This window comes from Apis florea, unplaced genomic scaffold, assembly GCF_048593485.1.
Source record: "Apis florea isolate Af1SG1 unplaced genomic scaffold, ASM4859348v1 contig_3078_pilon, whole genome shotgun sequence".
NCBI classification, from domain to species: domain Eukaryota; kingdom Metazoa; phylum Arthropoda; class Insecta; order Hymenoptera; family Apidae; genus Apis; species Apis florea.
The window spans coordinates 20,187-497,824 of record NW_028256702.1 but is presented as its reverse complement, the minus strand read 5'-3'; the positions used below and the strand labels follow the sequence as shown (position 1 = coordinate 497,824).

Below are 477,638 nucleotides of genomic sequence, written 5' to 3'. Positions count from 1 at the left end.
AACCATACGACACCGTACACTTGCATTTGTTACACGGGGAGGGGGGGCGTAGGCGTAACACGAAAGAGAAAAGGAAGTTTCGCCGTTTAATTTGATGAGCAAACGATTCCAATTCCTGTGTCTTCCTTTTTTCAAATAGAGTGAATCGATATTTGAACAATTGGTTGGTTAACCATTTCAATGCTGCGCAATATTAAATAATTAATTTTAATTGCGAGTCTAAGTAATAATCATTTACTAGTTATTTGTTTAAAATATTTTTGGGAGAATAAAACTCTCGAATGTTGTCCCTCGACAGTTATTTTTTCGATAATGGACATTGTGTTGGGAGTGAAAGTTACCCTCGGGCAGTCCACTTATGAAAAATACCCTTTCCCAGAACAACACTCGCGAGTTTTATCCTCAAATTTATTTGTACACCGAATATAATTAGTTTTTTTATTGAACTAACGAATACATTTTTTTTTATTTTTTTTTTGTTTCAAGAGAAACAATGTTTTCATTAATGATTGAAAAAGAGCTTTTTTTTTTTTGAGAAGAATTCTTCTATTCTTAAAAAAATTGTATTCTGGAAGAGTTAGGTAATGGAATGTCTTGGAAAGTTCGTTCGAATTTGCGAATTGAGATTACAAGAGATTCGTAGATAAACGTGAATGTTAAAATGTTTAATTTCGATCGTTTAAATTCTGATGTTATCCTTTGAGGCGATATATTTAGATGCGTGTAACTTGAAATAAAGTTTCATTGGAGAATTGCGTAACAATCAAGAGATCACTGGAATTGTATAAAAATAGGATAAAAATCTGAATTTAAAAAACTATTAAATTATAGATAAATTAAAATTATATTATCCTCTCGTTATTCTGCTATTCTGTCTTATTATATTGCCAGTTTCTATATATAAATTTAAGAATCTAAAGATTTAAGTAGATAGGAAGAATTATTTTATTAATTAAAACAAAATTTAAACTCTATAGAAGTTATTCAATATTAATTAATGAAACTTTAACATTTTGATAACATTAATATTAATATATAATATTTTAATAATTGATTGTATGTTAGGTGCTTAATACATTCTTTATATTATAAATATAATTACATTATATAATCATTAATATGATTATAATATAACTATGTGTAATTAAATATAATAATGTTTCTACGTAATGTAAATACAAGTATATTCAACATTTTAATTATTTAATATAAATAATTAAATGAAAACAAATTGAATAAAATAAAATATTTTAAATATACTACGGATCAAAAATCTTTATTCAACTATTATCATCTTGATTTATAGTTAACCATGAATTAGGAAAATTTATGAATGGATAAATGAGATGAAGAAAAATGATGCTCTGAATTGAATTGATGACAGGCTAGAAGAAAAATGAGATACAACATTGTATTCGATTTTACAGCAGTTAAACAGGTTAACACATTTTCTGCCAAATTAGTTCCAACAGACTATCATTTCGAGATTAAGTATGTAAGTTGAAAACGATACAAGTTATAGGATATAATAATAAATGTGGAAAAATTATTTACTCTATCATTTTTTATAAGGTGAAAATTTATTTATAGAATAAAAATTTAAAGCATAAGATGTATAACAAAATAAATAAGTTTTTAAAATTAATTAGCATTCTAATAATTTCTATCAGTTTTTATATATTTATGATTTTTAAATATACGTGCAAATCAATTGATTAAAACTCTGATAATTTTTCGTTTAATATTTCCCAAAATTATTCCAAAATCGTACAATAAACAAAAGTAAAGATAAAAATGTTTGTTAAGAAAATTCTAAATTTTATTTGCTAATTATAAAATGTGAATAAATGTACGTTAAATAAATACTACTAGAAGATTATTATATCATTTAATATTTAAATCACTGACAAATGCTATTTATATTCAGATTCAACATAAATAATACTCATTTTCTAAGTAGACTAATCAGAATATAATAAACATAAAAACTAATGACTATATTCAAACCTATGTTTTTTTCTTGACATTGAAAATAAATTGAATGTTTTATATATCATGTTAAAATAATTACTCCAAAATATCATATTAATAATTAAATTAAAAACTATTTGAAAATAGTTTGGAAGTATTTGAAATATTATTTCTTGAGAAGATACAAAGATACATGTTTCTAAAGTAGATTATACACAAGATCATACCTGAAAATATTCACATTCTAATTCATCTTGAAAAATCCTTTATCCAATAAATTTCTGTACTTAAAAATTACTTAATCTAATTTTAATAATTAAATTTACCCAATTATTTCGAATAATTCCATTGTATTCATTCATTTCCTCTCCTAGTCATAAATGAAAAAAATTCAACGTAGGTACACTAAAAAATACACTAAAAAATGGTACGCGTTAATATTGCAGGGAGTGCATAAGAATGGTAAAACAAATGGTGCATACTTCCTGCAGAAAAGGAATTTTGGCAGCGATCCCCTTGCCACGGGTGAAGATAGATTAACTTTATATATTCGGTTCGCGTACCGCGACCAAGGCTCCAGAGATTCGTTACACGGCTGAATTTATAACACACGCGAAATACGAAAATTCGCACAAAGGGATCACCGGGTCAATGGAAGCATTGAAAATGAATCCCATATTTGGAAGTTCTTCTTCGAATTCGACTTATGTCCTTAAAATGCATTTCAAAGTATGACATCCGGTCCCCTGTCCTTCCCTATCTCCTCTTCAATCTTCGCGACGAATTACGAAATTACGTGCATCCTTTTGCGCGAAATGTTACAAAAGATGATCGAAATGAAGATGAAATATTCTTCTCAAAAAATGATAATTTCTAGTAATTTGGTTGATTATTATTTAATGTTTATTAATTAAAGTTTAGGAATTAGAACTGATTTAACGAGATAATTTTATAAATATGAGAACGTGACAGAGGCTTCAATTAGATTCAAAGAAACTTGTTAATTCAATTTTATTAGTTTTCACACAGTTTGGTTGCAAGAGATAAAAATGTATTTTATTTTTAAAAAACTTCTAAATAATTAATTTTAGAAAAATTTTCCAGAGGCTTTCACATACTTTTCACTCTCTGACAGTGAAACGAGAGATATTACGAAAGTATTATAAAAGTTAAAGGAAAAACGTAAGTTTTGAAACAATTTCTTAACAACTGAAATGTTACAACCGTATTATCTAATCGAATACGACAAGCAGATATTAATAACTTATTTTAACATCTGGGTATAATAATATGCCAAGATAATATTTACAAAGGAACATTGATGATTGACAGACACTGATTCCAACGAAAATTCAATGAATTTTTTCATTCTTATATACATTTATAAGTTCTTCTGAAACAGTAAACGATTATATCTTGTCTTACAATTTATAATAGAGGAAAATTTCAATTCTAGCTAAAAGAAATAGCATAAAACAAAAATGGTGAAATATCAATCATCGATACTCTCTTTTTATAATCGTCATCGCCCCCTTCTTGCATTACATTCTTCCAAATTTCAATAAAAAAAAAAAAAATCATTTCTTTTTTCTTTCTCTTAAAGTAATCGTCTGAATTATACTCACGGTCGCACGATGATGATTGGTAAATCTCTCCAAAAGTTTTCAAATCGACGAAAATGCGAATATTTTCCCCAAAAAGCATAGAGGCACGATGTTATACGTCGATCAGACGTCGAACGTCTGAAGAGTACAGGTGATCAACACCGTGCGTGGCCCCCCTATTAGACCTCCCTGTCCAAAAATTTCGTAACGTTCGCCGGTGTCTAAGCCCCGGCCAGAAATCTATCAATGGGAGAGAGGTCCTCGCACCTCGCAAGGTTTCGGCACCGCTATATAAACGCGTCCATTAGACTAGCTCTTTACAACCAGAAAACAGCTCAACATGAACACTTTGGTGAGTTCCGTATGGTGTTGGTCGTGTTAACTTGTATTGACAGAGATTTGTCGCGTACTTTTTCAATAATTGCAATCACGTAAAGTAAATTAAATTCATAAATTTAGCAATTAAAAATAGAAGAATGATAGCTTGAACAAAGAATTTTTTCGTACAATTAAAATTATATCGGTGCGATTTTTAATTGTTTCGTATATGGGAATAGTAATAATTTTTTTTATCAGAGATGTTAAACTTTATTGTCTTTTCTAATAGTTGAAAATTATTTTTATATTATAAAGTTAAACAGTGTATTAAAACAGTTATTATTTAAATTGTACATTGCATATCATTTTTAGTATTTTTAATATACATTTATCTACAATTTTCTGATTTATTAAATAAATTTCAATCTGAATGGATTATGCAAACCTATAATTATTCTATTCTATTAAATTTTTATTATTTCAGTTAAATGTGAATATTCGAAATTTAATCTCTATCATATTGCAAACGAAATATTATTATTTATAGGTATCCTTTTTTTCATTCAGCAACTCAAACAAAACAATCTTATAAATATATCATCTATTATTACATCCCTCCAACTAATTATCCCAAACAAGAACATAGAATTTAATATCTATTTCAAATTTATTATTTCTCAGAATCACAATTTTCAAAAGCAATAACTAAACAAAACATGTAGCAAATCTATTTTACAACATCTCAGCTTTCAACATCCAATATACTCTATCCACAAAGATCGATCGAATTTTTCTCCACCACGAACAGCTTCTTCGATTCGAAAACGGAACGAGATTTCAATAGAAAACTTTCCAGGCTTGCGCTGTCTTCGCCATGATCGCGGTTTCCGCATCCGCCGCGCCTGTGGACAACACGCCAGTGCCTATAGTGGCGTACAGCGCCGATGGGCCGAACGCAGATGGCTCGTACGTGTTCACCTACGAAACTGGGAACGGCATTAAGGTGGAGGAGCACGGCCAGCTGAAGCAAGTGAACGACACGAATTCGGTGGTGGTCGTTCAAGGATCGTTCACTTATCCAAACGCCGAGGGATCCCCCGTCGCGTTGACCTACGTCGCCGACGAAAATGGCTTCCAGCCGCAGGGTGAACACCTTCCAACCCCTCATCCGATCCCTGCCGCGATTCTCAAAGCTTTGGAGTACATTGCGGCCCATCCAGAGCAAGACAGTGCGCGCTGATCTACGCGATATAATGATAAGAGTAGAAATAAGGCGTTGATTGACCCGACGATGGATCGAGTGCGAAAGTTTTCGAGGCTCATCGTTACGCAGTGTATTTTTTTTTTTTTTTATATATATAGACTTTACTTAATTTTAATTTTATTTTTTTTTTTTTTTTTTCGTCATCGAACCGTCAGGTGTCACGTCAGCGAAGCAATTGTAACGCGACGTTGGTTGACACTTTTTTTTTTTTTTTAGAAGTCTTGTGATTCGATAACAACGATGCCTATACGGTAATGGTTGTGTATTAATATGTGTAATATTGCGTGTATAAATATTTGTCGATTCCAATTGTACACAATAAATTTTTAAGCGTTTAAATTTAACTCGTGTGTCCTTCCTTTTCTGGTCGTTAGATTTCGTTTCTTCTTAAGTCTGATCCTTTCTTATGCGCGAATATGTTGTGGTTGGAGGATTGTAAACGCGTCAATTGTGAACGAAGAACAGTTTCTCTTTTGAGGAGAATTAATTTTGAATTTATCTGGATAGAAATTTGGAAAATTGTTGCGAATGTGAAAATATGTATTTAAGATCTGTATTATTGTGTCTGGTTTTCTGGCATTCTTGATCCTTAACTTCTGTTGAATAATCAGAAGTGATTCAACAGTTGTTAATTTTTTCTTTAATATTTATAATTTAATCATGGAATATATATATATATATATTGATGTTTATCATTTTCTTTTCAGTCATACATTGTTATTCGTGATATTTCAATTGATTTTTTTTACGAAAGTGTTTCACAACGATTAAGAGAAAACAAGTTAATAATCGATCAACTTTTATTAAGATGAAAAAGACAATTTTCATCATGTTATGTCAAAATGTATTATGGAACAATATTGCATAATTGCATAATAAAATGATAAATTACGCTTGTGTTTAGACGTACAGATTCGATTATTCATGCAGATTAGCCAGATCTTTCTTCGGAGGGACTGATTAACACTTCTTACGTCACGAGCATCAATCGTAAATGAAGTGTATAATGATTATTTAGAAACTGATCATTGAAGAAAAACATACATCTTATCATACGTATTTTTACGTATCTAATAATCTTTAATCAGAATGCTCTGCATTACTTCACAACATTAGCCAAAGAAGATTATTAACTTGACTAATTAATTCCAACGTTCGATATAATAAAATTTAATCTCCTCCACGAGATGGACGTGTCAATAAACAATTTTTAACATAACATGCGTATGAATAATATTGTCAATGATTATGCAATGTTTATGCAAAATTTAAATCTGAAGAATATGATGCGCAAAAAAGCAAGAAAATATTCAAAGTATAGTGTAGCATTGTGTGTTGCTCCAAGAATAAGACAAATCTCCATTTCTTTATTAATACAAATTTTATTTTAACACCCAGTTTATTAATCGATATATATCGATTTTATATATAAAAAAGAAAAAAGAAAATTTATTTATACGTGTCGTTATGAGCGAGAAAAACAGAAATTTTAAATATGTATAAAGTAACAACATCCATTTCGTATCTTAAAATGTGTATGCATTGTCAAGGATGCTGATAAGTAATTTAAAAGGAAGAGGAATTTTAAATATCGACGAAATTATATAGTGAAACTAACACATTGAATATATTGAATATATCAGGAAGAAAGAGGGAGAAAAATATTACAATTTTTCGCATTATGCATTAAAATTTAAAGCTAATTACAAGATTGAAATTACATTTTGAAATGTAACAACTGGATGCAAATCTGATTCAAGTGTTATAACAAATACAACGATGAACGATTAAATAATATTATATTCATTCCTCGAAACGTCTAATTAAACGGAAAGATGATTGTTGGTGGAGGAAAATCAACATCTATACAAACGTTTTGTCCATGAGTTCCGATAAATGGAGTTCTAGTGTATTGATTATTGAAACTAATTAAATTTGGTTAGAATGGGTGGTGATCGAGCGAATGCAAATTGACATGCTGATGTGTTTGCGGGGATACAATGATCGAAAAGCGTAAACGGAATGATTAGAAACTGTGTACGTAGAGTAAATGCAGTTGATTGTGAGTATATCTATGTACTGACAATTCGTACGTGAAAATGGTCTGATTCTTGACTTTCCTTTCGTTTCGAATATTTTTATGAAATTCTCGTCTTAAGAAAAATTTTAAATAATCTCAACCTCCATTCCTCTTCCGGATGAAAGCAGAAGAGAATTGTAAATGTTCAAAAGTTCATAAATTCATCGAAAGAAAAGCTGAAAGAATCTGAATGAATTTGAAAAGATATCTCAAATCAAGTCAAATGACTAATAAAATGATTTCAAGTTAATTTGGAAAGAAGCCAAATTATAATTAGCTAATTCATAGATAAAGAAAGCTCGAATAATCCACATTGACGAAATAACTTTGAGTTATGTGCACATTGTACGCTCCTGTTTTTTTTTTTTTTCCACTTTTTCGAAACTGTTTCTTTTCGTGCTCATCTCTCAATTAATTTGGTCCATATTTCCCAATATTCCGAGCAAACGACAAAGGAGAAACAAAAAAAAAAAAAAAAAAAAAAAACGGAGGAAACCATCGAGGATCCGTGCAGAAGATACACGGCTACATTCCACGAGCGTTGTTCGGTGTATGAGACTGATGATGTCATTAACCATTGACCGACATCAGTTCAGAGTTGTCACACATTACACGTAAAACGACAGTGATGCATGGCTCGACAGGGGAAAAGGCAAGTTCCACAAAAGTCGCGCGTGTTTCACGTGACACGCGTTATTCAGAAGAATTATAATTAATATGGGCCCGGTTTGGTTGGCCGATTTCTAGTACTCGATGAGAAAAAAAAAAAAAGGAAGAAACACCGAGATTGACAATTGTTCTATGATTGATTTTTGTCATATTAGGAAATTGTAGTTTCTATTGATAGATTTAATGTATTGTTTACTTGTTGTAACAATGACTTATGCGAGTGAGAATTTATTAGAATGTTAATGCAAAAATAAAAATGTAATTGTTGATTACAGCATTTCTATAGTAATATAGAATTTCTGTAGTAATATTACTTTGGTATTATGTATCGTTATTTTCTGGTTTTATAAGAAATTTTTATATCAATTTTTTTTAAATTAATTTTATTAATTATAATAGAATAATTTTTAGCTACTTTCCATTTACAAATTTGAAAATTATTAATAAAAACTTTATTACTGTTTTTATAGACTTTGTTTGAATATTACGGTCTAATTAACATAATCAAATTTAAATTTTTAATCAGATTTTAATTTTGTAAATGTGAAATAACACAATTGTGGGATAATTAAAATATAATATTACGTATATTGTGATTGTTGTCTATTTAAATATAAAACTTACCATATATAATAAATTTTTTTTAAAATTTTATTTTTAAGATATCTTTCTATAAATTTTTATATTTGCCTAGAATGCAACCAATAAAAATTAGTTTAGCTATATATGATCAAAATGCATCGTTGTAAGTTATTCTTGGTTTTAAATTTTTCATTTGCAATTCTTCATTTGTTTTATGTCCTATAATTCCACATTCGTTCAATTCAAACAGATTAAATTCCTTTTCATCAGCAAATATTACATTGTTCTATCACGTACAATCTTTACGACTTTGCATATAAATTTTTTAATAAATATTTTTTCAAGAGATTTGGCTTCATTCATAGTTACAATATAAATATATATAGTATATTGGTAACGATTATAAAACTATAGTACAATCAAATATGATTAAACTAAATAGATTAATCTATGATATGATATATATGTATATACAATTGAAATCCTCAATAATCATGAAATAAAAAATGATAATCTAAATCAATTTTAGGTTGTTTTTAATATTTAATTATAAATAAAAATAATGAGATTATAATTAAGAAATTATATGATATTATAAAAAAATATCCATATATAAAAAAAATTATTATATTTAAAACACAATTCAAATGATAAGTCAATTTCTCTTATTGAAAAATTAAAAAATATAATCTTCTTTTGAAAAAATCTAGATTAAGGCTACAATACATTCAAAGAAAATAATATTTTATTATTTATTTTACAATAAAACTTTATTGATAGAAAGAAAGGAATATGTTATATTTCATAAAATTTATAGATAAATATAAAAACTATTCATAATTCTAATAATAAAACAATTAATTAATATAAATTTTTCCATTTTGAAAAATAAATACCTAATAATGAGAATCAATTAAAAAATTCTATTAGCAAGAAATACAAATAACGATAGTTTTTTCTACTTCAACTTAAAAACTATTACTATTATAGAAATATAAAATATATAAAAACGATATATTATTTAAAAAAAAACGGAAAATGTGTTGAACATAAATTTTTCTTAAGGTATAAACTTATAATTTTAATAATAATTATATCCAATATATAATAATTATTTATAATAATTATAAGAAACTACTAATAATTACATATATATTGATCCTTTATTGTATATTTCATATAAATATAACATAAAAACAAATAATTGAATAAACGATGTTTAAATACGATAATCTTCGTAAATAGTTGGACGATATCCTTGGAATTAATTCATTAGGTATTTTCCATGTTTAATATATCGTCAATTAAAACGATTAAATCACCGATTTAACTACGATTAGCTACTGCATTGTATTCGTGGAACTCATAGTTAAGAATTGTACGAAATTATCTTTGGTAGATAATTCTTTGATTTGCAATAAATATTTATATAATGCTCGTGAACATTTTACATGCTATTAAAAATTTCATTGATTTCTAGAAAAATTTAAATTTAAGTTGGAAATTAAAATATTTAAAAAAGAATATTTTTTATGTAAAACGTATATTTGAAGTATAGAAAGTGTTTTTCATTAATAATAACATCTAATTCAAATTGACGATAATTTTTGTATAAAAATTATTTGATTGGAGAACAGAAATCTAAGAATTGAGGATCTTCATTGTATTATTATTAGTAATGCAGTTTTGTAAGTAATGAAAGTGGTAATAAGTTGTAAATAGGACATCGGTGATATAACTTGAAAAATTATGCAAAATAAATGCTATAACTAAATACGTACGTAGTGTGAAAAACGACGTTTTTGCGTCTAAAACATTAATTAGTTAGATACTGTATTATATATATATATATATATATATATATATATATATATATATATATATATATATTTATATTATACATATGTACGAAAAAATTGCATGGCAAATTATTTGTATGGCGGAGAAATGAAAAAGAAAAGAATTAAATTGGAAGAGTAGATAAAATAAAATTTTTCTAATACTCTATTACACTTTATGGAATAAAAATAAAAATAAAAATATCGTTTCTATTCTATATATCTATTCTATTTTATTTCTATTAATTAGAAAAAAATAATGTAAATTAAAAATATTTCGAAATACGACATCATATTAAACATTTTATCACAAAAAATGATAATTCCAATCTTTTAAATATAACGTGTAATTAAAATTTTAATTAATTTCAATATAAATAATACAGTACGAAATATCCTATTCGCATGAAAAGATTTTATCCATTCACAAAACTTTCACATATTTCTTACAAATTTAAATTCCATTAAAATCAAATTAAAAATTTTTTTTTATAAATGCATATAAAGTACAATTCTCTTATAATTACTCTAAAACGCTATTACGAACTCGCTCTTTCTCTTGGGTTGCAGACAAATGAGCAAGCCAACGCTAATAAAACGTTCTAAAGAACCATTGTAAAAATACATAGCAATAGCATAGCTCTATAATCAATGGATACACAATTCACCCTTCGGTTGTACATTCCATCTATCAAATACTAACTTTGCTTCCTCAAATACGAAACAAGTAGAAACTTCGCATTCGAGACTCGTCGAACCATAGATTACCGATATCTTTCCACGAATCTTCAATTGGTGGGGGCAAGTTACACGCGAGATGGCCGTAATATCTAATCGGCGCTGTGATCATGCAGCGTCTTCTTCGTGGCTAGGGGTCGCATCATTGCAATACAACGGACAGAATAGTCCTAAAGGTCGTGCAACAAGTTGGATGGCTAGATTGCGTAACTAGATCAGCAGATCTAATTGCTCGTATCTATTCGATCGTTCCAATACGACGGCCAAACGGAGAAAGTCTCTTATTTCTTCGCGATTCCTCGCATATAGTTCTTCGCTTCCTCGTCACGACACAACGCCCTCTGGATTCCATATTGACAAGAAGAGGGCGCTGTGATCGCGTGGACTTGGAATTGGTAGGGAACTTGTTTAATTTTAAGATTCAATTATAATGATTCATGAAATCGTTCGTGTATGTGTTGTGTTACGTTCAATCAATCATCTGATAATTTTGATTTTAATGAAACTTTTTAAAATTGATTGAATAATGAAATTTGTTGAATCGAATACAATTGAAAAATATAATGTATAATTAAAGAATTGATTCTAGATAGAGATAAAAACGAATAAAAAATTCTTGGTGTACAAGAATGTCGAAGTTTATTTATTAAGTTATAAACAATTGAAGTTTGTGTTCGAAGAAATGAGACACAGATAGCTTTATCTTCATTATACAGCTGTCTCGTTCAATCTTCGTTTCACTTCATTCTAATATAAACTTCAAATGTTTATAATTTATTAAGTCTTTAATATTTTTGTATATTAATATATAAAAAATTTTTTTTGTCGACAAGAAATATCTTTAAGAATGAAAATTAATCAATTTCAGCATTCTTTTGTATTTTGAATTTGTCATTTTGTCTGAAATTTTTTGTTTGCAAAAGAATGATAAAACATTAAACATTTTTTTATATTCTTTTTTCTATAAAAGAGTATTATAGTGAAAATTAATTAGTTTAAATAAACTTTTATTTTATAGAACAAGAGTCAAGATTTACGAAACACGATTTATAAAAAATTGTAAAAATAAAGAGAAACAAATAATAAAAATAGATATCGAAAAGTGAAAAAAAAAAAAAAAAAAAAAAAAATTCTAATTTGCAAATGTAACATTTAACATAGATTTATGTATTGATGTTCATTATAATATGAGATAATAAGAAAAAAGATTTAATATCAATAATAGCTTAACATTAACATTGTAATTTATATTCATGAATGAAGACCATGAAATACTAATATTATTCATACCCTGACTTTTCAATTACATATTATTACATTCTCTATGAATTCTAAATAATGTAGCATATTTCAAATTTATACAATGTATTTATTATAGTTAAAAATTATAAAATATTATTATTTTTGTTTAAATATTCAAATATAAATCAGTTTACATTTATTCTATATCACGTAAAGTATACAAATTGAACTATTTTATTAATGAATCAATTAATATTTTGTTTATTATAAAAATATCTTTTTTAGCAAGTAAAAGACATTTGATTTTACATTTCTTTATATTAATTATATTTCTTAAAAAATTCAAGATGACCTTGTTAAAAACTTATAAGAAAATTATCTTTTATAAAAAAAATATCACCTTTGCAGATTCTTTGAAATTATATTTTTTGTAAGTAAAACAATCTTATTGATCAATTAACGATAATTGAAAATAATTGAGATGATTCATCGTCATTTATCATTACAGAATATTCATTTACTCATCAACTATTAAATATTGGTTTGAAATAAAAGTTTTGAAATGTATCATATAGCAAAATTTTATAATATAATTTTATTAAATTAAGACATAGATAATGTGATAAATATTAAAATATCGCAAAACCTCATTATCAGTATCATTTTGAATGAAATGTCACCAACGATTTAAAAAATGAGACATTATGCAATATATGAATCATTGATATCTGTAAACATTCTAATTGTTCCTGGAACAAAAAAGAATTGATGATTAATGCTTCAGGAAATAATCCATAATGCTGATTACATCCATTGACATATTAATCAATGATCAATGATTATTATTTATGCAATGATTATTCAAATGAATCTCTAATTAATAAATTTGAATTTTAAAAATTTTCTAAAATATGAATTTTTCATTAAAGAAATCTCGAAATATGAATTTTAATCAATAAAAACATATGTAAACATTATATATAAAATATTTAACATTTCACTTATACTTATGTTTCACATTTACTTATGAAGAAATGTAGAAATATCAAAAATAAAAAAAATAATATTATTTTTAAAAAATATGAAAAGTAGGGAAAAATTCCATTGATATTGATATTTGAGATATAACAAAAAATATATAAATAAATGATAATGAATATATAAATAACAGCGGCACACAGATGCACGAATTTATGAACTGACTTAATGATCAGATAAACGTTCCTCGACTAGGTAATGAGTCGAGGATCTTGTTCGATTCCACAAATTACACAAAAAGAAGTATCATTCATGCCATTAACAATGCTCATAATTGCAACATACGATAAAGACTTACTCAGCGACTCGTTTTTTAAATGTCACCTGTTGAAGACAAGATGAAACGAAATTTCTGCAACAATCTTGGATCTAGTAAATCTACAAGTTTTCGTCAAATATACGAAGGGTTTTCAAATTTTTCTACGAGAAAGTAATGTGAAAATAGATAATAATAGATAAAAATCTTTTTAATTTCTTTTCAAAGAAATGATTCAAAATGAACCAATGAAAAAAGAAATTATATGATTGAAAGCAATAATCTTTTCAATTGCTTTTTAATGAAATGATTGAGCATCGATGAAAAAAGAAGAAAAGATATAAAAGAGAAAAAAAAGGATGAAAAGAGTGATCATTTTAATTTTTTCTTAAAATATTCTCTCAATAAAGAAAATTATATGGAAAAAGCAGAATAAAAAAAGAAATAAAGAAGAATTTAAAATAAAGAAAAGTACTTTTAGTTTTTTTTTCAATGAAGTGATTAATCTTCAAAGAATAAGATAATTTTAAAAAAGCAGAAAAGAATAAAACGAAAAAGAAAGTAAAAATAAAAATCTGTTTAATTTCTTCTTAAACGAAAAAACTAATCATCAATAAGAATATAAAACATATGAAATGAATAGAACAGGAAAGAAATAGGAAATCTTTTTAATTTCTTCTCGGCAAAATGATCAACAGAAACAACAAGGAAACAAATTAAATAATAATTTTTCTATTTTGGTGTAATATTTACATCGATTTAAAAATCTTTAAAAGTTATTTTTCCTAAAATCCTAATTTTTCAATTGTTATTGCAACAAGTGTGCGATACAAATCTCAATGAAAAAGAAAACAATACGGGAAGAAGAGGAATACGGAAGAAGGAAGTAAAAACAATTTTTTTTTTTTTATTTCTTAATTTTTTACACGAACACAAGTAGTGCAAACATCAAATACATCGTGAAATATCGTGACACAACAAGATTCGTGTCTCGTTCGTTTTTATTACATAATCGAAGGTGTGTGGAAAATCATTGTCACGTTATGCAACAACAAAGTAAATAATGCTAAGTTTTAAAGATACGCCATCTCGAGTGAAGCTGGCTTGTCACGAAGCCTCGAAGCCTGGATAATTCTTGTCCAAAGAATAGCCGAAATTTCGGAATAATTTTATGCGAAAACTGAATCTTCGGATTTATGCGCTTAAATGCAGAACACGTAGTAAAACTGATAGCGCATACGTGTTCCTTTCGGATAAGAACGTATTAAGTAAAATACATTTTGCCGTATATATTAGCAGATGGCGCCACGGGACATTTTAAAATGGAAGAAATAACAAGTTTAAAAGCAAATTGTTGCCCGCGCTTCATTCTACGTGCTCCTTTGTTCGAGCATTAATTAGAAATCAAATGTATTATTCAAGTTTGTAAATATGTGACGTTGAATATGTTGAATTATATAGGAGAATAAACTTTGACTTCAACCATTGACATTTTAAGGAACAATAGATATTTCATAAATAATATAGTTACTATTTCCTTTTGTCTATATTTAAAATATGTTTTGTCTAAAAATAGCAGATGTCTTATTAATCTTTTTGAAAAAAAGAGTATCATATTTTAATGCTGTTTAGTATAAATTATAATTGGAAAAGTGATTGGAGCATTAACATTGGATTCAAAATCTATTTCGAAAAAAGTAATAGTTTCAAGTAGATTGAAATCTAAACACGTTTCATAAATTTGAATGCAAACGATTCTAATGCGGTAATTCGATTATTGTAATTAATCATAAAATCGTGTAATTCATAAATATAATTCTAAAGAAATTATGACGACACGAAATGACGAGACGAAAATCAAAGGTAATAAAATTAAGTTGAAGACATAATTTTCAAAAATAAGCAAATTTAAATATTTATTTGAAAGTAAGAATATTACACGAGAAACTATGCACAATAAATCATGTGTGTGACATTTTAATCTTAGGATATTCTTAGAATATCCAGTTAGAACAGATTCGCTTAAAAACGATCGGGGTATCTCGATCTCGATTTGAATTGCAAAACATTTATATTCATATATCTGTAATTTATTTAAATCTATGATTCGTGTGTATTATTTGTGATATATAAATTCTATCTACAATACAATCAAACGATAAATTCAATATTATCTTAATACTTTTTCTTATTATTATATTATTAACTACCGATTATTTAAACGATTATTTAAACATGCAACAATTATAATTATCTCAATTCTTTCAACAATTTATTTACGATCGATTGTAATTCTTTTTCTTACAAACAAATAAAAAAAAATTACAAAATATTAAATAAAAGATCTTAAAATAAAATTACGAATCAAATTCAAATTTTAACGTCTTCAATATTACTAAAAGTAAAAAAAGTAAGTTTTATTATAGTCATCAGCAGTGACGAATAGCAAAAAAAAAAAAAAAAAAATTATCAATTTAATTATTACACTATCATATCCAAGAATCATTAAATTTAACCATGTATCCTTTCATAGACATTTCCCCTATAATGCGCAATTAATAGGATCCGCGTTATTTCCACGACAACGTCGTGGTGGACGGCTCGTCATTCAACTTCGATCACGAAAAAGACGTTTTAAATTGATCGATTGGAACAAAACGTTGCATTAAGAATTTTCCGAGGGAGATGATCGATAGCGGCTATAATCTAACGGATTTACGCGAGTCCTATGGTGCCTCGGGGAATCGAAGACGTACGTAATGAGCGCGCACAGCAAATAAATCGTAAAACTGGCGGAGAAGTTATGGTAGAGGGCGACCTTGACATATAAGCGTGTATATACCGCGAGCATTCTAAGAGAGCGCCTACCCGGAGGCTAGAAGACGTAACGCACGCCAAATTCAATTTCACTTTCATCCAGGTGGTGCAGGTGGCGCGCGCATCTTTGTGTGTATTCTTTGTGTTCGCCTCGAAGGTAGGAATCGAAAAAAAGAAACGTATCCCGTTTGGAAAGCCAACGATCGACTCGTGTTTGCTCTCGTGGGCCTGGCGAGAAAGTGATTCGATCGCTGTATGGTAATCCAAAGCGTTAAAAACGATGCATTATGTACTCTAGACGAGGAAGTGAACGAGGTTTTTTTCTCGAATGAACTGACGAGATCTGAAGTTACACGAAGACACACGAATATATGGAAACGGATATTACGGAAATAAGACATATTCGTTTCATCTTTTTCTATTTGTATTCTTTAAGATCGTATCGATTGGCACATTGACCGGATTATAATAGAGTATAAATTATTTTAACAGAGATTAATTTACTTTTTTTTAATAAATTTCTCTTATTAAGTATTTTTTTTATTCATAATAAACAATCATATTTGAGAACTTTTTCCACAATTAGTTCAGATATTCTACTGTATTAGTCATATTAAAGGAAATTATATTATATTATAGTGTTGTCTTTTGCATATTGTTTTTTGATTTTTTCTTTTTCTTTTTCTTTTTCTTTTTTCTTTCAAGATGTTAAGTATTTTGAGAAAGAAATTTGTAATTTTAAATGACACAGTTTATGATGAAAAGTGAAAATTAGATGTCGTAACTTTTATAGTATACAGATTCAATATTACACCTACGAAATAGTTTAGAATACATGTGAACTTTAGTGAAGCAATCAACGATGAATCAGACGTCAAATTGAAAGTGTTAACGTTCCTTTCTAAGTCTTTAAAATATTAGTTTCCCATTTATTTTTCCGAGATTATAATTCAAAGAAGTAATTCCTTGAAACGTTCGTAGCTCAATAAATCAGTTATTAATTTTTTCAAAATTATAGTTCTAAGAATTACAAGTATAAAGGATTTAGGTTCTACTTAAATAAAAATAAAGAAATATATATATATATATATATTATAGAAGAAAGCTGACTTGTGTAATATTCTTCCAATATTCTTCCAATCATTTAACAGTAAAAAAAAACATCATCATTATTTTTCTTATAGCTTGATTAGTAATTTTTTAATTTCTTAATAAATATTAATAAAATACTTTTTTCATTAAGTAATCAATCTTTAATCAATTTTTGCGATGTTTGAAATAAATTATTCTTCTAACAAAAAATATATATAATAATCACAGGCAAAAAACAATTAATCCATTTTTATTCATTTTTCTATTATAATAGCTAAAAAAGATGCTTTAATATTTCAAAATTAAAAAAGCATATTTCAAGTTAAAGTGAATAGAGCTAAAAATCCAAATATACAATTATTTTATACAATCGTAAAATATATCATTTTCATATAAAAATTTAAAATATACCTATATACAAAGAAAATACAAATCCACAATAATTCATTTTTCAATTGTGAATAAATCAATTGCGAAATCTGCAATAAATTCTCGAAGATGAAAATTATTACAGCAAAAAAAAAAAAAACCAAAAATAAAAACCAAAAGAGTCAAGAAAAAAAATCGTATCCAAGGGTTCGATGGCACCGCGTTGCCTTCGCTTCTTTCGAAAGACTTTCCGAAGGGAAGAGCAGCGAGGAAATTTGAAATATCAGATGGCAGAAGGTAATGCATTTCCAACGGCCTTATAAGTACGATACGCGGCACGGTTGTTGCAATAGAGGTTTTATATTTACAGAAAGGTTACACGCGCGGATGCACTTACGAGCCCTGCGCATCCTGAAGAATGCGTACTTGAATGAAAGCCCCACGCGAATGTAGACAGACGAAGTGGGAAAGGCGACCAGACAAAGGTAGAAACAGCCTCAAGTTACAGCGCCATGGAAGAAGATGGAAAATGAGACGAGAGGGAGAGAGAGATGGAGAAAGAGGGAGGGGGTGAATTAAAATGAATATTGTGAGTGTTTGAAGTGGAATTTATAAGGGAGTTGAGATAAAAGAGAGAGAAGTAAAAAGATAAGAATAACTTGAGATTCTGTGAATCAGAATGCGAAAGAATGTGCAGAGGAGAGAGAGAGAGAGACAGAAAGTATCGAAACGTATCAGCCGGATCGAACAAGAGAGTCGATGACAACTATCGAGAAGTCGAAGAGAATCGACTTTATTGCCGGTCTGTCACATGATTGTCTTTTTTTTTTCTTTCTTTCTTTTTTTTTTTTTTTTAATGCTGAACAAGGAACGACAAGAAGTTTCTATGAGAGAGAAGTACACTCGACTCCTCGAACACACTTGGAAGCCCTCCTATTCACCGTTGACATTTTAACGACGATGATCAATACCTTCGTCTATTTCTTTTCGAGGAATTTCTTTTCGAAGCCGGGAGGAAGAGGTTCGATAATCGGTTTTCTAATATTAGGAAATTACTCGCTAAGATGAAAGAAATCATAGGTTCGTCGGTTTGTTAATTTATCCTTCCCGAATAGCTTCCCGAAATCAAATATATTGATTCTATATATATTTTCGTTTTATTAGAAATTTTGTATCGTGGGTTAAAAAAATATTTAGAAATCAAGATTATTCCATATAATGATAAATCTCAATATTGCGATGAAATGGAGCACGAAATTGGAAAGATTCGGAAAAAATTGAATTATTTTCTCTTTTTGAGAGAACTTGCAACTTTGTGTCATTACAGAGGCTCATTATAGATCAATTTATTCGTCGATCAATCTCACTTAAAGAACGAGCATAAAATAATAGAAAAGTAGCTAATACTATACCTTGCAACAACATTTGTAGTTTGTGAGAATGACAAATAACACTCGTTATTGTTTTTTAAACTGCAGTTTTGTCATACTCGTTTAATCGATCGCCCCCAGCCAGTATGATGCTTCTTAAGTTATTAATCGGGTTTATATCAAAGTGCAAGGAGGAAGACTCGGCGAGTTAAAAGATCGCCGTGTCGCAAGTACGTTTGATCACTCTATACGTGTTGGTTATTCCCTCGGAAGACAAGATAATGCTCGAACTATTGCATCAGTAAAGTATTATATGTTTAAGTGCATGTACGTATAACCTTTCGATGTACAGTTGACTCTTAAATTTAAATCCTGCATTTAGAAAATATTTGCGTAATTTTGCTGGACGAGGCGCATAACGTAAAAAAAAAAAAAAAAAAAAAAGGAAAGAAAGAAAAAAGAAACAGAATGTTAATGAATAGAGATGGAAAGATATATGAAGATAAATATGGCGAAAAGCAAAAATGGTATGAGCGAACATATCGAGGAATTATTTTGCAACTTTGTTTACAAGATTCTCGTTACAGATATATGTGTAACGTTTACTCATCTAAGTGTGAATTCTAATTTTAGCAACTGAATCAATGGATTTTTAATAAAAAAAAAAAAAAAAAAAAAAAAGAATTTATTTCTCGTTTAATCGTTGATCTAAAAATTTTGAAAAAAAGGAAAAATATATTCCTCGTTTTGTAAGTTAATTTAAAAATAATTAACTCTTTGATTGTATTGAAAAATAATACAAGTTTGAAATAATCTCTAAAATCTCTAAGAAATATTGTAATTATAGTAATTAATTATAATAATAATAGTAATAAATCAACCACTCCAATGAAATTCTTTCCTCTTAAATAACAAAACAAAATAATCTCGATGTGGATTGCTGAAAATGGAAAATTAGATAACGAATAGAATTTATATTAAATTATTCTAATTCTTATTAAAAATTATTGCCAATATATAACTTCAATTACAAACACAAAAATAATTAAAATATATTTTCAAATTCCAAAAATCATAGTTATCCAAGCAATAAAATAAAATATCACAAGTTATGATCAAGTCATTGCTAAATTATTTCAATTATTATCCTATATTGTATATTATTAAAAATTCTACTTCTAATTTCGTTCCTTGACTCGATTAAAAAAAAAAAAAAAAAAGAAAGAAAGAAATTCCACAACACGTACAAATAAGTTTCCACGATCGTAGAAATTTATAATTTAAATTTAACATTGCACAAGCCAATAATTATTCCGAACCCGACCGATTCGTATTTTATCGAGTTGATAAATAAAAATACCAAAGATCTGCCAACAGATCCTTATTAAACGTTTCCAAGGTTCGCCTCTCGGCAATTCCCGATGATTCTCGGTTATTTCGAATTTTGACCGGGGGGGGGGGGAGGTGAGGTGGAGCGGATGGGGAGGGGGAGGAGAAGGAGGGAGAGGTAGGAGAAAAAGAAGCAAGTTGAAAAGAGGAAACGCGAAAGCCTTCGCCGCAGCGGAATAACGAGAGACCGCCGAGCATGTTTAATCACCAATTAAAAAAAAAAAAAAAAAAAAAAAAAATCCCACCGCTTCGTTAGGGAGACGAAAATTCACGAGGATTCCTCCGCATCGGTGGGCTTCGTGTCGTTCGGTTCTGTTGCTTGCGTGGGCTGACATTCAAAGCGGTATAATTTACAAACCGTGAATTCAGCTATACCCCGAAGTCCGGGTATTAATCTCGAAGAAGTTATTCCGCGAACGAGTCACGGACGGTGTGCGCTGAATGCGAAATAGCTTGCTATGCTTCTTGAACTTTTTCACTTGGAAATTATAGCGATATAATTTTTCGATACTGTTTTTGTTGTTGTGATATAACACGTATTTTCGCGTTTTTAGATAATTCTTTCTTCTTCTTCTTCTTCTTCTTCTTTTTTGCTTACGTATTTGGAAATGAATTTAAAATTGATCTATTCGTGTGGATAATATATTATTCGATAAAAATTATTTGATGTGCTTGTCAAGATTGAGATTCGGTTTTCAATAATTGGGATATTTTGGAGGTGTATGGGAGTAAGGAGTGTGGAAAAATTGAAATAAAGAAAATGTGGAACGTCGAGTTATTCGAAGTAATTCGAGAGATTAAGTACGGATGAGAATTGTTTTGGAGTTTGTAAACATGTATATATCGTAGAGCAAGATGAATAGAAAGAATTATAAATAATTAAAATTCGAATATTTTCGATGATTTGAATTGAAGTTTATAAAACATGTTTAGAATTTAGAAAAGAAAAAGGATATAAGGATCAAAGTAAGGAAGAAAGAAAATATTACTTGGCAGAGAAATAAAGAGACGTATAGAAAAGTGAAAGAAAAATAGACAATCGTCAGAAAGGAAAATCTTAATCAAGCAATAAAAAATATTTTTTTCATAATCATGATTTTATGGAACGTGACACAATTACGTAAAAAAAAAAAAAAAAAGAAACTTATAAATAAAATATGAACGGTCTTTAATAGGTAAAACAAAAATTTTCAAATTTATGTCGAACGTTTTGAATTTCAAGCAGAGAAAAACATGTTTATCTTTTATTATAAAATTAAAAAAATAATTTACAATTGTTATAATGTAAACAATTAAATTTTCGTGTAAAATCTAATCTGATATTACTTAACGACAAAAATATAATATAATTAAACAATTCGATATAAAAAAGGATTTTTATTACATGTTCGTGTGGACGATTGATTTAAAGAGTTATATGTAGCATTAGTGATCTATAGTACATACTTTCTCATCATATGGTCAACAACGTCTGTATTGTAACGTGTCAGAAAAACATGAGACATTCGAACGTAAAAACGAATGTTCCAGGCAACAAATTCTCTAAAGTTTTACACCCTCATAAATCCTCTCGCATTCTTATAAGTCGTACAATATTATGCTCGCTTATTTTTCTGTAAAAGAAATATCCATTCTGCAAAAGGCTTGTAAATGGAGCAAAGTCTGCTCAATAATAATTAATAGTACATCGAAGAATACAAACTCAATCAGAAATGTCATATAGTTTAAACGAGTTTAATTAACAAACTGTATTATGAATAATAAATTTCTTTTTAATGCGATTTTGTGAATATATTGTAAAATATAATGGATTATATTTTATGATAAAATACGATATTTACGAAAATCAAGCAATAAACGAAATTGCATTGAAGATTTCGTTTTTAAGAAAATCATATTTGGATCAAATACATATGAACTTTACTAATTACCAGTTAGATGATTAGATAATTTGGAAAGGGTTATCGAATTGGAACACGTGACCAATTAATCAGTGGACACGTTGAAATTAATCAAATATATCGTATTATGAATTAAATAGTCGAATTAAATTTATTTAACGAATTTCCAAATTCAATTTTTCAAAAAAAAAAAAAAAAAAAAAAGTTGTCACTTATTATTCATGAATTTGTAGCCAACTAACAATAAGAATAAATGATAAACTGATTTTTAAATTTATTTATAAAAAAAATTAATATAATTTTGTTACTCTAGATTTTCTTATTTTGAGTCGTATTTTTTTCGTATTACGAATTTTGAAATATTACTTTCGAGAAGTGAAATTAATTTTTAAAGTTTCAACGTTTCTTTAAATATAATTTTAACTAAAAGATAAACAAAATATTAAATATGCAACATATTCTAGTTTGTATTATAAAATTAAAAATCCCATAGAAATTACATAATTTGAAAATAATCAAATTACACAAGTACAAAAAACATGTGCACCTTGCAAATGATTTTCAATTCCATCCTTCTATTTTTTAACTGATTCTTTAACACTAATTTCTAAAAGTTACATTCAATTTTTTATTCGAAATATATTTTTATATTTTTAATAATTTGAAAGATATTCGAGTGGATCGATTAAAATTAGACACTCTGTATACTTTTCTATAATTCTATACTATTCTCCCAAATTTCCGTCAAAATTTAAAAGATATTGATTAAAACGTCACATCACAATTTTGTGAATAAATAATGCTAATCATTCCTTCCTAATTGTAAATGCAACAATTTGATTCAACCCTCCAAACATCACGCTCCGCTCACGTTCAATGGAGCACGACACTCTCAAAAGATGTTACCTAGTTTGCTACTTTCACAACTGATATTTATTTGCGCATCTTTTGTGTGCATTGCTCGTATTACGTAATCCAACTAATTAAAACTTCAAACATAACGCGACAAACTTTCCCCTATATTTGACTGTTATCTGAGATCTGGTGACTATTTGTTCTGCACGTGTCAATTAGTGAATCGTGCGTAAGATGATTTACAACTTTCGTTGTTCGTATTTTTTAGTATCAATGAATCGATTTCATCGTGATAATTATATTAAGATAGAATGTAATAAGATAGAGCTTTTCACAATTTTCTTATACAATTTTGAATTTGAGGTATCACAATTTTTCATCATTGATTTTGATGAATTTTTTGTAACGTTTTCATTAATTTATATTACATAATAATATATCATATATTGTTTTTCAATTTTATTTGAAATGTTTGTTTAATTTCATAATGAATAAACAATAAAATAATTTTGGAACGATAATTTAATTTTTATTAGTTATTTATTATTTTATTTAAAATTCTCAAATTCCTAAATTCATCTAAATTTATATTTGGTGAGAAAAAAATTTATATATTCGATCATTATTTATTAAATTATAAGCAAGTGAAGTTAGACGAATCGAGACTCTATCTTCGTCTCACTGTCATTTCATTCTATCTCCACCTCGCTTCATCTAACACAAACTTTAATTATTTATAATTTAATATAACATCACAATTTTTATTTTGATCCTAGAATTCTCTATTCTAACATCCTGTATAATTTTGGATGAGAGATTTTGAAAAGATTGAAATTAAAAATTATCATTCCAGAATTATTGAATTTTATATTGATATCATTTTGTGTAGATTAAAATATATAACACTAAACAAGAAAATATTGGAATAAAAGATGAAACAAAATGTTACGTGTTTCAAGTAAAATTGAAAATACAAAATTATTGGAATGACGAATGAAAATTTCTTTCAGGTTTAATAAATATCACGAATAATTTTTATGAAAACAAGTTAACCTTTAATTCCATTTTAAGAAAAGATCAACTCGCAATATCAAGAGTCAATAAAATTACACATACATTCTTTCTCGAAAAGAAAGTTGTTTCGTTATGCGATATGTGTAATACAAAAATTAGCATGAACGATCTTATCTTTTACAAATTTTCTACTATCACATGGCACTATAATAATATCAATTTTTCTTCAATAGAAGATAACTTGATAGATTTTTACATACAAATAAATATATAAAAAAATATACGTATAAATTCTAGAAAAGTGCAAAATGTAGAATATAAAATTATTATTTTATTTTAAAATGTCATAATCTGTGTTATAAGAATAAATAAATGTCATAAGAATTTCTTTATCCTTCATTCCTTAAATCTTAATAAATAAATGTATGGTATAATAAATTTAAACGATCATTTGTGTATTTAAAGTGAAATTAAAGTGATATTACCCAAGAATTTTATTCGTTCCAAAACTTTGAAACTTTCATTTCGCATAAAATTTCTGAAAGTGAAAAAGATTTTTAAAGATTTATCATTTTTTACTTTATCGATTATTCAGAACAAAATTTCTCAAGATTTGACGCTTCATACATATTACATAATAATACATTTATTGCACTATAAAATTATATCTCTTAAGATCCCTAAATATTATGCATACAATTTTTAAAAATTAAAAAAAAATATAATAATATAAACCAAAGCGTTTAAATTGATTTCAAATGTTTATAAATATCTAATAAAAATATACGAAATATAAATTAGACATTTTAATGATTAATGATTTTTAATAAGGAAAAATTTTTACGTTACCCCTACATTTAAAAAAAGTCCAGGATGCAAAATAATAAAATTATTAATTATAAGAAATTATATATACAACTCTCATAAAAAAGAACGAACATAAATAAATTTTCATTCAACTGTAAATTCATTTTTCGACTTGATTAACACAATAACAATTTCATTTTCTTTTAACAATGAAATTTTCTTAAATTTGAACGGATCGTGTACGATTTCTAAAATCTCTTTATCTTCTAACACTAAAGATATAAGAGCATAAAATAATATCGTGTAAAATAATTTCGAAACACTTTTAAAGAAGTTATTTTCTCTCTCTCTCTCTCTCTCTCTCTCTCAATTTCCATTTCTTACATTTAAAAGTATATCCATATAGCATCGGTTTGAGAAGATTGTTCATAGATATCGATGACGTGCCTTAGTGAATCACGCACAATCGCAACTGTCGTTTTCTAACAGGGTACTTGACATTCCTAAGGAAACGAGAATTTATTACAGCTAGGTACATATATTCCTTGTGTTTTCCATAAAAGAGGAGGAACAACGTCTTTCGGTATATAATTCATCGTTCCTTTGAGCGATTTAACCGAATGATTTATCGGTTGGTTTCGATTATAGTCAAGTCCAGCGATTGTATAAGGAAGACGAAAGCTTCTCTCCTACAAGTGGAAATATGATTAATGCGATCGAATGCGCTGTTATGTACTAGTTTTTAAGCTGTGCTCACGCTTTTGTGTATTATATTCTTCCCGCCGGGAAGAGGACATCCTCTCATTTTTCTTTGAGACATTAGAACAGGAATGGAGGAGAGTATTAATCACGGAGATATAAATATTTAATCGATCCATCTTTACAATCTTTAACATTTTATAAATATACATATATATATATTGTTAATTGCAATCGTAGGAAATGTAAATGTCAATAATAATGAATATGCGATAACGAGGATTGGATTGGAGAGAAATTTTTCTCTAATGGAGAGGCGAATAAAAAAAAAATATCATAATTAATACGTTAATAATGAATTAATATTTATCGCTAGTCAACATTTAACATTCTAATCGATTAACATTGATTGCTAATTAAACATATGCGCGGCCACAATATTCAATCCCAAGGTGATGGTGACGCCAGTCTATGGTATGTTTAAAATAGAATAGAAAGATATACACAGAAAGTGTTACAAAATACCTTCACTTTATGCAGAATCGAGAAAGTGCGTGGAATAAACGAAGATACGAATGCAAATACGAATAATGATAAAAATGATGGGATGTAAATTGCGCGTTAAACGTTATTTAAACAAAATAGGAAAATGAATCGTGATGTGGTAATTATTACCATTTATGTAAAATTCTACTGTTTTAAAAAAGATTGCTTGAAATTGAAATAAATCTGGAAAATTATCATCGAATGATTATTGATAAGAAAATACTCCTGGATAGATTATTTTCGTTTAGATATTTTCTTTTTATCTGAGATGAAAAGAATTTTGAAAAAAAAAAAAAAAGAAAAAGAAAAACATGATTATATTGTAAAAGTTTTCAGATTCAGATAACATTTAATAATATTTTAATTGAAACGAAATTCATCAGATAATCTCATCAATTTGGGCTAATAAATTCAAATATTTTAGCAAAATAACTTATTTGTATTTCATATTGTAAAATCAAAATAACAAGATATACGAAATAAATCATCGTTTCTAACTGTTATTTTATTTCGAATAAAATACGTACCAATTGTTGTTGTTGAAACGAACGGCTAAATATGATTTGTTCGTATAATTAACGAGAGAACAATACAGGATAAATAAGATTATTCGTGATATTCAAAAGATACAGAATCTTTTTTCGATGATATCAGTATCTAAAGTATAATTAAATCCAGATTATCTCGTCGATAATTCCGAAGAAACGTAGGATCGCAATCAGTATTGATCAGCATGATTAAGTAATTACATATGCAACAAACTTGGTTTAAATTTTAACGATATAAAATGAAAACGTGAAAAATATTTGTTTGTTCGTGATTTCTTGAATTTTCCTTAATAAATATTTATTATTATTAAAATAAATATAATAATTTATAAATTACAATCTTTTTTTACATAAAATACATTACAAGCTAGAATGCTTATTTCCCCTTTTCTTCCTAAAAAGATATATAAAGATAAAATATATTATTGATACATACATTACAAAGTTGACTCGACAATTGAATTTCCTCCCTCAATTTTCCAAATCAGATTTTTACTTAGATAAATAAAGCTTAATAACATATTTCTACAAATTATCGTTTAACTGTATATAATTTTTATTAATTTCCAAAGAATTTCGAGCTTTCAATTCTCCCAAAATAAAAACTACGTCCAAACACACACACACACACACACACACACACACAGTTACTCGTTATTTCAATCATCGCCTGGAAAACTTTACCGATCAAATCTCAAGCTGCCCGGCCACGTCAAATTATCCCATAATGATATAAGACAGGGCGCGATATAAATCACTGTCAACCGTCGTCTTCCTCGACCTCTCACCTTCCATTACAGTACGTTTACCAATCTCTCCCCGGATCGATACATCAACCCCCTCGAAATCCAGAAAATCGGCGATAAACCGGCCAGCGCCACAATAGCGTCCGTGATACTCGCCGTTAAAGAAATTATGACAATTGAGTAAGCATCCTTTAACGGGGACCCGATGACATTTAGCGCAATGTGACATGCTGATCCCCGGGAAGGTAATCTCTCTCCAGGTGATGTACAGTGTGTTGTTGTCCCTGCACACGTACACACGTACACCGCACGCGCGTTAAATGAGGATCCGTGTAACCCCTCTTAAGGCGCCTCTGCCTGTGCCTCTGTGTGTCGCTGCGTTCTCTCCCTCTCTGTCACCCACGTAACCGGCTCTCTGTCCCCTCTGTGCACGTCCCATGTGCACGTCCTCTTAGGTGCAACGGTGGCTATCGTTACTTGGCCAAACGGTCGTATTGGTGATGCCTCCAGGGGTATATATACGACGAGCGCTGCGGGGCTTGATAAACACTTGCCCATCAGCGATTACTGCTGCAGCATGTACACGTCACTGGTAAGCGTAATTAAGAGACACGGGGAGATAGATAGAGAGATAGAGAGAGAATGAGAGAGAGAGAGAGAGAGAGAGAGAGAGAAAAAGATCTAGGGTGAATCTCGCTGGTGGTATCGGAGCTAGTGAGCCTTATGATACGGGAAGATTCGTCGAGTGCCGTCGAGATCCGCGTTTTCTTTTTTTTTTCTTTCTGTGCGTGATTGTGACACACAACCGTTCGTATGTGCCGTTGTTTTTACCCGACCGATTCGTGGACGTGTTTCTTTTCTGGGATGTTCAGAGGAACGGAAAAAGGGTGTCGAGAGTAGAGAGGCTAGACGAGTGTATCAAGGATATCAAGGATATCGTCGTGAATCACGTGTGCGTAGGTATCCGATACGTTGAATCTGGATTTGGATCGGGAGTCTTTTAGGTAATCTTGTTAAAGTTGTATGCATCGGTGTAAATTGATATGTTTCCGCAAAAGAGATCTCTTACGTTGAATAATTGTTCGCACGATATATTTAACGAATGGAAATTATCAAGATTTCGATCGGAAGATCAATGAAGAATCTTTAGAGAAGATTAGATGAGATAAATGTGTTAACTTCGCTTTGGATATTTTCCATTTCTGTTTCTTTTTATCGTTGTGTATTCTTTTTTTTTTTTTTTTTTTTTACAAGATGATAATATATTTCACCTAGAGATCAAAATAAGCACAAAAGTAAACGTACAGAAATAAAACTCAATCGAGGCTATTTATTATTATTTCTCTAGTGTGTATTGCAATCTCAAATTGCTCATAACATTTTTATACCCTATCGACTTTCCAAAAATTTCTTACGAATATATCAGTATCCTATGCAATAATTAACGCGATCGACAAATAATCGTTTTATCGTAACGTTTTCATTAAAAAGAAAAGAAAATTTCGTTTCGGAGAGACGTGCGAAACGCTCGAATCGAGCAGCGCTAGGAGCAATCTATGTCTGACTTAATATAACTGTCGCACTACCGCCCGAGTTATGGCTGACTCGAAATGATATCGCTACGCCGCGCCAAGTTGTTTTCGACAATGCTCGTGACGAAATTGAGCGATAGACAATCTTGCAATCGATTTCTCGAAACCTACACGTGACGCATCGTTTAAATCCAGTCTCGTAAACGCGCAATTACGCGGGAATCGCGAGAGATAATTTATAGATGTTTAAACACAATAATGTGTAAACACCGGTATACACGGCGCATGCGCATACGCGAGAACATTCAGTATCCGCCATACCGTGACGTCTTTACAAGCGTAATTCGAAGCAGTGTTTGTTTTACTGCTCAACTATAATGACCAACATCGCGTTAAGCATTTGAGCAAACTTCGAATTCGCTTAAATTGAATGCGTCGCCGCCATGCGTTTCGCGCGGGAAATTTCGGATCGTTTCGTCGTGTTATATATACATTTGACCAGAATTATGAAGATAATTAAAAAATACATCGAGTCGAATTATTTTAATTCTATCAATGGTAAAAAAATTTGAAACTATTTGATTTCACTTAAATTTAATTTAATATCTTTAATCCTGTTACAATAGCACGCACAATATCGAATTCGAAATTTTTAGTACAATTTGCAATTCAGGATTCCATTCACCGTGGATCTCGATTTCGTAATAACATTCAGATCTCTCTTCTCGAACTAAAAGTCGCAGCAACGAACGACACGAAGATCCATTTTGAATAAACGAGCGAGCCAATAAAGCGAGCCGAACGAGTCACGACTCTGATCTTTCCCCAGATAGCCGTGATCGCGCTTGCAGGCTGCGTGGCAGCCGCCCCCGCAGAGGACGTGATACCGATCGTGAGCCAAAGCCAGGAGGGCCCGAACCCGGACGGCTCGTACAAGTGGAGCTACGAGTCCGGAAACGGGATCAAGGCGCAAGAGGAGGGCCACTTGGAGAACGCTGGCCAAGAGAACGAGGCGATGAACGCGCAGGGAAGCTTCAGTTATCCCAGTGACGATGGCCAACAAATCTCGTTGACGTACATAGCGAACGAGGAAGGTTTCCAACCGCAGGGCGCTCACTTACCGACCACGCCGGAAATACCGCCCCTCATCCAGAAGGCGCTCGATTGGATAGCTGCGCATCCGAGCAAGGAGGACCAGAATCAGGTATAAAGGATAGTGCGTGCGTCGTCAGTGATCTCAGCGAGTCTGCATCTGCAATTCGATCTAATCCCTTTTGTACTACTACGGATTTTTTTTTTTTTTTTTTTTTTTTTTTTTTTTTTAACGATGAGTCGCCCTCTATCGTCGTTGCCTCTTGCCGCCCGCCCTTCAAGCTATAACGAAACGCGTTTATATATCACTCTCTAATGATTCAATGTGTTTGTAAATAATTTATTATATACTTTTTATGGATGTATACAAATATTCTCATGTATTGTATACATATATGCATTGTATATTGATATATATATATATATATATCTCATGTCGTTATTTTATATATATATATATATATATGTATGTATATGTATATGTATCGTGTATATTGCGTGTATTGTAACGCGACCACGTAGAACAACGGGTAACGAGCATATAGATAATCGTTCCCGGATATTACGGAATAAATGTTGCAATTCAAGAGAAGTGATAATTTTGTTTTTATACCTGACCTATTTATGAGATTTTGTAAATTTCTTTTTCTTTATTTTTTTTTTTTTTTTTTCGTTAACAGGGAAGGGGGGAGAAGAATTAGAAATATCAATTTTATTGAAACTTACGATGAACACTCTTTTTGATTATACATTATTATGTGATAATAATTGAAGATAAGGGGATATCTCCTCTCAGGAGAATAAGAATTGAACAAAAAATCTTCCTTGTAAATGCTTTGTGAATTTATTATATTAATTGAATTAAAATGCGCAAAAATGCATAATTCCAAGGCAGTTTTAAGCTTCAACAACTCGATATCGTTCTTTTGTAATAATTAAATTTCGTTCATTACTTATCAAACCTCTTCGTGTTTTTCTTCAATTCAAATGAATGCAAACTCACTGCATCAGTAGTATATATATCATAATAACATGATATGTACTTTAATTAATTACAAGAAAACGTTTTTTCATTTCTTTCATTTTTGATTCGTGTGATTAACCCTCGTTCAAGTAATCTAGATCACTTTATTTATTTATGTTTCTGGCAATATAAATGACACATTTCCTAAAATCCAGATATTAAAAACCACTTTTTGATTAAATTGATTCAAAGATTAGACAACGTTGTATCAAAACAGAAATTGTAAATAAATTTCACTTAAAAAATTCGAGGTACAGATGCAACAATTTTATCCTGCTTGAAGAAACACAGTTGTCGAACAGTCAATGTTAACTTTAATCGTAACTTTATATCAAAGCAGTATTTATTCCTTGCCCGGAGAATTTATCTAGTTTGGGTTTGAAACTGTTTGACCGGATCAAACATAAACGCAGATCGGATTAAGGCTAGTTTACAGTCGCTTTGGGTCACGACAGGTCAATCCAACAACTGCAGAGTACGCTGCAACTGCACGAAAACTTCGACTTACCTTCTCTTCACCATTTACCATTTCCTTCTTATTTACGATTCCACTTCTATCATTCAATCGAATTGTTACGTCAATAATTTCGTCTTCCAATTAACCCTGCAATGATGTACTGATTTATATTATACGATACTCCTTACTATGTCATAAAATTAAATTGCAATTTAAAATTCGTAAATTTCTTTTGAACAATGGATCTTAATCTTTTATTCGTCACAAACTTTTTTAAATGTTTTAAATTATGGTTATCGTCGATTGAACGACGAATTTTATGAAACATTTTAAATATATAGAATTACATCAAGAGATTGAATGATTTTCTGTCATAATAGATGCCCAATATAAATTAAAATTTAATTAAATCTGTGTGTACGTTTAAAATATTGTTCATCAATATTTTTCGAAACTTAATCATCTATCTCATTATCTGTTAATAAGGCACAATTCCATGGGCTAAAAAAATAGGATCAATACGAAACAGAAATTTAGATTGCTTCTTCGAATTTTCGAGGAATTTGATCCATTCGATCCATGCATTCCGCGGTACGTACTGATTTACGATAGAAAGTTTCAGCACGATGCGACATAGTACAACGTTTTAAGCACGTGCTCGTTGTAGACTCGGTTTGCCATCGTTAATCAATCGTGATACCACGGACATAAAGGACGTCCTCGAGTAATTTATTCAAAGACGATGGGTGTCCGGATAACGTGGACTCGTTTACCTTTCCTTGTGAATAAAATGACAAATATATCGTATGAGAATTATCGGGAACCTCGTAGCAAGAGGAGGATATATAAATTCATTTGTATCGGCTTGGAAGGAAATTGAGAAAGAAGAAAGAAATTGCTCGTAAAATAATTTACATTTTAACCTTGCGTTAATTGTAAAAAGAACTGATTAAAGGAAATAATATTTTGTACGATAATTATTCAATTGATAAATCTTTATTTCAATTTTTAATGGAATTGTTTCACTAAATGATTGAATGTAATTGTTATAATATTAACTTTTTGGAAAAATATCTAGCAAAATGTATTGGAGACATTATTTAGACATTTGAAAGAATTATAACTGTATTCTGCATCAATTTTTTAAACCATAAGTATAATATTTTTATTAAAATAATTATAAGTATTCGTATTCAAGTAAATTTGGAATAATGGATCTAGTCAATCATTGGAAAAAAGTATATAAAAATTTCTTAAATATACAATGTCTCGAAAATTACTACATTTGGCTTTAAAATTTTACCTGAGAAAAATATAAAAGAGTAAGAATATAAGATGTAAAAAGTCATTAGCTTATCTTAATTGTTATTATCGAAGATTTAATATATACATATATTAAATAATTAGTCAGATTTTCTCAATGGAGTCGTTTTACATTAATTTCATACGTCAATATCTTCCCCTTTGATGATGATTACACCTAAAACTTTCGTTGAACTTTCGCAAACAACAATATTATAGGTTTCTATTTTAATACCTGTAATATGTTTCACATTTACAATAGTATTATGTAATGCTTGATCGTTCCATCTTCTGTTGTCTGGTACAAAATCATCTGGTGAAACTTTTATCTCATAACGATTGCCTTTTAGAGGAATCATTACAGTATTTGTCAAGAGGCATAAATCATGTTTTAAACAACGATGAATCGAATATACTTTTCTAACACTAATTTTCTTCTTATACAATATCTTAAAATATTTCCTACTATATTTATACAATTAAAATACTGTGTAATAACATGTGATTAATTATATTAAATTATTAAATTACAAAATATATTCATAGAATTTTCATACTAAAATTAACTAAAAATAAAAAATAAACACTTATAATTAAAATTAACTTTTGTATTTGTTTCGCATACTAGAATTTCTTTTCAAAAGTAGCTTAACAAATATATTAACACTCTGTGTAAATAAATATAACTTGAATACTTAAAAAAAAAAAAATGGTATTTTTAATTTTCCATTTTCTTTTCAAATATCAAAGTTTTAAAATCCAAAATTTTTTAAAAAGTGTATTAATACATGAAAGCATATAATATATCTTTCCTTATTATTTACGTTAATTCCTTATTATTACGTTAATCGATGTAATAAAAATTTTTGTTATTATATGTTATGGTATTATTTCATTCACGTTTGTTCAATGTAAATAACATTTATATATTATAGTATTCATTTCAATTATGTTTGTCCAATTTACGTTTACGCCAATGTAATAAATAAACATTGGTTTAAGTACATTCTCTCTTTAAACATCTTCAAATTTTATGGACAGGAAGAGAAGATACGCTTTTGTAAATGTAAGACTCTGAAAATAATCATTTGAATATAAGGAAGATATCGTCGAGGAAAGAACAATTTCCCTGTTCATTTCTTTATCAAGTGTTATTGCATTCCGTTTCTTCATTGTGTCACAGCCCACGTTTAAGCATAAACGTGTCATCTCGGATCCACATCATAAACTACACTTTCTCCTTATCTCTCTTCTTTATTTTTTATTCCTCTTAAACCGCATTTCTTTTTCATTCCTATTCTGTATACTTGATTCTTATCGATATATATCGATATAAAAAATATTTTATAAAAAGTATATATATTTGATTTTTTAATTTATATTTCTTTACTCATCCCTTGTACATCAACAAGTTAATAATTAATTATTTCGATGAAAATTTTAATAATAAAGCGGCAAATTATATTAAATAATTTAATATGATTTAAATATTAGATCTATTTATAATGTTAGTTCAATCTTTTTCCCATATTATTACTTCATTGTGTTTCAATAATTCAAATTTCATAGAATTCTCTGTTAAATACGTTGAATAATGTGCTTGTAAATATTTATTACTAAATATATTAAATATTATAATTCTGCTGCAACGCTATCTAAACGAGAATACATAATCACAGATTAAACGTATTAAATTTTGTCGAATAGCGCTATTCGTATTCCATTACAAATGAAATATCGATAATAAATTTGCAAGATTGAATTATGTATTATGCGAGTTGTGATATTTGATAAGTATTATATATTATATAACTATTTATTAAAAAAATATATAATTATGTAATAAATGTTTCTATACGAGTATAAATATTTTATAACACGATAAAAAAGATTTTATCTCTAACGTTGAAGAAAAGTGAATTGCGTAATATTAGAAATCGATAAGGAAAAATGAATCAATGTTTTATTTCGAGCCTGTTGTACATGTTTTCATTATCAATGAATTTTTAAAAGCAATGTGAAAATATTTTATTTCAACATTAAGAATGTTTCTTCTATCGTGTACACATAAATATATTATAAGACAATTAAAAATTTAAATTTTCCATAATTTCTTCGTCATTATATGAATAAAACATATTCCTATAGTTAATCTGTTATTTCATATAGATACTTCTACTAATATGAAGTTGAAACTCATAAAACAATTGATATTGGAAATTCATGAAATATGTAAATATTTAAAAACTAATTTCTATATTTAACACTATATTTAATACTTCTACATGCAAAGAAAATTTAATGAAATAGATAAGTATATAGGAAATTTTTTTCAAATTTTTAAAACGAAATAATTGGTAATTCAATTATTTTTATAAACAATATAATAATATCAGACATATTACACGTATATAATAATATAATTTTCTTCAATTACGTATTTGATATTTAGATTTTCAAAACTGAAAATTTCAATTAATACAACAGTATATGTCTAATATAATAATTAAAAATTTTCTATTACACATATATTATATTTATAAAACTTTTCCATATATATTTTTATAGAAAATTTATTATACTTTCTTCACTGATTGTACGCACTATGATACTCAATTTTAATTACACATAATGCTAAAACGCATACATAAACTTACATTCATAAATTTTTTCCATGAAAAGTGTTCAAATATGTATTCATCAAACTCTCCAAATTAACTTGTATGTACTGCAATCGTTACAGCCACATTGTGTGCTCTTCCTCAATGGGTAATTCAAGCAACCGCAGAATGATGGAAAAAATGGCCGCAACTTTATGACACTCAACTATTTTCGCGCGCCTTAAGTCTATTTTCATTGCCGGTGCACAGGCAATTTGGCGAAACAATTCGTAAATAGGCGTAAAGACGGGGGCGTGCCGTTTCCTTGTTTACACGAACAGATGGTTTTCCGCGTCTACCAAGGCGGTGTGTAATCCAAACGAACGAGGACAAGCTATGCAGCTGGTGCAGCGACCAACTTTCGTACTGTGACGCTTACGCAATATTTCTCTGTCTCCTTCGCCGCAACGACAACCTTCGACCCCGCGACGACTTTCGTGGTATCGTGTTCCATCTGTCGCGAGCTATTTTGCCTGTAAATAGATCGCGGCCGAAATCCGCGCGTTGTTTCGCCGAGATTCCAACGCCTGTGACAACCCGCAGAGCTGACATCCCCCTTTTTCTTTCGTGTTTCTCGTTTGTCACCAACCGAAAACGAGTACGTTGGCGTTAAGGTTAGATCGATTAATTATGACACGTGAATCTTTGATTTTTTTTTTTTTTTTTTTGCACTGTGAGAAAAATTTTTTTAATTATGATACGTGGATATATATTTAATTTTCGGGATTCTTGTTTTCTTTCTGTGAATGGTAATAATTTAGGTTAGGTTAGGTTAGGTTAGGTACTTAATATTGGATAAAAATGTATCGCTAGGAGTAGTATAAGTTTAAGGAAATTTTTACTTTGTTTCTTATTGTTAGTGGTACAATTGAATCTCTATTATTCAAAATGCATGATTCATTATTCGAATATTTTAATATTTTATTCATCGAAGTTTTCGAATATTGTTTTCAACAATACATGTGCTGAACATATATATATATAATTGTATTAAAAATTAAAAAAGATTTCTAGAAAAATTTCTCTTTCATTTTTTTTCAGTGATCTTTTAACATGTTAAAAGATGAAATATAAAATCCAAGTATATCACATTATGAAGACAAAATTTTAAATTAATAAGCAACGAACGTAATGCTATTAGGAAAATGGATTTTCAATTAATCTAAATCTTTACTCTGGAGTTGAGATGTGTGTTTAGAAAGTATATTTATAAATTTAAAAAGCGCCAAGAAATCTTCTTTATAAATGCCATTTTGTAGGATCGTTTGAAGGAAACGAAAGGAAAATATTTCGTTGAGATAGAATTTAAAATATTATGGTACAGATATTTATTCAGGTGGCAGATACTTTTGGGCTTTCTGATCATATTACATGATAATTTACAACCACGTAATCAATACACTCGCATTAATAATATTTCGATCACTTTCAATAATCAATGATTTTATATGAGCAAATAAATTAATTATTTATTGTTTCTATAACTTATCGTTAGATAAATATTAAGATATAATTTTTCTCTTAAAGTAATAATTTATAATCCGAATGTAAAATATTTATTATTAGATTGTATTAACAATTTAAATAAATAGATTATATAAATAATTTAAAAGCATTTATTTTTCTCCAAATATTTTTCTTTCTTAATATTAATTTTATATCAAATTGTTAATTTTGTGATTAGATGATTGTAACACCCATAAAAAATACTTTTTTTATAATTGAGTACTTTTAATGTACATATTATTAAACATATAAGTTTATTTCGATAATTAATATTTCATGTTGTTTTTTTTCAATCAAACTTTCATATTTTCTGTTGCAAATTTTTAACTTTTGCAATATTCATCTTAATGCAATAACTTTTTCTAAAATTGTCAATGCATCAAATAAATTTATCATTATTCACAAATCCATCCATAAGATCCATAACATTTAATGATAAAACTTAAAAGATGTCATTAATTATTTTTTTTGTTTTTTTTTTTTTTCGAAATTTGATTGATGAATATTTTCAGTAACACTAATATTTATATTAGAGATTTGATAATGATCATTGAATCATAGATGTGACGATCAGTTTAACCGGACTCATGAGTGATATATTTCACTTATTACAATGCATGACAGTGTGTTTAACAAAATTCTAAATGTGATTAATGATGATTGCATATTATGATTAATGCGAAGTTCATAAGCTTTATGAACTTGCTTAGTAATTATCATTTACAATAATCAGTATTTATGATTAATAACCGAAATAATCGAAATTAATATAATCACAGGACATAATTTAGTAATCGTTAATTTAGTAATCGTTATAATTGTACGATTAAATGTTTTGATTATGATTATGTTATATTAATTATAAATAATTAATAATACTTAATAATCAGTATAACACTGAATCATTTTTGGAATATATTATGTTATTATTTTTTACAAATACATTAATATCTGTTATAAGTTTATAAATAGATATTTTATTATATTTTTTAAGTTATAATTGTAATATGTGATTCTTTACACATTAACGCCAATCATTTATATTTTTATTAATTAATAGAATTATTATGAATATTTCTATATAAAAATTATTATATAAAAAAAGATGATTTTTATCTAATTTTAACAAAAGTTTGATAACATTAATATATCCGGTATGAATATTATTTTAATATGTAATTTCAGTTTTATCATTTTATTATATAATCAAATCATGTAATAATTTATTTGCTATTTAATTATCTTTATGTATGAAAACTATATTATTCACGCTATAATATTTTGTATCAAAATGTATTAATTATGTGTATTTAAATCAAATTAATCAATGATAAAGTGAGATCTATAAAAAAAATTTTAAACATCCATTCTATTTCCTACGTAATTGAATAAGAAACCCTTGAACAATCTTTCAAAATTATTACACAAGATAAATCACATGCAATATATCATCATCATCATCGTTTACATCACTTCTGTATATACATATAATTTTCCAATTCAAATTAGTTAACAAGGGAGTTCAACATATGGAATTAGTAATATCAATCCATTAATGTTTAATACATTTAATACAAATTTATTATATCTTGATTTTTACAAAATTCACAATACTTGCACCTCTCGTGTAATAATTCAATTTGCTCGCGACACGATAACCATATTTCGATAAAATCTCTTCACTTCGTAGAACCAACTTCTTCTCTCTTCTTGAGTAAATAAACTTTCCCAAACGGACTCTCGACTGATTTTTTCACGCGATAAAGATAAAACGTAGGAAGCTACAATCTATTCTTCTGTGGATTAGCAGCTATCCAGTCGAGAGCGCGTTGAATGAGGACTGGAACCGGTTGCGTGGGTGGAGGAGTTGGCAGATGCGGCCCTTGAAAAGTGGCGCCATTTTCGTTGGCCAACCAGTCAACGTTGATCCTCGTTCCATCTGGAGCCGTCCACGAGGCTGATCCACGAATTTCCTCGGCTTCCGCATCCTTCTGCCCCCGATTCTTCAGGACACCCTCCTCCTCGAAAGTGATGCCATTAGCGCTTTCCCATTTCGAGTGAAAACTGCCATCCGGGCTGATGCCTTGGTTCTGTCTGACGATGGCGATCGGTTGGTTCGCGGCTAACGCCATGGCCATTAAGCTTAATATGCAAATTGTGCGAAAATACATGGCGCAATTCTGTTCTGGAAAGATGTTTAAAGGTTTTAGTATTTTTATATGGTAGCATAAAATTATTATTGTCATTGTTCAAATCAAGTTATTTATCATCGTCAAGATATAATATTATTTTATTGTTTTGTTATAGAATATTAGAGGGTATAAAGTTGTAAATAAAAATTGAGAAACTGTTTCAATTTGTTTTATATTCTTATTCAAAGTTCAAATAAAGGAGAGTTTACATTTGTTTTGAAATTAGAAACATAAAGAAATTTTATTTTCTTCAAAAATAATACGTACACATTCAATATAATTGAAATGAATAAGTTTTATTACGAATAGAAGGAATCCTATGATTTTTGAATGGAAATGTACATACAGGTTGTTCAGTAAATATTGTGCAAACAATAGAGCAAGAATAATTGATTTTGAAACAAGCAGTCTATGATTTTTATATTTGGGTAGTTATTTTTGGAGAATAGATTCTAATGGCTTCTATGATCAACTTTTTGTATATTTATACTTTGTGTATAAATATCTTTATAATAGAAATATATAAATAATTTATTATTTATTATGCAATTACATTTTTATAGTTAGAAAAATTATTATGTATTTAATAAAAAAGATTTAAATAGATTTTCAATACAATAATTTACCAATTAGTGGCATTAATTTATTGACAAATGTAGTATTTTTTCTTATGACTTAAAATTTACAATATTAATTTGTAAAAGATTATTTATTTTGTTACCACAAAAGAATTTCTTATAATATTTGCCATTTTTAAAATACATTAATTATATAATGCATCATATGAGAACAGCATTAATTGAATTAATGCAAAAATTATATTCAGTTAGAATCAAGTTCATATAAACTTTATATATAAACAACCAAACTTTTTTTTAACTATAACACGATTCAATAATAATATTCATTTTTATTCAAGTATCAGAGAAATTCATACAGAAATTCTTCATTCGATCGAATTCACATATAATAATAATCATAAATAATTTCCACTTGAAGGATTCTTTCATTCGATTAACAGCCAAGCATCTCGTTTCAAGCAAATGAATAACACAAGTGACCAATCATAAAATCTGACCAATATCTAATATCATCTATCCATTAAGGCCGATTAATTCATCAAGATGGCACGAGTGGTAGATGCGCGTGTTAATCAATGATCGATCGTCCGTTTACAGATCGAAAAGCCTATCGATTATAACTCCAACTTATTATTAACTCTAACCTCGACTTGCGAATTTCCAGATAGCGGGTGCAAAATCCTACTAGCGAGGACACCTCTATCGCCTCCACCTTTTATAGTACCAAGTACTCTCTGCTATCACCGACATTTCCCATTCAAATGTCACTCGGTGATACCGGTTCAACCTTCGTATGACCGGTATCACGCGTTGAAGGTATCTTCCCGCGATTCGATCAGAGGGACGAGCAACAACCTGTAATCAATCCGCGCCTACATCGTCAATTAACTGTTACCTGTTGGTTATAAATACGTAACTTATGTATCGTACTATAAATACACGGACTGGCCGACACTGGCAATTTCGGAGAGCATTAAGCGTTGAATGAACGAGTTATTTATTCGTGGTTAAAGAGGTTGGATATCGAGGCGTAATCATTGTGTTAACGTTAACATGTTCATGCGAGAAGGGAAGATTTCTCTCTTTTTTTTTTTTTTTCGCGTATACGAAATAATTTTTGTTTATTGATACGACAACGTGATTACGTAACTTTTCGCAATTATTGGCGCATTGTAGTATATAAGTAATGTATATTATGTAATGTATTATAATAATGGAGTATGATATGAGAACGTATGTGATGTGTAAAAAAAAAAAAAAAATAAGGAATATAAAATACGTATGTAATTATAATAATATTGTACGTATGTTGTAATTTTTTATTTCGATTATTATTATTATATATATATATAATAGGCAATCTCTTTTATTTTTGATCTTTGAAAAAAATCTTTGACAAAAATTCTGACAAATGAAATGTTTAAAATTTTTTGTTGAAGAAAAATTAAATGCTTATTCAATTAATTTTTTTTTGAAAACGAAACTTTTTATTTTGATTTTCATCTTATTTCGAGCCATCATTTTCGATTATTATATTAAATACATCATTACAAAAGTAAATAACATGTATTTGCAATATAATATCTATGTAAAATAAACAATTAATAAAAAGATTTTAATAATTAACATTTTCATGCAAATTGTTTTAATAATATAACCATATAATTTATCTATACATCGTTAACATCGTTATTGAGGTAATAATATACATTACGATGATATGACAAAACATTATAAGGCAAATAATATTCTTAAACAGGTTTATATATTTTATGCTTTTTGCTGTAAATAGAAATATAACAAATAAAAGTAATATAAAATAATTTAATTATTAAATCTTATTACAAGATTACCACTTAATAATTTGTATTGAATTGTCAAGTTATGAATTATAACTTAATTTATAATAAATTGTAAATTACAACCGTGAATTATACGCATTCCATTTTTACAATTTTATACGTCAAATAAGATAATTAGACGACAATTTGTAAAATTTATTTTTAAATGTTCACGTGTTTATTGAACTTATAATTGTTAAGCAAGAAATTTCATTTTCATTAATAATTTCTTTTATAATATTTATAAAACGCATATTTTAATTTCATTCCTTGAATCGTTTTGTATTTAAATAATTTCACTCCATAATTCGATATGAATAAGTAAATATTTTATTATTTAATTTCTGTAATTGTTCGAAGATACAAAAAATTAATTCTCTAATTTATTTTAAAATCATATTATTCAATGGATAATTTTAATAAAACTGTCTGTTAAATTTTATGAACAATTTATTAATATTATGAAAATTAAAATTAAAAAAAATTTTATTTTTTTATGATATAAATTTAATCATGAATAATCATAATATATAATATGAAGAGATTTATACGGATGAAATAACACGAATGAATTATTATTATTATAATTTAGCAATAATACTTGAAGTATACAAATAGTCGAAATAAATCATATCGTACGGAATACTTTATTTTTTTTTTATTACTTTTATGAACAATTATGGCCATATTTTCTGACATGGTATGATATACAAATAAAACAAGTTTTTGCTTTTATATTCTCCTCCATTCTACCATGATAGATGAACAAATATATCAAACATTTGATTTTACAATGTGAGTGATCTAAAATCAAAAATTTATGTATTATCGTAACTGGGAAAAAAATATTCTTTCTAATTGTGAAAAATCAAACATATATTCCATTCACTGTAATATATGTACATGTAAAATTAAGTACGTTTTTAAATTTCAAAATATGATAATATAAAAGATTAAGCTTATAATAATATTTGAATAGAATAATAATAATAATAATAGTATAAATAACAACGAAAAATATGCCACTAACGTATAAATTGAATGATAAATCATAAAACGCTTAAGGGGTTAATAAAAAAAGGTTTAATCAACCTTTTAATATACAACAACTTTCAAAGACCTTCAATCACACGAATATAATTAACACCCCATATATATTCGTTATTTATTCATAATACCTTATAATCTTATAATTCTATCTAAAGTACATTTAAATATTTTTGTCAAATTCCTTACGTTTCTTTTGTTAAATTATATATTCTCCAGACATTTCTTTGACATTTTATAAAGTATAAAAAATATAAAAAATTCTTTATATAAACGCTTTACAAACTTTATAAATTCTTTTTTGAAATTATGCACATCCTGTTTGTTTGAAGAGCACGTGTTCTTCTCAAAGAAGAACTTGGCAATAATACTTAGGAAAATGATTAATCTAGCGATGTTACAGTGACTTTTTTTATCATTGTTTTATTCGTGAAAAAAAAAAAAATGATCCGTCGTGAAGAGTTCTAATGAACAATGTATATTGTTCCGGAATGCTAGTCAGGATTTTTCATTGCGACAAGTACCATCAATCATCTCTTTATTTGAATGTTCGACACAGTTTGGATGGGAAAAAGAAAAAGATTTAAGAAGCACACGTTTTCTTCAAAAGTTCGTGTGGCAACGATGAGTCAATGCCGAGTGAATCACGGTCTAAGGTGGTTATTAGAAATTTTGTAATTGTTTCACGATCTTTATGATTTTAACTATCGGTTTGCGTGCCTGGAACGGTTTTAACCGGTCTTTCGAAACTTCTGACAAACTTAAATTATATGTAGGATCCTTATGGGAAGAGGTGTTAATTCTCGATGAGCTAGAAGAAAAATTTTCAAGAGATATGATGAAAGTTAGGACGGGTTGTCAAATATAATGAGGGGATATTTAGAAAATACGATCATCATAACTAAACGATTCATTAAAATTTATAACTTTGGCAAGAGAAAGAACGAAATTTCAAAATCTAATATCTTTTTATTTCGTCGTTTGAATTAATTTTTATTTATTGTTGTTTAAAAAATCATTCTTCTTTTGTTTTAAAATTTTTTCTATTTTCTTCTTCGTGCAATTTGTTTAAAAAAATTATGAAATGCATAATAATGATAATATTATGAAACTCAAAAAAGTTTCACTTTTCTGTGATTAAGTTCAATCAAAAATTATGAATCTATTAAAGTTCAAAAAACGAATATTAAATAAAGACATTAAAACGATATTTATCCCCATTTATTAATTTAAAAATTTTTGTAAAGCACATGTTTTACTATGTCACCACATCTATAAATATCTAAGAATATATATTGAAATTTCATAAAAAATGACATTGAGAAAAGAAATTTTACTATCACATGTGCCCTTTCAAGCAGTTAAGTAAGTTTATCCCGAGGATATTTTTCATAAAACATCAGGAACGTTTACATGTTTCTATTTAAATGACGAATCTTACGTAATAATATAATATAATAATAATAATAATTATAATTATAACAATTATACACAGAATATTAATACATATATTTATATTCAAAGTACATTTTATCGATTCTAAAAACTAGAACAAATATTTTGATGTACAAAAATTTCGCTCGAAGCTTATTTGTTAAATTATGAGCAGTTTGAGTTAGTTAAATAAAGCGAGATGGGAATAAAATTCTCACTTTCTTTCCATCTCGCTTCATCTAACGTAAATAATTGATTCTCTAAATATTCCAGGAACGTTGAATTTAATATCTTCTATAAAAGCATTTAAATTCAATATTGATCCATCATTCTAAGAAATTTTATGCATTTTGTTAAATGCAATAAAAAAAAACGTAATATTAATCACAATGTGACTAATCGTATATTACGTAATCGCCATTTACTTTGTGGAGATATCGAATATATATATATATATATTGTGTGAATTTTTCTATAGACATTCGAATAATAAAAATTTTACCGTATAATTATGTGTAATAATTAAGTAATATAAGCATCGACACACATTTAAAAATGTCTACTTTATAATAATAGCTTGGAACCGTTATTGGCGTTGAAAATGTCTTTCACCTTAGACCTTTTACAAACTTGCTGTTTCGGATTTTCATTGAAGCTTCACTTCGCCAAGTTGAACGTATTTGCCGTGGAGTTTCGACACGTCTTCTGTCATGTAATCGATACCCTTCAAGCGATAACATTTTCTCCCCCGTGATAATTCTCGTGTTCTGCTGGTAAGCATGAAATTATGTCTGACTTTCGTAACTTCCGGCCCAAGAACGATGTAGAACAACCGTGCCATTGTAAAATTTAGATAGATAATTGAAACTATTAAATTTTAACAATCGTACAATGTTTTTTTTTTTTTTGCATGCGAGAAAATTGGAAATAATTTTTATAGTTAATTATACAAGTTGCGAAATATAATTTTGTGAAATAGAGTAAAAATTTGTGCAATATACATTTTGCACATATTTTAACTTATTGTTATTTAAAAAATAATTGCATGTATTGCAATTCTTTAAAATTATATAATTATATATAGTAAAATGATAATTATTGTTTTTTGATTAGTAGTTTGATTTTGTTTTATCGTTAGTTATGATCAATATCGTTAAAGAAAGAAAAAATTATTGTAAATTATGTATTTAAACGCAATTTATAATAAAAATATTAAAATCTTGATAAAATAGATATAAAATAACTAATAATAAGTAGAAAATACTTAAAAAATATGTATTTTTGTATTTTCTTAAGTAATTTTCTTGCTATTAGATTATTTTAAAATGATCTTATTTACTTTGTCAAACTATGTTAAGTATCAAAATCATCATTGGAATCGAATTTATCTTTCTTCTTGTTTTTAATTATGGTATTGAGAAGATTTTATGAATTTTAATGAAAAAAATAAAGAAAAATGGTAAAGAAATTCCTTTTTCCATTAAATGTACATATAGACTCAAGATGGCGATTGTTGCATCTGTACTTAACCTCTTTATTCTCTTGATGTAGCGTCGTTCTTTTTAAATCCTTAATAAAATTGAAAAGTAAACAATTCCAATTCAAAGACAACTCCAATTCAATTAGAAGGATTTTTGAATCATATATAATTACATATAAAAAGAAGATAAAAAGTCTCATATTATTTTATATTTTTACTAATTTTATTATTTTCCTGCCACACTTTATACACATATTCATTACGTATGGGAGAAAGGAGACAATGGATAGGTGAAGAAAAAGAAAAAAAAAGAATAATACTTTTCGGCAAAACGCTTTTTATTTATATACAAAAATCACAAGTTAAAAGTATAATATATACTATCGACGCTCGATACGTGTCCTCGCAGCTACGATGGCGTCGTCATTTTTTCGCGTTTTACGTTTGTGAAAGCAGCGTGCGCGCATCGGCACGATCCTGTCGTAAACTGTTGAACAGTGCGCATTACTTTCATCTATACAGGTAAGATAAAGAATCTCGAAGTATACAGTTATTATATACCGGCTGGCTCTCGCCTTAATTTTTTTTTTTTTCTGTTACATATAATCCTAGATTAATATACCACACTATATTTATTTTTATGGTCGCATCGGAGGCTCAGGGTCGGTTCTGTCCATGGCAAGCTAGCTCGAAATCAGGTCACGTTTGAGGTATTGGTTGGGCTGATTAACCTGTGGAACGGGAATACTGTTAATTGTAAGAAAATAGTTTCGTGTTCGTTAACGTAATTTCTGGTAGAATTCCTGTGTTTCCATTTGTAGAACGAGCAAAGAATTATTATTTAATATTTAATATCACTTCCTTTTTTTTTTTTTTTTACAGACAAACATTTACTGGAAAACGAATTTATATCTGCTTCTTATTACAATTTATTCTATTCAACCGCCTAATTATTATCTTTATATGCAATCATTAAGAATTTGATTTTAATTAGGAAATAATTTTAATTAATCTATTCAAGAGACTAGGAGAGCAAAATTAATCCATCAATCTCGAAGTCGATTTTTTAATTAACACGTCTGATAATCAATAATTTTTATTCTTATAATAATTTATAGAAATCTGTCAGACATTGTTCGTGAGAAAATGCAATTTAACCACGAACCTAAACATTTAAATTCCCAATTTCCAAAAACTGAAATTATTTTATTTATTTTCTGCTTCTTCGCGTCGTCCATATTTCTCAAATAGAAATAAAACCACGAGTGAAGATCGATTTTAATCCATAGATCGCGTATCACGTACCTCGGCCAGGCGGTCGTGGTTGGCCACCGTCGTCCTCTTCTGGATGGGCCGCGTTCCACTCGAGCGCCCTTTGAATCTCTGGAGGTATCGGCGGTGCCGTGGGGATGTGAGAACCTTGCACTTGGAAGCCGTTCTCGTCGGCCACGTACGTGATACTGACTTGCTGGCCATCCGGCGCCGTGTAAGAGTCAGAGCCTTGCGAGACAACCGGTGTCTCGTTGTCTACCTGCTTGGGCTGCCCTGATTCTTGGTGGCTGATCCCATTGCTCGTCTCGAAGCTGAATAACAATTACGGAAGCGTAACGTTTTTGAATTGTGAAATATTTGATTGTAATTTCTTCAATGTATCAAGATAGAAACTATGTATATATTTAATAATAAGTTAATGTTTTTTTAATATCCTTATTTAACCAGTTTTTAATGTACTTTTTCAAATTGTTCGTATCTGTTTCCGTATGTTATATTAATAACAAAGGAGAAAGTAAAGGTAATTTTATTATTCCAATTCAACGTTACTATTGGTAAAAAGTATTGTTTATGCAATAATAATTTTAATAGAAGATAAATATTCGAATATTTGGTATTTATTTATAGCGTTAATATTTTAAGAAATTGTAGAAGGAAATTTGTGAAAATATCAAAATATTTAAAATAATCACTGTTAACAGTTGATATTCAGGTGACAGATATTAATTTTTGAAGAATTATAGCTTAACTAATGCTGTCTAGTGAAAGCTTCCGTTTCGAAATTCGTGTTCTAATGTTTCATCAGCACTGCATTTAGATTCATTAACGCGATACTGATACTATACCGGTGCTGTATTATCAGATATTCAACGATGCTAAATACACCCGATATTGATAACGTAATTTTCAAAATAATGAAAGAATACGCTCGATTTTAATATTAATTTAAATTTCTAAATAATTTTTCTAAATAAAATTCTATAATGGATTTTCAATAAAAAGATCAATAATATCACACTCACGGAAATTGAATCACTGCTTGAAAATAATCATTGTTACTAATTAAATTCTAATAGATAAAGGATAAGTATTAATTTCTATAAAATTATATTCGAAATAAAAATAATAGAAAATAACTAACAGTGTATATTAAAATCAAAGTAAAAGCATATCCAGTAGTCACTTTTATCTGTACACTATGTTCTTATGCAGAACAGAGATTTCAATGGGGGACAATTGCGGATCATGTGAATAAGCCAGCACCATTGGACTCAGATACCTGTTATCCTGTGTCCATTGTGCTCAACGTCTGTGATTACTTTGCTCGTTGGACAGCCGTGTAGCAGCGAGTAAAGGTCTCGTTCCGATTTGTTACACAGCGAACCGGTGGACATTTCAACTTTGAACTCGATTTTCTCTACGTTTTCCGCAAGGCTAATTGTAATCCAACCGATTTCGCATGAAACTATACTCAAACTCAGATATAGAAATGGAAAATGAAATTCTCTCGTTGAAATGAATTAACTTAACATAAAATGGGATATTTAGAATTAATTTAAGACACTTGAAGACGTTCTTGGATTTTGCATTTTTCAGCATAGAGAATGGAAAAATGCTGCCAGTTTCGTCATCAATCGTAAATATTTGCAACAATTTATTTCACTCAAATCTGTCATGCTCGTGCACTTACTTATTGACGTAATTGCCGTCGAAGTTGACTTCGAGCTGTTGAGATGTGATCACCGCATCTTTGTCAGCACCGCCGCTAGGTCTTTGAGGGGCTGCCAACGTCGCTGTCGTACAAAGTACGACCGCCACTAACGCCTGAAACAATTTTCACTTCTCGTCAGAATGATAAAACAAAAATATTCATGTATAAATAACAATCATATTACAATAATTTCAAATTCATAAAACATCCTAACGCTTGATCTATTCACGAAGAAATCATTTAGATCACTGTTTATGAATCGTCTCTAATTATTTAAAATATCGTCTGAAGAAAATAGTTACAAAACAACACAATTGGCTGCGATGAATTATGAATTAAATCCATAATCGTGGCGCGTGCAAGCGAATCGTTCTCGAATAGAATCCGCGCCAATTAGGCTTAATTGGAATTTGGAGTTTTTCTTAAACCTTCAAGGATCGTTCCTCGTGGCTGAGGGTGGGAAATCCGTGGACCACGAGAAATGCCGATCCCTAACACCGTTTACAAAACCTTTCGTTCAAATATTCATAGAATTCGTGAAAGTAACGCTTCGCGGCGATGGCGTGGCGCGGCTGCAAAGGGCAAGCGAGGATGATAATGCCTGGAGACTGCACGACACGCGGTTACATCAGTTGCAAATGACATTATGAAATACAGCGTAATGGTAGGACGAAAGTGGTACCCGTGTAATGTGCCCGTTCTTCTCCTCACGACCGTGGAACGTGTAATTTCATTCAAGAACCCCATCAGCCGTGAATCTGCCCGAAGAAAAATTCGCGCCCTAAATGCCAATCTGATCAGATCGTTTTTCGTCGATGACTTTTATAGGTATGCGGACGAAGAATCACGATTCGAGCTTTATGCATTTTTAAGGCGATTTAAATTGACAGCGCGAGAGAAGTTGCAGTCAAACAATTCCGATTGTGAAATTTTTACTCGTTTAAATTCGTTATCGCATGGAGTTTAAAGATTTTTCAAACTATGAATTTCGAAAAATAATTACAAATTTCAATTGTATTTATGAAACGAAATTTCCTTTCCAACTAAATTATTGCTAAGATATTTTTTAAAATTGCAAATTCATTAAGTAAATTAATTGAGTATCGTCCAGCCACGATTCGGCGAATTTTAAAAAAAAAATAATGTTTCAAAGATAAAAATTGTTAACCTCCTCTATTTGTATGAGAATGACAAAATAACCGGTATGGGCAAAGATCGGATTGCGCGGCCATGCTTAATCCAGTCCATAACGTGTTTCTAATTACCAATTACGAGCAACAGCGCCACATCAATGGAACGTTATACGGGACGAGATTTCATTCTCGTAACAATGTAATCGATATTTCGATTCTCCTTGACCGTATGACCGAGCTGGAACAAGTGATCGCTTCCTACGTGTCGTGTTCGCCGCATAGACAATGGAACGCGCGGAAGGCCAAGAGAATCCAGTCGCCAACCAGTAGCGAAGAATACAAGACAAGGAAGGAAATCGGAGAGGCCTGCCGGAGGATACAAGCGGACGTAGCTTATCGCGATTTCTCTTGATCCAAGTCGATTGTTTTTTCGTAATTTTCGGATATAAAACTCTCGAGAGTTCTATCTTTTCGCGGATTTATTCTTATTTTCTCAGCATATTTTTGAGAGAGAGAAAAAAAAAACTGTTGAAAATATTCTCGAAAGACAGTTTCATTTTTAAATATAAGATAAATTAAATGGATACTTACTTGATATTTTAATATCATATATTTCAATATCATGGGCCCCGATTATACAAGTACAACTCGACACGAAAATGACAAAACACATGGCACGAAAGTTTCACAAAGCGTCCCAAAGGTGGAGTTAAATACCGGTGGCTGTAACGACGCACTGTCCATCGACTATTCTCAACGTGCAATCAGACGGCGGATTATGAAAGAAGTGGAGAGATGCGGAGGCGCATCTTCTTTTTATTTTTATTAAGGTCAAACGATCATCGTGGGGAGACACTGTCTGAGAGATATGCCGACAAGTTTCGATACGTTCGAACGTTGATTGTCAATTTCGTTCTTCCGTCGTGGCAGTAGAGGTAACGATATTGGTACATATTGGGTTTGAAATCGAAAATCTAACTCGAAACTATTTTCTGCCTTCGACGACTTGGTAACTTTTTCCTCGTTTTTCCTATATTTTTCCTTTTTACGTTTAATCTGCGTTTTTAGGATGAATATACAGGGTGTTAATATATTCGTGGAATATCTTTGGAGGTTCGATTTTAGAGGTTAAAAGAAGCACAAAAATCGATAGAATAGAAAATATTGATTAAGGCTTATTTATTAAGTTATAAAATTTAGAAGTAAGCTAAAATTTGTTAAATAAATCTTGATATTTTTGTCAATTTTTGTATTTGATTTCTACAATTTTTAGATTTATAAAGAAGTTCTATATATATATTGACACTCTGTAAATATGTTGTATCTTTTTATCTTTTTATTACGATATTTTACTCGTTTTTAATTGAAGATAATGTTATATTGCAAATTTTATTTGAATCGATGAAAATGCATTGCTTTTTACAGACAATATAATATGCTAAAAATAATAAGTGAAGTTTTGATAATTAAATAAATATTGCAATATTATGAGATATATTTTAATATTATTTCCTTTTTTAATAAATTTTAAATATTTCCTAAATTAAAATATCGAAGATTTATTAATAATATTTCTGAAACATTTGTGAAACTTTTCTCTCTCCTTTTCTATTCGCATTAACACTTTATTTCAAGTATTGCTTTTTTAGTGATCATCTGTGTACGTGCAAACATTAAAGCTAATTAAATCTACTTCGAAACAAGTAAAGCTATTATCTTCTTGTCATAATATGCAATCATTTGCAATCTCGGATGCGGAAGGATAATTTCATGTTATCGAAACTGATGAGAAATTTTAACGTTTGTTATAAACAGTTATTGAAGATTATTTCTTCAAAGAAATAAATTCCTCGACAATTTAAATTTTGAATTTCAATTTAAAAAAATAGATTTGTCAATTTATTTGAGATTCAAATATTTATTCAATCAAGAATTCAATCCTCTTACTTTATTTATTCGAGTAAAATAAAAAATTATTTTCTATCACAGATCAAATTAAATTTTTCAAAAATTTAAAAATTGTAATCCTTACAAAAAAGATAAAATTTACTTAATATATCTAGTAATAATAATATAATATAATTATAAAATTATAAATATAAAACATTTAAAGTAACACAAATCAACTTATTGTTCAACGAAATAGAATGCCTTCTCTTTAAACAAAAAATTATTATATCTCTTCTCTTCTTTATTTCTTATTTAATATTCGTTTGTTTAACTCGTTACTGGTCAACTGAATGATGGAATAAAATGACACAATTGGAATCCACGCGTCATTGTACACAAAAATATTCGTTTATGTCACGTTTTATTCCATTGCGATTGTCCTACCTCGAAGAAAAAGGTGTCGACACGAGTGTAACATGACGCAATCGCGCTAGTCGTTCGTCGCTCGTAATTGTTATGATAATTCTATTCTTAATTTCACGCCTGTCCTCTGTTCCCTCGTTCGAATTCCGTTAATTTTGATTGTATGCAATCGCAACACCGATCTTCGAACGCCTCCTCTCTTAACACCGCATCGAGAAGGAATCGTCGATTTGAAAAACGAGATACGCTTGCAGCGTGAAAGAAACGAATAACCTAACCTAATCTCTCGTAAAAATTTTATTTATCTCGATTCTGTAATAACATTTTCGTAAGTTTCAAAAGGAGAAAAGAAATTTTGAAACGTTTCATTAGCAGAGTATTATATTTAATTCTATTAATAGAATATATTTGAAGAACTCAATTCGTCGTTCAACATGTTCGTCGTTCGTAACAAGAATATAGGTTATGTAAAATTCTTTTCGATTTTCTTCGCGCGACCGAAGGTCAATTATTCTTTTATGGAAAAAAAAATAAAAAAAAAGTAAAGAAAAAAATTTTTACGAGTGTAATATTTCTGTTATATACACAAGAGAATGTAAGTATGTTAAGATGTCTTTAGCTCATTGCTAATAAGGGAATAATGAAAACACTGATTCGCTACGGAGGAAAGGGAAAAGTTGTATCTGCAATGCGAATGACATAACGATAAGTCGTATAAGCAAGTAATAATCGATTTTAAAATTATTCTGATGCAATATCTAATTCAAAAGTTACACGGAGAATGGATATAAACAGTTTCTTCTTTTCGATGGGAACGAGACATTCGTGTATGAGATTTTTGAAACCACGAGAAACCAATTATTATTTGCCTTATTATTTTCGTGATATGTCGAAATGTTCACGTAACTAAAAATTTATTTCATTGCGAATATAAAAAGAATATTAAGAAGTTTGTTACGTTCCATTATTTCTCAAAATTGTAAAAATATACAAAAAATTTTCTTCATCGATCAATTTGCATCAAATTTCTGATATTGCACTTTCTACACAAATTTTTGTATAGAATAAAACGTGTAATTTCCAAAATAGCGAGAAAAGCTTTTTTACATCTACGTTGAATCAATTCACACGGAAAAAATTTTATTATCACATTTCGCGCAACCACGGAGTATCGAATTTCGGCGGGAACTTCAATTTTGAAGGATAATATCCCACGGTTTGCATTTCGTGTCTAATTTTTTTGAAAACACGCATTGATAAGAAAAAGCGTTGTCGCGTTTATCTCGCGCTCTCGTTTTCAGCTAAATTTCATAACGACGCAACATTGAGAATAAAGCGAAATATTATCACATTCGCGATACGGGAGGGGAAAAAAAAAAAAAAAAATAGGAAAGATGAAACAAAATTGCACGATACGAAACACGATATTACATCAGTGGAAACAAGCTTGAACCGCATCCGCTGTTTCTCTTTCTTCGCGCGAAATAACTATCTTTATCATTAACATTAAATTATCAAATGTTCGAATAACTGCAAATTCTTCCTAACAAAAATTCAAAGTAATCGTGCAAGAAACGAAAAGAAGAAGAAGAAGAAGAAGAAGAAAAAAATTAATAACATTCAATTTTATCAATCGAATCAACCATCACTTTCAAGCAATATCTCGACATATCTTTTTCCGTACCCGTAATCGTTAAAAATTAAAATGTCAAAGTAAAAGAGAAACGCACATCGCGATATCGCGAAAGTACGTCGATTTTTCTCCATGCTGTTATCAAAGCTGTCTCGTTGCCGATTAACACCGATTAATAATTCACGGCCGAGCCGGGGTGGGGGTTCAAGGGTTCGACAAGAGAGGATTCCGTGTGAAATTCTCGCGGGCCACTGTGTCGCACGCGTGTGCCTTACTACTGTACTGAGTGTACCTACCTTGATAGTGAACATAATCTCTCTCTGTCACACGGACACCGGCGATGAAGCGGTTAGGATGCAGATGGGTTGGTACTTGTGCTTCTTCGTCAGATGCTTCGCCTCTTTATATACACGACCGTAGCAACGTGGTGCAGTGAAAGGGGTCATCCCTGCCCTCTTCACAATGCACTTCTTCTGACCAGTGCATCTTCGGAAAAATGCGCTCGGATGAATCGAGATGAATAGAGATTTTCAATCATCGTGACACGCGATACGCATAAGGATTGGCCCGCGTACGTTTTGATTTTCATGGAAATTAATCTCGTTTTTCCTTTTTTCACTCGATGGCTTATGAATGCTCCACGTAGATTTGTACTTTTCACGGAAGAACAATCGTTCACAAAGCTCGAAAAAGAGACGAAAACCAGAAATCAATTTTTGCTGATTGATAAAAGTGAGTTTAATCAGAGTTGAATATATGGGGAAAATTTGTGGCCAGTAATTAAGGAGCTAAAGATCGACAAGTCTAAAGAGCGTAATGAAATTGAAATGAAATTTTTATTTATTCTTAATACATGGATATTGAAGGCTGTAGGAGGAATTGTAAATAAAGAGAAATTAAGATGAAATTTGAGATGGGAAATTCAGGGTTGTTTTTCGAAAATAAAATATATACACGTGAATAAAATTGAATATATGAGAATGAAATTTAACAAATTTCTTTTTTAAACAAAATAAAAAAATATTCGTAAAACAAAATTATATAATATAATATAAAATTTCTAATAAATGACTCTCTGAAAACAAAAGAAGAAAACTAAATATGTATATAACAAATAACAAATGGTTAGTAAAAAATTGAAAATATTTATACACGCAATTGCTCAATTTCAATTTTACCGTACAACGATTATAAATGGAAAATGCAATAGTGTAACAATAATAGAAACACATCAGGTATAAAAGAACTAGGAAGATAATTGCCATTTGTTACAAGGCTCTACCGGATATTTGTTGAGAATTTTTATAAAGTCGAACAAAACACGCTATGATTGAATGTATAAAGGGATGCAGTGTCTAGGTCGCGTACAATTGTGTTAGCTTCGATTATACCGCAGGAAATCTTCGTTTCCTTGAATCGTTTGCACATACTCATGACACGTTACATTATACGTGTGTGAGTATGTTTGAGTTATATCGTGTCATTTATTATTGTGTTTACTTGATGCAACATTAATTTCATTTCGATTACTTTCAAATGTAATCTTCTGTACCTCTAAACTCTTTTCGCGAAATTAAAAGACAATATATTAACGTTTTAAAAATAATAAGAATCGTTATTTTAATTTTTAATACACGAATTAATATATATATATGATATTTTGCATAGGATTTTTATTAATAATCCATTTGAAATGATAATGATTGAAAGATTACGTTTCATTTTTTTCCCCTTTATATTTAATGCTAAGTAAAACTCTTTGATAAAGTGAAAGTCTTTTATATTAGTAGAAACGATATACGTCTTTCCATTTAGAACTATTTATATCTACTATTTAATGCAATTCTTAGAATTGAAATTTCCATTCACGGATTTCGTAGATTTATAAAATTCTTTTCTCCTCGATCGAATTAGCAATCTTCGAAGAGGATAGGATTTATTCCCACCCGATTTGATGGAAAATCGTTTCAAGAAATTAATTATACTCGTAAATAACTCGTCAACAATAATGTGAATCGTTGTGTATTGTTCAACAATTTTTAGAAAGCTCCAGAAAAAATTAATTTATTTCAACATTTGTTATTCTTCTACAAATTAATCGTAAAATATTTTCTACGGTTGACATTTAACAGGCTACATCGCTCCCTGTTGAAACATTTCGAGCAGGTCTCGATATCGATATCGAAACCCTGCCCCAAAGCATAAAGCGTGCGGTCAATGTCGTCGAAATCGAATTTTGGGAGAAACTTAAGCAAATTTGCCAGGATTTTCCATGATATTGGCGTTCTAACGCATCGATGTTCTGCTTAACCCTGACATTTCCGATGTAAATTGCAATCGGCGATAATGCATCAACGACTATTTACACGTAATTTCCATAAATTCACCAATAATTTTCTTTCTTACCTCATCGGGTAAATGTAAAAATGATTAGAAATAATTATCATAATTTATGACAACTATTCTCACAAGTTACACATTTTTATTATTTAAATTGTTGTTGAGAATAAAAGTTATCCTCTAATTTCTAATACTCTTACCCGTTCAGCGAAAATTCTGAAAAGAACGAATTAGAAAGGAAGAGAATTAAAATTAAAAAAAAGGAAGAAAGTTCGACGAAGAGATAAAAAGTCATGTAGGAACAATCGAGTTATCTTCAAATCAAAATCGTTATCGAACAACAATTTCGCATAATCTCGTGCATCGATTTCATTCTTCTCTTATTCCATCCGTTTGAACAGCCTTGAACAAAGCGGGTAATCTGCAAGACGCTTCTTCGGTTTCTCGTTACGTGATGGATTTGATCTCGTAATGATCGACCGTAAGACGAATCCAACGCAAAAAGATGTAACTCTTTTTTCTTTTCTTTTTTTTTTTTTTTTTTATTACCCTGAATGGCCGAGAGAAAGGTATATTGTTCCTCGTGGACATGGAAATTAATGGTTCGGCCATCGATTCGCCACTTAATTATTATCGGAATTCGCACGAATCCGTGCATAATAGAATAGAATTGTTGTTCTGGCTCCGTGGAGTACGCGTGTCCGACACGAATCCGCGGAATGAACCGAATTCTTAACGAGAAATTCGCTTCGAAGGCGTATGCTTTTTCGTTTGTGCAATTGTTTACTTTATTTGCATAGAAATGAAACGTGGGATGGAACACGAGGAATGATGTAAATGTACGTGTTTAAAGTTGTTTATTAATATTACGCGTATAATTCTTACGTGGAGGACGCCTGTAGAAAACTGGGACGTGGTATTACTTTCGTATAATTATAATTTCGACTGTATATATATTGTCGTTCAACAAAAAATTTATGTCGATTTTTATATAATGTTTTACGAAAGGTAATGATTAAATTTTTTCGATTATTTTTTCGAAGGAAACGGGGAAAATTGTCATCAACATTCGTATTTTTCGACGATGAATTGTAATTAATAATTATATCGTTAAAATGTTGATTAATCGAGGGATATTTCATTCGATCGAACATTGTCAATAGCTTTTTATGTTATTTGGTATTTAAAACAAAAAAATTACAAATGTGATTACGGTATTGTAATAACTATTAATAGTTATATCTACTATGTCAAATTGTGTGTTTAAGACAAAAGAATCGAGAAGATCGGAACCGAGGAGAAAAGAACAATGAAATTAAAAGACGATAAAAATAATAGCGATGATGAAAGTAATAATAATAATAGAAATAATACAAATATTCATGTTTACTGCCAAGATTTTATGTTGCATCCAAATTAAACAAAAGATGAGGCACAATGCTTCAAGTGGATTCATGTAGATTATGCTAGTTAAGAATCTGAAGAATTGAATTTTATTGTTATACCAAGTACAGTCGAAACATATTTAAAATTAAACATATATAAAAATGTCTAATAAAAAGATTCTTCTTATCCTAATTTCCTCTTTTTTTTCTTTCTTTTTTTTTTTTTTTTTTTATTAATTCTCATACTATAATATGATGTAGGTTAAATTATAAAATACAAATACTATTTTCTTCTGTATATTTTGTATTTTTTTTTTTTTTTATGCGAAAACTTTTCACCTCTCACAAATCAATTCAAGATTTTGTTTAAATTAAGAGAAGGATCGATTTTTATTTATATTATCTTGTGTTATTCATTACTTAATCCAGAAATTCAGAGGGGATTAAAATTGTAAAATTTTATTTTTAGCATTTTGATTATATTGCCGATGAATTACAGTGGAAACGATGTATTCTGATACGAGATTAATTAACTTCTCCATTGTGTCGTTAATAATCATTGACAATTATTGTACACCATGAATCATTGTTATCGTTCATTGTCAATGATTAGAGGATCGATTCTCGCGACAAATGCACGGTTCACTTCTCCCTGATTCTCATATCTCTTCTCTCGATGTGTTAAAACGTTTTATCTCGTACAAACATCTCTGCAATCGAACGTACCCAGGCATCGTCAACAATTGCAATATATGAAAAATATTGTAATACGCGTTTTCAAAATTCTTCGAGTATTGAGTGAAGAAAGACTTTGGTAAGACTTTAGCAAATATGTATCTTCACCAATTACCTTTTGCCAACTCTTGCTACTCTTTGTACGTCAATTACCGTTTTATAATATTTATACAGCATACAACATCGTCATATTTTACTTTACTATTACCACCGTTACTTTATTATAAAGTATAATCGAGTTTTATTAATATATAAAGTTAAAAGACAAATTTGGAGAAAGCTATAAAATAATGATACTTATTAGATATGCTAATTTAAATAATATAATTATTCTTTTGATCCTTTCCAAGAAAAGATTCCAGGGAAATCGAGCGAAGATATCGAAACTTAAAAATATCAAATATCAGGATCCTTCCGATTTTTTTTAAAATTTGACAGACTTCATCTAAGAATTAATATTTCCACAATGACGAGGTAAATTTCTTTGTTCATTGTGATTTAATTACAATACTTTTTTATAAACTGATATAGATATATCGAACCTCTTTTCTTCAATTTTTAAATAATTTTCTTTTAAAAGTAAATCGACGATAAAAACACGAAACGAATAATATTTTTCATCGCCTTTTAAAGGAAACGTTAAAATTATTACATTACTTTACAATTAACTTTTTACAACAATCAATCACTTTCATTCATCGTCGAATATACCGATATTTCACACACCACTTGTCTTCGTTCCGTAGCTTTTAAATCCTGCGATCGATTATCATTGCAAAAGATCGAAACGAGAGCATCGATTGAGCCGATCAATTCGTCATCGGAATATTCGTATGAAATATTCGTAGGGAGATGTTTTCGGTGAAACTCGTTCGTGGCATTATTGCGAACATACCCTGCTATTAATCTTCGACTTCGAGTATTCCCAACCTTTCCCCCAAGTATTCCACGGTCATACCGACATTTACACCGTGTCATTCATGTGACGCGACATCTACACCATGGAGTAGATGCACGATCCCTCCGAAGACAATCCCACGAATCAAGGAAAATGCATGCGTTTGTAATAAATGTAACAAGTTCAAAGATGTTCGAAAACGATCTATTAGACTATTGGATCGGTGTATAAGTACGTTTTTTCGTATGCAAATTATGAGGAGAGGGGGGGGGGAGAGGAATTAGATTATAAATAATGCTAACTTTTTTGTATATGTTGGTATCATTGTATTATTCATATATTAAGTTTTATTTTATTATATTTATTAAATTATTTCTTAAGTCTGGAGCAATTTAATTGTAGCATTGGAAAAGTTTATAAACAGGCAAATCGTATCGTGCATTTGCAGTTACGTGTTTCAATGTCGTTCGATTAACAAAAATTTGAAATACAATATCAGAAACGTGAACGTATCCTTCGATAATTTATAGAAGATTATATTTTAAATTGTCATCAAATACAAATTTAAATTTCCTATAATTTAATAAATAATTCTATTTTTGATATTTTTGTTATATATATATCAATGTTTACATTTGTTTTGATATCTAAAATTGATTCTCTAAGAATCGTTTAATATACAAACATGTCCTATTAATGATACAATCGGTTTTTAGAAAAAGAATTTATTTGTTTCAAGCTTCGTTTTCGAAATTTAAAAATTTTTCAAATACAAGCGAAATTGGCTAATTCCCGATTGGATTCAAATAGAAGATTATTTTACATGATAACTGAAAAGTGTACAATCAAAATTTCATTTTATTTTGAGGCCCTATTTTTTAAAAAATCGAGATTGAACATATCTATATAGAGAAGGATGAATCGATGAATTTTTAAATTGAAAAAATCTATTCTATATTTTTTGCTTATTTTCACGTGCAAAATAATCTACTATCGATAATTCTTCTATATCCAATTAGAAATTAATCAATTTCACATATATTTAAAATATTTACTTGAAAATTTAATTTATTTGAAAACCAAGCCTTATGAATTTGTATTTTTATTTTTAATTGACTTTTATTTGACTTTTGCCCTAAGATTAAATATAATAATTTTATTCTTCTTGAAAACTTTTACAAAAAATTTTATAAACATCAAACAATCTTTTATCCCTTAAAAATCCTTAGATAAAATATATTTCAAACTTGTTTCAAAATACGAAAATAATTTAAATTCATCTTGAAACAACAGTTTGTTCGTTCAAACGATTTTTTCATAAAATATGATCAATCATTCAAAAATATATTAATTATTGACATATATCTGGTCATCCCTAAGTGAAATTTATCACACGGCGACCTGTATGATACCGTATTTTCTATTTTCCATTTCATTATCGTGTCGTGGAATTCCATTGTATTCAAGTATGACTCAGAGAAAAACCGCATTACCTATGGGGTGACCTAATAGAATCGTAGGACATTTTTCTTGGATGGTTGGAAGGAATGAATGGGAACGAAGGGTGAGCAGTGTATCTCTTTCTCTTTGAAGATTGAAATGTCAGTGTTTTCAGTCGTTTGCGGTGGTCGGCCGCTGCTTTGAAACTAGTCGAACCGCAATTCCGTTTCGCGTCAGCCGAGCTTCTTCTTTCTTTTTAATGACAACTGAAAGGTCAGAAAAATGTTCGTTATTGCGACAGAAGGTGTGTCAAGTAGATACTCGAATGCGCCTCCACTGCTCGAACTATCTATCAAAAACATCAGCGGCGAGAAATTATTCCTTTAATTTTTACATTTTACGTGAGAAGAGACGAGGGATATAATATGAAATTAATCGTGAGGATAATGAAATTAATGAGCAAATATTAGAAGGAAAGAAAAAATAGAGAAAGATAAAGAAGGGAGGGGGGGAAAGAAGATAGAGTAGCACCGATGACGAAACTCAGGTCAGAAAGAAAGAAGAAGAAGAAGAAGAAGAAGAAGCGTCATTAACACGGATAAACGTGAACACATAAACTGAGAAAAAGATTCCTCTATCTAACAAATCTGGAAAGATTAAGTTACCAAGTATGATGAAAAGCTGGCTGATGAGACATGTTGCATGGAAGAAGAGACAGTGACAAATTTATGTGTGACACTTAATATCTTGTGATTCTGGATGTATTTGACGATAAATAATTTTGAATATTTCTGCCTTTCAAATTAAATTCTTATCGCTTCAACAATAACGGCTAGATTATTGCAAATTGAATAAATTTGCAAATTAAAGTTGCCTGACTTCGATCATCATCAATCTACTTAGCCTCTTCCGTCAGAGTTGGGTTCTAACAATTAAAGTTTCCAGTGAATAACATCTAATTGAAAGTCATAACATCTTTCCTCGTGTTGCATCATTTAGAGAGAGAGAGAGAGAGAGAGAGGTAAATTAATTTAATTTCATATCATATAATAAGATTATGAAATGCATATAACAAACAAAAATATCCCATATACGTGTAAATATAAGTTTCTGAGTAAAAATTCAAATTTTTCTTTTTTTTTTTTTTTTTTCCAAACGTTTCAAATTAACTTTATGCTATTTCGTAAATATTTTCTGATATTACATTATATACATCATTAGGGTTATAAAATTAGAAAAGTCTACTATTCACACAGTGACTGCATTGCATCCATTGCTTCGAGATATTTTAATCAATCTCTTATATTCGAAAAGTGTAATTTACATTCCATTTCCATTTCAAAGTATCGATCAGACGCAATTGCTTGGCGAGACTGTACACGCGAGTATGGATCATGCAACTCGTCCGTGAAGTCAGCTGAGGCGATGAGACGAGCAGGTAAGTTATGTACATAGAGATAGATATATCATATAAATTATCTATTATTACAAGTATTGATATATTGAAAAGAGTTGGTAATGAAAAATAATTATGTACTTTTCTTAAGTAAAAATTAATAGTTAATAAAATTAGTTAAAAAAATTTAATATATGGAAAAATTTTAAATGAAAAATAATTAGATAATTATTTAAGTATTTCTGTGAAATACTCTTTGTTTTATAATAAATTTAATCATATTCTTACTTTATGCGTTATGCGTTATATTTGATCGAATCAAAAGATTAATTTATTTGAATTTATTATATATTCTTTATTATAAAAAAAAAATATATATATACGAAGTAATCGTTAAATCGGTTATCTATATTGTTTAATAATCAATTAAATTATAATTAATAATCAAATTAAATAAAATTCATTTATAATATCATATATATAATATTTATAATTTAATTTAGTTCATTATTATTATTTAAAGAAAGAAAAAAAGAAGAGAATTATTAGTAGTTTTAAATGCACAATAAAATATTAATTTAAAAATTAATACATATCATGTATGTATATAATAATACATTTTATTATTATATACAGATATTATTAATTAATATAATAATATAATGTAGATAATACATAAACTTTAATTTATAGTTTATACTTTGCAAGTTTGCAGAGTACTTGAAGTATCGGAACTAACTTTTTCCGTTTTTGATATTTTATGGAAATTCTTTAAGATTAATATACAAATTTCTATTTCTCTACGCATATTTTGAAGATGATATACAAAATTGTACTCCATAAATTTTCACGTTCTATAAAATTATATTTTTTTTTTTTTTTGCACATTATTCAGAACACAAACAATTATCAAATTTTTATTCTAATAATTTTTGTATACGCATAAATTTAAGATATTATAGCAAAATAGAGAAATAAATAAAATATATCATCCTAAATAGATATTATCTACAAATTTCCTTTATTAAAGAAACTATGACTATAACTTACTTATTAAAAGTAAAATACAATATAACTTAGAATCTATAATTTCAATTTGAAAACGGATACGAAAACAAAGGAGAATACAATTGCATTATTATTCTAGCGATAAGATTTCATTATCTGTAAAGAAAAAAGCAAAAAAAAAGAAAGAAAAAAGAGAAAGATCATCGTGTTCCGGGATCAAGTTCCGTTTGAGTACGCCCCTGTTCAACGTATTAGCCGTAATGCTAAACGCAGACACCTCGAGGCATGATGTTAGCGCCCTCTAGAAACGGCTACGCGCTATAGTGTCATAATGCGCGTCCTTTGAAGCCACTTTTCGAGTTGCGTAATCACATTTAATAACGACAGCCTGGCGATTACCGCTGCCTCTCGGCTCGCCGGCCACGATTTTACCTGATTTTACCATACGAAGCCTTAAGGGATGCCGATGAGGTGTATTTTCACGACTTCGAACGTCGAATTATTACAAATTCCTGCGAGAAAGCACATTGCAAAACGTGCTCAGATCAATGATAATAATTCAAGGACGGGATGACCACTGAACGTATTCGCAGTGGCGATTAAATGGAGATACAATTACGAGTTTTCCATCCTGTTCTTACGCCATGGAATGACCGATGAAATTTTGGTGAAACTTTCTTTTGAGGTAACGATTAAGTTTCTTTTTTTTTTTTCTTCTTCTTTTATATAATACAATCAGCTTTGTCCATTGATATGATAGTCTTCATGGTTTGTTATTTATTTCCATTATTATTATTTGTTTGTTAATTACGATATTTTGTTTTTGCGAAGATCATCTCTCTTGCACAATTGAATTGATGTTACTAGCACAATTTTACAAGTCACAGTGTTACGAGTTAACAGTGTTAATAAAGTCTCTTGCATAACGATAACAAGTTCGGTAATAAACCGAGTGAAGTTCTAGAAATGAAATTTACAAATTATAACTGATTATTCTGTTCACTTGAAAACTGTTTATGCAAGGAAAGTGCACAAGGTACAATTTGTTATACTTGTCAATTTGCTAATATTAAAATTGAATTCGAGATTTTCATTTTATCAATGTCGTGGAAAGAATTAATTGATTATTTATATATGTTAAATGGATTTTAAATAATATCTATATTGGTAAAATTTGGTATAAGCAAATACTGAATGACTGGTAATTTATATTTAAGTATAATTATTATCTTAATCCGAAGTTCAAACAGTATCAATGTCAGTTCAACAGTAAATGTTTTTAATAAAAATAGATAAGTTGAAAAGAGTAAGAAAAATCGATTCAATGTACAACTTGGATTTACATTAAATTATTATGGAAAATTAATATTTGAGAGTTAAAGTAAATAACTATATAATAAATATATCAAAGTCTTAAAATAACATTATTTTAATATAATAAATAATTATAAAAATAAATGAACGAACAAAATACATTAGATTTCATAGTCTCGCCATCGATAATTTATTTTATCTTAAATTTATCTTTTAATTTTTTCGAGACTAAATATAAATATAATTTTTAAAATGATTATATGATTATTACAATTTTTGATTGATTTATTAAGATATAAAATCCTATTAGAAATAAGATTAGAAATCCTATATATTTTTTATAATACTTATGCTTTCATTACTGAAAGAAAAATGTATTTCGAAAGTATTAAGGAAGTCTTTTGAAGATAAATCTTTCAATAACTTTACAACATAAACATGTGAAACTGTCTAACGTGAATAAATAAAATTAAAAAAAGGCAATAAAACTATGTAATGTTGCAATGATGCGTCTAGTTCTGCAAAAAACCACATTTATAGTCGTCACATGTATTAAATTTGTATCACAATTAACAGCATTCGACAGTCAATACATAATATTGTTATGTAATGTTCAATGTAGAAGCAAAGTGCAACATCCTTAATTACTCAATATGTTTGGTCACTTGCATCATTTTTACGATATCCAGTTACGTTTCATCGCATACATAGAAATAGAGGTTGACCTATACTAGTCATTTCACTTATTAGTTAATTCACCAATTTCACCACATTTGGTACATGATTTTGCGAATAAGGATAAAAATTGCAAGAATTTCTCGATTTTTCTCAATTATTAATTTTCAGAGATTACATTAATTTATATATCTATCTATTTGTGTGTAATTTATATATCTAATGTTTTATCCCAAGATGATCAAAAAATTCGTATTGAATTAATTTTCTTTTAACTGTGATGTATAATAAAAATCACGATATGAATAAAGAAAATTCAGATTCATGAGAGATAAGAAAGATATGTGAAGTCAATAAAAGTAGATAGATGAAGTAATAAGATGTATCGTACTTAATATAATTTAATAACAATTTAACTAATACAATTTATCTTTTTCTGCGATTATTATTTTTGTAATGATTAATATTCATAATATTTTACAATTATAGAAATATAAGAAGATGAAAAATTTGAATGCATTATAGTTTCTTGTTCTTTCTGTCCTTTTCTTTTTTTTAATAATATCTTACTATATAATCATATTCTATTTTCTATTACTAATTTTTTATTCTATTTTTCTTTTTTCTTTGAAAATCTTGATTATAAGTATTTTTAATATGGAACAAAATAAATAATTTGCACTGAATCTTACAAGAATATACGAAGATTGCAACAAATTTCTTTTTTTTGGAAGAGTGCTTTCTGCACATTCAAGATCTTTGTTTCCATTTATGATTCCGTAAAAGCATGAAATAACAATAGCATACATCATCATACCTTTATCCTGGAATTCTGTCTTTGAATATTCTTTAATAACTAGTTTTTAATATCCTGCTCGTCATAGCCTTTGATTATGTAGATTTTCAGATAACCCGTGTTATTTTCATGAAATCATCTTCGAGAATTCCGGGTAATTTGCATTTTCAACTGTAACCAATATATTTCCAATTCTTTTGAAAATAACTAAATTTTCAATATGATAAAATAAAATAACTTTGTCATTTGAATCTTATATATGTATGCTTTATTCTTTTCAGAAAATAAATCATATTCAATTAATTTATATTTATTGATTATAACTCAACAGCAATTCTAAATAGAATTATCTACGTTTAAATAATTTATTTGTATAATATTATTTACAGTATGTAATGGAAAACATAATGTTTTATATTACTATTTCAAATATAATCAATTAAATGTTTAATAAAAATATAACAAACAAATAAAATAAAAAATTAGATGTTTATAATGCATTAATAAAGCAATGAAATTGATTTTATATAGATGAATAAGTATAAAATAATTGCAAATAAATTAAAATTTTATTGATTATTGATTCTTATTGAGTATTAAAATTATTTAGATTGTAAACAAATAATTAAAATATGTATTTAAAATTATACATTTTAAAATTATAAGCAAAAATAAAAAGTGCAATTTTTATTTAACAAATTTAATGGTAAGAATACGAATTTTAAAAATAACATAATATCTTATTTATGATCTTTAATTTGATACAGCACTTTTAGATATCAGAATCTTATTTTATCAAAAACATATATTATATGTGATAACCAATTTCACAAAATTTTTAACATATCAATAATATAAATGATATATTAATAATTTTTCATTTAATTATTCATCAATATAATTAATGAAAGTAAATTCCATTTAATTATTGAACCAGTGATTAATTCTGAAAATCATATAAAGTGAATCATTAATATATATAAATAATATCATTTTATTATTTCATTTTATTATCTAACATAAGTTTAAAAAATTAATACATTAATTTTTATAAATTATTTGACATAAAATAACAACAATACAATAATTTGTCAAAAAAATATTAATATTTCTTTTAATTATTTTTCAATTAATTTAATATCTGCAAAAGTATATTGACTAAAGGTACGTTCTTTTAACGGTATCAAAGATTATTTTCAATGATATCAAATATCACTATCATTTTTTACGATATTAATCTTTCAAGAAAAGAAAGATTTTTTTTTAAATATAATTAAATAATTTTCATCATTATCAAGGATTTATCCTCTTTATACAAATTTCTCAAACGAAACAAGATCATCATAAGTCTCATAAGTCTCGTTTTATCTCCATTCGAGAGATTTTTAAATTAATTAATGAAATTGATAAGATGTTGCATCAATGAAACAATGCGAGATATGACAAAAAAATGCAGCGAAATCTTTGTTCAGTTGGAAGGCTACAGCGTAAAGATGGGTCAACCTTTCGCCTTACGATTATGTAAGACCTCGGACTGACTGACCTTTAGGTTCGTTCATGGCATGCGGCATTTACGTAATTTACCGATTACGATGTATTAGAATCTTCTGTGCCTAGAAAATAGTTCTCCTCCCCGCTCTAATATTTTTAAACCACGCTATATATTTGTCCTATCTTCCTTTTACTTATCTTTTCTCTCTGAATCATTTTTTTGTCATCTTTCAATTATTCATCCTAACTTCTCAATGAATCTATTAATACGAAAATTGTTTTAATCGTTTTTTCAAAAATTTTATTGATAGTAGAAATCTAATTTACAAATTCGATAAATAATTTTTAAAGTATGTTTCATAATAGTAAAATATAAATTAGAATGATGTAAAGTATTGATGGATATCTTGTGCATGTTATCATAACTAGTTTTAAATATTTTTAATCAATATTAATTTAGAATATTCAGCAAAATAATTGTGAAAATATATGTTGAATACCGCATTTTGTATTAATAAAATGATTTTAATTTTATATAATATATATTAAAAATTCAATTTTTTATACATACTTATTTATTCATTTAAATATATATTTCGTTAAAAATATTTTCAGTTAATTTTTATTAATTGAAATTTAAGTTTTCAATTGCAAGATATAAGTTATATAATTTTTTATACAGATAACCTATTTTGAAAAATATACTTTCCTTTTTTTCAAATACAAATGTGTTTCTCTGAAGAATTAAACTATTTAATGAAAAGATAAAACTAATAACTAAAATTATTCTATAATAATAATAAATAAAATGTTTTTAATTAAAAACAGAAAAATTTTCTCTTATTATATCTCACTTATTCATATCTCTTTAACAGAAGATCTCATCTCACTGGCGACATCTGGAAATGTTGGATTTAGTATGTAATAATAACGTAACATGTTACTTACATATTTTCTTCTCTCTTCATTTCTTTGTTAATAATAATATAATTCATTTTTTTTTCTTAAAAATATAAGAGAATTAAAAGATATAATATAAATTAAAAATTTATATATAAATTAAAGATTTAATACTAAATTTTTTTAAAGTTTTTATATTTTCAATCATTTTATTCATATATTTTAAAAAAAGAAAAATAATGTTAGAACAAACAATACAAGCTTTAACAACAAGTAGAGTTATATTAGCTAGTGCATCTCCTAGACGATATGAAATAATGAAACAATTGGTAATTTTTTTTATAATATTCAGAAATATAATTCTAGATAAACTTTTTATATTTATAAAAAATAACAAATAATAACCTATAAAAAAATAAATTGTTTAAAAGCTTTTATTTATATCTAAAATATAGCTAAAATGATATATAATTATAGCTAAACTAATATAGCTAATGCATATGATATATGATATATGATTATATATTGTAATATGATATTATATTTTATATAAATTTCATAATGTTAACTTGAAATTTAAATACTATTATATTTAAATAATATTATATATTCTAATTTTTCATATATAATAATAGATGTTGAATGAAAATTTATTTTATTTATTGTGTATGTAATAGGGTATAAATGTAGAAATAGTGCCATCAATGTACGATGAAAATTTAGATAGTTCAATATATAAAAATTATGGAGAATATGTACAAGATTTAGCAAAATATAAGGTACAAGATGTATATAATAGATTACAAGAAGATGTTATACCACCTTCTTTAATAATTGGCGCTGATACTATAGTTACAATGGGTAATATTATTTATGGAAAACCAAAGAACAAATATCATGCTTTTGAAATGTTATCAAGGTAAAATATTTATTTTAGATAGAAATAATTTTAATATTAGTTTGATTTAATTGGAAAAATTTTAGTTTAGCAAATAAAGAACACGTAGTTTATACTGGAGTATGTTTAAAAACACCAAAGAAAGAAGTAAATTTTTATGAATCTACAAAAGTAAAATTTGGTGATATATCAGAAGAACAAATATGGACATATACAAAATCAGGAGAACCTCTGTGGGTATAAAATATTTGTTTCTTTTTATGTGTAATAACTTTTCAAAATATAAAAATATTTAAAAATTTTTTTATTAAAGAGATAAAGCTGGAGGATACGGTGTACAAGGACTTGGTGGTTGTTTAATTGAAAAAATAGATGGTGATTTTTATACAGTAATGGGCATGCCATTATATTCATTGACAAAACAGTTGAATGAAATGTTCAATAATAATTAGCGAATAATTAATAAGCAAAATATTGTTAATAAATTAAAACTTAACTTATAATAAAACTTATAATAAAACATATTTATTATATTAAAATATAATATAATTTGAATATATTATCATCAATATATGTGTGTAATTAAACTTTTTTTCTTTATTATATTTATTTTATTTTATTTTATTTTAAATTCAAATATATATTTGATTATTTCTATTATTAATCAAATAATTATATTTTAAAATATAGAGATAATGAAATAACTTTGATTTATACTAGTTATATTTTCAAATTTTCTTTTAATAAAAAAAAAAAACAAACAAATTTATATATATATATTATCTGTAAGGTCGTTTAAATCATACATATAATGGCGCGATATTGTTCTTAGCAGTATATAGCGAATGGAAGTAGAAGCATTACATACCTATGTGCACTTACTTGTTTCTTTACCTTTGACAGCTCGATTGCCGGAACGAAGTTGGTAGTTTTGTAATGAGTTCTTTGCTTTCAAGGTAGAATTTAGGAAAGGATAAATTATTTTTTCGTAGTATTCTTGAGAATTTATATTAAAAGATGGAGGACGTTCTCGAAGAGGTTGTTTCTTCTGATGATTTAAAGGTATTTTTTTTTTTTTTTATAAAAAACGATTCTTATTCATTAAGTTATTAGCATTTTATTTATATATATTAAGCATGTGAATAATAAATATTTTATATACAATATTAAATATTGTTTGATATCAAACTTTGTATTTTGAAAAGAAAGATTTTATTACATTTTGTATTGAATAGGTTTAAAATATTTTAGAGGTTATGTAGTTTAATTTGTTTTTTATACCGGTTGTTAATTTTCTTTTGATATCATTCTTTTTTACTTATAATAGACTGTTTAAGAAAATTTTCGATTTAAAACATAATTGTAATGTAAATATTTTTTTGCGAAGTTTATAATAAGTTTATATTTTAAATTCTGATTGAAAATGATGACATCATTCAGAGGTTAATTACTATTGGATTTGTAGAAATATTGCATCATATGTTGTTATTAAAATATGGATTATTTATTTGTTTCAGAAATTTGAACGTATATATAATGAGCAATTACGTTCATCAGTAATAACACAAAAAGCTCAATTTGAATATGCATGGTGTCTTGTTAGAAGCAAATATCCTGCAGATATCAGAAAAGGAATAATGTTATTGGAAGATTTATATTGCAATCATAGTGATAGCGAAAAACGAGATTGTCTTTATTATTTAGCTATTGGAAATGCTAGAATAAAGGTATAGATTTTGGAAACTATTGAATTAAAAATAAATGTAGCATCACATCTTAATTTACAATTTAATTTAATATTATATTACATCTAATATTACGTTTAATATTTTTTTTATTTATAGGAATATACAAAAGCTTTAGCGTATGTCAGATCGTTTCTTCAGGTTGAACCTGGAAATCAACAAGTACAGCATCTGGAAACATTGATCAAGAAAAAAATGGAAAAAGGTTCTTTTTTTATAAATTATTTTTTATTGATTTAAGTTTTTTATTTTTTCAATTTTTTTCAAGGCTTTTTACAATTAACATTTAGTTATTTAATCTTATATTAAGTGATGTAATATATATATTATATATATATAATAAATATGTGCTATAAATTATTATTTTAATTAATGATATAAATATTGTAAATAATGATATGATAAATAATACAAATGATATAATATTATAAAATCTGCAAATAAATATGATAATTATAATTATAAAAATTTTATATTAAAAAATAATTTATATTTGCACATATATATATATATATTACATAAGAATTATATTTTATCTAATCCATTTTTTATTTAAATATTGTTTATAAAATTATTCTTTTGTTTTTTTATATTAATATAACTATATAAACTGTTAATATTTTTATGGAATATTTTTGAAAGTTTATTTTATAAACTAAAATAAAAGTTGCTATACAGTTGGTTGAAATTTATTTATTAAGTTATAAGTAAGTCTCTATCTCCGTTACATTATTATTTCTATCTTATCTCCGTTTCATTTTATTTCCATATATAACAAAAACTAAATTGCTTATAATTTAATAAATAAACCTCAACTTTTTTATATATTTTTGTGTTTATTTTGGTCTCGAAAATTGATTTATCGTGAGAAATATCTCACAAATATATAAATAATCTATATAATCAAATTATATTTTTTATTTTGTATATATTTTACTTATTTAATAAAAATATTATTATAAAAAAAATTTTTTAAATTTAATTTTTTTTTACAAAATCGCATTTTATAACATGAATTTATTGGCTTGAAAAAGATAAAAAAGTTCTTTTAATTAATTTGAAAGTTATATTTTTTTTTACAGAAGGACTTTATGGTATGGCCATTGCAGGAGGAGTTATTATTGGTCTTGCAAGTATCCTCGGCCTCAGCATTGCTATGGTCAAAAGAAACTAATTATTTTATGTGAAAAAATCTGTAACTACTGTGTGATGTGAAATAGTTGCTTTGTACAACGTGTTATATATAATTTATTGATTGAAATATCCAAAGATTTCATTAAAAAAAGAAAAAAAAAAAAAAAAAAGGAAAAGAAAAAAGAAATAGTCATTTTGTGAAAATTAAGTAAACCGCGATGCGATTCGTAATGTAGAATGTCAAATTTGTTTTTACGAGAAAGATAAACAAGTCATAAGTACTAAATATCATTTTTGTCGATATGTGTATTATTTTCCAGATTTTCGTAAAATCATTTGTACTTGTGTATTATAAAATCATATGTAATCATTTTTTAAAGTGTGAAAAATAATTTTTTAATAATAATATGTTACATTAATTTTTGAAAGACATTCCGAATGTTTCGTGTTTTGCTATTTAGTTGTTTGCATTATAATGCTTCGAATTTTTATATAAATCTGCGTATATTTTAAAACATATATTTATTCCAAAACCTCAGTGCACATAAACATAACTTTTGTATATAAAAGTAAAACTATTGTATTATTATTGTATTGTTACTTAAATCTTTCGTGAAATAAATATCAGTATTACGATTACTGATTTGTATCCCATAATATTATTTGAATGCGTTTGCCACTTGTTTGTACTTTATAAAATGTTACATTTTTTTTTTTTTACGATCAAAACAATAATTTACTTCAATACATCCCTCTTCTATTCATTCTATATTTATGGATATAAACAAAAAATATTATTATAAATTTATCATCAATCAATTTAATTTCTTAAATATATTTTATTAATCCAACATGTCAAGAAACATTATTCGAGGAAACAAGTAGAAGGAAAAATTTATTCGAGATAAAAAATACATTGCTCGTCTTTTTGTATATAGATTTATTGATGATTTCTTAATATCCGTTGATAAAGTTGTTTATGTACAAAATAACGCTGGAATATTCCTATATTATTATTATAATTAGTGACCTATGTTACGGTCCAGGGACTCGCTAAAACCACTGTCTCCCTGCTCGGTTTCACGAGTCTACGCGTTCGCTTAGCCTTTACGCCAAAATACGGAGCGCCGCTACTATTTTTCTCGAGCACTTCCGTGTTTCCCTCGGTTTCCTCGCTGTTTTGTCTCTTTCCATATATATATTTACATGCTCGATTCATCGGTAAATCGACATTGCGGTTTTCAATCTACCGCAAAAGTATTGAAGAGGAAACCGCTGGAACCGGATATTCGTTCACGTTTTTTTATTATACATTTTAATAGAGATTTAATAAATGGGAGAAAATTGTATCGTATAGGCTTTGAATAATTTTTCATACGTACTATTTTCGGAAGTGTATTTACATACGGAGTCGAGAGGACTCTGGTTGCCGCCCACGGTAGAACGTTAATTCTTTGAATACATATATATATATATTCAATTATAATCAGAACGTTAAATAAATTATATTACATTCTATATGGAAAACATTGTTTTGTTTTAATCATGTTATCAGTTTCCATTTAGAATTTTTACATTATTATTTAATTATTGATATAAGTCTGAAATTTATATATTCGAAACGTTCATTTTAACCCTTATCTTAACTGAAAAAAAAAAAAGAAAAAAAAATTTATAATTTACTTTTTTTTTTTTTTTACTAAAATATATATATTATTATATTTATATATTGTAACAACGATATGTAACGTTGTCTAATTTTGAATGTATTTGAGTCAAAATATATCAATTTACAAAGTTTTAACCCTGCTACGATCCTTAAATCATTATATCTCGTTCTTCAAAAAAGAGATTTTTTAATGTTTACAATTTAATATTTTTAAACTTTACTTTAATATAAAATTCAATCGAGAAATCCTCCGTATAACAACAATCTCTTCTTATCCTTCTTATACTTTAGATATTTTTTAAAAAATACATGTTTCTTGAAAGCACAATTTGATCAAAAATAACCCAAGGACGTAGTAGAGTTAAAAAAAAAAACAAATAATATTTTTTTTTTTAAATAAATGTCACATATATAGACAAAGGATTATTATAGGTGGCAGTGTAAACGATCAAGATGATCAATTGCGAACGAGTGAAACATGTGTGCGCCAAGTGAGAGAACACATAAAGATTAAACGTGCTATCCGTGGGTTACATTAGTGGTTTATATACTCGAAACGTAGCCTTCGATCAATTTCGACAAGGAAACCGTCGAAGGCAAGCGTTATATTTCGAGGACGCCTCGATGCTCACTTACTTAGCATAGGAATTAATTATTCGAGTAAAATTAGCAGCTTGAAAATACTTTTAAGCAGTTTTTTTTTAAGGATGCATATTGCTTTCTCAATAAGGCTCCGCTATGCTTTACACGAATGTACAGTGTGTCCGCGTGTATGTTGACTCTCGTTTGCCGGCTGATCCTCTGACTTAAAATACGTTTTCTCGCCTCTTCCTTCCCACGCTGACAGCTTCGTGAAGCCTCGTGAGTCCTTTTAGTCATTTTTTTCTTTTTTTTTTTCCATTTTTTTTTTTTCTTTTTAAATTGCAAACGATTTAGAGTGTACGAGGTCGAAGAATTGGGATGGACACCGAAGTCAGCCGCTACTGCATAGAAAGACTGGCGAGAGTTCTTCCTTGTTTATATAAAATTAACGAATACGTTCGAAAATTATTTACCAATGTTTGCTCAAAATATATATATCATCGAAATTTATTTATTTAAAAGATAAGGAAAGAATTTAGATTTCGTACTACTAATCTTCTGATAACGATTGATGAAGAATTAAAAATTCAATTCTATTATATTTAAATCATAACGAAAATGTGACTCGATACGAGAATCCAAGGATTAAAAAAGAACTCGAGCTTGTCTCTCATACGCGAAAGGAACGTGAATGAATCGTGTGCATAGATACAAGTTTTCGCGCCATGCGATCCGACGCGACAGTAATGGATACGATATAAACATAAGTCGATCTGGTAAAAATAAAACGATAGGCCTTACAATCTATCTGCATTAAATTTTGTACAATAATTTTAATATTTGTATAACACGATTAATTTACTCGATCTATCCGCACCACATCATCCCCCGTCGAATCGTCATTGTTTCTTCGTGTTTTTATTCTTCTTTCTTTTCTCGATCGATAACACGATTCAATTTAGGTTTAGGTAAATTTTTTTCTCCTTTTTTTCTCGCTCGATACGACCAGTTATATCGTAAAATATACAATTTTATTCCGCCCATCTCATGATAGAATAGTAATATACTATTTTTTTTTTTTTTTTCTTTTTTTTCCCCTCTTCATCTTTCCTCGAACTATCTATGAGACACTTGATCCGACATATACAATTATTATTTAATTACAATCGGACATTCTACATAGAGTTCCTTCACCTTCACATTCACAGATTCGTGGAAAACACAAGTGAACGCAGTGTCAGGGAAGAAATTAGACGCTGATTCCTTGCGTTTTCTTTTTTACACACACACACACTCTCTCTCTCTCTCTCTCTCTCTCTCATTCCTTTAAACGTCTGCAAAACTTTTACATCGCTTAAAAAATAATATCTGATATTATATAGCGTCTAGCTTATCGCTAATCCTTAATTTCTGAATTATTCAGAATCCCGAGCATCTCGTCGGATTACATAGGGACAGGATATAAGCAGTTCTTTCATACGGTACAAACGTTAGGGATATTTTTATCCTTTCTTCTTTTTATACGTGTTGAATAAGTATCTGGAATTTTGAACTGAAATAAAGTCGGTTTCTCAAATGTTTCGGATCACAAGACTCGATTTAGATTAGAAGATTAGATATGAGTCGGATGTGATCGGTTAAAGGCTATAATAACAGGATCTCGAGCTTTCGAAGATCCCTGGCAAAATACGAGACTATAATGGATCTCGTACAAGAAATTTCGTGAGTTTTCATTGGTGAATTTTTATAGTATATTTCCATTTGATCGAGATGATAAAATTATATTGACGATTCTTATGTTTGGATATACTTGGAAGGAAATGTTAGGGATTAATATCAGATAATAATGAACTGGATATGCAAAGAAGTATAAATATTAACTCTTTTAAAACGATAGAAACATGTTCAATATTAATTATAAAAAGGTACAAATATTACGTTTACTATTTATGATTCGGATTCGAGTCGTTATATTATTTTTTTATAATATTCAAATGCGTTTAAAGGCACAAATTAAAAATTACAAAACAAATTGTGAAAAATCTCTTTCGTGATATATTATGTAAAGTACACGTATCAAGTTTTACAATGAGAAATAGATTTTGTAACGAACACTGTCAGATAATCAAGAAAAATTCTTTTTTTTTAATGGTAAAAATATACAGCTATATGATAGAGTTTGGAATGGTTGTATCATACTTTTTTATAGGACAGCAACTAATCGTTGAAAATTAAAATTAGACAGTGGATTGTATTTAGAATTATGTGTGTATTGTAAAAAGTTTTTTGTTATTGAATTTTTTATTCTTCTGATTTTTATCTTTAGATTATTATATAAGTACACTTATCAAATTGAAACGATCATCTCTCTTCTTGTTGAAAACAAATTTTTATTTCTCGCGGTATTTATAATTTATTTTCCAATTAAGAAATCAGAATAGAAATAGAATCATTTTAACGAATACAAATATTTTTCTTATATCTTCCTTTTCTTGATTACCTCATATATTTTTTCGAAAATAATAGTAATGTCGATTTTAGTATCAAACTACGTTTTTCAATTTCAGCCTTTGAGCAGCAACTCAAAAATTTGTGCGAGTACTTTGAAAAGCGTTCGATATTTAACAATATTTAACAATATTAGATACACTGTACGCTTATGGTAAATCGTTTTCCATAACATTAACATGTTACATTTATTAACGTCTTCACGAAGCGATTCCTTTCTCGATTCGAATGCAAATTACTTTCGATTCCCTATTTTTTTATGTTCGATTTTTTTTTTGTTCTCTAAGCGACAATAACGAACGAGAAACATCTCGAATTTGTGATCTTGTAAAAAATCGCATACCTTTGTTGAACTACACGCAGACTGTGATTTGATTTCGCGAATTCTTAAAGTATTTTTAAAACGCTGCGAAACGATTGATATAAATATTCTTGTGAACACAGAAGGTGTCGATATATTTTAATCGTGTCAAAATGGAAACCACTTAGCAGGCTATATATGATTCTATGTTTCAATTTATAAGAAGACATTGTTAAGTGGTAGTCAAATAAGATCAAAGATAAATTAAATATTTGTTCCATTGCATAAGAAATAAATCATACAAATTTATAAATTTATTTAAAAATTGAATTTTGAATATTTCATTATCAATGATATAGAACAGAAAATATTAGAATATTAATTATTTTAAAATGAATAAGAGATTCTCTATAATAATTATTTTATTATCTATATTAATTGTAACATTAAAATAAAAAATAGATAAATGATTTAATTGAAACATTATACTTAGTATTGATTCAATATCCAAGAAGAGATATATTTATTTGCTTTTTGAGAATAACTTTCAAGAGTAAAAAAAAAAAAATAAAAATAAAATAAAATTTTGGAAATATCCAAAAATATTAACATTATTTTATACTCAACTTTTCAAAAAAGTTAATAAGTATTTTCTTAAAATTAAATCTATTGCGTTCTAGAAAAAATACTGTTTTTCATTAAAGTTTAATAAACTTTGCAGAATTCTCTAAATTTAATCATTATCATCTTTTTTTCGAAAATAAATTTTAATCTTTTTTTATTCTACCACTATAATAATGTCTACTTTTTAAAAAGACGATCTCGGTTCGTATGGAATTCATTATGCGTATTTATATATATTGAATGTTCAGAAATGTAACATTCCAAGTTAAACGTGAAACGCACATAAATACCAAAAAAAAAAAAGAAATTCTTTCAAAATATCGTTTGTATAATAGATAATCTGCCAATAATTTATTATATGTTAGATGCATTTTATTGTACAAAATATTTTACAGCTTGGATTATTTTATTTTTAATTAATTTAAATCATTTGTTGGTATATTGCTTCGAAAATTTCTTTTATAATAACAACAATCATTATATTTTTCGAGATGTAATATATCTGATAACTGTCAAATTGATAAGATATATTCCTTAAATATATAATAATTTGATTAAATACATTTTGAAAATTTAAATAAACGTTAATAGCTTATGTAATAATACTTTAAAGAAAAAGTTTAAAAATGCTAATCAATATAACAATGAAAATTCAGATTAAAAATAAATAAAAAGAGGATATATAAAAGAAAATATAGATAAAATGAAAGACTTTTAATGAAAGTCAGAATATATTCTCTCTTTCTTTTAGTTTGATTATTTATTGCAATGTAAAATGAAATGCATGTAAATTTTATAAACTATAAAATTTATTTTATATTATTTATCTTTGTATTATTTTTAAATAATAGAAAATATTCGTAATATATTTAGTTTAATTTATAATAAATAGTAAAATTTATATTGATATAAAAAATTCTTCAATTAATTTTGTTAAAAGCCAAAATGAATAAATACTGTTTATAATTAAACAAAATATATATTTAAATTAATAAATAAAACATATATATTTTTTTTCTCTTGAATGGAAACTGAATTTAACTTATTTATTTTAAAAAAATAATGTTTTCAAAAGGAAAAAAAATATGTCAAATGTGTTAATTTAACTATTATTAAAAATGTTATTAAAACTTTATTTTTAATAAATATTCCATTGACATATTTATGAAAAATATTGATTTTTCAAATATGATTGTCTTGAAAACTGAAGGATGGAAAAGTAGTGCTTGAATGGTGTGAAATTTTTTTTTCAAAAAATCATTTATTTAGCTTGCACTCTTTTTATAAAGAATTTGATATTTTTAAAATAAATGATGGGAGAAAAATAATTTTTTATGATCTATTAATGCTTAATAATTATTTTTGAGAATATTCATTTTTGGAAATCGAAGAAAAAAATCATAATTAATTTTTTTTCTTTAATTACTACCACTTAACTCTTATTTAATCAAAAATTCAATTTAAACAAAGCTAATAAATGTTCATTAAATTAACATAATTTAGAAATATTTTGCTTAAAGAATAATTTTAATTATAAAGTTTACAATTTTGACATAATTATAGTTATTTACAGTATATGCATCGCAATAAATATTATTAAAAAAAGAAAGAAAGAAAATAGATATCATTGATATCTTTGAATAATGATTAAAGATGTATCGAATTTCTGTCATGAATCTTAATTAATTTTTCTACTTGCACACATCTCAATAATCTAATAATTCTTTACAAATTTGCCTACACTATAATTAAAAAAAAAAAAAGAAAAAAATATTTATTTTACAGAGCACATTATTTCTTCTATTATAATATTAATGAAAATAAAGATGTCACTTAAAAATCACATATAATCGAATATCAAAGAAATCACAATGAATTATAGTAAATATCAAGGAAAAAATGGGAAAACCATGATTTTAGAATAAGATTTAGAATCGATTTAGAATTCTTCTCCCTTTCTATATTGAGAAATGAAAATTTTCCCATTTTTTTTTTTTTTTTTTTTTAATAATAATTCATGATTCTGAAACTTATTTGCAATCGAAACTCGTCCACAAGCCTGAGCTGGAATTCAAATTTTCCATGCTCAGGATCAATGTGCGGGAGAATCAAGATTCAAGATATAATCACCTTTCTCGACCGGGGTGACCATGGAATTCCATAGAGTGCATTCAGGTGGAAAAATAATCTCGTCAACAATCTTATTATCTATTCCATTTTGTATTACTTTAATACAATAATAATCAAAATTGAATATCCAAATATAATTTCCAAAATAATAACAAGAATTATTAATTTGAAACTTTTCGAAACAAATTATTTAAATATTTCAAATACTCAAACGTATCAAATAAATTGAGTTTGTTTAAATTTATTGAAAAAGAGATAGATATCTATTTTAAATTTAATTCCTTTTGCGTATGTAAAACAAATATATACATATAATATTTTATATATATATAAAAAAATTCGCATAAAATCCACGATCATCAATTTCATCATCGTTTCAAAGTTTGTAACCTTTCTTCTCTCGATATCCTGTATAACAATGGGATGAGAAAAAAATTTTTTTGGAAACTTGAGCTGCAAAAAAGAATATCGAGTATCGTGGAACCATTGTCCATACCGTTGGCCAGTCGATCGAAAGAGAGATATTGTTCGCGTTGGTTGAAACAGGATTTTTATGGGTATCGAGAAACGAATTTAAGGCGTCTCACTCACTGTTATTTTTTTATAACGAGCCACCAGAGCTATGGATCCGTTATTTCTCTTTTTTTCTCAAAAGTTGATTCTGACGATTGAAAGTATACGGATATATTGATACGTATAACTATTTTTATCGTATAATTGTCGTATAATTTCTAAATAATTAACGAGTATCGAAACGGCGATGAACTCGAGGCGAGGCAATACCCGTAAATTTGGTTACCCGAATGATTTTCCTTACTTGTTGAGGAGGAGATACATACGTATCTAGAGGCTGATCAGTGTGAACATTCTGTTCTCTTGAAAAAACGATTTGTGTAATTCAAAAAAATCTTTTTATCGTTCAAATTTTCGATTAACAAATCAATTCAACAGTTTAGAATCGATTTAATTGATCTGCCAAGCGAAGATTCAAAGAAATTGTTGAACATTGATTCACATTGATCGACTTCTGAATCTTTTCATCTAACTTTTTGAAAAATATATATACAATCAAGTTTTACAATCGAGGGAGTCGATATAAACGTTATTTACAATCTCGAGATACAAGTTCGAAAAGTTCTTTTCGTTTTTTTTTTTTTCTATATAGATCTTCTGCATTTTTCTAGAATCAAGATGGATCATATATTCATATACTTCAATGATTCATTTCATCATTTATAAAATTTTATACACAGACATTTATATACAGACTGTAGTCAAAGTTCCATCTTTCTGGATTCGTATTCTCTTTTTCCAAAATGATTTTTGATTTATTTATTGTACATAATGGAAAATACGGGGAATTCTTCGCCTCAACCGCCATAAAATAGAAAATCTCTACATGATACGTTGCGTCATGGGTCTCTGAGAAAAATTTTTCTTATTAAAAGCCATTAAATCGTTTGTTAAATATTATACAACAAAAGAATATTTTCTTGGAAAATCAGAGGGAATCTGACTCGCGATATCAATTGAAAAACAGAGGAAAACCATGTTCCTCGGCTCGTCAAAATATATGCAAATAACGAAAAGAACTTTTGATACGATCCAACGTGTCGCGGATATTTTCTTTCAAAAATAGCGAGCTCGACTCCGAGACGAGTGGACGAGAGCAGAATCTGAGAAGAAATTCGAAGAATTCTATTTACATCGAGTATCTTACAATCGTTTTTCGATGCCTTCGGCCTCGGTCTCATCGCTCTCGGCCCATCATTGTTCGTGGAGCCGATAATTTTGCATCGAGATGGATCGAAATCTGCATTCGAGTGGGGTGAAAACGACCACCGAAGCCTCTACACGACTCTGATGAGTAACAACAGAAATCTGCTCGAGGCTCGACCGGTATCGAATTCGTATTTGGTACGAAACGATCGCACGTAATATACGATTTCAATGTTGTTTGATAAGTTTTTGCTTCTGGTCGTTTTAACAGCGTGTCCTGTTTTTCCAATCGATGAAAAATTCGTTGGATGATATTTTTTTTACGATCCTCGCAACTTTGAGATATTTTCCTTGATGAAACGTCGCGGCAAACTTGAAGAGCGAATATTCGATACAGTGAAATTCGAAGGATAAGTAATCTTGAACTTTCTACGAACCTTGATCTTGGAAAAGATATCCTTCTGCGAGACGCTATATGAATTTATTTCTTAATTTACGATCGAGGATATTGTGCGAATTATTATGTGTTTGTATATTCATTAAATTCGATTGTTTAGAATATATAGATGTAATCTATGTGGATGAGAGCACGTTATGATAAATGAAAGCGTTCTTGTAGTTCGATTTTTTTTTTTAAATGCATCATCGTTTGATGGAAGAATCTTTCGGTGAACGCTCGATCACATTTACTTTACCTCTCAACTGGAAGATTGATCCTTCGTTAATTTATTCAATTGATTATAAATTGCAAATTTTATCGGTTTATTTACTTTTTTTTTTACTTTTATCATTTTGGCGATTCAATTTTTCACACTCTTCGGTCAACGTTACGTCAATGGAGAAACAACAAAATTGAAGTTAATGGAACACAAGAAAGATAAATTAATTTAATGATTAAATTGATACGTTATTTAAAACGTATTATTTATTCGAATAAAAAATTTAAAAAAAAAAGCGACTTTAATGAAATAATTTGCCACTTAGAAAAAATTAATATAAGTATTTGAAAATAATACTTAACAATTTAAATAATCATTTTATTTAAACAATATAATGTCCAAGCTTGAACGAATGAAAGGCGTATCCTAAATACTTAGGTAAAAATATTGTTTTAAGTACAATGAAGTGGCGATTCGAAAGAGGACGATATAATGTGTTGTCACCTTGAAGTTTAAGTTCACGATCAAATTCTAGTTTCACGAAAGTTCTTCCCCGGTCGAAGAAAGTTCGTTACACGTTTACGTTCCAGATTCCAGTGAAGGGCAGGAGAATATTCAGTTGAGCGATTATTCCCAAGGTTATTTTCGAGCTTATAAATACCTTCGATTTTATCACGTGGATTATCGTGTATAACTACACGCTATCGAACTTGAGATCGTCTTTTTTTCCTTTTTTTTTTTTTTTTTTTCAAGTAATTTATTCGATGGTTTAGATATAATTAAGTGGTCGACTTAATATAAGATTAACATTACAAACATCGTGGAGATTTCGTGTGAGCGTTCATTTATTATATGGATCGTACTCATAAAATAGGTGTCTCAATTACAAATTTGTAATTCCATTTTTTTTTTCTTTTTCTTTTTTCTTTCCCCTCCCCTTCCCCCCATTTTTATGCGATTAAATTTTAGAAAATATCTATACAATAATTTACAATAACGTTCACATCGTGTCGATCTTCCTTCGAGACTTGAAGAATTTATTCATTCCCCAAGGGAGTATAAATCATTCGATTAATTTCCCTTTAAATAATATAGAAGATACAAAGATATTGTACGGATACAAGTACAAAGTTCTGTAATACCACGCCAATAAATAATATACATTTACATAATAAACGCTGGGAATGAAAATGACGCAACGAATCATTGAAATCCCCTCAATAGAGTATTCCGAATACGATTTTCACGTGCTCAAGATTACTCGCATAAGGCGCTTGAAAATTCACCGTAATTGCAATAATAAATTCCCACAAACGTTTCTCATTGTGGGTCGTTCGTGAACGATAGTAATGGCGGTAGAAGCGTGATCCATTGCTCCATCATTCTAAAAAATGATCTTTACAAACGAGTCCATATATAGGATCGAGACAGTAAGCTTCGCCCGAAACTTTGATCTTTCTTCCTTTCCTTTAGCCTTCCTTCCCCTTCCGGGTTTCGTCTTTCAACGATCTTCAAAGTCGCCGATCATTCTATAGCTGTCGCACGTAAAAATCGTTAGCGGAGCAACGCACACACAGTTCTTACTTCCATCGGTCTTTTGACGCAGCTCTTCTCACGCGCGCCCCCTTCAATCCGATCCATGCTTTGCGAATCTCGTTCCTCTTCCACAGGGTACGCGCTATTGTGAAACGGATGTCCAACGAAACGTATCGATCCGAATTTTTATCCCTCTCGACGGATTTCCTTCAAAGCATCATTGATCCTTAACGTTTGATCCGTATGCACACGACTTACGTTCTTCTTATTATCGTTTTCCCGTCATATGAATCTTTGCTTTCATTAAAATAACTTCGATGTGTCTTTCTATATATATTTATATATTTATATATGTATATTTCTTCCTGTTGATCCTGTAATTTCCATCGGCACGATTTCGAAAGTGAACGCGGAGATTTCTCATTGCGAGCACCCAATGCACGACAATCAGAGAAATTCCTGTCGACCAAGAAACGTTCTAATTTGATTCGAATTTGCGTGGCCGCCGATTCCAACGAAGACTGGCAGACAGATGATTGGAATGTACCAGTTATCATCATTAACTTACTTCACCGTCCTACGTCCGTCGTAATCAGTCTTCAGTTTGATTTAGCTGCGAGTTCGCCAATTCCATTCGCGATTGCACCGGCGATTGTTCATCGAACCGCTTCCCGGTGCATCTTTCCAACCGTGTTTCACTTCGAGAGAGTCGGACGGAGACCATCTCGTCCACCGTCAGAGTCCCTCCCCCACCTTATTCGATTATTTCAGTCTTCGATTATTCAATTCACTCGGTGCGAAATACACCTTGTCACCCCGTGCATACATACACTCCCTTACGCCCGATACGTGCCTATCTCCATGTCCATCCCGTCGCGCATCTCCATCTCCATCTGAAGTTCTCGGTGCTTCTCGGACCGATGGGGGACGGATTGCACATCTCGATCGCGACTCCTCTCGCGTGCCGACGATCTGTCCTTCTCGCGCGGGAAGTGATGGTACTGGTGGCCGTTCATAGGCAGGGTGGGGTAGGAGGATTGGCCGCAGGACGACTGGTGTCTCGAGGGTAGCGGAGGTGGGGCGTGATGGTGTCCAGGTATGCCGTTCTGAAGCCTCGAGTCGTTCTGCGCCCTTTCCGAGGTGTTGTCCGGGTCGCGGGAGGGCAGATGGGGTGGCTGCGGCGTGCGGCGCAGAGAATGATTCGAGTAATGAAGCCTGCCACCGCCTGTGGAGGAGCAGTTGTCCCCTGGGACGGTCAACGGCGCGGAGCCGTCCTCGATGGCGGCTGGACGATGGCCGGACGTCCCGGAGTTGGGCAGCGTTCCCGGGCGGCGCATTTGGCGCGCCGTCTCCCCGTCGATGTAGGTGAAGCCTTCAGCGAGAGTGGTGCTGCCATGGGGCAAGAACCAAACACCGCCGGTTCCAGGGCTCGCCGCCCGAAGTTCTAGCTACAGTTCCGTCACTGGTATAGGCTTGATACCGGCCGCTATCTGAGAGTGTTGTTGCTGCTGCTGCTGTTGTTGCTGCTGTTGTTGCAGTTGTTGCTGTTGAAGATGGTGGTGGTGGTGGTGAGGCGGGATCTGCTGCGGTTGAGCTTGATGGTGGTGGTGGTGGTGGTGAGTGTGGGCGGATCTGACGATGTACTCGTCGTCGTTGGAAAAGGTCTTTTGATACTCGTGCTCCTTGCGCGAGATGCCGCGGTTTTTCCATTTGTAGTCTTTCAACGCGTCCCCAAAGCGTCTGCGACATCTGTAGTAACCGATCAGGCACACGGCGCAGAAGAAGGCAACGCCAGCCGTGCTCAGGGTGGCTAGCAATGCTTGTTTCCTGGGGTCGGAGAAGGCGCAACCTAGCTCGTCGGGTGTCATGCCCTTTATGGGTTTCCCTTTCGACTCGGCTGGCTCCAGGCACAACACCGGGCTGGAGTTTCTTGGGACAAGGACCTCGGATAACCAGAGCAGGCTGCAGTCGCAGACCAAGGGATTCTCGCTCAAGTCGAGCCGGCGAAGCTCGTTCCAGGCCACTAGAGATTCTGAGAATCCGGTGAATGCGTTGTCCCGCAGCATCAAGTGCCTCAAGTTGGGCAACCCGGCCAGGGAACCGTCCTCCATTGTAGTCAGCCGTTTGTTACTGTTCAACACGAGTGTCTCTAGGTTGGCGTTGTCCGAGAACGCCCCTCGTTCAACGGTGGTTAACAACTTGGCCGCGGATATGTCCAGTTTTTTCAACTTGGACAGGCCTTGGAAGGCACCCGATCTCAGGATCGTGAAGAAATTTTGACCCAGGGTGAGCTCCTCGAGCCGAGGTAGAACGGCCAATTGTCTAGTCGGCACTTCTCGCAATTTGTTCCCATCCAATTCCAACGTGCGCAGAGCGTTCAGACCGCGAAAAGCGCTGTCGCTTATGTTGTCCAACCCGGCCCCGGTAATGTCAAGCACGGTCAATTGTTCCAGTCCCCGGAACGCGTCGTCTGGAAGTGAGGAAAACGCGTTCCAACCTATATGCAGCTCGGCCAGAGCATTCAACGGAGCCAGAGCCGGAGATGGAATGGTCTTCAATTGATTGTCGTCGAGGTGTAATACTCTGAGCGTGCCCAACCTTTGAAAAGCACCCGGCTCCACTTTCGATATGCGATTTTTTCCCAAGTCCAGCTCCTCCAACTTCGATAACGAGGCAAACAGGCCATTCTTCAGATTCTCCAAGTAGTTATCACGCAGATTGAGCACCGTCAAAGATTTCAAACCTTGGAACGTCTTCTCGGTCAATGCCGAGATCTTGTTGTGTCTTAGATGAAGTTCCACCAGTTGCTTCTGAGCATCGAAGCTCCCATTGGGAATGGTAAACAGGTGATTGCTCGATAAATCGACGTTCTTCAAGTCCCCGTAGAATTGGAACGCGGCTGCATCGACTATTTTTATTCGATTTTCCTTCAACACTATTCGCTGGATACTTGGATTCAGGGCAATCGGTATGACATCCAAATTCGCTCCTATACAGGATACCACGAGGTTGTCGTCGTCGCAGATACACCCGTTTGGACAGATTGCGGCCGTGCCAAGGGTGAACAAACCAGCCAGTATTAACAGATGGAACAACGTCACACCGCGTCTTCGTGCCTGAAAATAATATAAACAGTGAAATTATTAGGCGAATTCTTCGATTATTATGAAAACTTAACGATAGATTATTTTACTCTAACAGCAACGAGGATATACAACTTTGTCCGGTATGCATAATACCGAGGACAATTCAGTTATGATGATAAAAATTTAATTTGATAATCTTCAATAATCTCAAGAAATATAAAATTATAATAAAAAAAAATTCTGTGAATCAATCATAAATTAATTTCATTATCTGAGAATTAAACTAAATTCTATACGATAACTTATTGTATTTATACTAATTTAAATGAAACTTAACACTTACACGATATAAGTATATTAATTAAAATTATAATATAAACTTTATTCTATTACTATTATATATATACATACTAACTAATTTTATTCATGATACTTAAATTCTATTTTTTATATGTTACGACTAAAATCTATATTTATAATATAAATCTTACCCTACTATAATTATATACATATTTAATCATTATTATGTACACGTTCACATTAAACAAATAATACAATAGCCGTTCAAAAATACTTATTTACGGCTTCGATTACCGATTACTATGCGATTTACTACTTCGAAATTTGTGAGAGTTTTTGTTTGCTTAGCTTAATAGTTATACCTTATAGTGTAGAAAATACTAACGAGAATCGCAGTGGCGCTTAAAGCCGCCTAGCGGTGGTTGTTGTTACTATAGAAGACTGATCATGATATAGTTATGATGGCAACTATTTAATGGCGAATAGATTGATTAAAAATTGATATTCGTAGTGTGTGACACGTTAAATGTAAAAACAAATAAGAAATAATTAAAAAAATTTAATTTGCTTTAAAATAAAATGAAAAAATATATTTTTTTTTCGATTTATATATTTTTTTTATCAAATTCATCGAAAACTTTAAAAATAATGGTTATTTCCTAATTATGTCCTATGCAAAAATTATTGAAGACTAATTGAAAAAGAATTTATAGTATTCTCAAGTGATTGTTGTTTTCTCTTTTTAAGCTGCATGACAGCAAAGCGATCGTTTCGAATATTCATATCGTTTTATAATTACTTTTCTCTACAGAAAATTTATTCAAATTTACTATTATTTCATTTTTATTTTTTAAAATATGATCTAAAATTTAAATTTAATAATCGCTTATAATTTTCAAAAATGTATGTTTCTTTGGAATAACGTTTTATTTTATATATATTTTTGATATTTAGCACTCATATATAATGTTAAGAAATATTTGATGCAATATTAAATATTAAAAAATAAATAAATATTTATTTTTATGAATTATCGATCGACAGTATATTTCAGCATTTTGATGATTCAATTTGTATAGAATATATTGTTGAAATTGTTGCAAATTGTATACAATTTGAACAATTTAAAATGCTAAAGGAATTTTTGAACAACAATGTGCAATATGTACGTTGAAATCGTTTTATCAATCTTCTATAAAATAAAATATATAAAAATATATATAATCTACATGAAAATCTTGCCATCGTTCTAAAAATTTAAAGAGATTTACATTTTATCGAAGAATAACGAATCTCCAATCGTATAAATCATAAATTATCTAATTTGGAGCAGTGTCACGTAATACTTGCGTAAAACGGAATTTCGTTTCAGAAAATGGCTCTCTTCAAGAGGATGACGCGTGATAGAAACGAGTCCCAGAAGATTCATTCGAAAGCTACCTCGATTCAGTTTGCAATGAATGTTCCGTGAAATTAGGCTGTTCTACAGGGTGTTCTATTTTAATTTAATATAATATAATTTTGAAACAAAAAAATATTTTAAACGGAAATTGTAGAATTCAGATTGGCAAATTTTATATTGATTTTCTCTTGATATTTTTATTCCAAGTTAAAACAGTTATTCTTTTATATTTCAACCAAAAGTTTCTTTGAAAACTTTCTATGAAACAATTTTCAAAATTGTTTTGAAGAACGAGTAAGACATTTTATAACTTTTCAAAGAAAATAAAAAAATAATTAAATAAAGAATATAATCCATATAATAAATCTAATACTAAATTTGACACTAGCTATAATAAAACTAATAATAAAATTAATTAAAACTTCATATTCAACCTCGCATAATAAATAAAATATTATAATAAATATGTGTAACATTTATATGTATGTTAATATATGCATACATATCTTAGAAACCAATCTTTCCTGTACAAAGAATTGTTAATAAAGTATTAATATATTCGTAAGAACCTTTGGAAATTAATTCTAGAAGCTAAATCAAACACAAAAGTTATACAAAGTTACACAAAAATGTTGGTTGAACCTTATTTATTAAATTATAAGCAATCTAAGTTTGCGTTTGGCGAAGTGAAACTCTAAATAAAGTAAGATAGCCCTGTCTCCGTCATTTCCTTCTGTCTCCACCTCGTTTCATCCAACGAAAACTTTAAATTGCTTATAACTCAATAACCAAGCCTCAACCAACATTTTCGCATACCAACTTTTGTGTTTGTTCTGGCCTCTAGAATCGATTTTTCAAAGAATGTTCCACGAATATATCGACACCCTGTACATCGCGAAACCCCTCCACTTCACTTTTGCTCGGTCAAACTGTATGTTAATCCGTAATCCACGAGAGAGAGAGAGAGAGAGAGAGAGAGAAAAAAAAGAAAGAAACGTGGAAAACGCGAAAATGGGCTGCTTGTTCGTAACCACACGAGGCACGATTGCAACGTGTCAGCCGTATTAAAGCAAAAAAACGGGCACATCATTAGAAAAGGATTATACATTCGCAGGGTCACCGCTACGTCGCTTGACTCCATTACTCATTTCCCATTTCCAACCGTATCACGAGATTCGGCCTTCGTTTAATGAATCAAGGCCCTCGAACGTGTTTCTGATAGCATTTATTCGAGCATTTCTGCATATTTACCGGCGGCACGCACGGCATTTCGTGTGCAAATCTTTGTATGGTGAATAAATTGGCGGCACGCTCTCAGATACCAAGCGTGATTAGGCGACGTTGTAATTTCGTGAAAATATCGCGAAGACTCTTTATGCTTGTTATCGCTTGGTAACATCAAAGGTAATATATGGTAATATTCGCTCGTTATTTGTTTTTGTTTAACCCGAGTACTTCTCTTTTTTTTTCTTTTTTTTTATTGTCGTTCAATTGATGGTTGATGTAATAGTTATTTTTGATCCTTATCTCTAGGAGCCACTACAATTTTAATCAATCTTTTGGTATCGTGAAATCTGTGTAAAACGTTGGAACAGCGAAGAGAATAAATTTCGAGAGCGATAATATTATAATGATATTATGTGATAAATATTCGAACAAACGAGTTAATATTCGAAAGAAGGAGAAGAAAAAGAACACGCAATAATTTTATTGAATTTATTGAAAATTTAATTTGTAATTAATTATATTGCCACTATATATTATATTACAAAATATTTTTATAATATGAATAAATAATATTGAACGTTTTTTAATATTAATCCAACAGTAATATGATGAAACTTGGGTTGCAAATTTAATATCATATTTAATATCATCGAATATAATGCAAGATATATATCAATTAATTTCAATACTCTATGCTTTAAAAACAATTATACAATGAAATCTGAAAAATTTGTACAATGGCCACGATATAAGAGGAATTTGAAATCTTTCTTCTCTTAAAAACATAAAAATTCTTTGAAATATTACCCGAGCTATTATTGCACGCCATCTACTCGCTATTAAATAGAGTGGCAAATGGATTGATTCTTGAAAAAAGCTCTTTCAACGATCGACTTTTCGTGTATTCTAACGCAATTGTGAGTTGTTAGAGATCGGACATAGGGATCGAAAATGGATACAAGTTTTGATTACTTTAAGCAGCTCTTTCTTTCTCCGCGTTAAATTCGATTTCTGCCTTGCTCGGATGGCAAGGAAGAGGCCACATCGGTAATGCAGTTCGAGGAGAGGTTCGATACAATTACATAAACTCGGAAACGAGCAAGAATGGAAAACGATATTACGCGGGTGTGCGCGAAAGAAACGAAAGCATTTCAAGCTTCATGAGAACTTCGTATATTGTCTCAACTCAGGGACTTCATTTCAATCGTGTCAGTTATTAAGAAAGTCGCATTGTCGAAGGATTGGTAATGCTAACGAGGATGAGAGGTTAGGTTTAACAATGTGTCAATCAATCATAGCTACGTAATCGTAATAATGGTGACGTTTAATACCGAGAATAAGGAGGAGGCTTTTATTGTTGCAACCAGAAATGGGCCAATAAAAATGTACAAGGGGGCGAAATAGGGCGAGACCCTTTGCTAAAAACGGGTTTGCAGTCTGACCTGATACGAATTATAATAGGATTAGCCAGAGATAACGGTACAGTTACTCGGTATTGCGTGAGTTCACAGGCATATAATTATGATTGCGTTGAGATGCTAATGGTGTATTGTTTCGGCCAACGGAAACAACGGGTTACGTTGTTATTCCAACCGTGTTTGGTTAAATTATCTTATGTTAATCCAATGAAATCATGTTTAGGGACGATTTCAATTCAGGAATTATGTCTGTCGACGATCTTCCGGCGTGGATGAGGGAAAATATCGTTTCTACAGATAGTTTAACGTTTGAAATATGGAATATCAAGTGTGAACGGGTTGTAAGTGACCCAGTAGATTCAAAATTATCAGCCTTTTGAATGGAGAAAAGAAGAAGAAGGGGAAGCATGTAATAATTATTTTATTATTTAATTTCTTGTGCAAATTTTTGAATAGATATAATGTATATAGTGATTGTTGAATAAATATAAATTTTTTTAAATTTTTTGGCACAAGAACAAAGGAAAAGTCTTATATGTTCTATTATTTAATTTAATGTAAATAAAAATTTTCAATCTTTTGAGGTTAAGTTGCTTTTTCAATAATGAAATAACTTTTTTTGTATATACATAGAATATATTAGCGAGATATTTTGTAGAGATGTAAGTTCACGTTAACGAACAGCTAAATTAAAGTTATTCCACTTTATTTCCATCTCTCTGCCTCATTTAATTTCTAGTTAATAATAAAAAAGATTAATAGACATTTTTGTATATCAACTTTTATATTTGTTTTAAACTTAAGAATCCTTTAGATCCTTCAAAAATGTTTCAAACGAATATGAATAATAAGATAAGTATATTTTAACAGAAATATCATTTTTGATAAAAATAACTTTTATTCTCTTAGAAAATTTATGAATAATAAAATACAACTCCTTTTATATGATTCACTTCACACAATAAGAGCTTTTATTAAGAATTCATATTCACCTTCATATTTAAGGATTCCACGAAATCTTTTATGTGTATGTATACGTATTCACATACATCTTAAACGTTCATGTACAGCGAATACAAGTGAAACAATGCTTGGCAATAATTTTAAATAACTAAACACTAGAAAAATTTCGATCAATACAAATGAAGTTAACAAAATTCTAATCTAATTTTATTTTTGTTTCTATTGAAAGTACTTTAACTAATTTATGATCTTTACGTGTATATGTTTGACTGCACATACGTTCGTATTAGTATAAAATGATATTATCGGATCGGTAATTAATCAGAATAAAAATAATAAAAGTGGAGGAGAGATTGTACGAACTTGGATTGCTTATGTCACAAACAACAAAAGCATTAATTCCATCGGGCGAAATTACCATAAATACAATATCGGAGTGTCATCGAGATTTTATCCTATTGTCATTGTTTTTTCGTATGTATAGATACCTTTAATCGAGCATTTTCATGCAATTTATTCTCGTCTCCCCGAGATTTATGGTGCACGCTTTTATTACAGTCAGAAGTTAATGAAAAGAGCGATAAAATTTCAAGGATAATTAAGAAGTTTCCAATGTGATTGAACTTTGGAAAGCAACGGCGTACTTCATAAAACTAACAATTTCCATTCAATGAAACGAAATTTACGAGAAGCATTAACGTACACAGTTTTTAACAATCTAATCTCGAAGAGAGAAAATGTATAATCGTTAATTTTTTAATTAAAATTTTATTAGATAATATAATTAGATTTATGTGTATTATTACATCATGGGCAGATAGATCAAATATTTAATAAAATTTTTAATGTAACAAACGAGTATTTCTATATGGATTTACTATTGCGATGTATCATCATCGATGCATTAATTTTACTTTAATTTATTTATTACAAGGTTAATGTAATAATATTACAATTTTATTAAATATCTTATATTTTTCTTTATTTATTTTTTTGTATTATATTTATTATATTGAATATTTTAGAATCTAATTTGCATATATCAATTAGATCAATGTACTTGTTTATGGGGGAAAAAAAAAAAGAATTCCAAGTATGTATATATATTTCTTACAAGAGGAACAAATTTTCCAATTCATCGTTTAAAATTCCAAACTTATTCAGAAAAGGAAAAAGACATTAACCAAAACCCACCTACAAACGCATCGCCTGATTTCAATCGGATCAAAATCCCTCGAACCGACCACCTACTAATTACACCCTAACTCCAATCATTTCCGCGCGTCGATCATCGATCACGTAATGATTAATCGAGCAAATTGGTCAATCCAACAGGGAATCAAAATCCAACGTAAACGTTTCGAGAGTAACACAAAGAAAAAAAAGAAAAATCTCAAAAACTCAACTTGGTCAAAGAACGACTCTCCTCCAAGGAAAAGAAGGAGCCTTTTCCTGGCCCTCGATTCGACATGTTCTCGTCTTAATCGCGGCCCGTTACGGGCGACTAATTGCGAGGTCAGATAACACCGCTGAGAACACGTCAGACGTCTCGACTTATCGCTCGCACTAATCATACCAGGGGAGGGGGTGAAAGGGTTGGACCGAAGGGTTGGCTGCGAGAGGGATAACGTCACGCCGGTTTCGGGGCGAACACGTCAGATTTAACTGGATGTAATTAGCGATTACAAATTACCCTTTTGTCCATTAGCGCCGCCGCGATACCAGATTTGCGCAGCCGCAAATGGACGTCTCTCTTTCTGTTTCGCAGCATTTTTGAACGATCGATCGTGTGACAATGAGGAGAAAAGTATCGTTCGAGCTCGTTTATAAGAAATTTGTATCAATCTCTCTCGACGAAAGGTGGTCGTCTTGGAAGAATTTAAAGAGAGTGAATGGTTTAACAGAATGGCCTTTCCAAGTGATATTCGATTTGGAAGTGAGCAAGAAGATCAGTTACCACGTGGATTTCGTAATGTTGAAGTTACTACTGTTGAGAAGACGCTTGTTTTCGCATGGAAGTCGGAATTTCATCGAATTTAAACTTCTAAACCGGCTTCGATATTTCAAAAGGTTGCACGTGTATAAAATATCATCCATCCCTGGCAACATTCAAGGCCCTGCATTCCGCCTTGCAACCGTGTTGCAACAAAGAGGAACTGAAACACACGTTCGCTGCTCTTCCAGCTTTTATACCAGCGCGTTCTGTCCTAGTTTTAAACTATTTCGCGAACGCGTTAAATGGTCACAGTTTACGGATGAGCTCGTTCGGTTTTCCCAATTTTCTGTTCATCCTTCCTGAAGGAAAAACGAAGAAAACGTATCCATCCGATTTTGGAACACCTGTGCCTCATATTCTAGCTTCTAGTAACAGCGTGATGTAAATGTGTAATATTTTGCGCGAAGTGAAAATTGTGGGAAATTGTTGCTCCAGAGAGTAAAAGGATAACTGCATTGATTACGGTGCAAATTTTAATTTTTCTTAAAGATGCAATGTTGCCCTCGAGTTATATATTTTTTATTCGCAATAAGACGATGTTTCATGATAATATAAATAAAAATCAATCATCGTTGCTGGACAATATTTAGCGAGATTAAAGATTCACGATAAAGAATTTTAAAAATTTTAATTCGATCGATCTGGAGCGGCCACTTAATCGAGTAAATTAGTTAATAGCAATCGTCAATTGAACGTAACGATTAACCGTTAAAATTCTCTTTGTCGTGAAATTAATATTGGTGGCTGCTTTTACATCTATATATATACATATATCATCGATCAGCTTCAGGTTTTTGATCGGTGCTCGTTTAATAAAATACCGAATCTCGAATATTGGATCTCGATTGAAAAACGCATTCGATTGATACTTTTGATCCGCGACCAAGATTAAAACGATCGATGTTTTTTACGCGATGATTGCTAATTGGCAATTAATGATAGAAAGATATCCCTCTGTGGAAAAAGATGGACGAGGAATGCGAGGAATCGATTCTCGAAAAAATAACTCGGGTTTTTTTGATATTTCGATTGGTCGAATGTAAAAAATACGTGTATCGGGTATCGTCGGTTTTTTTTTTTTTTTTAAAGATACTCCTTACAAACGAATTCCGCCAGTTTTGTTTGCATTTTATTTTTTTTTTTTGTTTGTTTTTTCCCCCTCTTTCAAATTTCCCGTCCGACCGTTTAAAGCATTCTATAACATCCGGGGGTATTTGCCGTGACAAGAGAAATGTCATCGAATCGACGATTTCCCTGGCATGAGATAAAAGTTTTTCAGAAAATCGGTTTATCGGAACGATTCGTTGCTATTTGTAGGTTTCCAACATCGAGTCGTGGCAGAAAACTTTCGGATATCACCAACATCAGAGTGTTTCATTGGCTTTAAGTGGGAATTGGCAATTTGTTTCGATCCATGATATTAAACAACGGTGTTAAATTATATTTATAGGTTTAATTAAAGGGAATAATTCACGGATGTCATCCTTAAAGAAGGATCCATTATTTTTCTTGACAAAAAAAAAAAAAAAAAAAAATTAGAATATTGAATAAACGATATTTAAATTTTCTGGTGTTAAAAAAATGGCTGACTTCTTCAAGTTGTAAAAGGTAAGGTTTTCTGTATGTAAACACGAAGTATATGTAAAAGCCTTTCTTCGAAATTACTGTATCGCCATTCTTGTTTTATAAAATTTCACAGTTCACGGAGGATAATATAAGTCATGAATTTTTGATGAAGATCCTCCCCGAAGACTGAAATTTCCATTTCTTTTTTTCTAATTCGGAACAGTGTATTAATCTTTTAAGCATGGAAGATTTTTTTCCCTAATTATTTTCTCATTAAGTTTATCATTTAATGAATCGTTTGCAAAAAGTTTTTGGCTTTTCTTGAAAAAAATAATATACTTCTTTTTTTTTCTTGGTTGTTTTATATTTGAAATGTATCGTTTCGTTACTAGGAATGCACTAATTTTTATCGAGAGCGGATATATCCTCTCTCTCTCTCTCCAGTTAAAGGATGAATTTAATCTAATAAAGAAGAAAAAAATAGAATGATAAAAGCATTACATCGATTGAATCAGCCGATATTCATTGGTGAATATCGGATAAGATTTTTATAACTGGATAAAAATTAATTTTTTGCACCAAGTTTTCGTGCGTGGAGTTCATTCTTCGTTTGTTAAATCTCTTCTCTTCGAAAACATTAATAAAACAAAAGCTTACATCAATCCTACCCTTGAAATTCGAATAATATACTCGAATCAAATTTCATTGTTCATATTTTCTCATCGACTTTTCACATCTGGAATCATCCACTATGTTCACATATTTTTAAACTTATATTTCTTCTTAAAAAAAAAAAAATAATAAAATGAATCTTTGATGAAACATAACATAAATGTATTACCATATATATATGTAATTGTCACATTGTGATCATTTTAAATAACATTTCTTTTCCAATATTAAGCATTAAACTACATTCTCATTATCCACGTCAACTCAATTCATCTGGCTATTTAAATTTCATCGTCGCGCCTGTTCATCTTTCGTTTCACCTGGTTTCATTCGTTTGGAAATTAGTATCATCCGAGTTAAATAAAAATCAACGAGGATCAGCGATATAGTCGTATTACGTTTCGCCAGGCCGATGTTCATTTACACGACCGGTTTTAATAATTCGCAATCGTCTTCCTTTCAGAGATTTGCAAACCCTGTACTCCACTGCAGTGGCCAGTATTTGCAATATGCAGATTTAACCCTTTAAGCCGGAAGATCGGATAGATCTGCTGGGGCAAGGTAATTGTATGATAAATCAGGCAAATGTATGCTACCGTGATTGAAGTGTATCGAGTTTAACAATTCAATTTGAGTATTTTTATTCTACGTATATTTTTTTTTTTTTTTTTTGTATTTTTAATCCTAGGATAATAATAGGATCTTTTGATATTTTCTTGAAAAATTTGTTACACGTGTTATAAAATATTACAATGAATTATGTAAAACAATTTATTAATGTTATTAATATTGAAAAAAAAATTGTAAGAGAGACTCTTATTTAATATTCTTTTACAATCTAGTTAAATATATATCACGATGAGAATAATATTGGACAATCATTTTTTAGGTGTTTGTATAGGTCTTGATATTTTGTAAAAATTATTTATTCTAATCATGGTGGAAAATATTGGAAATGCTGAATTACTTTGACAAAAAAAAATGTTAAATAAACACATACAATACTCTCTTTATATTCGATTTTAAAAATTGTTGAGAAATTGCTAACAAATTTAAAGAATGTGGAGATAAAGTTTTTATTTCTTTTCTACTTTTTATAAGAACTCGATAAATAATTTAGAGAACGTAAATCCAGTTTTTATATTTTGAATTAAAACTCCTTTTCCGGGAAAATTCGTTAAACAATTTGAGAGAACGTGTAATTTCAGCGTTTGATCGACCATTTTTTAAATAAAATATATTTCGTTTTATGTGAAATTGTTAAATAATTTATATTTCACGAATGAAAGAGTAATTTATATATAATTATAGACTGTATTTATGTATAAAAGAGAAAAGATAAATTGTTCATTATTATTCTTTTTTTTTTTAAAAATTAATTCAACAAGAGTTGAAATCGGCTTTAAAACTATGAAAAAAATATACTTTGTATCGTTTAATACTTTCGGATGTTCATCACTGCACCGTTTCCCTTTATTTCAATCATTCCATCAAAAATATCACCAGATCGCGTTTCTAGTTTTTGGATTTATTCTTCCTAGCGTCGCAGAAATAGCTGGAATTTCATTCCATTCATAACAACATCGTGCAACATTGTGCTTCTTTTTCGAATTTTGTACATGAAGTTTTCAATTTCCTTCCATGACAAGTTTCGAATTCGCGACTGTTACTCAACACGCCACTACATAAATTATCAAATTTTTAACAAGATTTTCTACACCTTTCATTATAAATATCCAAAAATTTAAAAAAATGATTTTTCAAGAAAATAATAACAATATTAATACATATTATCGCAGTAAGAAAGAAAATTACGATATTAAAATTTAAAGTCTACGTTTAAAATAACTAATACTGATTCATTATCATTCAAATAATCAGCTATTGAATGTGGACAAAATTAAATAATGAAACTTTGATTCTTCACGAGAAGAAACTAAAAATTTGGTCATCAAAACCCAATGAAGCCAGTTTTTGTTTTATCCCGATATCTCAATCCGTTGTCGAGATATAAGGATTCAAAGGTGCGTCTAACGTAGCGTAGAAATTATGAATGGATCAATGACCTATATTTTTTCCTAGAAATGCGTACTACGGTCTTTCAGGAATCGTGTCTGTCACTTGTCTGAAATTTGAGATAGCGAGACGAGGTGTGAGCGAGAGGTCCAAGCAACAGACAAGGACGGAAATAGTAAACGAACAAAAATTATACTTTTCTTTACACGACGATATCTCGGGAACCGGAAGTCGTATCGGGATAAATGAAGAAGCGTTTTAAAGCTCAAGGTTCCACGTTTCTAATGATCGTATATTGGTTAACCGGAAGTCATTATCTTCGGAGTTATAGCAGTTCAAAGTTTTCTTAATTTTAATAGGATTTAATCGTGTAGGTAAATGAGTAAAAAAATCACATTTTCTTTACACGATGATATTTCGGCAACCAGAAATCGTATCGAGATAAATGAAAAAGCGTTTTAAAGAGCAAGGTTCCACGCTTTTTATGGTCGTTCATTGGCTAACCGAAAGTTATTATCCTCGGAGTTATAGCAGTTCAAAGTTTTTTTAATTTTAATAGGATTTAATTGAATTTATAAAAAGAATTAAATAAAAATAGCTTTATATGATTATATTTTGAGAACTGGAAGTCGTATCGGGATGAATGAAAAAGCGTTTTAAAGGGCAAGATTCGTTACGATCGTTTAGTTTTTGATTTTGGAAATTATTACCTTTCGAATTATAACAGTTTAAAGTTTTTAATGGAGTTGCATGAAGTTTTAAGATAAATTTTGTGATAGATACGATATAATAGATACAATAGATAAAAGAAAGTTTCCAGATTTATGTTTATGTGATCTTTCTTCATTTTTAGAGTGAGCAGCATATGATATGAAAGTTTGGCTATCTTTGAAGCATCTTGCATGTATTTCGATTATTCGTAGTCTTGGAAAATGGACAATGTGAATTAATTCAATGAACAATATCTCTGTTTTATTTCCTAGAACAATTACTTTTCTTTCTCTCTTTTCTGTTTTAAGTTTTTAATTTAAGTTTTAATTTAAGTTTCACTAAAATTTCACTTTTCGAATGGAAATCATTATCTTCGAAATTACATATATTGATAAAACAATTATGTTGTTCGTATAGTAGAAATCGAGATCTAATTCTTCCAGTTACGATTTTTCGTTTAGAATTTCATATCCACACGAAAGGATTTTTTTTTAAATAAATGTGTAATAATAGTAAAATAACGCGTTAATAAATTTTGCAAGCATTATAATTATTTATCGCTTAAACAAAATTGACTCTGTATTTATTTAGTATCAAAGACACGAAAATATATTTTCATTCATATTATAAACACATTTGCACAACTGCAGCAACGGTTGGCGGTAATTCAGATAATTAAGCGCTACTAAAATTTCGTTTGTACAAATGCAGTTCACATAAACGGCTTTCCACTGCTCTCTTGAATTTTTGCACACACGTATAATCGAAATAACATAGTCTCTATGTTGCAAAGATATTTTTTTAAACACCTTTTTACACGGTTCGAATAAATTAAAAATTTTCAAAATTTTTCGAAACAGTTAGAAACATCTGACATCAAAACGCGTTTAACTTCGAAAATAAATCTTCAGATCAGTTTCAGAGAGAGACCTGTGACGTTTCCTCCTTTCTTTCGGATATTCTTGAAAAGTTGCTGGGAAAAACAGGAGCGTGAAAATGTCAATAAAGGGAGCGGTTCCTGAATTTTGTATACGCCCTGCATAAGCCTGCTGCACAGTCGTGGAATGTATACAATGCAGAAACGTTGCTCATACTCTTGACTTGGGAAACTGGCCAACAATCCCACAATTCTTGTACGAACTTCTTGCGCGATATATGTAAATTGTTGTATAAAATCAAGAGATTTCCTCGAAATTTTCAACTACTATTTTATATTTTTTTAATATTTCGATATAAACCAAGAACGTAATATAAAATTCTTGTTTAAAATTAAGTCAAAAATCTGTTATTCATACAATAATAATCATTTCATAAAAAAAAAAAAAAAAAATGATTGAAATCATTTGAAAGATTGTCTTCGAAAAAAATATAAATCTAATCAAATCACATTCTACTATGGACATTTTAACAGATACTGTAATTAACGGTGGCATGCAATGTATAATTGTTAATGAAGTGTTAACCTAACCGGGTCACGAATGATATTAATATTTAAATAGATCGTGATGTAGCAATGTACTGTTAAATGATCATAACTGCTGTATGACTGTTATAATACCATTAATGCATTTTCAGTAGTAGTTACGAACGCCTCCCCCCTTCCAATACTGTTATATTAATCACTGCGCATTAATCGGACAGAAAATTTACAATTCGTGCTCAATAGAACGAAAATAATTAGTCGGTATTAATTATTGTTTCCATTATTGGCCAAAGAAATAACTTCATTTAAACGTATGATAATATCTTCCAATTATTAAAATACGCGATTCATTAATTTCTATTAAATTGCTAAAACAAGAATTGTTTTGAATCGTCGTTGCGATAAAATTTCGATAAAATACGAACGAATTTTAACGTTTGATTAATAATTTTCGGATAATTAGTTGAAAATAATGTAAGGGTTGTGGTATCCCGTGATAAATAATTTAAATCGGACAATAATTCGTTTCATAAAAATTATTCAGTTGAAGCAGCGTTTCTCAAGCTAAAAGTCGGAGCCAATACCGCGTTAAATTTTTATAAGCCACGAGGGTTGCTCGAGTCTCTTAATTATTCCAAAGTGTTCGAAACAAATCCGAGTTTAATACAATTTTACTTATTTACACAATAAACGAATACATGTATATATATTTATTTCGATTGTTGATGTTGATGTAATTTTAACTGTTTTGCCAGTTATAATTAGTAGCAGTGTCTTGAACAAATCTACAGAACTGTATCGTAAAATGTTAAAGGTACGATTGTAACAATAATTTATAAAATTCTTCACAAATTCTTCAGTGAAACTTTCGAAAGGTTTCGAAAGGATCTGGGAGAAGAAATCCTGAATTATTTACAGAAATAAGTAAGGTATTTCAAAAAAACTATTAAGAAATTTATATTTGGATTGATTTTCAAATTTCGATGAAATTGGCCAAGCGAACGAGTCTAATCTAATAATCTCGTTCAAGGGACACGTTCACTTTCAGCATTTATGCATAAAAGAAGGCGAGAAGAAGGGTGATGGAAGGAATAAGCGCCCGCCACGAGGTTTCTTTAATTCAAACGGAAAACATCCGGATGAAAGCGTGTAATTCGGAAACACGGAGGGTGGCCACTGAATAAGCTACTGCAAATACATATAAGCTTGGATATCCGTTTTCACGCCGAAACGCGAGAGGGAAGATTAATGGCTCGCTAGTTTTTTTGCTTAATTTTAAAACGCGATTCACCGCCCTTATAAAACCGACAAAAATAATTAACTGGCGACAATTGTGACTCGTGGCTATCCACGATTTATTTAAAAATTTTTGTAAAGTTTATTTCATCCTTGTCCAGTTTTTTCCTCTTCTTCTTTTGAATTTTAAGATATCACGTGATATATTGGACGTAATTGTTATACAGAGATTATTATATATCATTCGTTAACGTTTTGATAATTTTTCTTGTTCGAATTTTTGTCGTTTGAACATTTGATCTAAAATTTATTTGTTAAATCAAATTTCGTATGCTAATGTTTCTACGAATCGATTTAAGATTTAGGAATTCAGTTTTCGGATTATCAGATGAGAATGCTATGAAATAAAGAATATATTACGCTATTTAAAAAAGGACACGTTGGTTTCTTTTTATAGAAAGAAAGCTTTTTCGGAGATTTTTAATTGATTCAAAACTGATTGATCAGTTAGAAACATTTTTTTTTTTTTTTTTTTTTCATATAATTGGAAGTGTTTCAAAAAACGCATCATTTCGTCGAAAACATTCTGTTCAAACATAAATATTATTACATATTTTTTATACACGTATGAATATTGAGATTATTTTCATTGTTATACTTTTTGTCAATTAATTAAGAATTTATTTTTTAAAATGAAAAAATATACTGCATAATAAAAAATGTATTTACTATGTAAAAACTGAATTTTTTTGAAAGGAAACATATTTTTTCATATCTGTAAGGAATATTTTGGAAAGAAAATTTTTTTAATAAAATTGCAACTAATCATCAATATAAAATATTAAGTATTTTAAAATAATTATATATGAAAATTATAATTTAATATTTTGAGCTCTTCGTTTCTACTTGAAATTTGATAATTTATCATAATTGTTTATTGAAAGAATTATTTGGTTTCGATATAATATAATATATTAAATACAGCAAACACCTAAAATAATACAATAATAACCAAACAAAAAAGATTTCAAAGTATGCAAACTACATCTTTTTTTAATTATACGAATGAATATTTCTTTTTAACGACTATGTAGAAAACGAATTAATTTGTATCTTTCATATAATTAGTCTCGTTACGAAATAATTGATCATGGAAAAGTTATGTTTTGTAATTATTTTTATATCGAAATAATAACAAGAAACGCAACAGATGCATTATCCAACCATCCTTCGAGAGCATTCAAATTAAGCGATAATGTTTGCTTCAATATATGTTTGTTCGCTATTCTGTTTACCATTTAAAATTTCTTTATCGAAACACGCAAAACCAGAAATGCAATGTTGCCAGCCAGGTTTACCAATTTGTTATTCGAGTCATTAAATCGACGTGTAACACATGCATCGATAACAAGTGTGATAAAATACTTTTTATAAAATATAAAATTTTAATAAAAAGATTCGATTATTAGCAACAAAATATATTCTATCTCCCATCAAATCAAGAAGAGTACACATTTTCTTTCTTACATCTCAGAAAGTAATAAATCTTACGATCTCTTAAACATTTTTTACAATACAATCGAAATTAATCCACAATGCCAATCCAAAACTGTATTCCAAGCGAGCAAGAATTGATTAAAAGTTAGCCAGTTCGAAAACACCAAAAGTCCCTAGAAAATCCCCAGAAATCGAATCGGTTGTTTCTTTTAACGATCGCGCACACCGAATCCGAGGGACAGGCTCGAAATGGCGAAACGGTGTACGTGCCTTCATTTTCGTACCGCGCAGAAGAGAATCATTACGTAATCAAAGAGCGGCCCGTGCTCGGTTAAGAGGCGGCTGTCCGTCCAACAATCGTCGCGTTCAATCATGCACAGACTGTTATTCGCCTCTCCTCTCTCGACAATGATACAGCCGAGTTGCTCCTCGGTCGCCTGCCGCCCGATTGGATAATGATATCCCCGTCTGCTTCGGAAATCAGTCGTTGGCTGATGGCATTTCGCTGTTCCCTTCGTCTCCTTTTCTCGTAATGAGGTTATGAGGAATCGAAAAATAACGTATATGAGTGTGCTCGTCTCTCCCGATTTCGAAGAGTTTTTTTTTTTTTTTTTTTTTTTTTTTTTAATGGTTTTCCCATATCCGTTGCTATTTCTATTTTTGTTTCGTTCGTTCTTTTGGTTGTTATTGCTCGGTGCATTTTTATCATGAAATGATAAAATGGATGGCGGGAACTTTAAATTAAAAATTGACTAGAAAAATTTGGAAAGTAAAATTCGAATAAAAGAAAATTAGTAATTGTTATGTTTATGAGATGATGTTATACATATTTCAATTTGCCATTTATACTTTCTATATTTTTGTAAAAATATATAATCGACTTGGATATCATATTTTTAGAAATTTAAAGAATTTTTATACTTTCATGTTTCTTTTAATTTAATACGAGAACTATTTGTTTTGTTTCAGAGAAATTGTGAATTCTCTTTTGAATATATGTATTCTCGTTTAATGCTTTAAACAGCTCGAGCACATTAAATTAATCCTATATTTTGTTGTGTTCAAGGAAAAATAATATTAAGCCCGCTGCTACTATCTAATAAAGAATAATAAATAATAATGTTCATTGCAATTTAATAAAATTATTCGTAACTTAATTACAATAAAGAAAAAAATAGAGCTTACTTTCTTGTTAAGTCAAGTAATATGTCTGACTGTATTTTTAATTTAATTTTTAACCCTTTGAACCCTCGTACTTGTATTCAAGAAGATTACCAATCAAGTTACCAACAAGAGAATGCAATTCTAAATAAATAAATAAAATGTAGGATGGCGACACACAAAGAATTAAAATCAATGACAAATTTATGTGTAATAAAAACTTATATATAATTTGTATTTAATTCTAAAATCATCGATTACATGGAAGAGATAGAAAACTGAATAAACAAAATTGTTCTTTAAGCATTTAGTAGACACAAACGCAATTCCAAATAAGACGATATATCTAAAGATATATTCAATTATCGAATATATTCATTTTTTAAATTTTTCCTTTGCAAAACTTCACTCACTGAAATTATTTTTCTGAAACCTGTACGTCAGTAGAAATCAAAACCTGAACAGGATTAATTCGCGATATATCGGCCAAATGTATAGAGATTATTTAATTTCAAACGATAATTCCATATCTCACCGAACGAATGCCACGTAGAATTCGTGTATGTATAATAGCACGATGGAACACGAGTTAAACACATTAGCTCGACTCTAATCCAAACTATCGTGATAGTACAGGATTCGACAATACCGATCGAGGATTAAAGGCGAGCGGAACTTGCTCGTTCGTGTCGAGCAACAATCACACACAACACCGTCATCTCGGACAATGTGTTAGGAGAATCCTTGAATTATTTCCGACTATCTCTCTTCGCTCGATTACTCATCGATATCCTCTCGCGATGGCCAAGAAAATCGATGGTTGTTTGCTCTTGCTTCTCCATTCGAGTTGAGATTCGAGTGGGTTCGAGGTGGACGAAAAATAATAAACAGGGTGAAACAGGAACAACAACCACTCGAATCGAGTATCGGTCGACGGAATTCCCTCGTTAATCGAGAATTATCGTTATTCGACGATTATGATAACACGCCTACTTGCGTGCCACGCTCCGTCTGTTTTCGATACTCTTTCGGTTCATTGGTTAACAATACCTCTCGATCCGGAAATCGCCTCCCCCCCCATTTAATGGTATTTTCTTGTCGTTGCCCGTTTACCTTTCTTTTTATCACGAACCGATTGGAAATCGGTTAGCGATATGTTTAATTACGTAGAGAAAGAGGGGGTTAATTTATATTTTCCTACAGTCTGTCATCCTTTGAGGGATAAATTGGAATGTTATTTGGTCGTTGTGATACGTCAATGGATGGTGATTGAATAAAAAGATTTTTTTTTCTTTTTTTTTTTTTGAAAGAAAAATATACGTTGAAGTGGTTGTTTTTATAAAGATTTTGGAAAGTGAGAATCTTTTAATTTGCATGTAACAATTCGAGAGTATATACTTTTCTGAAAATAAATATGATTTTTAAGGAAATGATGTTTGAAGATTATTGTTGTTGACTTGTCGATGAATTATATTATATCGTTTTTAATTGTTTTTGTACTTCAAGATATATTTATATTTTAAAATATTTTAATATCTGCCGCATTTTTGAATGTTATCATATCCAGTAATCAATTTAATTTGATATTAAGAAAGCTCATTCTACAAAACATATTGATCTTTTGGAAATTTATTTTATATTTATAATATACAGGGAAGAAAATATGCAGAAGTAAATGTGATGCTTCTGTTTGATATTTTTGAAATTCTTTTGCAGCATGCATTTTACGTGTTTATTTCAACCCGAAGCTGAATTTAAAAGATACACAAGTCGGAGTAAGGATCACAATGAGAAATGCATGTTTTTAAATATATAGTTTATTTGTGGACAATTGTGAAGGTAAATATTCAAAAGGGGAGGTTAAATACAGAAATATATATTTCATGTAAATGTACATGGAATATGTGTTCTTTTTTTAGTTGTCATAGCATAGGATAATGAAGTTTATTTTTCTCGTGTTTTTCTTCCCTTTAAAACATATCGAATATTTTGTATTCGATGCGATATTCAAGCGCTTTAGAAATGGATAATATAATATAATATAAATACGTAAAAAGTGTATATAAATAAATTGAAAATATAGAAATAATATAAATTGTGAAAGATAAAACGCTGATATGTAAATCTGTGCGATAGTGGTATTTAACCCAAAAATCTGACAAAAGTAATAAAAACGGTATTCCCATAAATTTGGAATTTCAAAGTAAATGAAAATCACTTTGGATAAAACGGGCCGTAAAATTGAAGCTCGTAATATTTCAAACTGAAGACGGAATGAAAAATAAAATTCAACGAATTACATTCCATTACCTAATATCTTAAGCATATTATCCTGTTATGGCTCAAGAGAAATATTTGCGTTATAATGTATTAATTGTATTAAAAAAATATATATTTCTTATTATCCACATTGTATAATTTTAGAAATCGATCTGTTTAAAAATTCTTTGTTCAAATTATCGTGGCATTTAATAATGTTTAAATTTATTTTTAATTTACAAAAAAAAAAAAAAGAATTAAATTAAAAATTGTATCTTGAATAATAAGTTTATCGGAAATATAATGTTTATTGCAAATAAAAATTAATCTATTGTTAAAAGTTTGATAATAAATGGTAAATAATTTTTATTGCTTGAATAAAAAAATTAAATATTCTAATTCAAAACTTTGTAATCCAACATAAGTATTTCGTGAGAAAATTTAAATTTAAAGTTTAAATTAGAATTATTGCAAGATTTTAAATGAAAAATAACAACTAATCAACGAAGAAGATTCATGAAAAATTGATTATAGATAAAATATTTCTTGATAGTTTCTCGTTATTGTTTGAAAAAAAAGTGAAAATAGCCAATTACTGAAAGATATTCAAGAAATATTTTCATAATTCAAATTGTCATTCGTGAACATATTTTCAAACTTTAATGATTTATAATTTTCTCGAGTAAAAGAAATCTTTCTTATCAATTCTTTGAAATTCAATATGATATAATTAAATCAAATTAGATATAATATGATAAATAGAAATGAATAGAAATAAATAGAATAATCAAATATAATTGATATAATACACGTACAAATTTTTCTTAAAATTTATCACTTATATATCACTAATAATTTTCTGTCCATTGATTGAAAAATTATTTTTAATTATTTAACAAATATTTCTTATCTGATGTGTAGCTATCTTCATAAAAATAATAATAAATACTCGTTAAAATATTCATCGAAGAGAGCAAAGAAGAGATTAAAGGCAACCTTACATGTCCCAATAAATATGCATAATAAATAATGTACGAGTATATTGTTTTTATTTCCATCTATGTATTCGCACGGATATTGAAAATCTGGATGAATCTACATGCTTTGATTCCCTTATGAACGTTTGGAAAAAGAGAAGAAAAGAATCGATAGATTAGACGAAATCTATGGCACTCGTCGAATACTTTTTGGTCGGATGACAGCTTCGTTTCCCGACGATTCTTGTTTTTCAATCTCGTCACAATTTATGTTCATCGACGATTATCGTCATTAGATATCGATTTTCACTGCATTCCCGAGGCGTATTTAAATTTTCTTGTCTCCGTTTCCTCGTGAGATTCAAAATTCTTCCAACACGTATATTATACCGATTATAAAAGATTCCAAAAGTAAAAATTAAAAATAAAGAAATAGCAAGACTTTGAGACTTTGCTTTTTAGATATTTATTAACAATTAAAATATTCCTCGATGGAAGGAAATCTTCTTATACGAACAAATATAGTGAAAAAAAAGTTTCCAAAATTCAAACACGTAGCAATTTATAATTAAACTTTATATAATTGATAGAAAAGAAGAGTATGAAGGGCAAAATTTAAAGCAGATACTGATTTAATATAATCGTTTCGTGAAATTCAATAAATTAAAATTTGCATATATTTTGTATCACATCTCATCATAAAATCACTTTGATTTTTCATGCAAAAAGCGTGAGAAAAAACTGAAAATTTTGTCATCAAAACGTATTCAAGAGATAGAGGAAATCACGTAAATGAAGCCAGTTTTTGTTTTATCCCGATATCTCAATCCGTTGTCGAGATATAAGGATTTAAAGGCGCGTCTAACGTAGCGTAGAAATTATGAATGGATCAATGACCTATATTTTTTCCTAGAAATGCGTACTACGGTCTTCCAGGAATCGCGTCTGTCACTTGTCTGAAATTTGAGATAGGTTAGTGAGACGAGGTGTGAGCGAGAGGTCCAAACAACAGAGAAGGACGGAAATAGTAAACGAACAAAAATTATACTTTTCTTTACACGACGATATCTCGGGAACCGGAAGTCGTATCGGGATAAATGAAGAAGCGTTTTAAAGTTCAAGATTCCACGTTTCTAATGATCGTATATTGGTTAACCGGAAGTCGTTATCTTCGGAGTTATAGCAGTTCAAAGTTTTCTTAATTTTAATAGGATTTAATCGTGTAGGTAAATGAGTAAAAAAATCACATTTTCTTTACACGACGATATCTCGGGAACCGGAAGTCGTATCGGGATAAATGAAGAAGCGTTTTAAAGCTCAAGATTCCACGTTTCTAATGATCGTATATTGGTTAACCGGAAGTCGTTATCTTCGGAGTTATAGCAGTTCAAAGTTTTCTTAATTTTAATAGGATTTAATTGAATTTAAGAATTAAATAAAATATAAATAGCTTTATATGATTATATTTTGAGAACTGGAAGTCGTATCGGGATGAATGAAAAAGCGTTTTAAAAGGCAAGATTCCATGCTTCTATACGATAATTTATTTTTTGATTGAAATCATTATCTAAGAGTTTAAAATTTTTAATGGAATTACGTAAAGTTTTAAGATAAATTTCGTGAGATGGATAAAAGAAAGTTTTCAGATTTATGTTTATGTGATCTTTGCTTGTTTTTAGGAACAATAGAATATGGTATCAAAGTTTGGCTATCTATTTTTGAAGCACCTTGTACATATATCGATTATTCGTAGCCTTGAACAATGGACATGTGAATTGCAATCATTTCAACGAACAATATCTCTGTTTCGTTTTCCATGACAATTGCTTTTCTTTCTCTTTTTTCTTTATTTAAATTTCAATAAAATCGTCACGTCATATCACTTCTCTTGATTGCATTATTTCTTCGACATTGAGGAATTTTTCGCATCATTTCATAGTGAATGATGTGAATCGAGGATTTGTAAGTTTTTTTAATAATGTTTATCCAATAACATGAATTATAACGAACGATGCTATAAAGAAGACAATTCTCTTTACAATAAAATTTAATAAATATATCTTTATATAATTATTGCTTCAAAACAATTCTGTTAGAAAGATTATATCAACATCGTAAAATAAATTTTTTATTGTCAAATATTTTATTATTAGTTAGATCCTAAAAGTGAAAAATTTTGTAAAAAACTGAATCCTTTAGATTTTCATTAATTAATTTTTGATTGTATTCTGAGGAGATACATTTATCCTGCAATTCTGAATTTTCAATATTTTTCTATTTACTTACAACAATTCGAAAATATAAATTTTATTTTTATAATTTCATTTGAATATGAAATGGATAAAACGACCCATTTCAACTAATCTTGTATAATTTTATTTTTTATTGCAATTGAATTATCGACTTTTAATGATTTTAATGCATCTTATACAATAAAATGGGAGATAAATTGTATATCACTTCAATGATTCGCTCGCTCATTGATACCGTGTAATTTAACGCTAATTACACTAATCTAATGGAGGCATAAGATGTTAACTGATTAGCTGGAGATTGTTCGAAGCCTGGTTACTGCTAATGAGGCTGGATGCACGTCGTTCGAGTTACTGATTTAGCACAAATTTAGTACGTGGTTAATGCACAATACGTTTAATACATATTACGAATAAGCGTGAAGCTCTTTATTTAAATTATTCTATATATATATATACAAAAATATTCTATTTATATTTAAACGTACGTATTTTTAAAAATAAAATTCAATAATAATAACAATCTTGTGTAATTATTTAAAAAAAATTTCATTTACATCTTTGAATTAGTTTTAATAATTTGCATCGTAATTAAATGATATAATAATTGATAACTGTTAAAAAAGTGAATTTTAAAATTGACCCGAAACAAATTATAATTTTTATCAATTTAATATATTTATAATAATGATAAATTGAATGTCATAATTAAAAGATGAAATTGAAATTTACGATAATCGATATAAATTGTTCTTTATATATGAACATTATAATTTAAAATTAACAAATTCTTTATGAGATAAATAAAAAAATAAAGATAATTAAATGATTTACAATTTACAATTATTCGTTCTTCTTCTTCTCACAATTCAAATTTTAACTTCAATTTAATGACATGAAGAGAAGATTTTTAATGGTACACCCTGTACATTTACATCACTCCACTATTCCCTAACAACGTGCAAAGTTTCTGACGTACATTCTTCTCCATGTATAGCTGACTGTGGAAGTTGTTCGTGTAAATAATTTTATCCGATTACTAATTGCCAAACCTACTACCCTCTAATTAGCTTTCGATCTTTTCCAAAGGACCGTGAACGTTTCTTGTATCACGGCGCATAATTTTCTCGAGAAGGGGGCACCACTCTCGCCCGTGTTCAACGTGAAAGTTAGGCAAAAACTTTCTTCCAGACTTGAGGCTCACCGTCAAACGCATCGATTCCAACAACTGTTAAAAAGTAATTTTTATTTTACCCAACGGAGACTGCCGACTTTATGATACGTCTGCCGGCTATAAACGCGAAAATTCGAAACTTTGAACGATAAATCTTGCCTTTTGTCGTCGCCAACTTACTCAAATTCCATCAAACATTCATATTGATAATAAACGAAAAATAGAGAAATAAAGAATTTATTTATGATTTAAAAATTATGAAAATTTATTTTAACAACAGAGAGACGATGTTTTATTCTATCACTTTAAAAAGTGATTGTGGCTTCTTATAATTCACAATTATGAATTTCAATTTTTTAATATCAAGATAAATGAAATTCATACTTTCTTTTTCTTAAAATTAATTAAGTATTAATTTACTAAAAAATTATGAGTTTTAGTTATTCATTTTACACGATATTACGAGTGGCCACATATTTAAAAAAACGAAAAAGATATTTCGTTACTAATAATATTATTAATATTACTTCATATTCTTTATCTTCTACGTCTACTCACAATCTTTAAAATAGAAGTTTTAATTCGTCCAATTTTCCTTACCTTACCAGAAAAACCTTCTGCAGCTAATTCTGTATTTTTTTTTTTTTTTCAATCGGGCGAACAAATCTCAATATCTCAAAACGTTAAAAAAAAAAAGCTTTGCATTTACAGTGGTAACAATCGACTGACGAATCGTAACAACTTTGACCTATTTTCCCCGACTATTTACCCTCCTAGTATACCGTCTGAAACATTAATGCATCTGTTGATTGAAAACCGCGCGTCGATAGCTCGGCTCGGATTTTCGGTTTTACCGGAAGCATTCGGGTGTAACAGTTCCGGGAGCACGTGTAATTTCGCGAGATCGCCGCGAATTTGCTGACGTCCTTCCATAAAGCGTGATCTGAACGAAGCGATGTAACTGCTTGCGAAGGGGAAAGGGGAATTTAACTTTTCGTAATAATTCGAACTGGGTTTATTTCATCGCCGATTCGATCAATCACTTTGACATTGAACATTGACATATATATATATATATATATATGTGTGTGTACGTTTAATTTTTCTTTTTGAAATTAAAATTATTCTAAATAAAATCTGTTAAAGAATTCTTCGCTATAAAATCTTTTAATAATAATATAATATTTTATTTTATTTGATTGATAATTGTATTGATATTTTATTGTGTAAAAGTAAATGAGTAATTGTGAGTAATAATAGGAATATTAATGAGATTGAGGAGGAAAAGAAAGTTAAGAGAAAAACTTTCAGGGAAGTTTTGAATTATGAAATTCTTACGATATCATGATTTTATTAGATAAATTAATTATTAGTGGATATTAATTGCCATGTATTGAGAATAATAATTGTTGAAAAACTTTTAAGAAAATATAAGTAATTGTTCTGTGATTGGATGGATGTCTAGAAAGAAAGACACATGTTACATTTCATAAAATGTATATAAGAGAGCAATAAAAACAATTCATTGTTAGCTGTAGCAATTAAAAGACACAGCTGGCGTAATATAATTGAAAAATATTTTTCAAAATAGAAGAAAGACGTATGTTACACCAACTGCTTCTCTAATTGCTACAGTAAGTAATGAATTGTTTTTACATTTTAAAAGTTAAATTTATATTTCATTTCTATTAATATTCTGTATAAAAATTAAACAATACTTTTGACATTCCTTCAAAAAAAAAAAAAAAGTATATTAAAGTATATTATTCAATCTATTGTTTCAGTAATGGAAGCTTATTTCGTTGATAGTTGTGGTAACAATAAATCTAGGAATATGGATCGAAGAAAGGGATTAAGAAGCTTGGAATTCATAGTTGTGGAATTGGTAAGAAAACTCGATGAGAAATGTGTGAAATAAGTTGTGCATACAGATTCCAGATACAAGGTCTACAAGCAAATTCTAGGTGATTTCAGTGTTATGAAGATAGTGAGATTATACACATATAAACGTGCATTATATAGATGGAGAGATAATGTCATGGAGAATAGGTTAAAACGAGCTGACTTAGATATTTTACTTTTCCTAAATTGAGACTAATTTGAATGGATGATAACTTAATTTTTTGTAAGATTTATCATTGTTATATTATTTCAGCTTATATGATTCTTTAAAAAAATTTTTTAAATTTGTAAAAAAAGAATCAGATAAACAAAATTGTAATAATAAAACAAAAAGATAAAAAATATTACAATGATGTAATATCATTAGTCTAGATTTTGTTATATATTTACCACATATAATTAATCATATGAGATTAAGTTAGCATGTAATATATATATTATTGCAACAAAAGATATGTTTGCAAGATAAACAATATACTTATATTTATTTTGTAAAATACTAAGAATAAAATATGTGTCATCTTCAAAATCTTTTAAAAATTTTTCACTTTTATATCTATGTAAATGTTTTTATAGAATCAATATTCAGACTACATTATTGACAATTAAAAATTTCTATTAAATCTTTACATATTATTTTATATATTAGCAAGAGAAAGATATTTCTTATACATTGTAAGAGATGTAATAATGTTTATATTTGTATCTAACAATATATACTTAAAAATATTTTAACTTTTCATTACATAAAGAAATACTTTTTATCATAAAATTATTGATTGAAGTAAACGACAAACATTTTTCTATACAATAAATGTTATAATTAAAACTGACAAATAAACGATTTTATTTTTATAATTATTGAAAATGTTGCAATATTAATGTATGCAAAATTATTCATAAATGACGTATAGTTTAAGAAACATTACAAACTGGTAGTAGTTTCACTTTCGAAACTATGATATAGTTTATAATTTATCATGATTCAAAACATTTTAGAAAAGTTACCAAACATTGAATGAGAAAAATTTACAATTAGTCTCCCAACAACTAATGATAAAACGACAAATCCCGAAAAACTACGTATCCTGGTGTCCTAAATAAAAGTTGTGTACAGATTCAAGGGGATAACTTTATTTTTCACAGAGCTTTCACAAAAAAAATCACTCCTTTTGACTAGAGTTTAATTAACCTAATTTGCAACTTATTTCCAGGTAGCGAGGAACGCAAAGTTGTTGAAACCTTCGCAATCTCGCGATAAACTTTTTGTACAAACTGTACATCTCGATTCTCAAAAAAGAGTGAAAGGAAAAAAAAAAAAAAATTCTACTGGAATCCCCTCTGTTTTTTAATTAATCAATCAAATCACGAACAATTATTTGCTACGTCGAATCAATCTGTCAAACGCACGGATCGAAAGGATCTTTTGAAACTTCGAGTTTCAGAGAATTATTCGCGATCAAACGTGGAATAAAGTTAAAAAAGGAAAGATACACAAACTACGGAGGAACGACATACTTTTTATTTTTTCTTTTGTACACGTATAGGGTGAACAAAATTATTTTGAAAAAATATACACGTATTCTGGTGTCATCGTAACAAAGACTTTCTACCCTTTTCAATAAGAATTAACAAACTGATAATCATATGAATTATAAAATTCCAAGAGATCCACGAAGCTATGCATTAGAGTGCATTAAAAATTCCATTAAAAAAAAAAAAAAGAAGGGAAAAAATTATCTTGGTCTACGAATATCCGCGAAAAAATAAACGACAAAATATATAGAGGAAACCGTTTAATCCTCTTCACCCAGAACCCTTTTTTTATTATGATTTAAACAGAAGTGGAACACGAGATATTCCAGATGATCGTGTTATTTCGTTCACCTTGTACCCCGATAAAAGAGAAAAATGGAAGGAGGAAAGCGAAGGAGGTATATGCGTATGTGTGCGCGTGTGTGTAGTATCGGTATTTTTATAGCAATACTACGGCCCGTTTGTATTCTGACTGTCAGGCAACAGTCTATCGACATTTGGCCGATAGTCGAGCCAAGCGGCCGGATATGGATTCGAGGGAAATGGCACGTTGCTTCTTTTCCGATCAGAATGAAAAACAACGTCGCGAATCCGTTTTGTGCCCGCTAAAAAGCGATACAGTCCAGCCCACTCGTTGGATCCTGGCCCGTTATTCGACCAATCTGGACTTCCGATTTTTTCCTTTCCTTCTCCTCTCCTTCTCTTCGCGTTTTATTGCAACACACGCGCGGGCCCAATATTCAGGCCTCATGACGAAATAAAACGTGTTTGGTATTCATTTATTATTAAAATTGTTGGTGTAATTCATTTGGAGGATTCTATTCGCTATTTCATTTTCGATAATTGAGAAAGATATTTTATATGAAATTTGTTTTGATCTTTCTTGGAGCTAGCTTTTGTAAGAGGGTAGGAAAAGTAAGGAGATTTAATTATATTCTGAATTATCGAAGTTTTCAGATTAGTACGTGAGAGTATATCAATATAAGGTTATCAAGATTCGACAAGCTAGATATTTATACGTTGATTATACGTTGATTATACGTTGATTTCAGTTAATAAACGTGTAATTTAAAACGGCTCCGATTTTATACAGCTTTTGATTAAAACAAGATCAAAGGCTAATCGATTGTATCGTAAAGCCTTCCGCCTGGGGCACTTAATGCCTTCGAAAAAGGTAATCCAAAGTATTTTTCCAATCAAAACAAGATCTAATATCTTCTATCTCTGTGGATATCGCAAAAAAAAAAAAAAAAAAGAGAGACAAAGTTCAACTAAAATTAAATCCATTTCTCTCTTTTCGGATGACCGATTTTTGTTGTCCAATTAAAATTTAACCTTTCTATATTTATTAAATAAAAAAGAAAATTTTTAATCTTCTTTAAATTTTAACTCCTGTTTTTTAAAAATTTGTTAAATGTTAAATATAGAATCTTGCAAATTAGAAACATTCATTAACAAGTTTCGATATTATTAATTATTTATAATGGAAGTTGAAATAAATGTTGAATTATAAGTTACGAAGATAAATGATCGATAAATAGAATGTTATGAAAAATTTAATATCGAAAGGAAAAATGAAAGGAAAGTATCTGACAATCAATAAAATATCTCATTTGTAATGTGATGTTAATTCCGTTTTTTCGATGGGCTAGATGAATTTTTTATAATTAAAATTATATTATAATTCAGAGACTAATTTGTACAAATTCCACAAAATTTTTTCACTTTCCAAGAGCCATCATCTTAAATATAACAATATCCAAGAAATTCCAACCAATCAACCGGAAGGAGTTATAGTAGAAGTACAACACTGTCACCAAGACTGGGAATTACTCTATCACCAAGAGACCTATTTCGAAAGGTATAACACATATTTTTCACAAAGAAAAATGTCCATGTTTCTACAGTCTCACTACTTTTCGCACAATAACAATTCGTCGCTAATCGTTCAAAAAATCAGAGATTTTTCCTAAAAAAATTAGGATCGACACCACAATTTTCCATCCTATCGTTGGCCATCGTCCAACAACGGGACGAGGGTGTCCAAGATCACAAAAATGCTCGAAGAGAAATTGCTCGAGGAGTTTAGTGAGCGTAAGGATTTTTGGAGCGAAGGAAGTATCGAAAATCGGTGGCTCACGTCGAACGAAATATGCGACGACACACGTCGCAACCCCGCTTGCTTCCGTCCTGAGGAAACGGAAGACAATAAACCGAGGAAATCCATTCCGGTTGCTTCGATCCGCGTACATAAATATCGGCGAACCGTGACTCGGGACGAAATTAAATTTCGCTTTCGTGGAAGTTGAATCACTTCGGTGGCTAGGTTCGGTACACATCAATTAATCCACACTGATACTCGATATAATTCAACCTGGAATCGAGTCGTCCCCAATATCTGTCCCTCCACCACCTCCACCGAATTCCATGAATTATCAGATCCAAACACCTGTTTAGAATATTATCGAGATTCTTTCGTCGATACGTGTCTGCATGCATTGTTTTAGCTGAATGATGCACAGAATGAAATACAAGTTGTTCGATATGAGGATATATATATATATCAGGGAAATATTGTATACAGTAGTTATTCAAGATTATTTTTTCAATGAGATGATATTTTTATAATTTTACGTGTAAAATTAACGTGTAAAATCCTTTCACTATATCCATTCGATTGATATCAAATCGAGAGTGGTATCTTAATTTTTAATAATTATCGATTTGTTAATAATTTATAATTATCTTCTTGCAATTTTTCGAACAAAAACATGATGAATATATTCTATGACTTTTGAAAAGCACGCACATTAATAACTAACGTATTAAAAATAAAGAAAAGAGAGAGAGGGGAAAACACGAAAAATTCATTGAACAAGCTAACGAGACGCCAACCAAAATGATCAAATCCGGCCAACACAAACAAAGTAATTAACAAACTGAAGGGGGAGAAAGGGGATGGATAATTTCTGCAACGAGCCACGAAGCTACCCCAAATATTTCTCCTCGTATTTTTTCCCCTCCTCGGATTTTTTCTCGTTATCCCCACATTCCCCCTTTCCTTGGGCTGGCAGAAAAGAAGGGCCCCCCTTCGCGAGAACCTGTCTCTTTGTATTATTATTATGACAAGTCGGTGCCACGCGCAAAACTTGTCGTGTTCCTCGTCTCCCACCAATTTTTCTCTTCCTCTTCCAACTTTCCCGCCTATTACCGGCTATTTTCACAAGTTTAAGCTTGATTCACAATTATAATAATCCAGAATTTGATAAAAAAGAAAATAATAATAATAATAATCAAATTCTGACATAGTTTTCTTTTAATATTATTCATTCGGTCAGAGAAGGAATGGTAAATAAAGGTAATTTATTTGGTAAAAAATTAGGATCACTTATTAATTTTCAATATTTTTCGAAATTTAAAAGCCTGGATACAATTTAATTGCAAATTTTACATATTAATAATTTATACACATAAAATCAGTTTAACAAATATCTCTATGATACGAACAATTGAACAATCGAAAACGTTTGAAGTTTGCTTAAAATATTTGCCTATGAATCACCAGTTACCAATTGATTGAAAAAGAAAAAGAAATTTTGAATATTTAAAAATGAAGAATATGATAAAAAGAGGAAAGGATATATGAAAGCAAAGGAAGGAAACGCAAATTAATCTGTGTATACGAATAATTAAAAAATAATAGAATTTAATCTGTAAAAAGCTTATATTTTTGCAGTGTACATAGATTGCCAACAAATTAATTGGCAGTGATTAGAGTACTCTGATTCACGGATAAGTTTGATGTGCCCTCTCCATTTCCGGTTTAGTCTTTTTCAATTTTCCGCATCGACGATTTCCACATCCCTTTGTAATCCTGGACAACGGTTAAGCGTGAAAGGGTTTTTGTGTTCATTTGGTTACAACGTTTCCTCGTTCCACTATTAATAAAGGGATGTAATTACGACGACAAACGCGATGACATAGTATCGACAGGCAGCATTGTTGGCCATTGTATTTATTATGCAATTAAGCCACCGAACTAGATTTATAAGTGGGACGTGGCACGATAGTGTGACGGAATTATTAGCCGTGCGATTGTAATTACGACTACTATTGAATAATTGTTACAATCGGTTTTTTGGTAATTGGTAATTATTTGAAAGAAATCAACCGCGAGAAAGAATTTTTGAGAAATTTTCAAGATGTTACAAACCATTTAAAAATTATTATTTTCAAAATGCAAAATAATATTGCATTTGAAGATAATTATAATAGATGAAAAAAATATGGATAGGAATATTCTCGAGATTTACTTTGAAATAATTTAAGATGTTAAACCGATATGATTGATTTATTTTATTTGAATAATATACTGTTTCTCAATGTGCAAGTGATTAATGATTTAAGTGGTATGTGTATCTTTTGTAATGAAATATATACGATATCTATTAATTAATGAATTGAGGAATCATGTAAAATGTGATGAATAATTGGATAAATAAGTTTATAATAAAATAAGTTTCAACTAGTTCAACTTTCAAAGGAAATATTGAAATATAAATTTCATCGTTTTTAAATAAGATGTGTTAATATTCTGAATATATATTTCTGGTCTCTGTAAATGTATGTAAAGATTATAAATAATTCATGAGTAACTTTTAAAAGTAAAGATGAATATGATATTCGACCAGCTGTATCGTATTTTAATCTTTCTCGAATCGAATTTTTTTGGTACATTTTAAAAAATGTGCGTTACGAACGATATGCAGATATTAATCACGACGAAAATTCGAATCGTTAAAAAAGCGTTAAATAGTTCAATCGAAATATTCGAACGAAACGAAAGTTGATTGAACGATCAAAGAAAATAAGCGTTCATAAATCACAGATATTGAATTTTCCCCCGATTTATCTATAGACACATAATTCAAAAGAATGGATATTTCGTTCATGCGTTAAATTATTAACAAACATTTTCATTCTCAATGTTTATATTTGTCAGATTAAATTTTCGATAGAAGATTGTTTCTTCGTTTAATATAACCTTTTTGGAAAAAACTTTAATAATAACGTACACAGCTTTTATACATATAAACCTATACTTATATAATATATTAAACCTCGTTTAAAAAATGGAATTTCAAAGTAAAAGTATGAATTAAAGATGAAATTGATAATGAATAAGAAAAGTAGCAGAGAATCGAATTTAACTTGAGAGTAACTCGGAACAATATTCTATAATTCATGCATAATCTTAAAGTTTGCTCTGGAAACTATACCATTCGCAATATCACTTTGTTAAATTGGTCCCAGGATCTTCTCCTACGATAATTTGATTATTAATAATATTAACGAATCGTTCTTAAACATATCTGAACTGTATCTTTAAACAGAATGACCGAATAACACAGAACTTACAATAAAATTTACTTGTTTGAAAAGTAAAATGAAAAGAATCGTACTCTATAATTTTAATTCTTATTGTTTTAATCCTATGATTTGCTTAGTGCTGCCCTCTAGCGTTCATTATAGCATTTAATTTTTCTCTCCTTTTTCTTTCGTTTCGTTCTCCTTCTCGTTCCTGAAGAAACACACATATTCTTCTTTTTCGTATTTGCGTACTAGCTTTCAACGTATATTTACACGATATTTATAATTATAATTAATATAAAATAAATACGATTACACATAATTTAGAATTCAGAATGAATATTCAAATTAGCCTATCTACGATTAATTTATAACAAATTTCTCTTAAATACACTCCTTTGTATAACAAATATCCACGTGTGAAAATTGTTTGTTTATTAATTAATTCGTTTAATTTAACTCTCCCCTCCTCTCCCCCCCCCCGCCTCTCCCCCGATTACTTCGAATAATTTTTTCTAATAATCGTCGAATTAAGAAACTTGTCCTATCGGTTATAATATCGAAAGTAGGGCGCAAGAGGTCAGAGATATAAAATGGCAGCCTGTTATTTCACGATTTGCAATTTTGTTTAATCTCTTGACCGCGATACTCGTATCTCATATTCCGGGCGTTCATTTCTCGGTCCACGTTGGTAACGTCACGCACAGAAATATATTTTCGCTCCGCTTCGGTGAAACGAGTTAACGAATCGGGAAAATGAAACTGGCCGAAATATAGTGTAAGCGTTAATCGCCTGGATATTTTCGCAAAACGCATCCCTCCCCTCCTCCCCTCTCCGTCTTCCCTTCTTTTTTAGCGGGCGCAATGCGCGGCAAATTAAGATATGCTCGTCCGCCAAAACATTTGTATGGCATTTGTAATTACGTGACAAAGTAATATATTCTTTTGTAATGTTATAAGCACGTTGAAAATACTCTTTTCACGTTTCGCCTAAATGTGCAGCGTTCCAAATTTTAGATTAAAGCAGAATTCGGTATAAGTAAGTTTTATGAGTTTTTTTTTTTTTTTGAAAGAAAGCATAGGGAAATTTAATTAATACTCGTATTTTCATTCTCATCGTTAGCAATAATAAACATATAATTCAAAAATTTTTGGATATATTTTGGATTTCATAACGTGTGATTTTTTTTTCTATAATCAAGTTATCATTATATTATTAAAATTTCATGTATATATTTTCCTTATTGTACAAATTCTCGAAAAAAATGTGATATAATAATAATTAATATTCCATTACTTTTGAATAGATGTGTAATTGATGCGATGATTAAGGATGATTAATAAGAAGAAAAAGGAAATAAGAAGGGATATTACTTCGTTTGTGATTTTATCGAATTATAAAGAAGTGCAGGAAGGAAACGATGAATAAACGCGGTGATAAATTTTCGGATGAAAAGGGCGGGAAGTTTGAAAGGGAGCGGAGAAACGAGAAGTGGGTAAAAAGAAAACTGGAAGATAGGTTATCGACAACTCGTCACACTCGAGGACCGAGGGGAGAACGATGATAAAACAAATGACGGGGCTCTGTAGCTTCGCGGAACGAAATATCGTCTCAACAGGCAACGAGAGGCTGTTCAATATTTCGCGAAGTTTCGTCGAAGAGAAGGAAGAATTTGGCAGATCGTCTTCACCGTGAAATAGTATACAGGATATCTCAAGAAGAAGTAACTTTTTTTTTTTTTTTCAAACAAATATATGTGTCTTTTCAAAAATTTTATTAAAATTGATTTAATTGTAAATTTCGAAGCCATATTTTAGAAACTATATTTAAATAATAATTTTTAACATATTTCTTTTACAAAGATTATTATTAAAAAATAAAAAAAAAAGTTATTGCATATTAAGATAAAAATCTGATTCAAAGTTAGTTTTGAAATAATATTTTTTACAAATTTCAAGTTAAGAAATTTAATGTATATTTTGTGTTGAAATTATTCAAAAAATATTACATGTGTGATTGGTTTTTTTTTTTTATGAATCACATATTTACTACTTTTTTTAAAATAATTATTATTATTTAGAAATTTTGTATTATAAGTTTTTTGTTTAAAAAACTGATTATAATTTGAAGAGAATACATTGCAAGGTACAATATCACATTGATAAAATTATTCAAACTGTAATGGTTCTTCGAATTTTTAAGTAATAATCATTTAAAATTAGCAAATAAAAAAAGAATTAAATAAATATTTACGAATAAGTACAAATTACACATTGATAATCACGAATACTTGTGCAATAAATCATATCTCTCACATTAATCGGATTCAAATAAATTCTCCGCAGGCCATATTTAATTATTTGCATAAAACAAATTATTTTTAACAATATTAGAAAATCATCGTTTCTTGTCGATGAAAAGACAATCATTTATAATGAATTGCAACGTGCTTTGAAACATCCTGTACATCACGGCTCACCTCTTACCAGCCGCTTGTCAAAGTGTGACAGAATATGTGACAGCAGGATTGCATTTCGCAGAGCGTCTCATGGAAAGCGGAAAAACAAGAAGGAAGGAACGCTCTGTCGGCGAATGGAGAATGTGCATACGTTGTTTCGTGACGTCAACCAAAGCGCATGAACGCCCTTTCCCCCTTTTCCCAGTTTGAGAACTGAGAGTTATTTTTTTCTTTCTTCTTTTCTTCTTCTTCTTCTTTTTTTTTGCTTTTACGCTTTTTGTAAATATTTCACATGTGTTTAACATCGAATCAACGCTACCTAACCTCATAATTTCACGTAGCGTTAATTCCATTTTTCAAATCTTGACCGAATTCTACTAGTTTATTAATGAAAAGTTGTCACGAGAAACAAGATTGTCCGGTCTGCATGATATTTATCAAAGATCATATTTATCCAATCCATGTGATATTTAGGATTTTTTGTGTCAAACTAATTATTCATTTATTTGAATATAAGCTATATATTTAATGTATTAATATATTCGAAAAGATCAATTCTTTTTTCTATGTATTGTCTTAATTATCTCTTAATTAATTGCATAATTCTATTGCAGTAAAAAAGAGGAAGAAAAGAAAATAGATTTTATTTACAATTTCTTTTCTTTTTACAATACTCTTCTATTCCATATTGATTGCGAAAATTATGTGAAAAGCATTTTTAAAAAAGTAAATTTTTCGAATTTCGATATACAATTTTTATATATAAAAAATACAAATTTTCTTTTAAAGGAATTTTCATGTACGAAATATGTCAAAAAATCATTAATATTAGCAACAAATTATCTCATCACAGTAATAAACATTATAATTATCGCATGTAAATAATTATCTATCATTTCATTATCTAATCAACATATCCGAAGAATTGTTATTCAAATTATAAATGAATTTTATCACAAGCGTCTTTTAATTCAATACAATACTTATAGTTCATTAAAAAAAAAAAAAGAAAAAGGCTATTTAACGCATCGACTAATTATCTATACCCCACACTACGAAATCAATGATCCTCGAATTTCTCTCGAGGAGATCTAATTAAATTCCTCAATCAATCCGAAAAACATATTACTGCTACCCTCCACCGAAAACAACTGGTTGTTTTTTCCTCTGGCAGGAAACGTTTCAATCAACCTAGAGAAGGATTACTTCCCCGATTCGAGAAGAGTCGTGAGAAAGAGAGACAAAGGGAGAATGGGGGGAGGGAGGAGGAGGGAGAGAGAGAAAAAGTGAAAGCTCGTATCTTTCCGCCCGTGACGAAAAAGTAGCCAGATACGGGGCCATAAACGGGGACACTATATCTTGATACAAGTCCTCGGAGTTGTATCAACGACCGAGAGGGATGGGGGATAAGTTATTCTCGCAACATTGGTAAAAGATACCTATCGTGGATAATAAAAATAGTAGAAGACACTTCCAAGAGATCCCGATAAAGAATGCTCGCAACTTGTCGAAATCTATCTTTCTCCTTTCTTTTCCTCCTTCTGCCTCCCTCCTTTATACTTCACGCGAAATCGCCATCACGACACATATTCCGTTGCGATTTGATAAGTCGTTGCAAGGATCGTCGAGTGAGTATACGAGCATAGTAAGCTATTTAGCTCGTCTAACAACAAACATCAGAAGTGGCCCAATTCCCCTCCAACGAATTTCTACAGGAGGAGAATACGTGACGTCACATTATCCCCACTGCTGGGTTAGACAGAAGTATGGTCACGTGACGTGGCTTAATCCAGTGGTGGGGGTAATATGACGTCACTTATTCCTCCTCTATAAAAATTCGTTGGAGGAAAATTGGATTACTTTCAGTGATAGTGTATCCATTCCCTTCCTTTAACTTTTTCTCTCCTCTGCAATTGTTGAACATCATGCATTAGAAAATCTTTTCTCGTTGCGTGTAACAATAATTCTATTACCAGAAATGACCCAATTCCAACGAATTTTTGCAGATGAGGGAAATCAATACATTATGGCGTTAAGATAGTTTCAATCGTAGAATTGTTAAATTGATACTATGAAATTCTAAAGATGCGATCGTAAGAAGAAGTTAAAGAAACATTTTTTTTCAAGATTATACGAAGATCATTTAATATTTTTTGATAAATTTCATTCGTGACAAAAATATGTGAAAAGAAAGAAAGAAAGAATTCAAGGTATTCAAGCGAATAATAGCTTGAAATAATTCACAAAAAGTTGTGGAGAAGAACGTTTCATTCGAGTGAACGAGGATGGACTTTTTGTTCTCCAGAAATTTTAATTTTATTTTCTTTGAAGTTTTCGGTAATAAAATTTGAAACAGATGAAATTGAAAAGTGGCACGAGAAAGCAAAGTTTCCATAATTAACTAAACAGAGAGTAATTGCACTATTTAACAGTTAATGTAATTAGCTGAAAGCTCAACGTGCATGCATGCTACACGAAATTATAATTGTGCGTAACTTGTACATTATTATAATCATTGTAACATTTAGTCGGTATCATCTGCTATCAAAATTATTTTCACGAAACATATATTCAATTGGATTATAACAATATTGGTAAATTAAATAAAACAAAAAAAAAAATTATTCAAAAATCATGCTTCGATCAATTGCCCCAAAATATTTTTTAACGAATATTTTATATATTTCCAAAAACAGCATACAAAACTAATACTTTTATAACTTCCCAAAAATGAGAAAGCAAATTTCAAGTATTATTATCATCATTCACCACTCGTTTATTATTTATTAAACGAAAAGAAATTAAATCTTCTTCATGCTAAAAAAAATAATTTCCAATGATGGAAGAACAGAATTTCAAATAATAGAAAATTAAATCTCTTCTTCCCTTTATTGCGTGTATCCATATTACGTTCATTCATTAAAAGAGCTCAATCCCCCGAAAAAAAAAGAAGTAAAGCACAGAGAGAGAGAGAGAGAGAGAGAGAGAGAGAGAGAGAGAAATTACATTTTTACCACCAACGATCACCACGAAACCACGATAAAGGAAAAAGTCGAACGAGGACAAGAGAATTTTTCAAATTTCCACCGATTCCCTCGCCCATCCCATTTCCGTTTGCGGAGGGGGAGGGGGAGGGGAGGCGAAATTCCGGCGAAGTGGAATCGTAGCGGCGCGCAAAGATCCACCCTTCGCGGCACCTTCGACAAAGCGTTTGACGAATTTCAACCGAGATTGAAACGCGCTTTATTCCTTCGATTCATCGATGCGCCATTTGGTTTATCGGCGTAGGAGTAGCGAAACGTATCAAAGGTATCGCCGCTTTGGGAGGGGCTTGACGTTTCACAGAGGAGGGAATTCGTGCCATCGAGAAGTCGGATGTGTTCTCTCCGTTTGATTCGCCCTCGTTTTATTCGCGATCGATTGAAAATTAACCCTCGCGTAAGTTTCGAGGGTGGATCACGACGGGCCAGGGTTTGAATATCGACTTTCAATCGGCTCTCAAAGGATATAGGGAATTCGCATTCGAACGAAGAATTATTTATTAGAGAGATTTATTCATCTGTTTGCTTCTTCGTTTATTTATATCTACGGGAGAGGTTGGCGCCACAAGCATATGCAAATGAAAGAAAAATAATACAAATGATGTGCAATATAGGTGTTAAATATATATATGTATAAAAGATATTTTATAAAATGAGTGTATAAATGGAGGAAAATGATTGAAAATGTAGATATGATTTATGATTAAAGTGTACATCGAAACAGAAAATATTCGTGTTCTATATGTAATATTTATACTGATTATAAGTGTTAATATAATTTTAATATATTTTTAAATAATTCTAGAAATTAAAATATAAAAGTTGGTCGATCGAGACTCAATTAAAATTATAAGAAATTGAAATTTGTATTTTTTTTTTTTTTAAATGAAAGAGACAATATAATAAAAATTCGTCCATTATGTATTATGTAATTTTTCATTTATTTTCACATGTATAATAATCTCTTATCGATAGTCTATTCGTATTCAATAGGGAATTATCCAATTCCACTTGTATTTTCAAATTTCATTTATATTTGAAAACGAAGTCAAGATTACAAGATAATTTTCCAGCAAAATGACATAAACATTTCAATTTTTATACGATAAAATAAATTGCTACAAAAAGCAATGTTATTCTAATTAGTAAATTTTATAAGAGATGGATTGCGGCGGCCTGAATTTGAATTTTAATTTCCAATTTTAATAAAATTAAAATTACTATATATAATATTCAGTCGCCAATAATAAAATATTTCTCTTTATTCCTATATTTAAATCTATAATTTGTAATTTTTAATTTTTACAAAAAGTAAAAAATATTCAAAGATTAGAGTGAGATTTATGATCAATGAAGAATGGTACACAAAGATTGATGATATTCAGCGAAATCTCGTGATAAATAAATTAAACTAGAGAATAATTACCTAGATCTCAAAGAGGATGAAAAATTATGGATCCTTCATTTCGAATATTGAAATTCAACGATAAATCGTGTACAAGTGATCGATAATATTTCTTTTAATAAATCAATAAATGAAATCTTGCGATAAATAATATTAATCTTATAATTTCATACGATTTTAAGGAGGGTGGGAACACCACAAAAAAACGATTTCCTTTTCTTTTTTTCCAAGAATCGAAAAAAATTAGATCGACAAGAATCGGTAACGTTGATCGAAATTTCGCGACAAATAAATCGACTTGGGGCTAATTTCGTAGATAGACGACCCTCGAAGAGGGTGGAAAATCCTGCGAATCGTCGCGACGACGAGAACTTTCAGTTGCAAGAAATCGCATCAAAGCTTTTTGCCGACCGGTTACATCGAGACTTCACTCGGAACAAATTCGTCGACTTCGGAATCTTGCGTATTCGAGCCGAAGTTCTCGGTTAAGAGCGTTAATTCCGACAGAGGGGGCGGTTCTGGATTGTTACGAGAAATAAAGACGGGGAAGGGAAGCGGAAGTTTTTCGTGAAAAGGCGAAAAAGTCGGGCGAGCGAGCGTCAACTCGATCGAGACGACCACGCTAAATTTAAGAGTCTCTCCCGCGAGACGGAAGATGCTTTGATAAAAACTCGACGACGACGGCGGCGGCGAAAGTTCGCTCCGTCGATAAAAGAGGGAGGACCCGTATTAAAATAGTGTATAATTAAAACGAAGTTTCCCGGCTCGATGCTTATCCGCGACTTAAACTGAATTTAAACAGGGCGCTTGTCAAATTAAAAATAAAAAAAAAAAAAAAAAAGGAAAACGTCTCAATGGAACATCTCAAGGATCCCGCCTCTTTTCAATCTAAAGATCTGTTGGTAAAAAAGGGCGAATGTGGAGGCGATTTATATAACTGAAAACTGAATTTTTTCTTTTTCTGGTACGAAGGATGCTTCATTTAGGTAGAATTTAAATCGATTTCTACAATAACTCGGTCTAAGGGAGAATTATATTTCTACTTTTAAATGCCCGGGTGTTATTCTCATAGTAATTGGATTGGAAGGAATGTATTCGCCTTTACCGTGCGCGTTTTTCGAATATTTGGGAGTAATAATAGGATAACTTTTAGTTTTCGTATTTTTAGAGAATAATTAATTATTTTTTTAATTCTTCATAATGAAATTTTGGGTAGGGAAATTATTTTTGAAAATATATATAATTACTGAATCGGCCAATTCAATATAAAGGTGTTATCTTTGATAGCTTTTTTTTTTATGCATATTATTTTCAATTGTAATTTTCTATTTTTACGAAGATAGTATGAAAGTTTATATTAAATCAAGGATCGTATAAAAGATTAAATGCATATATCAATTGTTGCAACTTCAAATGTGACACGATTCTAATTTAAGACAAAATATTGTAATTATTATATTAATATTTACACTTTCTCGATTATTTTTTGCCAGAATGTTGAATGCGATATCGATGAATAAATGTTTGTAATCTCAATAGAATTGATAATTCTTTCGATGAAATGAAAAAAAAAATAAAAAATAAAAAAAAAGAATAAATTTTATACAAAATAAAAATATGATGGCGAGTTTGAATTTCACGTATATATAATAATTCCTTTTTTAAAATCACAGTTGTGGAATTTCCACATTTCGAAAATACATTATATTCCAAAATTCAAACAGGTATAATCAGATATCAGATTGATGTAAATTTAAAATGTTATATCATTACACAAAAATTATGGTGGAAATAAATTGAATTCCCGTTTTATCATAATAATAAAATTCAGTGAAATATATTTAATGTAATTGCCGAAACGAAACACACTGAAATTCAGCAGAAGATTCGAAAGTGACGACAAATCCACTTGACACGGATACATTGATTAAATATTCACGCGCATAGAGAATTGTGTATAAAGCGTTTAATTGATTTTGATGTTTCATAGGGGAAATGAATATTCTATATATGTATCATACACGTCTGGCAATCGTTGTTACTGAAGAGAACATGAATGCGGTTAAAAAGTTATTAAAATCGTATGAAATTGGCAGTAAAAAAAAAAAAAAAATACATATATAAAATAGCTCGTAGACAATGAGAGAAAAATAAAGAGAAGAAGAGAGAGATAAATTCATTCACAATAATTGATCAAAAAATTAGGCCGAAAAATTTAATTTTTCTATTTTTAATAGCATATAAATCACACGTGCTAGATTAATGTACTAATAAATTTTATTTCCTCCTTTTAATTGCAATGTATGTATACTTTTCAGCGTGTACTTTTTATCATATTTTTGAACAATTTTATTCAGAAGAATGATGATTAATTATTATAAATATTATAAATATGTGATAATTTTATTAACAATAACGATCGCATGGTTTCCACAATTTTTATTACATAACATAAGACGACATGTGTTCGGAATATATATTTATACGTATAATGCAAAGGATATAGCATGCGAATTTTATTCGACACGAATTTTTCCCTCATTTTTATAGTTGTTGCTCGAAAGTTTTTTGATCTTCTTTATAAATGCCCCAAGTTTTAGAAAAATTGAAAATAAGTCTGTCAAATTCGACACTGTGCAGAATCACAAATTCAAGAGATCTGGGCTTCTGAGTTACAAGATTCGGACATTTACCAAGTTTCATAGTGGTGGAGGGAGTTTAGCAAGTTGAGGTAGCAAAGTTCAAAACGCATCTGGCTCTAAAAACTGATCTAAAACTGTGCCTAAGTTCGAAGTATTTCCCCCAAGATATTCTTGAAGGGTTGCCGCTAAAGATAGAAGCGCGAAGAATGTCGATCGTGGGGATTTGCTGGTTTATTTTGTATTTTGCATGCACCATGTGCAAGCGTTCGCGCAAAAAATATATCGTAAAATCCTTCGATTCCTGAATTATAACTCAAAATTATGATATTAAGATTTTTTATCTTATCTTATTTCTTTTTTTTTTTTTTTAGAAAAATAAAAAGATATAAACGAACTTATAATATTACAATTTTCTAGTTTTTGATTATTTTATAATTGTAATGTATTTTTTACTTTTGAACAATGAATAGCTTCGAGTTAAATTATGCTCGATAATGTTAAAATTAAACTTATTACTTTTTAAATTTAATTCTCATAATTTTAAAGATAAATAGATATTAAATTATCCCCTTTATCCGAATTCCGTTTTAATATGTTATAATCGTACAGAGAGAGAGAGAGAGAGAGAGAGAGAGAGAGAGAGAGAGAGAGAGAGAGAGAGAGAGAGAGAGAGAGAGAGAGAGAGAGAGAGAGAGAGACATAGTTATATCAAAGAGATAAAAGAACTTTTTTTCTTTTTCAAATGCATTGAAGGAGAAAAATTGAATTTTGTATGCAGATAGAGATAGATATGACAAAAATATAACATTGAAAAATACACTCGAACGATTAGATATATGAACTTATCATACAATTTTCAATAGCCAAATATAAATAAAACCGATTTTTCTTTTCTTTTTATTCCAACCATTAATACAAAAGTTTCCTTTCAAGGCAAAAACCCAATTCGAAATACATACATATATCATTTTTTATTTTTTCTATCTCGACTCACACTTGTCAAGCATTCTCAATACACGCGAGAACTGGAAATTTTTCATTCATTCGTCGTGCATCGTTAAATTCATTAATTCTCGAAAAAAAAACGAAATGAAATAAATTCACGTTCCCGTAATTTTGGAACGCAAGACGCAAGAATCTCGATACCTCGTTCGAAGAAGAGAATAATAGAGAAAAGAGACAAGTTCAATCGTTAAAACGTTTTCGACCGAGACTCCTGTTTCACTCCTTCTGCTCCCCCGAGTTTCGAAATATACAATAGCGTCACATCTAGCTAGCCTCGTGGAAGTCACGGTTTGACAGCTGTCACCGTGAATATTATACACGTATAATATTTTTCAGCGCATCGATTCGCCGCGGTTTCATCGATCCGTGCCGTTTCCATTACCAAAAGTAATACACGTTTATTTGCAGGCGCCGTTTACGCGCCCAACACCATTACCGTGTAAATTTACGACATACTTGGAGCCCTTCAATCGATATATTCCCTTTTGTTCTACCGCTATAATAACAAATGGTCGCATTGGTGGCACGTGGTTTTAACAGCGCCGCGAAATGAAGTATTGGTTTAATGGCGAGGGGTGCATATACGAGGTAAGGAATTCGCGAGGAATTGGCACTTTCCTTTTTTTTTATCCGAGAACACGCAGCGAGAGACGCTGTGAAAATCGTCGAATGAGATTGAAGAATGAGATTAAGACGAGCTTCGCTTTGTTTCTTTTCTTTTTTTCGCAATTGAAATTTCTTTTATTGCTTGAAAGTAGTAGGAAACAGTGTATGAATTATGCGTGCAAGTTAGGTGTATTAATTTATGATTGAGTTAAAAAGTTCGTGGATTTTGAAATGGGAGACTAAGTGATTCCTTAATCTAAGCAAAGTAACGTTTCAATTCGCAATTAAATGTTTTACGAATATTAGATTTTCGTGAAAATTATATCTCTAAATTTTTCTAAATTATTTTTCGATTCTTATTATGCAGATATTCTTAACTTAGAATTTAAGAGAAATTAAGCGTAATAACAAAAAGGAAAAAATAATATTTCATTATTGATACAAATATCAAATATTTTCAAATATTTTTCAATACTTTTTATTCTAACTTAAAATCAAAAAAAAAAAATATTGCATCTTTGAATTTGTTTTGAATTCGAATTTAAACAAAAATTTCTCTTTTCTCATTGCTCAAAAATTGATTGTTTTGTATCAGTTAAAATAATAATAATAATAATTTAAAAGTTTATTGTTCTATATATAAATTCAGAAAATATCAATCAATATGAATTATTTTGCATATTCGTCTGTTTGTCTTTGATAAACGAGCAACAATCGTGCCGCATATGTTTCAATATCGTAACGAAAATTTTCACAGTGCGCTCCTTATTCGTTAGTAACGCAAGATTAAATTACGATGTGATATGGATATTACTGGAAACCAACGTAACGCTAAAAACATTAAACCCGTACGATCCTCAGGAGTATATGACGCGAAAACAAGTTTGAACGTTGTCGTACACCCTTGGGAGTGACTACGTTGCAGAGCAATGAACTGAACACCACCAACCTCGACCCTTTGATGTTGTAATGGGAGAAAAGTAAATTTTCTAAGTCGTTGACGAACGATTACAATAAACATTTTTATACAAATTTCCAATAAATTTTAATAAAATATCCTATTCTCACGATTCTATGTTAATTTCAATTTTAAGCTTTATCTTTTCTGAATGATGGATACGTATTATGTTCGTCCATAATTAATGTTGACTATTGAAACAGAATACAATGCGCATACTTTAAAGTTGTTCAGAATGCTATAATAATGGCATAAATACATATAATACACGTTAAAAAAAATTTGGCAATTTAGCAACTATTTAAGCGCATTCGTTTCCTCAAAACGTGCAATAATTCATCTGAGAAAATTCTGTGTATTTCGTATCCAAAGAATCTCTTTATTAATTTTGAAGAATGAAGATTTCACCATGTATATTCTATATCGTGAAATTTTATTAAAATCGAAATCTCTTATTTGATTGATTGTTATCGATAATTGGATACACGGTTTTATGAAGAAATAATTCGAACGAATATTAAAAAAAATAAATAAATAAATGTACGAACAAAAAATATTATTATTCACGAATTAACAAGAAATTCAATAAACATTCCCACGCATATTTGAACAAATTATTTTTTATCATCCGCAGAAATTCGCATGTGAAATATCGTGTGCACGCTACAATTATTACAACACGAATTGTATAATTTATACATACCGTGTAATCGTTACAACTGTTGCAGTACAATTGTTATAAATGTTGCGTATTACTCAAGAGTTTATTGGCATTAACTCGGCCGGCCACTTGTTTACACGGCTTTATATTATTAAATATATTTATTTACCGCTTGGAAACGGTAGATTTTACTTGGACGTATAATCTGTCAAATTATATTATTTGCGAAGAGAATTTAATTACTCGTGACATCGCTTCGTGCAAATAACGACGCGTGTAACCGACGATGTATTTTCAGTGAAATATCACGTACAATAAAGCTGAGAATTATTTTTAGAATTTCCTCCAAGTGGAGGGAAGCGGGTGAAACGGTGGTAGGATCGGTATAAATTATTTAGACAAGTATCGTTAATTAACACATATTTTTTTTTTTTATAATTTGATTGGACGATTCAACTTTTTCAATATTGTTTTGTCAATAATTATTGACCGGCCGTATGATAAATAATAAACATTATTGAATGAATGAAAAATATTTGGTTTGAAAAAAAAAATAATTTTTTTTTTTTTAAATAAAAAATTCGTTACACGCTACAATCGCAATCTAATTAATATAAATACCTTCCGGATTAATTACGGTTTAATCGAATGATATTGCAAAGCTAATAATTGAAATTAATTAACAGTTTATTTCATTGTGAACTTTCATTGTGAATTTCAAACAAGTAATAATAAATAAACAATTTTTAGCTTTAGATGAGAGTTAATTATTCTTTTTAAATTATCATATGATATTTTACAAATTTGAAGATTTGATATCGCAAATTACTGAATATTGCAAATTCAATCAATAATATATAACAGATTGATTATTTTGTTCACGTGTTTTTATACGTTGTTTCGCAAATCCCTCGTTTATTGTAAAATGTATTAAATCTCGTAAATTCCAAAGTTTCAGAGTAGCAAGTTTGAAAATTGCAGAGTTCAGAAGTTGCGCGAGTTCCAGAATGTTAAGTTCAAATTGCAGCGTGGTTCGTGACAAGCAAATTCAAAAAATTCATTAATTCGGGAAGAATTGAGGCTATATTTTTCGACGCTCGGAAATTTAGGATAGAATTTACAAGTGATTCCATGGAGAATTTTGTCGATTCTCTCTCTCTCTCTCTCTCTCTTTGCGTTTCCATTTTCACGCTTTTGTGAAATGCAATTCCGCTCATATGAGGCGCTTTGACAAGCCGCAGATACTAGAAAAGTGTGAAATTTTTTAACAATACTCCCTGTCGTGGTTTACTACGTGTCAATGTTACCTTATAATGCAGGATGGAGCTACGAAAAGGTGTCAATGTTGGACACGTCATAGCGATGAAAAGGAAAATGTTTCTGTTCACTCGATAAATATTGCACAAGATGGATTGGACAAGCAAGATTGGAAAATTGAATTCGTAATTGACGTTTTTACGTTATTTGCGATGATTTAAATAATCTAAATATAAAAATTATATTTATTTATGTTAAATCTACTTAAAATGATTAATTTATAAATAAAATAGTGGATCGAGAAAAATATTAATTAAAATTCTCCATGTTCCTTCTTCCGTCAAGCGATCAGTTTATAAACGCGTTTTTTTTTTTCGAACGAATTTCATCACCATATATATATATATATCGAATTATTATTCTAAGATGAAGAGAATTATTTTATCGATTGGCCTGCAACCATGTTAAATGAAGTGGTACAGAATTGGACGACCACAATGGTACGTTTGCGAATATCGAAAAAAAAAAAAAAAAAAAAAAAGCATGTGCGAGATTTCACGTTATTACAAACTTTCATGATTATTCATGGAAAAATGTAAAATGTAACGAAACGTAAATGTAAAATGAGAAATGCTCGAAACAAAGGGAAATTTCAATTGAGAATTTTTGAAAATAATAACTGATTGCATCTGTGATAATGGAATGTGATAATACGACAAAAAAAAAAGATAAATAAATAAAATCATTGCTATTATAATTTACGATGTAATTTTAAAAATAATAATAACACGCTTGATAATACGTTTTATAATTTTTCTACATTCGATGAAGTTACGTGACTGAAAACACGTATTATACGATTATTATACAAAAATAAAAATGATATGTAAAAATATAATTTAATCTCTAATCAAATTTTCAAATAAATTCTTGTATAATAATATTTATACGTACGGATGTATCATCATTTTTTTAAACAAAATAATGATACACTTCATGGAAAAATTATCAGAAACAGAAGAGCGCACTATAACAAATTTATGCTTTCTTGTAAATTTTAAACAAGGTATTTCTCTTTCACATTAATACAATATGATGAAAGATGTATCATTCAAACAAATAAATATAATTGTTGTGATTATTCGTGTATTTATAAAATTGTTTCTTATGTAAAATAATAAATTCAGAGATAATACAGTTTCCAAAATTATTAATGAGAGTAACTCTATTCAATTTGGACAGAAGTTATATCGAGAATATTATTCAAACTTTTAAAACAATTTGTAATAACACGGATAAAAATATTTAATCTTTAAAAGTTAAAAATCCAACTAATCCCTTTATTTAAATAGTCTCGCCTCTCTTTATTAATCCAAATGGAAATTATGCGGTAATACTATATATTTGAATACATATAAGCTCTTCTAGTAAATGAAAAAGATTTTTCCTAATCGTATTATTCCCTTTCCATTTAATCATATTTTAGTATTACTAAAAAGTTATTTCTTCCTTTTTAAAATCATATGCAAAATTGTTAAACATATATATTTATTATAATAGATACGAAATTAAAATTGTGGAATGTAAAATCTTTTCGTAACGTAGAATTTATGAATATGTTTTACAGTTTAAAAGTAACGGAAAAAAAAATTAACTTTAAAACACTCTTTAACTAACAAACGTGATTTTAGAATTGTCTCGATCAAATAAATCGAATAATTTTTCGATAAGATAAATTACACTAAAACTTGCTCCATATAAATTTATATCGTCATATTAATCATTTATACGGATGAATATTTAATTAATGTTGATTAACCGAATTCGTAACTATCGTTACTTCATTTAGATATAAATCTCTTACTGCAACAATAATTTTAAATTTACTATTTTAGAGGAAACGACAAATTAATGTTTCGTGATGAGAAAGATAACAATTTATTCTACGATTTTGCAACAATAGAAAATATGAATATTCGATAAAAAAATATATATATATAAAAGCAGTGACTTCGTTATAAAAAAATCGAAGAGAAGAAAGAGAAGGAAAGATGTCGATTGAAAAGTTAAATGACAAAGACTTTCGAGGAATTTTTATAGCGATAAAAGTAATCATGCTTTTTTCCCCCAAAATATATTCGTATAATAAAAAATAAAAGAAGAAAAGAAAGTATATGTAAATGTAAAAAATAAATGCTCAATAGTAAGAAAATTTTACGTACACCGAGTATAAGTTCTAGCAGATTCTTTAATCCAAAATGAGCAAACAAACTAAGAACCGCAGCTGTTCTGAATTTATCCGGAGCTAAAAAACGCCCCTCGTTATTCTATGTCGGTCCTAACAAGCACGCAAAGGAACATTAAAATGTAAAAAAACCTACCAGAAACGTAACCGTAATTCGTGACAATCAAAGCACCTTATTTCGCAAATCTTTTATGAGAAAAACACGCTCGAATCACCTCTGTTTTCTTTGCCCAAGTTTCTAATATATAACGCGGCAACGAAGTAATCAGATTGAATACCTTTTGCATTTAACGAAATCAATTTATTAAACCGATTTATAATATAAAAGAAAAAAAAATATTGAAAAAATATTGGAATAGAATTGTTTTTAATAGTAAAAATAAATTATTTTTTAAAAAATATTGTATTTGGTTAACAATTATTACTATACATATTCTACACACAATAAGAAAAACATTATTTTCAGTTAATATAAAAAAAAAAAAAACAAATTATTATTATCCTTTTTTTTCTTTTGTGCACTTGATACAAATAAATTTCGTTTGAATAACGTTTTTCCTACTTACACACGGCCACAAATAATAAGAAAATCGTGCATATATAGAATGAACACCCCGTATAGCAAGAGATTCCACTATCTACAATTGTTCTTCCTCCATACCCAAATAAAAAGACCGATGAAAAACGTCTTCCATTTTACATATGCCGAAAACGAAATTACTTCCCCGCCAACCTAATATTTCAAAGGTTTTTCTGCTCATGACTTCGACGAGTTCCTCGAGAATATCCACATCTATCCAACCGATTTCGTATCTACCGTACCTATTGCCACCCTACTTTGATGAATTTCCAGAGGGAGAAGGATCGAGAGACAGAAATGAGAGAGAAATATATATTATCGCAGCTATATTTACTGTATATTCACTGCTGCTATATCGTATCCTGATAGCAAATTTTCGAATAATAATAATAATAATAGAGAAAATAGAAGAGGCAGTTAAAGAGAAAGAAAGAAAAATGAAGAGGCAACCAGGAAGAAAAAGAAAACAGGTTACCCATATGTATTTTTCATTATATTGAATAATAAGAAGAACGAGAGGAGATAAAAGGCAAACAAAGAGAGAAAGAGAGAGAGAGAGAGAGAAATCGAAACACGTTATATTTTTTAAGCGATGACAAGGCTCACCGCAGTCTTCGGGCGGGTGGAGGCAGCTTTTCGCGAGAGACAGCCTGTACACCATCCGGAAAATCGGATTACGTGCAAACGTTAGCGCCGTGCCGGGTTAAAATCTCGTAAGGGATGAACGGGGTGAATCGGCGCCGCTTCAAAGTAACGTCTATAACTAATTACGAGGTCTTATCTATAGGTCGCTTAAAAGGCGTTGATTAAACGTAGATTCGTTGCCCGCTTCACGGGAAAGATTCGATTAAATGTCTGGATGTCCTTTTTTATTCTTTTTCCTTCTCTTTTTTATCCGTTCGAAAGGATCCCGCAATCCGGGAGGAAAAATATCTTTCAAACGAGCCGATTCTTTGAGGAGTTGCTGTGTGTTGAAATTTGAAAAAAATACGCGAGATCACGTGTTTGTATGTGTGTTAACATCCGTGGTCGAGGTAGAAAACCCGTTGGAATTTGTAGAATTTACATATCGAGGAAAGGGATTTGGAGAAAATATATTTCGAAGGAAATAAATAGTTTCAAGAATGTTTAACAAATAAGTCGGATTAATTGCAAGAAACGTGTTGCCTGCACTTCTGGCAGGATTATAGTAATAATTTTTGTTCAGAAACACGATTACGCATATCTAATTACTTTCATAATAATATTTTCATACAATTCATCCGTGTAATTTAAATACATATTGCAAGTTAATTTTAGTGTTAAGTTTATTGCCACTTGCAATGGTATATTAGGAGTATTCAAAGTTTAACGATTTTTTGTGTATTAATGCCATGTATAAAATTTGGAAAAAATTTATTGATCTATTCAAATATTTATTTTCAAGTTATATAATTACGCGGTCAAAATTAAAAGATATTTTTATCCACGGTAAACGAGTATTTTATTGGAATAACAAAAAAACTCTGATGCAATATTGCAGGATTAATTTAAATGACGATAACAGTTTATTTCTATAACATGAATTCAATTTAAAATTTTAGTAGTATTTTCATTTTTATAAAATGATTTCTTTCTGATAAAAAAAAAAAATTTTATTTTTTAAATCTTAAATACAAACGATTTTCGAAAATCGATGGAAATGACAATACTTTTAGGAAGAGATTTTATCTTCCTCGCGTGGAGCAAAGGTTAATTTCCTATCGATGAATTGAAATTTAACTGTTGATATAGTAATTAGATTGCGGATATGCGAAACCAAGTAATGGGGTTATGAGCATATAGGGGGTACACGCTGCACGTGTTTTTAGTGGTAACCAAGAGAACTAGTGAAAGTTTGCACATGATATATTAAATCAGGAGGTAAATTCGATAAATTTTAATTGTTATTTGTTTAACGCTATTGCACATATGGATGTTGTATTAGATAGATGTAATTATCGTCTCATTGAAAGCTATTGTAATTAGATTACAATGCTAGTAACCTTTCTGCGATTAATTATTCTTCTAAAATTAAAATTAATTGTGATTAATTTTTGTGTGTAATTAATGTATCCGTCTTTGTATTTTAGAGGCGAAAACAAATACAAAAAGTGGCGTACACAAATGTCTGTTCAGGTTTATTTATTAAGTTTGCGATGAATGAAGCGAGATGGAGATAGAATGAGAAGAGACAAAGTTATTTCTTTTCTTCTAATGCAAACTTCAATTATTTATAATTTAATAATAAATAAACTTCGATTTTTGTGTTCGTTTTGAATCTATCTTTCAAAAGTTTCATGAATAGTATTAACATATTATTATAATTATAATAATTCAATGTAAGGTATATTATAATTATATTACGTGTAAATTGTATATGTATTAAAATCGAATAATTGTTGTTAATTCATATTTGATAAATATATTTTAAAAAATTTATGTTTTTTTATAATTGAAAATAATTGAAACACGTATATTAGTTTTCTTGCAAAAAAAAAAAAAAAGAAAATATTTTGGAAAAATTTTCTTTTTACGTTTATTTAACAGCAATTAAACTATGCACATCAAAATATAAATATTTTACCTGTAAATGAATGTTCCACGATCTGATTGGTCGCTTATCATCATCAGGCATCGTATTGTCTGATATCTGAAAAATAATGCAAAAGATATTTCATAAATAATAATATTCTGAATTTCATTGTACGTATTATTATTATAATATATTATTTTATTTATAATATCATTATGTGATATAATTATAAATATTTGTCTTAGTAATAATCATAGGAATAAATTGTATTTCATAAAGAAATAAATAACAATAATTATATCCAGATCAATGTATTATGTTTATTTTTAGAAGCATAATAAATTTAGGTTACATGTAATATATGATATGATATATTTTCTCGATGAATCTACAAGTTAAACAATAATAAATGTAACGATTGCTTGAAATTTCCTCTGCATGCATCTGTAAAATTTTAAATAAATTATTTTCACTTATTTTTATTTATTACACTTTCATTATGAATATTCTTTTATTTTCATCCTGTAAAAATATGGAAAAAAGTCTCATAAGTAATTAGAATATAATAAAAATTTACATTTTAAAAATGTTAAGATTAAGAATATATATATTTATATTATCGTTTTAATACTGTACCAAAATCTTTTCATAAAAGATGCTTAAGATATTATCCTTTAAAGTTTTACAACTCTAATAATTCTTACTCGGTGCGTAATTCTTTGAATTAATTTACATTTTAATTCAAAGATAATACGTATTTTTCTCGTATGTTCTACATTATACTTAAGATAGTGACGAACAAGATTTATTTGGAATTGAAATAAGAAGTAAGAATTTGAGATAATACGATTATCTACGATAATATTAAAGGGAAATAATAAAATATCGATTCGTTTAAATTAATTTTTTAACAATAAAAACGTACAGTTATTCTTCCATGACAAAGAACAAAAAGAATTTAATTTGTTTCAACATCACAACACTATTATCTTAATATTTGAATTGAAAATAAAATCTTTTAAAGTCGATAATTAAACGTATTAGAATAATTACAATATAATTTCTATTCAATTATTTTCTTTCATTTTTAAAATTATTTCTTACATTTACACTTTACATCGTTCTACTGTTTATCTTCTTTCAAATTCATCAAATGTCGATAGAAATAGATGAAATATAATTAACAGATAATTTCAAACTAATTACTATTGTTTATATAATTAAATACGCGTGATTAATAATAGTTAATACAATTTTGTAAAATGCATGAGAAATGAACGCCCTTCGTGATCATAATTGCAATTAATGGATCACGTAATAGGAGATCTAAAATCGCAAAATCATTAACAATTATTTACATAAAATATTCAAATAGAATAGATATATTATTCGAACAATAAAATTTCCATTAATTAAATAGAAATAGATGTTTGTACAAAAAGGATCCAAAATTTGTACAAACGATATAAAAATCATTACTTGAATCATTAATATAATATAAAAATGACAATTATTCAGAGCTTTTCCAATCCAAAATACAATTACCTTTCGATCTCAGTCTTATCTTCCTGCTTAAAAAATAGTATTTACAATTCAAATATGAGTAAAAAATGATCCGAACGCTCTTTGATTGACGATGATTAAAATATGAAAAAAGCCTGAATAGAAAAATAAAATTTTTATTGCAAAATAAGCGCGCCAACGCTTACATTATACGGATTCAAATGATTACACGTCGAACCGAGTAGCAAACACAATACATAGTTAACATTTTCAAAGGAACATCAAACACTTACTTGACACAGTTGATTGTCACGAATTTAATTGCGTTACGGTCGTTTGCCACGAAAAGTGACAATAAGTCAAGCGTCCTTAAATTGGTGGCTAGCGGGGTGTAGTGGTGTAAAATTACGTGCCGTAATTTCGTGCTCGCCCTAAAGTGTTTATTCGCAAACGGCTTGAAGGATTTCTATGTAGAAAATACGGCCACGCCGATGCATCGACGATTTACTCCGCAAAGCGACTGTAAACGAGAACGCAGCTTTCAAACTGAAACAGGCTTCCCTCCGTTGCTATGTGGGTTAATCGGTTTCCGTGCAACAACACTTGTACTATCTAAAAACGATTCCGCGATAAAGTAGCTACGACATGATTAAGAAAATATTTGGAAACGCTGTCGAGAGCACGAGAGATTAATGAATTTTGGAAATTGGCGTGTATCGAGATATGCGTGAAGAAATGATGAGAAAAGATTAATATCGAAACAATTAATCTTATTGTGATAATAATTAATAGGTTATATAGCATTATGGCTTGTGACGCGATACTAGCGCCACGTGACTATTAACTACATATCCAATATATGTATAAACGTTCTCTGTTTTGATTTTGAAACATTGTTGCTTATTAAATAACAAAGTATAAGTGTAAATGGTAATTATTGAAAGAATTTTAGATAGGAAAGATAGGTAAATAATCTTTGAGAAAGAAGAATAAGATTCTTTTAAGATATTTTGCGTTAATTTTCACAACTTTTTAAAGTTAAAAAGTATATAGGAATGACAGATTAGATGAAAATAGATAGCTAATTGTTTCGTTTTAAAACAGAATAATAATAAATCTTAGCATATTTGATACAAGAAAAGTAATTGGATTTTATGTATTAATGAAAAGAAAAATGAAGGACAACGTCAAACGTTGACAGAAGAGAAGGTAGCCTGCTCTTTTATGAAAAGTTTGCGATGATCACGATGCCATCGAGGGGAATTATAGTCGACAATTTCAAAGCCTAAAAACTCATTTCTTTTATCCCTTAGTCCACTGGCCTAAGAAACATTATAAAGGAAGTTATGAAGGAAAACCGTGGAAATAGCGAGCTTTGAGGAGGCTCAAAGCGATCTAGAGCGAAGCCAAGCGAAATCCCTCGCTGTTGCCGAAATTCCACACGTCGACTATGAAGTTATATTAGAAGAAGACTCGTGGAACGATTGATGACTGGTCAACTCGAAGAGAAGATCCACCAAAACCAACGTGATCGCAAAAACCAACAACCAAGATGCAAATTTCAATGTAGATCATCTCTAGCCAAGTTTCCAGGGTAAAATTGACTAATAGCCAATTTGGAGAGCTTTCTAATAGATTGATCAATTTACTTATTAATCAAAAGGATAGAACTTTAAAATCAACTTTTACAATGAAGTCATCATCAAAAATAGTTACCTATTTATTAGTTTTTCCACAAAATAAGAAATCATATTTCGACTTTGATCAGTAACTCGAATTAACACTGTTCCAAGATAATCCTTTGTGAGATGTGTTCTCTATTCGTGGAAAAAAACGGAATTTTCGTCGCGGGATTGCCACGTTCCGACAGAGAGGAGTCCGGAAATCGTTTGTTTCGATTGTTCCACGTTAACCGTGGACGGAAAATCGCAAAACAGAATAAGAAGAAAAAAGGGGCCAAGAGGAGCCCGTGTAGCCATTGCGAGGCAATTCGGCGCCTGGCGCGGAACGGAACAGGCATCCGTGTAATCTGGAGGAACGAGAAAAAAAAAAGGGGGAGAGGAGAGAGACAGAGAGGAAAAGAGGGGAAAAAAAAGGTTCAATTTGGCGAGCACACCTCGAGACTTGGCGAGGAATCACCAGGCCTGGCCTATCGAGGACGGTCTTAAAAATCTGAAACAGGATTCGCGTCAGAATCGAAGGTGCGTGGAAATTAAAAGTGTCAAGTTGAACGAGTTGGTAAATTGGATCGGCTCTCTCTCCTCCTTGAGGAGAGGTGTTGAGAGAGCCGGCTGTTTTCTTTTAACCAAATGGAGAGAAAAAGAGGAACGGAGAGGAAAAATTAGGAGAAAGGAGAGAGGAAACTATCTGCAGATATTGAAAGTATTAGCATGTTAAGGAGTTTTAAAAGAGGAGATCACGGAATCACGATCGTTCCACGCCCAAGGATAATGAAAATCTCTTCCTCTTCCCTGCTTTTTTCAATTTGTCCAAATTGATACTTTAAAGTCGTTCGTACGAATCGAAGTGGGAAATCGGATTAAGAGGAATGGAACGAAATTTGAACGTCGTTAAGTACGTAATTGCGGATGTGTGATATTGATGATATTTGATTTTTTTTAATGACGATTATTCGCGTCGTGAAGAATTGTATTATTGGAGTTAAGTGAGTTTTCAGAGATCTAAGCATTTTAAGTAAAAATGATGTAATAACGAGAAATTATGTAAACAAAATTATACAAATACCACGGTAACTGCACGTTTTATGGAATTAGAAAAGAGGACACGCTGTGTGTATGTTTTTCTGTCAGTATTGTCGGCAAATGGAAAAATGCAAATGAAGTTTGCGGAAAGTGTGGATAATGCATTAGATTTTTATACGTTAAAACGTTATGAACGATAAATTGTCATCATACGTAAAAATATTGAATATTAATTAGAATTATGATATGAAAAATTTAATATTTTAGAAATTAAAGAAAATTAAAAATGATGAAATGAATTTTCGTTGAGAAAAATTATTAAAACGAATTACGTTACGATAGGTAATTTGACCTAAATTCACTTAAGTATCCACCAATTTTTTTTTTAAACATCATTTTCGTGAAATGAAATGGCATATGTGATATGTCTGATATACAATTTTTTAAAAATTATAAAAGAATCGATAAAGATTGTAGAAAAAAGAAATGTTTTTTCATTTTTTTTAAATGGAATTATTATAATACATATTTTATAAAAAAAAATATACACACATATATAAAATCTTTATTGCAGAGAATAATTTAAAAGTCATGAATATTATAAAAACAAAAATATTGGCCTTGCATTTTGTTTCGTTCTAATGCGTATGTATATTTCAACCTTACCAATTATTATGTAAAGTAAAACTCGGTTGAAAAATATCGTTAAATCCCCTGCGAGGGGGCATTTCGCAAGGGTCTTCAACGCGTAACGCAAACCTATATTTCCTCCCTTTTTTAGAAACACTGGTTACGCAACGTTAACAGGGATAGCCGGAAGTGCTTCAAAAGCAAGCAGAAAAAGGGAGGAATGTAAGCGAAAAGATAGGGAGAAGATGAAACAGAAACAGACAAATGTGCAGATCTTCACACAAATTAAATATAGATTAAATTCCATTGCAGAGTTATGTATAAAAAAATGAATCTTTAATATAATTTATATAAGAAAATTTCTTTCTGCAAATGTCTTTTGCAATCTTTGATCATTCAATTAAAACTATGTAGATATTTGCAAAAATTTTATCGTTACATCTCGTTACAAAATCATGTCACAAATGAGCAATTATTCTTGAAAATTTTACATTTTATTGGAAATATATACAGAGGATGATTTACATAGTTAAAAAATTTCTTTGTCGTTTTGATTGATAGATCAATCAAGTTTACCTTACAATTTAAACATTGGATCAAAAAATATTATTATTTAATTTCGTTCAAAATTCCTTATGAAAACAAATCAATGAAAATATTCAGAATTTTAAAATATCGATTAAAATTTACGATATAAATAACTTTCAAAAATTTATGCAAATTTATCTCTATTACTAGAAGGAAAAATATAAAAATAATTACTTCGATAATTTATCTCAGTTTACCTGAAAATAAAAAAAAAAAATATAACTGCCTCCTCCAAAAAATCATCCCCTCGAGAAAGTCGTCAACCCCCGGCTATAGGAAAATCCATATTCTCTCTGTCGACGACGATATCGCAAGGAAAAAGGAAAACTCGTTGATAATACGAGGGGGGGAGGGGGGGGGGAGAATAAGATCGAACATTGCCCCACTGTCGATTAATGGCTTCCATTCGAGGCGCGGGATTCGATTATTCCGCGACGTCCGCTGTCAAGCAGAAAATCGGATTACAGGCTGGTGACGGACGGGGCCGGGTTTGGAAGAGCGAAGACAACTAATTACGGCTAATTACTCGCCTTATCCCGATAAAATGCGCCTGCTAAAAGGCTATCCAGTGTTGTGTCGAGGTGTTGATCGAGGGACCTCGTGTTCGATCGGCCGTGTTTCGTGGGGAATTTTCGGGGGAGGGGGGGGAGGGGAAGAGGAGGAGAAACGAGGTCAACGGAGGATGGAAACGCGTGTGGAAGGAGGAGTCTCTAGGCGTGACCGATAAGCAATCTCGAGAGAAACGACCGAGACATATTTCTTTCTTGGCGCACGAACGGCCATCGATTGAAGAGGATCGAGCGAAAAAATCAAATTTTCAAGCGATTGAAGCGGCAAGATTGATAAAACCGGAATTCGCACGATTGTCTTGAGATATGGGGGAGAGACTGGAGCGTACGGATTGTCTACATTTTCCTTGCGTGACGTCACACTGTCGTTTGAGAGAGGAAAGTAACTAGATCGAGGCGATTGCTGCGCCATCTGTCGGCGCGCGCGCGATAAATGTTACTAGATGTTCGCGACATTGTAAGCAAGAAATTTAATAACCTGTGATAATTCGACGACGATGAAAGTTTTAATATGATAACTTAATATATATCTTTTTTTTTTAATATTCCTGAATGAGATTACGACGAAATCTAGTGATTCGTTTGGATCAGAAGATAGAGATATTGATGATAATCATTTTCTTTTTATGCAGTTAAATGGTGCTTAGATATTCGAGTTGAATTAATATTCATTAAAATATCACTTTAGAGAAAAATTTGTCTAATTCCTAATGATGTTAATGAAAGTTTATATACATAGGATACCTCGTTTCTTTGATTAAACTATACAATCTTCGATATCTCTATTTTATAAGACAAGCAACAATTATTCAAAATGGACCTCCCCTCCAATTCTCGTTAATTTTCTTTAACTTTTTAAACAGCTTTTCAACGCATCCTCCCTAACAGGAAGAGAGACAGTTGAACGCCATTTCCACGCGACGAAATCTCGTCACAGTGTCGTTGATCCATCGGCAAAAGTCATGATATTCCACCATGTAAGCTCTTCCGCCCGCCATTGGGACGTGGGAGGAACGTATGCGTTTTTATTTTCTCGACAGAAACGTTTCAGCTCGACATTCGACCGGTAATGCATCCCAACACGTTCCGCCATTGTTACCAACCCTCCCCCCCCCCTCTTTTCCATCGTCGAAGCGTTCTAACCTTCCCCCTCCCTTTAGCCAACGAGTTAATCTTCCGGAATTTGACGAAAGGGAAGATCAACGCTTCGATTCTGACCTACTTGCCACCCATTGGTTTTTCATATTGATCATTGAACATCGAGCTTGATCGACCTGCTTTTCCTCTCTGCGTTCAGGAGAGAAGTGTTCCACCGGTATTATTATTATTATTATATCATCGAGACGTTATTTCAACTGCAGAAAGAAGGGCGGGGATTTTTAATTAACAGAGAAACGTTGAGGGCGACAAACAAAAACGTTTTTACAGTTTATTGCTTTCGACTTGGTTTATTAATGATATCGAAAGATTCGCCATCTGGGAAATTAATTCTGACAGAGGGTTGAAAATATACTTTCACGAGAATAATGTTTGACGATTCGAAACTGGCATAAGCGAGAAAGTTCTTTGTGAGTGCATGCGCGCGCGTGTGTGTGTTTTATACTCGAATGATACATCTCGATGAATATCGGAGATTTAAATTAAATATGTTTTTGACCTGGTTTCGCTCCCAAGTCGTGGAAATTTTCATCAAGATGATAATTTTTCGTTTCGACGGTTTACTTTGCTTCGCGCTGTTTTATTCGTTCGGATGCGTTGAATACGTGTTTGCCTTTTAATTGCCTGTTAATTCGATGGATTTGATTATGTAAAATTGTTCACTTTGTTAATTGATAATGTTTATTGAAATAAAAAATCAGAAATAATTTCACGATCTTTATAAAAATTTTATTATTATTATGTTTGACATTTATCTTATTACTTATAATTATTTTTCAGCAACTACTTGATCTTTAAATACGAATTAAAAGTGGCCAACAACTTGGCTATACAAAGGACGAAATTTGATTGAAAAATAGATTGAAATCACGGACGATAAAAGAATAATCTTTCAATTCTTTAATTCCTCGTCAAAGCTGAATCGATATAATGGCTGGAGGAAAATTAATCCCTCGTGCATGCCGGAAACCGAGTTAGTCAAGTAACGGGACCGCGCACAACATCACAAAACTTACTTCCACAATCACAATTTCCATATATCGAGATATCAACCCTCGGTTTCGGTGCTCGACAGCTGCTCGATTCGAATCATTATTTCCTGATTCGATACATTTCTCCTCTCGAATTGTCGGTGGACAATTCGAAACCGCGGAAACTTAATCACGATTTTATTATCGCGTTTCAACAACAACACGGGTACAGGAAAAGAGGAAAACTTTATTGCAGATTTAAGACAGATGTGCAAAGTGGATATCCGTTTCTTTTAACTTCACGTTAACTTTAACATCTTCTTTCTCGGCCATTGATTTCTGCTTCACGAAAACCTTGTGGCGAAACTGGCCATCGCGAGCAATAAAGGTAACAAACAAATATTTACCTTGAACGATTCGATTTTCGGTATTAGATTGGAAATAAATTTCGTCTCTAACAGTTTGAAGCTTCGTGTAGAACACATGGAAGAAAGTATTCGACTATCGAGTGGCTGTGGTTTTATTTCTGGCTGACTTCGAAAAATTGGGATCCCTCGATTTTCGATATTTTTCGTTTCCTTTCTTTTTTCTTTTTTTTAATGTGGAGATAATAATAATTATTTAAATTAAATGGTTTTAAAAAAGACACGTTTTAAATAGGATCAAATAAGAAGAAAAGTGTGTCAATGCTTGTGTCAAAAAATCATTTATTTTTCTCAAAGATAATTTGAAGTTATATCATACTTAAAAAAAGGTAAGAAGAGTAAAATATCGTTTCGTCTCATGAAGGAACATTATTTATTCTATTTTCATAAATTCGATAAAAATTTCGATATTTGAATAAAAAATTAAACCGACGGCGATTCATGTTGAGAAACAAAATCGAGAGATACAATTAAACGATTACTGCTAAGCTTCCTACCGAGTGCAACTCTCGGAATTCTAGCGTTAAAATCACTGGTCCAAAACGAAACATGGAGTGTAACGTTGAGATCAAATGATAATTGCACAAGAAACCATCGTTAAAAGGTTCTGTAAAGAAATTAATTGTGGCCTTTGATAATGTAACGTTTAAAACTGTATAGCTTTAAGTGAATATATTTTAAAAATTTTTATAATTCACGCAAATTTTCTAAATATTTATCTTGCTGCTAAATAATGAATAATCAATTTCGAATTATTTTAAATTTAAAAAAGTATTCATGATTTAACGTTTTGTTATTCTATAATGAAAAAAAAAAAAAATTGTATTTAAAAACTCCATTGAAACTAAAGTTTTTACATTAGATGAATTTTTCAATAAAATGGTATTCAAATATTTTCTCGAATCACACATTGCCAAATTTTTACAAAATTTCAATAAAAACACGCGATCTTGCACGATGGAAAAACAACTCTCTGCTAGAAACAATACCAAAGAAACCTTCTTCTCTATCTCTACATTCGATTTCATATTTCAGTTTGAAAAAAAAAACGGAGGGGATGGAAAAAGCTTTTTAAAATAATCTATTATCGAAGGGAATCTTTTTGCGAAACGCCTTACACGTGCTCTAATAAAAGTTTTATTCTGATCTCTCGCCGTGTATCTCGCGGTATTGAGAAAGTTTCGTTTTTATTCTTTTCCGATCGCCGAAAAATCGTATTCGCTTTAAACGTCTTCAGAAGTTGATGAAGGGATTCCGTGTTTAAATGGAAATTTGTCGCGAATTTTATAAAGTAGTTTTCCAATGAGGACGCTTTCTTCTCGAATAAAGGGTTATTGAATAAGAAATTGGGTTGAAGTTCACGGATTGAAGTTCGAAGAGATTTATCCCTTCTCCTTTTTATTCCTTTATATTCTTATTCGCAATTCCTCCATATACATCTTTGAATCTCTTAGGGAATAATTAATAATTTCATCGTGCATTGGAATTTAGCGTTACGTTTAAAGGGAAAAAAGGTACGATAGAGTTATAATATAAAATGTAGAAAAGAACAAAGGGCAATAAAAAAAAAAAAAAATAACACTTTACACGATTATTTTTACGCAATAAAGGGGCTCACAGAAATATTAAAAAGAAATGAAATTGATTTTTTCGAGAATGGTTCTTGTTGCAATTTTTGAAAAAAAAAAAAAAAATGTAAATATGTTTTGAAAGCAAGAATTGTAAAACCAATTTAATATTTAAAAATCACAAAGTGCTGAAAGGTGTCACGTGTATTTAATAATTATGCATAAACATTTAATTTCATCGAAAAGGACGAACGTTTTAATTTTACGTTTACAACAAATTACATCGGTATGAAAAGCATAAAAAGTACGAAGTTGATATAATAAAAATTTGCAATTAATTTCGTATGGCAAACGTCAGATTATTGATATACATTTAATTTCCTATGAAAAAGATGATATTAAGAAAAAGCAGAAACTAATTTAACTTTATGGAAGCTTTCAGTTGGGATTACTTGAAAACTAATTTACGAGGTTGCATAAGACTCGTACTTGGATATAAGGGATATGTATTCACCTAAAACGAAAATATATTTTAAATAAATATAATTCAAAAATATATACGATTAATTATTTGTGTAAATTTATATTACAATTTATTTCAATTTATTTTCTTCCTGAAAAAATTTGCAAATTTGAAATTTTGGCAAAGCTTTAATATAATCTTTATCGAACGTTATTCGCTAATAATTTTTAAACATTGCGCACATTAATCGGCAGATATTTATTAGAAACAATTAATATTAATATTCGTAAAATTGATTGAGAAGTTTTGTTAAAAACTTTAGCACCAGTGTTAAATAGTTTTTAAAAAAAATGTGCAATATTTTCAATAATAATCACGTTACGTTTTTAATTTATGGGCTACGTCGATATATTGAACTCTGATAAATCGGCAACTAACGAATGAATTTTAATTATTAAACTTTTAAAAAAATATTGAATAAATTTCTAATTATTGAATTTAAAATAAAAAAAAAAAATTAAAAAATTTTGCATACATTATTGTATGCAAAAAATATAAATTTTTTTGGAAAAAGGAAACATTTTAATATCGAAACCTCCATTTAAGTAGAAATAAATAACAACGAACGAAGAACTAACAAGAGACGTTTTAAATGTGCCGTGCTAAATATATTCATGGAATCCTTTTGAAGAGTCAATTCTAGAGGCCAACGAACAAACATGAAAGATATACGAAAATATCGATCGAGACTTGCTTATTAAGTTACAAGCAATTAAAGTTCGTTTAAACAAATTTAACTTGATAAATATAATAAACCTCGATCGAAATTTTTATGTATACCAACTTTTGTATTTATTCCTAATTTCTAAAAATGAAAGAATAAAACAAATCTTTACAATTTTCTTTCGAACAATTGTCACTGACACTTGAAAAAGGAATCTCGTCTGCGAGCAACGAGGAACGAAGAAGCGTGGATTTATAATCGTTGCTCTCCCGGAGGATGTAAAGCGTTACACTGTGATGTAATCCCGGAAACGGAGGAGGGAGAATAACGGAGCCTTCTATACCCTCGTATTTTCCCATTTACGGCTTTAAATTTGTCTCGACCTGCGACGGCTAAGTCGGATTACAAAACGTTGTGTGTACCTGATTCGAGCGGGGATTTCGTCACGAGCGCGATAAATAATAATTACACGTAATTATCCGTTTTTCCATGATTCGTTTTACCTGAAACTAACTTCAAAGTTTTGTTGCGTCGAGAGAGAACGAGAATTATATATATATGTATTTTATTAATTTATTTTTTAATATATTGCGAATAAAAAATGGAATTTGTTACTTAAAAAAAGGTATACAATTAAAGAGAAATAATTTTAATGATAAATTTGAGAAGAATTAGTATAATAATTGCGTATAAATTAATGCAATAATAAGGTACAAATTAATGAATATTTCATGTAAGAAATGAGAAACAAGATGTAAGTGAAAATACGAAGCTATAAGCAGACGTAAGTAGATATTTATTTGATTGTCAAGAAAAGTAGAAAAACTTATATTTCTATAATCATTTGTTTCGTGTTTTTTTTTTTTTTTTTTTTTAAGTAAGAGATAAAATTATATTTATAATAAAATGTGATATATCTTTTTTATAAATATTTTCCTATCTATTGTAGTAATATATTACAGACTAGATTTCTAGATAGAAATTATTTGATTTTATTCATTTATTACGAGTTATTGCTCAATTTCACTCAGAGAGTATTTTCAAGAACACTACAAAAGGTTATAAAGCAAGGAAATTTAAACCCTCGCAGAATCACGAAGACTATAAATCCGTAAAGATGGTTCAGTATTTCGTGATAAGTGAAATATGACCTTCTCCAAGGAGAAGGTGTCTGAATTTGTCAGATAGATACATCAAGAAATGAATTTTTCTCGCAGACGTTTGAAAATTATTTTTTCGCTTAAAAATGAAATGCGATCGTGAAAAATATTGCAGGTTATCGGCAACTCTATTAAACATGTTCGTGTAAAAATCTGCAGTAGACAGTATTCGACAGCTACTGGAGTAAATTTTAAAAAATAATATTAAAAATATATTTAATAATTTATAATTATAGACATATTAGAAATAAATTATAAAAAGATAATTTTTTTTTCATTTATTCTTATATATATTTCAGTTCATTAATTAAATAATTTAACAATAGTTAGAAAATTATGCAAAAGATTAAAGTTACAATTAATAATAATTTTTTCTAACGAATATATTACAAAAATGATAAATTAATATTATTATTATAATGAAAAATATCATACTTATAAAAGTGTCGAAGAAGGATATTTATTAATCCCATAATCTCTCTAAAAAGAAAACCCAGCTTGGAAAATAAGTATAGCTTGATTACATAATATGTAGATAAGAGAAATAAAGTTATTTGCATAATAGGGCACTCTTTTTAAATAGGGTTATATGTTATGATAAAACCACACTGATTATTATTGCAACAATTTACAATGCTTGTGAATCGCTGTAACGAGACCATTCATATGTTCGTTCATGAATATCGTAATTTTAAGAAAAATCGTATCAATAACATCTTCTTGTTACCCATATTTTGATGATCTTTAAAATACAATTCTGAGAGTTATATATAAAAAAAATTGTATCTTCGTATTTACAACATTCATCCTTCATCTCCGCATCATTATTATCGAATATTACATTACAACAATTAATTTACTATTAACTGCCACTCTTAACATTTTTTATCTCCATTAATTAAAATACGTCAAATAAATATTCAATCTGAATAATTTTCAAGTGAATCAACATTAGAACGATTGCATCAAAATACAATATCAAACAATTGCACAATTAATTTCTTATATTCTCCTCTCCTGTCCAAAAATCGCAAAAAACAAAAAAATTTTACTCCTCACGTTCCCTTTCGAGCTAATAATACGTACAAATGGATAACGATCCCTCCACAGACCAATTCCACCGCGAGAAAATCCAATTCGATCGAATATTTCCAATAAGTAATCTCTCGAGACTGTAAAAGCTTAGAACGATTCGAGGTACAATCACAAAGGATCGTCCCGCCGATTAATCATTTCGATTCGTGGCAGAAACGGCAAAGAATCGAGAAGGGGAGAGGGAAGCGTAGCCATTGCCGCGGGAAACATGAATATTCTAACGGGGAGCGGAACGGGGAGAAAGGGGAGGGGAGGGGCGCTTTCGTAAATTTCAAAGCGGCACCGAACGTTTCGCATCATTGAAAATAGGCGAAACTTACCGATCGATCGATCCATCCCCTCCGCTAGTCTAGATGGTAGTAGCTTTTCTCCAAAAAGAAAAGAAAAAAAAAAAAAAAAAAAAAGGTAAAAATCATTCGGACCAACCGGTGGCACCGACACGCCACCAAGGAAAAGAGTTTTCCAACGAGATGCGAGGTGAAACGGGGAAGCCCGGTTTATGGAAGCGTCGTAGCCATAAAGCGGCACCGATAAATATTTACGAGACTTTCGAGGAATCGAACAACGGCGCGCAGCTCGCCAATATCGGTTTAATTAATTAATCCTCAGACTGAGCGGCCGCCGCGTGGCGCGCCATTCGATCACCAGCCGCGCACCAACCAGTTCTTTGAATCGTGCCGATTTAATTTATTTCGTCCTCCTTCTCCCTTCGCCCCTTCCTTCCTTCCTTCCTTCCTTCCTTTGCTGCACCGCCCACCTCTTTATACCCATTATGCGAGTTTGTAGGCGAACTTCTCTATATCCGTTTGCTTTCTCCATTGAAACGGGACGGTGCCGCCATCTGGAGATGTTCGCGCCCCTGTTTCCCGCGCGATTGCCACCGGTCTAATTAATGTCGTAATAACGGCACAATGTTTGATCAACGCCGACGTATTCATAGCCCATTTATTGAGAAATGTCGATGAAATGTTAAGAAACACGCCACTTATTTCCAGTGTTGTGGATTAATCGTGAATAGACACGGACGTTTAACAATGGTTGTGTGAACTTCCTGGGTCGTGATATGATATTTATATAACTTTTGTAAATTATTGTAAGAAATAGTGCAAACGTGATAATGTTAATTTAAATAAAAAATCGTAAAGATAAATAATTATTATCTCGTGTACATAATTTAATAATTGTTTAGCGTGTTTAAAACGATACGAATCTTTTAAGATGTACGTACAGCGTTCAATCTGTTGGGTAAGATCGAGTTAAACGAAGAAGAGATATGAATAAGATCTTTATATAATATGAATTATGCAATTGGGGCGGATAATATCAATATCATTCCCTTTTTGGATACGAATAGAAGAAGAAGAAGAAGAAGAAGAACAGAGGGAAAAGTTGAATTTTCAAGGAATGGGTCGTTGAAGAACTTTTCATAGTGGTATACATATGTATAGACACAATTCTAATGAAAACACGAACTCCTTTGCATAAATCGATATTTCATACTGTGTCAAATAACTGTTCAGAAATTAGAACTTGTTTTTTTTTTTTTTTTAAGATCTTGAAAATTTCCACGTACAGAGGTAAACAGCATCAAATTGCTCTTAAAAGTTACTTTGCATAACAATAAGGATCTTTTGTAGGAAATGAAATTCCAATTCCTTCTTGTAAAATTCAAAGTTATTTTATTCGTTGATGGAAAAAGTTTGAAAAGGATTCTCTATGGAAATCTTCAGTCATTTACCATATTTAATTTATAGAATCATTGATTATTTTCAAGGAGCAAATTTTATTTTCTTAAATAACATTTTTAAGAAAAGAAAAAGTTTCGAAGGAATTGAAATAATGTGTCGAGTGTTTAACAATGTTACAAGAATTTTCGTGTAATGTATATGATTTCATCCCTTATTTTAACTTTGAAATATTAAGGTTTACATGTCATTCGATTTCAAATATCAAATTTTACAAGTGAAAAATAAAAGCATGAAGAGAAATGATAGAAATTTAATCTCTGGATGATTCAATTTGAATTGAATTTCGAATAAAAAGAGATAATCATTAGAATTTTTAATGAGATAATTTATCATGTAGTAATTACATATAAATGATCACATATAAGTAACACTAATATAATTTGTAATAAAGTTTATTGCAAAATTGAAAATAAATAAAAAAATATATAAAAACATATTAAAAGCATTTAAAATAATTTAAGAAATGTATATGTATGATAAATTTTAAAACATTCTACTGCACACAATTCTCATAACAATATTTCAATATCTTTTTTTTTTTTACTTCAATTAATTTATTTCCTACAATCTTTTCATAGCTTTATTTCTCAGTAAAATCATTTTCATCAAATCAATTTTTAACATTTTATTTCCAAATATAATTAAAAATTTTATGTGAAATATGTTTATTTGAATGAACAATGGGATAATAGCGTAACATGGATCCACGTTTCTTACAAACTTGGTCACGAAGAGATGCGAAACACGCATGGCACATCTCGCACAAGATACAGAGTCCTTTCGTGTAGGAATTAATGAAAATTGTGTTAACCCTTTCGCATCCACGTAAGATATCACGTAATATAGTTTGTACAACGCTACATTTCACGTGTGTGTTATATTTAATATTTATATTTAATCGAGCGCTGTTTCATGTGGAAGAAGAATAAAAAAGAAATTCTTTTTTTATATACAAATTGTTCATCATATTTCGTTCGAATTAATTCACTATTTTTCAGATATTTTTAATAACGTGATAAAATGTGATGAAACATTTTTTTTATATATAACTCGTTGGTTCCACATTAATGTTTCTTGAATTAAATTTAAATTTAATTTGAAAATCATAATATCAGTTAATATCAGCTATTGTATTATAAAATTAAGATATTTAAAAGATGATTCCTGATATTTTATTGAAAAAAAGTATCTTTTGAGGATATTAAATATTAGAATTTCTAGCTGATTATTTATTTAGCGTAGTTAATTATGTTTCATTAAGAAAATTGATTTTGTATCTAAATCTTTGGAAGATATGTGATATTATTCGTTAATAGGGGTAATAGAGTTAGAGAAGGTTAATAATTGCTAATTTACATTATAATTATTGTTATAATTAATATACCGTGACATTTTATTTCATTAGCATAACATTATTATCAATTATTGGAATTATGCGTAATTTATTATTATAATTAAGTGATTATTATTTTTGTTGCATTACTATTAGTACACATCAATAAATCTATCTTTTCTATTGAATTTTTTAATATAAACGTTTCTGCTCTCATCGTTTATAGCATCTTTTCCTTTCAATATTTCACTTATGTATTATAATTAAACAAATTCGAAAAATCACAATATTCAAATTCATGCAAATATAAATAATAACTAATAAATTACGAGACACCCTTTATATTCAATTAATCCATTATATCGTATATCACATAATTATTGGACAAGAGAATCAATACAAATTCGATTATTATAATTATCCATTTAACAACCATTATTTTTCACAAAACTAATGCACAAACGTTCAACCCCGTTCCCAGAAAAAACCGCACAAAAGATACACCAAGGATAAACAAATACATTCATCCTGCAAAACTGTATAATCTCGATAAGACACACACTGTAAAAAAATATCACAGCGACAACCAGAGCTCAACACATCGGTCTCCGTCGATGTACATACGATTTAACTCCGTAAACCAGACAAAGCGTACACCGGAAAATAAGCCACGAGCTTTCCTGACTCTTAAACGAGACCAGAGCGGAACAAAGAGAGGCGAAGAAAAAACGAATTTAAAAAGGAATGAAAAAAGAAAAAAAAGATATGTATATATATATATATGTGTGTGTATGTGTGTGTATTATATCTATCTTTATATATATAGAGAGAGAGAGAGGGTCGCAACGAAAAAGAAAAGGGGCCCACGAGATTGAAAACACGAGAGAGCGCGGTTTTCCATTCTCTCTCCCTCCCCCCGTCTCTATTTGCGGGCCAGCTCCACACGAAAACCTTTCATTAATTCCACAAAAGCCCCCTACTTGACCTGTTACCGCCACGATCCGCGACTAGGAGCGAATCCGGATCCAGCAAATTGCCACGTTCATTCGACTCGTTAAACGCGAACGAGGTATAAAAGAATAATAATCCTCGATTCGGGCGTTGCAACATTTTTCATAGATCGATGCTGACGACGTCAAGGATACATAGATCCGAACTATATGCAGAGAGAATATTGAATTTGAGACGCTTGCTTCTTTATGACACTAAGACCGGTTAATTATTTGAAAAATTAAAAAAGTTATTTTTGAAAAGCGAGATATTGGGTTAATTTTGATTAATATTCGAATATGCACGGGGAGGAATATGAGAAATTGAGAAATTAATTAACCTCTTTCTGCAACGCAGTGTCGTTCGTGGGATATAGCATCTCGTGAAAATAATATTATAATAATAATGATGGTAATAATAACAACAGCAATAATAATAATAATAATAATAATAATAATAATACCAAAATGAAATTCGTTCATATCATTGTATTACTGCTAATACTTGTTAAAATTCTGTCTTTGATTCCTGTCATTATTTATAAATCAGACAGAGAATTAATACTATTTTCTCTTTAATTCTAAATTTTCTTTTCACTCTTTTGTTATTACGCCTAATCCTAATAATTCTAGTTTAAATCACAATTCTTTTGTACAATGTACAGTATATATGTTTTTTCGACTGTCAAATAATTCCAATTCTAATTGATTATTTTAAAAATATATATATACAGTATCGACGAAAATAATCAGTGACTCGAAGATAATCTGAGAAATATTTATGCATGCATGGAAATATCATACGAACGTTTCTAACGAGAGAATTATCCTGTTGAGATTTCCCTCTGTAAGTAGACCATCACGGAAGAATCGCGTGAAAGGTCCAAGAGGAGAGGAACAAACGTGCAAACACAAGCATGCAAATATACGAGAGCCGTATATGCAGTGTCCGTTTCCATAGGTTTGTCCCCGACTCGAGAATTGAGTTGACGCCGAGATTAGTCGATTTACGATGTTTCCCTGTGATGCATGGTTATGTTTGTTGTCAAAATCGTAAATATTTCGCAATAATTCCGCGTACATCGCGACCCACTCGTGGTTACCCGCGTTTACGTGTAATGGAAGTTTATGCAGCTTTTACACGAGGTGTTATGGTCATCGTGTTTCCTGATGCGAGAATCCAAAAACACATAAATCTTTTCGAAATATTTTCCACGTGTTTCCTTTCTTTATGTGATATTTGATAATTGACGGAAGTTAAGAATAGCTTTTCTGAAATTATATATTTTTTTTATTTTATCCAATAACGTGTCACAAATTGTACTTGTTCTTTATTATAAATATTCCTTTTTATAAATAGTGCGATTGTTAAATTTTTATGATGAAGATAAAAAAAAAAGCTTCTTTTAAGTTGAACAAAATTTAATATAGAATTTTTATTTTGATTCGAACGAGCAAATTTTTTTAAAATAATGATGTATAAATGTTTCTAATTATTGTGATAAGATTAAACAGATATTGAAAAATTTTTTAAAGCGTATATAATTACAAGATATTATGTAAATTGAATTTTATTAACAAAAAAAAAATTTTCTACTACACGTTTAATTATTTATTCGTAGTTTTCTCCAGATTAAAATATTCCCTTAATTATATATTTTCCTTTTTTAAATTTTTCGTAAATTCCAGACGAAGAATCTGAAGCTTTCGAGTAAATATTTTACATGTAAACGATCTAATATCTCAAATATTTATCAATCAATTTTAGATGAAAGAAGCCACTTGCTTAAATATAAAAGTGAAAAGTTATGGAGCAGCGTAAAATCGGAGAATAGTAAATTGCCCTTCATATTCGATATTCTACATTCTATTGGACATTGTCCGTGTATTCTTCCTGCGTTGCACTTTTGGATTTCCACTTATTTTGATGAATAAAACGCGGCCGGTTCGAAAAAATATTTCAAAATGCGAAAGAGATCCGAAAGTGGGTCGATGACTCTAAAGCCCTTTCAAACGGAAAATCACTTTATCGTTGTAAAATTCAAATGCTCGAAAAATGATGGAAAATAGCACATAACGAGGCGCAGTATATATACATATATTGCTTAGCTGATACCACAATTTCTCAATACATCAGATAAAATATTTTGCGATAGGAATATGATCATTACATTTCACATGTTCACTTACTATGCTACATTGATTAAATATTATAATTATATATTTTTTTTCTCGTGAGAAATATATAAGATTTTTTTATAATTTTTAATCCTTTTTAAATAAATATCCTTGTTAATTATTCTTAAATTCATTTTCGTTTTGAGATGTTAAATTTCTTTTATACATAACAAAAATATCTTTCACAAGTTGTAATATTATAATTATTCATAGATATGTCATAGATAATTAAGTAGCAAATGTATTTTTCACATTCATGAATCAAGGATCAAACCAAGGAATTCATTATTAAAAGATTTCTTTGGTAATATCTAATGGAAATAACAATTAAGAAATTCTAAAAATGATATATTTCTTTATAAAATAAATATTAACGAAATAAATGTAAAATATAAGTAATATAACTGTTATAATAAATTATTATGAATTTAATTACATATTTATTAATTACTATAATCGAATAATATTCGTATCATTTCGTGTGAACGTGTCCAATGTCAATTTTAAATTAAATTTTAATTCAATTGATACGATAAAGAAAGGAAGAAGACAAAACTAAATTTTTCGTTTTTCATATATTTTATATACTGAATATACACAGACTATAAAAATATGCAAAAATTAATTCAATTACGTAATTTCCTATTACAAATTCGAGGCAATTTTAATGATAAATGATTGAAAGAAAAAACACGAATACAATAACTAAACGAAAGGAAAACTTCTTATTCCTTCTCTTTCGAACTGATTTATACTTCTGCAACAGTCTGTTTCATGCACTTATATATACGATATATATCTTCGAGAATAAGCAGTATTTTAAAGAAAGTCATCCTTTCGTGTGATTCGGTTGTATTCGGTCTGATATTACAGGAAATTCTCTGCTGCTTCTTTGTCAGAGGCAATCCATTAAATTCAACATCTTTATAATATACACAACTGGGTACGTATTTATTTACGAACTTTGCGTGTTTTATATATTTTACACGAAATACTCGATGCACAAGAGCGAGTATTATTTTCTATTCATAAATACGAGGAGAATATTCTTAATGTACTCGTAGAATGAACGGATTATAGTTCGAAAATTAGGAAATATTTTATGTGACAGATAAAAATTGAAGAGTAATTATTATATGGGGAGAATTAGAATTATTTTTTAATTTATGGGATAGATTTTCTGTATCTTATGTAAAAAATAGATATTTTACAAATTTATTCTCTTTGTATTTGTATTATATTATTTGTGTTATATTGTACATATTTCTATCATAACATTCTTTATATACACTTTATTAGAAGAGAAATCTATTATCAATCTATATTTGAATTATATTTATTATATATTTACGAATTAATTTTCCTTTACATCTTTTCTCAAAAAAAAAAAAAAATATATTTATAACAAATATATAAAAGAAATGTTTTATCGTAACTGAAAAAATTCATTCGCGTAATCTTTGTTTAATGTTTAAAATATCTGGCAGATTTGTTAATGAAATAAAATAAATGAAATGAAATAAATTTTCATCTTATAATTAACACTTTTCTCCCGCTGTTACACGTTACAGAAATTATTCCAAATCAAATTTTACACACGTACAATTGCACGCAATGAAATATACTAATCGTGATAAGAAATAATTTAAACGAGACATATCGTAAATAATGGATGTGACATAATAAATATACCGTTTAATGCACCGTTTTCAACTACGAGTTATTAATGCTTTAGGTTATACATGAAAGTTGAGACTTGAATTTACGGCACAATTTTATAGCGGCATTGATTTACCGCACTCATTACCATAAAACTATGATTACATTGGCTTTACCAAAATTTTTAATGCTGCAACATTTCTGAATACGTTCGATAATATCATATCGAAACGTATACGTTCCATTGTCCAATAATTTATTTATAACACACATAATAAATATTCATCGTTTTAAACATTGATAAAAGAGTGAAAAGATTATCATACAAAGTGATCTACATGTAGATATAAAAAAATGAACTTGTTTTTTGAATTTTTTTTCAAATTCATTAAATTCTTGGAATTACTTTTTAAGATTGCAATAGAATATCTGTTAACACCAATTATTCCAATTTCAATTATTCTACAATCCAGCATGAGATAAGCTCTATTTAAATATTGTATAACTGATCAATCTATCTTTCATTTCTTTCACGAGATATTGAAAATTACTTGATTTAATTTTAATAATCAAATTTTAATAATTCGATTTCGAATACCAACCAACATCCTACAATTACTCATATTAACTTGAAAGAATTAGGAAGATATTAAAATTTTCAAAAAAAAAAAAAAAAATATCCTCCCTTTTTCTTTCATTAAACAATTGAATAAGTTCAGGGAATAGGTGAATAATCCTTTTCATTTAAAGAAAGGTGAAAAGTACAAAACTTAAAGGGTTGATTAATACGAAATTTTCCCAAACACGTTTCACGTTTTCTAATGAAACTGGCGATGTTTGCGCGGTTTAGGAGCTGCGTTTACCGATACAGAGTTTAGGGTAATGGGTTTAATCGGTTCGGTGACAGTGGGATTCCTAGAACGTGCAGTAACGCGAAGATAAAGCGAAAATGCAGTATGAAAGCGGTCATCCGATTCATCGTCGAATTACACGGAGTTCAAACCCGCTTGCGCAATTATTGACTTTCGATCGAAAGTTTAGCGAATTCGGTTGGGCGAAATTGCCCCCCTCCTCCTCCTCCTCCTCCACCCCGCCCTCCTTGTCCCGCGGCAGAGAAATTGATAGTAGATGCGTGTAAACGAGACGCGCAACGTTTCATTATTTGGAAATTAGAGGGGCCGTTGACAAAGGACCCTCCCCCCCCCCTTTTTTTTTTTTTTGGAAGAACCGAATCCATTGTTTGCGCGTGACGTTCTTTTGTTACGGATAAAAAAAGAAGAACAGAACAGAATCGTCGTCGTTTCTTCTCTTTTGAGTATGTATCTTCGCGCTGCAATCCGAGAGATCTCGATGAAATCATGGTGGATGGATAATTATACACGGTGATAATTGGGTTTTGCGAAATTTCAATAATTTTATTAGACAATTCCCAATAAATTATTCTTAAATTTTCTTTTTTTCCTCTTTTATTTATTACAATTTGAGATTGAAATTAATCCTGGTAAAATATATACTTCTGGATGACGAAAAAATCAAAATAAATATTGATGTAAAATTGGATCAAAAAATGATGTGTTAATTTTAAATTTAGATCTAATTCATAGATCTATCTATTATATAAAAGTGATTCTCCAATAAATTGAGAATTCTACAAGACGTTTAATATACTGTTCCAATATTATAGTGGATATCTTCTCTTGCTGTTTCTACAGATAAACTATCTTTTTCCAGCAGTATTGCGATCAGACGTTTTATTCAGAATATTATGAAATATTAGGGTTATAGCTAGATAATATTCATTTATATTTTAAAATATAACGATATATTTGACGAAAATTTAGAGATATTAATATTAACTGTTTATATAAAGATTATATCAGGACACTCTCATTGCAGCATACTTATACTTTTACAAATATAAAGTCTGATTTAGAAAGAAAGGCACGAATAAGTTGTATCTTGATCATTTATATGGATGATCAAAATATTTATTAACAAGAGATACATGACTCTCGTCACGATGAAAATTGATCACCATTGTAAGGTACAAGTTATAATAAACGGTTCATACCGTTCGTGTCACAAGCAACAAACAGAGTATCAATTTAAACAACGTTCCTACTCTACAAAGTTAGAAATTCAAAGATAAAACATTGTGCAAATATTAGCACGAGCAATTGTATATTATGATTCGTTCATCGAATGTATTGCACGGGTTAGTTGTTTCAACCTACTTTCGATTCTTTCCTCGAAACATGTAGGAAACGAAAAGTTTCCGTGAACGTTTTAGTTCTAGCTTTATAGACGTGCACAACAACGTAGAATGTAAACTAAACAAAAGCGTGGAATGGGATCGAAATTGCAAGTTTATTGTACATCTGCGTTAAGTATTATGGATTCGATTCATCGGGAATGTTACGAATATTTGGCTTGTGTTTGATAAATTGGAAATTTTTGAAACGAGTGTTGATAGTTTTGATGGTTAGAAACTTTTGCAAATTTTATATAGGTTAAACTTGGACGAAGAAAAATGTGACGATTAATCAGAATATGAATAATTTGATCGTATATAGTTTGTCATAACTATATGTTTGATGTATTCGTGTTAAAAATTGAAACAATATTTATCTTAGGAAAGAATAAATTGTTTCTATTTGTTTCTGTTTAATCACGAATGATAGAAATATTTTTAAATTTGTTATATGCAATAATTAACGATTGAGAGTGCACGAATAATAAAGAATGATAAATTATTGACGTGATACTAATTCGTAATTCTTTATATTTTCCAGCAAGAGATACACGTCAAAAGAGATAAATCCAGATTACCGAAAGATGCTTCGTTATTTATCACTACACTGTGTGTGACGCGAATATATTTTTACAACGATGAACAATATAATACAAATTATCGCGTATACCGAAAAATAATAAATACGATATCAAAAACGATGATAAATCCTACGATGCGTAAGTACTTATTTCTTTTAATCTGCATATCCTGATCGATTTGGTTTTGTATACTTTTTTTTTTTTTACAAATGAATATTATTTCTCGTAAAAGCAAATAAATTACTTTGCAATTTACCGACCATTGATTGCGAACATCAAAATAATCGGTTGGGAGATTTTTCATTTTCATTCATCATTGCGTGCAATCATCCGAATAATAACGTTTGTTGAGTGGGATTATAATTAAATATCGTCGCTTTGAAGAGGGTATTTTTTTTTTTATAAATTACATTTTATCTGAAAAATATGATTCAAAGAAAATACGACTCTTCGTTTATCGTACGTGTATTGCAGTAACACGTGCTGCATAATTTCGAAATATGGTAAAATTATGAATTCCACCTCAATAATGTTTAATAAGCAAGATTTTATCACACGATAAAAATATTTATTAATAAAATAAAGTGTATTGGGATAAAGCAAATACACGATGCTTAAATTCAAATGTTACATAAATGATAATCATAATTAATATAATCTTAATCGCTGTTTGATATGGAAGAAAAAATTTTGTATTGCAAAAAGTAAGTTTCATAACATCGATAGGATAAACAAGAAAAGTCTTTAATTCTAATAAATAAAATACATCCTATTTTAACGTTTAATAATCCATCTAAAATGTTCCGATTTTATTACACAAGAAACGTAGAACTTGCATATTTGCTTACACGAAAAAAAAAAAAAAAAAACCTTGAAAATACTCTCTCGATTTCAAAGGTACCTAATAAACAAGAGAAGATAGTTATGCAAATCCATCAAGAATTCGCTTGATCCTCAAACAAAAAGGCGTAATCACAGGCCCCCGACAAAATTTCTCCTCAATCGCTCATAATAAACTGAATAGAATCATCAAGTGAATTACCATTCGCTTACCGTCAAAAAAAAAAAAAAAAAAAAAAAACGATTTCTTCTCGAGGTGGTAACCTGTCGTTTCACGGACGTGACAAAAATGAGGAGAGGGGGGAGGTTACGTACACCGAGGGCCGCGGGAATTGTTCCCCGAAAGGGGGTCTTCGTTATCGAGCTCTTTCTTCGAGGAACGTTCTGATATATGCCTGTGAAAAGTCTCGAAGTCGGTCAAGCAAGAAAGGAGGGCCGTAAAAAGCTCCGGTTCATTTACTCGGTTCATCTCTGTCCGTAATTTTTCCACCGGGCGAGGATCGACCAACCAGTTTGCTTTCGTCGTCGACGTTCAACCCCTTCCTCCCCTCCGCTTCTTGATACTTTTTCGAAACTTCCGACTGTGCGCACCTTCTCTCTCTCTCTCTCTCTCTTTCTTCCGTGTTTTTTCGAGAGAGAGAGAAGAAGGAAAAAAAGCGGCTCGAAACGATTTCGAAACTATTCCAGGATCATCGGTCCGCTCCTCACGTAAACCTCCTCCAACTTCTCCCCAGGTTCTTTTTGTTTCGAGCACAAGGGCTATCGACCCGGCCTCCTTGATTTACCAAGCGAGATGATAATGCTATCCTTATCGAAGCTCAGATTTAATTGTGGCTCGGTTCGAGAGTATTTTCCAAGCCTTTCGATCGGGGATTGTTTCTTATTTCGTGGAGTAGAGTTTCTTACGTGTAGCAGGATGATGCTTGTTTTGGGGTGATGGAAGGAAATTTTTCTTTTTACTATCCATTTTCGTGAAAATCGAGATATCATTCTTCTTCTAAATATTTCATAACGTTTTCATCGATTGAAATTTAAATGAGATTTTATCTATTTATTATACTAATTAAAATCTGCTCTAATTCAAACTATATGTTACACTTGAAATTGAGAGATAATTTTAAAAATTAATCCGATTTTCGTACAAGGAAACAGGATACGTATATACAATCATCAGTTTCACAATTTTTAGATAAATCATCATTATTTGGGGGTAAAAGAAATAAACGTTACGTCTTCGATATCGCCGTCCACTGCTAAAATTAATCGATCAACCCTTCCCATTCATCCGACATTATTCCTCTTAACTCGACACGCTTTGATTCACGCGGAACGAGCAGCAAGAACTAACGTAAGCGGATCGAGGCTCGTCAAAATCGTATTAGTCTCGCCTTAAATAATGCTAAAACAGGCTTGTGCCATACCGCTTCATCATTCATAAACGGGCAACAAGATTAGTTCCAATAAAGCACACTCGGCGCAGATTCTCATCAGGATCGAGGAGGTGGAGGGGGTTAAGCCAGTTGCGATGTGGAAAACAAAGAGGCGAGGAGGCGCGTTCAGCGTAAAACCGCATCGATTACAATCGGACGAAGGTGATAAGATTATCGGCAAACATTTGTCAATCGCATCGATCCATCGATCGGTTTATTAGTCGTTTAGATTAATTTTAACTCGTGATTTAAGTAAAGACAGTTGAATAACTGCATTCAATTGATTATATGCGCGAACGAAGTTATCTATCGATTAAAGTTTTTACTTGAACTACTTGAGAGATTAAGTTTTAAACGATTAAAATTTTAAAATTGTAAAAGTGTCCTGTACAAACGATGATGATACAATCATGGGGAATACGATTACACGATGAGATTGAATTCCATCCTGGGAAAATTTTTAACTCTTTTAAAAATTCAAATTCTTAAATCTGAAAAGTGTAAAAGTGATATGTCGATTGAAAAAGAAACATACATGTTTTTATATTTGTGTTTGGATAAGTGATTTTTAATGGTTAACAAAAGCATGCAATTAAAAGTTTATTTAATGTTAATCTTTCTTTTCAATTCGTATGCATTTTAAATAAATAAATAAATGAACGAATATTGATACAAATTTATAAAATGGAATATTAATATTCCAAGGAAGTTATCTGCTTCCTTTCCAAAATTATAAAGCAAAATATCCTTCGTTTGTCAATTAAACATTGTCGTCATTAACAGTTTTTAGTAAATTATGTACATCTCTATCGATATGTTATATCAAACATTATTAAAAATCACTAACAATTGCCTCACTACGTATAGTTAATTGATACAATCATCCAATCAATTCTAAGAATGAAATAACAAATAATCACGTGATTACGAAACTGAGCAACAATTAAAAGCAAGTGTCCACTTATTTACGAAGATAAAACGCGTTCTTCGATAACGTTTGACGCTTGAATCGCGTTCACCAAACCATCGAAATCGTTCCGAAAACATAACCATTCGTATCGTGAAAGATGGGAGCTTGAAGGATGGGAGGTTGGTGGCCGAAAAGAAAAAAACAAAAAACGGCTGTTTTCAGTGGTGAAAGGTGCGTGCGTAATAATCACAGAAACGTCTCGTTTCAAAGGTTCGAAATCACGCGAACGTGCACAAAGCTGAACACCGATCAAAAGACCGGGGGAGAGATCGATCGGTCTCCGCGAAAACCGGCTCAAACGACTCTTTTGCATCTACTCCGAGCATCTAAAACGGCAAAGCCCTCTCTCAACGAGGGCTGTTTCATCCTTGAGTATACATTATGTAAGCAAAGGTCTATGAATGTTTGATTAAAGCGGTAGAAATAGTTTGCGAAAACGCTTTTGCCTACTTATATAATGGAATGGCTCTCTATTATCTATCGCGATTCGTGCGATTTTTAGGTTATGTTGAGAATAATTGGAATACTTGTATTTATTATATATAACATGCATATTTGTGCTTAATTTATTTTCGTGTTGCAAAAATTTGTGTAGTTAAAGAGGTGTATAAATGAATTCTTTTAAGATTTTTTATATGGCATAAAGCGCGCCAAATTTAAAACATCCTAACCTAGTCATTCGAAAAATAACGTTGCAAAATTAATATCTACACGATTTTGTATTCTTCTTTGTATAATAGATATAAATTTGATACAATTGATAAAACTGGAAGAATTTTTGGGAAACATTTTGATATATTATCTATTCATGAATTTGAATAAAAAAAACTTTGAATAAATCTAAGAAAATAAGTATGTTACGTGGTAAGATAATATTTAACATATCTAATCCTATATATAGCTGATTCAAGCTAATTTTTTTTCATTCTCTTTCGAGAAACTCGTCGAAATGTAACGAATTTCATTATTTTTTTTTTTTTTTATTGATTAAATAGCTTGACTTTTCTGCTTATACGAATTCTCATGAAAGTTCGTTCCAAAATTTCTTCCTATTAATTTTTCCTTGCACATTGGAAGTGGTATCATGTACATATTGTAAAAACATATATCGAATCAGATTCGAAACGTATGCAGTGAACGTGTTAAGTATAAGATATCCTCGCCATTAAATTTTTATTTAAAAAGAGCATAATAAATTCACAAAGTCATTCGAGATTAAACAACGTGATGTTATTTATATCTTAACAATCCTTTCTTTTTTTCGTTTCGTTGGAATTTTCGTCAATGGTATAACTTTTTGATTTTCATAAATAATTCAATTTAATATCTTCCTTAATCTGCATTAATCTGAATAATTTAATTAGTTGAATGTAAAAAATTGTTGAATATTTTATTTAAAAGTACAAAAAAAAATACTATAATTATTATAATATTTCATCTTTTGGATATAATTATATAATTAAATATTGTATATTAATAATTATAATAAATGTTGCTGCAAAAAAATGTCAATGATTGAATAAATTTGTTGTCTGCATTGTTGAATCAAAAAGAAAATATTCCATTATGAATTTTTCCATATTATCATAAGATTGATAATAAATAATATTCAACTTCAGATTCATCGAGAGCATCATTCAAAAGAAAACCAATTGTTTTTATCATTAAAGTTTGATCGAACTATTTTATCCTATCCATCATATCTGCAAGACCTCGACTCTCTATTTAATTTTTAAATTAATTTTTGATTAAAACTTTTTTTCAATTACAAATTTTAATTAAAATTTTTCATTTCAAAATTCTCTCAATGGACAATCTTCAAACATCACCACAAGAAATAACCGTATACCGGTATTTATAAAATGGAGAAAGCTCATAGAACAAAATGATGCGTACGTAAATTGATTGGATGTACATAACAAAAAACTGTCTGATATTTTTTTAAAAACGAAACAAACTTTTTGGCAAAAGTTGTCAATGAACTCTTTTCCAATTTTTTTTTTTTTTAATTCAACAAGTATCCATTACGAGAATTATATATTAAAAACTTGAATCGATTCATGTTCAACCACGTTCTCATACTTTCGAAAGAGGTAAATGTATTGTACATGTGTGCCATCTGTCACGGACAAATGTCACTTCACAGATTTTGAAGAAATCTGTATGTATTGCCAGCTGTTCGTGTAAACGCGTATTTGATCTTCTTTCCATGAATCACAACAGATTTGCAGATACGATATCACTTTTGATAAGTTATATCAGTACAATCGATGTTTCGAATCGGGACAGTGCTCCAATAATTTAATACCTATAAATCAATATAAGAGAATTGGAAACTGATGATTCGCTTTATATAAAATGGAAATTGATAGCACTTGACGTGAATGTAAAAAGAAAAAAAAAAAAACTCGAGAATGAAAATTCAATAGACTGTTATTACACCTGTATGAATTTTCTTTGGATAATTTAAAGATATTCATCTTTAAATCTTCCGTTCCGAAACAATGATATTTCATGTAATTTAATAAATATTGCTTTTAACGTTAATTAAATGTTTCTTTTCAAAACGTTGTTCAATCAATTTCATCCGTTTCGTGAATAAGAACGAAAGATAAAACGAAAGATAATTCATATAAATTTTATAAGTTTGAAGTTGTTTTACATTCATGAAATATTTTTATAATTTATTTATTTATAAAATTCTGAATTTCTGCCGAGATGCAACGTCTTCTCCTTCATTTACAAAAATACAGGAATTTTTCTTCAATTACTGTTTTTAAACCTTCAAGCAAACTTTCGCACATTATACGGATTCTTTACATTTTATACTCGTGTTTTCTTTTGCAATGTTAATTCATGATATAAAAAGCACATCTTTCACGTTTGTGTGGAAAAGGAATAAAAGGGGCAGAAATAATTGGAAATATTTTCATCTTTTAAAATTAATGCATATAAATATTTGAATGGATATTTCTGTGAATATTTCTGTCGCTCGGTATCAGGGCTACTTTTTCTTTGCAAAATTTTCAATATTTCACCACTATTATATTCATACGTTTAATCTTCTCATATTATATAATTAGAACTTTTGATTTTAATTCGAAAATTTGAAGCAATTTTTTTGAGCAAATGAAATCAAAGTATTTGTATTTTTTTTTCTAATATTTTGAATATAATTTCAACTGGAAACACAATTGGAAACACTACAACATTACATTTAAAATAAAGAATAAAGATTATTTTCATCCTTTCAAATGTAACCCATCTACATATTCACATATAATCTATAGATGTATATTCTCATTATAAAATGTTTTATTAGAAACAAATAAAAAATGATTTTGACGATACAACTTACTAGTTTCAATCTGCTCGAAATTTCTTAAGAACAAACAGATATTATTTTTGAGCAAATCCGAATATTTCTACATTTTTCACGTGAAAATTCTCTGAAACATCGTTATCGATAAATCACAAGCGTTTTCATCGTCGCCAGTTTGTCTTTGTACTTTCGAGGATCGAAGTTTAATCGTTCCAGCATTGACCGTTCTGACCACTCTTCAGAAATGTAATTGCAAAGAATCACAAATCGGCACGCTGAAAGAACGAATTCTCTCTCGAGAACAACACGAATTAATTTTGAAGTAATGTTAAAGTTTCAAAAAAAGGAGGAAGAGAGAAGGTTCTTAATCATAATCCAAAAGTTCGTATAAAATTGATGCTCTTTATATTCCTAAAAGAAATATACGAATAATGTTAAAAGAAATTTTCGATTCGATCAATTCCATCCTCAATCGATCTTACAATCAACGACCTTGAAAGGAATTTTAATTTTTTCCCTCAATAAAATCGAGTTTTAAAACAAAAGTTTCTAAATCGAGGCGATAATTTTCAATAAACTCAATAATATTAGCGAAATTAAGACGATAGATCGAAAGAGTGACACGTCGATCGTTTCGATTCGAATTTGCATCCCGGTCACTGCTAACTCTCGGCATCTCTGGGGTACAGTTACCGCGTGAAACATTCGTGGAACGATGGATCTCTCGGTCCCAGAGTGACACTTCCGCGTTACACCGCGCGTACTTGCCGCGGAACGAGCTGGTGAATGGAGGAATAAAGCCAACGAGAGGGGGGGGGGAGGAAAGGTGAAGGGAGGCGGGGAAGAAACAAAGGCAAAAGATGGAAAACGAACCGCGTATTCGTTGAGGATTTTTCTCTTCAGACTTATGGCGGGGACCTGCTATCTGCAATAACGTACAGGGTGTTCTGCGACAATTGGAATTGCAAAGAGGAAATTGATCGTCGAGCAAATATTATTTCGTGGAAAAGCCAGGTTAAAAATAAAGAATTCGTGCGTTTGAAATTGTACGTATAGTAGAAAGTTCGTGTCTAATTCTCTAATTCCAACTGTGTCCCTGATTTTTTTCATCCAAAAAAGTCTTATATAAATGAAGCTTAATCCATATTTTCATACTTTCATGCGTTCCGTTTGATTTCAAGAATCGTAAGATTTCAATGACAAACAATTTAATCACTCGACCAATGATGAGCCTTGAAACATTTTGTTCATCGAGAACTCTGAAAGAATACGATCGAAACATTCGAATAACTGTCCAAGTCATTCAAGTACAAATATTTTTCCACTCGCCTTCACGCACAATATGAATCCATCTCTGAATCTCAAAACACCCCTATACACCCTGGTATACGCGTCAATTTAGTTGCCACGGGGGATGCCATCGAGATAGAGGGCGTCGCGGCGCCGAGACCAAGGCTCCGTCACCGGCAGGCTTTGAATTTTCCCGGAGACACGGATGGCAAGTGACTGGTGCAGGCGCGATTCCATAGGCGATCCCTGGCCACTGTTATCCCAGGCCACCAAGGGGATATAACGCGTTAAAGCTCCACGAGGCAGCCGAGTGGAAAACGTGGAAGCTTTTCTTGGGGCGAACGAAATCGTTTGTTCATAGTGGTTTGTCGAGTAATTATACATGGAAATAACATGGAAAGAAAATAGAATATAGCCATCTGAAACAAGAATTTTGTACCTACGTTCCAATTTCTTAGTTTATATCATCCAAACATTGCGTGTGGCCGGATAGAATCAGAAGTGAGATGATTTAATTCGTTGATTTGAACTCGTATATATATTTATCACATTTATATGAAGTAACAAGAGTCCCTAGAATGTAACGTAATACATGTATAATAATAAAATGGCAAAAGAGAACAACAAATTGAGTTCTATATCTAATATAGAATCTATATAATATTAATCTTAACTGCAAATTATTTATTGTTAGAATTTGTTGAAATATTTTCTCATTTTCTCTGATCGTCAACGAGTTTGTTAACGAGTTAACGGGAATAAGATAAGATTAGAATCGACATTTTTTCGTGAAGGAGATTAAAAATAGTTATGGAGGGTAGGCTTCCGCCAAGTGTGTCCTCCTTTTGTGCCTTGTGGGAACGTTACTGGGGTGTCTCGAAAATGTAAGACTGGAATTGAAGGGATGAGCCGGGTGGATCGTGACGTGGGTAAAAATGTGTTCATCGTTGGCTGCCTGGCTGTGCAAACTCGCCGTTGTATGAATTGAAATAATCTGGATCCTCGTAGGTTGATGTAATCTTGTGTGGTTAGCGGAGGGAAAATATATATCTACATACAGGGTGTTCAGGTTTCGGGATCTTAGAATGTTTATACAGCGTAATTGTTACCTGTGTATTTTCTTCCAGAGATTTATTCCGCTATCTCCTGGGGACGAATTATTTTATACAACGTTTAGCAAGGTAGTAATAATTATAAGTTATTCATTCGGTAATTTTATGAAAAAAGAAAATTTCGAGAGGAGTATTAACGTTGAAACATTGGTCTTTCGATTTTGAATGTACAGAGATGGTGAAATTTTATCTAAGAGATTTTTAGCTAATAAAATATGTTATTAGAATTTTACTATGAAAATTGATCATTTTTCAGGGATAGTTTTCTGTCCTTTTAAGATATTAAATTATATTATGTATACTACTTACTTTTAACGAAATTGTACTAAAAAAAGTTAATGGTGCTGGAATTAATCAATTATTTGGAATAATCATTAAAACTTAAACTGTGTACTATATATATGAACGTGTTGATTAAATTTTATTTCCACTGATGGCATAAAAAAGTATTTTTATACTCTTTTATTTAATTCGAATAAGATTCCATTGTGTTACAAGAAAAATTTTATTTTATCAATATCAGGAGCAAGTATCAACACGATAATCTGAATAACTATCGAATATTATAGTTACATGGAATGTGTATCGTAGCGTAGCTTCAGTCTTCGTACAGTTAATAATGAAATACCGTATAGTTCGGTCTTAAGCAAGTTTGATCTCTCTGGCTAGTCATCTTCTAAGATCTAAGATCTAATTATATTTTAACTTCCTGACAATTTCGTCATGAGAGACTTCTCTCCATCCCTTTCGACGTATAAGTAAACGTAAGATATTTGCATTTCCTTATCTATTTCGATAATATAATTGCATTACATTAATTAAGAATATCTGTTCAATTAAGATTCAATTTTTTAAGCGATTGAAAGATATTCATTGATTGCTTGTAAAAAAAAAAAAAATTAAAATTTACAATATAGATCGTTACTATAGTGTTGCAAATTTATATCTACCATGACATATTTAGATAGATTAAATAAAATTATAAGATAACAACAAGAATTTTTGATTTCTACACAATTCTCACAAATTTAAAATAACAAGATTATTCGTTGAAACAAAAAGAATCGTATAGAAATCTACACTTGCTAAAACTATTATACGAAAATTTCCTTCATATCTTTTTTTCACGATCTCCATCATGTTAAATAAACTCATATCTTCGATTTGAAAAACGCCAACACCTTTTATCGATAATGGAACGACGAAATCAAGTTTATCGCAAATTGGCTCCACAACCGATTTTGCATGGAGAGCGTCAGTCCGATATACGTGTATTACACAGTAATTAGAGAAAGCGGGTGTAAATATAAATTTTAATATCCGACCAGCAATGCTTTTTGGATTTAACAGCGATTCCGTGGCGGAATCTCAATTTCTCCAATTCCCGTATCAAAATTTCTCCTAACCCTTATATCAATGGCGCACAATCACACGTGTGAATGAGTTTCATATCTGGCTATACACTGGCGCGTATATTGCACGTGTGTTCGATTGGAATTGATCCGAAGGTACGAAATGAAAGAACGCGAAATCGTTAATTATTCGTAACGTTATCCGGTTTTTTGATTAATTTTGGTGGGCGAGAGGGTGCAACACGAAGATATTTCACGATTGACAATTTCGCGTGTAGTTTAATTTCACAAGTTTTATCGTTTCTTTTTTTTTTGTAATAATTATTTTGGAGCTGTGATAATAAAAATTCTCTTGTGATTTCATCGTATATTCAACAATTGTAATTTTCAAATTTTAACAATTGAGAATCGATCCTTTTTTATTGTTTAGAAATTAAAGATTAATACGAGCAAATTAATTTTTTGGTTAGATCGATTTTACTTCAGATTGTTGTTCAAATGGATGTATGACGTAATTGGTGAAATAATGAAATAAGAGAAGGAAGATAGATACGTAACGTGTAAAATTGTTTTTCTCATCGATCAAAGTCATGTATATGAGCAATGTGCAAATTTCGTGTCCAGGTAAGTGGAATTCACTTCATTTCAGTTGTAAGGAACGATAGAAGGAAAATAAATATGTTTCGTTTAATGACTTTGCATTGAAAGCCTTGCTTTTTCATTAATAATAATAATAATAATAATAAAGTTTTAGCGATAAAAAGATGGATTTGCTTTCTTCGATATAAAAATATCGTAAAGAAAATTTGTTAATTGGAAATTTCAAATAAAATTTCTTTAAATAAATTAATTAATTCGATCAACTATTGATTGACGTTAATCCAAAATTTCGTATGCAACATGCATATTACGAAAATAATAGCATTACTTATCGTTCAAAAGTTGACAAATCCTATCTTCAATCGATTCTGGTTCGCACAATCAATTTTCAAATTTATTAATTGGTCACTAAAAGTTGTCACGAGCGTTGGATGACCAACTTTCCATCGACGTTAACTCATCTAACGATCTAATCATAAGACAAATTGCCCTGCCAATACTAAAATAAATCACTCACCGCCACTTCCATTCCTAAGAGCCGAAATATATTGCGTTTTGAAGACAAAAGAAAGAAAAACTGAAAATGAAATAATAACACGTAATATTTTTATTTACTTTTTTGTTTGAAGTGAATACACTTCAAAATCATTTTCCTCTAATTGTCGATTTATAAATTACCTATCCTTTCCCATGTGAGCATACAATCGAATAGAATCAAAATAAAAATTTGTTTCCCTAGGAATAATAAATATAAACCGCGACTTTTTTTCACTTATTAAAATAAAATTTAACACAACACACGAAAATAATATTTAACGAATTTCCTCGAATCTTCATCGAATTTCCCCTCCAAATTCATTAATCGCGATACTTTATACAGAATATCCCAAAATATTGGCTACGAATTTTCGATTCGTCGAACAAGCCTCCTCCACTCCAGCCTTGGTCTACCTTTAATCTTTCTAAACGTTCTAATTTTTTTTAATTTTTTAAGCGATCGAAACGGCAAACAACTCGCGCGCAAGCAGTTGAATATACGTTTCAATTTGCAAAGAGAGGGAAGAGGAGGGGGGGGGTAGTAAGGCAGGTTTCGTTTCGAAGAAAATTACGTTCGTTAAAACGACAACAACGGTGGAGAAACAACAACGGCCGAGATACAACGGCGTTAAGATTAATTGAGAATACACAGCTTTGAGACTGCAAAATTGACTCCGCGCCCAAGTTGCAGCTAATACGGAGAGCAGACGACTTTGAAGGACCGCCAGAATCCTTCGGGGAAATAGAATCTCGAGGATGGGGTGCGAGTAACGGCTAACGAGTGGGATGTATTAGATTGTCAAAAGCTCGTGTCAATTGTTCCTGGTTGTGATTCCAGTGATGTGGAAGAAAGAAGAACGAGATGTGGTACGAGAGATGATTCTAAAATATCGGATTACTTAAAAGAGTAAAAAGGAAATAAATGTGAAGAGAAAGTAATATAAATATGAAAATGAAAATATATATAAATAAAATAACGTAATAAATTTTTTTTTATTTTATTAGATATATTTGTTGCTTTTCAACATTAAAAAAAATATGCTTCTGTTTATAATTAAAACAAACATTATAATTACACGATAAATAAATATTGAATTTCAAATACAATTGTAAATATATTCGAGTGTATATTTCTTCTATTTTTACTATTTTTCTTTGCATATTGATGATTGAAATCTTTTGTTCGAAGTATCTTTTTTTTCTTTTTTTGAAAAAATAAAATATGTCTAGCAGAGTATTATAATATTCGGAAAATATAACAGGCATAATATAATATTTTCCATGCGAAATCAATAATCTCTTTCTCTGTATTTTGTGAATATTCTGTAGTTTTGCGTATTGTTGTTATGAAAAGTCACTTCGTTCCGATTCAAGGGTCCTGGATGTTTCATTGTTATCGTTCCTCCGAATTTTTCCGACTGAGTGTGCTATTGATATATATATAATGGTTTGGATTTTCGATTATGATTCAAAATATATGAGTTGCACTGCTTGATAATCCGATCAAACACAGAGAGCAAGCTATCTCTGCGAATCATTTCGTAAAGTCCACTTTTCACGTCCAAATACTCTAACGTTTATTCACGATTATGCATATTTTCAGACGATCAAAACGATTTCGTTGCAAAATCTCCAGTATGATATCCAGAATCGATATTATTATTTCTTTTTTTTTTTTTTTTTTTGTAAAAATATCTATTAAAGATTGATTTCGATATGTTTGATCATTTAATCGATATTATAGCACGAATTTTTACATTGCTTTTTTTTCAATTCAAAAAATAATTATACTCGTGCAAGGAAAAATTCCTCAAAATGTTATCCAGAAGGAATTATCATCGTTTCGTCAATATTGCAATTAATTTCCTTAAGAATTAAAAGGCTTTTTTTTGTATACATTGATAAATATTAATCCTGGTGTTGCCACCTATCCTTTTTCATTCATCAATTGGTCAATTAAAAAGTATAGATGGCGGCACATGATTAATTACTCTACCCCATAACTATACACATATGTTACGAAAGATCCTATTATCCTCGATAAATATTCCAACATCCTGAATAAATTAGCTAATTAAGTAATACTGATGAGATATTTGGACAAGTCTTAACAAGAAGGAATCTCAAGATAATTTTGAGATCATTGAAATCCAGTTTCTCGAGCCCTCGAGCTGATAAAAATTAATCCTTCGGATCGACTTGGTTTCCATACGCGCAGGAAAAGTCCAGGGAATAGAAAATCGAATATTTCCCACGCCAGGTATTCCAGAACCGCCGTTAATAAACGGCAAAACGAGCAACACCCTCCCCCTCCCCTCCCAAGAGAGATATCTCTTAAACAGGCTCGAATCAGAGTGATTAAAAAACGTCAGATATCTCTCCTCTCGCTCATCCAACTGCTCATCCACCCCCGATATTTTCTTCCTCTCGTCTCGTTAATGGAATGATGGAGGAGATCCTCCGTAATTTTCGACTCCGTATTTTCGATAATGCATACACGCGATTTTAATAAATTACCCCGAAAAGGAGGATAGGGGGATAGGAAATTACATCGCGCACACCGTCACCCCCGGATTTACGAGCCGCATTTAATTTACAAATTTAATTTCAGAGCAGGAGGGACGGCGCCTTGGAAAAGGAAAGGAAAAAAAAAAAAAAAAAAGAAAAGAAAAAAGAAGGAAAAAAAGAAGCGATACAAGGGTAGACAAGATATTGCTGACGATGGAGTAGCATTCCAGCGATAAATCTGAACTCACCGCCAACTATGGAAATTAAACTCTTGCTCCAAGTAGGGAGGGAACGTTTCAATTATTTCAATCTTGGAAAGGAGAAACGATGGTCGAACTGTTGGGTCGTAACGAGCTTGTCAAAGATTACGGCAGTGGGGAAATATCGGGGAGAATAACGTTATATAGTTGGGGAAAATATTGTACCGGTTTATTTTATTAATACTAGGTATTTGTAGTTAATGTTAGAAGTTTGTAACAGTTTAGAACAGTTTGTGGTATCTTACAAGTATTTATTTTTACCTGCAAATGATCGTAATTAAATTTCTATTTTAATAATTCAATTTTGTCGAAAACATTTTCGTTCACCCTTTAATAATAATCTGTTAAAATAAAAAAATGTGGAATCATTTGCAAGTTTCTCTGCAAGACAAAATAATTTGCTTCGTGTAAATGATGAAAATAGATTTTCATAAAGTTTTAAGTTTCTTATCTGTATAAATTTTATTCATTTAGGATTAGATTTAATAAATATGGAATGTTGATTAATTTTCATTTTTTAAGTGTGTTCAAAAATATGTGTATGTGCAAACTTCTTGACGTCAATGATTTCTCGGCTTTGCTAATGGAAGATCTCATTAGTCTTGAATTCTACAAATCAAGTTTCCACCCAAGTCCAAGTTTTTAACCCAACATTTGCATAAATGTGTCTCGATATATTTACAACAGCACGCGACATACAAGTTTAAATTTACAAACAAGATGCGATATCCTCACGTTCCATGACGTTGAATAATTTTAATAATTTTTTTCAACGTTTTCAGTGATATTTATTGAATATTTAAGAAATAAAATTTCATATGTATCATCATTTTAATTAAAACTATGGCAAATATTTCTTTCAATAATGGAATAAATTAAATCTTGCAATTGGAAATAAATTAGTTAACTTGAACAACTTAAATTGTTAACGAATCTTTGTCACACTAGCAACATCAATTTTGATTTCAGCATTAAACAAACAATTAATAAGAATATTTTATAAATGGGAATAAAATTCCAAATATCAAATTGTATTAAAATATTGTAGATTTGTATTCTGTTTTATGATTTCCAATCTATACAAAGTGACTTCTACTTCTATAAATGCAATTATTTTTTGAACGTTATACGAACAACAAAATTTGTACATTGTTTCGAAATAATTTTTTGACGAAATAAAAAGAAATAGAATTTCACTTCGTCTAATATAAATTTCAATTACTTATACACATAAAAATAAAATTTAATATTTCTAACTGCTAACTTTTGTTAGTACAAACGCATCAACATCCTGTACATATTATTCATCAGATATTTATCAGAAACTACATCCCTCATAATTATTATTAAATGTTAATTTCTGTAGAATTTAAATCTAGAAAAATCTATAAACAGAATCTATAAACAAAGTATCCAAAAAGCTCGTAAAAATTTTATTCGCAACCTATTTGTTATAAATTGCAAGTATAATTTGCACTATAAAAATAAACCATACTTTTATTCTCTTATCTTAAACAAATCTATGATTAGAATACAATCTTCTTTCCGCTACTTCTTTTCTACTTAATGATTTGCAGAAAAAAGTGTTACAAAGTTTAATTTCATTTAGCCTTAAAAACTTTCACGTTCGTTCGTTCCTGTCCTCGCATTTCTCCCTTTCATCAACTTTTACTGTCATCAACGCCGTCGAAAGTTTCTCTACTACTCTTTCGAGAGTAACACAGAAAGGAACTCTCGCGATTCGAGATCAACCACGCAAAATATTCAACGCCAGCTTCCCGTTCTTTCACGTGAGTTCCCATCCAACCGAGCTCGACAGCCTCCAAGATGATTAATTAGAAATTTAAGAGTTTCATGCGATGTTCCTACTAGTCTGGAGGCATTATTGAATCACAGCAAGTAGTCTTTGAAGCACTTGCAAGAGGATACATTCCCAGGAGGAACGAGCACCACGCCCCCGCCGCGGGCTAACTTCAACCAGAATAAACGTGGGGGGATTCTGCGTGGAACACTGCCTTAACCGTATATTCGAATCCGTGATGAAATTGCCCGATGAAAGAAAACGCGATCTCACAATTTCCGTCCTCTTATTTTCGATTCGGGATTGTTTCTTCAAAAAATCCGCCAATTAACGCCCTTTCGGAAGGACGTGAAAAGTATTCGTCGAGTATATATTCAGAGAGAAATTCATAAATTGCATGAAAATTCTGATTTGTATATAAAATTTTGTTCTGAGAATTTTTTTATTAAAATCTGGACATTTTAAGAAAGGGAAAATCACGTTTGATCGTTGATTCATTTCTCTGAAATAATATTTTACACATGTCTCATTTCTAACTAATTAAATTTTAATTTCTCACAACTTAATAAGAAACCAATCGTTTTTGTACACCAACTTTTTATCAATTTTTAGAATAGAAAAGAAAATTAATTTCTCAACAACTACTTTCTTAATTTTTATCAGTATTATTTAACATGGAATAAATTATCATCACTTTTATTGCCATTCACGCGTTCCGCCCGATCGGCTTGGCAAATATAAAGCAAGAAATTTAAGATTAGGGATATAATATTCGCGAATGGTTGGAGTTTTCGAGGGTCTGTGGCTTGACTGAATTTCGGTCGGTCAATAATGTGTTAATATTATCGGTGGGAAGAAGGTATTACGTCGGTGAAAAAGCACATTTCCGGGAAATGTGATGAGCAAAGTTGGCCAAGTCAAACAGAAGCAGGCAAGATTGCGTCTACCCCGAACTTTCTTCCAATCGTAAAGATTAAGGATCGCCCGCGATCGTGGCGAAACGATATCGCTGCGTAAAAACATTTGATCACGTGAGTTGTGATCTCCTCCTACTTAATTATCGACCCCTTCACAAGTGGAGACGTTCACGTTTCCTTTATCAATCGAATATCATTTCGAAGAGGCGAAAATTTGCAAAATATTCAAGTTTCAATGTCTCGAAATTAATAAAAAACCACGACAAATATATTTCCGAAAACAAAAATAAATTCCGCCCCATTTGCAAAAATCTCGATGACGAACACTTTTTCTTGTCCAAGAAAAGAGAAGGGATATTTCTTCTATTGGATATCGTATCGCTGGACGTGGTTTAATTCCTTCCTGCCTACGATCGTTCTTAAGAAATTCACCAGCATTTGCATTATTAAATTCTCACGGTCCGCGTTTACATTCACGAGCTTCGTACCCGGCCTGGGGAAAGAATTAATTGATAAACTTGGGACCTTGTAAGCAGGAAGATATTATTATTAGATAGCCAGTGAGTCGCGAATACACTTTGAAGGACCTGCGCAACCTACAATTCCCTCGAGGCGATGGAGAAGAGGGGGAGAGACAGAGAAGCAAGCACTGCGAGTGTAGCATGGCGGAGAAGTCGAACTGAAATAAACGAGGGAGACCTCCCTCGACATGGGTTTAGGGGAGAACAAGGCTCGGTTGCTTGGGATATCTGCGGCCAGACGTACAGAACGAAGCGTATTACCGTCTCTCCGAATTCCTAGTGACCTCTATTATTACGTAACTGTATTCTCGCAAATTGCACCGTGTATTTTGACGTCGTCCATCCGATCCGTGTTGACAGAGATCGTGTCCCTTCCTGATCCGTTCAATGCTACGTCGCTGAACGATCTATTAACGCGAGATATTTTTTTTTTTTTTTTTTAGAGATTTTGTCTCTCGTTTCTAAAAAATGGTACCAATTCGAAATTACAAAATTCTTTTCGATTAAAAAAATACTTGATCTCCCGTCTTATTTATTCATTTATTTATTTATTTTAAACGGCTCCTATTTTCCAACTCTCCTTCCTTCCCCTCTAATTTCTTCGTTACCACGGGAAAAAAAAAGAAAAGGAAAGGAAAAGAGAGAAAAAAATATCCACCCCACTTTCAGCGTTTCGCACACAGCGATGCATTAATTGCACATTATGTTCCATAAAGCCGGGAATCGTTTTAGATCGGAGGGGAGATCGGGGGGGGGGGAAGAGGGGAAAGAAAGGAGGAGAGAGAGAAAAAAACGAGCAACGAAGGGGGGAGTGGTTAGCACTTTTACCGACCGAGGCGAAATTTTCCACGCTTCTAAAAGCGGTTTCCCGGGGCGAGACTCGGCGGAAATTTTCATATTTAGAAGAGGGTTGTAATTAATTTCATTCCGGTTGTCGATCAATAGTCGTGGCCGTTAATTAAAAGCGGTAACGAGAGTGACTGAAAAACCGAGTGACACGGTAACTCCGTTATCGCATTATCCGCGCCGGTTTATCACGACGTGGAGGGAGGGGGGAGGGGGGGAGGGAGGGAATTTAAGGTGGCCGAAAAAGTAATTATCGGTTGCCATTAGCGGCGCAGTAACGTTAGATTCTTTCGACACGCTTTCACTTTGTCGCCGTTATCGAGAAGATAATGGCGAAGGAAAAACGACATTGCGGGGAAGAGAAAGGGGGAGTGGGGCGGGGGGATGCGGGTTCGAGGAAAAGAAATTATAAAGAAGAGAGAATTTCGATATCGAAAGTATTCCTTTCTATAGTAATGATGTCTACGATGAATTGATATTGATTTCTAGTTTTTGTATAAATTTTATAATTTTATAATCCGTGAAAAATATGTGTATCGAATATACATTGTTACGTTACAAAATAAATAATTTTTTGTGCTTTCTATATGTATTAACAGAGACACAATTAAAATGATAAAAAATAATTCACCTTTGAAAAAGTGCACATAAATCAACTGTTGATTTATTGAAACGAATTGAAACATTTACACTGTGTTCATCTGTATATCTGTACATCTAAATAAGCAAAATCTTCTCACGGACGGATAATTCATAGATTCCGTTCAAAGAGACAAATTATAAATTGGTATATATAAATTTTTACAAATTAAAATTTTAATCCGTGAAAAATATGTAATCATAATAACATTTCTTGTGTTTTTTTTATATGTATTAATAGAGAACACAATTAAAATCGGCATGATTTTATTTCATCTTTGAAAAAGTGCACGATCAACTGTGCTTTATTATAAACGAATTACATTTACGCTATACGTATAAATCTAGATAAACAAATTGCACAAAATCTTCTCACAGACACAGGATAATTTATAGATTCAAAGGGACAAATTGTAAACTGTTATATATAAATTTTTCCTCGAATTATAACTCCAATATGCTACTACTAATAAATACAATTTCAATAAATCAACGATACGTTGTAGATATTCGAATGCTCCCTACACGAGAAAAATAAATTTCGAAGAGAATTTTCGATTGGAACGATCGCGAGACCTTGCGTGCACGTGTGTGACGTGAAGTAGAAGTAGAGTAGCGCGGCATTTGTCAGGCGTGGCGTAGAATTCGAGACTTCCGCCCTATGCGGTGACCGAAAAGCACAGAAGCTCGGGTAACGTCCACAGATTAGCATAAACAGTATTGTCTTTGGAGGATCGAGTAACGGGCGCAAAGGGCTCGATAGGATTCGATCGAAATAAGCAAACAAGCTTCGATCCAACCGTGTGGGTTAGGCAAAGGACCTACGATGAATCGCGGTAAAACAACAGCAGACGGATCGACGACCGTACACGTCCAACCGCTATATTTTACCTCAAACGTCTCTTGGCTTTCGCTGGGTCGAGGGAACGAAGTTTTGATTAATAAGGAGGGGATATATAAATATCGTCGATTTCCATATTCCAAGTTTCTTCCTTAATCCTGGGGGAAGAATAAACTGCGCTTGTGTCTTATTTGCATCGAATGATTATTACAATTGGATGTCGTTATGCGGGGATTTATGATTTTGTAGGAAGAGATAATCGAATTAGTTCAAAACAGTTTTATTTAGAAAGGATAAAATGACTTTATATTTTATATATATTTTTTTTGGATAATTTTGAATGAAACATCCTGTACAATCTATCTTGTACATCAGTTCCTCGAATTTTAATATGTACGATGAAATATTTGAATGCTAATGGAAATTTAATCTAATTGAATTTATTACAAAATATTTTCACTTAAATATAATAGCAAGATTGATTAATTAATAATGTGCTCGGAAGAAGGATGAATAATAAATTAACGTTTGTTGTCACGTATAGATACGTGCACAATATCAGTGTATTTTTAGTTATAATTTCTGTCGCCAAAGTTAGAATTTATTCGCAACAAAGTTAGAAAAGAAAATGAAACGAAATTTCTGCAACGCAACGAATCAAGATAATCAATGTCATGCTCTTAACCATTACTCAACACTTTAATGGCATCGAGTAAATTTGCTTGGTCATCTTATTATCGAAGACCACCTTCGTACATTAAAATACGATATTTCTTCGTGGCTAATTAGACTCTACTTGACGATGTGACGTCGTTGTGACAGTGATGTCAAAGTTAAACGAACGAGAATGGAATATCGATGAAGATAATTCCGTAAATAAATAAAATAGAAAATTGATCGATTCTTAAAAGAGACGAAAAGTGATTGATCGAAGAGCATGGAAGATTGCGATGATTTATTTGAAGATAAATTCCGAAGACGAAAAGTTGACCTTGACCTTGAAACCCAAGGCCAACATTTTTCCATCCCATTCCATCGTGCTCTATTCACCGAAAGGATAATAACGAATTGTAGGGAGCCACTACATGGTGGGCTTAGAATCGAGAATTTGTAGGGAAAGGTCACAGTATAAATCAGCCCTTTCAAGTTTGTGCCAAACCATCACCCTCCACAATAGGACTCTTTACGAACCACTAGTTTACCCATTGTACATTGCCTTCAATTTCGCCATTGCTTCTTTTATCACTTCGAAAAACCTGACCAATCACATCATTCAATGCGCAGTGATTCATTCCTTTGACGATTTTTTTTTTTTGTTATACAGTTCTTTTTATCCTAATATTTTCTTTTCTTTCTTTTTACTTATTGAAGAAAAGCATCAGATTATAGAAAAATTATGTATAATAAAAGTAATATGATAGTGATATCAATATTACAATTTAAACTATAAAAAATAAACTTTACAGACGGAAATGAACAATTTTTTAACAACGATCTTTAATAGAACTCACGAAGTTTCAGGGAGCATGGAAAGTGCATGCTTTCGAGAAGGATACTATCTACTTCGACGTCCATACAGATGTTGCTTGTTGTAATCCAATAGTTCGAATTCTGGGTGACGTATATAGCACATAAAACCTATGATGCGAACGGAATATGGGTTCGAGACACACACTAAGAGATCTCTGGGAATTCAGAGATTTATATGTAGCTTTCACACTATCGTCGTGCCTCCATCGTTTCGCTCTTTTTGCATCAAAGATATTGCATCAAGTATCAAGCGAAATATTTCTCGAAAAGCTGAGATAAATTGGATTAATACCATCTCTCTCTCTCTCTCTCTAAAAAAAAAAGGTTCGAACGAATAGAAAAATGATCTTTCGTTGCCAAAGAAATTAATAATATCCGAGCCAGATCGATTAAATTTAATTTCTCGAATTAAAGTAACGTGTTTTCACTATCGAATATACGAATCGTGAGTATTATTTCAAGTCAAAGTAAAGGGCAACACTTGTTGAAAGTATATTTCGAGTCAATTTATTCGAGCTTACGTACAAAGGAAATATTTATTTCACAAATTCCATCGTTTATTATTCACCAAAAAAAAAAAAAAAAAGAAGAAGAAGAAGGAACCTGCGGGTTAGGTTCCCATAAAATATTCCATCCACGAATACTTTATTCCGGTCGAAAATTTCGAGGGCAAAGATATCGGTCGAAGAATTTTCTTCTCCTCCTTCTTTTCTCTCTTTCCTTTTTTTTCCCCAGAAAAAAAGGGGGAGGGAGGGGGAAAAAAAAAGAAGAAGAAGAAGAAGAAAATTATCGTGGCACAGGATAAAAGCTTTGAGGACCTACAAACAGCCACGGCTCCCGAGGGAGGCGCGGACGCCACGGGATCCTGCGTGTCTGGAAAGTTGAACGAAAATAAACGAGAGAGCCTCGATGTAGGTTGAGGGAATGAGGTTAAGTTCTAGGATACCGGGATCCACGGTTGTGGTACAGGACGAATACAGGCCTCGAGGACGAAATTTATGCACCAGACTTGGAGGTAAATTTATATATACCACGAGACCTCGATGAAACTCACCCTTCGAACGGGACAACGTTTCGACGTTTTTTGAAAAGTAATGCATTTTTTCACGAAAGTTTTTAATATTCCTCCGATTGCCTGTCATCGAACCTTACTTTTCACGATACTTGTTTCCGATGGCTCGAATGGAAAATCTTGAAGGGGATGAACTATTCATCAGAAGGGAATAGGAATCGTGATGAAAGTATCAAAAATCGAGTGTTCTTTGATTTCATGGATCTTTGATTTTATTGTAAGTAGTATAAATATCTGTCGTCAAGACATACTAAGTAATTTAATTCAAAATTTGATGGAATAAATATTTAAATCACGAACAATAAGCTTGTCGAATGCAATTAAATAAAAATACCAATACGAATTTATTATTATATTTACCTCGACGAGTAGAGCATGTACTTTTAAGAGTTATCTCAACACTTTGTACATTAAGAAGGTATCATCTCGTATTTTTGAGAGAGAGAGAGAGAAAAAAGTGTGTATCCACTATGCATGCTAATACACACACGCGTTATATATGGTAAGTAAGTATGATGGTAAATATGTAAAAATAAAGCGACGCGTCGTTTCGTAGTCAAAAAAGTATTACTCCATTTTATGAAGCTATATCATAAAATGTGTGCACTTTTCTTCTGAAAGCGCAATGTTAGAAACGATGCACAAAGTCATTGTTTATCACCCAAGCCTCGTAACGCGTGAATACCATTTGGCAAAGTGCGAGCTGCAATTTCTATTCCTTTTCTTCCTTTATTTTCTCAGTCGTTTCACTTTTTTTTTTTTTTTCCTTCTTTGAAACGATTCATTGTCGATCGAGAGTTAAAAATTTTAAATCACTATTAAAAAATTTACTTTAAATTGTAGCGGGTAATATAAAACAATTGTTTCATTCTTGACCAATCATTATCCAATTATTCAATTTGTAATTTAAATATCGATCTGTATAAATAAAGATGACAATGATAAAATTTTAATTTGAAAAACTTACCCATGAATGCAGCCAAGTTAATATTGCGAGAAACCTTGCCACAGTTTGCAAACTTTCTGCGAATCGCGATACGGTGATTGGTAACTGGAAAAAAAGGAATAGAAATGGTGAATTATATTTAAAAATTATATATACACTTTCTTTACGCGTTAAAAATCTCCAATTTTGCCAGAATGTTTCGCTTCGATTCAAAAATTCCACCGCATCATTTCGAAGATCGACGAGCTCGTCGATCGTTCAAGATCGATTTCATTGAATAATTCGTATAAACACGAATCCTTTCGCGATGCTCGTTAAAAACTTTCGAGCAATATTAACTCGAGCTTGACGAAGAACCACTTCTCCCTACATTTCTATTTTGCTAAACAGATTTCCTCGAGGTTAAGGCAAACGGATATCGTTGGTGGTACAAACTCACGCACCTCCATTCACGAACGAAGTGGAGAAAGTGGGGCAAACACCGATTACCGATTAATCCGAACTTTCGTGGCTGAAAGAACTTGACGCGGGAAACCAACTCAAAAATTACATCGAGCCAAGTACCATGGAATTTTTCCAAGTTGGTAATTGACCAGATACGCCATTGGAAAGGATTTGTCGAGGAAGTCTGTGTGGCGACATATGAAACTTTTAATATTTTTTCCTCTCCTGGAAACAGCTCGATTCGTTCCAAGTAAAACTTATTCCCTCTTAAATCGCGAACTTCCCTTATTTTCACGAGATCGTTTCAATTAATCTAACAACGACTCTCATTTATAAAGTTGCTGCTGCTGTTCACAAGGAGGAAGAGGGGGGAGAGGGAGCGGGTTTATTATTCGACCGTTCGAATCCGGTTCCTTCGAAATTTTTCCCCTCGGAGGAGAGACATTTTCGGAGGGTTGATGCGCGTTATCGGATTAGAGGGTGGATGGCAGAGCGCATCGCGCCGACATGTCACGGCGAATATATACGTATTATCTGGGAAAAGTGCAGCGGTCGAGTCGGCAGGCTGGAAACTAGACGAGAATAAACTGGAGAGCCGTGAAATGGATCGCGGCAACAGGGTCAAGTTTTCGCCTGTATCGGGATGAGATGGGATCGAAGGGGGCGCGCGCCACCGTATTTTTAGAACGGTTGAAGGAAACTGGACAAGCGGAAGTAACGTGTGACGCGCTCGGATAATGATGTTGAACCGTTTATTTGTTTATTCGTTTTGCGATGAAAGGAATGAATAAATTTTCTGAAAAATCCGTAATAACGCACGAGCTGTATCAAATTTGAACAAATTGTAACTTTTTAATCGCGCACAATACACTGGAGCAATATTGAACGTTGAAAAAGGATACCATTAAAATAGAATGTATAATCCTTTTCCATCCTCCCTCCCCCTGCTTGATCCAGTACAGTAACTTCATTAACGCAAAACTGTTTTAATTTTAAAAAACGAGAATTTCGATATATCGAACACCGTCTTTGTCTCGCGCGCCCATTATCCCGCCACGAAATCGATTTTTCCATTCTGTGTACGCCCACATCGAAGGCATTAATCTCGCAAACGAAGCACGATTAAACGCAATCGCGTGTCGTGCATCGTGGACACGTACACAGCGCATAAGGTATAAGCGTGTTCCTACGAAAAAAAAAAAAAAAAAAATTAAAAAAGCGGCCAAAGAAAGCTTCGGATTATATGGTATTCACTTAGTGACGTCACATTTAGTAACCAATCCCCCTCCTCTGTAACTTTCAACAAGAGGAGAATGTACGACGTCACGTAGCCCCACCGCTGCATCAAACCGCGTGGCTCACCAATCCAGCAGTGTAATATAACGTCACGTGATGCTACTCATGGTCACCTGGAAAGATAGATAGATATGTGATATGTTATATCACATATGACTTCATTATCGCATATATTGCTTAATCTCTTTCCAATAAACAAAAGTTTCTTTTCTCCCCTCTAACTGTATCTCTGGAGAGAGTGAAAATCTATAGTCTGGCAACTCTGTGAGAGCGAGAATCACGGTGATATCGAGGCGAAGCAGGGATAAACTCGGGGAAAAGGGACGTGTGTAGAGACGTGGAAAGAAGTTCCCTTTGAAACGAGGCTGCGGGCTGCGGGGTTAAGTACTGAGATAGAAAAGGAAGGCCACGTCTAGATAGAAAAGGAACGACGCCGTTTGAATACCAGATGGGTGGAAAAAAAAAAAAAAAAGAAGAAATCGAGCTGAAATCGTGCATATTGAAACGCACGTTTTAACGTTCGAATCTTGCATTTTGCAAATGTTATATAGGGTAAATCTGCGCCGGTGTTGATTTTCGACGGTTGGATAAATAAATGAACGAATAAATAACGCTCGTCGTTGTATTTTGTTTGCCGAATTGATTATTTTATTTCGGTGTAATGTAAACAAAGTGGGGAAATTGGAGATTTAGGTGGAAATATTTGTCGCGTTTTTGCAAACGTTTCGGGAATATAATTCCCAAATATTTTTATTCTTATTATTGTATTTAGATTATTATTATCCACAAGCATTACCGTGTATAATAACAATTTTACCTTAGTTTGGAATAACGCGTAATAATCAATGTATCTTTTTATATATCTGCACAGATGATATTCAAAATTTCGTGAAAAACGGAAAGAAACAGTATATTTTGCATTCTTTATTTTCTTTTGTATAAACAAAATTCCGATCTGATTCCATTTTCTCTTCGCAATTGTGACTCATATAGGGCTTGCTCTACGCAAGACCCAGGAAAACAAATTTCCCAGGATTCATAAATTTCGTTGGACGGGGTGCGAGCGAGGGGTGGATAGCAATTAAATTAAAATTTCGCTTAATTGCCACGATTAACATTTGAATCTCAAAAGTTTTCTGAAATTTATGCAGATTTGCAAAGAACCTTTTCGAAAAGTGTGGATCGTTGAAAGGCGGCGGGAGAAGAAGCGGCAAATCAAGAAAGTTGCGCGAAAGAAGGATGACCAAATATGCAAATTAATTTAATAATAAATTCCATCGATTCCATAATTTACTTCCCTCAATGAACGAATTCTTCTTTCTTCGAATATAGGGCATGTCTATAAAATCGGTATCCTTTTTTTTTTTTTTCTTCAAAGATTGGCTCTCTCGTGGCAAGTTTTAACGCGTGATATCGAGATTTTGGAGCGGATTCAAGGAGCGTGATTTGCTCGATTGCGTCGCGCCTCTTTTTCCCCCAAATATTGCGGGCAAGGGTGTAACACCGCCATACGATAACGCGAGTTTTGGAATTAATCCCGGCCAAACTGCTGCTAAAAAAAGATAATTAAGACTCCTTAATCGCCTTTGACGATTTACGGATTAATTAAGAAACGAGTTTTATTTATCCAACTGTAGATTCGAGGATGTAAGTAAAATGCATTTATATTATGCATTTAAATCGTGTTACGAAAAGAAAATTGTTTTAAAATAATTCTATAATTGTTGATCGAGTTTGTTTAAAGAGATTTTATTAATAATCAATGCGACTCGAAAATTTAAATTAAATAAATTAGAGAATTAAGAAATGAGAAATTATTTATTAAATACATTTATTTAGAGTTACTTGACGAAATATTAAACGACGTAACATTCGCTTGCTTCTTTGGCTGCAATAATTCTAGAGATTTTACAACATGCATACGTTCCGTTGCAAATTTCAATTAATCTCACCAATTTTCAAACGTTCAATAATACCTATTCAACGCGTATACCGAAATGTAAATATTGTCCCGAAATGTAAACGCAGTTTAAATATGCGATACCGTGCACCGATTATCGATCTTTTGGACAACTGATGTTGCGGTTAAGTGACGTTCGAGTAATGGACATTCCAGTGTGCTACAATAAAAAAGACTGACACTGTTTGACACTGAAAAGGATTCGTTTCGAACGAGTAATATTTTCTCGATATTTCAACAAATAACAAATACTGCGATATTCTGGGAAAAAATTACTGGTATTTTTTATTTACCTATATCATCGTTGTTTTATTATTATTATTATTAATTATTGCATTATTGGTAAATCTCGTTACTGATTGTAATAAATAATTAAATTGATGATGCAAAGTGGATGATTTAAAAACATTTCTTTTTTTTTTTTCTCGTGAAATATTATTCGATAAAATAATACCTGTGAATCTGGAAATTGTGATCCCTAAGATCTAACATTCGAACGAAATTTTATTAAGAACTTTTAAAAATTTTTTTCCTTCGAATTCTACCTCCTTTCTACCTCCGATTCATGAATATTTATTGTGAATCTTATCGATTCACTCGTACAAATTCTAAATTTTACATGAATTTTAACTCTTCAATTATATTGAAGATTCAAGTGAAATGTTGATGAACACTCGATGATTACCTGTTTTTCTCTTTTCTTTTTTGAAATATTCGACACTTTAAAAGTTTATTATATCGTATCTGACCTACAGGATACAAAGAAATGATATTAAAACAAAGTTACTTAGCCTAGCACGAAGTAGCCATGATTTATGATTTCTCTCGTTTACAATATTTCTCACGCCAAAAAAACCAGATATGCAAAGAATCGAGTGATTAATGCATTACGAATTAACGTTATTTTATTTAGATCGTATCTTGTAATCTATCTATTTGCAATATATTTATATAATATCAACACTACGAGCTCGTAAGATTATAAGATATAATTCGTCCTTTCCCGTTATTATCGAGATAATTGGCAAAGAAAAATTTTCTCCCCCTTCCACTAGTGCCACAAAGTTTCCGATAAAATTACTTTTTCTATCTCTGGCAGAATATCGCCTGAACAAGAAGAAGAAAAAAGAAAGAAATATATTTCCTCGTCCGATTTTTAGAAACTTTCCACCAACTTTCCATTCCCTCGATCATCAAATTTTTCCCAATCAGCTACGTGATAATTGCGGGAATCAGAGATACTTGAACGATTCTCGAGGCGCAATTCTATTACCTCGCCTTGAACAACAAACCGAAATACCATAAAACAGCGAACAAACGCGAGCTCCTCTGGAGAGAGAAAGAGAGATGGATCGATAGAGGGGTAACGATGTAAGGAATTCTCGACAGGGATTTTTGGTTAAGTTCATGCTCGGAGCAAATACGTTTCCAAAGGATGGAGCGGAATATCGGAATTCACAATATACACGTATAGACCGGTGAACCAAAGTAACCGCGAGAGTGCTTTGAAATGGGTTGCGGGAACAAGGTTCAGTTCTAGGATATCGGAATATACGGCCGAATAACGGTGCAAAGTACGTGGCACGATGAAATTTATGATACGAACGGAAAGAGCTCTCCCCTCCCTCTCCTTCTTCCTCTTTCGTCGTCCCCCAACGGAACAAAATTTTTCGACCCCTCCCTCTCGAAATCTAGGATCTTTACACGCCACGATCGTAACTTGCTCGTCGTCGTCGACGAGTATAAATTCCTCTTCTCGATCGAAACGGGAAAAATCTCGATGTCTCTCCTTCCCGAGAGTATCGCGATCAACGGGGACGATCTTCGGAATTATTCACTCTGTCGCGTGGAATTATATCTGTATAAATGTTACGCGGGAAGGAAAAATGATCGTTTCGCTTCGGCAGAGATTTCTGTATTCTGTATTCATCGGGGAGATAGATATTCGCGAAACTCTGAGGTGTTCGTCTTTTTTTTTTCTTTTTATTTAAATTTAACACTAACCTAAACCTACCACGTCAAATGACCGTTCTTGAAATTTCTTGTATACAAATTTACTCTATCGACTTGTTGACTTTTTCTATAATGTAGATACAACCCATTTTTCAATATTCACAACTTTCTGTATCCTTTACTTTACGAATCCAATTAGCTAAAATCTCTTTCCATATTAAGATACAAATGTCATTTGACCGCTCATGGTAGGAATAGTGAAATGTAGGTAGGTTTAGTGTTAAATTATTAATTTTAAATTTATACATATATATTTTATAAAATATCATTTGATTCTTCACAAGCAGTGAAATCAATTTCTCGATATTTCTTCTTAATATTAAGAATGCTGGCAATCGAGGTAACAAGAGAATTCTTTAGAATGTATTTACCTTGAGATCAAGTATCGTATTGAGATGGCAGAGTAATTAGAAATTTATTATCGGCTATTCTCTTATATTGGAGATACAATCGTTCACAATGAATTTGAGGAGGATTTTCAATTAATTCTCTTTATTTTATTTATAGTAATTTCACATTCATTCGCTCTTCGTTTACCAGGAATCCATCTAATCTTTCAGGTTCAAATTTTAATAATTGCAAAAATTTCGTTTCACCCTTATTTTTCAATTAAACACTATCAATTGAGGGAATGTTCATTACTTGGTGTTTATATTTCATTATCAATATAATATATTTCAAGCAGTGTGACTGGTACGCCTCAACGAGTCCAAGAATTTTTTTTTTCTCGATGATTTATTTAACACGCTTTCTTCTTCAAGAAAAATAAGATTTTAACCCTTTACACTTGTATTTATATTTAAAGAGGTTCTCAATCAAGTAAGAAGAGCCCTCTAGAATGTAATTACATATATTTATTAATGTAAATATATTTATATAATAAAATGTAGGATAATACGATTATATGACGACATATGAATGCAAAATGTTAAAAGAAATTTAATGGAATAAGCATTGAAATATAAATATAAAATATACTTTGGGATCACAGAATTTAAAACGAGATTTATGATCCATTTCTATACAACTTTAAATCTAAAATTATACCGTATATGGTAGGCATAGCAGGGTGTTGTTACGAAATCCAAGTTGGCCTTGGAAACGAAAACTTTGGTTAATGAAAACTAAGTACCTATACATATATAAAATAAAAATATTAAAACTACTTTATCGCTCAAATTTACCTTCTCACAAGGTGCTTTCCGACACAGTAACTTTGGGCCACGTGAGGAAGTCAACGAAATCACGCTGGCCGACGAACGTGTTAAATTAGCCAGGAGAAAAGATTCGAGTCCACATTTACAGAGTTTTTAACACCGAATAATTCCTCGATTATACAGGGAACAACCTTACGTTATCCCCACCCCTCGCACGTACATTCACCCATTCCTCCTATTTTAAGAGGGACGTTTATCGAGACGAGACGAGATGGAGAAAGGAAGGGAACGAAGTCCCGTGGGAAACAATGGGAACAAGTTGCGCCAGACAGGTTTTCGGAAGTTCTCCAATAACAGCCAAGTATTCGGTATAAATATTTGACGAACGCCTCGTTCGTTATACAGGGCAAGTTCTATTTAAACTCGAACGCGACACGTCCCGTCTTCCCCGTATCCGGCAATTTCCATTTGAGGATATCACGGTTCTTATTACATATTTGAGTATTTGAGCAGACACAGAGACTTTTCGAGCAATGTTTGATCCCGAATGGAATATTTCGGCGAGCGTGTTCCAAGCGTGTCGAATTAGGGGGAACGAATATCTATTAGCCCGAGCTGGCCAAGGTGAGCCCGATGGTGGAAAAGAATTCATATCATTTTAATCGTTCTCGTTCTTGTCTCTCCCTTCGATGGGATCTTTTGATTAATAGTGTTATTATGCGAGTAGATATTTTAATAAGATATTTGAAGATATTTTAAATGCAGGTGTATTACTTTTTTATTGTATTAATTTAGCTTGATTTCTCGTAGAAAAAAGAAAAAAAAAAAATTACCGAGCTTTACGTCGAAAAATCTTTAGCTTTTAAGAGATATTGTAAACTCGAACTTCATAAAACTTTCTCTCCTTGTCCTTCGTACAATCTTTTATGATCTCCAAGTTATATCTCGACATAAATACTTTAGTACTTTCTTTTTTATAGGAAATATATACGACGATTCCACGAATCTATAGAAAAGATATTTTCTTTTCCTAAATTCATTCAGATACTATAACAAATCTAAAATTAATTCTAAAAGAAGAGTTCGAGTTCATTAAAATCGTCCTTAATCATGCACATCTCGAGGGAGGAAGTGCACGCAGTTTTATCCTCGCATCAGACAATTTCACCAGGCACAAAATATCCGTTAGGCCGAGAAAAGACAGAAAATAATCCCTGAATTATTTTTACAAGAATTAGAATTCGGCGCGATTCGATGTTAAAACGGCTTTTATTTTTCGCGTTGAAAGGAAATTTACGTTTTTCGTGGAGAGCACGGTGGCGATGATAAAATGTTAGCCGTTCGAACGTGGGGGTAACGGAGTTTGAACGGCAGTTCCAGAGAAGAAAGCTCGAAACTGATTCCGATCCACCGCAACCCGATTCCAGTTGAAACGCGCCCAAACTTGCAACTATTCGAAAGTATCGATCAACATCTATCAATGGGTGGCCGAGTACCATTTTGCAGCCTCTACTTACACGATTCCTCGATTATTCAAACAGTAGGCTACCGCAGCGCAAAATCGCTAACTTTGATGGAAAGTTTCGGGTAAAAAATAGAAAATAGGTTCGGCGAATAAAATTTCCTGAAACGTGATATTAATTAGGGAAATATCGTCGAAATCTTCCGAGGATTTCCATGTTTGTCGATGATCAAAACGATTATTTCTTCCTCGAGAAATTATTTTTTTTTCAAACGTGGAATTTATCTCGATAGTTTCATTCTTGTCGTTGATGTTGTTGAAAGTAAAAAAAAAAAAAAAAAAAAAACTTTTGATGAAAACTAGCGTGACGAAAGAGAGCAAGGCGATTCATTTCAGTCCATTTTAATTTAAACAGGCGTTATGGTTTTTAATATCATCTGCTTTCGAAACGAAACGTTTCTTCCAGTGAAATACCGTCAAAACGTGACGCTGCGTTTCAAATAGCAATAAAAAGTATATTTTATGCGATTCTACACGATGTTGGGAAAATTTTTTCAAATAAAACTGAACGTGTTTAAAGTAAAAATTGTAGACACGAATTATGAAATATTACGCGAATCTTTTGATTAGCATTCTTCTACATTTTAATCTAAACTAATCGATGAATAATGAAACGACATACACAGTTTATCAAAACAATCTTTCCTTTCCAAACGTGTTCAATGAGTATCTCAAAAGCGTTATCCTATTTTTGATTCAACACATTTAAAATCACTATTTCGATAAAATATAATCCGATATTTTAAAAATATCGCTTCAAACCACGCAAATCAAAGAAGCCAAATCCGAGCGATTTTTACAACCGATTCGTTCGATCCGAGTCGTCGTCGATCCTTTTCAGACAAAGATCCCTAAAAGACAACAAGATTGTCTCCTCCGACTCTTTGCACGCCGCAACAACAAGATTGCCGTAAATTGCCGTAACGATCGTCCTTGCCATGGCTCCTCCGCCCGTTTCGAACAGGTTTCGAACGAATTGGCACCGATTCAAGTTGAAACTCGAAACCGACGTGGCGAAAAATGCACGCGACGTCGAAACCGTTGATAAACGCAGGAGAGGAAGCACCTTTTTCCCCCTTTTTTGCCCGCTTCGAGGCGGATAATCACGATAATTATTTCGAATATTTCTCGCTTTTTATTCATATAACATTTATACACATATAATATAACATTTCTCACTGTTTTTGTTGATTCATTAAAAGGAAGAAGATGCTTTGATGGAAATCGAAACTGTGCCATGCACTTTTCGACGAAGAAATAATGTTACTGTTCATAAGTTGGAATTAATTGCAACGTGCAAGCAAAACTTAGCATGGATCATTATTATATAGTTTACACGAAGCATAAGGAAAAAGTTTTGTTAGAATTTAAAATTGCTATAGCTTGACAATTTTAGAAAGTGATTTTATGCGACATCATCTTCTCTCGAGATTGAATGATTGAATTTTGCACATTTCGATAAAAGGAATATATATATATATGACGGTATAATGATTACAGTTTGAAAATTTTGTACCCGATAGCTGGGCAAATATGTGAGAAATCCAACACTTGCAGGGGGAGGCAAAGCAAATTAGTTTTTAATGATTGTTGGAATCGATATGCCCGGCACAGTGCTGGGAGAGTGAAGTTCCACGTCGTTATCAAAGTTTCGTCACCGCCAAACTAAGGACAAGTACCTCCTATTGCGATCCTTCCTTCGAGAAATAAGGGCGCAGATAGGGAATATCGATGAAGCCAAGGATCATCACAATTCGATCGGCAATCGAACGATTGGTTATCAATCATCAGGTTGATCGATCAGAATCGAATTCATCGAGATCATCAAACTGTTTGAGTTTGCCAGTTGAATCGAGTCAAATCCGAAGAGTTTAACGCTTTATTCGCGTAATTAATAAAAACTAAGAGACGAGAAATATGCAAATATTTGTCATAAAATTACACGAAATCGTTTTCTTTTAAATGGATAAACACGCTTGGAAATTTACATATATATTTCACTGATCGTTAATTTAAAAATACATTCATTTCAGACAGAACAAAACTAATTCACTCTTCAGGACGATTCCCATTTCCTTATGGCGGTCGTCAAATACAATCAATATGTATTTACAAGATGTATATATGCAACTCGTTGAAATAAAGAAGATCAAATATTCTCGAAAATGCAAGCAAAAGGGCACCGATTCTTCGAGGCAATAAAACTAGGATCGCAATAATTCAAGTTGGCGGTACCATTGAAAAGGGCACTTTTCGCTTACCAACTGGTGGTGGCCATCGATTTTTTCTTTCCTTCTCTTTTTCTTTTTTTTTTTTTTCGCTTCCGGGATTGAAATATCCTTCGAGAAGAATTGTGCTCCCTTCGAGGTAGAAGGCTCTCGACGAAAATCGTAAATTCTCGCATTTCGCGCGGAAATAAGGGGGGAGGGGGAGCGAAAAAAAGAGGTTAACTCATTCTGAACCGACAACTTCAGACTTTAGGGGGAAAGTTTTCCATTATGGACCTATAATTTCGACTTTATCGGTATTCGGAAACGAGGCGCAACTCCGCTCCTCGAACTGAAGCCCGAATCAAAAACCCTAATTTTTCCCCCCCGCAATAAGCTTTATCTTAATCGTGAACTTTCATGGAGAATCAAGAAAACCACTTTATCCACTTTGCCTATTCGTCAATTGCCATTATCTTGCATGTATCCGTATATTAGGTGGAGTAGAGGAATTTTTGTGGTTTTGAATTGTTACATTATTATTATTATTACACGTATCGAATACTTCGTGGTTTTCGAGGAGAATGAAGAAAATCTGTTCTATTCGATTTTAAAAGTAATTAATGATCCTCTTGCGAGGTTTATTTCTGATATACGTTTGAACGCTATATGGATGGATGTTAAAGGCAAAAAGATTCTCTTTCAGTTTTCTTCTTTTTTAAAAATTTTCAACAACTGTTATATTGCATCGTGATATCACTTGTGTCCAGAGATTGTGCAGCAAAGGTATAACTTTTTTCATTTTATATTTCTACATCTCTATCATATTCTTACATATATCGATATACGTGTTGTAAATTTGAAAAAGGAAATAGAAAATGGAAATTTTTAGAATAGAATTTCGTAAGAATTAGAAACGAATACGTGATATTTTTTTTCCAACATGAAATGATAAAACGCAAGAATACACGTTTTAACCGCGCCTCACTATGTACGAGCTTCTTGAAAAATTGACAAGATAAACAACTTGTCACGTCCCCGTTTATTATTCCAATGTGAAAAATAATATTACCTCCGCCGTTTTTTAAAACAACGTTGGCGATCTTGAGGCGAAGCTTAAAACTGTCATCTAGCAAACTTTCATTTACATACTTTAATACGTTCCATAAATCTATTTAATCTGGTGGAAGCTCCACTCCCCTTCTTCTTTTCTTTTTTTTTTTCTTTTTTCTTTTTTCTTTTAATTTCACGAAGATTATGAAACGCGCCCATTCGTACACATACGCGACGGATAACAAGTGGAACAATGCACGCGTTAATGTAATATATTTCAAAAGAGTTTGTATTTAATATTTTTTTTTTTTTTTCGAAGAATAAAATGAAATTTTTCTTGCGAAACTTGCGATATTTTATTTATATGAAATTGTAGAAATATTTCACTCCTTATATCAGACACTGCCAGAATCTAAGATAATAAAATCGACGAATATAAAATATAACATTTCATTATCCCATTACGGAATTACGTGTTAATTTAATCAAATGTTGATGTATTAATTCTTAATTCAAAGAGAGACCTCGAAAAAAAAAAGAAAAAGAAAAAGAAACGAACTTCGTATCAAATAAAAATAAAAAAGGAACCGTTTTCTGAAAGACAAATATTCCATTTCACCCAGTTTCATCGAAAAAGAAAAAAAAAAAAAAAAAAGAAAAAGAAAGAAAGATTTTTCTCGTTACCTTTAATAACCACTGAGAGAAAACAACTCACAAATGCGACACAGTGTGCACCGACAACAACGTTATTCTCTACGAGCTCGCGTTTCATTTCGGTTCACAGCTGCTCCATGTACCGTTCCCAAAAAAGCTCGACCATTTACCCGCGCGTCCACGATTACAAAAAAAAAAAAAAAGAAAAAGAGAAAAAAAAATTGATCATCCGAAGTTGTCGTCCTTTGAATCGACAAGATACAGAGCAATTCCTTTGAGAATTAACCTGTTATTCGGAGGATCGATTACACTGAAATCGATTCTCTGATTATCGATTGTTATTAGGGCATGATATAAATTGGAATTCCAAATTATCATCGAGCACAGAGCAGTAACGATGCTGCCAGCTTTTGATCGTTAGAACGCATTTCGAAACGGAATTTTGTCATTATCTAAATACTTTAGAGATATCCGATTGGTTAATTAAATCGCCCGCCAATCTACTTTTGATTGGAATCAACGTGCTTCGATTTGTGGAGAGGTGTTATAATTAATACTCACGATAATTATTTTTTTTAGCAAACCTTGATATTTTGTTAATTAATATTTATTCCTTTTTTTTTTTTTTTTTAATATATACAATGATCATCTCAATTATCTTCAATTTATTTTAGTGAACTGAAAATTTTCTTCCATACGATTTCTTTAAGTCAAGTTTTTTCAATTTTTATGCGTGTAAAAATTTTCATATTACGATAATATAATATAAAGTTGTAATTTTATCATTGCACGTTACATAAAACGAAAGGAAAGATTATTTTAATATTCAAACTTCGATTTTTAACGCTCGAAAAAAGATCAAAAAAAAAAAAAAAAAAAAAATGGAAACGTAGTAGAGTTTTCGGTCACTGAATTGTCTATTTTCCTCGGATACCGGTAATTGACTGTGACGCGAGGAATTGGCTCGGTAATACGAGTTGATTGACAGAGTAATGATATTCTTGTGTCGTCGAAAAATTTCATCCTGACGACAAAATTTCATCCCCGGGATGAAACGAGAGGCGCAGTTACCATTTTATTAGAAACTACGATTTCGTATAGCATCGCAGATACCATACGTTAAGAAAATATTAATGTTATGTTATCGTTAAAGAAACATTCGTTGTTTAACTTGTAACTGATGAAATGGATAGATCTGATAGAATCTAGCAATTTTTATTTTTGCGATAATTTGAGAAACGCTCGTTGTTGTTTTTTTTAATTCAATATTTATACTTAAAAAAAAAAAAAGGAGAAAGAAAGAAAGAAAATACGATCGATAAATTGCGAATAAAATGGAAAAAGATGATGCCAAGTTTAAATTAATTTTTAATTTTTACACGTGGATACAAAACGATCTAACTACATGTATCAGTTACCAGTTAAACGTTTACACACTTCGCTCTTTCGTTTTGCAACTCAACACCATTGTTTATCTCTAAATTTTTAAATACCTTCTACCCTCGCCTTCTGTGTTCGTCTACGTGACGAAATGATTAGAACTGACCGACTGTTTAACAGGCTATGCTAACTCTGCTCTTTCCACGCACAAGAAAAATATAATCAGATTAAAAATTATCTGGAATAATTAATGGACGAATGATATTTCTCTAACAACGTGTTCCACCAACAACGGGTATCAATCGGTAAAAATTAAAGATAGCTCGGTGAATCTTAACGAGCGAAGATTAAACACACCGAAATGGAAATTTGCGGGGGCGGGCGAGCGTGAGTGTGCAAATAATCGCCTAATTATCGGCCCGATATATTCTGTTTCACGGACCGCGTAAATTTGTACGGGAGAACGTTAATAAAACAAGTAATGCGATTAATCAAACGCGCGCAGACCATGCTGCCATCGACCTAATTTCACGTGCTCCTTTTTTTCCTCCCTTCAAACTTCCAGATCACGCTCCGCTGCTGTTGTTATCGAGAGATCACGTCGATCGCTTTGCTAAGTCGAAAGTGGATACTTTATTTTGCACCGATCATTGAAATAAATTTTTGTTTTTTTTTTTTAAACGATCTATTTTCATTGATTTCAGGGTGAGTGAATATAAATAATAAGACCTCGAGGAACGATAATGTTTAATGATTTTTAAAAAGATATATCATTGTTTGATATATCATAGATAAAGGTGATATTTTCGAAAGTGAATTGTTGGAACAGATTGAAATGAAGAATATATTGTTTGAAGTATTTAATTTTTATTAATATTTATAATCATCATTCAATTCTATTCTCTTCAACCTGGAATGAAACCCACTTTTATAAATTTCTAAATTTCCTCCTTCTTCCAATTAAAAATATAAAATTTGTCCAATTTCTGTGATCTTTTTTTGCGATCGATAATTCTCTGGATTCGAAAAACGGATTGTGTGAATTTAATACATTGTCGTAAATATTTGATGGCGACGATCGATCTCCGATATATTTCAACTTTCAGGAGGGGGGAAAATTCACATAAAATATAAGCACAGAGTAGCTTATGTATATTTACACAATTTACAATCGAGAACTTAGTCTACGATCTAATATAAATAAGGGAAGGATTGTATGAAAATTTTACGATAAAATGTTGTTGGCAAATGTATTGAACTAGTCGAACTTCCTAAAGATAGATACGTCTCGACGAGTGACGAATGTCCGGTGTGCTCACTGACGTAATCGGTGACACATGTTCTACAAATATCACTTTGGAAATCATTCTCGTTTTCTCTCTCTTTTTTTTTTTTTTTTTCCTTTTAACCTGGCACCAATATCGTGACATGACACGTGTGCGATATTTTTTTCTTTTTATTTTGTATTGTGGCAATAGCAATTTCGATCGATAGACGATCAATTTTATGTCGTGTGGAATTTTAGTAAGATAAGATGTTCAACCAACAATTGAAAAACGATATATTTCGTCGTAATCTAATGAGTTTCGGTAATTGTGTTGTTCATTGTATTTGTATATTTGTAAATTTACAAATAAGTTGTAATTATCGAATTAATTTATAAATTAAATAGTAGGATAATTTTTAACAAAGAAGATGGTAAATATTTAAAATCCAATACAAATTAAGAATTTGAGAATGAAGGTGTATAAATAAAAGAATTTTAATAAAGAAAAAGAAGAATTTGTGATATGCAAAAAGTAAATGGCTCGAATTTAACATACTTTTCTCATCTTATCCTTCCTAAATTCAAAATGTTTTATGTTGTTTCTTGAAACTTGAAATTTTCTACTATATTTATTATACTTGAGTTCGACAAATTTTATTCTTGACTGAAAACAGACTCTTCTTGAGAAAAAAATAACCTCGAATTTCAAAATCTCATAGCTCAAAAAATTTATTGATCTGCTCGAATCTAGCGCGTACCATCATCTCCTTTTTATTAAACCTATTTTTCCTTTCAACAATACTCGAGATATTATTTCCTTAAATATATCGAGAAACAAACGTGTAATTCGTGTAAATTTTATTTTACTTTTCCTTTCAAAATATAATTTCTATATTTTAGATAGAAAACAGCGTACATGACACACGCGATAAAATAGCAAACTCAATTTGTAATATTTCTCTCGATACATTTACATTATAAAAGTACCTGTATGTCCTCCCCCCTTCCCCCTCCCCAAAAAAAAGAAAAAAGAAAGAGAATCTCTCAAAGTTTCATTTCCCAGTCGCCTCCTCTCTCAGCCGAAACACAGAAATTGAAATAGCAGCACGTCGAGAAGGGGCATTAGCGAAATTAATTGGTATCCTTGGTTGACACGGTTCGTTTCTTCGCGAAAACGAAACCGTGAGGTTAATATGCGAGTTACAGGGCACAGATTGGCACGCGTTCAACTCGAAACTCGAAAACGGCTTCGTGAAAATACGACGCAACGTGATGCAACGTGAATTCATTAGGGAGTGCCTTTTTTTTCCTATCAAAAATATTTTCGAACGCGCCAAATTTTCTATATTCAACCCTTTCTCTTCTCAACGAGAAGATATCACAATGCGCATCCTTTGGAAATCTGCGCTTGATCGAGGAGCAATGGATGTTAAATTTCTACTTGTACTGTGAATCGAACACCTGGCGGAATTGAAACGAAAGTTGCCTATTTTCTCGAGAAACGAAGCAAACTCCGTTCCAAAAATTTCTCAAATAAAGAATGAAAAAGAGAGTGGAATCTTTTGGAATCGTTGCTTTAATCAATCGATTAAACGAATCAATCGAATATCTCATCTCAATTTTTCATCATGCGAATGTTTATACGAAAAATAATACGACGCTTTGCCAAAAACGCTTTGGAAGAAAGCGTTAAAAATCCCTCCCCCCTCCCTTTCTTTTCGACCATTGTTAATTAATTTGAGAAAATTTTGAAATCGAGGTTTAACTTTCCATTGTGGCGTTAATCGTTAATCGAGTTTTTTCTCATGTCCGATGTCGATTCGTGTTAATATATTCTCCCTGGAAATATTTTTCGTTCGGCGACCGCGTTTAATTAACAGACTTTCTCGAATCGAAGATTTGAGATTTTTCCCGAAATTCGGCGGGATATCGTGTTATTACTAAATATGGTCGGGTATTGCGGTTCAATCGGCATGGCTCATTTGCCTCATAAAGGCGGAACCAGCAGCTGACGTGCAGTTACATATATATATATACCGCAAATTGGCTCGCGTTCAAGGCAGGAACTCGAAACGATATGCCTGGGAACATGCCACGCGAGATCATTCGACGACGTGATTAACTTGCCGCGTGTTCGCGCCATTGATCGTTCCGCAAAGTCGAAAGCGTGTTATCGTGCAAAAATTAATTATAATACGGGTTTTTTTTTTTTTCGTTTTCTCTTGTTGTTGTACAGGCTGATTGCTAGCAAATCATGTTTTAACGTCCATATATATATTGTTAGGTTTTATTCAAATTTTGTTCGAATAATTTTCTTTTTTGGAAATGGATTTTCTAAGTTTAATGGGTGACAGTTTGACTTATTATTTATTTAGAATTTTGTGAATCAGAAGGTTTGTTAAAAGTATGAATGGAAGGTATCGGTGTTTCTTCTATTTTAATTTTCTTAATTGTGAAATTTGAGAATAATTAGAAAGCAGGTATATTTGAAGAATTTGTCATTTGTAATGTTTTTCGATTCATTAATAATTTTTATACACTTTGCTATTAAAAAAAAGGAAAAAAAAAACTCAAGGCAAGTATAAGAAATCAAAAAGTTATTTTTAATTCGTTGCTTTTTGATTAAAATTGTTCTGTAATTGGGTGAAAATTATGGCCTAATTTACATAATTACATCGAATGTAGTAAAATTGAGTAATTCATTAATAATACAAATGAATAAATATTGCATTCTCTTTACACGGTGTTTTAACGTGTAACACGATCGTTTATATAACGCTTAAGGGTAAATATTTAATGTCTAGTAAATTAGCTTCTGTAGTGAAACGGGGTATTTAAGTATGGGGTAAAATGAGATGCCACCACGTTTATGCCGAGGAGGAGGAGGAGGAGGTTGACAACATCTTCATTTGTAATTTTGCTTTTCAAGTAGATTAAAATAAATTAAAATAAGGTGTTTCAAAATGAGTTGAAATGAATTAAAATAAATTGGAGTTAGAGGGAAACAAGTAAACGAAAATCAGTTCATACGTGTAACGAAGAATAAAGATTTTTCCGCGAAAATCTCTCTCTGAATTTTTTCACGGTGTGTCATAAATTTGAGGAAACACGTTTAAAATTTGAAAACTTCGCTAATTTGAAAAGAGTGGTTTTTAGATTTTTTTAATTGTTGTTGTTTTTAATTCAAGATAAGCGTCCTGCAATTTAGTCTCTTGCGTTCGCTATCTTTTAGATTTTTTTTCTTCTTTTCTTTTCTTTGTACATTTGCATTCCATACATATAGTTTTGAATATTTTAAAATGTTAGTGCATTGCATCAAAATTATTTAAACTTTATTATTTATCATTACGAATCGTCCAAATTACATAACTTTTTCTATAAGTTTAAACTTGTAAAATAGAGTTCAAGTGTCAAGAATTTAACATTTCAAGAAGCTCGTGTAAAGCTTGTAATAACTCATTGATTTTTTTTTCACAAGGAAGGAAAAATTGAAAGAAAAGAGTCAAGAAAATACCGTGAACGATTTAAGAAAATATATCGAAAATAATCTAGGAGAAACAATGGAGGACGTAATATTTTCAATAAAACAATGCCATTCTACATTTATTCGTCATTTCATGTAGATAAAAGTAAAAAAAAAAGATGGATAAATATGAAAGAATGAATGCAGAGAGCCACTTCTGGTTATTTCGAACAAATAAACAGAATAGATCCTCGTGTATTTACGGTTCATCATTTTTCCAAACAACCAAACGCTCTTTCTTTGAATAAGCCATTTCCAAATGGAGCAACTCTTAAATATATTCAAAGAATTTTTTTTTATAAATGTATAAATACATTCTTTTTACAAACACGGGATAAAGAACTGTATACTATGTATACACCTAAATAATTAAACATTTTATTAAAATTAATTTGTAAAACAGATATTAATAATTATTCCAAAATTAAACGATAACTTATTATTAGTAGGAACGAAAGGAAAATTCATAAATCGATCGTGAGCTTCGTTAAAAAATGTACATCTTGCAAATAATTTCTCATTTCTTTCTGTTTTCCAATCATCTTGAAACTTCCAATATTCTTCCAATATTTCTTAAATACGATACGAATAACAAATTAATGGATAAACAAAATATTTACGATGAATCGAACGTTCGAATAATAGAAGATACTTCGAAACTCCGCCAATCGCGAAGAAAAGAAAAAAAGAAACGTGAAACGATCGTTAAACGAAAGTTACGTTATAAGAAATAGCTCTCGGCTAATTGGCCGTCGCCGATACTTTCGTCAACGAGGAGGAAGCGTTTCTTTTCGAAACGCGCGCGCAAGGAACTCGTCTTCGTTAATTAAATCCGCGGGAAATACAATTATCCGCGGAGATACAATTGCGAAAATTAATTAAAACCCACTCTCCCCCGATAGGGCCCATTATTTTCGTCAAAATTCCAACCTTCTATAAATGTTAATTAAGTTAATTGGAAATGGCCGTTTCATCGCGGATCATCCCTCGGTTTCAAATTCTAGATCTATTGGAATCTCCCGCCAAGACAATCCCTCGGGCAGCCAAGTCTCTTTCGTTTAATTTCTAATTAAATCACCGCCATCGATGGAAATAATAATAATTCGAGGAACGTTGTTCGACGTGTAAACGGCAGCCTGAAATTGGCGACAATTTGCCACGAGTTTTCCATTGTTTCCACGCGTCTTCTGTTCGTACCGGCGAAACTCGTTTACGGAAATGGCGGCGCCGGTGAATTAACCCGGCCGGATTTACGATAACTCGACGATATCCGCGAAAATCCTTTATGCTGTAAATATTCGTTTTCCACGGCGAGAAACTTACGCCGGTGAACGCAGAAGATCTCGAAGAAACGATAGAGGGCGCCGTGTCTCTCCTTACACGATACGATTTAAATATCTCAATGGCGTGGAATTTTCGATAATTCTCTCTCTGTGAATATCGCGTGAGTCGAGTCACGCGTGAAAAGATGAAACTCGAGTGGCGAGTTTTATATTGCATTAAAGGTATTGCAATGGATATGATATATAATTCGTCGTACAACTTTTGCTCTTGGAACTTTGTTGTAATCGGTGGAAGTGGGGAAGAAGGGGGGAGGAATTGTTTCTTATGAGATGTATAATTTAGAATTTGTGAATTGAATGTAAATGTAATAATGTAAATGACAATAAATTTATGAATATTTGATTGTGAATGAATAATAAAATTGTCAATTAATAATCCGTGCACACGTTGTGATACAGTTTCTTTCAGATCTGGCAATCTGTATTCTAATTACAATGAGATTCTTTACTTCGTTATTAAAAATTTTTACAAATTCTGTAAAATGAAATTCGAAATCCAAAACAATTAAAACATTTTCAGTTAATCAATTATTTCACGATGCGTGTTCTTAACTCAAGAGTCATTCGATTATTAAAAAAAAAAAAATTGATTCGGGAAAAAAATAAGAAAGAAGAAGTAAATAAGGGATATAAAATTGTACGAAATACTGACTTCAAACCGACTGACTTCCCCGTTTCTTTCTTTCCTTCTTCTTCTTTTTTTTTTTTTTTTTTTTTTTTCTCCAGAACACACTACTGCAAAAGAAGATCACGTTTCTCGCGCCGTAACTGAAATATTTATAATATTCCAGCGTTTTCTATTCACGTCGGTAAAGAGACAATCCTCTGTAAATGCGATAAAACGTTGTAAAAGACTCTTTGAAAGCGCGATACAACATTCTGAGCTCGTCTTACCCTTTCTCGACACAGTCGAAGAAATCCTTTCATCCCTGTTACCTCGGTTCGACTCTCTGTGTTTATTCTGCAGAATGCGGGCATCTGAAACAAAAAAGGGGGGTTGAGAAACTGTTAGCTTCCACACATACACACACAGTGTGCCGTATCGCGTGTGGCAACAACACGATAAATAACGCAATTCCTATCGTTTACCGGGTCTCGTAAAGACCGGTAACAACAAAGACAATGATATTCAAATTTTATGTTATTCCCACCCCAAAAACATCGAAGCAAATCTCTTTATCCTCACCGCTTCCTACCGTTCTTATAACAGCGTTTCTCAACATAACTTTTCGCCACATGCGTATATTCGACTTTTAAGAATCGATTCGAATGGAGATTAAAACAAACGCGAAAATTGGCGCACAAAAATGTCGAAGATCGAGGTTCGTTTGTTAAGATGAGATATAATTTGGAGCTCGTTTATTTATTGTAGGTCCATTTTGGTAAAAGAAATGAGATTTAGTGTAAACTTTTTATTTACAACAAAAAATTCCAATGATTCAATTTAAGAATGATTATGAAAGTGGTGCAAGTCCAATTTGCATAGACACAGAATTTAAAACGTTTGTGTAACGATTATATACGAAAAATATAAGGATATGGAGCAGTTATTATATACCTCCTGTGCATCATGAATATTTCAAAACATGTGTCACGTTTATTTCAAAATAAAAAATACTGCTCCTACTTTATCTCTTGTTATTATTTTTTAAAGAAAATTTGTAATAAAATTTTTCAATTTTTCATTTAATTGAAATTAAATGATTTTTACAATTATGAAAATGGTGTAATTAGTGGAAACATTGCCAGATATAATTAATTTATATTTTTGAATTGATTGTAATATGCCGATCTTTAATTTTCTCGAAACAACAAAAAATGAACTTTCAAAACAAACGATCCATTTAAGAAATAAGCTTCGAATCGATATTGCATTCGTTTTCGATCCTCTTACGGCGAGTAATTTTCTTTTCAAAATCGACTGTCTTGACTCGAAAAAATTTAACGATGAATAGAAATTGCAACATTTCTCTCTTATTTGAACGCTTCTATAAGCATTGAGAGAGGTCATAGATTGAGATGCACTGTCTTATGATACTCTGGAACGTTTTCGTTAAAGAGCAAACGCGACACTAAGCCTTATTTCATTCAAATCGCAGAGAGGAACGTACATCCGTGATATTTGTTATCGAACGCTTGTCAGACCAATCTTTTATCTTTATTTTATGCCCTCTCTGTCTCTCTCTCTCTCTCTCTGACACGAATTAAAATATGCGCTTTAAGCGTTTTCTCTTCTCTCGTGTCATCGACTTAAGGAATGCGAACTATTAAGGTTTTTAAGTTTTTCTCATACTACTCGAACGGATCGTAATTTTTACCAATTTGGAAAATGTTGTTCCGACCGGTTCTCGAGAAATTAAAAGGGATTAAAAGTTTGGTGGATACGTATATATCTGATATACGGCAGTCGAGTTTTGGAAAACGTGGATTCAACTCTCTCGGTTTTAATTGTATCGCATTTAACGAGACGTGATTGTGTTACGCTCAAGTTCGCGCGAAAAATTATACACAATGCGACAAACATTTCGAGGGACGTGTATTTTTGCGAGAACGTGGATTAAAAATATGTAAACGTAAGAAGATCGCGTTATAATTAAAATACGAGGATTACTCGACGAGAAGAGAGATTCCTGGTTTTACACCTGCTTCAAATTGTCGAGTTTAAATCAATCGATCGTTTATCCTGCTCACGGAACATTTTTTTTTTTTTAATTTTAATTAATAATACTTCACGAAGAAAACTTCTCCTCCATTTTTATACAAAATATCAAGGATATGTTGGATAAAGAAAAAGCAATAAAATCCTTAATTGCAAATAATTCACCGAAAGTGAAAAAAACTAAAATCAATTGCTTCCTTCGAAATCAGTGAAAACCATCGTTCAACATCCACATCCCCTTAAAACGTACTCGATTGAAGTAAACCATTGCCCAATACCACAAACAAAAAAGAATAATTCCAATCGAATAAAACAAAAGAATCGAAATACCATCGTTTAAAATTAATTACCCAAAAATAATTATAGGCAGGGAAACGCAGTAGTGAACGTGCAACATTCAGCCCACCGTTTAATCACTATTTGTACAACGATTAACGTACAAAGTATCCTCCTCTCAACCTAACCGCCATCACGACGCGCCCCCTCCCCTTCCCCAACGAACTCTGGCCGCGGAAACTACGACTATATTCAAATTTCATCCACCAACCCCCTTCCTTACCTACCACCACTCCACAAACCTCCAAAACAAATCCTTTTATCCTCCCCCTGAACGCCATCCTCCCGGAGGATGTGTGCTCGAGCAAAAGGAAGCAAGCGGTGCAATTCCACGCCAGGGAGAACACTTCATCAACCGGTTCGAGGAAACGTGCATATGTATGTTGCGCAACAACGCGCGATACATATACATATATATGTGTCTCCAAGTTTCAGAGAGCAGAGCACGGTTCCGTGTGCAACGTTCTTCCGGCAAATGGCGTACAAACTGCTTGTTATTATTTCATCGAATGGTTCAACAGGTTACGTTTCCTCGCGGAACGATACGTCGAGACGGGAGGACGAGGGTTGGAATTAGGCAGGGAGAATTAAAAGAAGAAAGGGCGAAGAGGAAGAGGTTGTTATTTGGTATCGAAACGCGCCATCTTTTTCCTCCAAGACAAGGAAGGAAGGAAGGAAGGAAGGAAGGAAGGAAGGAAGGAAGAGAGCCTTGAGCGAGACTGGCCCCGAGCCAAGGCATTATTTTCGAGGCAAGGAGGGTGTAGTGGGCGTGTGACAGACCGAGACGAGAGGAGGGTTGCTAGTCCAAATGAATATTTAATTTCTGCATATCTCACCCCTAAAGGCTAAAGTCTAAAGTACGGCAGCCGTCTATCCCAAGGGGGTGAAAGGAAGCTCCCTTATCCCTTGTATCTCGTGGCGCAATATCCCTTGCGATACAAAGTCTCCTCGCGGAAGTCGCGGAGCCATTGTCTGTTTTTCTTTATGGCTTATTTATACTCGCTCTTGTCCCCTCCACTCAGGATCTCGCTCTGCTCTAGTTTACATTTTTTAACCACCTTTTAACCCACCTCGCACAGCTTTGTCGCACAGCTCCACCCTTCCAGCCCATCTTTTTTTCACCCGCCGATACATTCTTCCCCGTTTTTACGATTCTCTCTCTTCACAGGACTGCTCCTTCTCCGTTACTCTTTTATGGACGCAGTTTCGAGTTTCTTTAATTCTTCATTCTCGTCCCTGCTCACGTACTTTCTCGATTTTTTACCCACTTCACTCCTCCTCTTTTTCGCACATAATTTCTCTTGTCCCATATTTCTCTCTTCACGAACTTGCCCGTTCTCTCTGTTCCTTCTTTCTTTCCCTCTGTCTTTTTTCTACCGATTTCTTCTTCTTTTTCCCAGCCCGGCTTTTAGTTCTCTGTTTCTCCATTTTTCTCCCTCCCACACACCCCCTCCATTTCTCTATTTCAAACTCTCCTTATTTTTCCCTACTACTTTTTCCCTCCCCCGCCGACACGAACTTCTTTTTGCACCCCTTTCTTTATACCCGCTCCCATTTGTCCACGCAGCCCTCCTCTTTCCCTTTACTCTTTTCCCTTCTCTAATTACAGTTTGTTGTTGCCCTATTTTTCTCCACTTTCGAACCCTTCGAGGCCGGCCACTGTATCCCTCGTCGATGCAAATCATCGCTTCCCGCCTTTTTCCATCCGCTTCCCTAAACTTCTTCACCCTCCAATCTTGCCTCCTCCACTCTTCTCGAGCGAGCTTCTTCCACCTTTTCTCTCCACTTTCGAGTTGGTCCAAGGGCCAATTACGGGCGATGGAACGTGGCAAAGTCGAGGACGAGATAGGAGGGGGAGAAGGTCCAGGAAGATGGAGGTTTAGGCAAGAAAAAGTAGAGTATAATTGCGAGAGAGTGGTCGAAGGAAGGGCCCAGACCTATGCTATAAGGGGCTAAGCTTCGGCTTAGGAAACTTGGAGCTCTATCGTGATATAGGAATAGATGTTGCTGAGGCAAAGATGATTGCTCGTCGCGTGATGGGTTGGTTCAATTTGAGAGAATGTTCTCTTGTATTGTTATTACACGAGGTAAACAATTTTTTAAAAAAAGTAGTATATCCATCGCCTCGTGTCTTTTATCCTTTTTAATCGCGCAAACTATTTTAATATTTCAATATATTCTTCGATTCGTCAACGCAAATTACAATCTGAAAGGACGAAAGGATTTCCTTAATAAGATAGCAGAAAAAACACATCGATACAGAATCGAAAAAAAAAAAAAGAAAAAAATGGAGGAAAGATTAAAGCTGGGAACAAATGCGTAAATAGGCGGGATTGAAATATTCTTTGTCCAATCCCCTTATATGTATTTGCACGGAGATTAAACAAAGATGGTGAGAGGTGATGAGGGTAACAGAGAGAGGTCAGAGCGAATACGGAATAGGATAGAATTAAAAAGTTCAAAGAACAAAATACGGGGAAGGAAGGAAAGATAAGGGCGGATGAATGGACATACAGGGAATTCTTTTACGTGTCTCGTGTAGAGAATAACAAAAGTCGGGCATGAAATGGAAAGGGATGATAACGACTACGATCCGGGACAGTGGAGGAGGGCTATGAAAAATAAATGAAAAAAATACGTGCTTAGAGATAAATGTGGAAACATTAAAATGGAGTAAAAAAAAAAAAAATAAATATGAAAAAAAAAAGCATTGAAACAGGAAATGAAATAAATAAAATTCGACTTTTAAAAAGTATCGAAGATAAAAAGATAATGAAAATTTGTATACATGTAATATTAATAATAACATACGAGTATTGACGAACAAGATAAACACGAAAGAAGGAAATAAAATAAATGATCATGATTTTAATTTAAAATTACAAACAAATTATTGAATTAATCAATTTCGATAATAAAAGTATAATCAAGTTAAATTTTTTTACATCATTCTACAATAAAAATGAAATATTATTATATAATTAAATGTATATTGAAGTACAAGTTATTAAAAATTATCGAGAATTGAATTCGTGTGTTAGAGAAGATGAGAACGTAGCTCGTTGAAAAGGAAGAAAAGAATGCTGGTAGGATGCTGGTGAAAGGAGGAAAGAGAAAGGAGAAACCACGTGGTTGGTAATCCGGATTTAGTCGTCCATTCACTCGAATCCAAGATGACATTAACGACAAGCCGCATATATTGGTTTTTATCGTGGTCTACATTAATCATCCAAGCTATTGTATCAAAACTTCCATAATTCCTTCACCTTTCGTTGCGTAAGACAAACTTTTAACGCGATAGAAGCGTGAACTAGTTGAATAAAAATATCAAAACTTGATGTACTTTTCGTCCAAAATTGTTAAGAGATAATACTAATAAAATAACTAATCCATATATTATTCGAAGAACACAAATTTGAACGCTTAAATTTTCTACAAGAAATATACCATTAAATATTCTACTTAATCTAAATTTCTCATAATATATTTACTACTTGATAACTAAACAAAATGTTTCTTCTACACACATAGAAATATTTCAAATCGCGCAGCAGTCTGATATAGGTTAACAAAAATCGATAAAATTTCCCATTCGAGCGAGATCCTCTATGAAAAGCGATAAGCAGTGCACGGGCGGGAAAAGGAGAGCGAGCGTAAACCGACATATTAGCGCGTAAATATCGCCGATCCATAAATCATTCTTTCAAAAATGGCAGGGCAGCCGATACCAGCGGGGGCGGATCCTGCTCCTGATGCTGTATTATACATTAAACGCATAAATACGTTGTTGCGCAACGTGTATGCAAGCAAATCGCCAAAGGATTGGTGAGATGAGATTCAAGCAATAACCAAACTGGAATTTCGGTGGAAGAGAGAGGCGAACAGATGACGGAGAAAGTGAGAAAAAAGGGTTAGCAGAGAGAGAGAGAGAGAGAGAGTGGTGGAATTTAACGTGACCACTAATCCATGTAAGCAGAGACACGTCTACTCCTCGATCTTGCTTATAAATACCATTGTACAGTGTCTTCCTTTCGGTCCAATGGTTCCAGTGAACGTTTTCAGAACACCTGCTGCCCCGAGATAAGACAGGGGAAGTGTATTCAAAAAGTAAGAGAAAGAGGTAAATGTTGGTGAGGTTGGAATATAAGATGGAATCGCATATTTGAAAAAAGGGAACAAGGGAAGAGTATGATAACGTGAACGGAAGAGTCCAATAAAAATACCCACCAAAAAAAAAAAAAAAAAAAGGAAAAGATAGAACTATTCGACCAGTGCAATAAGATTAGTTGAGGAGTTAGAGCCCTCTACGAAAGAGAATGAATCTTTAATAAAACTGTCTAACCGAATTATACACCTGGGAAGGGGAGGGCATTTCGTGATCCAGATATTCGAGACTGACTGTAAATCCAATTATAAAAAAAACGTAACCGTTCAAAGAAAGGGGTGAGAAGAGACTCTCTATAAACCAACTCTAAGACGAAGAAGAAGGAAAGTAGTAATAAAGAATAAGAAATAAGAAAACGAGAGAAAGATGAGAGGAAGAAAGTGGAAGCCTAGTAATTCGGAGGAAAGCGACCATCATCTTTGAATCCACAGCCTAGCATCGAAACCGGGCTACTATCTGCCAGGAACCATTCTTGCGCTTCTTCGTCCTTTCATCACGATATGCCACTGCCACGTCTCCTTTCCCCACCCAAGTGCCTCTCCCATGAGAAGCCCCCGGAAATTGGAATCTTAAATCGATCTAAATCTTCTTTATCGACGGAGGAGTCACCGGCCGATCACGGACGAATTTTCCACGACACGAGGGGGAGGATTGGCTATATCGTCGCCTTGCTCCACGCGTAAATTTAACGCCGATCTTTTCATTGGATCTTTTTATTAGGGAAGGCCAACGATTATTTCGCCTATTTTTGTTCACGATTTAAGAATCGAAAATCTTGGGGTCGATCGATTTTCACGCGAATTCGTTCTGAAATCTTCCAAATGTTTGTAAATTTTCGACGAGCGCTCGCGACTTGGAGCGTTAATTCGATCGATTCGGATTGGAATATCACTTTAGGATATTCTCACATTTACGTGTTTGATCCAGAAATTATCAGCAGATAATCGTACACTTAATATTCAGCTTAGTCGAATAGGATTCTTTAATTTATAGATAAACAAATTGAAAAACAATTATATAAGATTCTTCGTATTCGTCAATTGAATTAAAAATAAATTAAAGACGAAACGTGCGTAAGATTTTCTCCGTTTCCATTCATAAATTAATACCGATACCTCGTCTTACACACCCCATTTTCCGACATTACTCCATCCATTTGCCTTGTTACCGTTCTGGTAACCCTAGTGTCTACCACGTCTTTCACGTATTTCCTCGTTCCTTTAGCAAGTAAAATCATTGCGACAGAAGTGCAATATACTGCATCAAAATACGAAACTGGATTATGTGATGCGATTTCGCAACGTCGAGATACTCGCCTTTCCTGAAACAAGCGTGTTGGAAATCTAATCAAACTTTTCGTGTTCTGTTTTTTTCAGAGACAATTCGTCAACACGTCGAATGGCGAGGCAATTTTTATCTGGCACGAAAAGATTATAATCTTTTTAAACTTAGCTTAATTTAAATTTTGAAATGTCAACTGTGAAATCCTAAAATTGTGTAAAAAGTTAACTTTTCTTTTGATGCATGATATGTTGTACCGAAGAATTATTGGTAATTCGTTTAATTAAAATATTGTATAAACAAATTTGAAAATATGCACTAATGTTGACTCTAATTATTCCTTTTTTTTCTTGTTGATTTAAAAATCAAAGTTATTATATTTCGAATAAATATGAAAATTTAATTTTTCAAGTTAAAATAAGATAAAAATGAGAAATAAAAAGAATAGCTTTTTTAACTTCCATTTTTCGTAACTGAAAATTAAAAGACAGAAATTATATGGGATGACTTATGTAACATAGAGCACAATGATTCTTAAGCTCCAATTAACCCAAAACTCGATTAAATCTTGTTAAAATTAGGAAAATTTTAAACCGCTTTAACTCTGAAAGTAATAATTCTTGCTCTTTAAAACGCTTTGTCGTTTATTCCTACACGACTTCCGGTTCGCAAGTTATAAAGAAAAGAGTGATATTTAATTATTTGCCTTAAACTTGATTGAAATTATCCTATTAAAATTAGAAAAACTTTGAACCTCTATAATTCCGAAAATAATAATTTTTGAAATGCAAAATCTTAAAACGTATTTTTGTTTGTCTCGATACGACTTCCGGTTCCCGAGATATCGTCGTGTAAAGAAAAAGGTAATTTTTAATCGTTTATTCGCACTTCTCAGCTCGCCCCAACTGACGTATCTCAAACTTCAGACGTAGTTCCAAAAAATAAAGATCATTGACTTGTTCGTAATCTCTGTGCTACGTTAAACGCCATGAAAAATTTGAATCCTTACATCTCTGCAACCGATTGAAATATCGAAATGAAACGAAAAGCGATTTCAATGGCATAGTTTTCTCTATATTTTGGGTGAGTTTCGACGGCGAAATATCTAGTTTTTTACATGAAAATTGCAATGGTATTCCAGGAATCTCTTGCTTATTTCTCTTAACTCTGCTTCTATACCGTTTATATTATACTATGGTGATCATTTTACACTAGCCCACAAAGGAAATACACCTGCCACAAATATTCTAACTTTTACCTTTGATCTGATTGTCTATCCTTATTTATTTAAAGCATAAGTTATCCAATCAACGTTGCACTGATAAATCCAGCAGATTTCTCCGATGTTTCACGTTTTCATATGATAAATAATGTTTATTTATTTCATTTTGGAAAATGTATAAATTTTTTTTTTTATTATTTCTTATACAAATATATGATAAATAATTGCTGATTTCTTTCACTTTTTTCCATCTATATTATTAATAATAATAACAAGTAGTCCCTTTAAAAAAAATAAAATTATATTTTTATATTCCTTACGATCAATATCCCAAAACACATCACAATTTTACATCTTACTTATAATAATCTCGATTATCGATAACTGAAAGGGAATCACATCATTTCGTTTACACTTTCTTTGTGATTCCCGTGCAATGAACGTGTTAATATTGTACGATACATAATTACTTACATTTGCAGAGGTGTAATTATGTTTAATGATAGAATAGAAGAGCACAAAGTATGTCGCGTAATATAATTTTATACGGGTTCGTATATTTGCACTATAAATCTCTGGTTATATACTTCATTGTTCGTTGTGTAATGTAGAATCTAATTAGCGTGAATGAAAAGTGAGCTGAAATACGGCCAGCGGTGAATGTGTTGGACATTTTAATATGAATTAAAATCAGATTTAATACAGTTTACAGAGGGGTCATATTCATCTTGATAACGTAAAGTAATTTTATTTGCGCGTATTCAACACATATGATTCATTATCTCAATACGTGTTTACAAATATACAACGATGTGCAACGATGTGTTCTCGATCTTTAATTAATATCGTTCAAGGATATTTAAATCAATAAGTTATTTTATTTTTCTCGTGCAAGTATTATTTTTCTCGTGTTAATAACGATAAATGATAAACAAAAATAAATATATCTGACTATATATTTAATCAAACGCGAGTTCTTCTATTTACGCAAAAATTTCCTTCTATCTCTTTCTAAATAAAAAATCTACTATTTGTTAATAATTCGTCTAAACGTTTCAAAAAATAAATGTTAAAAAATTTAATTGCAAAATCGACGAAAACAACGATTCTCCTCCTCAGAGAATATCACACGTTGTACACATTTCTTCCGATAAATATCCCAAAATAATAATAGCTCGAATTAATCCGCAACACATTTTCAAAATCACGATGACCCGCATTATTACAATATCCCGTATTCCTCCCCGACCCTATTATACATTTAATACCGCAAATCGATCGATCGAAACACACCACATCGCGTATATACACGCGCATATAATAATATGTACGCATTACATACCCGACGCAACCCAATTTTCAATTCCTCGATACATCCATCTTCCCGCAATACCTCTCTGTTTCCCTCTTCAGACCATCTCGACACGTTTTCCCGTGTATACAACGCAATCATACCCTTAAGTCGGCCCGCCATACACGAACACGGGTCGAAGAGAGGCGATTTAACCGTGAATCGTATCCGCGTGTCGCGCTCGAAATTTCGAGTGTCGCTATCGACACGTACCTTGATAATGTAATAGATTTGGAGAGCGTATCAGGCAAAACCGTACAATGCCGATCGATTACTCGTTCTTAAGGACAGGCGTTTGGAATCGCTTGCCATTCACCGAAATCGATCGACACGTTGTCTTATTTTGCAGGTGTTTAATCGAAGGTGTTGATTTCTAAGAGGATTCGAAATCATGAAAATTGTAATCTTGGTCAATTTGGTTATTTTATAAATTATTGAGATAATTCTTATAATACTCTTGTGTTTTTCTTGTTTCTCCTTCTTTGTGTGTTAATTGCGCCTGGTTTATGATATACTCTACTACTGTCCTCGATTAAAGGCTTGTAAGTAATGGATTTGAGTGAACTTTAAATAAGAAGGGAGGAATATAAATAAAGTTTTGAATATTTTTTTTTCCGTCTTCGAGTTTGAAGGAATGATGAGGGTGAATAAATATGTTTATTAATAGAATCTATCGAAGGTAATGGAAAAAGTATGATATGATATGATATATCTTTTTCCCAACATTTTGAATCGCTTGTACATCGTTGTTTATTGTTAAAAAATATTATTTGTGCAAATAAAATGTTTTTTATTATAAAGGATATTTACACACAATAGAAACTCGTATTGTTTACTTGGTCAACCGTAATATTGTTTGTATCTACTTCTGTTTAATTTCGACGAATTAATTAAAATTTCACTGTATGTAAAAGTGGCCCACATTTCTTCTGGCAAAACTTTGTTAGTATAAAAGAGATAAAAACGTTATATAAATACGGATCGTTTTATTTTTATTTATTAATGTGCAATACGATATGTACATTTCATTTTTAATGTGTTAATCAAATATATATTATTAACCGAGAGCTTTATTTAAATCAAAAATGTTAAGTTAAAAAGAAAACACAAGAGAAACGATAAGTGTCTTTCAATTATTATGATACAAGATAAAAATATATTGGCAAAAAATATATGATGTAAATGCTAGCATCAGAATAGGAAATTTTCATCAATTTATATACTTCGTTATTAATCACATTGTTTAAAATTCTGTTCTTTAAGATCTTCTTTTATTTGTATTGTGATATAATTTTTAAGATTAAAGAATATCCTTTCTTCGTAATATAAATAAATGTATCTACAATATGTAATAAATAATTGTTTCAATTCTCGTAACAATTTCATTACATGTATTTTACAATCTTCTCTTTCTCGTTTCTATCTAAATATAGAACAACGAACACAAGATATAAGAAGAAGAAAAATTAAACGTAATAAATGAAATTATTGACAAAAACTTTCTTGCTTTCCAATTAATTTTATTTGATAATTTATCACGCGGCATAAACAAACAGAGATTACTGTAATCACATTCAAAAGAGCTACTAATTAGCGATACAAGAAGTGAACGATGAATTGATTAATCGTTGATTAACGCGATTAAAACGTTTGCCGTTCTAGAAGCATTCATTTTAATTGGATTCAATTAATAAAAGAGTTTTATGCTTATCGAAGCTTTGTAAATCGATTTAGCGATAATTCGTTTCTAAAAAGAATCACAGTAGTTAATTCGTTTAAAAAGCGAAAAGATTCCTTTCTATTAAAAATCGAAAATTTAAATATTTCTGTCCCTCGATGTATTTTCTTCCCTATAATTTTTATTAAACATACGTGCAACTAAATTAACCGAGATTAATTCAAATTACACTTAAAAAAAAGTTATACTTTAAAACGTTCTTCTTCATTTATTTCGTTTGTAATGAATAATTAAACCGAAAAAATTAATAAAAATTCCCGAATTCTATTTTTTTCCTTTTCTTTTTTCTTCTTCAAAAAATTCTTAAACACTAAAAGGACTCTCCTCTGACCAGAATCTGACAGATCACAGATATCTCACGAGTTTTCTGTTATTTCACCCGGCCGTTTCATCGACGTAAATAAGCTTCGCAGTCCCTCGAGCTCGAGACAAGGATTTCCATGCAGTTTGGCGCAAATAATCGCCAGAAATCGTTCGGTTACAGAGTCTTCTCCCATCGCGATTAAATGGAACGTGAATCAACTCGGCGCGGCAAAGTTAAACCGAAAAGGATAAAGCGAAATACGCTCGGCTCTGCCAATCGATTTTTTCATAGTGATAATGCGACGTGGCCATAAGAATCATCGTTCAATGGGACAATTTTTCTACTTGCGAAGTGAGAATGATCGAGGAGAAGGATTAATGTGGAATAATTATTTGTAATAATAAGAGGCTCTCGAATAAGAGAAACATGATATTTCACCAATGGAGAATTTTCTTAAATAAATTACTCTACATTCTGAGAAATATTTTCTATTCTTCGATATTATACATTTTCGCCCGATTCTATAATACTCTCACTTCCTTTCAATAATTAACACGTTCTACACGAGCGTGCCAATTGCAAATTAAATTTTATTCGCATCGTCGAAAATAATAGAACGTACGAGCAAAATGAGATAAGATAATCGATATTCCAGAACAAGTTTCCTTTGAAATTGAAAGAAAGATTGAACAAGATTAAAAGTATTATTAAGAAAAATTGTTATAATTATTATAATTAGCATTGAAAATCTAAATTTTGAGATATAAATTGGAATTATTTTCATTATAATTTAAAATCAAAAAAAATAGTTTAATAAAAATAATAATTTTATCGATATTCATTTATTTAAATTTTTTTGAAATTTTAATTATCTCGCAAAAATAGATCAAATAATCTCGACAATTCCGCTGGTTGTTGGGCGCAAAGGGTTGAACGTCAAGAATGTTCCTCGTGATCCAAACGATCGAATCGTAATTGAACAAACGATGAAGAGCAATAAGTGTAATACGAATCGACGGTATGTTTGGGTATATAACCGGGTGATGGAATCAGGGCAATCGGGTATGATGCAAGGTGTCGAAGTAGATGCCAGTCGTGTCTAACATCGCGTGTCGTGTTGTAAGCGACGTGGATCACGATCGACGCGTCAAGCATCTTGAAAGCTGACAGTGTTTCAGAGAGGGTAAACAGTGCACACTCAATTTCAACTGAGATGTAAGCATCTCATAATTTTCCAAATTATCTCGCGCCGCTTCTTCCTTTTTCTTCCTCTTTTTTTTCTCTCAAAGATTTATTTAATTATTGACTTGATTAACACTTTCGAAAAATATGATCGATTTCTGAATCCTCTATATGATAAATAATGCTCGAAAAAGCGAAATTGAAAATTCAAAGATATATCGATTTATCGCTGTTTGTCACTGAATATATTTTTTCGCGAAATCATGAGAATATTTTGCTATCGATATTTGTGTTTTTTTTATTCAAAAAGATATCCGTTTTCGTGCATTTATGTTCAATTCAATTCGAGCCAATTTCAGGAGAAATCGGGTGAATTGTTTCCTTATATAATATATAACGTATACATCGACGTGGAAAAATTTTTTAAAATTAATTTCCTTTTTTTTTTTTCGCTATCAATTTATCAATTGATTAAATAGAAGAGAAATGGCTAATTATACACGATCATAATCGATCTTGATAGATCATATACGTATCATTTTTGAAATTGTAGCAACACGAGTTGGATAATCTTTGTCGAAACAAACATGTATGTCGTTGCAAATCTCCTGTGTGTAATTGGATCGTTATAATTTTTATTCACGTGTTAAGTAAATATTGTGAGCAACATTTATCGTATGTATAGAATACAAGTGAAAATTAAATATTCGACAATCGTCTAATTCCAAATCTGATTCATCAATGATATTAAATTATTTAAAAATTTATTTAAAAATTATAAAATATTATTTAAAAATATCCTATCATCTTCCTTGATGATGGGGGAAATTTTGATTTATTTATTGCAAAGCGCTCGTTGTTTCAAAATTCTGGAGGATACAAAAAGTTTTTTTGATCGAACGTCTAATTTAACAGAATGGAACACCTCCTCCCACGCCTTTGAAACTCGACGAAACCTCTCGTTCCAAGCAACGAATCCGCATGACAACTTCCATAATCGAATTTCCTGTTGCGGGAAGCAATGTTCCTTCCGAGCCGAATCGATCGATCGAAAACACCTGGTGATTAATTACAGGGAAGCAGAACTATAAATTCCACCAGAGATACGCGTTTCTTTCTATTATCTTTGCAAACAATCTAATTCTAAATTGCCATGCCTCGTCCATCGATGCGATTCGGCCGTCGATTAAGCTTTATCAGGCTTTCTTCTGAAAACACGCCCTATATTTTCGTTCCGAAACCGAGCAGTTCTCGAACACGTGGGAGAAGCGATCGCGTAATCGGATTGGAACGAGCTCGACTCACTCGATTCCATGACTAATATTTCGAATATTTATTTCGGAAAGGAAAAAATAATAATAAAATGAAATAACTGAGAGGATTGAACGTTGTCGATTTTCAAACGATCCTGTATTATCGCAATATTTTTGTAAAATTCCATTAACAATATTGCTTTCTTCGCGAAAGAATCTATTTCCTGGGGAGGAATTGACATATCGTCTTTTTTGCGAGGAAAAAAAAATATTTATCGTTCTCAAAGTTATCGTTTAATTTATCGAAACTCACGAATTAAATTTTTCGGCAAAGAACTATCCAAACTACGTGGCTCGATCTAAAGTTTCAAACAACAACAAGAACCATTTTTCACACCTCCGTCAAAGATTTGGCTTTGTCTTAATCCAAGAACAAGACAGACCAAATTCTTCCTCGAGCGATTTCACGTAGCCGTGTTATCGTGACGTTCCACCAAACCGGATTTAATAAATTAGCCCGCTCCGCCCACGCTCCTTCCTCGTATTGGCCCCATCAATTCCGATGCCAAGTTTTATATGCACCGGATATGTGCATACACGCCTTGGCAATATCTAATAGTCCGTGTTAAGACGGCATAAATTGCACGCTCTTGGGGGAAAAATTTATTTAAGACCATAGTTTTCCCCACGAATTTCGGTGGAATTTGTGTTTGATTGTTAACCCTTTCGCTATGTCGACGTGTCCACGCCTCGCAATTCGAGTTGCTTTGACGGTGTTTATCGAAAAAATATATCGATTTATATCGGTAGAACGACGTAGCAGCGAAAAGTCTTCAACTTGAAGGAAATTGAGGTAATTTTTTAATAACAATATTGAATGAGTCATTAGGCAATTGTTCGAGTTGTCCACTGTATCGATTAAACTTAAAATTGGAAGCAAAGAATCGTTTGAATCTGATCTTCTGTTTATGTTGATTTTATTATCACATTCTACCTCATAATCATCTTAAAATTAGAAATTTATTAAATCTTCGGTTCGGTATTTATTCCATTTATATTAGAATTTTGAAATTTCTACAGATGGAATTATCTAACAGAATATATAAATATTTTTTCGAATTTGACAAGGTACGATACGACGTGGCTCTTGTCAAACAAAATTAGTTCACATGTGAATAAATTTCCCTCGATTCGTCGTGATAAATATTCGAAATCGCGGACAATTAATCCAATTAATAGGTTTAATTTATTGCTTAAGCGCACAATTTTGATCGAATTGAATAATTAAGAAATTTATCCAGAGACCCTTTCGTTTCAATTGTTTCGCAATATTCTGCCACGCGTCGTTGCTCGAATCAAGGAGGAAAATTTTGATAAAATCACACGCGCCATCGACGCGGCAGTTAACGAACCAATCACGAGTCTCGTTGAATGATTCGGTTGTCGAACGAAATATTCCTCTCCTCGAGCCACAACAATTTTCGCCAACACACCCCTCCTTCTGGATTTTCTATTCCTGGCGAACGAATCGCGATTAAACGAGATCCACGCGGCATTGAAAATCGCGGCGGTGAAAACCCGCCAAACTACTTAACTAATTTCCACCGAAATTGCCAGTTAACGAGCTTTTCCCGCCTATCTCCTTTCAGAGTCTACCTCCCTGAAATAATAAATTAACATTTCTAAGCGACATTCTTGCGATTTGTTGTTTTCCACCTCGATGGTGGAAAATTGTTTAAAATTGTTCAATTCTCTATTTTAATTCCTCGATGCTGGTATTTTTTAATTTCGCGATATCGCCATTCAATAATCGTATCGAGTTTAATTTAGCGTTTGTTAATAATAACTTGTTGCTAATGTTTATTAATTTAAAATTTCAGCCTTTGATTACTTGGGTGTTTCAATCTTTCGATACGTTTTTAATTTAAAAATATATTGGTATATATTTTTCCTGATGAATACTTATCGAAACGTTAAGATTAAGTTGAGTTTCTTTGCTTAATTGATTAATAATGAAAATAAACGTAATTTATCTGTCGTAAAATAGATAAATAATTGGAGATACTGTAATTTTTTTAATTAAGAGATATCAGTGAAAAATAAATGAATGATTGTTGAAGCGTCAAATGATTAAATAGAATTTTTAATTCTTGCGATATAAGAAATATTTTCAATTTTATCAGATCGTTAAATTAATTTTTATTAATAATTGATTTGATTTAATTTCTATGTCAAATTATATTCGCCAATTTAAATTTTTCACCAATAATTTTTAATTTTATTTGTTCTTTCAATATAAATATTTTGAATGTTGTATTGTTATCAGTAATTTTATATGTAATTTCATACACGTCACTATAACAATTAAACACGTATAATTCATAACAATATAATTGATGAAAGATTATTCAAAGATATAAGTTGCGTTCAATTATTTAAATTTTTAATTATTTAACTTGCACTTGATTACATTAAAATTTATCGAAGTGAGCTATTCCAAATCTTATTTATATAATTTAATAGAATGATATTAAAATGTTTCTGTACAGTGTATCGTGTTCTTTACCAAACTCATTTCAGTAAGATTCACGAAGTCACTGTTAAATACTTGTATTTAAATTAAATGTTCCGTTTTCTTTGAAGCAAACGCCCTTTGCTCTTGGATATAATAAGTTTTTTCCGCAATGAAGGTTCACTACCAGGGATAACTGTTTCCAAACTGTTTAATTTTCTTTCGCAGACAGACAAATACCAGTTTATCAAAGTATTTGCCCTTTGAAATTTAATAATATAAAGCGAGAAAATACAATTAGATTATGGAATTGTTTTACGAATTTAATATTGCATGTAAGAATACGTGAAAAAGTTATAATATTTTTTAATTTAGAAAAACAATCAACGAATCTTTGATGCAAAAAAAAAACTTATTATATATAAACTTTAAATATAATCAAAGTTACACGTGTAAAGATAGAAAATTGAAAATTATGAAAAATATTACATTAAATTATTTGTCCGAGGAAAAATGAATCTGCATCACGCTGTTATACTTATCCTACTAGTTCTTAATTAATTCCAATTTTAATTTTAAATTTAATTTATCCGTTAGAACATCTGAAGACAAACAAAGAGTTAAATCAACACTCGCCCTTCCTTAGCTTGTAACCATTACAAGCACCGCTCCTTTGTTATAAGCATGTTGCATGGCTCTCTTCCGTTTCAACTAATGCCCTCTCTCCGCATTATGCACACGTTAACCATAATTATTAAATATATATATCACGACGAGTTTGTGCGAATCCATAAACTCGTCCAAAAGTTTTAATGCTATTTAAATACATATCTTGATTAAAATATTTTACATATTTTATTACTTACACATACGCTCCTCATAGAAGAATAACCGCTCATGTATCACTTACCTGAAACAGAGGAAAAAATTATTTAAGTAACTTATACATTCAAACGAGAACGAACAATATAAATTAAATACCTGATTACGTGAATTACAAGTAAATGATAATTTGAAGATATAATATTTTTAATTCAACAATAATTAATTATCGTATCAAAGAAGAAAATAAGAAAAAAAAAAAACAACAACTTAAAAATCATTATCTCGAAAAACGTTTTCAAAGCCGCGATTCTGTCCAAGTGTTCAAAGTAAAACCTTGTTCGAAACCTTATCGCCACAAGCCCTAATAAAACTCTCCCCCCTCCAAAGCGAGTCGCTTATTTCGCGTACCTACACGCGCAATTCTCGTGACAAAGAATCCCTTTGAGGAGACACGTTCCGTTTTCCCGTCATTTCCGACGTTTCGGCCGTTTAAAAAAAAAAAAAAAAAAAAAAAAAATGTTTCGAGCGTGAATCACGGGGCCGACGACACGCGCGATGACAGGCTCGGTCGGTAATCGTAGAGCGCGTGCGAAAAGGAGGGACGAGCGCGAGAAAGAGAGAGCGAGCTGTGTGTAACAGAGTCGGCGGAATTTGGGGTGGCAACCGACGAGGCTCGATACGCGGGCACAGAGACCGGCCGTGTACATTCGCCACAGAGGATTTACTGCCAGATAGTCGATTACATGCTTCGCTTGCTTATTGCGCTTTGAACGGGCGAACCTTGCCGTCTACGCGCATAAATGCTGTCTCTCCGCCTTCCAGCCAAAAGATTCCGCGAAAGGGGAAAAGCTGTGCACGAATTTCAACCGTTCCTCCTCTCCATTGTGCCTCCGCCTTCTTTTCATTCTTCCTGATTCTCTCCCTCTACAGTTACACGGGAGAAAACTTGAATTTTTCTTTTGTTCTTCATTTCCTTCCCAGCTTTTAACAGCGACCAGTATCGAACCGCTATTGCAGTTTATTCGAACTAATCGATATAAAAGAATTTTAAAATTTCTATTTCTGTTTCTTCGCATAATTGTGTTACGTTGATTTATATAATTTCCTATTTATACAATTTTTAATACAAAATGTGATCAGAGTGATATTAAACGAGGTTATCTTCAATTCTTTTAAACTTGCCTCATCAATTTTCACATAATTCTTCCCTCCAATTCGAATCTGAATTACATGCAACTCGAACAAATAAACCCGAATTCTTGCTTTTGTTCATTTCAATCGATTCTTCAAGAATATCCTACGATTCGCTCAATAAGTGATAATATAAATACAAACGTATTTATATTCGTTCGAGCAACGTAAGAATTCCTCTTTGGCGTAATCATTTTCTTTCGTGCAGCAGATTCGGTGGTATCAGGCCGCAATCCGGTTGAAATCGCGAATTAAGGACGGGTTAACGAGCTAATGCGCCGCTCTGGAAGGTTCAAGTGAAAGAAACGAAAGGATATACGCTCGGCTCTGTGCCGGACAGCTTTCACGGCGGAGTGGAAAAGTCTCGCGTTCAAAGTAAATTTTAATTGCGTGGATAAACCTCGGTTAAAAAGAGGCCTGAATAATTTGCAGTGGTACGAAACGAGTGGAGGAGTGTACCATCGTTTTCATCGTTGCGTACAAATATCAACGCATAAATAAATAAATAAGCGAATCGAGCAATTCGAAACCACTATCAAACATTTCTTGTGTTCGTGCAAAAGTGGCTGCAAAAGTTTCTTTTTTTCTTCTCGTTAATCGAAAGAGATATAGGTAAAAGGAGAATGTTTTTGTTATTCTTTTTTTTTTTATCGAGTGTACTTTTGAAAAGAAATGGCAGTTGAACGTTGTTTCTTCTTTTATTCTGGATGGAAATTCTAGTTTTAAATCTCGATTTCGAGGAAATTGCTAAGGGTATATATATATTTGTACTTTTTTAAAAATTATTTATTATATCATGTTTTTATTTTTACATGAGAATTTTATTCAAAGTAGATTTTCATACGTGGAAATATTTTTGATAAAAAGAATTCTCCAAAATTAATTGGATAGCGCAAAAAGTATATAGATTTCTGGATAGAACAATGTTTAACTAACTTAAAAATTAATATAGGAAAATATATATGTAGATATATATCTAATATAATAAAGCAAATAATATAAGAAATTAAATTGAAAGTTTTTCGTGAAAATTGTGACTATTTAATATAATGTTTGGGGATATGTTTTAAGCAAAAGTTTATCATATATAAAAATAGTAAAAAAATTATTAAGCACAGATTATTTTCAGAAAGAGGTAAAAGTTTTAAATTCATCGGTTTAATTCACTAAATTAAACATTTATGAAAGTATCAAAATGGCACAGGTCGAAAAAAAATCAGAAAGAAGGAAATCGATTGAACAAATAAAATGAATGAATAAAACTTCGTCTGACTTTATTTTGATATCAATCAAAGCTCTTATTTGTAATTAAGAGATATCAAGATATATATATAAATATATAAATTGTTTTAATTTTTATTCCAATTTTAATAAATTTCTCCTATAAAAAAGCTGCTAGATTAATTGGAACATATTATAAAATTAAAAACTAATTCTCACATGCAGGTGAATAAATATTAGTTATGTAAAATACACCAATAATGGATATATCATTCGTTTCCACATCACCCATTTCAAAAACATTCAATTTATCCAAGAAATTAATTATTCCTTTTAAAATTCCTCGACACCATCCCTATAATACGTAACACGTAAATTTGAAAGAAAGGAGAAAACTGGAGAAATTCAAGCTAGCTTAATTTCCAAGAAAGAATAAATTAAAAGAGTCCTTTGAGCCTCTGAAGGAAATCAGTACTCCTAGCAATCAGGAATCCTCTTCAAGAGTCGGTCGTAAAAATTCTCTTCCCTCCAAAGAAAAAAAGAAAAAAAAAAAAAAAAAACGAAGAAAAAAGAAAAAGAAACCGTATTACCTATTATCCTTAGATTACTACAATAACTTCGCAGGTGGCCACTGCGGCCCCCCAACATTGTGCACTTATTGCAATTCCAAGGAATGAAAAGATGGCCTGGTATAAGAAGATATGCAAATTGCGGGGGCGGTTAAACGTTCGTGCATTTTAAACGTAATAGGATTTCATCGATTGCCCTTGTGGTCCACCCTCCTTCTATGCCTCCCCACGTGTTCCCAGCACGAGAAAAGAAAAAATGGAGGGGATGCACCCGAACAGGACACGATTGTAATAAAGTTCGTCTGGCAACCCTAACTGGTTTCAAAACGTTTCGAGTGTAACGTGAAAATTTATGGCGGGGAGGGGCCGACAGAATTTTCGGGCGTCGTTTCAAAAATTGTATCAGCACGGCTGATCTTATCCCGGGCTTTTGTTCGAAATTCGGAGCGGCGCTCGAAATTGATAATTGAAACGTCGTGGAAAACGGTGGCCGCGTATTTCGCCGGATGCATTCAAATTGAAAACAAAAATTGCGCAATGATAAAAAAAAAAAAAAAAAAAGAAAAAAAAAGAGTTGGCGAAAGAGCAACGATTCGCGAAATTTATTAATACACGCGTGCGCTCACTTTTTAGCATCGATCGGATGTGATACGGGACGAGCTTGGAAAAGTTTTGGATAACACGAGAAGAAATTTGTATTCTATGCGAAATATAATTGAAAATATTTTCGAGAGCTTTTGGAAATCTATCTTCAATTTCTACGTGAAGAGCGCGAAAGATAAATATAGTGTCCTAGAAAGAATGAAAAAAGGAAAATTAATTAATGGATATTTTCTATACGAGAAAATAAATATCCATTCTCAAAATGGATATATTGATCCATTACTCTATGCAATATATCGTATATAATCCTTATACTTGCAACATTTGATTCTTATTAAAAAGAACTAACCAGACTTGCAGAAATACATTAAAACATCTCGAAATTGTACGTATACAACGCTCGATCAATCAAATCAATTCCCCTCCCTGGCAATAATAATACCATTTACAAGTTCCATCCATCCCTTCGAGACTAATCACACTTTCCAATAATGGCGGATGTCACACAACACCGGCCAAGATTAACCGAATCCTCGTTCGAAATATCCGACAGAGGGCACGAGGATCGCGCTTAAGTTTCCTCCTTCTCCTCCTCCTCCTCCTCCTCCCGACTAGCCGCGAAATACGGGGCTGAGGGGGAGGGGGACAAATAGTTTTCACGTTGCCACGGCCGGTAATCCTGTTTACAATAGCTGATTGCAATAAAATTTACATGCACCCGTCCGCTTTTCCCCCTCATCGATCCACGCAGACGCGCCTCTCAAAATTTACACGCTCTACCTCTCTCCTCTACTCTCCACGGTTAAATTCATGCGCCTCCGATCCTCCACGATTTACATTCGCCATACGCGGTTGCGAATTTTATGCCGCGCGTTACGTTCACACGTGCTTTATTTTCCCTCCCCTCCCTCGCCCCGGTTCAACGCATTTTTACCCCTCCTGTTCGCACTTTCGACCCGATATCCGGATAACGCACGCGTACGAGCCTAAATGAAACAAAAAAAAAAAAAAGGAAAAAGAAAAAAAAAAGAAGGAAGAAAAATAGGTTTGGAATCGGGATGGAAACAATTCTCGATATATATATATATATATATAGAAACGATACAAGGGAGGAACGTGACATGGCAGTGGACGATTCGTTTTGCGTTTCATCAACAATGACGTTTATTACTCTTTTTTTTTTTTTTTTTTTCTAAAGAGGGGAGGGAGAGGATCGTTTGAGCGGTGGACACGCTTAATGGATACGCAATTAAATCGATATCTCGTGTTTCGATGCTATTTTAACGCGAGATGTTTGCGCGTATATTTTTTTTTTTTTTTTTTTCTTTCTTTTTTAATCTCGTCCCTCTTCGTTCACAGATGAAGGAGAGAGATGGGTAACGATTGGGTGATATGTTAATTCGGGGAGGGTGGAGGGAAAGAAAAAAAAACACGATCCACCGCGCTTTTACGACGAGATTTCCCTAGTAGAAATGACGATGGGAAATGTTTGCCCCGCGTTTTGTTTACTCGACATAAACGCATTTAAATTTCGAGCGTAATAAAAAATGGCGCAGGTGCGCAGAATGAAAATTTCAAACGGGCTTTATAATTTTCCTGGACCGACCTGGTACGACTGTCAAGGGGAAATGGTAGAGGTGGGAAATTAAACACGCAGAATAAAATTGTATTTATTCGTCGTGGAGGGGATAATTAATAATAATAAATAACTTTTTTTCTTATTCTTGTAATTTCCATCAAAGTAATTTTTAATAAAATCACATCAAGATGAATCTTCATACAGCGAAAAGAATGCCGTCCTGATTATTTCTTAACGTAATTACTTTTCGAATTTATTCGTATAATAATTTTTATATTATTCGTGTAAAAATATAAATACTACTTTCCACTATTTAATTAAAAAAAAAAAAATATTTAGATACGTAATGTTGTAATAGTATTTAAAATTGAATACTAAGAATTCTGTTAGAACTAGGCACAATGGGCGAAATGTAACGAAAGAAGAGGAAACGTCAGTTTTCGCGGGAAGAAATTTTTCAAACGTCTTATAATTACAACCAACGCTGAGGGAAGATACGTACAAAAGATTGCGTTCCATGAAACTTGAATATAAGAGCCGTGCTCGAGACGTATAAATTCAACCTTCGATTCATTCTGCACGCCACAAGGAATCTTCTTTCCATTGTAGAATCATAAATCACAAGTAACAGTCTTTCCTCTAGTAGCTCCTTTCAATTATTTTCAACGAATCATCTCGGGCTATTCTTACGCGATCGCGTTGCCGCTTCCTTAAGAATACATCCTTTCATTCGTGACGTGGATATGACCGATTTCCACGTTAAAAGAAAAATTTTATTATTTCCATTATAAATTTTATCTGTCGAAACGAGGCTAGTTGACCGAGGTCTGTTCTATCAGAGTAGTCATCCTGACACATCAATTCACAGATGATATTTATTCGTATTGTCATCGATACGATTTCATTGACACTGAGTCACTGTTGATTAACTAATTTTAAATTAAACTTAAAAATCAAATTTATCATAAAAACGTTTTGATTTAAAGAATCTCTTTGTTGCTAGAACTTTTTATTATTTTTTTTTATTTTTTTACCAGCATTATATCAATACACTTTATTCTTAAATTTATTTATTACGTGTGTATATATATGATAGATTTTGGAAAATCATTAATCACACATACATAAATGAGTAGATTATCAGTATTGCTGAAATAGCAAAAATTCAAATAGAAAAATTTGGTAAAAGATTGAGTTAAGATAAAATTTCAAATATTTTCACATGGTTCTAAATCCAACTTTATTTTGTTTGTGATAATATAATTGGATGTTTGGGAGAAACTATCGCTCTTAATGATGAAATAATGATTCGATTAAAAAAAATTTGTTCAGATATTCCGTCGTACCTATATTTTTTCATCAACGTAACATACATTAATTACCTAATTTGTCTCATTCCCTCTTAAAATTAAAAGGGAACCCGAAAAAAATGTGAAATTCCTCTTAAAAAAGAATTACATTAAATAATTATTTTCTTCCCATTTTTATAATTAACGTAAAAAAATATTTCAACGATATTTCGTTAAAATATTTCATTATTATTCTTACGAAAATAAAATCGTGCATTCATTTCTATTTTCATGTATGTATCTAATTAAAAAGTATGAATATATATACATATGTACTTTTTCAATAATCGTGTCCATCCTTTACATTATTTTTCTACAAATTATCGATAATTAGATAATAAAAATAATTGCATAAAATAATCGGATACGAAAGAACTGTCCGATCTTTTTCCTTTTTTTTTTTTTTCAAAAAGGCAACATCTCATTTAATTCATTGTCGAAAACACGTCCCCCTCCCTGTGAAGAAAAGATTTTTATCATCGTTCCATCCCGAAATCCCTCTTAATCATCCAACAAATTTATCATTATTTGCATAAATCACAATCACGGATAATCCGGAATACAAAAAATATACGGGGTATTCCCCCGTGATAAAAATCAACGATGATTCGAATTGGAATATATGGAATCGGGAAAACACCGTGATGGTCAAAAATTTGTTGTACGAAAAATTGATTGATCGCTAACGAAAGCAACGGTAATTGTTTACCGAGGGTGTTCGTTTTAATTAAATTTTCATTCTAATTAAAACGCAAACGGGGCCGATGCGCGAAATCTTCGTCCAAGGTTCACAAACGATCGACGGTAATTTCTGTGCTTCCCTGTGCACAAATCGGAGGGACACGATTTGAAACAATTGGAAAATTTAGCGAGGGGGGGCCGATACTATAACATTATTGGCGAGTGAAAAATAAGAGAACTCGAGAGGGGTTAAACAGAGATCGAAGAACAACGTTTCCGGAATGGAAACACCTTTTTAATATGTAAATTCCGTTTAATTGCCCCGGATACAGAGATCCAAACGAGTCACAATTGCGATTCAATGTTCTACCAGATATTGATTCTCCCTCTCATATATGCACGTATATATATATATATTTTTTAAAAGTAGTTAAAAGTAGTTTAAAAGTAACAATTTCGAAAGAAATGTAAAGAATCTTTATAATCAATATTACCAGAAGGCTATGATGAAATTCAGGACAGTATTGTATTAATATATAAAGGAATGAAGCGTGGGATGATTGATATCTCGTGAAAAGATTAAATGAAGAATATGAAATGGAATTTTTTATTGAAAAATTTGATTTCGAATCATCTTTCGCATTTGTTTTCACACGATATAAATTTTTTAATTAATCTTTTAAACGCTATATCTATTTTTTTTTAATTTTATTTTCTCTTCTTTTCTTCTTTATATATATCTTTAAATATATTAAAAAAATTATTACGATTCAATTTTGAATTTTGGCTGAACAATTCTTAAAAAAAAAGAAAGAAATTTTGAAACAGATAGACGTATATATCTAACAGGGTGTAATCAAGTTCCTGTTGCGTGATCAGTACATTAAGACTATTAAGATTTTACTTGTGATGACATTTGAAATTCGTTGTGTATGGAATGCCTATTGCAAACGTGAAGTATTGCATTACAAATGCATGACGACGTCTGCAGACATGCCTTGAAACGCAAGATATAGTCATTTTGAATATATTTTATGCGAATAGTCACATATCAAACACAAAATCTTGTAAACAGTATAAAATAAATATAAATGATATCATATCGCTAGCATTGATTAAATTTATAATAAGAAAATTTTATCATTATTGTAAAAATAAATGTATAAGTACAAGCTTTTTATCAATGAATATATGAAAGAATAAATAAAATGAAACTATGTTATTCATTTTCTTCTTATTTTGAGCTGTAGAATCTTTGAATTGCATTGTTATACAAAAAAAATATTATCTTTGTTTTATTAAATACAATATCAATTGAATATATTTACTATAATTTATCTATAATTTTTCTACCTTATTAATTTTTATATATTCCTTAACCATAATTTTTTATTCTATCAAGATTTTTAATATGAGATATGAGATTTCAAATATATTTCAAATATCGAACAGAAAAATTCTTTGAATAACGCATGCATAATACGCATACTCTTTTTAGATTAAACAGAGCGTTTTGTATTGCAGCGTTAAGAAGAGGATTGTTAAATTGCTTCGTATAAAAAGTTAATTGAAATTGAGGAATACAAAAGCGAGTATATATATAAGAGCATTGCAAAACATGCACGAAAAGAAGAAAAGACGTAGAACAATCGTACGAAACGCTGGAAAGGCATTTTTTTTTCTTCTTCTCTTTTCATCACACGCCAAATTAATATTACGCGAGTACTTTTAATGCTAACCAGAAAGACACGTTCATATTTGTAATGAGAGCAGCACGTGAGAAGTTACCCCTTTGGTGGAAATTTATTTGATGTGTAACCGAGTTAATTTGAAGGCTAGAGAGTAAATTGCTTGTTGAGAATTAAAATGTAACCGAAAGAAATTAATTTATCTAAAATGTAAAAATACAATTAATTTTATGAAAAGAAGAAAAGTGTTACACAGACCTAAAAGCGTTTCATGCTTTATTCACAAATTTTTCTCGTGCTTCTCGTGCGAAACACGAGGATTTCTAACGTTTAACTAGAAATTAAATATAATTGACCGCTGGCTAAGTTAAAACAACGTAACTAACACGCAATTTTAACAACAAATTTTCACTCTTCATTAATAAAGAAGATATTAAAGAAATAGAATTATTTCGAATATATTTAACTAAAAAAACTAAATAATTCCATCGAATTCTATTTTTCTAAAACTTACCATTATTAATCGCTCAAAACGTTTAAACACGTTACAATAAATTTCGACCAATAAATAGTAGAGTAACTTTAAGAAAAAAAAAAGCTATTACAAAATCCTGAAAGAGTAATCCATCTTCAACCCCAACATAACCAATAACAAGATTATCGCTCAGGCATCCAACAATCGACGCAAAATCAAAACTGTGATAATTCATTTTCATAATCGAAATTTACAATGTTAACGAAAAATTCAATATATCACAAATCAAGAAATCAAATATCCTTCTGTAAAGAACTGTAAAACGCAAAGAACTCAATTCCTTCGAAGTATCGATCATCTCTACATCTTTCGTTTGTTATAAAAGTTGGTGAAAGGAATTAGGAGGTGGAAAAAGAGATAAGCGCGTCACTCGAACTTGCTCAAAGAGCAATTCGGTTGCGGCAAGCGATAGAGAGGGCGCGACTGGAAAAGCGAGGCGAAACAAAACGACTCGTGGAGAAAATGGAAACGCTTTGGAGACCGGTCCTACTGCTAACTGCTCTCACTAATAGGTAGCTACCGCTAACGAGTAACTTTCGTCCACAATCCCCTCTCCCTATTTACTCGAAGGATTAAAAGTAACTCGAGAAAGGGAGAAGGTGGGGGGAGGGGAGAGAGAGAGAGAGAGAGAGAGAGAGAGAGAGCAAAGCATCGACAAACCTTCTCCTCTCTCTCTCCTCGTTCTTTCGTCTTTCGACTCGGACGTAAACACGCGCAAGAACTAGGGGGGAGAGAAGGGAATGGCGGGGAGAGGAATCCGGCGTGTTTACCCGCGGGTCACGGACACACGATGAACAAGAGCGCGATACAGGATGCGAATCCTATATTACGAGCAGGCAGGCTGTTGCCTCCGCTTCTTGCGCAACGTGCATAGAAGCATAATGGGCGCATAGTGGTTGGCTGACTGTTACATTATTAAGTAGTTGAGTGCACGTTGGCCGCGAAGTGCTGTCAGCCTCCATTCAGATGGGAGCCAAGCAAAACCAGTAATTTTGCGCCGTTCGTGGGTGGAGCTTTTTCCAACCGGACGATTTATAACACGTGATCACCATTCTGGCCAATTTTTAAATAGATTATTGTCCGGTGGAAAGGTAGCATCCTTGATCATTTTTTTTTTTTTTTTTTTTTTCACATATATCGTCAAGATTGTCCGTGTAGTTTCGAGGCGAGGATTTTATTTTTATTTGAACTTTTTTTTTGAAACAGTTCAGATTAGGTTAAACAGGTCGAGGTTTTATCAGGTTTATCGGGTGATAGTTAATATTTTTATTCGAGGTAAAATTAAACTTGGAATTCGCATAAATTAATTGGGAAAAATTGTATTTAATTTCTGGCTTCGTGAAAGGATTTATATTGGATTCAGGTTAGTCACATAGTTTTTAATGAACAACATCCGCCATGAAGCGGAAAACCTTGGCTATTCAATGCGATGATATTAAAAAATATATAACCTATACTCTCGTCTCGTCCAATTTTAAAGAGATATTAACGATCGTGAATAGGAACGAGGCAAACAGTGCTTCGTATTATAATATACGTAATGTGGCTCTCGTTGCATCGTCTCGCGTTTATTATCTGTCCCAAGATTGGATCGCGAGAGGGAAAAACGTTTATTGGATTTACGAGGGCTACGAAGAGGTGTACGAATTTCGAACATTGACGACAACGACTCGTTGAAGGATAATGGTGTTTGTTGGTCGTTGTTGATCGATTCGCAGGTGACTCACTTTCCTCGAAGTGGTGAGGTGAGGATAGGCGAGAGCCTAGGATAGACGTTGGAAATTGAATGGATGTACGGATTTTTTATTGGTTGTAGGGCGGATCAAAAATTCAAGGGAAAACACGTTCGGTTGATGGGAAAGAGTCGGGGGTGAAAAGAGGAGCGAAATAAACTATTAGAGAGAAGTGTGTTGGGGATTTTAGGGAAATTACTTTGTTGAAGGATTTGTTTGGAATTTAAGATCTGGATTTATATTTGTATCATCGTGTAATAAGGAAATTTTGATAAAATCTTATCGTGATATTTTTTGAATGATATTTATACAATACAGTTTGATAGTTTTGTATCAAACTAGTAATCTATTTAATCGATCTTTAAAATAAAATAATTTTAATTGTTTAAACATTTCATCTTAACTTTTGTGTAATCATATTTCTTCTGTTTCTTCTTGATGAAAATGCAACGACGAATATCGCGTAAAAAACCATACAAAATTTTAAGCAAACCACTTTTTACAACATTTCTTGTACTTTTTTTTTTTTTCTACTATTAAACACTGTTTCAAGTAAAATACACGAAAGTTTCCGTATAGTTCATAAACGTGAAAAACCATTGGACTTAAAAAATGGCCGTAACTTCGTTGTTGCGACGAATTTTAATAAAAAAAGTCTTGAAGGAATGCTCTAAAAAAAAAAAAAAACAAAACTCTCGCATGAAAGCTTTGAAAAATCAATTTCTCAATATATATATGCCTATATCGTCCTATCAACTTTTAACCTCGTTTTAGATTCAAAGTTGGAGAATACCCTGACAAAGTTTTTCTTTATCGCCTTCGTTCTACACGGTTGGCGGCAGAAGACGAGTGAAACCAAGTGGCGATGTCTTCCAATTAAGAAAATTATGTCTCCACTTCCATGAGAATAATTATTCGTTTCGTTCTTGGATAAACACGATGAAAGAGTGCCAATCACTTTCCACGAGACATTTCGTTACGTTTCGTCCGCCTCTTCACGTTGAAGGTATTCGAGAAGAGAGTCGACAAAAGGATTCGAATAGTTCAGCGTGTGAAATATTATTCCTGATAAACTTAAAGATTAAAACTTTGAATTATGTAAAGCGACGTTTTTTTGGATAAAAAAGAAAAACAAAATTGGAGAAAATTGATAGATTTAACGGATGCGTTAAAAAGAGTCTTTTTTTTTTTTTTTCTTTATTGAAAATTCAAGAAAAAAGAGAAGATCTATTAATAATGTGATGCTGGTAAAGGACAGAGTATTCGCAGAGAAAAAACAAAACCTTGGCTTTTATTAAGCTTCATGAGTGGTATTGGAGAGCCTTTAATCGTCTTTATGCGTTCGTGAATTTTTAGTTTAAAAGTGGAGTTTGATGAATATCGCTTTTTCAATAGATCCTATATGTGAATTAATAATGCGAACGTGGCATGAAATATGTGAAGAAAAAAAATGTTTCGAATGATAATTTAAAGAGCAGATGTGAGTCGTGGGATTTATTAAAGAGAAGATAATAAATAAAAGTATTATAATTGAATAAATGAAAAGTATTTATAAAAGAAATTATATTAAATTAAATTGATGATCCTTGTGTAATATATTTGCACAAAATATTATTAAAAACATTGTTAAAAAATATTAAACAAACGCGTTAAATGAATTTGTTGAAAATTTATAGGTATAAATATGAATAACTATGTTATACTATACATTCTTGCATCCAAAATAATATTATTTATTTCATCATCCAAACATAAATTTGAAGAATGAAACGAATGATGAAAACACTAACAATCCCTTTTCTCCTAAATCATTAAATTTATCAAATATCGAATCAAAGAAACGTTAAATTTTCGTTTATTTTTAATGAAGTTGAAGGATAGCTTTGACATAAACAAATCGAACAACAAGTTCCAAGGAATCCTTGTAAAAAGAGGAGACTTCAATTTTCTTCGAATCTATTGTGGATTCACTCGGGGAAAAAATTGTTCGAATGCCTTTACGATCGGTCGAATTATTCAAATTTCTGAAAAGAAAAGTATCCGCTATCAAGAACAGAAAGTATAACCTCGAATATCAAAGTAACATCATCGAATATAGATCCATTCTACGCGAACGTTCCAACGATCGACACGATGATTCACAATGTGAAACAATCTCACATTGTATCTTATTAAATCCTAATTATCGGTGTCTCTCTCCGTTGTGAAAAGGGAACGAGACGCGAGATGAAAGGAAACATCGACATTCCGGCAATCTTATTAAAGGAATTCACGGCAATGAAAGCACGGATAATGGAACATCGAGGGACAATTGCGGGGGAGCAATTAATCCTGTCCGGATAACTTGAATGCAACTTCTGCCCTGTCACCTTCTCGACCCGTCTCCTTTTTACGCGCAACGTGATAATCCCTTTGTGGGGACACGTGTATTATGCGTGTGTGTGTGTGTGTGTGTGTGTTAATGTATAATGGAGACTGGGAAAAAAAAAAAAATCTTCTTTCATCGATGAAATGAAAAGAAAATCGAGATTCGTTGGAGGAATATCTTTCTCTCCAGCTTTCTTCCATACAAAATGGAGCGAAATTAAAAAGATATTGCATCTTCTATTGTTAAAACTAAAAAAAAAAAAAAAAACATAATTTAATCAATATATATATATATAATAATTATAACAGATATTATAACAATTTTTAAACAGGCAGAAACATTTCATCGAAACATTCGAATGCAAAAAATCTAAAACAGATTTTAATCGAACACTTATCCTCAACTCTTATATACCAGCGAAAACGCATAGTCTACTCCTACATCACGTACCCCTCTTAGTAGCGTCGCATTGAAGTTCACCGTTTCCGCCATTTTGTCGCGCGTCTTCTCTTCTTCTTCTTCTTCTTCTTCTCGAACGAGTTCGTGCCTCGTCATCGCACAAGTGGATACGCCGCGTCTGGGAATCTCGGTCGAGCGAGGGGGAATCGCAACTTTTTCAAACCGCGTTCCTCGACGGGGGGCAGGAGGGGTGGGTATTTAAGTGACACGCTCGATCCACGGGGAGGCGGATTCCTTCTGGTTTAACGCAGGGGGGAGGGAGAGAAATCGCGAGCGCGGCTCTCCAATGGAAATTCAATCCGGCGAGCACCAGCTGGGGAATAGTTCCCCGGCACAGAGTTTTTGCCTTTTAAAGCGGCATTCTTGAGACGCTAGGATTAATCCTTTGCCATCCTCCATTCGTAAGCGTAATTTTCATTCCGGATTGCGCTGCAATATTTGAAATTTATGCTCGCCCAGAATGGAGCTCTAAAGTCACTTTAAATTATCACGATTCCTGTAAAACCTGTGTATTTGCAATTCTATGCTTTCGAGTCGTGGCAAAGAAGGTTATACCATGCAACAAATTATGTAAAAATCGTATATTTTATATAGTTATTATTAAATAACTTCATCTTTGTAGAATATATATATATATATATATCAACATTCGTAGACAGTTTCATAGAGATACGATATTATCTATATTCCCAACGATAAATATACGCATATTACAGAAATACGATACAGATTTTTCTCAAAAGTTTCGATCAGTGAAAAACAAGCAAGCGTGAACAATGGAGAGAGAAAACAGAAACGAAGATTTGAAAAACGGCACGGTTACATAGCGGCAAATTGTAAAACATCCAAACGTGTTCGAGAGAAAAATGATTTAAAAATTTGATGTTACAAAAAAAAAAAGAAAAAAAGTATCGAGAGGAATTCGTTAAAAAGTGAATATTGTTTCGTACTCGAGAGAGAGAGAAAAAAAAAAGAAAGAAAGAAAGGGGTGGACAGTAGGAAAGTAGAGAATAATTAACGATCGATCGCATCGAAATTTGTCGATAAACCGTGTTCCTGTAGTTGATTGAACGAAAACCATCGGGATCGCCTAAATGTTTCTATTTCCTTGCCGAGGCAAATTGTTGTGCACGAGGCGGTTTCTATGTCGCGTTGAATCATACCGCGCGCTAAAATTAGATGCGGTTCGAGCGGTTTAACTGCGGTTCGCGCGTTCGTGGATGGAAAATATGTCTCACCTGAACGAGCAGTCGGCGTGGTTAAGACGTTAATGCGGTTCGATTAGGTAAAAAATAATCTACTCCCTTAAAGGAGTTGGAAAGTATTTTTAAAAGAATGAATAATAATAAATTATTTTTAATATCTAATTCTAATTCAAAATTGCGATTTATACATTTCATTTAATAATTCATATTTTCTTCTTTTACGTACTTATTTGAATGTTTGAAAAAAATAACAAGCAAAATCCTTGTTAGAAAAAACATAAACTAAATATGATGTAATATAATCACAATTTGCAAGATCATTTTGCGAATCTATAAAAATCCTTGATCACAAAGATCTCGCATGAAATCAGAGATCTGTATACGATAATTATACAAAAGAATGGTAAATTATGTATGAAAGCAAGTCAATAAATAAGATAAGATTACCTATAAAATATAAGCATGTAAATGTTGATATATTCTAGAAGCCGAAATAATAGAGAAATTAATAAACTTCTCTATCTCCCTCGTATATTTGACTCCGTTTCTAAATTTAAATTATTCGTAACCGAATAACAATCTTTCTGTTAAAATCACACAAAACCTGATCTACCAGAAATCTGTTTCATTCCCTGCACACATACACATTCCTTGTGTACCATAATTAAAAATAGTTTCAAAAGAAGAGGATCCAAATTGAAAGCCACGTAATATGAGAAAATAATAATGTCTTTGAGCTATCTCGTACAAGACGAGGAGGCATCGAGCATCCCCCAAAGGGGCCATGGTCATCGGGGAACAAAGAAATCTTTGCAAGGCCTTGAAAAGGCTCCTTCCCTAAATTCCATTCCGATCGATTGGCCACAATTACACGGCAAACGATCGAAGGGGCCGCCAAACTCGAGCCGATATTTATCATGGCGAACGAATAATATCAACGAGCACAAGCAGCACAGAAAACGACTGAGTCTCGTTGCATCAATTACGGATATCCATTAGCTTAATTAAACTCCGTGACACCCGTGCGGAGAGGCACGGGTCAAAGGGACGATGGAAAAGGGGTGATGACCGCTGGAAAGAGAGATAAGGAAGAAAAATTTTCGATTATCGCATTCGAGAGACGATTCAACGCCACTTTAGGGGATGCCAGAACAAAGCACGTAAATAAAGCATTTATTTGTGCTTCTTCTAAACGTTTTTTTATTTATTTCCAATGCATACGATTTAATATTTTTATACAAATTTTATATAAATTCTTTTTCGATAGTGGAACGCTTAAGAATAGTTACATTATTCGAAAAAGTTACGTTATTAAATTGTACACCAATTATTATACTTTTGAATATCCTGAAGTTTGTTTTTGAATTTTTTCGCGATACGAAAAAAAAAAGAATATTTTAATTCGAGCGAATAAATTAATAATCGAAATTTGCTCCAATTTATCGCGCGAACGATAGAAATATCTTGGGCCAGGCTCGAAAAACTTTTGACAAAAGCAAAGTACAAGCTCGGTCTTATGGGAAATTACACGATGAGCTTTGCGGATTACGGTAACCTCGTCTCGGTAACCCATCTCCGTTCCCGGGCTTCCTCGCCCTTCACCGCGTGAAACTCCTTCCCTTTATCTCCTCGCGCCCCCTTCCGCCAACCTCAACTCGCCATCCATCCAGTTCTATCATCTCTTAACGCCTGCCACGATTTCGCGTTAAGCGTATTCGAAAGGTATTGATGCGACGCTTAAGCAAACGTGATAGGAAGAGAGACAAAGGGAGAATGGGAGATGATAAATTTGAAGATCAGCTCGAGACGATAGCTATCTCAAATTGGTTGTCTAATACGAGGTTGGTAGGTTCGGTTTCAACTGTGATCTCGAGGATGAAATATTCCTTTCGTCTGGGAAAAAATTGGACACTTGATAATAAAAGGGGATTCCAAGTAGATATTTAAATAAAAATATAGATAATAATGTAAATTTAAAAACATCTGTATCTAGCCTGTTTATTATATTAAAGCATACAATGATTCGCGGACAATTCGCAAAATTTATCGATAAACTAATTCCTTTTCTTTCGAAAAATGATCGAAATGCAGGAAAGGTATAATAATTGCAACGGTCTCGTTGGCACGGATATACGTAAATTCTAATTAATTAATTAATTAATTAATTAATTAATTTTCGACGTGTAGAAGGGTAGAAAGTACAATCAATTTCCACGCCAGATATCGGCGAAATTCTATTTTCTCATCATAGGGAATCTTGAACCGATGGCACTTGATTAAACGTACTTTCTGCTCGGAAACGAAGCCGAGTCGAGTAGTTTGAACATCTCCGATGCTTAACCTCAGTCATTTCAAGCATCCTGTAGCATTGTCCTCGTAAAGCGATCGATCGATGAGACTCGGTCAGCGCAACACACATTTTGAGAGTTGGATGTTTGATCGAGGTAAATGCACCACTTTGCCAACACCGAAATCAAAATATCGGGGGAAGCAGTTTGACCGACCCTCGCACGAATAATTGTTGCAATTTTAAAACGTGAATGATAACGTTGGCGGATAATGTTCGCCTAGAAAAATAATCGTAAACGAGTGAAACGGAAGACTTTCGTTTCGATGAAAATACGTTCGATATTTTGGTGAAATGTAAAGATGTATAAATAAACTTATACAAAATCCTATATACGAATTTAATTCATACTGTTAAAAAATTTTTTATGATAAATGATAAATACGACTGCCAATAAAACTGAAGAACAATTTTAACAAATCGTCATCAATAAAATTCACGCTCTCTTAAAAATTTTCAAATATTAATAGAAATTGAACTGCTGAAATTAATTCCAACTAATTACAACGATAACAACATTTCTGTGACACTCGTGCAGCCGCCCCAAAAAACCAGCCCCCAAAAACGACGTGTTCTCGCGTCGACACGCCAATCACGAAGGAAAAGGAAAGGAAGAAGGATCATCCCTTTCAGACGCAATTACAACGACGATGTACACGACGGTGGATGAAACTTACGATAGAATGATCCCCCATTAACCCTCCTCTCGCCACCGACTATCCTCGATGTTTAACCCTGCCAATTGCCGCCCTGCACAGGGCGCTCTCTAGGAGGGCGTGGCGAGCAAAATAGAAAAGGAGAAACGGGAAAAACAAATGGGGGGAGGGAAGGAAAAAGGAGAGGGCCAGAGCGTGTTAGAGATATAAGGTAGCGCTTCTTCCTTCTCGAATTCGATCTGTGGTCTAAGCCCTTAATACCTGCTTATTCGCTCGCCTGGAAGAGGATCCCGAAGAGGTATCTAAACTTTTCGAATGTTCCTCCGAAGAGAGCTAAACGGCGAACGATTTCGTAGCTGCGAAGCCGGGGGGGTAGTGCTTCTTTTGATCCATTGACTAAGTCACGGCAATCGTCCGAGAAAGTCGACCGTACATTTTTCCCGGGGATTGTGCGCAGGGAGGGAGGAAGGGGGAGAGGGTTGTATATTGGCGTCTCTGTTTGAAGTGTGCGCCCGAGTAAAAACGTAAGTAAAGTGGATCCTTGTTCGACCGAATTTCCAAGAAGGCCGAGGAAAGAACTAATTTGGAATGAATCCCCGCCGATTTTATTTGGAGGGTTTGAGAGATTTTGACTGAACAATAAGATCTTGAAATAATTATTTAAAAATTATTCTTGTTCCTCGATTATTTGTTATCGAACAATGATCATTGTGATACTTTTTTAAAGAAAATTCTTGTTGGCAGTCGTTTGACGATCACATGTGCACGTTTTTACATATATGAAATGAAGTTTTTAATTTCTGAAGTTAGTTTAATGTTTTTATTATTACACGTGAAAGTATCTCGAAAATAAGTGATCAATGTTTAATTGCAATGAGGCGTTTTCAACTTTTTCCTTTGCAAAAATTTTCGTAACGAAGTTAGTAACGAGGAGAAAGAAGCAATCGTAACAAAAGTAGCGTTGGGTATGAACCAACCAATATATCGAAATATATATAAACAAAATTGTATCGAATTTACGAATTTACTTGTTATTTAAAACGAATAATGTAAAATTGCGACTCGGACGTACGTCGTTCGTTTCGAACAAGGATAAAAAAGTAATTAACTCGTTAACTCTATCCTTTTTCATCCTCGATATCAATCATTCTCGAAACGAACGTTTTGTTTCGTCGAAAAGATTATTAAGCAAATTTTTAAGCAAACTTCGACGCACACGCGCGCAAACAAGAATTACACTTTTCAGATTGGGACAAATGCTTTGTTTGCCGATCATTACGTAGCGATAGATCAAATTTGACGCGATACCCTTCCCGTATAAATGTCAAAATAATGCGCAGGTAAACCGATTACGCTCGAAAAGAAGATTACAGTTGTCCGTTTGTTGCACTAACGTTCATTCTCCCCCCCCACAATTTGCTATTATCTCTCTCTCTTTTTTTTTTTTTTTTTACAATCGTGCACCGCAACACTCGCGGATTTTTCATTACAACAAAGGTTAAAAAAGGTTGAAAAAACGTTCCACGAGTATTCGTTTATCTACTGTCACGATAATGCGACCATAACATTAAGCGATGTTACATGTTGGAGGGAAAAAAAATATTTCACGTGCATTTAACGCCACACGTTTCGCCCGACGAAACGAAAATAAAATCATGTTTATTTAAATATATGAACGTCTTTGGTGATCAATTTTATTTTATTACAACAAATCTTAGAATTGTAATTTTCTATATCCGTGCACGTTTTAAAAAAGACTGGCAATCGAATATTATTCCTTTCATAATTAAGCATAAACGTTTAAATAATAACTTTACGTTACCTTAAAATAATACAAAAAAATAATCGCCTTTCGAGCTCAATGTAAATTCATCCCTTAAGAGGATGAATTTAGGCGCAAAAGGGTTCAAACGCGCGAAATTCGCTCGACTCGAACGATTCGAATTTATCCCATCACGGACAAAGAGCGAATAAACGAAGGAGAACACGAATTTATCGTCTTCGGCATAGTTCGAATACGCGAACGAAATTATCGTTATCTCCGACCTACAGCGACGATCGCCCACCCTCCTCCTCCTCCTCCTCCTCCAAAACTCTCGAGAACTGCTATCAAACCTTATCACGTTAATTAAGACGAAACAATCAACATCTCCCAGAACTCACCCCCTAATCGTTACACGCATCCACCGTTTCCAACCGCGATCAGGAAACCGACCACTTGTGACCTACGAAGAAAAGACTCGGTTCACAGTCGACACGTCGATTGCCGTTTCCCCCCCCTTTTTTTTTATCCCACCCACACAGCCACCCTTTGACGTTCGACCTTATCGATCGATGGAATTTATTTCTTCTCCTCTCCAGTCATTGTCCTCCTCCTTTTCGACCTCGACATCCGTTCTCTCGCTTCCTTCAAAAAACCACCACTATCCCCTCCTCCTCCTTATCCCCCGAATCAACGAGGCGCTCTCGTTTCCCATTTTGTTTCCCTTTCTCTTCCACGCGGTTGTACAGATAGGCGAGATTAAGCCCCGCAACGACGCCACCACGGTTATCAGGAGATTGCATTTTAGCATAATAGGGACGAGGCTGCATTGTAACCTGTTTCGAGGGACGCGCGTCGCGAGAGTGATGCGCGTCGGGCATTTATCACGGTCAGAGGTATTCCTCTTTCTCCTCTTCTTCATCCCCCTGCTGCGGAAGGGGCCGCCAGACGCATTCATCCCCGATGCATGGCTACTCGCTATTCGATGCATTTTGAGAGCATAATATGCCTGATGCGCGCCTTATTTATGCAAATCGACCGCTGGAGAGGAGTGGTTTCTTGTGGAATTTTTTGCTTCTTTTTTTTTTCTTTTTTTTTTGGAAAGGATTCGATTTTTTTAATTTATCGATTATCGAAATTCGAACTGGAGTTTCTCCTCGGGGGAAAGAGTTTTAATAATCCTCGGGTTTTATTTTAAGGGGGATATCAGTTTGATTGCACTTTGCGCGCTATGATATTTATTTAATTTACGGTGGAATTTCGTAATCCTCCTTTGAAGAAACTGCTTTTGGAAGCAATTGGAGTCGGAATACAGTCGGGCCTTTGTAACTTGAATTCGAGGGGAGGGATGAAATCTTTGAATTATGGATGTGTCTTATCGACGTACAGGCGTTAATTTCTTTGCAATTGTAAAGAGAAAAAGAAAGGGGTAAGTAGAATTTGTAAAATTGTTATTGTTACGTTAGCAATAATGTGAACAGACGTTTATTTCTTATCAAGTAGTACACGATATATCAATTATTGAAAAGAAATTGGAAATATGTGAGAAAGAATTGGCAAAAGTATATAATATCGAGAAATCCATAATCATTGAAATGTTAAAAATAATACAGAATTTCTAATTTTACAAACTGAATTATATTACTAAATGGATAAAGTATATTTTATGGTTGAATATATTATATTATTGGCTAAATATTTGGCTGGTATCAAACTGGTGTAAAACAAACGATAAAATACGAAGAAAATAGAAGAAAAATTTTATAATATTCGCGATATCATTTTAATAAATTTCTTGCGTTGTTTTCGTTCGTTCAATCGCGATTATAATTACACAATTCACTGGAACGATGCAATTTTCATACTTTAAAAGCCAGTATAGCTTAATGAGGTGATGATACTACATATATAAATAAATTATGTATATATAAACATTTTAACCTATTTACATTCCTATAACATTTCATAAAACAAATCGAATATTCTGCAAATTTCATATTTCATCTAAATTGCGAGCATTAAAGTGGGTAAATTATTGCATTCTAAAATTGTGCGGGAAGATGACAAGGAATAATAACATCGTTCTTTCATCATTTTCACGCTTGTGTGATGACAGGACGAGCAACAAAATAATTTAATCACCTGGAATACCTGGAACCCGACTTTTTTAACGATACTAAAAAAATATTTCGGATACAAAGAATGGATGACGAGTGGAAGAGAAAAGCATAAACTTGAAGTTAACACAAATACCTTGCTAGAACATTACATATCGCATATGTAAAACGTATAAACATTAACTTTGTTTTATTAAACGAAATTTTAAATTAATTTTATATAACCCATCATAATTAATCACCTTGAATTTATCTCACGACAGAAGAAGAAGCTTAATACTTGCTTATCTGTACAATATTCATTTTCATTAAAAGAGCAAGGATATCAATTAATATACATTAACAATAATTTCATTTCAAAAAAGAAGACCTTCGTAAAGCCTCGACATACGCACGCACACATCGATCGGTAGAAAAAGAAATTATTAACAAGTAACGCCACCCTTTATTCGTTAAACATTTTTCCGAAAAACGAGACGTTGCAAGGTGATCAAGTTATCTCGTTCGCATCATTCATATTCAAGGCTAATTAACACATACGAATATTCCAGCGAGCATTGTCATTTCCTTTCTTTCTTTCTTTTTTTTTTTTTCTTTCGACATAATAAATTCCTTTCTTTATTCCCCTGCAAACAGACAGGGAACAAGAAGCTTGGCACAGTCACGAATGTACATGACGAAACAGAAGAGTGGCGCCCGACCGGTTACCTTTGTCTAGTTAAAGTGTGCATACTCTCGTTTCCAGGGCTCCTCCAACGAGAGGAGAGAGAAAGAGAGAGAGAGAGAGAGAGAGAGAGCTCCGTTTTAGCGGGTGGAAACAGCCGTGTTTCATCGTTACGTAAGCTCAACTTGGATTAATATTTCTTCCTTTTAAAGGGCCGAGTCGAGCAAAGGTGAATTCTCGGGGCCATCAGGGGGGCTACGTGACGACGATGTCTTTCGCGCCCTCTCCTCGTCTCGAAAAGCACTCGTATCTCGCTTCCTCACCAATTTCTTCTCCCTTCCCCGCGATACACCCTTATTAGCCGGGGAGAAACGTTCGTGACCTTTTTTTCACGCTCCCTCATCGATATTTTTCGAAACGTGGCGGATTCGAACAAGCTGGCTTTCTTCAGATTCTTGTTTAAATTGTTGATTTGTTAATTAGAGAAGTTTTATCATCTTATTTTCTGATGTTTGGGATTGATATGTTTATCGAGAATACGGAATCTTATCCGAAAGACAGGAGAATAAAGAATGGCAAAAATAAGAAATGGCAAAAATAAAATCCATAAATTTTTGATACGTGAAATGTTACTGCTTCAAAAATTTCGATATTTATAACAAAATTTTACTTTTGCCAGGCATACGTCAATTGTCAAGCAAAAGAGTAAGATCTGTTCGTTTGTAATACGATTACAAATGATTTTATATTAGTTATTTTCAACATTTGAAATTTCAAATCGAAAGTACGAGGCAAGAAATAAGTCTAAAATAAGTCTGGGAAATATTGTAACCTGAAATAACCTGACTCATGATAACACGATTAAGAAATGAATGGCTGTTATTTTTGGCAGAAAAAATGAAAGAGAATAAATTTTTGATATTTCAGACGTCCGAATCTCCAATATTCAAATAATATGCATTTGTACGATTCGAACGTATCTTGATCTCAAGTGACTGACTTTAATTTCAAAAAGGTTATAAAAATAACTAATCAGATTTAAACGTACAAATCTGTTTCTTTAAATCTCCTAATAGAAATAAAAATATATTCCAATTACAATCTATTTAAAGATTATCCAATAACGATTCCCTTAACCAAACTTACTTCCACCCCAAAAAAGAAGAAAAACCATTCATAAACACCATTCAATCTCGTATTCCTTGCTCTCGAAAATTTTTATCTACTTCCTCTGAATACACGCACAAAAGAAAAAAAGAAAAAGAAACGCGTAAACCAGCGGATTCGCCCTCCCTTTTCGAGTTAAATTTACAACACGGCTCTATCTCTCGTGTTAATGAACCGCGTTATTATTGCTCTTATTGCCGGAGACCATAATTATCGCTCGACTCGTCACTTCTATCTCAAAAACGGTCAACGCACAATGGCCGTAAAAAGCTATTGAAATCAACGGCACAGCCTTTCGTTTATCCGACTTCGACGTCTGCCGAGTGTTTTTCGCGACGGTCGCAATAATCTGCTTAATTGCCGGCGGCTGTTAATCATCCCGGCCCGACTTAACCCAGATCTCGAACCGAGTGGCGTGGCTCGATCATTTCCCCGCTCCATTTAACGATAACGGCTAATAAATACCGGTGAAACGGATTAAGCACGCGTCGGGGGAAAACGAGTTGTAACAAGCCTTATGAAAGATACGAGACGAGATTCTCGAAAATCGAGATAAGAAAAACGAAGCGACTCGATTAGCACCTCCTCCAGGCGATATCCTCCTCGAGGAATCACGAAAGAGTCGTGAAGTTTTGTCCTATTATTTGCGAAGAAAGATATTTCCTTCTTCTTTACTTTCGACGATTAAAATTGCTGCTGAAAAAATTTACGATTGATTCAGATGGGAACTTAAAATTTTTCTTTAACTTCAATGATCAATCAAAATAACAATTACGTGAAATAAAAATGAATTGCAAAGAATCAATTTGACAACTTTTCACTAAATGGCAACGATGGAATGATAAATAACGAAATTGGAAAAAAGAAAAGAAAAAAAAAAAAAATACGGAAATCTCTCAGACAGAAATTGGATTGGGATTCTAATTTTGCGGATAACGAGTTTTCGAAAACTAAGAATATCGATCGGGGCTTGGCAAATCATGACTGACAAACGGGCCTCGAAACGTAGACTGGATTTACCTCGTATATAAGCGTTAATTATACGTTTCGAAGAGGACGTGGATTTTACGAAACAACGATGGAAATTCGAACGATATTCTCCTCCTTCCTGTCCTTCCTTCTCTCTGTTCCAGCGGTGAAGGAAACGATGTAAAATATTAAAATCTCGCGACAATAAAATTTTATGGGGATTGGCTTATATCCTTAATCTTCGCGGCTCATTACCGCTTTCATTAACTCCCGGGATTAATTTCCGTTCCAAGTTTTTTCCAATAAGATTTTTCGAAAGAATTCGAGCAAAAAAAAAAAAAAAAAAAAACTTTAAATCCACTTACTCTGAAAAATTAAATTTAATCAGAATACAGGAAATCTTTATGTGATTTGTTAACTCTCAACTTCCTTCGTATATTTATCACAATGATTGCATCCTTTTTATTCTTTGCAAACAAATATCCTGAATTTCTTCATAAATATTTTCCCCTATTAATCTGTCCAAACTTTATCAAAATTTTGGCAAAAGAATAAAAATAAGTTTCGAACGAAGTTAAAAACCATTATTACCTCGTAGAGATCTAAACACGGTTCCAATTTATTCATTCCAAAAAGGATAAAATTCTCCACTTTATTTCGAATTGAATCGAAAATCTTTGGCTCAATTATCGAAATATCCATCTAAATACGCCGCGGCCTGATTAAACACCAGAACACCACCAGAAGCGGCAGAAACTTTCAATCGGTAGATCCGTTCATATCGTGGAAAGAATAACCGGATAACCGATTCGTTACGCCCATACGTTTCATAACAATATTTACTCTATCAGACGTGTTCCATTTCCGCGGCCAAGTTTCATGCAATATCAAATATTCGTTAACCGATTCGAAACCTTGATGAACGCTAAATATCTTACTCGGCCGGGGACGTGAGGCGTGCCCCAAAAGGGAAGCAAGCGCGACGGCAAACATAATAAACTAATTACCGACCGGGATCCCGTCGAATTCAGTATCGAAATTAATCCGAATGTCCCGCTCGGTAAAGTCAGATATCATCGATAATTACCGGACACGCATTATTCGTTGACATCCTAATTACGACAAACACACAAGCGTTATAAGCGGCACGTTCCGACGAATGCGCCCTGATTGGCCGAAACCAATTACCCCCTTCGCCGAGTGCGCACGCGCGACGTTCACGTACAACGTGTTAAATAAATAACGAGAAATCTACTTGAGCAGGTTAAAGAAGGAAGGAGGAGGAGTCGCTTTCGATTGAAATTGTAATATGCAAATATCGTGATTGTTTTTTATTAATTGTCGTATGGATAGATGTGATTTATTAGGAATCAAAGCGATGGTAAAAAGATAAAATTGGATCGCTATGATTCGATGTGGAAGAACGCCAGTAAATTCATTGAACAAGAGGTATATATAGGTCGTGCATAATTTCTGTGTGTGTGTGTGTGTATTTAAAAAAAAGAATAATTATTTTATAATGCGTACGTTATGATAATATAAATATCGTAACGTGCGATGAGTGACAAAATATTTAAATATTTACAACATTTATGAATATTAATTGGCCTAAATAAATCTCCATTATTACTCAATATTACAACAATATCGTATTTTTGGATATATCTCTTTCTATCTATCATTCGTTTTATAATTATTCGAGTTTTTGCAGAGATGTAAAAATATCCACATAAAATAAATAAAATTGCTGATTATATTTACATCCCATCCACGTATACTCATTATCATTACATCTGAGGGAATGAAAGCAACTTCCTAAAATCAATCTTCCTGTAATACCAACAATAATATCCAAATAAATCTCGCATCATTAAATCGTCACTCGCCGACTCGTGTATCAAAATACAGTCGCATCCTTCCATTCTCGAACAAATAAATAATCCAAAAAAATAAAGAAATTAAGAGCGCGGTATTTCACGCCGCAAGAGGAAACCGCCAAACGGTCTCCTCTCCTAGACGTCGCTCGGGGCATTCCGGGCTGTGTGCAGGAAGTCTGTAAATTTGATTCAACCCATCTTTCTCCGTTTCATCGAAGGGGTAAAGCGTTCCTTTTCGTCTGCTCTCTTTGCTATATATATATATATATATACACATCGTATCCTGCGTTAAGTTACGGTTGCGTGGCTCTCTCGTGGTTGTAACGAATTCGAGGGGGGGATTCGAGGATATAATATGCCTGGACGATTCGCACGAACGACGGAAATTAATCGGCGGAAATCTCTTCTTTTCCCCTGGCAAACCCTCCTTGTATTTTGTTCTCGAAGATAGTTTCGATGGAGGAGGAGGGCTGGTTGGGTTAGGCACGCCATTTCGATATTTGAAACGGGGAGGGGGACGATTTTCGATCGAACGAAGGGCACATGATGCATAATGCGAACGATGAAGCGTTTTATGGAGTTCTTCTTGGGAGCAGGGCGTGTATTTTTAGAACGTACTACGTGGCTGGCAATCGTGTTTTATTAACGACGCCTCTTACCTTTTCTAAGCTAATTCCTTTAAAGGTCGAGGGAGAGAATTTGCGGTGAGCTAATGGCTTTTTTTTTTAAAGAAAGGAAAATTTGTTTAGAGTTTAGTGAAAGACGAATGTAAATAAATCGATCCTTTCCTCGAGCGTGTTTTGTTTGATTTTTTTCAGCGGTGGGGAATATTTTATTATGTAGAAATTGAAAAAACTCGACTTATTTTTCCATATTTTTGTTCTTTTTCAATACGAGTTAGGTATTTCAAATCTTCGATTCAATAATACTATTATCGGACGTGAAAAGTAAGAATCTTTATAAATTCTTAATACTCGAAGATTTCATTTTCATTGTAAAATCCTTAACACGTATTATTAACATTTCTATTCTTTTTGAAACAACTCTTTCTAACTCTTTCATGGTTCGATGTAGTTTACTGCAAAGAAGCTAAACCAGATGGATTTTTCGTAAAATTGTTTAATGTTTACGAACATAACTCGAAATGCGGCGAATATAAATTGTTCGATACGATTATTTCTTTACAAGAAAGTTTCAAAGTTCCATATCAAATCGGGATCTGGAAACTAACTTACTGTGCATTAATAACTTATGAAGAGCTAAACAAACAATCCTGTGGATCGAACGAGGTGCAGACATTTGATGGCTTACCTCGTTCGCCGGATCAAATACCGAACTTTCCTCTATCAGGTGTCATAAAACTGAAACTTCTCTTTACGACGAAGTCGAAAATGCATTATCATTAAAATTGCATACGACGATATTTATAAAGTGAAAGAGGAAAAACTATGTCGCGCGAAATATCCCTTTGACAATGATTCGAAAATGTAAAATCTTATATCAATTGTAATGCTTACATTGCATAAACGGTCTATGGAATGAAAGATAATTTCTCGTTAAAATGAATTTAATTCATATTTTATAACTTGCGAATCGATCTTCGTTAATTTTAAAATGAATACGATTAATATTTCAATGTTTTGAAATCGAATAAGTCTTAAAATAAATTAGCTTAATTTCTGCTTTATTCAAATTTTACATATCAATCTTTCCATTCCATGTTTTTTTACTCGATTCTGCTCTCCTATTATTAAACTATTATTCCTATTATTATCAATGTTGATTCTTGATTTCTCATTTCAAGTTTTATATTAAAAAATCTTTTTATTTCTCGAAATATAAAAGTACTAGCAGGTTAAATAATTCAACTCTTTACGTCCTGAATTACGATGCAGCTATTTCATGCATACATACAATTGGAATGTTCATGTTCCGCGAAGAAACATGGTATATAACTCTGTGTGTTAGAATCACATTGTAGCACACGAGAGGACTTCAAGGAAGTATAATAATTCGTACAAGTTGTATCATCCAAACGCTAAGAAACGCTTAACTCGTGCTAGTTTTTCAACACCAAACTTGTAACAAATAAATCGTGCAACAAAGAGTTGATCCGATCTATCAATTTCATGAAAAATTTCCCAAAAACAACCATATATTCGTTTCAAAAAACGAATTCTCTCCCCGAGACAAAAAGAAAGATTTCCATTCCCTTGAATTCGTTTTCAAGAAATAATCCCGAAAAACTTTATCAACAAGGTTAAATTGAAATCGATCAAAAAAAAAAAAAAATTAATATCTCGTCTCATCTTTTCCCAAGCGATTAAAACCGATGAGGAAAAAGAGCGTGAATGATGAAAATTACATCGTCCACTAGCCAGAGAGGGAAAGGGAGGAGGTGGGAACAGCTTTAAATATCCGATCAGCGGGGGGTCCCGTTAATAAAGAGCCCCGAATGATTTAATATCAGAGCGGGCAGGTCGAGACAAAACGCAATAGAGCGCCTAGGATATAACACGGTTGAACGGCCACGAAAACAGGCGTGCACGATTCCCAACGAACGGTGGACGAAAGAGAAACGGAAATTAATCGACGCGGCAACTTCTCTTCTCTTCTCTTCCTTTCTTTCTTTTTCCTCCTTCTCTCCTCGACGTCCACCATTTTGCTCGGATAGAAATCGTTTGAAGAACGATGACTAGAAAATGTGTAGCCATATGACGGGGAGAGGAATCCGTGAATTTTGTCCCCAAAGGGGTGAATTCGCTTACCATCGAGGCGACGCTCGATTTTCCAACACGGAGGAAATCACGCGCCTCTCGAAACCCAGAGAGAGAGAGAGAGAGAGATTACACGGCACGCGCGATATTCGAAACGCGGCTCGGCTTAATTACGAATCAATTAACGCGAAACTTTCCGACCATAGTCGAATTCGAAACCGTTCGATCGAATCGAGAGAGAGAGAGAGAGAGAGATTTTTAAATTTCTGATTTCGATTGTAAATTTATATATAAGAATCATTACGCTGAAGTTGAAGGGTATTTTTACGTGTTTGGATATTTTTATAAAAGGTGAAAACAAGTTTAATTTTCATTTGTCGATTAAGTAATATCATGGAATGCTCGATCGAATTATTATCACTGGTATCCAGAATTCGTATTTTTATATTCGATTCATCGCACGTGTCGTTTTCGTCGAGGAACAACTTTTTTATTGTACGATAATCTGTGAATTCCATCGTGGAAAATAGGGATCATTCTTATAGGAATGTTCTTCGAATAGGAGGAAATATATTTGCATGATCGAATGGTGTATACGTTGACATTGGAGTGCATATTTGATCGCAAAAGACGCGTGGAATTCGTTTGCGGATTGATGTAATGACGCTACGTGAATTGTTTGTTCAATTGTACAAAGGAACGGATGTATCGATTTGCAATCGATATCCGAGGCGTGTTTTCGTATTCGTGCATACACACGAAGATATTGTTTCAACATATAAAAAATAAATCGTATTTTCGTATCGGCGATAACTGAAAAAAATATCTACTATCAGAAAGATCGGTCACAAAAATAGTTGATCTCTCTTTTTTTTTTTTTTTTCGTGCACAAGCATTGATCTTTTCGTTATTATCTGAAAATAATATTCACATTACTGAACAGCAATATATTATTAATTTTAATATATAAAAATATAAAATGCATTTACTAGTTTCTTAATATCTATTGAAAACTAAATTAAAAACACTCCTTTCAAACGCTCCTTTCCATATAATAATCTCCTATAATCAAAACTCTTCTCCTTCAGAGCCAGTCCATCATCAACTGGCCCACATTTCTTTCACTCGCACATCTCTGAACGAATAATAATAATACAAACCAACAATCCTTACAACTTTCCTTTTATTCCTTTATATCAGATATAATCAATAAAAAAAATTCCATCGAGATTGAAAATCATCGAAGATGACGAGTGTCAATGTGGGGATGGCGCGGTGCACCACGTGTGCACACACGTCGGGGGTAAATGGCCGACGACGAAGTGGCGGGTCTGCGCCACTAGCGAGCATAAATTACATTTGCATCTTGTACCGTATTTTCTATCTGGGGATAGAGCCTCCTCGCCAAGGGGTATGCAGATCAGGGGTATGAATAATATATTATATTCCGAAATTAAGCGGATCGCGCCTAATCCAGCGACTTTTGTAATTCAGATGCGCGTGGGCGCGATGGACGGGTCACGTTCAACTTGCGACAACGATTATTTCACGGTTGGGTTACGTGTTATTATTCGTGAAATTCTTCGTCCAATTATATTTTCGTCCGGTTTTATTGAATCGGCGATCGAGGAGGGTTCGATTTAATTCGAACATTAAACGAATAATTCCCGCGCTATTCGTATTACAATTCGAGCGCAATTGAATTTGCCCTTTATTATATACACCTCGGCTCGCTCGATACGAATTTTACCAAGTCGAAAATTTGGTTATTTCAGAATTTTGTCTCTCTGTTTTCCCTTGATTACTTGAATATGCGTTTGATTGGAGGAAAATATTGGAATTTAAACGAATTAAATCGAACAAATATACTATCTAGTTAATCGTAATAAATGGCAATAAATGCGTGTCATTTAGATTATTTTCGAATCTGTGAAAAATATTCTCTTGGATCGAGGAAACGTTGGAGCAAACAATTCAGAATTTTAATTTTCAAATTGAATTACGAGAGGTAAATTTTTTAACAGTTTAATTTAAATAATTAAAACAAGCTTTGTAAAAAATTATTCCATCGTTGCAATTTAGAATTCTTTCTTGAGACGAAAGAAAACGTCCGGATAACTTGTTGGAATAAATATAAAAATTGTGAATTAATGTTGAATCGTTATTTAACGAGCTACGACTGTAAGAATAATAAACGCAGCGCGAATCCCTAACACGAATGATTTAAAACATTAACGCCAATGTAACAATTTAAAGCACACAAAAGAGCAATCCAGAGCAATTATGTGTCAAGAGAACGCTGCGCGACGACGAACGCGAAAATGGAGGCGAATTTAACGAGAATAGGAGACGATAGAGCAGCGAAAATTAATCCCAGGGGAAACTCCGTTCCATCGAGCTTCGACATTTTCTATCGAGAGATAAAAGTCACAGAGTAAGGGATTACGGGGAGGGGAGGGGGGAGGGGGGGGAGGGGGAAGGCTTTTCGATGAAGACTATGGCGAATAAATTAGACAATCTTGAAACGATCCATGACAAATACAACACGATTTTACACGTAAAAATTCCTATGTTGTCTAAATAAATTTCACACAAAATTTGTTGCAATTTATCATTAATTAAATGGTATTGTAATACGATATTAATACGGATGAATTGTCTGTAAATTCTCGATATATATAAAGAACGTTTATAACACTTCGAAAATTATGGAATCGCACAAAAGCTATCTTAATTCTGTAAATAATACCAGAAATTAAATTGTATCTACGCAGCTATATTTTCTTTAAAAATACTTGCCGCAAAGTAACTAATAAACGTACATTAAAATCGTACTGCAGTTAATTAACCATCTACCTGCCTATAAAGGGAAAAAATGTCGTCCAATTATAACTTCACAATTACAACATCGCGCGAACGAGCGAAGGAACGGTTTAAAAGCTGAAAAAGAAAAGAAAAAGGAAAAAAAAAAGAAAAGCCGAGGAGGGACGACGTCGAGTAATATAGCACGAACTTACTTATCGTAAAAAAAAAAAAAAAAAAAAAAAAAAAAAAAAAAAAACCGATGCAATATCCCAGAAAATCAGGTTTCGTAAATTTTTCATCATCGAATACCTTTGAAGACCCACCGCGATATAATATAAATGTAAATACGTGTGCGAACTAAGTTCGACCCTGCTTTCCATTACTATATACCCAACCGAGACTATTATCCGCGAATTACTCATGATCGCGTGATAAAAATTCGCAAGGTGAAGGAGAAGGTCGTGTGGATGGATAAATCATATTACGTTATTCAAGTGTATAGGTAGTGTACTTATAAATAATTAATAACTTATAACGCATAATACAGAGGGGATGAAGGGGTAGTGATGGGTTCAAGTCCACGTGTGTATTAAATCGAATCTGGTGAAAGAGATGCATTTTATAAGATTGCCATTTATTGACAAGATAAGATCTTGTTAGTATAAATGCAGAACAAATGTGGAATTACTTACATTTAACGTAGCAATAAAATCATGCGTGAATGTTAAACAGTATGCAAGAATAATATTCAAAAAATTGATTTTTATTGAATATTGAATATTCGATTTTACTTGCAAATAAGTACATCTACGTTTTCTCATTCCTTCGAAATGCTTGTAAAACGTATTCCAGTTTATCAATGTTCAAAAAAACTACTCGCGACGCACTCGATCCCATCACTATCGAAGAAACGTTCGAAGAGAGGGAAAATGATGCGACCGAGGATATAATAGGACGCGAAAGGATTCAAAAGGAAGAGTTCGCGTACAACAGGCAAAAGAAACGAAGATTAATCGACGAGAATCGTTGTTTCTTTCTTTTTTTTTTTTTTCTCCTCTCTCCACCTCTTGTTCTTTCTTTCTCCCCCTCTCTCCTGCTCATTCTTAAGCGCGCTTTTTCGCTCAGAATAGGAGCATTCGAGGATCCGACCATAAAGTAGCAAACCTTTACCGGGAAAATTTATCGAGATATCGAGGAAATCTGGCGTCGCGGAAACGGTCGGCCGGCTTGGGTAAAAAGCTTCGTTCGGAGGGGAAAAAAGGGAAGTGGAGAGACGAACGTAAGAAACTTTCCGCGGAAGGTGAGTGGATATTCGGAAAGGAAAAAATTAATCGACGATATGGAAAGTGAAAAATATGGTCGACGAGCATTGAAAAAGCGTCATAGGTTTGGAAAAAGTTTGAACCGTGCTCTGATTCCCATTCGGCTTCATATAAAATATCGCGTTATTTCATTCCCTTTCGCTATATCCATTTTCAACCTCTCTTTAATATTAGATCATTTGATTCGTGCGCTTTTTATCTCGAGAATAATTAGACTCGGAAAAGATTGAACGGTTTCACGTTTCGAATCATTGTGAAAGCTTTTTCTATGTTATCGTGTTAAAAATTTATTTATGCATACTTCTTCTTATACTTTTCTAAACTCAAGCTCTTCATTTTTAATCGTAATATATTCATTTTCTTCGTATTATTGAAAAATTAAACTCGTTTAATCCATTTTCACACAAAAATTTAATTATCGATTAAATTATATTCGAAATCTTTACGAATCTTTAAATCAAAGATATCGAATCAAACAATTTCTAAATCTAATATCGCACGTCTGCGGTGTCCTCCATCGATGTAATTTAAAATTATCGCAGGGCGATATACCGCAGCGGTGTCTCTTCCCGTATCGAATGGTCAGAATCAACTTTGACCATCAGATTTTACAGCTTGAAATAAAGTTTGGAAGTTCGAGCAAAGGAGAAACTTTCGTGGAAACGTTTCGAGAACGTTAGACGGGATCTCACGTCCACGACGTTAAATTGATCCGCGCGTGCAACCCTCGCCGACCAACTCGTATTTTTCCCCGCGTGTTTGTAAATCGCTTTATTTCTCAAAGTTAAGCCCAAGATATCGAACTTGAAACATGGAAGAAAGTGAAAGTTGGCGCAGAGATGTTGAATAAACGGTCAGCTTTTACTTTACCTGGGGACACGTTTAAAAGTACTGCCTGTATTTTCTCAGGTAGGAATGGTAAGCTGTATTTACAGATAGGATAAGACTTGGACATCGTTTGAACAGGTGTTACTCCTATCAAACACCGATGATTCGCACTGATTTACGCGTCGTATTTCACTTGAAATTAAATGAAATTATATTTGTAGGAGAGAATGCTTGTATTTTGAAAATAAAATTAAATAAATTGGAGAATACTGGAGATTAAAATTTTAAGTTCCTCACTTGGCAAGTTTTAGTGTTGAGTTAATCCATCTACTCGATTTGATCAGTAAATATAAAATAATTAATCTTCTTGTCATCAATTTATGGAATAATATTTTTAAAGTTGCGTTTTAAAATTGTGCAATTCTAATTTTCCAATCTAAGATAATCTTTCGTTCATTTTAACAAAAATTATGCAACTTTTACATTATCAGTGAGATTTATTCCTGACGCACATATAAAATAAAATATAGCCTTTTAATCCATTATTTGAAATTAAATAATTTTTAAACGTGTAAAATTTTTTTTAAAACCGCATGAAAAATTTCTACAATTATAGGTTCCACAACATCATTTATTTATCGTAAATTTTTACAAAAAAAAATCCATTTGTTATAAAATTTATCCACATTTTAATTTTATACGACACTTATGAGGCCTGAACGAAAATGAAATTATAAACGGAAAATATTTGCGAAACGTTTCTTAAGAGAAGTTTTTATGCTTCCCATTTCCTTTTTTTTTTTCTTGCTTCCCTTTCATAAAAATGCACTGGTACGCTATGTTTCGAAATTATACGCTTCATGCAGAAACTAAGAGGCGTTAAAAAATTAATGGGAAATAAAACACGAAATAACGCAAGCTATAAACGCGAAATAACAAGTGCACGATGCGAAATAGAACCTAGCTGTGTGCTTCGATTTTCCGTAAAAAATTCATGCAATTTTGTTACTGCTCTTAACGAGAAATATCCATTGATGGAACTCTTACGATCTTTCCTTTCTTCTTCTTCTTCTTTTTTTTTTTATCCTCTGTATATACGCAATTATTTTACGCTTTTCAAGATCTAAGATTTTTTTTTTTTTTTTTACTTTTAAAATTTTAGATTCTTCCACATTTGTCGGGACAAAGTTATCTCAGACTTGAAGAAAAGAGATTCGATCACGGGTTAAATAGCTCGATTGTTGGAGCAGTCATCTATCCTCCGAGTTCACATCTAGTCTATCCAGTTACTACGAATCCTTTTTACTTATATACTTTTCGCAAGTGGCGAATCTATGTTCGGTTCTTTTTACAAAAGGCAACGTGCTACTCGTCACTTTTGTTCTTTCCAATGATTAACTAATTTTATTACTCTATGTTTATAAAAATCGGAATTTTAAATATACTACACTATAAAAATTATCCAGGTGGAATATAAAATAACTCTGAGAATAATTCGAGGAATTCTTTTTACTTTATAGAATGTGATTAATAACAATTGAATGGAACAGTAATTATTATCTAACATTATTATCTAATATTTTTATTACAATTTATATCCACCTTCCATCACCGTCAGACAAATCAAGTTGTAAATGATACTTCGAATACGAAAGATAGAAAAAGGAACGACAGTGTACGGCTGTATATTTCAAGGCTGGTAGGAACAGTTGTTCGACAAAAATCTTAGCGTGAGTTTGAAGCCAACAATTCCAACATAAAGACTTTTTTTTCTCCCACAAAAGAACTTCACAGTGGGTATCAATTTTTCGCCTCACCTTTCCCTACAATTCTATTGGGGGAGAGTAGAGAACGCATCAGGCCCAACGTTTCGGAATGAAATATTTCATTCATTATGGTTGACTCTAGAAAGATGTCTAGAAAACCATTTTGAAATGACTTTTTCTGAGAAGCACAAGACGCGTCCAGACTCTCTAAAAATTTAAATTCATTTGAAAAAACGGAAGGAACTTGGATTTTTTAATGAAAGGAATTAAAGTAAACTGATGTTTGAGATTTGAAATAATTAATTACATACAAAAGTTAGATTATTCGATATCTTGAAATAATATTTTTCAATCCAAAATCTGATATTTGGCAATTAATCATGCCAAATTGATTTCACGCCGAATCAATCACTTTTGACATCGATGTAAGCGTTTCTTTACAAATTGAAATACGAGCACGTGAAATTAAGAAGCGTTTTTACTGGTTTTAAACTTGCTTAAGAAATATCGAGCTTTGAAGTTTGTAATTCTATTTTACGAAGTTTTATAAATAGGAAATTTATCAGATAGTCGCTAAAAGATAATCGATTTGGCATGGAATGATTCGTAGATTTAACGTGTTAAAAATTAAAATATTTGTTAATAATTTTGATTTATAATTATTAATAATTTTCTCAACTATTAAAAACAAAAATTTACTTGATATTTGCAATATTAAAAATAGCAAAGTTTATATGGTATTATTAGTACTTATACTAATATCACTTCATTTTTCTAGGAAATCATTATAATAAAATAAAATCAATTCATCGACAAAATAAATTTACATTTCGCAGAAGTAATTAAAATCAAAACACGAAGAGATCCTGTCATAATTTTAATATTTGATTTTAATAATTGCAAATATCAATTCACAGCAGAATCGAAACTGTTAATTCGATAACGATAAAAACTTCACATTTTGGAATTCATAATGGATGTACATCGCGTATGTACTAAAATTTAAAATAAAATGGAAAATGATACGTCGAGAATAATAGGTTAGGAATAAAATCTTAATAAATAGGATATCGTCACTAATAAAAAAAAAAAAAAAAAAAAAAACCACGATACATAATAGAGAAACGTGTAACGAGTTCACTGGGCTCTCGATAAAAAGTCAATAAATTCACCGATAGGCGAACGTAAAGTTACAAAGCGACATCTGTCTCCGTTTGCGGAGCCGCACGGATCTACGCGTCCGAATGACAAGCAAAGAACGAGAGGAAAAATAGGATTGGAATAACTGTACCGCGGGATCCAATTCTGCTCTTGTTGATTATTCCTTTTCGCGTGTGTATTTTTTCGATCTCTCGCGAGCCCTCGTGCACGTTTATCCGATAAATTTCGAAACAGGCTCCCGGCTTCCTCCTCTCTTACTGATCGTGAAATTCTATCCCGTGACGATGATACTCTCGGCCCGCTCTCTGCTCCGCCGGTATAACTTCTTTACCCTGTTTCGTGCTTTTTAAAAGGACCGATACACGGGGGCGATGGGGGAGGGACGTCATCAGGTAAGAGGTCTCGACGAAAACTCTACACTCTCGTCAAGCAGCGCGGCGAGGAACGAAGTTTGATTCGGTTAGCAATAAAAAGAAATTGAAAAATCAAGCAACCCTTGACACGGAAATTGAATTTCGCGAAATCCACGCTAGCAATTTTTATAGACTGACAGAAATTGGACATTTACTACAAATACACATGCGAGAAGATGGGGAACGTGTTTGACTTGAACAATCTGGCCGAAATTTCAATTTTTTTTCGACTCGATTCGAAACAAAAACTAGTTTTACTATCATGTAGATACTGAAATTTCTCTCTATTAATATTGATACATTATTTTATCATTAAATAAATCATAAACGGTATATGTAATCACTAATAACCGAAAGGTGGATATGATTTATACTATAGTACGAATACTATGAATGTAATTGTAGAAGATAAAAATTTTATCAATATTAAAATGTATAAATTAAAACAAAAAGAAAGACTATTTTTGTTCCATTACTTTACATTACTTTTATACTGTTTAAATTATTCCTTGCATAAATCGCAATGTTTTTGTGTCATTTAGATTCTTACTTTACATTTCTATTCAATCCTTTTTATCTTCTCTTGTTTTTGCATAAAGCTTTACAGTTAAAACGACTTTTAAAACAAACAAATAACCAGAAATACAAAAAGAATCAGTAAAAAAAATCAATAGAGATAAAAAAATCTGACTAATGCATATTTGATGTATCACCATCAAAGTAATTTTAAAATTCGCGGTAAAATTCCATCTTACATATATACATATACAACAATTCAAATTAAGAATCTCAATACAAAAATATATCGTAATAAAGCGAATCAATATTATTTAAATAAATATATGAGTCAAATTTCACACAAATATATATCGTAAATTGTTTATATATAATTTCTATCGTCAATTATCGTACTAAATGCTACGTATATGTATATCGTATAATAGCTTTAAATAAAATAATCGAAGAAATATGTATACTCACGTGCGTATCCTTCGATAATCGACGAACATCAAGGATTGCACAACGAAGCAGGAATTCAACGATTTCACTGCATTCATTATACGCATTCACTTTAAAAAGCAACTTAACACCGCACGAAAAATACCTCTCGAAATATTTTTCACACTTCGAAACACAACAAGAGTCGAATATCGCTGTCACCGTCTGTCAGCGTCTGAATTTGACTTCCAATTAACGAGGCTCGTTCACAAAAGATCCGTTCTTTAATACGCACAAACAAAGGAACCACAAACGACGAACGCGAATTGTCGACGTAAAATAGAAAACTACGACTAAAGTCCGGTAAAACGAACGGTTTATTAGTGGTAAACAAGCGTAGACTTCTGCAACCGCGTTCCAAGTAACGGTCCATGGCGGCGTACATCGATGCAATGCGATCGTCAGACGCCAGAGCCATCTATCGATGCGAGATATCGACCCTGATCGACTCATCTCGACCGTCGCGTCGGACTGTGCGCAAACAAAGGCGAACGAAAGCCATATCGGCATATTCTACCGCTATCCTTGATCGTTCGGTGAATTTCTATAGTTAAAGATCGCTTAAATACGTTGAACGCTGGCCGTTCCGCGAACCTTTCCGTCCGATAGCATCGAAACAACCATATCGCAGATAACCATTGACGTCACCATTCAGCTATTCGACTCCGCGGATATCCGGGCACTCGAAGCCTCACCAAAGTACCGCTCCAGATGATCCGTTACTATCCCGCTGGCTCGCGAACGCCAGACAAAAGCGAAGCGGAAGTTAATCGACGGGAATCCCTTTTTATCCGCTCCCAGCGTTTTGCTCGGCGAGATAAAATCATTTAAAGAACGATGCTCTGGATTCACACAGTTATCGATGGAATTTCGTTTTCTCCTCTCGCTTCTCGAAAAACGTTCGAGGAGTCGAACGGCCGTTCGTACTAGGCGGAATAGAACAGAGGGTGCTGCGATCGCGAGTCGAAAGAGAAGGATAGAGCGATGTGTGGTAGTAGTAGTGGGGGGGCCGTAGAGAGAGCGCAGGCAGATGAGGGTAAGAGAAGGCTACATACGTCGACTTTAAAAGAGGGAAGCCAGGAAAATGGAAGACCATAGAGATCGATGGGTGCCAGAAAAATGTGCACACGAAATTTATATAACGAGGAATTCCATTATGCCAGTCTCGATACCCCTTCGAGCTAGCGATGATGGCGATGTAGTGTTAGTATCGGAATATCGAACGGCGTGCTTCATCGACCGAGATAAGATCCGTTTACATTTCAAACCCCCTCCAGCGATCAACCGCTTCTTCCATCGTCGTGCATGAATCACGACACTCTCGTAATTTAACTGAAAACCAATTTTTCGTTTCACCAATGTCCCCCCCTCCTCGACATCCTACAAGCGGATGTTCGTAGTTGTTGCTCCTGGGTGAGCCAGACGAATAACAGAGGGTGGTTGTTGGTCAAGGTAGAACAATGGCTAAAGCTGATTCGTCTGATGCGACGCGACACGGAGAAGCCGATTTCGGATGAAGAAGAAGAATGGCAAAACATGTTGGCCTCCTTGTTTTGTACACGATAAATGATGGACAATGGCAATTGGTCGGGAATATACGGGATGCTGATGAAAATCTCCACAATTGAAGGGCGAGGGAGGAAGGAAGGGTTATAGTAGTGAGTATATACGAAGAGTATTAATCGGATAATTACCAGTCTATTTGAATTAAATGTTGCACTCAATTTCTAGATGATCTGAGAGAGGATTGTGTGTGTATCGATTACAAAAAAAAGGAACATTTATTCAATCATTTAGCAATGAGAATATTTTTTTTAATAATTTAACTGATAATATTTATTTAAAAAATTTTTGGCAAAATATATTTCGTAATCATTCATATTCGACGAATATGTTTTTCAATAAATCTTGAATTTTAATCAAAAATAAGTTCTTCGATTGAAAGAATCGTACGATAATTTTATATTTTATTTCATTTTATTTTTATTTCTTCACGTAAAATAATTCTCTTTCGCGTGTTCAATATTATTCGTCTCGTTCACAAAGCTAAATTACCCGTGTGAATACCTTTGTAAACGAAACTTGAAAGTTATAAAATATATCGCGAGTTTAAATTACACACGAGAAAATGAAGCAAAAAGACATTACGGGACTCGTACTTGAAACGGATATTTATAGCAAAGTGGACGTGAATACATTAATCTAGAATTAAACGGCGTTAAGCCGGACAACTGAAAAATAATTGTTGATAGAAAGAGCAATTTGGATAAATGAACGTCATTGTATCGGATCGAGAGGCATTTTAACGAAACAATTAAAATTCTATCGAGGCGAAAACAGCGCAAAAGTATCGTCGCACATCATTTAAAAGAAAAAAAAACAAACTAACCGTATCGATGACGAGCGTGGAATTTCTTAAATTTCGAATATTACGCCAGATTATTTGAAATTTCGTCATCGCAAAGTTGTCGCTACGCTTCGACAGATGCATCGTGAGCACACAGAGACAGACAGAGAGAGAGAGAGAGAGAGAGAGAGGGAGGGGAGGGAGCAGAGGCGTCAGATTGAATTTTAACTCGAATCGTCTGGCTGTCGTGAACAGTTTTCCCTCTCCCATCGTTGGAACCAGTTTTCCAGTTCGAAGACGAGCGAGCCTAAGTCACTTTTAATTAGAAACGATCATCGAGGCTGCACTTTCGTCCGTCCTTCACGCGTTTGTTCCGCTCCAGGTGGCGGAGGTTCCCGTCGATAAATTTTCGAGGAGAGTCCCGCAAGCTTTCGGGAATGCTTGCGAATAAAACAACGACAACCCCGGGATAAAATTCAACCGTCCAAATATTGAACGTTTGCCCAGAAAACAATGCGGTCGAGCGGTTTAGTTTTCATTTCCTTTTCTGTTTTTTTTTTTCCCCTCCTCCTCCCCCTTTCTCAATCCCTTTTTTTTTGTTTTCCTTTTTTTTTTCGCCGCCAATAATTCGACGACGATCAACAACAACCGCGAAATATAATTTCAATCGCGTTGTTCCACGGCTCGTTGCCATCGCTATTCTCTCTCTCTCTCTCTCTCTCTCTCTCTCCCCCCCTTCCCCCCCCCCTCGATTAATTCCGCGTCTATAATTAACAACTTTACGAATACAATGCTTAAGTCATATTTAACCGGAACTGAATTTTCGATCGGCAGACCCGTTAATATTCAACGTGTTTAAATTCATATTACGATAATACCCTGTCGTATATAATTTTCGTTTGCGCACGCGATTCTCCATTCCCCCCCTCCCACCCCTCGCCAGGCTAATTTATTCGGCTGCGGCAGATTCAACCGATTTCAATCAAAAGAGGAATACTTAATCCAGTATTAACCCTATGAGCTGTTATAATATCGTGGCCGCGTATTTTCTATGGATTTGCAAGCGGCGTCGGCGTCATATCGATCATCACAGTTTAAATGTAACGATGGTTAAATGCTCGCGGGTGTAATGGTTTCGCGCACACATGGCGTTACGAGAATATATTTGGCGGCGAAATTCGTAATCGTCTGGGATAGTTCGATGGGCCGAGATAATCGACATCGTTTTAAACGTCGTTCTCGATTATTTTTTTCCGATATATTCGATCGATATTTATAGATAATTTTGAAGGTTCAAGATGAATTTCGAATAGAATTTAATTTTTAGATTTATTTATTCGTTGCGTATTTGAGCGATTGTCATCTCTTCCGAAATATTTATTTTCGATTCGAGAAGTTTTGTTGATAGAAAGGATTTTTTTTATAAATCTCTTAGATTGAAGAAATATCTATGCTACTGATCTATGCTGTGATCTATTTTATATTTTTATTTACAGTAAGAAAAGGAAAAAAAAAAAAATATTAAAAGAATAGGCCAGGATAGGAAGGCTGTTTGAAAACTTAATTTTTACCTCGATCTAAATATGATTTAAACAATTTAAATTTATGGTATCGAAGTATGAAATATTTCAAGTTCCAATATTTTTAACGCACCGTATATCATTCTTATTCGAATAAATTCTACTTACTTTTTCAACAACTGTATATACTGGTGACATTATATCAATATCCAATATCTTGTAATATTGTTTGCCAACTGTATTGTGAGAAATGTAAATATATTGCGAAGATAACTTGTTGACTGTGTCCTTCCGCAACGTGTCGTAAAAGTAAGTTGTAAATTTTCCAACTCGATAATTCATTGCAAACTTTTTTTTGCATACAATATGAAAACGCAAGACCTTGTTTTTAAGATAACATTGTACTTGCACAACTTCAAGCACGTCTCTAAGTAACACGCCCTTTCTTCGTTTTAATGCCACTATAAACTTACATTTTATATTTAAGCTCCGGCCATCAAGATAAGGTCAGACACGAGCACGAGCAAATTTTAACAACATTTTTTATTAATTGCCAAGAAATAAGTACGCTTGCGTGTTAATAATTTTTCCTTTTTTTTTTCTTTTGCAAAACAACTTTTTAAAAAATCTTGATACACACTCGATAGAATATTTAAAGAAAGAGAAAAATTTTTTTAATTAAAATTTTCTAACATCTTCCTCCATTTTCGCTTCGATTTACTTCACTTACTCACTCGAATAATTGAAATATTTACGATACCTAAAAATTATCTTTGAGATATGTATATATTAAATTTATATTAAGAATTAAAAAATTAAAAATGCTCGTGCAGAAAAATTATAGCATCTAGCACCTTCGAACGTTAATCATTATGATAAAAATCTTTTATTCTTTATCGAACAATTATTTTCAAACAATTCGAAAATTTCAAAATGCCGCCGAATCAACCGATCTTCTCGACAGAATTTTCCTTCGCGTGTTCCACGATCATGGGTTCCACGCGTTGATTGCGTACAGTGATCGATGAATAGCCAGCTCCTACCGTTCGCATCGGTTCATCAAGCATTCCACTCGATGCCAATAAATTTTATAAACGACATATAATAGAAATTTCTCCTCTCCGTGATACGATTCGATCCGATATTTAACTTTCCGCTAACCCCTTCATTCTACATGGATCATCTCGTTTCCTTCTCGATATTACCGAAAAAATTATAATTCTCCAATAGAAAAAGAGCCAAAATTTAAAATGCAAAAAAAGAAAAAAGGAGAAAAGAACGAAAATTTCAAATAGCTCGAACAGAAAGTTCACCATGAATCGTGCGAATTGTTTTAAAAAATACAATATTTCAGAGGAGAGGCGCGAATTAATATCACACATATTCCAAATTGTACATACTTGATCAATTTCCACTATATCCACTTTTCTGGACGATAATTCAACATTGGAAAACGAGACGAAGAGAATGAAAAGGGAGAACGTTCGTCGTATCGTTGTCGAGAAATATTCGCATCTTTCATCTCTTTATTTAATCAAAACGTCTCGATCTCACGTCCAAGTTTCCCGATGCAAAACTTCCACGTTCATGCAATGAATTCGACCTGGTGAAAGGGGGCAAAGGAAAAGGGAACGAATCGAGCAACCATTCGTGGGCCAAGGGCGTCAGGCTGGCTTTTTGACGCGAATCGATATTTAACGAAGCTGGAGGAAGCCGATTTTTCCCTCCTTTCGATGCCCGCAAATGTAGATTTTTTTCATCGTGCAGTTCGTGCGTCTCTCTCTCTCTGTCTCTCTATTTTTGGTGAAGAGATGAAGATTTTCGAGCGCGCGTCCTACATTTTCATTTCCGTGTCCACGAGTGTCGAGTCAAACTTGTTTGGCTCGGGGGGAGGGGAAAATGAAAGGAGGGGAGAAAAAAAGGAAGAAAGAAAAAGGAAAAAAGATATTTTATTAAATTTAATCGAAGCATGAATATTGTTCCGCATTACGTTGAAGTTGAATCGAATGAGATTTAATTTAGGCGATCGGTCCAGATTTTATGATTGAATTTCGTAGAGTTGGATTTAAAGCATGAGTTGCCCATTTTTGCGTCCAAAAAGAAGAAGAAAAAAGAAAAATTGGCGTTCGCAGATAGAAACGGAAAGAAAGAAAGATTTATAAGCGATAGCTTTGCATTTGCATATTTGAGAATGAATTACATCGATGTTTGAAACCTTGACACAATTTGTTCCATGTATTTTTGAAAGGATGGTGAGGTAACTAGTTGTTGTGCAAAGTAAACAAAATAATATTATCGTTATTTCATTAAAAATTCCGATAGACACCGTCAGGTAAACAAATGAATTAGGCTATCCATCTATGCTCAAGTGCCTAATTTCATCGCAATTTACCGTGAATTGGGTTTATGTAAGACCTCTCTCTCTCTCTCTCTCTCTCGCATTTATCTTATTGTTGGACAACGAAGCTGCTCGATGCAATTATGCCGCAATTAATAGGCAATGTAACGGAAAGTTGGAAACACTGTTCAAACACTTTGCGTCGAAGCATGTATAATTATTGTATAATTATTCAATTTTTTCCAAGTTTTCGAAGAATGAAGAGAGATCGAAAAGGGGATGATTAATTATCTCGAAAAATATTAGATATAGATATGATTTTTATATTTAATCGTTCATTGCTTTGACTTGAACATACAATTTCATGAGACGTAAAGGGAATAACGTACTATATTTTGTTCCAATCTTCAGATTATCGATTCGAGAAAAAAAGAACTTTGAGTTTTCTAGAAAATTACGTGGATGTACGTGTCGAAGATGTTCATTGAGAATAATTAATAAAAATTGTAAGATATCAAACTATTTATTAAGATAATTCTGAAAAGTATTGAGGATGATATGAGAGAATTATTTGCTTGGGCTAAATTTTATTTTCTTCCGAATAGAAAACTGAAATAATGGACAAGTGCAAAGAAATAAAAAAATTATTATTTAACTCGTTCTTCGATCCTTCTTCGCAATCAAACTTGTACAACTTCATAGACTCGAAACAACTATTATTCTAATGATTAAAAATTCGTAGTTGCTTGAATTTCTGAGCTTCGCGGGGATAAACGTGAATCACGAATTCTTACTTTTTTCAAGTAATAAATCTCGAACGAAGAATGTTACGCTTAATAGAAAAGATGAGCCGATCCAACGAAGGCACGAAAAACAAGTGGAACCCGAGCGGGCATTCCTTAATCCTTCTAAAATTTCCAAGCGAAAGGAACAAATTTTCCAAGAGATCCGCTAATATTTCAAACACGTGGAAAAAAAAGATTCTCGGGAAACGGCAAACGCTATTCAAAGAATGTTGCGCAGAGAATTTAACGCTTCATTATGGCGGAGTGTTTCTCAAAGAACCGGTGATATTTCGAAAATGAGTTCTACTCGTCGACGTAACGACGACGAATGAAAGAAAGAAAAAAAGAAAAAAAAAGAGAGAGAGAAAAACAATAAAAGAAGGGAAAAAACGGCGAACGTCGCTGCGGAAGCACTTCCGTTCCAAGCTGAAGAACTTTATATTTCTGAAAAAATGGAGGAAAAAAGAGAGAGAGAAAAAGAAATTACGCTTCTCAGCTAATTAGTAGGCGCACAAACGTGACTTTGTCAACCCCGTTTCCCGGAATGATTTTTTAATTTCGTTCGTTTACCACTTCCACCGACAAGCGTTCCTCTCTGAATCCTTTGAAAAAGGCACACGCGATTATGATATGCCGCATTAATTTTCTTAGCATCGTTTCTCAAACACAAGGATTAATAATCAAATATTCAAAATAGGAGATTTATAATATGAATAAATTATATGTAAATCGTACCTAATATACTTTAGTTACAGTTTATTTTCAATATTTCATTATATCGTGTATAACTCGATAAAATAAAATTTCCCAAGTGGGTAGATAGATTTTAACGCAACAAATTAAATAAAAAAATTAATATTCCACTTGGAAAAAGAGCATATGACCGTCGTATTATTCTCTACCATTTGCAAAAGGATTTATTACACCCTTATATTTCCTATTTCGAAATTGTTCATTTAGAAAAATTCACGCAATAAATAATTCACGTTCTAACTTTCGATTCTAAAAAAAAAAAAAAAAAAATAACCACTTTCACATTCCATCGATAATCAACAAAGAATCAAGAGGCAAGGCTTAACTTCAAGAAACAAATTCGACCGATCCCTCGTCAAATTCACGCGATCAATCTCTAAATTCCACGCCATACAGAAAAGATACTCCACCAACCGTGGAGTATCAAAACATATTTTTCACATCGACGAGCAGCCTCCAACAGCGTGGAAATTAATGCTTCCTCGACGATCAATCCGAAAAATGCATCTCCCCCCTCCTTTAGATTCCTTCCAACGAGAGACTGCCCTGACCACTCGACACCGGACAACGTCGACGAGGATTGCGCGTGGGATGGTGGAAGCGGAGTGCCGTGTCCACGGTATGGCACCGCACTCTGGGCGCGACACGACAAGTCTGAAGGGGTGCAACGGCACAGCATGGAAAGTGTAAGGCGATAATAACGCGCTTTAGCGCTCGATCAATCGGATTAGCCGGCATATACGCCATACCCGACTATTATTACGGCTCGAAACGCTGTCACGCTTCGTTTTATAGAAAGGTATTTCGCGTGGTGGTGGTGGACGTGCGACACAGGCGTATGTATGTATATATCGTCTATCGCCACTCTACGACTATTTCGACTCTGTCGATTTTATTGTCCGCCCGTGGAAAAGCGCAACCTGGCCGATTACATAGATCTGATAAAATAGATCACGGGGGAATTGGCGCGATCATACGGTGGCTGGAATTTCTCCGTGCCTCGATTTTGAAATTCGATCGGGATCTAATTTCTCGAAGAAATAATGATAGACGATGCGAGCGAATGTATCTTTGAGACATTTTTCGTTTCAATTCCACGATGAATTTGAGAATTGGATTGTGATCGATTTTACTCGCGTGGGGATGATAAGATTTTTTGATAAGAAAAATGCAGAGTGGGAAATCAAAGATGAAAGATTTTCACTTTGTTTTAATATTGGCAAATATAATAATTTTTCAAAAAGCAAATTGTCGATTCTATTTCTCACTCGTGTTACCACGCTTGCATCTTGATTTAAGATTGAATAAAATAGAGAAAAAGGATGAGAGATAAATAATGTAGTTCGTCACGATAATAGCATGAATTTTTAATCATTATTTTTCATTAATTTTTGAAATATCTTGTGTTTAAACAATAAAATAATAATTTCACGATTCGAATATATTTCCGATATATTATTTCATTTTCATGATTATTTTATTTAAAATTTCGGCATGTGTATGTGAATGTATATATGGTGTAATCGCTTAAAGGTTTAATTTCATTGAGCTTTATCACCGCTATAAATTTGCTTTAAATTTTAAATTTTAATGTTTGCTTTTTCGTTTCGTTTATACACTATCCTTCTAACAAAATTATCAAATACAAATGAAAACATCTTTCATTTGCACGTTGCAATAAAAGGATTAAGTACAATGGTTAAAGGAAATAAAAAAAAACGATTGATTTTCCGATTAAACAAATTTCGAAATACAATTTAAAACTGACAACGTAACGTAACACATAGACTCGATTAAATGTTCCAATAAAAAGGAAAAATAAAAATTTAATCAGATTCGTACGTACGATTAGAAAAATCGATTACAAAAGAACACGAGAAACTTTACAAATTATTGATCGAATATCTGTTTCTGCGTGAAAACAGAGAAAGGATAAACTAATACGAAACGAGAAATTCAACGCTGGAAATTCCGCGTGGATTAATTTCAATAAAAGAGCGTCGCGAGTGGTGAAAATTTAATAGCACTTATCGTGAAAAGGGCAGAGCGGGATACAATTAACCGTTTAACCGACGAAAGAGAAACGCTTATATAAAAAAAAAAAAAAATGCCCCACCACGGGGGAAGAACAGGATGCGAGATATCCAACGATAAAAAGGCAAGTAGCGCGTGTTTATCGTTGAATAAACTGTGCGAAGGAAACTGGTGTGTATAGATTTTTACAGAGTTAACACGGTTTCAATTTTCCGGACGATCCCTGTGGGGGCGGGCAAATTTTGTTTTCATACGCGCTCTTCGTGCTTGCACTTCCTCTCCTGTGACATAAAGAGAAGCATCACGTCGCGTGCTTTGAATATTATAGCGACAAAGGGAACGTGTATGTATGTATGTATATATATATATATATATATATATACGTACACGTTGGAAATGTTGACGGAAAGAAAAAAGAAAAAAAAATATATATATATATAAAAAAAAAACCGAAAATAAAATGGTCCCGCGCGTGGATGAGCCGTAAGCAATCGTTGCAACGGAACTTCCGTTTAGTCTATGGTATAATCGAGCCGAATTTCTCTCTTGTTGTGTCGACATGGAGAATTGAATTCGTCCATTCGACGAGTAGCCGTGGATTTATCTTCTTTTTTTTTCTGGAGGGTTGAAGGGGGTGGCAACAGAGCAATTGCGAGAATTTTAACGATCGATTATCGTCGAAAAAAACCGCTTGGCCGTTTTTGGAAACCGCAAACTGCTTCGACATTCCTGAAATTTTTTTCCCTTTTTCTTTTTTTTTTTTGGAAAGAGCGAGGCGAGCTAACGAATCCTTGTTTATCGGAACAATGCGCACTCGATCGGGAGATTGTTATCATTGATTTCGTACCCGTTCTCGACATTGAAAAAACTGGAAACGCGTGAAATAGTAGAATTCTTTACATAACGATTCAGGAGCAACGATATCGCGATATCCCTTTTTCTGTTAATGGGGAAAAGTTGTTGTTCGCGTGAAAGTGATCCACTTTCGAAAAAAGGTGTCGAGTTACAATCGTTTGGATTTTTAATAATTTGTGTTGATTAAAATTTTATCATCGAGAGAAGGAATTAATATTTTTTTCTTTCCTCTTGATTACATATTTTCGAGTTTTTAAAATTAGATTGTCCATGGGAAAACTTTGGAATTTGTTGAAAAATTCCATTATTTTGCGTTTCGTATTTATTAAAGATTCTCGTTTCGTTATATTATGATTATTCGTGGAGCAAAATTTTGTGAAATTACAATAATCGAACTAATAATTGAACTAAAAAGTAAAACAATCGACGATACGTACTAATTTGTCATTAAACGTGACACAAATAATTCACATGATCTACCAACTGATGTTAAAACTAAATCTAACAATCGAGAAACATCCTTTTCACAATTTTCCAGAAAAAAAAAAAAGCGTGAAAACCCCCTTAAAATTTACATACACGTATCCACAAATCGTTTTCGTTCGAACCGAAAAAGGGGGAAGAAAAATGGCCGAAATATACCATCGCCTATCCCGCGCCATTATCCTACTCCCCGGACGATTTTCTCTGAATATCTGCTCCTACAACTTCCCCCCCTCCCCCCGAACTCGCCCTCTCAACGGTAATCCCCGCCGTTTCCACGTGGTCCCCATTCGCAAACCATTCTCCGTTTACGAGCAGATTGGCCCGCGGTATAACAATTTCGGTCATATTTCGACCGGCAACGACCCGTTATCCATCATACGATCGCGAGTCAATAAATTAATCGTCCTCCCCCTCCACGCACACACCGAAATCCCCTCCCTTGTCCGCGACTGATTTTCCGTAATTGGCACGAACGAACGAGTGAAACAGTTTCTCTTCTCCTCCGCCGGCTTCAACCCCTCCACTCCTCCCTCCCTCCTCCTGTCCGGTCGAAATCGAGTTACCTGGCGGCGTCGATCGAAGTGTACTATCTATCCATCGACGATTGTGTGTCCCTAGCCTTACCTGGCCGTTTAACACGGCCAAATGAAATTCCAGCGGCGTAATTGCCGCTGGTAATTAGATAATTGCGCGCCAGACTTTACGAATTCGTAACGAAATAATCGCTCCTATAAAAGCCTCCCTCCCCCCCCCCCCTCTGGCGAGCGAAGAGTTTTATTTATCCTCGATCGGCTCCTTACATTCTTCCCTTCCTCCTTCCCGTTTGAAATCGAGCAAATCGTTGCGTGTAGTAGGCAAGTGAGCGGATGATTGAATTCGCTCGGTGGTTGGGCCCCGCCAATTTCCGGCCTCTTGTTTTTATTAAGTTGCCCGCTCGTGCCGGTTCAAGCGTTCGTGGCACGCGCTTCCACGTTCTTTCGATGCATATTCGGGCGAATTTTGTACTCGAGGGATCGATGTTTATCGGGATTATTTTTGTTCCCGAGGAGGCGGATTTTTTTAATTCTTTTTGATGTGAAATTGTTTTCTTTTGTTGAGAAGTGGTTAGTTAGGTGTTCATTTTAAGCAAGTCGAAAGAATTTATTATTCTTATTTAATCTGAGAATCTGAGGATTCTGTTATTCCGCATATTCTCTTCTTTTCAACAATATGATAATATTTGTAGAATTTTAAATAAATATACGTGTATTGTATTTTCACATCACTTCGCATGCTTTTCACCGAATAAATGTACTTTACATTTGAACAACAGATTGTTCTGTATATATTTACAAGCTAAATCTACAATCTCGCCGAGAGCTCTTTTATTTCGTCAGCCTATCCGACTGCTGATATTTATTTGCAAACCGTTTCTCAATTCGTCGACGTGCACTTCTCTCAAAAACGTGATTTTTTTCTTCGTTTCTGAATTGTTCGAAACAATTTTTAATTCCATTCCACCAGATCCATTCATAATTTTTACTAGAGTAAAATATAAAAAAATTATTTTTCCAGAATAATAATTCATTACAGTTATATTCGTCTTGGATATTTAATAAAATAAATATTAATCGATTATTATTGATAAAAGATACTTTTTTTTCATTGGCTACGCTTATGCAAACTTATGATATTCACATGGCGAGTCGCACTTTTACAACGTGATAATTCCATCCCCACGGGAAAATAAGCTATCCACGAAAGGATAAATAAGCGGAAGAAGTAATAAGATTCTCTTCTTCTTTGAAAGAATTACTTTCTCGCCAACCTAATAAGCTGCGAATAAGTAAAAATGGAATTCTAATTATTCAAGGGAAGGGGTTCGAGAAAAACGAAATTATTCCCAACTAATTACATCGGGCTCCTTCCAACCCCTCCTTCTCTTCGCGTTCTTCTACCTTCCTTCCTTCTTCTTTTCCGATCCATTCCTAATGAAAGGTCCTTTTCATTAACTCGAGCGAAGTGGGCGAACCAACTCCACACGGTTAAAAAAAAACCGCAGGATCCACAGGAATATTCCCTCCAAAGTTTATCGAAGATTAACAAAGAAACTTTTGCTTTATTTAAACGATCTTTTTATTATTATTGCAAGCCTCGATATAACGAAAAAAAGATGACGAATAATTTTTAAAAGAGGCAAAGATATCTATAACAATGGAGTCATTCTTAAACAGAAGAGACAAATCTGAAATCTCTTTGCACGTACTCAAACGGTGTAACATTAAATCGTAATATAAATCTCAATAATCCGCAGTCAACAGTATTTAAAACTTTATCGATCTTTAACAACCTCATCGACGTTATAAGATAAACAGCTTGCTATGCAGATGTGAGAAAGCGATATATCGATCACGATCTATCATTGTTTCTCATCATTCTTTTTTAATTGCAAAAAGGGGAGCACGTCCTGCTGCTGTTCATTTTTTAAATGGGACTGTACATTTTCTAATAAACCAGTTGTTGTCCCTTAGTATTCTCTATAAAAAAGTACTAAAAGTACCATATATGCCAAAAAATCTTATAGTTTAAAGAATAATTAATATCTTCTAAACTAAATTTTTACTAAAAAATACCTCTATTCTCAATTTTTATAGAGAATGCCAGGATGCATAGAATTGGTGTTGAAAGTTAACCAACCGATTCGATCAATCGACGTTTCCACGATAATCTCGTAAATTACCAATCAAATCCATAGCTCTTTGAAGTCTTTCGAATAAAATTTCAAAAAGGGTTCGTCGCCAGGGCACTTGTCCCCCTGAATAATTTATCCGCATATTTACATTCCCTTTCCCAAGAAATCGTCCCCCAATTTCCCCTCTTAACCCGCGCCTCGATATTTTTGAGCCAAGTGAATTTCGATCAAAGGGGAAATTTTAAACAGATTCGATACATGTATCGAGAAACGGATATTCGATTATTCGTATGATTTATTCCGTCGTTGCTTCGGCTACGTACGTCACGGATCCAATGGAAAGGAACAACTAATTCCTCCGGGGGGGGAGGAAATGCGCTTTTGATAGTTGAAGCGTGTACTTCTTGCGAGCGAGAGGGAAAAAAATGAATTTTGATTTGTTGGCCAACAGTGGGATGCAACTGGGTATCAGATATTAAACTATCCGGCTCCTGTATAATAGGATTGCGCTCGATCAAAAGGGGGTCGCGGTCTCGCATTGTTTTGGATGGGAGACATCTGGGGTACACGCACAGGCCTCCAACCGCATTCTTATATATAAGGAGAACGTTTGCTCGACGTTCCTTCTTTCGTTTCTACTTCGTTTCTTTAAGGTGCTTTCCATGCTTCGAGTAAACAAAAGAAATTGCGATTGGATGATCGTGTGTTATTAGAGGTATTTTCCCTCCGGGATCGTGGAAGATGAAATTTTAACGTGGATAATCCCCTCGTGGTATTTATGGATCGATTGAAAAAAATATGTTTCTTTTAATCGTTATGCGATAAACGACGACACTTCGATTCGGGATGTATAACTCTTTCTTTCTTTTTATTATCTTTGATCTCTGTCTGATACGAAATATATATTCTCAAAAATTCATAATCATTTCGCTTTTTTAATGGATAAATTAATTTTGGAAGCATGACGAGGATCGCAAGAAAATTTAAATTTAGCCTAACTCGAATACATGATTCAATTGAAATGCTCAATGGGAGAAGGAGCATTTAGTTCAATCAATTAGTTCCTCCAATCTAATATCTAGTCCACCTCCTAATACTATAATCTAGTCTAATATCACGTGCATGTTATCTGCTGCTATATATCTGATATATCTCACGTACAATATCACGTACGTTTTATTGATTAGAATCACATTAAAGCCCCTCGACGTTGAACGCCTGATATCCAGCCGGCTCACTCGAGTCAAATAAAAATACGAAATATCGGATTTTTTTATTTTTCATCCAATTCTAAAATAAAAACTTATCTTACTTTATGCACAAAATGATCCCTTCACCCTCGAATAATCTATACTATTTTACAAACCACGCCAATTAAGGATTTACCTTAATGTCACGAAGTAGATCGAAAGCAGCCAGTCCAAGTATCGGCCACGCTCGACAAACAGGTTCGATCAAAATTCTTCGATCGTCGCTCCTCGCCCCGGCCATTAATCACCCCGAAGCGAGCACGCGGCTGGTAGGAGGGGGTGTAAATACGAGGAGGTAATTAACGTGTCTAGACACCGTCTCATAATATCGTGTCAACGAATTTTCGAAGATCATTCAGGCCGGCGGCCTGGTGGGGGTACAATGGGCGTGCTACGCGGAGAAGAGCGCAAACTCGCGATCCAAACCGTTCGAGGATCAATACGGGAGGGCAACGGTTCAACATTTTCCCGCTAACGAAATATGCTTCTCGTGCGGTTGCATCCTTCTTGATGATCCCTCGCCTCGATCCTGACGGTGAAAAATTACCTCGCCTCTATCACGTTCTTCTATATAACACATCTGGTTACGTTTATACGATGCGTGTCGCGAAATACTTGCGTATAGAGATTATTTTGGGGAAGGGTTGAATGGAGAACGAAGAATAGAGATCGATTGGGCGCAGAGGTTTCTCGAGATGCGGATATATATTTGCTCTCATCGATGAGAAATTAGGATATCAAGTATATTTAAAATATTTGTATATATATATATATATATTACGTTGTTTGCTGGTTTTAATCAATATTATTATTAAATATTGTCGAAGATATGAAATCTCATTAAAAATAGGAAGAATATAAAAATTTATGTTTTTTTCGAATTCTTTTTTTTAACGCTTATCATACTGCATAAAAATTTCGATCAAAAACTTCAGCCTCGGCAAAGTAAACGCGTTCAATGCAAATGACAAAATTTGGATGATGCAATGCTCGGTCGAATGCATTTTATCGGGAGAAGCTTGTCTGAAACTTTTTCTTCGAGAGGAGTTCTAAAAATCTAAGTAATTCCCCGCCTCGAGAATGTGATCCTTATCTTAATTAGAACGAAGGATAAAAATTTCGTCCCGGTGTGTATTCTCCATTTAGATTGGTTTAGATAAATTAACCCAAGGAGGTGAAACGTTTTCTAATAAAAAAAAAAAAAAAAAAGTAAATTACCGGCTGTGATAGAAATTTTTCGAAATGGATGGAAACCCGACAAATGTTTATCTCGTGCCTATCCATGTAGAAATTCAATGGTTTTAATAAGTCTACAGTGAATAACCGCTTCAACATGCCCGACACTCGAAATGTTTTTTTTCAAATACGATTTTCACGTTTCTTTAATTCATATAACAATGCACACGTATCGCGATTTTAAATTGTTGTTTAAACCATTGGATATTTATCGAAACGATTAAATATTTTTACGTTTATCAGCAGTTTTCACAAAAATTGAAACGTTTGACTTTATTCTCGCGTTATACGTGTTTAATTTTTATTTTATTTCCTTCCCATAACGAAATTGCATTAATTCCAATTCGAAATGTACGCGTAAATAAGACGATATTTTGTAAAGTATTTCAAGCCATCCGAAGTTTACAATATAATTATATATAAGAGGCTGATAATGTATAAATTTAATATTCCACGTCAATATTAACGTGGATAAAATTTAATCAACTTACTTTTAAATCAAACATTACAATTAATTCGCAATTAATATTTTATTCCCGTCATTAACTCGTTTCGTTTAAATTATCGAACAATTTTCCAAATTTAGAAACTTTTAACATTCGTTGCATGATGCAAAAAAAATTAGGGCCAAATCCAGTTATGAGTAACGACGAGCAACCGCATGAAATATTATACTAATATTCTATGCACACGGAATATTAATACAAAATCGGCGCAAGGTAATCGATGCAACGATAATTTACGATCCATCGTGTCATACATCGTAAAACTAGGGATTGCGTTTCGACATTGCCAAATCATCGTATAAATTAACCTTTTTTCATAATAATCGTATAAAATAATATCGACACGAGAGCGTTAAATCTTCAAAAAGATTTAGAATCATCCGGGTAATCTTTATCCATTATTGCACAATGATGATTTAATTTCCCGAGGATCGATTTATATTCGCCGTGATTTAGGGGAAAAACGAGAATGATGAACACAAATCCATGATCTTGTTTGATTTTTCCACGCGTTACACGCAAGAATATATCTTTATCGAGGGATGGCAAAGAAAAACCATCCTTGATCTATTTCCTTGTCTTCGATTCGCTCTCCGCCTACGCGTTTCTCCTATCTTCTTCGACGTATCTCTCGAGATATTCGAGTCACACGGTGGCTTGTCGTTCTCTACGCGGTTGAGTTAGATGGGATTGAATTTTTTTCGATCTTTTCCCACGACGAACGATATCGATAATTACGCCATCGATCAAGCGAGGAGGAACGTTTTTTTGAAAGTGAAACGCGGAGAAAATGTATATCTTTGGAAAATGTGTTCTTCTTTTCTTCGAAAAAGCGAGTCAAAGGATTAAGTTTGCACAAAAATTTGCTTTAATTTCAATTTCAGATCAACGTAATGAGAGGGAATAAAAAGAAGAGCGGGAAGTGGTTTCCAATAACTCGGCCAATTCCGTCTCGTATAAATATAGATATCATCGATGAGAGTATTACCTCGAATTAAATAAAAATGTAATTCTCTTTAAGAATTTTAACGAGTCTTGAAAAAGGTTAGGATAGCCGATACATGTAATATAATGGATAACGTAATGATACGTTAAAATAATATAAAAGTGAAAAATATTCATACCATTGTCAAGTGCATTTTCGCATAATTCTTTTATTATCCGTTAAAATTTTAACTGGAGATCTGACGTTATTTTATTACGTTTATTACAAATTTGCCTGTGTAATGAAACTTTATTTATTCCAAATTCTCTAGAATCTGATTAAACAAGCTCGAGCTCAAAGATTGACAGATCGACCCAAAACTCGATTCGTTGAGCGTGCATTTCCGAATTAACAGATGTTCCCTGCAATGATCGAACACGTGGCTTCTTTGTGCCGTGGCCCTAGATTTCCCGGTGTCAGACGTGGAGGGCCATCCAGCGTTTAACTTGCCAGCATCGCGATTGCCCTTGTTCACTTAACGTGAAAACAAACCGAAATATCACGGCCACCCTGTATACAACACGAGGCTCAACCTCTTTTCCAACTGTTTCCTCGCTTCGTTGCACATTAGCATGCCTCTCGTCTTTCTCTGCACTGTTTCAAGTCCACTTCACCCCCTCCCACCCTTTCCTTCCGAATATTGTTCTTCCACCATGTTTATTCCACGATTTTTTCCACGGTTTCTCCCCGTATTATTTTAATCCACGTTCATCCTTTTCAATCCCTCCCTCCCTCCCTGTTTGTCGCGCTCTCTGCTACCATTTCTCCCCTTTCCCTCCTTTTATTATTTCTTACACCGTATTAAACCCGCGAATTTCCCTCGATCTCCTAACCATTCACCCCACGACGAATCCTCTCCTCGTTACCTTCCTTCTCCTCCAATTTCACGTCTCCTCTCAGCCACCCTTCGGAAAGTAACCGAAAAAGAGTAAGGAGAGAGAGAGAGAGAGAGAGAGAGAGAGAGAGAGAGAGAGAGAGAGAAAAGAAAAAGCCGCGTTGTCACTGGGGCTTTCAACATCCACGAGACCATCAGTTACGCTCGAGAGAGAGAGAGAGAGAGAGAGAGAGAGGGGGGGAAATTTTTAGGGGAGCGTCTGTTTCATCCTTTGCGCAGCCATTCGTATCTATCGAGGTATAAACGTTGCCCGCCCCTGTTTCGCGAGTGTTGCACCATCAGAGAGTCGTCGAGTGCGTCGAGCATTAACGTCGGATGCATCGCGCGAGCGTGTAGGGGCGGAAGAGTGACGGACAAGGGGGTGAGTGCGTGCACGAGGGGAGGACAGATGCGTGGACCGGTAATGCACCGTGTACGCGATTGCATTTATGCGCGGTTGATAAGGGGACGAGAGAAGCATCCATTCCCCCTTCGTCCGCCATCCATTTCGAGGGATGCTTCCTCCCCTCGGTTGGTGATAAATCGTTTAATTATCGGCCGTTTTCTCGAGAAAACCGCGCGCCACAAATTTCGATTGGATAGCTTATTCAAAGGTTTGCTTCTTTTTTATTCCTTTTCCACCGAGAATGTGCTCGAAGATCGTTGCTTTGATCGGTGTTTATTTAGGGGAAAAATATTAGATGTAATCAATTAATACTACAAAATTGAGTGAACAATTCAGTTTTTCGTTCGTTAGAAATACAGAAATCAAGTTCTTCTTCGTTTCAAAATCAAAATTCAAAATCAAATCTCTTCGTTCTTTTCAAAATGATCGGATCAAACTCGGATAAAACTTTCGTTAGAATCACGTCGATACACATCCAATCTCGCGAGCCTCATTGCGCTCGTTTCGACGATAAAATCGGCTCGCGGCTGATATCAATGAGGAGAGTTTTATCAAAGGACGGGTACAAATGGCGGGGAGCCAAGTGACGCGTGATTTTCGGCTGTAAACGGATTATGAGCCGCCGCTCGATCGATCGATCGCCCCATTCAAAGCCACGGTATAAGTCGCCATTAGGACGGGTGTGATTCGATTAACAATCAGTGTAAATTTAGATGAAAGTTTCAAGGATTAACCGAAAACAGGGGATAATCGAATCGAAATAATACGTTAAACGAGAGGGATCGTTCGTTCTTTTTTCGTTCGCGCCACGACAATTCGCTTGGTTGTTTGATGACGTTGAGAGGGAGACAGGATCGAATCGAAAGCTAGGCACAGACCTACCTGTCCAATCCCTCGTTCCAGGGATGTTTATTTTCAAGAGAGACACGCTAATGGAGCTACTCTTCCAAGACGTGACCCCTTCCCCGCGTTCATAAAATTACGCGGCGGGCTTATACAAAGAAACGAAGGGCATTTCCATTTGTCTTCGGTAGGAAGACGACGACCTATAAAGAGCTTTGGTTAGCGGCTGAAAATCCCAAGAGCCGCGCTCGCCTGCATTTACTTCCCTCCACGAGAAAAACCTTTCGACGTGCCTCTTTCTTCTCTCTCTTTTTGTCATCGGCTCGATCTCTCTTTCATCCCGAATAATAGAATCGAACGTGAGCGTTGTATTATATATATGTATACGATGCAATTATGCTCCAAGCATAATTGTAAATATGGATATTTGTACAAGGATTTATATCGTGTGAATACAATTGACGAGATTAAATTTGAATATTTATCATGTGTGTGAATAATTATTGAATATTGTATTGCGAAGTTTTTGTGATATAATTAGGGAAGAATCTTTAATTATTCTGTATAGTTTGTTTTTAAAAGGATTCTCCTAGTATTTTGATGAATGATTCGTATTCCAAAAAGGAGAAGTTATTTCAGGGAAATTTCGTTCAACGAATTTCTTCGATAAACAAGTCCAAAAGGTTTCTTCCAGTTTCAAAATTCGTATAATAATTTTATGATTAATGTTCCCATTGACTTGGTGCATAATTCCTCCCGAATTTGCATTCGAAATAAAGATATGATACGATATATCGGAAAATATGTATATTTCGTATCCATGCTGAAACGTTCGATTTTGTATTATCGGAAATACGAAATTTCTTCGACATTTCTCTTCGAAATACAAAATATTTTATATATGTATATATATATATATATATATGAGATGTCCTATTTTAATCTTCATTCTAATCTCGAAAAATATGGAAGGGTATAAAAAATGTTTCAAACAAAAATTACACAATATCAAGAGGGATTGTGACGTCATTTATTTGAGATGTCCTTGAATAAATCTGCAAAGCTGAATGCCGATCATTTAAACGTATATTTTTAGCTAGAAATATATTTTAAAGAACAATCATTTATTTTTATTTAGTTAATCACGCACATTGAAAAAAAGGAAATAAAAATTTGTAAATGTTATCGAAATTATGTTCTCAAAGTAGCATTAAAAAGGATGATTCGATATTATTTAGAGTTCCCTTTAAATGATTAAAATTGTGATGTATCATCTGCGTTGATTATCCAATGTATGCATGGAAGAAAGTTATACGATCGGATTCTATACGTCTATACAGTGATTCGAGAAATAGCAGTTATTGTTAAAAAAATTTTGTGATAGCGTACGTTCGAATTCTCAGTCGTTCACTTCGATACACAAGTTTTCACCTTTGAAAGGATCCGTAATATTGTTGCCGATATATCCTGACACGCTTCAATAATTCTACAATTTATTTCTTCTTGGCTCAAGCTGGGAGAAATTATTTTTTAAATGGCATCACACGAAAGATTCATTCCCTCGAATGTCGTTTCTTCAAGAAACTATTTTTAAGCAACGTCTCGTGAAAGAATCTAGAGATATCAAGTTTGGAAATCGATCTCGATGCCAATTTATAATGCAGATCTCAATTGGAACATTCGAAATGTTAATCAAGTCTGGAGCATCACAAGATCGAACAAATCGATTCTTTTTTTCATATTCTTTTAACCTAATTATATCTGAGAAAAATTAAAGTTAATAATATACAAAATTAATATTGATCATTCTATATGGAATATAAACATAAAATTATTAAAATATGATATTCTATATATACGATTTCAACAATCAAAAACAACTATTATAGATTCGAAGAATCTCTCTCCTTTAAACAATTTCTGTATGGTTATGGGTTAATAGTACAAATCAACCAATCATTTAGGCCATCACTCTACCCTTGACCGATTAATCGATGGAAAGACCGATACAGGGAGTCGAAAACACGTCGAAAGGGATCAATTATTGATTGACTTCCATTCGCGTTCTATTATGAGTGATCGACCATTGAAATCACGGAACTACACCTACCAGATTCCTAAAGAAAAAATTGAAAAATTCAGATTATTCGTCAATTTGTGCTCTCAATTGCAAATTTTGTTAATAAATCATCACTCGTAAATTAAATTAAAACACGAAAAGGGAACGGAAATTATTTATTCGACTAAAAAGTATCGAACGCTTTGCGATCCTAATTTTTGTAACCAACAGTTGTACCAACAAGTAATACAATTTCTCGTGGAAAATACGCATATAAATAATTTCTTCATCTCTACACTCGGTTACACACGAATAAAATCACACGATAGATATCGCTGACGCGTTTTCTCTTCCCTCTCGAGTTTCATATGACGCCTCGTGTCCGATCTGCTGCGTCGTAGATTCCAATAAAATACACAAACTCGCGCGTATCACGTCGGCGAGGACCAAGGCTGTATATGAACCCGATTATATATAATAAGATTATATATATATATAAGAAAAAAAAAACGAAGAAAGATCGACGATGGATAATTATTCGCGAGAAGTATTTGCTCATTAAGGAAAGAAGGTATTCCTTCATTTCGCATCTAATATCGATCTCTCGCCCGTCTCTCGTCATTATACATTCCGAGGTAACGAGAAACGTATTCACCGGCGGACGAAAGAACTGCTGACTCCTTCCGCGTAAATTACGTTGCGTTTCCGCTCGAATCTTTCTCCGAGTATGTGCAGGATTGTCTTGGAAATTTTACCGATTCCTCCATGTAGAATTGAAAATTTTTGTTTTATTTATTTTTCATTTAACTCGACCGGTTATATTATTTCTATACCAGCTGTGTCGATATCAGCAGAGATTTTTTTTATATTGTTTCAATGAGTTATTATTTTTGAAAATGGCACCTTTGATAAAGATAAAGATACAGTTTATTCAAAAGTTGAAAACTAAACTTCTTTTCGATTATTTCAAAGAAAAGAAAGACACTCTGTACGTTATATTTTCAGCATGACGGAGTGAATCGTTCATCCTGATGACGAATTTTTTCGGGCCCGATTCGAAACGAATCGAGTTGTGAATTCATTCGAACAAGGATACCAAGGTCTCCATCGACCATTAGACCGTATCTCCTCTCTCGTGAAATACAGCCTGATACCCATCACCTTATGTTACCCCAGATTTAGGTGAATAAGCACAACGTAGCACTCGTTGCAGCATCCATTGTACGCGCGTGCACGAGGATCGAAGGGTTGGTGCTGGATCGGTTTGCAGATCTCGTCGGTTATTTTTTATTTGCCCAATTGGTTCAATACCTTTTATTGTTGTCACAAATCAAGTTTCGACGTTGATAAATTATTGTAAAGCTTTGTTAATACCTGGCCGTCTCTTTTATTGCATATCGATATTTAAGTTGGGTGGCGCGCGTGAAAAATTCTTGGTCATTTTTCGATCGAACATATTCTATTTTGAATTTTTAAAAATATAAATATAAATAAATTTCATTAGAATACGCGGAGAAAATGTATTTATTTTAATAATTAATTTCGATAATTATTTAACAACTTCTTATCTTATCAATGTTCAATATTTGTTTTGAATTATTTAAATATATTATTTTGTAATGTACTTTACATTAATATTCTAATGATCGAAAAGTATATAAATTAAATAATTAATGTTTAATTTTTATATCAAGTAATAACTGAAGAACAAAAATTGATGAATCTATATGAAACAATTGTGCAACACACGTGCAAAGTATTCTGGGTCGTTAAAGGATAAGTGGTAAATCATTTCTATTGCTGTAGAAGTTTAATAACGATTTCAATTAGATTTTTTATTACGAGCATAAAACAACAGGTTAGACAGATAAAGTGTGAACGATGTGAACTGTATGTAAAATATCACCAACTTAAAAGTTTTAATGAATGGGAGCGAGTTACTTGGTTATCTCCATTGTACATCATATATCGATATGGAGTGGATGGTGGACACAGTTTAATTTAAAATTATTATTATAATAATTCGAAATAGATATGTTTGATTTGTACTGTAACAAAATATTTTTATAAAGTTGAACTTTTCAATCTTTTGTATTCAAAAATTCTTGACATAATTCATTTGATAATTTTATCTTATATTTAATATATATTTAAAAAAATTACACCCTACTATTATATATTACTATTTATTATTAAAAATTCTATAAGCGAACTAATCTCTTCCACAATTTTCTGTACCCTTCGTTAATAACCCATCCATATATTAATTAATTTCACAAATAAACTAACGTAACAGTTTCTTATTTAAAAGAAAAATCTCCACGATTCCCCACTCTCCATTAATAAAATTAAATAATCCAACGATTAAACCACGCATTCATCGACGAGTGCATTATTCAAATTTTATCGCTTCAATACGTCATCCTCCCGAGAACAGACATCTCCATTCATCCAAGACAATCGACTGCACACCTCTTTCAACGAAACAGCTTCGTTAGCCGAACGGAATGGCGCAATTATCCCTTGTACACGTTAAGCAGCCTACAGACGCTGAAACATATTGCGATGCACGCATCGACCCGAGTGATGGGTTTAAGCCAATAGTTCACACAACACCGAAACACGTATTCATGTATACATTGTACTATTCGTATAATCTTAAATCCATCGTTCGATGCATCGTGTGTAGTACACGTTTCGGAGCCTAGAGGTCGTTCCGAAATGTTGTAGAGGGCAGCTCTGCTCTCCCTCGCACGTGCAATCGCCGTTGTTCACGGCTTGCTGAGAAATCTACAATAACGTAGCACGCCCAATTCTGCCCGTGACGTGATATATCCACGTTTAATATGGGAACTAGTGCACGTGGACCACGTTTGTTCCGATTCCAACGATACCGAACGACACAGAGGGTGCGATTTTGATTAATGGTCCTTCGTTTACGCGATTCCCTGCCAACGCTCAGACTTCCACGACCTCTCTTCTCTCGTTTTTCCCTCCCTATATCCTCTCGTTCGACGAGCGTGTTGTGTATAACCACCTAGGGTGGACCATCTAACACGATCACCTCGATTATTAGATCGTTCTATTCTCCAATCGTTGTGTAACGAAAAGTATCGTAGAAATTAAGATTGAAATTTTGTTACATTTTATCGTATATTTTGAGATTGTTTCTTTTCTTCAAATAAATATTTTATTTTAACAGTGGAATGATTCTAAATGGTTAAAGAATCAAGATTTTATTTAAATTAAATCGCAGTATTTTTTAATGGAATATAAATTATTTATAGGTCTCCTTAAGTTCTTCTTTTCGAATTTGTTTTACACCAAAAAAATTTTAAGAAAATAAATCATCTCATTTATCTTATGACAATAAAATATTTTCCTCCCTAACTAAAGTATTCATCTTGAGTAATCGATCCTACGTGTTCGTATTCCACACTTTCCTTCCTACTATTTTTCCTTTTTCGCGTTCTTCAACCGTCCACAGATTATGTTACAATCCTTGTAATGTCAAGTATGAAACATTACACCGTCTCGACCAAGTCGAAGGGAAACAGGCGAGACTGTGCGCCTGTTTCCGGTCGAGGTTATTGTCTAGGAAACCCGTGTTTCCACACGGCCCTTTCTTCTTTATGCGGTTCTTGTGAAATTAGGGTAGAGAAATTTCCATTGAATTCGATCGAGAAGACGACCGAGGAGGTTGTCTCGGGTCCGAGAATTAATTTCCGCCACTTTGTTCTTACGGTTCAACGATTTTTCAAAGCCTTCAATGCGTAACGCTTCGTAAAGAAAATGGCCGCGCCACGTTTCTTTGTAGGGGCATTGCGTGCACTCTACTTATGTCGTCTTGAAAGGAATCGTTCTCATTCGTGTTTCGTTGCATTTTCACTTTGACACTTTCTCGTTTATTTATTTATCTAATTTTTTTTTTTTTTATTCTATTCTTTGTACGTGTATTGAAATGCAAACTAAAAAATGGCCTCTTCTTTCTCTTCTTCGATGAAGCAAGAAAGAGATTCTTGTGCAAAATTAAATTGAAAACTTTTTCATAAAACGTTTCGTTTTTATTTAAGTTTTCTTTCTTCTTTTTTTTTTTTTTTTTTTTTTTTTTTTTTGACTCTTTTCATTCCTTTACTGACAATATTGAAGTTGGAAGCTAGAGAAATCGAGCAAAGGCGAGTTTTATTAAGTCTTCAATCTAAACTTTTATTTCTACTTTTTTCCTTATCCTTATAAATATTGAGAGAATTATTACTTCTTCGTTTTAATGAATATGCAACAGCTGTGTTAAATGTTAATTGAAAAATGTGAGAATTATATGGCAAAAATTATACAAGTAACAATTATATTTTTCGTTCGATCGGAAACAATATTATAAATAAAATATAAAATGTTTCATGCTCGTATTAAACGTTTAAATTTTTTTACACGTAAATTACGAATCAATCTAAAATATTCGAAAATAATTCGGATAAATTTATTTTTAAATTTTCAAATATATAATAATGAAATAGTATAAGCAAACAGAAGGGTATAAGCCTTAAACCATTAGTATTAAGCGGCAGGGAAATACGATTTAATCTAAGACAACTTGACATTTCGGTTAAATTGCCATTTTGAAGTAATACCCACTCGCCTTTAAACAAACTTTACTTTGCGGAAAGATGGAAACCTTTTACCGTTTTGTTTCACGTTCAAGCAATTAATTTCAGGAATTAGTTATTTCCCCGATAATTTATTCAACCAATAATTCCCGATTCAAAGATAACTAACCCACACCACACTTTCGACAAAACGACAAAACTTGACTAATTCCATTTTTGTTCGAGCTTTCGCGCCACACTCGTTCGTTTTCCATTAATTCGACCGAACGAAACGCTTTTATTATTATTATAGGATTTATATTATATTTGGATTATCGATTCCCTCATAATTCGTATACGATAAATAATATACGTTTGTATCCAATTTCCAATTAAAGTCCAGACCATATATAATCCCACGCAAAAGTGTACGATCGATCGATGTAAATAGAAACTTAATATAAAATATAAAAAAATGTGTACGTAGATTTAATAAGCAATGTTAGATTTTAAATTTCGAAAGAGCTGTTGCAATTACTATTGTTCGAAATTTTCTTTAACACGATTTGCTTCTCGTTTCCTTAAAATAAACTTTCAAAACTTCAGTATTTTTTTCATTTTGCAACTAAATAAATCAGTTATGAAATGTCAGAGGCTCCTCCATGATAATTCGATTTCATTAAGTTAATTAAACTGAATTTATTTCCAATATATAAATTGATAATATTGGAAATATTTTTGTTACGACATTGATTACCAAATTAATATATATAAAATATATAAACTGTAAAATAATTTTCAAACTTTTCGAGTTGTATTTTTCATGATAAGACAAGTAGTATATTCGAATACTTTACTTTACTCGAGTTAAACATATTCAAAAGAGATGTAAAATTCAGATTAAAAATAAAAATAAGCTTCTCTTTACCATACAAATAATTATTGACACATTTGGATAGGCCATTTTTTACAAGAAAAAAAACGGAATAAAAATTATTCGTTCTATCTTATGCTTCTGCACACGGTTAACTCAAAACGAGACGATTCCAAATACACACAGTTCGTATCGATATACATACGTATACTGCATTTAACCTCGTTCCCCATTGCGATCAATGTTCGTTAGAAGTTGATTGTTCGAACAATCTAACAAATCAGTAACCTGCAATTGACAGAATCAAAAACAGAGAAAATTGTATCGTTCCATTCCGCGCTGAAATTAATTTACCTCTACCGATTTTGTTCAACCTGTTAATCAGGAAAGGCAAAATTAATTGATCGCATGGATTGTCGATATCTTGTTGCGCAAATTGGTCTATCGTTTATTTAATAATCCCCCATTGTTTAGGGCGTTTCGTCTCTATTTCTGTTCCGAATAAATTATATTACTCTCGCGTTCCAATGAACTTGATCGAAATTCATTTCTCCTTTTCTCGATCGAGTGTAAAGTTAACAGGTCAAAAAAAGAAATTGGAGGTGTAATAATAGAGAACAATAATTTATCTAAGAAACTGCAATATTATATTTCATTTTTTTTTTGAGACAAACCATATTTAATAACACGTGTAATTCATCATGCCAGATATGACGTATCACGAGAAAGAGAAAAAATCTCAATTTCTCACATCGTACATCATTCGAATAATAACAAGCGATATCAAGAGTAACATAACGTACGAAAGGCGCTTCAAATTTCCCCGCGAATTTCCACGAATCGAGTTGAAAAGAAGCGAGGTTGCATTAAAAAATCGACCTATTATTCTCTCCTTTAAATTATTTAATATATTATCAAGAGCTGCAATTTGAATTTATATATCAAATTATTTATTCATAACATTTAATCTAATTAATTACAACGTTAATTACAATTACAAATTTTCTTAAATTTAGAACGATTCTTTTCATTTTATCCGAATTAATATTTTTCGTTCCCCTTTTTCTTTCGCTCATCAATTTCCCCAAATATTTATATATCTTATCTATCTACCTCCAAAAAACATTAAATCGGTGTACGAAAAGTGCGATAAATCAATGTTTGTCACGGGGCAGAGTGTCATCGCGCGAGATCCCCCCCCTTAAAATCAATACCGAGCCGGTGAATGACGAATTTATGCACATCGGAATGTAAATATCGGCTGATGAATTTACGATCGCGTGCAACCGGCCCATTCGTGCCGTCTAAGCCAACGAGCGCTTGTTATCGGCTGCTTTTCAAAATTAACGCCCTTCATGCGACCGGACGTTCGAATTTTCTACACCCGCCCCTCCCACGGTGAGGGGGAGGGGGGAGGGAGGGGAGGCAAACCGCGAAATCGTGTCCCCGATAAGCCGCCGGTCACTGACACCTCGATTCCGCGATAATATCTTATCGAGGGGGAGGCGAGCTCTTCCACGACGTTAGATAACAATATCGATGACCAACCGAGTCAACAAAAGTCAGTCGGGGAAGCTTGTTTCCCCGTTTATTATTATTTATCTTATTGGAAAATTGGCGGGAGAAAGGTGAATTTTTATGAACATGTGTAAAGTTGATAAGAGAAGAGGGTGGTATCGAGATTTTCAGCGAATTTCGTTTAATTGAAATGTCATACGAGGGGTAAATTTCATTGTATTTTATCGACGATTATATTTTCCTTTACAATTTTATTTTCGATTAATTCGGTCCGCGGAATTAAAATTATCGTACTTCCAACGATTAAATCGAGCTAGTCGAATCGATAGTTTAATATACGTTTGATAAAAATTAGAAGTTTGATGTGTGAATGATTGAATAAGCAATGAAAGAGATGTTCTTACGTATTTTAAACATTTATCTTAGATGTTCTTCAATTCTTACTTTTCACACGCAGATCCTTCCCTTTGCATTTTACCAATTTAAATTTCAATCTTCGAAGTATAGTACTTACTTTACCAGAAAATAATTACCCGTTATTCGCTCCCAATTTTTTAATATCTTTTTTAAACGATTTTACTCGATTAAATGGAACATTATCGCTTTGGATATTTTTGAATTTTAATTTAATATTAAAATTGTAAATAAACTTACGCCAACGGTACTAAAACCGATTGTTAAACGTCCAAAGTAAACTTTTATGGAAACAGTTTGCCGCAAACAATAATATTCCACAATTTGTTTACCTCTCTGCGAGTTAATCTCTATAGAAGCTCGACTAATTAAAAATATAAATTATAATGATAATTGTAACGAAGAGGCAGGAAATGGTTCCTTTTCCTTTTCCTTTTTTTTTTTTTTTTTTTTTTTTTAGGTTAATTTAATTAATGTCGGGGAGAGAGAGAGAGTATAATAACATTATCAAATAAATATGACGAAATCAACGAATGTGGGGCACATCGTTTCGAGACAAAGAGTTGCATAATAAAGTAGCAGGTGCACATAAACGCTTCGTTCATTAGAGTTTATTTTTAAATTACATACGGCAACACCTGCGAATGTAAGACACGAGTAAAGTACGATACGTATTTAAATTCAAGAGTAATTGGATAAGAATCGGATATATTCTAATATGAAACGATATGAATTATCCTATAAGAAATACCAGTCTCGATAAGATTTTTGCATTGAAAAATATTACATTTCGTTATTTAACTTCGAAATTGCTGAAAATTAAAAATCGTGATGTAGATTCAAGATGAAAGATAAATTTATGCACACTAAAATTAATGTGTATCTTGTGAAACTATTTTTCAATTATATCCTCTTCGCTTTTATCTAAATATTAAATTTTCATTCCCAAATAAATTTCACGTTTATTATACGGATATTAACCTCTCTGGTAATTTTTAAATCATATAAATCTATATATGTCACATTATTTGTAAATATTTGATTTAATCTATGAACGTAAAATGTAATTATTCATAAAATACTTGAAATGGCCTATTCTAATTAATTTTATTTATCTATATTGTTACTTTCGAAGATACATATAAAATTATTTGTAATACTTATACATATATATCTCATTGAACTTCGAGATCGTCGAACTAGCTAAGATAATTATTTCATAAAAAATCAAAATTCCAATTTCTTCTATTTATCCTGTCCTACTTGTATTCTATTTCTCTCTTAAAATTACTTCAAATCTCATAAATGGATATAAATATCTATTTTTGCAAATCTATATTTCCTAAAGCCAAATTATCAGAGAATCACGAGCTTGATAACATATCCCAAGGCTGTTCAGAAACCAATGAGGTCAATGACTTGATAAATAATCACCATTTACAAACTTTTACAAATACTCAAATCTCTGTCTAAAAATAAAAATAAAAACGCCATTATCCTTTTTTTATCTTTCCTTATTCCAAGTTTATTATTAAACCACCGTTATTCCTAATTACTCGAAATAAAGATAATTAGACTACTTCTCTTCGTATTTTAACTTATACTTTATAATATTAACGACATCTTATATAATAAAATAGAAGAAAAATTTCTAATCCAAATTAAATACCATTATACTGTCAATATATATATATATATCGAACTATCGATAACGTATCAATATTACCGATTGTCACAAGTCTGGCGCAAGGATGAATCCCGCCGAAAAAGCGTTTATTCTACGCGAGTGGCGTGCACGAGTAAATCACATTATCACGGAACAATAGCGCAGCGAACAACTGTTATCAATCGCGGCATGTGTCACGCGCATTAGCGAGCATCGAATGAATTAATACAACCGACAGAGGAGACAAACGCCTCGCTTAATCGGATCCTGTAGCAGTCGCTACGGGGTAAAGGGATATATTTAATTATTATTACGCTCTGTAACATGTTTCACCTGGATTATCTCGGTCCCGTAGTTTTTAACCCGACCATCATCGTTCCAGTGAAATTGCTTTGAGAGGACAAGTATCAGATCGAGAAAATTACATTCGGATTTTGTTTCGTCTCGTTGGTGTTTAACAGTAATAAAGTGTATACGTAGTTGTATTTTTATAGAACTTTTTTTTGGAGACAGTCTTAAATTCTTGTTTGAATTAAAAATTGTATTTTACATTTATTGACGATGTATTTTTGCTTTAGCAAATGTAACAAATTTCTCTCGAAATTACCTTGAAATAACAATTTTTTTGTTTTTATTACGTAATGGATTTATTTTATTTGTTTATTTGGTTGAGTTTGTGATATTTTCGATAGCATTCGAAAGAATTAGTTTTTTAAATTGTTTAAAAAGGATTGAAATCTTATAAATCAAACAACTAATATTTCCAATTAATTACTCACATATATGCTGTTTGGAAAGACAATGGTTGATAATCTGTCACTTACCTGAAACAGAGAAACAAATTAAAAGGTTAGAAAATTATACCTGTGCAAGCAAATATAAAATACGAAGTTTACATTATCGATGAAACTAAACGCCTGGTAAATAAATTTCAAACGAATTATTCGCGTCGAATAAAAAATACATGAAAAATTTTTTCAATTTAATTTAATGTTTACCATCATGAAAAACGTATAAAACAGGTATATGTTCGTATATTTTCGTTGTAACTGAAATAGTCGAGCGAATGTAAAAATTGCGGTTAGAGATAAAAGCAGTCGAAATATAATTTTTCGTTGACAAACACGTGAAAAAAAAAAAAAAAAAAAGAAGCAACTTCTTTTATCCGTTGTATAAACATCCTTTATTAGAAAGAAGGAAAAACAAAAAAGAAAAATAATGCAACGAAGAAAAGAAGAAACAATGTTTACTTCCAAAGCATTCGCTTTGATTTTAATGTACGATCAGTTTGCTGCCTCCGTGAAATTCTATTGCGGCATCAAACGTTGGATAAATTGATTAAGATCAATATAAGATTATTTATATACAGTAATTATTTCTTGTATTTAGAAATGAGAATCATTTATCAGCGAAGCAGAAACATATCGTCACATATTTTTTTCTACGAAATCAAAGATCGAAAAGGAAGCTGAAAGAAAACTGAAAAAAATCTGCTTTTTCCTTATTCTGCACAATTATATTTAAAGCGATACGTTATTATCTTAGCTAATTTATCTTTAATCCTATTCTGAACCTCAATTTGATAACAGTGCATATACGAAGTTGTTATAAATAAACGAAACTCGTAAAATCCGACTTCGATTAAGATAATTAAATTTTATAACGATTAAAACGAGGATCCAATTTGTTTAGAGTCTTCAACGGGCCGTTAATAAGACCGTTATAAGCAATATTTTTCCAGAAATAAACATATCCATCGTATAAATTCGATTAAACTCAATTAAAATTAATAAAACTTTAAATCGTTATAACTCCGAAGATAATGATTTTCAATCAATGAATGAAGGATCGTTAGAAGCGCACAACTTTCCCCTTTAAAACGCTTTTTCATTTATTCCGATACGACTTCCGGTTCCCGAGATATTGTCGTGTAAACAAAAGAGCGATATTCAATCATTTACCTTAAACCCGATTAAACCCTATTAAAATTAGGAAAACTTTGAACCTCTATAACTCGGAAAATAATAACTTCCGGTCAACGAGTGAGCGATCATTGGAAGCGCGGAACCTTACCCTTTAAAACGTATTTTTATTTTTCTCGATACGACTTCCGGTTCCCGAGATATCGTCGTGTAAAGAAAACCGTAATTTTTAATCGTTTACTATCTTCGTCCTTGTCGCTTATTCGGATCTCTCGCTCGCGCCTCGCCTCACTGATCTATCCCAAACTGCAGACAAGCGATAGACGCGATTCCTGGAAAAACGTAGTACGCATTTCCAAGAAAATATATAGGTCACTGGGTCGCGGAGCCCATTCATAATTTCTCCACTGTCTTGAATATTTTGAGCGCTCGTATCTCGGTAACCAATTGAGATATCGGGATAAAACAAAAAGGAGCTTCAATGGCACGGTCTCCTCTATTCTCTGAATGAGTTTTGATGATGAAATATTCAGTCTTTTTTTTTAGATTTTTTTTTTTATTACAACGATTATGATAAGAAAAGGTTAAATTTAACGCAATTATGGAGCAAATTAACATCAGCTAAAATTATAATCTTCTTTCCTACGACTTCGATGAAGTTATTGTTAAGATATATGTTATTATTCGTGTTTTATATTGGGAAAAATCAATGTTCCCCGTTATTTCTTTTTTATATATATATTTGAGAATATTTGTATTGAAAGAAATATTTTCGTCAATTTTTTCAATTAATCATTTTATTCTTGATTTCATTTGACCATTTGACTTGTTTCAATTTCTGAACACCCGGCAGCTGATCACTGAAAAGGTTAAACGAGAAATAAATATTGGCCGATACAAATTGCTCGTGAAATATTCGAGAGCGGGTTTCGATGTTTCTTACATTCTAGTTTCAGGACAATAATAACGAACCGCGTTCCAAAACGATTTCCGTAGATGCGCATTTCCGTGTTGCAACGGGAATCGAGATAAAACCGATTAATTTCCGTGCAGTCGTAGATATTTGATAAACCGATACCGTTGTAAATTCAATGTTTGACATCGTTGCGCGATCCACAGTTCCCTTAAATTGAAACTGTTTGCGTTTTCAACGGAAAATATATCGGGCATTAAGCATTCGAGAAATTACATTCCATGTTAATCGAGGAATGCAAAGCAGATTAATTTAATTGGCTATTTCACCGTTGAAAATCCATTAAGATTTATTCTAATCCGATTAATATTGTTCCATTTCACGCAATCGTTTGATTAAACTTCCACGATCTGATGATCGGCTCCGCGGTTACACGTCACCCCCTCCCTCCCCTCTCGACAGGCGAATTAAAAACCGCGAGCAAATTTAAATTTCATTCGCCGGGGCGAAAATCTCCGCAGCTTGAATCACCGCCCCGGTTGTTCACTTTTGTAGATTTTACCCGGCTCATCCTCGCGCTTTGTAATTGGCCGACGTGTAATTTTAAGATCACGCTCCGGGCTTTCTCGTTCTCTTTCAATCGAAGCGGCTGATATTAACACCAGTTTTTAAAAAGAAATTAATTTGAATCCCCCTTGAAATTATCTCCATGTTTGTGCTACGTGTCCTTTTAACCATTGACACGTTGAATGTTGGATCATTTCCTTATTATTAACTTTTCATTTACGTTGAATGGGTGTGCATTGCACGTGCTTGATTTCCTTGCTTTCTTTGATTTCTCTTGTGCAAAATGTGTTAAATAAATAGATGGCTCGAGAACATTTACAGGATGTTAAAATTTTAATAGGCAAGTTTGTGATTTTTGAATGAAGAATTAAATGAATAAGAATAAAAGAAATTAAACCTTGTATTTAAAATTACAACCGTCCATTTTGTGGAAAAATATAAAACCGTTTAATTCTAATATTATTCTTTTCACGAATTTATACAATGAAACGTAAAGTATTTCTGCTATTTTCGTTATTTTTCTACTTCGGTTAAGGGGCTAATGATATTAGGTTGGAATACATATATACATATGCAGGTTGATTTTATGCCTCGTGCTCTTCAAAGATAGTAAGTAGATAGGTCTGAAGTACCTGAGCGTGTATGTACTCGAAACTAAGGCTGAAATTATCGATAAATATTGGTATTACTCTATTAAGAGGATAATGTTAATTATTGTTAATGATATTGACATTATTGATGAATTCACTGATAAATCTGTGATAAATTTTTATACTTTTATTCTTATTCAACATATTATATGGATACACATTCCTTATTAATAATTCAATATATTTTTCCTGAATTAACTATAAATAGAAAAAAACCTCTTTCGATTTCAACGATACTATTCCATTTCGGGCTGCAAAGCAAAATGAAATTACACATAATTACACTTCTCTTTGAGAGGCATTCAAATTTCGTGTATAAAATATTTTATACAATCCAAAACAATTTCAATTTCACTCCCAATTTCATTCCCCGACCATTTCAACCATTTTCACACACAGAGACAATTACATGTCCCGTACACGTGCCGCCCAAAATATTTTACACAATTAACAATACCTAAAATATTTCAATTCCTAGCTTCAAAACCATTCTCTAACTCGCTGCTACCTACGTCTCTCGTACACAAGCGTCCATACCCTGTTTATTATCTCGTCGTCGCCCAACAACTGAAAACTATGCGTTTCCCAAACCCAAATTAATTCCCCTGGAACGCAACTCCTCGAAACGTAGTCTTTCGTTACCCGGGAAACCGCGATCCGATCCATCGATCGTGACTCGACCACGAAACGTCAAAATCAGGATTCAGGTCGGCGCAACAAGTTTCAGGCACCGTGGAGAGAGTGTTGGCGAGATAATGTTGCGAAACACGCGACTCACAGGCCAGCCGTAGCGATAAGAGGGTCTTCTCTCTTGGAGGAGGAATTGTCGCGGAAATGGAGCGTTGCACGCGAATGGCCGCCCGTCCAGGTGGCCGCCATCTTGGTTACACGCGTGTTGCGATAATCCACAGGATTCAGAGACGTTCGCTCGGCCGACAAGCCGCGAAACAACGTTGCATCGAGTGGAGCACGATGGTCCGTGCGCTTGGGAGGCGAACTTTCGACGTAAACTTGGCCGACAAAACGTGCGGTAACATTCGTAAGGTTAATGATGGATATGATAGTGGATAATTTCGCAAGCGAGAACACCACGTTCTTTGAATATAACTGGTTTTTCTTTGATATATTCGTAATATATTCGTGGGATATATTTATCTAGATGATTTTTAATTGAAATAATTGTAATATTGGATTTCTGATATATAATTAATCGTTAGTGTGTAAAGTGATTTCTCATGATTTTTATATGGTAAAAATTAATACCGATAATCTTCTTTGAAAATAATAATATATATTATCGAGGAATATCATTGACGAGTGGATAGAAAAAAATTTACATATATTAATGTATTTATTGACATATCTGGACACAACAATGCTTATCGCACAAGGTATGCAAGTACTTCGATAAGTATTCACGATCAACAAGATTATACTCATAGCAAACAAATTGGAGTCAATGTTTTCCTGAAACGTAATTATCTCGTTGGACAAATACTCCGCGATATTTAACATGCGTTGGCGTCGAAGAACTCTGGAGACGGTCAATAACTACGTAATAATACATTGTTAACAGTTGCAGGTATTATTATTCCTGAATAAATTGGCAAGCTTACCTCTCCACTATTTTGTCAACTGTTATTATGTCTTTGTTTAATTTTCTCATGCTTATACATCTTACGTTTGAGATTTTCAATTAAATAACTAATTTTCCATTGATATTAACGTAGATTTTTACGAAAATACATTCATAATGTAAATTTATATAAAAATAAATAATTTTACTGAAAACAAAAATTGGTAAATATAAGAAAGAAGATAATAAAAACATTTGATTCTGAAAATCGTCTAGGAAAATTATATTTATATTGTCCTCGTCCTCTCAACAATTAAATGAATTTGGATTCCCAAATTTTTTCACTTTATTAAAAAATTCTTTTCGTTCGAAAAACAGTTAATCGTACTTAATGATAAAATGACAACTTCAATTTCGTTAATCGATTAAAAAATTGTTTAGAATTGCATTTTTTTACGATCTGATTTTCGAATAATAAATATTTTCCCCCCACAAAAGGATGTAAATTTATAGGCATACACGCGAAACTTTTTCGTTCCATGTATGTATATACATACCTTGCTTTGTACCAAACACGCGATAAAATCAGATTGCGAGTGGAGCAAATCGATTTTGCGAGGGTGCTTTTTTTCTCTCGCAGAAGCGTGTTCTCTGCAAATTCGATTCGTCCTTGAATCTCGATGGTAAATGATTTTAAGCATGGAGCATTAGTCGTGAAAATTTCGAGGTGTTCATTCGTTCCAGATAAAACAGTCGTTAACAAGTATGGTAAAATAAATACGAAATTGCTTCCCCTGTGACCCAATTTGATACGCGTCTCCGTTTAACACGTTTTTAAATTGCTAAATTTCGCATTAAAACTACATTTTTTCGAAAATAAGGAAATATTAATTTTCTGTATTCTTTTTTTTCCCCCTCTTTTTCTTTTTATCGTCCATTCGACGATGGTTTAATTATTACAGATTAATATAAATATAATATAAACAGGTATAAATCTTACATATATACTTGACATTTTTTTTTTTTTATTAAAGTGATTTTGTGAGATTAATTATTATTATATCAGATAAAAATACATTTATTACTTTATTATTTTAGTTTTACAAAAATATGCATTCTATCTTATACGAAAATGGTAAAATAAGAAGGAATTTCTTTTTTTTTTTTTTGAAATTTAAATTCTCGACTATTTAATTTCATGTTAAAAATCAAAATATTTTTTCATTCATAAAGGTAACCTCGAGCACATTGTTTTCGTTCAAACCGTATCGTAAATTTGGACATGCATTTATTGTTTTTGTTGATATGCAATTTAGAGGATGAAAAATTCAAAGTTTGCAGAATCTATAAGTTATTGAAAGCTGTCTATTACAACGAAAAATATTTTCGCTTGGTTTTAAATTTTGAACAATCTTAAACAATTTTTTTTAAATAACGTAATATTTAATTAACTATTCAAATTTTTAAATGTTAATTTTAAAAATCATCATTAGATATAGAAGTTGTTGTGTAATTTACAATACATTTAATTTCTTTATTGAAAAGTAATTTTTTTTTTTTTTCCCCTAAAAAAGAAATAATATAACATGCAAAAAATTCTATTCGAAAATTTAATCTCATTAATTGTGTTAAATTTTTCATGTTTCTTATGATTATGGAGATATGATAATGTCTATTTAACGTTCTGTCAGTACTTCTAACACACCAGCTTTCATTATTATTAGAACTGGTTTCAATAATAATAATAGAAGTGGATTTCACGTTTACACAGCACAAGATAAATAAACTGAACGTAGACCCTTGATGATGAGACATTTGACTGCTGATCAGTCACTGTAATCGTATATCGATCATCTCACCCTTGCTCAATGTTTCTTATTCTATCTTTCAACCAGTTTAGAAGTGAGGGGGAAAGAAAATAATCGTTAATTTCTGAAATATCATCCCACTGAAATTATTTTTATTTAAATCAGACATATAACGATAATTTTTTTAGCATTAAAAATATTGTCATTACCATTAATAATAAAACTATGAAACGTATAATTTTTTGAAATTGAAATTCCCCCATTCTGATTTACTTTTTTTTAATAGCTGAGAAAAACGAACATCTCGATCTACAAAGCAGAGATCATCAAGTTGAAAAACCCATTCAAAAATAATCTCGTATCGAAATACATTTTTCTCGTTCAACTCTCAACTCGATTCGCTCGATTCAACATGTTACGAAATTTCATTTCGCCAAGCTTGTTCGAACGATTCCCTTCGACGACACCTTCAACCGATTATAGAGACGTCGTAATTCGCTTTCTACGATCCACTCGGACACGGCCATCCACGAAAGATTCATTATCGAGCCGCTCTAATAACGTTTCCATTCTCCTCGCTCGCTCTTTTCTTTTTTTCCTTTTTTTTCCAGCGCGGGCTTACTTCCGGCGTGACGTAAATCGAGCAACGTCGCCGCTCGTCGAGACTCGCCAGAGGCGCAGGGTGTCTTGCGGAGGGAAGAGGACGAGCGAAGGGAAATAAGTGGGACGTTCCATGCCAAATCGATCAGCCATTCTGATCAAAGCGAAGGGCTTTGAATGTAAGCCGGGCCCGGGATTGCCAAGGAAAAATCTAATTTGAAACTTAAATGGAGGAATTTGTATCCCGTTGCTCTTATGACGACTCTTTACGCGTAGGAAATGAAAATCATCGGAGGGGGAGGCGGAATTCTTTTCATTCCATCGCGATTTCCGCCCTCGCGCCTTTTTTCTCGAAACTTTCAAGTATTACTTTTATTATCGTCGATCGTAAAACTCGAAGCAGGCCAAACTTTGTGAAATATCGTACATTTCTATTTCTGCTTTCTCGATCTTCCGCCGTTTTGTATTTTAATCTGTGACGTAGAGTTGTAAAATGATACTTTTTGTATCGTTTTCTTTTTCTTTGATTCTACGATCGATGATCGAGAATTCGGAAAATTGATATCAACGATAAAGATCTATCTATCTTTCGTACAAAAGTATTTATATTAATATTTGAATTACATAGTAACTTTCTTTTCGAATATAAACACTCTTACAATTTTCCTTTGCCATTAAATAAACCCAACAATAAAAATAAATATTCTACATATACACCTTCGAAAAGCCAAATCACATCGACGTTCGATGATATAAAAGCAACATAATTTAAAATTACCTTCTTATTACGACTCACCATCCAACACCTTTTAATTTCCTTTTTATTTTTAGACGGATATACAGAATCGATCGTCAAAGTTCGAACGACAGGCAAGGACAGAGCATTTTTGATTCACAAAATTGAAAAGTTTCTCTTCTCTCTCTCTCTCTCTCTCTCTCTCGGTGAGAAGGACGTTCATTTTAAGGTGCCGTGAAATATCGTTCAATTTTCAGTGGGCGGCCATCCTTAAGAAGTAAAAAAAAACCTCTTCGCGAGGACGAAAGGCAAGGAGCAAGGAGGCTGTATAATTATTTGTTGATGATACGACAAGACGAGCGATTATTTTCCGGATACGGAGCGAGCAATGGTGGAAAACGAGGTGCCTGGGGGGGAGGGAGGGAGGGGAGGGGAGAGAGAGAGAGAGAGGCAAAACTTCTCCACGGCACGGTGTAGATTGGTAAGAAACCAGCGGAGCGTATGGCGCCAAGTTTGCGTGACAGATGGCGGACCAAAGTCTGGAATTTACAGCAAACGTCAGCTGATGTTGCAATTATTTCTGCCATCCAGTTTTGCTGCAACTTGCTCCATCCAGCCTGATTGTGAATCGCGTTGCAATTGATAATGTAATTTCGATTATACGATTTGGAGGAGGAGCGCTCCGCTCCGTTTCCGCTTCCCTCATTAGGATGAGGCGATGATGCATATTCCGAATTACTTCTATCATTAATCCTTTGCGCCGCCCACCGGGGACGCTTTAACAGTAACTTCGATAAATTCGGTAATTAGGGAAGGGAATTTGGAAAGTTTACGAGTTTGTTTAATGCGAGAATTTGATTATATCCGTTTCGATTAATCTCTATCTCTCGTTTTTTCCAATCGTGTAAATTTTTCATTAGGCACGATTCTTTGTTATCCTCGCCGCGCTGTTTAAATTTATTATATGCACGAATTGAAACAAATGAAAATACATTTGTTCGAGCCGATCTGAGTATATATGTAAAATAATATATTGTTAACAGTTGCAGGTATTATTCCTGAATAAATTGGCAAGCTTACTCTCCACTATTTTGTCAATTGTCAATTATATCTTGTTTAATTTTTTTATGGTTATACTTCGCACGTTTGAGATTTTCAATTTTAACGTAGTTCATAGTTTAAATTTATATAAAAGTAGATATTTATTGAAAACAAAAATTGGTAAATATAAGAAAGAAGATAACAAAAACTTTAAAATATCTGAATTCTGATTACGAAATCGTCTACGAAAATGAATAAATACCAGTTTAAATACTTACATTCTAATTTCTAATATTCGAAAATTGTATTTATATTGTCCTCGTCTCAACATTTGGATTCCGTTCGAAAAACGGTTAATCGTATTTAATGATAAAATGACAACTTCGATTCGTTAATCGATTTAAAAATTGTTTAGAATTGCATATTTTACAAAACGAATAGAAAACTGATGTAAACTTATAGGCATACACGCGAATTGTCGTTTAAATTTATTTTTCGAAAAGGGAGTGAAATTGTTGAAAATTCATTCTTCTGAAGGAAAAACCCTTCTGAAGAAACACGATATTTCTTTATTACATATACGAATTCCCCAATTGAAACAAATGAAAATTTATTCGATTCAATGGCCGCGTGTCTATTCGAGTTTCACTATATGCGGGTGCAGCTGCTTAATCTGATTCGACGCCGGTGAGGTTTTCTACGCGGGTGAAATAATAAAATATCCCTTTCGCCGCAAAACACGTGTTTGATTTTGTATTTGATTTATATCTTCACGCCTGCAATGCAACACACTTGAATCAACGTGAATCAACATCCATCATCTTTTACCCGAAACCACTCTTAATAACCATTTCAATCCCCCCAAAAAAGAGGAAAAGAATAAGCGAGGCAACGTAATATAATTTATTACACAAAAATTCCTTCTTCTTTTTATTCTTTTCTTCGATTCTCCGTGACGAGAGAATCATTGTCGAAAATCGTTCTCGAAAATTGTTTCTCGAATTACTTTTCAATCTTCCCTCGGTTGATACGTGAGCAGAGTTCGCGGCAATTATGCATGATTTATAAACCTCTTATCAACCTCTTATTAAAAGGAATCGTATGCGTGCGTAACTGTCTATCGGTTACCATAATTTATCCGGGCCTCGTATTACACAATACGATATCAACGTCGGCTTCGATTCGTTTTATCGGCGAAATCCAGGGTACGTGGCGCCATCGTGATACGGGACAATTATCATAGCAGCCACTGTCATTAACCCGTTGATTTATTACACATCCCCGTGTCGTTAACTTAACGTAGAATCGATCGAGGAAAATGTGAGTAACAAGTTGAAGCAAGTGTAAAGTATTATCAATTGCTCGTCGATATTAATCTTTGAGTGAAACCGAATTTTCTTCCACACCAACAAGATACAAATAATTTTTACACGCGTCTTCGATATAATCATCTCTACACTCCACCATCTTACCCGAGGAAAATCCTGGATCGAGGCCGGCTCAATGGCAGGATTAGACGAAATATCAGGGTCGACACTCGAGACCCAGCCTCATCCCAAAATGATCCTTACCGTGATTAGAACTACGGTCGAAAGAAGGGGGAAAAAATACGAGGAGAGACCTTCTGGCTGATGTTATGTCTGCTATTTCGGTGCTTTTGGAGGGGGTGATTCGTAGAAAGGGGGATCTCGACTGGTGGTGGGATTGAGCGTGGGGCGCGAAAATTTGGGGTGACGCTGGTCACTTTATTCATTGAAATGTCGGGCGACACGCGTACAGCCGGCTGACAGTTTGACCGAACCGCGTGTAAATATCGATTACGGGCACGGCCGCGATTGAACGAGCTGGCAAACGCGTCGAATAGAGTGCCGCGAGCCCCCGCGTTGATTGATTCTCCCGAAATAATGGAATGATTCCTCCACAGTGTCGTAATTCACCTCGTTTTTGCGAGAGAGTTGGATCACTGTGGCGTATGCTGCTCCTTTTGAGCATCGATAAAGAAGCTTTTGGTGAGGGGGGGATAAATCTCGATAAATTCGTTAAATTTTTGAAATTAAGAATTGTTCGGTTTTTGAGACGATTCGTGAATTTTTATTTCAATTTTTGAAATGGAATTTTATTAGATTTGCTTCTAATTTGCACAAAAAAAATTTGTTTTGTTAAAAGTAGGGAATAGAATATATTTATTGATTCCTGTTAGATGGAAAATGAGAGTATATTTTTTGAATTGGTATTTTTATTCTATGAAACGAGAGCTATGAAATCTGTAATTTAAAAATTGTTAAAAATGGCTCTCTTTTCTTCTTGTTGAACAAAAAATAAGAAAGAAGCTGTATGTGATATGAAAAATTTTAAAAATTGTAGAATTTGTATTATTGTATTAACAAATATAATATCCTTTCCATATTATTAATTAATAAAATAGTTAACGTTTAATAATTAACTAATTCATAATTGATAAATAATGTTTTCATACAATTGTTATATTATCAATGTTCTTTATCTATATCTAATATTTTCTAATAATCGAAGAAATTTTTATTTATAAAATAGAGTTTTAATTGAGAAATGATTTTGTACTCATTGATTTTTCCCTTATTCTTGTAAATAGCATTATGCAAAATTTGTCTTTATCTTGTAATTAATTATCACGTTATATAATACATTTTTAATTATTCCCTTTTATTAAAATGATAATGAAAATATTTATTAAATTAATTCACTACCCCAAACATTACTTTCAAAGTTATCATTTCTAAAAAAAAAAAGAGTAGAACACGAACGGTCCACGTAGTTGTTTATTAAAAAGTTTGAAACTTTTAATAAGCTTCAAACTTTTGAACTAAAATTATGCTATTTAGAAATTCAATACATTATCCAGAAAATTATGTTGATAATTGTCAAAAGAGCATATTGTTGCGAAATATCTGATGTTTTATGCGAAAATATAATTTTATTTATTTGAATAATTATACACATTGTTGCCATTCGTTCTTCCATAACGCGTTTTTATTTACAATTTTCACAATGGTCACGATAATTAATTAATTTATAATTATTTATATAAAATAAATTAATTTATTTAACAATGTAATATTCTTACGAGAAACGGAGAGCAACACGTCTGCTTTGCTCCTTGTCAAACCGATGTCATTTCTCGTACCGCGATTTATATTGAATTTATATTAAAATTTCATTATAATTTTTCACACTATGATTATTAACAATACATTTTTATATAACAATTTAAATAATTAGTAATTTTTTTTAATTTTATAAATAATTATAGTTATAATTAAAAATATAAAAATGTTTTGATATTTATTTTATTTTTAGATTAATTTCATATTGATTTCAAAGTAAATAATTTAGTTTATATAATTTAATTTTTTTTTCATTTTTACGCTTTGAAATGAAATAAATTTAATCCATTAATTTTATTAATGATATAAGTTTATATAAATATTTAAAATGAAACCATCATTATTCTCTCCATCATCCATGTTTCTAATATATCTTTTTCAAGAATTTTTATTTATATATATTTTTGATATTACTTTTAATCAATAATGCGATAATAAAATTTATACGAAAGCATATACGATATTACAATATTATTTCTAAAAATGGTATCTATTAAATTTTTATTTTAAACATCACCATTTCAAATAGAATATTATTTATAAAATAATTAAAGCAATAATCATATACATATAAATATATAGAATTAGTAAACACGTGCACACAGAAAATAACACGGTTTCTCAAAAGGTGGTGTTGAAATTCGAAAATGGATATGTTTTACTCGAAGACAATAAATGCTCTTGCAATGCAATCGAACAACGAATTTATTGAAGCAATTGATTCTCAAATGGGGGCAAAAATGGTGAGAGAGAGATTTGGAGTTCACAAGACAACTGACCTAGGAAATATTCATTGCCTTGAAATGGTCCCTAAGTTATGCGTATAGGTTCCGCATAAGTTGATCGGTGAAACTTACAGAGTTCTGATATCGTTGTTCTTGTCGCACTCTCGATGTACTTGTAGATTGCTCGTTTTATCAATATTACGTTTATTAAATTATTAAATTAATATTTGTTAATTAATTTGAATTAATGAATTTTAATTCGATAATTAATGGAAATTATTATTGAAATGACTTTTTGAAAATAATGTTTTCTCCACAAAGAATATTATCTATCATTATTAATATAAATTTATAACTATTAAAAATTCAAATTTTTATCAATATACGATGAAAATATGAAAATAAATAATAAATTGTTTGTTGAGAAAAATATTTATTATAATTATAGTAAAATTAATATATTTAGAATTAGTTAGACAAAATTTTCCCATATCTTAGAAAAAAAAAGCACGAAATAATTCTTTTTCACGCGAAAAATTTTTTCCAGGATCCATCATTCCATTATTTTTTCATTTTTATCAGTGTTTTAAATACAATTTCGCTCGATAATTGAATAATGGAGAAACCAAAATTTTTGATATATTTAAAATTTTGTTCTATTTTGTACGACTACGAGGTTATATTTAAAAAAATGAACGAAGAAAAAAATCGTTGAAACTACCCTTTTTTGATAAATCGATACCACTTAAATAAAACCATAAAAAAATCTCATAAAAAATTGTCCTCATAAAAAATAAAAATGTATAAGTACAAATACATTTCTAGTTATTACTCATAATAATACTTGTATAAACTGTTTTATATAATCAATAAAGCAATAAAAACTATCTAGACTTTCCTTCCAATTACAAAATTCCATAAAAAATTAACCGACTAATTAAATAAACTTCTTTGCTACACAATTACAAAAACAACCACAAAACATCCTCTTCCAACACCTAATATTCATTACAATGATCAACAAATAGATCCAATAGATTAAAAACGAGCAATAAAGAAGAAGTTTCCCAAACAAGATTTCTTTTCATAACACGCAGAAGGATACAACAATTATCGATCGAGCAATGTTTATTAAAACGTTGCATCGTAAATCCTTATTAATCACCCCTCACCCCTTAGGAGAGGAAGATCGACGAGAAAGAGGGAAGACACGATAGCTGGACGCGTATCCAACGCTTGGCGGTCTTTCAATTCCCTCCTCCTCCCAGATGAAACGAGTAAAATTTCCATATTCATCCAACGTAGATACCTATCTCGAAGATTCGCACGTTGCAAGACTCGAACCACGACAATTTCGACTGTTGATGATCGGTTGATGCCCTCCCCTAATTCTATATGTAATCGTCTTTATCGATTGCCCGCAGTCCCGATCGAATCGATTAAACAAACACTCGTTCCGGCTATTTGTCCGGACGCAAAGAGGACTCGCTCCTATGAGCGTTGTCCCGCAATCGAACGAGCTCAACGGACAAACGCGTTCCATTTCAAAGCGATGACGATCAAGATCGCATTAGCCTGGGCTGCAGTGCTGCTCCAAGGGCGTGTATAACGATATTCCCGGGCCAATAACGAAAGAGGTGGTTGGATAGAGGATGTGGACGAGAAAGGAGAGGGACAGGGTGGAACGAGAGAACAATTTCCACGTCATTCAGCGGGCAGAAAATGATCAATTAAATGTCTGGACGATGCCGCCATTCTCCCCTCTTTATGCAAAAATCTCTAGGAGAATTTCCGCGGCGGCCGAATTCGTCAAGCGAGAAAATCCAATTTCCGTGCGAGCAAAGTCGTCGGTTTATCCGGAATCGAACATCAATAATTCCGCCGCTCGAACGGCATAATTGGCCCGACCCTGTGCACTCGATTTATTGTTTACACGCAGCTGGTCGGCCCGCACGCGTGTTCGTCCTTGTTCCATGCGTTCGGCCTTTTTATTTGGCCTCCAACTTTGGTTGACTTTTTTTTTTTTGTAAAACGTTTTATTCGACGAGACTAATTCTGATTATAAAATAAGTAAAAGTATTGTTTTGTTGTTTTAACGTGATCAGGAAATTGTGTACCGACATTAATATCTTATATTATTCTTCGAGGCAATTTTGTGGATATAAAAGAATGATTAAAAATTATCTTACTGGAAAAATATTGATTCGTTTTGAAAAGAAAAGTGTTTTGAGGGGGATGGAGTGAAAAATGGCGTGTAACGTATAATATGAGTGCCTGGCTTCCCAAGTTTTATGGACGACAATGATATTCAACGATGAAATATCTGTCCATGTATTTATTTTTCAGAAATTAAAGTGCGAAACAAACTTTGGACGACTGGATACTTGTACAATCATAACTTCGATCGATTATAATTTTAATCGTCCATTATTTTAGATTTTATTTTCAAACGATCTCTAAAATCTCTCCAAATAAACGGATACATTAAATATAATCGATATCAACTGATTTCGGTTATACGATTATAACAAACACTTTGTCGGATTCTATCAATCCTTTCTTGCGAGAAAAAAAGAAGAAGATATTCAAAATATCGACACTTTCCTTTTCTTTTTTTTAATTACGCACGCATTTTTATTATATCGCCACGAAATAGCTGAACGAGCATCATCCCGGCAATGCGCGAGCGTTATTTGCGATTAACTCGCGAGAATTTCCGCGAAAACGGTCTTTCGTCTGGAATCTCCCCTGGAATTTCGTTCCAGGTCGCGGAACATCGATTTTCCGGGATGGGGAAGACAGAGAGAGGCGTATATAAAGCAGGAGCCAACCGCGCCCGTTTGACGAAACACTCTCTCCTCTCCTCCAACCACACTTTTCCTCCGCAACCTTTTTGCCATCTTCGATTCCGCTCGCATCGTCTTCCCCTCCCCTCTTTCACTCCCGCGGCTTCTCTTAATTCTCCCCTCTTAACACCGTTTTTTTATTACGCCGTCCCCTCTAACCCTTTATGCATCCCTTTACGGCTCGAATCTGACACGGATTGCTGCTCCATTCTTCCAGCTTTATGTGCGCGTGCTTTTATTATCGAAGCCTCGAGGAGAAATATCGCGTTCGGAACGAGAATTCCTCCAACGAAATATATATTTAACGGGTATTGGAATATTTCGTATAATTCGATTTGAATTGTGTCTTTTAATTATTCTTTTCAAACAATTCACAACCCGTTCTACTGAACAATTCGTTCAAAATCTTAAACTGTACACTTTGAATAATTTCCAAGTATTTTTTCCTATTTGACCTAATTCAAGAAAAACCTTCGCTTGTTAATTGTGACGCGTGTCGCCGATATTCTATCGCCTTTCTATCTCTCTCTCTCTCTCTCTCTCTCTCTCTCTCTCTGGACGAGAGAGAATCAACCGGATCCTCCATCTCGCTCGGCCGACGTCGTGCGGTGAAATAATTTAAACTTTCGATAAACCGCTTCTGTAACTGAGAGCGGAGCAAGGCCTCTCGGCTAGGGGAATCCAATAAGAGTGGTGGTCGGTCGGTTGCGCTAAGAGAGAGAGAGAACTGGTGGAAATGAATTTCCGTCTGGTGCAGTCCCCCATCGTCGCGTGTTTAAGCGAAATACAAAATTAATAGCCGGCTAAAGCGTTGCCCCCGTGTCTTTGCTGCCCTCTGTTTGCCCTCCTCTCTCTCGCTCCTCATTTCTCTCCAATCCGCGTATTCTTTCCCCGTTCCAGCTAGCTGCACAAAAGGTTGGACGTAACACGTGTGACAGATCTATATGGCGAGAGCCTCGTTAGAGAGTGCAGCAAGTGTCAAATCTCCTTTTTACGCGAGTCACAAGAGGAAACATCGGGTGGAAAGAGTTAATAACGACGTATATATCGTTGTTGAAAAAGAAACAAGATCAAAGGGCAATTTTCATCCGCAAAAGTGGACAAAAGTATCGCCAATGTCAAGACAATGTGTTTGCGATCGAAGCTGGCTCTTTAAAGAAGGAGCGATTATTTCATGGGGGATATCGATAAAATGTGCTTTTTAATAACGTTGAATAAATTTCAAGTCGGAATAAGTGAAATTGGAAAGTAATTTGATCCTCGATTAAGTGACCAAGTATGATATTTTTAGGAGTTATGGAAGCCAAAAGGAATAAGAGAATCGGTTGATTATTATTATTTAAGCGATCGAAGACGCGGAAGGAAACAAAAGTTGATAAATAATCTCGTTTGGGATTTACAGATTTACAATGTAAATTTATTACAGGCATATTAACATGTGTTTTCTCTCGAATCGAAAGATGCATCGAGCCACATCTACTTAAAGATTCATCCCAAACTTCAAAAAGTAAAAAAAAATAAATTGTATTTGAAGTTTCTCATTCTACCAATCTTGTAGTCATTTCCAATTCAAGAAAATTCTTTGACGATGATTTCCATCGAATGAATATATAAGTCTGTTTACACGAATCCTAAGTTGTACGGTAAATAAAGTAAGGAGAAGATTAAAAACTGTGCAGGCAAGATTTATTGAGAGGGGAGATTTTCCAGTAATAAAACGTACAGACGTTCCCTGACCATCTTTGATCTATTCATCAGCCATCATACCCTCTCAAGACCCCATACTACTATCCCATTTTCACCCCAATATCCACAACCGTCTCCCTTGTTTCATCCTCGAAACAAGATTTCCGTGATCAATCGTCCATTTATCGCGTCGAATTTTTTTTTCCCCTCCCGTTTCGTACATCTGTTTCCGGTACAAATCATGAAACCGGAATCAACGTTATAAATTTAGAAAGACTGGCGTAACGGAAGAGGATAAAATATTTTCTGCGTCAAACTTCTATTTTCGTACGAGATATTTTTTAATAGAAAATTAATATAGATAACAACGATACAGATAAAATTAAACACAAAATTTTTCATCCAAAAATTTAGTACACGTAAACAAGAATATGGATAGGAGATATAATTTCGTTTAAAAAAAAAAAAGAAGGAAATCAAATTTCTATAGATTGGACACTACTCGAAACAATTTAACCCTCAGCTTAAATGGAACACTCCATCGACCATTTTAAACTTATAATCCATGATCCGGTTGCACGAAACACCCAACGTACCCAATTTCACCCAGCACAGTTTTCCTCAAAATTGACACGAGGTTTAATTAAACCGGGGTTTATTGGCGTCGTGGAAATAAAATTGGTCAGTTTCGATCGGTTTCGATGGCCATTTATTTCCAACCGAACCGACGGAGGGACATTAAAAGGGAAGGAAGGAAATCTTGTCGATCGACAAATAAAGTAGAAACTGATTACGACAAACGGCGAAGAATTTTTAAATAGATTTCGAGACTCGCCCCGACTCCTGCCCGTGGAAATTAATAATCCAAAGAGCCACTCTCCCCCCCCCCCCCACCCTTCTCAAAAGTGCTTTCACCCCTTTCCGACCGAATTAGCCCCGGTAAAAAGCCCACTCCGTCTTCGTCGAAATTAAAGGAGAGCCTCGACTTCCCTTCCACTCCTCCCCCTCCCTCGACCCTCACGGACAAAGGCGTTACATCGCACGAAATATAACCGTGGATAACCGATTTTTCAATCAACGACACCGAAAGTCAAACACAGCCGTTCGACCTTCATCCTTACCCTCATCCACCCCCGTATTAAACGCCGTTTAACTTGCACTCCCCGGGTATTCGAACGTGTCTAATTAAGCGCAAAGAAGGGAAGGGAGGGGGTGGAGAGTACACAACAATTAACTCGATTAATTCACGCGGCGTTCCAGTCGAAGACGTTGGCTTAAATTCACGGGTAACTTCGCATCGCCCTCCTTGTCTATTACCCCGTTCCGAGTTTCATCCATCTTCGTCTGTTTCACGGTCTCTCGGGTCTCTTTCCACCTTCCCTTCGGCATATATATACAATCCCTGAATAAGTATGCGAGCGTGTATCGCCATTTCTCGCGCAGAGAGAGAAGAGAGAGAGAGAGAGAGGCAGGCTGCACTCCAACCTAGTTAAGAGAGAGACCCAGTTTCTAGCTCTGCAACTAAGAACGACGTGGAGTTCGCTCGCGACGACAAGAAGCAACGAGTACAATTAGCTTTCACGGGGAAAGAGACAGCGTCGGAATCCGTGGGACACGGACTATTCTGACGAGAATTACTCGGGAAAACAAGACTTCGGGGGAACAGGCTGAGGAGGAGGAAGCGAGAGAAGAAGAAAAAGGAAAGGGAAAAAAGAGGCCAAAAGAAGAAGAAGAAGAAGCTGGGGGTAGTGGAGGGCGAAGAAAGGCGAAAAACAGGAGGGGAGGGAAAAAGACGCGAGAACAGGAAACGCGGAAGTGCAGCGAGGTGGATGCGGAGGGGGGAGAGGAGAAGAGGAAACGGCAACGAGACATTTTTCCGTGGGAGCCGATAAATAAAAAAGTTGGCCAGATTCGAGCGTTATATAGCCGGAAGACGCGAAAGAAAAGGGCAAGGGAGGGGACAACGGGCGATGACAACGATCTGGAGGACACGTCGCGTCGGAGAGTGTATATATAGGGGTGGATGCATCCAAGTTCCACGAGTTATAGTATCGATAACTCGACCGAGACAACTCGACTGTATATTCGTTTCGCGCCAACCCGTCTCCTTTCTTTAGTTCGCCTTGCTTTCCGTTTTTCCACCTTCGAAGGTGTACGTATTTACAGAAGCTTTCGGCCTTTTCCTTACGCTTCACCGTATTTAACGAGGGTGTATGATTCGAATAGGATTTATTTTGCATGCTAAATTGGGATAAAGGAACGAAGGTGTAAATTCTTATAAAATTAATTAAAATGATGAAGAAATGACAGATTCAGCTGTGTAAGTTTAAAAAAATAAGCAGGTAATATCACGAAATGCATATCTTGTCGTACTTTCTAGAATTATTATTCTCTTGAAATTGAAAATTTGAATAAGAATTTTTTGCTATAGGAGGTATATTTTAAATATATTTTTATATTTAAGAAGAAAAGTATCGAAAAATTTTATTAACATTAATAATTCTCGATCACGCAATTTTTCAGTTTCCTTCTTTCGTTTTGTACCAACAATTAGCATCTTTCTATTTGTTAACGTGGTGAATTAGACGCGACGTTTAATTTCCATCGACGGCTAATTTTAAGGGAGCTCGTCATAAATTAATGTCCTTTCCCGTGGCTAACAGCGCCCTGCCTAACTCTTCCTTCCGTTTAAACTAATTTCACGAGATAATAACGGAGACGATGAGCTTTGAAAATGAACGATGGCGGATAATCGATACGAAGCGACTGAATATTATTTAGTTAGTCACCGATTTTCTGATCGTGCATCGGCGCATTTAACAAAGTGAGCATCGAAATCACCAATTTCGCGTGTATATCACATCCTCCAACAAGAAACTTCTCTCGCTTCGACCACCTCTGTATTCAATCGTTATTTTTACCCCGCCACTTTTTCTCTCGTTTCAAACTAATTCCAATCAAATTGTGCTCTCTATCCGTATCCTCGTCGGTATGATAACCTCTCTCAATTGCTTCTCCACACTTTCGCGCGGAACGTGCACGGAGCGCATATTAAACGATCCACAGTGTTTTTTCGCCTCGATGAGGGCGAATATACTCGATAAAGGTTATTAATTTTGAAGATTTTTGCACTTTTGAGATGCGCGAGATTTCAAAGTTACAGATCCAAGAGATTCAAAGATTTCGATATCGGTAAGTATTTCGAAATCTAATTTAAACCTAACCTCAAACTTTCGGATTCTCGAGATCTCGGGAGACAAGTATGAATGGTATAATTTCGGTTCGATTCGGTATTAATCGGGCACGATCGGTGAGAGTTCGAGACTCGGCTATAAGATCTTTAGCCGATCGAATCCGATTATTGCCGAGTCGAACCGAAGTTGGACTACTCATATCATCTCGTGTTACGAATCGAGGTTAGGTTAGATTTTGCGATACTTTGGAATATTCTAATCAGACGAACGTTAAAAATACGGCAAGATATTTTTATTCGTTGCTAAACCTTCAAGATTTTTGCCATTTTATAAGTATCCAAGTTAAACAAGCTTCGTATTTTATTTGCAAGAATTTTAAAAAATATAAATATCCGGACAATTTTTCACATGCAATCAAAGAAAAAATAAATAATCGATAATCAGCTACAAAATTACTTTAAGATTAAATACATTACATTCAAATACGATGTTATTTAAGCACGTATATGTTATTGACAAATATCGCATGCACGAATCATGCGTCTTCAGAACAATTTTTAAAATAATATTTTTCTCCAGTCGTAAATACATCAGTACCTGCAGTGCATTTTATAAATCTTGTGCCTGAAGATTGGAGTCGCGAAGAAAGAATGCGCGAACAGGGAGACAGATGTACACTCAGTAAGAAGGATGAGCAAGGAATGCTTACACTGCAGCTTTTTTTGGAAAAGAAGATGATTAAGCATTTCCGCTCGATGTTTCGATTTTAAACGAACCTACGACTCCAGAAATGAAGAGATACTATTGGATATTGGCACCTATTTGCCAAAAAGTATATACTTTTAAAAAAAGGATATACATCTTAATAACGAAAACGAATTTTTTTTTTATATAGATGGATTGTGATTAGAAGGAAGACGTGTATTTGAAAAATAATTATAGCTCGTAAAGATTATTAGATGTAATAAATAATACAATTGTATCGTGTACAATGGAAAGAAAATTTGTATTAATTACTTCTTTAATAACGCATAATAACTTTTCAGAAAAAAGATCACATCTTATAATTTTTCAATTCTTCCCCGTTTAAATCGATCGATTGAAAATGTTCGTAAAAATATAGAACACAACTCACGTTCATATCTCTTTATCATCAGTACAAATTAATATTTCCACCACGTCACGTACTTACAAGCAAACTTCAATGCAATTTGAAAATACCGCAATACGGTGGATTGCCAATCAATTCCAGACGTAAAAAAAAAAAAAAAAGAAAGAAAAAGAACCTGGGAAGAAGGGCTAAAAAGGTTGACACGGTTGACTTTATAAACCATAAACGCAAATACTTATCAAAACACACTCCGCCACCATAACCTCGCCCTCCTGTTACGATGTACACAATGCTCTGGAAGCGTGCCATAAGTCGCGCACAATTTTCTCCCCTTAATTTTCTTCGACCATCTCTCCCATCACGCGTCATTCCATCTTGGTCACTCCAACCATCCCACCCTCTCTATCTTCTCTTCTATTTATCCTCTCATCCATCTCTCCCCCCCGCCCCATTCTTCTTTCCACCCCCTTATCCCGCTTCCTCTGCCAAGATGCCAAACGAAACACACCGTCGCACAACTTCCATATTATCACAGTCAATTTTGCGAGTTCCAACCGGATTATTCGAATTACAGCGAATACAAAGCGGAGCCAAAGTTGTAACAATTGAAACAATTGTCCCCAACTATGGACAAACTGGCGCATATTCCTCGTTCAATTGTCTCATCCTTTCGACTCACAATTTTTACTCACTGCTCATTGAAAACCTATAATAAACGAACTCTGCACTTCACTGGGCCAAAAAATTTTTGCTCCAATCCAGTCCAGCCTATCATAGAAAATATATTTGAAAAAAGGGAAGGGAGAGAGGAGGAATGGTGTGGCGGATTAAGATCGGAACGAGACGAGACACAGAGAGGGCGAGGATAAATAGAAAGAGATTCGGAGAAATGGAACGGTCTGTGACGTGGCCTTCCGGGCGTTTAATCGCGGCTTTTGCCCGGACATTTCGAAAACCGAACCAGGGAAATACCCTTTAACACGTTCCAACGTGCTTAACCATTCAGCGCTTATCCGCCCTGTTTACGATTTTTTTAAAACGGGACCTACTTTACGGCCACGATCGGCCAGGGCATTAGCCAGGATATTTGCCAACGTTGGAACGGGGGGGTTGTTCCGTGGCAGGCCGCGTTTCGGCATAATTAGCACCGTTTCCACGTGGATTACGCGCATTGGCCGCCTACGCGTGCCGTATCCGTGCGATACAACGACCGTTCTCGGCCTATCGGAAGAGATTTCTGCCAACGATTAATACGGAAACTGGCGCACACCGTTCCAATTGATTCCGTGCAGCGATTTTATGCGCGATTGACCGTTCTGTCGCGTGCCGCAACAGGGGCGACAGACGCTGCTGCCTCGTCGCAAAACTGTATAAAAATATTGGCTCGATATGTGGAATGGACGAGGAATCTTTCTCGGTTTGATTCGGCTTTATTCAGTTGATGAAATAAACTGGCAGTTTGTAGATTCCCGTTTTGCTTCTTTTCGCTGTTGGGGATTGGTTTGGAATATATTTGAAATTCTTATTTCTGATTTTATTCGGTAATTGGCAATGCTTCCTTTTGTGAATTTTTCTCCATTGATTATTATTATTATTACGAATTCATAAAGGAATTCTTTCGTTTTTGGTATTTTTGTAAAAAAAAATATTTTTTCCATTTTTTAAAAAATCAATGAAAGAATCATTCGATCTTAATTTTTAACTCTATTTCATTATTTTGTATCAAGATGATATGGCAATTTATAAAATTTATAATTAATGTTATAAATATTATCGATTTTTATACGAATAGAAATAAATAAAATGGAACTTTTAGAATAGAATTCTTTCTCAAGAATTGCAGTTACATACGCATTTTTCCTTATATAAGAGTCGTTTGTGGTTCTGCAATTAATTCAGGGCACCTGTCTTGTTTCTTTAGAAACGATTATCTGCCTGTGGATATGCGAATGAGTTGACTTAATTGAAACGAAGTGCACAATTGACCTTCGAGTGAACGTATTAATTATATTCCGATATAATTGATTTTATTGAAGATCAATATCTCTAATTACATATGTTTCGTACATACTTTTTTTTTATTAATTAGTGGAGAACAGACATAATAAAAACAAAATTCTTTGAAACAGAATATATGATAAATTTATATAACAAACTTTTCAACACACAAATCTGTTCTTCTTCTTCTTTATTTTTTTACTTATTATTATTTAGTTTTTCAAAAATGAGAAGATTTAAAAATTGTTGGAATAAATAAATTTTTTTATAACTCCAACGATTTTCCTTTATAATACAAAAATCACGTAATTTTTTAATTATTTAATTATTTCAAGATAAATTTCGATATAGTATAATTATTTTCCTAAATTCTATTAAAAGTGAATATTAAAATGATGAAAAATACATTGTGCGAATTCTGTTTCAATAATATATTATTATTATATTTTAATTTATAAAATCAATTATGCTAATTATACTGTTAAATTTATGAGAAATTCTTCTTGAAATTCATTCGTTCAACGTAAAAAAAATATCAGAATATGTATTATTGATTCCAATAATTTATTTGTACGAAACTCTTGCAAGTTTTATTATAATCGATTAAGTGTGAAAAATCGACCGACCTTTTTGCTGAGAAATAAAGACATTCTGTTGAAAACGATTTGAATGTTTTGATGGTTAATGAGAAGCTTCAAGCCACTTAACCATGAAATGAATGACTGTGTTTATCGTACGCGTAAAACGAGATGTTTAATTAAACGTTTCGGTTTAAAATTAGATACTTTGTTATTGATATTCGTTGCAAATTTAAATGGAAACGTTTGAGAACATGAGATCTTATCAAAGTTAAACGTTTTACAATTATTCAGGATATAAATTGACGAATCGTATATTTTATTAATCTTATATTATTTTAAATATTTATTGTTTTTTTTTTAATATCCAAAATTTTTTTATTTCATTAAGAATTTTGATATTATTTTCATAAGCATATAAAGATTCACCATAAACCGTAAAAATTGTCTTCTTTTAAACAAAGATTGTATCGATTTTTATTTCTACTTTCAAATTAAATACGAATAATATTTTACAATTGTTCAAAAATATTAAAAGAAAACGCATGTTACGTTAAAACACAAATTACATTTTCGTTTTAATCCAAAAGATGGAGTAAAAAGATAAATCATACAGAACACTTGCGATATTCAATGATGATCAATTTAATATCGTAGCACAAAACACGTGGCAAAAACGATAAATTCGAAAAATATAGAAATATAAGTTCGCTTTCCAGTTTCTTTTCATAACTGTGCCACGAGCTCCCAAGCAAGTTGTAAACCAATCGAGTAGTAGAAAGACGAATGCCGACAAGTATATTTACGATCCTCGTGCTGTTTCATCGGATCCACAAAAATATCGCATCGAGAATTCTCAATTACGCGAAAAGCGCAATTCCGTAACAAAATCATAATTCGAGTATTTCTCGTGCAAGAAAAATACTTAAAGGCATCCGGATATGATCGATAATATCGATGATACGAGAATAAAATTTTATTAGTAGTACGATAATTTTAATCCTCCACAATATTTTCGAGATGACACACGATTAATAATTGATTTATAATAATATTGTCAATATTTTATATAAGTGTATTGGCAATGCAATAGAACGTCGATTACACATGTGAATTGAATTCGATAAATTTGTTCGAAATTTTTTGAATAATCGATCAGGAAGACATGACACGAAGCAATTAAAAATGAAACAATTTGCAAATATGGGTATACGTTCATTGTACGAGAAAAATTTGTTACAAAAAATAAATTAGTTGCTTTTAGATGCGCTAATTTAAATACATATTCATCCATGTTCCAATAATCGATCATTTGAATAATTAAATTTCGAATAATCAACGTTTGAATAATCGACGTTCTATTGTATTATATCTATAAGTATTGGTAATATATTATAATATGTTATCTATTGACAATATTATAGTAATAATAATTCAATAAGTATTAATAATATTGTTAATCATGTATGGATTTTTCATCTTAACAGATGAACACATTAAATATTTTGAAATTGGGTCTTTTATGATTTTTCTACGTTGCATAGTTTTTTTTTTATTAACATTGAAAAAATTACTATGATTTGGAATATTTTATGAAGATTAAATTTTTCTTAACGATTGTCGAGTTCAATCGAATTAAAAATTATTTCTTTTTAATTTTTTAATCTAATCTACTTTGGTAAAATTTATATTTAAATATTTTATATTCGTTTCAATTGCAACTGATTATCCATGAATCCTGGAGCTTTCTTTAAAAGATAGAATATTTCCTTGAATTTTCTCGTAATCCAAAGATAATAAGAAGTTGTTTATATGTTATCACAACGTGTTGTCTAGTGGAATAAGGAAATAATATTCTTCTTCGTTTAAAGAATTCTTTAAGATTTACCTTTACCTTCCTCTTTCTTCAAATTAAAAAGTACAGTTTTCTTACTAAGTATAAGAGATATTATAAGGAATACAATCGTATGTTTTTGCAATGAAGCTCCTCTGATTCTTGGAAGAAAAATTAAAACAATAATTGTAAAAGCTCTTAGTAATTTCAGCTTTACGTAAGAAAATGTATAATGGAATCCCTTTTATTTCTACCAAGAATTATTTAAAAAAGTGTATTGCATGATTAGAATAGAAATTAAATCATTATCATTTATAAGTTCGTGTCAATCAAGTTTAATTAACAAAAAAAAAAGAAAAATGTAATTCTTTAATAATGAAAATGTTAATGAAAATGAACGAACTTGAAGAATCAACATATTATAAGATTTCTGATAATAGCATAAAATCCGAGTATGATATTAGAAATTATTTCGAGTTCTTCATAACGAATGAATAATATAGTGATGAATTATGAGTGAAACTCTTGTAAAAATTAGGAACACTATTTTCTGGCTCAGATCTATCTACAATATAAATTGCATTCCTTTGAAGTGCGACTTTGAATCTTAAATATCATACATTAATACAATATTTAAGACAATTGTATATTTACAATTCAAAATACATAATGATAATTAAATATATCAATATGAATATTCATTTATAAAATTAAATTAAATAATCTCACTTTTAATAGAACACTCTCATCACTTCAATATTGAAAAAAAATTCTAACAATTCTAAAATTATTTCGAGATGTAATGCTCCAACGAGCGGATATAAATATTCCAACTTGCCAATAGATGTATTTTAAAGAACTTTATCCTTTTGCAGATACAGATTCCGTGACGTAGCCATAGACTAACCATTTTTACGATCTTGCCATATATCGGGAACGTTGCTGCACTGTTCCTAAAATTCCCCGTGATACAACTCTGATCCGCTTTTCATCTCTTATTTCTTCAGAAAGAGAGAGAGAGAGAGAGAGAGAGAGAGAGAATTTCCCGGACAAGAGATTCTCCAATGAGCAACTTGGCTAAATTTTTTTCTTCGGCTTGCAGGCAGTTAGCAAATTACCGCGATTAAAATAGACCGGGGGGGTACGAAGCTAGATTATCTAAGGGAACGAACGTAGTAGAGTCTATTGCGACTTCTTCGAGTTTAATCCCTTTAAAAGCAAAAAAATGCGCCAACTCGTCACCGCGAAACGACTCGTGCCACCAACTCGTGCTTCAAGTTTAATAATCACGTTTCTTCAGAACCTATTCAATTCAGGCATCCTGTATCTTCTCCTCCTCCCCCTTTTTTTTAAACATCAGCAGTATATATATATATATATATATTATAGTACTTTCGCAGAGATAGCTCCGTTTGTTAACTTTCATTGGGTAATATAATTTTACAATTGTATTTTTTCAAAGTATTTTCTCAGTATTCGTGGCTGGAGCTTAGCTTTTTTTAATTATGGTTGGAAGAAAGTTTGTTTATTATATCCATTTACCACAATTTAGAATAATATTCGGAATAATTAATCAATTTTTAACTATATTTGCACAAAAATTGATTAATATTATTAAACGGTGGTATATTTTTGCGAGGAGAGGAGAGCAACACGTCTGTTCTGCTCCGTGTATGGAAAACGACTACGTGAAATCGATATTTTGAATATCAATGACAACCGATATTCCGTGCCGCGGTTCATGTTTACAACGACCGTGAGGTTTCGCGCTGCGATTGTCGAAGCTTATAACGGTGTAAAGAGTTAACTTAGTGTCAATGTATCAAAATATCACTGATAAGCAATAGTAAAATTTAATTACAAAAAATGAAAGCGTATATCTTCTTTTACAGGATAAAACGAGTGATTTATTTCGGCAGTTATTATAAAACACTGCATTTGAATAGGAAAATTTATTGATTAATCTTTATTGGATTAAATTCTTAAAATTATCGAAGATAAAAAAAAGAATATTAATTATCCTTCAAAGCGATGAAAATTTATATACATTCGTCTTTCTACCTTATCCTACTTTTTCAAAATAAATATTCAATACTAATTAATTAATAATAATTTCATTCGCTCATCGATAGAAACCAACTTCCGAAATTCAGCAAGCTGTATTTTTAATCTTATAATACAATAGAATTATAATAAATAAAATATCACGTATTAAAATATAATATATTAATTAAATTCTCTGTATTCTCATTCATCACTTACACAGACACATTAACAAACCATTCTTAACTCGAGTGACCAATAACCTCCCCTATTACCATCGTTCGTTTCATTCGCCCGTATACTAAACCATACTAAACTACCCCGCAACACGATCCCCGATAAATAAAACTCTGCCGACATATTCAACGTTTTCCTTCAATCCTTGGATACCCGATCGCAAAGTATTTAAGCAGGATACCCAAGCACGCGACCAGATGCACGTTCTCACGTTGATGGATTCGCAGCGGCAACAAACATCGAGTTGCACGAGACTCGCGTTTAAAACCGCGCCGATGAAACTCGTGGCCGGGAGAAGTTCAACCCCCTTCCCCCACTGTGCGCCAAAAGTGTACAGCTTAATCCCTTTCTTTTCGTAAAACGATTACGCTTTAATTCCTGCCGCGATACCCTTTTCATATCTAACCGCGTTATTCATCCCCTCCTCCCTCATACGCGCATCGCCAACCCCTTTTCTTTCAACCGAGCACGCCAAACAACGATGGAACACACAAGAGCCCAACAAAAGCGAGCCCTGTGTACGTGGTCCCCGTGAAAAATTATCCGCCGGAACAATTAAACGTTTTCCACCCCCGCGGAGAAGATATTTCTCGCCGCTTTTTTCCGCGCTCGCGTGAGCTCCACCGCGTGTATCAAACGCAGACGGAGTTATCTCGTGACGCAATTTCGCTCATGCGACGATTTAAACGAGATTCATCGCGGTTTTAGTTTTCAATATGTACAATGGAATGGTTTTTTTCTTTTTTTCTTTTTCTTTTTTTTTTTTTTTTTTTGAAGAGGAAAGAGGAAACGTTTTCAAGAGTAAAGAGTTTAGTTGTTTAAAGTATTTTTTTTGGGGGGGGGGAGGGGGGGGATGTTGATTTTTGATTCTTGGAATTTAGAGATTTTTAAATTAACAATGTAACGTAACTTGATGTTAATGTTTGATACGATTTTAATTAATGTAATTAGTATTAATGTATAATTGTGCGATTATTGAATAATTTATTGAAGAATAAGATCTTGTGCGCTCAGCCTTTTATTTATGCTCGAGTATAAAATTAGGAATATATATATATTTCGATTTATATTATATTATTTTCAAGCTTGAAATTTTATTTAGAAAATTATTGAAATCAGAAATTGAATGATATTGAAAACATTTATTGGTTATGACTTATTATTTTAAATTATATTTAAAAGCACATGATGAATAATCAAAAATTTTTGAATAGAATTTATTATAAAAACTGTTAATTATTTTGATTAAAAAAATTGTTTAAATTAAAAAAGTTAATTTGCATAATTTCCTAGAAAATTTTGAAAAATTGTTACATCATAAAAATCGATAACAAGCGAATTATGTCAAATTGTGCTTATCTTCTTTTCTGATTTTTTTTTTATTATTAATTTTATTATTAATTATAATTAAAATTAAATCAACATTGATATTCACGTTGCTAACGATAGTTCAATTGATTATCGATAAACGTTGCATTTTTATAATCCATTGATATTGTTATACAAGTTTAAATCATCTTAACTCATATTGTATACACATATTGTATAATATGATTCATTGAAAATTAGCAGAACAAAAAGTACAAAAAAAAAAAAAAAAGAAAAAAAAGAAAATACAAAATTAATGTACACAGATTGAATAAAATAATTTGATCATTTGATAAATTGATCTCGCTTACTTGATAAATGATATTGAAAAATATTTCAGAAAAATTGAACGATCCAGAAAAGATTATTTATATAATTATATCGATTAAAATGTTATATAATATTTAATTATTATTATTAATTATTGTTTATCGTTATAATATTTTTGAAACGAAGATAAAATCAGTGTAAGGGAATTATTAAAATCGAGTTAAATCTTTCTATACACTATTGAAATCTTTTTCCTATCACTGAAACCAAATGAAATATTCCAAGTAATCCAATTATTTCTATATGAAAATAATGTAAAAAAAAATACGAGAGAAAGAAATTATACGTATTCAAATTATACAGAACGAAGACAATTGCGTGTTAAATAGCTTAAGTAGCAATAACAAGATATTAATAACAAAGGTAAATAATAAAGGAAATATAGAAATTATTTTATATCGAAATAAATACATAATTAATACAGGCAATGATTAAAAGGAACAGACATGGCATTGTTATTTACTTGAATTACTGCAAATATTCCATCGAGTAATTTCGAGCACGAGTTATAAACCTTCTCTACAATTAAACTCATTTAACTATTGAAAATGTGAATAAAAGGTTCGTGAAATTATTCGTTTCTAGATTTCTATGAAGAATTTTTGTATGGTCGTTCGAACAGCGTGTTTTTAATTCTGAAATAAAGCCGGTAAATTTGATTGAAAATTACTTGAATTAATTAATATTTATATGTTTATTTTAAACCTCTTCGATTATTGTATGATTTCATTTGAAATAATTAACTTATTTAAAATTCATAATTCATATTATCGAAGATTCAATATATTGCGTATTTATATTCCTTCTCATTAAATGAAAACAATTTCTAATATAATAAATAATTTCTGCCATTTATGATTACTTACGTTGTTCGTTTCGAAATTTAGAATTTTTAATTAATCACAAAATTACACAGATTTTACACTAATAAAACGAATTGTTAAAATTGTAAATAACTCTTATCTAGACATAAGTGAAAAATATACCCCAATTTTAATGAAAGTAACATATCATTTTATATTTACCACCACAAATTTTTGATTGCACGTTCAAATTCCTCTTCTATTTAAAACAAAAGATCATACAACCTAACCATCATCTAAACAATAACAATCCTAATCCAAACGATCTTCTCCCTTTTTTTCCAAAAAAAAAAAAAAAAAAAGAATCTCAACAACGGATAATCCACATTAACACGTTAACACATTAAGCACACTCGTTTCAATCCGAACGATAAAAAGTCGCCGAGAAACTAAACTCTTTGAACCCGTTAAACGGCTGTCATTTTTTCCACCCCTGAAACGAGCAATTATCACCGAGAGGGGCCGCGTACAGGCTGGGCATTGAAAACTTGATTGCACGTATGTTTGCGTACGCGGGTGGGTGTAATGCGTATAAATACCAAACGTGTCCACGCTCGGGACGAATCGAATGAATCCATAACGGATATGACAGAAGGGTTACCGTTTTTCCCATTACTCTGTCCCCGTGTATCAGGATCCGGAAATTACCTGCCCTGCGTTATTATCATACGAGGGGTCAAATCGAGACCCGTGTGTCGCGCCTCTCTCGAGGGTCGATGTCGACCCCTCGCTTTTTCCATCTTCGTCCGGTTTATAGTCTTGGACACACACACACACACACACACGTAGAGATACGAGAGCTCGTCGTTCGCCAATCAATAGCCTACGTGCTCTGCAGTCCGAATTTTCGACGCTGTTGCCGGGAATGAAACTGGCCCGGAATGTATCCGCTTGCGGTTAAAATATCTGCCCATCTGCTCTGAACCGCTCGGAAGATTCCCTTTCCCGCGAGTCGGGCCAATGGCGGCCGAGGCTCGAACGTTTTGTCGAACGTTTCATGGAAAATTAGTCGAGGCTTCTGCGTCGTCTCGGATCGCTTTCGAATATAACGAGATTTCTTTTTTTTTTTTTTTAGGAGGAACGATTCGATACTTCTCTGGGATCTTGTCGGTTTTATGAAAAGTTGGTGAATTTGGTATTGCGGGGATGATGAAGATTTTTGATATATTTAAGAATTATTATTATATACGTAATTGAAAGATATAAGAGTTTTTGTGAATTGTCCTTTTCGTTTTTGAGAAAATATGGTAAAATTGAAGGTGGTGAATTTGGTGCTGTAGATATATTTTCGTTGATGGATAAAGGGAATAGTAAAGTTTAAAGATGGATGTATTTGGCAGCTTCGTTCGATTGTGGACAAGATTTTTAAGATAGAAAATCGTATTTAATGGTTATAATATAAAATTTAAAAGACGTGATATCACTAATCTTGCAACGCATTCATGTCGCTTTATTATTTTGATGTGTCTTTTAATTACATAAAGAACTTTGAAATGATTGATATAATTTTTAAATGTCTTTTAACTTTGTGTGGAAGTGAAAATTTTATCGAGCGAATAAAATGGTGTTTCGATACAAAGAGATAGAGATGCGAGTGACGAGTATTTTAGAGAATATTTAATTTAGAGGTGTGAAAGTTTTTTTCTAACTCTACAATTTGACACTTGCCATAGAATATTGGTGTCAAAGACACAACTTTTATAAAAAGTTAATGATGAAAACTATATACAAAATCCTCGATTGTTACGAAAAATGCTACAAATTAACATTTACGAGATATATATTCCAGTTTGCGCGCAACTTATTTCTTCGAGTAAGATAAATTTTCTTTAATCGTCATTAAAATATTATTTGATGTACTATTATTGGAATTATACAGGATTTTATCGAACGAGTGAAGTTATATTTGCTATCAAAGCAAATATAAATACGCGAACGATCAATATTTATAATTAAAGCAAAGAGTAAATAATCACAGTTAAAGATTAAAAGTTAACAAATTACAAAACCTATATAATAACATTTCCCAATATTTCTATATTTTTATTATACCAGATATGTTAATTTCGTCTATATTAATACACGTATAGATCAATTTCATCAATTTCCAAACTCGATTAATTTAGACAATTTCATTTTTACTCCCGCCATCGCCAAAGCCTCGATCGCTCTTGATTAATTATCAATTAATAAATTTTATCAATCTCGACAATTCCATTTCCTGGCTTCCATCATCAAAGTCGCACACCGGTCACGCTCTTTCCACGATTAAACCCCGAAAAGAACTTTTTAAACGTTATCCCTCGACCACCACCCCCTCCCTCCACCCCGTGATGACCGCAAAGTTCACGGAACACGTACAGCAATACGTTCTATCACGGTAATAAAAGAACGCGGTAAAACGCAGTGGTTTTATAACCGACGCCAACCCCCACAGGTCAAGGAAATTTCTCGGCTTCCATTGTAGAATCCCGATTTTTCAACGATCAAAATTTGATGATAAACCGCGTTATTTCTCCATTTGCAAATATGTATTAGCATAATTCTTGAGCTAATAGTTTTACGATACCTATCTTCGAGATTATTTTCAAATTGTGTGTGTGTGTGTGTGTGTGTGTGTGTGTGTGTGTGTGTGTGTGTGTGTGTGTGTGTGTGTGTGTGTGTGTGTGTGTGTGTGTGTGTGTGTTTACTCGAGAGCAATCTTCGAGAGAAATTGTTATCGAGACGGGGGATAGAAAATTCGCAGTTTATTATCCGGAACTGGAACTCCGAGAATCGTATTCATTTGAGAGCAATGTAGAAAATTCTCATTCTTGGATAGTCATCCTCAACGTGATGTCCATTCACGAGAAATACGCTCGAGGGCGATTCGAAATAGTTTTATCCTCAAGCGGGCGTGTATCCTTAGAATACGAACTACGGAAATTGCTACTTTTAATGGACACTGTCTTGAGAATTATACCAATAACTCTTCCTGACTGGTAGTGTCTACCCACCAGTTGGAGAAAAATAATTCCACGTAGAATTTTCAAACGTTCTACCAGCATACGCAAGCTTGAGATAACAGTCCAAATATTTTCCCCCAAAAAATTAAGAACCGAGCCGATCAAAAACCAACATTCACGAACTCTGTTTTCGGATCCACTGTGACGATCTCTCGCGTAATACACGCACTTCGTTGAGACTAATATTTAAAGAGAAAAATATTCTCAACAAAATTTTCTCTTAATTAATCTCACAATCCTCCCGATATTTACCCTCAACTCCCGTATAATAAACATTGCAACATCAAAATAAACCTTTCCAAGTTTAACACCGCCGATTATTCCGCAAGTTGTTCCACGGAGCTAAATGGTCGAGATTGGAACGGTGCAGTTCGTAAAGATAGTTTCCGCTTTAAAATACGCGATGGTAAATATTTTACTATCCCGTGTCGGAAGAAACGCGTTCTTGGAGGAGAGAGAGAGAGAGAGAGAGAAAGAGAGCTGGTTGAATGGCGTTTATGGCTTGGTCGTGAAACATTTATCGGGATCCACGAATGCTCGCCACTCGTATTAGCGGCTCTCAACAATTACGCGTCGTTACTATTTGATTATGGCCCCGGTTCTGTGTTAAACGACGATTCTCCTAGGAAGGTTTAGGAAGCTGGTTCTTCCATTAAACGTGGAATGAAGAGGCTCTCCTCGAGCGGCGTCCGCCATTACTCAACCGGAGGTAAAGAGTTTGGTCGATCGACCCAATTCCTGCTTTTTTCCGTGATTTGCTTTGCGCGCTTTTATCCGCGCAAGAGAGATCCGCCTCTCTATTCACGGATTAGCGTGGCTTATCGATGTAATTTGTTCGAGGAGAACAGGTAATCAGTTCGAGGTGGACCCCAACTCCTCGAGCCCGGCCTCTCTTTAACGACTGGTCCTTCCACTCGGCCCTGGTATTTCCGTGTAACGCACGCCCGATTCTAATCTAACGTGTGTATGTTATACACGCTTTTAATTCCCCGTACTCGAGTGTGTTTCCGTGTCGACTGGGTGAAACGGATCGCTTGATACGAATTGCGGTCCCGGTTTTTAATGGAATGGACTTTGAAAAAAAAATGGGCAGATTTTTTCCTCTTCCTCTTTGAGAAATCGAAGTGATTAGGGATATTTCTGTGTTTCTGTGTAGTCGATTTATTTTTTTTTTTTTTTTTTCGTATGAATGGCGGAGGAGGACAAGTGGTTTTCGAAATATAAAGCTTTGTTCATTCTGGTTGGTATTATTTCCTTTTATCAGGAATTTTTAAATTTCCTTGTGTAATTTTTTTTTTTTTTATAAATTTTGTCGAGAAGATTAAGACGTTTACTAACTCCAGTAATAGGATCTATTTATCTAAATAATTAAACTTTTTGTCATGAAAGTAAAAAGAAATAATTGAATTTTTGGAAAATGTATGATAGTTTTTATCTATAATTTATATAAAAAATATTATGGATTTATTTCTTTCTTTTTGCATTGTTTTATCGATGATTAACGATCTTTTTTTAATAATTTTAATAATTAAGGTAAAAATGATATTCATATGAATTGTTTTTCATTAATTGTCTTTCTATTAAAATCATATGTGTTTATAAAATGTTTTTTTTTTCGAAAGCTTCAATTAACGAAATAAATTATTAAATTTTATTCTTCATCGTTTATTATTATACGTATAATAACCTCTCTATTTATCATTATAAATGATGAATATTCATTAAAACATGCGTGCATGTGTTTAATATCGGGGGGAAAAAAAAACGGTGAAGAAAGTTGTAGAAAACATAAATTTAATTAAAACAGTGCGACATACATAACACTGGTAATTTTTAATTAAAATATGAAGAAAGGAAATACGAATATATATTTATAGAAGATGCAAAATTCCATCAATAATAATGCCGTGTTGTAAAATCGATATTGAAAAGACTTGTTAATTTTACTATTGATTGAACGTTTAAATTTATAATTAAAAAATCGTCTTAGAAATTTCCATTTTTAAACCATGTATAAAACAATTTAAAATTCTACAATTTCTTTTTATAATATAATCCTTGCAAATAACTATAATTAATCGATTAAAATATATATATATATACATTATCGTTTTTCTATGAATATATTATACTTTTAAAATGACATTATTCATATGATTTAATATGATCCATTGTCCACCACTTCGTTCATATAATAACCATGCAAAAAGTATTCACAATCGTTTCATCGAAGCATCGACTTCCGTTTTAATTTGCATACAGCGTTCATGTGGAAAGTTTAAGTAATTACACGATAGTTTACCTTTGTTCCAGACATGGCACGGTCTTTCGAGTGTGGCGGCCGCAATAATTATCTAAACGGTCCGCGAATTCCGCCCCATCTCAGGCTGGTTAACGATCTTCCGGATGGAAACTGTTTCCTCCCTACTTTCCAACCAAGTATCAAGCAATTTTTCTTCCCTCTCGACGAGCGGCTCTTTATCGACACGAGGGATCGAGGGAATATTGTAAAAATTTCGATAGCTTCGAGAGTGTTCGTGCTATCTTTATGGAATCGCTGTCAACGTTCTGACAAACGAGCCACGCTCATTTTGTTGATAGTTAATTAGAGCAAATGTTAACCGTTTCGTATTTCGCGTGAAGGGAAGATAATCAATTTCCAGCTGTTCTAAATTTTGTTTGCAATTCAAGCAGGAAGATATGTTTCTTTTCAAGAAAATTTTATGGATCGATGGGTTTTAATTAATAGTTAATTATGAAGACATAGTTAGATATTTATAGTTGTAATTTATATATTAGTTTGTCTTTGTAGAAGAAATATTCTTAAAATTATTTTATCTATATAATATATTTATTATTAGTATTACTTGTACAGTTTTGAGAATTTAATTTAATACTTTATTAATGCATGGTAATTGTTCAAATATTTTGCAACAGATGTTATACATATTATACTTTTAACTTTTATTCATTTTCTCATCTAATAAATCTATCATTCATTATTCATTTTATTAATATACAATAGTTCATTTGCAAATTAAAATTTTAATTTTAATAGATAGACACTTTTTACACTTCTATATTTATTCAGTTTCTCCTCCATATTATTCTTCCTCTCTTATTTTTCATTTCAAAGCAGTACCAGTTTTCAAGAGGAAAAAATCAATATCATGAATATTAAAATAGAGCCATAAATGATGCAATTTATTTTCCAAATGAAAAGATATTAAAGGTATTATATTACAATAATTCTTTATGCACAGTAAACTACACTGAACGTATACAATTACCGAGATACATACCATATATACATAATTTAATATATAAGTGAAAGTGTAAACTGATAGGTATATTGTTCATTACAGCTAGAAAGTGTTGTATATAGTATTACTACGCAAACTACGCTGGTTGACGCACTTCAGTGAAGGCATACTAGTTAATTAGCAACCTCATTATGATACAAATTCCATTAGAGATGTAAACAGTTTTATTAGCAAATGATTCCTGCTAATCTGTTTGCAAAATATATGATCATTCAAGTCATTCTTTGATTATTAATTAAAAGATGAATTATTTCCTGTATTTACAATTTCTACAAGTTGATTTCGAATTTTTGAACCATCGAGAATTAACTTGTAATTGTTATTTAACATTCGAAGAAATGGAATAATTCGAGCATTGTGCAAATGTGATACTGGATCTCAAAGACAAGGAACTGTATGTATATTACAGCTATTATACGTTCTGATTTCACTAAAGTTCAATAGAGTAGAACTCCATTAATCTGAACCATTCCAGAGACAATTCCGGTTCATAGAACTATGTACAATATGATACAGATAGTATAATAGGAGTTTACTTATGCTCTTCAATATCTATACCTTCGTCCACATTTGGATTTAATCGACAAGAGTTTGTTTAATCGGACGATCAACTACGATTTATTCCAACGAATGGATCTCTATTATTTTGCAAATAAAGAATTACATTACAAACGATATTCACCCAGTTGCATAGAATAATTACTTTCTAATTATACAAGTTATTCATTTTAATTTACCCAATCGATTATATCGATTATACATCTTTCAAATTTACCATATCTTTCAGGATTTTACATTTAATTCAATTTACATTAATTATCGTTCAATAATAATTTCTCAATGTTCCACTTCTAGAGCTTTCCAATTCTATCTTAATAAAAAATTTTACTTCGTGAAATATTCTTAATTACCTAACCTAATAATTATCTAATCGAAAGAGAATTATACCGATTTTATATTTTCGACGATACGAAAAATAAATATGCTCAGTTAATGAAAGATCTATATATTGATGAACTGTCACAAGAAATTTAAATTTAGTAACGCGTTTAACTTAATTCTTATTTATTATCCAACATCTCATCCAACGAAATATCTAAAAATGCTCGAAATACTTGTTCTTTAAACAAGATTAATTTTATTAGAGGAAAAAGTATTTTATCTCGGTTGGTGGCGGCGCATTCCACCAATTCGGAATTCAGGCTCATGCGAAAATTCCTGGTGCAACGAATTTATCGCGGAAACACGTAATATCAATAGTTTAATCGTTCTGGTGTCAGCCCCACTCGGGCCAACGATATTCCACTTACAATTTCGTTCGGCAGGCGTCGCCTTATCGGAAACAATTTATCAACCGTCCGGGACAATGCGATCGCCCCGCCGTGAAATCGGCATAATTCAACCGGTTATTTTACCATTTGCACGATACGTATTAGATTCTCTCAAAAATACTTCTCGTTTATCCACTGTCCAATCGCGGAGGAAGAGGACAAATAATTGGAATTTTTTATACCTTCAGAAACGAGATATACGTATTTCCAGGATATGTATTGGATCGTCTGAAACATTTTTCTTCGTTTATTTATCGTGCCAATCGTGGAGGAAGAATTTTAGAATTGTCAACATTTTATTATCTCTGTCGAGAAACTCTGTTTTTCGTCTATTCTTTAGATAGCTTTTACGTTAAACGATAATAAATAATAATAATTATTGATTGACAATACTTGTTGCCCCTAAGACAAATATAAATTGGAAGAAATATGTTTAAAAATGAATTTTTATAGATATCTTATATTATGTTTCTAAAACCTTCAGAATTTAATTTTTCCAGCAAGTAACGAAAGAAATATTCGAAACAGTCTGATATAGCTATAAATTATTCCAGTTTTCCTGACTAAAAAAATGTTATTTATATAAACTCAATTTATAGAAAATAATTAAAATATAATAACTTTTTAAATTATCAAACGATCCACAAAATTTTCCTCCTCATTTTCATTTCCAATTTATGCAACTGCGCTTAAAAATACAATTACACCGACAGATCAGAATTAATACGCGATGTATTATCCCGTGGATGATTTATCGAGGGAGCAGGTAGTCGCGATTCGGTCTCAGTCAGTCATCGGCCTTCCTCTTCTTCTTCTTCTTCTTTCCGGGACAATCAATTTTGATCGGGATCTAGCGCTCGTCCATCCTTGTCAGACGGTAATTAACGTAAGCAAAGATCGTTATCTCCTTTGAAGTCGGCCTTCTTCTCCACCTCCGTCTCGCCACCCTCGCACCCCCGCCACCCCTCCCTGCCGCTTCTTTTCACCCTCTTGCATACGTATACATCCCCTTTCCTGGTCCCCTGCTGCCTTTGCTCCCTCGTCGGCCCTTTTAGCCACCCTCTTGCATCGGTGTACCTCGCACAGTCATCGCCTCTGGAACACCGTCTGCCGTCTTCCCAATCCGTCTCTCGATTCCTACGTGTCTTCGATTCGACTCTCTGCTTTTTATTTCTCTCTCCTCTCTCTTTCTGTTCGTGGATGATGGAGTAATAGTATTGATCGATGCACATTGCGATTTGCATCGAACTTCGAAGTACATTAATTATTGTCCACAAGTAAAACGTGGACATATTTGCTGTTTCCATACAACGCAACGTATCTACGTTGCGTTACGTGGGATCATTTGGATCGAAACATTTATGGAAACTTTTACAATTAATTCTTTTCGAGTAATTATTGTAATTAAGGAAGTACAGTGGGATGGTTAAATGATGTTCATGTTATTAAATATTTAATTTTCAAATTCAATTCTTCTTTTTACAAGAAACCATTATATACGTTTCAACATTTTAACCATTCTACGCTCGCTCCCTTCGATTCCTCTTTCTTCTCCTCTCAATTTCTTTTCCCCCTTCAAAACTTCCCCCAGGTCTGTTCGATCACCACGATTTTCGTCGCGGACGAATGGCTCAACCCTTTACCCCCGTAATGCCATATCCGGATGGATGGAGAGGATTCGAATTCACCGTGCAATGTGATTTTCATCGGACCGCAGCAAACGCCGCGTGCCATGCGGTTCGTCCACGCATGTGTGTATTAGTGCGAAGATGGGCGCAAGTATGCAGCCGCTTGATCGAACAGGGAGGGTGATGAAGGAGGGGGGGAGATGCTTTGGAAATTTCTATGCGCGCGTTTCGAGCTTCATTTCAGCGGCGGTGACCATTGAAAAATTAGCCGGTGGTCGCCGCTGTGTGAAAACCGTGGACCCGACTCGAATGGATCCTTCGTTTGCGGCCGTTGCGGCTATCCCCGCCAAACAGATTCCCTGTCATCTCTGACGCATTGAATCACACGTTGGTCGGCCGATTTCGAAGAACTGTCGAAAGTTGTCCGTTCCTTTCCTTTGGTATAATTGTATTCATTTGCATACGTCGAAGATGAAAGGAAATCTTTCATGGAATTATTCCAATGTCTGAATTCGATTTTTGTACAAAAATTCGTCGATGTACAAAATATTTTTAAGATTGCTTTATTGATTTCTAATTTTAATAATTTTATTTATTTAGGTAAGAATATAAGTCGATATGTTATATAATAATGTTGTTGCGGTAAGATTGAAACTTTGTCGAAGAGGAGAAATTTTTAATCGTATTATATTTGAAAAATTTTAAAAATTAGATGAAGACTTATTTACTTATAACAACTTAAACTTAAACTTTATTCTAATCTTTTGTTAGAAGAAAATATAATGTAATCATGATTTTTAAGAAACCAATACATTTCAGACGATTTATTTTTGTAACAATGTTTTTTTAATATTTCACAATTTGAATATCAATTGTTATTTACAAAAATATTTTATATATTCGTTATATAGATTCGTCTAGAATACATCGTCTGATTCTGTTAATATTAAATCATACAATCAAAAGCATTGGCCATCTGCTCGACAAACCGCGATGTGTATACTTGAAACAGTCATTTTACCGAGGACCGTAGAACCCGCCATTTTATGTCGCGCATTTTGAACTGTACATAAACCTCGACGTTTGTTATTCTTTATACTTTTCGAGGTCGATCTGGAAGGTTCTCCATAAAATCCACTGACAATCAAGTTTTACGAGTTAATTCATTGTCCTATAGACCTGTATCTAGTCTATGTTACATCTCTATATATGATAAAAATGGATAAAATTTTTCTATTGCATAATAAACTTAAGAATTGATATATAAAAATATCGATTAAGATTTATTTATTAAGTCATAAGCAATTAAAGTTTGCATTAGATGAAAGAAGATCAGTGAGATAGTTCTATTTTCATTGTCTCATTTTATATCTATCTCACTTTATTTAATATAAATTTAAATTGCATATAAGTTAATAAATAAGCTTCAAACTTTGTATTTATTTTTAGTTTCTAGAATCGACTCTCCGAATAATTCATGAATATAAATCAACTTCTTTTAACGTTCTATTTTATTTTATTTTTATTTTATTACTTTTATTTTTGAATCTATTTCATTTATCCTAATTTTTTTTTAATATTCTAGCTTCTAAAAACTTCAAAACAAATTTATAATTATCTATAACTTATCGGATAACATTTTATCTTAATTGTTAAAAAATTTTTTTGCTAAAAATTCAAAATGAAGTAAATTTCGATGATGCGCTAATGGATAATTAGTTAATTAAAAAAAAATATAGGATGATAAAGTTTCTTAAAAATTTACGTTTCACATTGAAAAAGATTTAAACAAAAGATTTAAGATTCTAATTCTATGGTAATGCCCTGGTGCAATCTCGCCTTGTCTCGTTCTTAGGTACATAATATCACGTTCCTTAACCGTCTTAAATTTTTCGAGACCCGACAGCTAACCAGAGCAATTCACTCTTTCGTGTAACGTTTCTACCTTAAAACGAGACTCGTCCCTCAAAGGATTAAAGGAAAGCAAGCTCTATTATTCCAAAGTCTACAATTTGCTTCGTTTGAGGTCTGCAATTATCCCTAAGTCGCATTTATTTACTGTTTACCGAAAATTTAAATTGAAGCAATCGTTGCATCCGCAACCTTTGTCACAAGTAACACTGAAAACTCCTTTCAAACGAGCCCAGATTAATTTCTATTGAAATTCATCCGTTTCTTCCTATTCTCCCGTTTCACGGTTGCCATATAAACACACAACCATCGCTATTCCTACTCCGTACTATAAAACTCAGCCAAAGAGAAAACCATAAAAGCCAGTGTGTTAATCCAGAGCCACTAAAAAAAAGAGAGGGGGAAAAAAAATTGAAAAGAAAGAAGAAAAAGAAAAGAGGAAAGAAAATAGAGAGAAAAAATTCACAGTGTACAGTTCCTGCTCAAGAAATTAAGGCGGTTCGTAATTTTTAACATTCTTCGTATTTTTTTTTTTTTTTATATATATAATAAAATTCAAAGAAACTAAAATTATTGCTAATAATTTTTACCAATTACGTTTTATTCATTTATTTTTTTTATTAAAGTAAACTTTTGCGACATACACATTGTTTTATTTTTGCCAAATGTCTAGAATTTTCTCTTTAAATCAGCTAATCTGACGATTGGTGATGCGTAAACAAATGTTTTATAAATATATAAACATTTGATCTTATATATATAATCAATGAAATATTCAATTAAATTTCGTCCAAGTTTTTAAATCTGATTAAAAACACAAAAAATATTAGGAAGAAAGCGCGAATGATCCTAATTTTTTAACCACGTCAAAAAATCTAGACGACCGTGATATGTTTTTTCCCAAATGAAATTCTCCTTCTTTGCACGATTCCCTCGTCTCGATGCGGATCGTCACGATGTAAAACAGATAAAAAACGCCGGACACGAAATTTCTTCTGCCTGATCCCCCGTCTTCTCTCCCCGCCCATTGTCCGTTTCCTCCGCGTTCGCGGCCGTAAGAACGGCAAACAAAGGCGAACCGTGAAACTCCATGCACGAACAACTCGTTTCTGGCTCCCCCAATCTATGTCAGATCTCGAAAGAGAGGGAACCGAGCGGCGGAAGTGTGACGTCAGGGATCAGTCGCGGAGATTCGGCTCACAAAATAGGCGTGGAGCACGGCCACGCACACAATTACCTCGCCCCCTCGAGGAGAAAAGTGGCTCTGAGGGTTTTTGCTTAACGATATACACCGGCGGGGTGTTTACCAGCCCTCGTGTATTTACGCTAGGATTTTGTACACGATGGTGTCGAACTGGAGGAATGGCAAATGTATATTTTCTTCTTCTGCTTTCGAATCGATTTCTTTTGGTTTGGGGAGACGCATGGAGCGGTCGTGGATCTTGCTCGAGGGGTGTGTGTATGTTTTTTCTACGGCTCGAGGGGTGAAAATTGTGATGTAACGGGAGAAAGTGAAATTTTTTTATGAGAAAAAGTGTAATTAGAGAAAGAGTGGACACGAAACTGTGTGAATTTTTATAAAACGAAATGGAATTTGTAAACTCTGTTTAAAGGAATAAAATTTATTTCTTTTAAGCGTATCTTTAAGATAAAAAGGTAAAAAGTGTATGATATTATATCTTGATCTTTGAATAATTAAATTAGTGATTTATTTTATAATTAAATCAAAAGGTAAGAATAGCACAAGAAAGATTTTCGTCTTATTTCACTTTACTATTCGAATTAAATTCAGATTTCATTGAAAATCTTTAAATACAGTATGAATTTTTTCTTTTATTATCTTTCTTCCATTTCTTTTATTTCTCATTCTAAAAAATCATTATATAATAAATGATCTTTGAACATCGTGTAAAAGTCAATATGAATGATATATATATATATATTATTTCTTCTTAAACATGTTCCACTTTCCAAATTTTCACTGTAAATTTTCAAAGTACACGCACTGTTCTCTATTGAGAGCACACCCCATATCTACTTACACACATTTACATATGTGCATGTTCTTGGAGCAGGTATGTAACCTTTCTTTCGCAAATATTAGCATTAACTGAACTTAAATTAAGTGTTAACTTAACACTTCAAAAACTTTCAGTTTCTTTGTAAAGCACTGACACAGATGTTTCTTTTGATTAAATATCAACATTGTGTACATAACACCATTTCGAAAAAGGAATAAGAAAGAGATAATGGTATGAAACAGAAACATTTTCTACGAGAATTTCAATTTATAATTTTAATTATGACATAGACGAGAATAAATGCGGAAAATATTCACATAAAATGATATTGATTACGTGAAGATAATCGACCATCTTCAAAATAAATTATATATAATTGTATTTTATAAAATTATATAGATATAAAAAAATATGATAAACGATATCGATTTCATTATATATTCATTAAAAATGTAAAATATCTGATCTTATAAAAGTTTCATTAATAACTCGAAAATCAAATCCCTATTGTGATAATCACTTAATGATCCTAATCCTTAGAATTAATCCTTAAGAAAACGTAGTTCATTAAAATTTATTATAAAAGATTTTCGATTGTAAAAAAACTAAGCTATTTCATTTAGAATAAAATGAATAAAATTCTAAAAGATGCTTATACAAAATAATGTGTATATTATTATAAAAAATTAAATAATATATCCAAAATACATATGTAAAGTAACTGATGATATAATTAGACAAGAAAATAATTCTAGTCTTCTCGTAAATAGAAGAAAAAGAATAAAATTTTTCAAATAAATCACGCTTGAAAACTTTTCAAATATAAATTGGCTAATTCCCGATTGAATGAGTGAATTATTGATAGAAAGTTATTCTATCTATGTAACAAGTTTTTTCATTTAAAAACTAATTCTCGAGAAAATCAAATCGATGTTGTCATTTTTGAGAAATGAATTAAATGAAAAAAATTTCATTCCATGCTTTTCACATAATAGAATAACCTTTTATCAATAATTCATCCATTCCCCAATCGGGAATTAATAAATTTCACTTGTAAATATATATGAAAATTTTCCAAACACGATTTATTCGAAAATGAAAATTTGTGAAAAAAAATTTTACTTCTTCTCTTCCTTATTTCTAGACATAGATGTCACCCCCTGCCCATTTGTCACTAGATCACTTACTAGACACATCCTACGTTCGCAGTTGATAAAAAGTTTGGCACGATTATTTATTCCTTGCATACCACAAGGTTGCTCGTCGTCATGCATCCGTGAAATGATTCCACGATTCGCCACGTTTTTGTCGTCATCCATCTTCCTAAAGCATCTGTCACAGATGGGGAAAACGGAATTGGGGACAATCTCGGTCAACTAGGGACATTTGGTGAGCATGATTACTATCCTGATGAGGAAGATATTAGGAGGGTATAATTACAAATACGCGATAACCCTCGCCGCTATAGAGGTAATGATCGACTCCAACCCTATGATTAATGGCCACTGAGGACACGATAAGGGTAAATATGAACTGCACTGTATTTTCCATGGAATGCCTCTAAGCTGTAATTACGTTCTTTATATTTACTGAAACATTACCATAATTGGATTCTAATTCCGGCTTTATTTAACGCATGTTCCGCGATCTATAATCTTTATGTATTCGCAACAAATTATTGTTGTCCACAAATGGATTGGCTTGCAAAAATAATATTGGACAGAGCATAGGGCGGAGAAACGAGCACGACAAAGAATTATTGATTTTATCTAGTTTCTATCTAGTTATCTGCCATTTGACCAATTTTTTAATTCTAGTATATAGCGCACAAGTGAAAATAAGAAAATGATTATTATCTTAAATGAAATTTGTCTATAAACGTTTCGATGAAACTTATAAATAAATTATTAATATCGTTATATTTATATCGTTATATAAATATTATATATAGTAATAAATATATCATATTAATATTGTTAAACAAATAGTGTCTGTAAACACTTGGATGCGTCTAAAAAGCAGAACGTATGTGTTAGCAATAAATTCTGCATTACAAAATACGAAATAATTTGAAATGAGAATTCAAGCATTTTAACCAATCCTCGTAAATTAGGAAGCATTATGTAAATAATGATAAAATATAAACGATTATTCGATTGTTCTTTAATTCTTGAATCATTAGCTAGCGTAAATTCTGATACATTACAATTTTTCTACGTTCCAAAACAAGATATTATTCATTAAAAAAATAAATAAATAAAATAAAAAATAAAAATTCAGTGAAAGAAAAAATTCGCATGGATTATTTTATTGACATTCCAATTTTATTACAGTAAATTTTCTCTTTCTTTTATAACTTAATAAATATAATAATAAATGAAACAATATTTAATATCCAATGATTTAATATCAAAACGTTTATAGAAAATTTCACATAACAATTTTTTCTTAACTTCCAGATTATCCTCGCCCAGTTTGAAAAGCGCGAAACACCCTGTATATACCATCATAAGTTCTTTGCTTGTAATAACATTAATTCTATCGTAGTTACGTCAATTGCTCGTGTTTACAATAGCTCTGATGGATTACCGGCACTCAACTGTTAATTAAACGATATTATATTCGTTGAATATACGTTAACCGACCCATAATAAATATTACGCACGAATGATCGTTACACGATCGATACGTGTTCATGCGTTGTCGGCACGGTTTCTGCAATATCCCCTAAGAGAGTAATTGCCTAAACCGTAACTGGCGATGCAGCAGTTTATTAAAACGGCGCAGTCTATCGAGGCTGCGAGAATTATTCTCGATCTTCGATAACGTCAAGTAAATAATCCCAATAAAATCGAACGTAAAAAGAAATCTTCCTTGGCAAACGCGATCGAATTAAACGTGTCGTGAATTTCAAATCGAAGAAAATTTTCTAATTTGAATAATACGGGCAATTTTATCACGCGTCAAATTATCGTTAAACGTGTTTATTGTTAATTTTTTCGATTGTTTATTTTTTTCGGCTGCACGATACATTGTAACGAGCTGAAAATAAAAAATATATATATATATATATTCTCGAAAAATATCTACGTAGCGCAAAATCAGAAAGATATTGTATCTGTTAATGAAATTGATAAAAGTTTTCATTCGAAGTTAAATATCTGACGAACGTACGGCGAGAGGTTTTTTGCGTGTTTTTGACCATCAGAGCTTGAAAATAATACTATTTTACTCGTTTTAATGGAAATTAAATTTGATAAAATTCCATTCGGTTAATAGGATTTTTATTTGAATTATTATCACGTGTCAAGATCATGTTGATATAATGGTCTTTCTTTCTTTCTTTCTTTCTTTCTTTCTTTCTTTTTTTTTATAAAAGCAAATTTTTCTCTTGCAATCTATTCTCTTGGATTCATGGAACGGCTGTAATAAATCACTTCGAACTACGTATGTGCATTTATCCACAGATACAACTGCACATAAATACGAAAGCTCTGAATTAGAAGATTTTAAAATTTTTCAAATAATCGAACAAAGCAACTGGAAAGGAACTGAGAAAGTCTCGCAATTCAAACTTAAAATAATTTGAGACGATTTATTTAAGAATCTCTGACTGGAGTTTTCTTTTGTTATAGGTAACAACAATGTAGTTCAAGCATTGATAGAAAGATATTTTTCAGATTTTTTGATTTCAAACAGTAATCTTCGCGCCATTTTAGAACAAATACAATAATATATAATATAAAAAGTCTTTTTTTTTTTTCATTTAAAAAATATTTTTGTTTTGTAAGATCAATATAATATAATATGCTTGTAACACAATGATTTAATATTTAATAACTTTAGTTAATAAGAATTGTTGGTAAGATTTTTATTCCTCTTCTTTCACAATTCTTTTCTGATTTTATACATTGTAAAAAATATTAATTAAAGTTTCAAATAAAAGTGATTAAAAGTTTAAAAAACTTTTTGCATTCTCTTCTTATAGAAATACTATACAAAATTTATATTTCAAAATTTATTATTTTACTAAGCGCAATAAGAGATTTATTCAATTTAATGTAAATTCAAACACAATCTATTTTTCATTACTAAAAAATATCACTATGAAATATTCCGTAATGATATGTTACATAGAAGCTATTTATTTCAAATTTGCAAATATTATATAATATTTTAAAATATAAACATATCAAGGAAGAAAATATAAGAAAAATAAGTGTAATAAATCTTTCAATTAACTTCAGTTAATTGATTTTTACGTTCAAAATGATTATTATTCATCAACATTTTTTCAAATATAACGAGAAGAAAAAAGTATGTCTTCTTAAAAGAATTATAAATTGAATTCACCCTTATATACATTCACACGTATAATTAGCTTTCAGGATGTTGTATGTTACGGCCTAATAGAAAACAGATGTTCAACAGTGACCGTAATAATATTCATAACTGTGTAATCTGACGATGATCATGATTCAGAGGACCATTCCATCCATGTACAACGTCTGTTGTTAAATTTGTTTTCTACGTTACTTATGACATCGCGTTGATAAAGACGTATCACCCCATTTAAAAAAGAAAAATGTCTCTAACCTTGTGTGGGCGGCAGCCATTCGGATATTAGACGCGGAGGGAAAGAATTCATCTGACCAGCTCAATTGAGCAAAGCAGTCATCCGACAGGGGAAAGTCTTCAATTTGGTTCCTTTTAACGAGACAAAAACTTAAGTTCTCACGATCAAACTCGTTCTTGCAATTCCTGACATGGAGGAAGATATGTACATTGCTGGCAAAATTTTATATTTAAATAATTTCGTTGTATAAAGATATTGAATTATATTGATTTGTTTAGCATTTTTTTAAAATAAAATAGAAGCTAAAAGCAAGTGTACAGTTCTCACAATATTTACAAGATGCATGAGCACAAGTTTCGAACGATTATTTAGAGAAATTGTTAAATAAAATATTGAAAATTTGCAAAACTTTTTCCATTCAATACATTAAAATGTTTAATTATATTTTAAAAAAATTTAATTCGAATCTTTCCAAACTTTTTGCCGATATAATATACTTATGAAAACAAGAATTAATGTGATACAGAATGACATAACGATAATCTTGTTCTACTCTTGATCTTCTCTATGGAATGATACACGAGATACTGTCACGTTTGTAATATTTCTCTTTTATGGAGCAATGTCTCCGTTTTTTTTTTATATCTGAATAACTCCTACACATGTATACACATGTACGTAATAATTTGTATTCTATTTTCGAATATTGCTTTTATGGTTGAAGTCAAAGATAGCCGCCCAAAAAGGCCTTTATAGCTAGTAATAATCTCAGCGTCTAAGATTCCGTCACGTGCGACAGATTTTGTTATGCGAGTATCACATACCCAGATAAGACGAGGTTCTTCTATTCTCTATTCGTCTCATTCATCTTTCCTCCACATTCATATACGTAACTTCTTTTCATTTCAAACTCTCTGGTCTCGTTGAGATATTACGGTTCCTTTCCTTGTCAAATCCTTTCCTTGCAAGATCCAGTGAAAAGATGAGGTACAACATAAAGTTGTAAGTAAGTTATATATTGTGAGATAAATAATTTATTATATTCTTATATATGAATACTTCTGGATATTTATTACGGAATAATCATTTTCATCACTGTATCGTAAAATTGTATAATTTTGTTTTAAATATTTAATTACACAGAATATTTCAGAATAAGATACTATAATAAGAAAACTAAAAACTCTTCCTTTTTGTATGAATATTTTGAAAGAGAAATGTTTTCAGACTTGTATAATCTCTTTTTAATCTTAGAAGTAATAAGTGAAGAATTTCTTGTATTATTTCGTATGACACCAATATGACACCAAAGATTATTTATAAAATACCCTATATACAGTTTAAAAGTGGATATTTAAAAGTAAGTATAACAATGAATTTTTTAAAAATCTTTCATATAATATAAACTGCAAGAAAAAAAAAAAGAGGAAAAAAGAAAAAATATGAAAAGCTTCAGTGTGCTATTTAATTGAAAAAATAATATGCCATTGAAGGATTAAGGAAACTCTATTTGAAAATTATGTGAGATTAAATTTGGTTAATTTTTGTTTAGCCTTTGCATATTTATAAGCTCATTTGGCTAGTGGCAATTCCTGGTATTAATACAACTGACGGTATTCAGAGAAGAGAATTAAAATGCGCATTTTTTATGAAATATATTAATATGTGGATCAAGTATAGTTTCAGTTTCAGCAGAGTTTTACGGAAATACTGATACTATTAATTAATTAATGTTATTATCTGTTATTATCGTATTATTAAAAGTACGAGGAATTTCGATAAATTTCTTGCTTTCACCTCCTACTGGATTATTTAAAAATAATTTTATTCTACCAAAATCAAATAGCTTATTTTTATTTGAAAACGAATAACTTGAAATTCTAAACATTATTATAATTAGACTGCGTATGTTTATGAATTTATTGGAAATTTAAACGTGCAAATTTCATACATTACTATACATACGATAATATAATATGCAAATATAAAGTATCCAAAGTCCAATAAAATACTATAACAATTTGAAAATGAAGAAGATTCCTAACAAAAGATTAATTATCTTCATGGAAATACGAATTTGCATAAACATTCGCGATCTAATTACGATCTTGCGTGCGTAAAATATTCCGAAAGAGAAAGCAAATAAAACAAAATAATACATTTAATTATTTCCTCGTGTGTTCCCATAAATTCTCTAAATTCTAAAAAAAAAAAAATCCTCCTCCTCCTGCTCTCGCAATCGCCAAAGGGGCCAAGTGATCAATTAATCGTCTGAATTAATCAGTCTGGAAGGAAACAATCTCTCCGTCGAACGTTCGATCGCTGCACGAAATGGAGGGTGAACATATATCGAGGATGCTCGTGGCGAACTAGAACCACCGACCAAAACGTTCACGCATACATATGTCGCACAGGTGCGTATACTGATTGCCGGCGTATACATTTCCTTCACGTGCACGTTCCAGCCAGGGCTAAGGTATCGCGATGATTATCGGGGTGAGTTTGGGGTGGACAATAAAATCTACCACCTAATGGCACGGCGCGCCGGTTATCAACGCCGCAGAATTACCAACGAGCACGCAGTGACAGTGACACTGGCGTGACCGCCACAGTCCAGGCCCTTAATAATGGCCACTCTTCCAAATGACGCACGCCGCGCTGACTTCGGCCGCATTAATTATAATTACGGCCCGTGAAAGCGTCACGTAATACACCGATAAAGTAATAAACTCGAGAGGAGCGTAACCGAGAGGACTTTTCGTACCCGAGCACGGGTTATTACCGGGTTGTTAGCCGCGATAAGCCACGATGACAACGCTGCTAATGGTAAACAAAAGCTTTCGAAACACCGAATCCAGAGTAATGCAGTTGCGTATTTCGTGATCACGTGATATACTTACGTTTGAAAATTGTCGCGAAGGTGGAATTGGAACATCATGGAGGCGGATGAGCAAATGGAAATGATATTTACGTTTTACGTTTCGAATAATTGTTTATCAATTCTGTTATTGCATATTCGAGGAAATTTAATATTTTTTTCTTTAATTATCACATTTTCGATCCTCGTTGAAATCAGTGAAAATGAATAATACGATAGAATATTATAGTAATATTCTATCGTATTAAATCCTTATTATCTTTGTTACGAAGGAAAACAAGCTAACGCATTATATGATAGATATGGTACAATTTTGAAAAAAGAAATAGTACATCATTGAATATATTTATTTAAACTGGATTCTAATTTAAATGTTGAAAATCAAGAACTTTTGAGTTCATACAAACGGAATTCTATTAAGAATTTCAAGCAAATCGTTCATTTACAATATGAAATATAAATTGTTTCTCGGAATTTAATGTTTATTAAAATAAAGCAATTAATCAGTGAGCATACTAGGTATTATTAAGACTGTGCCTCATAATTTAACGCCACTGTTTCATAATTTAATTATTACTACGAAATTAATCGTGAGAAACGTCCATATATATCGTCCACGTGGTCGTGTTAATTATGTTAATTTGATGAGTTACTTTTTTTACTCTCGTTACGATATAAAACTTTAAAATAAACAAAGCAAATATATAGCAATTTCCTTGTTAAAAGCAATCGATTTAAGAAGGTACATTGAAATTGAAATGAAAATTAAATTAAATCCTATATTATTTTTTCATCATAAATCACCTCCTCCACAATTGCTCCTCCATCGTCATCTATAAGACACTTTCTACATAATCCAAGAAGAGTGTAACGATACTTATAGAAAAAGTTTCCTGTGTCTATCGCACGATGAAAAATTAATATTCCACACTAGGCGATATTCCAAAGCCACGCGAAATTATTAAACCTCGTCTCACGTGGTCTCTGGACGCTCTTTTATCGAACGGTTTATTCAGGTAAATAACCTTACGATAGCTCGAACAGGGGTCTCGATAATCGTACAGGTCGTACACACCGAGCCGAATCGGAACGAGATATGCTAATCACATTATACATCTCGAAATGACGTTTCTGTCGATGTTTTCGCCTTCGTGGTGACGAGATCACTGGTCCCTGATTTGATTTTTTTCTTTTTATTCTTTTCTTTCTTTCTTTTTTTTTTTTTTGCTTTTGTTCGTTTTAGTTCCGAAACGATGAATTTCAGCCTCGCTCGAGCAAAGCAAGCAAGAGTCACCGATGTCGCACTGATACACCGCAAAGGCTGCTCTGCTCGCCGGGAAAATCACATTAGTGATGTTTCGGTAATCGCTTTTATATCCGCCGCCCGTGATTGACAGTGTCGGCACAATCAGTTTTTCAGTCGCGCACAGGGAAAAATTGGTCCACGTTGTAGAATCGACTTGTCAGCTAACGACTCGACGGCGAAACTTGTCGTGATACCACCCGTTGACTCGATTTGTCTTGAAACGCGTGTGGATAATCGTGAATTACGACTTGGAATGGACTTGATAAGTGTATGTGATAAAATACTTCAGCCGTGTAGTTTTATTGAATGATTGGTAGGATTGTTTTGTTGTTTATGACAGAAAAATGTATGTGTGATAAAATAATTAGAATTATATTAAGACTTGAACTATTCTAGAGACGATTATAAAGATGGAGAGTCAAATTTTGATTTGGTTTGTGAATTCAATTTAGAATCGCGTGTAGTTAATGAATTATTAACGAATTATTAACGAAAATTTTGGCAAATTATTGGTTTACTTGGTCAAATACACAACATGTGATAACCTGTTATATCATTGTAACAGTAGTGATGAGTATGTGCTGCTCTCGAGGTTGAACAAATTGTTGAAGTAATATACGTTAAGCCTAGCATATATTCAATACTATCATCGACAACATAGATTTATGCTCTCTGTGATTCAATAATATATTTCGTTAATAATTGGAATTTCTTGATAAAGCCGAAATTAAAATTTTCACGAAAGAGATAATTATTTGAAATCATCTTGGAAATTTCTAGCTTTCGAGTTAATCGATTTCTGAGATGTCCCATTGAAATATTTAATTTTTTCAATTATATTCTATGTGATTTTTAACGGTTTGTATAAAATTTATTTTCCCTAAAGATTTCATTTCATAAATGATAAAAATTTCAATTTTTACATCGAAATGTTATATTTGGAAGTACATTCGTATTATCCCGTATTGTTTCTTGATTATTATCGAGAGAGAAAAATTGTTCGTCAACGAGTTAAATTCGTTTTACGCGCTTCTACATTTTAGAAATAATTTTCAGGCGGATATACGTATAGAAATACATAGGTTTTAAGGTAGCACCATATTTCCGGGCAACACAACTTTATTCCAGAGAGTAAATTCTATCTTCACGAGCTTACGGAAATTATTAGCGTGGAGGAGTTAACTCGTTCCTCTGCCTATCAATTTTGCGCAAAATTATTTGGGTGGCCTATTTCTGAAAACGGAAAACGGAAACTCTGCCTGATGAAGAAGTCTCATTAAAATTTAATTACATTGTATATGATATCCGCCATGTATTAATGTGTCATGATGTAGAAATTTAAAAAAGACAAAGAAAAAAGGGACAATAAATCACATTAACGCGATAATAATCACATTAAAGAAAAAAAAAACAATAACGGAGAAAGGAAGACGAATTGTGTTTTTAAAATTTTTGAAATAAACTTAGTACATTTCGTAGAAGAGATATTAATAAATTACGTAATATTTCTGTGATAATCGTTAGAATAATTATTTATTTTGAGATTTTTAATCATTTGTATTATTTTTTGTAATTATTTTTCCTCGCTTTATATTATTATTATAACTTATTCACAATACATTAATACTATAATTTTGTTTTAGAATAGAAAACCTACTTGAAGAATAAATTAATATTTAAATCAATAAAGCAAAATTAACAGATTTCATTTGTATTCATCATTAAATAATACAATACAAATAATATTGTTTTCATTAATTATTACAGTAAGCTTTTAATACATTCAAATAACGTCCGCAATTACATCTGCTGTAATTAATTCTTTATTCTGATTATATGTATCATTATATAATTATTACAAATTATTAAGAATTTTTAAGAACTCTCTGCTTTAGATAAATATTCTTTTCAAAAAGATATAACTTTTTATTAATTATGCATTGATATAAAAATTAATATATTTCAATTAATATATTCTTGTACTAGTAAATTGATAATATACATTCGTAATTCACATTGCTCGTTTATTCCTTATTAAGTTTTCAATTTATTTATTTTAATATCATTCGTACTTTATCTTATCGTTTAATGCAAATACACTTTTTCGACAGATTTTCAATCGTACCATCGTTACTCGATTTATTATTGCTATTATCGATTCTCAAATTTAGAATTTCCTCGACCAGAAGATCGTTAAAATAAACAATTTAATGTAATAAGAACTACGTTTTTAATCCCCGATGATAATAACGTTTAATTTCCATTCATTCGTTTCAAATTTCCCGCCATTTCTCCATCAATTCTCACGCAACTTTCCCATCAATTACATCCTTCCGCTCGAACGACAATTTTCACCACAGCGTCGCCGCCAAAGAAAGAACAACAGAACAGGCTGATCAGAATCAATTTTCCAACCCGAGTTGACATTTCTATGAGATCGACACGTCTCGCCGCGAAAAGGGCAATATGTATTTAATTCAACGTCGTTATCGTATCAAAGCTAGGAAAAGAAACATATGAATATGTACGTGTATTTAATACACGTCTCCTCCACTTTTTCCTATACTTAGCTCGGAGACACTCGGTCGGCGAACGAGGTCGGTTGTCTCTTTTTCTCACGATAAGCGCCCTCTATTAACTCCTTCAAAGCGTTGCCTTCATTGGCGCGTAATTGAAATGCAGATGACAGGCGGCGAGATATCGTTCTAATTATTACGTTAGTCAAGTTTCAACAATCGCATTTTTATCCGATGCCGAGATCGAGGAGGATGTCAATGGAATTATTTCTAGAGTCGTTTCATCTACATCCATTGCTCGAAAACTCGACCAGTAATATATCGATTAACGTGGAATCGTTGCTCGATCGTTGGAATTATATATTTGTAATTGTAATTTGGATAACTTAAAGTAAAGTATATAGACTAGTGAGAAAATCAAAGTTTTCAATTGATCGTAGTAATTTATCGTAATTTAATGGAATAAACTATGTGTATGCATGAAAATCCTAAAATATATTTCATGAAATTATATACACAGTGAAATTATTAAACTGATCAATTTGAAATTTAACAATATTATTCAGGATACGATGAATCTGATCCAAGTGATATTAATTTATAATTTCTATAACGTTAAACGATAAAAATTATTATATTTCTTTAATACTCTTCATTTTTAATATTATTTAAAAGCAGTTTTACAGTTTAAACGTTACTCGAGTGAATTTTTCAAATAAAACTGTTAGATAAATTCCTCACACGACAAGCAAGAACGACCAGTTAACGTGAGAAAGACGCGGTATTAAATTCCAACTTGGCTGAATATTGTAGGTGTGTACGAATTAACGTGAGTGCTGGGTGTGACTGGAACGTTTTAACAGGTACGAGGATCGCGTAATGTGAATATTTCAAATTGCACTAATTAGTCTCGGCCGAGGGTGGTCGGATTCTTGGGATCTGGTAATGCGTAAAAGATGGTGGATGGTGAAATAGAGTCGAAATAAACAATGAAATTGAAATACATTCGATATAATTACAAAAATATTTTTTCCCTTTTTTATCGCATTGTATAACGATTTCAAACGAATTTTTCTTCTTTTCTTTTTTCGATAACGATTTGATCTATAAATTGTTATTAAATTAATTTAATAAAATTATATTACACATTCTATATAAATATTGATATATATTCTATATAAACATTTTTGAAATTACATTTTATCAATTATTTATTGGAATTTATTATAAATACGAATTTCGAAAAAAATTTAATAATATTATTAATGTAATATAATTAATTCAAACTTGGAAATAAAGCTATTCTGAATGATAATTGCAATGTAAATAAAGCATTTGGAGAAAATATCGTTAACGAAAGAAAAATACGCCGATGGTTTGTAATATTCCGTTCTGGGGATTTCTCTCTGCAAAACGAGCTGCACGATAAACATAATAATTGAGTACATAACGATGCTTTAATAGTACTGGTACTGGAAAATGATCTTCATCAAATATGAAGAGAGATCGCTATAAAAATGATTATTCAACGATAATATGTTATCTTTCTTCGATTGATTACGTTAAAAATTTGATGAATGGGCGTGTAAGTTGAAAAAAATCAAGTTGCGTCAAAATCATAAATGTAAATGAGATCCATTTCTTTGAATGAAATAAGATCTATATGAAAATTTCGAGTACGAAAAGAGTTATGAAAAACTAAATTTCTTTTAATTAAACATTATTTAACAATTTATTTTTTATAGAATTGAATCAGTGAAGTTAATCTCGATCGAAATAAACTTTTTTTCATGAAATAGAAAAGTATATTATTTATTTATATAATATTTAAAAGATATGTAATATTAAAAAAAAAATATTAACAATGAAAACACTTTTGTTACATTTAGATTTTAAATAGAGATTCTCATTTATCATAAATTGAAAAAGAATATGGACATAACTATGCTTTTCTTATCATAAGAATAACAATCTGTTTGTTCCTCTTACTATTCCTCTTTCGTTCCATTTCTCAACGATTAATAATTATAAAAATTATTTTCTCGTTTTAATATAAATTCTTCGCAATAAATCCGTCATAATTAACCGTATTTACGATCGTTATAAAATTTCTTGTTTGCAAAAAGATTAATTTATACCAACCTGTTTAATACAGTTACTTATTTATCCCTTGTGTATCACTGGATTTCTTTTAATTAAAGCGGACATTTCATTCTGAATAATCGCGTTAATTCACCCTTTCTCTTCGCCTCAATTTAAATAGACGATAAACAACGAGCTCGCCTAACTTTGTCATCGCTATAATTTTTTTTATTCGCACAAATTCTCTTTCAAATTCTTAAACAACCACCAACCATGTGTTATTATAAAAATCATTCATAGACTTATCGCGTCGAAACGAGTGAATTTTGAAGAATATAACGAATTATATAATTAACAAATACAGTTTCATCGAAAGGTACGAAACAATCACGACGGAATATCAATATGGTTATCGCTTTATGTCATCATTTCCACATATCGTGGAAATTCATTTATCGCTGTGACACAAAACATGAATCTTGTGTATCCACGAATCTCGTACGTTTGATTAATGGATTTACGTTGCTTTTCAAATTTCACATATTTATAGCATCGGTTGTAACAAATCGTAGATACACGTTTGGCGAAGATTGGTCGTGGAAATAAAAAAATAATAATAATAATAATAATAAAATATTGATCGACTTTTTTTTGTTTTTGTTTGTTTTTTTTTTTTTTTTTTTTTTTTTTGACAGTTAACCTTCTCGCTACGGCTAACGACTAGTTGCAACGTATACATAGAACCGTGCAGGTCGTTAGCACTACGCCTGTGAACGATAAAACTGGAGCAATACAAGGTGTCTCGGCGCAACAAGGCAGGAAGTGATTTTACGAGCAAAGATAAGATGAAAGAGGGAATAAATTTTACTCGTTTGAATCTTCATTTTCAAAAGAAGAATTTATGAAAGTTATATATATATCGAGCTAAATAAATGCTGTCGAAAGGACAGCACAAGTGCGAAATTGTTGGTTAACAAATTAGACGTGTCATTGTAATATCTCCGATTTTTTCTTAACAATTCAATTGTACTCAAGTTATAACATTATTTAGTGAGTTATTAAATTAACTTATCACTCTAATGCTTTTATAATAATCCGTATCATCTAACGTTAAAAATAATTATTACTTTTTTCCTCAATTCTATTCACCGATTTAATCCAAAAATACTTTACACTTTCACAACGAAGGATAAACAACGCGGTGAATTCCCTTCGAAATTTCCCCCTTTTCAATTCACTTTTAATTAGTAACCTCTAGTCAAACCTCGCAACAAATCATCCCCCGATTACTTGTTGAACGCGAGTATCAATTTGCAGAGGCGGCAAATATCTATAAACCGGGTAATAATAATAATTTTCGTCCAACGGCCGCGTGCAAATAATAATCGTTCCTCTGTCGATTCGACACACATCTGAAACCAGCTAATGCAACGGTGGTAGCAGGCGTTCGAGCAAACGGCAGGAAAATCGCATTAGCCAAGTTTCGATAATCGGTTTTATATATCCGCCACCGGTGATTTACGGCATCGTGGCGGAATCAGCTTTCACACTTCTTCGTCTCGGGGCGTTTCCGGCCCGTGAGAAGGAAAAGTCGGTCAGGAGGTGCATAGTGTGTCTCAGGAAGGGTGGTACGAGAGGATGACCGTACGTGTAAGAATAAGTCGAGAAAAAGGGAATGGAATTTTGTCGTTTAAATCGAGAAAAAAATTTTAACAAGACTTTTTACCACGATACGAGTAAATTATCGGTAGATTATGAAATAAAATTTTGTTATTTAAATTCTTGAAATTGAAAATATAATCAAGCAGTCAGATATACTTGAATTTTCAAATTCAGCTTTCTCGAAAATCAAATTCTTAAATGCAAAAATGTTATTCTATATTCTATTCTATTTTCATATGCAGAATAATATATTATAATACTATATTAATAATACTATCAATAATTTATTTATGTTCTAATAAGAATTAACTAATACTTTTGACAAATTTTTTAAATGAAATCGCAATCGAAAAAGCGTTACTCTTTTTTCGCTTGTATTACTTATCTTAACACATTTTCTGTATACAAAATCGATCGCGATTGCAAACGATTTAAGCTTGGAGGAACAAGTGCTGTGTTTCGTCGTTCTATAACCATACTACGACTACGACTAGCGCCACGGTGACATCGAGGAAAACATGTGGCGTTATCGTTTCGGGTAGGTTATTACGTCCTGACATTGATTCGGTCGATCCATGGGTTATACTCGAAAATACAGCTGATCTTTGGATAACACAAATTTAAACTAAAATGGTTTCAAGTTGCAGAGTGACTTTTTTTTAAATTTTGGAATAGCCGCGGGCTTATTTTGAATTGATTTGATTAATTTAAATTGTTATTGAAGTTAAATGATAAAATAGGATTATTGCAAAAATAGTTGATCTTTTATCACTTAACGATGAAGAAAATAGTTGGAATATAGTTCGAAAAGATATTATACAAATTACAAATATTCAGTTAGCATTACAAGAAACTTTTATCTAATTGTAAAATTAGATTGTTTATTATGTTTAATATTTTTTTAAAATCAAATATCTTTAATTTTCTTCTTATTCTTCATAATCCAAGCAGTTATTATTAAAATAGAACTGTTCTGATAAATTTTTAAATTTTATCATTCTTTTCTTATATTATTCTTACACTTTATATACTATTTTCTTCTAAAAACATTCAATTACAATTAGAAATTTTTGCATTATGATTTAATATATTTTTAATATTTCTATGTGACAACAAATAAATATATTTTTAGATACAGAATGTGAAAGATATATAGGAAGAAAATCGTTGTAAATTACAGTTCTATTGCAAGAGGTACAAACAAAAGTATACAGTGTAGCTAGACAAAAATAAATCTGTAGAAAACTTTCCACGATCAGAGAAAGGCCACGTAATACCTACTATAGCTCGAGATCGATTAACAGTAAAGGAAGTAAACAAAACCCCTTTATTTCCTGGAAGCAATTGAAGACTGAATTACCCTCTGGAAATACAGATTCGAATTGCGTATTTAAAGAAGCTGATTTGCATGACCGAATAATTGGAAACGTATTAATGAAACGAATGCACATAAGAACAGCTGTTTTCGAGAAAGAGATAAACAATGCTTTTTTCCAATTTTTTTAAATATTTCATTTACATGAAAATACATTCGAAGAGAATAAAGAACGGAAGATATTTTAAAATCAATTGAAATTACATCTTACTATGAAACACGCGAATATATAGAAATAATTTATAAAGTATTCCATTTTATGATGAATTCTCAATGAAAGATAAATATATTAATATTCAAGGAAAATTTATAATAATTGTAATTTCAAACTGTTTGGATAACAATAATTTTATAAATAGTATTTATAATAATAATTGACTTAACAATTAATTGTTAAGTTATAAGCTCATCAATAACAAAATATTTTGTTTTAAATGAAATTATATAATTTTTAATATTTTGATCGACTGTTATTAGAAAACATCCTATTTATGTCAAAAAAATTATTCATTTTAAAGATATTTTCATTTTAATTTTAACATCGAAGTTGTAAATATTACAGATATATTAATTATATTATTATATCGTGTTAATTAAACGATATAAATATATAATGTAATCATCACAAATTATAAGAACTAGTCGGTTGCATTGAAAAATTAATTAAAAAACTGAATTAAAAAGTTAAAATTAAAAGAAACAAAAGATAATTTTTACATATTTTCTATATATTCATTCGCAACAAATTATTTTTCCTGGATATTATTCATATTATATTTACATCTTTTCAAACATAAAGTAAAACGAAATATCTTGAATTTATTTATTTCATTGCATCGTTAACTTATTTTTCGCGTGCACAACGATAAATCGTGGCTTGACACCTGGTTCTTTAAAATGATATTTATTACCAACTTTTGAACTATGTTGCCTCACTTTGAACAAGAAAAACCGTGTTTTCGAACAGTGTCAACTTATTTTCCACGGCAAATATACTTCACCGGATCGATATTCGAAAAATTCAGTGTCACTTTCTGGAACGTCCGACGAAAATATAATGAATAACGATCATCGTTGACACATTTACGTGAAAAATAACGTTAAAAAAATGCAACTAAATTGTATGTATTTATAAAATATTCGAAACTGGAAATAAATGAATCGAAGATAAATAGATACTCTTTTTCGTTTCCTGTTTAAAAGAGTGCTACGAACAATGAAAAATTGAAAATTCGCTGAAATTTCTCAACTTGAATCGATACTTGATATGTATAATCATTGTATTTAACAATAATTTATATAAGAGAAAACATATTCCACTTTTAAAGAAAAAAATATTTCAATAAAACGAATATAAAGTTTCGAATAGATATTCATTTCTCTACCTCATAAATAAAGGAAAATGTCTCGATAAATATGCATCATCTATTTTATATTCTTATTTTTTAAACAAAATATTATAGTTTTAAATAAAATTAGCAAATAATATAAATAAAATAAAATTATTATATTATTAAATCTCTCTTTACATAATTATAAAACTCATATAAATGCAAAGAGTAGATATAAGTTGTTTACAGTTTTCTGTAAATGTAGTCAAATATTGGACAAATATTAAGAAAATATAATTTATAACAATGAGCAATATAATCTCGAGGAAGAACGTGTTATAAAACAACAATTGGATACGAAATGCTCCGCCATAAATTTGGCAACAAAATAATAATAGGAAATTTGGACAAGAACGATCTACAAAAGTTTTATCTCACAAGAAATAGTGACTTGAAAAATTGAATTTCTTCTCAATGCATTACAAATCATTCGAAAGCTAAAAAATTTCTATATTTCCCTACGAAATCTAATAATCACATTTGCTACGTTTGTTTATGAATAATTGAATAATGCTTAAATTTCATTAATATATAGCAATTATGCTAAATATTAAAATAATAATAATGTTTTATTAATAACAGTGTATTATTCAATTTTCCTTTATCGAAAAATTTATGTGACTAACCATTTATTAAATATGATATTAAGTATAATTATTATTATTACTAGAATATAAACATTACTATTATTAGTAGATAAAGATACAATGATAATATAATGACAGGTAATTTTCATGCTGAACTAATATAATTTATTATTATGCAAATAATAATTTTGACTGAAGTTATCGTGTTAAATTTAATTCTATAAAACCGATATATGATGTTGAAATTTAATCGACAGTGTGTACTTACAATAATAATGCTAATCGTCTTATAAAACATATGCCAATTAATCATGTTATTGTATTATTAAGCCTATTATAATTTGTCGCGTTGTAATAATTCAGATATAATAATTCCATTATGATAATAAATAATCTTTTTGAAGTCTCTGTTTATTTTAGAATTAATCAAACGTTTAAAGTTAAAGGTTGAACTAACTCTTCAAATGTTCAATGAATAATTAATTTTATCGAAAAAAATCGAAACTTGAATGAAAATAGCTTTGATAAATGACTCGAATCATTTAATTGTAATCTACATTACACAAATGAATTGCAACGAAAATTATTATGTATATAATTATTTTATTTCTTCTTTTTCTTTTTAAAGTAAATTTAAAAACCAGTTAATCGTTTTTAACACGATTCTTTTTATTTATTTTGATATTATTATAATCGATAAAATTGATCAAAAAATTATCTCATTTTTTTTATATTAATAATCCTTTTATTCTAATTTAACATAAGAATAATTTTCTCTTAGACGTAATAATCTTTTTTATTTCACTTTCACGTTACTTTACTCGATGCAAGATTTAAGTATTTCCTTTTTATTTCGTATTAATCCTAGTTCAACGTTCATTTTAATCCCGACGATGACTGGAAGAACGAGTTCTTACGAATTTTTACCTGGAAAATCGCGACTAATAAGATTAACACTTCCTACGAACTTTCCTTACGTTATCTTTGGCAGAGAATCGAAAGAGACCAGATTCTCCTGTCGATAGGTATGATTTACCAGCAACACGGGTATAATCGATTCCTCCGTTCGACCGGTTATATTTAGTTTTAAGCTATGGAAACCCACAGATGCAAGATATTATTGTATCGATGGAAATATTTACGTCAAATTCGGTATTGTCATTGTTCGAGAACTATGGTTGTTTCTAAAATAAAATTCGTTCAATATATATAAATATGTATATAAATATGTAACTGTTAAATAATTTTGGCAAATGTAATACTTCATTTATTACAAAATAACAGAGATCGTGAAAAATCTCTATGTATTTTTAAATGGGAATAGATTCAGAATAAATATATACTTAGCATTGAATTGTAATTCAATCGAAATAATATTGAATTAAATCAAAAAGTGTTCTTTCATCTTTTTAAAAATGAGTTTTGAAAACAATGAATATATCTTCGGTTAAAAAATACTGAAATACAATTATTGAAAATATTTATTTAAAGTAATCATATTTTATCAATTTGCATTTCAATTATCAACATAATAAAATCGCCAGAAACGTATGTGAAAATATAAGAAAATATATTTACTTGAAAAATAATAGGTATAAAGAATTTTTTTAAAAATACACGTTTATTATGTACAATATACACAGTATAGATTAATAATTTCAAACTGAGTATCAAAAATATATTATAATTAAAATATCTACGTAAAATCAATATTTCAAATAATAATAATTCAATTAATTAAAACGTGTATTGTTATCACGAAGAAATATATGCAGGATAAAATATATGAACATCGGAAATTTCATTTAGATAATCAAACAATCTTTACCACAGAAGAGGAAAGAAATAATATTCGTATTCTATATAGTACTTTTATTTTTAAAAGTTTTATTTTCAATAAAACTTTGTGAATATGTACACCGTAATGGATTACATATATTCTAAGTTTCAGTAGTAACATGAGATAGAACAGAATTTTAAATTACAAAATGTTTTTAATGCTCTATTATCTATTCTGTTATGAAAAATATCTTTAAACTTGAAATTATTTTTAAAATTGTTAAAACTTTTTGAAATTTAATTTCATTCTCTCAAAGAGATTTTCTGTCGACACAAACTTTCACGTGGAATCAGAATTTTCATGTAAGATGAATTATATTCCTTGGAATATAGAGCACGAATATTTCTGACTGATATGTAATACAATATGAATCAAATGTTGGAAATCAAATATTATACAAATTAGGGAACAAAATTTTCCCTAACTCGATAAATTATTTTACATTTTTATTATTTTCTCATATACGAATGAAATATGATATGCACGCAAATTTTACATTCGTCATTCGTTCAGCGTAGCGTAGAAACGATTCACGAATAGAAAAGAGAAAAGTTTTGCGTCAAGAACGACGTATCATCGCTGTGTCGATCGATCCTCCATTGACTCGTCATGAAAAATGTACATCTTTTAACACAAATGATAAATGACCTTACCCGATTGGCGGCTCCCGTAATTTATTCACGTGTAATCCATTGTTTCCACGGGTGTATTAATATTCATTGCTCCAGGTCGCAAACAAAAAGATGAAAGATTAATCGTGAAGTTCTACTTTTCTCGATCGAACGTAAAACTAGAAATTGATATTGGAACACTGTTGCTAAATTATCTCTCGATATTATTATTTTCTTTAATTTCTCTTTCACATTTATTCGTGGAATAACGAGTACCTTTAATCTCTCGTAATTGTCTTACATCTCGACGTAGAATTTCAATACGTAGAAAGCATGCAGAGCATAAATTACGTTGAAATCTTTTTATCACAATTTGCATATGATAATAAAACGTTCTTCTTACGAAGCTAAATACGATGCCGTTAAATTCTCTAACTATTCGTACAATATTGGAATTTATACTTCAAAAAAATAATACACTACAAGTATTTATTCCAAGAATATTTAACTCAAGACGGTGCTTTAATATAAGCGATACCAGAAGATGCTATCGTCAGACAATGAAGAGTTAAAAGAAGAATGAAAATAGATCGATAAATAAAAATACGAGCGTAGAGACGAGAAGATCAGAATATAATATGAAATAAAAATATCGAGAAATATAGTTTTTATTTAAATAATTTTTACGCGGCATTCCCTTGCTTATATCTTATAAAGTTCCGATTTTCCATGAAAAATTCGCAAGTAGTTATTGTGATCGAATGTCAATAACGATACCTCAACGGTGATACGAATATTCACTCGATATCTCGCGCAGTAAAGCGAGTAGGGAGACTTGACGTGATACCTGACGCGTTTAATAAGACCATGCACCTTATTGCTCCCTGATCCACACGTATTCGCGAGGATGACAGCGCTCAGTTTAAACTCTTTAACCGTTCCAACTGCTGACATACAAAGTGTCTCGGTGATCATAACAAAAAAAATAACTTCACGTGAAATAAAATGTGTTTTAGAAGACTTCCTTTTTTGAATAAATTAGATTTGAAAACTTATCGAGTTTGTATGTCGATAAATTTATTCGATAAATTTTTCGTTACTTATAAACAATCGACAGAAGATTATTTTATGTGTAAAAATTTTTAGATGTATTTTCAAATTTTATTTCTTCAATATTAATTCTTAAAAATTGTTTTTTACGTATTTTCAGATGTAAAATAATTTTCAGTCGATTTAATCCATTTTTATTCGAATTAATTTAAAAAATACACAGCGTCAAGATAATTTTACTAAGTTAAACTGTATCAATTCTTTTTTTTTCTCTATATCAGAAAATAATCAAATTTAATTGTATTTCATACATTTTTAAATTCGATTTTCTCAAAAACTTTTCATCACTCCCTCTCTGAGAATACCGGGACACTCTATGCAATAATAGAGCAAGAAATAGATGGAAGAAATTTGAGCCACGCTTTTTACGAATATCTAGTCACGCGCGAAATACTATTGATCCCTTCACAGGTGGCGCAGACTTAAGCTTTTCATTCGATCTATCACCAATCCTGAAAGACGTGCGCCCTTTTAATGCATCATCCCCTATCTTCTCCACCACCACACGTGAATCAATATGGAAATTTAAATTGGAGTATTTCAGCTCTCTGAACTATATTTTTGCTCTACTTTCGCTCTTTGTTTCGACGAGAAAAGTGAAACAGATTGTGCCTGTTCATAGGAAGCATCCGTAAGTTTGTTTCACATGGCAAGATGGTTAAACGATATTTCGTTTGTATTTCCTTTTATCTCGTGTAACAGATTGCACCAGACGATCGATGCGTTCGACAATTTTAATAAATATCGCGCCTCTGACAAGAATTCATTTGAATCCATGCCCATTATTTCGCGATTCAAAGGTAACCGAGACGTTTAGACGTTCGTTGCTTTATTGATATTTACATTTTAATATTTCTTTGTTCGAATGTTTTCTTTGAACGCGAGTTACAGACGGGATTCAAACACGTCGAGTCGAACGGAAGAGTTTTAAATCAATTTTATCAATGAAACGTTTCGTCAATGAAGAATTTCAATGGATATACATGCTTTCTGAACATGTATTATATTATTTCAAGTCGATTGTAATTTTAAGGTCTGTCAGACTTAAAGAATTGTGTCTTGGATATTGCGAATTAAAATGAGAAGCGAACGAATGATAATTAATAGAAAGATAGATAAGGAGTTGAAAATTATTAAATATTATTAATAAAATTATTAATAAATCACTACTATAATCAGTTTAATAAATTATCCTTCATTTATATGCATCAATAATATAATTGATCGGATTTAATAATACATGAACATTGATCCATCCTCTGAATAAAAAATTAAATAATTTCTCGTAGATGTATTTAGATGTGTTAAATTAAATATAATAAACCTCGGTCGATCATCTTATAACACAAAGGACTAGAGTGAATAAACGCGTTGCAATTTCCAGTTCGTATTACGACACTCTACTTCGTCGACCATAATCATATCGGACAAGAGAACCAGTTTGCCAGGCATTTTTAATAAGCCGCTGTCGCGCGTAATGAACTCTCCCCGACTGGTACATATTTCATGAAATTTATTCGTTCGCCACAATTCGAGTGAAAAATGCTCCAAATTCGAGATATGAAATTTCTTTTCTATCGAGCAATCGCACCAATTTCGATCGTCAAGAGCGAACAATCGTGACTCGTGACTCGTTGTTTCGAAACCGATTTTTTTTAATCTGAGGAATCTTATTGACGTCACCAACAGAACACAAATTGATAAAAAATGATTCACGAATGGAAGAAAAAGGACAGATCGCAATGGTGAAAGTCCAATCGAATTTTATTAGATTGATGAATACGAATTGTTGTTTCTTTAAAGTTTAATGATTAATACATCATTCGTTGGATTTTATTTTATTATTATAAATTTTTATCAATCTAAAACAACCGATCTGCTTTTTAAAATAAAAAGAAAAATGTTTTTACAAAAGAGTAAAAAGAAAAATTTGCTCGATTTAAAAGTACTTGTAACTTGATATCGATAATTTTTGTGTAAATGTAAAAATATAGAGAGATCAATTCTATTTTCTTTTTTATTTATTTTTGATTTTAAAAATTTAGAATAATAAATGCTAGAATCTCTGCGAGTTTTTATGAATAATTAAAATGTTCAATAATTCTTTATGTCATATAATAAATTTAAATTTTAAAAAATTGTAACAAAAGTTGATAATAAATATAAATTTATTAACTAGAAAGAAATAAGAACATTTATTATTCATCATCAATGAATTATTTAAAAGAGAAGTAAAAAAAAAAAAAAAGTTTAAAAATTTTCAATAATCGAAAAAATAACGTCAATTTGATCTTACACATCGTCCATTTACTAAAGATAATGACGTAACTCAAAATCTATTTTTTTCTTACTAATATCGAAAAAAATATAGAAAAAAAAAATCATCTGTGCTCGTATTTTATATTAACAAACTTCTCTAACCGAGTTTAAAAACTTCCAATTTGAAATTTCAAATGCGACGCTCTCATATATTTTCACAACGAGTGAACCTAAAACCATCTAATTTTGTCATTACTACACAAGCTAAGCTACTAATATAATTTTAATTATAAATTTCAGTTCGAGTGGAACTGTTCTATGCACTAGCCTGATACAAAGATTCATTCGCGTGGTTGCATCTCGTTTCCTGAAGCTATCGCGGATCTCGTGCGAATTGGCAGCAACCCTTTGCAATAATTAGACACCTGCGAGGCCGCGTCTGTAATTCGAATCACCATCTACGTCTTTGAGCAAGACACTCGGCCCAAGGCGTACAGCTAGTAAATTTCCAACCGTGTCCCCGTGTCTCGTCCAATCGAAGCCGAGATAAGATAAAGCAAGGGTCGAGGCGAGTTGCACGCCCTGAAATATCTCCGTGAAAATTAGCCGATTTCTCCGTTAACGGCGCGTCTCATCCCCATCGATTCGAAAAGTTCGACCTTAACCTTCGCCCTCCCCGTAACCCCAATCTGGCTTCCCTCGAGATTAACGACGCGTTCCTTTGAATACAGGCCGCGATAAGTCTGATAACACGGGCAAAAAAAAGTTATATAACTTTTGCCGGACGAGGGGGTGGCTTTTCACGGGCTATCGGCCGTTGACACGATGACAAACGAGAGGGATACTCGTCTCGATAAGTAGCCTCGAAGCTGGCCGATTAGATTAAAAATGAGAGGATATCACGATTATTTTTCGAGGGATCATCTTCGAAGATGCGCTAAACTGGGCGTTGAGATATCGACGAAGAGGGTGACAGTGTTATAATTGGTGATTCCTAGTTAAAATGCGAATATTTTTACTAATTTTAATTGAAAAATAATTGAATAAATTGAATTTTGAATACCCATAAGGAATACGTATCCAAATCATCGTTCGTTTAATGTTCTTTAATTGCATTGAAAAACTAAACAACACGACAAATTAAATTAATTATCCAAAAGAGTATGAATAGAAATAAGAAGAAAATGTACTGAATGAAAAATTCGTTATTAGATAATCGTTTGTATTAAAAATACAACAATTGTGAACCAAAAGAAAAAGAATAGAATTTAAATAAAAAATTCTTGCCACCTTCATTTCATTCTTCAGATCTTTATACATTCGAATTTTGCATAAACATCCAGATGATTCCAGAGATTAAAAAAGAAACCCACCAATCAAATCTCCAAATAAACCTTCCAATATCCCGCCATCTTTTCATCTTATCTCCCCATCATCGAGATGGAGCCTCGCTCCATCCTTCGATAACAGACGAAGCCGCGATCCTTATAAACGGTAGCCGAACGTGCATCCACTGATACAGGGATCTTTGAGGCGCGTGGGGAATAAAATTGGCCGGAACATCCTCCCTGAGATAGAAACACACGGGGGAGGAGGGGTGAGGAGGAGGTGCAACAAGGATGTTAGCAACACTATGGATCCCCCTCACGGAATCCAGGGAAGAACTCGGTGGAAATCCAGTGTTGGATCGAGGAAAGGAGAGGAAAGGAGGCGAGATAAATCTGTTTCCAGGCGAAGATCATCGAAATTCCGGGGACGTAGGAGGGTGGTGCACGTAAGGGGTGGCGAAACCGAAAGCAGATGGGGATTGATTGGCTCGTGTCTCTCCGCCGCCTCGTAAAGGCAGCTCTCGGTCGAATCCAGCGCACACAAAGGGTCTTATGCACGCGTGCACGCAATCACGCACACGTCGAACATCGCGCGACTTCCACGGTTGCTCTGCCAGGGGTAGCTCTGGTAAACACGCGTGTACGCCTCGGTCACGCGCATCCTAATATACATAATTCGGTGTAACGAGTACACTGTACTCGAATGTTCACTCCACGCGGAATAATAATTTTCTGAAACTCTTATTATTACGCTCCCTTGGCAATTTTTTGACGAATTTCCTTCCGTTTCGTTCGAATGATACTCTATTCTGTTATTACAATGAAACGATATTATCCGTTATTTAATTGAATTCTTGTACGATTAATTTTTAAACGCGTGCATTTCTCTATTTCTTAATTGTTATTTTATTTTATTTTAATATAAGTATATCACGCAAGATTTGAAGAATGATACATTTAAGATATTACTTATTCCACCCCCTTTATTTATAACTTCCTTCTCTCCCCCTATTTCACTTATCTATAATCCTAAAAATTAACAACCCTTCTTAATCACCCGCACGCACACGACACCTTCCAGACACGCAGAAAAGTGTACGCTTGCTCGTTCGCTTCGATTCACGCGAATCTCTTGTACGAGGACACGTACGCGGTCGAATGGAGGCGCATAGATCACGCGTGTATCGCGAGGACACGCTTGATAAACACACACCCGTTAAGAACACGTTTATGAACACAAGCGCGAGGTGTGTCGAGGAACGGGTATTGTTACGGGTATTATTTGCAGCTAATCGGAATGGCAGAGCGGTACGCGACACGAGGGGGGTAAGTGGTGGTGAATGCGTACGGCGAGGTGAATGAGCGAGGGGAAGTTCGTGGCATGCCAGGTCAACCTGATTGCGGGCCGGCTCGCCACCACGCCCTGACCCACGAGATTTTCAAGATATCCGACACACGAGAGAGGGTCGACGGGCGCAGGGGTCAACCAACTCGAACCCCTCGCCTTCGTCATCACCGTCGACGTCGTGTGTCGTCCCCTTTCGCCTCGATGCGAAACTTTCCTACAGGCCTGACGTGTACTTTAAATAACCGGAGGTATAGCGTATAAGAGTAGAAGGAGAAGATCGGGAATAGAAACTCACCCGTGTCGAGAGTAGTCGCGAATCGGAGGAACGGTGGTGGTTCGCCGATGACTCGGGCTGGTGATTCATCTGAAACAAAACCACGGTTGCTTGTTAGATTGATATGCTGCCTGGGGGATTTCGAGGAATTGGGGAGGAGGATAAAGTGGTGCCAGTCAAGAGTTGTGGCGGCAATGTATGATTCTAAATTAATTAAGTAAATTCTTCTGTTTCGTTTTTTCTTTTTTTTTTTTTTTTTTTTTTTTTAGGTTTTTCATGATTGCATTGGTTAATGTTAAGGGTTAGTTACGATGTTAGTTATGAAATGCTATGAAATAGTTGTTTTGGGTAGTAAATTGAGATACAATTTTTTTCATTCGTCTAAAATAAAATTGTATCTAAAGATTATAATTTCCATTATAATTTCTAAATGTAATTCTTATCTATATATTATCTAATATAATTATCTATACACGTATTCTCTAATTTAAATTATATCTCTTATCATATCGATAAGAGATATAACTCGTCGTGTATCAAAGCAATTTCCTGTTTGTCGAAATATTTAAGTAATCATTAAAAACTATTTTATGATAATGTGAATGAAACTTTGATGAAATTAATACTCTTATAAATATTCAAAAACCAAAATTATGAAATAAAACTAAAAAAAAAAAAAAATATCAAAGTTTACTTAAGCACAAATATAATCAAGAATAACATACTTAGATACGTATTCGAAATAAATTTAACGAAACCACAAATATATACATGGCAAAATATTTCTAATCGTATCAAAGTGGCCAACACTTTGTTTTAAAAGATCAAAAGCAACGTGGCATTCGCAACGAACATTATTTCGTTCGTGCACAAATTTAGTTTTCGAATGATATATACAACTGCAATTATTATTGTTTTCGAGGGAATAATAGTTGCAAAGTCGTAACCATTCGTGTGCAACATTTATTGATGTGCAACGGTTGAACCTGTGCAATTAATTAGTCTGCTATATTAAATTCACGTTTCAGTTAATGAAAAATCTGTCAATCGCTCCCCCACATACCTACATTATAAATAGACGTCGCATTACACGCAATAATACCTTCAATATGGTAATATTTTCACCGTCAAATTGATATCACAGATACGCCATATTACATTCTGTACGCACGAGTCCCAATTCTAATCATAACACAAGTGTTTCAAAATAATTTTTTACTATCGTGAACACGTACGAAAATGAGGAAAATATTTAAATCGTATTAACGATAAAGAAATGAATTCATAGTAAATGTCTTTCATGAGATTCAATGCAATGTATGTTAGCTTCTTGACATAGATTGCTAAACTCGTTAGATAGGATGGGGATTATATTATGACATCATCTTCGTTTACGTCAATATTATTATCCATAAAGAAAAGTGGATTAAAATAACGAAAAAAAAAAAAATTATATTTTATTCTAATTATTTTTGGTTAATTGCTGTGTAGTTGTTTTTAGGAAAAATTGATAAAATATTTAACGATGGAATTTATCAAGAGATATTATATTCGATAAAATTAATATCATTTAAAGAGTTATAATTGCTTTTTCTCCCTAGAATTTCGTCAATAAAAATTCGCAATAACGATAATAATTAATCGAGTTTAAAATGTGTTAAAATTAAATTAGATTACACTTTCTAAATAAATATTCTAAATAATATTAATTTCATTGCAGAATATATTATCGCAGGACGTAAAAAATTCTTACATATGTTTCCTCTCAACGCTGAATTCATCTTCAGAAACAGAACACCAAATATTAAATAACCATCGCGCAAAGGTACACGAAAGAAATATTCATTTATTAACGCGTCTTTTACGACGAGGATCAGCGAAACGAGAAACGATCCAGGAAAAAAAAAAAAACTGCAACTCGGTGTAAAAACAAATTTGCACAACGTGGATCAAGAAGTTCATCGAGAACCACGAAGGCTGTCCAGAGAAGAAATTGTTAACGATTTAATATTGCCGCCGCAAGAAAGTTTAGTAAACGCGACTACTCTCCACCCAGAGTTGAATGCGAAATCATCGCGATGCATAAAACATCGGCCGACAATTATTCTTATTACACGCTATCTCTCCAGCGATATCTCTCGCTTCTTGCTCGTCCACTTCCCTGCCGGCATCCTCGAATTTCCGGGCAAAGAATCGCGCATCTCCACGGTTCCTCTCTAATCGCCGGAAGTCATCCTCAGTCGCGGAATTTAGAATAATTTGTTCGAAACTACGAAGGAAGAAAGAAAGAAAGAAAGGAAGGAAGGAAAAAGACAGAGAAGAAAGAATAAATAAAAACGGAGAGGAGGAGATTGAGAAAGCATCCACTACATCTTGAAAAACTTGAATTCGTAGCTTCGTTTATTTATTGTTTCGAACTGGAGATGGGGGTGGAAAGGTGAAAAGTTGCTCGAACTCGTTGAAACATCTGTAACGAACGAAGATCGCGTTTCAATGGCCGGTTTGAAGAGGAATTTTTTTTTTTTTTTTTTAACCTTGTGGAAAAAGGAAGAATTAAGTGGGTAGAGGTGGATAGAGGTGATCGATAAGACTCTTTTTTTTTTCTTTTTTTCCCCTCTTGAGAACGAAGGAAATCTATCGTACACTGGAATGAATAAGAATAAAAAAAGAATCGTTTGAGTTCACGATATATCGTGATTGAACGAAACTCGTTACATTAATTAAAAATGATTTGTGTTATTCATAGTTGGAAATAAAAAAAGATCAGGGGATTAAGATATATTGTAAGATGATTACGTTAATTTGACGTGTGAAAAGATTAATCCTTTTGCACTCGATGAAAAATTTCTTTAAACCTTTTGGAAAATATATATTTTTAACATTCTTGCGAACAATTTTCAACTTCAGCGATCATGGATTATCCAAATATTATTTATTCTTCTATGCCGTATCCTAACACTTTCACCGTTTCCTATTTTCTCAAGTATTTCCATTCCAATAATTAACACATTGCAGATATACACCGTGCAAACGTATTCAATATCAATTTCAAATTAAATTCTGTTCCCACCGCTGTGATTGATGTTTACATTGACGCAAGTAGACATAGTCGAGCAGTTCGAATAACAGAATCTTCAATTAGTAGTTCGGATATTAGAATATTGGAATAATAGAGAGAGAGAGAAAGCAGAAAGAAAGTAGGACATTTTTATCTACTGATAAAAACAACATAATAAAACGCGTATTTTCCAGTATCGAATCATTTCGATATCTACCATTCCACCGTATTAAAATAGAACAACCATTGTATACGAAATCTAGCTTCAAAATGCATACACAATCCCAAGAATACGAATATATATATATATATATATAATATTGCATCCACAATTGCACCAGCAGAATCGCAAATCCCAAGTCATCGTTCATTGCGCATCGAGATTCCGCGCTGAAATTCGAAGAAAGGTTGCAGCGGAGAGAAAGTGGTTGGAGGGGTGGAGAAGCGATCTAATCCGACGGAAGTCGTTCGAGTGTTCGAAATAGTTGGGGAAGAAAGCTGCAAAACTGACACCGCCGCAGGTATGTAGGAACCGAAGGTGTCTGAGAGAGGCCACAGCTTAAGCTTGTACACAGCCGTTTAATTTCAATAGGTCCGTGACGGACGTCAAGAATGTTCCGCAATTCTATTTGAAGCATTCGAAGGGACGTGTATATGCGGGGGATCGACCCCGATCTAAGGATTTTTGTTGCGGGCATGGACGCGTCGGTGACTGGCATCCGATCGATTCCACAGCTGAATTTACCTCCCTCGACTATTAGTGTCTACTCGTTGGCGGAAGAACGATTGAACAGCGGAAGGAGATCGGTCGTCGATCCATTTCGAGAGATCGTTCGCGGAACGTTGTTTTGAAATTGCGGTTCGATTCTTCTGTTTCCATCGGATGTCGTGCGTGGTGATTCATTGGTACACGGAATATCTGGATTAATCGAGTTTTCGAATGTTTTATAGGTGGATAGAAACACGGGTTTGAAAATGTTGATTTTTAAATATAAATGATACGATTATTAAATACTTATGGGAAATTTGAACGAGGAGTAAGTCTTTGTTTAAGCCTCGTTTCTTTTAGGCGTGTTTAGAAATTTTGTATTATTGAATTTCTTTTGATATTTTGATAAGAATATTCGATCATTTGAAAAATTTGAACAGAACTGAAAACTTTATAAGCGAAGAAACACGAAATGTTACAAAATACGCGTATATTATCTTATATTATTATAGTTATTATTTAACATAATCAATTTTCGCGTTGCATTTAATTTCAATTAATTAAAATGTAGCATCAATTAGTCTTTATTTTAATTAAATTTATCATTAAAAATGTCAAACGTAAAATGATACGTCTCAGACATTTTTTTATTCTCTCAATTAATAAAAACATGCACACGCTTTCAAACGAAATTAACATCGATTTTAATTGAAATAGAAATGCAATTATATGCACTTATTTATTTTCATTATACCAATTATAATTATTCACATGCGTGTTATGGTTGCAATGACAAATAATTATCTCCATATTTTATCACCATCAGTTTAAAATCATTCATATAAAATAATATAAATATTTATCTCTTTAACACACAAGTAATAATTCATCTTCGAAAATGACATATAAATTTCTGTTCGCGCATTGAAACATCTATGGGGAATACATTAATCGCTCGTTTAAATTACACAATAAAACATCCGGAATCAACGGTTCCAAGAAAAACAATAACAACCGTTTTCCATGTATATAATGTAATAAAATAAAATTCCACGGACCGTAAATTTCACTCAAATTATAGAAACTGATACGAATTAATAATTAAAAGTCTGTCGTGATATCTGTATCTCTGTTATTTTAAACGTTACAAATAATTATCTATTATAAATGATTTGCAACGTGTAATAATAAAGAGATAAATTAAGCATCGATTCATTAAAAACGTATAAATCATCACCGATTCGTGAAAAATCTATGTGATAAATGATATGTTCGAAATGATATTTACGTATGTAGTATTACATAGGAAGAGTGTGGAAAGATAATCAAAGAACGAAGGAATGAAAACATTCAAGTTCACGAGATTCCGTAAGTCGTATGTTTTCTCGTTGTAATTCGAGCAAGAGGGTGGAATGTAATGAGAATCTCTTTCTCTCCTGCGTGTCGTTACACACGTAAGGTTTCCAGGGTAATCTGCCATCGTAGGATTACACGGTAATAACGAGTGTCTTCTGTTTTCAAACATGTGACGATTGTTCCTTTAAACGATTATCCATGTAAAATTTAAGCAATATAATCGATGTTAATGAATTTTAATCGAAATGTTTAATGCGAATAAAATGGAATTAATGTAATTTAAGTATCATGATTATTAAGGTGAATCGATATTTGATAAATATTCTCTTTTCCAAAGAAACCTATCTCTAAAAAGGAATTTGGATTATTTTTGCTCCTTTTCTATTTATATTTCCTCAAATTCAATGATTTATTTCGATCGTGTGTATTTTTTGCGAATCACTGATAATTTCCAACGAGATAAATATACAAATGAATCATACAATTCGACTCAATCGTATTGCATAATATTTTATCATTTGTTCGTATCATCGGATATTTCGAAAAATAAAATTCATTGGAACATAAATGTTATTGATAACGAATACATCAATGGAAAATATTTCAGAAATTAATCTTTAGTTATTTTCATTTAAATCATTTGTGAACATTTTTCAAATTTATGTTAACTTCATTCATTATTAATTTATCAATATTTCAAAGTGTACACACAATAACAAATTAAAACATTGTTTTATAATTTGTGAAAGCTTTCTTTGCAGAACGAAATGTTATCATCAAAGTGCAATAATTAAATCGATACTGTATAAAACGCTATATTTCGTAATTAACTCTTAATCAACGAGAAACACTTTCACGTGTGTGTATAATTTTCTTTTTAATTCAAAAAGTATAATGACACACATATACATACATGTGGTATAATTAAACTTTTGATAATCCGAAGAAAATCGTTTCGAACAAAATCTATTTTTATCTGTTTTTAATTATAAAAAATTCTTTAAAAAAATATTCTTCTCAGTCACGTTAAATTTTTTATACGACACTATATATTTCGTATTGTTATTCAACAACTTTCCAAAGATCTGCATGACTTTGAGACGATCATGAAATTTAAAAATGTGAAAATTATTTGCATCAAATTTTATCAATATTCAATAAGTATTTTTAGCAAATACATAGATATCGACCAAAAAAATTTATGCTTAAAGTTCACATCTTTTCTCGAGCAATATATGATTAAATATATTTATGTGAGTGATACACTCTATATCGTAAGAAATACTCATATCGTAATCTGGACGACGATATCGACTTCAAGAATCCATTTCTTCTTCAATATAAACTACGGCTACACGATTATTACTGCTATCTCATTGTCAATAATGTTTACACACAATTAAACGCGATCACAACTTATGAATTCAGATTTAAATTCAATTACCATGCTTTCGTTTTACCATTAGAACGGATTGAGACGCGTAATTCGAAAAAGCATCGCCGCAGCCGTGGAATAGCACCAGTTAACGGGACAATGACCACAGTTTCGCGAAATAGTCTGGTGAAGAAGCACAATTACTCCCTTGAAGAAATCCTCGCGACGTAACAATGCCTCTCGCCGTGGAAATCCATTGATAATAGTTCAGAACAAGTTGCGACCCGCCGATATAACATTTAGTCGGCGTCTACCTTCGAACTCGGGTTTAACTGAACTTAACCCAGTTTACCGCTGTAAATTTCATGGCTTCCACTTTACTCCTCTCTCGCACTCCCCCCCTCTGCAACGGAATACCTCGTAAACAAGCAAGATCGAAAGAACGCAACGGTTGCCCTCGAACGAGAAATTCCGCGAGTCGTAGACGAGTTGCAACACGAGTCTGAAACTTAAGGATAACACCCCCTCCACGATCCACTCCCCACTCCACTGTTGTGTAGTTCGATACGTCTGAACGAGGGACCTATAGAGTCGACGGACAATTACTTTGTTTCCAGCCGTGTGTCTATGCCGAGCAAACTAACGTAATCGTAATAAGATTAAATTCAATGGAACTTCCTATTCTCCCCAAGGTTGGATTCGACCCAACCCACCCCTTCGAGCAGCCCGCTTTCAAACTACCACCGGTGAAACTACGTACGGTGTGAGTTACTCGCAGCGTTACGAGGGGTTGCTGGTGATCCCGTCGAGCTTGGAAGAATTTACAAGTGGCGAGGAATACGATAATGCTCGGTTAACTATCGTTACGTTAGGGATTGAAACGTGTCAGTTATTTGGGAAGATAGACGGTTCGAGAATCGTTGGTGGTTTCTTTCGCCGATTTTGGATGGAGAATTGATTCAGAGAATTTATTTCTTCTTCAGTTAATAATTTACGCAATAATTTACCAATTGGTATAATTGATTAAATTATTGAAGATATTATATTATTGGAGAGAAATATAATGAAAGTTTATTGGAGATTAAAAACCAAGTATCTGAATAGTTTTAATAAAATATATGAATTTATCGTGATTCTCAATTCGAAACGATGAAGATATTATTCTTGCCTAAGAAAAATGAACAAACTTTGACGAAAATATCGGATGTCATTTTTAGATTCAATTGTCATTTGGTTCACGACTTTTGACATTTAGTCTTCTGTATAGATATTTTTAAGATTCGTAATAGTTCGCTTCTCGAAAATAGAAATTTACCCGGCTACGTTATAAATCATAAATACGAAACGTAAGAACTAACATAAGAAACTCGATACACTTTCTTTTCCAACATATTTTCTCTTGTAATTAGTCTTGAGAGATTATATAGCATAAACGATGATGAAAGAGAACTGTACCGATAAGGAGTCGTAAAATCGTATCTGAAATGGTAACGATATTTTTAAAAATTTTTTAACAAAACCTTAAACTCTCTCTTAAAATACATGGTTCCGGAATCATGTGTGGTTGGAAAACATTACTTCCCATTTACGGTTTCTGGGTAAATGGGTTTATGGATTTATGCCGGGTCATAAACTTTTTGTTAATGCTTCATTACCTGTTCAGTTATTAACTCTCATCTTCCATTTCGAAACTAAAATATTATTAAAACTGGGGCAATGGTTAATAATCAAATATTTTATTAATTGTGTATATATACGTCTATCATCCGAAGATAAAGCTGCTTTGCAATAAAATCTTTCATAAGAAAAGTTTTTAATAACGACTTATAATACGTATATAAACATACGTCATAGAGAATCATAATGGAAATTATTTTTAAAACGTTTTTTTTTTTTTTTTTTTTAAAGAGAAACAAGTTTCTTCGTATATTTTTATATTCTCTGATATTGAGTTAGTTTCAATTTGTAAATATGGAAATAACTTATACCAGCTAACTTAAAATGATGCGAAATTACAGTATACTTTTATTTTTTCAATCGGTTGAACTTACACTATTCATTCTCTATATTTATGAACAATTTAGTGAAGACAAAGTTTGCTTGAGTAAATTTCAACTATATCACAATTCATAAAATACCTCATGAAGAAATCACGTTTGTTTAAGCTCACCACGCTGGAGAAAAGAACATCCCTCCTCCTCGTGGAGGCCACACCGCTACAACAAACTACGTACTTTGTACACTTTTTTCTCCTCTTTTTTTATTTATGACAGTATCCTTTCCGATGTTCGATATATCACCGACAGACTTTCCCCGCAACAAATCTACGGCCATAAATCCACCGAGAACAACTGTTTTGCACTTTGCCATAAATTCCACCAAGAAAGCAAGCCTCACGCACTACCCGAATGGGGTAGAAAATAGGAGGCGCAATTTCAATTCTTTCCCCCGTATAATTACGCAAAAGTTTCATTTTCATAATAAATTATGGCTCTGTTCTTCGAGCAGAATAAAGACGAATGTCGAAGGCACGATGCTCAATGACAGGTTCATCAATGAAAGGGATCCTTTTGTTTCCGAATTTCGTTTCGATCCCAGAAGATGGAACGTGCATTGCTCACGTTGATACAGCGATCTTCTCGTACGAATTATTGATTTAAACTCTGCTCGATGCAACACGTTCCAATGTGTACAGACGCCTTAAATTCTCTTTCGCGCAACGATTTATGAAATTTATCATCGGCTGATCATTCGCCCCTGACTTTCTTTCAACTCGAGGAAATTGAAGAAACACAAAAGCAAACGACAGCATTGAAATAACAATCGAATAACAATTTATTCATTTACGATCGAACAAGAAAATTGCTAAATTGAAATTAAATATTGCACGAACGATCTTACAATCGTTAATATACATTCGTGGAATAAACAAGCAGACCTTAGAAGACCCATACACAAACTCTTCACCCTCCGAATACTCTTCAATCTCGCGAATATATTAACGCACATTGTGCATCGCATGAGAGAACGAAAGGAAGTAAAACTGTTCTCCTGCTCGCGGAACAAAAGGCCAAGCTTCTGTCGAGAAGAAAAGATCAAGGGGATTCCAGTTTCGCGGGGAATTCCGGGATTCCGGCAACCCTTGGTAACACGAGGCACGGGGAGAAATGGAGGGTAACACGCGGGAGCCACCGTTCCTTCCGCGTGTATTTCGATACGTTACCATTTCGAGAATAACCTATAGCCATGGGGTCGAGCCAGGAGACGATTGCTTTGCACTTGTGTGCACGCCCCCGGGGCAATCGTAAGTTGAGATACCCACTGAGAGACTATCTCCCTCCCTCCTTTCCTTCCTCTCGCTTCACTTCTCCGCTCCCCCTCCGCTTCTTTACCACCACCCTCCCCTTTCTCGCCCTTATCCGGGGTGGTAACCGGCCTCTCTTTCCATTCCAGCTCCCCTTATCCTCTTCCAGAGCCAGGTCGTGCCTCTCTCCCGGCGACGTTGAAGTCTGGAGACCCCGAATGCAACCGGCACCGCGAGCTGAAGGGGCTGGTGTTGGTGTAAGACTCGCTAAGAGGGTGGGCCAGACCGAGAGATCGATCGCTCGAACGTGCTTTCGGCATCCTCGAATATTACCCTCCACCTATAACCGACCTATATCGGTCGGCGCACGTAATACCGTTGCCTGCGTGTGCATTACCTACATATGTATTTACGTATAGGGCCGAATATTGGACATATTGATGCTTATGTGCGCGGAACGACGCTTGTGCATGTGCGTGTATACACGCATACGTGTTTGTATACAGGTTATGTGTATTATATCGTGTGAGCTTGTGTAATATTATGTGTATATATATATATATATATATATATATACATATATATATATATATATATAGGTTAGTATGTTAATGCGTGTATGTATATGTACGGATATAAATGGAGTTTAGGGACGCGGATGGACGTGGAAGGTTATTGAAGCCGATGGAAGATCGGCACGAGCGGGATGGATTCTCGAAACTGTCTGTCGTTTCCACGTTTCAAGATATTGGAATGGAAAAACGAAATAATTATTTCACGCTTGAAGAAATAACGATATAAGTAATAATTAGTTGCGTAAGTTACGTAACAATCTATTATGCAATGATACTTTTATATTCGAAGATGTTGAAATAATAAAAGAGTTTCGTCAAATTTCTTAAATTGGATTTAAGAAGTGAAATTTAATTCTGTGCATTCTCTGTTTGAAAGGTTATTATTAGAATCTGTTAAAAGGAATTTAATTATTTGAAGAATTTTTATAATGATAAAATTTTAATAAATAAATATATGGTACGTCTCTCGTACAAATCTCTTATTGTGTAATTATTGAAATAAAATACAACTGAATGTTATGATCATCTGTAATTGAAAAATTTCTTTTTAAATCCATCCTTAATGATGGCAAGAATCGACAAACTATTCCATTTATTTAATAATTTGAAACGAGATTACGTGATAATCCGATACGCTAATGAGTTAATTTAGATGAAAATTTAGATGAAAAATTTAGATGATAAGTATCTTATCATAGATATACCGGTACCTTAGTTAGCATAATCAGCAAAAAAAATATATATCTAGTTTACGTAGTAAAAAGAGTTTTGAACATGACACTTCTATATTAACGTGTCAATGGTATTTCCTAGCAAGTTATTAACTGAAGACGTACAAATAACTTGATTTAATTCAGTGCTACTGGAATTATACATCATATCATATAATTTTACATCATATCGAATAAGCAAGTTCTTATCATCATATTCGTAAAACTTTATTTTCCATCATATATGATATTTAACACGATTTAGTCATAGCTCTGAATGTACAATAAAAATAGGAAAATATTTTCTGAGATAGAATTAAATTATTCAAATTGATATACATGTATATTAAAATCCTTGTATCTAATATTTGTATTAATTTACAAGATATTTGGTGAAATAATTATTTGAAGTTCAGATAATACATATAAAATCATAGGGAAAAAATAGCGACAAATAATAATTAATAATATTAAAATGATAATGATATAAAAAATAAACATTTTGTACATCAAGATAAAATTGATATAACGATGCCATTAACGATATTAAAAAGTTACATCATCAATTGAAGATTGCACCCACAACACATTTGTTAATGATACGTTTATAAAAGAATAAAAACGGATTCCGATACAATATCGAAGCAAATTTAAATATTAACCATTCCATTATATCTTACGATATGTATATTTTTCAATTTATAAATTAAAATTCCTTTCAAATAAACAATAAAAATTTACGAGAAAACGATGATACGTATACGTCGTGTATCACGTTTCATCCTATACAATTCATACAATACGACATATTTGAACACATTTTTAACTGCATAAAATTATTCCCTCGAGCTATAATTTAATAAAAACTCGAACAAAATACCCTCCAAACAAACAATCTGTACAATACAATACAACCCTAATCTCCCTATTACGCAGTGCATAAACTGATCCATAATTTCTATTGTTAGATCCACGCATCTACATATGCATGTAATCACTCATATATGTATATAATCACGCAGGTATGAAATGTATGTGCACGTGCATGTAAAATATTTGCACTGGTTCCAATATGGCGGTTGGTTACACGATAACACGTTTTCTCGAGGAAAATGGCATAAGAAATGACGAAGAGAATGATTTGATATTGTCGAGAGGCGATGGATACGATTCGCGGACCATCTGTCCTCCGATGGAAACGAAAATTGCGCGGAAAATCGAAAGCGATATTCGAAAAAGGAGGGGGGGGGGGGGGGGTTGGCATCTGGCGCATTACGTCCACCAGGTGTGTTATCGTGAATGCAGCTCCCCGATATCGTGGACTCGAAGAACTTAGGGAAAAGAATTTTCGTTTAGCGCGGGAAGAGAAAGCTTTTGCCCGTAGAATCGAGCGGAAAATTGGAAAATGGTTTATCGCGAGTTTCGCGCGCGAGATTCGATGCATTTTTGCAACCGTCAGATTTCGTTGGCCGGGCTTCTATCTCCATACCGGGTTTTTAATAAAATTCCCGTCTAGTTTCGATTATGGGCCGATACCTGCTGAAAATTTCATCGAGACGTTACGATATTTATTACGGTATGATAAACATTCGTTGCGAAATTGATTCTACAACAGATATCCGTCTGATCTTTCTTCGATTGATTTCTCAATAATATTGGCAAAAATTTATTCACACGTATAAGAAATGAGTGGAAGATCGAATTTTGGGATGTGTCGTATCGTATGAATTATTAAATTTTTTAAATTATTAATAATTAAAAAAATTAATTCAAAATAATTATTTCGCGTCCTCGATCACACAAATTAATCGACCGAAAGAATAATTTTATCTATTCTTCCGATACAAAGCAACTAGAATTGATAAAAAATTTTCAACGAAACGAATTATCTTAGTCAGTTTCACACCGAGCTCCAAGCAATTATAGGTTGGAAAGAGGAAATTATACGTAGATAAGAGGGTGGTGTTTAATTTTCATGGAGATTCGTAGTGTCATATCCGGGCAGAGAGCGCGTTCGATCCATTTTTTTTCCGCTGATAACCTACTTATTTCCACGAAAATGATTTCATATTCGGCAAGGATCGCTTTTGCAGCCTCTATGCAATTTCTAGACTACACTCGATTCAGCTAACCTGGCAAGCTTCTGCCAGACGAAGCAGTAACTGGGATTGCAACGATAATTGACTTTTTCAACTCGTCCTGGTTTTTTGTCATTTCACTTCTCGCCAACCGAGAAACGCTAACCGTCGACCGCTTCTTTCTTCCACTTCCACTCCCGTTTCTTACGCCCCCATCACCAATGCTATCCACTTCTCTCTCCCCTCCCTTTTCTTTTTCTTAGTACGCCTCCTCACTATCCCGCCAGAACTTTATTTTCCCTTCGCATTGGCTCAAGGATCCCTGGCGCCGCGTTTTTAAAGTAAATAAAACTTTCCGCCAACTCGTCCCTCTTTCTATTTGAATCCCTGAGTACCGATGACAGACGCCGTGAATACGGGAGAACCCTCTATGAACAAACCTCCAACGCCTCTTGCACGCGAATGTGTAAGAATCGAGGGGGGGAAGGGGAAGGGGGGAGGGAAAAAAAGGCGAAATGGCTCGTATCCCACTCGACTTTCGCGTAACCTGATTGCACAAAAGAAACGGTCGGTGATTCGATGATTGTTTATCAGAAAAATATCGAATAACAGTTAAAAGAGATTATTATTAGTTTATGAGTTACGTGTGTATACTGATATTTGTTTATATGAAATTAAAATGAACGAAAAAAAATATTGGTATGCAAAAATATAGATTTATCATAAATTATTGAGAATTTAAGTTTATGTCAGATGATTTGAAGAAGAAGTTAATTTAATACTTTGATTGTTTGTTAATTTGATAAATGCCTCAAAATCGATTTTTTGCTATTTTGTATTTTATATTGAAACTACAGAAATATAAATTAAACAAATAAAAAGATAAGATATTTCATTAAGTCATTTGTATTTGTAATACTCTGCGATTTGTTTGCAGATTATTCAAAATTAGTATTGTGATATATATTTAGCATATGCATTAGTGAAATTTCAATCATTCGATTATCTGATATATCTGTAACTAGGTCGTATTATTGATTCCCTAATCGTATGTAATCGTAATTAAAATGATATGTAAAATAAATGTAATTATATATTTTTTTTATCTTTCATTTAATCGTAGTATGAAATCGATACTTCAATTATAATATGATAAAGAAGGGATTTCGTTGTTCAATGTATCGTAAATGCACTTGTGTTAATAAATCATTACAACAGACTTTGGTAAACATAACGTATAAGCGATCAAGCACAATTAGCTGTTGTGGATGAAGACAATTGCCATACATCAAGTGACTATTGTCGAATCAGTAATTGTTCACGATACTATAAAGCATTAAAGGAGATCATTGGATAGCCATGATAACGAACAGGTACGAGATATGAAAAATAACTTTTTAACTGAAATTAGCTTTTTAAAAAAACGATTATTACTATGAAATATGAAGTTAATATATGTACTACATTTTCTAATTAGTATCAAAACTATAGTTAACACATTATATTAAAAGAAGAAATATATGACACGAAGATTAAAACTGACGATTGATTAGAACTTTTTATTTCAACTTGAAATGTAATTATTATTATAAAAACTGTAAATAATGATTGAACATATAAATATAATATCTTATAGATTACGTTCCATTAATTTAATTAAAAAAAGAAACGTATAAAAACAATATTCTTTCACTTCAATCATTCAATTCACTTTTCCCTTTCCTAAAAAAAAAAAAAAAAATCTAAATCCCCACAATCCCCACAATATTAAATCCAGAATATCCACGCTCGTTCAATCTGTCGACCGATACGTTATTTGAAACAGAATTCGTTCCAAGAATGATCTAATGATTCGTGAAACGAGGTTGCACATTGTCGGGGAAAGTACCTGCTCTCCTGTATAATAGCTTCGTGACGGAACAATGGCTGATCGAAGATAAGCCTTGTTGTTATTGGGACAACACGATGATGAAACAAAAGAAAACTGCAACTCGAATAAAAATCAATCGTCGGACGAAAATACCTCTCTCTCTGTTCGAGATACATAAAAATTAAAAGCTCCCCAAGGGGAACGTTATCCGAGAAAAGTGGCCCAATGAACGTCGGTTAATACGCTTAGAAGCGTAAGTGAAACTATTTAAGTGGTACTCCGTTGGTATTTTGAAGTCAGAATGAAAGAGAGAGAGAGAGAGAGAGAGAGAGAGAGAGAGAGAGAGAGAGAGAGAGAGAGAAGAAAAAAGATATGGCAAAATATCGATTCATTATTAAGCCTGATACGTATTCGTCCTCACGATCCTTATTCTTTTATGATATTCAATAGATAGATGTACGTTTGTTCTCCAAATAGGAAAAGTGTCGCAAAAACAAAACGTAATTTGCGTAATTTATCATCTATCTTGAATGTATTTGCATGAATAAAATTTGGTTTAATCGATGTGAATTTTAAATTTTCTATAATTTTTCATCTTCCATTCTCTTTCTTCTTCGTTTTTTTTTTAAAATAGAGTAATTAATGTCCGCGTGATTGCTGAAACGGTATGTATTCTCGAATAATGAGCGTAAATTGAGCTTGAATTTTTTAATTCTTTGTAACGAGAGTGATCAGTCTCTTTGTGATTGCTGTGCTGGTATTTGCATCTTGGTAATTTGGCTTTGTTCATAAAAAAAAAAAAAGAAAAAAATAATTGATCACAGTTTTAATTGTTATGAATTACTTCATAATTTATGGCTGAACGAGTAAGATAGGGATTGAAAAATATTGTTGCAGACATTTGATGAAATTAAACAAAAATTTGTATGATTTTTTTTTAATAATTTGTTTAAAAATTAAATTAGAAAATTATAAATAAATTATCTTTTCTCATTACTATAGAAAATCCAATTCCAAAATCGAACTACTTTTATATACGTCTATATATTAAATTTTTTTTACCAAAAATGAACTTATCAATTTGTTTCTCTTCAATTGTTTTGCTGTTCGATCAAGAAAAATCAAAAAACAATTAGAACTATTTTCACAGCAGTTAAATTATATTTTGAAAACTACAATAAAATTGTTCTATCTGAGAAAGTTATGTCAAAATCGGTTTTAAAGATTCAATGTTGATTCAAAATTAGTAACAGGCAAGTTATAAGTTACTTCAGGAAATGCAAACAAAGGATCTACAAGGATTATTGACTACAAACTCTGCAGAGTCATCTTATGAGCTTGCAGGCAGTTGGAGATTGATCTTTCAGCAATAGTTCTACGGTTTAAATGGCAGAAGAAAAATGCAGGAAAAAAAACAGCATAATTACATAGCATTTCACTATTTGTTCCGCGATAAAAAAAAAGAAAAAAAAAAAAAAAGAAAATTTCCTGCTGAACATTATTACTAAGAATGAAAAATGACAACGTTCAGAGACAAGGATCGCGAATATGAACGGTGAAACGGAATATTCACGAAAACAAAGTCCATTTGTACATCTGGTGGAATTAGAATGGAATTGGCACACGAACTTGCAAACCAAATTATATTGTTAATGAGAACTGATACAGTAATCAATTAGTCTGTTTAAACACAAACAGAAGTGGAAAGAAAAAAGCCTCGATGCTAATGGACATCGTCCTGTTGTCTTGCCGTAATAACAGAGAACTACGTGCAGCCGGTGTATAACGAAACGTATGATAATGGAGTTTGGATGTGAAATTCTACTAAACTTGCTGTATTCCCTAGCCACACATATATTTATTATTGTCCATAAGTGTTTGATATACTTTTATTTTATCGAAAATATACAGAATGCAAATATGATAGCGATAGTTATTATTATTTATGATATTTTGTATACATATATTACAACTTAAAATTATCAAAAAACTAGTAATGATTTAATCAAGAAATTGTAAAATAAAATGGAACAAAAGATAAGAATGAAGATATAGATTTGTTATAATTAAATTGCGAATATTTATGTAAATTTTGATTGATACAATAGAGACATTGAATTTAAATAAAGATCTATTTTGTTTTTTAAATATTATGAATCATACTTTGAATATTTCTGTAAATACTTTATCATATCATCATAAGACTTATAATTCTGATTAATCAAATGATAAATATTAAATAAAGTATTACTAAATTGTTTTTTTTTAAGGACCAATAAATATTAATATTATTTTAATTACTAACTAATATTATTTATTATGTATTATTTTTGAGAAATTTTTTTATCTAAAATTGATTTTTGGAACACCAGAGATAATCAGAAATGAATTTTTGTCGGTTTTTATCGTTTTTTAAATTCAAAACCGAATAAAATATTGCTTCAATGATATTCATAAAAAAGATGAAAAAAAAAAAAAAATACTAGGAAAGAAATAAAAATGTAAAATATGGAAAATATTAAATAAATATATGAATAATAATAAATAAATATTGATAAATAAATATACAGAGATAAAATATTAAATTATTTATATACTGATCTAATATTTTCGGAATATAAATATGCTTTCATTATAAACGATACATTTTAAATATATATAATTGCATCCTTCGAATAAATGCAATATTACGTATAATAAAATGTTATACGTATCTCTAAAAGAGTAAAATGAACGATAAATGCAATTATTCAAAATGAAACGTTTTCTCCTGATATTACTGCCCATTAAATTTTCTATCTCAGCGATTCTTTGAGGATTCGTGCTGGAGCAGCATCCTAATCTCTACGGGATATCTCGTGGTAAATCAAGGAAAGCTATTAATCGATTTTGCTTCAACCTTCTTAAGAAATACACGATCGAGAATTTTTTTAACGATTTTGCATTAATATTCATTTATCATACATTTTATAATATTTTTTTAACATAATTTAAAAATATTTAATTTTAAATATAAAATTAAGAAGAATATGAAATCTAAAATCGAATTGATTACAAAGTTCATGGATATAATTTATATTACACATTTATTTCGAGTAATATATGTTCAACTACGTGTTATAATGTAATAAAATCTTTACATGAAATTAAATGACATGGACAGAAAGTTAAATTGAATAAAATTTTTGATTTCGGTTTATCAATATTTCGTTATTTATTTTGGTTCCACGAATGTAACAGAAATGCAGTCTATATCTCTCATTTATATATAACTTGCATAAACCCTTTGCTGTAATTGGAGCATGAAGTTAATCGTACTCTGAAAAGTTATAATTAAACCATAGAATAGCATCTAAACTAATAGTGTATAATATTATCATTTTAATATTTACTTATGATCATGCATCACGCAAATTATAAATATGGGCAAAACAATAAAATTATATTACAAATATAAATAAAATAACGAAGAAAAAAGTAATAATAATAAAACCATTTCTTTTTTTGTAGATTAATTTTCTTTAACTTATAATTTCTTATTTCCAATTAACAAAATTATACGAAAAGTATTTCTTTCTATTAAAAGTCATCGTATAAATGACTGAATCTTTAAAAATCAATGAATATACTTCCATAATATATACGAAATGTTAATGTTTCCGTGAAACATCCTCAACATCCTTGCTTGAAGTTTATTTATTAAATTATAAGTAATTTAAGTTCGCATTAACAAAGATAGATTCAAATTACAAATTAACGTGATTTTTAATCGATATTTTTAAAAACAAACAAATTGTTAAATTTTCCACAAATCTTAGAAAAATGAACAATTGATACGCAACACGTTTATACAAAATATCCCTTCAAAAAAATAAAATAATGTTTTCAATTCTCTAAATGCGATTCAAGATTTCGTGAGAAGAAATAAAAAGATAAATAAATAAATCAATAACAATTTTAATTTTAATTTTGTATGAATACACTCTGTAACGCAAATTTCAATTGCTTAATAAATAAGCCTAAGACCAACCAATCCTATTTCTTTTGATTTCTTTAGAATCGACATAATGTATTAAGGTAAAGAAATCGTTACTTAGCCTTTCGACGAACTCGTTTCAAATAAAGAATCTTAAATGGGCCTTGAAAGAGATTAAGCAACGCGGAGGAGGGCGGTAAAATCTAAACGACGGTGCATCCTGAAATCACGGTTGGCGGTTTTCAAGGGTCTCCAAAGTGTTAATTCAATTTAAGCGGATGGATGCACTGTTCGTAACGTTGGCCAAGCAACGAGCACATGCACCATCTCCCAGGAAACTTCAGCATCGGCCCCTGCTTTGCCCGATTTAAATGCGAGCAAACGAGCCTGGTAACCGTCGTTCAAGCTACTTCGACCATCTCGACCAACAGCTATTTCGTGGATTGCTCCTTGGGGAACATAATCGAAGACTAACTCGCTGAATCCGCCGGTAGTGATATCAAGATATCTTGTGTTTTCAAACTGCATAACAGGATGTGCAATCCTTGTTTGTAACTAGAGGATGCTTACGTTGAAAACAAGGAGAATAAAAGTAAGATTTTTATAAGCATCAGAACATTAAGTAAACATGAGTTTAATAATTTCGTCCAAATGTGCAATGTCTGCTTTCAAGATCTGCAATTATGAGACTTTTTGAGTTTTTGTTGAAAAAATAAATATTTTTGTCTATGTTATCCCTATTTATTAAAAGTATAATTTAATATCTTTTATTAGAAAAGAAATTTTTGTTTGAACGAAATGTTGAATGAGTAGAGGAAAATTTATACAACTGCGTATAGTATTACTTTTTGATCTACTTTTGTTGTTCTTTTTATATGCAATATAAAACGACACATTTATTAGGATAAAGAAAGTTTCGATAATTATCTTGAAATCGGCCCTTCCAATCAGTATCATATTACCTTAAATAAACCGTTGGGGGATGATGATGAAAGTAACGATGAATCGTTAAATGTTTAATCGTCACGATTTTTTCCCTCCACGCGCGCCAACTTTTCCGATTTTATCGATCAACTTCACTTATTCTATAATAAATGCATGGCTTTTTATCCTACTCGTCGAATGATTCGTCGCCACCGGCCCATAAAATTTGTAAACTTCGCAACGCAGATTTGGGAAACACCGCGATAGAAATCGCGATCCAAACATTTCCTAATGACGCACGATGATATTATAATTCCGATGACGCATCGCGCGAGCTAAAATCGAGCTAAAACCTCCAAGCAAAAACGATTAAAACGTTTAAAATACGGATTAACGTCCGAGAATTAGCACGTGCAATGATTAAAAGCGTCCTCCACGAACAAAAAGCAGAGAGACAGAGACAGAGACAGAGACAGAGACAGAGAGAGAGAGAGAGAGAGAGAGAGAGAGATAGAGAGAATAAAAATAAAATATTCCCAAAAGAGGATAAAATAAAAAAAGGAACATGCAACGATGCGAGCGCAATCCTGAAGTTTGTTCGACTAATTGGGCGATGACCTAGAACTGTCGTTCGAAAATTGCCCGCCGCCTAAATCTCGCCAAACGAACAACCACCAAAAAATAGGATAACGCAAAATGCTCGAAAACCATGGCCAACCACTCTGCACGAGTGAAATCCAAATCTGACAAATAGAAAAATCGCTACGCTCATACGAGCGACTCGAGTTGTCGAGCAATTTGATGGTATCAAAGATTCAACGACAATCGGTTGCCATGATTGGCGAATGATATATGCGACGTTCGCCACCATGGACGGATGTTTACTGGCCGCCAGCATGAAATTGTCAAAACGCGAAAGGATGTATCGTTGCGGATGAAACGAGGAAACCTGGGATCATTTGCGTAGCGTGAAATGATTCAGGAAATGATGAGAATGTGAAATCAATTCTTTTGTTACGAAGAACGATCGTTGCAACATCGATCGTTGAATGAAAATTTTATTCGTTGCATTTTGATAACACGTGGTTGCGGATAAACAAATGATAATTTGCATTATCGTAATCTCGACGATATCGTCGTATAATATGAATCTATGGAATGGATTGTACGTTTCGTTATTTTGTTGCACGATGTTCGCGTGCATTTTCAACCCAGTTTCGTACCCACTACTAGATTTCATACTTGTATAATACGAGTGATTATAAGCATTTGATATTTGATATTTAATAATTTGTATAATAACTGATTTAAATATAATTTATTGTAAATAGTTTTTATTTATTTTATTTATAAAATTAGATTATAAATTAAATTTAACACTTTTTTATTATTTTATACAAGAATGTCAAAAACAAAGATCTATCGATTTAAACTAAGATTTATTTTCAAAAAATAGAAATCATTAGAGCAATTTTTCTTTTTTTTTTTTTAATCAAAATATCACTTTAGGAAACGAAATCAATATTTAAACTTTTAAAACACTTTAAATTGCAAAATTACAAAATTATAAAATTCAAAAAATGAAAACACGTTGAAACTTTATAGGTTGATTTCAAAAAGATTTTTCGTCGACAAATAAATTGCTCGACATGTAACTCATTATTCTCTGTACGTACAAACGTTTCGTCATAATCAGAATTTTCGAATTAGGTAAATTTCCCTGTGATCAAACAGTATACTCAAATATTTTCGTGGGCCGTGTACGTGATTCTCGAATTTCGTGCGAAAGAGAGCAAATAGGATTGATTCGTATCACAGCAACCATGACACTGAAGACCGATCGGATGATTGACTCCATGTCACATCAACTTGCGATCCTCGATTCGAAAACGACAATATCGAATGTCGCGCGCGTAGCCACGATAAACAATAATTAAAGTACAAAAAGAATGGTACAGACTGTATAATAAAAAAGAGACGCAATACGCGCGTATAAATTCACCAGGAATATGTGTATTATTGCGGGTCCGTGCGTTGAAGTTTGTTAAATTCGTCATGATTTATCGTCACGCGGGGGATAAAACACAGCTGGACACACACACACACACACTTTATCTGTGTCGTCGTTGGACACGAAAAACATTACGCGTTGAGTAACGACGATTACGTTTTTTTTCTCCACGTTCCTCTCGTTTTTTTTTCGTTCAAATTTTTCGACTCTGTTTCAATCGTCGAACCGGATTTGCACTCTCGCGTGAATCAGCTTGGGAGAATCTCTCGCGAGAGTTTTTGGCATTGATTCATCTTCTAAAGACGCTTTAAGCCTCGTTTCGAGTGGACGGTGACCATCCACGTCACAGGAAATACAATACTGATGACATTAGCTTGTTGGCTCGATGTCACTAATGCTGATTCTATGCTTTCCACTATCTCGTGGATGAACATCGAGGGTTATTAAGTTTGTTTCTTTTCTTATAGCGGTTTTAAATAAATTATTGAGCTGTTTTTGATGAATATTCGATCGAACCGATGCGTTTGTTGTGATTATTGTCATTCTCTCCCTCCAATATTTTACCTCCCTTTGAGTTTTTTATAAACCCACAATATATCCATTTATCTCGCCGTAGTTAATTGCAGAAGAAAACGAGAACAAATATATCTTTCGACGACTGTGTCCAACGTTCCTGATCCCAGTGATAGTCGCTCGACTTCCCCCATTCCAAGCGAGTCCATCATGGGCAGAGCAATGCTTCCCCTGTGTGTAAGCAAGGCTCAGAGCTGAAGGAGGAACGCAGGTCGGCCGGAATTCGACTTTCCATGCCGGTACTATCGTTAGTGGGTCAAGCATGGCGAAGTAATTGCGATCCAGGCGTGCCCGATCCCAGTCGATTCCGATCCGAACAATAGAGTGGCCCCGTCGAGGTCATTTGCTTAGACGCTGTGAAAGCACCTTTATTCCCCCTCTCGCCGGCATTCCGACGAATCCATTGGAGAGGAAGCATCCATCTCTCTCCTCCACCCGGACGAGAAGAGTCATCAGCGACAGTGGCAAGAACAGGTTTCAGAATTTCGGGAAGGAGAGAAGGTACGGGGCTCGACGTGGCTCGACGCGATAAGCAACAACGCCTCCAAGATGTGTGTACACACTGGAACTATACATCCAGATTGTATAGAGCGATTCATAAATGCGTGTTCACATTTTAGATGGCGGATCTACGTGGGCGTGACAATAAAGCACGGTAAAATTTCTTGCGCGTGTACTTTATTCGTGAATTATGCATTAACGTCGGTGTCTTTCGTTCGTTCATCTTCCAAAATAATTTTGGAAATGATTCTGCGGGATGGTATTCAGAGCTGCCATAATGTTGCTCTTGATGTTGTTGAGGTAGAATTTTTTGTTGGTTATCTGTGTTTGAAACATTATATTATTTGCTTAGCTCTTCTATATTGTAATAATAATAAGTTTCTGTTGTTTCTAAAAGTAAAGAAAATATTGAAAAGAAAGTATTTTGATGGTATTAATCACATGGAAAGATATTCATTAAATTTATTTCAGAAGTTCATTTCTAAAGTTGTCTCGAAGGATAGAAATGTTGATATAGTTTTCCAAGAGAATGAGTAATCATATCAAAGATTTTTAAAAATTTGCTTTCACGAAAAAATCATCAAAATAAATCGTCAAACATAATTTTTCTAAGAAGCTTATAACAAAAGGTATGTCTCTATTAATCTTATTTTAAGATCTTCTGGTTTTAGACCCTTTCTTGCAAGTTTCGATCTCGGTCTATGGTCAGAATGCAAAGCATTAGTGCATGCAAGGCATATCATCGTTCTCCTCATGCCAAAGACACGAATATGCAAATTCTCTCTGTCAAGTGAAGACATAGGATAAATGTCATTTTTTCATTTGTAATTTCAAATTAAGACGATAAAGAAAAATTTACTATTGAAGTACTATCTCAATGATTATATTATATTCTTATACTTCAATCCTTTATTCTTTATATTTGTTTTCAAAATTATTAAATATATTTATGTATGAATTATATATGCAGATACATATTTGCATATCATGTATGATATACATAAATAAATATAGATACGTTCTCATCAACGTTTAAATTACTCTAATATCCGATCCTCTAAAGGCTGAAATATTAATTTTCCATAAGTTATCGATAGATTACGAATATTCATACATTCATGCAAAATTTGAATATATACAAAATTATATATACACAATATTATTATACGTAATGAACTATACACATTAAACTTCCATTTCTTCACATTCATAAAAATTTAATTCTTCCACAATCCAATTGTATCTAATTGCACGAGTATTACAACACATTTATTTAACCAATTTATTTCACTGGATATTCGCAATTTCGAGACGTATGTCATATATTTATGAATCACCCTGTATTCGGATGTTACTCCACAACTCTCGCAGAAATCTCACGTGCGAGTACAATGCCTCTTTTGTCACTCGGGAATGGCTCGCGCCAGTTACTCGCGGGGGTACTTTGCAACGGCAGACGTCTTTTCTTACGACTTTAAGGAATTTTCTTACCGGTCGGAGGGCCCCCTTTTCCGATATTCCACGCTCTTTGTCGACGATACAATGAGACCGCTTCTTTCCAGCCTGCTCGAGAAAGATGTTTTGAAACTGGCATCGTCGTTAGACTGACGTATTACGCTGTTCTCGGGGGCTGTGATTGCCACGAGGGGAGCAAGCGGTCGAAATGTTTCCGTATAACCTTGGAGGGACCACCCTCTTTCGTTCGGCTTTTGTTCGTTTTGTTCGTCGATGAACAGAGAGTTTTCCCGTTTTATACTCGGATATTATAACGAGGTATTTTTTGGTAAGGTATTTTTTTTAAATTCTGCGGATAGTTTTATATCGATATTGAAGATCGACGAATTCTTTGTACATTTGATCTTGGATTTATTGAATTGTTTTTGTATTTTTATTTTTCGTTTGTTTTTGTGAAGATAGTTTTATTATCGAATAATTCAATATCGAAAGTAAAAACGAAAATTAATTTTTAGAGGAAAATAGACTATATAATAGGCTGAAACTATCTATAAAAATTTCAATGTAATTATGATAAATGATACGTAACCTTTAATTCTTTGTCATAATCTGTTTTACATTTCTATGAATTTAAAGAGTTTAATGCTATCAGACTTCAAACAAAAACTAATTTATTGTTCCTATTACATATCGTAATGGAAAGAAATATAACTTTACAAAATTATATTCTTTTACAGTCAAATTTGAGCAATTTATCGTCTCAAATAATCAAAAACAATTGTTTATAATTAATAAATCAAACACTGTTTAAAAAAGTATAATCTAAAAGTGAAAATTTATATATTTTTAAACTAGCTAAATACACACACAGAGAATATTTCTGAATAAACAAGTAAAAAAAAAAACAGATTATACACAAACTTGAAAATCCTTTTTTCACCAACTCGTTACGTTTCAAACAGCAATAAATCCCACGCAAATAACATCATACACTTCGATCCAACGATAATAAACTGGTTAATTAAGTACACTCGTAAAAATCCGATTTTTATCTTCGCATTACCTACGCGATACCTATTCATTACAATTAGCGCAATTGATTCTGCTAGTTACGAGTTAATTCTTCCACATACAGATGATATCGTCATCTGGCGTAAATTCTTTCAGGCTGAAACATGGCGAAAATCACATAGGAAAATCACGAATTAAAAATACACAGATCGTCGTTTGCTACCATTTCGAAAATGGTGGCACGAGAAGCTTGGTCGCAATTTATACTCGTTTATTCACAGTTTATCCCGCCTGTTAAATAGCCAGCGAGGGATGTTTAAAATTTCCACGTGTTTTCAACGTTTTTACGAGTGGTGCACGGCTGCTTCTTTCGGGCGCAGCGTTAAAAACATAACGCGGTTGTTTATACCTTTTTAATCCCATAATAATCCGAATTTCGTGCCTCTTTCATTTCCTCGAGTTCACCGTTCCGCGAATAAAAACGAGTACCCTAGTTATCGAAGCAATTTCCACCACCAAAGAAGGTATATCCAACCCCTTTTTCTTTCAAATACAATTTCCTCCAATAAGGAGAGGAGAGCGTGGTTTCGATCCCGTGTACCGTGTAATTTTGGGTCATCCTTGCATCTTAATCCTTTCACGAGGGAATGAAAGAGTTAATTCTAGATAACCTGTTCTTCCTGATGAACACTTGGATCTGGTTTTTTTTTTACAAAAAACTTATTAGAAAAGAAAAAAGAAAAGAGAAATTGAAAAGGGAAGAGAAAGAGAGCATTCTTCGAGTATTTCAGATTCGAATTTTGAAAATTTAATCAAGCAGTGATATAATTACTTTTGACCTATATTTGATTTGTAGATACTATTATCGTTTGGATAATTTACAGATATTGTCAGAAATATGGATTAAAATTGGCCAACTTCACATCAAAAATTAAATCTCAATAAATCTCTTTGGCATTTTAAAAAGGTTCTTCGAAATCTTATATTTCGTTTCGTACATTAATACTGGAAGAATTATTGATAGAATTACTAAATATCAAGTTTAAATACGCTTGTAACAATGAATAATCTAAAAAGAAATTTTTTAAGAAAGTAAAATAATTTTAATTCAAAGAATTTTTGCATTCGAAAAATTGCAATAGTTTTAAAATTAATTAATGATATGATATGATATCAATTCACATTGATTGAGCACACGGAATTACCTAACAAATGAAAAAGATTTATAATAAAAGAGATGCTTGTACATGTGGGTACATTACCGTCTAAATTTTTAATCGTATATTTAATCATATTTGACAAAGTTGCAAATGACGTAAAATTTTCAATGGAACAAAGTGGTTGTTAAGAGGGATTAAAAGATAAATATTCTGAACGAATATTTCATATTTTAATTAAGCTTTCGAGAGAGTTTTCAAAAAATAAGATAAATTATTTTGGAATAGTTCGTAGAATGGGTAGAATACTAGAATTTAGTTTCGATTATAAAAAAAAAAAAAATGAAAAAATGTTTTAATATGGCTGATGAACGTCGATTATTTATAATTGTATTATATACTTATCGTTATTTGTAATTGATAGTTTTACTTTATAATCTCAATAATAATGATTAAATATCAATTGAAAATCTGGCACGCGAAATAAAATATTTAAACGTTCATTTTGCATAATTTGCAATATTATGTTAATCTTCACTTTAATTCATTTGAGGATTACACGAAACTGATTGAAGTGAATGAACGATCGACACACAATTTATAACACCTGGAAGTAGTTAAATATATGTGGCGTAATTAATAACTAATAAGAGTTAAATATTTGAAAGATAGATAATAAATTAATTGCTATATACATATATATCATTTTAATATTTACTAATTATTCGAACAACCTGTTCATATAGTCAGAATCGATTCGATAATGGCGATTTTTAATTTATTTTTAATACAATTGCCTTGAATGTAAATTGCTACCTATAATGATATCTAACTTGTTAAAATCTAAGTTTGTTAATATATAGAATATAATTTTATAAAAAAAAAAAACAAAAGTATCTAACATTTTGATAAAACATATTTTTCTTTAAATTTATGAATGAACTATCTTTGATGTATTTAGTATCATATAACAATATACGAATTACTCCAATTATTTCATATTAAAATAATAATTATAATAATATATAATAATAAAACATCATTTTCTTATAATGCAAATAACAGTTAATTAGTATCAATATCATATTATTAATACAATGTGATAAATTATATTTTTGAATAACTTCTATTATTATTGTTTGATGCTTAATCATATTAATTATAAATTAATCGAACAACCTTCTGATAATTATATTATTTATGTCTTTAAATTTGTACTTTTATAAATAAAAATATTACGAAATAAAAAAAAAGCTGTTTCACTCTTTACAAAATATAATTTACTTTCATGTTATTACATTTTATCTTCCTTATTACATATTATATAAATTCTTCTACGTCTTTTCCACATATTTCTCACAATTTTCATTTACTCATATTCTAAAAACAATGCATTCTTAAGTATCCAACAACTCGTACATATATACAAGCGTGCAAACATATACATATATATATACATATATAAATTCTATCATACACCATTTATCTTTATATTAGAGAGTGAAACCATTCTACTTCTCGAATTCCATGATGGTCAGCAAGAACGCAGAGATACTTATTCCGTATCGAGACTTATGAGCGAACGTGTTCGAGCTTCAGAATCGACGACAGACACTGGGAGAGTTTCAGAATTTCTTTCCCCCTCGTAGTTCATACACGTACGTCAACCCAATCGACACGGTGTTTGTGAGCCCGAAGCAAATGTCACGAATATCGACAAGTATTTTCCGAGGGTGAACCGGTGATCGGTAACGAGTGGGTTTTTCGAGTAACATTTTTTTTTTTATCGAGGACCTTTATGACCCCGCTTAGGATCCTCAATTTGCTCCCTGAACGTAACTCGATGCTTTTTCTTTTGACGATAAAACTCGATCGACGCAAATTACAAGGCGCAAAGTAATTTTAAAGGGGAGAAGGCCAGTGGGAAGACAGTCATTACACCTTCCATTTGAAAGAGGAACTTGATACGCATTTGTCTTGATCTCCTTGACTTTTGAACGTAATTTTCAGATTTTTTTGTCGAGAGTCCGTGATTCGATTTCATATAACTTATAATTTATTACAAATATTATTAAATATACACTTTCTAATAAAAGTTAAGAAACTAATCATTTGCAAATTTATTTATATTTCTCTGAAATGAATAAATTGAAAATGATATAAGAAGAGATAACAGTCCATATATCAATAAATTTCTTAATTTTTATTAATATATACGATATTTAAATCTATCACAAATTTCTCCTTTCCTATGATACAACTGTTAACAAATGCGAAAATAACATACATGCGATACATATTTTCCTCAAAAAATGTCTATTAATTTGAATTTGATATTATTATACTTCTCAATCAAAGGCATGAAATCTAATCAAACTATCCAACCAATAATCGATCATCGGCCGAAAACAAGGACGTAAGGAAATGAATCAAGCCAACTTCGGATAGAGGAGAGGACACAAAGCGCACCGCGGAGGAAAGCCAATTTCGAATTGTCCCCAAATATTTGGGGAAACTTTAATGAGACACGTGCACCTTAATACGAGATACCCGATGCGTCCTTTGTGCAAATATATGACATAACGATGCAGAACGTGCTCGAATAGTTAGCTCGTATCTGTCTAGCCTCGGCCTTTATTTGCACGCAACTATTTCCAATCCAAGAGGCGTATAGAATTAGAAACAACGTCGAGAGAGACGTGCAAATTCCCAGTGTCCCCGAGATAATCCTCGAGTTTGTTTATTTACAAACGCCTATAACACCTTCGCAAAAGGCTTGCAAAAGAAATATAATGGACGAACAAAAGACGTTTTGCATTCGCGCGATGGTGGAAAGAAAGCAGAAAAAAAAAAAGAAAAAGAAAGAAAGAGAAGGGGGAGAAGTGCTCGTGCACTTTGTGTTTACCACGTTGTTCATTAACGAATCTCCTCTGTTTTGCGTGCAAATGCGTTTCCAGTTCCTGCCGAGTTAAACGTGTTCGCGCCGAGATTTAGTTACCGTGTACTTCGCGGATGTTTCTGTTTTCTGCAACAATCAACTTCTAGTGAACACATCGATGGTGGTACGCGATGTTTACGCGGCAAGATAATCCGAATCCGGATTGCGCATCAATTTATCGTTCTGATTAATACTACGAAGAATTTTGTTTCTTTAGAGATTTTGAATATATAAATAAATACTTTTAATGATGTGCAGTTTCTCCTACAGATAGTCAAAAATAAGATTGAAATAAAATAATATACGGATGTATACATAATTATGCAGTGGAAAATAATTAACAATATAGTGACAAGATTCTTTGAATTGAGAAATAAAGATGATGAGGAAAATTAAGAGAATTTCATTTTTTCGTAAAATTATTTTGTATCTTAACTAATAACTAATACGATTCTCATTCGTTCATTAACCGTTTTCAAAATTAAAAATAATGATTTAACTATGAGAATTATAGAAAGAAACCAAGAATTAGATATCATCCCTGAAGAATTCTATACATTTTTCTCGATAATTAAGTCACCACGTGAACCCAGACACATGAAAGTATCAATCGATTCCAAGAAACCAATACGAAATTCTCAGCAAACTCTCACACACCTTCACCCGTGAAACGCGTCCAAAGTCATCCCCTGGTGTTTACCACAAGATGGCAGTGGGGATGACACGAAGGCAGGAAGAAACAGAAAGCACGGCCATTAAACTGTACACAGTATCGCTTCCTTTCCGTTAAAGTCGTCCGACACTTTACTCGACTCTCTAATTAATCGATACGATCTCGCAGGAAGCCGTCGGTATCCTCCATCAGTGGAGGCGGACAAGAAAACAAGCAAAAGAAAGGAGAGGAAAAAAAAAAAGAAGGAAAAAGGAGCAGGGAACGATAAACCAGCTCCCGCATGCAAGCGTCACTGACGCGACCCCTGTCAAATATCTTCCCGCAGACCCGTAATTCAGGGGAAAAGAAGAGGAGAGATCGTAATTAGGTAGCTGTCGCTTCTCGTGAGCAAGTCAGAAGATGTTGTATTAGAACCAAGGAGACATCGTTTCTCGAGAAAGGGAGAGAGAGAGAGAGAGAGAGAACCTTCTATTGCCTGTCGCGTGGTACTCCAATTAGTCGATAAGATCTTTTGCTGGGGTAGCCAAACGCTAGCCCGCCATCCGGAATCGTAGCTTTTTCAACGAGAATGGCCGACCGTCTCCTTACGGACACCCTCTGCGTATGCTATGCGGGGATTACGGCGCTCGAAGGAATTTCTGATCGACGAGAAAATGGGTGAAGATCTTCTTCCTGTTCGATCGCGAGTCGGGATGATTATCAGAGCTCGGGTATCTCGTGTTGCATTATTTTCGTATTGAGTTTCCATTATATCCGGAGAAGTAGTTATTGTTCGATTAAGGAAGGGTGGAATAGATGTCTAGAATTGGAATTTGGAATAACTCGTTTTATGAAGATTGGTGATATTTTAATGAATTTATCGAGATATTTTTGATTCTCTTGACGAATATTGTAACACGGTTTTGATAGAATACAATGCAAATATCCTTTCATATAACGTGGCTTGATAAATAGTCTTAATGTAGTAAGACATCCTTTGATTTGTTTTAATTTAATATAATTTCGATACAACGATTAATCTTATAAGAAAAAGAAACACATTTAATTAAATTTGATTGATAAAATTGCCACAATTGCTCGATCATTATCGTTTCATTTACACGACGCATCAAAAATAATATACGTTCTTGTAAAACTCTTTTTCCAAATCCATCATGTTATTCGAATCGAATTGAAATTGATACAACAGAAATACATATACACACTTTAAATATCAAAACAACGTTTGTATAATTTTGCCAGATGTCGAGAATCGGAATTAGTCTCATTACTTTTTAGACACAGGTCGCATTGTTATTTTATTCCCCCCTGTGTTACAATGGTTTACGTGGAAACGAGCTTATTCGAAAAGAAGTCGAGTTCCGCGACGTTCTAACAACACGGCCGTTTAGGCCTTGGAAAAACACGTTAGTACGAGAAGTTTGTTTATCATGGAACAGAGAAAGAACAGAGCATGATTTTCCGCTTGAATTTTAAATGCCGACAGATCCGCGAGGATTTAAAATGCAATGGCCCTTTTCAACGGAAATAGGTTGCGCGCAGGCGGATACGCTCTGCACAGCAACATCGTTCTCGAGAAATGGGTTAAGATCAATATAAATATTTAAACGAGCTCGTGAAAGCGCGGCCAGCGATTATGTCCTTTGAAAATGTCGTGTTACGCATACGTAATATACCTTGTTATCCCTCTTTGAGGAGAATCTCTGTACCTGATACCACGCGTTTAATAACCGCATCAATTCGACTCGTTCATCGACCGATTTCAATGCTAAAGGAAAGTGAATCCACTTTGATACCGGTTACCGCATTTTAATCCTCCTTGATTCGGCGTCGATAATGCTTTTAAGAGAAATGTAAACTTCGAGATTATGTACACTCTAATAATTCGAGTTTAAGAAGCGAGGTGCAATAAGATGAAAGTAAAGAATCGTTAAACGTGATGAATTAATTTTTGGTCTTTTATTTGTCCGCTCTTGGAAGAGTGTTTATATTATATTTGCTTGAAACGTTGGAAAATATTGGGGAATCATCAGTAGATATTAATTCGCGAGATAAATTTTATCAAAAGATGCGAGTGAATATTTCGTGATTTTTTTAAATAAATGTGCACTGAATTCGATACTCGTCGATTCTCGTTAAGATATGACGAGAACACGGAAAATTTTAAAATTGTTAAAAATTTTGCTAAAAATTAATTAATGTTTCGTATATGTATAATCTTAAAGCATTTATTTTAAGATAATGTGAAAATTAATAGAGCAAAACTGTGTGCTTTTTCGCGTACACGCTATAAGCATTATCAAAATTAGATCAGTATAAGCTTGCATTAGATCATAACACGATTATTATTTCCAATATTAAACTCTCATAGATAATCCAATACAAGCTCGTGATACCATTTCACTTAGACTATCAAAATGTTATCTATATTATAGAATTAATCGTGTTTTCTCTATAATATATTCCTATTATATCTCTTTGTCTCAAAAAACTATTATGCATATATTTGCAAACAAACTTAAAAATATTTGTTAAAATATTTGCTATCTCAAAAGAAAGGACACGGCATATTATTTCCAAATCAAAGAAAAGTTGAAAGAGTCTCAATTTGCGAGAAGAAACTTCACTTAAAAACTTGAAACAATATTTAAGCCAAACAGCAGGTCCACGTTAATAAACTAATTTCAAGTTACATACTACTAAAATACAAACAACTTGCTAAACTAGCTAATTGATGGTTGAAGTATGGTTCTTAACAAACTTATATTCAAATAACAGATTTCCACCGGTAAAATTGCATACTCGAACTATTTAAAGCACGTCTAATCGAAAGGAGAGAATTTCAAGTCGAATAAATAACAAGCTCGTATCGTATTAAAATACGTTCGAGTTACATCGGGAACAAAGTTGCAGCGTGGTATCGAACAACGGCGTCCCATTCCAACGCTTAACATCCTCCATCCGGAACGAGATAATTCATCGGATAAGTATAAGTCGCATGCAAACGAGGCAACGTAGACGCGAAAGCGTCCCAAGAATGCCGTAACGGCATCGTTTTGACATATGGCAGTGTCTCGTTGCAGCCGGCTACCGAATGGAGTATCGTCCGTGAGCCTCGAATTACGTATTTCCATCGTGACTCGCTTCGCACACATCTTGCCAAAAGTAGAAGAGGAAGAAGAAGAAGACGTCGAGAGAGTCGCAGTTCACGGCGATCGGGTCGCCATCTGCCATAAACGTGCATAAGGAGGGCGAAACACGATGGTGTGCACGTGCCTACACGCGAGCTTTCGCACCAGCTGTTGTTGGCCATGGCCCACGAAACGAAGCCACAGCTGTTGCTGAACCTGCGACGATCGACCCGTCCAATTTTTATCGCGGGCACATTGGACGGAAAAGTGGAGGAGAAAGGGGATGGCGAGAAAGAGAAAGAGGGATGATTATCCGCGTTGTTGCGCGCATAATGCCAATCTCCACCCGTGTGATCTCAGCTGTGAATTCGAGGCGACGAAACGCGCAGTCTGGTGTCGAATGGTCGAGGAATCGTATACGAGGAGGCAACCGACCGTGACATTTACTCGATTCGAAAACTCGAAGGGAGATCGTTTTTGTTAACGTTCTTGAAACGAGAGAGAGAGAGAGAGAGGGAGGGGAGAGAGAGAGAGAGAGAGAGAAAGAGAGAAACAGGTTACACTTTCGATGTCGAAACTGTTTTCAAGAATGGGATTTTGCGGGATGAATAAATTTGTCGATTCGGATGGAAAAGAAATTGGAATGTTCGATGCTTATTGGGAGGGATATAAATATGTCGAAACATACGTGTAGGATATAAGGTATAAATTTAAGCATTGATTATCCTTTTCGTATAAATTTTGTATTCAAATTTGGCTTTATTTTAGCATTGAGGGAAATTGGTTGAATATGAAAATTGTACGAATGCGGAATTATTGGGACGAGATATTTTGACGATTGAATTATTTTTAAATCATGTAAGTTTATATACAATCGGGATAATTAATTTTTTAAAAATTTACAATTACAAAATTATGCCAATGGATTTAACAACACTTTCAAATCGTAAGTTTATACGCACCCTTTAATATCGTGAGATGTTTGGAGAATTTAAAACAAAATATTATCATTTCGTAATATAAGAAGCAAAGCACTATTTCACATTCCTGAACATAAAACCGAATATGGCTCATATGATTTTATAACTCGCATTTTACTACTTTATAATACGTGTACCGATGATGAAATTTTCTCGAAATCGTTTTATTCATCTAATAAACAATTATAACGAATCTTCGTATAACAATATTTTTCTTCATTAATTATTTATCATAATTTCTTTTATATGTTATGTACGCAAAATAGATAATATCATATTTATTATTATTATTATTAATAATGTTATACTTATTTTAATAAAGCTTTAGGACATCTTAGGGAAGTATTGCTAGATTAACATTAAATTTTATACAAATATTAATATAAATTGATCGCGTACTGCATTATTTATTAACGTTATACAACTACTAATCATCCCTATTTCATCAATTCATTATTCATTCAACTTATCCTTTCGGTAATTTACGCATGTTTCCTCCACATTTTGCTTCACGTAGTTCCTCTAATTTTCAAAGATTAACGAAGGAACCTATAAATTCGTCAAAATCAACCGATAAATCTGTTTCTTACAAAAACTTTCTTGTAGAATTAAAACTTTCTTGTAAAAGTATTCTATTTATGATAATATATCTAATCTTCAGAAATAAGAAATTATGAATTTTATATCACAACATTATCTAGATTTGGATAATGTCAAGACAATTCTTCTTATTATATCGTTACTTAATTATCATTCACGATAAAATGTCCTACTTTTCTATTGTATTTGATTAAAAAATTTCTAATTTTGCCATCGATATTCGAAGAGAATCAATATATTAGCCTGATACAAACAAGAGTATATATATATATTTAATTCCATTCCACGTCTCGATAAAAATCAACATCAATTTCGTTGGAAAATACGTTTCCACCGCTCAAAGAAACAACGTCAAAAAAAAAAAATGTAAAACTCGTCATTCTGACAGATTTCGAATAAAATTCGATCGACCTTTCACATTTTGTAATGCGATAAATCGTTTTAAAACAAAACTTCGAGTAACATTTTCCCTTCTGTTTTCACTCGCGTGGATTTATGTATTCAGCCTTCAGACAAGGAGGAGAGCGTGAAACTCTCATACATATCATACCGAGCAGAATTTAACGAACGTTGTAAAATCGAGCGAAAACAAGGGCGTCATACCCTTCTTCAAAATTAAGGATGAGAGCATCGCCGCGTTATAACGTGACATATACATACATATATTCGAGTTTCAAACGCGAGCTTTCATCCAGCTGTTATCCTGGATACAGGCGCAGCTGTTCCTAAACTCGCAACGACCCGATCCTTGGCATTCCCTTCGATATCCAGCCACGGAATGACGCGGAGGAACGTGGATATCAAATTCTGGACGAACGAGCGTCACCCACTTCGGCCAGGTGACACGTTCCCCCAAGATCGAATTAAAACGCCATTGTGCATCGAGAAAGGAGCCACGAGGGATCGTTAACACGGTGGATTAACGCGCTTAACGAGACGTTTAATTAGCCGGGGCAAAAATCGGAGCAAAGGAGCAATTGAGTTTCATTGAACGGCGAAACAGGTAATTTGATCTTTAATTGGTATTGTTTGGTTCATAGGTAAACCGCAAGGATTAAGTTCGTAGTTGGTGTCGTTCATTTTAATAATGTCAATTGCGTTTAAATAGGATACGAGTTAACTTTCATATTTTGAAATGGATCGTGTTTTGACAAGGGAAAAGATTTACAATAGTTGAATAGTTGAATTTCCAGAAAAATTCAAATGTGATTTTTACGAGAATCTATAATACATACCTTTTGATACCATTAAATTGTTATTTAAAATATTTTTTTTTATTACGTTTTTAATGGTAAATATCGCTGAATAATAAGAAAAATTACGTAATGATATATTCGAATAAATAGATTGCATACGAATATATATATATATACATTTGTATTTCAAAAGTCTTAAAATTAATTTTAAAGTCAATGAAAAATTAAACGAATTAAAAGTAAAAATTATAGAACTAATCGTTGTTATTTATCATTCAACGATCGATTGTAAGATCTCTTTTTTTTAAATATTTCAATAACAACGATATTCCCCCAAAATAATTTTTATATTTTCATAATTTGTGCATTACGTCGGTATATCTTTGCGAAACGTAATTTTCCCAGGAATTTACCTTGAAATTCAATTCGTGCCATCGTGACCACCTATAATCCAACGAACTACCAGTTGAGGGTTAACAGTTGTAAGCACGGGGCGCGGAACGATCGCACTTCCGACAATCGATCTTCCACGCTATCATCGAAATCCAAAGGAGAACGAGCAGCACTGTTGCTCGCGTGTACGACATTGTGCGCGGCATGTCGTCCCACTTGGCACGCGGGCAATGTTTTAATCTTTCCTCTTGATCGTAAACAGAGAGCAGATTTATACGAATCAAGCCCTACACCGGAACCTCGAAAACAATTCCATGGTTGGGCAAATAGATACGTCGCTGGTAAAAGAACTCCGTAAATATGTGAAGCTAAATGTTGGCGCGTGTATTCTAGCTTAGAAGGAAAAATAAACTTTGGAACCACGAATCGTTTCCAATGAAACAGTTTCGATTGTCGAGTTTAACGTTTAATCACATTGCCGGTAAATAATGATTGTCCGATAGAAACAATGATAAATAATTTAAGACGATTATATACGATTATATATTAGGGAATAAAATCAACAGATTTTAACGAGGAATATATTATTTGTAAAATCGATTCAATTTAGTATTTCCATAAAATTGATCTGTTAAATTAAAATAATATTTCGAGATTAACTTTTTTCTTGGAAGAATTTCTACCCGTAAATAAATAATTGGAATCTGAAAAATTACCTACTAATTAATATAATCTGATAAAATGATTAAATGAATTGGTTTATCTTAAAATTTTATTTATGGAAAAAAGAATAATCAGCATAATAATAATTCACATTAAACTTACGAATAATTAATCGTACTTATATTCATAACTCAGATAATACGCATACTCGTGATATTAATAAATTCTTTAAATCTTGTAATGATAAATTCGATAAAATCGCGAATACACTTAACACGATCCCACATCTCACAAACCATCGCCATTCAAGCACGCATTAAATCGTATTTACGATCGGCGACAGGCGCATTGTTTCCAATTAATCGAATAGATATAAAATAAATAGAAAGTTAACGACGCAAGCTTCGATTAATAGTTTGATCGAAAACATCGTGCGCAGAGTTTGGAACATTTGCTAGTGACACTCGAAATTCGACATGCTTTATCGAACAGAGCTTGTTCTCGATTCGCTAACGAGAGACGCACGCGCGCGCAAAAAAAAAATGAATTTCCTCCAGCAACGAATTTTCTCCAGCTTAATTTTCCCGAGACCGCCGCCGCGTGAAATTGAAAAAGGATGGAAAAGAAGTTTCTTCCTTCTCTTTTTCTTTCCTTTTTTTCTCACGACGAGCATATTACATTAATGCGGATCGTAAGATTTCGCGTGCGGTTGATTTTGCTTGCTGCATTCGGGAAGAAAACTCGGAGGATTCAAAGGAGACCAAAGAGGAACAAGGGGGACAGCCGACGGACAAGAAAGAGATACCATAAGAGGAGTGGGGCAAAGAGAGCGGAAGGGTTGAACAACGACGCCAGAGGTGCAAGTGAAAATTATTCTCAGAGAATTTCACTCGAGCATCGGTGCGATGCCCGCGAAAGAAGAAGAGGAAGAAAAAGAGGAGGAAGACGAGAAGGAAGTAGCGAGGAAGAAGCAGCAGTTCTTCCCTTTCTTTTTTCCTACTCTTCCCCTCTCCCCGGGAGCCTCGACCGCTTCTTCCTCTTTTTGTTTTCACGCTAGGCGTCCCGAGGGGGATGCGTTAAAGCCCGGCTGTAATCCAGGCGATGCAATCAAGTAGATGAGACGGGAGACTGTAACCTTCTATCCTCTCTCTCTCTCTCTCTCTTCACCATCTACTTCTCGCTCTCACCCTGCCTCCTTATCCTCTTCACCCCCTTCATGTCACCTTTCTCCGCCAACTCTCTATCAGCCCTCTCCCTCCCGAGTTTAAAACCGTCAGATCTCTCTTTTATCGCACACGCTCGTTCACCGATCTACCCTCTCCCTCTCTCGAACTTTCGCCCCTCGAGTCTCGAGGTATCGCTCATCCTTCCACTCTCCTCCTCGCCCTCAACTTTCCTCGCCCTTCCTTCCTTCCTGCCCCGAAACTCGCGCGTACGTAAGAATCGCCAGGGCGGGTAACGAAGCTTAAGCCACCCTCACAAATCATTCGTTTTACCCTCGTTGTTCGGGGAGGGGATACACATTAGTACGTGACACGTTTTCCCTCGTGTGCACCCACGCACAGGAGGGAATAAGGGGAAGTACAAATAGGTATGAGACGGAGGGGGGTGGATATCATTGGCAGAATCCATTCGAGGAAATCGCATAGGAGCAAGCCGTGAAAGAAGACGCGTAATGGTTGTCTGGAGTGCAGCCACGATAAGACGAGGCGTGGTGGAAACTCGGCGCGCGGGAGACATTCCATCTTCTCCATCGTCTCCCTTAGTCGGCAGACAGACGAGGTGGGAGGGATGGAGGAACGAAGTCTGGTGAATTGCCCTCTCGTTCTTTGAGTGCTCATTGGCGCATAACCAATGAACGCGCGTTTAAAGAAATTTTTTGCACGGCTCCTTCGTTCGACCGAAGGCGAAAGTGTAGTGAGAGGGAGGGGGTATGTTAGACAGAGCGGAGGGATGATAGCGACGGGGAGGGTGTCGTAATTGTGTCGGGCGGAGGGTGAAGGAAGAGGACTTCGGGTAAATCGAGCGATGTCATAGTTTATGAAACGCCCAGTGTTGTAGCTGCCGACACTGATTCCAAGCCAGTTCTAATTAGAGGCGGTGTTTGTTAATTGCTTCGTTTACGAGGCGAAAAGTATTCTTTTCCTCGTTTCCGTGATCCCGTTTGAGGACGAGTCGTTCGAACGAGCGCTTACCCGATGACAAAGAAAACCGAGGGGGACTCGGTGTCCTTTGAAGTCGGTCCTGCAATTCTCTGGACGCGAAGTTACGCGCGTAATTGTACTTTTTTTTTTTTTTTTTTTTTTAGCTCCACGTTCGGGTATTAGGATCGATGAGAGAATGTATTAATGGAACTTGTTGAATGGGATTAAACGAGCAATTTTGTTGCGGTGTAAAATTATCGAGAAATCGTTATGAAAGCTTTTAAAAGCAATCTTTGGGCAAATTGATTAATGAAATAGCGAGGATTGATCGTTCAAGGAGAATCTTGAATGATATGCATTTTGCAGGTATAAATTTAAATCTCATTTGTATAAAAGTGAATTGTGACGTGATTGTATTTTAATGAAAGACTATGATTCTATAATTTGCTTCGTTTCTATACAATGTGATTTATATTTGAATATAATATAATCGATCGATTCATATGTTTAACGAAAATAAAAATTTTCTTTACAACCTCTTATACATCCCGACATTTTAATTCTTAGTATTTAAGATGGAACTTGTTAAGCACGTGAAATTTGATTCTACCCACGTCTCGGGGATGAAAGAATTCTCCTTCGTTCATTCTCCTCAAATAATACGGAGGACTTAAAGAAGCGTCTGAATTTTAATATAGTCTTGTCGCAAAAAATATTACGGCCAAATACGCTCGAGCAAATTCGATCCAATTTTATTTATGACCACGATCGTGGACAAATTTAAAATCTAAATCGTGAGCGTCTCATTTATCGAACGCGGTTGAATATATTTCCAATAATTAATTATAGAGTCCGTGCGTAACAACGGATAAAAACAGGTTTGTTTGTCAGCTAACCGCTAACAATGCAACGAATAGAAGAAAGCAACCGCGGGAATGATTTAGAGAATGATTGTTCATCGAACAATAACACGCGTTCCTAAACACGCGCGACGAAGGAAGAAAAAAGCGTGCTGAATTTAAACAAAGGGCCGACCGATCGTAAAAAGCTTTCCATTATTGTCTCCTGTCCTGTATCCTCCGTTCGGACGAGCGGGTTATTATTACGGGCTCGTCGTTTAGAATAATCTCTGTACGTGTTTCCAGGTAATCGAATTAGATCGTTATCGAACGATGACCAGCCCTATACCAGGGATGGGTATATTTGCGGTTAAATAGACTTTTGCCCGATCGAGTCGAATCGAAAATTTTGCAGGGGAAATTTACGAGCGAACGAACGCTGGCAAAATCGTACGATTTGACGAGCGGGAAGAAGAGTAACGAGATGACTCGACAGAATAATATTGTCGAGCACGGTACGGTATGGCGACAAACGCAGCTGACGATGGAGCGTCGAATGCGGTTTGGGAAATCGGGGCAACGCAACTATCCCGCAAATAATTATTGCCTGGGCCGACACGAGCCCACGTTTAATCGTCCGTACGACTGCATATTAATAATAGAGAGGCATTCGATGTACGTCCATGCAGGCATGGGCTGCAGTTACCCGCAACGAATGCATATTTTTGCCGAGATTCGATCGATATACTCGGCCATTTTACGGCTATTCTCGATCCCGATTGTTCAGCCTTTGTGATGCAACGTGTGTGTTTTTGTTATTAGATTGGTTTACGTGAAATATTGTTTTAATCGTTTGTAGGTTTTGAAAATGGATAATTTTAAATATGTTAGATGAAAAGTATTGTTTACAGTCATACCGTGTTATAATACAAGCGTCAGATTGAATTATCTATTGCATTTCTTTAAAAAATTTTCGAATAGTATTCGTATTTTTGTGTCACTATTTTTCGTGTAATAAATTAATGCGTGTTTTTGAAAATTGCAAAAAACATTTTACATCGTTCTTTTCAAATTTCTTTCGAGTATTTTGTTACTAAATTTATGACAAGCCGTTAATTTTCTATACGTATATATAGTGTTGTTTTTTTATATAAATTTTATTGTATAAATATTAATATCCTTCAAGATCGTGTTATTCACGTATTGTTATAAATTATATCGCATTTATTTTTTTAATTTTTATCAAAAATCTAGTGTTGCTATATTTATGAAAAAGTGAGTACATCATGCTTTATTCCATTTTGTTTTCGTAAAACAATGAAATTCATTCGGATTTCATAGAGTTGATTTTTGTTTAATAATCATCGTATCTTTATCTAATAATATAATCGAAATTTAACAACGGGAAACTAGAGAATATAACGAATTTATCGCATGAAATCTTAAACATTGATTACTTTTAATTATTTGAAGTTTAATTAACTTCAAATTAAGCTAATTACATTTCTTTCATTTCCTGAAAACTCGTACGTGTGAATAGATTAATGCAAACGATAAAAAAATAAAAATGAACAAAGGAAAAAATTACACGTGCGTAGAAACACGTGTATAATCCAATTTCACATAAATATTTCTAAATTTATATTTCGCACATTTATTAATTTCAATTAAAATATCTAATATAACATAATATAATTGTCATTGTCGGAACACAAATACAATATCAACAACAAAGTATTAACCGAAAAATTGAATTCCAATTTGAATTATCAAAGCTTCGTTCAACAGGCCCGATCAAAGCTCTTTCTATCTGTTCGAACGCTCGAACGGACCCTCCCTTCCAAATAGGCAAAGAGAAATTTAATCATTTAAAAAAAAAAACCTTTATTTTTTTAAATTGTTCGATCCATCAACATCGCATTTCCACTTCATTTTACCTTAGCCATGCGCGCAAAAATCGTGTTTCCGAACGAACGATTATTGCGGGCAGACGAGCCAGCCACGATATACCAGATACTTTACCGAGATGTCAAGCCTGGTATATAAACCTGGAACAATTTGTCCGTCGCGAAAGATAACGAAATTTATACAGAGAAACAGCGTAAACAGGCGGAGCGGAACTCTTGTGTCTCGTGCAAATTAAAAACCAGCCGAAACGATAAGGGGGGCCGGGGTCGCGGAGGCGTGGCACGAGGGACGATAAAACGGTAAATTAAAAACGAGCAAGATTTCGAGACCATATTCATACACCCATTTCAACAACGGGGAATACGCGGAGCGTAACCTGCTCGACGAAAATCCAGCTAGATAAACCGTACGAGGGGGGGAGGAACAGTGTGGAATATGTGTGTGTGTGTGTGTGTGTGTGTGTGTGTGAGTGGAGGACCATATATATACGTACGTCAACCGTCCGTTATGCTACACGGGGATCCTCGTAAAAGGGAATAAAAGATCCACACGTGGACGCCTAACGTTTTCGGAACAAAAGCCACTGGCACAGATAGAAGCGCGGATATGCCGCTATCAAGAAACAAAAGGATTCTAAATACGAAAGGGGTGGAGCTGTCGCGCGAAATAGAAGAATCGCGGCATGGTTAAGAACATCTCGCAGCGAGATTTGTCGATGATGTTGTTGTTAAATGATTTATTTTTTTGGACGATGAATTGCAAACGTAATGAATTTTAAAAATAGGCTGTGTAATTGTTAATTTTAATTTTCGTGCGATTAAAAGTGATTAATTATATTTGGTTGTTATACCTTTACTATTTTTTTTATTTCTTCCATTCGCGTAAGATTAATGTAATTAAAATGTTGATATAATTAAATGGAAACGTGTTAATTTGTAATAATGTTTCGAATTGATGAAAGAAAAAAATTAAATGAAAAATGGATCGTGATATCTATACGATAAAATGATAAAATAGTTAATTTTTGACAAAATATATTTTTAACATAAATATTTATATTTGAGACTTTTTAAACATTTCGCTTTCAAAGAAAATTTTAAACTTCACGCACTTGGAATGTACTTGAAAGGCAAAAAACATATATTCTAACAAAAATTCTGAAAGATGGATTCTGATAGAAACACTTTAAATGGCTACACACACGATCAACATCAGCAAGTAACGAGTAAATGTGAACGTTATACCTGAAGAATCGGAGGAAACCGAGTGGCGGAATGCGAAAGCTGAACATAATCGGCTTATACGGACGAGTTGGATGCCGAGGGTTGATATCAGAATCCATATAAAGATGAGTCTCGCTTTTTTTTTTCTTTTTTATGTCTCTTTCTATTGCGTTTAAAGGCCACCGTAAAGAGGCGTGAATACGAAATGTGCACACGTCGTCGGTGAGAATCGATTCTTCCGCGTTCTTCACCGACTCGACTCGCGCTTTCGCGCTACGCGATCCGTAAGAATTAGCGGAAATGCGATTTTTATGGACGATGAATTCCGCGCGGCCACCCTCGATGGAATCGCCGCCCGATTGAATTTAATTCGATCGGCAGCGAGGAGGGTGAAGGATGAATGTGGCCTCGATTGAAGACGGTGCTTGAGCGGTACTCTTGATCATTATAGACCAGCTCGGGCTGGAAAATCGAATTGGAGCTCGATTCATATCGGAGACTGATCAATTACCGATCGGTAGTTCGTTTAATTAAACGTGATCCAGATACAGTTAAATAGGAGAAGATCGCAACTGGTAGATTCGTTTCTTCGAATAGAAAATCTCGTCTTGCTACGAGCATGGGAGATAAAAAGATTTATTACTTGGAATCTTGGAGGGGAGGAGGGGAAAAAAAAGAAGAAGAAGAAACGTCGAAAGAATATGAAGAAAAATGCCAAGATAGTAGCTCCAGTAAAGGGACGAATTTCTATGACGGAATGAAACTAAATTAAACGAAGTCCAGAGAACTCCTCGGGCACGCGAAAATAACGAGGATATCTCCTTTTCTCTAATTTCTCGCAAATGATACTCCACGCATCTTCCCCCTGTAAAAAAAAAAAAAAAAAAAAAAAAGAAAAAACTGAATCCGCGGACAGGAATTGTCTGGATCCTTTCCAAAGCTTCGTTTTACAAGATCCCGAAACTCTTATCCCACCACTCATCGCCATTCATGCCATCCTCGACTTCGTCCCCTCCCCTCCACGCCTTGACGGCCTCTGCCGCCACTCCCTCTCTCCGCAACAGTAGCAATAGCGATAGCAATATCCCATCTTCCCCAGCTTTACAGCTTTCCACCACACGGAGACGGAGGGCTTTGTGCGTGTGTGGTTTTTTTCACCGCGTTGTATTCACCGTTGCTCGCTTAATGCAAACCCAACTGCGTGCGGGGATAATAGCACGGGGAGTATATCCCCTTCACCCCCCATTTAATCCCATAGACAGCACAACGCCGAGACTTAGAGCTTTGCATTAAAATTTAAGGACTTTTCAAACGGCTCTACGACGCGCCCTTTATACCAGCACGGCCACGTGTACTAACACGCTCGAGAGAAATCCACGCGAGTGGCCGCCATCCTCCACGCAACGCGTGTGTGTCTCGCGCTTCCGGACCAGCCCGACAGGAAACGCACTGAGTGCTCTTGCTTTATATCCAATCTATTTCTCTCTCTTTGAATGTGTGCGTATGCGTGCGTGTATGCGTATATGCACCATATATCGTCGATCCCTTTCGCTCTCGTCGCCTAGTCGTCTGAAAGCCGCCATCGTATGATGTTTTAGGGTAACTAAGGGACGGCGGATCCAGTTCTCGCGGTTTCAGGCACGCCCCAATGGATCCAACCGAAGCATTGACTTTCTCTCTCTCTCTCTCTCTCTCTCTCTCTCTCTCTCTCTTCTTATCTTTATCTCTACTCTCTTGTGCATCGAGCTTTTGTAACTCGGTGGCTGGAGAATTTCGCCCGCGGCTAAATCGGCTCTTTATGCGGCACTTTTTCCGAACTAACGTCTTTCCACCGCGGGGGGTTGAAGGATGGGGGAGAGAGAAAAGTAATTACCCGAATCCATTAAGCTCGATTCCGCTCTCCACGTAAGTTCGAGTCGCTCTCACCGTTCGGGGAGGGGGAGGGGGACGACGTCCGGCGAATACGAGCGTAGGAAAAGCTTTTCGATTCTTTATGATTGCCAGCTGCACAAGGATCGATGCAAAAGGAATTCTCCCCGATCCTATCTCCCGTGCCTCTGTTTAAAGTAACCGCGCCGGTCCTCTGTTCCGAGAATAAACCGACAGGAAACGTACAGAGTGCTTTCAGTTTAACTAACGACCTCTCTCAGGGATCCTGGTTATTCTTCGGTTTCATCCATGTTCTCGATATTTTGCGAGAACAAGCTTCATCCTTCCACCATGATATTTTCTTTTAATTGAAGAATTTTTCTCCCTTTTTCGCGTATTTCACTATTCGTATAAAAACGTTTGTTTCGCAAAAAAAAAAAAAAAAAAAAAAAAAGAAAAAAGAAGGAAAATCGAGCCCGTGTAAATGGTGTTTTCAGTGAACAGCCATCTGTTTTCCAGGCGAACTGAAATAAATGTACGCCAGGAGGGGAAAAAAAAAAAAAAGAGGGAAAAGGAAGGAAAAAAGCAGTCAACAGCTTCCAGGCTGATCGTAAATAACGAAAAAAGCGACCTACATTCGAGAAAACGACTGTTGATTTTTTTGCCAATGAACATTCGGCCGTATCCTTCTTCGTGGTCTTACATCTTAGAGGTTGAACTTGACTTTGTATTCCAAAGCAGTCGTTTCAGCGTAAATTATACGCGGACGGTTAATACACGTCAAAAGGAAAATTCTTTTTTTTTTTTTCCTCTCTCCCTTTTTGTTGGACCACTGTTGAAAAATACTTTTGTGTCTGCGGTTTAAGGCAAACGTGACCCTCACCCCTTTCGTTCCCCTCGTGGACCTTGACGGACCCACAGACGGATCTGTTATTGGATTTTCGTTCACATTTACCGCTGATATGTGACCTTTGTTTTCTTTCTTCGATACATTTCTTCCATATATCTTTTATGCTTTTGTACGTGGTTATATATGGATTGACCATCTATAACGTGATCTGACTTGAAAATTACACATGTATATGTATTTTTGGAATTTTATTCTATCTTATATTTACTGTTACGTACTTTATCTGTATTTTAATTATATACATATAGTTCGTTATGGTATTGCGGCGCAATGAAAAAACCGAAAATAATCTGTAATTATTCTCACGTGTGTATATAAATATACATTTTGATAGTTAAGTTAGAAAGAAAGAATATACAAATACAATACAATATATAAAATTATATTAAAGAAGAAAAAATTATTATAGATACGAAAAGGATTAATATATTCAATAAGATTAATAACATGTCAGAATAAATTTTGGAATAATTGGACCATTTCCTTTTGTGAATGTAAACTTGAAAAAACGAAGTAGAAATGATTGAAAACATAAATCTAACAGAAGTAGGTTAAGCTAACAAGAATTATTTTTTAATGAACAAATTGTTCCGAGAGAAATTTTTAAAAGTTGCATTCCAAGCTTTTTCAAATTCCTTTTTTCTCTTCGTTCTTAAAAATTTCATCAGAAAAAAAAAAAAAGATCAGACAAAAGTCATTTCCATCGAGTGCATTAATCACAACGAATATACCTCCCCCCTTATATTCCCACCGCCTCCTACCTATCTCAATAAATCGGACATTTGAAACGCGCGATATTTCCCTCTCGAACCTAATAAATTCCACGGTTAACGTTCAATCCACGCGCATCGAGCGCCATTTCGTCCTCCTCCTCCTCCTCCCGTACATTTTAATCGATTGAAACCGCGAACGGTTATCCCCTTTTCTCACCTATCCTCGAAGAGAATCGTTCCGGTTATCGGGACAACGTGTTCGCGATATCTCACGGAGGTAACGCTCGAGAGCGATATTTCACCACCCTATTACGGAATCGCGTCTCGGGAACTCGTCAGGGATCCCCTTACTTTATTCGAGAAACTGGCTCGCGACGATAACTCTGGCCGGATCGTAACGCGCCATCAAGGAGGTTGAAACTCGGTCCTTGCGAACTTTTTCTTTTTCTTTTTTTTTTTTATCGCCACCAGAATCCCGACTATCGCGCCAAAAATGATTATTCCCCGCTTCGCAGCTTTCTTGCAACTCGGTGGATGCCCCCCCCCTTTAACACACGGATTGGACCACGAGAGAGCACACACGCGCATCCACCCATCCCCCTCGTTACATCTCCCACAGGCGCACTAGTCTCTACGTGAATTGCATTAGGAATTCGGAATATCCGGCGAACTTCCTACGCGCTGATCACTTGAGAATTTCAGCAAAGCGCACGTCGATTCGAAGGAGCTTACACCATAAATTTCGTCGTACGTGTGTAACGCCCACTTCGGAAGTAACGTCGCATTAGAGATGCAAAAGAGGAACACACCAACACCCCCACCACGAGAGGAGAGTACACTTAAGCCGCGGCTATTTTTGTGCAAATCGTTCCTCGAACGCTTTGACCTCTCCTTTCGGACTTGTAATTAAGGCGGGGAATAATTAAGATGCTTCGTGGATTATTCGAGGAATGGTTCGAGGGAAAACAGGATGTTTATGGAGCATAGGAGAGAAGGATTATATGAAGGTTTAATGAAGTTTTGGCACGGATGAAATATTTCTTATTTGTTTTCGAATCTTGCGTCGTGATAAGTTGAAGAAGTTTACAATGTAATTGTATAATATTTTTCCTGAGTGTAATAGATATTTCAGAAGAACGATCGAAGTGATCTTTTATTCAGTCCGCATTTTTATTCTCCTTCTAGTAATCTTCAAAAAAGTGATTCTTTTTCTTCATTTCTCTTTTCTGATTCGTTGGGATCCTGATTCGTAACAATTGGATTTATACGTATTTTGTAAGATTTAGGTCAAGTCTATTTATTGCGGTATTTTCGATAAATTTAATATTAATGAACAGTTCGGTAAATAAATAAATATTTATGGACGAATATTTAGAAATCTTACTAAATATTCGCAAATTATATGTATAATAATATGGAAACGCTTTCCAAAAATATTGGTTGCCATTAAGAGATCACAAGATATTAATCTTGTATATCATTAATGAGAACCGAATTTAAAATATCATAAATTCGGTTATTTTAGAGAATTTTAAATACGAATATTTTAGATAAATGATATTTTTCATTGAAATAATATGAAGTCTTAAAATTTATCTTTTATATATTAACTAACGCAAATCAAAAATAAGAAACGAAATCTGAAGATTCAGAAAAATCTGAAATATAATGAAGTCATTTCTTTCTTCATTTCTTATTGAAAATGAAAATCACATAGAAAAGAAAATTAAACTTAAAGTTATGTAATTTTTTCCAAGATAAAAAATGATTTCATTATTAATATCATTTGCATTAGTAAATTATTTAATCTTAAGAAATTTTCGAATTTTTACAAAATATTTCTAACTTCAATATTTTTTGTAACTAATACATTTGAAAAAGATTTATTATTGAATATTGTTTATTATTTAATAAAAAATATATGGCTTTTTTCATCGGCTGAAAAAATAATTCCTTTTTCACATTAATTCGCTGTCATACATTAATTTTGATGAAATTGTATAGATAAATAAAAAACGTGAAAGCGCAATAAATAATTCGTGATAAATGTTCTTGATCGATCATTAAAACGAGTTTAGTCTCTTTTTTTGAAAAGATAATAGCTTACTGACAGCAGTCGCAGATTTATAATCGCACAGTTACAGCTCCAGTCAAGATATACCTTTTATTTCTCTTCAGATTCCAATTTCCTTCTTTAGAAGTAGAACTGTCTAAGAAAGATTAATTAGAATTCACTTATCCAGGTTTTCCTTGAAAAATGCATTTTCATATAGTGGTAAAGAAGATGAAATGTCCTTTTAATTTTAATTTTGATTGTTGGAAAATTATTACTAAAATTAACTTTGCTTTTCTTCTTGATACACTCTCTCTATCTTTGTTCAAGATATGTTTAAGATTCCGTTTATTTATTATAGAAATGATCTTATAATATACATTATATTCTCTATTTTATTAATTTGTTTATTATATATATGTATATCTATATATATTTTTTGAAATTTTACTTTCATCCAATCATTAAACATTTCATTATAAAACACATCTAACCCGTTCAAAAAATTTCTAACACTCGCTAAATCATTTTTATCTTTCGACACCACATCCCGTCACATGTCGACTTCGTGACTGCTTTTCAACCTCCGACATTTCCGATTTTCCACGACAAAAATTTCCTTTCCAGACGTCATTCTCCTCGAAGTTTCGTTCAATTTCTTCCCAGCCACTTCCTCGGTTCGAATCGAACGATGACTGAAAAATCAGATCGAAATATTTCCACGCGACCAATAATAAAGACTTCTCCATAAGTGTTTCTCAAAATCCCAAAGCATTTAAAACTATGTACAAAAATACAATATAATCGTTGAAAATATTGCATATTAAAAATCAATTGACTATTGTCGTATATAATATTTCAGCGATTCGATGATGATAAATAACGGTGTGATATATTCAATTAGAATATATTGATCGTTCAATTATCACAAATATACCATTGGTAAAATCGTAAACAATATTTTTCATAATTAATATTTTAAGATTCGATTCGAAATCGAAGAAAAATTTAAACCGCTATAACTTCAAAAATAATGATTTTTGATTAATGAGAAAGAGATCACCAGAAACGTGGAATCTTTTCCTTTAAAATGCCCTTTTACTTATCTTGATACGACTTCCGGTTTTCGAGATATCATCGTGTAAAAAAAAAGTAACTTTTAATCATTCACCGTAAATCCTATTAAACCCTATTAAAATTAGAAAAACTTTGAACCGCTGTAACTCCGAAGATAATGATTTCCGGTCAATGGATAAAAGATCAATAGAAGCGCGAAACTTTCCCCTTTAAAACGCTTTTTCATTTATTCCAATACGATTTCCGGTCTCCGAGATATCGTCGTGTAAAGAAAAGGATAATTTTTAATTATTTACTATCTCTATCCTTATCATTTACTCGGATCTCTTACTCGCCTTACCTATCCCAAACTGTTCAGATAAGTGACAGACACGATTCCTAGAAAAACATAGTACGCATTTCCAGGAAAAAATGTAGGTCGCGGTTCCATTCATAATCTCCGCACTACGTTAAACGGTATGAAAACTTTGAGCCCTTATATCTCGACAACCAATAGAGATATCGGGATAAAACAAAAAGGTGACTTCAATGGTATGGTTTTTGAATATTTTTTGAATAGATTTCGATGATAAAATTTTTACTTCCCTTTCATGTTTTACATCTTTTCATGAAACCAAAGTTTCATTCATTAGTTTTGCGCGAATCCAATGGTTCATTGTTGCAATATAAAATTGTGTGATACATATTTTTATATATAATTTATGTAATATTTTCATTTTACTTTTCACTAATTGAATAGCGTGACTTTCTCCTATTCCCGCGTCTAAAAAAATCTACTTAATACACTTTAATTCCAAAATCATTCAGAATAGAAGTTTTTCATGTTTGTCCCCTAATCTATATGCAATTTTACATCTGTCCTGATATACCACAGGTAAAATACATTACAGATTGTTCCATGCCTCCATTGGTCCGTTCGAAATTCCCTCATGCAACAGCCGCTTCGCTTCGTTACCTCGATACACCCTCGTCCGCCATTAGACAGAATAAATTATTATCAACAACGCACAACGGATAAAGCTTCGAGAGAGAGAGAGAGAGAGAGAGAGAGAGAGAGAGAGAGAGAGAGTCAGAATGGTGGATAGAAACGGTAGATGAAAAAGGAACTTTAATGGCATAAATTGAAGCTTCTAGCCGGTCGCTAATAAACGCGCGAGCACGTTGCAGAATAACCCGGTCGGTGGTACTCGCTTTATCGGGCGCAACGCTTGTCCTGTGTTGCGCGTGTTAATGATTCCGCTCTCTCTCTCTCTTCCTCCCTCTCTCTCTCTGTATACGCGGCATGCCTAGCCAGAGTGACACGCGTCCGTAGAAAATTCTCATTTGAATTGCAGAAGCTGCAGTTGCGCGCGACTGCAGTCGACTGATTGATTCATCAAAGCAGCACGAGCAATTACGTCACGGGACAGGGTGCAACAGACCAAAAGATTCCCCCACCATCCCCTCGCGGATGCCACACCTTCAGCTTCGCCCGGGTTCACCAATTATACGTATGGCGTGTACCTCGTGCAGGCTGGCACATGGCGAGAGTGTACAACATCGACCTCGTGGACACCTCGAAAGTAGTTAGTCGCAGTTTCTGTTCGCCACAGGATGGCGCAGAACGGAATCAAGACGAGGAAGGTGTGCGTGTGTGCAGAATAGTATGTGTGCATTCCGAGATTCACAATCGGAATTGCGAGTTACGGCGCTTTTTGCCGGGAAAGAACAATGTAAATCGTTGGGAAAGAGGACTACTTATGACGGACTGGGGACGTGATTTAGAGGATGGATCATCGAAAGGAAACCGAGGAATGTTATTAAATTAAGGACGCGGGGTGAAGTTTCTTGAGAGAATTGGGTTATGATGTGATAATATTATCGTGTTTATGTTTATGCAATGATGTATAGATGTTGATCTAATTTCATAGCATCGTACAAGAAATACTGTTGCTGTTATTTACTATTATTATTAATTTCGAGTTAATAATAATAATTTGATTTGGCAAATAAAAAGAGAAAGAAAAATTATTTCAAATTTTCGGATATTCAGATATTTGAAGAAAGAAAAGGATAGTTAATTTCTTTCCTACGCATTTTCAAATGCGTCATCACTTTCGAACATAAATCACGATTAATCCAAATTGCGCGCTAAAGATTATAAAATATCTAATATTTTATGATTATTTTGTTTAAACATTGCAAGCAATACGTTCAATTATTTGCTTAATAATGTCTAATACTTTGCGAGATATAAATCCTTTATATGCATTATATTATAATCTTGTAAAATAAGGTAATTGACCCAAATTGTTAAAGAAACGATTAATCGATAAATTTTGTGTTTATGCAAAATAATGATTCAACAGACATAACCAAACTTTAGAAATAAAAATTATTTTCAGAAGTTACGAGAATATAAGGAATTAATTATCCGTTCAGATGAAATAATTACATGTTCATATGAATTATACGAATGAAAGATTTTGAGTCCAAAGTCGTCTAAAAATCAGAAAAAATAGCATAAAATCGATTGTAATATTAAAAAATGTGATACGTATAAAGAAAAATATTCTACTATTAATGAACATATAAATTCTTTGCGCGAGAAAAAAAGAAAAATATTAAATAATTTTTTAACTGTTCTTGTTCAATTTCATCTCATTTTTTGTTAATAAATCTAATTGTAAAAATCTAAAATGTAAAACGTTCGTTAACGAGACTCTCAAATCCCCGTTTCATATTTTTTCATATTCATTAATCAAAAATTAATGACAGTTTACCAAAATCACATCTAGAAACTTGAAATACGTATTGAAAATTTCTATTTCGAAAATAATGAAACGCTCGTCCATCCAGATCGACGCGTTAAAGTTTCGCAGCTCTAAACGAGGAAGCGAATTCTTCATTGCAACCGTGTTCGAAATTTCAAGTTGCATAATATTTCACCGTTTCAAGTTCTCACCTTTATGGAAAAATTTTGCATAAAATGTAACGATCAACCATTTTACGTGTCGTTGAACTCGGGGAAACAGGGAGAAACAAACTACTCTCATATTTTACAAGCTTAGTTAACGTCGTATTAGAAATGCTAGATCAATAGATCAATGGGATGGCAATAAGTTGTCACTACGAACGTTAAATTGTCGTAAATCGATTTAGCCAAAAAATACGAAACAACAAATCGAAATCTGGAGATGGATTCGAGCCTGGGGTTTGAATAGAAGCACGAAATGAAATTTATCAGGGGATGAAACTCCTCCTTTCCTAGCTACTCTTCGTTATGTCGCTTAAATGCCGTTAATTCAGTTTCCAAGTTTAAATGAGTACGGATCGATCGATCAAAATTGACGGTTTAATCGACTACGCTCACCTGTCACTTTGTATTAACTAGCAGGAGATTAAACCGTTAAACGTGTTATGTCACGCACGTACTTAAGTTGAAGTATGTCCGACGTGTGTGCACCTGGAATCTTGCAACTTACGACGCGTTGTGGATTTCCTCTTTTCAGAGAATGATTTCCTTTCACGTTTGAATAGCAAAAAAAAAAAAAAAAAAAAAAAAATAAGAATCTTTGGTGAAAGTTTGCAATTTCTATAGAAATTTCTTTTTTTTTTATTAATACGTTATATATTTTGCTTTTATGATGAATTATGAATATTAAGAATAAAATTATATTAGTGATGTTACATATTTCCCAGGTGAATTTATTGTATATATTAATTAACATTATTATTATATTCATGAAAGATTATTATTATATTGATATCGTATTATTATTATTTCCGCGTATCATATTAGTAAATTTAATGAAAATTTAATTCATGCGTTTTAAAATATGTAGATATCATAATAGATTATACGTATAAATTTATTAGATTAAAATTTTTTTTATTTATTCGTGTATTTTGGATTTATTCTTTTTTCATTTTAAAGTGATATAAGCATGTTGAAAATTAATTTATAATGATTAATTCAATATTATCATAAATAATCGAATTAATTTTTGGCATTCAGAATATCTTTTTATTATGCCACTTTAATTATAAATTAATGATATGATTATACAATTATTATACACAGTTTATAATAATTATACGATATATTATACGAATATATGATATTATCTGGATATCAAAGATTTAAAAATGAAACATAATTATCATAAAAAAATTGAAGTGATATTTCTTTAATTTAAGAAAAAAAATCAAAAAAATTCAACCGAAGAGATCCATATTTAAAATTCGTATATTAAATCATATTGTTACGTTCGTTTCAAATTTGAATTTGAAAAAAATCTGTGATCTCAATATCTATTGAATAGCACGTTTTTCAAAACTGAGTCGCAGAGCAAAATAACAAAGACGAAAAAAGAAAAAGAAGAAAGAAATGTAACAAAAATTTGATACGCATCTCTATTTTTTCTAAACGAAAAAAATATACTCTCGAAGCATGCACGTAGCATTATATCGGGTAAATTTTTACCGATCATAAAAGTTGAATTGTTGTTCGAGTGCATCGCGTTATAGGTTTACGACAAATTTTAAAAAGCATTCAGGCGTTTCAGACGACTGTTACGAATCGAAAAATGCTGTTAAAGTTGTAATGGAAATGTTGCAGTTGAAACTATTTGGCGCGACGTGTCGCGTTCGCCGTTGGATCTTTTATGGAACGCATCGAGCGGGAAATGAATTTTAACGACCGCGACTTATTTAGCGAGACTTTGCCGATTTTACAACTACTACGATATTGCAAAACTGCGAGAACACAGTCAACTAGCCTTGGTGTAAAAAACGATGTTGGCGGTTGACAGGAAAGAAACTGAATATGTATGAATTTTTAAATAAAGCCCGATATACAATTCCCCGCTAGATTAATTGTTCCCTAAAACAAACGATGAAATAAACCTCTTTTAATCTATTGGTTTTTTCCACGGTTCTCGAAATATTTGTACATACATATTTGTATAAATTTTTCCCGCGAAAAATACTGCTGGTTTGTTTTAAATATTAAATTTTCAGAATACTTAGAAGAATTTTTACTAAAATAAAAAATATCGCCGTTTAATACTTTTGTAATGAATAACCCAACTTACATTATTGTATTACATATTATTATTGTGCCAAAATTGTTCATTAAGCAGAATTTATAGATTGGAATATAACAAAATATGATTCGAATTAAAAATATAATTCTCTGATCTAATATACGTAAATAAAAATAAAAAATCCTATAATATTAACATAGAATTTAAACGATTTGAGAACTGAATATACAACTACCTTATCTTTCCACCGATACTAAAAATTCGATCAGCAATCGATCGTATTAAAGAACCCCTGTGCCTCAAAAAAGGACTAAACTTCCACGAATAGGCACAAATATTAATTGAAAAGAAGCACAACTTCGCAATATTCCGAAAAAATTTAAACGATTTCGAAGCGATCGAGATACGACTATATTCCACGCGAAGCCGACATTACTTTTTCCCCTCCAATACTAAAAATTCGATCAGCGGCGATCATGTAAGGAGCCGGTGGCCCAGATAAGCGCAAGCTCGAAGAAATTGGCGCAAAGTAAAGTGGCGATCGCGCGCCGTATCAATGGATATTGTTATCGCGCTAAACGGGCCCGACTTCCGCCTCGGAACCTATTAGAGACGAAATAGAAAGGAAGTTGGCGCAGTAACCCGGAAACTTTTCGACCCACCTCCCTCTCCTTGCTCTTTGACGTTCCCCCGATTACACACAAATCCCCGAGTCCCATTTAACCCTTCCTGCCTCGTATATCTTCGATTGAAGAAACAGTTACCCTTGATACATTACTTTCCAATGGGCTGGGCAGAGAGATGCGGCCCGTGCCTCGAACAGTTGGGTCGTCATTGGCAATAACTCTAAGAAACGGCCGCGCATTGAAAGGGCTAAAAGTCATTACCAGAGAGGTCGGCGTGCGCCATCCCACCGGGGATGTGTACGCGAATGGACGAACGAGCCAGTTTATCTTGGCCAAGGGTGAGGGAGAGAAGTCGCGTTTAACGTACGATCCTCCTCGTCGAAAGAACAGGAATATTTCTCTCGTTTAAATATTTCTTTTGTAACCCGCCCCTCCCTCCGGCCTGTACACCATCGTGTACAGAATGGAGTTGAGATACTTTGGTGAAGGGCGTAACTTTACGACGGCCTCCGCCAGTGGCCGTGTAGACGTCGAGGAAATATCGGTTCGAAAATGTAGCGTTATCCAAAGGGTGTGCTTGGCCGTAGCGGTGAAATCGATAAGCTATGGTAAGTGCATGTGGTAAATCGGTGAAAAAATTGCGGCGGATCTTTTCGATGGGAGTAACTCGATCGATGATGAATCGCGAGTGATTAATCTTTGAATTAAGTTGAGTATCAGAGAATCTATCGTTGAGATACGAATGATGACGAAATGTTAAGTTGGAAAATTACTTATTACCGAGAAAAATTTTATCGATATATATAAAATGAGATGAAAATTATAAAGAGGAGTATTCATTCTTCTTATAATATTCTGTATAATGTAAGTGTATAACGTAAGTACGTTATGTGATATAATGGAATAAATAAATTATAAAAATTCCTATTTCTATAAAATTAAATTTGAATTTTATAATAAAATATATTTATAACCGTTGTTATGCTAAAATTATGTTAAAATATGCTATATCGAGGCATCATATCACAAAGGATTTTAAAATATTCAAAGCATAATATCTTATTCTGATACGCTTGAATTACAAAGTGAACTCCTACGACTAGAAGTTTGGTGTCATAATAACGGAATGATTTAATATCAAAGAGCAACACATAGTCAAGCTTCTATATAGTATCTACAAGGTCTCGATCCCTTGTAAACTAAACAATGTAACTTTATCTACTGTCAATATTATTCACAACCTTGGTTACTTTATTGGTTTTCAGTCCAGTTTTAACGTTATAAATAGATATGTGAACAACACAACATTTCGTTTCCTTTAAACAATTCGATCTTTGAAAGTCTTACACATCATTTGAAATTTTTGCTTGTAGTAACACGCATTAATGTGCATCATTAAAAGATTATAACGTAATATAATATAATTATGCACAAAAAATAAGGTTAATATGAATATATAAAAAAGAATGAATATCTAGTTTTTTTATTGCTATCAATTATGAATATTACCATTTTAAAATACTTGTAATTTTCCATTATTTAAATTTTCTAAATACTTTTTATTGAAGTTAATATACTGGTAGATATTAAAATATAACAGTAGATTTGCTCTTTAGCAAATAAACTGAATTTATCGAAATATTTTTCTTATTTCCTTCATTTTTATAGATAAATAAAAAACTAATTAACTATGCAAATAAAAAAAATTATTGTACAATTACTATCTTTTATTGTATTTAAATTTTATGAAGACAAATATTTAAATTTTTTAGAAAATATTATGTCTATGTGGAATAAAACAAATTTAATATCTTGAAGAATAATAAACTATGAAATACGTATTCAGACGTATATTCAAAATCAATTTAAAAATATTTTTGAAAAAATTATTGTGTCAGATAGCAATTCGTAAAATTATAATTACAATTCTATCTACTTTTTACAATTACTTATGTACCACGTATAATATATTTAAATACACGTTTTAGATCAGTAATTCTAATATTAATATCATTCCAAATTTTAATCACAACGTTAAATTCATCCGTTGCTTAATATCACATCCATTGTAATCATCTCTCTCTTTCTCTCTCTCATTCATTCGTCCACATAAAATCTTCGTTAACTCAATTCCTCGACAACATGCAACAAACACCATAAATTATTTCACCATCAGGATAAATCAAAACAAGTAAACGAAAAATTGTCACGTACAATATTTATCTCAATGGTGCAAAAATTTTTCACTTGATCCACACTACCAAAGTGTCCCACAATACTACGAAAAACAAAACAAAACAACAACAAAAAAAAACACACAAATCTTACACTCCAACTTCCGCTTTGGATTCACACCATTTTTTTTTTCTTTTTTTTTTTTTTTTTACATTCGTTCACGCATATAAATCATCGAACGGGGTAAATAAAACATGCAAACAATACCGCGAAAAATACAAACAAGAACGAAAATGCTTCGAGATCGTAAACGCGTTCCGCGGCTATTTCAATCCAACCGCGCAACGATCGCTTTATTTCCCCTGTGCAATATTCGAACGCGGGATTTTCGCGGGCCAAAGTAATATCCGTTCACTGTGTGGCCACAGTGTAATCCTTTCTCACCGCTTCAACCCCGAAACGGCCAGTATTAGACGGAAACCGGCGTTCAGCTTAATATTTGCGGCTCGTTTTTCTTCGTCAGGTTGGAAGGGGTGGGAGGGGAAGGGCGAGGAAGTTGCGGGGTGACGTCACCAAGCATTCGATGTAAGCGTTGGCGCGCGTAATTTACGACTCGAGTTTTCAAAGTCCTTAAACCTCGACTTGCCCCTCGTTTAATTACTCTGCCATTCCATCTCTCCACGTGTTTTCAACTGGACAGACGAAAAATCAACGAGTAATCGGATCATCTGATGCGAATCTGTGGATTAGTTCTGTGATTTAGACGGAACGGTGTTTCTGAGAAGAAAAAGTGTAGGGAAAGTTTTTGTGTGGGGATTGGATATTATAGGAATGAAATTTAATCGAGATGTACTTGATTTCTTAAAAAATTTTAATTTTGCGAAAGTTGTATAAAAAAATAGGAACTCTAATATATTTGACAGAAATAGAATAAAAATTTGCGCGTGATTTTGTTCGATAATGCGTTGCTTCTTTGTAAATTTGAAGTGAAATAGAATATGAGAAAAATAAAAAAAAAAAATAATTTGAATCGGCTCCTATTTATTTCGAAAAGATAATAAAAGAAAATTAGTTTGCGCTAAGATAGTCGGCCGCTTAATGAGTTTAAGTTGGGTTAGATAATAATTTCCGGTTACCGTGAAACAGCCAGCTACGCCAACGCAAACTAATTTTCTTTAATTTTTCCAAAGTCATTGAGATGCAACTACTGTTATTTCTTCTTATTTTTTTATTTATTTTTTTTTATTTGATTATGTATTTCCATTATATCACAACAAAATGGCTGTAAAAATTCCATCAAATAAAGAGATAACTTTTCGACAAATATTTGAATTTTTTCCAAACGTTTTATCATGATATAATATTTCTATTTAATATTATATTTTTCTAAATTTCTTTGAATGATTTCTTCTTTTAGAGAATTACGTTCAATATTCTTACATAAGTATATATACTTAAAGTGAAATCTCCTTTATTGAAAGAAATATTATTCCTCTAGAAATTGCTTCGAAATTTATTATAGAGGATTAAATAGAAGCAGAAAGAATCTATGGTTCAAAATAAAAACTGCATTAGAAGAATAACAAAACTGTATTAGAGTAATCAATTTTGAAAAACTCAAATTCGAAAATTTATCAAATTATATGAATTAATTTATCAAATTAATTTACTAATTTATTAATTAATTTTCTCTCATAATTGATAGAAGATTATTCTATATGCGAAAATAATTAAAAAACATAGGATAAAATTATTTATTCAAGATCCCCTTTTTAAGAAAATCAAGAAAAGAATTTGAAAGTTTATCAGATTCTTTATTTCATATCATTTTTATGTTGTGATGCATTCATTAATAACGATTGAAACTAGGTCGAGAACATCAGAATATTGATAAAATTTTTCACTTTCGTTAATATTTTATTTGCACAGCGAATGAAATTTATATTCAGTTTTTCTCGATTTCAGATCTCCTCGTATTCAATATTTATTATTTTAATGATGATAAGTTGCATTATTAAATCGCGAACGACACTAAATCAACGATATAAAGTCATACTGATACAAATAAATAAGAGTAACGCAAAATAGTAGCTCGTCATAAATATGCATTTTACAGAATGATGAAATAGTGTTGCCGACACATCAAAATATGAATAAATTGTTTATCTGTGTATCAACATGGAAAAAATAAATGAGTAAATAAAATATTTTATTATTATCGAAGTCAATAAGAAATACGTACCTAACTTTTTTCCTTAATCATAACAATTTTATTATACAATGTAATGTGTATTATTTAATTACTACCTATTTTACTACTTTACTTTACTTACTATCTAATTAACCTAGTTTACTTTAATTTTCGAAATATAAAACTGATAGATCAATATTATACGAAGATGGAATTAGAAAGTTATTATAAAAATGATAAGAAATTGTACAAAATAATGACGAATATATCATTATGGATTGAAATACTTGAAAAATTATTTATGAAATATAGAAATTTTATAAATAAGAACAAAAAGAATTTTTAAAATAAAAAATATATGAAACGTTAGCAAAAATGGATTAAGAAAAGTGGTTTAATTTCTCAAATAGAGGTGGAAAGCACATTTCAAGAAATAGGATACTAATTACGAAATCTAATAAGGTTCAGATAATTTATCGATGAATTAATTATAACAAAATTAATTAATGTAACAAGATTTTACTTTAATTAGAAGTAAATTATTTCATTGACAAGTATAATTAAAAGCAAATTATACTGTAAGCATTCTAAATTCTTTTATTTATATCGTAAAAACGCTGTTTTCTCATTTTTTCGATATTTTGCAATGAAATAATCGTTTTTTTAATAACTCGATAATGAAGGGAAAGTCGGAAATAAAAATGATTAACCGCAGAAATTTTTAAATTTATATAACCAATGCGCATGTTCATTTGATTTTTATTATTTTTTCACGATAAAAATATACAGGAAAAGTAATATATTATCTGCTTCGATGAGAAATTATTTTTATTATGAAATTCTATTTTATTAAGTGAAACATTCTTCTTCCTTTTAGAAGTTTATTTAAAGAATAAGCATAGAAATATCTCATAGATATTTATAACAAACGCAGGTTCGCAATATATCTTTATGAACGTGAGTATGTTATAAAATGGAAAATTCTGAGGCGAAAAATTCTATTGCCGAGTGGGCGGAATCTAATCATATATTCTACGATAATTACAATTGTCTCACATTACAATAGAATCGCGGAGTTACTGTTTAATGGCCTTGAATACAAGCTATTTTTATTTCGATAAAACGCATTGCGCAAACCTTTTCACATATTTAAACAGCGTATTGTGATTATATTCTTTATCGCAATTTAATATTAAAACTTATTTATGATTTTTATATTTGAATTCTCTCAACTATTCGATCTTAAAACTTTTCTATAACATTTTTCAAAAAATCACATTAAACTCGTATCAAAATTCCATCGCACAGATTACAAAATTAACCATTCATCGATATTTGCCTCGTACCCTTAGTAATCGATCCGTTCGGAAAACCATAATCACCGCAGAGATCGGGTTTTCATCTCGAGGGACTGCGGCATGATATGGAAACTTAAATTAAAACATATTACTGGGTCTGGATTAGAATCGCGGGGAACGACAATAAGGGATAAGATTAGAAGTTAGGAGAATAGGTTGTTCCGCGAGATTAGAAACGTGGAGTAGCACGATAAGGGTTCTTTGGTTACGATACGTCTAGCCGAAGCTTGTTGGAGCGTTATTAGCACTCGAATCGAGGCGGAGAAAACGAAGAGAGCCGAGACTCGGTCGGAAAATGATAAGTTATCCAGACTGGTTGAAATTTACGGGGGAGAAATTAAGATTCTATTGGATCTTTGATATATCGCCGCGACGAAGAATATATTTCAGCCGGGATGAAGGGAATAAAAATTCTCGTGTCTTGGATAAAGATGTTTCGTAATCTTTTGCCGAGCTAATATTTATGCAACATGCAAGTAAATGCAACGTTTCTAGCGTGTAAGCCAATTAATTTTTAATTCGTCGTCGAGCTGTACGAAGAAGAAATTGGTCACCGCAACTACGATTAATCTTCGTTTTCGAAGTCTCTTGTCTTTGAATGAATTAATACCAAAAGCGGAGAATTGAACAAATATGAATTTATGTTATATGGGTATAGAGGTATATAGGTATATAGTGTAACGGGATTAAGTAGTATAAGTGGGTATGAGGTTATTCTACGTCCAAAAAGAAATTGAAAATGTGAAATGAAATTTTTTAAAATTTTAATTTCAAGATTTGTTCTTGAGGTAATTGAATTTTGAAATTTATTAGATATTCAAATTGAAACACTTTTTATATATAAAATAAAATATGTTGTAATTGTATTACGAGATTATATTACTAATTAAAACTCGTTTAAGCTTGATAGTAACATCTGAATGCTTCCTGATGATATTCAATCCTTTTCTAATTTTCAATTTAATATCAATCTTTGTATAATTCTATTAATTGATCTGTTGTAATAGAAACATTGTAATTAATGGTACTTATTTGTTAATCTAAATTATTTCTATCTCTATAAGGAAACTTTATATCTTAGCTAATTAAATACAGATCAAACAAAATTAGAAAATTCGTCGAAAAATCGATACAGATGAGTTAAAATAAATTATGGAATCATAATCGTATGTTATATTGATAATTTTCGATGGAGACGAGTGGTCAATTTATACAAAGTAACCGTTTGCAGAATTTTTGCAAAGCAAACAAATAAAATTCATATGAATTCAAATGACTACGATCTATGAATAACGGCACACTTATTGGGACATTTTCCACCCCTATTAAACGAAATTATAATTTTTACAGCTTTACTTTTTAAAATCGAATAATTTTTTAATAATAGACAAATAATAATTAATTAATAATTTATTAATAATATTCTCATTGAGAATTTTATTTTTTCTTTATTTTATAATCTTTCTTTTTCTCTCTTTTCAAATTATATACATACTCGAATTTACATGTGATTATTTTCTTTAAGTTATTAATAATGATGTATGTATTATCTAATTATATAATTATCAATTATATACATGTATTTTTGCACGAATAAAGAATAATTCATTCCACTCACAAAAATATATTTATAATTATATTTAATATAAATTTACTACTTCCTTGAACATCTATAAATACACATTTGATATAAAGAAGGAATAATTTACACATAATATGTCTTAAAAATTAATGATAAATTTCTCGACACTATTTTAAGTTTATTTCTCCTATTACATAATTCATGGTGAAATTATCTTCAGTCGTATCTTTTTATATTTGGCTAAATATAGATATGATAATTGCACGATAGTATAGGTCCAGACTGTAATGTGAAGTAAATATTACTATTGTTTCTACTGATTTACGCAACAGCTTCTGTATCATAACTGCAGAATGTGGTCACTTTCACGATACTCGTTATTAATATCTTCGCCTATTTTAACACGTTTTGCATCGCTAGATCGATTCACAACTTTAATTTTTGAACACGCATATAAATATTAATTTTTTATAAATCGAAAATATCTTATTAATACCTCAAACTTTCATTCAAATATATTTCCTCCATATTATTTTTCTTCGTATAAATTAATATTTTAATAATATCAAGTTATATAAAATAACGCAATTATTAAAATTTATTGACCAATATATTTTTTCCCCCGAAATTGAAAATGTCAAAAATTTTAATACAACGCAAAAACAATCATTCTCTGAATCGCCGAACCTCTATCACATAAATCACAATTTTCAAATCAAACAATAGAAAGAATTAATCAATGTTGACTAAGTTTGAGAAAAAATAATTACATCAACTTCCTCGAAGAATCCACGCAACTAACACTATTATTCCTTCCAAAACTTTCCCAATCAAAGAAAGGTAAAATCGTCTGGTCGCGGTTTTCAATCTCCCGGCCATAAATTTTAACTCGATCGTGACCTTTCCCTCTTATGAAAGATTCAAGCGATCGTTACGCAAGAACGCGGCGGGATGCAAACACGTCTCGATTAGAAACGCAACACGTCGCTCGTGAATATCATCTCTCGCCGAGTTATCGCGGTGAACCTCTCTCGGTCAGAAGTATGCGAAGACTCGTTAACACGAACGTTTCGCAAGAAAGAAGCGGAAAAGACTTGCTCACGCTGTGCGTCACCGATCTCCTTCCCTTATTTAGCGGGCGTACAAGGTTTAATTGATCGATTCCCCGGGAGACAGTGATGGATCTCGTTCGTCTGGATTTCGCGGAAACGATCGCGGCGTCCTTTAAACCGCGTTAATGACTCGCATGCCAATTGCATTACCCAGCCACAGGTCTTCGCGTGGTTGATAGACGCGGATAATTGTAATTACTTGCCGCGACAGCAGCGATACACTTCTATCCAAGTTTACCTCGACGCGTGATAAAGCCTTAATCACATTGTGCCAAGGAATGGATGATGTTGGTAGGCGAAGTCGGTTCGAACGAGTAAGTCGCTCGAGGAGAATTAATGAGAGGCGCGAATGAGACTGGCGTGCATTGGAACGTTGTAATTGAATGGGTGTCTGGAAGAAGGTATGTTACGTTTCGTCGGGTTTGCGTAAGATAAATGTGAAAACAATTCGCTCGATTGCTAACGAAAAAGTGATTATTGAGTACGAAAAGTTTAATATTTTAAGAATTTGAGATTTAAGAATCGTGGAAATTAAAATTCTAGTTTTCGTTTTATGCGTAATATGATTATAGTAATACATATGAAGAAATATGAATTTGTTCGCGCATTAATATGTTTTTATGTAAGTATCGGTTTTCTTATACTCTTGTACAGTTTCACTTTATTGTGAAATAAATACGTGGTTCGAATTAAGATATCGATTTTGATTTTAATTTTTATTATATACCATTATTCGAATGGATTCATGAAACATTTGACAGGTGTTTCATATTTGCTTTCAGATTTTGTTTAATATTCATATACATGCATATGCATGTTATGTTTTGTTTTATTTTTAAAATTTTACTTTCACACTTTTTGAAATTCATTTAAATACAGGGATATGAAATGTACGGACGTAAAACATGCCAAAATATTATTTCGCGTTGAACAGAAAATTGATTTATTTTTGTAATATTACTATTGTTGCTACGAACACGATGAATTAAATATTTCCGACCGATTAATTCATGTTATTATATGTTCATATTTAGAGAAAAAAGCCATGAGATTTTCTAATTAATAAGAAATAAAAACAAATAATTTGGAAAATTTCAAACATCATAAGTTTAATTTAAGGTTAAATATGAGCGCAATATGCATTCTTGTACATCGTATGAATAGCAATTAAAACGACTACTACTTCTTTCCAAGAATTTTCAAGATTTGCCTCACTGGAATTTCAAATTAATCCAGTTAGTTTAGAAATCAACATAAAACGCAGATGGAAATAACTAAGAATATATGTTGTATTAAGTTTATCTCACATTTTCAAATTTATCATTTATATAATTTTAACTTTTAATATTTGTATAATATATTTATAAATATTATACTTTTGTTCCGTTAAAAATTGTCTTTTTTATTTCTTTACATCCTACTTTTTTCAATCTTTTATATTGAAAACGCAAAATTATTAATACATGTAAAGGATATTACATATTATGCACAGCCAAAGGAACGATTCTGCTTAAAATTATTTGACCACTTTTGTCCGTTGATCGAAAAAAACACGAGATGTTAAAAACTTATTAACATATTCCTTTCAATACAATAAACAAAGCTACGAAGGAAAAATTATACTTCGTTAACTGAATATCAATTACGGCCAAGTATTCTCGTTTTCTTAGAGAGAAAAATGCATCGCGCTGTCCTTGAGGCAGCATAGAATACTACTTGGAAAGCCTTCGAGTTGCAATGATACGTTTCATAACACTGTCAATAACAGGGACGATAAGCGGCGTAATCCAATAAAACTTCTCAGAAATGCCATTCCCGTGAAATCTTCGTTCGCGCTAGTATCTCGAATACCGACTCCATTCATCGTGTAGTATTGAAAATTACGAAACAGATTCTCGTATTTATATCTATTTAAAAAGCAAAGAATACAAAATAATTTGCATGAAATTATCTCTTCGAACGTTCTAATTACATAATCGTGTATAGATATAAAAATGACATGTCCAATATATCTAAAAAAAAAAAAAAAAAAAAAAAAACTTTAATGCTACTAAAGAAAATGGAAATATATTTATTTATTACAAATACAACATTTTTCTCTCCTTTTCTATACTCAAATGCACATATATAATAGAAATCGATCTATATCCTGAATGTATTTCTTCGCTTAACCAAAAACATTATACACCCGACATATTAATTTTCTCGAAACCAAAGTCTAGTTTCGAAAAGAATACACACATCTATTTCCGCCAAAGATTACAGCAAGGCAGCGACACGGTCGGGTTGTGCGCGTGAAAATTAACATTCTGGTTGGTCAGGAAAGGGGGAAAAAAAAAGAAAAAAAAATCAGCGAGTAGAAAGAACAGAAGAAGAAAAAAGAAAAGCCTGGTGAAAATGCTTGCATGGAAGTAACAACGGCCTCGTCAAAAGCATCGTTTCGCCGGCGCACAGACTAATATTATTCGTATGTATTATGTATACCGTGTGCACAATGACGAAGCGCAGCCGTGGGCTGTTTCGATTCGACGACGTTATTTTTTTTACTCTTTTCTCCTTTTCCTCCTTTACCCACCCCCTCCTGCTCCCATTCCCCCTGAAACGAACGAATGCGTTTGCATACTGACTAGAGAGCGAAAGTCGCGCGCGCGCGCGCGCGAGAGAGAGAGAGAAGGATAAAGGTGCACGCAAACCGATGTAACGAATGCGCAAACAAGCGCACAAGGGTACCCGCGACGGCCTATAATGAAGTTAGGAAAAGTACACCGTGAAGCCTGCTTGAAAAGCGCGATTCGAAGACTCGAAAGAACACGGTTGGCGTTCGTGTATCCGACGGTGTGTAGGTGTAACGGGGGTGTAGTGGCGTCCGTGTTCCGCAGCGGTACATGTTTGCACGATAAGAGGGGGCATCGGTATCTGCGTCTCGAGGGTAAATACGGGGGAAACCGAGCGTCACGTCGCGTACAAGTAGCGCGCGGTCTATTCGATACAACGGGCATCCCTAATTATCGGGTGAACGAGAATTATCAAATTTTGTTTTCCACGCCTTCCGGCATTTCGCGTTAATTTAACCGGGTGATAACGTGAAGGGAATGGGAATTAAGAGAGGTTGAGATGAAGAGTTTGAGGAGATGTAAAAAAAAAAAAAAAAAAAAAAAAAAAGGGAATATTGTTGTTGGTTGTGTGATGATGTAATTGATGATTTTGTAAGTAGATAAGCAGAGGGAGAGATTGGTTGAGAAATTCGATGATGTTTGAAGATCTGTTTATACGAAGAACGAGCTTCGTCGATAGAGATAATGGTTAAGAATAAGTGAGAAATGAAATTTAAGCTTTCAGCAATGAACGACGTGTTGTGTCTATAAAGCGTGATTGCTTCATGCGTTATCGTCCGATATTTATCGTACTTGTATAAACTGTGATGATCGAGCCGGTAATGGATTATGAATATTCAAGAATAATTACAGTATTGATTAAAATTGAACAATCAAAATTTCTACTGATCGTAAATTATATATAAAGAAGTAACGAATGATGAATATTCTGACTGGAATTTTTCTCCGTGGAGAAAAAATGGGAGATTCTATCGATATAAATTCTACCGAAAAAAACATTAAATTTTATATATGATCCGAAAAAAATTTTGATGTTAAAATTACAATTATTAAGACATAATAAATAAATATATTATAAATATATACTTTTTTGTTTCATTCGAATATTCATTTTTTAGAATCAATATATGAAACAATTCTTATCTTCACAATTATCTCTTTCGACTCTTCCATTTACAATACAGAATATTCGTTGATAAAATTGTTTTATTATTAAAATATTCAATTTGGACCATCAATTATCTATACTAATCCAACGAGCACGAACAAAAGCAAAATTTTCATTAATTCCATGAAATATTTCGATATAACAAAGCTTCCTGGCTTTCACAAATAAAGCAACACGCGCAAATATCGAGTTATAAACAGAAGTTAACGTTAAACAATGATAATTAAAAATTCAATTTCATCTTCAATTTAGATAATAAGATAATTAACCAGGTTACCGATGACGTTTACAAGAAAGAAAAAGAAAATGGAACAGGAATATTACGCGGTTTCGTCTGTCCATTAAAAGGATGAAGATAATCGCGTTCCGACTGAACTCGGGATTTCTCATTTTCGCAAGTTAAACGGAAAATGAGATTACAAGGGAGCGGAGAAACGCGTATATTGGCACAAAAACACACAAATAAGGGAGAGGAGGTCCCTGCTTAGGGTGGTATAACGAAGTTAGGAAAAGTACACCTTGCCACTGAGGCTTGGTTTCTCGGGGTGACTCCAAAGACTTGTGCCGGAGTCTGTACTTGTCTACACGGCGATGCATGTTTACACAGGCATATCTGCATCTCAACTGTAAATACGACAGAAACTCGAATTCGCGCCGAGCATAGTTTCCGAATCTTGCCTCTCCTAACTTTCCACGATCTTCTTTATTGCATGCATTTAAATAATTTTCGAAACAAATGTTTCGCAACGCAGAATGTTGAACGTCAACAAATTACAAATTTTACTTTAATGCGAATTAAAGTATTAAAGTCAAAAATGAAAATTATGGATAAAATGAAAAAAATAAAAAGGAAATGATGTTTTCTTCCCTTCCACATCGTCACTGTTAAATATTCTGTCGAAACATTATTCTTTCGAGAATAATTAAACATATTTTGACTTAAAAATTAAATAATATTAATACAAGGAACTATAACAAATCTTTCCCTTTTTTACATAGTTTCAAACTAGAATTGAAAATTCTCTTTACATTTTACATTTTAAATTGGATATATCATTTAAAAAAAATAAACGATTGAAAAAGTATTTAACGTTAAATACTCAATTATGATAATAATTACATTTATCAATAATCAAAATAATAAATTTCGACCGTGGGATGAATATAATTCGGTCAAAGTCAAAAAAAAACGATCTCTTCTTTGAGGAGAGCGCGCAATCAAGAGGAATGGGGGTAGATGAAAAACCTAGGAAGTACGTAATCAGAGCAAGAAGAATACACCAATGCAAGGGGATAACGAAGTTAGGAAAAGTACACCATAGGGGCTAGTCACCAACCTAGTAATTCGAAGTCTAGCGCATGTGTGCCTGGTCCCTGTTTACAGGTTCTGCGTGTTTGCATACGGGTATCTGCATCTCGATGGCAAATACTCCGAGAGAACCCGATACGATGCAGTTTGTAACTTGTTTCCCAAGTACCTTATGTGTCCCTCTAAATTGCACGCCCTCGAATACCGTTCTGCATCATATCGTTATATCGTCGAATAAATAGACACTGTGCCCTCCAAGCAATCGCAAATAATAGCCAATACGTTTAAACAACTTCCGACTGCGTTTATTCCCGAGTAAATATAACGCTCAAATAGATACACGATTCTTTTTGTGTCGAGGAGACGGTAAACGATGATACCTGTCTACCTTTGTGTGTATTAAGGATAATTTACATTAAAGGAATCGACATCACATTCTCGAGTAATGACTGTAATTTCTTTTTTATATCATTCAATATTTTTGTAAAAATATTTCGCCAATGATCGCGGATGTTTATGCAAATTTAAATTTTTATGAACACAATTAGAAAAAAATTACAAGGGAGATAAAAATCCCGTTTCACTTTTGAAATATCGCAATATGTGCATTGAATGTTTCATGTATTTTTGTATGTCGCGTGTATTTCCGTAGATTTTTGCATATTTAAATCTCTCATAAATGCACAAACATCAGTCTATTTTAAATAAAATCGTTACATAACAAATATGTGAAATAACGATAAATCTATTGGAGGAAAAAAATTTTAATTCTACGATAAATACAAAGAATATATTCGAAAATTAACACAAAGATTGGAGGAAGAAGGACAAAGAAACGAATTTTCCAAGCGAGAAAAAGATCGAGTTAAGAAAAATACGCCTTAGGGATGAACTTTCGACGTATTTCAAATATCTATCTATAGTATATGTTTTCCATGTACCTAACTTCCTAAGTGCAACCACGTGTGCAAGTCACTTCCGTATCCTCCAAGGTAGCTACGCCAGCTCGTGTCATACACGACTTTCGACTCACGTCTTCCAAGTATATTTTTTCCTCCCGTTCCAATACCGGCACAGATATCATATCGTTTTCGGACACTTTGACTGAACACCATCCCAGGAAAGCTCGATGCTCCTTTACTTTCGCGCTTATCTCCAAACTTCGCTTAGTTCGCTGTCTAACTCTTGCCCAACTCTATTCCACCGAAATATCGTTACCTCCATCCTTGATTCCTCGTCTCGATCTCTCCGATTTGCACACCGGGACAAACAAAAATCACGCGCGCCTATATTTTGCGCTTAATTCAAATTACGAAAATACGCGGAGATATCGAGAGAATCGAGGGCCAAAGCTAAGAATACATCGAAATGGATTCCGATTTTCACGGAGTACCACTGGTATATATTTGCTCGTACACGGCTCTGTGTATCCCCGTGTATGCGCGACTGATGTATGTTTGCTCGTGAATATCTGCATCTCCATGGTAAATACGACGAGTTATGCCGTACATGATTTTCGACTCACGTCTTGCCTGCTGCGCCTCTTGCTCCAGACTCGTTTCCAGATATCTATCGCTTGGAACCGCAAACCCTGGCCCTTCATCCACCACGACGACAACGAGAATGGCGTAGACGAAAAAGATTTGCTGGTATCTAGATAACAACCGTGGTAACTACTTGGGCGATAACAATTCGCGTTCAAGTGCCAGTGATTCGTGTCGTGGCTACCTTACACCTATGTGGCTACGTAGTTTCAACCAATTCTTGTCGGCTGGATACAAAGTGTTATCGCCAAAAGTGTTATCACTGTTCCGTCGATTTTTCTTTTCTCTTTTTTCGATCTGATACATGTTCCATTTTATCGTTTCTTCTCTTATTGCGAGAAAATTACTTTGTTTATATTTCTCGCAATGAGACGAGACAAAAATTGCGAGTTTATGAAAAACAAGTGTTTTCGAGAAAATTTGTAAGGATATTATATTAAAGTGGTAAATCGAGAATTCAAAACTTGGAAGCTTGATACGTGGAAAAAAATGTAGATTCAATTTATTTTTCACTTCTATTTTATATAACCAGAAACAACAATCAAAAACTTTTAATTACTTCGTTATTGCAACAAATGAAAGATCCTGCAACAATTGAAATTTTCGTCTATGTGTGTTTGCTTTAATGAGATAATATTATATCAAGATTGTTGGAAATAAACAATTAAACTTGCGTTCCTTTCATGTATCTTCTCACCACGTGTAAAGCAATGTACGTGTACAACAGTTACAAAGCTAAATGCATTCACGTTTACGCGTAAAGGTATCACGCGATCTGTATATGCAAATTGCTTCAAGTAATAGGCTATCGACACGTGTTCGCGAAATGATGAAACACGTCGATGCAGCGCGGTTTCCGATCGGAATTCAATCAAGAGATTTGGATGCGACACAACGAAAATTCCAATACTGCTAAGAGCGGGGAATTTTAGATGAGATAACAAGATTCGTAACAAATTATTTATAATTCTTTCAATTAACGATACACGATTTTATTTATATTTGATTGTTCACAAATTAAGAGTAATCACAATAATTTGTGCAAAATAAATCGTCATTCGTTAATAAAAAAAATTAATGTACAATCAGATTATTATTATAATAATTAAATAGAAAATTATAGAATGATCATTTCATATAGATTGAGAAATTTTATTACTACTTAACATTAATTGGAAATATAAGATAATCTCAAGCAAATTTTTTTCAATAAAAAGAAAAAGCACCAGCTTCGTTAATATCTATAATCTCTGAATTCTCCTATCATTCATTTCATAAAAAGAAATATTAAATTCTTCAAGAGCAGCAATATGCGTTTGGCATTACTGGAAGAATCAGAACGCGAAATTATCAGTATCAGAGCATCATGCTTAGTCGACGGAAACTTGAATTTCTACCGCAGACAGTTTTCGATTTCCTACTCGCGTCGTAGTTTCACCTTTGTTGTAGTTTTGGCACGACTGTATCGTTCCCGACTGATTCGCCGCACAACGAAGAGGGCCTTCTATCCGTCAGTTCCTCGAAACCGTACTTGTTAGCATCGAAGAGACTGAATTAATTAACGGCGCATCGTTAAATCGAACAAACGAAGTACCGCTGTCGACCTTCCGGCCTTTGATCAGACACAAGCTCCACGTCCGTCGAGATATATCATTCTGTACATTTGTCCGCTTGTCCCCTACACGAAAGCCGCGTGATTCGAGAGGCAATAAGCTGATCACGAGTACCAGGGATTTGTCTGAATTAGCACCGGTTTAACCCCCTTAATCGTATTTATGCGCACGAAACGCAAAGTCTTATCGCGATAATAGCGCGTTAATGGTTAAATAAACTGGTTATTAAATGCTCGTTCCATTGTTAATTTCATTAAAATTATTTAAACGCGTGTTTTAATTTCGTTTTAACGTTACGTAACGTAATGAGTTTTAAATGACGAATTATTTAATTAGAAAAAATTTAATTGTAATTAGAAAATTTTCCACGATTAAATTAATTATTTATCACTTGAATAATTTTAATTTTATGAAATTTATAAAATGACGTATTAATACATAGATTTTCCTTCTTAGTTATCGCGAGATCAAATGTTAAAATCGTTATCTGAAGAAATGTTAATACAAGCATTATATCTAATTAAGCAACATAAAAGGCAAATAGTATAAACAAAACTTTATATAAACTCTATTTCTCTGCGATAAACTTCCTCTGTACGCTATATCACATATCATATATCACATATCAACAACGCACATATCACATAATCTGATATAACACATCTTTTTAATAATTTACATTACAACTAATCACTGATAAATCTTATTACTGATAAAAATTTTAATACATATTGTATTTATATACAAATTTTGCTATTAACAAATCTATTAATTATGATTAATCCATAAAATTAGACTATTTTAATTTTACTGCATGAAAAACGAGAGATATATTCGTTTATTCTTTCCTAATATTTTTAATTTTTCAAATCAAGTTTCTTAATGAAATAATTTAAATATATATATATATTATTTTATTATAAAATAATATCTTCTTCTAGCAAAAATGTATTCTATCAATTAATATATTAAAAATCAATCCCATTTGAAAAAAAGAAGAATGGCCATCATACGATCTTTATATCCACTACGAAGAAGCAATTAAAACACCAAGTATATACAAATATTTATCTCAAATACTTTTCCTCCTCTATTAAACAGAGATATTCAAGGCAATCGAGTTATTTTCTTCAAACGTTATTTCCATTTATATATAAAAATTCTTCATTCCGATTACTTTTAAATAAATATCAATCATATCTCGGCACTTTTAGCATCGATAAATACCATTGAACACCGACGTGACTTCCATGCAATACGCTCCGCTTACAAAGCATCCGATAAATGTAATCAAACGCTTGCAGAGCATTCGATAAATGTTATGAAACGGGTGAAAAGCATTTGATACATCGTTCCTATCAACGAAATCGATCAACGCACGAATGAAACGTAGCTCTGGCACACGTATCCACGTCTTCAACCGCCTATTGTTTCCCCTAATAGGATAAAATTGGCGAAAGTAGAGCTTAAAAGACTTTTGGATTATCTTTGCACGCGTATTGTACATTTGTATTCATGTATTGTGCAAATGCGGAATTCAACGTCGCGCCTCGTCGACGTCATAGTCGTCGTCGTTGTTGTGACCGTGCAAAAGCAGCCATTTCTTGGCGGGCAGGCAGCTGCGACTACTTGCAACCTTGATGAAAATACGGTTGCACCCTCAAACTTTGCATTTGGCTGTCCTGCGGAAACGTGTAAATGTTACGAAGCGAAATCCCTCCCCCCGTTAATGAATTAGGAATGAAGCGCATTTCATTCAGTAAGAGCGGCCTGATACGACAATAGCGGTCGTCTCGTCGCGTGATTCCGTGCTCTGCTTAACGAGGAAGCGCGTTCGGCCGCGCCTAGATCACTGGTGAACTCATTTTTACACCATTCCATCCGTTTGTTCCATTTAATAATAATTAAGGTTTGATAAAATTCCAAAAGAACGGAGAGTTCTTCGATTTTTCTTAGACAGATTGAAATTGTCTTTTCTTTTTGCAAAATATTCGTATACAATGATATATAGAGAAACGATGTAAATTCTGCGTATAATATTGCAAATGAACTATATCTAATCAAAGGAGTTAAAGTTGTGATTGAGAATTTTAATAATAAAATGCTTTCACGAAATTATCGTACTCGATTGAAAATGTTCATTTTTTTTTATAGATTATAAATATATAATAAAAAATATAATTCATTCATAATTTTATTCGAGGATAATAATTATTTTTATGGAATAAACAAAGATAAAACTTTCTCTTTGAATACAGTAATATTTTAGAATAGAATTTAATAATATTAATTTTACGTTTAAGAATATACTAATTCTAAATTATGCACACGAAAATTAATGACTTTAATATTAATCTACGTGTTAATTTGAAATCATATTGCATAAATATCAGTTTAAGTTGATCTGACATATGTATTGAATATTTACAATTATTGTTTAATTATACAAGTTATGAGACGCGTAAAATTTTAAATAGCAATATGACTATAAAAATACAATAAGCTTTCAAGCTCCTCTATATTATATAGTACATTACTTATTTTAATAAATAAAACAAAATTCTTAAGAAATTGGAAATTCATTAAACTAGAAAACAATTACCGATAATCGATATAACTTTCGCAACGAAAGATATTAAAATGAAAATTTTAAAGTAAATAAAATCAACGTGCTTATAATAAAATCCATATCAATTTAAGGATAAAATTAATTTACCTTCTATGTACCGTTACCGCAAGTAATCCGGCTCATGTAGAACGAGAATAGTAGATACATAGTTATACACCTATTATAGTTTCTCCATTAAATTTCTCGTGCATATTTCAAACGCTTGCCACAGTTTAATACCATTAACCAGTGGTGGACTTTAGTGCTGCTAATCAACAAGGTTCAAGCTTTTCCCGTGGCGCGCATGACATATCCCAAAATACGTCTTCCTATACACGATGCGGTGTCGTAACATTGCTTTTATCGCGTGCAACGTGTTACAATTCGTCATTCATGATGTACTCGAAATGAACCGTGGCTCCGTATCGGGACGATGTTTACGGGATTCACGGAATAAAATTAATTTCCACAAAACGGTCGCGTGCAACAGGGAATTAATGCTTCATATGCAAACAAGTTCGCGTAATCAAAGTTCTAATAAGGCTAATTTCAATTTCACGTGTCATTTGCCTTTGATAACAACGAGTATGTCGTAGTCGACCAACTCGTCGTAATATCGCATGAAGAAAGCGAACGTTCAGTGCTCGTCTGAAATTGTGATCCTCAAATTTCTAAATTTATCTTGATGTAATTACGCTTCAAGAACCGGCCAATCTAATTGCGACACTTATGCTTTAATTATTTTCGAGACGATGAGAAATTTAGAAACGAGAAATTTTATAACGTAACACGCGAAGCTTTTCATCTCGCATGCATATAATTCACATCACATCGATCCAGCGAATTATTTCCTTCGAATATTTTATTACACGTAAGTTTGAAGTCATTACCATTTTTTATCGCGACTTGCTCGGTAATATATTCGTTTAATCTCGTTTTTAGAAATGATTTATCAGGGAAGAAATATAGATTTGCGTACTATTTCCAAGTAGTAATTAAATTCTGGAAACGTACTTACATATTCTATTAATCGTATATTCTTTTCAATGATGAATAATAAATTATGATTATTCGATTCGTGCATATAATTCATATCAATTAACGAGTAATTTTTCTTCGAGATATAATTAAAATTAAATTATAATAAATATAATTAAAAATTGCATTGCGTGATCTTAAGTTTATAAGCGTATGTTTATATGTTAAAAATAATATTTATCATCATTATGAATTAATACGAATCAAAGTCTTTCTTCAAATATAAACTCTTGATCATATAGAAGAAATGAAGTATGTTAATTCATAACGACAATTAATATTATTTCTTAACAAATTTAACAGAAGATGCAATTGCAATGTTATGCGATATTTTATTTAATATGTTTGATTTTTCTTTTGCAACAGCATTCATATTTTCTTTATCAATAATTACAATTTTATTGATAAAGCGATACAAAAATTCCGCGGCTTAAAGCAAAATTTTAAACATATAAAACGTGTGTTTCACGATCCCGTTGTAGAAAATATTTCGAGATGAAATTATATTCAAAACACAAGAATGTCGAAACTTTGAGGATTCCACTCTCTCAAAGAGATTTTTAGCCAAAAACGATTACTCTATATATAAAGATAAACTTTCGTTGAAATCGTAATTTTCGGATTAAATGTATTCCTATAAAATAAATATTTGAATACTTTCCATCGAACTGCACAATTTTCACAATTTTCCAATAACGATATAATAATTAAATATCTCCTAACCCTACGAAATATCTTCAAATTAACCGTGCACACCACGCGCATATTCACCCGCATATCTTTCAACAATCGTACAACCCAGAAATTTGTCCATTACCAAAACTTGAAACTCTCTCGTACCGAAAAAGAAAGTCGATAATTTCATCGGTGGGAAGACGTACACAATTTATCTGTAACTGCCAGAAGCGTAAAAAGCTGCGGAGATACGGTCGGCACAATAAAACGCACACCTTCGACCGGGCTCCAAAAAGGTGGTGGGTTCGCAATGGGGGTGGAAACGAAAACAAACAAACGAACCTCCACCATCCTCTCGGTCCCCGACTGTCGTCGTGGTAGTGGCCGACGTCGTCGTCGCGATGGCACGGCGCGATACAATGCGATAAAAACGCAACCGTGGAAACTCACGGAAATATCCGGCAAGGGAGTAGTCAAGGTAACGGTGGTTTATTTCGTGCCACGGGTAAATTACTGGCGCTAAAGGGGAGAGCCTTTGGACGGAAGGGATCAGAGGCGCCTGGAACGTGGAAAGAAAAAGAAACGAGGATAAAAATCCTCGTGTTTCGGAGGAAGAAAGGTATGCGTCGACCATCATCCTTCCCCGTTTCAACCCCGAGGAGTATTAATACGCCGTGCCCACACCGTGTACACACAATCCGGCACAAATGTTAATTGCTGGAATAGAAAGCTTACAAACTATTCAACTTTCGACGACACGGTGTGCGCATCGTGTCGAGTTTTGTCTACCGAGTAATTAATGTTATTTCCGCCGAACCGGCGGCGGTTAAAAGTTTCGACGTGTGTCTCGTTGCCGGGACGTGTAAACGAGACGGCCGGCAAACTTCGATCGAAACTGGAGGGTGAAGAAGAGATCGAGGAAATAGAGTCGTTGTTTACGTTATGAGTTATTGCCGGATTGGTGTGTACACGTGTATTTTCGATTTTTATCTCTTGTTTGTTTTTCTTTCTTTTCTTTTTTTTTTTTCGTTTTAATTAAGATTGATTTTAATACCTTTTACTCGTTACTTTTTATTTATGCTACCAGGTGTAAATGCAGTAGTTGATTCTTTCAATGGAACGTGTAAATATTATGAAAGAGCATTAATATTTCTTTCTTTTCTTTTTTTTTTTTTTCCATATGGATATTTGTTGGTCTAAAAGTAAAGTGCGTTAAAAGGCTCTCGTTCGATTTTATCCATCAAACAATGAAATTAATTTTATTGAGAGTGATAATTTTATATGAATACGCACATGCATACCGTTCGCGAACGTGTTAAAGAAAGAATTAACGAATGAATTTTTTTTAAGATTTGGAGGAAAATTGCGCAAATAGAATGGAATTCGATCGTTTGGTTAATTGTTAATAATTTGAACACGCATTATATTTGATATAACGAAACATTGACGTTTATTTCTGCGATAATCCACGATATAAACGTTGAAAAAGAAATATTGGTTTTTTAATACATTTTGATTTCATTGAAAAATGTGAAACACGCATCGTAATATCAAACGAAAAAAAAAAAAAAAAAAAAAAAAAAAAAAAGAAACAAGGGAAGCGCTCGTATGATATTCCCATTAAATTTAATCGAGGAAAGTATCATTGCAGATAAAAGTATCCTACAAAAATGCAATTTCTCGTGTACTAGATACCGATAATATGGATCGAAAAATATTTATAAAAGAGACGAATGAATAATTCAAAATTTGGAGAGTTTCAAATGGAATATATGAACAGCTGCGAATGTATGGAAATATATATGGCATGTATTTAATCATACTTTTAATTACAGTTTCGAAAGTGGAAAGATAAATTGTAATCAAAAAGTAAAATGATATTTGTTCGTATAAATTAAAATATAAAAAAATGTGCGTGAATTAATTTAGAAATTTCAACTTTTAAATCAATTTAATTTATATCATGTTTGTATATCGTCGATACATTATCACAGGGTGTTTAACATAATTGAATCAGACTAACTTTAAAATAGTAAAGGATGAATGAAAATTTCATGAGAATAGTTTTGAATTGTGAACTATATGATATATCTACCTATATCCATAAAGAGTTATTTCTCACAGATCACATGCACACATATATTTTTCTATTTTCTATAAAAAAAACTATTAATTTATTTGTGTAAATTTTTTTAGAATAAACTTTACGAAATTAAATAATAATTTCGGATTAAAATATATAGAAATGCATCGTTGAAATATACGTATATCTATATTTCGAACAAAAAATTAAATCTTCGAAACGCATCCACATCTAAATCAAGCACATGCACCGAATCGAACGTTTAATTTTGCCTCGTAAAATCCTTATTTATCCCTCTAAAATTATGTAGCCAGTTACCAAAATATCCTATAGGAGCAACGTGCAAAAAATTGATAATACGCCGAAAATATTTATTACTACCAATTGCACAAGATATAACTTCAAAAAAATGAATCCGTTCATAACAGCCTCGCATAAAATAACAGATAAAATAACATGCACACGTGTTGATGATAAAAACTAGAATTCGTTTTAAATTTTTCCCCGCAAATACGAACTTTTTGCAATCGAACATATAATCTGGGCGAGCGTTACATCGAGTGAGAAAGAAAAAAAAAAAAAAACAGGAAAACAAGCAAGAAAAAAGAAGTAAGCGCACGAATGGAAGTTACTGTTACTGTAATTGAAAACAACCAGTAAGTCTTCGTCTCTTCGAGTTTCCCGTTTCTTATTGATTTCGCGCTACCGCGCAAATTACTCGAGCGCACTGTGCCGAGAAACGTGGCAGAATACGCTAAAGAAGAAACCGATACAGTCTCTGCGTGGAAACTTCTTTCTTTTTTTTATCGGTCGCCTACCGGTATTATCATCGTGTTCCACGGTATTACGTAACTTTCACTCATAAAAAACATTAATATGCATTACACCGAAGAGAGAAATTAATGCGACACGCGATCAATCTCTTAAACTGCAATTTTCATTAATTTCTCTGTAATTCCTATTTATTCCCCTCTCGTAACAATGGAAATACCACTTTGGAATAAAACAATGGAAAATTTAAATAATATAGATAGATGATAAAAGATGATGAATCGTTAAAGCGTTGAATTAATGTGTTTTAGATTAAGCAGTTAATAATGTTATTACATTTATAAATCCTCGTTTTCGAGTAAATGGAATTCGCAAATGGAAAAATATAAGCATATCAAGTATATCTATCGATTGGAGAATAAATTTTATTGTTATTTAAGAATTCAAGAAAAACAGAGGTCGAATATCGAATTTCAATTTCGATTAGATTAAGAAAATAAAAATATTCTATTCCATTCCATTTTTCTTTTTTTTTTTTTGTTTTTACAATTCAAGCAAACTTTTCATTAATTCATTAATTCATCAAACTTACGTATGATTCGATAAGTTATCAATCTGACTCTCTCGCAAATTTCTCGATGCTTCGAACAAATTTTATTCTACTTTTTCAACTTATCTTTTCACGTAAAACCGCTCTTCTCCTCGCTCGCACACGAATATCTACCCAGATATCCTATATATGACAAAATTATACGATTTTTCCGTCATTACAATTTTATACCATTCCACGAAATATCCCTCTCCCTCGTTTTCACTTGGGCCGTATCATCGCGTATTACGTTCAAACTTCGCTATCGGTGAACTTCACGGAAATTATCACCATCACCACCACTATTCAAAATACCTATTTAATCTTTTCCACGCGATTCTAAATACTCGTTTTACATACGAGAAGAACCACGGCAAGTTGCATAGCTGATATAAGAAAAGTTTATTCACTCGGATGCTATATTTCATAGGGGAAGTATCATTTCACGTTGTCACCGAAAATACGCAAACATATTATTCTAACTGTAATCTGTGTCTGCACAGTAATTTATATTCATGCAGAGAAAGCAGCCAAGAAGAGTCTTTTGAGCTATTCGGTGATTTACTACAGTCTTTAGAGCCACTGCTGATGTTTGTTCTTACGCGATTTTACAAAGCGCATGAACTATTTACCTCGCCGTGTTACTTTCCAACTGCGCGACCAACTAATTCCAGCTTTTATTACCAGAATGTTTCTAACTACATTTCATCCCTCCATCCCGCCCCATCTCAGCGGAGATTCCTATTCTTACGTAACTCATGAATATTTATAACCAACTAATAACTTTCTGTTTTCTTTCAACACGATGTATAAGAACTTTGTTTCCCGCGAGTATTGTTCTGCAAAGCAACTATCCTCCCGCCAAGCAAACAAGGCTTCAAGCTAAGCATTCAATTGAATTATATACCCGAGACTCCATGATTATCATTGCCTCTATCTTTCAATCGAAAATTGTGTTATTCGATTATCGTGTGGTCAACTTTTGTGTAATTTATCTTAAATCGGAAAGAGAAACCAATTTTCCATCCGCGTTAAATGCTTTGCTTCTAAATTTACGCGTTTTTCGAAGATAAATTGTTACGATGATACTAATTAAGTAGTATTTAAAAGTCATTTATTTTAAATACGAAATTTTCCAATTTGAGTTAAACTCATCATTATTAATATTAATTAAATTAATAAGCATAAGGTGCTATTTGTAAAACCCTTCAAGGTTTTACAAATTAATTTCTTAATAATTTGAAAGAAATAATTGAATCAATATGATAATATATTCTAATTTAAATTTAACCGAATAATTTTGTTTAAATTAGAATGATAATATAAAATCTAAAACAAAGTATCTATAATATTGATCTAAAAATTGTATATTATACAAGAGAAAACAATAAACTAACAGTCATAATAAAATTAAATTAAAATCGAGAAATAACTCATTATCTGATATTCAAAAAAAAAAAAAAAAAAAGAAAAAGAAAAAGATACAGAATTAGATTTAAATTGTATCTAATAAATCGAAATAACAGAGCGAATAATTCCACATCCTATTGTTAGAGACTTACACCACTATGATCAAATCACCAATGCCATTATCATACCATTGCAATACCTCATAAAACTCACTCACAACCCATTGCTATTTTCTTAGAACGTAACCAATTGTCACGCTAAAAACGAGCTAATTTCATACACAAAGGAAGGCGCAAACGCAAGGATTCCAACAATCTCCACGAAGAATTGTAATTCCCGAGCGAAAGAAGGAACGCGAGTCGGATACAAGGCGCGCGTACGAATGTTCGTTTTTATCGCGACTATACATAGAAACAGGGGTACGTAGCTTCAGTATTTCCATCGAGTTTGCAGTCGAAGTGTGCATTTCCCACCCGTACAGGCCTTAAGAATCCGTGCAACCCCGTGGACCAAGAGAATTCCACTTTTCGTCGCTTCGAGATCGTCGCAGTTTCTTGTGTTTCGTTTCGACGGAACAGTCAAAGAGACGACGGCTACAACGAGGACGGTTTATATCCCGGCACGAGCAAATTACGGGAATGCAGTGGCGCGCATAAAAGAACAAGGACAAGTAATAGGAGGAAAGTGCATTTCGGAGGGAGGGGAACAGTTCTAATAGCGCCTCCTCCTCGTACACCTTCCTTCTTTTTACCCCTCCTCCGTTTTCCACCCTTATGCACCAGACCCAGACACCGTTGACTTTACACTTAGGCCTTTTTCTCCACGCGAGTTCAAAGCGACACGCCGACACGTGTTCCCCGTGGCGCGATATCGTCGCATAATAAGAAGCAAAACTCCTCCTCTACAAGCCGCCTTCTATTATTAGATAACAGCGCGTGCGTGACGTTTTTCCGCCGAAAAAGTGCAGAGGGAAAAAAAACATTAAAAACTCGGTGTTTCGGCGAGGAGTAAATATTTCATTAATTTGAAAGGGGACGCTTAAAACCTCGCCGATACGAGGGCATCTAAGAGAGAACGACTAAGACTAAGGTTCTTCCAGACTCGCGTCCCATTGTCCTCCCTTACCAACAAAGGAGCACTCAAAGAGACAACCAGTCGCCGTTTTGTTTCGCGTCGTCAAATTATTACGGTGCAACGAAGCGAACGGTGGAAAAGGAAAACGTAAACGAGCGCAAGCATCGTATTTCGAAAAAAAAAAAAAAATAAAGAGGAAAAAAGAAAAAGAGGAAAGGGGAGGGGGGGAAAAAAGAAAGCTTGGAAGTTGAACGCGGCAAGCTGCAACAACCCCTTCCATCGTTTGCACCCTTTACGTTTCTCTGTACTCGCCGACGGTTTTGCGTATATACGTGGTTACGTGTCGTTAATTGCTGGCACAGAAAGTACCAACTTTTGGATATCTACACGCGCAACGGACTTTCGTCTGCGAGGGCATCGTGCACGAGGGTCGTAATTAATGTCGCTTTCCCACAAAGAACGTACGGTGGAAAGAGAGAGATGGAAAAGGACGGTAGAAAAGTCAGAGAAAGTTGAAAGAAAGACGAACAGGTGAGCTCAAGGAGCGGTGACGCGACGAAAGGGAAAATTAAAAATGCAAAGGGAGACACTGGTGGAAAGGTGGCGCGGAGTAAGAGAGAAAGAGAAGGAACGAAATCGGTAAGTAATGAGCAAAAGCTAGGCAAAGTGACTGAGGTTAGAGAGGTGAGAAAAACGGGACTCGGAACTTTCAAGTTTGTCAACGATCTGTGCGGATATATATGTTAACGAGCTTCGAAAATTCGCTAGCAAATTCAAGTGAATATACGAATAACAATTTTATTGCTGATTTATTTAATATGAATCATATGTTTAATTATATGTAAGTTGGGTAAAATATTTATAGAAATATTTATAAATATTTATAATGTTTATTAAGAAACGTATTGATAAAATGAAAAATAATAAAGAAAGGAAAACAAATGTTGAAGTATCTTTGATATATATTTTTCTACCGATTCACCATATTATTGATCTATTTCGAATCGTGCGCTTAAATATTCTCTTTGGCTCAAAAGTTTACTTAGTGTTAGACTACGTGTTTCAATTGAAGTGAGTCTTAACAAATGAGGAAATAAATAATGAATAAGAGAATGAAATAATAAAGAACAAAGATCAAAGTTGACAAGTAGTGTGATTCCCTGATTCTTTTATGACCTCTTCGAGTATATAATTCACGATACTGAACCATACTTCGAACCATGCACTTTAAAATTCCCTTTATATCAAAAGTTTACGATTTCTATATATATAAAGTTTCTATTCAGTTGAATCTATGAGAGCGGGTTAAGGTTAGATATGGTCAACGTTATACTTATTGAAAAATGTTTTATAAACTTGCAATTATTTTTAAGATTACTATTTTCTTATAGAATCATACAATCGTTATTTTATCAAATATAGCTTTTACGAATTGTAAATTCCCTATAATAATCACTGGAAAAACAATATGAATCTCATGATACTAATACTAATACTGATCTTCCTATTATATATATATATATATATTTAATTGCAATGAGTTTAAAATTTTCCAGTATATGTGTAAGTATTTATTCGTTAATTCGTTTAATTTCTTTCTTGAAAACATTTATAAAAGAGAAAACTATTTTATTTACGAATTGTTTGTCAAATATTCAACGTTTTTGAGCATGGAGCACTTACTAATGACTGACCGTTTTTGCTACTTGAATGACCAGAAAATCCTGCCTATTTTATTCGCATACGAATTGTATCTCTTGGAATACGAGGATTCCAATTCAGATTTCAATTGGTTGCAAGAAATAAAACGATTTTTAGATTCTCTCTTTGTATCATGCGATTCCTTCGTATTGTAGTTCACCACAGGTTTCCTGATCGTGAAAAGTTTTCCATGGGTGCGTTTTTTCCGGACGATTTACTATCTTGCTAATATTTTCTGGAAGGATAGGATAGACTAGAATATGGTAGGATTTTTCGAACTATATCTCTTGATTTCTCTCTGTAGATATTTCGTAAAAATGATTCACGACTATTAATATTTAACTCTCAAGTAATATTTCAAAATACAATTAATTTATAATATTTTATGTACGATGGCATAAATAATTTTGTACATATTTTTATATTATTACCTATTATTTTTACAGATAAAAGTTCTTCATGTGAAATTCTTCAAATGAAATACTTTATGAATTTCAACTTTTACGTCTTTTTCTGATAAGATTCAAATATAATAGAGAATACTTCGTTATTAGATTTTACAAGAAGTATTTTGAAAAACAAAAGTACTTTCAAATAAACGAGATTCGATGAGGATCTACTCATAGAAGAGCACTTTACAAAACGAAATCAATACTTTCAAATAGAGTTTATCAATCGAGTCGTGTTTAAACGAGTTGTATTTTTATGTACAATTTCAAAACCTCCTAAAAGAATTTTGAAGAGTACACTAAATCAATTAATAGATACCTCGAATACGAATAAGGAACGATTATAATTACACGGATAATATTTATATTTATATTAAAATAAAACTCGAAATCAAAATTCATTTCGATATAATTAAAATACATTAGAATTTAAATAATAAATCGAAATCATAATTGCTGCAAACATCGCCTATAAAAAACGGCATTCTTAATCAAAATCGTTTTTTATAATACAAAATCCCACTATACATACATTTCTACACATCGAATACGCGCAATTATTCTGAACATTTACGGAAATGTTTCTTTTCATTTAAACGAAGGTAAGTCTAGGAAAAGGATATATCGAAGAACGTCAACATATTTTCCTCGACCGGTGTATAAACCTTGAAACAAGAAGTTCGTAAAGGTGTAACAGCATACGTAAATGCAATACAATGGGAGCAGGTATTACCTTTGCCGGAATGCGAAAGCTAGCAACGCTTGCTAACAATGTTAGCCACTTCTGCCTTCATTCTCGCGTTTCCTTTTTGCAGTTGGAAATGAAATATAAAAGCGTCGCGATGCCCGCACCACGTCGAGAGAGGAAGGCGCGATAGGCATGGCTGGTCCATCGCGCGGTGTGCATTCTCCACCACTCCGTTTTCGCACCTCCATAAAATTTCGTTTCCATCGCGATTAATTCTCAGGAATGTCTCTCAAAGCGTGGAGAAACGTTTCTTCGCGCGGAAATTGCGTCGGAGTCATTACGACTGAAGGCTCTCACGAAAATTTGCGACTACATTTTGTAAAACGCTGAATCGGTGGAATAGACGTCGAGTTACATGAAAGTCAAATGCTCTCGATTCATTGTATTTCATTGAATATTGTTAGTTGGTTTTTCAACTCTTTCTCTCTATTGTCAATTAAATTTGTATGGAGATTGTGAGCGAATAAGAGTGCAAATATTATAAAATATTAATATTAGTAAACAGGATAACAATTGAATATAAAGGTTATAATTATTTATTGTTTCAAACTTTAATGAACGAATTCTCTTTAATCTGAATATTTTGTTATTTGAATGAAAGGTACTATTATCTAAAATTAAAATTGATGCGACTTTTAATTGATTTTTTAATATTTAAAGAAATTTAGGATAGTATAATAGCGCACGTTGGAGTAAAATACAAGTAATTTAAAAAGGAATAAAAAATATGCTATTAAAACTTGGAAAAGTTTAATGGAATACAGAAATGAAACTTTAAATATTATTTTCATTCGTGAAAACTTGCAGAATATAATAAAATAAGTTAAAAAAAAAAAGAAAAATACCGAAAAATCTATATCTATCTACGTAATACTTAAACTAGAAACTTTAATTTCATAAATTAAAATTATTATTAAAAGATTTTGGTTCTCGAATTGTTTGAAACACGTAAATGTAAATACAAAAATATTTTAAAATAATCTCGATTTCAATCTCAATATTTTATAAGATGAGACTAAAAATTTTTTGATCATCAATATTCATAAAGTTAAAAACCGATTAATGAAAAAAAAAAAACAATAAAAAATTAGTTCTTTTATTTTTGCTTTTATTATATTTTTACGTACGCATATTAACGTTTAAATTGAAAGTAATATTTCTCTTTTACTAACAAATTGTTGAATTATATTTTATACAACAAATTTGAACGCATATATTTTCTTTTAATTATCGAAATTTTATCTGGGTCGTGCTTTTTACCATTTTAAACAAGATATAAAAGACATTCTGAATTTATAAACGTGCAATAATTATTTCCCCGTAATGAATTAAAAATATATTCTTTAAATTTTTCATATAAATATTGCACAACGAAGAAAAGCACTTAGTATTTAAGTTCCACTTAGTGTTCTTTTTAAATTATTATTTATAACTATTAGATTAATAATTTTATTATCTTTGAATGATACTTGAAAATCCTTAAAAAATAATATGAATAAATTCAAACAATTAATGTTTCTTGTTACTATTCGTTTTAACAGATGATTTTTACGACGTTTCTAAAAATTAATTCTATTTTTTAACGATTATATTTTGAGATTCTAATTTGAATATATTCAAATACCTCTACGTCGCTTTTAAACTACAACAAAAAACAATACAACAAAAATAATAAAATCTACATTATTATCATATATATGCAAACGATTATTGCGAATTTTTTTTTTTTATACTTTTTTTATAAATTCGAATAATACTCGAATCAAGATTATAGATTCTTTTCTTACGATCAATGTCGGATGAATTTATATTAATATCCTCTCTCCCTCCCCTTGCAAAAAAGAGAAAAGATAGAAGCAAAGAAAGGAAAAGAAAAATTTAAATGGAAGATTAATGTAGTACCTCGATGATCCGTTTTCACATGAAAGTAGAAAATCCGCGTCAGATAATTTCTCATGGAAGGCGAATAAGATTCTTCGCGGGAGGAAAAACCGATCAAATCGTCGTCGAGATATCTCGAGCTTGTTAAGAGTAATGTCGCGAATATTTTCTTGCGCGGTGTGGCCGAGCAATGGAATCGTTACGCTGGAACAATGCCAATATCTAATTTCGCACAGTTTCGGCGGAGGTTAGCGACACGATAACGGCGAATGCCATTCCTAGAAAACAAGAGGCACTGACCTACTATACAAGCGCTATGTGTTACATACATCGCGCATACGAAAGCGAGAGAGTATCAGAAGATAAACCGGGAATCAGTTTCATCGAGTCATGCAATAACTTTGCATCGGTGGATTAACGACCGTTATATATCTACCGAGTTATCACGGGTCGAGAGAAAGGAAAAATTTGTGATCAAACGACCAGAAAGGATAGGAAACGACATCATATTTTTTTTATCATCGAAGAACGCACAGAGAATTTCATCTTTCTCGTTATTAGGAAATTGTCGATCGTTTAAAGATCGAGATTAGAGTACGTTGTAATAGAATTACGAACTTAAGAAATATATACCTGGAATAAACATGATATTAGATTATATCATGTTTAAACTCGTAAAAAGTGCAGAAAAATTGAAAGAAAGAAAATTTTTCTTAAATATTGAAATTAATATATTTTATATCTCTCTGATTATGTAATATCAGATGACACATTACATTATATCGAATCCCGGATATTTTTATTTTCTTTTTTTCACGTCCTATTATTAAATCCCGTTTCCACACATTTCGAAACATCATAGCCATGAATCAAGTCAAGGGAAACAATGTATACACGATTTCGAAATTAAACATTTGTCTTGGAATCGATCAGCGTGAGAAGCACGTTCAATACTTCTCATTCTAAAATTACGTAAACACGGATTGAGAGTCACGTCTGCGAGAATACGCGCATGAAATATGCAATCGGGAAAACTTCTCGCTTCCACCTTCCCCAGGTTTGCTCATCTCGTCGAGCACCTCCTCAAGAAACTAGACTTCAACGTGTTTTCCGGCATGCATCCACCGAATAATCCGGCACGAATAATTTCTTTAATTTCATCCGATAATATCATTCGATCCCCTATTCCCTACACTGATTTTCAATTCAAGCTTGCACCTTGTCGAGGAACCGTTCCATTTTTCTCTTCTTCTTTTTCTTCTTCTTCTTCTTCTTCTTACGAGAATAGTTTGTTTTACGCAATTTTCCTAGGGAAACGTTTAATTTAGTTTATTAGGTCGACGAGAAAAGCGAGGCGGAGGAAACGTCGGTGTTATAGGTGGGGCCCGAGGCTCGCGAGGGATCATTAAACAAAATTACTCCGTGGTGAAATTCCCTCCGAACGGTCGAGTTGAAAACGTACGACTTATTCGTTGTCCGGGTCGTCGGCAGAAGTCGACTAACGTCTCAAAGTTTTAACTAAATTCAATTCCGAAAGAGGAGGGGAGGGGAGGAGAGGGATAAAAACTTCTTTGCGAAGCGGTGGAGGGGAGAGAAAGAGTATTCGCATCCTTATGGAAAATAACTCGGGGTGGTATCAACGGGCGGGAATGCACGGACGTGACGGTTTCGAGTGACATTATCCGTGGGGGCAATGCATGAATCACTGGAAACTTTATCCGTGCCGGAGCAGACTGCGGTAAAACCTGTCGACGAAGGTTCTATTTAATTTCGCTTTACAACGACCCATTGGATCCCAGTTTCGTTAAAACGAAAAATCTGCCGGGGGAAACGATAAAACGATTAAGAGAGCCCCCCCGACCATCGCTCCATTGTTCCGCTTAACTAATTTATAACGCGATCGCGAAGATAACACTTGGCCGTTGAATACAGTTGAATTTCGATAGGCTAGAAATACATCCGCCAACTACAATGCCGAAGACAGGTGTTGAAACAACAGAGATATTGCAGACACGCTCCAATTATCTTATCGGCTTACATTTGCCGCCGATTCTGATTAATCAAACCGTGAACTGCTCCACGCCAGGCACGAAGAAACAATGATCGGATTCGATCGATTCGATTGCGGGGCTCGAATATATACGAGCGACATTTTACGATCACGTATGTCCTTCCTTGTTCTTCGAATTCGGAGCAATGAAGATAGATGTAAAATCGCTCGTGCGCCACGCTTAAGGATTTTTAAAGTGATAAATGTATTTGTTTAGAGAAAATTTATTACGATCGATGCACACGATATCGATATTATTTGTATCGACAAGTACTATTAATCTTCATTAATCTTTATGCGAGTATTAAAAATTTATCCATCTGATTTTGAAAATCGTTTTTCGAAAAAGTGAAAAATTTTAAATAATGCCGAAGATATAATATCTGATATCTAATATCTATATACATCGTTACTATTGTATCGCAAGCTGATTCATTCGATCTATCAGGCTCGGTTACAAACCTTAACATACGATAACGAACCAATGGTACAAATGGTTTCAAATGGATGACGACTTTTTGTTCTGAGAAATCAAGGATTTTCGTTGAATCACGTTTCAATGAAATTAATTTCAAAACTTCTCTACTAGAATTGTTTGTTGATGATCAATCGATATAGTTCGAGAATGATACTATTATCATAAAAATAATAGTGAATTTTTCCATTTTATAACCGAGCCACAATCATGCGTTAATTTATAATAATCGAAAGTTAATTTAAACAAATCGATTACTTTTAATATTTTTAAATACAAAATGGAATAATAATTTATATTTAATAGAAATCGTACGATACACGTACAAAAAAAAGTTTAATTATAAAAAATCAAATGAGAAAAATTTAAATAAATCACATTTTCCGATTAGATTTTTTTATAATAAAAAAAAAAATCGTATCTTAAAACCCTGTCAAGTTTTTCAGTTCGACGAAAAGTGAATCCATCAAGTATTCATTATCGCGTGAAACAACACAATTTTGAAAATATACAATTTCGAGATAGACCCACTTCAATTCCCGCACGCCAACAACCGGTTCAATTAGAAAGGCCATAACCGAAATATTCTTTTCATAACCGTTCGCCATCCAGACTTTTCCTCCGCTATAAACCGAAAAACGTCGGGCGCAACCGCGAAAGCGTTAATAACTCTGTTCAAACATGTTCCTCACGTAGGGGCCGATATCGTGCAGAAACAACACATGAAATTACTCGAAACATCGCCGGCCACCTCGTAAACACCGGAAATATATATCAAACGTTTTTATTGTCGGCTCGAATCGAGAAACTTGGGCAGACGTCGGGTGGTGCAACAGTAGGCGAATGAAACGAAACGAAACGAGCGAATGAAAGGGGGCGAGCAAACGAAAAGGGAGCCGCTGGACACGAGGAGGGCCGCCTCCAGGGAGTCGTGCCAAAATTGTTAACAGCCTAGACAGCCGTGTTATAGGTGGCATGTGCTTCCAATCAATCGTCGAATAAGCGAGAAAAGAGAAGGTACGAACGAGAGAAAGAGAGGTGGAGACAGGTGGTCGCCATCCCTGAGATACCGGTCATGGGATCGAAGCCGTTTTATTGAACTCGCACCCGATGAGAGAAATGCATGGACGACACGCCCGATGCCTCGGCCATTCGATGATATCGCGGATGCGCCCCGCGATATTTTCTATCTCTCGGCACGCGGAAATTATCCAACTTCTTAATATCCGCTTGTTTTTGAACCCGGATATTCGTGTCCGTCGCGAATACCGCGTTTCGAATAGGTTCCAACTATGTACATCCGCGCGATGCATGCTACGTTTCGAATGCATGAGTTTAATAGTTTAATGGATCTAAGAATGATTCAAGAATAGAATAATTCACAAAGAATAATTCTGTATGTGACGAGAAAAAAAAAAATGAAATTTGTTCGTATATATATACGGAAATAAGCAGAGAAAAGAAGAAAATAAAATTGTTTGCGAAACTAAAAATTGAAACACGTTATATATAGAATCGATAAACTCGCGTGCATTTAACAACAAGTCTGTAAACTTAATTTTCATGAAAACGAAAGACTTCGAACGAAAAAATATCCTTCTTTTCCCGTGAACTCAATTTTCAACCTTAGAAGAACTTCACCCTCGATTTTTCATCGAACGCTATATATACATACACGCACGGATCATTGGCAAATCGTCGCAAGCAGGGATCGATATACACGTCGAACAGCAAGTTATACCACCAATTTCCAACTGCATACGAACGTACACCACTTTTGATTAGAACTCGCGAAACCGATACCACGCTCGATGATCGGCGAGCACGCAAGGGAGCGGCTAGCGCTCGATCACCAGAATTTATGCTATCCTTTTCCCCGAGAAATAATCACTGTTGCACACAGGAGCCGGTGGAAACGGTTGAATCGTCGCGATCAACGAAAACGGGGGCGTTTAAAGCTCTTCGTATCTGGCGACAGGGAACGTCGTTAAGCGAAAAATCGATACGATAACGCTGCTGTTCGAGCTACTCGAATAACCGGATTACGCGCGCATTGTTATTCCTGTGTGGAGGGAGAAGAATATATCCAGATACGGGGAGCACACGTTTTCACCGGTTTTATTTTCGGATGTATCGATGGAAACCGGAGCGGCGAGAACGATTTCTTTTCAGACGATCTGCGGTTTGGCAGTTTGCAACCACGAGACGGAGCAAAGGAACGAGAAGACGGGACACAAAACTACGCTGCGGGACATCTGCGGTCGTTCAAGATCGAAATACGAGATACCTCTCGCCAGTTGCGCCGCATAAAGCGGAAAGGGGGCGGATTACAAAACGAGAGACGCACAAGTCTGTGGGGTTTGTGACGTTGCCTCAGCGAGATATTCGAGAAATTCGTTTGTGTATCCCGAATAAACGCCACTTGGCGGATACCTGGCGAGATACAATTGTGTTCGAGGATGCACGCGCGTGCATCTCCCTCTCCATTCTGTCGAACTTTAATATCGTGGCCACGAGCCCTGGAAAAATTTGCTTCCCCGGAATTCTGCTCGTATTTCCATAACGTGTTACGCGAAACACGCTGCTTCCCATCGCGCCTCGCGCAACCTCGTCCAGAGATTGCATTACAAATGACGCGGAAAATACATCAAATACCATCCGATCGTAAAACTCCATTTCAATTACCGAAAAGAACGCGTCTGACGTACCCTATATATCGATCACATTATACGTATACTCGAGGGATGTACGTTTCTCATATAAGTTTTCTCTTTAATCCATTTGGATTAACCATTATTTGGATTAATTCTTGATCAGAATTATAAACGATTTGGATAGAAGATTAACTTCGGTTACAAATAATCTATTATGTATGTGGATAACATCTCTCGAATCTATGAACGTGTTCGATAATAATAGTTTCATAAGCTGAATGATTAGAGGTGATTAGATGAATACGCGATATTGTGCTTGCTAAATTTTAAAATTTTTAAAACGCCGTAGATAGATTTTAAGATCACGATGGATTCTTTTATCGATAATGCTTCAAAGTAGAAGATTGCGGTATCACCGATTCCTCGTGATTTCGTTTCAAGATGATTGGTATAATTTTACGAATATTTTTTCAAAGTTTCGATGAAAAAAGAGAACTTTTTAATAGCTATATTTTACGTTTACCATCTTCTGTCTGTTATTCTAAATATTTCATTATATCTACATTGCGATATTTCAAAATTATTGTTTAACATCGTTGCAGGACAAATACATTTACATAGGATAAAAACAACGTGGAAGGGTTTATTTTTAACTGCCTTAATTTTTCCACGATTAAGCTTTGCAAAATCAAGGCTTAAAATCTCCATGGAACAAAAGAGGAACTGTATCATCAGCAAATGTGTATATACTCATATTGTCTCTAGTCCCATATGAATAGAAAGAAACTCACGTCTCGGCGACAAATCCTATAACAGTACAGTGTCGCGAATGGTAACGAGACACAGCTTAATTAAGGAAGCAACATCGGTCATTAGTATTTTCAGAAGACTCTACTCTTTCATTGCGTACGCGGCGCATGGAGTCCGAGGGTAGCAGCAAGTCTAGTGTCCTTCAGAGATTTCAGACGTGCTTTTACCTTTTCTCCCCTGGCTCCACTTGCTCGCGCTTTGCTTTTTCGTCTGTATAGTCGTTTTTTAAAAGGTCAAAGGGGCCACATCCCCATCTTGAAAACATTAATGAGCTCCCAGAACGACGTGCACGCACTGTACTGTTACGTACGTGCACTTGCATGCACTATGTTCCGGAAAAAAAAAAAAAAGAAGAACGAAGGAAGGCAAGGGAAGGATGACATGCCTGAAAGGGATGCTACATTGAAGGACGCGTCGAGACGAGACACTGAGGTTGATGCTCTGGCTAATCTTAGCAAGACTTATCTCTCGATTTCCTTTCCTTTGAAAGTTCAAGGATTTAATCTGCAGATTAAAATTTTCTCGCGTTATTTCACTGGTATTATTAATGAAAGTCACAAAAGTTTCGAATGCTAATAAATATGCATAAATAATTGAAATAAAATAAAATGAATTTTTGTACGTACGTGTATATTTTTAATGGAAATGGAAGAAGAATTTTTATTTTCAATAAAAAATTTTCCGAAGCGTAGATATAATAATCAATCATAATAAATATAATAATCAAAAATTAAGAGAATAACGAAAAGATTTTCTATAATAAAAAATCACATAAGTTCGTATTCGTTCTTAATCGATAAACTGTCGTACAAAAAGATCCAAAGAACGAGATTCTGTATTCTAAAACTCTGTTCATTATTTTTCTCCTCTTTTCTTTTGTCCATTTACAAAAATAAAATTAATACACTAATACAATGATACATGGCATCGATCCATATAAATACAGAATCTGCAACATCTGCAGCTTCTTCGGCTATTCTCAATTTTTCTACTGGATTATTCCAAAGAGCCATAAATACCGGTTGCGTTTAAACCCACGGAAGGATAGAGAATTGGCGTAAATAGGGAAATATTCGAATCGGGAAATCTATGTATAACGTCCGAAGTGAATACTCTTCATGATGTCGTGAATGGGATTGTCGAGAGAGAGAAAGAGAGAGAGAAGTTGAGGGGTTTGAAATTTATGTCTTCGCGCGGCGTGTATACGGCCGTGTTATCGAATATCGCGGAAAATCTATAATAACTGTTCCGGCTTATGGGGTGAAATTTATTTTCCAGACAGCGCTGCCAAAGCTCGATAAACGGGGGAAAATCGAAAAATTAATCGACTTAGAGACATCGTTGGGCGTCAATTGGAACGATTCATCCAACTTTTCCCCGTTCGAAAAAAAAAGAAAGAAAGAAAGAAAGAAAAAGAAGGGAAAGAAAGACGTTAGATTACCGCGAGGGTAGTAATTAAAACGCCTCCGAGTTAGAAACCCATCGTTTGATGTTGAACGAATGAAAGTTTGCCATTGAAGGGCTCGCGTCTGCCTGGCCGACAAAACCATACTTAAACGCGGTGAAGCGCGAGGGGAAAAAGTGAACCGATAAAAGGGAAGAAAAGGAAGGAATTTCCTTTATCGTGGAATTGTTCCAGATTTATGAGCGCCAGGAGTTCAGCCATTCAAATTTTTCAACTGCTCTTTCTTGCCTACCCACTATAAGACCGCAGCTCTTAGACGAACGAGCTGCGAAAGGGCGGGGGAGAGAAACCAATATAGAAATGGATGGAAGTAAAGTCTTTACACAGACGAACGGATTCGATATCGATGAAGTCTAATAACTTCCATTTGAAAATTTTCAATTTCTTCTCTCTCTCTTTCTCTCTTTTTTTTGAGCAGCCAACAATCGTATCGAACTACTTTTTGTATATACGGTTAACGTAAAGACAATAGTTATTTTCTGACGATTAATCTTTATTCGATATTGACTTTTCCATTAACGAAATTTATCGTAATTGGTACTAATTATAAAAAATATAAATTCTTCGAAAGTATTAAACAATTTATAAAGTATGCTTCCCAGTGAGCTGAATACCAGACAGAAATTAATTTTTGCTTCACTTCCATTAATCTGGCAATATTATGAAATACTTGTTTTCGCCATAATTTTATAATTCTTTATTGCCTCGATAATATATCAGAAGAAATCTAATTGTTAAATTCATTAAAAGTTTAAGTAAGTGAATAAGTAAAATGGAAATATTTTATGAAAAAGCATTTCCATTATCTATATTTAATTTTTTGTACTTGAATTAAGAGGATTTTGAATAATCAGATATTCGAAGAAAAAAGAATTCGAGATATCGAGATGTATTTTGAGCGTGAAATACATTCATTAAAATATTTTTATACATTCCTTCTCTCTTCCCCTCTTTCGATTTCAAAGTTAAAAATTTAGTAAATTTCAATGATAGAAATTCGAATTCGCTAAATTTATTCTCTAATAAAAGAGTAAAAATAAGATCTCTCTCGCTAACAAAACAACAGATTCTTGCTATATAATCCCATATTAAAGATCTCATCGATCTTATAGCTTTCATCCAATTTGAATTGCGCAAAGTTAAGAAGTCGTCGCGTGTAAGGTAACAACGAAATTCCTCCATTTCCAGTCGAGTGGAATTGCTAATCTATCTCGACAACGGTACGTACGATAACTCAAGTTACAGATTAAAGCGGTGCCGATCCGATTGCTCGTTCTTAATCGCGTAAAAAAAAGTAAAGCACGTTCCAAGAGATGCTTCAATAGCTGCAATCTCGGCTCCCAGAGCCGATTCAAGATCGTACACGTTACAACTCGTTTATCGAATTCGTTCAACGATTTGATATGCGCGTATTAATGTATTTCATCGATGCGAGCCTTAACTTTTCGTATCATCAACACGCCGTACACATTTATCGATTCGAGTGCGTATAAGAGTTCGTGAGTACAAATCTGTATTGATACTTCACGTTCGATTATTGTGTATTTTTCACAACATACGATATACGAATCTTATTTATCCGAATTTAATTCGGTTTCCAAGAACAAGCTTGTGCGTATAATTTATGAATACATATCAATTCGATTACAAAAAAAAATCATTTCGAATTCTTTTATTATCGAAATGAAATTTTTTTTATCCGATTTATATGTGATAAAATGTTTAAACAATATTTATTTGTACAAAGAATAAGTCCCGATAAAAAAAATTCTGCGTTTTTATTTCCAATTTCGTCAATCACGAGTCAATCGTCACCGTGTCGGTTATCGTTTAACTTTGTGTCAACTCTCTTATCGGGACGACTGTGACCCACAGACGTTATCATGGCCCAAAATAAAAAGCGAACTCTCGAGTTCTAGAAACGTAACGTCGAATTCGAATCGCGTTCACATGAAACATCGAGATACCATCTTATTGATACCGCGGTAGGTGGGCAGAACGGCGGTATAAAATTTCAAGACCGCCTGCATCCTTAACGCCGGCATGCCCTGAATACGGGGTCAAAGATGATACGTTTAAAGTCGATAAGACGAACGCTTTCCTCAAGAGAACAACGATACTGGCTGCGCATCCAAGTGCATCCGAGATATCGAGTCATAACTGAATCGTCGTTTCGCGATAATTATTATGCCCTCGAGTTGCACGAGTCACGATAGAAAGCAGCGCGCGATCTTCTGCACACTGCATGAGCACAGCAACCTTTGAAAAAGAGACCAGGTAGGCAGAAGAAAGAATGGTCGAGCATTTCTGCTTCGAGTCTGTGTAACACGTGTGTGTATATATCTGCGCGTGTGTATGCGAGGTTGTGCGCTCACGAAAGAGAGAGAAGAGAAGGAGAGAATGGGAGAAAAAGCGGTAGTACCGGTCTAGCTTGTCCTCGGCGAGTACTTCGTAGGCAGGCAAGACTGTCTTACGCCATAGTTATGTTAGTGGCGCGGATACTAAAAGTATTCTCTACTTTGCTATTTTCGTCTAATTTACGACGAGTAAATCCGAAATGAAAAGTTGAGCCTTCCTCTACCGGCTTCGTTTCGGGATTCTATCGTATAATTTCATCCCCTTTTGTGCAAAGGAATCTCTTAGAGAACGTAACTTTTAAAATCATCGCGTAGTTTCATTAATATCACACGTTAACAAGTTTTTATTATTTTTCGGACTATGAATGTGGAAAGAGTAGTTTCCACTCGTGATCTTATGATATTTAATATAATGTGAAATTTTTGTTATGAAGGTTGAATGTATTTTTCAACGATCAAATAAAAACGGGATCTAACTACGAAAAGTTTAATATTATTGCTTTCTTATAAGAGGATACAATCGTTTGAATGGATTTTTCAGATTTTTTTGAACACTTTTCATAAGGAAAGAATAGTTAGTTTTGTTAAGTTTAATTATATATTCAAATGATAAAACCAATGGTAATATAATTACTCCATTTTTATATTCTTTATATAAAATTAATTTTTATGAAATTATTTTTTATCAAATATATATATATTTGATAAATATATATATTTCTATTTTTGGAGTCAAATTCTAATAAAATTTAGCAAGTCTTTTTAAATTTAGCAAGATTCAAAATTGTTCATTTATAAATATACTTTAAAGAGAATAAAAATACATAATTTCATTAAAAATGAAATTATATAATCGATATCTAGAATAGCTTTATAAAACTATATATTGCAAACATGCAAAAATTGTTAAACTACTTTATCGAACATTATATAAAAATCTTTCTACCATCGAAGAAACGAAAAGATTAAGATAAAAAAAAACATATGGAACGTGAATTAAAAAATAAGTGATTTCATATACTATTTCATATAGTTGTTCCCATAAGATATATGATCATCCAATTAAAACGCTTAGAACATTCTATTCAATCTATTGTGCAATTAGTCGCGTGTATGTTAATCATTTTTAATCGATAATTCGATTACACTAATTGCAAATCAACACTCTGTAACGTACACGAACACAAGTCTTTCGCCTGCAGAGTTTCCATGACAAATGATCGCGAATCTACCAAATATCAATTTGTATATCCACATTATCAACGTGTCCATAATACCATTATAAATTATGCAAACAATGTCGCAACACAACATCGTCGTATAAACATCAATGCCATCCGTTACTGCAAATCTTCATGCGATAAAAATAATTCAATTCTCGATACGTTAATTTCTTTTGATTCCTTTAACAGCAGGGTGTAAATGTGTCAAGCCAGGGAAGGTTATTAATTACGCATTATTAACGACTGTGACGCGACACAAAAGCGGTGCAAGGGACGCAATCACAAGAGCGCCATGTGCGGTCTTAAACACACCATCTCCTGTGCGGAAAGCTTATAAGTGACATATGCGAGCTCCCCTAGCTTCTCGTAGTGTGCCATTGGATGCGTTAATGCAAGATAATGCTCCATCATTTCGTTCCATTTCATTTCTATTTACCCCTAAGGTTCAGGTGTAATTTTTCCCTACCAGGAAGGAAAAAAAAGGAGGGAACCGAGGCTCGAGGATCCCTTTTCCCCCCTGTTAATTCAATTATCGTTAGGTTAGCGAGCGAAGGAACAAAAATTAGTTTCAAGTTAAGCTAATTCACGGTTAAGTGCGAGTCGACTCGCTGATAAGAAAAGTCTGAAAACATAAAAGAGGCTTGGGTCGCGTTATCTCAGCTCCAAAAATCACTGAAACGGTAATACGACTTATTCTTCATTAGCTCGTTATCTCTTTGCAATATATACACCGATATATTTATGAAATCGGAATTTTATCATGGAAAAACTTCATTTTTACCAAATAACAAAGAAATATCTGACTGATAAGTTAAATCAAAATAATTTTATTGGATCAATCTAAAGATTTTGCCGTTTTTCGTTTTTCTCTGATTTCTTTTTTTTTTATTTTAAGAAAGAAATCGGCTTTTCATCCGCTTTTTATTTGAGCGATAGAAGTAAAAGTTTCTTTAAATATAACTGAAAATAGTTTTACAAGAGAATAATAAATTTTATATATTTAAAATATTATTCTAATATCGTTAAAAAGTTGTATTATAAAGATGAAAATACTGAAATTTCAACAATTGATTTCACCTCCTCAAAATGATACTTCTGACTAAAGAAAGAAGTTGCTCCATTTCCATATAATTGATTATTATATGAAATCTACACGCACAAAATATCATTGAAAACAGAATTTCCGTTAATTTCTATAGCACTAGTTAATTAGCTAAACTAGTTAATTAGCTAAAGCTCATAAAATATCTAACGATTTTGCAATCGAATATTATGAATATATAAATCATTACGTAATATTTCACTTCACGTTTTACACGATACGATATAAAAATTCCCTCGAATTCCGTAAACATTCAAATCGTATAATTTTGCCTATTAATTCGCGTACAAAAGTCGACTGTATGAATATACATTCGTATGTAGGCCAATTTGCTGTGTCACCCGTATAATAAAAATGGTTACCCAATCTGATGTCATACGTGCGAATAAAAGAACGAACGATGAAAAATACCCGTAGTACATGCAGAAATTTCAAAAGGGGTACGTCACACACGTATTATTCTCACGATAATTATCCCTTTTAAACCGAGAAAAGGGGTGTAGCACTAGACTCGGATCTTCGGATCCAAAGTGAAATTCTCCAAGGTGCCGATAACACGTTGATGAGGCAATTAATATTGATGTAACAGGAGGCGAATCCCCCGCTATTGTTACCCGAATACCGAACACCGTCCGGATTAATATTTAATCTGCACGATCACGGAGTTTCCGAGAGAGCCCGGGGCGGACGTTGTTCATGCTCGTCGAATTTTTGACGATCGTGTCGCGGAATTCTGAATAAGGCCTGGTCGAATATTCAACGAGCTCGTTTCCACCGACGTAATAAACTTCTCGAAAGCCTCGTGCCTCTGTATACGACAACACAATAATTATTATGCGCCGTTAAGAAACTAGCTCCGCTACCACCCACTTTCGAGTCCCCTGTTTCTATCCGTGTTCGGTTCCCTACCTTACTTTCCACGAAACTTACGAGAGGAACGAAGTACAGCAATTCGAAAACGCAATCGTAAGCCTCGAAATAACTCGGGCTACTCGAGATAGTTTGCATGCCTTCTCGCAATCTCGGATCTTGCTCAGTGGAAACTATTATGCTTTCTTACGCTACGGGTACTTATCGTTTTTATTCCCAATGTCACGAATATCCGTGATGGAAAAGAAAAGGACGCGAGAAAGAGAGAGAAATTCGTTGTGTAATTAACAGCTACAGTTGTGGAAAAAATAGATGTAAATGATAATGGTGAAGGAGAGCACGAGTTTTATTTTCTCAAATGGATTGGCAGCAAAAAAAGTTTTTACTCAATGTTTCGTGATACTTTTTTTTATCGTTTAATATACCGATTGATTATTATGCGGATATAAAATGTACGAGAGAGAAAGGAAAGGAAAGGGATGAATTTCAAATGTGATATTTTTCTCATTTTTGATAATTAGATCTTTGATCGAAATAGGTAAAATTGTTTTCATTAATCATTATTAATGTAATGAAATCGTACAGCGTTTTTGAAGCTAATTAAATTTTGATTTAAAAAAATTGGATAGTAAATAATATTAAATAAAACAAAAAATTAATTTAATTAGACCAATAGCTCTTAAAATTATCCATGAAATTTATTGCATTATTTTATCCATTGCTTTTGTTTTATTTTCCTCACGTTGTTTTACATTTACGTTGTTTTACACATTGTTTTACATTTATATTATATATATATATATATATATATATATATATATATATATATATATATATATATAATTTCCTAGTCGTTAATTTAACGAGATATCTCTGATTCAAAGAAATAAGTAATTTAATTTTGATGATTTTATTATTCAATTTCTTATTATCTAATCTTTGAAAAAAAAGAGTATGAAATATAACTTACGTACCGATTATTTTAGAGATTAATAATTGCGTATTTACAAAATCACATTGCTACGTGTTTATTTCCCATATTTTATTTAAAAAAGAAAATAAATCTATTCTAATTTCTGAATCTGCTTATTACGATTAGGCATCCAATTAGACATCAGGAACAAAAAATAAGCATATTCATAGTTTCAATTTATGACTAACAAAAGATACTATATGTATATTTTGTTCTTGAGACGTAATTAACAATCTTAATTAAAAATTTTTTAAATCTATTCAATTTAAAATAATCTTTTAGAAAAATAATTATAAATAATAATTTTCCCATTTTATTTATATTTTTTTAATTAAAAAAGGATTTAATCGTTGCTGCTAGATGATCACGATATCGTAACAGAATATAATGCATAATGAAATCATAAATTAATTATTTATCCTATTATTGCATAATTTTTATTATGCAAATTTTAACGTAATTAAACATTTTAAATATAGAAGTTAATTAAATATTATGTGTATATAAAAAAAGAACATAAAAATATAACAATAAAAAGAAAATGAAGTTTACGAATCACCGCGTAAAATTTTTGTTACAACGCGCAAAAATAATCAAATGAAAAACTATTTTATTTATGGATAGATATTCCATCTACGTATACGATGATGTCGATGCACTATAGCATGTTGTAGTACGAACGTATACAAACACATAATGCAGCGTCTGTTATATTGGTAAATATAGTTATGATGTCATACAGCAACATAGAAAGAACGAATTTTTAATACCAAACTGACGGGTTAACATTTCCAGTTTCTTTCATCAATGACAAATTCGAGAAACGTTAATCGATTAAGAAACGTATTGAATTCCGATCCGATTAGAAAAGTCGAATAGAGAGTTATTTCGATGATCGATGATGAACCGTCTCAGATTTCTCGAGCATCGTTCTCCCACCAGCTGAGTTTGACACTTTCGATCCGTCTTTACCCAAGGCTCTATCCCTTCGTTGCGATTGACAGTTCGATCGTGCCAAAAAGACGATCCACCTTCAATCGTCGCACGCGCGCTCCGACTTTAATCTTTCATCCGCGTACGTGATTCAATGCGCCTGGCACAAAGCGGCCTCTCGTCGAGTGTAATAATCTAAACGCGCTAGGCGTGCACATTTCGATTCGTCGAACTTCGGAGGCGTCACCTTGCCTCCGAACGGTGAAAAAGAAAGAAAGAAAGGAAAGAAAAAAAAAGAGCACGATGAGAGAACGACGCCGAGTTCTCGAACCAGTCAAGAACGGGGAGCAAGGAGAACGGAACGTGACAGAGACGAAGAGAAAGCGCGCGTACGGATCGGAGGAGGACAGAGAAAGAGAGAGAAAGAAAACGCGCACAAATCGGAGTAGGAGCATTCGAAGAAAAAGGATCGAGAGACCACAATAGCCATTTTCTCTCTTTCTCTCTTTTGATACTTCTACGTCTCGACCCCTAACAGTGGTCTCTTTTTCTCGCCTCCGGCCGTGACGATACCATCCTTAATTTTTTCGAGATCGAAACAGAACAAGACGGAGGAGAACACGAGGTCGCGTAATAAACGAACGAATGACAAACACGGAGTATCGTGAGAGAAATTAACGAGAAGATAAGTAGAGCAGACTTACCCTTGCGGGTGGCGTGGTCAGGTCGATTTTTCTTCTGTCCGCGGGTGTATCCTTCACGAGCAGGTCACTAACTAGCGTGTACACATCACCCATGACTCTCGCGGTGCGACGAACGGGAGTAAACAAACAAAACTAAACTTTTTCCTCTCCTCTGCTCTTTCCCTTTCGATTTAAAAACACTTTGATTTTCTTTCACACCGAACACACTAATCGGATAAGAGGCGATAATAAAAAAATCAACGCGTGATGTAGTCAAGGTGGGAATAATAAACACCTGGAAGATATCATCGCGTCGTATCGCGACTCGTCAAAGCGTCGTGTGACCGCAAACGATCATGTGGGGTCATTCCTCGAATCGTTGCCGGTTCTACTACTTGCCTCGTCTTCTTTCCTCGTCCACTTTGCACCAATTATTTTCCTCTTCATGTGTCGAGTTCGTACGCGTGCCAACAATTATCCCGTGTGACCGTGATGCAAAACCGTTAATGTCACTTTTTCTCTCACGCGATACCGCTCCGAAAACGTGTGTAACGTCACCACGCGAACGATCGAAATTCCACCCGCCCCGTCCAGGCACACAGGGCAAACTGTCGTCTGGCTACACGGCCCGCAGCGACGTACCGAGAACGACGAAAAGCGAAACTCGATGGCGCTACGGCTGTACGGAGTCTGTGCCGTGAGTGCGCTCGGCCACGAGCGTGGCGCCACTGCCGACCGATCTTCGTACTACGCTGCCGCCACACATTCGAATCTCTCACCAACACGAACGCTGCCACTTATTCGGTTGCGTATACACGAAACCACTCGACTTACTACCTCGACCGAACTCGTGGCGATGCATGAACGTATACATATATATATATATATATACGCGATCTCGCGAAGTTGCGTTAAACGAGTGTGTGTGTGTATTTCGTAGTTGAAGTACAGCGGGGGGAGAGAGTAGGGTGAGTTGGTAGTTACCCCCCACACGAAGAGTGTTCCAGGGCCGGCGCAACCGCAATTCGTCGATTGCAACGACTGATTGTGAGCGCGATTTAACGGAAGTCGAGCGAGCTGTCTACTTTTAAAACGCGGCTGATACGACGGAGTTATGTATAGCCGCCGCCTAAATTGCTTTGTCCGAACGATTTACATTCTTTTCATGCAAATCAGTTTACGCGATTCGTTCCACCCCCGTGGATGCGTCTATACGGTCGCGCTTTATAACGTTACGTTCCGCGTTTCCTTTTTCATCCTTTTCCCCCAGGTTGAAATTGCTAGAAACCGGGCGCAAAAGAACGATACGTACAACAGCGATGCAATAAAGGAGACGAGTTTATTTGGTTTCTTAGAAGGGGAAAGGATATAAAGTTCGACTTAAGTCGGCCCTCAATGTTAACTAAAAACACGTTTGGAAAGCGTCGGTTTATTCTTTTCTCCTCGACACCCGGATTGGCGCATGCAGAGGGTTAATTAATAGTGGCACTTAAGACTGTAATCAGGATAAAACGGAGGGAAGGAGGATCGAACGTGGGACGGTTGAAATTAGCGCGAATGTCGGGTCGCAGTTTGAGCCGGTAACGAACGAAAGGCCGGAACGGTGCTGTCCGATCCGTGGCTCATCAAAATTCAAAGCAGCCTCGTTACAACTTCCGAAATTACGAATGCACCTTTGTCCTAGAAAAGTTGCAAAATCACCCCTCGGTTAAGCACTCTAGGCGAGAACGGACACGCGTGCATACGACTCCTCTACGACTGTCATTGCGATTAGTAACTAACAACATTCCCGTTTATACATTAATAGCACGTGCACGCAAAGAGAAGGAGTACACTACACTGTAACAGACGGAGAAAGAGAATGAGGGGGGGAGGGGGGAGAATAGAGGGAGAAAGGCGATACGCGCGAGTAAGAGAAAAACGAAAGTGCAGTTAAAAGTGAACGAGGAGCGAAGTAACGTTGGAAAGGCCGAGTTTTCTGACCGTCTAACGATCGCGCAGATGGACAGATTTTTTTTAAATTCCAGTTTACACCGTTCCACGATATCACTGGCGAAGCGTAAAAGAAAGTTACGAGGCCGAGATTTATGACACCGTATGACCCGGGCAGTTATGGCCGAAGACGAGGAGAACTGTAAAATACTATAGTTATTTGTGGAAGCGTATACTTCCGCGCGATTTTTGCCTCCAGCCCTCTTCCCTCTTTCTCTCTGTATACGATTCTTTTTCACGAAGCCCTCAAAGGCGGAGGGGCTATACGTCTGCCGACGATAGCATGGGATCGGTTCTGCCGGCAACTCTCGACCGCTTCTCCGCCCTCCAGCGTATCTCGGCCCTTCCCTCTTTCGTCTTGACCCTCCTGCCGTCCCTCCTCTCGCTACACACAGCCCCCAGTCATCCAACACCGGGCTGGGAGGCCGCTATCCAAGGCCAGCCACGCTTGCCTAGCTAAGTCGCCAAAAGCTCCGACTCCCCGTGGAATTCAGCTTCCGTCATGCCAGAGACCGGCGCGTATTGCGTGGCATCCCCCCTGGTGTAGGCGATGCACTTCGATCCGCTGGGATCGAGCCTCGTAAAATTGGATTTGCGCAGACAGTATGGTACTTCAGCGTAACGCGTACCCTTTAGCAAAGAACCGGCCAACCTACATACTCATTACAGGATCGTTCTGTCGTTACGGTTCCCTCCCGCCGTGACGTAATTCTCTGCTTGGTTTGCTCTTTTCAATTTTCGATTCGGTTATGATCTTCCAAAGGAGCGCATCGATCGTAGCAGTTTGTGAAACGTAATGGAATGTTGGAATTATTTGAACTTTGTAATTTCACGTTGAAATATATTTCATGTGTCACGATGGCCCATTTTTTTGCAATTGGGAAATTGATACTTAGATTTTAAAGTAATGTAGGTAAATAGGTAATTTGAATAAATTCAATTATTTAGTGAGAATTTTTAACGACGCGAGCTAACTGAAATAATTAATTTTTGTTATAAAATGGCAGTTATTATTTTATATTGTGCAAATATATTTATATATAATTCTTTTTAATTAAATCATGAAATAAATCACTATCGCAAATTCAATATTCTAAAAATATTCTATAAATTAAAACCAATATTTTATATCGCTGCTATAATAGGATATCATGAGTATATAGCTGTTTTTCCATTGAAATGATGAAAATATTGATTGATGAAAATATTATTTGGTATCTAAATTCTTGCGATAATTTTATTTTTTATAGCTACTTCATACTCTGTAATAATAATTTAATTATTTACCATATCAATATCTATAACAATAACATAAGCAATCTGTACATCTCTATTACTCTATTTTTACAAAATAATTCATATTCATTCTCCTCGCTTAATTCCACGATATTTTTTCTTTGGCTGTGATTAGAAATGTTATGAAAAAGAGGCATTCTAGTCGTGTGACGCGTACATTTTTTCTCTCCGCATAAACCTGGCGTATGTTCCGCGAGTATATATCGCGGCGGTTTAATGAAAACGCACGGCATGTTTTAATTAAAATTGCTCTGGCCTCCGAAAATAGCGCACACAGATGAGATAGTTCTGATTAGCGATTTGCAACAAACAGGGCAGAGCAATATCCTCTCGATCTCTAGTCTTCATGTTTATATACGCGTCTTTAATTTTGACTCCACGTTATTCGTTATTGCGGCAGAGAGAGTTTCGGCGTTACTTTCTGTTTACTGTGACTTGCAAGAGGCGAGGTGGTGTCCAATCGATTCTCCATCGTCGAAAAAGCGCACGTTTCTCTCTCTTTGTCGCTCTTACCCCTCGCCCATGTATGCACACGGCTGAATTTCGCGTTAAATCTCTGCTCGGTTGCACAAAAGTACGCGTCTGTCTCTTTGCGTACAACCGTAACAACCGCTTCCTTTCCCGCGTTTTATTTTGTCATCTTAAATCGTGCAAAAATTACCTCTCCGCTGGGAACGTATCCCTTAAGAGGATTTCGAAAGTGCGGTAAACGAATTTCAAGAATCTCGAACTTCAGTATTCCGTTACTTGTGTCGCGCTTTTCCGCGAAAAGGAAAAAAAAATAACAAGGATTTTTCTCATTTTTCAATCGTTCCGAGAATAAAGATACGAGTATCAAGGGATACCTGTTTTATTTTTTTGGCGTAAAAAGTTTATTTCGAAATAGTAATAATAAATGAAAGGATTAACTAAAAAAATTTTGAGAAATTTTACATAAAAATAAATATCATTGGATCTTACAGAATGAATTTTTGATTTTTTTTTTAAATAAAAACAAACTCAAATTATAAACGATCGTACAATAATTGCTACGAAAAAAAAATCTCTATCTCACACCCTTTCCTCTATTCTACCGCGGTACCAAACTATCTAATCGATGTTCAAACTCAAATACATTAAAAATTGAAATGAAATGGAATATTCAAACACGAGTTTACACGAGTTTTATTTTAATCAAAGACAAATCTTCTTCTCTCTCTCTCTCTCTCTCTCCCCCGCCTATCCTCCCTATTTTCTTGCCCTTCGAGCCAATCCGGGAAATAAGGCGAAGAAGGGAAATCCAGATTGCAATGGCGAAATGGAAAAACAATTACGCAATCAACGATTGAATAGCGAGTTCAGTTCCCAGTCAATTCCGCGGAAGCCACGGACAATAAGCAATGTGGATAATAGCTTAGCGGTACCTTATCTCTCGCCCCAATCCGGGGTGAAACGTTTGTTGGGATGATAGAAAGTATTTCGCGTGGCGGGGGAGGGAGGGAGGGAGGGAAACTCGCGGAGGGAAAGAGAAGTTTTTGCGATACCACGAAGAACCGTATCAGATTTCCCGAGAAGCTGAGGGCGAAAGAGATTCTCCTCCCCCTCCCCTTCCTCCTCGAGTCGCAACTCGAGGCTCAATCCCACCCGCTTTTAAAGCACGGTTATACTTCGTACTTAGTTTTCGCGGCAACGGAAACTTACTCTAACAGATACGAGTCGTTGGCCACGATATGGAATCCGTGGAGCGTGCAAGTCGTCGTTCCGCCTTTTCCCGGTGATGGACAAATCGTCCCAAGGACAGAAATTGAATGTCGAACTAGTTTCTAACTACTTCACCACCTCGACGGAATAGTTTCGCTAAGTTCACTTTCCGCGAAATCGGCCGCGGCCGATGTTTTTTCCCTTCCCCACTTTCCTCGATTTCTTGGATCCTGTCACCTGGAACTTGGCAAAGATGATACTAATTCGAGAGGGAGAAGGGGAGAGGAGAGAAATTCTTGGGAAAGGATTTTCATATTACGGATTTTTTGGATCGTTTCTTACGGAAGTGTCTGTCGTATACGTGAAATTGAATTCAAGGAGGGGAAGGTTAAAGTTGAAGATTTTCTTTTCGTATATCGTACACGATTTCTTCTCGAATTATTTCGATGATATGCGAGTGATGAAGAATATAGGTTAATAGCTATTCCAAGATTTTGATAGGTAATATTAAAGGATTATTGAAATATTATCGATCGTGAATTTGCAGTTATGCATTTGAAAAGCGATTGATTTAAATGACCTGATATATGGTTTACCTATGCAAAATTTATTATTTGTTTTTAATAGTTATTATATATAATATTTTTGTAGAATGAGATAGAGATATAGAATATATAATTTCGAAATAAATCATTTTTATCTCTAATCAGTATTAAAATATTGGAAAAGTGTTCTATACCTTAGATCTTCCTCCTTTCATTATTTAACATATACTATACTAATAATTATATGTACGAGAAAAATAAGGATAATCATTTTAATAAAATATTTCAAAACCTAAAACTGATTTCATAAATAATTATCATTAAAGTTTAATATCAATTGCCAAATATTACTAACTGAATCTTACTCTTAAATCTATTTTTATCCTAATCTATCTTTTCTATTCTATATGAAAATTTAAAATATAATACGTGAAATATTTTGTATATATTTCTGAAAATAAAGTCAAACGAATAATTTATATGCTATATATACTTATTATGTATTAGGTTATATATTCGAATAAAATTATTCGAGCATACGTCGAAGTTATTAAAATTAGCGAGGTTATTAATGCTTTGCGAATAATTAGGCATTTATGAATTAAACGATACATTCTACGAATAAATGTAGAAAGGTATTGGACAAATAAACTGATAAATGTTTTATTGAAAAATTATGACGAAAAAATACGAAATTGGAACGAATTAAGTTTTTCATATTGTAAACCTTTGAAACAATAAATGTAATGATAAACGAATAAATATTATTTTTAACAATAGATGCAATCAAGAATCAATATCACCAAATATCAGGCCATTAAATACTTATTTGTCGGAAATATTAAATGCAAAAATTAATATCAAAATTTACATTAAAACGTTCATCAAAAAAAAAAATTTAAAAAAAATCAATTAAAAATTCGATTTTGTAATTCATTTATAATAATCCTTTAAAATAAAATTAAAACAAATATCGTTAAAGTTTTGTTTCTACATTGTATATTTGAATAACGAATAAAACAATGAATAAAAAATATGCTCGTTAGTTTTTATTTTTCTTATAACATTTTAATCAAATATTCGCAAACATATTTTTATACCTATAATATTTTATTTTATTTTTATTCATAAAACATATTGTTTGATATGGAAATCGTTAAATGTGTGCGTGTATGCATATGCAACGAATACGGTAAAGTATTATTTTGGTCATTCTTTTGTCTGATTTCATTGCAAGTTTTTGTCGATTTATATCAAATTGAAGTATTTTTTGAAATGCGGAGCATTTAAAACATTTATGTCTAGCTGAAATACACTCGTGACTCATTATAAATAAATGTCTAACAAACGGAACTAAATTTTGAAGAATATCAGATTTATTATGAATTTTCTTACGCTAATTTATTTTTTCAAAATCAATTTTATTATTTTAAATGAAATATTACATCTTTCATTTCACATTTATGCAAAATACGTAAGAACGAATACAATTTATTGTTCGAATTTCAAAAAATTTTGACAGATAACAATTCAATATTGATAACAATCAACTTTAACATTTAAATAGCCTAATTAATTTCTAAACATTTATATACATAACGTAATGTAAGTATGACACATGTACAATATGCAAAAGTAGATCACCTACACTAGTTATCTTGTAATG

General features: G+C 32.6%; 8 protein-coding genes and 1 long non-coding RNA gene across 16 annotated transcripts; 5 read left to right on the top strand and 4 right to left on the bottom strand.

Annotated features, from left to right (window-relative positions):
* Positions 1-3,900: 3,900 nt before the first annotated feature.
* CPR21 (cuticular protein 21) lies at positions 3,901-5,501 on the top strand. Its single transcript, XM_003697133.4, has 2 exons — positions 3,901-3,927; positions 4,750-5,501. Exons 1-2 carry the CDS (start codon positions 3,916-3,918, stop codon positions 5,131-5,133), a joined length of 396 nt encoding a protein of 131 aa, XP_003697181.1. The 5' UTR covers positions 3,901-3,915; the 3' UTR covers positions 5,134-5,501.
* A 22,602-nt stretch (positions 5,502-28,103) lies between these two features.
* On the top strand, positions 28,104-30,969 carry CPR22 (cuticular protein 22). 2 transcript variants are annotated; one of them, XM_012491353.3, is made up of 2 exons: positions 28,104-28,345; positions 30,115-30,969. In XM_012491353.3, the coding sequence occupies exons 1-2, from the start codon at positions 28,331-28,333 to the stop codon at positions 30,493-30,495; spliced, it is 396 nt and encodes a 131-aa protein (XP_012346807.1). In that variant the 5' UTR covers positions 28,104-28,330; the 3' UTR covers positions 30,496-30,969. The 2 variants fall into 2 exon arrangements, with proteins under 2 accessions (XP_012346807.1, XP_086764476.1); XM_086908350.1 differs by lacking the exon at positions 28,104-28,345 and adding an exon at positions 29,635-29,843.
* Positions 30,970-38,878: 7,909 nt separating this feature from the next.
* LOC105736496 (endocuticle structural glycoprotein SgAbd-8) lies at positions 38,879-40,954 on the bottom strand. Of its 3 annotated transcripts, none has more exons than XM_012491262.3 (2): positions 40,744-40,954; positions 38,879-39,506 (listed from the first exon to the last, which is right to left on the bottom strand). In XM_012491262.3, the coding sequence occupies exon 2, from the start codon at positions 39,495-39,497 to the stop codon at positions 39,108-39,110; it is 390 nt and encodes a 129-aa protein (XP_012346716.1). In that variant the 5' UTR covers positions 39,498-39,506; positions 40,744-40,954; the 3' UTR covers positions 38,879-39,107. The 3 variants fall into 3 exon arrangements, with proteins under 3 accessions (XP_012346716.1, XP_012346714.1, XP_012346715.2); XM_012491260.3 differs by having other exon boundaries at positions 38,879-39,511; positions 40,744-40,799; XM_012491261.3 differs by lacking the exon at positions 40,744-40,954 and having other exon boundaries at positions 38,879-39,601.
* A 5,267-nt stretch (positions 40,955-46,221) lies between these two features.
* CPR14 (cuticular protein 14) lies at positions 46,222-54,320 on the bottom strand. Its single transcript, XM_012491286.3, has 4 exons — positions 54,260-54,320; positions 48,864-48,997; positions 47,207-47,484; positions 46,222-46,632 (listed from the first exon to the last, which is right to left on the bottom strand). Exons 1-4 carry the CDS (start codon positions 54,272-54,274, stop codon positions 46,628-46,630), a joined length of 432 nt encoding a protein of 143 aa, XP_012346740.1. The 5' UTR covers positions 54,275-54,320; the 3' UTR covers positions 46,222-46,627.
* Positions 54,321-62,105: 7,785 nt separating this feature from the next.
* Positions 62,106-69,842, top strand: LOC100867493 (uncharacterized). 3 transcript variants are annotated; one of them, XM_012491285.3, is made up of 5 exons: positions 62,106-62,199; positions 63,305-63,850; positions 69,019-69,260; positions 69,326-69,472; positions 69,553-69,842. In XM_012491285.3, exons 2-5 carry the CDS (start codon positions 63,815-63,817, stop codon positions 69,689-69,691), a joined length of 564 nt encoding a protein of 187 aa, XP_012346739.1. In that variant the 5' UTR covers positions 62,106-62,199; positions 63,305-63,814; the 3' UTR covers positions 69,692-69,842. The 3 variants fall into 3 exon arrangements, with proteins under 3 accessions (XP_012346739.1, XP_086764473.1, XP_003697136.1); XM_086908347.1 differs by lacking the exon at positions 62,106-62,199 and adding an exon at positions 68,317-68,358 and having other exon boundaries at positions 63,700-63,850; XM_003697088.4 differs by lacking the exons at positions 62,106-62,199; positions 63,305-63,850 and adding an exon at positions 68,330-68,670.
* A 182-nt stretch (positions 69,843-70,024) lies between these two features.
* Fis1 (Mitochondrial fission 1 protein) lies at positions 70,025-72,775 on the top strand. The gene is made up of 4 exons (XM_003697089.4): positions 70,025-70,301; positions 70,757-70,966; positions 71,084-71,189; positions 72,067-72,775. The coding sequence occupies exons 1-4, from the start codon at positions 70,257-70,259 to the stop codon at positions 72,156-72,158; spliced, it is 453 nt and encodes a 150-aa protein (XP_003697137.2). The 5' UTR covers positions 70,025-70,256; the 3' UTR covers positions 72,159-72,775.
* A 10,362-nt stretch (positions 72,776-83,137) lies between these two features.
* On the bottom strand, positions 83,138-85,183 carry LOC147657557 (uncharacterized). Its single transcript, XM_086908348.1, has one exon. The coding sequence runs from the start codon at positions 85,181-85,183 to the stop codon at positions 84,683-84,685; it is 501 nt and encodes a 166-aa protein (XP_086764474.1). The 3' UTR covers positions 83,138-84,682.
* Positions 83,138-471,186, bottom strand: LOC100867739 (uncharacterized). Of its 3 annotated transcripts, XM_086908344.1 has the most exons (6): positions 470,481-471,186; positions 367,586-367,654; positions 207,746-207,829; positions 187,054-187,137; positions 139,455-139,520; positions 83,138-86,962 (listed from the first exon to the last, which is right to left on the bottom strand). In XM_086908344.1, the coding sequence occupies exons 1-6, from the start codon at positions 470,571-470,573 to the stop codon at positions 85,295-85,297; spliced, it is 2,064 nt and encodes a 687-aa protein (XP_086764470.1). In that variant the 5' UTR covers positions 470,574-471,186; the 3' UTR covers positions 83,138-85,294. The 3 variants fall into 3 exon arrangements, with proteins under 3 accessions (XP_086764470.1, XP_086764471.1, XP_086764472.1); XM_086908345.1 differs by lacking the exon at positions 187,054-187,137 and having other exon boundaries at positions 470,481-471,180; XM_086908346.1 differs by lacking the exons at positions 367,586-367,654; positions 470,481-471,186 and adding an exon at positions 264,413-264,793.
* LOC147657556 (uncharacterized) lies at positions 90,916-91,801 on the top strand. Its single transcript, XR_015292156.1, has 2 exons — positions 90,916-91,127; positions 91,503-91,801. It is a non-coding gene; the product is annotated as an uncharacterized LOC147657556 (long non-coding RNA).
* Positions 471,187-477,638: the final 6,452 nt, after the last annotated feature.

Coding starts and splice junctions, on each gene's coding strand:
- CPR14 (XM_012491286.3), bottom strand. Junction 47,485..48,863: donor GACGGCAATTACGTCAATAA/GTAAGTGCACGA, acceptor ATTGTTATTCAG/CTTCGAGACGAGCAATGGGA.
- LOC100867739 (XM_086908344.1), bottom strand. CDS start 470,573: ATGGGTGATGTGTACACGCTAGTTAGTGACCTGCTCGTGAAGGATACA. Junction 367,655..470,480: donor TGACCACGCCACCCGCAAGG/GTAAGTCTGCTC, acceptor GTTTTGTTTCAG/ATGAATCACCAGCCCGAGTC. Junction 207,830..367,585: donor CGCGACTACTCTCGACACGG/GTGAGTTTCTAT, acceptor TTTTTGTTTCAG/ATGCCCGCATTCTGCAGAAT.
- LOC105736496 (XM_012491261.3), bottom strand. CDS start 39,572: ATGACAATAATAATTTTATGCTACCATATAAAAATACTAAAACCTTTA.
- Fis1 (XM_003697089.4), top strand. CDS start 70,257: ATGGAGGACGTTCTCGAAGAGGTTGTTTCTTCTGATGATTTAAAG. Junction 70,967..71,083: donor TTGGAAATGCTAGAATAAAG/GTATAGATTTTG, acceptor TTTTATTTATAG/GAATATACAAAAGCTTTAGC. Junction 71,190..72,066: donor CAAGAAAAAAATGGAAAAAG/GTTCTTTTTTTA, acceptor TTTTTTTTACAG/AAGGACTTTATGGTATGGCC.
- LOC100867493 (XM_003697088.4), top strand. CDS start 68,581: ATGTTAGAACAAACAATACAAGCTTTAACAACAAGTAGAGTTATATTA. Junction 69,261..69,325: donor GCTTTTGAAATGTTATCAAG/GTAAAATATTTA, acceptor GAAAAATTTTAG/TTTAGCAAATAAAGAACACG. Junction 69,473..69,552: donor ACAAAATCAGGAGAACCTCT/GTGGGTATAAAA, acceptor TTTTTATTAAAG/AGATAAAGCTGGAGGATACG.
- LOC147657557 (XM_086908348.1), bottom strand. CDS start 85,183: ATGCGCCGCCCGGGAACGCTGCCCAACTCCGGGACGTCCGGCCATCGT.